Below are 576,716 nucleotides of genomic sequence, written 5' to 3' on the forward strand. Positions count from 1 at the left end.
CATTTGCATTGTGTGTTTGTAGGCCACTTGTAATCTTCAATGGAATCACATGTAATAGCGTGACAACATAGGAACACAATTGAAAGACAGAGTGTTGTAGACCTATGGCAGTCACTGCCTGAGCAAGGACCATCATGGCAGGACCATTAGGTATTATTTTAATAAAAGGTGTAGACTTATGATGACCATAGATGGGTAGAATTTTGAATAAAAATTTATAGGAAAAGTATGCTCTAAGAAAGTTCATTTGTTTTTCTAATCATTAGTGGGTCAAACCAAATTTCTACCAGTGCATGTGGTTTTCATTCAATAAAGTCCATTCTATGTACTATCTTGGAAAAAATTGAAGGAGGTAATTAAAATAGGGTTTGATGAACGCAGATAGGTAAGGGTTGTGTTTTTTTTTTTGCACTGTTATTGGGTGGGGTAATGTGATGGAAGTGTTATAAGTTTTCTTGTTTTTACTGAATAATATGAAAAAAACTAATAAAAATTTGTTGATTGAAAAAAAAGTCCATTCAATCAAATGTTGAATGCTAATGAAATCTTTCAAATGATATTCGAATACTCTAAGAATTTTTTTGTATAAATTTTCCTAAAGCCCGGTACATACTGCAGGTTTTTTTTCCGTTCAACCCCCTAAACTGATTGAAAAAAAAAAAAAAAGATCGCCATACCAACACAAGTATTGTTGGTGCGGCGATTTCTCCTGCTGTGTTATTCTATTTCAACAGGGGGACTCTCCTCCCCCACCAGAATACAATGATCAGCCTTTTCATCCATTGGCTGCAAGCGCTGATTGGATAATGGACTGAAAAATATAAAGCTTCTATGCGATTGGGGATTTAGGAAATCTGTTGGCAACATAAAAGGATACATGTCAAGAAGTTAAAAGAAATCTTAAAATAGGTGTGATAGTAAGATCACAAAGACAGTGGTCATTAGACTTGTATGTAAACCTAAGTTTGATGCCAATCTAATGCTTTGAGTAGGCAGAATATTTGCAAATCTGACAAAGGTGAAGTTTATTCCCTTTTTAGAACTTACACAAAAAGCTGAGGTTTTAGCTGAGGACTTGGAAAGATGGGGACCCATCTAGAAAATACACTTACAGATAAATATGTGCATGACAATTAAATTTGCTTCATATCGAGTTGTTAATCTAGTAATTTTGTTTTGTTACATTTGGTTGATTCGTTCAATTCGTATTCGGGATTCATATTTGGAATTAGTATTCGGACTTCGTATTCAGAATTTTTCAACGTTTTTGGGGAATTTACAGATTTTTTTGGAAACTTGTATTCGGAAATTCGTATTCAGAATTTACAGAATTTACAGATTTTTTTCGAATCTATCATTTTTAAATCGGCCGAATCTAAAACTTTAGATATTTTTTTATTTGAATGTGGCAAACTGAACAAACAAAAGAAAAATCTTCATGAAATGATTACAATGACTCTTTAACCAGTTAAGGACCGCCTAACGCCGATATACGTCGGCAAAATGGCACGGCTGGGCACAATCACGTACCTGTACGTCCTCTTTAAGTGCTCAGCTGTGGGTCGCGCTCGCGGCGCGAGCGCTCGCGTCCCGGTCTGAAGCTCTGTGACCGCGGACCCGATCGCCGCCTGAGTCCTGCGATCGGTTACAGGAGCTGAAGAACGGGGAGAGGTGTGTGTAAACACACCTTTCCCGTTCTTCACAGTGGCAGTGTCACTGATCGTCTGTTCCCTGATATTGGGAAAGATGATCAGTGACGTCACAAGTCCATCCCCACCCCCCTAGAGTTAGAAACACACATGAGGTCACACTTAACCCCTACAGCACCCCCTGGTGGTTAACTCCTAAACTGCAATTGTCATTTTCACAATAATCAATGCATTTTTATAGCACTTTTTGCTGTGAAAATGACAATGGTCCCAAAAATGTGTAAAAATTGTCCGATGTGTCCGCCATAATGTCGCAGTCACATAAAACTATCCCCTATTTTGTAAACGCTATAAATTTTGCGTAAACCAATTGTTAAACGCTTATTGCGATTTTTTTTTACCAAAAATAGGTAGAAGAATACATATCGGCCTAAACTGAGGAATATTTAATATAGCAAAAATTAAAAAATATTGCATTGTTTTTTCCAAAATGTCGCTCTATTTTTGTTTATAGCGCAAAAAATAAAAACCGCAGAGGTGATCAAATACCACCAAAAGAAAGCTCTATTTGTGGGAAAAAAAGGATGCCAATTTTATTTGGGAGTCATGTCACACGACCGCACAATTGTCAGTTAAAATGACACAGTGCCGAATCGCAAAAAGGGGCCTGGTCCTTTACCTGCGAATTGGTCCGGGTCTTAGGTGGTTAAATCACCTTTGGCTTGCTTAACTAAAACAGCATTATTTCGAAATAGTACCCTAATAACACACACAGTCTTTAGCATTCAACTGGAGTTTGATGTAAAATTAGTTTCAAATTTCAGTCCTAATTTCCGAAATTAATGACAAATTTTGTTTTGTTATTCGGAGCACTGGGTACAATATGTTTATATTGTAATTCGGGTATTCGGATATTCGAATCTCCGAATAAAGAAAAATGTGTCTGAATATTAATGAACAAAAACAAACAGCACATGTCTAGCTACACAATGTATAATTAAGTTATTGAGGGAGGATGGTACTGCTGATAACCCTGATCAGCATTTGCATTGGCTCACCAAAGAAAAACTACCTTGGCTATATCGGGCTATAGTGAAACCATGGGGTTGATTTACTTAAGGCAAATAGACGGTTTACTTGGCATTGGAATTTGCCATTTGACTGGGCATTATCTCCAGAGCTTAATAAATGAAGTGAAGTTCTGCTGATATCTATCATCCAATGTAATGCAAGTTAAAATGATGTTCTTTTTTTTTCATTTTCCTTGCATATGATTGGGTATTCTTTGCAAAGTGAAATTTCACAACATTCACTAAGCTTTTATAAGACCCCTTTCACACTGGGGCCGCAGCCACGTTAGCGTTAAAACGTTGTTTAAGAGATGCTTTTCTGCCACTAGCGTCCACTTTTGATCCCAAAGTAGAAGCTAAAAGCGCCCCGTGTTGCAGAGCTTCCAAATCGCTTTTAAGGAGCTTTAGAAGAGCTGCTCATTCAATTCATGGGGCAGGGCGAATTGGGAGCACTAGATACAGCGTTTCTAAACCACCCCAAAGATGCTGCTTGCAGGACTTTTCCTAACGTCCCGCAAGCGCACCGCCCCAGTGTGAAAAGTCACACTGAGATGAATTGGAGTCGGTTTTCGGGCAAGTTACAGGTGCTATTTCCAGAGGCGTCCCTAGGGGGGGCCAGAGGGGGCCCTGACCCCCCCAACTTCATGCTGTGCCCCACCATGTGCCCCCCCCCCAAAAAAATTTTGTATTTTGCTCCCCGAGAGGGAGGGCGTCCCCAGTCAGCTCTGCGGGGGATTCCCCCCCTCCCTGTGCTCACCGACACTGCATAATGCGAGCGCTCACACAACCAGATATTCTAGCCTGGGCCGTGTTTAAGTGTGTGCACTGCAGACTGCAGTACACTGTAATATTTACTTTCACTTTCAGTTAGGCAGATAATATACGGTGCAAATTTCTTTCCTGCATCCACAGATTGCAGGAAAGAAACTTGCATGATTCCCCCATCAACAGACAGTGGTGACAGGGGAATATCCCTCCTGCCCAGCAATTATATTCTCCCGACAAACAGTGATTATCACTAGTGGCTATACAGCAACCACTAGTGATAATCATAAGAGAATCTGCTCATTAATGGTTCAAATCTCAGCCAGTTTCTGCTGAACCAGCTGAGATTTAAACTGTCTATGGCTGGTCTTAGCTCTTAGGCAGCCCATACATTGATTAGCACTGTGGAGTGTCGGCTTCCTGGCGTGATCGGGCATGTGGGATTTCAAACACACCCGAGCCCATCTCTATTGGTTGTAGACAGTTGAGCTCCCTGCAGGTTGCTTAGCAGCAGTGGATCCTTCTCTGACATGCTGATCGGGATGCAATCCAGGTGATGCTCTTAGTCAAATCCTAGTCATAAATATCAGTGATTTTATTGATCAAAGCCCACACTTTACAGGCATAGAGTCCACATGGCTGCTGATCATACGGTTGATTATATTTATGTGGTCGTACTCTTGATGCTAATAAATACTGTGTTTATTAGATCTGACTGGGAGCATCACCTGGATCACATGCCGATCAGCATGTCAACAGAGGAGGTTATACAGCATTACTGCTGCTAGGTGACCAGCTGGGGGCTCGGCTCTCTATAACCAATAGTGCCAGCCTTCCCCTGCATGCACCCATAATGTCACCAGCACTAGGTCCTAATAGACTGCCGCTGCTGCCAAGGAGACAGATGCCAGACCAGAGCTGTAAATAGCAGGGACAGGACAGCTGGGGATCCCCACTGTGGCAGAACACCAGGCCCCGGTGGCAAGACAACCTTTGCAACCCTGATAGTTCTCCCACTGCTTTGGACCCTTATATTTTCTTGGTGTGCTGGTGACATATATCTCTTGTTTTCTGCCACCCTGGGGGGCCCCAGTATAGTAGGAAGGGAGCTCACTGCAGAACATGTGAAAGGGCCCATAGTGGGATCGTAGTAAAGGGCCCCAGGATATACACTATATATAATTGCATTTTATAGTTGGCCCCCCTACTTTTGTCCCTGTCCCCCCATGTGCCCCCCCCTAAATATGAAAGCTGGAGACGCCACTGGCTATTTCCAGTGCTAAAACGCCTAAAAACCAGTGTGAAAGGGGTCTTAAGCCTCGTACACACGACCGAGAAACTCGACGGGCGAAACACATCGTTTTGCTCGTCGAGTTCCTTGTGAAGCCGTCGAGAAACTCGGCAAGCCAAATTTCTCCATTCCCGTCAAGGAAATAGAGAACTAGAAATTGAAAACTCTCTTTTTGGCCAGTTTCCTCGACGAAAATGTACACACGACTGGTTTCCTCGGCAAAAACATATCCCCCAGCAAGTTTCTTGCTGGTTTTTGACGAGAAACTCGGTCGTGTGTACGAGGCCTCAGATGACAAAAATCAGCAGCACTTTGCCACATTCACTAAGCTCTGGGCATAAGTCCCATGCAAAGTGCAACTTCCCTTGAAAAATGAACAGCCTATTAGCCCTTAATTAATCAACCCCCACTCAATCAACAGATAAATAAAATGAAAGCTGTTGAAAGAAAAGTTTGCTGGATCTGCTGCTCAAATAATAGATCAATCACTGAAAAAAATGCACATTGAAGTGCTGGATGGACTTAAATTGCATTCAGGTATTTGCAAACACTCTTGTCATCACTGTTCCTGACTTCCTTGGCGTATGTCAACAAGAGTCCTGCAGCATTTTTGGATGCAGCAAATAAAAAAATAAATAGATGGCTGCCATCTAGTTCCCAGCTAAATATATATATATATATATATATATATATATATATATATATATATATATATATATATATATATATATATATATATATATATATTGATATGTAATACTTTTATTCTGTACTGAGTATCCTACTTCATAGCAGTTTTCCTGCACTGCTGTGCAGTTTATAAAACACAGTATAAATGGTCAGATCCTAATCTACTGCACTGAATTTTCTGAAAGCAAGCAATCTTTGATCTCAGACAGTCATTCATCTCTCCTCACACATCTCTCCTTCAGATCTTTACCTACTGGAGGCATCTCACACTGAAGAGAGATTGTACTATATTTCATAAATATTCTGCGTTAGCGCTGAGGGACAGTCCCATCTGTTATTTGTTTTCAGCTTTGCTTACTGATAAAACAGGAAGGACAGCTTGCTGATGGGCTCTTTGAAGCAAAAGGCTTCTGTCTTTCCTCCAATTAATGTCTATAAATTATTTGTATAGGAGACAATATTGGTCCTTGCTGAGGTCCAGAATTACCTGCGCTAAATTAAATTCATTCATCATGCCTCATTTTCACTCTGAATAATTCTGGCTGAAGAAACCAAACAGGTACGTCTTTATTTTTATGGGAGTATTATGCTGAACACCATGCCTTTCATTGGGTCGCTTTAGGGGTATGGTAAAGTTTTCCAAGAGATTTGCTCCGGCACTATAAACTACTTTACAGTATTGTGTTTTTCCTAAATGTTACGATTTCTTTAGGAAATAGCATTTACATCTTTAGCCTTGTGTGTGTGTGCAGAAGGAAATTATCATTTCTAATCTGCAGGAATTTGGGGGCCACCATCAGGGGGGAACAAGCAATACACCTGTAAGGGGCCCGATGGTCCCCAGGGGCCCGGCTGGCCCCCCTCCCGTCTTTTATTTTTTTTACTTTTTTTTAAATGAATTAATTAATTTTGGGCATTTCACCTGTAAGGGGCCCGATGGTCCACAGGGCCCTTTACAGGCCCGGCTAGCCCCCTCCTATTTTTATTTTATTTTTTATTTTATAAATAATTGCATTACACCTTTAAGGGGCCCAATGGTCCCCAACCCCCCCGCTTATTATCTTGCGCCAGGAGAGAAGAGATTACACTTGTTTTTTTTCATCAGCACCCTCCCCCCTTAAGCTGTGTAAGGGGCCCCACAATTTGTGATGGCTGCCCTGAGCGTATAGTACATCACAGTTCCAAGATCTTCTATCCATGGATAGTGTCATCACACCTTCAATGAAGCAACATTTACGCACTTCGTATCCAGTCATAATTATCATGCTGTATTTATTCTGCCAAGAACTGGGGAGGACAGATATTCTAAAACCAGACAGGACTGTTTCCCTATCATCACGCCTGAATCTGCTATTCTCCATTCTTCTTCAACTTTACTTTCCTCACCACAAGTTTACTGTTTTTACCCGGCTGGGTAATAAAGAGCACAGCAAAGAGCACCTGTCGTTGACATTCCTTTACTTCTACTATATGCAATACGCATCATCCACCCCTAGGAATTCGGAGGAGCCAAGAGGTAATGTGCCGCCCAAAAATCCAGCAGCTCCTCCGGGGGTAGTGCTACATATGCATTACTCGATACATTTTGTTATTAAAAGTATATATGTCAATGACAATAACATGTATTTTGCCTTTTGGGAGATAATTTTTAAAGTGTTCTTGCATTTCTAGGGCCAAGACACAGTGAGGATGATTTATTAAAACTGCAGAGTGCAAAACCTGGTGCAGCTATGGCCAATCAGCTTTTAACGTCAGCTTGACCAATTTCCCTTTGACAAAAAACTGGAAGCTGATTGTTAATTCAGTTGAAAAAAAGGCACAAATCCATCCAGTTCAACCCCCCCCAAAAAAAAAAAAAAAATTATATTATATATATATATATATATATATATATATATATATATATATATATATATATATATATATATATATATATATATATATATATATATAATACACACACAAATCAAAACCTCCATATATACTGTCCTATACCCACAGTTGATCCAGAGGAAGGCAAAAAAAATCCAATAAAGGATGATCCAATTTGCTCAAGCATGGTAAAAATTCCATCCTGATCCCCCAAGATCCAACTGAATATTCCCTGGATCAACTTTACCTATAAATAGTATCCAGTATTTTTTTTTTTTGTCCCTGAGTTACTTACTTACCATTTTGAAAATTAAATAAAAAATATGTTTTTTGCCTTAATTCCTACCCTGAATCACTGCTTATTGCATATTGTACTTATTTGTAGTCTAAATACTGACATTTAAAACTCTAATTTTGTAACTTTTGGAAATGGCATTAAAAACTTGAGAGTGTCAGTAAATTTTGGGTGTTGCGTTAGTAAATTTTAGTCTGGTAGGTTGGCAACTGGAGGGATTCAAACTTTGGTCTGTGTCCTGTGCTGATCCTGGCTTCAGTGCTGTGCACACTGTGCTGATCTCTCTTTTTTTTACATGTAAGTGGATAAATTTTTCCGTGTTTTATTAATGCTTAACCACTTAAGACACGGACCATTATGCAGGTAAAGGAGATGGCCAGTTTTGGCGATTCAGCACTGCGTAGCTTTAACTGACAATTGCGCCGTCGTGCGATGTGGCTCCCAAACAAAACTGACGTCCTTTTTTTCCCACAAATAGAGCTTTCTTTTGGTGGTATTTGATCACCTCTGCGTTTTTTTTTTTGCGCTATAAACAAAAATAGAGTGACAATTTTGAAAAAAATTCAATATTTTTTCAATATTTTTTACTTTTTGTAAAAGAGGAACTCCCGCTCTGTCGGTAAAACTAAGCTAGGGGGCACTGCTGCAGACACCTGGTGATCTGTCCTAGTCAGAAAAAAGTGTCAAATGAAAAAGTGGTGATGTCAGCGCTGTGAGACAAAGGGAAGGGGACAGTGTAACTGATGGGCACACTAAATGTGTAAGACACAATGACTGTGTAAATCACACTGAAAGCAATGAGTAATCCAAATACATCAAAATCTTCAGCAAACATAAAAAAGTGAAATAAATCAAACGTGGGTCAAGTAGGTATATGGATATAAATAAATATATAAGAGCCAAAGGATTGGCATAGAAAACACACGCAGTGGTATTAAATAAGCAGAGAGTCTCTATATGGTGATCCCAAAGCCAGGCACAAGTGTTGAAAGGTAGGAAACTTCACTATAAAACGCCTCTTGTGACTCCTAGCAGCTCACCTCGCAGCTGTTGCAATGACAGCCTAAAAATCCTCAGGTATACACACAGGGGATGATACAAAAAAGCCTATATGCAGCTAGAGGACCCAGTACCAGATGATTACATGTGGAAAGACAACAGAAGGATATATAGCGTAACTTTGTAAACCAATGGTGTAGCACAAACAGATCGCACAAAGATGCACTCACTCAGAAGGATAGAAGAAAGACAACAGAAGGATGTATAGCGTAACTTTGTAAACCAATGGTGTAGCACAAATAGATCGCACAATGATGCACTCACTCAGAGGAACAAAATATTGGGAATATCTCCACGAACGCCGAGCTCGCAAAACCTCCTGCATGTCCCCTCTTATTCCTCCTTCCCTCACAGTTGCATCGAGTGGTTACTCAGAGGATGGCAGTCAAATAAAGAGAAGGGAGACACATCTCATAATTCCGTAAAAAATGAACTTATTTATTGATAAGAACACACTTGAAAACTCACATTTAAAACAAATCTGCGGTGAATGACATCCACGAGCGCCAAGCTCGTCTGCCTGCCATCAGATGGTGCTTAGTCTAGTGCTCCAATCCCGACGCGTATCGTCACATCACGTGACTTCATCAGGGGATGCCCAGCCATGCCATTTTGCTGACGTATATCGGCGTTAGGTGGTCCTTAAGTGGTTAAGGGGTGTCCCGCATACATATACTGAGGCAGAGCAGCCCTTAAGCGCAAAATCAAGTACCCGCAGGTGATTACTCTCTTTGGTTCTGGGGCGATTGACCACAGTGGGAGCCAATCAGCGGGTCCATCACGGCTGCTGGAACCCACCAATCGTTCACAGAAGAGGCAGAATGGCGGTCTGCCCATGTAAATAACAAGGCAGACCGCCATTCTGTGAGGGAGGAAGATGGAGATGATGGGCCGGATTCAGAAAGCCTGGCGTTACTTTGTGCGGGCGTAGCGTATCTCAGATACGCAGATACGCTACGCCGCCGTAACCTAGTGAGGCAGGTTCTGTATTCAGAAAGAACCTGCGCCCTGTGGTCCGGCGTAAGCCCGCGTAATACAAATTATCCAGGCAGTGGGCGTGTTGTATGTTAATCAAGGCTGACCCCACCGTAAATGTCATTTTTGACTTACGGCGCATGCGCCGTCCGTGAACGTATCCCAGTGCGCATGCTCCAAATTATGCTGCAAATAGTCAATGCTTTTGACGTGAACATAACTTACGTACAGCCCTATTCGCAAACAACTTACGTAAATGACGTAAACGATGCAAAATTCGACGCTGGCCCAACGTCCATACTTAACATTGGCTACGCCTCATAGAGCAGGGGTAACTTTACGCCAGAAAAAGCCTTACGTAAACGACGTAAAAAAATGCGCCTGTCGGACGAACGTTTCTGAATCGGCGTATCTACCTAATTTGCATATTCAACGCAGAAGTCTTGGGAAGCGCCCCTAGCGGTCAGCGTAAATATTGCACCCTAAGATACGATGGCGTTTGTATCTAGGCAACATTGAGGCGTATCTGATTCTATGAATCAGGCGCCGAGATGCGACGGCCCGCATTCGGAGTTACGACGGCGTATCTGGAGATACGCCGACGTATCTCCTTTCTGAATCCGGGCCCTTGTGTTTTTGCTAAGCAGAAACATGGATCTCTGTTTTCCTATAGTCACAGCATTCCCCCCACAGTTAGAAAGCACTCCCTAGGAGCAAACTCAATCCTTTGATTGCCCCTGATATTAACCGCTTCCCTGCCAGTGTCATGTATGCAGTGACAGTACATTTTTTTGCACTGATCACTGTATTGGTGTCACTGGCCCCCAAAAAGTGTCACTTAGTGTCAGATTTGTCTGCCGCTAATGTCACAGTCCCGCTAAAAATCGCCACCATTACTAGGAAAAACAATAAAAAAAATTAAAGTCCAAAAATCTATCTCAAAGTTTGTAGATGCAATAACTTTTGCGCAAACCAATTAATATACGCTTATTGGGATTTTTTTTTACCAAAAACATGTAGCAGAATACATATTGGCCTAAATTGATGAAGAATTTTTTTGTTTTAATTGAATGTGTTTTATAGCAGAAAGTAAAAAAGTATTGGGCCAAATCCTCAGCCAGGCGGCGTAACTTAACTTTTTCCATTTAAGTTACACCGCCGCAAATTTCCCAAGTTAGTGCCCGATCCACAAAGCACTTACCTGGGAATTTGCAGCGGTATAACTTAAATTCCGCCGGCGCAAGGCGTTCCTCTTGTCCAGGGGGCGATTACCATTTAAATGAGGCGCGCTCCCGCGCCGGCCGTACTGCGCATGCTCGTGACGTCATTTTCCCGACGTGCATAGCGCAAAATTATGTTACGTCGGGCTTTGTGGATTGCGACGGGACAATAAAGTTGCGTCGGGTAAAAAAAAAGATACGGCGCCAAAAAAAAATTGAAATTTAAAAAAAAATGCGTCGCGAGCAAGAAAGGTCTGTTTTTACAAGGTGTAAACAGTTTACACCTTGTAAAAGCAGCCCTAATTTTGCGTTTGCAAAATATAACTTACGGAGAAAAAACGAAGCTGAAAAGCTTTGTGGATCTCCGTAAGTCCTAATTTGCATACCCGAGGCGGCATTTCGACGCAAAATGCCCCCAGCGGCGGATGCGGTACTGCATTCTAAGATCCGACAGTGTAATTCAATTACACATGTCGGATCTTCGTCCTAACTATGGGAAACTGATTCTGTGGATCAGTTCCATAGTTAGGACCAGGGATACGACGGAGTAACAGCAATTACTCCGTCGTACAGTATCTCTTTTGAGGATTTGGCCCTATTGTTTTTTTTTTTTCAAAATTGTTGGTATTTTTTTTTGTTTAAAGCGCAACAAATAAAAACCACAGAGGTGATCAAATACCACCAAAAGAAAGCTCTATTTGTGGGGAAAAAGGGACATCAATTTTATTTGAGTACAACGTTGCACAAGCGCGCAATTGTCAGTTAAAACAACACAGTGCAGTATCACAAAAAATGGCCTGGTCAGGAAGGAGGTAAAACCTTCCGGAGCTGAATTGGTTGAAGTTACACTTTTACTGATACATTTCAGGTGCCAAGCAGTAAGATCCTCCCTGATCCCTTCAAAGGAGTTGCAGGATGTTTATCCCTTAATGCACTTCACTTTTCTCCTTGGATTACCGCCTTGCTCTTCTTATTTACATGCAATATTTTTTCCCCACATATGGACTTTTTTTGGACTGATTTACTGACCCTTATTTTTAATTTCATATTATGAGCACCATTTGTATGTATTTATTTTCTTGAAAAAATTGGTCTGTCTGTTTACTATTTGCCTTTTTTTATGAATGAGTAAGCGTATCATGTGCTCTCTGCTCATTTACATGGGAGGAGCAATATCTAAAGACCATATTCTTAGTAAATGGGCTACAAGATTCCGATAAGCCCCCTGCCCACAGAATCCCATAACCATCAAGCCAAAGTTTTGGGAAGAGGCCCTTTTCTTCATGGGGACAATGTGCTTTGCCAGAGGGGGTCACCTCTGGCAAGCTATCCCATGTTGAAAACTTGTGGCCAGGAGACCTTTGAGAGGGAGACCACGCACTCTCTACTCTTTCCTGCCCTTCCAGGCTGCATGCTCGCATAAGGGTCCAGTATGGATTTTTGTGGGGAACCTATGCTTTTTGGGGGGACCCTACACATTTTTTTTTATGTTTTTATTACGTGAGATAACTTTTTAAACTCCAAACCAACCCTAAAGGGTCTAGTAGAAATAATAGACGGAATATCATGCCTTTTCTTTATTACACAATTCCCATTCCTTTGTTTAAGTTGCTCTGTTATCCAGGTATCCACAAAATGACTGGTGAATGTGCCAGGTGGGGATGGGTCATAGGTGTTAGGACACTGGCAGCTGTTGGCTTCCTAACAACCAGCCAGAGGGAACCTGTCAGATTTAGCATCTGTAGCAACAGTTACTCAGCCGAGCACCAGTTTAGTTTGGCTGTTTGCTGAACACCCGAATATGCAAAATTCAGTTCAAACCTACGTTAAAGGTCTTATAAAGGTAGATTTTTTTTCCCTAAATAGCTTCCTTTACCTTAGTGCAGTCCTCCTTCACTTACCTCATCCTTCGATTTAGCTTTTAAATGTCCTTATTTCTTCTGAGAAATCCTCACTTCCTGTTCTTCTGTCTGTAACTTTACACAGTAATGCAAGGCTTTCTCCCTGGTGTGGAGTGTCGTGCTCGCCCCCTCCCTTGGACTACAGGAGAGTCAGGACTCCCACTAACACACAGCTCCTTTCTCTATTTGCAATGTAGAGAGCGTCCTGACTCTCAGTAGTCCAAGGGAGGGGACAAGCACGACACTCCACACAGTAATGCAAGGCTCTCTCCCTGGTGTGGAGTTACAGACAGAAGAACAGGAAGTGAGGATTTCTCAGAAGAAATAAGGACATTTAAAAGCAAAATGGAAGGATGATGTAAGTGAAGGAGGACTGCACTAAGGTAAAGGAAGCTATTTAGGGAAATTTTTTTTATCTTTACAACCCCTTTAAGAAAGAATTGGCAGCTCATCCCTACTGTACATTCCAGCATATCAAACACTACCACTACAAATATGAAGAATAACTTCAGTGTATCATTTTATGGACTAATGGCACTCCTAATTCCTTGTAGTCATGGAAATTTTTGTTTCCTTGCATGGTATTGCTTTCCCTTATCGTTATTACTTTGCTACCATTTTTATTTGTATCCCACCTTGCGTTAACATATGCTGTCTCCTTTTGCATTAAACATACTTTGCATGATTCATTATTACCTGTACTTTACTTAAAACATTCTAGAAATGGCCCACAGTCCTTATTAGAAAAACAGCATGCAATACAATAATAAGTTAAAGGTTATTTGCAGACTCAAGTATCCCCTGCCTCCATATAAATATCTCTATATTTAAGCACTTTCTTCTATAGCACCTGGGAGCAAAAACATTTTCTGTAATATATAAGTTAATTGGGTTGCTTTTGCTATCTGCCATCAACAAATGTAGAGGGTTAATTCGAAGTGAGATAATCTAGATGTACCATCTAAATTTTTACCTGTTCAATTGCCTCATAATTCATCTTTACAGCTACTGAGAACCAGAGTAGCCTGGAGATCAAAGGCTACCACGGTACTCATTTTTTAGATGCAGTGTACATTTATCTAGCTGGTGAACATTAAATCACACCTTTTAATGATGTTAGGAAACGCATAGCACTAGATTTATAGAATAAATATAGGTTGAATAAAAAACGGTACACGTTCAGCGATATAATGACTGTGACTGTATAGGCTTACAAACGGCTAAAGCCTCGTACACAGGACCGAGTTTCTCGGCAAAAAACAGCAAGAAACTTGCTGGGAGATATTATTTTGCAGAGGAAACCGGTGGTGTGTACATTTTCGTTGAGTAAACTGTCGAGAAACTCGACGAGCCAAAAAGAGAGCAAGTTCTCTATTTCCTCGACGGCAATGGAGAAACTTGCCTTGTCGAGTTCCTCGACAGCCTAACAAGGAACTTGACGAGGAAAACTATGTGTTTCGCCCGTCGAGTTCCTCGGTCGCGTGTACGAGGCTTGACTTGCATTTATTTGTTGAATATTAACATTAGACAATCTTTCTATTGTTCAGCTCATAACAGGGAGTTAAAGTCAGTTTTGAATTGAAGTGAACCCAGTGCCATATTTATAAGGGGGCAAAAGGAGCAATTTCCCTGGGACCCCTGGCAAAACAAAACGTAATAATTATAAAATGAGTTTTATTATTAAAAATTTAACAAAGTATGTGTGTGGGTATCAGCATACAGATCAGTCAAGCCTGATTTCAGGGGCAAAAAAAAGGGGTGAGGCTTTCAGGCAGATGTTTTCCATTTTAACTTCTCATATTATTCTACTATTTGAGATGCTTGTTTTAACATGACTGGGTTATATGTAATGTATTGCCTTGTTTATAAAAGAAAATTGGATGGGATAAGGGAAAAGTTTGAAAAATTTTGGAAAGTGGCAGGGAACAGCCCCGACTCCATCATGTGTGAGTGAAATTATTGCTCAGCATTGATTTATCGCAGTGAGAAAATGAGAGAGAAGCTCACTACCCAATTGACTCTGATTGGGTCAAGGGGTAAATCCGACAATAAGCGATCTCGAATAGGGTAAAACTTTGTTAGCAAGTTTTACCCAAAATTAAGAGAATGGTCAGATTCGGGGACAGGTGTGAGGCCTCATACACACGACCGTTTTCCGGCAAAATCTATCAAGAAAAATGCCGGCAGAGCATTTTTGCAGAGAAAAACGGTCGTGTGTATGTTTTTCATCCAAAAAAAGTGGATCTCGACGAGAAAAAAAGAAAACATGTTCTTTTATTTCTCGTTGGGAGTCTCAATTTCCTCGTCGTGTTTCTCGTCGGGCTGGTTTACGACGAGAAACACGTTCGTGTGTATGCTTAGAAACCCGTGCATGCTCAGAATAAAGTATGAGACGGGAGCGCACGTTCGGTAAAAGTAGCGTTCGTAATGGATATAGCACATTCGTCACGCTGCAACAGACTGAAAAGCGCACATCGTCTCTCACCAAACTTTTACTTAACACGCAGTAACATGAGATTAGCAAAAGCAGCCCTAAGGGTGGCACCAGTGGAATCAAACTTCCCCTTTATAGTGCCGTCGTACGTGTTGTACGTCACCGCGTTTGAGAACGACGAGATTTTGTCTTGACAGTGTGTATGCAAGGAAAGCTTGACAAGATTCTCGTCAAGCCTGGCAAGAACCTCGTCGAGGAAAACAACGTTTTTTTTTTAGGACAAGATTCTCGGTCGTGTGTACGAGGCCTGGTCCTCAATTGGATTTTTAACCAAAATGACATATCAGAGTGTTGGACGAAATCGGCGTAGAGTAGGGGACCTTCCGTTATCATGTGTCTGGCATTGAGTGTAGTAGTTATGTTGATTCCTAATCAGTGTTTTTTTTTTCCATGTCTTCTTCACAACCTTACTTTTTAGAACAAATGTGGTTTATCATTCATTTTAGTTCATTTTTTAAATTGTCATATAATTTAATCTCTATGTTGAGGGACCCCCGAACTTAAGGTTTGGGCCCCTCAAGATCTAAATCTGGCACTGAATGAACCATTCTGTCAGGTGAATTCTATGCTTTCCATCACCCGGGGCCGAAACAAAGCTGGTACTGTCAGACAAAAGTGTTCTTCAGCCAACACTAAAGTTATAATCTGAGCCACATTGGGGGAGAGAGAGAGTAGCACAGGAGCATGTAATCAGGAAATAACCACTGATCCCCAATGTTGGGGGATTAGATTATACAGCCACTGACCGTTAATGCAAGGTGGTAGGGGGTTGTTAAAGCAGTATTAAATCCAAAAGAAAATATTTTTTAATATATTGCAGCTTATCCATTCTTAGATGTGATGGCTGGATTTGTTTATGCTTTTAAGCTTTCTTTCTTCTTTTTTCATCTGGTGATCCAGCCAGCAAGTCTTATGTTTTTCAAAAGCACACGCTTTCCAGCAGAATGTATCAGTTTACATGGGAGAGACAAGTGGAGTCTCACCCATTTCTGTTTTTATTAAAAGTCAGCAGCTACAAAACTCTGTAGCCGCTGTCTTTTATAAACAGACACTCACCTGTCCCAGGATCCAGCTGCCCAAAGTCTAGCTTCTCTCCTTCTCCTCTCCGCGGAGAGGTCATCTTTTATTTATTCATGCAAAACTATTATCCCAAAAGGAAAAAATGTTTGTTGTAACTGCTTATAATGTGTGAGTTGAAGTTTGGCTTCAATTTGTTAGTGAATCTAAATCTGCTATACATTTAACACTCCCCTCCCCCCAAACCGACAAAGCTGTGCTGTGAGGTATATTACTGACCAGATCACTGGGTGAAAAAAGAGCGAAAAGAAAACTAGTGATTTACAAACATTTGCACTTTACACTAATAGGGCAAGTAACATAATACTGATATTGACCACCAATGGGGGAGGATAAATAATACTTCCGCTGGTCACCAATGTAGGGGGCGGGGGTTAAATAACACTGGCCCTGACTACAATGCAGTAGTCAGGTTTAGTAGTACTACCAATTACATCAATGCTGGGGTTTATTATTACAGTCGCTAACACCAATGCAGGGGATAATTATAACTGACCCTTAAGCCCTGTACACACGATCGGATATCTGATGGAATCTAATCTGATGGATTTTTTCGTCAGATAGCCGATGAAGCTGACTTTCATCAGTCTTGCCTACACACCATCAGTCAAAAATCCAATCGTGCCAAAATGCGGTGACATAAAACACTACAACAAGCCGAAAAAAATGAAGTTCAATGCTTCTGAGCATGCGTCGACTTGATTCTGAGCATGCATGGATTTTTGACCGATGGACTTCCACACAGACAATCTGATTTTTCTATCGTTTTTTTATCCATAGGAAAAATTTTAAATGTTCTAGTTTTTTTCACCGATGGAAAAAAAAACAATGGGGCCCACACACGATCGGTTTGTCCAATGAAAACAATCCATCTGTTTTCATCGGACAAACCGATCGTGTGTACACGGCTTTACACAAATGCTGAGGGTTATCATTGGTAGGGTGGAGGCCGTTGGACTGACCTGCCCTGCTGTGCGGAGCTCGCCATCCGGATCCTGGTCAGTACACTTGTGAAAGAACGTGTCTGCTGAGGAGTACGATACCTCTGATCTTGACTCTTCATCTGATGTATGGGATGATCAGTGGATCAGCTGCCTGAGTTACAGTGGGGCAGAAATGTTTCAGGAACACCACGCCACGGGTGGATGTTCCGCAATTGACTTGGGGAGTTACGGTGCCAAGCGCCGGTGCTGCCAAAGAGACTGTTTCCTTACTAGACACATTGCCTGTAGTGCGAAGTGCACCCAACGTCATTGTTATCACGGGACTTGGACATCCCGTACCCTGCCGAAACTGGCTCGCCTTCAGCGTATCGTTATGAAGAGGGTGGCCCAGGACTACGAGTGGGAATTCCCCTACGTGCCTTAAGCTCTCATGGCACTAATTAAGGAAATGAGAGAGGTATGGTGCAAGGATGCAATCTGGGAATATCTGGAAGTACCGAAGGCTGATCGTGGCACTGAGTATGCTTTCATCTGTACGGGCCACCGGTTTGAAGGCTGCTTAAAGGACTGGAGCCCCGGCCGGTACATTTACAACGATCGAGTGGTTCTCAAGAGTCCTGGAAAAGTGGAACCAGTTCATTCGATCACCACAAGGAATGACCAAGGTGATGTGATTGCTTTACCGGATCCTAGGTTCTACAAGTAGGACCAATGCCTACAGTGTCATTTTGTTTGCTGCTTTTGAAGAAGTCATGGATGGGAATGATCGCTCCTTTTCAGTTTTTTGTTTTCACTTTTTTTTCCCCGGATCCACATTTTGGGCTGTAATGTGAAGAACTTCGGGGGTAGTGCTACATAAAAATCACACAAAAAAATAAAAAAAACCTTCTTCCACCAATAAAAAAGACAACATTATAGAAGAACAGTATTTATATAGGTATGTGATTTGTTGATATCATTTGATAAAATATTTTACATTTATAAGGATATTGTGTATTTACTCGAGTATAAGACGACCCGAGTATAAGCCGAGGCACCTAATTTTACCACAAAAAATGGGAAAACGTATTGACTTGAGTATAAGCCTAGGGTGGGAAATGCAGCAGCTACTGGTATGGTAAATTTCAAAAATAAAAAATAGTTACCAATAAGATTACATTAATTGAGGCATCAGTAGATTAAATGACTGTTAAAACACTGACAGGGACGCTGATAAAACATTGACGGGGACACTGATAAAACACTGACGGGGACACACTGATAAAACACTGATGGGGACACTGTTAAAACACTGATTGGGACACTGTTAAAACACTGATGTGGATACTCTGATTGGACATTGATGGGGATACACTAATAAAACAATTACGGGACACTCTGAGAAAAGACTGATGGGGACACTCTGAAAAATGTCCCCATCAGTCTTTTATCAGTGTGTCCCCATCAGTGTACAATCAAAGTGTCCCCAATGTCCAATCAGCGTGTCCCATCAGTGTCCACATTACTGTACTGTACTTTGTTTCTTGCCTCACTTCCACTCTGTTTTATGACCCGACTCCCACCCGCTGCAGAAGTATCTGAGAAACATGCGGGCGGGTAGCCAGGAGGAGCCACAATGATCACTGGCTGCTGGGACATGACAGTCCCAGCAGCCAATCCTAGTGCACAGTAACGTCACGTCATGGGCCGGAGTTACGGAGGAGATGGCTTTCTCCCGTCCCCCGTCTCCCATCAGCGGGGGAAAAACACGGCGAGCGGGAGATATTCACACTCACAACGGGACACAGTGGGACACAGCAGGGAATGTGCGCCGCGATACGGAGACACACTGGAGACAAGTAAGAACATGACATTAAACATGACTCGAGTATAAGCCAAGTGGGTCATTTTCACCCCAAAAAAAGGGGCAGAAAAATTTGGCTTATACTCGAGTATATACAGTACTTAATTTAACTTAGTTGTTTTTGATACACCACGTGCGTCCTGTGAAAGCAGCTTTACTTTGAATGGTATTTTAGTCACCTTTATTCTTTTGTATTAATACATATGCTGCAGGGACTGCACTGGCCTAAATCATTTTATTTATTTATTAGCAATAAAAACTGACAGGGATTCTAATTCTTCCACTGGATATCACATGAGATAAATACTGCATATTTCGGAAAACACGCACAGGCTTATAACACGCACCCTAACTTTAAGAGTTTCAGGAAAAAAGCTTTCCACAGCCCCCTGCATATAACACGCAGGCACAGTTTACCCTCTATTTTCAGGGTAAAAATTTGAGTGTTATACGCCAATAAATACAGTAATTTCTGCGTCCCTGTTTCTTTGCTCCTTCACATGCTCTGAATGGATCAATCCAAAGATTTTTCATTGAGGAATTGCAGAAATATACCAATATTTTGCATTTGAATCAGAGACATATCTATGGATTCTTACTGTGTGTATATAAAATCAATTTTTTTTAGCATGGATGTTAAACATGAGTGCTGAATGACTATGTGTGCATATCTCTGTACATGTACATGTCTGGTAGCATCAAAGAAAAACTTTTTGTGAGCAAATTGTGTCTAGCAGTGCAAAAAGACAAGAGAGACATTTTCATAACATTTAAAAAAAATATATAATTTTGCCCAGGAGAAGAAGGTAGACATTCTACATTGAAGATTTGAAGCTCATAGATGCAATGGAGTTTTAGAGCTGATTTACTAAAACTGGTGGTGAGTGCAAATCTGCAGTGCATTTCAGTTTTTTTTTGTCAAACCTCAATTGAACAAACTGAAGTTAAAAGTTGTTTGGCTACCATGCAGAACTGCACCAGATTTTGCACCCTCCGGTTTTAGTAAATCAAAAGTTCTTAAACATCCATCACTGATTTTTAATAAACCATAATACACATTGAAGAATAATAACTCAAGTGAATAATAGCTTGCAAGATAAATCACCACGGCCGCCATCAGGGGGGTACAGGCATTACACCTGTAAGAGAGATCCGGCTGGAGGAGGGAGAGGTGAGATTCACTTGCATTTTCGACAGCATACCCCCCCCCCCCCCGCTTCTCAACCCATGGCTGGCCCATGCATGAAGTGAGTGAAGCTGTTGTAAGGGGCCCCCAAAATTCCTGATGGTGGGCCTGTTTATCACAATTGTCATTTTAAAATATTAACTTTGTTTATACTGTTGAAATTTGTGGTACGGTAAAGAAGAATTTTCCTATGTGAAAAAATAAAGGTTTTATTTTTGCACAAAATGTGTATATAACAATAACATAGTGAATACATAGTAGCATTAGTAGCATAGGCTAAGGGAAAAGTCCATTAAGACATTAAGATGCAACATTCCTTACCTACCTTGTTCCACTACATGGCTCTAAAAGAAAAACAAATTCCTGAAGGTCAAAAGACAGAACCATAGTTGAACTAGAAGTAAACCATCTTGTATATTTCAAGTGCTTATTTTTATCGCCTTTGTCACAGTTTAGCTACTTCTAAAACTTTGAGCTCTATTCCAAGGAGAAAAAGCCACCGCATTCATTCAATGTAGGTCCTCTGAATAAACAAATTGCTTGTCAATCTTGCATTCAATCTTAGTCTAAAAGAAAATTAGTTTGAATGACAGCCCCAATCAATTTCTTTAATATAGTATTGCAGATTAGCATCCATGACGAGGAGCTCTACTCTCAATTCTCAGAAGAAATAAAAGTCTGTATGTCTATGCGCTCTGAATCTACAAATAAAATGAACCAAACTACATTATTGATTTTGTAGTTCATGGAAAGTCTAAAATAAAAGCCATTCAAGGTTGGGTTCCAGAGTATATTATGTTTGCTTGTTCAGTTCTTTCTTTAGATTACCCATTGAAATTATCCTATGCATTATCGAACACATTATTAAATGGTTCTCAGAAAATGGAGAAACATTATGTGGAATAAAATTAGACCATTTAATATTTTTAAACTGTCCTAGTTATTTAAATTGTTTTCTTTCTGTCTTTCTTTATATTTGATTTATAGATACTTTATTTTTCATTGCAGAATATTTTAAAGTTTGAATCATTGTCATTTCTTGTTCAAAAATATTTATTGAGCATAAGTAAGGAAAGAAAAACAAGGTTAAAACCATTACAGCCTCCACGCAGGAAAGGCTTGTAGGGAGTACATTAGCAGAATAAAGTGCAAACAATACAACAAACATTACCTGTGTTATAAAGCAAAAAAAAGTAGAAACATTGGCCCAGATTCTCAAAAGAGATACGACGGCGCATCTCCAGATACGCCGTCGTATCTCTGTCTAGCGCCGTCGTATCTATGCGACTGATTCTTAGAATCAGCTACGCATAGATATTCATTAGATCCGACAGGCGTAAGTCTCTTACGCCGTCGGATCTTAATTGCAATTTTTTTTTGCCCGCTAGGTGGCGCTTCCGTCGATTTCCCCGTCGAGTATGCAAATTAGCTAGATACGCAAATTCCCGAACGTACGCGCGGCCGACGCAGTAAAGTTACGACGTTTACGTTAGGCTTTTCCCGGCGTAAAGTTGCCCCTGGGTCTATGAGGCGCAACCAATGTTAATTATGGCCGTCGTTCCCGCTTCGAAAATTAAAAAATTTACGTTGTTTGCGTAAGTCATCCGTGAATGGGGCTGGACGTCATTTACGTTCACGTCGAAACCAATGACGTCCTTGCGACGTCATTTGGAGCAATGCACACTGGGATATTTGACAGACGGCACATGCGCAGTTCGTTCGGCACGGGGACGCGCTTCAGTTAAATGAAACACGCCCCCTACCCGCCGAATTTGAATTCCGCTGGGTGATTACCGCTACGCCGCCGCAACTTTACAGGCAAGTGCTTTGTGAATAAAGCACTTGCCTGAAAAACTTGCAGCGGCGTAACGTAAATGAGATACATTACGCCCTCACATTTTTGAGCCCATCTGCGTGAATCTGGCCCATTGTGCTCAAATAACTGTACAAGAACTTGGAGAAAAGGTGAACAGAGTAAAACAATACCCCATCCAGGGGCTCAGAATGGAGGTAGAGAGCATGAGAACATAAGATGGAAAAAGAAAAGAGGGGTGCGAGAGTGGGAGAAATCACAGGGGCCAACAGAGCTTTAGTTCCTTTCTCATAAGATGCTACATTATATGCCACCAAGACGTCAAGGCTCCAAAAAAGGTACGTCAAAATTAGGAGGGAGAAAGTGATCCACCCAGGGTCACCAGATTTTCGTGTATATATGGATCCCATCTTCAAGGGTTGCCTCAACCTTTTTCTTAGTTTGGGCCGATATGTATTCTTCTACATATTTTTGGTAATAAAAATTGCAATAAGCGTATATTGATTGGCTTGCGCAAAAGTTATAGTGCTTACAAAACAAAGGATTGATTTGTGGCATTTTTTAAATTATTTTTTGTTTTTATTAGTAATGGCAGCAATCTGTGATTTTTTTCGTGACTGCGAAATTTTGGCAGACACATCAGACACTTTTCACACTATTTGGGATCATTGTCATTTATACAGCGATCAGTGCTATAAAAATGCACTGATTACTGTGTAAATGACACTGGCAGGGAAGGGGTTAAACTCTAGGGGGCAATGAAGGGGTTAAGTGTGTCCTATGGAGTGATTCTAACTGTGGGGGGGTGGGCTACAAGTGACATGACAGTGATCTCCTTGTTTTGCCTCTCAGTGACACGATCGGTCACGTAGAGCGTCGTGGGTGCACGGCTTCTTAAAGGGGACATACAGGTACGTCCATTTGCCCACTGCTGCCATTCTGACAACGTATATTGGCATGCAGCGGTCGGCAAGTGGTTAATAACGTGGCCTGAGAGTCAGATTGTATAGTAACACCAAACAGCTTAGAGAGGGTTTAAAAGATTTTAGTCCAGCAGGACATCCCAAAGTGAAAGTCCACCAAGTATGGAGATGAGTTCCAGGACCTTCACAACCACAAAAGCAGGTTGAGGGGTACACCAGGACATATTTAGCCATCAAGACATCATCTGCAAACATACAGAGCTTACAGTGAATGCCTGCAACCACAAACCTCCCGTCCCCAACACTTGGGTTATTGTGAATAAGGTGCGTCAAGGGTTGAATCATCAGCCTGAAAAGCAAAGAGGAGAGAGTACATCCCTATATAGTCTCACAAGCTATGAAAGAGTCTGACTTGTAGCCCACCTACCATACATGCAGTATGTTCTTGGTTCTGACACATGGAACAAATCCACAGCAGAAAATGTGCTCCAAAGCCCCAGCAACCCAGGATGTACTGCAGAGACAATCAAAGGCTTTGTGGATAGGAGATATGCAGGGACACTGTATGAATGTAGAGCATGCAATTGCAATATAGCTATATGAATATTGTCTTGAGCCTGTCATCAGGAGATAAAATCAAGCTGATCATCATGTACTAAAGACCTTATAGCACATATATCTTTGTAATTAGCTTGACAATATGGTTGAGTAATAAAATGGGACAATAGTTGGACCACAAGGAGTCATCGGTATCATGTTTTGGGATCATGGATTTGATGGCTTTTATGGTCTCTGTCAAAAAAAGTGTCCCATAAGCAAGAATTAAAGGCGTTAACAAGAAGGGGTGCCAGGAACTTTGCAAATTGTTTTGCAGTATGTAGCTGGCAGGCCAGCAGAACTGGGATGCTTGTTGGGATTCATTGGCTTGATTGCCTGAAGGACATCATTAACCATTATAAGGCACTCTAGGAGTACTTTTCTGAGGCGGTAGAGTCACATCAACACATTATCGGCTTGTGTTGAAGAGAAGACACCCTCAGACAGGTAAAGAGAAGACAAACGTTGTTTCATCCCATGTAACACTTCAAGTGGGTTACTAGAGTAAACATCCTTCATTACCATAAAGTGGTTCTAAAGGTACAAGGTTTTTTAGCTTAATGCATTCTGTGTATTAAGGTAAAAAAAACCTTCTCCATGCAGCCTTTCCCCCTGAATACTTACCTGAGCTTAATCTCGATCCAGCAATGTGCACAAGAACAGCAGCTCTCTCCCCCCCTCGTTGGACAGAGAGACAGCAGCAGGAGCACAATGATCATACTAGTGATCAGACCACAGAAGCGGTTGAATAGCTAAGTAGCATAAGAGAGGGGAGGGCATTATTAGCATAAAAATATTGGTCTGACGCAGAAAATAGTAAAATGCATATTTAAACAGTTCAGGGTACTTTTGCCAGATATCCATAAGCAAATAACGCTGCACAAAAAAACAAAGCATCCTTCATTGTGGACACAGCAAGAGCTGGCTTCAGCCAAGGAAGGTCAAAGATAAGGTAATCCAGGAGAGAATGCTAAAGTAGGGTGCAGGGACTGCTACATGGGAGCAAACCACGTCAATTAGCAATAAAGAGATGTAGTCACCCGTAGCTACTAGAGGAGAATTCGGCCATACTATATATACCGTATTTATTGGCGTATAACATGCACAGGCATATAACACGCACCCTAACTTTAAGAGGGACGTTTCAGGAAAAAAAACGTTCCACAGCCCCCTGCGTATAACACGCAGGCACAGGTTACCCTCTATTTTCAGGGTAAAAAAGTGAGTGTTAGACGCCAATAAATACAGTATTTGTTTGTTGATTGATTGTAGAATGTGTTTTTATTAATTTCACATATGGTTCTCTGTGCCCTATATCACTTCACATTTATCTATTAGTATCCACAAATCTAGTGGCTGCATTGACCATTCATCTATTAATTGGTGGCGCCATACCCCCTATATATTTTTCTTAGAATGTACATTGCTGTGGCTAAGCCACTTTACCCCTTCAGTTAGGACGGGCGGATCACAGAGATACGACGGCGTATCTACGCCGTCGTATCTCTGTGATGCGCCCGTCCTAACTATGCGGCTGATTAATAGAATCAGTTACACATAGATAGCCCTAAGATCCGACAGGTGTAATTGACTTACACCGTCGGATCTTAGGATGCAATTCTAGGCCGGCCACTAGGTGGCGATTCCATTGTGGTCGGCGTAGAATATGCAAATGACTAATTACGGCGATCCACGAAGATCTGCGCGTTCGTCGCAATCTCGTACGTCGTCACTAGTCGGTTTTTCCCGTTGCAAAGTTACACCTGCTTTAACATGGCTTATCTTTAGATCAGCCATGTTAAAGTATGGCCGTCGTTCCCGCGTTGAATTTCGATTTTTTTTTTTGCGTAAGACGTCCGGGAATACGAAACGCCGTAACGCATGTCGCCGTTCAAAAAAACATCGGGGCGGGGGCGTGGCTTGCGCGCGCACGGCTATGGACGCTTGAATTGAGAGCTCCGCAATCCGGACCGGACAGACAGCGACTACCGGGCACCTCCGCAGCTGTACCGTGCATCACAGACCTCCACCTAGCCCTCCCGAGTCCCGTAGTAGCGATGACTCGCAAACGATCGCAGGATCGCGGCCCTAGGAAGCTGGAGACGTTCTCCTTCCAGCCCCGCCGTAAAACCCAAGATGGCGCCGCCGGAGGAACGGCGAGGCAGCTGTTGGACTTCACGGGCCTCCCTGGCAATCATCCACTTACCTCCGGAGCCACATCGCAGCACTCCCTTCTGCCTGATCCCTCTCCTGCTACCCCGGGAACGCAAAGCCCAGCTAAATCCAGGATGAGGATGGACGTCCAGGACCAGGCCCAAACCGCAGTGAGTACAGGCCTACATAATGGCGCTGCTGTATGCTCTCTGCAGTCGTCCATAGCACAGTTTCCCACAACAGGGCAACCAGTACTGGACACGACCATGAAGGACATGCTGGTGACTCTGCAGTCCTCTCTCATGTCAAACCTGTCATCACTGATGAATACGTTCTCACTAGAAATGAAGCACATGGACAATAGGATGCAATACATAGAACACAAAATGGAGGAATGCACTGAGACGGTCAATGAGTTAGTAGATGCTTACACTGAACAGAAAGATGACACCCTTTGGATCAAAGCAAAGCTCGCGGACCTTGAGGACCGCTCCAGACGCAATAACATTAAAATCCGTGGAGTCCCTGAGTCCGTCCAACCCAAAGAACTGCTTAACTTTGCTAGCACAATGTTTTCCAGCATGCTCCCTGAGCTTTCTCCAATCGAACTGACAATTGACCGTATCCACAGGCTTCCTAAACCCCGCCATCTTGATACAGATATTCCCCGAGATGTTCTTCTGAGAGTTCATTTCTATCAGGCTAAAGAGCAGATCCTTATGAAGGCGAGGGAAATCTCTCCACTCCCAGCACCTTACGCAGATATCCAGCTTTACGCTGACCTGTCCCGCTACACGCTGGAATTGAGGAGGCAGTTAAAGTCCGTCACGAAAGCTCTCACCAACCACAAAATCACGTATAAGTGGCGACATCCAGCGACCATCCTGGTCACCTATAATGGCGTTCCTCACTCGGTCTCCACCATGGAAGGGGGCCTGAAGCTTCTGCACTCCTGGGGTATTCTCCCGGATCCCCACCACAACCGACCTGATTCCGCGGAAGTACCCATCATGTTTACCTTTGGTCTCGGTGGAGACAAAGGGAAGAAACAACGCCCGGCTCCACGGCACTGAGCGACTATACCTGTCCGGTCTGGTCCTGCGCTCTTGCATTTGCTTGCTGGACTATCCCCCATTCTTGGTCAGCTGCTCTATCGAGCTACAAGTTGCTGACATACCTGTTCTGTGACTGTTCCACTGTTTTACATTTTTATTTCTCTATTTTTGTTTTGCTGTTTTGTTTTCTCTTTTGGTTATCATCACCCCACTTGCCTTGGGCACACGCAGTCTGACTGTACCATTACTAACAATCTTTATTCTTGTTTTGCTATATGCTTCTCTAGCGGCCGGATACTACTTCGATACTGGTACTGCCAAAAGCCCAACTCCACCCACTGAACCCGCAATACTCAACTTCCTCGGGTCGGGTACGTCTACACCTGCTACTGTGAGTACCTCCCAATCTCATTTTCACTGTTTTTTCTCTTCCGCCTGTTGTACCATCTCTCCACGGACTATGGGGATCAACATTTTGTCCCTCAATGCCAAGGGGTTGAACCATCCAGTAAAGCGTACTTCGCTGTGGAAAACAGCACTTGCACTTAACTGTGACGTGCTATGCGTCCAAGAGACACACTTTGCCCTCGATGCTTCCCCCAAATGCCAGCATAGACAATTTCCACATGTATTCCAAGCCTCCTACTCCAAGAAACAACGAGGAGTAATGATCGCCATTAGAGACTCTGTTCTGTTTCAACTGCAGCACTGCGTCTTGGATCCGGAAGGGCGGTACATTCTCTTGAACTGTACAATTAACAATGTACCATATACTCTGGTGTCCCTATATGCACCGAATTATGGACAACTATCCTTTCTTAGGAAAACTTTGAAAGCGGCCAGGAAGACCCTAACGGGTCATTTCCTAATGTGCGGAGACTTCAATATGGTCCCGAGTAATTCGATGGACTCCACAGCGGGTCCCAGGAAACGTACTCCCACCTTAGATGCTTTCATATCTGCCAATGATTTGTTTGATGTTTGGAGGTGTTGTCACGCGAGCGAGCGGGACTATACGTTCCTCTCGCCGCGTCACAACACCTACTCGAGAATAGATTTGTTTCTAGCTGACAGGGGATTGCTGCGGAAGATTTCCCACTCTACGATTCACACCACCACCTGGTCAGACCATGCCCCTGTGAGTATCACTGTATCGGACGACTCGTCTCACCCCTCCTCTTACATATGGAGAGCTAATAATTACCTCCTCAACACTCCTTGCTACTCCACGCCCATACGGCAGCACCTAGAAGAATACTTCTTACTCAACCAGTCCTCAGTGTCTGACCCGCTGGTGGTGTGGAACGCTCACAAGGCAGTTATTAGAGGGGTATTCCTCCAAATGGGAGCCAGAGCTAAGAGACAGAGAACTCGAAGACTTGACGAACTCACGACCGACATAGCCTCTGCGGAGGCTCGCAATAAGACTAGTCCCTCACCACATTTACAAGCCAAAATATTTTCCTTGAGACACGAACTGCGATCCCTCATTCTTGAAAAACATGAAAAACTATTCAGAATACTCAAAGCAACCTCTTATACAACAGGGAACAAAGCAAGCAAAGCAATGTCCCTACGAATTAAAGGCCACAGAAACAAAACAAAGATCCCATTTCTGTACCACCCGCGCACTAATGAGAAACTTCTTAAACCTCAAACAATAGCGGACGCCTTTAGTACATATTATGAGGATTTGTACAACCTCAAAGATGACCCCTCCACCACCCAACCTCTCCCTGATACAATTAAAACATTCCTAGATAGTGTAAATCTCCCGTCAGTCACTCCCCCACAACTCTCTAGACTGAATGACCCTTTCACAATTAATGAAGTGTTAGCGGCTATTGACAAACTTCCCTCCTCCAAATCCCCTGGCCCTGATGGCTTCACAGGGGAATACTTTAAACAATTTAAACAGATCCTAGCCCCCTCTTTGTGCCAAACATTCAATTTAGCGGCTGGGTCTGCTTCTTTCCCTGCTGAAATGCTCGCTGCTATGGTGGTAACTCTGCCTAAACCGGGCAAAGAACCCGTGTCCCCGAAAAATTTCCGGCCTATATCATTGCTTAACACTGACTTAAAAATTTATGCCAAGCTCATAGCCAACAGACTTGAAGGACTTCTCCCATTCCTTATCTCTCCAGACCAATCGGGGTTTACCAAGGGACGCCAAGCCTCGGACGCAACTAGGCGACTTATCAACGTTGTTCACCACGCTGAGGTTTCCGGAGTGCCTTCTCTGCTTCTGTCTCTAGATGCAGAGAAGGCATTCGACAGGGTCCATTGGGGATACGTCTCGGCGGTACTGACCAAATTTGGCCTCACAGGCAATATACATAATGCGATCATGGCTTTATACTCGACACCATCGGCTCGGGTATTCTCGGCGGATACCCTATCACAACCCTTTCGAATATCCAACGGCACGAGACAAGGGTGCCCGTTGTCGCCCTTAATATTCAACATGGTTATGGAACCCCTCGCGGAAAGTATGCGATCCAACAACAAAATCTCAGGCGTACCGATAGCAGGCGTAGAACATAAAATTAACTTATTCGCGGACGACGTGATTCTAATGGTCACCGACCCTGAGCGTTCCCTACCTGAAATACAGAGGACACTGACCTGGTTTAGTGATGTGTCTTTTTACAAGGCAAATGAGTCAAAATCATACATACTGAATCTGGGGATAGACGAACCCACTAAAGAACGGCTTAAGGCTCGTTATCCATACGTCTGGGCGGAAAATAGCATACCATATCTGGGGATCCAATTACCTTCTTCCACGAAACGCGCTGTTCTCCTCTAACTATCTGCCGGCTCGCACCAAGCTTCAGGCAGATCTCACCAGGCTGGCGTCCTTTGAGTTCTCCTGGCTGGGCCGCTTAGCGGCATTTAAAATGTGCCATCTCCCCCAAATGCTATATTTATTTCGGACCATCCCTATCCCTATACCCACAAACTACTTTAACTCGCTACAGTCCATTCTATCAAAATTTATTTGGCAGGGAAAGAAGGCCAGATGTGGTCACAACCAACTAGTCAAACACCGTACCGCAGGTGGCATGGGGTATGTTAATTTTCATGACTACTACCTAGCGTCCATTCTCACACAAACACGGGAATGGTTTCTACCCTCCCCCCCTTCCACACTTTGGGGAAAAATAGAAGAATCCTTAGTCCCGCACAACAACCTTGCTTCCTGGCTACTCGCTACTACCCTAGGAGCTAAACTACCTCCCCGATTATCTCCGACCATTCTAGCGACTAGTAGGGCATGGACCCGCTTCCTTCGGCTGTCCGCAGACCACCCCATACAAGCACTAGTTCCCATCCCTATAGAAGTCCTACGTCATTTAATGATCTCATCATCCCACGCCACGTGGACAGACAAGGGAATAACTCACCTGTCTAATCTGTTTACCGCCGACAAAATCAAGTCATTCTCTGAATTGCAAACCGAGTTTCATATACCAAAATCTGACTCTTTCCTCTACCTACGCACTAAACACTGCCTTACCTCTCTGACACCACAGACTTGCACGATACCCCAACAAGCCTGGATCTACTTTAGATCTCCCAAGGTACATCAAAAGGGTATAACTTCGCTCTAAAAAGGCGTTCACTAGCTCTACTGCATTGACCAGATGGGAAAAAGATCTGGGACAACAGTTCACTCTAGATCAATGGGCAAAGGCCTGCAACTCCACCTATAAGGCCACGAGCTGCTCCACGCTCTGGGAGCTAGCATTTAAATACACCTATCGCTGGTATTTGACTCCTGACAGGTTAGCTAAATTTGACTCTTCACTTGAGAATACTTGCTGGAGGGAATGTGGGAAAAAGGGCGACCTGCTACACACTCTATGGGACTGCCCCAAACTTACCTCTTTCTGGCAACTAGTATTCCACCTGATCTCTGCTGTTACAAAACTGATAGTAGACAAACAACCGTCTTTGGCGTTGCTCTCCTTAACTATAGAACGCTTCCCTAACCCATCGAGACATATCATACTACACATACTCCTAGCCGCACGCCTGAGTATCACTAGGAAATGGAAAGACCCGGATCCTCCCACTCTTCAAGACGTGATCCATACTACCCACACGCATTTCACACACGAAACAATACTTACACTCCGTCATCATGACAGACAACAGACCCTCCGAAACTGGCAGCAATGGACTGAATGGATTAACTCCCCCGGTCTTGCTGAATCCCTGGATTCTCATCTTTGATTATTCCTATGCCCCCTGGTGCGGAATTGCGGTATAACGCCTATGTAGCACTTTGGGACAGGTCCTGCGGGGGGGGGAGAGCGCCAACTCGCAAGCGCAGTTTAGCGCCCTTTTGGGGTGCTTGGGGGGGGGCACTCTCCTCTACTCTCCTGTCATAAAAATAGACGTATCCACCCGCCCTGGCTCACTGCGATGGTTTATGTTATCTGCGTGGTTCCCAGTTTTGTTTATCTATCGCTGTTTCTTGTTTAATGCGTGACTTGCTCAGCTGGATGAGCCGTGTCTCACCCGTCGCGCCCATTGATGGGTTGATGTAATATCCCATATTAATATCTTATTTGTTGTTATGCTTGATGTTTCATACAAAAAGTCGAATGTTATCCATGTATACTTCTGAATATGTACCATGCAAAACATTCAATAAAAATCTATTGAGATAAAAAAAAAAAAACATCGGGGCGCCATAATTTCGCGCAAACCACGTCGGGAAATTTTAACACGGAGCATGCACAGAACGTTCGGCGCGGGAACGCGCCTAATTTAAATGGTGCCCGCCCCATTTGAATTAGGCGGGCTTGCGCCGAGCGGATTTACGTTACACCGCCGCAAGTTTACAGGTAAGAGGTTTGTGAATCAGGCACTTATGCTGTAAACCTGCGGCGGTGTAATGTAAATGGGATACGTTACGCCGCCGCGGAGTAACGTAAATGTCTCTGAATCTGGCCCAAAGTAATTAGCCGCCATGGCATAACATAAGGACCGACTATTCAAAGTCCGGTGGAAAGTGGCGGGTATCTGTTTTTTTCTCAATAGAAAATTAGACATAAAGACCGGGGCGCCGTCGTATCTCTGAGTTCCGCCGGTTGCATCTATGTGACTGATTCAGAGAATCAGTTACGCATAGATATCCCTAAGATCCAACAGGTGTAAGTGTCTTACACCGTCGGATCTTAGGCTGCAATTCCAGGCTGGCTGCTAGGTGGTGCTTCCGTATTTTTACGCCGATTCAGAAACGAACGACCGCCCGTCGCTTTTTTTTTACGTCGTTTGCGTTCGGCTTTTTTCCGCGTATAGTTACCCCTGCTATATGAGGGGTAGCTAATGTTAAGTATGGTCGTCGTTCCCGCGCCAAGTTTTGAAATTTTACGTTGTTTGCGTAAGTCGTTTGCGAAAGCAATGATGTCCTTGCGACATCATTTAGAGCAATGCACACTGGGATATTTTACGGACGGCGCATGCGCCGTTCAAATAATACGTCAAAAACGCTGGGTCAAGTTAGATTTAAATAATACACGCCCCCAACATCCCCATTTGAATTACGCAGCCTTACACTGCAACACATAAGTTACGCGGCTGTAACTAAGGGCGCAAGTTCTTTCTGAATAAAGAACTTGCGCCCAAAGTTAGAGCGGCGTAACGTATCGGAGATACGTTACGCGGGCCGGACAGATTCGCTCAGGCATCTGAATCCAGCCCCGGAACTTTACATGAGGCATGTCAATGTGAGTGATGGAAATATGCATGAATCTATAAATAAATTTGATTTAAATTAATATAATGTCACAATCTCCTAAGGGTAGTCCATGATTTTGGAAAGCATGATAAATACATAAATATATAATAATAAATATAAGATATAATCATAAAAGATTACCATAATAATTATAATAATAATATCATATTTAATTCAAATAATCAAAGGACATAATTGATACAATTAATACAAATAAATGAAGAAAAGTACAGATCATAATTACATAATTTACATAATAAACATACAGACAGTGGATGATAATGTTTATGGAATTCATGATTTGAGTATATAAGTCTAATGCCCTGTACACACAATTGGTTCATCTGATGAAAACAGTCTGATGGATTTTTTCACACAATCAGTTAAAAAAACGATCGTGTCAGAACGCGGTGACGTAAAACACAACGACATTCTGAGAATAATTAAGTTCAATGCTTCCAAGCATGCGTCGACTTGATTCTAAGCATGCGTGGATTTTTAACCGATGGACGTGCCCACAGACGATCGTTTTTTTCTATCGTTTTTTTAACCATCAGATAATTTTAAAACAAGTTCCTAATTTTTTCACCGATGGATAAAAAACCGATGGGGCCCACACACGATCGTTTCGTCTGATGAAACCGGTCCATCAGACCGTTTTCATCAGACAAACCGATCGTGTGTATGCGGCATAAGCACTCTTAGTTGGGGACTTAACGCATTTCATAGCTTACAGCCAATCATCAGGAGTATGATGCACACTTATACTGAAAAAAAAAAGAATAAAGTATCTATTAACCACTTCCATACAGGGCATTTTCATCCCCTTCCTTTCCAGACCAATTTTTAGTTTTCAATGCTGTTGCACTTTGAATGACATTTGTGTGGTCATGCAACACTGTACCCAAATTAAATCTTTGTTTTTTTCCCCCATAAATAGAGCTTTCGTTTGGTGGTATTTGATCATCTCTGCGGTTTTTATTTCTTGCGCTATAAACAAAAGAAGAGCTAAAATTCTGGAAAAAAAAACACAATATTTTTTACTTTTTGATTTAATAAATATCACAATTGTTTTAAAAAAAAAATCCTCAGTTTAGATTGATACGTATTCTTCTACATATTTTTGGTAAAAAAAATTGCAATAAGCGTATATTGATTGGTTTGCGCAAAAGTTATAGCGTCTACAAAATAGGAGATAGATTTATGGCATTTTAATTTGTTATTGTTTTTTACTAGTAATGACGGTGATCTGCGACACCTTTGACACATTTTTGGGTCCATTCACATTTATACAGCGATTAGTGCTATAAAAACTGCACTGATTACTGTGTAAGGCCGAGTACTCACGGCAGGATATGTCCGATGAAAACGGTCTGCAGACCGTTTCCATCGGACATGTCTGGCCGGGGACTGCCCGGGGACTTCTGTTCGATGGCTATACACACCATCGAACAGAAGCCCGCGCGTAAACATTACGCGGGGCGTGTCCGCGGTGTCGCCGCGTCGATGACGCGGTGTCGCCGCGACAATGACGCGGCGACGTGGGCGGGCCGCCTTAAAAATGCTTCCACGCATGCGTCAAAGTCATTCGACGCATGCGAGGGATGCGGGCGGCAGGACATGTACGGTAGGTCTGTACAGACGACCGTACATGTCCGGGCGGACAGGTTTCCAGCGGACTGTTTTAAAACAAGTCCGGGAAACAGTTGTCCGCTGGAAACCTGTCTGATCCGTCCCAAAATGGTCCGCTCGGGCCAACACACGGCCAAACATGTCTGCTGAAACTGGTCTGCGGACCAGTTTCAGCAGACATGTTTGGTCGTGAGTACGGGGCCTAAATGTGACTGGCAGGGAAGTGGTTAACACTGAAGGGGTTAATATGTTCCCTATTGAGTGATTCTAACTGTAGGGGGAGGGGACTCACATGGGGAGGAGACCAATGTGAGTTCCTCTGTACTGGGAACACACATAGGTCTCCTCACCTCTGACAGGAGGTGTATCTGTGTGTTTACACACACACACACAGATCCACACTCCTACCATGATCACAGGCAATCACGGGTGCCCAGCAAACATTGCGGCCACCGGGCACGCGCATCGGGTCAAGAGCAGTGCCCCGGGCGCACGCGCCCCTTAGATGGCCAGGAGGAAAGGACGTCTATTGACGTCCACCCAGAGGGAGGGTTCCTGCCGGCATCATATTACTATGGCCCGGTAAGGAAGGGGTTAATATATATAAAACCCTCTAACAAAAAGGAGGAAACAAAAACATCCAGTTTCTAAGATACTTACAAAGCAGCCCAAAGGCTGTAACCAGCTTCTGTAATGGGATTAGGAAAATGAAAAATGATGGGAATAAGGACCAGGGGAAATAGCAGCCATTAAGATCCACCCAGCATTTGGGGGTTTTCAAAGAACCTGATCTTCAACTTACCTTCCTCAGCTGCTCAGAGTTGTCACAGCTGATGAGAGGTAGCTGTGTGAGTGATCTGCAGCTAGGTGAACAACTCCCCACTCCTAAAACCATGCTGTGGACAGCGCATTACAAGCCTTATATCAAGTAGGTTCTCCATAAAGTCTAGCTACTTTGTCACACCCTCCCAAATTGCTGGTCGGGTATTGAAGGTTCAGTGAGGTGGCCTTTTGTTCTTGAGCCCTGAATCCCTCCTGTTGTTCACCTGTGTTACAATAGATACCCTGGACTTCATGAAGAGGGATACTGTTTATATACAGTAGATAATGAGATGTAGCTGCATGTGTTCTGAAATGTTTTACAGAAGCAGTGTTTCTCAACTAGACACTTTTTTGTTATAGATCAATGGATGGCAATCGGGTTATATGTTTTCCCAGGGATCCAGGCAAAGAATATTTAGGGATATGTAAAAACATGGACATTGAGAAGCTTTCCATGACTTATTTTCTAATCTTTGCAATTCTCCCATTCAAATTGATAAGGAATCAATTTCTAGGTTTCTAGATGATCTTCCCATCCCGACACTTCACACCTCACATCTAGATCTACTAGAAACAGCTTTCACCGTGGAGGAGGTCACGGAAGTCATAAAGAATCCCAAATCAGGTTCAGCTCAGAGTCCTGATGGATTGTCTGTCTTATTACAAGGCCTTTGCTGATATTTTGGCTCCACATCCAAAAAAACAACAACACTAAAACATCGGGAGAACCAATACAGTGTATATAACAATTATTCCTAAACCTGATGAAAATCCTAAAGAAATTCCCAATTATCGTCCAATCTCTTTAATAAATATTGATATCACATAGGGACCAAGTGGGCTTTATCCCAGGTAGGCAAGGACCTGATCAAATAAGAAGAGCCATAGATGTAATCTCTATAATCCAGTCTAACTGGGAGGGGGCGCGAGACAAAAGGGGTTTCTTTTGGCCTTGGATCTCCAGAAGGCTTTCGACTCGGTTTCCTGACCTTATTTATTCACCCTTATGAAATTATGGGGCTTTGGGGATCGTTTCTTGGGTCTTTTACGCTCCCTTTACTCTTATCCTTAAGCGCAAATTCGCCTACAGGGGCATTATTCCAAACCATTCAACATAGCTAGAGGAACTAGACAAGGGTGCCCCCTTTCCCCTATAATCTTTGCGATAGCCATTGAAACTTTAGCTATTGCTATACGCCAAAAACCCAAACATTTAAGGGGTCTCCTGCGGAGATGCCCTTATTTGTCACGTCCCCTTTGATTTCATTACCAAACATTTGCAAGGTCTTGAACAAATTCTCCAAGATATCTGATTTGAAAGTAAACTATTCTAAATCGCAGGCCCTGTACGTCTCGCTCCCCCTCTAGTGTCTCTTCTCTAAAACAAGCATTTAAATTTGAATTACAAGACTCCTCTATCAGTTATTTAGGCATCACACTGACAGCCCGTATAGAAACTATTTACGATCACAACTACCCATCACTATATAAGAGATTGGAAGATGATCTTAAAAACTGGTCTAAGCATTAATTATCCTGGTTAAGAAGAATAAACTCAATAAAAATGACCTTACTCCCAAGAATTCTCTACTATTTCAGATCACTCCCCATTCCAATAAAAAAATGTCACTTAAAATCTCTTCAGAGCAAAATCCTCAAATATATCTGGGGTACCTCAGGGTTTCGTATATCACAGAACACACTTCATCGTCATAGATGTAATGGAGGTCTGAGTCTTCCAGACTTACACAAATATTTTATAGCAGCAAGACTAGCACAACTCTCCTCGATATACTCAAGGTCTGAGAAACCGGATTGGATCAAGATGGAGAATCAAGCAGTACCCTGCTACTCCCTTGATTATCTTCTATGGAGGTCACCCAAGAAACGACCACCCATAATGTCTCCTATCCTGTCTCAATCCTTTGCTCTATGGGACCGATTTAGGTGTCATCAGGCTCTTATTTCCACAGGCCATCCTCTAATTTCGTTATTTAATAATCCTGATTTTCCTCCATGATTAAATGTGGAAGAAATCAAATGGTGGACAGACAGAGGTTTATACCGCATTGGAAACTTCGCTGTTTCTGGGAGTCCTAAAACTTTTGATTACTGCACCAAAAAATGTAAACTCCCAGACTCCGAAAGAATACACTTTTGTTAAATCCCACAATTCCTAAACTCTCTATGGAAGGACAAATCTCTACCTCTCCAATTTACTAAATATGAACTGTGGTGTGGTCAAAATATGGAGCCAAGGGGAGGCATTTCTATAATTTATTCGTCCCTTACTCACTCTATGACGAAATCCTCCTTTATGACAGCTTGGGAAACAGATTTTCAGTTCAGCTGGGGTCTGGAAGCCTGGCAAAGAGCATGCTCTAAATCCTTCAAAGGTATTATAAACATATATTTATCAGATGCTAATATCAAGGTATTAACTAGATGGTATCTTACTCCCACTAAACTGGCCACCATATATCCTTCCTCGGATCCTTCTTGCTTTAGAGGGTGCCATCTTTCTGGTTCGATGGCCCTGGTGGGAATGCTCGAGGATCCGTTCCTTTTGGAAAAAAGTCTTTAGCTTGTTCTTCAGGGTAACTGGGTGCCAGGCTCCCAGGTCCCCGTGTGTTGCTCTCCTAAATGCCCATATAACCCATATACCTAAGTTTACCCAAATCCTTATTCATTTATCCTTACAGGGGCCAAAAGAACTGTTACCATGGCATGGAAAAAAACAAAACCCTTTCTTTCTGATGTCATTCGAAAAGTCTCGTGGATAATGACTCAAGAGAAACTGGCCAGTATTCTAAATAACATCACCGCGAAATTTGGAAAAATATGTGAACCATGGGATAATTATATTGGAATATTACTTAGTTGAGACATATCTACATTCTCTCTAGACTCATCTTTATGGAGCTAGGCATGTACTCTCTGCTCTTCCTATTTCTCTCTTTCCTTTCTTGCTTTTCTTTACCTTTTCTCACCCCCCCTTCAGTTAGAACACACACAGGGAACATAATTAACCCCTTCATCGCCCCCTAGTGTTAACCCCTTCCCTGCCAGTGGCATTTTTATAGTAATCAATGCAATTTTATAGCACTAATTGCTATAAAAATGCCAATGGTCCCAAAAATGTGTCAAAAGTGTCCGAAGTGTCCGTCATAAGGTCGCAGTACTGATAAAAACCGATGATCGCAGCCATTACTAGTAAAAAAAAATATTAATAAAAATACCATAAAACTATGTCCTATTTTGTAGACGTTATAACTAGGGTTGTCCCGATACCACTTTTTTAGGACCGAGTACAAGTACCGATACTTTTTTTCATGTAGTCGCCGATACCGAATACCGATACTTTTTTTAAATGTCATGTGACAGTTTTCAAACCACAATACAGACTAAGGATATTTTCTTTAGAATTATGAAGAACTCTAACTCAAGACATTATAAAAGAATAAAAATGAGTAAAAATGAATAAAAATGTTTTATTTGCTTGTCACGCAGTAGTAAAAAACTCAAAGAATTTTCATAGAACATGTTGATAAATACAAAAAAAGTATTCTATTTAGGTATCGGGAGCATTTGCGCGAGTACGAGTACTCCCGCAAATACTCGGTATCGGTCCCGATACCGATACTAGTATCGGTATCTGGACAACCCTAGTTATAACTTTTGCGCAAACCAATCAATAAACGCTTATTGAGATTTGTTTTTAAAAAATATGTAGAAGAATACGTATCGGTCTAAACTGAGGAAAAAAAATGTTTTTTTTTAATATATTTTTGGGGATATTTATTACAGCAAAAAGTAAAAAATATAAATGTTTTCAAAATTGTTGCTCTATTTTTGTTTATAGCGCAAAAAATAAAAACCGCAGAGGTGATCAAATACCACCAAAAGAAAGCTCTATTTGTGGGAAAAAAAGGACGCCAATTTTGTTTGGGAGCCATGTCGCTGGACCGCGCAATTGTCAGTTGAAGCGATGCAGTGTCGAATCGTAAAAAGTGGCCCGGTCATTGACCAGCAATATGGTCCGGGGCTGAAGTGGTTAAGGATCCTATTTACAGGTTCATCCTTTAGTTTTATATATTTATAAGCAATATTTTTGGAGAATTACAGATGAGTTATATTGGATATTTGTCTGTTACTTAATAGAGTCTAGAAAGACTATAATTTAAGTTCATGTGGGGGATTGGAGGTTCTCTTTTCGGGCACAGCTTGATCCCTATAGGGGTGCCGCGGAGAGATAGGGATATCCGTTCCTCATATGGCTAGCATTTCAGGGGCCTCTTAGGCATAGTCTAGGCTCTTATTTAATGCTTAAGCTACCCTAACCAATATTCTTGTATCTCCGATGTTATTTTTTCCCTTTTTTTTCCATCCTTTTTATTTTTTACCTGTTCTTCCGTTTATATTCGCTTATTGGTTGTTGATTATCCTTTCTTTTTTGTTATATCTCTCCGGGAGGTATCTTGATTACATTAAGATGTATTGTGAGTTATTGTCTTTATATTATTTCTTATTTCTTGAAAATAAAATACTTTAAAAGTAAAAATAAATAAAAACATAGACATTGAAGTGAATGGCACTGATCCTGGAGAAGGGAGATGGGAAGCTGCATCCAGACGAGAGACTGTTAAGCTCCCGGCAAGATACAATGATCCTGTCTCATTCTGGGCTATCTTATAACACTCAGTCACATCACCACCGCCTCTGACAACCTGCATGGCCATACTAGGGGTGAATGGGGAAGCAAGACCTCTCAGGAGTGCACAAGCCTGTTGTGCACAGTCAACAGACTACAAAGCAAGATGGCTGTGGCAGATCTATTGACCACTCTCTCTAATAAGGGGATGGTGCTGCTCAGTGACAGCTCGCTGTCCGAGGGCGCCACACCATAAATGGTTACTGAGTAGCTGGTTCCTGATTTCCAGCCACAACACAGTCAACCTGAAATGCTGTAGGATAGCCATCACAACTGCATTCCAGGGATTCCAAGCCTCTTCACTCTATTGAGAGGTTCCGCTCCACAGGTGTTACATAACTGTTCCTCAGAAAGGATCACCCCCTCCCTCTCCTCGGCTGGAGTTTTATCCTCACTTGATACCTCCACAGATTTATACTCTTCAGAAGAATCTTGACAATACTACCCCCCTCATATCACCTCTATCCTTCCCTTCCAACAGCATCTCCATCCTTCCCTTTACCTCTCACTCTGCACCCCCATGAGATCACCCCACTATGTTTTTACCCTCCACCCCAACTGCCACCCTCCCCATCTCTCTGACACCTGTTCTCTCTTCTCAATCTTTTTTCCCCCTTATTATTGGGATTGATGCCTTTTTTATCTTGCTTTTCCAAATTAAAAATGATTTACCACTAATAGCCCTGCCTCCTACTCCACACTCTGTAAAGGGGGGGGGGGTACAATTTATGGACATGGGCTATCAAGAGGTACCCAAGTGATTGGGAAACACTGTTATAGAGTCTTACAGAGACATGTTGAACAACCGCATTTTACCCTAATTGAGCCATAGAAACGGTATGAGTTAATGCTTCTGCAGGATCTGCTTTGTATTATTCTTATATGTGATGTGTGTGTATGCTTTTTTCTATCTTGAAACTGTTTTGCATCCTATATCTTTGCATTCGTTTAGTAAACTGCAAATTATATTTACTTGTTGTTTGATTGTGGCCAATTATCAATTCTGCAAAAACTTATGTATTACGTGGTAAGAATTATTTTTGATGTAAACAAGACATGTAGATATGTATCTTAGCAACTTAGGTCCTGATAGTGTCACCCAAATTTATACAATTTTTATCCCAGAATTATGCTGCAAGCCCATTTCAATTTAGCCTAAATGTATTAATTAGATTGCGATCTGGGAAATATGGAAGCCAATTAAGTGCACATATATCCCTGTCCTGTACTGTACATTAAAGCCAATGGGCTATGATGCATGCTTTGTGGCATGGGACATTACCTTTCTTGAAGTAGCTACTGAACAACTGTTAAACTGTGCCTAGGAACAATGCTCATCTATACTGTACCATCTAAATGAAGCTTCAGGCACCGCTTACACTGCCACTACACTTCAAAGTTGCATGACCTTTGCTTGACTTTAAAGCTGACATCTCACCATGACTTTGGCACGACTTGCATATGACTTCTTTAACAGAAGTCAATGCAAGTTGTGCCAAATTCACACCAATAGCCAGATTCAGAGAGAGTTACGCCGGCGTATCAGTAGATACGGCGACGTAACTCTGAATCTGCGCTGTCATAAGTTTAAGTGTATTCTCAAACTGAGATACACTTAAACCTAGCTAAGATACGACAGCCTGCGCCGTCGTATCTTAGGGTGTAATATTTAGGCTGGCCGCTAGGTGGCGCTTCCGTTGAGTTTGGCGTAGAATATGTAAATGCCTAGATTCACGAACGTACGTGCGCCCGTCGCAGTAAAGATACGCCGTTTACGTAAGGCGTTTTCCGGCGTAAAGTTATTCCATCAAATAGCTGGCCTAGTCAATGTTAAGTATGGCCGTCGTTCCCGCGTCGAAATTTGAAAATGTTATGTCGTTTGCGTAAGTCGTCTTTGAATAGGGCTGGACGTAATTTACGTTCCTGCTTAGAAATTTGAAAATTTTACGTCATTTGCATAAGTCGTCCGTGAATAGGGCTGGACGTAATTGACGTTCACGTCGAAACCAATACGTCCTTGCGGCGTACTTTGGAGCAATGCACACTGGGATATGTACACGGACGGCGAATGCGCCGTTCGTAAAAAACGTCAATCACGTCGGGTCACCAAACATTAACATAAAACATGCCGCCCCCCATCCTCATTTGAATTAGGTGCTATGCCGCCGTAAGTTAGGAGGCAAGTGCTTTGTGAATACAGTACTTGCCTCTCTGACTTAAGGCGGCGTAGCGTAAATACAATAGGCTACGCCGCCTTAAAGATGCGGCGACCTACTTGAATCTGGCTACAAAAGTACACTCAGACTCAAGTCGCTCCTATTAGAACGTTTCCATTGCACTTAATGTAGTATGACTTGTCATACAACATGTGCTATCAAAGTCGGAGCGCATGTCGCACCAGTGTGAACGGGCCTCAAAGGAATTTACAGTCTTCTGTTTTTTTATATACAGTATCTATGTATGTGATGGAGATCAATTTCATTTAGATATTGAGATATTGTTTAAATATGTGTTCTTAGACACAGTGACATCTATATTTGCTAATTGTCACCACAGACCCTGTTACCTGCTTTGCATTGCTACACAACAGTTTTATATTCACTACTTCACACAATGAAAGTCTATTGCCGCGTACACACGGTCGTTTTTCGGCATGAAAAAAATGAAATTTTTCAGCTTCATCATTAAAAACGATGTTGCCCACACACCATCGTTTTAAAAAAATGATGAACAAAGCGCGGTGACGTACAACACGTACGACGGCACTCTAAAGGGGAAGTTCTATTTGCCTTTGGGCTGCTTTTAGCTGATTCCTTGTTAGTAAAAGACGATTTGTGCTTTTTTGTCAGTTACAGCGTGATGAATGTGCTTACTCCATTATGAATGGTAGTTTTACCTGAACGAGCGCCCCCGTCTCATAACTCACTTCTGGGCATGCGCGGGTTTAAAACGTTGTTTTAGCCCACGCACGATCATTTTTTACAACCCGAAAAACAACATTTTTTCAGAAGCCGATGTGAAGCCCACACACGATGATTTTAAATGACGTTTTTAAAAATGTAATTTTTTTTAATGCCGAAAAAACAACCGTGTGTACGCGGCATATGAGTTGGATAACTTGATGAAAACAATGCACTCCCTGTGTGGCTGATATCTAATCTCATCAACTGTTAAACATGCATGAAGAGTAGTTTCATAGCCAACCACAAGTGACTAATCCACTAATACTAAATAAGATAAATGTGGAAGTGCTTACATAAAAATGTAATTTCCTTAAGATGTACACTGTAATAAACCCTGAGGCCTCATACACACGGGCAAGAATCTTGTCAGGAAAAAAACGTTTTTCCCAACGAGATTCTTGGCAAGAATCTCTTGCCGCCCGAGTGTACACAGCCCTTTCAAAATAACCGCGGTTCTCTTGAAAGGCAAGAACGAGGTGACGTCATCTCGGGTTTCTCGTCGGTAAACAGGCCGACAAGAATCTCAACGAGAAAATAGAGAGCAGGATCTATATTTTTCTCGTTGAGATTCTGGCCAGATTTCCAGACGAGAAACCTGAAAGCCTCGTACACATGCTCGGTTTACTCGGCAAGAAAGCTCTGTCAGCACTTTTCCTGCTGGTTCTTGCCAAGAAAACTGAGCGTGTGTACGAGGCTTAACTCCTGAATCTGCATTAGCATTGGTTATAAATCCTAAACTTTCTTTACCTTAACCATTTCCATACCAGGCACTTACGCACCTTCCTGCTCAAGTCAATTTTCAACTTTCAGCGCTGTCGCACTTTGAATGACAATTGCGCAGGCATGCTACACTGTACCCAAACAATTTTTTTATTATTTTGTTCCCACAAATAGAGATTTATTTTGGTGGTATTTGATCACCTATGCGATTTTTATTTTTTGCGCAACAACTAAAAAAAGACTGAAAATTTTGAAAAAAATAAAGTTTTTATTGTTTTCTGTTAATTTTTTTTGTAAATAAATGTTTTCTTCTTCGATTATGGGCACTGATATGGCGGCACTGATGGGCATCGATGAGGTGGCACTGATGGGCACCGATGGGGTGGCACTGATGGGCACCGATGAGCCGGCACTGATGGGCACTGATAGGCGGCACTGGTTTGCGGGCACTGATGGGCACTCATAGGTGGCACTGGACACTCATAGGTGGCACTGATGGGCACTCATAGGCGGCACTGATGGGCACTCATGGGCAGCACTTATGGGTGGCACTGATGGGTAATGATAGGTGGGCACTGGGCATGGATGGGCACTGAGGGGTGGCACTGATGGACACTGAAGGGTGGCACTGATGGACACTGAAGGGTGGCACTGATGGACACTGAGGTGTGGAACTGATTGCATTGCTGGGCATCACTTGTTGATCCCATATTGTGCCAGTCAGTGCCCATGTTGCCAGTCAGTGCCCATTTGTGGGCACTGATTGGCATCTATTCTCATTTTTATTATTATTATTTTTTATTATTGCCCCCTTCCCTGGTGGTCCAGTGTGGGCTTCCCTGGTGGTCCAGTGTGGGCATCCGAGGGGGGGCTGCGCTGATAAACAATAAAAAAAACCCCACCGAACGACTCTCCTCTACTCAATGGCTCTTCCTGTTTACATTGTGATCAGCCGTGATTGGATCACATGATAAAGAGCCTCTGCTGTAGGCTCCTTCCTGAGATTGGAGATGCAGGGTGTCAGACTGACACCCCGCATCACCGATCGCCGCGCTGCACACCCCCACGGACGCGCACCGGCATGTTATCCTGCTGGACGTCAATAGATGTCCAGTCAGGATTTCAGAACCATTTCCCAGACGTCAATTGACTATTGACCGGGCGGGAAGTGTTTAATGCATTTCTTGCACTTTTTCTATCAATCAAAGCCAATGACAAGGGAGCCGAGTCCCACTTTCTGTGTCAATAGATGCAGACAGCCAGGCTCAGAAGTGAGCCCCCACAAGTGCCCTCATATAAAGCAGCTGAAATTGCAGCCAGAAGCATCAGCATGGGACATGAAAAGAACAGGTACCTATCAAACTGTTTATTTTATTTTTATTTTTTTATTAAATGCATTTACAATCACTTTAAGACATCTTAAATTGCAATTTTGTTAGGCTGGCATTGCAGTCAATATAATATATGTAATTTTAGCATGAACTGACTTACAATATGTGCTCACTGAAAATAAACGATGTTTTCGCTTCAAGGATCCTAATATATGCAGACAATATTTCCCAAACCATTACAACACCATGATTTGCTTGAACTATTAACATAACACTAGATGGATCCAAAAGATATGGCTATGTATGCACAAATCTGTCTCTATAGTTGCAGTTTTCAAGCTAAAGTAAAGGATCTGAACATACAAAAAGTTATTCATTATTTATTTATCTAGTTTTGTTGACATTTATTGATTTTCCATTTTCTTATTTTTAGGAATAACTTCCATGACTTCCATGTGATCTTCTATCGTTGTATGCCATTTGGAAGGTTTGATATGGTCCATTTAGAGATACCCTTCTGCCCTCTGCAGAAATAATGAGTGTTTATTTTAACAGAATTGAAATTCAAGTCATCCTGAACAAGGCTGACCATTGTCATTTCACCATTTTTATTAAAAATATATTCGTAAACAGAACTCCAGCTCATTGGCTGTTTTTCTGGAAGTTATGTAGAGTGTTTGTGCCACGAAAGCAAACAATATGGCACAGAGAGGGCACAAAGTAAATGTAACAATAAGTAACAAAAAAAGTAGCAGCAATCAAAGCAAATAGGTAATACACATGTCTGAATACAGCATTCTCTAGTGCAATATACACTGCTCAACAAAAATTAAAGGAACACTTTGAAAACATATCAGATCTCAACGGGCAAAAATCTCATGCTGGATATCTATACTGATATGGACTGGGTAATGTGTTAGGAATGAAAGGATGGCACATCATTTGATGGAAATGAAAATTATCCACCTACAGAGGGCTGAATTCAAAGGCACCCCGAAAATCAAAGTGAAAAAATGGTATCAATTTCTTCATCCTCCAGGAACTGGCTGCATGGTCTCGCCACATGAGGCCGGGCATTGTTGTGCACCAGGAGGAACCCAGGACCCACTGCACCAGCGTAGGGTCTAACAATGGGTCCAAGGATTTCCTCCCAATACCTAATGGCAGTCAGGGTGCTATTGTGTAGCCTGTAGAGGTCTGTGCGTCCCTCCATGGATATGCCTCACTAGACCCACCACCAAACCGGTTATGCTGAACGATGTTACAGGCAGTATAAAGTTTTCTGCGGCTTCTCCAGACCCTTTCATGTCTGTCACATATGCTCAGGGTAAACCTGCTCTCATCTGTGAAAAGCATGGGGCACCAGTGGCAGACCTGCCAATTCTGGTGTTCAATGGAAAATGCCAATCACCACAGTGTCCAGCAGTGAGCACAGAGCACACTAGAGGACGTCAGGCCCTCAGGCCATCCACATGAAATCTGTTTCTAATTGTTTGGTCAGAGACATTCACACCAGTGACCTGCTTAAGGTCATTTTGTAGGGCTCTGGAAGTGCTCATCCTGTTCCTCCTTGCACAAAGGAGCAGATACCAGTCCTGCTGATAGGTTAAGGACCTTCTACGGCTATGTCCAGCTCTCCTAGAGTAGCTGCCTGTCTCCTGGAATCTCCTCCATGCTCTTGAGACTGTTCTGGGAGATACGGCAAACCTTCTGGGTAGGACACGTATTGATGTGCCATCCAGGAGGAGTTGGACTGCCTGTGCAACATTTAAAGGGTCCAAGTTATGCCTTGTGCTACCAGTAGTGACACTGACCCTAGCCAAATGCAAAACTAGTGAAAAACAGTCAGAAAAGATGAGTAGGGCAAAAGAATGTCAGATACCTCAACCTGAAAAAACTTTCCTGTTTTGGAGGTCGTCTCATTGTTGCCCATCTAGTGCACCTGTTGTTAATTTCAATTAACAGCAAAGCAGCTGAAACTGATTAACAACCCCCTCTGTATACACCCCTCCCCCTCTGCTACTTAACTGACCAGATCAATATCCCAGGAGTTCTGATTCAAAAGTGTTCCTTAAATTTTTTTGAGCAGTGTATTATTCCTGATCAGTGTGTTAACTAAAAGAACTAAACTTAACTAAACTCTTGAGATAATAGCATGTAAAATTTCAGGAGGTCAGCAGTTTCTGATAGTCAATTATTCACAAACGTTTATTCTCACCAAGGCTGTACAATGTACAAAACATGTAGGTTTTGGCCATGAAAATCCATTGTTGAAGCCATTAATATAAATCTTAAGTGAAAATGCCCCTCGTTAAATTTATGGGAGAAAGAAAATATGTAAAGTGTCATGGTCACACAAGTAAACAATATAGAAAGAAAGTGTGCAAGCACACTGTATAAGCACAGAAAGTGTACAAAACTCAGATTAAACTATATATATATATATATATATATATATATAAACATGGCACTTAACACAAATTGGTAAAACACATATCTGAATACTGCAGTCTATATTGTAATATACACTTGCTGTTCAATCTTAAATAAAATAACCAAACATTAAATGAATGAACAAAATAAACAAGCAAATAATGACAACCTCATAAAAATAAACCTAGGTTAAAGTTCACATTAGGACACCCAGGTTTCAAAGTATCTATAAACCACAAGACCAAATTTCTTTAGCAACCTATTTTCCTCATCTTGTCTGCTCAACTCGATAGTCAAAAACAATATAATGTAATTGTGAGACTGAAAACTATTTGGTAAGGTGCTAAGGCACAGGCAGATCATACTGTAACTGTATCCATATTATTTTGCATAGGCTTATCATTATAGAAAATGATACATGAACATTTAAAAAAATAGATAAAATTAACTCTAGCACATGAAATGTCTGTTTTTTTATTAATAGATAAAATTAACTCTAGCACATGAAATGTCTGTTTTTTTATTACTTTTAGTACAGTTATTCAATAATTGACACCTGAAGGAACCATTTAATGGAACTTTTTAGGTACATAAATAATTATAGCTATTTGAAATTAGAATTGTATTCAGTACAAGAATTGTTGTTTATTTATAAAAGGTTTGAATACTTTTTTTATAAATCAAAACAATCCTTCTATTGAATACAAATCTTGAATTGTAATATTTTAAATAGCTGTTACTATTTATATATGGTAACTAAAAAGTAATTTTTTTTTCTATTGAGAATATATATAAGGGATATGGTACATTTTATTGGAGTATTTATGGAGCTGTCAATTAAAAAATAGGAACTCCCAGGACATCTTTCTAGTTCATCCGTTAATTGACAGTCTAACCCATCTGCACTACTCTGAGATCTTCACTGTGTGGCTCACTGGGTGCCACAATCCACCTCTGCATAAGTGTGAGTAGAACCCCAATGGTAATGTTTTCATCAGACAAAGTGATCGTGTGTGGGCCTCATCGGTCTTTTTTCCATCGGTGTAAAAAAATAGAACATGTTTTACATTTTTCCTATAGATAAAAAAACGATAGTAAATTCCGATCGTCTGTGTGGAACTCCATCGGAGAAAAATCCATGCATGCTCAGAATCAAGTCGACGCATGCTCGGAAGCATTGAACTTCATTTTTTTCGGCTCCTCGTAGTGTTTTACATCACCCTGTTTTGGCACTGTCGGAATTTTGTCTGATAGTGTATATGCAAGACTGATGAAAGTCAGCTTCATCGGATATCCGACGAAAAAATCCATCAAATTTTATTCCATCAGAAATCCGATCGCATGTACGAGGCTTTACAGTGCATACTACAGTATACACAATGAGAATGTCAAACTATGTGCAAGAAATGTTTATATTGTGTGAAAATACTTCTTGGGTGAATGATGATTAATCTTTGTATTAGCATTTTACCTTCCTTGTGCAATCATTAAATGCTAGTAGCACTTGTCCCCTACGGTACAGTTGTTCTTTTATTTCTTTTTCTTGTTTAACTTTTCCTTTTTTTTTTCAGTTTTGTTATTATTTGGCTGTTTTTCTCTTTGATATTGAATTGAGGATCATCCTTTTTCTTTTAGGCAAAAACAAATCGTTTTACAGCATAATTTCTGTAATGTTAGTTGCTTACCTACCTAGAACTGAAATGGTGCATGTTCTATTTTCTACTGTATTATACTAAATAAGTCTAGGATATACACCAGTGCTTTACCTATGAAGGGTGCCATAGCTCCACATTGTGTAGTAGGATGCACGGTGCCCGATAGTTTGTAGAATGGGTTTAGGCCATTATCACATATTTTATTTTTACTCTGAACATTGGGCCAGATCCACAGCCAGCCGGTGTAACTTAAATATTCTGATTTAAGTTACACTGCCGGAAAATTTCTACCTAAGTGCCCGATCCACAAAGCACTTACCTAGAAATTTTCGGCTATGTAACTTAAATCCGGCCGGCGCAAGGCGTTCCTAATTTAATGGGGCGAGTCCCATTTAAATTAGGCGCGCTCCCGCACCGGCCGTACTGCGCATGCTCACGACGTCATTTTCCCGACGTGCTTTGCGCGGTTTTACGTTGCGCCGGGTTTTGAGAATCGCGACAGGCGTAAAAAAAAAATACGAGTTGCGGCGGGAAAAAATTTTTTTTTCAAAAAAAAAGACGGCGACGCGGGATAGAAGGGTCTACTTTTACAAGGCCTAAACAGTTTAGGCCTTGTAAAAGCAGCCCTAATATTGCGACGGCAAACTAATACTTACGGAGAAAAAACAAAGCTTAAAAGCTTTGTGGATCTTCGTAAGTGCTAATTTGCATACCCGAAGCGGCATTTCGACGAGAAATGCCCCCAGCGGCGGCTACGGTACTGCATCCTAAGATCCGACAGTGTAAGTCCCTTACACATGTCGGATCTTCTCCCTATCTATGTGAAACTGATTCTGTGGATCAGTTCCATAGATAGAAACAGGGGTACGACGGCGTATCAGTAGATACGCCGGCGTATCCCTTTTGAGGATCTGGCCCATTGTTCTTTGTATTACAATGTACTGTTCTTTGATTTCTTGTTCTTTTTTGAAAATCTTAATAAAAAACGAATTGAAAAGAAAATACTTATTGGGTATGACCAGCATCAAATATTTTTAACGTAAGTACAAAACCTAATCAGGGCTGTTTTTACTATAATGACACTTCTGGGCCAGTGCCAAGGTAAGGGGGCAGCATCAAACTTCAAAATGTACAACCCTTGATAATTCTCACCTTGTTTTCTTCTTCTTCTTCTTCACGCCTTTGGGCAATTCTGGAAGAGAATTACAGAGGGAAGGGGATGCAGGGGATTTGAGAGAATTCAGATGTCTCACTGTTCTGGAAACATGGATTGTAAACATCTCTCTTTTATCTTGTTTGTTGGGATGTACAGTTTAAACGTTTTTTAAAAAAAAAGCAGACAACACCTTTCCTCTGTACTCGTATTCGTTTTTGATTAAATAATTGCATGATAAAAAGTCCGGAGCTTTTGCAAAAGGGCATTATCATTCACATGTGCCTGGGGCAGCAGGATTTGTAAATTTTAACCTCCAAAGCCCTACAGTATGTCAAAAAGCAAGATCTCCATGGACTTTTCTGACACATACAGTAGGTGTCTATTAAAAGTGAATGGTGATGAATGGCAAAATAATGCTCAATGAAAATGAAACTTAATTTTTCTGTGCTTTGCTTGAATGAACACACTGTAGATAATAGAGATTACTTAGATCAGAGAAAAGTATATGCTGGAGTCACTGTACAAGGCCTAAAATAAACTCATTCAGTGGACTTATATAAACAGTAATATGACTTTCATTCAATACTGTTCCACAGAATGTACACTAGATACTGTAGGTTACACAATAGATGCCTTTAATCCACATATCAAAACGTAAGATTCAAAAATGCATCGGTGGTTGTAATACTGCTTCTACAAATAACTATACTTTACACAACATGGTAATATACTGATACCAAACTGTGTTATACAGTTTGGTTTGTTAAGTTTAGTAAAAATAAAAGAAAATACATTCAACGTAACTTTTTTGTAATTTGAATTAATGAGGTGTGCTGGACTATGATTCCCTTATTTTGGAAATGTTTTAATAAATCATTTAAGTTTATTGAATTCATTTACCATTACTGTACTGCTTTTGGAATAGAACATTTGGTGTTGGTAAAGTGAAAACATGAATTTAATGTAACTGCAAAACCTTTATGCCTACTAGGAGGAAGATGTGATGTGAGCAACCCATATGGACACTAGCACAATCTCTTTGGATTAGGTAGCTAAAATATAATCTACATTACAGGTTTTAACTCTGAAAGCCTTTTTTTTTTTTTTTGCAAATATTAACTGTTACCTAATGCACCACATGATTGGCAACAGCCTCATACACAAGAGGGAAAGGAATCTTAATAAGCCATAATGGAGGATAATGCAGATGGTACTTCATGATCAGAAGTCTGAATCTAGCAGTAATTTTTAAAGCAGAAACAATAGTACACACCAACTTGCTCATAAATGAATTTTCTGTGGTGGCTAAGAGCATGCTTTGGTAAGTCAAACACACACCCATAGGCACACAATACTGCCAGGGGGATAGCACCACTTTCTCTGTTGCACTTTTAAACACATCTGGTCGGCTTCCTGTCTTGCCCTCTCCCAAAATGCGTGCTGCTGTACAGGAAATTGCAAGAGGCTGATATCAAGTCAAATTCAGGTACATATACTGTACTAGTTGAATTACAAATAAATATATGCATTACTTTATTATACATAGCTCCATTAATGCTTTTATATCGGACTGGATTTCAGTTAAAATATTTCAGGGAACTCCTGAGTTGCACTCCTGAGTGGCCTTGCCTCCTCACTCATCCCTTCTATGGCCATGCATGTTTTGTTTTTATCAGAAAAAAGATGTTATTGTGTCACAAGGTCAGTTGTACAAAAAGAATAGCCTGTCCATATACCACCCTAGCCTGTCCATAAACCATCCAAGCTTCTCTGTATAATACCCTAGCGTGTCCGTATACTACCCTAGCTTGTCCATATACCACCCTAGCTTGTCCTTTTACTACCCTAGCCTGTCCATATAACACCCTAGCCTGTCCATATACCACCCTAGCCTGTCCGTATACTACCCTAGCCTGTTTGTATACCACCATAGCCTGTCCCTATACCACCATAGCCTGTCCATAAACCACCCTAGTCTATCCATTTACCACCACAGCCTGTGCATATACTACCCTAGCCTGTCCATATACAACCCTAGCCTGTCCATATACGTGCTGACCACGGCTGGCATGAGGAAGTGAGCCAGTGCCCCCACTATTTGTCTTCAGGCTGGGTTCAGAGGAGTAGATGTGGGCCCTTAACCACAGCTTAAGAAATAGTGGAGATACGCCATAAAAATTTCCACCACCGCTACCTCCACCATATACATGTGCGAGGAAAGGGGGTGGAGTCAGGAGTGGAGCCAATAGGGGCCCTGGATTAGAGGAACATAATTTATTCTCTCTTGAGAAAAGGAGATTAAGGGCGATAAGATCAATATGTACAGATACGTAAGGAATCCATATAGTGAACTTAAGCTCATCACATGGACAAAGGGGCACTCTTTACGCCTAGAGGAAAAAAGATTTAGGGGTAGATTCAGGTAGATTGTTGTAAATTTCTGCTGGCGTAGCGTATCTCAGATACGCTACGCCACCGTAACTTAGTGGGGCAGGTTCTGTATTCACCAAGAACCTGCGCCCTAAGTTACGGCGGCGTATCGTAAATCTGCCGGCGTAAGTGTGCCTAATTCAAATTGTGAAGAGGTGGGCGTGTTTTATGCAAATAAAACATGACCCCACGTAAATGACGTTTTTGACTAACGGTATATGCGACGTCCGTGAACGTAACCCAGTGCGCATGCTCCAAATTAACCCACAAAAAGCCAATGCTTTCGACGTGAACGTAATTTACGCTAAGCCCTATTCGCAAAAGACTTACGCAAACAACGTAATCAACGGAAAATTAGACGCTGGCCCGACATCCATACTTAACATAGGATACGCCTCATATAGCAGGGGTAACTTTACGCCGAAAAAAGCCGAACGTAAACAACGTAAAAAAATGCGCCCGGCGGACGGTTTCTGAATCTGCGTATCTACCTATTTTGCATATTCCTCACGTAAATCGACGGAAGCGCCACCTAGCGGCCAGCGTAAATATGCAACTAAGATACGACAGCGTAAGAGACTTACGCCAGTCGGATCTTAGCCAAATTCCGGCGTATCTTGTTTTCTGAATACAGAAAAAAGATACGCCGGAGCATCTTAGAAGTTACGCGGCGTATCAATAGATACGCCAGCGTAACTTCTTTATGAATCTACCCCTTAATCTCCAAATATGTAAAGGCTTCTTCACAGTAAGAGCTGTAAAGATGTGAAATTTACTCCCTCCAGAGGTGGTTCAGTCCAGTTCAGTAGATTGCTTTAAGAAAGGTCTGTATTCTTTAAATAGCTATAACTTAATACTAACATTTATAGGTAATGTTGATCCAGGGAATATCTGATTGCCTCTCGGGGGATCAGAAAATAATTTTCTTTCCCCTGCTGTAGAAAATTGGATTATGCTTTGCTAGGGTTTTTCACCTTCCTCTGGATCAAATCAAGATCCCCTGGGTCTACTCAAAAAAAATTGAGGTAACTATTTGCATCAGCTTTTTAAGTACTGTCAACTAAACTTATTTTTGTCTGACTCATTAGACTTTTCATGTTTTCAACTTTGTTGTTTTAAATAAAGCCAACTAATTTTTTTTTTCAGTTTATAGACCATAGTGTTTTAAGTTAGGAATACATACCTTAACCTGTCTGGAACTATAGTTTTAATAAAGCCAACTCAATGTTTCCAGTTGATAGAACATAGGTTTATGTAAAGCCAACTATTTTTCTTTCCAGTTTATAGACCATAGGTTCAAGTAAAGCCAACTACATTTTTACATATACATTGTACATTCACATCAGTCCCTGCCCTCAAGGAGCATTCAATCTAAGATCCCTAACTCACATTCATACATACACATATTAGGACCAATTTACCCTACCAGCATGTCTTTGGAATGTGGAATGACCCTTTAGGGGATATTTTTTAGAGCAAAAAGTAAAAAATATATATATATTTTTTTTTTTAAATTGTCAGTTACAAACAGTTAAAACGATGCAGTGCCAAATCGTAAAAAGTGTTTTGGTCAGGAAGGGGGTAAAATCTTTTAGCGGTTAACCACTTCAGCCCCGGAAGGATTGTTTTTCCTTAATGGCTATACGGCACTGCATCGCTTTAACTGACAAATGCGCGGTCATGCGACATTGTATTCAAACAAAATTTAAGTCTTTTTTTCCCCACAAATAGAGCTTTCTTTTAGTTGTATTTTATCACCTCTGCAGTTTTTATTTTTTGCACTAAAAACAAAAAAATTAAAATTAAAAAAATATATATATTTTTTACTTTCTGTTATAGTTACATAGTTAGTCAGGTTGAAAAAAGACACACGTCCATCCAGTCCAACCACATAAAAAAAATAAAATAAACAAACAAAATAAAAAACACAGTACAATCCCATACACCCAACTCCATACCCATAGTTGATCCAGAGGAAGGCAAAAAATATAATACATATCCCCCAAAAAATCGAAAAAAACAAATGTATTCATCCGTTTAGGCCAATATAAATTCTTCTACATATTTTTGGTAAAAAAAATTGCAATAGGCGTATACTAGGGATGAGCTTCGAGTTTGAGTCGAACTCATGTTCGAGTTGAACATTGCCTGTTCGCCTGTTCGGCGAACAACGAACAATTTGGGGTGTTCGCGGCAAACTCGAAAAGCCGCAGAACAGGGTACCCCCAGACTTATCCAGGCATCGGAAATGGGACTTCAGGAGGCCAAAGGTGCGTTCCACCACTCCACGTGTACGTGCGTGTGCATCATTGTATCTTTGCTCTCCTGGGGTTTGGGGATTCCAGAATGGAGTCGTGAGATGGGGTCCAAGTGCATATGCAGAGTCACCTGTAAGGGAAAAGACATGAGGATGTTAGTCGTGCATGTGCCCCTCGTGATGTCTGCATCATGGGGGGGGACAGACATGCCTGACACCCATGTCACTCACCAACCAGCCAGCTGTCCCCATACATATTCTGTTTGAATTCCATTGGGATGGGGCTTTGACTGTATATGTAGCTGTCATGGCTGGACCCTGGGTGTTTGGCATGGACGTGCCATATGAGGCATTGGGCATCGGCTATCACCTGTACGTTGATGGAATTCCAGTGCTTACGATTGCGGTATAGGTGCTCTGTCTCACGGGGGGGGCGTAGTGCCACATGTGTGCAATCAATGGCCCCCACAGTGCGTGGGAATCTGGCAATTCTGTAGAAATCACGCATTGCCTTCACCCACAGGTCCTCCTGGGTGGGTCTGATGATTTGGTTGGCCATGCGTCTGAGGATTGTGGGGATAACCTGGTGCACACATCTGCTAATGGAGGATTGTGCCATCCCAGCCACCACTCCACTTGTACGCTGAAAAGAGCCACTGGCAAGGAAATGGAGTGTTGCCAGTACCTTGACCAGTGGCTCCACTGCATGTGAGCGGTGTGTCTGGCTGGTGATGTCATCTTTCAGGGTTGTGGTTAATTCCATGATGGCAGTAGGGCTGAATCTGAAGATGCGATACACCTCAGAATCACACATGCCAAAGACGTTTATGCGCAGTCGGTATATCCTCTCCCGTGCCCTCCTCCTCCGTTCCCTCCTCCTTCTGCGCGCATCTAAAGCCAGTAGTATAGCTATGACCATGGATGCCCCTGGCATGTTGGCATACAGATTGTTGTCCTGCAAGTGTGGGTGCTCAGCTCGTCCCTAACGGTGTTGCTTTAGTTGCACCCGTCTGGTGCAAAGTTAAAGCTGCTTTTATGAGGGGTAACTTTAGACCGGACGTACAGCTGATGCGCACAGCGCGTAGCCTGCGCCGGACAAACATACTTTTGTGGATCGCCGTATCTCCATCATTTGCATATTTGCATAGCAAAACAATGGTGCATCTAGCGTATTTTTGCGCCCACGATGCGCCGGTGTAGAAAGATTACGTCGGTCGGAAAAATCTGGTTTTCAGGCGTATCTAGTTTTGGGGATACGGCGCATAGATAGGCCGGCGCATATTTACACTTACGCCGGCGTAAGTGCTTTGTGGATCTGGCCCTCAGTTCTTTCCAACTTCTACTGTGAGGTCCAAAAATGTGCAGTTTCCCACAACTTACTTGTAAATTTCACATTTAAAGAATTGTTCTTAAGTGCCTCCATGAAGAATGACTAATGGTCCTTATTCAATTTCCATAGGAGGAGGACATTTTCAATATACCTGTACCTGGCTAGAACCCTGGACAGGCGCACCAACAAGGCCTCCCCTCCAACCACTTGGCATTTCTATTTCCCTAAATAAAGATTTGCATATGAAGGGGCACATTTTATGCTCATAAATGTACCTTGAGCTTGGCAATACTGTACCTACAGTATGTTACACATAATTGTATTATTTATGGTGTGATTGATTCTTTAGTCTAATACTTAATACTTTTTCACTAACTAAATACCCAAAATGTGGGGAATGGAGAAATATAATGCTTTAATCTCCAGTGTCACTTATAGCATGCCATTTAGCATGCCTTATAGCAGGCACCATGACAGCATCCTATAGTGTCATGAGATATTCAGTAGCCCTTACATATGAGGGTAACGTCACTGCAAATGATTGAAAAGGCTTATTAATGCATTCACCGACCTTCTCGATCAGGGAACCCCTCCTTGATATAACTAAATATACTAATATACACATTTTGTAGTTTGGGTTAAGTACCACTTTAAATAATATGACCTATCTAGGATCATGATATGCCCCCTTGCTTTATTGTGATATCCTGATTCTGTCTGAATTCCTCCAGAAACATTGATTCCCCAAGTTTTAACCTGTCTCTATGAGTGATTTGGAAATTACATTTTTTTAAATTCCCTATAACAGCTCCAAGAAAACTTTGTATACTTGCCACTGTTGACATGGAAGGGAAAATCCTCGACTTCGTTCTCAAATTATATTCCTCCAAGCTTGTAATAGACCTACACACTTCACCTTCCTCCCCCAATTACTCATTCTCCCTTACCAAACTAATGCTGGCCATACACTCCACGAAAAATCGTCCAAAAGAACTTTCGAAAAACGTGAGTGCAAACGATAGTGCCATCATGTAATGGGCGATACATCGTTCAGTGGACATAAAAAAAAAAAAATGGTTCTTTTTTTTACATATACCTAGTGCAGAAAGTTCGGACGGGAAACACATTAACCTTCCGATTTATCGTTCGTTCGGCAGAAAATTTCCAAACTTGTCCTTCGTTTTTTCGGCTCAAAAACGTCCAAACGATTTTAGATTTTGTGCCCATTAACTGGCCGAAAAACGAAGGATCTTTCTTTACGACCGATTTTCGGCCGAATTTTCGTATAGTGTATGGCCAGCATAAGGACTATGGCCCAGATCCACGTAGCCCGGCGCATTTGTAAGTCGTAACTTACAGCGTATTTTCCGTATCCACATAGAATTTGCGCCGTAAGTTACGACGGCGTAGTGTAACTGTGTCGGCGTAAGGGCGCGCAATTCAAATGGATAAGATGTGGGTGTGTTTTATGGTAATTCCTATTGACCCCACGTAAATGAGGTTTTTTTTTAACGGCGCATGCGCCGTCCGTGGGGGTATCCCAGTGCGCATGCTCCAAATTAACCCGCAAGAAGCCAATGCTTTCAACGTGAAAGTAATTCTACGCAAAGCCCTATTCGCGAACGTTTTACGCAAACAACGTAAACGACGGAAAATTCAACGCTGGCCCGACGTCCATACTTAACATTGGCTACGCCTCATATAGCAGGGGTAACTTTGTGCCGGAAAAAGCCTTACGGAAACAACGTAAAAAAAATGCGCCGGCCGGACGTACGTTTGTGGATTGGCGTATCTAGCTAATTTGCATACTCAAAGCGGAAATCGACGGAAGCGCAACCTAGCGGCCAGCGTAAATATGCACCTTAGATCCGACGGCGTACTAAGACGTACGCCAGTCGGATCTAGCCCAGCTTCAGGCGTATCTTGTTTTGTGGATACAAAACAAAGATACGCCGGAGCAAATTAGAAGTTACGCGGCGTATCAATAGATACACCAGCGTAACTGCTTCATGGATCTGGCCCTATGTCTATTAGTTAATCCTTCATTGCATCCCCATGCCTTTCATCCCACAAATGAACTAGATATCTTGGGGATCTATATTGGGGATCTATATTCCTGTCTCATTATCTGTGACCAATCACCCATTAATTTGACTTTCCAAGTGCTGGAGTTTCTGGAGTGCTCAATTATTAATAGCAATGGAAGACATTGATCTGTCAAAGCAATTACATTTCATTATGAGACACAAATTCAGTCCCCAAATAGCCTCATGAATGGCCAAGAGCTAATAAGAAAGACTGACTATTTTAATTTCTGTCTCTCCATTTTGTGTGACAGGTATTTTTCCATCCCATACCTTTTGAAAATCTAACCCACCTGTGGTCCCCCCGCAAGTGTCACTTCTACATTTCAACGCTGCCAAAAAATAAAACAAATACGGAACTGTAAATTGCAAATATTATCAAAAAAAAAAATATTAAAAACTTCTTAAGATGGTGTCCTATAGTCTACTTACATGTCACTTGGATATATGAAAGTGTCTCTAAGGCCCCGTACACACGACCGAACATGTCTGCTGAAACTGGTCCGCGGACCAGTTTCAGCAGACATGTTCGGTCGTGTGTAGACCCGAGCGGACAGGATTCCAGCGTACATTTGCCCGCCGGGCAGCAGAGACTAATTCACTTATTTTTAGAGCTATATATGGGCTGGTGTGTGATTGGGCCATTGGAAGGTTACTTCAATCAGCACTGGCATGCGTGCGTATCCACATACATAGAAATGAGCAGGATACATAATCAGCCACATCAAATTGCTAACACATTTTAAAAAATTCTGCCGCCACCCTCAGAACTTCACATGAATGGATTGCCAATGGCCAACCATGTCACTCCGAGGACCTCTTAGACCGTCCAAGAGCTGCCAAAGAGATCATCTGCCAAATTGTAAATTTTAAACTTTTATTTTTTTATATGTTGTTTCCATAAAGTTTTTTATTTTCCATAAAGTTTTATACTTTTCACTGACCTTGCCATAGAATACTGCCACATAATAGAGGGTAAAATCTAGCGGTTATATTATTTAATTTACTATTCTAGGTCTGCAGAAGTCCATAAGTCAATGATTCTTTTAATGTTTAATAGTTCAGCTTGCACGAGGATTCAAAATTGAAGGTGGTTGAGTTGCTTTTTAGCAGAATGTGTCCTTAAAGGAGACATCTATTTTCAAAAACACAATCAATAAATCATTGTTATATTAATATAAATCATAATTAATCATATTAATATAAAATTGTTGTAAAAACATGTTTGCCTAAAAGGTACCTTTTTATTCCAGTCTACTGCTAACTGGTAATTTTATATATTTTTTTTCTGCAGAAAGGTTTAACTGTATTATCCTGGCAAATATGGAAGCATAGCTCCATTGGTACAAAGCATCATTACCTGATATTCTTTAGGTAATTTTGTACAAAAGAGGAAAATATGTGGAATGTTTCAAAAATGTAATTGCAAAAGGTAACAAAAAGGAATTTAAATGCTGTCTAAAAAGCAATAGTGTTAAAGTTGCAAACAATTAGGCTACAAAATGTGAGAAAATGCATGTCAAGACTATTGACATTTAGTCTGACATTTTAGGTGTTATCTGAAGTTAAGAGCTTTTAGAGAACCGTGCCTTCAACTGTGGACAAAAATGAAAGCATACAACCTGAAATTAGATTAAAGTGTATGTCTGGGGGAAAAAAAATAAAATGTGCAGTAAATATCTAATACAGTACATGTACATTTCCTTGTGCTTTATATTGGTAAAAATGCTGCAACTTTAGACAATTACCTATTGATACTTTAATATTCAAGGGGCTCCTAACTTTCAATTTTTAGCTAACAACTTATAGCTGGATTCACGTAGGGCGGCGTATTTTTTGAGCCGGCGTAGCGTATCGTATTTACGCTACGCCGCCGTAAGTCAGAGAGGTAAGTGCTGTATTCACAAAGCACTTGCCTCCTAAGTTACGGCGGCGTAGCGTAAATGGGCCGGCGTAAGCGTGCCTAATTCAAATTGTGTTTTATGTAAATAAAGCATGACCCGACGTGATTGATGTTTTTAATGAACGGCGCATGCGCCGTCCGTGGACATATCCCAGTGTGCATTGCTCCAAATTACGCCGCAAGGACTTATTGGTTTCGACGTGAACGTAAATTACGTCCAGCCCCATTCACTGACGACTTACGCAAACAATGTAAAATTTTCAAAATTCGACGCAGGAACGACGTCCATACTTAAAGCGGGGGTTCACCCTGTTAAAAAAAAAAAAAATGTTTTTTTTTATTAGACCATTACATTCGGCATCGTAGCGCGAGCTACGGTATGCCGGTCTTACATTTTTTATCCCCGTACTCACTGTGCTATCGATGATTGAAGAATCCGGGGAATGGGCGTTCCTATGGTGAGAGAAGGTGATTGACGGCCGGCCCTGGCACGTCACGCTTCTCCGGAAATAGCCGAAATAGGCTTGGTTATTCACGGCGCCTGCGCATAGCCTGTGCGCAGGCGCCTTGAATAGCCGAGACCTACTCCGGCTGTCTTCGAGGAGCGTGACGTGCCAGAGCCGGCCGTCAATCATCCTCCCTCTCCATAGGCACGCCCATTCCCCGCGGAAGTCAGAATCTTCAATCATCGATAGCACAGTGAGTACGGGGATTAAAAATTTAAGACCGGCATACCGTAGCTCGCGCTACGATGCCGAAAGTAATGGTCTAATGCTGTGAAGGAGGGTGAACTACCGCTTTAACATTGGCTAGGCCAGCTATTTGTTCGACTAACTTTACGCCTGAAAACGCCTTACGTAAACGGCGTATCTTTACTGCTACGGGCAAGCGTACGTTCGTGAATAGGCGTATCTCGCTGATTTACGCATTCTAGGCGTAAATCAGCGTTCACGCCCATAGCGGCCAGCAGAACTAGACAGCTAAGATACGACGGCGCAGGCAGTCGTATCTTAGCTACATTTAAGTGTATCTCAATTTGAGAATACACTTAAATGTACGACGGCTTAGATTCAGAGTTACGACGGCGTATCTACTCATATGCCAGCTTAACTCTTTGTGAATCTAGCTATTAGTGCTTAGTGCCTTTGCTGCACTAAAATCCCAAGTAGTCTTGTTAGTCCTCTCCAGTTCCCTAATGCTAAATTAGGAAACACCTCTTGTTTAATTAAATGAGGAAAGTGGGAGGTGGTCTAAGAGAAGAACTAGGTAGAGCTGTTAACACTTATGATTTCAGAGCACTGTGCCGTTTGCCCACAAAAGGAAGATAGAAGGCAAAATCAAGGGGTATTTTTCTGCAATTCTGCATTTTTAAAGGGGTAAATTGTGGAAAGCATTGTGGAGAGTTACCTTTTTTACTCAAAAAATAACTTTAACCTTCTACCAAATGTACATATTTCCACATATGTACTGTACATTTAAAGAGAACCTACATTCCGGCTATGCACACTAAAATATTTACAGATTCTGAACAAACAGCAAAACCATTTTAAAACAAGACTTTTTACCACTTCTGTAGCTATGGGCATTGTAGATAACTGCATATCCTAAATTTACAACAGAAGCTCTGAAAACTTTCTTTCCATTATTTTCTATTGCATCAGAATCAGCCTAAAAGCCCTTTAGGGTAAATATGCAGAAGGTGTTTCTAGGCTGTTGGAAATTTTAACTGGACTTTGGATTCCTTGTTGTGATCTTTGAGGATGGATTTGCTCATAATACAAGTAGATAGAGTGGTCAGTAATGGCCTGCTTTAAAGCTTTTTTTCTGATTGTTAAGAATATGTAAATGTTTTAATGTTTATAGTCTGGGCACAAGTGAACATTCAGACACTATATGTGTGTCCTTCTTTGTAATGTGACTACCTTCATTGAACTGCCCCCCTGCATGATTATAGCATAGTATAGAACCAACACCTGTGCATGCCTCTCTGCAGTTTATAATCATCTTAGTGAATAAGCACCTACATTTTAGTATACTGTAATAAAAGTGTTAACAATCTCACTAAGCCCAACACTATTCTGTGATGCAACACATGTTAAATGCTAAGTTAATCTTTTTGAAGAAAATTTGCATTTAAATTATTTTTTTAAGGAGCCTTTAAAGCATTGCACCAGCGATCAGCAGATCACGGGTGCAATCTCAGGCTCCTGTAGACTCTCAGGATAGCTGTCTGCTCATGCCTTGTATGGGCAGGCAGGAGGAAGATCAATAGACTATGGGAGTGCTCACAAGTAGGCATGTGCATTTTGTTTCGTTCCGAATCGAAATTCGGACGAATTTTTAATTATTCGGACATTCGGATGCATATGAATTCCCGAATTGCAATATTAATGAATTTACCGAATCCGAACGAACGTTTTCGATTCCGAATCGAAAACCCGCGGACGAAATTTGATCGGAATTCGAAAAAAAAAAAAAAAAAATCTTATCGAATTCGAAAACAAATTATATTCGAAAAGAGACTATTTGTTTTCTAATCCGGTCGAAATATTTTCGAATTCGACCGGATTTTTCGAAATTCGGTCGAAAGCGAACGAATTCCGAAAACGGTCGAAATATTTTCGAATTCGACCGGATTTTTCGAAATTGGGTCGAAAACGAACGAATTCCGAAAACGAATTTAACACATGTAACGAATCTAACCTAAGAAAATTAATTAAATAACAAATTAAAACGAAACAAAACAAAAAATTTTCTTTTGCACATGCCTACTCACCAGCCCCCTCATAGTTCATGGAGAGCTGCAATGCCTGATGGCATTTGTAGGCATTTATTAAAGGGAACGGTGGTCTTGTACGACCGTGTTATTTTCAAATGGTGACAGCAGGTGTGGGAGAAGGTCCCCTGCCCACTGTCACATGAAGGAGGGAGAGGTTGCAGATACTGGAACATGTTACATGTTCCACCCTAAAAACAATTGGAACATGTACCATAACGTATCCTTCAAACATACTGTTATTAATGATCAGGATACAAACACCAGTAAACAAATATGAGTACCTCAAATAGTAGTTGATAGAAAAGATGATTGTTTACACCAGTGGATCTCAACCCTGTCCTCAAGTACCCCCAACAGCCAATGTTTGCAGATTTCCCTCTATCTTGCACAAGTGCCTTAAATCAGACTCAATGCCTTGTTTTTTGGACAGCTATTTTATCTAAGAGAAATTCCCAAAACATTGCCTGTTGGGGGTAATGCAGCTGTTGATATGTCAAAATGATATATTCAACATGCAACAAATCTAAGACAGTCCAGCCAAACTCTAGCCAAAGATAACAACATAACATCATTCATGATGATACCTAGGTACACCTAGTATTCACCATGTTAAGTAGGACCTCATTGCTTTTAAAATAATAATTCAGTAACAAGTGCATGCAATACAGGGAAAATTTTAAAGGGCATCTAGTTTGAGTTGGCTTAATTTTTTGGCAACATTTTTTAATTGACGTGTGGCTTTTCTCTGGTGGTATTACATTGGTGCTTGGAGAATATTTTTTTGTTTTTGCTGCCTGAATGACTATGTGTGTATCTTTTGTCTCTACCACATTTTGCTGTAGCCCTCATCTACTCGATTTGAAAGCAGTAATGTATTTTCTAACCTCTGCTGAACATTATTTATTTATTTATTAAAATGCTTATAAAACAACAGCGCAGTCTTACACACGTGCCTCGATGCGCTGGCGCGATAAAAACAGAACAGAAAAGGGGCAAAAACTAAATCGACCAAACAAGCAACAATAAAACAATAAACTATAAAACATACAAAGTTAAAAATATAAAATTTAGAGCGATTAGAATGTTTAATATTTAAGTCCCACCGACAGCCTGGATATATTGCCATGTTTTTAACAATTTCCTAAACTTTAGGAGATCATTCTCAAGTCTTATGTGAAAGGGCAAGGAGTTCCAGAACTGAGCTCCTTGAACTTCCAGGGTCCCCCCACCGCATTTGTTTTTGGCAAATGTGGGGATGTTCAACAAAGCCAAATTCTCAGACCGCAGTGATCTGGTAGGCACATGTCTGATGAATTTTTCTCTGAGATAGGCCGGTCCAAAACCATGGATGGCCTTATGCCCAAGACACCCCATCTTGAACTGAGCCCCTTGTGCCACGGGCAGCCAGTGCAAGGCCTGTAGGGATGGAGTGATGTGATCGTACCGGCCCACACCCGTGAGTAGCCTGGCAGCGGCATTCTGCACAAGCTGAAGCTTGTGCAAGATGTTCTTAGACACACCCATATACAGGGCATTGCAGTAATCAAGTCGACTACCAACCATTACATTGACCATAGAGATTTTGTCAGAGTCCTCGATAAAGCAAACGTAGATCTCAGGAGTCTCAGGTGGAAGTGGCATACACTTACCACTTCATTCACCTGGCTACACAATGCCAACTTAGAATCAAGGATAACCCCCAGGTCCCTGACCTTAGAGACTGGTGCCGGACTCGTTTTAAAGTAGTCAGGCCAGTCGGGCATCTTACTAGGGCAATCATGGTTACTGAAGATCATAGTTTCAGTTTTGGAGCTATTAAGCTTGAGGTAATTGGCTCCCATCCAGGTTCCAATCTCCTCCAAACAAGAGGCAAGATCCACTTGCCTCTTGTTGGTCCTGGGGAGGCAAAAGTATATCTGGGTATCGTCTGCGTAGACGTGGAAGAGAAGGTTATGGCGACGTATGATGTACAACAATGGTCTCATGTAGATATTAAACAGGATGGGCGATAATGCCAAACCCTGAGGGACCCCACAGGAGAGAGAACTATCAGCAGAGTAATACGGTCCCAATCTTACCCGCTGAACTCTCTCCTGCAGAAAAGAGGCCATCCATGCCAAAGCAGTACCATCAGTGCCAGCCACAGTCCCTAGTCTTTCCAACAGTCTGGTATTATCGATGGTGTCGAAAGCTGCAGACAGATCCAGAAGTACTAAGGCCGAGGTGTCATTCCTATCCAAAGACCAGAGGAGATCATCCTGGACTTTACCAAGGCCGTTTCAGGGCCTCTGCCAGGTCGGAATCCTGACTGGAGGTCATCGAAGATGTTGTTAGATTCCAGGTGAGGCTGATACTGCCATACCGCTGCTCTTTTCATGATCTTAGCAAGGAACGGTAAGGTGGAAATAGGTTGATTGTTACTGAGCATGGAGCGCGGCAAGTTAGATTTCTTCAGCAGTGGCATAACCACCGCCTGCTTCAGAATACTTGGCACCATTCCAGATGAAAAAGATGTGCTTACAATATCCACTATAAAAGGGGCCATGGTCTCACAAGCATCCTTCATCAGCTGTGCAATGCAGGGATCGAGCGCAGAGGACGATGCCCTAAGAGACTTGAGAATGATTTTTATCTCCAGGGGGGTGACAGGAGAAAAACTGTCAAAACGATTGCCCCTATACACAGGTATAGACTCAGAGTAATTAATGTTTTCAATATTATCTCTAATACTCTGAATCTTATCCATGAAATAGTCAGCAAGCACCTGACAGAAGTCACCCGACACTTCTTCGGGAGCTTGGGTACATGACGGATTAGCAAGAGCTCTTGCGATCCGAAAAAGCTCTGCTGCTGAGTTATTCGCCTTTTTAATTTTTCCGGTAAAAAATATTTTTTTTAGCTTTGACGATTCCTAATTTATAGATTTTTAAATTAGTTTTATAGGCCACCTTGGAATCTGGGGTAGGGTTCTTCCTCCATTTTCTTTCGCTAACCCTGCAAGCCCACTTCAGTTCCCTCGTTTGTTGGGTGAACCAAAGTGGGTTAAATTTCTCAGCACTAAATATTTGAGATTTTCTTAAAGGCAACACAATATCAAGAGCATTGGTAATCGCACAATTAAAAATCTCTACCCTAATGGAAACATCATAAGTCTCATAGAAAACAGTGCTATTTATAGCAATTAAAAACTGAGTCTGAAAGTCTTTAATAGATAGTCTAGAGTAATTACGCGTAGGCTTGTTGGTATTTACTCTTAAAGGAATATGCGGCTCCTTCTTAGTAGGGAGACCTGAATTGCTGAATTTGCCGGCAATAGAACTTTTTATTTAAAAAAATACATAGGTCCCCCCCAAAATCCATACCAGAAACCTTATCCGAGCATGCAGCCTGGCAGGCCAGGAAAGTGTGGGTGGAGGGAGCGAGTGCCCCCCCTACTGAACCATACCAGGCCACATGCTCTCAAAATGGGGGGTGCTTTGGTTCCAGATGCTGATAAGCCCCCTGCCCACAGACCCCCACAACCACTGCGCAGGGGTTCCCCTAAAAAACCTAAGGGCCTGGTATGGACCCCAACACTGTTTCTTTTTTCTTACATTTTTCTATTGCCGACAATGTTTTTTTTTTGATAAAATAGTGTCCTTCGTGCTACTAAACAGTGAAAAAGTAAATATTCTTCCAAAATATACAGTAATGAAAATGCAGCAAAAACTGGCAGCGCTTTACAATACACAGCAATAAGTAAATGAATTAAAGTGAATTCTTGCGCATAATCTTTAAAACACACTGATAATGTGACCAAAGGTGCATAAATGGTGGAAAAGTAATCAAAAGTGCAATAAAGTAAAATAAAACAAAGTCCATATGTGATATAGCAGTAAATACTGCCTATAGAGGAGAAGAGCTAAATGTCCACAAATCCCAGAGAGGGATAAACAACTGAACAAGATGTATGTCTGGTCTCACAGAACTCTCACCTCACTAATGAATAAAGACAGCCAAAAGGATAATCCTAGATGCCTTCACCTTCACCGAATAGATCATTCCACACTATACATACTTCCACTGGTGCCTCTCCGTCAAGATTACCACAGCCTTATCCAGTCTCCTTGATCGATACCTATAAAAGCTCCATCCAGGGGAACAAGAGGAAGAAAGAGGGCCTCCAATGGTGTAGTATTTAAGGGGACGTTTATTACGGTGTATATGCTGTTACATAAGAAAAATAAAACAAGTGCAATGTAAAATGAACAGCGGCATCCTCTGCGCCTTTTCACATCACTCAAGGTGTACGTCTGCCCACGGCCAATCCCTACGCATTACGACATGGTCACATGTCTTCATCTGGGGAACCTGATTGGTCGTGCTGCCTGTATTTTTATATGTGTACAAACCGGAAGTCTGCTCACCACCATTTTGTTGAAGTCCGTCGCTTACACAGTAGCGCGGCTCCTGTCTTGGTTGTCTAACATATCTCTTACACCCAATACTGGGTGGGAGTACAGCATACTGGCATTCACCGCTCTTTTGGTTAAGTAACTATTATTAGCTGAAGCCAATACAATAATCTTTGATGAGACCGACTGTTTCACAAGACTAATGAAACGATCTTGTATGAAAAAAGTTATATAAATCCCTCCTCCCAGAGCAGCCTCACAACAGAATTTTAATTAGAAGGTGATTGGGTACAATCCAGTGGGAAATGGACCATGTATACCAATTAAAACAAATAAAATAAGTTCTATATTCTGTGCACTTCTATTTAAAATTGAAGAGCGCAATATAAGGAACAAAATCTATATAAAATGTATTAGAATACATACAAATGGTGAAACATATATGAAAATAAAATCTTAAATATAAAAAATATATATATAAAATATATATATTAAAATATATATATATAAAAATTTAGAAAAACAGTGTGGTGATCGCACACCTAGACTGACGTGTAAACATACCACAACATGAACATGGAAATCACATTGAAACCTCCCAAGAGTAGGAGTGAAACAATAACAGTCCGTATGGCCCTCAATGTATAGGGGTATTATCCGAAGTACTGGAAAATAATAATAATATATATGTCCACAGGTCTATATAGTATCAAACAAATATTATATATTAAAAGTTACTCAGAAAACAATTTAAGTCAAATTCGACATTCATACCCCCTGGTATAAGTGTCCTCATGGTATGTATCCATTTAAACTCCTTTTGACTAATAGTTCTAACCTTGTGGCTACCTCAGTTTAAAATTAGACAGGGTACTTCTTGTTGATGCATGATTTTTCTTTCTTCCTTATTCTGTAGCATCTTAGTCCTGTCCATTGTACCTACATGTTCGATTTGGTTATTAATCCATGATTCCTCATACCCTTTAGCCCTAAATTTTGATCCAATTATTTTGGCTTGAGATCTAAAGTCCTTTTCCTTTGTGCAGCTACGTTTCATTCTTAACAATTGTCCTGTCGGGATATTAAATAACCAAGGTCTAAAATGACAACTGTCCATAGACAGATAACTATTTGTGTCTACATTTTAAAAAAAATGTCTTAGTTACAACCCTACTTCCTTCCAAACTGATATTTAGATCAAGGGAGTCCACAGCCTTTTCGTCTATTTTCTAAACCAGATGTATGTTTTTATCGTTCTTATTCAATGTTTGTAGGACATTTTCCAGAGTTTCTCTACTCCCGTTCCATATGATGATCAAGTCATCAATATACCTCTTGTATAGGGAGAGCTCTGCAGTATTCTCATATACAGATGACTCCTCCCATTGTGCCATAAAAGCGTTCGCCACGCTTGGGGCAAATTTGGCTCCCATGGCTATTCCGATGGCCTGTTTGAAATGGGATTGGTCGTACCAAAAATAATTATACTTCAAACAAAAATCCAAACATTTGATTAGATACTTCCTCTGCTTGCATATTAAGCAACTGTGATTCCTTAGTAGCCATTTGGTTGCAAAGCAGGCATCATGGTGTTTCACAATCGTATATAGTGATGTGACATCTGCTGTTGCGAGTAATATTCTTCCTTCAAGTACCAGTATTGTGTCTAGAAGCTGTAGAATATGCTTCGTATCTTTTAAGTAGGCTTGCGTTTTTTGGACAGCTGGTTGTATAAAATGATCAATATACTGTCCCAGCTTGGAGGTCAATTTGCCTCCCATGGCACAATGGGAGGATTCATTGCAGCCACACTGTGCACCCACCATTGCAGCCACACTGTGCACCCACCATTGCAGCCACACTGTGCACCCACCATTGCAGCCACACTGTGCCCACTATTGCTGCCACACTGTTCCCACTATAGCCCCACTGTTCCCATTACATCCCCACTGTGCCCTTTACAGCCCCAACAGTGCCCGTTGCAGCCCCACGGTGCCCATTACAGCCTTATGGTGCCCATTACAGCCTTACGGCGCCTATTGCAGCCATACTGTGCCCGTTGCAGCCCCACTGTGCCCATTGCAGCCCCACTGTGCCCATTGCAGCCCCACTGCACCCATTACAGCCTTACGGTGCCCATTACAGCCTTGTGGTGCACATTATAGCCCATCTGTGCCCGATGTAGCCATACTGTGCCTGTTGTAGCCATACTGTGCCCGTTGCAGCCGCAAATTGCAGCCATACTGTGCCCATTGCAGCCATACTGTGCCCATTGCAGCTGTACTGTGCCCATTGCAGCCATACTGTGCCCATTGCAACCTCGCCTGGGCCGAGGAATGCATTGCTGGAGGAAGAGGAGAGCCGTGGGATAGCATGCTGTTACCGGCACTTACATTATGATTGTCTTTGCTCTGCTGGAAAATTAGTTCTTGCGAGCTGGGATGCCTGCCTGGGAGAGCACCTCCGGCAGGGTTGATTGTGAGCATGGAGGAAGAGGAGAGCCGTGGGATAGCATGCTGTTACACCGCTTACATGATGTCTCCGCTCTGCTTGACACAGCCCCGCCTCCTCCTGACCTGCGGCTGTGATAGATAGAACGCATCGCAGCAGTGGACCGGCTTTCTATCTATCACAGGCGCAGGTCAGGAGGAGGCGGGGCTGTGTTGAGCAGAGCAGAGACATCATGTAAACGCTGTAACAGTTGATCCGTGATCCGAACGGGTCACCCCATTCGGATCGGCACACACTGTGACCCGCGAATTGCCGTGGCTCCGGAGCTAGGCCGAAGCCGCAGCCTTTCCCAATGTTATGGTCGCCATGTCCATAACATTAGGAAAGGCTGCGGCTTTGGCCTAGCTCCGGAGCCACGGCCATAACATTAGGAAGGGCCGCGGCTTCGGCCTAGCTCCGGAGCCGCAGCCATCTTGGTACACCCGGCGGCGGCCCTCCTCTCTGTTTACACCCACAGAGGAGGAGGAGCCAGCACTTGTGGGATACACCGCTGAGAGTACTACCTGGGGGGGTCTGTCTGCACTACCTGGGGGGGCTTGTCTGCCTGTTACTACCTGGGGGGTGTCTGCCTGTTACTACCTGGGGAGGGGGGTGTCTGCCTGTTACTACCTGGGGGGTGTCTGTACTACCTGGGGGGGTGTCTGCATCGAGGGGGTTCTTTACTGAGGGGGGACTATAGTTGGTGGGAGGGGGGGTGACACCATTTTTTTCTGCACCGGGTGACACCAACCCTAGTGACGCCACTGCAGTGGGGGAGATGTGGATATTACAGTGGGGGGGAGATGTGGATATTACAGTGGGGGGGGGGAGATGTGGATATTACAGTGGGGGGGAAGATGTGGATATTAAAGTGGGGGGGAGTTGTGGATATTACAGTGAGGGAGATTTTTTTTTTTTTTGCCGATCCGAAAAATTATCCGATCCGTGACTCCTGATCCGAGGAACGATCCGAACCGTGAGTTTTTTGATCCGTTGCACCCCTAGCTGTATATATATATATATATATATATAAACACACACACACACACACACACGTGTGTTTGGGCTTTGGGGTGCACACGCTAATGCAATAGAATGCACACACCTCTGGAAATATTCCTACTTTCCATGCAGAATTCCTAGGAGCGCAGAAGAGTGGGTTGAATTCTGGAGCGTGGAGCGAGGAACCAGTCACGCTTCACACTGTGCACACTTCTATCAGATTTTGCAAAGTAGTCTCAATAAGTTTCTCTGATCTCTGTTTAAGATTGGGTCCTCTGTGATCCACCAGGTCCATGGCATACATCTAGGTTACCTTGTGGGTGATCCGGTTCACATTCAGTTTTCCACATCAAAGAAAATAAGAAGATACAAAATGAAGGAAGGATTTCTGGACAGCCGCACTCGAAAACTTGTTGCTTTTTTTGTAAAACAAAAAACACAGGATACATGCCACAGCAAACGGGGTACCAGCTGACGCGTTTCACACCAAAACTTAGTGCTTAATCATAGCTTACAACATAGAGATGGATGTCAGGTATATATATATATATAAATATATATATATATATATTTACAGGTCACATAGCCAAAAGGGCGGTGATTGGAAATCCAATTTGCAAATTGCTAATTGGTATCATATGTGAACCTAGACAAATCCAAGTCATATGGTTAAGAGAACAAGCACACCTATGCAGAATTGTGCTTTATTGGGAAAGAAAATAAGAAGGTTTTGGGTTGAAGTCCATTTATTAAAACTCCTAGAAATCAATCAACAAATACAGAAATAGCTATTGTATATTTGCTAAATGAACATGTCTGAACAATTCAATATTCTAGGCAGATAAACTGCTTATAATATATTGCATGATGGTTCATATGTGAAAACATTCATACATATACATGAATAACTGTTTCGATTTGCAATCCTTTGAGACATAACTGTATTTCTAATACACAGCTGACTTCTTATTCACATTTAAGATTTAGGAATTCAACAAAAAGCCTTTCCTCAGTTTAAAATGGACAATAACATTGAGCAGCATATTGCCGTCAGCTGTGAAATGAATTAAAATACAGTGGCAGTTTTGTAAAGGTATAGAACATGCATGAATCTAAAGATCAGCTCATGTTTAAAGTATGTTACTGGCACTTGAAAAAAAAAAAAAAAAAAAAACTGAGATGCCATGCTATGTAGGATATCCATTTAATCCAGTTAAAATGCCCCATTGTTATACCCATGTTTTTAGATTACCAAAAGTTAAGGTCAGTCATGATTATACAAGTAATTGTAAAGTAAAAAGAAAATGCCCAGGTGTACGGTGTATTAGCCAGGACGTATTGTAAAGTTGTTGTCAAGGAAATTGACTAATCTGTAATGAATGCTATGGTGAATTCTTTATTCTCAGGTCTAAGGCAATAGTGCATTTAGCACTGTGTGATGCATATAATTCCTCTAGTGTCACCATTTAGCTGGATAAATTGAAAACTAGATCGCTTGGCAGTATTAACAGTTGGATGTCCGGCCTTGTTGCCTGGATACAAGCCCTGTCCATTATTTGGCCTCTATACAACCGATAATCATAAACAGATTGGAGAGGGATATACGTATCTCTTCTTCCACTTCAGCATGACAAATAACAAATTCACCATATCATAGCTGTCAGCATAGAAAATGAAAATATCAATATCTTAGAAAGTATGCTTCCATCTGTTATGCTGTGTTTGCCAAATACTTTTTCCTAGTAAAATGATATGCTGTGTTAGCTGAAGTGGGTTTCTTTTGGTCGAGGTCAAATTTCTCTCTTAAAAGAAGAAGTTTTTGTTTTGCCCCTTGGAAGTTTACCAATTCTGTGTGCACTAAGCAATATCAAAAGGTAACAAAAAAAAAAAAGAGTACAGAACATATCTCAGTTGTCCTTAGCAAGCAATAACTAAAATGATGATTTCTTTCTCTAGGGTAAATTGAGCTGTGTTGAAACATAGCCATTGCAAAAGAATGCTCATATCGACAACTGGAATTTGATCTGGAATATTTTTTATCATGGGATAAATTGCTTGCCAAAGGAAGTTTTTGTGCTTTTTTTTTTCTTGGTATACTAAAGAACATCTGATGTTACCAAACAAAAAAAGATATAAATAAATATAGATAATTCTTAAGAGCAGTAATTTACAGCAGCCCACAATTCACTCTGTTGAATTTAGATTAGTACAAAAAGTTTTGACCGCTTGATATGATTACTAAACTTAAAGCAAAACTTCACCCAAAAGGCCAATGCCGCTTACACACGATCATTTTTCAGCATGAAAAAAAAACTTTGTTTTTCAGCATGTCGAAAAAACGTTTTCCCAACTTCATCATTAAAACGTTAAAAAAAAACGTTTTTAAATAATGATCTAGCAAAGCGCGGTGACGTACAACACGTACGACGGCACTATAAAGGGGAAGTTCCATTCGCCTTTGGGCTGCTTTAGCTGATTTCGTGTTAGTAAAAGACGATTTGCGCTTTTTTGTCTGTTACAGCGTGATGAATGTGCGTACTCCATTATGAACGGTAGTTTTACCAGAACGAGTGCTCCCATCTCATAACTTGCTTCTGAGCATGCGCTGTTTTTTTACGTTGTTTTAGCCCACACACGATCATTTTTTTCAACCGTAAAACAACATAGTTTAAAACGGCGTTAAAAAATGCAGCATGTTCGAATTTTTTTTTTTGCCGTTTTTTCAGAACCCGAAAAATGATGTGAAGCCCACACACGATCATTTTAAATTACGTTTTTTTCATGCCGAAAAATGATCGTGTGTATGCGCCATGAGTCCCGCTCTAAAAACCCCCCCCTTCTCTATCACTTTTGGTTAATTAATTTTTTTGGGGGGAGCGGGTACCTGTCAAAACCACGTCCGCTTAGTTTGCCTGTCTTATAGGAGGTGAGGGACATGTGATAGGTCCAAAACTGGATATTTTCTATGCTTTACAAAAATAAATCACTTTAACCACTTCCACTCTGGAAGATTTTACTCCCTTCATGACCAGGCCATTTTTTGCTATTGACACTGCGCTACTTTAACTGACAATTGCGGTCATGCAATGCTGTACGCAAACAAAATGTATACGCGGACCAGTTTCAGCAGACATGTTCGGTCATCTGTACGAGGCCTTACACAATTAAAACAAGAAGTGGATTATAGTAATGTTTTAGCCCCATTACAGCTGTACCATCACTGAAGTTATTCTACAGGGAAAAAAATTATATAATGGTGTCAAAAATTATTAACAGCCAAAACCTAGAGGAAATCCCATAATGCATAATATATCTAAATTTAGGCTTGTTAAAAGGCAAACAAGTCTTTTGGAGAAATGTTTATACCTCAAGTTATGCCTCTGGCTTAACACAAGCAGCTTTAAAAAGCAGAAATCTTTTCTTGGGTTTTGCACAGACTGTACTATTCAGGAACGCTGACAACAGAACCGATACAACAGCAGTTCATTCTTTTCTACTCAGTGGGAGCATTTCCTAAATCTCTTTGACATTTATCATTTTCTAAGCCCTGGTCAGAGTGCACAGGGAAAAAAGATCGAGGTACTATGCTTGAAGTCAGGAAAACATAGTCTTGTTCAGCAAAGGGTGAAAGACCTCTGAACCCAATTTTTAAAGGTTTCAGCTACTACAACAGAAGGGAGGAAATTCCAAAGATTTATATTTTCAAGGAGTTAACAAGAAGGTTTGGAAAAATAGAACTTTTTTTTTCCAGTACAGCAACAGATACTGACCTGATACAATTTATACAATTGAAGACTATAGAAATCAAAGAGCAATTCAGAAACAGGGCCGATATTCTATATTATATGTCAAGGTTAATAACTAACATGGACTTATAGATATTAAAGGGTTTTGTAAAGGATTTTTTTTTAACCTAATAGCTTCCTTTACCTTAATGCAGTGCTGTTTTCATGTCCTCATTGTTCGTTTTTGCTCTCAAGTTGCTGTAATTCTTCTCTGATCTCCACACTTCCTGGTTGTCTGTTTCCTGATAACCACAGTATTGGGAGCTTTCTCTGTGGTCACTAATCAAGGAGGTGTGATTACTGTGTGTCTTATGCTGCATTCACACCTGAGCGTTTTGTCGCCTGAAGCACGACGCCCCAAAACGCTAGAGGGAAAAAATACATTATTCTCTATGGAGATGGTTCACATCTCCACTACAAAACTCCTGACGCTGAACGCCTGAACCCCAAACAAGTTCTGGACCCTTTTTTGTCGCTCGAATTTGGGTGTTTGGGCGTTTTACATTGGTGACCCTAGACCTGTAAAAAATCACGGTAAAAAATGCCACGTTTTGTCGCAGTAAATCGCGGTAAAAAAACGCCTCATTTTGTCGTGGCAAAAAAACACTGCAAAACGCTACGCTCAGGTGTGAATGCAGCCTAAAACCCCACAGCACCAATCAGTTTCGTTTTCCAAACCATCACTGCCCTGTATTGGCTCTGTGTACATCACAGAACCAGGAAACAACATGCAAAAAATGAAACTAGGTACATTATATGATTGATTTTTATCTATTTTTAATGATTTTTAAAAGGAATCCGTTAACTTTTATGTCTCTATACCCTGTAAACAGTCATTTCAGCAAAAAAAAAAAAATTCCTTTACAACTCCTTTAATTTGCAAATATTAGGCAGTCTTAAAGGAAAACTGTCAGCATATAAATATGTGAGTTTCCTTTAATTTGTAAGTTGTTTGCACTGTCATCCTTAACTGTTATGTTGGTGAATAATTATCTAGAATAAATTATTATGTTTATTAAAGAACGCAGATCCAATATTTATATTCTGAAAAGTCCCTTTAACTGCTTTGGCCCCGGACCATTTTGCTGACCAAAGACCAGGCCACTTTTTGCGATTCGGCACTGCGTTGCTTTAAATGACGTGGCTCCCAAACAATATTGAGCTTTCTTTTGGTGGTATTTGATCACCTCTGTGGTTTTTATTTTTTGCGCTATAAACAAAAATACAGCGTAAATTTTGAAAAAAATGCAATATTTTTTACTTTCTGCTAAAATAAATATCCCCCAAAAAATATATATAAAAACATATTTTTTTATCCGTTTAGGCCGATACGTATTCTTCTACATATTATTGCTAAAAAAAGATCGCAATACGCATTTATTGATTGGTTTGCGCAAAAGTTATAGGCCCGGATTCAGATAGATTTGTCTATCTATCTGCGGGCATAATGTATCTCAGATACGTTATGCCGCCGTAACTTTGGGCGCAAGTTCTGTATGCAGAAAGAACTTGCGCCCTTAGTTACGGCGGCATAACGTATGTGTGGCGGTGTAAGCCCGTCTAATTCAAATGGGGATGTTGTGGGCGTGTTTTATTTAAATTTAAGATGACCCCGCGTATTTTACGTTTTTTTGTGAAAGAATCCCAGTGCACATGCTCGAAATTACGCTGCAAAGCCTCATTGGTTTCGACGTGAATGTAACTTCCGCAAAGCCCTATTCGCGAACGACTTACGCAAACGACGTAAAATTTTCGGCACAGGAACGACGTCCATACTTAACATTAGCTACGCCTCATATAGCAGGGGTAACTTTACGCCGGAAAAAGCCTAACATAAACGACGTAAAAAAATGCGCCGGCCGGATGTACATTTCTGAATCGGCGTAAATACCTAATTAGATACGCCGTCGTATCTCGTATCTGAATCCGGCCCACAGAATCTACAAAATAGTCGGTAGTTTTATGGCATTTTTATTAATATATTTTTTTTAATAGCAGCTTTTTTTTTGTGACTGCGACTTTATGGCGGACACATCAGACACTTTTGACACATTTTTGGGACCATTGTCATTTTTACAACGATCAGTGCTATAAAAATGCACTGATTACTGTAAAAATGACACTGGCGGTGAAGGGGTTAACACTAGGTGGCGCTGAAGGGGTTAAGTCAGTACTAGGGAGTAATTCTTACTGTTAAGGGGTGTGGCTACACGTGACATGTCACTGATGACCATTCCCGATCATAAGGAAACAGCCATCAGTGACATGTCACTAGGCAGAATAGGGGAATGCATTTGCCGACCGCAATCGCGGGCCACCGGGGAACATCGCGTTCCCGGGACCTGCGAACACGCTCACGAGGCACGCGTACAGGTACGTCTATTTGCCTCCCCGTGTGCATGTGTGTCGACGTACATCTGCGTGTGGCAGTCAGCAAGTGGTAAAAAAAGTGATAATAATGATAGGACATTCACCTCTAGCTTGAGGTGGATTTGTAACTTTTTTCCAAGCAGACATTAGATTTACACAGCCCTGCCAGACAGCACAACCTACCTGACAGCCCAACTTTTTCTGTTGCAGTAAGCTGTACAGCCTGATTACCTCCCTGCCCTTAGATTGTGAGAGGACTAGGAGTGAGCAGCATTGTACTGATGATGGTATATCTCTCTGTCAGTAAATTCCTTGTCAGGACATATACAGATATTACTATCAGTACTGATTCTCTCTCTCCCAGTCTAAAGCCCCGCACACACGTGTCGAATGTCGGGAGAAATCGGCTGGTTAAAAAATAAAAAATAAATGAAACCCATTAGCCTATGCCTCTACGGGACAGTCCCATGTGATTTGGACAGTTTTTTTGGACCCATGTGGAGGAATTTTAAGATATCTCGGGTATGGATCTCCATACCCGACGCTGAGGAAGTCCTGCCTATGGGACGTAACGTACGGGGGGGAGGAGTTATGTGCTGACATCACCCGTGATCACCGCTCCATCTCTATGTTGTATACGCTGGTTAGCGTTACCTGCCTGTGAACCTGCACTCGGTTCTGAGTGCCTTACCATGTGAGTGTTTTTTATTGTTTTAATAAACACCCCCGTTTTTGCTACTGAGAGCATTAGATCTCTCCCTTTTTTCATTTATATGTCCAAACTGCTGATATCCCTCTGAGCCTACCATTGTCATCTGGAGATGTTTATTGACCTGTTGATTGGAATCAGAATCAGGATCCGTGATTATATACCATGCTTTGTGACTCCTCGAGGGTCGAATGATTGAGGTGAGAGGCCATCTGTTACTCTTGGTGGAGGATCTTTCTTTGGTCACTTGATTTGAATCCGCACCGTTTTAATGAAATTCATCTGGATTTCCGTTCCACGCAATCACTTATGGACTTTTTGATTCTATTCTTTTCCATACGATCGCTTATGGACTTTTGGTGTTAATTTACATTGTATATGTTATTTCACATTGTATTTGTTTGCGCTGCACTGTTTCACTACATAAGCAATTTTGGGAATTTTTATTTGCATTTATCCTTAGTGCTGGCTAGCATTCTTTAATTCAATTTTATTTATAGTATTATTTTTTCCAGCACTGAATAATTTCTTTTATCATGGTGAGTGGATTGGCAGGAAAAGATCATTGTGGGACATTTCCTTTGTGAGGAATTGTAGGACAGTAACCAGGGGTACTATTTACCCTTTTTTCACACATAAAGAGGGGAGATGTCTGGGGGCCCTCTAGTTTTAAAGGGGACTTCCAAATTTTGATATGTTTCCCCACAGACTCCCACATCCACAAGGCCAGGGATGTGGGGATCAGGTCCTGGTCCTCACCAACATGAGGACAAGGTGTTTTACTACATGTACATCAGTGGTCAAGTCCTGGGGGGAAAAGTGTGAAAAGATCCACTCCCCCACCGAAACAAAAAAAATGATACGCTCATATACATAATTACTAAACCGCTTGTTTTTTTTTTTTTTCGATCCACTGTACCTTAGTAATCCTTTATGTTACTGGCCGCTTCCTGTATATGGATTCATCGGGTAGTGTGCGGGTATTCCGTCACTTCCTCGATGCCGCAATGTCTCCTGGGAGCTTTTGTCAATGTTCTCAGGAGACACTTTGCGGAGGTCTGCTGCGAGTTATCGCGGGATTTAGAAAGAAGCAAGTTGACTCGAGCTGGGCATCGCCGCTTAGTGAAGGATTGGCTCGGCTGCTCTTGGCTGCTCTAGTCCTGCAAAGGGAACGGAGTTCCTGCTGTGAAAAAAGTGCAGGAACTCCTTTCCCACGCGTTCCCGCAGGACTTGAGCCCTGATGTACATGCTCTCTGTCTCCCCTTTCCTAGTCAAACAGACTGCAATTATGGATAAGGGCATACCTCCCAACTGTCCCTGATTTCGAGGGACTGTCCCTGATTTGGAGCAATGTCCCTCTGTCCCTCATTCTCCTCATTTGTCCCTCATTTTGGTCTGATCTATATAGATGTATATAAAATGCACTTTTTAGCTATCAAAAAGTGTTTCCCAGCACTAAACTTTCATCTGATTTCTAAATGTCTGCATTTGTAAATTCCAAAAGCCAATATAAAGAAATAGTAGTGGTAAAAAAAAAGCACTTGTGGGTTTAACCAATCTTATTTTTTTTGTACAATTCTCCTTTAAGGGGGCGTGGCAAGGGGTGTGTCCTATGCCTGCATACTTTTGCTGATAGGTGTCCCTCATTCCCATCTCAGAAAGTTGGGAGGTATGGATAAGGGTATGGTTTGCATTTTTTTGTTTTTATTCATTTTTTTGCATGGGACACACTCCTTAGATCCATATTGCACCCTCTTTTTTGATAAGGATCTGGCATAGATGTTGGAGGGTATCCCCAGCCATTTGTTGACAAACAAAAATGGAATTGTCATTTATTTTTTACATTGTAAATGTCACTTTTTATTTAGTATACTGTACAGATATGCCACTTTAAAGGTAGGTTTGCAATAGGTTCACATTATCACATGCTTTTCTACAACAGTCAGGCACCCACAGCCAAAATGATCTGCCCTTTAGCAGATGCACAGGGTGCCATTAATTCTTCATAACAGCTCACACATCAGAAAACATGGCACATGTTTGGGTGTGTGAAACTGCATGGTACCAAAGCAGTGCACCATGGGGCCCATTTAAAATGAAGGGGTCAGGGACTTTCGACATCCGATGAAAACGGACCAATGGATTTTTTCATCAGATATCCGATGAAGCTGACTTTCATCATTCTTGCCTACACAGCATCAGTTAAAAATCTGATCGTGTCCAACGCGGTGACGTAAAACACTACGACGTGCACAAAAAAATGAAGATCAATGCTTCCGAGCATGCGTCGACTTGATTCTGAGCATGCATGGATTTTTGACCGATGGATTTCCCCACAGACGATCAATTTTTTCTATCGGTTTTTTAACCATCAGAAAATTTTAAAACAGGTTCTATTTTTTTTTCACTGATGGGGAAAAAAAAACGATGGGGCCCACACACGATCGGTTCGTCCGATGAAAACGGTCCATCGGTCCGTTTTCATCAGACGAACAGATCGTGTGTACAGGGCATAATAGTTTTTTTGTTCAACCCAGCAGGGCTGAATAGAAAAAAAACTGACAGCTTGGGAGGAGCCACTGTACTAACTATCCAATGTTAGTACAGCAATTTCCCATGCTGTGTTATTGTTTTCTAACAGGGGGGCGCTGATTAGGAGCCCATCGGCAGACTTTTTTCAACATGCCCCTTCGACAGAACCTGGTCAAACTTTCAGACCAACTGAGGTACACACTGGCCGTATGTTGGACGGTTTATATTAAACTGGCCAATGTCGCCAGTCATTCGGCCTGTGTGTACTAGGCTTTAAGACAGGGGTCTCCAAACTATGGCTCTGCAATTGTACAGGAACTACAATTCCGATACAATTCCCATCATGCCCATCATGCCTAGTCATATCTGTGAATGTCAGAGTTTTACAATGCCTCATGGGACGTGTAGTTCCGCAACAGCTGGAGGGCCAGTTTAGAGATCCCTGTTTTACGGCATCTCTCAAGCATATTAAGTGAAGGAGTTTTTAATGTTGCCTTTAACCACTTAGTAACCGCCCTATAGCCAAAATACGGCTATAAGGCGGTTCCCTTACTCTGGGAGGGCGTCAATATACGTCCTCCCAGAGAATCAGACCCGCGCGCCCGAGCGGGCACGCACATGCGATCACCGTCGCTCGCCGGGTCCACGGGACCCGCAGCAACAAGGATCGCGGTAAGAAGCCAATGGAAGCAGCTCCTTAACACGTGATCGCGCCGATCACTTGTAAACAAACCGGCGTCATGTAATGACGGTTCCTCCCTCTCCTCTCTGTACCGTTCGGTACAGTGTGAGAGGAGGGGGGGCGGGTGGCAGCAGCAGCACTGTGGCTGGATCTGTGACAATTGCAGTCACAGATCCAGCCATCCATCCCTGCGCAATACTCTGCAATACCCCCCATACTGTGCAATACCCCCCATACTGCTGCAATACCCCCCATACTCTGCTATACCCCCCCATACTCTGCTATACCCCCCATACTCTGCAATCCCCCCCCCCCCCATACTCTGCAATACCCCCCCCCATACTCTGCAATACCCCCCCATACTCTGCAATACCCCCCCCATACTCTGCAATACCCTCAATACTCTGCAATACCCTCAATACTCCACAATACCCTCAATACTCCACAATACCCTCAATACTCCAATACCTTGCAATACATCGCCTATGGGGATTTTTAAGTAGCGAAGTTTGGCGCAATTCCACGAGCGTGTGCAATTTTGAAGGGTGACATGTTAGGTATCTATTTACTCAGCGTAACTTCATCTTTCATAGTATGCAAAAACATTGGGCTAACTTTACTGTTTTGTTTTTTTTTAAGCACAAAACAGTTTTTTTTTTTAAAACACGCGTTCAAAAAAATTGCTGCGAAAATACCGTGCAAGATAAAAAGTTGCAACAACCGCCATTGTATTCTCTAAGGTCTTTGAAAAAAAAGCATCATTTTTTAGCAAATAAATGATGATTTTTCCATGTAGGAGAGAAATGTCAGAATTGGCCTGCGTGCTCCAGAACGCCTGATGGTGTTACCTGCATGTTGGGCCTCTGTATGTGGCCACGCTGTGTAAAAGTCTCACACATGTGGTATCGCCATACTCAGGAGGAATAGCAGAATGTGTTTTGGGGTGTATATTCTCAGTTTTTTTTTTGTGTAGCCTAATTGAACAAACTGAAGTTAGAAGCATAGCTGCAAAAGATTTTGCACTCTCCAGCTTTAGTAAATGAACCCCATTGGCCCATTCCACTACTGGAAAGCACTACAGCAGAAAATATATTATGTGTGTTTAAAGGGGTTGTAAAGGTAAAAATGTATTTTCCTAAATAGCTTCCTTTACCTTAGTGCAGTCCTCCTTACCTCATCCTTCGATTTTGCTTTTAAATGTCCTTATTTCTTCTGATAAATCCTCACTTCATGTTCTTCTGTCTGTAACTCCACACAGGAATGCAAGGCTTTTGCCCTGGTGTGGAGAGTCGTGCTCTCCCCCTCCCTTGAGGGGGCGAGCAGGAGAGTCAGGACGCTCTCTGCTTTGCAGCTAGAGAAAGGAGCTGTCTGTTAGTTGGTGCCCTGACTCCTCCCGTGGAAGGATGAGGTAAGTGAAGGAGGACTGCACTAAGGTAAAGGAAGCTATTTAGGGGAATTTTGTTTTACCTTTACAACCCCTTATTTATTTTTTATTTGGCCCCCTGTATCACCTGAAATACCTGGCTGATCCTGCCAGTTTCTGACCTCCCCCCTGCAAACTGACTACGGCTCATCATGACACGTGGCTTCATCATCCTCAGCTCTAAGCTGTCCTCTTTCCCCCTCCCTCCCTCCCTCCCTGCCTGTCAGCTGTGTCAGTCAGTGCCGATGTGCTCCCCTTCTGCTGCCAACATAACTTAATGGCATTCCTACAATCCCTTCTAGATTAAATAATATCCCCAGTGTATGTTTTTTTTTAAATGCCACTGTTTACCTCATTTCATAGCACCGTACGCCGCTCACGTGACTGCTCCCTGGTCTCCTCCTCTTCTCTCCTACTTCTGGCTGATGTCTGCAGAGGATTCTTAGCCCCTCATGCTGTAGCTGTCAAGCTCAGGAGAGGGAGCAGCGGGTGGTCACGTGAGCGCTGAGCACACAGTTGACTTCATGTTCAGTCATCTTATGAAAATAAAATTCCTGGACACCGCTGTTTGTGATAAACTGGATTGCAAATAGCTGTAATGCACTCGCAGGGTCTTTTAAACTGTAAGCTGTTCCAATTGTATTGCTCCTCATTTTAGTCAGGAGAATGACAACACCAAAGTAGGCCCTACTGAAGTGTTTGCTTGATACTAGCAGAAAATGCACTTCGGCATACCTCCCAACTGTCCCGGATTCCATGGGACCGTCCTGCAATTTCATGTAAGTCCCAGGGTCCTGCGGATCTGGGCTAGAGTCTCGGGGGCTCCACTCAGTGTATCATCAGTGTGTGCAATGTGCACACTCATTTTGGTCAGCAGGGCATTCTATCAGCAGGGCATCCCTGCGTGCTGCATTTCTGCCCCTCCCCACCTCAATCTTCTGTGCAGTCATTGCTTGCTAGGACAGATGACCACTATGCAGGTGCACACAGCAGGAGGAAACAACCTCAGTTCAGAGCAGCTAGTCCTCCCAGGTCCCTCCCCCCGACTCTGTCTCCTGCTTCCTGTCTCCAAGTGGCTTCTACACTCCAAGGTAAGGTGTATCTGTCGTTTTACTACAAGTCCCAGCAGTTTGTGTATCTGTCTTTTTATACAGGAACTACAAGTCCCAGCAGTCTATGCATCTGTCTTTTTATACAGGAACTACAAGTTCCAGCAGTCTGTGTATCTGTCTTGTTATCAAGGAGTATGGGGGGTTGGTCTGGTGTTATCTAGGAGTATAGGGGGGTGGTCTGGTGTTATCTAGGAGTATAGAGGGGGTGGTCTGGTGTTATCTAGGAATATAGAGGGGGTTGGTCTGGTGTTATCTAGGAGTATGGGGGGTTGGTATGGTGTTATCTAGGAGTATGGGGGGTTGGTATGGTGTTATCTGGGGTTATAGGGGGGTTGGTCTGGTGTTATCTAGGAGTATAGAAGGGGTTGGTCTGGCGTTATATAGGAGTATAGGAGGGGGTGGTCTAGTGCTATCTAGGAGTATAGAGGGGGTTGGTCTGGTGTTATCTAGGAGTATGGGGGGTTGGTATGGTGTTATCTAGGAGTATGGGGGGTTGGTATGGTGTTATCTGGGGTTATAGGGGGGTTGGTCTGGTGTTATCTAGGAGTATAGAGGGGGTTGGTCTGGTGTTATATAGGAGTATAGGAGGGGGTGGTCTGGTGTTATCTAGGAGTATAGAGGGGGTTGGTCTGGTGTTATATAGGAGTATAGGAGGGGGTGGTCTGGTGTTATTTAGGAGAATAAGGGGGTTGGTCTGGTGTTATCTAGGAGTATGGGGGGGGTGGATGGTCTGGTGTTATCTAGGAGTATAGAGGGGGTTGGTCTGGTGTTATCTAGGAGTTTAGGGGGGTGGTCTGGTGTTATCTAGAAGTATGGGGGGTTGGTATGGTGTTATCTGGGGTTATAGGGGGGTTGGTCTGGTGTTATCTAGGAGTATAGAGGGGGAGTCTGGTGTTATCTAGGAGTATAGGGGGGAGTCTGGTGTTATCTAGGAGTATAGGGGGGAGGTGTCTGGTGTTATCTAGGAGTATAGGGGGGAGTCTGGTGTTATCTAGGAGTATAGGGGGGAGTCTGGTGTTATCTAGGAGTATAGGGGGGGAGTCTGGTGTTATCTAGGAGTATATGGGAGGGGTTGGTCTGGTGTTATCTAGGAGTATAGGGGGGGGGGGGTTAGTCTGGTGTTACCTAGGAGTATGAGGGGGGGTTGGTCTGGTGTTATCTAGGAGTATAGGGGGGGGGTGCTGTTATCTCGGAGTATGTTTCAGTTCAATGATAAACACATTTCATATATAACATTAACATTTTATTTAGACATATTTAAACAGCCAAATGTACACTTACTTAAAAAAGAGTCAAATAACAAAACAAAAAGCAGTCAATAAATATATGTTTAAACTGTGCTACATATGATTTTCTTTAGCCCTCCTTTTTATTATACCCTTCACATCTGAAATTTCAGTTAAGGTGATTCTAAAGCTTATTATATATATATATATATATATATATATATATATATATATATATATATGCAACCATTTTTATTGAATGAAGCTGGTTCATTCAGTGTATTTTGTTGTAATTAGCTGCGATTGGCTAAAGCTATTCACATGGTACAGAAGGGCTGTGATTGGTCCTGTGTATACCATGTGATCACTGTGACCAACCACAGCTAGCATCACAATAGTATACAATGGATGGCATAAAAGGAAGCCATCCATTGTTTACAATTGTCAAGTGATCGGCTGTGATTAGCCACGGTGATCACATGGTACTGGGCGGTACAGTGACACACAGCCTGTGACAGATCGCGCCACTGAGAGGCCCTATGAGTGGCATGTTCTGGGAGGAGGTCATATGAACAGTATTCCCTCCCAGTCATAATAGTACTATAGACCAGGTGGGAAGGTGTTAATGCAGAGAATACATTAGGTAAAAAACACAAATCTTAAGAACCACTTTAAAGTGATTACAAACTCCATTTAAAAAAAGAAAAAATAACAAACAGGTTTATTCTTAATATTATAATTATTATTATTATACAGGATTTATATAGCGCCAACAGTTTGCACAGCGGTTAACAAAATGAGGGCAGACATTACAGTGAGGCCACGTACACACGACCGAACATGTCTGCTGAAACTGGTCCGCGGACCAGTTTCCGCGGACATGTTCGGTCGTGTGTAGGGCCAACCGGACAATTTTCCGGCCTAGCGGACAGGTTTCCAGCGGACAAAAGTTTCTTAGCATGCTAAGAAACTTGTCCGCTGGAAGCCTGTCCGTCGGACATGTCCGATGGTCAGTACGACTCATCGGACATGTCCGCTGGCGACACATGCGTGGAAGCATTGAACTTCCGGGTTTGCGGACGTGGCGGCGTCAACGTCACCGCCACGTCACCGCGCTGTCTGTCCGCTGGGATTTTGGTTTGATGGTGTGTACAACCATCAGACCAAAATCTCCGAGCGGACTTGTCCGATGAAAACGGTCCGCGGACCGTTTTCATCGGACACGTTCGCTCGTCTGTACAAGGCCTTACAGTACAATTTGGTACAAGAGGAATCATAGGGCCCTGCCCTGCCCATTAGAGCTGCTCTGTGTGGTTTTTCACAAAACAACCCAAACCTCCTGTTCTCGGGTCCCCTATCGGCACTGCTGGCTTCAACTATTCTTGGTGTGCCACCATAGGAAGCCACTTCCTATTGTGGCTCACCTGTTGGCTCAATTTCAACCTGTCAGTATGGGTGGTGGGGTGGGGGTGAAGGGTGGTACTTTTACCTAAACATTTTCACATTTTTAACTAACATAAAACATTTTTAATGAAGGAATTAAGGATTTAGAAGCACTTTAAGGCACACAGTGATGTAAATTCAATTGGTGCTGAAATATGACAGAGGTCACAGAGCAAGAGCGATTGGCAGCACCAATTTTTTTTATGATTTTCGGACACTAGGAAAAGATGGTACTCTTTAGTTGGATAGTATTATGACATGTTTTAGTGAGCATAGCTGATACTCTAAAGATAATGGCTGAGAGCATTGACCGATGTGTCATGTTGGGGGGTGGGGGGTTGGGGGCAGTCCCCCTGTCAGAACACAATAGCTCAGCGGGGGAGATCAATGTACTAACATTGGATTGTTAGTATATAGGCTACTGCTGAGCTCTTCCTTTTTTTTTTATTCACCCTGCTGGGTTGACCAGAAAAAATAAATAAAATGTTAGTGTGTGCTAGGCTTAACTGTAGGCATTTTTGGTCTGTTTTCAATAATGTAACAGAAAATGATGTAAAATAAATAAAAAATCAAATCTACTGTACATAACAATAAACTAATGTATGCAGCATGTATAAACTACAGCAATGTACTGTGTGTGTTATGTGTCAAGTCAAAGGCAATTGGCATGTTCCAACGCAAATTTGTGTCTTTTCAGGAAACGTTCTCTTCTGTTGGCACAACTTCCAGAAGAATCTGCAGCAGCATAATGACTCGGCCTATAAAAAATAAAAATAATAATAGTAAGTGGAGGATATTGAAGGGAGGAGCTTCTCTGAGGATTTATTACATCAGTATTCATCATCTGCTAAAGCTTTTACCTGTCATAACACAATATACATAATGCATTTTTATTTTACATGGCATCTCTCTGTGACATTCCCCATCCCCAGCACGCTTTATCCCAATAACAAGGAAGGTCAAATCAATGGTCTCACTGCAAATGACTACAAACGAAATAGAAAAATCAAAGATTGATGCTAAGAGAAGGTTTCGGAAATTTATTAGGCTTAAAGCCCTAGACATTAGATTACAACATTAGCATAATGATAAATGCTTTTCCACAAGGAAAAAAAAAAGGCATATATTGTACTAAAAGCTACAAAAACTGGAGTAATAATTACAGTTAGGCATAAGTAAAAAAAATATGGTGAAGACAGAAAAGGAACATTTTATAAATTAAAAATGTTGCATTATGTTACATTTTATATAAAAATGCATTTTCATTTTGTATAGAAAATAATTTCAATGTACAAAGTCCTGCAAACCAAAGCAGCAAACCATCTGCTATGTGTTAACCCAATTTATCATATTAACATTGCTATTTGTACTGCATTATCCAAAGACCTTAGGATTTTTTTTTTTTAATTTTGCCTTTCTTTCTTTATTTTTTTCTTAACCACAAGATCATTAATTTTAAAAAGGGCAGCATTTTTCATCACACAGTTTGGATGATGGTCTGTCAGCTTGTCTAACTTTGAGTCAAAACATTGGTGTTTTGATTGAAAATTTGATACAGCTGATGAAACACTTATCTACAGCTAGTATTCTAAAGATGGCTTTTGTCTGGCAAAAAGTGTCAAGCAACTGGTACTGGAAGCATCTCATAGGTGTGCGCAGTCTATTGCATTAGGGTGTGCACTCTAAAGCTCAAAAACACATGCGTGTGTGTGTGTCTACATATATATGACCCCGGCACATTGATATCCCTGCCGGAACAGTGAAAGAGAAGAGTATAAACACTTCTCTTATGGCAGAGACGGTAAGAGGGAGAGCTTTCATGTTCCTGCTGCTACACAGAGTGATAATACCAATGCGCATGGGGTGATTAGGGTGTGCCTGGACACACCCGGCACACTCTGTGCGCACGTCTATGAAGCATCTACATGTTCAAGTTCTGCAATTAAGCCGGAAATACATGGATTGAAATTCATTCAGTTCTATCAATCAACATGTGTACAACCAGCCTGTTGGAAAATGTTCTCTTGATCAGTGTTGCTGAATAGGAATGAGCTTTGTGTTCGACTCGAACATCGTCTGTTCGTACGTTCGACGAATTTCGAACAAAACGGGCGTTGGCCCATAATTCACTGCGGCGTTGCGCGCTGATGATTGGCCAAGAATGCACCATGACCCTGCATGCTTGGCCAATCACAAGGCGCAAAAAACGAAGAACCACAATTGGCCAAAGCCAGGGTGGCTTTGGCCAATTATGGCTCAGGGGGTTTAGTACACGCCCCACACTATATAAGGCCGCCTGTAAGGCGGCCACGTGTAGTGTGTTCCAGCTTTGTTAAAGAAAAGAACAGTCAGACACAGAGAGACACAGTGTCTTTTCTACTAGATAGATAGATAGATAGATAGATAGATAGATAGATAGATAGATAGATAGATAGATAGATAGATAGATAGATAGATAGATAGATAGATAGGAGCAGGAAGGCTAGTCAGTTTAGTTAAATTTACAGTGTGTAGGGAATATATATACATCCTAGCGTTGTACATATAATTATACACTGTATAGCTTAGCTAGATCAGCTATTCCTATTGTTAGGCAGTAGATTGTGCTAGATGCAGTTTTCTAACGTGTTGTATTGCCTGCATAGTGTTTAGTTTACACCTAAACATAGTACTCAGTGTTAGTGGACGTGTGCTATTTTATTGCCCATAAACGCATTAGCTGTTACTGCACGTGGGCTATTTAATAGTGTAAAAGGGGATATTGCGTGAGTGAGAACGTTGTTCGCAGTCGGTAGAAAACGTTGTGAAAACGATCATGCAGTACGACGATACGAAACTTGATTTTTGGACTTTATGATCAGTGGATGAGTTTGTGGGTTTGATATGGGGAGAAAGCTAAGGCTTGACTGACATTAGTTTTTTTTTTATACATTTTGACTTGCAGAAATAATGAAAGCCTTCAGAGAACAGGAGTTCTTCACAGAATTTTTTCAAAGGGGGCCCCAGATGGCAACCCCCCTTTTTTCTAGAAATTTTCTTTCCCCAAAAAATTATTTATTGAGCCAAGATCTGGCATTGTAATGGCCCCCCCCACCCCTAAAATAATCGACATATTGTTGCCACACAGCACGTGCACTTTGGGGGGCCAAGCCTGTATGGACAGTCTCACGGGCCACCACCACTGGAACATCAGTGGCCTCATCAGGCACAAGTGTCATGTAGTTTGTTGAGGGTCTCTTTAGGAAATTGTGCAATATGCAGGAGCAAAGTATGACATGGTTCTGATTCTACTTAAGAAACCTACAGTCCTTATCTTGTTTGCACCGCCTGTATACTGCTGTTCAAAGTATATAGGGCCAAACGGTCTTGTCAGGGCCGATCCTCGCTATAGGCTCACTATGCAAGCCGCTTAGGGCCCTACAAAGCTGCAAAGGGCCCCCCAAATTGCTAGAGGCCCCGCCTGGTGAGAAGAGTTATTTTTGCCCCCTCACCCCGCTTCTAAACTCGCTGGCTGAGTAATTTCCGACAGCAGAACACCCCCTCACCCCGCTTCTCAACTTTATTTAATGTGTCTGGTGTTATCTAGGAGTATATGGGAGGGGTTGGTCTGGTGTTATCTAGGAGTATAGGGGGGGGGGGTTAGTCTGGTGTTACCTAGGAGTATGAGGGGGGGTTGGTCTGGTGTTATCTAGGAGTATAGGGGGGGGGGGGTGCTGTTATCTCGGAGTATGTTTCAGTTCAATGATAAACACATTTCATATATAACATTAACATTTTATTTAGACATATTTAAACAGCCAAATGTACACTTACTTAAAAAAGAGTCAAATAACAAAACAAAAAGCAGTCAATAAATATATGTTTAAACTGTGCTACATATGATTTTCTTTAGCCCTTCTTTTTATTATACCCTTCACATCTGAAATTTCAGTTAAGGTGATTCTAAAGCTTATTATATATATATATATATATATATATATATATATATATATATATATATATATATATATATATATATATATATATATATATATATATATAAGCAACCATTTTTATTGAATGAAGCTGGTTCATTCAGTGTATTTTGTTGTAATTATCTGCGATTGGCTAAAGCTATTCACATGGTACAGAAGGGCTGTGATTGGTCCTGTGTATACCATGTGATCACTGTGACCAACCACAGCTAGCATCACAATAGTATACAATGGATGGCATAAAAGGAAGCCATCCATTGTTTACAATTGTCAAGTGATCTGCTGTGATTAGCAACGGTGATCACATGGTACTGGGCGGTACAGTGACACACAGCCTGTGACAGATCGCGCCACTGAGAGGCCCTATGAGTGGCATGTTCTGGGAGGAGGTCATATGAACAGTATTCCCTCCCAGTCATAATAGTACTATAGGCCAGGTGGGAAGGTGTTAATGCAGAGAATACATTAGGTAAAAAACACAAATCTTAAGAACCACTTTAAAGTGATTACAAACTCCATTTAAAAAAAGAAAAAATAACAAACAGGTTTATTCTTAATATTATAATTATTATTATATAGGATTTATATAGCGCCAACAGTTTGCACAGCGGTTAACAAAATGAGGGCAGACATTACAGTGAGGCCTCGTACACACGACCGAACATGTCTGCTGAAACTGGTCCGTGGACCAGTTTCCGCGGACATGTTCGGTCGTGTGTAGGGCCAACCGGACAATTTTCCGGCCTAGCGGACAGGTTTCCAGTGGACAAAAGTTTCTTAGCATGCTAAGAAACTTGTCCGCTGGAAGCCTGTCCGTCGGACATGTCCGATGGTCAGTACGACTCATCGGACATGTCCGCTGGCGACGCATGCATGGAAGCATTGAACTTCCGGGTTTGCGGACGTGGCGGCGTCAACGTCACCGCGCTGTCTGTCCGCGGGGATTTTGGTTTGATGGTGTGTACAACCATCAGACCAAAATCTCCGAGCGGACTTGTCCGATGAAAACGGTCCACGGACCGTTTTCATCGGACAGGTTCGCTCGTCTGTACAAGGCCTTACAGTACAATTTGGTACAAGAGGAATCATAGGGCCCTGCCCTGCCCATTAGAGCTGCTCTGTGTGGTTTTTCACAAAGCAACCCAAACCTCCTGTTCTCGGGTCCCCTATCGGCACTGCTGGCTTCAACTATTCTTGGTGTGCCACCATAGGAAGCCACTTCCTATTGTGGCTCACCTGTTGGCTCAATTTCAACCTGTCAGTATGGGTGGTGGGGTGGGGGTGAAGGGTGGTACTTTTACCTAAACATTTTTACATTTTTAACTAACATAAAACATTTTTAATGAAGGAATTAAGGATTAAGTTGTAAACTCTCTCAGTGGGCTAAATGTGGCCCCTGCCTTAGACGATGAATAAATCAATATATGAACAGAGATGAAAGAATAAAAATGCAGTGAGTGCTGTTAATTAAGATTAAAATGTAATGATATACACAAGCATAAAGGTTCAAAAAGCCATACAAAAATACTCATCAAGTGTAAGTGAGTGTCCACCACAACAGGAAGCATAAAGACCAACAGCTACTACATGAATGACTGATGTGTTTTTGGGGCCCCACCTCCTGTCATCAGAGCATTGGGCTCCTGTCATCAGAGCATTAGGCTTGGTGAGAGCCCCACCTCCTGTCATCAGAGCATTATGGTTGGTAAGAGCCCCACCTCCTGTCATCAGAGCATTTGGTTTGGTGAGAGCCCCACCTCCTGTCATCAGAGCATTGGGCTTGGTGAGAGCCACACCTCCTGTCATCAGAGCATTATGGTTGGTAAGAGCCCCACCTCCTGTCATCAGAGCATTTGGTTTGGTAAGGGCCCCACCTCCTGTCATCAGAGCATTTGGTTTGGTGAGAGCCACACCTCCTGTCATCAGAGCATTTGGTTTGGTGAGAGCCCCACCTCCTGTCATCAGTGCATTGGGCTTGGTGAGAGCCACACCTCCTGTCATCAGAGCATTTGATTTGGTAAGGGCCCCACCTCTTGTCATCAGAACATTTGGTGAGGTGAACACTCTCCACCCCATCAGTGTTGCTGATTATTTTTGCATGATGTTTGATTGTTTATGCTTGCGAGAATCAGTAAATTGTATTCTTAATAAATATTACTTTATACTTCTCAAGGTCAGTGTGCTGTGTGTTTTTCTTCTGCTTATGCATTACACCAGAGAACCCCATCTGTTACAAGAGCTGTGGGATGGTCCAGCGGGACTCTTCTGATTGTACCTGAAGCTCCCTGGGATTATTATGACAGGGATAAAAGAACATAATGGAAATAGTTGATTATATCATGCAAATGTGTGCATGGAAATAAGATAAAGATTAAAACTTTCAGCTAAAAAATTAATAAGGATGACTGGTGCAATAAATATACATGCTTGTGGTAAACAAGCATTCAGGTTTATAAATGTATGTACAATTATATGTACAATTATTAATGATGCTGATCTCATCTCTAGAGAATAATAGCAATCTTGTTTAAAAATCCAGATGTCCAATTATTTTCCAAGATTGGGTGGTCTGGAAGTGTGTGTACAGGTTACAGAATGCCCATACACATGTCCACGGGATAGGCAACAATCATCTCATGTCTACTGACACAAGAGCAGGCTGAATATTTAGATTTCCACTTGCAATAATTCATAACTATAATGGTAAGATATCAATAACCTATAGCTTGTATAATTCTCAAGCTGGTGACAATTCTTATGTATTTCTTTATTTCTGTATTTATTAGAAGCATTTGTAAAGGGCCATTGGTTTGCATACTATAAATTCACTTGTAGCACTAGCCCTACAGGAGCCCTCTGGTTTGTTGGGTCCTCTGTTCTCTGCCACAACTCTGTAAACCTGTGTGGTCCCCAGTCTCCACTGACACACCTAGTTATAGGTTACTCACACCTCTCTAGTTTAAGCATTAATATTCTACCACTCTATGAAAGTACACAGAAGAAAGACCACAAGCAACACGCTTATTTATTTACAAGATAAATGTGTTATTGAAGAGTGAGGCCTCATACACACGACCGAGAATCTCGTCGTAAAAGACACATCGTTTTCCTCGAAAAAGGTTCTTGTCAGGCTTGTCGAGAATCTTGTCAAGCTTTCCTTGCATACACACTGTCAAGACAAAATCTCGTTGTTCTCAAACGCGGTGACATACAACACGTACAGCGGCACTATAAAGGTGAAGTTCGATTCCACTGGCACAACCCTTGGGGCTGCTTTTACTAATCTCATGTTACTGCGTGTTAGTAAAAGTTTGGTAAGAGACATTTCGCGCTTTTTAGTCTGTGCTATCTCCATTAAGAACGCTACTTTTACCGAAGGTGCGGTCCCGTCTCATACTTTATTCTGAGCATGCGCAGGTTTTTAAAGCATACACACGAACGTGTTTCTCGTCGTAAACCAGCCCGACAAGAAACATGACAAGGAAATTGAGACTCCCGACAAGAAAAAAGAGAACACGTTCTCTTTTTTTCTCATCGAGATCCATGACAGTTTTCTCGACGAAAAACATACACACGGCAAAAATGCTCTGCCAGCATTTTTATTGATGGATTTTGCCGAGGAAAACGGTCGTGTGTACGAGGCCTAAGCAAATACAATGCATACAAGTGAACAGAACAGCAGATAACCTGAGATTAACTGATGGGCACATTAGCCTCATGTATGTTGCAATGAGCCTAAGTCCCATTACACTCGTCCATAAAGTATTAGAAAAAAAAAGCATCAACCATGAAAGCATAAATTACATAAAGAAACCTCACTGTAATACTCAAAAGATGTCCATGGGTGCACTCTATGCATACAGCTCCTTAGTGGATAGGTGTTCGTGTCCCTAAAAAAAGGGTACCCCTGGTGGTGTCTAAAGTACCTGGCGCCTAGTTGTCAAAGTTATCTGGCTGTTGTTGGGGCCCTTCTGTAAGGCAGTGCACATGAAGCTGTCTCTTTAGATCTATCCACAGGTTAATGAGCTATTGGGTAGGGATCAGTTTCTATAGCATGAAGTAGAGACAGAAAGGGGTTAAGCACAGTAGTTCCCCTTTCCACTCCCAGTATGCAACAGATTAGGTCCCATACACTTGACAATCAGGTATACTAGAAGTCTCAGTCCTCAAATTCAGGTCCTCAAAAGTACCAGTCTCTCACTATCTCTCCAGCTCTGGTCCCAGTTCAGTGAAAGACTTCTCTGCAGCTCAGTCCTCAAGCTCCCATAAACACAGTAAAGGCACCCAATCTCTGCACAGGCCCTGTCTTGTCTCATGCCGTGCACAGTCCCAGCCACAGGTCTACATTGTTCTGTTTTCCCCACCCCCCTACCCCCGTGTCTGCCTTGAGCTATGATAATTTGCCTTGGAAAACTTTGTATCTCTCCTCCCCTTGACACTGGAAATTGTGGACCTGTAGTTCAGCAGACATTAGCCTTCATTCAACTGTATTGTAAAGTCCCCTTTAAGGATAACATACCCCATGATCCTTAGAGGTTATTGTAAGATACAATCTCCTCCTCTCAGATTTTCCACTACTGTGGATTTGTCCACCACAGCTGCAAAGAGGGAGGGGGGAGAAAACAGGGGATTGACATAGAACCTGCTTCATTCACACTGTGTAATGGCAGCAGGGAAGCTCTGGGGAAGAGGCGCCTGCTGCAGCTCACACAGCCACTCTGTAAACATGGTGGTGCTAAAGAGTGAAGTGGGAGCGAGTGCAGACACACACACACTGCCCACACCTCTGTCTGGCCTACAGTGGCAGGGGAGGGGAGGGAAAGGAAAAGCACATGCAGCTGGCAGCACACATGAGTGTCTGCCCTCAAGGATCTTACAATCAAAAGTTCCTATCCCCCATGCATACACACTAGGATCAATTTAGACAGGAGCCAGTTAGCCTTTGGAGTGTACCAAGAAGCCAGAGGGCTTGGAGGAGGCCACACACGCACATAGAGAACATGCAAACTCCATATAATTATTGTCCTAGCAATGATCCAAAGTGAGGTCCCCAGTGTTACAAAGCAGAAGTGCTAACCATTAAATTACTGTGCTATATCTTCAGTCACACTGTTGCTTTTTAAATAATTGAACTGGTAATTTTGAGTTACGCCCCAATGTTGGACAGGGTTAAGGCAGACAGTGGAGCAAGAGCCAGGGGTGGGGATGAAATGCAACTATATGTAGAGAACCTGCAATCAGGCAAAGTACTCATTTTCTGACATAAAAAATAATAAAACAGCAGCCACAGCAGTTTTAAGTACTTATGCAAATAAACTGTAAATATATATATATATATATATATATATATATATATATATATCTATAGCGTCCCCTTCCACAGGTAGGTGTTAGAGATGAGGCTTTTTTGTGATAGCTGCCAGGAAGGTAAATTTAGGCAGGCCTATGCTGCATGCTAGGCCTGCTTGTTTTGATCTGGGGGGCAGGGAGTGGTTAGTGTAGCAGTGGGTGTGACCACCTTTCTTTCAGTTCTTGGGCACCTCCCCTGCCCCAGGGAGAATGTTCTGGAAAAGGGGCAGCGCTGGGAATTGGAGTGACAGGGAGCTCATATGAGGAGCCCTGACCAATCCCCAATTGGAATTGACAGGGGGCAGGCCTCTCTCTTATAAGCTCAGGTCCAACCCACTGGAGGGGAGTTGTCGGCTGGGTGAAGTGAAGAATAGAGTGTTAGACTGCAGCAGGAGGCCCATCTCAGGAGAAGAGTCCTGGGAGTAACAGTCTGCAGGAGTTGGTGCAGAGGAGGAATAACAGTCTGCAGGAGTTGGTACAGAGGAGAGACTGTAAATGTTAGAGTCCATCATTTGCTCATAGTGCTAATGATTCAACAATTCCTTTATTCCTTTACCTCAGTGCAATCCTCCTTCACTTACCTCATCCTTTGATTTTGCTTTTAAATGTCATTATTTCTTCTGAGAAATCCTCACTTCCTGTTCTTCTGTCTGTAACTCCAAGCAGTAATGCAAGGCTTTCTCCCTGGTGTGGAGTGTCATGCTCGCCCCCTTCCTTGAGGGGGCGAGCAGGAGAGTCAAGACATCCACTAACACACAGCTCCTTTCTCTATCTGCAACGTAGAGAGCGTCCTGACTCTCCTGCTCTTGAGGGGCGAGGGGGCGAGCATGACACTCCACACCAGGGAGAAAGCCTTGCATTACTGTGTGGAGCTACAGACAGAAGAACAGGAAGTAAGGATTTCTCAGAAGAAATAAGGACATTTAAAAGCAAAATGGAAGGATGAGGTAAGTGAAGGAGGACTGCACTAAGGTAAAGGAAGCTATTTAGGGAAAAAAATTGACATGCTAAAAAGGAAGGAAGCTCGGCTCGGCTCGGCTCTATTCGGCGCCGGTGCGCAGGCGCCGAATAGAGCCGAGCCGACCCGAGCTTCTTTCGGGAAGTCGTGACGCTCTGTGTGCGCCGTCGTTTAGCATATCAATCAATTGGCATGTCAATAGGAACGCCCACTCCCGCGGGATTCCCTACCCGGAAGCCGCGGTGAATTCCACGGCTAAACGCTATCTACAGGAAAAAAAAAAAAAGGTCAGTGTCATTTTATATGCAGAACTGGGCTGGATGTAGTGTTAGAATTTTTTTATAGGGTGAACCTCCACTTTAAGTGGTTAGGACCTCATGGCTGTCATCCTTATCATTTTTCCACTAACTGATGGACCCATGATTTGGAACAAGCATTTGTATATTACTCAGAGCACTAAAAATTAAAATGCTTGTTCCAGGGCAGTGCCCATGCTTGTTCCAGGGCAGTGCCATACCAAGATACAGATGACAGCCCCAGAACAGTCATCTTCAAAAATAAATCAGCGATGTCACATTTTTATTTATCTCCTGACAGATTCCTTTAAACACATTTTTATTGCGCATAACCTTCTGGTATATAAATGTTCACCTTATATCTTTGGTACTCCAATATATTGATATGATGTTTTGAAAATGTCAAGCAACATAAGGGTTCTAGGTGTCACAATATATGTTATTCAGAGACAATGTCGCTTTTTACAAACATTGCAAAGTAATAAAGCTGTTTTTATTTACACAGAAGTATATGCATGTATTATCACTTGCAAATTGTAAACAACGCATATATTAAACAATGCATAATAAAAGTAAGTGCAACCATAACATCATTAAAGGACATTAACTAATGTGTTATGCATAGTACTAATTGTCTTAGCTTTAACCATGGAAAAATAAAGCAGGATAGTGCCATTGTGTCTTTTGTTTGGCACATAGCATGTAATCTTCATCATTTGTTTGTGTGCGTGAAGTACATTTACATGGAGCATCCTGTGATTATTTCACTGTTTCTTGGTCTAAAGGCTCCAATTGATGAAAGTAAATTGAGTCATCAAGAGAACTGTATGCAATACAGTAGACTGTGCTTTAATGACTTTGGGCCACACTTTTATTTCTATGGAAAGACAGTACACTGAATCAATTAGAGCTGCACATTTATCACAGGTTCAATTAGTTTGTAAAGGACAGCGGGAATGCTAGAACACTGCAATACGGTGAATGTATTGTCCTCTAGACCTTTAAGTATCAACTTAAGTGAACTCGACACTGCAGCAAAGCACATTTTTCATTCATTTCTTTAAAAGAAAACCGTAATGCGTTCTAGACGTTGTTTTCCTAAGAATACACTTTATTACTCTGAAGGGGAACGAATACTGTACTTAAGCACTTGGAATTTATTGAAAGATAAACCCTCGACAACAACTGAAAAGCAAAAGAGTTCCAGACGATAATAACATTTTTCAGGAATGGTAGTGTCATAAAATGCGGTAATTTAATATGATATTGATCAGAATATGTTCTTGTATTGTTGCAAAATGGAGCCACTGATGCACTAAAAAATACATTAGATATGTATTAAAAAAATTAACCAAACAAAGAAAAGCGGGTGGTAAGCAGCGAGGAGAGAACATATTAAAATGTTCTATGTGAATGATTTGCCTAGTTGGCTTCTTTGGTTCTCTAAAGACTTAAATCTGATGTTCCACTAATATTTTTTTCACCAGGATTTAAAAAAAAAATGTAAGATGATAAACACAACAATTAGCAAATCCTCTCCACATAGCAGCAACTCCATATACCGTATTTATCGGGGTATTGCGCGCTCCGGCGTATAGCGCACACCCCTAAAGTGGACCCGCATTCCTGTGGAAAAAAGATTTTTGTACTTACAGTTTTGGTGTCTTGCGCGGCGTCCATCGGCGGCCTCGTCGGGTCCGGCATCCGTCTGCGGCTTCGGGTGTCCTCTTCGTCGGGTGGGAGAATGTTATGGAAAAGGGGCAGCGCTGGGAATTGGAGTGACAGGGAGCTCATATGAGGAGCCCTGACCAATCCCCAATTGGAATTGACAGGGGGCAGGCCTCCTTCATAAGCTCAGGGAAAAAGCCTTGCATTACTTTGGTGAGTTACAGACAGAAGAACAGGAAGTGAAGATTTCTCAGAAGAAATAAGGACATTTAAAAACAAAATCGAAGGATGAGGTAAGTAAAGGAGGACTGCACTAAGGTAAAGGAAGCTATTTAGGGAAAAAAAATTGTACTTTTACAACTGCTTTAATAATGATGGCAAAATTAATCTGTTCTTTGAGCATCCCATACCCCCTTCCCCAACCAAGTTATATCCCCCAAATAAACAAAAACATAACAAAAGCAAATGACTATTCATTGTCTACTGAAGAGTGATGTATGGACATGGTGGATGTTAGTAACTAGTAGCAACCACCCACTACATATACATATATATATATACACACACACACACATTTTTTTTTTCAATACTGCAATTGTATCTGATACACTGCCATGAAGGCTTATTACTCAATTTGGATTCTTAATCATTAGTGAGGCAGATTTGCGACAGCCCAGTCTGACAACTAGCGGCCTTGTACAGGGTCCACTGTTAGCTGTCAAAGGTGGTGGCATAGATTAATGTTTCCTCAGTATGGGGTCCAAGCAAGGTAACTTAAATATACAAATAATTTACCCTTTGGCAATGGCATCCTCAACTTTTAACCACTTCAGCCCCGGAAGAATTGACCTCCTTCCTGACCAGGCCATTTTTTTGCGATACGACACTGTGTCACTTTAACTGACAATTGCGCGGTCGTGCAACGCTGTACCCAAACAAAATGTACGTCCTTTTTTTCCCACAAATAGAGCTTTCTTTTAGTGGTATTTGATTACCTCTACGTTTTTCATCTGTTGTGCTATAAACAAAAGAAGAGCAACAATTTGGAAAAAAAAAACACAATATCTTTTACTTTTTGCTATAATAAATATCCCAATTGAAAAAAAAAAAAAAAACCAGTTGAGGCTGATATGTATTCTTCTACATATTTTTGGTAAAAAAAAAACACTAAGCGGATATTGATTGGTTTGCGCAAAAGTTATAGGGTCTACAAAATAGGGGATAGATTTATGGCATTTTTATTATTATTATTATTATTTACTAGTAATGGTGCTGATCAGCGATTTTTATAGATACTGCGATATTGCAGCGGTCAAATCAGACACTTTTGACACATTTTTGTGACGATTGACATTTATACAGTGATCAGTACTATAAAAATACACTGATTACTGTATAAATGTCACTGGCAGGGAAGGAGTTAACACTAGGGGGTCATCAAGGGGTTTACTGTGTTCTAACTGTGGGGGGATGGGACTGACTAGGGGAGGAGACAGATTGGTGTTCATACTTAGTATGAACACACGATCTGTCTCCTCTCCTCTCCCCTGAGAGAACCAGGATTTGTGTGTTTACATACACAGATCCCGGTTCTCACTCTGTCAAAAGCGATCGCGGGTCTCCGACGGTCTTCACGCCTGCTGGGCATTCACATTGGCTATGGGACATGCTGCGGGTATGTGCGAGCGGTGTCTTGCGCGGCGTCCATCGGCGGCCTCGTCGGGTCCGGCGTTCGTCTGCAGCTTCGGGTGTCCTCTTCGTCGGGTCCGGCGTACTTCTGCGGCATCCTCCCCGCTCGATCCCCGCTTTCCCGCACCGAGTTTGAATACTGCGCCGGCATATACCGAGCGCAGTACACTCGTGTATAGTCGGGCAGGCTCGGCTACTCTCGCGCTCACGTCCTGTATGTCCAGGACGTGAGCGCGAGAGGAGCCGAGCCTGCCCGACTATACACGAGTGTACTGCGCTCGGTATATGCCGGCGCAGTATTTAAACTCGGCGCGGGAAAGTGGGTATCGGCGTATATCGCGCACCCACGATTTTGCCCTGATTTTCAGGGCAAAAAAGTGCGCGGTATACGCCGATAAATACGGGGTATTAAACAATGTAAGACGTGAAATAAAATAAAAATAATTAAAAAAAATATAATAAAATAATAATACTTAAACATTAATGACATATTACCCCAGCAATAAAACAAAAGAGTAGGGGTACAACAGCTTGTCCACTGGAGAAAAAAGTTCTGCAGCATATTAGTTCCAAGCCTACCCAAAGGGAGAGTAGGAAGTTTAAAATTAGAAACGTGTTTATTGAAAATGACTCAAGTAAATATCTTTCAAATTAGGAAGTCGAAAACTGTCCATCCTCTGAGCTGTTCCACTGAAAATCTTTTCTATCTGCCATCTGCCTAGTGCAACTAGAATACCACGCTGGGCAACCATATGTGAAAATACTCCCTATTGTACTATAAACTAAAACTAGATAAAAGTGTACTATAATCTGTAACTAAAAATGTAACAATAGTTTTTGGGGGCGTCTGTTGTTTCTTTAAATTATTAAGAGAAACAAGAACCTTTGATTCTTCTTAAAGTGGAAGTAAACCCTCCAATCATTTTCAGCCAAGGAAGCTGCCATTTTGGCCTCTATTTAATCTACAAATTCCATGATGCTGCACATGTGATCAGTTATGACACCAGCCATTGGGAGGTTTGACAGTTTGGTTGAGAGCACAACCAATGGGAGTGTTACATTTCCGGCACTTGCCGGAAAGGTAACTGTTCATGGATGGGTTTACTTCCGCATTAATCAAATATGAGGTTTTCAAGCTCCAGATTAGATCCTCAAACACATGAGCTCTCAGGAACTTAAAACTGTCAACCTCCTCTCTATTTATACACAATGCATTATAAGGTAGTTTTAATTGTTTCTGAACTCACAAATATATATCTTTTATATATATATTTTGATGATTAAGAAAAAAATGCATGTATTTCTTGCCAAAACAGTATTGGGATGGTGCTTAACCACTTGCCGCCCGCCATATAGCAAAATTACTTCGGCAAAGTTGTTCTGTTATCCTGACCGGACATCATATGATATCGGCAGGATAAGAAAGCCGATGCGCGCCCCCGGGGGCCTGCATTACAGCGATCAGTGGTGCGGTGTGTCAGTCTGACACACCGCAACTCCGATCTAGGTAAAGAGTCTCCAACGAAGATTCTTTACCACGGCTGATCACAATGTAACCAGGAAGAGCCATTGATCGGCTTTCCCTGACTCGCATCTGACCGACGCGAGTAGAGGAGAGTCGATAGGCTGCTCTCCTGACAGGGGGGGTCTGTGCTGATAGTTTACCAGGGCTGGTCACCGAGGACCACCAGGATGCCGTCCAGGACCACCAGAATGCCCCCTTAGACCACCAGGGAATGCCAATTTGTGCCCAGGCAGCTGACAATCAATGCCCAAGAATCTTCTAATCAGTCCCCACCCACAATGCCTACCACTGCCAGTGCCACCAGGGATGCCTATCAGTGCCATCTACCAGTGCCGCCTATCAGTGCCACCCATAAGTACCCATCAGTGCAGCCTTTCAATGCCCATCAGTGTCGTCTATCAGTGCCCACAAGTGCCCACCAGTACCACCCATGAGTGCCCATCAGTGCTGCCTATCAATGCCCATCAGTGCTGCATATCAGTGCCCGTCAGTGCCCCCTAAGTGTTGCCACCTCATCGCTGTCGCCCTATCAGTGCCCGTCAGTGCCACCTTATCAGTGCCCATCAGTTAAGGAGAAAACGTACTTATTTACAACATTTTATAAAAGAAACAAACACAAAACTTGATTTTTTTTTCTAAATTTCCGGTATTTTTTTATTTGTTTAGCAAAAAATAAAAACCGCACAGGTGATCAAATACCACCAAAAGAAAGCTCTATTTGTGGGAACAAAATGATAAATGTTTTGTTTGGGTACAGTGTAGCATGACCGCACAATTGTCATTTAAACAGCGACAGCGCTGAAATCTGAAAATTGGCTTGGGCAGGAAGGGGGGTAAGTGCCTGGTATTGAAGTGGTTAAGCACATGAGCTCTAACCTTTGTAAGCAAAGTGAGTGTCTCGGTGGTAAGGTGAGGGTCCTACTCCTGACATCTTTATTTGACACAGAAGAGACTCATTACAGTTCCTAAAGCACACAGTTCTGGGAAAGTCCACAATCACTGACATATTTAATTACTCTAATGCCCCATACACACCACATTTTCTGTGAAGTAAAAAATGACATTTTTGAAACTTCAATTTTCAAAGACGAAGTTGCCTACACACCATCGTTTTTCTCACAATGTTCTAGCAAAGCGAGGTTACGTTCACCACGTTTTTCCATTGAAGCTTGCTTCATAAGTAGCTTCTGGGCATGCGCGGGTGAAAAAACGTCGTTTTAAACAACGTTTTTTGCTACACACGGTCAATTTCTGTGAAGTAAAAAGTGACGTTTTGAAAAACGACACATAAAATTGAAGCATGCTTCAATTTTTTTTGGTCGTTTTTTACAAGACATAAAAAAACGTTTTCCCCCACACACGGTCATTTAAAGTGACGTTTTTAAAAACGTCACTTTTTTTCATCACATAAAGTGATGGTGTGTAGGGGGCATAACAATCTAGGGAAATCACTGCCTCCAGGATCCACCGTTCCATTTACTATAATTCATTTTTGTGAGAGTCATTTATTCTGAAGCTGAAAGCCCCAACATGCAGACATGGGTGTGCGCAACAACCTTCATTTTAACAACGTTTTTCAATAAAAAGGAAGGGCTGGCATGAGATTTAAGAATGGAAAAGATATGATTCTTTTACATTTTTAAAGCGCTTTAATAATTTAATGGGAGTTATTTTTTTCTTGTCTTTTAAGAAGTTTAAAAAGAGATCTATTTTTTAACCAATCCTTTAAAAAATTGTGAATAGTCAAGCGTAGTGTTGAGCAGAATATGCCATATTCGATTTCGCGATATATCTCGAATATATATTCGAATATTCGAGATATATTCGCTAAATTCGAATATTCGTGATATTTTATCGAAATTAAATGATTGCGATTTTTCGCTATTGCGAATGCGAAAATAATTGCGATTTTTTGATAACTGCGGTAGGAGCACTCTGATTGGCTCAGAATATTCGTGATATTTTATCGAAATATCGCAACATGCGAATGCGATATTTATTGCGCAATTTCGAGAAATGCTGTAGGAGCACTCTGATTGGCTCAGAATATTCGTGATATTTTACAATACAAAATAATTGCGAATATTCGGCAAATGCGGAAGGAGCACTCTGATTGGCTCAGAATATTCTTGATATTTTACAATACAAAATAATTGCGAATATTCGGCAAATGCAGAAGGAGCACTCTGATTGGCTCAGAATATTCTTGATATTTTACAATAGAAAATAAAAAGTGTTTTGCATTGGTGGTGATTCTTTACTCTATCCATCTGTCACAGCCGTTTGTCAATCAAACACCTTGAAGATTGAACACGTTCATGCTGCATGCTTTGGACTTTTTTTCACTTCACATATCAAAGACATTTTTATGAAAGATTATTTTTCTATTATTGGGACTATATTTCTTTATATATTTGTTTCACTGTGTATTTCACAAGTTATTTGCGCTTGCTTATTTTATAATTTGCCCACATGTCTTGTCACTAGACATATTTTTTATTCTTGTAGAGCGACTCCATTTTCTATCTTGTATTAATTTATGTTGTATAACATTTTTGAGTTGCTGCTGTATTCTCCCCTTTTTTTAAGGTATGCGCAATTTTTTCCTTCTTACAAAAAATAATAATATCAAACATACAAATATTCATAACAGAAACATACACAAAGCCCCCCCCTTTTGCATCAGAGACAATCAGAGTTCTCCTACCACAGTTATCGAAAATTCGCAATAATTTTCGCATTCGCAATAGCGAAAAATCGCAATGTTTTTTTTTTCAATTTGGCAACATAAAAGGATCGCCTCAGCTTAGCTACTCGGCCCAGGGTCTCTAATCATACCAGCAATGCTTTTAGACGTCGATAGGATGTGATCTGTTTTAAAAATCAAATTGAAAAAATGCGAATATTCGGAATTGCGAATATTCACCGCGAAATTCGAAATATAGCGCGATTTCTCGAATATGCTATATTCGAGTCGAATATTCGCAATGCGAATATTCGTGAGCAACACTAGTCAAGCGTCCCGAATAGCTATTTTATCCAGTTCAACTGGGCTATGACTGTAAATCACTTTCTTACATAATCCCCCAAATCCTGCATCACCCTTTTGGCATACCTTTTGGTGTTTTTTTACCTTGCTGAAAGGCACGTGATCCAGGTTGGAGCAGCTCTAGTCATTTGTTACCACAATAAGTATATGTGTATATATATATATATATATATATATATATATATATATATATATATATATATATATATATATATATATTGTGGCCTGCCAGTTGGCTTCAAATGGTGAAGCTATCAGCCATAACTCCGGTATTTTTTTACATTAGTCGCTCTCGCATAAGTAAACCGTGTTTGCACCACACACGTTAGGTATTGCTGCAAACGTTAGAGCAACAGCAATAATTCTAGTGCTAAACCTCCTGTGTAACTCTAAACAGGTAACCTGTAAAAAATGTTAAAGCGTCACCTATGGAGATTTTGAAGTAACGTAGTTTGTTTGATTCCACAGGTGTGCAAAATTTTAAAGTGTGACATTTTAGCTATTTATTTACTCTGGATAACATCATCTTTTATAATTTATATATCTTTTTTTTATATTAAAATTCATTAAAGTATTTTTTTCCCCAAAAATGTTGTTTGAAAAATGGCTGCGTAAATACCGTGCAACATAAAAAATTGCAATGATCACTATTTTATTCTCTATGGTCACTGCAAAAAAAAAAAAAAATCTAGCAAACTTTTCTAGCAAAAAATACTGATACTAAAAGTGCCAGAAAAGGCTTGGTCGGCAAGTGGCCAGAGTGGCACCCCCACATGTTGCACTATACCATGTTACTGTGCTTCTGTCAGACCTCAGCACAATGTCAGACTTCAATACAATGGAAAACCAGGAAAGCTCTTTTAAGCTCCTCCTCTGACTCATATGATACAGCTGGGGGGAATCTTGGAAAAACATCCCTTTCTCTGCCGGGTGCCACTGCATGTGTGGTCTGGTGAGTATTTCAGTGGAGGGAGGGGGTAACATTTACCGGAGAAGGCTATCTAGGGGAAAAGGATCTTTGCTGGTGGAGAATTTTTGCTGGGGGAGGAGGGATCTTGCTGAAGAAATTTTTTCATAGTGGGAGATGTTAAAATTACAGGATGGTCAGCAATGCCCATTTTTTTTTTTTGTCAGGTAAAACAGCTCCTTAATTGGCGTGGAAAAAAACAGGAGGACATGTCCCCTTTCCCAGAGCATATACAGTTATAACATATTCATTGTGATTGGTTTCTGGTTGGGTTTTTGGTTGGGTTTGTTTTGATATGCTTGTACCTTCTCATGCTTGTGAGAATGTTTTGGCTTTTATATTTAATATAATTTGGTGAAAGTAATGCACTAGGCATTTTCTTCCCTCCTGTGTTTTTTTTTTGCAATCATTTCTGGAGTTTCTCTGATTGAGGAGGGCAGCATCACTTTAGATAATATATGTTTACACCATTGGATGTAGAACGGAGTGAGTGCTGCAGTGGTATTACATTATTGTGGATAAAACAGCTCCTTGATAAGTATCTCAATTGTGTATTCAGCTGTTTGCTTGGATTTCAGCTTTAGCAAAATTATGGTTATGTTTTACGGACCTTTTCAATTTTATGAAAATTTGCAATCATTTAAAAGATATTTGCCGAGTACAAATAAGCTCTCTGCAGCCATGGATCTCAGTCCTGGTAAATCAATGAATTGATCACTAGTGGTGAGGGAGATGTGTCTGTCTCTCAAGTAAACTTCTAGATATTGTTTTAATTGCATAGATACATTGGTCCAGCTTGGACCAATGTAAGTATGCATATTCCATACCTGTGGGATCATTGTGGAAGCTACAAATCAATGTAGTATTCTCTCTTCCAGGTCCCATGATTAGGCCTCGTACACACGATAGGTTAACCAGAGGACAACGATCTGATGAACCGTTTTCATCGGTCAAAACCGATTGTGTGTGGGCCCCATAGGTTATTTAACCATAGGTTAAAAAAAAGCCAACTTGCTTTAAATTTAACCTATGGATTCCTAACCGATGGGTCAAAACTGATCATTAGTAGGCACTACCATCGGTTAAAAATCCACGCATGCTCAGAATCAAGTCGACGCATGCTTGGAAGCATTGAACTTCGTTTTTTTCAACACGTCGTTGTGTTTTACGTCACCACGTTCTGACACGATCGGTTATTTAACCTATGGTGTGTAGGCGTGACGGACCATCAGTCAGCTTCATGGGTTAACCTATGACAACGGTCCTTCAGACCGTTCTCATCAGATGGACTGATCATGTGTACGAGGCTTTAGTGGTTGCCCTGCTGCATAGTAACCACAGAATGTTGTGCACCATTCACATAATGCCTATAAAGTGTCTTAATGAATGGAAGGCATTCTCTGATCGGAAGATTTGGAAAGGTGGTGTGTTGATATTACAATCTCCAACTAGTCCAATCAAAAAATGCCTTACATATACATGTTAGTACATCAAGACCTAATGTTTTGAAAAGATTGGTCCTCTGGCTACTGCAAAATGAAGGTGAATGGAACATATTTTCTAATTAATGTTTTCTAATTAAAGTCATTCATATTGTCACGTGTATCTGCAGTAATGTGGCCAGAGTGTTACCTATGGTAAGGGAGAGGGAAAGCACTCCACATAGAAACGACTATCAATGACAGCACAGCCAACAACAGAGCATAGGAATGAGATTAGGGAGCACCTGCTGCATGTCCAGCTACCATCTGTGGTCCATGAACCATGGATTGAAAAATACTGCTCTACGATAACTAATGCTTTTTGGATATGTTCAAGTAATGTTTTACATGTGTTTGATTGCTTTAGTTTTATACATATTCACAAACTGTATCATGCAGGTATATTCATACAGGAATGTGCTGTGTTTCTTTCATCTAAATTTGAGCCTGAGCCTGAGCATACATTAATAAATATAACAGTGGCTGAGGTCAATTACACTGGGAATAGCTGTAGTTTGGTAAATGGCTAGCCAGTTCGAAAAAGTCTGAATTCATTCTTGTGTTTCAATATTGTCAAGTGTTAATCAAGTACAGTCCTGTTTTGCATTCATTTTAGACTTTTGCCAGAAGGGGAAAATGTATATTAAAAAACAGACCATTATCAATGAATACATAGGAAAGAGTAATATCGGATAAATGTCTAACTGACATAGATATTGAGTCAGTGAGTGTTTTCAAACAATAACCATCATCGACCTGGATAGTCCTCATCCTAATTTAAAATGTAATGGTTAAATAAGCAAATCAGATAATCTGCTGAACTGTAGAGCAACTCATATTCTAAAGAAAAGTGACAAAAATAATTATACTTTAAAAAAAAAGTGAAATCTGATTCTACCACACTTTGAACAGCATCACGTTTCTCTGCATTGTCTTACTAATGCTGGCCACGTACTAGTAGATTATTGGCAAGAATATTCGTACGAGCATTCGTACCAAAATTCTTTGTGCATTTAATAAATAGACGAATGTCATTCGAAAATGTCACTTGTTTTTAACATTCAATTTTAAAATGAATGTAATTTATTAACAAAAACCACATACACTGTCCAAAAATTTGTTCAATTGGGAAAAGATTTCCATTCGGCTCCTTCAATTTTTTTTTCGTCACTACAGTTGAACGTCAATTTGACCCCACTAACGTTCGAAAATCGGACAAACGGACACATTTTCCTTCTCATAGGCTTAGCTGTCAATCACAGTCAGTGAGGAGTGAGGAGGAAGTGTGGGGAGGGGGAACAGCCACACTCTGTGCATCAATGGACACACTGGGGCAGATTCATCAATAGATACGCCGGCGGATCTCCTGATCCGCCGTCGTATCTGTGAGACCCGACGGTCGGATCTGTGAGATCCGACGGTCGGATCTGTGAGATCCGACGGTCGGAGCTATGCGACTGATTCATAAGAATCAGTTCCGCATAGATCTCCCTTAGATCCGACTGGTGTAAGTGACTTACACCAGTCGAATCTTAGGCTGTAATCTCCCGCCGGCCGCTAGGTGTCGTCGCTATTTTTTACACGTCGCATATGCAAATGAGGAAAACCGCCGATTCACATCCGTACGCCCGCCCGTCGCTCTTTTTCTACGTCGTTTGCGTTTGGCTTTTTCCGGCGGATAGCTACCCCTGCTAATATGAGGGGTAGCTAATGTTAAGTATGGCCGCCGTTCCCACGCCGAGATTCAAAATTTTTACGTCGTTTGCGTAAGTCCGTCGGGAATCCCGATGGCTGCAATTGACGTACCCGCCGCTAACAATGACGTCCTAGCGACGTCATTTGGAGCATGCGCACTGGGCTTTTTCGCGGCGGCGCATGCGCAGTTAAATCGGCGCGGGAACGTGCCTGATTTAAATTGTACACTCCCCCTAGCCGCGGAATTTGCATTCCGCCGGGGGGAGTTAGGATCCGACGGTGGAGTTTGCGAGGTAAGTGCTTGGTGAATCATGCACTAGCCTCGCTAAATTGCACCGGCGGATCGTAAACCAGGTAGATCTAGCGGATCTAAAGATCCGCAGATCTACATGAATCCGGCCCACTGAGTGCGGCTCCGGAGCAAGCCTCCACGAGTGTCTTCATAGCAAGCAGATTGCTATGGTGGGCACTCAGCAGGGGGTGGGGGACATAAGAAGAAGAGGATTGATGTTGCTCTGTGCTAAACTATTGCCGAGAATAGGTAAGTATAAAGTGTTTGTTATTTAAAAAGAAAAAAAGTTTTACAATTGCTTTAAACAGTTTATTGTAATGATTTACAGTTGCAGAAAACAGACATAAATGTGATGAAATAAAACCATTTTTACTATAATGATTTAGTCATATGGCCAAAGTTCTGGGAGGCAGAATTTGATTGGTACACTTATTTTATTATCTAAACACAATTCTTTCATATGTAACCTTGTTAAATAATAAGAAACCAATATTCTTCACATTGCAAAATCCAATTTTCAACTTGTCAACATTACGATCGTTCAACTTTTTATTTAAGGAGGGAAACTGCCAAAATAGTATTGTTTTACACACAAACCAAGGGGGGGATTTCACTGATATAACTAGTACTAGTAAAACTCCACTGTAGAATAACACAGTGGAATAGCATATCATATGGTGTGAGAATTCCCTTTTGGCACTTGTACCAGTTTTTTGGTGTTTGTTTTTTTATATGTAAAGCTGAATTTTACCTTAAAAACATTTTTTTTTTCTCTACAGCTTTAGTTACAGTACTTACCTGTAATGAAGTGTGTCCCATGATGTGCACACTGTTCTATCAATATCTTCACCGCAGGGCTGCCCTGTCCTTTTTCTATTGCTGAACTTCTGCCACTGTGGGGGTTAACAGCTTCAGGTCTCTGGACTCGGCTGCACTAAAGGTGATCTGATGGGGACTTTACCCTCTTCTCCATTGAGTAAACATATTTTGTTGATTACATTGCCGGAATCTTGTGAGTGCTCAACCTCTACCCCATTCACAGAATGTGTTACAGGTAGTATAGCATAATACATATATGGATAGATAGATAGATAGATAGATAGATAGATAGATAGATAGATAGATAGATAGATAGATAGATAGATAGATAGATAGACAGATAGACAGATAGACAGATAGACAGATAGACAGACAGACAGATAGACAGATAGATAGACAGACAGACAGACAGACAGATAGATAGATAGATAGATAGATAGATAGATAGATAGATAGATAGATAGATAGATAGATAGATAGGACAAATAGGTTGATTTAATAAAACTGGGTAGAGCAAAATCTGGTGCAGCTCTGCATAGAAACCAATCAGCTTCCAGGTTTAATATCAAAGCTAAAGTTAGAAGCTGATTGGCTACCATGCACAGCTGCACCAGATTTTGCACACTCCAGTTTTAGTAAATCTACCCCAAAGTTTTACACCCAAAATGGTCCAAAAAGCAAGACAAAAGTAAGAGTGAAAGATGGGACCACCTACAAAACAACAGTCCCAACTCAAACCACCATAAAACCTTACTGACCAACAAGGAACAGTCTAAACCATGTGACGTTTTTCAGCTTTGTGCTTATCAGTTCGTTACAGTGTGACAAATGTGCTATCTCCATTACGAATGCTAGTTTTACCAGACCAAGCGCTTCCGTCTCGTACTTGATTTAGAGCATGCATGGAATTTTGTGCATCAGAATTGTCTACACACGCTCGGAATTTACGAGAACGAATTTTGTTGTCGGAAAATTCCAACAGAAAATGTCAGATGGAGCCTACACACGGTCGAAATTTACAACCAAAAGCTTGCATCGAAAATTTGTTGTCGGAAATTCAGAGCGTGTATACGGGCCATTAGTGTCCACAGCCTCCAAATCAAATCAGATAGGCACAGACAGACCTACAAGCCCAAGGTAAGTAGACTGTGCAAGCAATGTGACCAGGGGGACAAAGAGTATAAGGCCCCGTACACACGACCAGTTTCCTCGGCAGAATTCAGCTTCCGACCGAGTTTCTGGCTGAATTCTGCCGAGGAAACTGGTCGTGTGTACAGTTTCGGCCGAGGAAGCCGACGAGGAGCTCGGCGAGGAAATAGAGAACATGTTCTCTATTTCCTCGTTGTTCTATGGGAGCTCTCGTCCCGCCGAGCTCCTCGGCGGCTTCAGTGCTGAACTGGCCGAGGAACTCGATGTGTTTGGCACGTCGAGTTCCTCGGCCGTGTGTACGAGGCTTAAGAATCACCTCCTGCTATGTTGCCCCAAGAACTCAACAGTGAAAGACACTCACTTCCAGAGGTTCTCTGCTCTTATCCCGATATTAATTTCTTTATAGCAGAAGAAGAAACTGCATATTCTACTGGGGAAATAGGAGCCAACCCTGAAACTAGCTGCACAATATGTCACAGCAGACTGAGAGGGACATGAAAAATAATGGAATTACAAATCCTCTTCATTTTTTATTATCCTTTACTCCCCAAAACTGTCCTAGATGCTATTCATACCCCCACTCTCCATTTCTATTCGACCCATACAAGCTCAAGGGGTTCCGCAATGTTAAAATGCCAATAAATCTTGATTGGGAAAGAAAGAAAGAAAGAAAGAAAGAAAGAAAGAAAGAAAGAAAGAAAGGAAGGAAGGAAGGAAGGAAGGAAGGAAGGAAGGAAGGAAGGAAGGAAGGAAAGAAAGAAAGAAAGAAAGAAAGAAAGAAAGAAAGAAAGAAAGAAAAAGGAAGGAAGGAAGGAAGAAAGGAAGGAAGGAAGGAAGAAAGGAAGAAAGGAAGGAAGGAAGAAAGGAAGAAAGGAAGAAAGGAAGGAAGGAAGGAAGGAGGAAAGGAAGGAAGGAACGAAGGATGGAATAAAGGAAGAAAGGAAAGAATAAAGGAATAAAGGAAGAAAGAAATGAAGAAAGGAAGAAAGGAAGGAAGAAAGGAAGGAAGGAAGAAAGGAAGGAAGAAAGAAAGAAAGGAAGAACGGAAGAAAGAAAGGAAGAAAGGAAGGAAGAAAGAAAGGAAGGAAGGAAGAAAGGAAGGAAGGAAGGAAGGAATAAAGGAAGAAAGGAAGGAAGGAAGAAAGGAAGAAAGGAAGAAAGGAAGGAAGAAAGAAAGAAAGGAAGAAAGGAAGGAAGAAAGGAAGAAAGGAAGAAAGAAAGGAAGGAAGGACGGAAGAAAGGAAGAAATGAAGGAAGGAAGAAAGGAATGAAGGAAGAAAGAAAGACAAATAAATTAACGGGGGAGAGAAAGAGAGAGAGAGAGTGCAAGAAAGGAAGAGAGAGAAAAGGAAAGAAAACAAAAGAAAGGGGGAAAAAAGAAAGTAAAAAGAAAAGAAAAAGATATAAAAAAAAAAGAAGAAGGAAGAAAGGAAATATCCAGGTACATAAAGTTCTCAACTAAAAATGGTCTGAAAGGGTTGATAAAGAATATATATTGTTGATAAAGGATAGATAGATAGATAGATAGATAGATAGATAGATAGATAGATAGATAGATAGATAGATAGATAGATAGATAGATAGATAGATAGATAGATAGCTCTTTCAGACATCATTCAGTGTATGATTTTGTTTCATACCTCTCAAACAATGAAAGAGTAACATACACTTGTTTTTTTTTTTTGTAGCTCTGCGGGTATCTGATAAATAAATAAAGCAGCTGTCTTTTGTCTGAAATGTGCACGTATATGTAGCTGCTGAAATGCTTTAAGCTCCTTTAAAAATAGCAGTACTTTTTAGAGAAATCAGTAAGAAATAAAGCTGATTTAACACTGCCATCTAGTGGTGCAACGCACAAGCATGCTATCGTACTTTAGCTTGGATCTGAGGATTTTTGCAGCACAAAGTTGTCAGCCTACCAAGTGCAGCATTCAGATATGTGAACTACAATGAATCAACACAGAGATCAGCACATCAACTATTGATTATAGTTGAAAGTGGAGAATGGAGTATCATTATAATTTTTGAAGAATAGTGCAAAAAAAGTAAATTGAGATATCGGAAAATGTATCTATGAAAATATATCTGTGCAGTTACAGTACCTGTGAGAATTGATTCAACCTTCCAGCATATGGTAAGAAAAGCATGGGTTTCATAGCTAGTTTATAAGCTTCCTTCAATAGAAGGTGTGACATTTTACAAAGATTTCGAAAATACAAAAACCTACTGTGTTTAAATGTAAGTGATGCGGTTATGAAAAATGCAAATGTTGCCATCATATGAAATCACATGTGAAGTCTCAGATGCTATATACTGCTGTATTATCCTGCTAAGCAGTTTTCAGTTTTGCCATCTGATGGAAATCACAGGTAGGAAAGATATAATGTCAAATGTGGTAGCAAATGACATCTAACCTAAGATCTGGTTTACATGGATAGACTATGGAAACTATGGGCCAAATTCTCAAAAACTGTGCGTAACTTAAATTTCAGCAGTTAAGTTACACTGACTTAAAATTTCTACCTAAGTACCTGATCGTCAAAGCACTTAGGTAGAAATTACACGCAGTGTAACTTAAGTGCCGCCGTCGTAAGGCGGTCCTCCTCTCCTGGGGGCGTTTAAAATTTAAATGAGGCGCGCTCCCGCGCCGGCCGTACTGCGCATGCGTGTGACGTCATTTTCCCGACGTGCAGCGCGCGAACGTAATTAACGCCGGGCGGCTTTGAGAATTTCGACGGGACACTAAAGTTGCGACGGGTGAAATAAAAAGACGCGCCGGGAAAACAAATAATTTTAAAAAAAAATGACAGCGTCGCTCAGCATGCATTCCTGAGGGTGAACTCCATGCCAATTTTCTAAGAAAAAAACGGCATGGGTTCACCCCCCAGGAGCATACCAGGCCCTTAGGTCTGGTATGGGTTGTAAGGAGACCCCCCCACGCCGAAAAATTGACGTAGGGGGTCCCCCTACAATCCATACCAGACCCGTATCCAAAGCACGCTACCCGGCCGGCCAGGAATGGGAGTGGGGACGAGCGAGCGTCCCCCCCCCTCCTGAGCCGTGCCAGGCCGCATGCCCTCAACATGGGGGGGTTGGGTGCTCTGGGGCAGGGGGGCGCACTGCGGGCCCCCCCACCCCAGAGCACCCTGTCCCCATGTTGATGAGGACAGGACCTCTTCCCGACAACCCTTGCCATTGGTTGTCGGGGTCTGCGGGCGGAGGCTTATCGGAATCTGGGAGTCCCCTCAAATAAGGGGGCCCCCAGATACCGGCCCCCCACCCTAAGTGAATGGATATGGGGTACATCGTACCCCTATCCATTCACCTGGAGGCAAAAAGTAAAATGTAGTAAACACACAACACAAGGCTTTTTAAAATATTTTATTATTCTGCTCCGGAGGCCCCCCCTGTCTTCGTTATTAGCTCTATTTCCAGGGGGGGCTTCTTCTTCCGCTCTCCGGGGGTCTTCTCCGCTCTCCGGGGGTCTTCTCCGCTCTCCGGGGGGGCTTCTCCGGACTCCGGGGGGCTTCTTCCATCTTCTCCCCTCTTCCGCTCTTGACTCGGCGAACCCCGGTTCTTCTGCAGCTCTCCGGTGCCTTCTTCTTCAGCGCTGGCTGCCTGCTATGTTTGTGTGTTAGCTCGATTTCAAACAGGCAGCCGGCGCGGTCTTCTGTGGCGTCAGGGTCTTCTGGTCTTCTGTTCTTCCGATGTTGCCTCGTCGCCGGTTGTCGCTGTAATGATGGAAGCGCGCCTTGCATCCCATTTATATAGGCATCACCGTCCCATCATGCTCCGGTAGGTACCCACGTGGTGGGTGCACGTGGGTAGGCACCCACCACGTGGGTACCTACCGGAGCATGATGGGACGGCGATGCCTATATAAATGGGATGCAAGGCGCGCTTCCATCATTACAGCGACAACCGGCGACGAGACAACATCGGAAGAACAGAAGACCAGAAGACCCTGACGCCACAGAAGACCGCGCCGGCTGCCTGTTTGAAATCGAGCTAACACACAAACATAGCAGGCAGCCAGCGCTGAAGAAGAAGGCACCGGAGAGCTGCAGAAGAACCGGGGTTCGCCGAGTCAAGAGCGGAAGAGGGGAGAAGATGGAAGAAGCCCCCCGGAGTCCGGAGAAGCCCCCCCGGAGAGCGGAGAAGACCCCCGGAGAGCGGAGAAGACCCCCGGAGAGCGGAAGAAGAAGCCCCCCCTGGAAATAGAGCTAATAACGAAGACAGGGGGGGCATCCGGAGCAGAATAATAAAATATTTTAAAAAGCCTTGTGTTGTGTGTTTACTACATTTTACTTTTTGCCTCCAGGTGAATGGATAGGGGTACGATGTACCCCATATCCATTCACTTAGGGTGGGGGCCGGTATCTGGGGGCCCCCTTATTTGAGGGGACTCCCAGATTCCGATAAGCCTCCGCCCGCAGACCCCGACAACCAATGGCAAGGGTTGTCGGGAAGAGGTCCTGTCCTCATCAACATGGGGACAGGGTGCTCTGGGGTGGGGGGGCCCGCAGTGCGCCCCCCTGCCCCAGAGCACCCAACCCCCCCATGTTGAGGGCATGCGGCCTGGCACGGCTCAGGAGGGGGGGGGACGCTCGCTCGTCCCCACTCCCATTCCTGGCCGGCCGGGTAGCGTGCTTTGGATACGGGTCTGGTATGGATTGTAGGGGGACCCCCTACGTCAATTTTTCGGCGTGGGGGGGTCTCCTTACAACCCATACCAGACCTAAGGGCCTGGTATGCTCCTGGGGGGGAACCCATGCCGGTTTTGAATTTAAAAATTGCCGTGGAGTTCTCCCTCAGGAATGCATACCAAATGCCGTCGCTGAAATGGGCCTTTACAAGGTTTGGCTAACTTTACACATTATAAATCCAGCCCTAATTTTGCGCCGGCAAATTCGGAACTTAGGCAGAAATCAAAGTGCTGAAATGCTTTGAAAATCTACTTAAGTCCTCATTTGCATACGCAAAGCTGGATTTCAATGAGAAATGCCCCCAGTGGCGGATGCGGTACTGCATCCTAAAATCTGACCGTGTAAGTGTCTTACACATGCCGGATTTTCTGCCTAACTTTGGAAAAAGCCTTTTGAGAATCGTTTCCAAAGTTAGGCACAGAGATACGCAGGCTGAACAGCAGTTAAGTCTGCGTATCTCTTTTGAGAATTTGGCCCTTGATTATTATTGTTATTATTACAAGGATTTTGTATAGCACCAACAGTTTACAGCGCTTTACAACATCAAGAAAGACAGTACAGTTACAATACAATTCAATACAGAAGAGATCAGAGATCGTTAGAGCTTACAATCTAGTGTGTGTGTGTATATATATATATATATATATATATATATATATATATACATATACACACACACAATTGCATATGTGGTCTTATTTAATGAAGCAAGATAAAGAGCAATCATGATGTGCAAATCACATTAACACATAGCAATCATTTTAAAGTACTGTAGTCAAAACAGTTAAAAAGCGAGTTCTGATTTAGGTTACTATGTTGTACTTGACTCTTAAAAAAAAAAAAAAAAAAAAGCCTATTTACATCTGAGCAATTTTTATTTTGTGAAAAATGTCCGCTGAATCATTTTGAGGCGACTTATATAGTAAAGCTATCATAAAAGAAATATGCGAGATGCCACCTGGTGATTGGCTTCTGAACATGGCAGGTGCCTGGAGGTTTATGCTGACCCAATGAACAATGCTTTGAAACACTGACCTGGAAGAAGTATGCAGATCATGAAGGCCAAGGTAGAGATAGAAGGTACTATCTACATATTTATTCTGTTTTAGTAGCTCAAAGCAACAGGGTCAAAATAAGAGTCATGCTCCAAAAATGTCAGAGATCGTTTATCAATAGCAGTCTTAATGTTTCTTTTATCACAAGTTTTCTCTAAGCAATTTCTGTTTCAATAGTTTTTATTAGATGTTTTAGTAAAACAAAGAAAGAGCGTTTGATAGAGCAGCGAACAATCCTCACTCGCTCTAAGCATGTAACATAGAAGACATAGAAATGTGGGGCTTAATAAAGATTAATGAAGACCATAACACACAGGTTAGGTCTGCTGTGAGGCCCCCCCCAACACTTTTTAACTAGAATATAAGCAGGGCTCAAGTCCTGCGGGAACGCGTAGGAACGGAGTTCCTGCACTTTTTCCACAGCAGGATCGCAGTTCCCTTTGCAGGACTAGAGCAGCCCAGCTGCCCGAGCCAATCCTTCACTAAGCGGCGATACCCAGCTCGAGTCACTGTCAGGGGCAGGCAAACCTTAGTAATCCTTTGTTACTGGCCGCTTCCTGTATATGGATTCATCGGGTAGTGTGCAGGTATTCCGTCACTTCCTCAATGCCGCAATGTCTCATGGGAGCTTTTGTCATTGATCCCAGGAGACTTTGCGGAGGTCTGCCGCCAGTTATCGCGGGATTTAGAAAGAACTTGGTTAAAAAAAAACATGCGGTTTAGGAATTATGCATATGAGGGTATCATTTTTTTTTGGTGGGGAAGTGGATCTTGGGTAGGAGTTCCCACACTTTTTTCCCCAGGACTTGACCCCTGAATATAAGGCAGGACAGTAACTGGTTATAAAATACTAATAGAATGTTTGAACTTCACAAACTCTACGAAGCAACCATCTAACTAGCCACCTCGTATATTATGTGTATGCAAAACAGTATGATCACAGATACACAACATTGCTAAGGTGAAACCACAATAAGTTGGTCCAGCCCAGGTGGCTATGGAGCCTCTCTTTCTGACATTTTGGGTTATTTACGAAAGTCAAATCCACTTTGCACTACAAGTGCAAAGTGCACTTAAAACTACACTGGAAGTGCAGTCGCTGAAAATCTGAGGGGTAGATCTGAAATGAGGGGAAGCTCTGCTGATTTTATCATCCAATCATGTGCAAGCTAAAATGCTGTTTTTTTTTAATTTTCCTTGCATGGATCTACAGCGACTGCAGTTACAAGTGCGCTTTCAGTGCAATTTCAAATGTGGTTTGCACTTGTAGTGCAAAGTGGATTTGCCTTTCGTAAATAACCCCTATTGTATAATAAGTAAAGCTCTGTCAGCAATCATATATTACAACTGTCCCCTATAGGGGACCCTGCTCCCAACAATATACCCTGGAGTGTCTGGGTTAACAGAGTAGAGGAGAAGTGAGATAGCTCTCTAAGCAATTTTAATTAGGAATGCAGTATGTTAACAACATATCAAAAATGTGAATGCCTGCTCTACCTATAGAACTGTATCATCAGGAAACAAAGCCTTATGCCGCGTACACACCATCACTTTATGTGATGAAAAAAAATGACGTTTTTAAAAACGTCACTTTAATTGACTGTGTGTGGGGGAAAATGTCGTTTTATGTCTTGTAAAAAACGACCAAAAAAAATTGAAGCATGCTTCAATTTTATGTGTCGTTTTTCAAAAGTGCACTTTTTACTTCACAGAAATTGACCGTGTGTAGCAAAAAATGTCGTTTTCTAAGACGTTTTTTCATCCACGCATGCCCAGAAGCTACTTATGAAGCAAGCTTCAATGGTAAAACGTGGTGGAACGTAACCTCACTTTGCAAGAACATTGTGAGAAAAACGATGGTGTGTAGGCAACTTCGTCTTTGAAAATTGAAGTTTCAAAAACGTCATTTTTTACTTCACAGAAAATGTCGTTTTTTTTCATCACATAAAGTGATGGTGTGTATGCGGCATAAGAGTCCTTTCAGACATGCGGATCCCGTAGGGATCTGTTCCTTTCATATCCGCTTGCTCAGTGGGGATCGCTCCGTTGATCCCTGCTGAGCCGGCAGATAACAGGGCGGGCCCTGCACACTGTCCAGGGACCGCCCTGTCAGATCGCCGCTCTCCCCTATGGGGGATCGGATGAACACGGACCGTCTGTCTGTGTTCACCTGATCCGCTCTGCAGAAGGATGGAAAAAAAGGATTTTCCTCCGTCTGCAGAATGGGACCATAGCGGGGACAGATGATATCAGGATGCTAGCGGATGTTCATCCGCTGACACCCGCTATCCCATAGGGATTTATGTATGTCCCTATGTCACTATGAATAAGCACTGAGTTATAGTGCGAAACGTCAGCTTTTTCTGTTTTTTGGCCGTGGCATGTTGTTTTGTGATCAACTTTTAATAAACCAGGATTTTTTTGGAGTGCGGCTGTCCTAGCCTTCTTTCCTCAAGCCTGCATCATTATTGCATTGCCTGCACCCATGGTTCGGATCCAAGGATAGTGGCTCTCCGGTCTCCCTGAGCGGTTATCTTCTTCTTAGGACCGTCTGTCTGTGTTCACCCGATCGCTCTGCAGACGGATGGAAAAAAAGGATTTTCCTCCGTCTGCAGAATGGGACCATAGCGGGGAGAGATGATATAGGGTGTCAGCGGATGTTCATCTGCTGACACCCGCTATCCCATAGGGATTCATGTATGTCCCTTTTTTATCCGTAAACGGATGGGTGAAAAAGCGGACATACGGTCCGCATGTCTGAAAGGGGCCTAAAACAAAATCATATGTAAATTGAAGTGAAGTTTGTACTTATAATTGCAGCTTCATAAAAAATAAAGTAAAATAATACCTATTGCATAAAGTTATTATTATTAGCATTATGGTGCATACATGTGTGAATAATGTGCTCTCTGGTCCACTATAATATGGCACTTAATACATCATAGCCAGTAAATAGTGGACATTTTTTTTCTTTTTACAAATGAAAAAGAAGACATTTGCTTTGTATTCTCCTGTGTAGCAATAAAGGATGGTTACCCCTTCTTCTGACCCCTTGCCGCTGCCTTCCACCAGAGGAGGAGGAGGTGGAGTTCCTGATCAGGTGATAGTGTGAACCCAGCCTAAAACCCAGCCTAAAATAACACATTTTCACTGTCCTTTAATAGTCTTGGTGGGTCCAAGATGACAATGGCTCAAAGAAAGTGAGTTCAATTATATTGACCACCAGACTAAAGACATCTAGTGGTAGAAAAAAAGTACTGCATGGGGAAAGTTGAGTAGAAGTTGAATATTGCAGCAAAAGCTTTTACTGAGCTATTTAATTTCACCTTTTGGCTAGATTTCTGCTTTATGGCAAATATATACAACGAGGCATGATGCCAAACATACTAAAAAATAGATTATGAAAAAATAGATACTCTTTAACAGAACATGATAACCTATACATTTTAGTACTTAAAATCAAACCTAAGAATTAACTTACCTTCTCTATCTAAACATTTGGCAATTATTAAACCCAAATGCTGTAAACAGCATACAGCATTGTTGAGAACATTGAAAACGACTTAATGCATTAGTAAGTGACTAGAGAAAAAAAATGAAAGTACAAGTATGGCACAGTTTCTTTGATCCCCCAGAGATGTCAGTGATACAATTATTTTAATATTCTGATGCAAGTGGATAAAAGAGTCAGCGCATTAGGCATAGAAGTGACAGAGTGATAGAGCATGTTATTATTTTTAAACTCTGGTAGTGCTGATCAGGGCAATCGTGCAGGAAATTACATTTTAAGTCAGATAGCGCCACGATTTGCATCGTTAGAGGGTTAGGATTAACCACAGACAATGTAAAATAAAATCAATGAGAGAAATATATGGGCAGTGACTAGAGGGAGCCTGGAACTAATGAAAAAGACACTATAGACTAGGAAGGTTTGCAGCAATTTCTTATACAGAAAGACAACATTCCATTATGTAGGGATTTCTATGGTATAAGTCATTGATCAGAGTGAACATCGAAAGCCGGAGAGCTGCTAAAAGTAAGAAGTGACTTTTCATATTAGTCAAGATGCCTATGAAGATATCTGTACCACCATAAAATATCCTACTATCACTTGTATATTAATATTTACATCATCCTTGCATTTAAAGTGTTTGTTACCCCAACAGTTCATATTCCTGATATGTGCCCACTGTACCATGTACTTGTATGAAAAAGCATCCTGTTCTCTTTGTATTGCTTCCTTTGTGTGAAATCTCTGGTGTTCCTGCCAGTCCCTCTGCTTTCTTATTAAAAACTGACCACTGACCTTTGATGACGGCGGTTTTGCAAGCAGACGCTCGGAGAGGACTCATAACAAAAATATACGAGAAACTGTTAGCAACAATTCAGAATCATGATTCCCTAGGAAGCCGTGGGAGGTGGGTGGAAGATATTGGGGAGATAGACGGAGGCCAGTGGGAGAAGGCGCTTGAGTCTGTCCCGGTGGTGTCCGTTTCTGCGTCACATAAACTGTCGCAACTCTTTATCCTACACAGGGCTTACAGAACTGCGCCTCAACTATATAGATGGGATACTCCTATGTGCCCAAAGTGCAGGGTCCAACAAGGGGACTTTATACATTTGATTTGGAGATGCCCAAAGCTCCATAGGTACTGGGAGGAAGTATCCCAGTGTATTACTAGAGTAGCACAGGTTCCAGTCCCATTGGATCCACATATATACTTGTTAGGGGCCATTGACCCTGGAGAATATACAACAGGAAAGTATTATATGGTAACTAGACTGTTGTATTTGGCAAGGAAACTTATTGCTCGCTATTGGATGGCCTCGGGCGTCCCCCCAGGGAAGCAATGGATTGCGTATGTCAACTCCCTTTTGGGCAGAGAACATCTGGCATATAAAAGAAGGAAAAAAGAGGGTAAATTTGAGGAAATTTGGCAGGCCTGGTTGAGAGATACGAGTGTCGCACCACCAAAACTGTTGTTGGATAGATTTTCTATGTAGAATGTAGAGGGCGGGGGATATAAGAAATAAAGAGATGTATATTGGAATATTATAGGAAAGTAAAAATGTTGTATAAATAATACATGTTAAATGAATTGCAATGGATGTCGAATAGACATATCTATGTATGAAATAAGAAAATAAAAATAAAGTGGATTAAAAAAAAAAACTGACCACACCAAGCAGGAGAACACATTGTGGTCAGCTATCTTCCTATGCTGGGAGCTCAATGTGCTCTCATCCAATGATTAGACTTGTCCTGATAAACCCCCCCCCCTCCTCGCACAGCCTTCCACTGGGAAGTTTAGTGTGCTGTTGCTTCTCCTTCCCCAGCTCTAATGCAGCTGAGAACAGAGAGAATATGATCACTTATAAGAAGGGAGGGAAAGGGAATTTATAATGTTATTTTATAGCTATACACAAATGTTTTGCATTTCAGTTCTATTTTGGTGAGGTGAGGGTGAGGGTTTACAATCACTTTAAGTTATTTGGGTGGTTTAGTAAATGCTTTTTAAATTGCCACACTGTAGTCCTGGGTCAAATTCACATTTATTGGCACTGTTTTATTATAAATAGGGGAATAAATGAGGACAAAGCTGAAGTTGCTAAAAGTTTTTCCATTAAATTAAAATGGCTTCTTGATTCTCCTATATCTGCATTTAGCGTGTGTGTTTTAATTGGCTTTCCCTGATGCTCTGGTGTCTTTTAGACATGTAAATTTGTTTTCGCCCGAATGCATTTTCGTCCGAATATTCGGATATTTCCGTTAAGGTTTTTTTTTTTTTTTTTTTTTTAGATTATAATTTTTTTTTTATTTTAAAACAAATCAGTACAACACATATATATATATATATATATATATATATATATATATATATATATATATATAAAAAATAAATACATAACAGAACATTATACCAAAAAACAGTCACAGTCCATCTTATTATTATACATCCCCTTTAACCTTGTTGTCAAAATCAAACATATATCTCCTTCTTACGTATCTCTTCCCTTCCCAAACATCCCTGAGAGAGAAAGAAGAAGAAAGGGAGAAAAAAAAAAAACAACAACCCACCCTACTTCCCTCTCCTCCGACCCTTCTCCATATTCCTGTGGTTTCTCATTAAATCCCACATATACCCAATCCAAGTTCCCGGGCTCCTTCTATACCATTCAGCCTTATCCCCTTAACCTTCCCCCCTGTGGTCCATATAGGACTTCCAGGGAGTCCAAGTTCTTAAATATTTTTCCCTTTTATATTGTGTTGTCAGGACTAACTCTTCTAATTTGCTTATTTCCCTAACTTTACATATCCACATCTCCGCTGTTGGTGGAACTGGTGACTTCCACCTCTTTGTTATACAGGCCTTAGCGGCATCTAATAGATGGCATATAATCATTTCCCTATAGGCTTTTTCTGGTATTTGGTTTAAATGCAGAAGATAGAATTCCGGATCTTCCGGAATCTCATAATCTGAGCAAAACTGTAAAGCACTTTTAATCTCTGCCCAAAAACTCCTTAGCATTGGGCACTCCCAGAATATATGTAGCATCGTTCCTTTGCTTCCCTGGCACCTCCAGCATTTATCTGATACCTCTGCAAACATTTTGCTTAACTTTTCTGGTGTCCTATACCATCTTGTGAAGATCTTATAGTTTGTTTAAGGTTTTAACAAATGAAAACAAATGTGCAGAATCCGAAACATTTGACATAAAAAATGCTTTATTTTCGTTTTTGTTGCTACAACAGTTCTATATAGATAGGAGATTCGACATGACGCTGACAATAGCAATCTGTGTCTATCAAACCTGTGGTCGAATGTGCCTAACCTTAACTCTATTAGTCCAAGATTATTCTACATAGAGAGGAAATATTTGACATTATAGAGACAGTGTTGGGTAGACAATTCGACATGAATGACGAAGATTCGACGAAGCAGAGAAAAACATACAAACGTTGAATCTGTCATTGAAGGCTTATGGTGTCTGTCGAAAGTTCTAAGAAGATTTGACAAGCAGCTAAACGGTACAACGCCGCAATCATACATTTCCGGTCAAATGCTCGGCCCATAGGCTATAGAAGAATTTGAATGTTGGTTGACTAGTAATAATAATTTATAAATATAATTATTACTAGTGTCATACAACATTAGAATTCTTCTATAGCTTGTAGGCGGAACATTCGACCGGAAATGTGCGATTGTGGCATTGTACAGTTTAGCTGCTCCGTCAAATTTTCTTAGAACATTCGACAGACACCATAAGCCTTTAATGACAGATTCGACCTTAATTAATTTGGATTTTCCAATGAATGCATTTTTTAACTAAACAAAATAAATAAAAACTAATTTCGAGAGTAACTAAATAAATGTATTTTTCGGACGAAAACAAAATTCCGAAACAAAATATTTCAGTGTGCACATGTCTAGTGTCCTCCCCATTACAAAAACAGACATTCTGATTAATCAACTGCTATTAACTCTGGAGGTAGACAATAGTCAATAAACGACAAAATGTCCCATAGGCAATATAGAGTGCAGAAGGTACCGTAGGACAAAATGAGGAATGGACCTGGGCGTCATTCTTAGGTGATGCTTATTTTTGAAAATCAGTATGTGAAGAATGGAAACAAGAAAGATGGTTGAAAAGACCTGGTTTTATCAAACTAAAAACAATATTTTGACAAGAAAAAATCCTACAGACCTAGATGTGTCTGCACACACCTGCAGCAGCCTCTCAAACCCTTCGGAATCCTGTCCAGTTCTGAAAGGCAATGCTTTGACATCTCCATGTAGCGTTGGAGCTTGCAGCTAAGCCCCGGTCCACACTATCCTCTTATTCCATCTCTTTGATGGCTGGCCTCACTAGCCAATATGAAGGTACAGCAGATAGAAAGGGTTCAGCAAACATTCAAACTATCAGAAAGTGCCAAATAATTGCCATTCAGAATGGCACAGCATTCAGTCATGACAGTAGGGTTTAGGGAGCCACTGTAGGTATGTGCAAAAACCTCTAGATTATTGCAGACATTTTTGGAGGATGCATTTTTTTAAGGAGACTAGCATAAAAAAATAGCGTCAGGTATAAAAAGAAGGTACTTATGGGTAGTGTTGGAACTTACTGCTCTACCCACCACACCCACATATTCTTGTTGGCACAATACTGTTAGGCATTGCCAAAACGTTGCCTGCCAGAATGGTTGAGGATTTACTTGTTATGCCTTGTACCCACGATCGGAATTTCCGTTCGGATAAACTCCAACGGATTTTTCCGACGGGATTCTGTTCAAGCGGTCTTGCATGCACACTGTCACAACAAATTTTGACCGTCAAGAACGCGGTGACGTACAACACTACAATGAGCCGAGAAAATGAATTTCAATGCTTCCGAGCATTCTGAGCATGCATGTTTTTTCTCCGTCGGAGTTCCATACAGACGAATGCAATTTCCGATATCATTTTTTTGTTCTCTTTCTTATGCCTTGTACACACAATCGGAATTTCTGATGAAAAAAGTCAGATGGAATTTTTCAATCAGATATTCCGACCGTATGTGTGTCCTATCAGGCCTCGTACACACGACCGAGTTTCTCGGCAAAAACCAGCAAGAAACTTGCTGGGATTTTTTTTTTGCCGAGGAAACCGGTCGTGTGTACATTTTTCGACGAGGAAACTGTCGAGGAGCCCATGCGAGCCAAAAAGAGAGCAAGTCTGCTTTTTCCTCGACGGGAATGGAGAAACTTGCCTTGTCAAGTTCCTCGCCAGCCTAACAAGGAACTCGACGAGGAAAATGATGTGTTTCGCCCATCGAGTTCCTCGGTCGTGTGTACGAGGCTTCAGAGTTTTTCCTTAGGAAATTCTGATGACTTAGAAAGAGAACATTCTGTTCGTCTGTATGGAACTCCGACGGAGAAAAAACACGCATGCTCAGAATCAAGTCGACGCATGCTCGGAAGCATTGAACTTAATTTTTCTCGGCTCGCCGTAGTGTTGTACGTCACCGCGTTCTTGACGGTCTGAATTTGGTGTGACCGTGTGTATGCAAGACAGCTTGAACGGAATTCCGTCGGAAAAATCCATCGAAATTTATACCAATGAAAATTCTGATCGTGTGTACAAGGCATAAGTCCGTCAGAAGAAAAAACTCTGATGGGGCACACACACGGTCAAAATATCCGCTGAAAAAATTCTATCAGACTTTTTTCATCGGAAATTACGATCGTGTGTACGCGGCATAAGAGTAGAGCTTTGGAAGTTGCTTTAGATATTTAAAGTTATTTCTAAAGCCACGACCGAGGAACTCGACAGGCGACACACATCGTTTTGCTCGTCGAGTTCCTAGTTAGGCTGTGGAGGAACTCGACAAGCCAATTTTCTCCATTCCCGTCAAGGAAATAGAGAACATGCTCTCTTTTTGGCTCGTCGAGTTTCTCGACAGTTTCCTCGACGAAAATGTACACACGACCGGTTTCCTCGGCAAAAAAATATCTCCCAGCAAGTTTCTTGCTGGTTTTTGCTGAGAAACTCAGGCCCCGTACACACGACCGATTTTCTCGGCAGAATTCAGCCAGAAACTCGATCGGAGCTGGATTCTACCGAGAAGCTCGGTCGTGTGTACACTTTTCAGCGAGGAAGCCGACGAGGAACTCGTCGGGCCAAATAGAGAACATGTTCTCTATTTCCTCGTTGTTCAATGAGGAAAGTCGGCCCGCCGACATCCTCGGCGGCTTCAACACTGAACTAGACGAGGAACTCGATGTGTTTGGCACGTCGAGTTCCTCGGACGTGTGTACGGGGCCTTAGTCGTGTGTATGAGGCCTCAGAGCCTGTTGTTTATATGTTCATATATTATTTTTTTAAACATCAGAGACATATGGGGTGTACAAGGTTGTGGTGTGCTGTAAAACAAAATATGAGTTTTTTTTTTACAAAGATTGCAGTCATACTTTATAGCAATAGTCAATCATACAGCAGGTATGATTATCTTTTTGCATGTGCACTATTTCATTAAACTGATTAAAGCAAACTTTAAATCCAATCATCCTCATTATAGTCAATAAGGTCTTTTACATGGTCAGATGGGACCATGAAGATGGATGAGTTGACTGAACTGTATAATTAGTGGCTCATATGATAAGATACATTTCGGCTGTACACTTTTTGCTGTCATCTACTGAGTATAAAATGCCACAAAAAGACATTACACTAAACTAGTTGTTGACACTATTTTGGCAGGTCAACAGGTCAATTAGATTATGAACCTGCAGTGCATGCTTGGAAAATGTATGCAGAATATTAGAAGTACAAGGAGCTTCGCGATACAAATGTATGTCATGTAGATTTGAAGAATATAGGTGTTGTGCAATACCTAGCTAAAATATTATGCATTGGCATATAATTTGAAGTGCTCCATTTAAAATAAAAAAAAATAAAAAATTTGCAGTTAAACAACTCGAGGGCCCGGATTCACAAAGCACTTACGCCGACGTATCTCGAGATACGCCGCGTAAGTCTAACTATGCGCCGTCGTATTTGTGCGCCGTGCCCACAAGATACGCCTAAAAATAGGATTCTTATGACCGACGTAACTTGCCTACGCCGTCGTATCGTGGGTGCATATTTACGCTGGGCGCATTTGCTGCTCCCATTGATTTTCTATGCACATATGCAAATGAGGGAGATACGCCGATTCACGAACATAGTTGCGCCCGGCGCATAATATACGCGGTTTGCGCAAGTCGTACATCCGGCGTAAAGTTATTCCTCATATATGAGGCGCAACTCATGCAAAGGTATGAACCAGGGAACACAGCCTTCGTATTTTAAGTCGTTTACGTAGTACGTGAATAGGGCTGGGTGTAGGTTACGTTCACGTCGTAGGCAGTGATCCGTCGTATCTTAGGGAGTAGTTCTGACGTGATTCTGAACATGTGCACTGGGATGCGTCCACGGGATGGCGCATGCGCCGTTCGTTTTAAGTACTTCTATGGCGCTTGGCCCATCATTTGCATGGGGTCACACCTCATTAGCATGGCTCACGCCCACTTCCACCTACGCTGGCTTATGCTGGGGAAACCCAGCGTAAATTTGAGAGCGAGTGGGAGCACTGGCTTCCTGAATACTGTGCTTGCCTCTGTGCGTTGCATCGGCGTAGCGTATAGCTGGGCAGCTGGGCAGCTTAACCACTTAAGGACCCCTTCACGCCGATTTACGTCGGCAGAATGGGGTCACGCGGGCGCGTGCACGCGACCCGGTCTGAAGCTCCATGACCACGGCCGCGGTATTCGCGGACCCGATCGCCGCTGGAGTCCCGCGAACGGTCTCCGGAGCTGAAGAACGGGGAGAGCTGTGTGTAAACACAGCTTCCCCGTTCTTCACTGTGGCGCCGTGATCGATCGTGTGTTCCCTTAGATAGGGAATCACAATCGATGGCGTCACACCTACAGCCACACCCCCCTACAGTTAGAAACAGACATGAGGTCACACATAACCCCATCAGCGCCCCCTTGTGGTTAACTCCCAAACTGCAATTGTCATTTTCACAGTAAACAATGCATTTTAAATGCATTTTTTGCTGTGAAAATGACAATGGTCCCAAAAATGTGTCAAAATTGTCCGAAGTGTCCGCCATAATGTCGCAGTCACGAAAAAAATCACTGATTGCCGCCATTAGTAGTAAAAAAACTAAAAAAAATAATAAAAATGCAATAAAACTATCCCCTATTTTGTAAACGCTATAAGTTTTGCGCAAACCAACCGATAAATGCTTATTGCGATTTTTTTTACCAAAAATAGGTAGAAGAATACGTATCGGCCTAAACTGAGGAAACTTTTTTTTTTAGATATTTTTGGGGGATATTTATTTTAGCAAAAAGTAAAAAATATTGCATTTTTTTCAAAATTGTCGCTCTATTTTTGTTTATAGCGCAGAAAAAAAATGCAGAGGTGATCAAATCCCACCAAAATAAATCTCTATTTGTGAGAAAAAAAGAACGCCAATTTTGTTTGGGAGTCAAGTCGCACGACCGCGCAATTGTCAATTACAGCGATGCAGTGCCGAATTGCAAAAACTGGCCGGGTCCTTTAGCTGCCTAAAGGTCCCGGTCTTAAGTGGTTAACAGTAATTATTGTCAATATCAGACCAATGCCTAGGGAAACAAGCTTAGATGGATGGGTAGAATAAAAAAAATTAAGTTTATGCTTTTTTTTTGTACTAATTTCTGGCCACAATTGCACACTTTTGGGGGTTTTGCCCCAGACATTATTAATTGATGGCCTTCCTAAAAGTCTTAAAACATATTTGCATTTAAGATATGCAGCATGCTACTAATGGCAGCATATTTTATTTGAAGTTTTCTTTGTATTAACCACTTAAGCCCTGGGCCATTTGGTTTGTTTTAACTGACAATTGCGCAATCGTGCAACGTGGCTCCCAAACAAATTTGATGTCCTGTTTTTCCACACAAATAGAGCTTTCTTTTGGTGGTATTTGATCACCTTTGCGGTTTTTATTTTTTTGCGCTATAAACAATAATAGAGCGACAATTTTGAAAAAAAATCAATATTTTTTACCTTTTGCTATAATAAATATCCCCCAAAAATATATAAAAAAAACAACAGGTTTTCTCGGTTTAGGCCAATGCGCATTCTTCTACATATTTTTGGTAAAAAAAAAAAAATCGCAATAAGCATTTATTGATTGGTTTGCGCAAAAGTTATAGCGTCTACGAAATAGGGGATAGTTTTATGGCATTTATATTAATAATTTGTTTTTTGCTAGAAATAGCAGTGATCAGTGATTTTTATCATGACTGCGACATTATGGCGGACACATCGGACACTTTTAACACATTTTTGGGACCATTGTCATTTTTACAGCGATCAGGGCTTTAAAAATGCACTGATTACTGTAAAAATGGCACTGGCAGTGAAGGAGTTAACCTGTAGGAGGGCGCTGAAGGGGTTAAGTGTGTCCTAGGTAGTGATTCTAACTGTTAGGGGGCGTGGCTACGAGTGACACATCACTGATCGCTGCTCCTGAGAGCATTCGATCAGTGACATGTTACTAGGAAGAATGGAGAGATGTTGTGTTTACACATACATCTCCCCGTTCTTCAGCGTGCGCGACCACAAGCCAACGTATATATTCGCTCATTTGCCCAGCCATGCCATTCTGTTGATGTATAAGTTTGTGCAGCGGTCAGGAAGCGGTTAATTATGCAGTATGAGTGTAGATAAAATAGTTGCTATCACTATGAAAGGGCAATGTCCTTCACATGTGCCATGTTATATCTGATAATCCAATATGCCCTAGCTAGCTAAGTCGTATGGACCTGATGGTGGGAGGTTTTACACACACACACACACACACACACACACAATCTGGTGGTTGCAGCCACTGGGATTGTGTGTAAAACTGAGAGGCAGACTGCCTGTCAGGTGGATACATTTGGGCTGCAGCGCTGCTGCCCGATTTCCTCCCCAAACCCCTGATACTGGCGACCCCCTGCACATGCGCCCCTGCCATGTATTTTGGGCTCCGCTTGCCTATCTGCGGGCCTGTATTGTCCTCCTGCTTAACCTCCCGGCCAATAAGGAAGTGGATCTTAAAGTGGGGGTTCACCCCAAAAAATTTTAACATTAGATTCAGGCGAGTTGTTAGAAGCACAATCGGGTGTTTTTTTTTTAAATCGTCGCCGTACATACTGTTTTATAGATATATGTTCTCCGCGGCTTCTGGGTATAATCTGCGGGACTGGGCGTTCCTAATTGATTGACATGCTTCCGACCGTCGCATACAGCGCGTCACGAGTTGCCGAAAGAAGCCGAACGTCAGTGCGCAGGCGCCTATAGAGCCGACTCGCAGTCCGGATTCTTTTGGCAACTCGTGACATGCTGTATGCGACGGTCGGAAGCCTGTTAATCAATTAGGAACGCCCAGTCCCGCAGATTATACCCGGAATTCGCGGAGAACATATATCTATAAAACGGTATGTACGGCAACGATTTAAAAAAAAACACCCGATTGTGCTTCTAACAACTCACCTGAATCTAATGTTAAACTTTTTTTTTTTGGGTGAACCCCCGCTTTAAGACCCAGTTGCACAAGATGAGAAGCTACCGTATCGGCTAGGACAATGCTGTATCCTGGCCTAGGCCAACAAGGCCCAGGCCTAAGGCAGCACTTTGCAGGGGGGCAGCACGGAAAGAGTCCCCACCAGCTTTATGCTATACTGTTAGTGTAACACAAGCTGCTTTTATATTTGACTGTTCTATCATCCTGGACCACAAACCTTCCTCGCTGTGCTATATGTTTTCTGCTGCACCGTCGGCATGGTTATATCTTCTTAGTCCTCTCCATAAAATTATTCAAAATTTGTGCTTAAAGTAGAACTAAAGGCAACACTTTTTATTTTGGATAAGTAAGTAAGGGAGGTTCTTAAACAGAAAGGGGTGTGGCCTTGACAGGAAGGAGTGTGTCATATTTAAATTAGAAGGTGCACAAGTTTAGTCAGGCCTAGGGCAGCACACAACCTAAATACACTACTGGCCATCAAAGCCACCCTGGATGTGGTAAGTGTCGGGCTGATGGGCGGGGCTGATGGGCGAGTGACGGGAAGGGTTTGTTTGGCGATCTATCGAGCGACGGGGGGGGGTTATTGGCGGATTTCACTGAGGGACCGGGGGGGGAATCAGGTGGTTTGTTTACAAAAAAAATGGAGCACCAGTGGTGATTCTGCCCAGTCTGGACAATTCTCATAGTATACATTCATGCAAATCAACTGAAGCCTCGTACACACACCCGAGGAACTCGACGGGCGAAACACAATGTTTTCCTCGTCGAGTTCCTTGTTAGGCTGTCGAGAAACTCGACAAGCCAATTTTCTCCATTCCCCTCAAGGAAATAGAGAACTTGCTCTCTTTTTAGCTCGTCGAGTTTCTCGACAGTTTCCTCAACGAAAATGTACACACGACCGGTTTCCTCGGCAAAAAAATATCTCCCAGCAAGTTTCTTGCTGGTTTTTGCCGAGAAACTCGGTCGTGTGTACGAGGCCTGAGATTTAAATCAATTTGCTTACCACTATCAGCAATTCATCTTCCTTTAACTGTAGAAAAACTACAAGTTACATCATTCTATAAACATTTGGATGGCAGCATTCAATACTTCATCTCAGATCAGATCAATGGTGTTCTATCTATTTTTTTAGTATTTACCTCTAAAGACCTTAGGCCCCGTACACACGGCCGAGGAACTCGACGTGCTTGGCACGTTGAGTTCCTCGTCGAGTTCTGGGATGAAGCCGCCGAGGAGCTCGGCGGGACGCCTTCTCCCATAGAACAACGAGAAAATAGAGAACATGTTCTCTATTTTCTCGTCGAGCTCCTCGGCGGCTCCATCGAGCCAAAACTGTACAGACGACAGAGTTTCTCGGCAGAATCTGGGTTTTGACCGAGTTTCTCGGTGAATTCTGCCGAGAAACTCTGTCGTGTGTACGGGGCCTCAGTGTTTTAAGCCTGTGTGAACATGTACTTCAAAGAATCAAAGAATGAAAGGCACTTATAAACCACACACATATAAAAGTATATAACAAACACGCCAAGAACTACATGCTTCCTTTGCACATATTTAGTTCTTATTCATATAAGGAGTGTTTGCTAGAGATTATTTTTGAGTCATAAGAAAGAACATAATGTTATGTACTAGATGATGGCGGAACACTGTAGGTTTTGGCTGTGGCTTTATAAGTAATAAATAGCTAATAAATAAATAAAAATAATATATCCAATAAGTGTGTTTAAAGATGCAAGCTGTTCTTTTAAGGTGCCCCATCCTCTCTTGCTGAGAGGGTTCAGTAGCATTCTGACCTGTATGACATGAACAGCTTGCTAGAAAAACATATTTTAATTAGATGAGTTTTAATTATAGCTAATAGCTGCTGCCAAGTGTTGCTGTGGACTGCAGCGGTTGTTAAAATCATATCTAATGATACTTTGTGATGATGTTTACAGCGATAAAATTACAGTAGATAAAGGTGCTAAGCAAAACTTTTCACTAAATGTGACACTCCAAGACAAGCTCACTTAAATATTATTACTTTTTGAAACTAAATAACAGTAGTTTAACAAGCTGGAGTTTGTATTTGACAATACTTTTTATTTTTATTAAAACAAAAAAATGCAACTTATTACTAAATTTATTTTGAATACTGTTGTGCAGAACAGCTTAATTTGCTTGACTACACAGTGTGTGGTTCTACAAGATCAACCATTTTATACTATTATTGTTGTATAACACAGCTGCATATGGATTTCATTAGGAGATAAAGGAGCCACGGTGGTCAAACTACACTTTGCCCATTCAATTATTAAATTCCTTGTCAACAAATATAAATTTGAAAAAATGTAGAATCCACTAATAAAATCATTGTAAAGGCAGAAGGTTTTGTTTTATCTTAATGCATTCTATGCATTAAGATAAAAAAAACCTTCTGTGTGCAGCGTGCCCCCTTAATACTTAAAGCCGGGTTCCCATTACATTTTTTCAATTTTTAAAAATATCTCCTTTCATCTCTCGTTTTATATGTTTATACAGTATAGTCTCACTTACTATTTTAAAAAGTTCCGCCGAGTTGTTCAAAACGAGCACATTATATTCTTGTCTCCAGATCGTTCTCATTTTGCTTGTGGGCATTGTGAAGCCCACAAGCAATTACTTCCGGGAATACTGTGGATGACGGTGCCCATCCCGCTCCATTCTCATGCGTCCGCAATAGCACTGCAGCGCCGGGCCGTCAAATACTTGGGTTGCCATCACAACGTGCGGCGGCGGCGAAAGTGCACGCCGTTGTGATGGCAACCCATAAACATCAACAAGCCCGGAGACACAGGGGAAGCCAATGGCATCCTGGGAGCCGAGGGAGATGACGTCAGGATCCTCTGTGAATAGGAAGGCAGATTTCGTGGGACCGCATAGCAGCAGGCATTTCAAGGTGAGGAAAACATTTTTTTTTCTTTTTTAGGTCTTATCTACACTTTAAAGCAAAATTGTATTTTTGATGGAACCTCCACTTAACTGAGCCTCATTTAGATCCAGTGATATTGTAGGAGTGTCTCGGCTGCACAGGACACCCCTCCTCATTGACTGAGATGACTTTGATTTTCTCCCGCTGCTGTCAATCAAAGTCAGTCAGCCAATGAGGAGGGAAATAGGTTGGGACCAGGCAGCAGCTCTGTGTCTGAATTGACACAAGGAGCAGTGGCTACGCTTGGGTGCCCCCATAGCAAGCTGCTTGCTGTGGGGGCACTTAACAGGAGGGAGGGGCCAGGAGAGCTGACGAGGGACCTGAGAAGAGGAAGATCCGGGCTGCTCTGTGCAAATCCACTACACATGGCAGGTAAGTATAATGCGTTTGTTATTTTTAAAAACATTTTTTTAACTCAATGCAGATATGCTGTTTACTTTGCAAGGGGATTTTGTATTGGCTTAAGCCGTGTACACACGATCGTTTTGTCCGATGAAAACAGACTCAGTCTTTTTTCCATTGGTGTTAAAAAATAGAACATGTTTTCAATTTTTCCTATGGATAAAAAAACAATAGAAAAATACGATCCTCTGTGTGGAACTCCATCGGAGAAAAATTCACGCATGCTCAGAATCAAGTCGACGCATGCTCTGAAGCATTGAACTTCATTTTTTTTCGGCTCATCGTTGTGTTTTACATCCCCGCGTTTTGGCACGGTCGGAATTTAGTCTGATAGTGTGTATGCAAGACTGATGAAAGTCAGCTTCATCGGATATCTGACGAAAAAATCCATCGGATTAGATTCCATCAGATATCCGATCGTGTGTACAGGACTTTAGTGTATTTGGTGAAAATTCATTTCACAAAGACTACCTGATCACATGCAAGGAAAATGTAAAAAAAAAATATATTTGCTTTCACATGATTGGATGATGGAAATCAGCAGAGCCTCACCTCATTCACTAAGCTAAGTTAAAATTCCCCTACAAAGGGAATAGCATATTTTTTTTAGGTCGGCCTCATTGACAAGACTGAGTTAACAAAATTGTGAATCAATTAGAAGGTAAAACAGTTTATCAGTATTAGCAAAATGTATAACTATAAACTGAGTATAGAAAAGTGCAGTAGAATGCAATGTATTATTAAAGGAGTAGCTTTATGGGGAAAAACCTTCTGTGGTGCAGCTGGCCTCCAGAACCCCCCTATTACTAACATGAACTGGATAGTTCCAGTGACAGGGACAAGCACAGCAGCTCCAGCTGCCGCTGGTCTTATTCAAGGTGGCCGGACATTGAGAGCCGACCACCTGAATAACGGCAGCTTGTTGGCTGTGCGGAAGTGCCGCTGGCTCTGATAGGCTTTCTGTGAACAGCCCTCGTCCTCCTGGATGTCTTATCCAGGGAACGTACGGGGTGCGTTCCTTGGATAAGACTGACGGCCATCTCAGCCAATCAGGTTCGCCTATTCTGGTTATCGGTAACCTGATTGGCTGAAGCGTCACCAAGGCGGGAGAAGAAGATATCGAGTGACATCGAAGGATTAAAGTAAGTGCATTTTACAGGGCACAGCGGCGACAATGGGAACAGAGGCGACAAAAGGGCACAGTGGCATCAATGGGCACAGTAGTGAAAATGGGCACAGTGGCAACAATTAAAGGGCACAGTGACATGCACAGTGGCAACAACGGGCACAGTAGTGACAATGGGCACAGTGGCATCAATGGGCACAGTGGCATCAATGGGCACAGTGGCATCAATGGTCACAGTAGTGACAATGGGCACAGTGGCGACAATTAAAGGGCACAGTGGTGACAATTGTCACAGTGGCGACAATTGAGGGGCATAGTGGTGACAATTCTCACAGTGGCGACAATTGAGGGACACAGTGGCTGCGTTTGATGGCATGGAACAGTGGTGACAATTGATGGCACAGTGGCTGGGTTTGATGACATGGCACAATGACTGCGTTTGATGGCATGGCCCAGTGACTGCGTTTGATGGCATGGCACAGTGACTGCGTTTGATGGCATGGCACAGCGGCTGCGTTTGATGGCATGGCACAGTGACTGCGTTTGATGGCATGGCACAGTGGTGCGAATCGTTTGCGCCCCCCCAAAAAATTGGAGCACCAGCCGCCACTGTATATATATATATATATATAGATATATATGTGTGTGTGTGTGTATCATAATGTGCATTGCCTCTTTTAATGATAAAGGCCAAGTTCACTTGGTAAAAAAACAATAATAAATGAACATAGTTTTTGAGATCACACTTATTCTCTTTTTCATATCAGGGAAGGTTTCTGTGGAGTTGATTTAATAAAATCGAAAAATGCAAAATCTGGTGCAGCTGTGCATGGTAGCCAATCCCCTTCTAACTTCAGCTTTTTCAATCAAGATTTGACAAAATACCTTCAAGCTGATGGTTTCTATGCAGAGCTGCACTAGATGTTGCACTCTCCAGTTTTAGTAGATCAACCCCACTGTGCTTTCTGGGCTCTTCTCTCCTCTCTCCTTTTACCCCCTATGCATCTGTTTAGAAAAAATAAGTGCAATTGTAATAAAGGCACATTGAACTACCCTTAGGGAAAGGGAGCCTTGACTGCTGAAAGCTTAGCATCTATGTGGGCGTCAACCTCAAACAGGGAGGGTATGCGGCTCCATTGGGAATGGCCACCAAGGTACAAGGTGAGTAGCAATAGGAGGAAGGAGATGGACAGCCACACTCCGAAATAACTTTTCAAAAAAGTTGTCTTTTATTTTTCAAGCAGGAACATGCATAATCACCACAACCATAAACCAGGACAGCCAAGGTGACTAGGTAGAGCCTGAACTCCAGAAAAGGCTATGCAGGGGCACGTCTCACTATTCTGATGAGATTAAGACATCACAAGAGTCGCCCACCTATCTGCCTGTTGTGAGTTTCATCACAGCTTTATTGGCGGTTTTGACCTTCCCAGCGATTGATATTACTTTATGGGCTATTATGAGCAAGTTTAATTCTGGGGTCAGTATAATGTCTGTCTGGTACTGATGGTGGAGAGTGAGACAGGTCTCTTAGACCAGTGGTTCTCAACCTCAGTCCTCAAGTACCCCCAACAGGCCATGTTTGCAGGTTTTTCTTTATCTTTCACAGGTGCTTTAAATCAGAGTCAATGGCTTGGTATTTTGGATAGCTTTTTTATCTAATGCCGCGTACACACGACCATTTTTCCTGTCATGCAAAAAACAACGTTTTTCTCAACGTGATTCATCACGATCCCTCTCAAGCCTGCCTTGCATACACACGTTCATAAAAAGAAAAAAAAAAAAACGCTTAAGCAAAGCATGGTGGCGTACAACATGTACAACAAGTACAACGGCACTGTAAAGGGGACGTTCCATTCGAATGGTGCCACCCTTTGGGACACTTTTACTAATTTTTGCGCGTTTTATTTCCCTTCAGAAAATCATACACACAATCGGTTTTCGCAATTTATTGCAGGCAGTTTTCTCATCGAGAAAACTGCTATGGAGCATACACACGACCGGTTTTCACGACCTAAAAAAATTCCAGTTTTCTCTTCATGAAAAACGGTTGTGTGTACGCGGCATAAGAGAAATTCCCAAAACATGGCCTGTTGGGGGGTACTTGAGGACTGCAGTTGAGAAACACAGTCTTAGACAATGGGCCAGATTTATAAAGACTTACGACTGGCGTATCAGTTGATATGTCGTCGTTAGTCCGAATCCACGCCGTCGCAACTTTAAGCGTATGCTCAAACTGAGATACGCTTAAATGTTGCTAAGATACGACCGGCGTAAGTCTCCTATGCCGTCGTATCTTAACTGCATATTTACGCTGGCCGCTAGGGGTGTGTACGCTGATTTACTCCTAGAATATGTAAATCAGCTAGATACGCCTATTCACGAACGTACGCCTGGCCGTCGCAGTAAAGATACGCTGTTTACGTAAGGAGTTTCCAGGTGTAAAGATAAACCACCAAAAAGATGGCGCAGCCAATGTTAAGTATGGACGTCGGAACCGCGTAAAATTTTTCACATTTTACATCGTTTGCGTAACTGGTCCATGAATGGGGCTGGCCGTAATTTACGCTCACATGCTTTCGACGATTTGCCGATGTCATTTGGAGCATGCGCACTGGGATACGTCCACGGACGGCGCATGCACGGTTCGTTATAAATGTCAAATACGTGGGGTCACTAGTATTTTACATAGAACACGCCCCCAACCAGCCTATTTTGAATTAGGTGGGCTTACGCCGGCCCAGTTACACTGCGCCGCCGTAAGTTACAGCGCAAGTTCTTTGTGAATACAGGACCTGCTGCTCTAACTTACGGCGGCGTAGTGTATCTGAGATACGCTACGCCGGCTGAAATCTACCTGAATCTGTGTTTTGTTATGGATGCTCATGGTATAACTGTAAGGCCCCATACACACAACTTAAGCCACAAACTCGATCGGAGCTGTATTCTGTCGAGAAACCCGGGCGGGTGTACACTTTTGGCCGAGGAAGCCGACGAGGATCTCGGCGAGGAAATAGAGAACATGTTCTCTATTTCCTCGTTGTTCAATGGGAAATTTCGGCTCGCAGAGATCCTCGGCGGCTTCACAAGGAACTCGACGAGCAAAACGATGTGTTTTGCCCGTCGAGTTCCTCGGACGTGTGTACGAGGTCTGACTTGCATTGTTATGTAGTACCTTGAATAGTTACATTTGGTAAATTCAATAAAGCTGTGGCCTTGCATTATTCCCAAATTAAATCAGCCTCTGTGTCTTTTTAGGGGGGGGGGGGGGCAAGATTTCGGTACAATAGTTGGTCAAAACACGCTTATGCTTCTCAGCAGTCATGTAAGCAAAGCACACTATTTGCTGTGGTACCACATGATTCAATTTACATGCATTCACATATCTTTTAGGTACTGTGGGCCAAATCCTCAGCCAGGCGGCGTAACTTAACTTTCAGCAGTTAAGTTACACTGACTTAAAGTTTCTACCTAAGTGCCTGATCCACAAAGCACTTACCTAGAAATTTCAGGCCGTGTAACTTAAGTGCCGCCGTCGCAAGGCGGTCCTCCTCTCCGGGGGGCGTTTAAAATTTAAATGAGGCGCGCTCCCGCGCCGGCCGTACTGCGCATGCGTGTGACGTAATTTTCCCGACGTGCAGCGCGCGAACGTAATTGACGCCGGGCGGCTTTGTGGATTGCGACGGGACACTAAAGTTGCGACGGGTGAAAAAAATATACGCGCCGGGAAAACAAATAATTATAAAAAAAAATGACAGCGTCGCTCGGCATGCATTCCTGAGAGGGAGAACTTCATGCCAATTTTCAAAGAAAAAACCGGCATGGGTCCCCCCCCCCAGGAGCATACCAGGCCCTTAGGTCTGGTATGGGTTGTAAGGAGACCCCCCCACGCCGAAAATTCGACGTAGGGGGTCCCCCTACAATCCATACCAGACCCGTATCCAAAGCACGCTACCCGGCCGGTCAGGAAGGGAGTGGGGACGAGCGGGCCCCCCCACCCCAGAGCACCCTGTCCCCATGTTGATGAGGACAGGACCTCTTCCCGACAACCCTTGCCGTTGGTTGTCGGGGTCTGCGGGCGGGGGCTTATCGGAATCTGGGAGTCCCCTCAAATAAGGGGGCCCCCAGATACCGGCCCCCCACCCTAAGTGAATGGATATGGGGTACATCGTACCCCTACCCATTCACCTGTAGGCAAAAAGTAAAAGTTAGTAAACACACAACACAAGGGTTTTTAAAATAATTTATTATTCTGCTCCGGAGCCCCCCCCTGTCTTCTTTATTAGCTCTATTACCAGGGGGGGCTTCTTCTTCCACTCTCCGGGGGTCTTCTTCCACTCTCCGGGGGTCTTCTTCCACTCTCTGGGGGGGGGTTTCTTCTTCCGCTCTCCGGGGGGAGCTTCTCCGCTCTCCGGGGGTCTTCTTCTCTCTTCGCCGCTCTCCGCTGTTGACCCGGCGAACCCCGGTTCTTCTCCAGCTGTCCGGTGCCTTCTTCTTCAGCGCTGGCTGCCTGCTATCTTTGTGTGTTAGCTCAATTACTAACAGGCAGCCGGCGCGGTCTTCTGTGACGTCAGGTTCTTCTTCTCCCCTCTTCCGATGTTGCCTCGTCGCCTCTTGTCACTGTAATGATGGAAGCGCGCCTTGCATCCCATTTATATAGGCATCACCATCCCATCATGCTCCGGTAGGTACCCACGTGGTGGGTGCACGTGGGTAGGCACCCACCACGTGGGTACCTGCCGGAGCATGATGGGACGTGATGCCTATATAAATGGGATGCAAGGCGCGCTTCCATCATTACAGTGACAAGAGGCAACGAGGCAACATCGGAAGAGGGGAGAAGAAGAACCTGACGTCACAGAAGACCGCGCCGGCTGCCTGTTAGTAATTGAGCTAACACACAAAGATAGCAGGCAGCCAGCGCTGAAGAAGAAGGCACCGGACAGCTGGAGAAGAACCGGGGTTCGCCAAGTCAACAGCGGAGAGCGGCGAAGAGAGAAGAAGACCCCCGGAGAGCGGAGAAGCTCCCCCCGGAGAGCGGAAGAAGAAACCCCCCCCGGAGAGTGGAAGAAGACCCCCGGAGAGTGGAAGAAGACCCCCGGAGAGTGGAAGAAGAAACCCCCCCCGGAGAGTGGAAGAAGACCCCCGGAGAGTGGAAGAAGACCCCCGGAGAGTGGAAGAAGAAGCCCCCCCTGGTAATAGAGCTAATAAAGAAGACAGGGGGGGCCTCCGGAGCAGAATAATAAATTATTTTAAAAACCCTTGTGTTGTGTGTTTACTAACTTTTACTTTTTGCCTACAGGTGAATGGGTAGGGGTACGATGTACCCCATATCCATTCACTTAGGGTGGGGGGCCGGTATCTGGGGGCCCCCTTATTTGAGGGGACTCCCAGATTCCGATAAGCCCCCGCCCGCAGACCCCGACAACCAACGGCAAGGGTTGTCGGGAAGAGGTCCTGTCCTCATCAACATGGGGACAGGGTGCTCTGAGGTGGGGGGGGCCGCAGTGCGCCCCCCTGCCCCAGAGCACCCAACCCCCCCATGTTGAGGGCATGCGGCCTGGCACGGCTCAGGAGGGGGGGGGCGCTCGCTTGTCCCCACTCCCATTCCTGACCGGCCGGGTAGCGTGCTTTGGATACGGGTCTGGTATGGATTGTAGGGGGACCCCCTACGTCGATTTTTCGGCAGAGGGGGGTCTCCTTACAACCCATAACAGACCTAAGGGCCTGGTATGCTCCTGGGGGGGAACCCATGCCGGTTTTGATTTTACAAATTGCCGTGGAGTTCTCCCTCGGGAATGCATACCAAATGCCGTCGCTTGAATGTGCTTTTACATGGTGTTACTAACTTTACACTTTGTAAAAGCAGCCCTAGTTTTACACTTGGCAAACTAAAACTTACGGCGAAAAAACGAAGCACAAAAGCTTTGTGGATCGCCCTAAGTGCTAATTTGCATACCAGAAGAGGCATTTCGACTCGAAATGCCCCCAGTGGCGGATGCGGTACTGCATCTTAAGATCCGGCCGTGTAAGTCCCTTACAGATGTCGGATCTTCTGCCTAACTTTGGAAAACTGCTTCTGAGGATCAGTTCCAAAGTTAGAACCAGAGATACGACGGCTTACGCCGGAGTATCTCTTTTGTGGATTTGGCCCTGTATTTCTTACAGTTTCATTCAACAAAAATATATGATGTTTTATTAATAACTGCATTTATCTGCCTGGGAGTTTAGCTCCTTTGGGGTCTATAGGTTCATATCCTATATTTCACTGCTCATTGCACTTAGTAAAAAAGGCCCTGTTGTTGTTGCTGCATTAATAAGATAATTCCCTTTATGGAAAATGTGTTAGCCTTTAACAGACATGTATATGTGAATTCAGGATCGATAGGATCAATGCACTATTTTATGGCACAATTATTGTCATTGCAAGGCATCACCATATATAAATAGCAACTAAGACACGTTCACACACTCAATAAATCACATTAATACGTTTTACTGACCACCGGCCAAACTCATGGCTGCTAAGACTTTTGTCCATAATCTCTAAAGAAAATAAAAAAGAATGTTGATGTGCAGGCACATGTTGTGTGTAACATTTCCTTTATGTCAATCAAGTACGGAAGCTCCTGTTGTAGAAAACGAGTTAAAATACATTGGGGGGGGGGGGGGGGGGGGACATATTTTAAGTGGTAGCACTTAGCGAAATGTAAAACTTATTAGTTTGCATGTCTTCGCCATCTGGTCAACTCATTTAAGGATTACCACATGTATCAGATAGCATGCTTTGCATTGCAAATTTAGCCACTTTCCCTGTTACCCTGTAATTATGCTGCTGATAACAAAATGAGACCTCTTTGGTCATACGTTCAGCTTCATGTATTGATTTTGAAGATTCATGCGTATTTGTAAATGAACCTAATATCTATGTCTGCACAACCATTTAAATATTACCTTATTAAGCCTTAGATAAGGATTTACACTGGATTTTACTTTATAATCCAGTTACTAAGATAGACTTGATGCAGGATTATAGCTCTAACCTTTAAAGCGGTATTAAACCCAAAACCAAAAATGTCATATATTGTAGCTTACCAATCTTTAGATGTGCTGGCTGCTATCGTTTTTAATTTTAGGCTTTTTTCCTTGTGTTTTCACCTGCTGATCTGGCCAGTAACACCTCCATTATTAGCGTGCCCCCATTCTGTATGAAGGAGCACGGGAGGGCAGCAGCATTGTCAGTCTTGGGGAGCTTTACTAGCAGATTTACATAGATTAACAATTTAAAGCCAAACTCCAGAAAATACTTTATAAGCAGTTACAGCAAACAGTTTTTTTTTTACCATTTGGGATACATTTACATAAATTGATCATTGTAAGCACCCCTGAAAATAGAAGAAAGAAAGCCTAAAGAAGAAAACAAATGCAGCCATCATATCTAAGACAATATAAGCTGCAATTAACTAAATGTTTACTTTTAGGTACTGTATAGTAGCACTTTAACTTTTAGGAATGTGTTGCTAGCTGAGAATATTAATTAATAATTAATATACAGTACCTGCCCCCGAGAATGTGTTTCCAGTGCAATATGGTTACATTTAATGAAGGTACAACATTTACGAACTCACATGTTCGATGATTAACCTCTTGCCGACCAGCCACTGTCATAATGCTGCGGCAGGTTGGCATGGCTGCGCAAACTGCCATAGATGTATGTTGGCTGCTTTAAAAGCTATAGGGAGTGCCGGTGGCCGCGATGTCTCAGAGAGCCAGAATGGGGATTTGTCAATGTAAACAGACAGATCCTGGTTCTGTCAGGGAAGTAGAGAGAGATCTACTGTTCCTAGTGATCAAGAACAGCAATCTCTCTCTACTCCCAGTCAATCCACTCCCCCCACAATTAGAAACAACTCCCTAGGGAACACTTAACCCCTTGATCGCCCCAAAGTTCGCCCCTTCCCTGCCAGCAACATTTATACAGTAATTAGTGACTATTTTTTAGCTCTGGTCGCTGTATTAATGTCAATAGCCTCAAAAAGGTTTCAAAAGTGTCCGAACTGTCTGCTGCAATGTTGCAGTCCCGCTAAAAATTGCTGATCACCACCATTACTATTAAGAAAATAAAAAATGCCATTAATATATCCCCTATTTTGTAGACACTATAAATTTTGCACAAATCAATCAATATACGCTTGTTGCGATTTTTTTTACCAAAAATAAATAGAAGAATACATATTGGCCTAAACTGATGAAAAAAAAATATATTTTTTGGGGGGATATTTATTATAGCAAAAAGTAAAAAACATTGTTTTTTTTTTCAAACTTGTCGCTCTTTTTTTGTTTATAGTGCAAAAGATAAAAACTGCAGAGGTGATCAAATACCACCAAAAAAAAGCTTTATTTTTAAGGGAAAAAAATGACATCATTGGGTACAACGTTGCACAATTGTCAGTTAAAGCGACGCAGTGCCGTATCGAAAAAAAATGGCTTGGTCAGGAATAGGGATGAGCCGAACACCCCCCTGTTCTGTTCACACCAGAACTTGCGAACACACCAAATGTTCATGTGAACTTTAGAACCCTGTTAAAGTCTATGGGACTCGAACATTTGAAATCTAAAGTGCTAATTTTAAAAGCTAATATGCAAGCTACAGTATTGTCCTAAAAAGTGTTTGGGGACCTGGGTCCTGCCCCAGGGGACATGTATCAATGCAAAAAAACGTTTTAAAAACTGATGTTTTTTCGGGAGCAGTGAATTTAACAATGCTAAAACTGAAACAATAAAAGTGAAATAGTCCCCCCAAATTCAATTACCAGGCCCTTCAGGTCTGGTATAGATATTAAGGGCAACCCCGCCGTCAATTTAAAAAAAAATGACGTGGGGTTCCCCCCAAATATCCATTCCAGACCCTTCAGGTCTGGTGTGGATTTTAAGGGGAACTCCACCCCAAATTTTTTTTAAAAATGGCCGCAGAAAAGAGGGGGGGACAGAGTGCCGTACCAGAGAACCGTACCAGGCCACTTGCCCTCAACATGGGGAGGATGTCCCCATGTTGATGGGGACAAGGGCCTCATCCCCACAACCCTTGCACAGTTGTTGTTGTTGGGGTCTTCGGGTGGGGGGCTTATTAAAATCTGGAAGACCCCTTTAACAAAGGGGACCCCCAGATCCAGATCCTGGCTGCCCCTATGTGAATTGGTAATGGGGTACATTGTACCCCTACCATTTCACAAAGGAAGTGTAAATAGTTGTAAAAAACACACACACACCGTAGAAAAAAAGTCCTTTATTAATAAAAAAATAAAAAATAAATCCAGCGGTGGTAATCCACTCGGTCTGGCTCCCCGCTCCAACGTTGTCTGTATCCAGCGACGGGTGATCTCCTCTCCTGTCCAGCGATGAGAAGATATTCGCCGGCGAACAGGCAATGTTCGAGTCGAACATGAGTTCGACTCAAACTCGAAGCTCATCCCTAGTCAGGAAGTGGGTAAATTCTTCTGTGGCTGAAGTGGTTAAAAGAGACACATCTAAGTATGCAGGCATCCGGGGGAAAAGCTGTCCACATAAACCATCCTCCTCAGTCTGCAATCGTGACCGGGAAGACTACCCTGCAATACAGCATTCTGAAAGCGAGGCTTGAAGCACTCGTGGAGCGCTGCGTGAAAGGGATGACGTTAATGGCGGTGGGGAGGACAGTCTGCATGAACATATTTACCCCAGATGCCTGCGTACTTAGATGTGCCTGTTTTAATCATCACCCATGTGAGTTGCTAAATGTTGTACCTTCATTAAATGTAGCCATATTGCTACACTTAGAGGCACCTCTCTTCTCTTTTTTTATTCATTTGTGACATGGCGATATTTGTATATCAAGCCATCGCTCAGTTATCAAGTCAAAAATTATAAAATAAATTGCTTGTCTTGCAGAACACTCTCAGACCAAGTTACTCTCAATCCAAGGTTTTACTGTATAAATAAAAAGTCATGTCCTTACACGTTTATAATCTCCACCAAAAAGGAGAAGAGAAAAAGTGGTATGGAGACAATTTGTATATGATATGTCATTTTACGGCAAAACTCTCACCGGATACTACAGAAGCCAGGAATGAGATGGATCTGAAGAGAATATTTCAGATCATGTTATTTAATTGTCGGAAGCATGAAGCACAAAGACATTTAAAGGTTTTTGGAATGCTGAGTGGTAAGGGTTGGGAGTTCCGATTAGGGGAAGAGACACAGAAGGACCACATTTAAATTTACCTCTCTTTGGGACTTTGAAGGCAACCATTAAAGCATTTCTATTATTAAAAATATATAATTCTTTAGCAGCAGATAGAGCAGATAGAAAGGTAATGTTATCAAAGTGGTTGTAAACCCTGTACAGCCACTTTTACCAACAGATAAGCCTATATTAAGGCTTACCTGCGCCAACGTCACTGACGCATCAGCAGTAATGAAATTGCACAATCGTGGCATTTTTAAAGGGCTTGTGCCGTAAATGGTGGCTCCCATGTGCATAAGTGACGTCAAGTGACTCTGGCCAGTCAGAGAGCCAGAGTCCGTGGCCCCGGAAGGAAGAGGAGTGAAGATAGTTTTCAGCGCTGTTGCACTTTGAATGACAATTGCGTGGTCATGCAACACAGTACCCAAATGAAATCTTTTTTTATTTTTTTTCCTCACAACTAGAGCTTTCGTTTTGTGGTATTTCATCATCTCTGCGGTTTTTATTTTTTTTCGCTATAAACAAAAGAAGAGCGACAATTACAAAAAAAATACAATGGGCTAGATTTAGATACCTTTATGCGGGCGTAGCGTATCTCCCATACGCTACGCCGCCCAGTGGCGGCCCATCCATAGGGACGCACGGGCGCCGCCCCCCCCTCCCACAGTCACAAAAAAAAAAAAAACGGGCCCTTTAAGAACTTTTATTCGGCTAAAATGTCATTTTGACATTTTAGCCGCAGTTCTGGCGGCCGTCTATAGAGGGCGCTGCAGCGCCACCCCCTCTCGCAAATAACACACATTCGTGCATAAATGCACAAATGTATGTTATTGTTGGTTGCCAGCGCTGCCTGGTCTATTCAGATAACCGGATGCGGGACGCCGGTTACCCGAATAGCGGCAGCTGGTTGGCTGAGGGGAACTGCCTATCAAAGCCAGCGGCTCTGATAGGCTTTTCTCCGGCTCTCAGCTGTCTATACTCTGAGCGCAGGCAATCTGCGCTCATTGTATAAGACAAACGGCCGTTTCAGCCAATCAGGTTCCCGGATTCTGGTTATCAGGAACCTGATTGGCTGAAGCTTCACCACAGCGGCAGAAGACATCGAGGGAGCACATGGGATCCTCAGGTAAGTGCTTTTTACAGGGAAAGGGGCACAGTGACATCATGAGGCACAGTGGTGACAAAGGGCACAGAGGTGACAATTGGCACAGTGGCATCATGGGGCACAGTGGTGACAAAGGGCACAGAGGTGACAATGGGCACAGTGGCATCATGGGGCACAGTGGTGAGTGACAATGGGCACAGTGGCATCATGGGGCACAGTGGTGACAATGGGCACAGTGGCATCATGGGGCACAGTGGTGACAATGGGCACAGTGGCATCATGGGGCACAGTGGTGACAATGGGCACAGTGGCATCATGGGGCACAGTGGTGACAATTAAAGGGCACAGTGGTGACAATTGGCACAGTGGCAACAGTTGAGGGGCACAGTGGCTGCGTTTGATGGCATGGCACAGTGGTGACAATTGATGGCACAGTGACTGCGTTTGATGGTATGGCACAGTGGTGACAATTGATGGCACAGTGGCTGCGTTTGATGGCATTGCACAGTGGTGACAATTGATGGCACAGTTGCTGTGTTGCATGGCACAGTGGTGACAATTGATGGCACAGTGGCTGCGTTTGATGGCATGGCACAGTGGTGACAATTGATGGCACAGTGGTTGCGTTTGATGGCATGGCACAGTGGTGACAATTGATGGCACAGTGGCTGCGTTTGATGGCATGGCACAGTGGTGACAATTGATGGCACAGTTGCTGTTTGATGGCATGGCACAGTGGTGACAATTGATGGCACAGTGGCTGCGTTTGATGGCACAGTGGCTGCATGTGATGGGCACAGTGAGGCTGCAATTCTTTTTTTTTTCGTTTGCGCCCCCCAAAAATTTTGAGCACCAGCCGCCACTGACGCCGCCATAACTTTGAGAGGCGAGTATGGTATTCAGAAAGATTTTGCGGCCGAAGTTACGACGGCGTAGCGTATTAGGGCCGGCGTAAGCCCGCCTAATTCAAATGTTGAAGCTGTGGGCGTGTTTTATGTAAATTAAGTGTGACCCCACGTAAATGACGTTTCTAACGAACGGCGCATGCGCCGTCCGTGAACGTATCCCAGTGCGCATGCTCCAAATCACGTTGCAAATAGTCAATGCTTTTGACGTGAACGTAACCTACGCCCAGCCCCATTCACGGATGACTTACGCAAACGATGTAAAACATGAAAAATTTGACGCGGTTCCGACGTCCATACTTAACATTGGCTGTGCCATGTTTTTGGTGGTTTATCTTTACGCCTGAAAACGCCTTACATAATAGGCGTATCTTTACTGCGACGGGCAAGTGTACGTTCGTGAATAGGCGTATCTTGCTGATTTACATATTCTAGGCGTAAATCATGCCCCTAGCGGCCAGTGTAAATAGGCAGTTAAGATACGACGGCGTAGGAGACTTACGCCGGCCGTATCTTAGCAACATTTAAGTGTATCTCAATTTGAGCATACGCTTAAAGTTGCAACGGCGCGGATTCGGACTTACGACGGCATATCTACTGATACGCCCGTCGTAAGTCTATATGAATCTGGCCCATTGTATTTTATTTTTTGATTTAATAAATATCACAATTTTTAAAAGAAAAAAAAAATAGTTTTCCTCAGTTTAGACCGATAAGCGCATATTGCGCAAAAGTTATAGCGTCTACAAAATAGGGAATAGATTTATGTCATTCTTATTTTTGTATTAATAATGGCGGCGATCTGTGATTTTTATTGTGACCGTGACATTGCGACGGACATATCGGACACTTTTGACAGGTTTTTGGGACCATTCACATTTATACAGCGATTAGTTCTATAAAACTGCAAACTGATTACTGTGTAAATGTGACTGGTAGGGAATGGGTTAACACTAGGGGGCGCTGAAGGGGTTAATATGTTTCCTGGGAGTGATTCTAACTGTAGGGGGAGGGGACTCACAAGGGGAGGAGACCGATGTGTGTTCCTCTGTACTGGGAACTCACATCGGTCTCCTCACCTCTGACAGGAGGTGGATCTGTGTGTTTACACACACAGATCCACACTCCTGCCGTGATCGCCGGAAATCGCGGGTGCCCAGCGGACATTGCGGTCGCCGGGCACGTGCACCGGGTCACGAGTCCTAGATTGCCGGGAAGAAAGGACATCATATGACGTCCACCTGAAGGGAGGGAGGGTTCCTGCCGGCGTCATTTTATAATGGCCCGGTAGGGAAGGGGTTAACATACAATTAAAAGCTGACTTGTGTAGCAATTATATACATAATATAAATATTATTTTATTAGTGTTTTCTTGGCCACTCTATGCCACTCCAAGTCAATAAAACACAATAGTAAATGATTAAAGCGGAGTTCCACACAATTTTTCAACTTTACATTAACAGCATTTTAGCAATCCAATAATTGTTCAATGGAAAACATTTTTTTTTTCATAACGGTTACCTGTGTAGGAGAGTTTTCAGTGGCGTTTCCGGTCTCTGCCACCCGTGGATATGGCTGTCATATCCAGTAACGTGTCCTAATTTCCAGGAGTCAGTGTGGATGGCCGCCACTCGTTCTCGCGATATTGCGAAACTGGAAGTGAGGCGATGACGCCATTTTATCTTCGGTTCCATCACAACGGGGTGGGCACTTCCGACGACGTCACCCGTTCTGATGGCAATGTCGGAAGTTTACGGCGCTATGCGCTGTACATACTGCGCATGTGAACGGGCGGTGCATGCTGTTAGCTCAGCAGCACTGTATCCCGGAACTGTATGCTTGTGGGCTTCATATGCCCACAAGCAAGATGAAAACGACAAGAAACAAATTTTATAACTTCAATTTTTATATGAAACCAGACATCGGGGGATCAATTTAACAAAAGGAGTGAGTGTTTCATTGAAATGTTATAAACGTATGAATTGTTTAAAAAAATTATTCATTGTCGTTGTAACTCTGCTTTAACATAATTATGCGGTCTGGAAATCTCCAAATCTCTGTGTTGTTGAAGCTAAACATAAGATCACACAGGCTACGATTCGTGTGAAGATAGAGGCAGTTCTGCTGGACAGAGTGAGTAAATATCAAAAACTCCGGAGTCATTGAATGTCACCTTATCTACAACCCACCTTTGATTAGTCAGTGCTACTCCCTTTACTGCTATATACTTTGTAGTGATCTGTACCTGTTCTTTTTTCCTCGCTAATTGCAAATAAAACGTTTGAACAAGTAAATAAAAAAACATGCAGTAACACTTTAGGAAGTATTTTTGGTTAATTGCGGAAATAACGTATACAGTTGTTACCAACCATATTATGCAACAAAAAGTGGGGATGGGGATGGGAGTGACTAGAGGAGATGACAGATCATTGTTCCTAGCTAGTAGGAACACACAATCTGTCTCTCTTCAGCTCCCAGAACAGAACAGGGATGTGTATGTTTAGACACACACACACACGTCCCTGTTCTGCCTCTCGTGCCCGCGATCGCACATGGCCGGCGGTCATTGCGACTGCCTGCCACACGCATCGGCTACACCGCAGTACAGCGCGTGCCTGTTATCCCTGCTTAAAGAGCCGACCTACAGCTACGACAGCTTGTGGGAATGTGCCGACCTTCCGCAGTATAATGATGGCGGCTGGTCGGCAAGCGGTTAAACCAAGCCATCTCAATATGTAATATATAAGTAATTCGGTTATACAATATAACCTCTAAAGTTTGGTTTCAGTTAATTTCTAGAAGCTTCTAGCAGCTATTTGTTTACATTAGAGGGCTTGCATCCATCCAAAATTCTGATGCCATAGAAAGTAAGAGTAAAAGAAGTTGTAATTTCAATGCCCCTGTTGTGAATTTTGAAGATTACTGTATTTATCGGGGTATTGCGCGCTCCGGCGTATAGCGCGCACCCCTAATGTTGACCCTAAAATCCTGTAAAAAAAACATTTTATTACATTTTACTACTTACAGTTTTGGTGTCTTGCCCGGCGTCCATCGGCGGCCTCGTCCAGGCCGGCGTCCGTCTGCAGCCTCGGTGGTGTCCTCCCGGCTTTTCCCGCACTGTCTCCGTGTCGAATCCCCGCTTCCCGCGCTTAGTTTGAAGCCTTCGCCGACATATACCGAGCACGGTACACTCGGGTATATTCGGCCACGCTCTGCTTCTCACGCATAAACGTCACAGAGCGTGACTACGAGCGAAGCCAAGCCTGGCCGAATGTACCCGAGTGTACTGCGCTCGGTATATGCCGGCGCAGGCATTCAAACTAAGCGCGGGAAGCGGGTATCGGCGTATATCGCGCACCCACAATTTTGCCCTGATTTTTAGGGCAAGAAAGTGTGCGGCATATGCCGATAAATACGGTAATTATCTATAGCTACAGGGTTAAATGAGGGCTTGCTTAAAATGCTTTGAATTCTTACTAAGAACATATAAATGTTTTAATATCAACAGTCTAGTCACATGATTTCTTTAATCCTACTGATATTTCTTTATAGTGCTAAATGTTATTATACCATACCTGAAAATCTTCGGAACCATTTTGGCTTGTTATCCCAGACGACAAAGAGGTAGTAAGCTGGCACTCCTGTCAGAGTAATTGCAAATCCAATCCCAGTGTTTATAGGGTCTGAATATAATGACATAGCAACCATTAACATGGAGGTGAAGGAAAACATTGCCGGAATAAAAATGGGAACCTGAAATAAAGTAAATAAAAATGTAATTTTGCCAAAAGGTATTGTAGTCAATAGGAAAGGCAAGATTACAGTAGCTATTGTTATTTTTTAAGGGTGCAATAGTCTTTAAATGGCCATTATCATTTTTTCTTAGGCCGGATTTACATGTGCAGCCGTGGTTTGGTTCAGGTGTGATTCAGATGCAGATTTTTGCCTGAATTTTCACCTGAACCGGACCAAAAAATGCACAGGGCCCTTTTGGAAACTGCCCCATACATGTGTGAAGCGGGCCACATTCACATGTCTGGTGGATTGGATGCGGCTAAAACTGCATCCAATTTGCACAAATGTGAACTTGGCCTTATGGATAGTGATTCCTTGTGGATGTGTGTACATATACTGACCCCTGGTGGAAGTAGAGGAGATTGGTTTGATCAGACCACCTAAGGAGAGATAGAGACCTGGATGGATATTATGTAACATGCGTTTATTGCTGTTCTATATCTAGACAGCAAATCCTTGTGGTGAGTGTATATTTTTACTGTACGGTGAAGGATTATCAGGGTAGGTGTTTGTTTTTATGGTGAAGTTGCAAGCAGAACAATTGTATTATATATTGCGTCACTGGAAACTGAGGAGATATGTTCACATATTACATTATGACACTTTAGTAGAAAGAGTGACTTTATACATATGGACATTATTTACATTTCATTTTGTACATATTGTGCGCTGTAATCACTTTTTTATTTTTTAAACATTTTAATGCAGCAGGGTTTTGTAGAACCTTCCTGCACAAAGACAAACACCCTATCTGCTCATCTGAGCCATTTAGGTATAACTGATTTATTTTTTACATTTTGGACAGAGTGGAGAGGGGTTAGAACACCTGTCAGTTTTTATTTCTGTCCGTGCCCCATTAGGGAGATTTGCCCTCTTGATTTATCCTGATTATCATTATCAATAAAAGTGAAGGTAAAAGAAAATCCCAAATTCTGGGTTGTCCCTAGAGTAATAGAGGGGGGATGGATCACTGAGAATCAGTCAGCTGAGATATTAAAGGCCTGTGGACAATTGAGACTATTTAGTGAAGTAAAATGTAGAGGTCTACATTTTACTTCACTAAATAGTCTCAATTGTCCACAGGCCTTTTATATCTCAGCTGACTGATTCTCAGTAGTCCATTCCCCCTCTATTACTCTGGGGATAGAGGTTTTATCCCACCTAAAGCTCTACAAAGCCTCCAGGCTCCAGGGCCTACACCAGAGCCTATTATTATTATTTGAGAAAGCATGTTTCCTCCATAACTATCACAAATCTTGGAGCCCCTTACCATGTGTTGGTAAGAAACCTAGATAACACATACTGTATACACTGTCCCCAACACTGCCAGCCATTATCTTGTAAATTGTATATATATATATATATATATACACACACACACACATACACATACACACACACAGGAAGTCTTGGCTTCAACCCGGAAACACAGTGCGGTATGCTGTATGTTTCCTTAGCTACATACAGTTTATATCACACATCCAGTGGCCTCATGTGTTAGGGAGGGACTGGTCAAAATTAACTATGTCAAGTATTTCAAAAGCTGGAGTTCAGCTTTAAAAAGACTTTGAAATAACAATGTTGTCACACAACATTGCATGTGATGTTAGGATAATAGATACAGTAGATAGATATCTACATAGATAGATAGATAATCTGAGACTTACAGTATATACTTATATAAGAACACAACACAGGTTCTTAAGAAGCAAAACAGTATAGTTAATAAGCATGGATATCCCGTAAAATAATGTACAGCAAAAAACGGGGTTTGAAGGTAAAACTCTATAATATAATTCAAAATATTTCTAGCATAAATAATCATGGTTTCTAGTAAACCAACTTGCCATGCTTTGAAATATTAGCTTAGGGTATCATCATTCAAACACAGGTTTTGAACCACTGACGTCCTGTGACTAAAGCTTGGATGAGAATATGCTAATACAGAAGTTTCAACCATCTTGTGCTAGAACATTTATGGCCCGCAAAGGCTGTAAATCATTAAAAAAATAAAATATTCATAAATGTGAGCCATTTCTTTCTACTTACAAAGAGCAGATACATAAAGTTTCTCTGTCTAAATCAGAGTTGTGTAAGAAACAAAATAAAATGCATGCCAAAACTCAAGCCAAAACATTTCAAGCCATTTCATAGAAGTTGTTGTCCACTACAGTTGCGTACACATATAATTTGGTGATACACAATCTCCTTCAATCTCCTGTGACACTGAGAGGTTCAGCATAGCGTATAAAGATTAATGTCAGACAGAGACAGAGGTGAGTCTACCTTGAAAGGGCGATGCATCTCAGGTCGTTTGTATCGCAGATAAATGAGCCCAACAACAGCCAGGCCAAGAAAAAAGCTTCGAGCAAAGCTCAGGAAATTCAAAAGACTGTAGATATCCCCAGTGAAAAGCAATACCATTGTTAAAGGATGCTGCAAAATAGAAGTTTTTTTTATATTATGGAATCAGTCTTTAAATGCATCGAATACAACAGTTACAGGAACATCTATTAAAAAGTGTGTTAGGTGAAAATACTGTACACACAATATATATATATATATATATATATATATATATATATATATATATATATATATATATATATATATAATGTGTGTACAGTATTTTTATATATATAGAGATATATAGATATATATATCGATATAGATATCGGTATCTATCTATAGATAATATATATATATATATATATATATATATATATATATATATATATATATATATATATATATATATATATATATATACATAGATAGATAGATAGATAGATAGATAGATAGATAGATAAGTATTATAGTATAGTAATATAATATATATATATATATATATATATATATATATATATATATATATATATATACACAGTAGATATAGATATATACCTATATATATATATCTATATATATATATATATATATATATATATATATATATATATATAGATAATAAGTATTATTATTATTGTTATTATACAGGATTTATATAGCACCAACAATTTACACAACGCTTTACAATATAAAAGGGTGACAATGCAGTTATAATACAATACAAGAGGATTAAGAGGGCCATGCTTAGAAGACCTTACAATCTAATAGGGTGGGGCAGGTGGTACAAAAGATTGTAACTGTGGGGAATGAGCTGATGGAAGTGGTAAAAGATTAGTTGGAGACGTGATAGGCTTCCCTGAAGAGATTAGTTTTTAGGGATCGCCTGAAGGTAGCAAGAGTAGGGGAGAGTTGGACAGGTTGAGGTAGCGAGTTCCAGAGGATGGGAGAGGCTCTGGAGAAATCATGGAGACGAGCATGGGAGGAGGAGACGAGAGAGCTTGAGAGTAGGAGGTCTTGGGAAGAGCGGAGAGGACGGCTTGGGTGATGTTTGGAGACAAGATTGCTGATTTAGCTTGGGGCAGAGTTGTGGATAGATAGATAGATAGATAGATAGATAGATAGATAGATAGATAGATAGATAGATAGATAGATAGATAGATAGATAGATAGATAGATAGATAGATAGATATTTTTGTTTTCTTCATAAAAGTTTGTTAAAGCTGAACTCCATACAGAATAAAATTACCATTAAGTAGTGCACCTCATAAAAAAATATTCTTAATTGCATCTATATTTATTCCTCAACAGCAAAAAAGTAAAATTTCTGACAGGCGCTCGCGCCATTTCTAGTTGTATGAATCAGTTTTCGCTTCCTGTTTTTTTTCCAGCATGGTAACCAGCTTCTTCACCTCCCTCTTTGCAGTTCTATGGAGCAGTAATGTTTTCAGGTAGAGACAATGAGCAGAATCTCATCAGCACCTGTTCTTCAAATATATGCCCCATCTATTGCAAATTTTCTCACCCACTTTAGTGTCAGTGTACCCCTCCTTCTAACTTCTGCAGCTGAAAAGTCATCATTGGGGCTAAGAGGAAATCAAACAACCCTGGGACAAAGTAATGAAAAAAGTGAAAAAAAGAGACCTTTATCAGAAGGAGAAAAATATATGGCATTTTTATCTGTTGTCCAGAGAACAGTTTTACAGGTATATCCTTTATTTCTTTTTATACACACACTTTGTTTTACAAATAAAATGTATGAAAATTATTTTCTAATGAGTTTTCTAAGCATATCAGAAGTTTTTTTGCCTTCGGACATCTAACTGAAACTTTTTATGGAGCAATTTGAACACAGTAAGAGAGAACAAGGTTGCAGGAATTTTTTTTGTCACTACGAATCATTTTCTTGAGTAAATATTCGCTTTTTTCAGTAATGATTGCCAACGAAAATTAAAAATAAGATGTGTTTTTAAAGCAGCTATTCTTTACATTATGTTGTAAATCAACTGATTGTAAAATCGAACTGTAGTCTTCCTCTCAAAGCAAATTCATATTGTGTCACGTGTATGCTGTTCAAAATGCAAAATGCACATGGCACATGGCTTCATAAGAGAGGTTCATTTCAAAGTCCTATATTTATACTGAAAATGCTTAAATAACATTGCACAGCTTATAAAGTGTCTTAATTTATGTAACAAAATACAAACAAAATACATAAGCGAAGAATGGATTTCAATATTGATTTGAGAGAATTCATGTGTGTCTGCTCTATATTATGTTTGCTGACTTACAATGACTAAGGAAGGACCTCCCCTTCTTGAGATTGAGGTCCTTCCAAAGTATGACAGCTTCAGATTGAGCTCATAATCTCTTCCCTAGATGGGTGGCTCTGATCTTTGGTGCTTGTTCTGTCTCAAGGACATTCAGCTAAACCTCCTTATCCCATAAACTTCAGATACCACATTTCTTTGATCTCAGTTTATTAGAACAAGCTAGGTGAAACTACAAAAATAACAGAAATAGACCTCAAAAAGTACATTATTGCATACAATACAGCATACATAGCAGAACACGATATACAGTACAAGATGATATAGTAAAAACGTACATTTTAAGTTCTCTAAGGGGTGATGGCGATAGATTGAGCAAGACATGTCCTGCTCCCTGCAGTGTCTTCTCAAAGCATGGTGGCTGTTTTTCACTTCCTGTGAAGATTCTACCCATAATTCCCTGCTTACTAACAACTTCCTAACTAAACACAGTGAATTAAATAACAGAACTGAAGCAGTACCAAAAAATGGAGCCTGCACTCCACATATGATTGTCTTATGTAAATTACAAACTTTACATTTATTATTTTCACAAGACAGATACAGATAATCAGAATATAAGTCTGATCGACAGAACAGTGCTTCTCTCACTTCTAAAAGCCGAGGAACACTGAGGATTGGACTTTCCCTATGCTGGGTATGTGCTGCCTCTTGACATTCCTGCTTGTGAGTGCAATACCTTGAGTTCTGTTTTTCTTAATAAATTGTATTTTAGGTACTACACCATCAGGACCTTGTGTGCTGCTTTCTGTGTGTTTTCTTGATTGATTGATTACATAAAGTACATAAATGCATTTCTTGCTCTTCATAGCTACCTAGTTCAACTTTAAAAAAAAACATATATTTCTTAGAGAACCGACCCTAAGGACTTTGATCTAGTTACTCAATGAGGACTCCCAGATGTAATGCCGCATACACACGACCGTTATTCATGTCATGGAAAAAAAATAAGTTTTTCTCAACGTGATTCCTCTCAAGCCTGCCTTGCATCCACACGATCGTGAAAAAAAATGCTTGAGCAAAGCGCGGTGACGTACAACATGTACGACAACACGTATGACGGCACTATAAAGGGGAAGTTCCATTCGAATGGTGCCACCCTTTGGGCTGCTTTTGCTGATTTTGTGTTACCGCGTGTTAGTAAAAGTTTGGTGAGAGAAGATTTGCGCGTTTCAGTCTTCGTGTTTTTCAGTCTGTTACAGCGTGACGAATGTGCTATCTTCATTATGAATGCTATTTTTACCAGAACAAACGCTCCCGTCTAGGGTTGTCCCGATACCACTTTTTTGAGACCGAGTACAAGTACCGATACTTTTTTTCAAATACTCGCCGATACCGAATACCGATACTTTTTTTTAATGTCATGTGACAGTGGCGGTATTTTTTTTTCTTTTTACACAATTTTTATATTTTACTATTTTTTTTTACAGTGATTTTTTTTTTAGAGGAGGGGGGGGGGGGGGTAGTGGATTGTCAGTGTGTTTTTTTTTATTATTATTATTATTATTTACATTTTATTTTTTTAATTATTTATTGCAATTTTTTTTCTTTTTATCAGCCCTGTTGGGGGGGCTTTGGTGAGATATCAGGGGTCTTAACAGACCTCTGACATCTCCCCTTTAAGACAGAGAAAGGGACTAAGGACACAGATTCCCCAGTCCATTTCTCTGCAGCCTCAGCTAAAATAAATGGAGAGAAGCTCCTCTCCATTCAAAAACTGAAGCATCGTAAACACAGGTTACGATGCTCAGTTATGTGAATGGACAGTCAGTGAACACTGACTCTGTCCAATCGGAAAAGGTAGGAGCCGGGTTTAGCAGCTCCTACCTCCGCTCTCCATCCTGACAAATTGAGGGGGGAGAGCGGCACGAAGGGGGGAGAAGACGACACGGGGGGAGAGCGGCACGGAGGGGGAGAAGACATCACAGGGGGACAAGACATCACGGGGGGACAAGACATCACGGGGGGACAAGACATCACGGGGGGACAAGACATCACAGGGGGACAAGACATCACGGGGGGACAAGACGGCATGGGGGGAGAGTGGCACGGAGGGGGACAAGACAGCACGGGGGACAAGACAGCACGGGGAGAGCGGCACGGATGGGGAGAAGACAGCACGGGGGGAGAAGACAGCACGGAGAAGACTTGTAACTCCCCCCACCACCCGATACCTGACTGCCCAGGTATCGGGTGAACCATCGGAGCATTTCCCCCGAGTACAAGTACTCAGAAAATGCTCGGTATCAGTACCAATACCGATACTAGTATCGGTATTGGGACATCCCTACTCCCGTCTTATAACTTGCTTCTGAGCATACAAATTTTTTCCCCCTTGTTAAAGTGTAGATACAACCTTTTTCACGACGTGAAATAGAACTACGTGAAAAATGACCAGAAAAAATAGAGCATGTTCTAAATTTTCAATGGTCATTTTTCTCGTCAAGAAAAATGCTTTGGAGCCTACACACAGCCGTTTTTCATGACCAATTAAAAAAATAGAATTTTTCTCGTCATGAAAAACGGTTGTGTGTACGCGGCATGAGACTGGCCTATGTGTGGCCAATTTACATTTCTTAGTTTTTTTCCAATACTGGCACTTAACTCAAAGTGTGTGTGTGTGTGTTTTTTTCAATGATCATCATTATATGATCTGTAACCATTAAAAACACCATAACACTCAAAGGGAAGTTGATAATGCTGTAATAAAATAAGTCACTGATGAAGCAGCCAGTGTGTAACATATGAAAGCTTAGGACAATTTAAAAATATTGTTGTGAAATGTTGATCGACACATTGCTGTTTTTAGATATACATTACATTTCATTTAGCTGAAAGATTGATGTGCATTCACATCAATTTGTTGTAACTAGCAGCTAGCAACAGGATATGGTTAACGCTCCAGCTGGTGTAGCTTTCATTAGCTATGCCTCATGCTCTGATGGATCTGGGGAGGGGTAATAGTATTATTTTGCACTCTGTGATGCTTCAGTGGGCTCCAAAAACTGCTGTACCTGTTTTTTAATTAAGAGTAAAATCTTTGAATTCAAATGCTACTGTAAAAAATATTAATATCTCATGCTGTAAAACAAAATAAGGATAACATATTTTTTCTACTTGGCTGAATAACATTTTTTATAGAGGATATAGAATTACACTGAGGTGAGCATCACTTCCAACTAATCTTTAATCACTTCAGCCCCAGAAAAATGTACCCCCTTCCTGACCAGAGTATTTTTTGCGATTTGGCATTGCATCGCTTTAGCTGATAATTGCGCAGTCGTGCGACATTTTGCCCAAACAAAATTGACGGCCTTTTGTTTCTATTTTGTATACTTGGTGCTTTCTTTTGGGGTGACAAATCTGGTTATGTACATATGTAGAGCCCTGCTCCCATTGAGTGGGCGCTATGTGTTAAATTATAGTTGTCTGAGCAGTAGTTTGGCTCAGAATAATTACTCTAAATTGTTGGCTCTGTTCAGTTCAGCTGGGTTGCGCAGGTTTCCCCCTGATGGTGGGTGTCGCTGTCACCGCAGGTCACGGTTGGAAAGGCAACAGGCTGGACGTATTGGGTATCTCTCTCTCAGAAGAGGCTCAGGGGAGTGGTCAACCCGCTGTGCATTCTGGGGAGGGGTACTTAAAGGGACAGACGCCGTTTAGCGGGGTTTGTCTTACGATCCCAACCTGAGGGCCTAGCAACTAAGAGTAGGACCAGGAGTTTCTGGGGCCTGCTGATCTAGGAATGGTCGTTTGCTACCTTGTCTGTGGAAGAAAGCTGAACAAGTGGGATTTAATTGATGGACGTACCCTGGCGAATTTACCTCACTGTGCTGCCGATCCGGCTGAAAGATTCTTGGCACCGTGAGTCGTGTAACTTTTGTTGGAACTATATCGAGTGTGCAGACGGTTGCATGATCTTGTGGCAGAAGATCGTGGCACGGCCTGATGACACTCATCAAGTCTGTGGCAGAGACTTTGTCAAGCTACGCATCAGCTGCTAGGCCAGTGAGAGTAGGCCTATCTGGTGGTTGCTACAATCCAGTATGGAGCCGAGTTAATCCTCTGGATCTAAGTGATACCCGTGATCCGCAAAGTGAAAGTGCCTGAGTCTTTCCCTGTCCCTCTACCCCTCTGTTGGAGATCTTTGTTAATAAAACAACAATTTAAAAGAACAATTTAACTTGACAGATAGTAACTGTTTAAAACACTTGTTTTGTCAAATTTACATGCTGTGTTTAGGAGCGTTTTGCTATGTTTGCATTTAAAAAGCATTAAAAAAATAGCCAAATAGGCAAAATTGAAAAACGCCTGTAAATGAAACGTGGCTAAATGCGAGTTGCCACATTTAGTTACGTTGAGCCGCATTTGGCACTTGAAATGCAGGTAAACTTAACTTCTGAACTTATTTTTGGTGTTCCAAAAATTCCTCTAAACTCAACTGCCTAGAAACTAACAGATAGGAGAGACTGCCGCTCCAGGTGAGCACACCTACGGCAATCAATGTCCACTCAAGAACCAACGGGTGCTGGCAATGCACGGAGCATGCAAGGAGAGAGAACGTATATGGACAGCCGCACTCCAATAAGTCTAAAAAAGACCTAAATACTTTTATTAGTTATGTCACTCACATGTGTTTCTTTCACTTCATAATGCACTGATGTTTGTTTTGTCATATGCTCTGTCCACCAACATGTGTTTGTGATTCCCGCAATTTTTCGGGAACCAATCACATGTTGGGTGGGACCAAAAAGGACCTTAGAGCACCGTATATATATATTTGAATTGTTTTCCTTTCCGTTTATAGCTATGACTAAGCATTGAAGTTCAATGTGAAACGCGTCAGCTGTTTATTTCCCACTGTATGCTGTTTTTTTGTAGTGCATTTCTTTTTACCCAATAAAGGGCACGTCTTTTTTAGACTTATTGGAGTGCGGCTGTCCATATACGTTCTCTCTCCTTGCATGCCTAGAAACTAAGGTGACCAGATTTTTAAAATGAAATCCGGGGACATATATATATTTTTTTACTAGTAATGGCAGCAATCAGCAACTCTCTGCCAGTCGCCGCTGCCCACTTTACAGCTTCTCAAGTCTTATGCCGCGTACACACGTTCATTTTTCGGCTTGTAAAAAAACAAAGTTTTTCAGCCTCTAGAAAAAACAATGTTTTTTCCAACTTCATCGACGTTGCCCACACACGATCGTTAAAAAAAAAATGCTCTAGCAAAGCGCAGTGACGTACAACGGCACTATAAAGGGGAAGTTCCATTCGGATGACGCCACCCTTTGGGCTGCTTTAGCTGATTTTGTGTTAGTAAAAGACGATTCCTCGCTCTTCTGTCTGTTACAGCGTGATGAATGTGCTTACTCCATTACGAACGGTAGTTTTACCAGAAGGAGTGCTCCCGTCTCATAACTTGCTTTTGAGCATGCGCGGGTTTTTAACGTAGTTTTAGCCCACACACAATCATTTTTTACAACCCGAAAAATGCAGCATATTTGAATTTTACATACACGATCGTTTTAAATGAAATTTTTTAAAAACATTGTTTTTTTTCATGCCGAAAAATTATCGTGTGTACGCGGCATGACTCTCCGGGCCTCGGCTACTACTGGGTGGGGAGCAACGGAAGATCACTCTGCCAGGAAAGGCAAGAAGATAAGCAGGCAGGTGGCTGAGCCAAGGAAGAAGAATATGCGATTGGAGCTGAATGGGAATGCATCCGAAACTGAAGAAATATTGCCTCTGCTCCAACCAGCACATGATCATCAGAAAGGGGCAAAGATAATGTAAAAAATACACCCCCTAAGCTGGTAGGAGCAGGGGTGTGTAATTCAGAATTGTTTTTTTTTAATTCTTCACTCACTTTCTTTGAAATTGTCCCAGCCCCTGTTCAAATCCAATCCGGGGGCAAAACCGGGGACAGACTTTGTCCGGTCTGGTCACCCTAGTTTTAGATGTTCAGCGACTTAGCGGGACTGCGATATTGCGGTGGACAAATCGGACACTAATGACACTTTGTGGGAACCAGTGACACTGAGGCCTGGTACACACGATAGGATTGATCCGCGGATACATCCTCTGAGGATTTTGATCCGATGGAGTGTACACACCATCGGATCAAAATCCGCGCCAAATTCCCATCGCGGTGACGTGTCGCGCTGTCGCCGCGATGATGACGCGGCGACGTGCGCGACGCTGTCATATATGGATATCCACGCATGCGTCTAATCATTACGACGCATGCGAGGGATGGGTTCGGACGGATCGATCCGGTGAGTCTGTACAGACCACTGGATCGGTCCGCTGGAGCCGATTCCAGCAGATAGATTTGTTAGCATGTCTACAAATTTTTATCTGCTGGAAATCGGAAATATCCGCGGATAAATATCCGCTGGAACGTACACACCAGGGGATCTATCTGCTGAAACCGATCCGCTGAGATTTTTCAGCGGATGGATCCTCTCGTGTGTATGGGGCCTAATACAGTGATCAGTGCTAAAAATATGCACTGTCACTGTACTAATGACACTGGCTTGGAAGGGGATAACATCTAGGGCAATCAAAGGGTTAAAGGTGTGCCTAACAAGTGTTTTTTCACTGTGGGGAGGTGCTTTTACTAAGGGAAGGCATAGATTCCTGTACCTGCTTTGCAGGAACACAAGATCAATGTCTTCCATTTTGACAGAATGGCAATCTGCCTTGTTTACATAGGCAGTTCTGTCTTTGAACATAACGATCAGCGGGTACCGGTGGACATCGAGTGCGTCTGAGCCGCTGATTGGCTCCCATACCCAGAAATGCAGGATTACGTATATACTGTACGTGATCCTGCGCAGTGCGGCTGTCCTGTAGTAGTAAATCTGCTATCAGGCAATCAGCAACTGGTTAACATCATCAGCATTATGATAACTCACAGGCAGCAGGCACTCTATCACGGCTCTGTCACAGTGTGTCACCAAAGTTACCAAAATCAGCACCCAGCAGACATGTTATGTGACACACTGTAACAGAACCAGCCAGAGCCATGATAGAGAGCCTGCTGCCTGTGAGTGGTGATACCATCTATGATGCCAGAGAGACAGACACAGTGCATTGTAGTCTATTCACAGACACCTCAAAAGCACTCCTGTGTTGAAGCCTTCAAGGTGCTGGCAGCCCCACAATCGGATCCGCTTCCCCTCTGTTCCTGCTGCTGGCCACCGTCAGCTGAGCCCAGCTGCCGCTCTCTGCCCGTCACTGCCGCCGCCCAATGCCCGTCTCACAGCCTCTCAAGTTTCACTCTCCGGGCCCCGGCTACTACTGGGTGGGGAGCAGAGAAAGGCAAGGAGATAAAACAGGCAGGCGACTGGCCGGGACTTGAGCCAAGGCAGAAGAACATGCGAGCGGAGCTGAATGGGAATGCGCCTGAAACTGAAGAAATGGTCCCTCCGCTCCAACCAGCACATGATCATCAGAAAGGGGCACAGATAATGGAAAAAATACACCCCCCTAAGCTAGTAGGTGCGGTGGAGCAGGGGGGTGTAATTCTGAATATTTATTTTTTATTCTGCCCTGACTGGGCCAGATTCAGATAGGAGATACGACGGCGTATCTCCTGATACACCGTTGTATCTCTAAGGCCAGCCGGTCGTATCTATTCGACTGATTCATAGAATCAGTTACGCATTGATATGCCTAAGATCCGACAGGACTAAGTGACTTACACCATCGGATCTTAGGCTGCAATTCCAGGCCGGCCGCTAGATGTCGCTTCCATATCTTTTACGCGTCGAATATGCAAATGAGCATTTACGCCGATTCAGAAACGAACGACCGCCCGGCGCTTTTTTTTTACGTCGTTTGCGTTCGGCTTTTTCCGGTGGAAAGTTACCCCTGCTATAGCTTCTATTCAGGCAGATGTAACCCTAAAACCTAACCTTTCTTGGTTCTAAAGTAGTAGAGATGAGAAGCTCTGAACTGTAGATATAAAATCTTTCAAGACACTACCATAACAGTGAATAATGGTGAAAAATGTATGTCTTTACTTAAGGTTAACAAAGGGATGTAACTGTTTTCTCAATACAATGCTTAAACTGTATTTATGCTAGACAAACCATGTTCATTTTCTAAACCAGACTCTTGTTTATAGATTCGCAATCCATACTCTTGACCTTATTTTCTGCTTCACAGTTGTTGGATCAAGGCAGTGAGTTTTCTTTTATATATATATATGTCTATAGTGACAGCAGGCAGGTAAAATCGCCTGATTGCGTCCAGGATGGAAAATATATACAGTATGTCCCAAATTCAGGCTTTATGCCAATTTATACCACTAGGGGAAGTGCTGAGAGTCCTGCAGGGAACAGTTAAAGGGGTTGTAAAGGAAAAAAATGTTTTTCATAATAAGCATCCTTTACCTGCAGACATTCCTCTTTTCACATCCGCATTGTTCGTTTTTGCTCAGAAGTTGCTCTATTTCTTCTCTGTTCTGTTCACTTCCTGCTTGTCTGATTGTTACTCACCACCGTGAAGGGAGGCTTTACTGCGGTGGTCAGTATTGTGCTCACCCCCTCCTGGGAACTACATCTGTGCGGTAGGATGCTCTCTACATGTTAGAGACCTCAAGGAGGTGTGAATTACTGGGCGTGCCGCAATTCATACTGGGAAATGTAGTTCTTACATGAAAGAGAGACGCAAACCAGGAAGTGAATGAGATAACAGAAACTAGAACGCCAGAGGTGATATAGATGAAGGAATTTAATAGGTATTTACTTGTTTTTTTAACAGAATCATTACACTATATTGTCTTTCTACCTTGCAGACATTAATTTTAGGCAAAAAAATGTTTTCCATTACAACTCCTTTAATGAGCCCAGCTGAAATAAGTGGGCTCTCATTAAGACCTCTACAAAAACTCCCAGTATGCTTAGGAAGATGCTCCATCCTGGAACCAGTTCCGTGTAGACTGGGGAGTGTGGCATCTGTCCTGTGCGGTGAGACAACGCCTGTGTGGCAAACTTCTAAAACAGGGAGATAATGTAGGGGCTGCATCTAGTTAAATTAAATAGTTAAGTTAAATAGGGAAACTACGTGTGTAGTAAGCGGTCAAGCTGACCAGGATTTCTTTTCATGTTTCTTTTTGTTTTGCGGTTATATTTTTCACTGTATATATATTTTTTTTTCACCTACAAATCTGTCTGCTGTGCCTGATTTTGTGCGGTGAACCCATCCAGGGGATCACACACACCCACTGCCGAGCTAACGAGAGAGAGGAGATATTACCAAAAGTATTGGGACACTTGCCTTTACACGGACATTAACTTTAATGGCACCCTAGTCTTAGTCCATAGGTTTCAATATTGAGTTGGCCCACCCTTTGCAGCTATAACAGCTTCAACTCTTCTGGGAAGGCTGTCCACAAGGTTTAGGAGTGTGTCTATGGGAATGTTTGACCATTCTTCCAGAAGCGCATTTGTGAGGTCAGGCACTGATGTGGACGAGAAGGCCTGTCTCTGCTCTAATTCATCTCAAATGTGTTCTATTGGGTTGGGGTCAGGACTCTGTGCAGGCCAGTCAAGTTTCTCCACCCCAAACTTGTCTCTATGAACCTAGCTTTAGTAAATAAAATAAAATAATATGGGGGTATTGGCGCTGCCTCTATCGTTGGTGATGACGCCTCTATATGTAAGAGGTTTTCGGTGAGCGTTGGTTATTGGAAAGATCCCTACATCCAGTATTTCATCAGGCAGACCAAAGAGCGCAAGGTGCCCGAGATCAACAGAGCTGACCGGTGAGTGGTGGAATAGGATGTTGGACACCTATGAGATCTGACCTTATACGCTGAATACCCCTGTAGGGGTGACAGGAGTTGGTGAGTGGAGACCCTTGTGGGGGAGCACCTGTAGTCACTTTAGGACCTTTTGCCATGTTAGAGCACTCCTCACTGCGGGATCACCCACAGGTTTGTTTTTTACACCTTTGGAGGTTCAATACTGGACTATTGCTAACATTGGTCTAAAGATGATGTTTGGCCCCGATCGAATGACCGTGTGGTTTTGGCTCTGTGAGTTCGATCGTAAGCCTCTTGTTATAGCCCATTGATGGGATTTATAGGGCTAAATTGACTAGGAATGCTAGCATGGGTCTAAAGATGGGGTTAACATCTTTCCCTAATACAGAGAATATTAATGAATAAGTAATGTTAATACATTTTATTTATTTTATTTATATGAATGGATTCATATCCATTTTAAATAATAACTTTTAAGATAGGGAGTACTATTCATTTTATAAAGTATATATATTTATTTTATAATGTATATTTTATATATTTTACATTTATATTTGTATCTATGCATATGTATATGGAGACTGTCCCCTTGACGGGATTTCGTTCCATTATATGCACAAGATTTAAATGTTTATATATATTGTTTTATATTTTTGTTGCTTTGTCTTTTTCTTAATGAATTAATAGTATGCTGCATTTCGGTACCAATACACTGCTAGATATGTACACTTTGTTTCTATTTGAATGTTTCTATCTTAATGTATAGTCATGATTAGGGCTGAGCCGAACACCTTCCCGTTCGGTTCGCACCAGAACCTTTCGAACAGGCCGAACGTTCGGGCAAACATTTAGAACCCCATTAACGTCTATGGGACTCGAACGTTCGAATTCAAAAGTGCTAATTTTAAAGCCTAATATGCAAGTTATTGTCGGAAAACGAGTTTGAGAACCCGGGTCTTGCCCCAGGGAACATGTATCAATGAAAAAAAAACGTTTTAAAAACGGTTGTTTTTTCTGGAGCAGTGATTTTAATGATGCTTAAAGTAAAAAAAAAAAAGGAAAAATTCCTTTAAATATCGTACCTGCTGGATGCCTATAGTATGCCTGTGAAGTGGCACGTGTTTAGAACTGTCTCTGCACAAAATGAGATTATTATAAGAAAAAGGTAATTTAAAACTGCTTGCGGCTTAAATGTAATGTCTGGTCCCTGCAATATGGATGAAAATCATTGAGAAAAATAGCATGGGTTTCCCCCAACTCCCCCCAGGTCGATACAAGCCCCTTTGGCCCTATATACTTTGAACAGCAGTATATAGGTGGTTCAAACAAGACAGGGACTGTAGGTTTGTTGTGAAGTAGAATCTGTTTGTAATTGTGAACTGGTACTTTTTTAAAGTGTAGCTCCAGCCAAAAAATCTATTTTTAAGATTTTTGGAAAACATAGAGAAAGGTTATCACCCCTGTAACATTTGTTTTGCTGTCTGTGCGCATCTGTTCAGAAGATTGCAGCTCACTTTCTGTCCCAATGACAAATGATTTTTTGATTTTTTAGTGAAATAAAGCATCAGTGGACAGGAGACACCTCTTACAGAAGAGAATTTCCCTTCCTAGGGGTAAATTTCCTCTCACTTCCTGTTGTCTCCTTCCGTTTGCAAGTAGGAGTCATTTGTAAGTTGGATGTTTGAAAGTAGGGGCCTGCCGTATATACTCTGCATAAATTTGGGCCCTAGGTGTTGGTGTTGCCACAACACTTTAAGCCCTCACAGTTAGTCTGGAACGCCCTGCTGTGTGAACTATTATATCAAGAACTGTAATTACATGCCATTGTTGAACAGTGGTAGAAAAATTGGGCCTTTGGTGCTGGCGCCACAACACTGTAAGTCTCACAGTTACTCTTGGTGGGCGCAGGAATGGGCCCTGCTGTGAAATATTAGATCAAGAATTGTAACTACATGCCCCTGTTGAACAGGGGCAAAAAAATTGGGCCTTTGTTGGTGGTGGTGCTGGTGTCACAACACTGCAACCCCTCACAGATACTCTAGTTGGAGCGCAGGAATGAGCCGGCTGCAAAGTATTGCATCAAAAAGGTACTGGTACTGGTGCCCAGAACCAAAAATGTTCTTACAAGCTATCAGCATGATCATTGAGGAGGAAAAGGATAGTCACTCAGCATAACAGGATAGTTACTCAGCATCAGCATAGGCATTCTTGAAGGGATCTGACATTTCAAAAAAAATTATTCAGTTACATCAGCATCAGGTGCTTGGTAGCTGGTGGTGATCCAAGCCTGATTCATTTTTATGAAGGTCAGTCGATCGACCGAGTCGGTGGAGTGGCGCACCCTGTGATCGGTTACAAAGCCTCTGGCAGCACTGAATGTGCGTTCTGAAAGAACGCTGGATGCAGGACAAGCCAGTAGCTCAATTGCGTACTGTGCAAGCTCTGGCCAGTGATCCATCCTCAAGACCCAGTAAGCCAGAGGATTTTCAGTGGGAAAGGTGTCCAAGTCTGATCTTGCCTCTAGGTATTCCCGCACCATGTAAAACAGACGCTGGCGATAGTTGCTGGAAGCGATCATACATTGGGGCTGCGGACTAAAAAATTGTCTGAACGCATCGCTCAGATGACCACCTTCTCCACTGCTCCTTCTGTGACTGACCGAAGCCTCAGCAACACGTTGTCCAGGACCAGGATTTTGTAACCTCCCAGTATCTGGGAACGCGTTGCACAGACCTTTCTGCAAGGCCTCCCGAAGATGTTTCATCTTCTGCTCCCTCTGTGCTGGCAAGATAAGGTCTGCAACCTTACTCTTGTAACGTGGATCAAGGAAGGTTGCCAACCAGTAATGATCCATCCAGGGCCGGATTTGCTCTCCCTGCCGCCCCAAGGCAAGGTTCCACAATGCACCCCCTCCTTGCCAACCGAACCCCCCCCCCCCCCAAAATTAACGGAGAATGTGCGGCACGGTTAGTTCAAATATGTTTTGTTTGTTTTTTTACTTTTTTATCACTTGTCACCTCCAAAACAGGAGTCCTAGCACTGTGCTAGAACTCCTGTCACAGCTGAGATGGGAAGAGCACAGCTCTCCCCTCTCACTGTGTACATCGGCAGCAGGGACAGGTAACAGACTCGGTGGCCGGGGGGAGGACAGAGTCCCAAAGACAGAGCCAGCAGAGAGAGGTATGTGGGGTGGGGGGAGAGGGGAGGACGGACGGGAGCACATATTTTACAAGTGATTTTGGCGACATCGCCGCAATCACTTGTTAACGAGCGAGCAGATTCCCCCATAACTTACCACCCTTGACTGTATGTTCCGGGCGTCGGGGGACTCCATGCCACTGCCGCCCCTTGGAGCCCTGCTGCCCCAAGGCCTGGCCTCAGTGGCCTTGTGGGAAATCCGGGCCTGGATCCATCTCCTTGATAGCACAAATATGAGGATCCTTCCGCAGGCTTTGCAGGATCAGGGAGGCCATACAACGTAGGTTTGCTGAGGCATTCGGTGCGGAGTCCTCTGGGTCACTGAGGACGACATGATCCGCAGCCACCTTGTCCCAGCCACGTACAAGTCCAATGGGGTTCCTTGGGACTGTAATTGATCCCTTGAAGACTGCTGCTGATGCTGAGTGCTAGGCTCCACCTCCATGCTGACACAATCCTCCTCCTCGTCCTCGTCCTCTTTCTGTGTGATAGGCGGGCAAGCAGGAACACTGTCTGGATAAATGGGGTCTTGAGAGGTAAGGAAGTCCTCCTCTTATTCCCTCTGTTCTGCCTCAAGGGCCCTGTCCATTATTCCATGCAGCGTGTGCTCCAACATGTGAATAAGAGGGACAGTCTCACTGGTGCATGCACTGTCACTGCTCACCATCCTCGTGGCCTCCTCAAATGGTGACAGGACAGTGCATGCATCCCTGATCATGGCCCACTGGCGTGGGGAAAAAGCCAAGCTCCCCTGACCCTGTCCTGCTGCCATATTGGCACAGATACTCATTGATGGCCTTCTGCTGCATTTGCAGCCACTGCAGCATGGCCAACGTAGAGTTCCACCTGGTGGGCATGTCACAGATTAGGCGGTTCTTGGGCAGGTTGTATTCCTTTTGGAGGTCTGCCAGCTGAGAACTGGCATTGTATGACCGTCGGAAATGCACACAGACTTTCCTGGCCTGCTTCAGGACATCCTGTAAGCCCGGGTACCTGCCCAAGAACCGCTGCACCACCAAGTTAAGGACATGAGCAAAATAGGGCACATTGGTCAGTTGTCCCTGTCGCAGGGCGGAGAGGAGGTTGGTGCCATTGTCACAAACCACCATTCCTGGCCTAAGCTGGCGTGGCGTCAACCACCTCTGAGCCTGCCCCTGCAGAGCTGACAGAACCTCTGGCCCAGTGTGGCTCCTGTCCCCCAAGCACACCAGCTCAAGAACCACATGGCATCTCTTTGCCTGCATTCCTGCGTAGCCCCTTAAATGCCTACGGAGCACCGCTGGTTCCGAGGACACATCAGCACAGGAAGAGGCCACAGAGGAAGAAGAGGAGGGGATGGAGGAGAGAGGTGTGTCACAACCAGTAGTAGCATTTTGGAAGCGTGGTGGCGAAACAACCTCCAACACTACTGTACCTTGTCCTGCGTCCTTCCCAGCTGCCAGCAGAGTCACCCAATGCGCCGTGAAAGATAGGTAACATCCCTGTCCATGCCTGCTAGAACATGAGACAGCGGTAATATGCACCTTACCACTGACCACCCTGTCAAGCGAGGCATGGACATTGCCTTTCACATGCCAGTAGAGAGCCGGAATCGCCTTCCGTGAGAAAAAGCATTTGGGAACTTGCCACTGAGGTACCGCACATTCCACAAACTCACGGAAGGGTGCAGAATCTACCAACTGAAAAGGCAGCAGTTGAAGTGTTAGCAATTTAGCTAAGCTAGCATTCAACCGCTGGGTATGTGGATGGCTGGGAGAGAACTTCTTTTGGTGCTGCAGCAGCTGGGGCAGGGAAATTTGCCTGGTACAATCTGCCATTGGTGTACCGATAGTAGATTGCCCGCAAGTACTTGGCTGTGACACACCTAATTCTACACCTTCAGTCCTATCAGTGCAAGCTTCAGAGAGGACTGAGGGTATAGTGGGGTTGTAGATCCCAGCTGATGAGGAGCAAGGGGAGGTCGGCTTTGTTCTTTGGTGTGGGTCTTTGAGGTACGCTTGCCAACGAACTGCATGGCAGGTCGACATATGTCTGGTCAAGCATGTGGTGCCCAAGCAGGTGATGTTTTGGCCATGCGAGTTATGCTTGAAACATATGTTGCAAATAGCAGCGGTGCGATCTGATGCACTTGTCTCAAAAAAGGCCCACACCAAAGAACTTTTGGAATAACGCTGAGAGACAGCAGCGCCCTGCACATGCGTAGCTCTGCATTGTGATGCAGTCGGTGTGCTGCCCTTAAGCTGGCCCCTGGAGGGCATCCTGCCTCGTTGGAGATGTGCCTGTGCCTCCTCCTCCTCCTCCTCCTCTTCTCTCTTATCAGGCACCCACGTAGAGTCAGTGACCTCATCATCCCCTCGCTCCTCATCACTGTAGAAAACCTGGCAGTATGCTGCAGCTGGGGGAACAAGACTGCCAGATTGCTGTCCTTCTTGGGCACCCCCTCTCTCTGGGCTCACGTTACTGCCTTCCTCTAGCTGTGTACCATCATCGGAGCCTTCAAAACGCTGCGCATCCTCATACAGCATGTACCCAACACTGTGGTCAAACAGTTCGGGGGACTCCTCAGGAGGATATGGTGGGGCTAGGGAAGGAGTGACTGATGCCATTGAGCAGAGGGAAGAGGTCGCCTTGGCAGCTGCTTTGCCAGACAAAGTAGCCTGAGCCTGGGTGAGAGAGGATGAGGAGGATGAGGACGGCTACCAAGTCTTCGGCATATTGCGGCTCAACACGGCCAGCTGCCAAAAAAAGGACGAGCGTGTCCCACGGCCACGTGCTGATGAGGATGCACCGTGTCCATGACCAGCACTGTTGCCTCTAGATGCAGAGCCTGCTTGCCCTCTTTTATCATCTCGTGACTCTCTGCCTCTCCTTGTTGTCCTTCCAGACATACTAATGCCTGCACACTGCAGAGGGCCACGTAGCTTTAGGTGCACACTGCAGAGGACACAGGCAGTACACACCACGTAGCTTTAGGTGCAAACTGCAGAGGACACGGGCAGTACACACCACGTAGCTTTAGGTGCAAACTGCATAGGACACAGGCAGTACACACCACGTAGCTTTAGGTGCAAACTGCAGAGGACACGGGCAGTACACACCACGTAGCTTTAGGTGCAAACTGCAAAGGACACAGGCAGTACATACCACGTAACTTTAGGTCCACACTGCAGAGGACACAGGCAGTACACACACCACGTAGCTTTAGGTGCAAACTGCAGAGGACACAGGCAGTACACACCACGTAACTTTAGGTGCACACTGCAGTGGACATGGGCAGTACACACCACGTAACTTTAGGTGCACACTGCAGTGGACATGGGCAGTACACACCACGTAGCTTTAGGTGCACACTGCAGCGGAAACAGGCAGTACACACCACGTAGCTTTAGGTGCACACTGCAGAGGACATGGGCAGTACACACCACGTAGCTTTAGGTGCACACTGCAGAGGACACATGCAGTACACACACCACATAGCTTTAGGTGCAAGCTGCAGAGGACATGGGCAGTACACACCACATAGATTTAAGTGCACACTGCAGAGGACACAGGCAGTACACACCACATAGCTTTAGGTGCAAACTGCAGAGGACACAGGCAGTACACACCACGTAGCTTTAGGCTTAAACTGCAGAGGACACAGTGTTTGTACAACTGTGATTCACAACATGGACATTTATTTATCAGAGTGATAGTATATGTGTATATATATATATATATACACACACATAAGCGCTGCCTGGGTTATATATGTATATTTATGTTTATTTAAATTTATTTATTCAACTTTTTTTGCAATACTGGAATATTATTGGACAATTTATTCATTGGACCTTCCTTTCCTTGTGGACACACTTATGTGGTGTGGTTTATCACTTTATATTGGACTGTCAGTCTATGGAATATTGCTAGACAGTATTCATTATTTTCTAGCACACAGCACTGTATATGATTTATTTTAGCACCTAGCACTTTAAATGGTTATGCATTTGTGTCATCCCAGATATATGTAGATATTTATGATTTGGCACACTGTCATTATTTAGAGTCACCTGACATGCACAGCATACATTCATGATCACTTATTGCATTATTCACACTGTCACAGGTTGAATTATTTGGCATGCATAGCCAATGTACATGATTGTTTCATTCACATATATATTTAGGGATTAGAGTCTCACCACTCATATCCCGCTAGTGCCTTGGAGGTCACTCTTTAGGGTTAGGCAGCGTCAACACTCCCATATTATTTGATTTTATTTACTTTAGCACCTTCGTTTGGGGATTTCTAGGGGAGCTGCAGCCTTTTTTCATACTTCCTAAGCGCGGGTTTACTTACTTTTTTCATGAACCTAGCTTTGTTCACTAGTCCAAATAATTTGGTGGAGGAGGGATTATGGTGTGTGATTGTTTTTTCAGTGGTTGGGCTTGGCCCTTTAGTTCCAGTTAAGGGATCTCTTAAGGCATCAGCATCCGAAGACATTTTGGACAATTTTATTTTCCCAACTTTGTGGGAACAGTTTGGAGATGGCCCTTTCTTGTTTTAACATGACTGTGCACCAGTGCACAAACAAGGTCCATAAAGACATGGATGAGCAAGTTTGGGGATAAGGAACTTGACTGGCCTGTACCAACCCGAAAGAACACCTTTGGGATGAATTAGAGTGGAGCCTGAGAGCCAGGCCTTCTCATCCACATGCCTGACCTCACAAATGCACTTCTGGAAGAATGGACAAACATTCCCATAGATACACTCCTAAACATTGTGGACAGCCTTCCAAGAAGAGTTGAAGCTGTTATAGCTACAAAGGGTTGGCCAACTCAATATTGAACCCTCCGGACTAAGACTGAGATGCCATTAAAGTTCATGTGCCTGTAAAGTTGCAATCAGCTCTCATCACCTAGATTTGTATTCAGTTAGTTATCCAAAACCTCCCAATCCCCATCAGAGATGTCAGCTGAAAGGTTACAAGCTAATTTATACTTACCTTTCTGGTGTCCTGTGTTTTTTAACACCACTACATTACTGCTCCATGTGTGTGTGTGTGTGTATACCTGCTCCACTCACCATGTGCTGCCTTTCCTTTCTTATTATTATAGGAGGTTCAAGTCAGAAGGAGGAACTGCTGGCAGGGGAATTAGGTTCTCAACCCGCCTGGAAAGGTTGCATATCTGAAATCACCAGGGAAAAGGCTGCCTGAAAAGTAGTTATACTTGTCCTTCTGTGGTGATCACTTTAACCAGTTTCCAACCGCGTACATATACGGGGCAGAATGTCTCCCCTGCGCGAAACCCCATGCAGTGACAGGGTTTCTTTAACAGCTGTCAGAGGGTGCGCGCCACCGGAAGCACTCGCAAACAGTGGGGGACCCGATGCGTGTGGCCGAAGTTACGCCGGCGTATCTGGAGATGCTCGGCGTAAGTGTACAGATGCACCGTCGTATCTATGCGCCATACCCACATAACCAGATACGCCTGAAAAATGGCCTTCTTCCGATCGGCGTCACTTTTGTACGTCGGCGTAGCGTAGGCGCATATTTACGCGAGAGCACCCAGCGCTCCCATTGATTTCCTAATCAAATATTCAAATGAGGGAGATGCGCCGATTCCCGAACAACGACCGCCCGACGCAGGCTACGCACGGTGCGCGTAAGATGTTACGTCCAGTCTAAACTTGCCCCTATAAACGCAGGGCCAACTTTGCACCAGACGTGTGCAGGTCAGCTGGAGAGCAGCTTTAGCAGCACCGTTGCGGACGAGCTGAGCAACCACACTTTCAGCACAAGACTTCTGTATGCCAACATGCCAGGGGCAGGCATGGTCATAGCACAACTAGTGTGCGCCCCGGCACTTAGAAGGAGAAGGAGGAGGGCACGGGAGCGGATTTACCAAACGCACATAAACGTCTTTGGCATCGGGGCATTGGAGGTGTATCGCATCTTCAGATTCAACACTGAAGCCATCCAGGAAATAGCCACAATCCTGCATGATGACATCACCAGCCCAACACACCGCTCACATGCAGTGCAGCCACTGATCAAGGTCCTGGCAACACTCCATTTCCTCTCCAGTGGATCTTTTCAGCGGACAAGTGGAGTTGTGGCTGGGATGTCACAAACCAGCATGAGCAGATGTGTGCACCAGGTTGTCCCCGCAATCCTCAGACGCATGTCCAACCAAATCATCAGACCCACCCAGGAGCATCAGCGGAATAAGGCAAGGGCAGATTTTGTCAGAATTGCAGGATTCCCACACACCGTGGGAAGCACTGGCATTCCATCAACGTACAGGTGATAGTCGATGCCCAAGGCCTCATATGGCACATCCGTGCCAAACACCCCGGGTCCAGCCACGACAGCTACATATACCGTCGGAGCATCATCCCAACAGAATTCGAACAGAACGTGTATGGGGACAGCTGGCTGGTTGGTGAGTGACATGGGTGTCAGGCATGACTGCCCCCCCCCCATGATGCAGACATCACAAGGGGCACATGCATGACGAACATTCTCCTGTCTTTTCCCTTCCAGGTGACTCTGCATATGCACTTGGACCCCATCTCATGACTCCATTCCGGAATCCCCAAACCCCAGGAGAGGAAATATACAATGCTGCAAACATAAGTACCCGCGGAGTGGTGGAACGCACCTTTGGCCTCCTGAAGTCCCGTTTCCGATGCCTGGATAAGTCTGGGGGTACCCTGTTGTATTCCCCAAACTTTGTGTGCCAGATCATCGGTGCATGTTGCATTCTGCACAACTTCGCCGAGAGAATGGGCCTGGAGATAGAGGTATTGTTTACAAAAATATGTAGAAAAATATATATTGGCTTAAACTGATGAAGAAATGTGTTTTTTAGCAAAAAGTGAAAAAATATAGTTATTTTTTTTTCAAAATGTTCACTCTTTTTTTTGTGTATAGCGCAAAAAATAAAAACCGCAGATGTGATCAATTAACACCAAAAGAAAGCTCTATTTGTAGGGAAAAAAGGACACTAATTTCATTTCGGTATAGCATTGCATGACCACACAATTACCAGTTAAAGCGACGCAGTGCCAAATTGTAAAAAGTGCTCTGGTCAGGAAGGGGGTAAAACCTTCCAGGGCTGAAGTGGGTAACCTTTATCCTAAGGCTGGCCATACATTGTACGATTTTCTTGTTCAATTTTCTTTAGAGTCATCTTCAAACTATGAAATGCAAGGGCCTATCTGATTTCATAACATTGAAAGTGTTTAGGTTTGACCTCATATTTTATAGTTTTGGTAAATCTAAAGAAAAGTTGTACAAGAAAATTGTAATAACCCTTTAAAATGAGAACCTTTAACTTTGATCATAACACTTTACTCAACCCCTAAAATTTGGTGCAAAGGAAAGTGATAGCCAGAGCAATGCGGCAGATTCCAAAGGCTGAATATAGTTTAATTAAAGGGGTTGTAAAGGTAAAAATGTTTTCCCCTAAATAGCTTCCTTTACCTTAGTGCAGTCCACCTTCAATTACCTCATCCTTCCATTTTGCTTTTAAATGTCCTTATTCTTCTGAGAAATCCTCACTTCCTGTCCTTCTGTCTGTAACTTCACACAGTAATGCAAGGCTTTCTCCCTGGTGTGAGTGTCGTGATTGCCCCCTCCCTTGAGGGGGAGGGGGCGAGCAGGAGAGTCAGGACACCCACTAACACACAGCTCCTTTCTCTCTTGCTCGCCCCCTCCCCCCTCAAGGGAGGGGGGCGAGCACGACAACTCCACACCAGGGAGAAAGCCTTGCATTACTGTGTGGAGTTACAGACAGAAGAACAGGAAGTAAGGATTTCTCAGAAGAAATAAGGACATTTAAAAGCAAACTGGAAGGATGAGGTAAGTGAAGGAGGACTGCACTAGGGTAAAGGAAGCTATTTAGGGGGATAAAAAACTACCTTTACAACCCCCTTAACAAATGAATCGAGACTTGGTTGCTATTCATTAGTGTGTTTCATTGTTTCTTGATTCTTTTAGGTAAGAAATGCCTGCTTGTTGGTGCTTTTTTTACATTGTTACATCATTATAATATAAAAATGTTATGACAATGTTAGCAATGGTGGTGAGTATTATTATTGTATCATTGTTAATTTTAAAATAAAAATCATAATTTTTGTTATTGCTTGTTCTTTTTTCTCCTGTTGTTGTTTTTTTCTTCTCTTTGTAGCTCTTATATTAATATTAGAGATTTTAAAAATGTTTTTTGACACTCTAAGTTTCTATTTTTGAACCTATTACTACAAGAATTCAAGGTCAAAACAATAAGTATTTGGTCTACGAAGACTGTCACTATTCTGACTGCCCTAAATCACAGAAAGTACTTAATCCACAGACTTTCTAATTTCAAGGTAGACTTATGGGTACATCTGCGTATGCTCCACACTCAATAGGCCTTAGCCTTGTCTCCTGATAGCATGTCTTCAGATGCTTCTTAAATCCATCCCGAAGCAATGCCTGAATTATTTTTATATGTGAAATGGGCTAATAAATGGTTTACTTGATTGTTATTCTGACTTTTCTCTAACACCTTTATTACAAATGACACTTTATTTTTAATCACTATGGAGACACCATAAATAGAAATTCAGATATGGTATATTTAAATGCTTAGAATATAATGCAATATACTGTATTTTTGTTCTAACAAGATATTCATGAAAAAAAAATGAGAATCAGTTTTTACGCAAATTAACTTCACTAAACTCAATATCAGGTATTTGAAGCTAGTATAAAACAAGTTATTCATGAATTGTAATATTAATTCATTACCATTGGGGAATATATTTAAGAGTACAGTATGTAAAATATTCATTGACATCCTAAATATTTTTAAGCATACTGTTCACACAGAATCTGGAGCATCCTGTGCATAGTAACAAATCAGCTACTAGGTTTTATTGTCAAAGCTTAATTGAAAAAAGCTGAAGTTAGAAGCTGATTGGTTTACTATGCACAGCTGCCATCAGATTGTGTGTGCACCAGTTTTAGCAAATCTCCCCCATTGTGTCCATAGTATGTAACAGTTACTGTATTGAATTCTATAAAAACTAAATGAAGATCTCTAAGCAACCAAAATGTCTGCCTAAGCCTTGAGCTCTACTGTCCAGAGAAACATTTCCAGCGACAACCAGCCTCGTCTGCATCTCCTCAGATCCACACACCTGCCACTGTGATCTTCAGACAGAGCCATGAAGAAATGTTGAGGAAGAGAAAAGGAGGGCCGCCACCCTCAGAAGCTCATGGCGTTCCTCCTTCAGCCAACAGCTAGGAGAGAACCGAGCCAAGGTTGCAGTGCCGCCTCATCCTCCAGTGCCTCGGCTTTCTACACAGATCTTTCTAATGCCTATCAAGTCTCCACAGAAGTAACAGTCACACAGCTTTCTTCTAGCTGTTCACCAGCATGCAGCCCAGCAAAGGCCCGCATGAGGCTAGAACCACCTCCATCGACTCCCACAGAAGTGTGCAGTCTCCCATAGCATTTTTCCCTACCTCAGGCCAACCAGTACTCAACTCCATCATGAAAGAGATGCTCCTATCTCTGCAATCTTCCCTAATTACAGAAATCTCCCCACTCATTTCAGCAAGTTTTCATCTGATTTAAACAATATGGGAGAGAGAGTACAATATGTAAGGATTGGGCGAACACCCCCCAGTTCGGTTCGCATCAGAACTTGCCAAACAGGCAAAAAATTTGTTCGAACAGGCGAACACCGTTAAAGTCTATGGGACACAAACATGAAAAATCAAAAGTGCTAATTTTAAAGGCTTGTATGCATGATAATGTCATTGAAAAGTGTTTGGGCACCTGGGTCCTGCCTCAGGGGACATGTACCAATGCAAAAAAAGTTTTAAAAAACGTCCATTTTTTCAGGAGCAGTGATTTTAATAATGCTTCAAGTGAAACAATAAAAGTAAAATATTCCTTTAAATTTCGTACCTGGGGGGTGTGTATAGTATGCCTGTAAAGTGGCACATTTTTCCCATGTTTAGAACAGTCTCTGCAGCAAAATGACATTTCTAAAGGAATGCAATGAATTGTCGGTCCCTTGCCATAACTTTTATTCCAGGAGCAATCTTTTTCTTCGTGACAAATGGCTACTGCAAAAATGTCAAAAGTCAGAGATCCATACCATAACGTTGTCAGACCATGTACCAATTACATTTACAATTTAAGACACCCCCTCGCAACTGAACAACCTCTTACTACTACATCCTAAACCCACAGCAATGCTCTCAAAATGTGAACTTGGTCTCTGACCCCTTTTTGGTATCAAACATATGCCCCGTACACACGATCAGAAATTCCGACAAGAAAACCATGGATTTTTTTCCGACTGAATTTTGGCTCAAACTTGTGTTGCATACACTCAGTCACACAAAATTCCGAACATCAAGAACGTTAAGTTCACTTATTACTAAAATTGTCACTTTTGTAGGAATGTTTCAAAACACTTCTGTAAAATGCAATATGAAGAAAGAACATCCCAGGTGCAGGACACCAGCAAAGTCCAACAGTCTCCATAGTAAAAGCAGCCTCATCCCAGGATGTAGGGATGTGACCTGGATGGAGGCTTGCCTGAGGCTGATTTTACTACAGCGACTCTTGGACGCTGCTAGTGTGCAGCACCTACAGTTTTCTTTCTTCATATTGCAATTATTGAGCCAAGACAGACTCTCCTCTAACCTGTACCCTCTGTGAGAGTCACTGGACTTGGACAGGGCTGTCTTTAGTATTGATTGGACCCAGGCAAATATTTTCCTGGGCCCTCTTGAATCCACTTGTCAACTATTTTCAGGCAGTGCAGGCTCAAGGGGCAGCTGCTTTGAGCCCCACAACAATGTCTGGGCCCGGGGCAGCTGTCCCTTTTGCCCTGCCTTAAAGATGGCCCTGATCATTTGGTGTGTGTGTGTGTGTGTGTGTGTGTGTGTTTGCACCTCTGCAACATATTATACATGGCATATAATATTTTAAAACATGCAATACCAAATATAATAAATGCCCACTAGGCCAACTACAGAATATTCTGAATAAACTGAATATTCAGGCCAGTCTGTCCTACCCACACCTTTTCTGTGCTTACTTCTACCTAGTCAGCTGAGAGAATGTCTTGGCAGCAACTACACCCAAACACCTACAAGCTGAAAACTTATAATAATGTGTGCACAATACAGCACAAAAGGCGTTCACCAGTGACAGTTCACCTATCCCCAAAGAGATGGTGGAGCATCACACAGATTTACACTTCAAGCACTGCAAGCACATGACCGCTATTTCTTAAGTGTCTTTCTCAACAGTCTTATGAGTTAATCGGTAGATGCACCAACAAGAGATATACTGTACATTGCTAGACCTAATAATTGCAAATAATAGACCTGATCACAGATGTGGAAATATGGGACAACTTAAGAAACCGCGAACATAAGGTAATTTCTGTACCTTAGTAAAAATCACAGGAAAAGGAAGCAAGAGGCTTTAAGAACATATTTGATAACGGTATTGGCTAGTGCATTCCAGTAGGCAACACATATAAAAAAGCCAAGGTTAAACCTGGGTCGCTAAACTATAACATAAAAATACATATAAAAGAGAAAAAATTCCTTCAAAAACTAAAAGGCTAAGGGGTAATTGTTAGCAATCCAACACTTCCAACAAGGGTTGCAACAAGTGTGATGCATGTACACATGACCGGTTTTCTTGTCGGAAAAACTTCAATGAGAGCTTTTCGTCGGGAATCCTGACCATGTGTATGCTCCATTGGAATTTTTCGCACAGAAAAACTGCTGGGGAAAAAAAGAGAACAGGATCTCTTTTTTCCTGCCAGGAAAAAATCCTAGCAGAAAAAAACGTTTATTTGTATGCTTTTCCGACAGGAAAATACCCATGCATGCTCAGAAACAATTTGACGCATGCTCGGAAGCATAGAACTTAATTTTGTCAGCTCGTCATAGTCTTTTACGTCACTGCATTTATGGCAGTCAAAAGTTCACCAAACTTTTGTGTGACTGTGTGTATGCAAGGCAGGCTTGAGAGGAATTCCGTCGGGAAAACGCGATAAGGGTATCATATTACTTATTTGCATACATTATCGCATGTGGTAAAAGTCCAATTCACAAAAAAATAACGATTATGCGGTATTTACCGGAATTTTTTTTTTCCAGTAAATACTGCATTTAAAGTTCAATTCACAAACGGACCAGAGTGTTAAAAGCATGCAATAATTACCATCGGGTTGAACTGGCGGTATCACAGGCAGTATTTGTCAAAAAAACTGCTTGGGGGTCGAGGGACCCCCAGGTTGTTTTTTGACAAATATCTGGTTTCTGGCCAGAGCATCCTTAACAACAGCTGCCAGCTGCATGCTCGAATAAGAGTCTGGTATGGATTTTGGGGGGCACCCCCACCCTTTTTTAATACTTTTTCATTGTCTGCTTTATTTTTACAAATGCGGACAGCTGATGAGTCATCGGTTGTTAAGGACACAGTGGCTGGGTTCCCTGCCTGCTGCTTGGCAACCAGCTCAATGTGGTAAATTACTGCATTAACTAATGTGGTAATTACCGCTAAATCAAACAAATGCCGCATGTGGTATGTAACTACACATTCTTAGTGAACTGAAGCGACCCCGATATTCTTGTGACTAAGAGAAGACAGTGTCAGAAACAGACTCAAAAAACTTAACACAAATAAATCACCAGGACCAGATGGCTTACACCTGAGAGTCCTGAAAGAACTTAGTCAGGTTATAGCCAGACCACTGTTCTTAATTTTTATGGACAGTTTACTGACTGGAATAGTACCAGCTGATTGGAGAAAAGCCAACGTGGTAACATTATTACAGGCCAATCAGTTTTATATCAATAGTTTGTAAATGATTGGACGTTAAGGGATTATATCCAAGAATTTGCTATCATAAATAGTAATCAGTGTGGATTTATGAAATATCATCCTTGCCAGACCAATCTGTTAACATTCTACGGGGAAGTGAGCTGCCACCTAGATAAGACAGTGGATGTGGTGTATCTGGATTTTTGCAAAAGCAATCTATACTGTTCCCCAAAAATTTACTTTATGAATTGAGGTCTGTTGGCATGGACCATAGGGTATGTACCTGGATAGAAAACTGGTTACAAAGAGCATTCAAAGGGTGGGGATAAATAGTGAGTACTCAGAATGGTCAGAAGTGGTAAGTGGGGTTCCCCTAGGATCTGTCCTGGGAACAATTCTGTTAATTTTTTTTATAAATGATGTAGAGGTTGGCATAAATAGTTCAATCTCAGTGTTTGCTGATGATACAAAGCCAAGTAGGGGAATAACCTTACAGCAAGGAGACCCCAATAAAATAATGGGGTGGGCAACTACATGACAAATGAGTTTAATGTTGAAAAAATGTATGGTAATGCACTTGGCGGCTAAAAATAGGAACACAATTTGCTCCCTAGGGATTAACCATTGGGGGAATCCAGGATGGAAAATTATCTGGGGGTACTAGTAGATCCCAGGCTCAGCAATGGCATGCAAAGCTAAGGTGCTTCAAGCAAAGGATGCCAAATATTAGCATGCATAAAAAAGGAATACAACAATAATTCTACCACTTTACAAGACTCTGGTCTGGCTGCATCTGGAGTATGTTGTCCAATTCCTGCTGACTTTGAGCAGTACTGGTAATGGAGAGAGTCTGGCACTCTAACACTGAGAATCGAGTGATCAAACACCACCGATCGATCGGTTCTTACAGGTCCCTGAGCAGAAAACTGGTGACTGTCAGTCACCTTACTCTGCTCTTCCCCCTCCTCGCTTACTGGAGCGCTGGGCTGTGGAGGGGGTTGGAGCAGCTATCGCAAGCTCTCAACAGCTCAGTGAGAGGCTGAGCCAGGTGCTGGTCCAGGCAAGTGGGCAGATCACAACTTCATTGTTGTGATCTTGTCTGAACCTGGACTGACTCAGTGATGTCAGCTGACAGTGGGAATCAATATGCTGTCTGCTGAAAACAGGTCACAGGAGTGGAGAACGAATTGCACACCTGTGATCCACAGGAGAAGTACAGCCAAATAAGCTTTGACTGTACTTCTCCTTTAAGGTTTTGAACCACATCCGATTCGCATTACATGCGACCCGGCAGGCCTTCTCAATGCAGCCAGTTCACACATGTGCGGGGCAGCCGCGGTGCAGTTTTAAAAATAATCCTGTGCGTTTTTCACTCTGGTTCAGGTGTGATTTCAGTGTCAAATTTGCACCTGAATCGCACCCAAACTGGCAAAATGAAACCGCACCGGACTCTGCAGAGAAACCAGTGCTGCATATATGTGAATGGAGCCTACATGTAATAAGGTTTTAAGGGATAAGTGATAGTTGGAGCACATGGGTGATTACAGTGCAAATCACAATCCTTAGCTGGGAGATGAAGCTGGCTTCCATAATCCAATTATGTAGCATAAATAACGTTTTGTTTTTTTATTATTTACTTGCACATGATTAGGTGTTTTTTTTTGCAAAGTGAATTTTAACCACATTTACTAAGCGAAGAGAAAATGTCCTTGCAAAGTGAAAATCCCCATGCAAAATAAGCAGCCTGTTTTTCTTTGGACAGAGTCCAGAGAAGGGCGACAAAGCTAATAAAGAGACTGAAGGACTTTGGTTATGAGGAACGACTACAACCATTATACTTTTTCTACCTGGAGAGCCGCTTAAGGGAAATATGATAGCAATATACAAACACCTCGATAGTGATCCTTGTATATGAAAAAAAACCTATTTCAGATGCAGGGAGTTTAAAAAGACATGTAGCCATTTATTGAAAGTAGAGGAGAAGAAGTTTAACCTTTAACTGCATAGAGCAGTGTTTCTCAACTCCAGTCCTCAAAGTGCCCCAACAGGTCATGTTTCAGGCTTTCCATTATTTTGCACAGGTGATTAGATTCGTTTTACTGCGTTAGTAATTACCACAGCTGTTTCATATGAGGGAATCCTAAAAACATTACCAGTTAGGGAGCCCTTGAGGAATGGAGTTGAGAAACACTGGCATAGAAAGTTCCTTTACTGTCAAATGCGTAAGGATGTGGAACTCCCTTTCACAAACAGTGGTGTTAGCGGGGACCATTGCTAGTTTCAAAAAACTATAGTTTGGCATCTTAACCACTTAAGGACCGCCTAACGCTGATTCTACGTCGGCAGAAATAGCATGGCTGGGGCACAATCACGTACTGTACGTGATTGTATAATGCGCACCAGCGACCCCGGTCTGAAGCTCCGTGGCCGTGGGACTCGCGGACACCGATCGCCGATGGAGTCCCCGCGTTTCGGTCCCCGGAGCTGAAGAACAGGGAGAGCTGTGTGTAACCACAGCTTCCCTGTTCTTCACTGTGGCGCTGTCATCAATCGTGTGTTCCCTTATATAGGGAATCACAATCAATGACGTCACACCTACAAGCCACACCCCCTACAGTTGTAAACACACATGAGGTCACAACATAACCCCATCAGCGCCCCCTAGTGGTTAACTCCCAAACATGCAATTGTCATTTTCACAGTAAACAATGCATTGTAAATGACATTTTTTGCTGTGAAAATGACAATGGTCCCAAAAATGTGTCAAAATTGTTCAAAGTGTCCGCCATAATGTCGCATTCATGAAAAAAAATCGTTGATTGCCGCCATTAGTAGTAAAAAAAAAAATTAATAAAAATGCAATAAAACTATCCCATATTTTGTAAATGCACTACATTTTGCGCAAACCAATCGATAAACGCTTATTGCGATTTTTTTACCAAAAATAGGTAGAAGAATACGTATTGGCCTAAACTGAGGAAAAAAATTTAATATATTTTTGGGGGATATTTATTATAGCAACAAGTAAAAATATTGCATTTTTTTCAAAATTGTCACTCTATTTTGTTTATAGCGCAAAAATAAAAACCGCAGAGGTGATCAAATACCACCAAAAAGAAAGCTCTATTTGTGGGAAAAAAAGGACGCCCAATTTTGTTGGGAGCCCACGTCGCATGATCGCGCAATTGTCAGTTAAAGCGACGCAGTGCCGAATCGCAAAAAAGGGGCCTGGTCCTTTAGCTGCATTTTGGTCCAGGTCTTAAGTGGCTAACAAGTGCAATATACAGGGATATGGGAAGTAATATTGACATAAACTCACACGCATGCCCACGCCACACAGGTTGAACCGGATGGACAAGTATCTTTATTCATCATTACCAAGTATGTAACTATGTACAGTAGGTGTTTGTGATATTGTGCTTTTAGCACGACAGCGTCGCGCTGATACTCGGCGACAGGGTGCCGAGATCTCGCCGACATCTCACACTCACTGGAATAGTGTACAGCACATCCCAGCAAGCGTGTCATAGAAGCGACGGGAGATCCGACTTGGATTCCCGCCAATTCTACACGTGTGCGGCGTTTGTTATGAATCCTGAGGGGGAAGTCCCCGCCGGATTTTAAATAAAAATCCGGCATGGGTCCCCCCCTCAGGAGCATACCGGGCCCTTAGGTCTGTTATGGGTTGTAAGGAGAGCCCCCCTACGCCGAAAAAAACGGCGTAGGGGGTCCCCCTACAATCCATACCAGACCCGTATCCAAAGCACGCTACCCGGCCAGCCAGGAAGGGAGTGGGGACGAGCGAGCGCCCCCCCCCCCTCCTGAGCCGTACCAGGCTGCATGCCCTCAACATGGGGGGGTTGGGTGCTCTGGGGCAGGGGGGCGCACTGCGGCCCCCCCACCTCAGAGCACCCTGTCCCCATGTTGATGAGGACAGGGCCCCTTCCCGACAACCCTGGCCGTTGGTTGTCGGGGTATGCGGGCGGGAGGCTTATCGGAATCTGGGAGCCCCCTTTAATAAGGGGGCCCCCAGATACCGGCCCCCCCCACCCTAAGTGAATGAGTATGGGGTACATCGTACCCCTACCCATTCACCTGCAAGAAAAGTGGTAAAAACACAAATAAACCACACAGTGTATTAAAATATTTTATTTTTCTGCTCCGGAGGCCGCCCCCTGTCTTCTTTATTAGCTCTTTTACCAGGGGGGGCTTCTTCTTTGACGTCTTCGGGTGGTGGGGGCCGCCGTCTGGTCTCTTCCACCGCCGGCGGGTTTCCTCCGGCGTCTTCGGCGGGGCTCATCTTCTTCCGCTATCCCGACGGGTCTTCTCAACTCTCCGGGGTTCTCCTTCTGTCTTCGCCGCTCTCCGTTGTTGACTCGGCGCACCCCCCGGTTCTTCGTCTCGCTGTCCGGTTCTTCTTCCGTGCTGTACGTCTTCTCCTTCCGTGCTGTGATGAGTTCTTCTTCCGTGCTGTGACGTCATGTTCTTCACTTCTCTCCTTCTCCCGATGTTGACACGCCGGTCCTCCTCGCTGAAATGACGGATGCGCGCCTTGCATCGGACCTATATAGGCCTCACAGTCCCATCATGCTCTGTACCTACCCATGTGATTACCTACCACCTAGCACCCAACCTACACGTGGGTAGGTATCACATGGGTAGGTAAAGAGCATGATGGGACTGTGAGGCCTATATACGGTCCGATGCAAGGCGCGCATCCGTCATTTCAGCGAGGAGGACCGGCGTGTCAACTCGGGAGAAGGAGAGAAGTGAAGAACATGACGTCACAGCACGGAAGAAGAACTCATCACAGCACGGAAGGAGAAGACGTACAGCACGGAAGAAGACAGCGAGACAAAGAACCGGGGTGCGCCGAGTCAACAACGGAGAGCGGCGAAGACAGAAGGAGAACCCCGGAGAGTTGAGAAGACCCGTCGGATAGCGGAAGAAGAAGAGGCCCCGCCGAAGACGCCGGAGGAAACCCGCCGGGGGGGTGGGGGCTTTTTTAAAAGCACCCCCCCCCGGCGGTGGAAGAGAACCAGACGGCGGCCCCCACCCACCCGAAGACGTCAAAGAAGAAGCCCCCCCTGGTAAAAGAGCTAATAAAGAAGACAGGGGGCGCCTCCGGAGCAGAAAAATAAAATATTTTTAATACACTGTGTGTTTTATTTGTGTTTTTACCACTTTTCTTGCAGGTGAATGGGTAGGGGTACGATGTACCCCATACTCATTCACTTAGGGTTGGGGGGCCGGTATCTGGGGGCCCCCTTATTAAAGGGGGCTCCCAGATTCCGATAAGCCTCCCGCCCGCATACCCCCGACAACCAACGGCCAGGGTTGTCGGGAAGGGGCACTGTCCTCATCAACATGGGGACAGGGTGCTCTGAGGTGGGGGGGCCGCAAGTGCGCCCCCCTGCCCCAGAGCACCCAACCCCCCCATGTTGAGGGGCATGCAGCCTGGTACGGCTCAGGAGGGGGGGGGGGGGCGCTCGCTCGTCCACTCCCTTCCTGGCTGGCCGGGTAGCGTGCTTTGGATACGGGTCTGGTATGGATTGAGGGGGGACCCCCTACGCCGTTTTTTTCGGCGTAGGGGGGCTCTCCTTACAACCCATAACAGACCTAAGGGCACCAGTATGCTCCTGAGGGGGGGGACCCATGCCGGATTTTTATTTAAAATCCGGCGGGGACTTCCCCCTCAGGATTCTATAACAAACGCCGCACACGTGTAGAATTGGCGGGAATCCAAGTCGGATCTCCCGTCGCTTCTATGACGGCTCTGTCTCCATCGCGGCAAGCCAGCTCGGCGCTGGCTCCCGCGATGGGGCTCGTAGGTGCTCAATCTCGCGAGAAAGAGAGCGAGATTGACAAAAAATCGGCTTCACCTACTGTATGTATTAAATAAGATCAAAATAATTAAAGCTTATGTCTGTAATATATAATACTGTATACATTATGAAAATATAAGTCAGGTAGAAATAAGTATGCATTAAAAAAGAAGGAATGGACTAAAAAAGTCCAAATCCCCCCCTCCAAAAAAAAAAGACATTGTAGACAAGAGAACATCCTACACAGTAGTAGTTTAAGAACAGTGATTCATTATACATCCACAATGATTAAATTCATGAACCCATTGCTAGTAAATTAAATAATAGAGGATAATGAGTGCTTAAAAATAAATACATTATTAAAAATTAAGATATAGACATAACGTTAGGTTAAAGTATGTGTTTCAATTTCCTCATTTAAACCCATATGGGGATAAAAGTATCAAGTGTAAAGATTCAGAAGGTTTCCCTCTCACATAGCCTTCTGATGCTCTTCCCTACAAGAAAGTCCAGGGGAATTGCTTCAATACCAAAACTGGTGAATTTCTAGAAGTTATATTTACTTTGTAGAACGGTGCAGCCACACAGACCTCTGATTAACCAAATATGTGCCCTAGGGGAAATGTCTATTAAGTTTGTCAAGAATGGCCAATGTGAAAATTGCTCAGCTGTATGCAGAAGAATAAATAGCAGTAATGAAAACGCAACATATTGCTCATACTGCTGTACTTTTTCTGTCTTGTATCATTGTTTGTAAATAAGGAATACTAATGTTAAACACGTTGTGTTTAGGAAAAAATTTAAAATCATGGCCATTGTTTTTAGACACCGTTTCATATCACAAGAACACTTTTTCTTCTGCTACAATTATTAACTGGCATATAGTGGTCTTTCTATATAAATTCTTACTGCAGTGCCTTATTTTTCAAGCTATTTCTCAATGCCATATATTTTTATGCCTCATCTTTTTGCCTATAAAACATGCTTTTTAACCACAGAATCAATTTACTGACTAGTCTTTTTCCATTATAAATGTGTACACTTGTTTGTGTCCTTCATTACGGTGTGCCTCAGATGAGCCCATTGCGAATTCTCAGACGAAGAGTTTTTACTTCACTTCCAATAAGCAAATTTAGGTTTTATAAGTCATACCTCTGTTTCAAAAGACTTCATGTCTGAGAAAGAGCCTGAAAATAATCAGTCCCATTCCATCCATACAATCCCAGGGAAGAAGCACTAATAAGAACTGATTTACTTTTCTGCCTCTGAGACTTAATACCAGGAGCAGATGCACAAATCTTCCCAGTGAAACTGATAACAGCGTGAGGCTGCATGGCCTTCAAATGCAATAAAATAATGAAAGAAGCCAAGTAATACCACACTAATGATTTATCAGTTTCTTTCTAACCAATATGGACACGTTTATGTCTCTTAAGAAGCAGGGCACAGAGTTTAATGGGACAGTCAATAACTATTAATAGCTTGTTGTAACATGCTTAAAATAAGGGATGTTTTTAAGTAAAACGGCATCAAATGTATTTTATTAGCAAACAAATGCAAATGCAAAATGGAACTTTTACACTATTAACTCTGTTTTAATACAACACTTTGCCTATGTGCATTGGTTTAAAAAGCTTCTTTTACTGATTTTCAATGTTAACCTTTCACATTGCTATTGCTTTAGGTTTTCAGACGTGAAGGGCATAAAGGGGAACGCAGTGTTCTTTATACAACTGCTATCTGTCTGCTAGTGCCAGATCACTTGCTTTGGTATCTCAGTGTAATTGTGCTTGTATCTCACCATAGCATATAGAGAGTCCCATATTCTATCACAAGAGAATTTTTAAACAATGCTCTTAAAGTAGCTACAATTCTCAGTGTGAGACAGATATCTTTAATAACTAGAAAAAATAAATATATACGGTATATATGCTTCAAAATTGTGCTCCATGCATAGCTCTGGCCCAAGAGGCAGAGATCCACAAACCCCATAAAAGTCTACGATGGCAGTACAGTGCAATCCCAGCTAGAAGAGGGAGTCTATCTTCTCTGGAGGACAATATGTGAACATGGACATCAGATCACCGTGAGGCAGCTCATACATAAGTCAGTTCTTTTCATTCAACCAGCAGGTTGAATGAAAAAAAATAAAAACTGACCCAATTTCCCTCATCCACAAATTTGAGGTGGATGGGAGAAACAACCCCACTGTGTGATTGTATTATGGCATTGGGGGGATTTCCCTACTGTACAAAGGAGACATTTTCCAACAGTGTGGTTAAACATGTACACTGGCTTTTGCACAACCACAATGCCCACACATGGATCAAAATGCAGTCGGCCCTTGCTGAACAAGCTGAATTTCACCCCATGCATGTGGCAGCTTTAGTGTACACCTGAAGGGGAAGGGTGGGATTGTTTAGGTCAGAGCAAAGGGGCAAAAAGAATATGTGCAATTTGTATGAAAATGTTAAAGATTGGTTACAGGAGGTAAGTAAGGATCTAGGGTTTGGGAGATTAAAAGGTTAAGGTTAAAAGAGATTTTCTTTTGCATATTCATACATACCTAGGTGGACGCAGCATCCAGTCTGATGCTGCATCTGTCCCCTGCTGGTTCTAACACTAAGAAACTGAGTGATCAAAGACCGTCGTTCACACACTCCACTGGAGCGATGGGCTGTGGAGGGGGTGGGAGCAGTTGGTTCAGGCTCTCAGCAGTTCGCTGAGAGACTCAGCCAGGTGGCGGTCCAGGCATGTGGGCATATCCCAACTTCATTGTAGTGATCTTGCCCGAGCTGGAACGACTCGGTAAAGTCAGCTGACAGCAGGCCGCTGTCTGCTGAAAACAGGTCACAGAAGTGAAGAATGAATTGCAACTCCTGTGATCCACAGGAGAAGTACAGCCAAACAAGCTTTTTCTCCTTTAAGGCTATGAAACACAAAAGATTTGCATAACATGTGAACTTGCAGCCTTTTCAAAGCAGCAAGTTCACACTGATGCGGGGCAGTCACAGTGCAGTTTTAAAAAGTATTCTTTGCATTTTCAGTTTGGTCAGGCTGTGATTTCAAAGTCAAATTCACACCTGATCGCACTTAAATCGGTAAATGCAAAGCACACTGGACTATGTAGAGAAACCAGTGCTGCATATATGTGAACAGAGCATACATGTAATAAGTGATTTTAAGGCTTAAGTCATAGTTGGAGCACATGGGTTTAATACAGTGCAAATCACAATCCTAGCTGGGTGGTGGAGCTGGCTTCCTTATCCAATCATGTAGTATAAATACAGTTTTTTTCTTATTTTCTTGCAAAGCAAATTCTAGCCACATTTACTAAGCTAAGAGAAAATTTCCTTGCAAAGTGAAAATTCCCATGCTAACTTAGCAGCCTGTTTTACTTTAGTAAATTAAATCAGCTCTAGAGTATCACTTGAACAGGGTATGCTGATAAGGGACACAGAAAAAGTAAAAAAAAATATATAAAAAATGTCAAACAGCTAAATACACAGTTGAAATACATATAAATGGTATGGTAATCGTTGTATTTATTCATGCGGATACATTTTTGTGATTGCCAAGTTTAATTCAACAACTGCTAGACAATGATAAATATTTTCTACATTTGGTCACTGAAAAAATCTGACCCAAGGATGTTTTCATGTTGTAATGCTTGAATTCCACTTGAATTATGTTCACCATCCAGTGAACACACACTAAACGAATATGCCACTCATGGAAGAAAAGGCAAAGGTATAATCTATAGTCTATTGAGATACTTTTATCTGTGTCATATTATACATTTATACTTTTTTTTTGTAATTGTCCATTAAACAATCTGCTCTGCAATTTGAGCATCTGGAGAAACATTTTGATAGTGGGAGTATAAGTGAATTGTACAACACAATGCAAGATATAAAAACAAATTCCAATAGTCCACATTTCAAAGGCCTTTCAAAGTGACTGATATTAAATAAATATAGATAAATATGCATAGTGATGTAGCTTACCAAAACAATGATAGCTGGCAATGGAGTATGCTTGTGTACGTGAATCATGGAAAAGATCTCAGGAAGGTGACCTTCTCGAGATGCCACATAGAAACATCCTGATGGTACAAACATGAATCATGAATTTAACACTTCACACAGTTATGAGAATTAATATTATGTGCTGTATTGTTAAACCATGCAACATAAAATAATCAGATATATAGCTGTACTGAATAAAAAGGTGTGAATATAACCTGGCTGGCAAACACTGCATACATATTGGTCCACCTTGAAAAATTACAATGTAGGAAAACTAAAAGAAAACAAATGTGTGTAGATTATTGTAATCCAACAATTACATTTAATCTTTTTTGTAACTTGCCCTATTATAACTGAATGCAAAAATACATTTGCTTTGGGCAGCACAGATTGTTCTTCTTTCACCAGCTTTAATCATTTCTTTCCCATCGAATGTTGATTAACTAAGATGGCGATTAACTATTTAATGTGAATAACTTTGTAATCAAAGAGATATTTTAATTAAAATATTAATTTGGAGGGCAGAATATCTGCCAACACTGAAAGGAATAGAGAATGTTCCACTTAGCAATGTAAATATTCACTGAGTAAAAATGTGATGCTGGGTTCACTTCAGTCATCCAATGCTGAATAGTCTCTATTCCTTTGGTAAATTGCACTATGAGCATACAATAAAAAGGGACCTGTCTACTGACACACTCTTTAGGAATTTCATTTAAAAAAAATAGCATACACAAGCCAGAACCTTTGCTAATGCATTGCCATTACAAAGACTTATTTATTGATTAAGAATGGTTGGAGAGCTTTCTTAGATGAGACTAAGCCAACATCACAGTGTCATGGAGCAAATTCAGGACAATTCAGGAATCTTTTCATCTGCTGCCAAGTAATTATTGGTGGGATTAAGATGATTTCCTGCAATTTTATTTATAACTTTGACACTAAGGCCCCGTACACACGACCGAGTTTCTCGGCAGAATTCAGCCAGAAACTCGATCGGGGCCGTATCGGTTATGTGTACACTTTTGGCCGAGGGAAACCGACGAGGATCTCGTCGGGCCAAATAGAGAACATGTTCTCTATTTCCTCGTTAGTCAATGAGGAAACTTGGCTCGCAGAGATCCTCAGCGGCTTCACAAGAAACTCGACGAGCCAAAACGATGTGTTTTGCCCGTCGAGTTTCTCGGAGTGTGTACGGGGTCTAAGTCCGGGTACTCACGACCAAACATGTTCGCTGGAAAATGTCCGACGGGCTGTTTCCGGCGTACAAGGCTGTTTTGTCCATTTGGCCCGCTGGCTTGTACACACCAGCGGACCATATTTCCCTGCGGACCATAACGTGTGCACGTAATCCACGTTTGACGTCACTATAAGGGAAAGGCCAAAGTCAATGGCGATGCCCTCTGTTCCGCTTTTGGCTAGTTACGGCTTTTGCTCGTGTTAGTGAAGGTTTGGTTAGAGCTGATTCGCGCTTCTCGGTCTCCAGGCTTTAGCGGTAGTATTTTCTGGTTCAGTGCGTGTGCTTGTGGTACGTAGTTGGCATTCGGGTACAGGCGTGCAGTTCGTTCTGCTTTGCAGTTTCGTACTGTGCGATCGTATCTGTGTGTCGTGCGTTCTTTGCAGGTACCGCTGGATTTGATTGTGCTTTCTGTTGGAGTGTGTTCTTGACTGACCAGCCGGCCGGTTTGAAGCCATGATGGAGCAGCAGCGTAAATTTTCGCGAGTTGGTGCTGTTTATGGGATGGCTGCTGGATATGTTCATTATTCCAGTACTTTGGCCAGAAACAGGGGGCGGAGGCGTTTCTGGACCAAGAATTGGTTGCGCCAGCGTGACCAGTTCTCACATATGCCTCTGCTTAGGGAAATCCAGGAGAATAATCCTAATGACTATAGGAATTTTCTCCGCATGACGGACCCCGTATTCAACAGTCTGCTGGAACTTCTGTCCCCCTATATCACGAGGCAGGACACTGTGATGCGCCAAGCCATCACGGCCGAGCAGAGGCTTATTGCCACGTTGCGGTACCTGGCGACGGGGAGGAGCCTGCAGGACCTCAAGTTCTCGACAGGCATCTCTCCGCAGGCGCTTGGGGTCATCATACCGGACACGTGTGCTGCCATCATCAAAGTTCTGCACGAGGAGTATATTAAGGTAAGTTTCCTCATTTTAACCTCACAATGTGTCTTTAATAATGTTGGCAACTAACATTTTTTTTAAGTTCCCAGATATGCTGTGTGCTTAACTTACGTTCCCTTTTTGTCACTATGCATGTTGATATCAGCTTTTACATGTTCTTTTTATTTTGGCCTACCTGCATATTTGGATCTTACCCAATATTAACCTGTCCAGCATGCTATCTTCGGGCCAACCCCCACCTTGCCACATTTTTTTTTTAGTTTTATTTTTTGTTAAAACAGTTTAAATACCCCCCACCCCCCTTCAAAGTGTTTTTGTCCCCATCAGAGGGCTGTGGAGTCTCTTATTAATTAAGTGGGCCTATCTATTTGTGCCCCGAAATTCTCCCTTCATAATTTTAAAATGTTATTTTAAAAATGTAAAGTTGCACAAGGATGCTTGTAGGATTATGTTTGCAATGTTTATGTGCCAAAGTACTAAATCTCTTTTTTTGTTTGTCCCCACAGCTACCCTCCACACCACAGGAATGGCAGTCTGTGGCTTCCCAATTTGCCGAGCGGTGGGATTTTCCTAACTGCGGTGGAGCAATAGATGGGAAACACGTCCACATTGTGCCCCCACCCCACTCGGGGTCCTTCTATTATAACTACAAGGGTTATCATAGTATCGTGTTGATGGCGGTGGTGTCGGCACAGTATGAGTTTCTATATGTGGACGTGGGGAAGAACGGCCGGATGTCAGATGGGGGAGTGTTCTCACGGACTGATTTCTATGATCGTCTCCAAACTGGTGGTCTGGCATTGCCACCAGATGAAGATAATGTGGAAGGACTTCCGTTTGTGTTCCTAGCGGACGAGGCTTTCGGGCTTGGACCTCACCTAATGCGGCCTTTTCCCCAGAGGACCCTCACCTTAGAGAGGAAGGTGTTCAATTTTCGGTTGTCCAGGGCTCGGAGAGTAGTCGAGAATGCCTTTGGGATCCTCACCAACCGGTTCCGCCTGTTCCTGACATCGATACATTTGGCGGAATATAAATTGAACACCATTATATTTGCCTGCTGCATTTTGCACAATTTTCTACGCAGGCACTCCCAGACGTACCTAGCCCCCATGGGCTCTGAGGCAGGACTACCCTCAGAGAACATTCCTGGCCTGGACACTGGTCGCGCTGGCTTGGCCCCCCAATCTGCTCGTGAGGTACGCGACAAATATGTTGAGTACTTCATGGGTCGGGGGGCCATTGCTATGCCAGATCATATTTCTTTCTAATTCGGCCCCCAAAAGAAAGGAATATTCTCAGAACTAATAAATAATTAGACCATTGGACTTTATACAGTTGTTTGTCATTACTGCTTTTTCTCTATTTTTCTGTCTTCCAGGTTCTCTCCAAAAATAGTGCACTTCTAGTGCCAAATTTACTTACTCAGATGTATTAACTAACCACATTTGCACATTATTCACTCATCTACAAACTGGGTATTCAGTCTAGAAATAAGAAGCCACTAATTTTTCAGCTTTTGATGTCACAACTATATTTTTTTATTTTAGTCCTTTTTCCCCAAAAAATGCTTCTTTTTTGGTTTCAAACATTTTTTAAAAATTTTGTGGTGTAAATATTTGCTTTAAATTCTTTCATTTTTTTTCTTTATTGACAGTGATTATCAAGAATAATGATCAAAACACAATGTAATAATTATTTAAGTGAAAATATACCCAAGATTTTTCTGGCTTGTCTCCTATATATCTATCTATATATATATATATATATATATATAAATAGATATATATATATATATATACACACTTGTAAACATATATTTTTAATACTTTTGAACAAAATTAAAGTTTTATTTAGTTTGGTTTCAGTAACCCAGAATAATTTATATGTTTTCTATTTTTTGGGGTGTTTTTTTAAATATTTTTTACATTTATTTTTTCTTAATTTGCTTGTTTTTTCTAATAAATATATTTACATTTAAACAGTTTTGGGTAGTGTTTTTCTACAAAACATTTTTGTGCTTTAATTTTTTGGTGTATATATTTTTTTTCTAAATTTTAACACAACCAAAAAGTTTTGTCTTTTTTTAAGCTAATTATTTAACTTATTTCTTAGGTGATATTAATTGTTCGTTTTGTGATCTGAAACTGTAAACATTTACAACCAAAACAAGATCAACACCAAAAAAAAATTAAAAAAAACAACAGCAGTCAGTCATGGATGGTTGTGCTTTCACACTGGAACACGCCCAAATTTCTAAATGCACTCATTCAGTGAAAAAATCGCAAATGTCATTGGTTACACAGACAAATGGCCACATGTGCTATCTGACATCATGGGTGATCAATGTCTGTGTTTTGTGGGAGCAAACCCTTCTTCCTCTCAACTACTTGAGGATCGAGGAGGGGTTTGTACCCACAAAGCACAGACAATAGATAGTCTGTGATGGCAGATAGCACATATTGGCACACTGTGTGTGCATTTAGAAATTTTGGCGTATTATAAAGTACAAAAATTAAAATAGTTTTGTGGGTGGGGGATGGGCGGGGGATGGGCTTTTGTGTTTCAGTCTTTGACACGGCCCATCATGTCAATGATATTTTTGAAATTCTGTTCGATGACTAGCATCCATTGGCGCATATTGTCCATTTCCGTGCTGCACTCCATTACTTGCTGTACTATTATTGAAGCACTTGCACGTGAAAAATGTGCTACACCATCTTCATCCCCTAAAAACAAACAAAATGGCATCAAAATATGTAAAGAGTTTCGCCTATCTGCATATCTTGGCCCTATTAATGTGTGGGGTGACACTGACCTGATGGCCTGATAATTTCCACATCCACAATTTCACAATCTTCTATGACTCCTCCTTCTTCCACCACCTCAGCCTCATCCTCACGACTCCTCCTTCTTCCACCACCTCCCCCTCATCATCCACGACTCCTCCATCTTCTTCCAGAACTTCTTCTTTATCCATCAATACCCCTTCAAAATCACGCAATTCTGCTTCGTCCAGTTCCGCCTCATCTTCACCGAATTCTAAATCCAGAGTTAAGTCTTCCTCCTCTCTTCCTTCCACATCCTCCTCTCTTCCTTCCACATCCTCCTCTCTTCCTTCCACAGCCTCCTCTCTTCCTTCCACAGCCTCCTCCTCCTCACATGTGGAGGTGTTTGATTTTGTGGGTGTCTGGCCCTCTCTGCCTCCTCCAATTGCTGGCGTCTTCTTTCCCCTATAAGAAATACGAAACAAAAAAAGGTATACTCATCAGCACACAGATATTGTATATCATAAATCGCACACATTGCATAGACGATACATTATGATGATTTTTGTTTGTTTATTCTTTCAGCAATCCTCCATTTTTGGCGTAGTTCTAGGCCAAGCTCTGATCCTGCCCCTTTTTTGCAAAGAAGTGACACACATGGATGTCCCCCCAAAACATTAATTCTCGTCGACCCTCCAAATAAATATCCTTTGATTGTTGAGACACAGTGCTTTGCATTTCCAGATGTTAAAACATCAGCTTTATTTCCATTTTGGAGAATGAATCTTGTTTGCATGTCACATTCACTCAAGTTAATTTCTGTGATTTTGCTATTCAAAAATTTTTTAAAACAAAGTTTGTGGCCAGTCAGCCATGTCCAGGTGTGTTGTTCTGGACTAACCTCGCATTTCTGCGAAACAATGTCATATTACGCGTGTTAACTATTTTCAAAATATTTGGTAAAGGTTGTTATTTGACATAAACACAATACAGTATCTACACGTGTTCAAAAGTACAAGCAGGCCAAGGAGGCAGATGTCAAAAACTACATATCAAAACTTATTGCAGACATTCCCCCCCCCCTTAAATAATATGGACTTACTTTTACGCAGAATTTTGAGGATCTTCTTCATGTGATGTGGCTCCCTCAATTTTAAATCGGACCAACGCTTCCGGAGTTGCTCCTTGGACCTGGTGACACCAAACATTCTCCTCATTCTCCTTGCCACCTTGTCCATTATGTGTGACTTTCTACGGTTCGGTGTTTTGTAGGGCCCACATTCACCATCATAATCCTTCCTCCTCATGATGTAACCAACTCCACCATTTCTTCAAACGCCATATTAGTGGCTTTATATCTTTTAGGCCTGGATCGGGACGGTCCTGCCTCTGTCCCTTCACTTGCGCCATGAGAGCTCCGTGCCCGCTCGTGTGACATCGCCATCTTTCCTTCCCACAGAGATTAGGGGCGTGGAAATGAGGAAATGTCCCGTCATGGGCGGAGATGAGGGCGGGATTCTTGCATATGCGAGTGTCGCGAATGCCAACAACGTATTGACGTAGGTTACGCGGAAAATATTCGCGCGATTCCAGAACCTACACAGTTAACGCCATATTTACATTTTCAATTGATTAGGGGCTTGGCAAAGGTGACGAGGGCGGCGTTTCATACATACGCGGAGTGGATAAAAGGCGCATGAACGTGATTACGTAGGTTACGTGTTAATTCATCGAGCGTAACAAACGAGGATTTGGAGAGAGGCAGGTAAGAAATTTAAACATGGGATCAGCAGCGGGCTATAAAATGGAGAGCCATGGGATGGGGGTTTTGTCTGTTGGTTGTACAGTCTTATTAAGCTATTATGTCTCTTGGATACCAGAATGTGATTTTAGTACCCAAATGCTTTTGTAGACATCACAAAATATAGATGTCAAAAATGAGGTAACTCATTACCATTATGTAGGGTGTATTCAGATCAGGCCAAGTATGTTCTGTGTTGGTTGGACAGAGGTCATTAGGAAGTGTCTTCATGTAATCAATGCGAGGGGCAGGATATCTACACATGCAATAGTGCCTTGAGGAATGCTGTCATTTGTAATAATTGTATATGGTTGTAGATTTCTATTATTTCCTACAATGGATCCAAAGGGGCGGCATTTATTAAAAAAATGTTAGCTACAACCAACCAATGGGGCAGAGCTGGTCAGCATTTTGTAAACAAGAGACACTGTGTTTGTATTTCTATATAGGTCCTACTTTTTTAACAACATATTCTATCAATGTAAATGCTGAGCATTTTTTAAATCGTGTTTTTGGTTTCTTTTTCTTTTTGTAATCTAGACTAAAATTACAACTTTAAAAATTTAATATGGATCTACTGCAGACCCAGACATTATCCAGCATTTGCTGGATAAATTTCGAGAAATGCCCATCCTGTGGGATTCAAAGCAGGACCATTATCATAACAAGGACATACGAGCGGCAGCACTTGAACAGCTAGCAGCATACATGAGGACATGGGTGCCAGAATGCAGTGCCAACATGGTGAAGGATAAACTTGCCAACCTCAGGGGCACATATAGGAGAGCATACAAAGCTCACCAAAAGCAGCTAAGATCTGGAGCAGCAGCAAGACCACCAAAGGAACCCAAGCTGTGGTATTACAACCAGATGTCTTTTTTGCGGGATCAACTGGAAGGCAGGCCATCTATGTCAAGTCTGAATCCCAACCTTCCCTCCACGCTACCTTCCAGCGGGACTTCCCCAGATCACCACAGCCCTGCAGAGTCGGATGAAGAGGGCCTGGCTGACAGAGAGGCAGATCTGTGCCTCTACGATGATGAGGTATAGTAGTTTCATAACTATTTATGGAATAATATTAATTATTGTTGATTCTTGACTTGATATTGGTTAATAAAATACAAGCTGGGAAGCAAAAATCTAAAGTGGTGGGCAAACAAATAGGTGTCAGGGATGACAACTGCAGGGGTCAGAGGGTGAGTCTGTTTTCAAGTTTAAATTAGCGGCAAAAAAGAAGATTCAAGCATGAAAATGTGAGTGATTATATTTATAAATATATTACAACATGTCCCTTTTTTTAACACAGGAAGAAGAGACCAGCCAGGAGGTGGCAGATCCTCTCCTCACTGACAGCCAGGCCGAAGGGGTCAGTGGCAGCCAGGAGGAGGCCGGGCCCAGTGGCGTTTAGCAGCTCCCCAGGACAACCACCACCAGCCAGGCTCCTCCCCTCCATATTAGGCCACCAGGCCGAAAGAAGAAATTGGGGGCAGTGGAGGAAGCCAGCCTCCAAATGATTAGGGAGGCGAGTGCCATCATGAGGGCCCCCCTCAACCCCACTGAGGCCTACAGTGCCTCCCTGGCACACGATCTAAATAAAGGCACGGAGGAGCAGAGGCAACTGGCAAAGGGCGTGATCAACCAGGCCCTTTGGTGGATGGAGAGGGAGCTGCTGACCAAAGACACTGGGCTATGTGACCCGGCCCGGCTTGCTGAACACCATACTCCTGCTGCCACATCATCCCCACCTGCAAGGGCCCAGGAAGACCCGCTGTAAGGCAGCCTGGAAGGAAGGTTGCAAGGAAGAGGAGACGTTGATTCCCTGCCTTCCATTTGATCCCCCACAAATGGCATCTTGTTTGGACTACCACAGCTTGGGTTCCTTTGGTGTTATGTGCTGCTGCTTCAGATTTTAGTTTGTGTGCCTCCTGAGGTTGGCTAGTTTAGCCTTCACCATGTTTGACAATGCAAGTTTGCATGTATTTTGCTAGCTGTTCAAGTGCTGCCATTCTGTTTTTGTTCCTTTTTATCATTTGCTAAAATAAAAGCGTTTTTGTTGAATTTAAAAACGTGCCTATTGTTTGTAATACTGTGGGGATTATTTTAGGCATCAAACATTACAAACAAATAAAATGTTTCATCTAAAAAATTCACTAACTCATGTGGGGGGGGGGGGGGCATTTGGTGTGCCAACATGGTAGACAATTTAAACAACCTTCAAAATAATCCAGTTAAAATATGCAAACAAAAGCCAAATTCTAAGAATTGCTATTAAAAAATTCTAAATGGTGACATAACTATAAACACATAAAAAAAGTGGCAAAGATAAACATTAAACCTTAAAAAAAAAAAAATATACATGTGGAGGACCACTAAAAATATGATACGTCGGGCCAAAAAAAGATTGCTAAAATCTTACTACATCCCAGCTAACAAATGTCACTTTTCATTAGTAACAACTCAGTTGAAATAACATGAGCTAAATAACTGATTATTTCTAGCAAGAGAAGAATGAATAAAACGACGGCATCAAGTGTTGTTTATTGTGTGGTTTGCTTCAGTGTTCTATTGCTAGAATTAATCTTTCTATTGACGAATGTGCCATATCCCAAACAAACGTGAGTTTTACCTGAACGAGCGCTCCCGTGGCCTCATTTAGTCTGAGCATGCGCGGGGTTTTTGTACGTTGGTTTTGTGTACTCACCACCAAACATGTCCGTTCGGACAGGATTTCAGCGGACGGTTTTAAACAAGTTTGGAAATAAATGTCTGCTGAAAAACGGCCCGGCGGGCAAATGTACGGTGAAATTCTGTACGCTCGTAACTACACACGACCAAACATGTCTGCTGAAACTGGCCCGCGGACCAGTTTCAGCAGACATGTTTGTCGTGTGTACGGGGCCTTAGAGTTGAACATTGCCCAATGCCTAGAAACTGTAGATGTTTGTACATAGTGAATGTATCACACTTCACCATCAACCCAGACACTGAAAATGTGTTGCTTTACCTAACTAGTGAACTATTGTATATGTCTGTTATGGCCCTGTACACAAGATCGGTTCGTCTGATGAAAATGGTCCGATAGGAGAAAGGGGGTGGCTAACAATAGGTGAATTAACACAAAGTGGGGGGCGATTTGAAATACTGGTATGGCAAGCGCGGCAGGTCCGAAATGTTTTGGAAACTCTGGGTAACACAGAAAAATCGGGTATTAACAAAGTTTGAGGAATATTGTGGGGGGGGAGGGGGGTGAGCCAATCACCCACGTGGTTTCCAAAATGTATACATTGTTGACTGCACCCCCAGAAGACTTTAAAATGTCATGCCTGGCTAAATGAGAGAGAGATCTAGGCCAAACTTTTTCCCCAGTACAGTGCCAAAATATTATAGACCTGTAGTTAAAATCTTCAAGGTGTACGAAAATACAAGAGTTAAACTATAAAATACTAACATGTTGGTTTTACATGCCAGCGCTTCTAAACACATTTTTTCAGAAGTCTCAGATAGATGTTGGAGAGGTTGTGGGGAGAAAGGGACAACAATACACATATTTTGGGGCTGTCCAATAATAAGACAATTCTGGCAAACAGTTCGGAGAATTACCCAATTACTTACCGAATATAAGACTCCAGATGATCCTGCTTTTTTTCTATTACATCATATACAAATTACACAGAAAAGATATACTGTATGAGGTCAGTGATGTGTGATTTGATAAATGTGGCAAAAAGCTGCATTGCAATAAACTGGAAAGATCCTAAGGCACCTTCAATTTCAATGTGGCTTAACCTCCCTGGTGGTATGATTCTTTCAGAAAAAACATGCTGAAAGCGGGTACCATTATTTGCAAGGAAATTTGGCGTTTTATATTGTAGGTCTGTCATTTTTAGAAATAACTTACTTAAATCTGACCAAACAAGCTTCTAATAGGCATCCCGGGTATGACATTTTTTAAAAAACAAAATTATAAATTATAATATAATATATAATTATAAATAATTATAACAAATAATAATATAATTATAATAAAAATTATTCAATAATGTAATCAAATCAAAATCACTGAAATTTGCTCAGTTGCAGAATTGTTGCTGTCATTATTTTTTTTTTTATGACGAATTTCCCCACAAATCGCTATCGCACAATTCTGCAAGTGATTATAATTTATTATCGCTGTTTTTTAGCTGATCTAAAACTATTTTTGACATAAAGGGACACTTTGGTTGCTATGGACAATCTACAGTTTGCAGGGAGAAAGAAACATTTTTATTATATAAAATGACATGCATGACACAGGACAGACCACTAGGGACAAGGGGGGTGTGTTTTTTTTACATACAGTACTGTAATCTATAAGATTACAGTATACTGTATGTAATGTGCTTGTTTACTTTTTTGAATTTGGCGCCGTTCTCCGTCCCCGTGCGTCGTAACGTCGCAGGGAACGGAGATCGGCGTCACACGGAGGCACTGTGTGAATCGAGCGAGGTCCCGCTCGCTCACACAGCGCGGTGGCATCGCTGGATCCAGGGACAAGGTAAGTAACTTTGCCTGTGGATCTAGCGAGGCAAGCCCGAGTCTGACTCGGGGTTACCGCTCGCAGCAGGAAAATCTAACCCCGAGTCAGACTCGGGAACACCGCCAGGCAGGTTAAAAAAGTCAGGAAAATAGGAATAATGGAGTAATTATTGCCAAGGACGATAGACAAGAAAGAACAAATTAAAATAATACGGGCACCCTGGGAATCATTTGTACAATCAGAGGAAGGTAAAAAGTTATTTGGGGTGCAAGAATAAGAACTAGTCTGATAGTGAGAGAAAGAAAAAAAGAAAATAAAAATGGGAAGGGTGTCTGAATAGCGTGCACCGGTGAAGACATTGGAGGGGGTGGGGGTTCCGCACGGAGCGGAGAGGGGAAGTAGAGGAGATGGGGGTCTTGAGGAGGGGATAAGGGGAGAGGGAATGAGGGAAAAGAAATGGGGAAGGAAGGGAGATGCATTAAGGAGGGAATCAGTTTAAAAAGTATGAAATATATGGAACTAGGGTGGGCGATGAAATAACTGGGGAAGAATGGATTTAAGTTAAAGAAGGAATAATACTTAGTTTTTTTGTAATTTTTCCCAGTTATATGGTCGCCAGGGATATATTATTATTTTCCTTTGATGTAATATATGAAATGTGAATATAGGTAAAGAGGAAGATGTATTATGATATCCACATATGATGTTTTATTGGATTGTGTCTGTTCCTTTTTTTTGTTCTGTATTTCTTTCTTTCTTAAAATAAAATAAAAAAACAGAGAATTAAAAACAAAAAACAAAAAAAAAAACGGTCCGATGGACCGTTTTCATCGGACGAACTGATCGTGTGTGGACCCCCATAGTTTTTTTTTTCCCCATTGGTGAAAAAAAATAGAACCTGTTTTAAAATTTTCTGATGGTTAAAAAAACGTCTGTGGGGAAATCCATTGGTCAAAAATCCATGCATGCTCAGAATCAAGTCGACGCATGCTCAAAAGCATTGAACTTAATTTTTCTCTGCACGTTGTTGTGTTTTACGCCACCGCGTTCGACACGATCGGATTATTAACTGATGCTGTGTAGGCAAGACTGATGAAAGTCAGCTTCATCGGATATCTGATGAAAAAATCCATCGGTCCGTTTTCATCGGATGAACCGATCGTGTGTACGTGGCATTAGAAAATCACTTAGATTATTATGGTTACATTGCAGTCTTACTGCTATGTACAGTATGAACCTTATGGTAACATTACTATAACTAAATAAAGTGCATGTGTTAGATCTGTAAAGTATTGCTACTTTCCAATAAAATTAATTTTACATTTAGTTCTAGCATTATGTATCTGTACCTATCATTACCAGATGGTCTGTGGTTTTTCTGCTGCATTTATATAAACACTAATAACAACTGTAATTAGCAGTTGTTGTATTACCAGTTATAGTTGTTTTAGTATCTCACCTTGATACAGCAAAAACCCCACCATTCATGGAACCAAAACATGATAAAGCAACAAAGATGGGAACTGCCAATGAGAAACTTCCCAGGAGACGCTCTGCATATGTCTGAAAAGAAAATACATGATTGTTAGAAAAATGTATACGTGTCTAATTTCTGTTTAATAACTATGTTGTCCATGAAACACATAAATAATGATGCTCTTTTTTTGAGGTCTCCAGTTTTTACTAAGAAATCATACTGTGTGATTATCATTGACAAGATTAAACCAGAAGATTTTAAGAGTGTAACATCTAGTTCAATGCTTCCAAGCATGCGTCGACATTATTCTGAGCATGCATGGGTTTTGAACCGATGCTTTTGCGTACTAACCATCGGTTTTGACCGATCGGTCATCAGTCCATCAGTCCGTTTTTTAAAGCAAGTTTTAAAACTTTGGTCTGAAGGACAAAAGTCTGATGGGCCATACACACGGTAGGTTTGGACTGATGAAACTGAACTTCACTCCGTTTTCATCAGTTTGGACTGACCGTGTGTACAGGACCTAAGGTGCCAATCCATCAAAGATCCAGAGATACAAACTAATAGATTGTTTTATTAGAAAGAATATAATGCACCCAGGGTTGCCAACTTTCAGTAAATTTATGAACAGTTTGCAAAATCTGTAATTTTTGTATCTGTCCATGAATTCCTTATTTTTGAACATGCATGTCCGTAACAGACATTCATGGATGGATACAAAAATTAGGGATTTTACAAACTGTTTATAAATCTACTGAAAGTTGGAAACCCTGAATTTACCATTGGAAGGCATGAATTATTGCAAAACTCTTCCAAATAACATCAGTGTCCACACCAAGTTCACACCCATGTACTGCAAAGAGACCCCTTCGACATCTGTATGCATTGCTAAGGAAGTGACCATAAACTCCAAAAACAATCAACACCTTTAAGGAAAAGATTTGCACACACATCAAAAAGCGCCTTCTTATCAGTGCATACAGATATGGAAGGGCCTCTTCAAAGGATTTTGTGTGTACTTTGTTGTTACAAGAAAAAAAGCAGATCTTGCACCAACACAGGTACTATATACTGCTGCAATCCAAATGTTGGAATACTGGACTAATAAAAATTCGGGCAAAAAAAAAAAAAGAAAAAGGATACACTGTTCCTTTGAATAACTAATTCATCAATATACGTGATCACAAAATGAGAAAAAATTATCTAAATGCCAACATAATAGATGGTATGCATGTAAATCTGTTAACTCTTTTAGTAAAATGTATCTATTTATTCGGGGTAACATAATCTTTTATATTTTACAAAAAAATTGATTATGTATTTACTTACATTAAAATTCAAGAAATGTATTTTTTTTCGAAAAATATTGTATTTGAAAAAATGCTGTGCAATAACGTGTGACATAAAAAATTGCAAAACCCACCAATGTATTTTCTAGGGCCTTTGCTTTAAAAAAATATATATAATGTTTGGGGTTTAAAAAAATACTCACTTTTGGAATTTGGAATTTCGTTTTCGTCCGAAAAATACATTTATTTAGCTACTCCAGAAATGTGTTTTTATTTATTTTGTTTTGTTAAAAAATGCATTTGTCTGAAAATCCCAATTAATTAAGATCAAATCTGTCATTGAAGGCTTATTGTGTCTGTCGAATGTTCTAAGAAGATTTGACAGAGAAGCTAAACTGTACGATGCCGCAATCATACATTTCCAGTCGAATGTTCCGCCTACAAGCTATAGAAAAATTCTAATGTTGTATGACACTAGTAATAATTATATTTATACATTATTATTACTTGTCAACCAACATTCAAATTCTTCTGTAGCTTATGGGCCGAGCATTTGACTGGAAATGTATGATTGCGGCTTAGCTGCTTGTCGAATCTTCTTAGAACTTTTGACAGACACCATAAGCCTTCAATGACAGATTTGACGTTTGTATGTTTTTCGCTGCTTCGTCGAATCTTCGTCGTTCATGTTGAATGGAGCTTGGAGTTGCTGTGTGCCTAGCCTGGGCGTTGCTGTGTGCCATATCCACTATTACCCTCTATGGCTCAGAGATAGTGAGCTGCTCCACAACAGGGGCATAGGTAGTTTGGTACACCACACTTTTAATCATGGTAAGCTTCATTAACACATTTTCACATCTTCCATCACTCTTGCCCACTTGTGCAGCACCAACGTTTTCAGAGACTCCAGGCCTCTCTGTCTTTGTTTCACCTGACATTGTTGCTAGGAGTAACTTCACAAGCACCATATAATTTTCAGATTCATGTATAACATTTTATTTCCCACTGTACAGGGCACTAAGCAGAGAGAAGTCTTTCTACAAACACATAGAGGGTACTGTTACTGGAGTCACTCACACTTATTGGCAAACAAATTCACTGCCAGACTCACCAAGGACTGACTTCTCTGCACTGACTTCCACTGAGTTCCCAGCACTCTTCTCATTCAATAAGGTCCTATCACATGACTAAAATTTCACATTTCAGTTGCAATAAAACAAAAAACAATTCATCCTGTAGACCTGCTATTCCACTCATATAGCCAAGGTATGAAGCAGCAGCAGACACACTATGGGGGTTATTTACGAAAGACAAATCTACTTTGCACTACAAGTGCAAACTACAAGTGCAAAGTGCACTTGAAATTCCACTGAAAGTGCACTTGGAAGTGCAGTTGCTGTAAATCTGAGGGGGACATGCAAGGAAAATAAAAAACAGCATTTTAGCTTCCACATGATTGGATAATAAAATCAGTAGAGCTTCCCCTCATTTCAGATCTACCCCTCAGTTTTACTGCGACTGCACTTCCAAGTGCACTTTCAGTGCAATTTCAAGTGCGTTTTGCACTTGTGGTTTGCACTTGTAGTGCAAAGTGAATTTTCCTTTCGTAAATAGCACCCTATGGGCCTAATCCAAAAAAGGGATACGCCGGCGTATCTACTGATACGCCGTCGTATCCCTGTTTCTATCTATGGAACTGATCCACAGAATCAGTTTCACATAGATAGGCAGAAGATCCGACATGTCTAAGGGACTTACACTGTCGGATCTTAGGATGCAGTACCGCAGCCGCCGCTGGGGGCATTTCTCATCGAAATGCCGCTTCGGTTTGCCGTCGCAATAGTTTGCCGTCGCAATATTAGGGCTGCTTTTACAAGGCCTAAACTGTTTACACCTTGTAAAAGTAGACCCTTCTATCCCGCGTCGCTGTCTTTTTTTTTTCTTTAATTTTTTTTTCCCGCCGCAACTCGTTTTTTTTTTTTACGCCCGTCGCGATTCTCAAAACCCGGCGCAACCTAAAACCGCGCAAAGCACGCCGGGAAATGACGTCGGGAGCATGCGCAGTACGTCCGGTGCGGGAGCGCGCCTAATTTAAATGGGACTCGCCCCATTAAATTAGGAACGCCTTGCGCCGGACGGATTTAAGTTACACCGCTCAAAATTTCTAGGTAAGTGCTTTGTAGATCGGGCACTTAGGTAGAGATTTTGCGGCGGTGTAACTTAAACGGGAAAAAATATGTTGCGCCGGGTTTTTGTGGATTAGGCCCTATGTGCCTTGGCAATCCCTGCAGACTTGACTTGGACTTTTCCATGGCTGCTTGGTTTGACTGCAGACACTTTATCAACACAAATCTGGTGGTCAAAAACAGGCCATAGGCTAAGTTACCTTGCCCAGTATCCACTAACAGGTGACATTTGGCAACTGCATATCCCCATTAACTACACCTCAGACAACAAATGTGCTTCCATGTTTTGTTAGGGCTTCCCATGCAGAATTTTCCTGGATGCTACGCAGAGCTTTTTTTTCAGAAAATAGGTGCAGGAACTCAACCACGACCCCGTTCATATTTCACAAACAGTAGAAGGGTCTTAAAGGGGCATTAAATACCAGGATTGCTTTACATACAGAGTGCAGAGTTCAGGGGGGGGTTACACACAGAGTGCAGGGCTGTCAATTGTAAACACAGAAACCAGACTTCTGTGTTTACAAGTGATTGTGGTGAGCAGGCACCGAAGGGTCTGAGCCAAAGGTGGTGGAACTGAGTTCCCCCAAGTTCCCCCTGAAAAAAAGCCCTGATGCTACGGAACACTCACATCCCTGTAAGATTTCAGCTGCTCTGTTTGCACCAATGTTGCACTAGCATGCATCTCCTAGTTCCCTACAGCTATCTGTTAAAATCACTTGAATTCCCAGAGCTTGCACTCCTCTTTCTGTAATCTGCTGTATCCAGCAGAGTTATATAATTATTCAAGAATCGTTTTGCATTTTCAGCAACCTTATTTGTGTTAACTGATGCCACGTACACACGATCATTTTTCGGCATAAGAAGAAAACGTTGTTTTTTTAGCATGTTCAAAAAACAACGTTTTTCCAACTTCATCATTAAAAACGACGTTGCCCACACACCATCGTTTTAAAAAAATGATGAACAAAGCGCGGTGACGTACAACACATACAATGGCACTCTAAAGGGGAAGTTCCATTTGCCTTTGGGCTGCTTTAGCTGATTCCTTGTTAGTAAAAGACGATTCGCGTTTTTTTGTCTGTTACAGCGTGATGAATGTGCTTACTCCATTATGAACGGTAGTTTTACCTGAACGAGCGCTCCCATCTCAAAACTTGCTTCTGAGCATGCGCGGGTTTAAAAACGTCGTTTTAGCCCACACACGATCATTTTTTACAACCCGAAAAACGTTTTTTTTTAAAACAACGTTAAAAAATGCAGCATGTTGGAACTTTTTTTTTTGTCGTTTTTCAGAAACTGAAAAACGATGTGCAGCTCACACATGATCATTTTAAATGACGTTTTTAAAAACAACGTTTTTTTTTCATGCCGAAAAATACGCGGCATTAGGCATTGACAGACTTTCATTGTGCTTGTTCTAGGTACCTCATACTGCAGACCCACTGCAGATCTTATACTGTAGAGTTCACCACAATTTTTACAATTCCAGCAAATAATGCATTGGTACTTTAATAGCGGCTGGGATATTTCCACAATTCCAAAGCTAATGGTACTGTTCCTTTGAACTTCACAGACCTGTCAAACATGATGTGCTGTGTCTTTCAATGGAACATGTAACAACATGCATACCCAGTTTAATATAAGAGAACTTACATTTAAGTTGGGTTAAGCAGGCACTAAGCAGAAGGAACTCTACTTGTGCTGTTCACATCCTCTACCAATTGGAAATTTAGCTTAAAATGCATTTGTACTTGTATTCATCCAAATGTCAAAGTACTAAAGATGTTCTGCCGAAGCAGGAGTTATTTAGCATAATAACAAAAACAAATGTATTACAGATTTATCTTTTGAACATACAGTAGCTATGCCAGTCTCATCCTCTCTGTCTAACTAGACTCTTCTGCTAATGTACTACAGTACTTACTTGCTTAATTCAAGCACACCGGTCTGTTTGGATGTGGACTACCTTTGTTCCTTCACAATCTCCAACTCTCAGGCCTCGTACACACGACCGAGAAACTCGATGGGCGAAACACATCGTTTTGCTCGTCGAGTTCCTTGTGAAGCCGTCGAGAAACTTGACAAGCCAATTTTCTCCATTCCCATCAAGGAAATAGAGAACACTGGGCCAGATTCACAGCTGAAATACGCTGGAGTATCTACTGATACGCCGGCGTATTTTCAAATTTGCCGCGTTGTATCTTTAGTTTGAATTCTCAAACCAAGATACGACGGCTTCTGGCTTCAAACCGACAGGCGTACGGCTTCGTACGCCTTCGGATCGTAGGTGTAATACTTCGGCGCCCGCTGGGTGGAGTTTGCGTCGTTTTCCGCGTCGGGTATGCTAATTAGCTGTTTACGGCGATCCACAAAGTTACGCGCGGTCGTCGCATTCTCTTACGTCGTCGCTAGTCGGCTTTTCCCGGCGTAAAGTTACAGCTGCTATTTCTTGGCTTAAATTTAGACTTGCCATGTTAAAGCATGGCCGTCGTTCCCGCGTCAAATTTTACATTTTTTTTGCGTAAGTCGTCCGTGAATAGGAAAGGACGTAATGCACGTCGCCGTTCAAAAAATTACGTCGGTGCGACGTCATTTCGCGCAAAGCACGGCGGGAAATTTCAAAACGGAGCATGCGCAGTACGATCGGCGTGGGAACGCGCCTAATTTAAATGATACACACCCCATTTGAATTAGGCGGGCTTGCGCCGGACGGATTTATGCTACGCCGCCGCAAGTTTACAGGCAAGTGCTTTGTGAATCAAGCACTTGCCCGTAAAACTTGCGGCGGTGTAACGTAAATGCGATACGTTACGCCGCCGCAATTCTATGTGAATCTGGCCCATGCTCTCTTTTTGGCTCATCGAGTTTCTCGACAGTTTCCTTGACGAAAATGTACACACGACCGGTTTCCTCGGCAAAAAAATATCTCCCAGCAAGTTTCTTGCTGGTTTTTGCCGAGAAACTCGGTCGTGTGTACGAGGCCTTAGACATAATTCTAGCTGCATCTTTACACAATGACACAGTGACACACCGTCCATCTGTGACTATAGTGTGTGCCTCCCCACAGATGGTTATTTTATTGTGACTATTAGTAAAAGAGAAAAAAAGCAGTTAATAATTAAGAGTCTTCGGCAGCTTTCATTAAGTTTATCAATGCAATACCAGAAATACGTTTATAGAGATTTGTGAGCAGAAAATATCTATTTATCTAAATAACTTAAATGACATAAATAAAAACATTTTCTTCCATTTCACCCAATTACCAGGAACAGATGTACACAGCGTGACGAATATTATTATCAGAAACATTAACAATCTACACAAAAAAAAGTAAAAACTAGCTTGTTAGCACTTTAAATGAAGAATGGATATTTCATTAATTTATATACTTGTGTTAATATCTGAAAGCGTGACAGTTTGACCCTCTTATTACTTATAAAGCTGAAAAAGAGCATGTACCAGCCTTCTTTATGTCTAACTGTAAACAATTAGTTAACTAGTTTTTCACTACGCAGATAATATTTTTCTGCATTTTGCTACAAAATTATTATACAGACCCAGCTGTGCTTATCTGCATACAAGCTAATTATTTTTGAAGTTTTCATAGTTCATGTCCAAATACAAGAGATAATACACGAGAGAAACACAAAATCAACATGCTAGAATAGTAAATTTTTTAAGCTGCGCAAGATAATGGATCATTATATTCTGTGCAAGGATATCTTAATGGTTTGCCAGTAATAATTTTTATTTAACAGTTTTTTCTTTATTACGTTTTTAAAAAGTTTTATAGAGAGACAGAGTGGCATACACGGTTGTGAAAAATGATTCCAAATTAATTGGCTATGATTTTGGAGACATCCTGGATCAGACAAATAAATGCACGGGCTGTAAAAATATAAACCGTATATACTCGAGTATAAGCCAAGATTTTCAGCACTTTTTTTGGGCTGGAAATGCCCCCCCCCCCGGCTTATTCTCGAGTCAGTGTACCTAAAATGATTGAGAGGCTGTGGGCGTCCATTGTTTTAAACTTGCGGTCTCCTTCTGGTCCCTTCCGTGATAGGCAGAACTCTGCTGAGAAACGCCTATCACGAACGTTCTCTCATCCTCACCCATTCCAGCAGACACTGTGTTCAGTGTTCCGCCAATCATAGACGCCTTTTCATCCTCGGACAAGAGGACGTCCGTGATTGGCAGAACAGTGAACACAGTGTCTGCTGGGAAACTGAGTCCAAGGATGAGAGAGCATCCGTGATAGGCGGAACTGTGTCAGCTGAGAAACGCCCATCACGGGAGGGACCAGGAGGAGACCGCAAGTTTTAAATAATGAATGGCAGCCTCTCAATTTCAGGTACCCCAATAATGGGCACAGTGACGACGGGCACAGTGACGATGGGCACAGTGAGGATGCACTAGGTGACGATGGGCACAGTGACGATGGGCACAGTGACGATGGGCACAGTGAGGATGGGCACAGTGAGGTTGGCACTGTGAGGTTGCAATGGGCACAGTGAGGTTTCAATTGGCACAGTGAGGCGTGAGACATTGTTAACCCTCTTATTTGCTTACAGTAGCTGCTGCATTCTCACCCTCGGCTTATACTCGAGTCAATACGTTTTCCCATTTTTTGTGGTAAAATTAGGTACCTCGGCTTATACTCGGATCGGCTTATACTCGAGTATATACAGTAAATATATTTTTTACACATGAATAAACATGTATGTAGTTTTATTGCATGTTTAGATATATGCTTTGTGAGCGCACTGAAGTTTTTTTGGTGTAGACATCCACCTGACTGCAGGTCACTCTACAAGTTGAACAAGCAAAAACCCTGCCTGATTGTTATTATCAATTTTTGTTATAAATGGATGTCTATGAAGATAAACCCCCCTTCAAATGTTTGCTGACCATTAAAGTGAGCGTAAAGCAATTTTTTTTAAATAACAAACATGTTATATTTACCTCCTCTGTGCAAGGGTTTTGCGCAGAGTGGCCCGATCCTCCTTTTCTGGGGTCCCCTCGCAAACGCTCATGGCTCCTTCTCTTCTAGAATGCCCCCATGGAGAGCTGCTTTCCATTAGAGCACTCCTGCATCTACTGACACAGACAAGAGGACTTGGCCCCGCCCCTCGTGTCACTGTATTCAAAATGAGAGCAGCAGGAGCCAAAGGCTACTGCTGCTATTAATCTATTCATTGAGGACCAGAGACTGTGGCTGGAGCTGATGTGCTCATCCCCCTCACTGGTAGGGATGAGTTGAACACCCCCCCTTCCCCGGCTCGGTTTGCACCAGAGCATGCGAACAGACAAAAAATTTGTGTGAACATTCGAACACCGGTAAAGTCTATGGGATGCGAATGTGAAAAATCAAAAGTGTTCATTTTAAATGCTTGTATGCAAGTTATTACCATAAAAAGTTTTTTTTTGGGACCTAGGTACTGCCCCAGAGGACATGTATCAATGCAATTTTTTTTTTAAAACAGACGTTTTTCAGGAGCAGTGATTTTAATAATGCTTAAAGTGAAACAATAAAAATGAAATATTCCTTTAAAAATCGTGCCCCGGGGGTCCCCTTAGTCTGCCTGTAAAGTAGCACATCGTTCCCATTTTTATAACAGTACCGCAGCAAAATAACATTTATAAAGGAAAAATGTCATTTAAATTGCTTGCTTTTAAAAAAATGGGGGGGGGGGGGGGTCCCCCCAAGATCCATACCAGGCTAAATGTAGAAGTTCCCCTTTTTTCTCTCACCACCTATTTCTAGGTACTGGTTAAATTATTGGTCATTGATACGTATCACCTCTGTTTAAATGAATGTGCCAATATTCTTCTCAAAGAAATTATAAAAGCACACAGAAAAGACATAAAACTATAAAGCTTACATGAATCTGCCCATACAGTTATGACATAGTGCTTACATATTACTTTAGTGCCCTTATCCAATATGTAAAAGGTGGCTGCCCATCCATGGCAAACAAGTGTTATAATAAAAAATGAAAAGAATATTATATGAAAAAGATAATGAAAAAACATATATGTGACAATTAGGTAGAGGAATGCAAAACGCGTAGAGGCTGCTGATACCCACGGAATTGCACGCTAATCGTGAGGTAGGCGCTGGGGGAACACGAAAGGAACGCCTTTTACCTTCCATCTTGGCTTCACTTTGCATACATGGTTGGAGAAGCTTGGTGCCGGCATACGGGCACATTTAAATGTGAGTGCAATACCTGTTTGTTTTTAAATAGCCAATACATTTTTTACATACTACACCATGAGGGGCACTCCTCTTTTTTATGAGCCATTGTAGGAGAGATAGAGACCCCATTGGCACATTCAAGGCATCTGGCAATTGGTGAACAGACGTGTAAGAGGAGTGGTTATCCTGGGAATGAACCAAAGGCATTTGATTGATTGAGATCTGGTGAGTGGCCATTTCTAGCAGTGACGGGAATATCACAGAAGTGGTGTCATTATCGCTGTGTTATAAAGTCACGGGAGAAGCACTTGTATGAATATTTGACCAGCACACTGGGACTAATGAATAGAGGACCTATTTTGCAATCCTCTACCCAATTGTCACATATATATGTTTTTTCATTATCTTTTTCATATTATATTCTTTTCATTTTTTATTATAACACTTGTTTGCCGTGGATGGGCAGCCACCTTTTACATATTGGATAAGGGCACTAAAATAATATGTAAGCACTATGTCATAACTGTATGGGCAGATTCATGTAAGCTTTATAGTTTTATGTCTTTTCTGTGTGCTTTTATAATTTCTTTGAGAAGAATATTGGCACATTCATTTAAACAGAGGTGATACGTATCAATGACCAATAATTTAACCAGTACCTAGAAATAGGTGGTGAGAGAAAAAAGGGGAGCACAATCCACTTATCACACATATTTCTTAAAGGACCAGGCACCATTCAGGTGTCTTGAGCCCTCTTTCTTGATTGCAGCACACCCACTATTATAATTTAATATATTTTCATTTGCGCCAGCAATATCTCTACTGTTTTTAAATGCAGAAGTTGGAAGGATGGACAGCCGCACCTCCAAAAAAAACCTTAGGTTGTCTTTATTTAAAAAATAGGTGGAAAATGCACTACAAATAACAGCAAAGGGTGGAATACAGCCTACAAGTTTTCACACTGCGATCAGTGCTTAGTCATGGCTATCCATACCAGGCTCTTTAGGTCTGGTATGGATTTTAAAGGGGAACACTGCACCAAAAAAAATGGCGTGGGGGTCCCTCCCAAAATCCATACCAGACCTTATCCATGCATGCAACCTGGCAACCTGAATATGTAGTCTATGCTAAATGCAGAGTATATATATATATATATATATATATATATATATATATATATATACAGTACAGACCAAAAGTTTGGACACACCTTCTCATTCAAAGAGTTTTCTTTATTTTCATGACTATGAAAATTGTAGATTCACACTGAAGGCATCAAAACTATGAATTAACACATGTGGAATTATACATAACAAAAAAGTGTGAAACAACTGAAAATATATTTCATATTCTAGGTTCTTCAAAGTAGCCACCTTTTGCTTTGATTACTGCTTTGCACACTCTTGGCATTCTCTTGATGAGCTTCAAGAGGTAGTCACCTGGCACAGCACCCCATCACTCTCCTTCTTGGTCAAATAGCCCTTACACAGCCTGGAGGTGTGTTTGGAGTCATTGTCCTGTTGAAAAATAAATGATGGTCCAACTAAACGCAAACCGGATGGAATAGCATGCCGCTGCAAGATGCTGTGGTAGCCATGCTGGTTCACTATGCCTTCAATTTTGATTAAATCCCCAACAGTGTCACCAGCAAAGCACCCCCACACCATCACACCTCCTCCTCCATGCTTCACGGTGGGAACCAGGCATGTAGAGTCCACCCCTTCACCTTTTCTGCGTCGCACAAAGACACGGGGGTTGGAACCAAAGATCTCAAGTTTGGACTCATCGGACCAAAGCACAGATTTCCACTGGTCTAATGTCTATTCCTTGTGTTCTTTAGCCCAAACAAGTCTCCTCTGCTTGTTGCCTTTCTTTAGCAGTGGTTTCCTAGCAGATATTCTACCATGAAGGCCTGATTCACACAGTCTCCTCTTACCAGTTCTAGAGATGTGTCTGCTGCAAAAGGTGGCTACTTTGAAGAACCTAGAATATGAAATATATTTTCAGTTGTTTCACACTTTTTTGTAATGTATAATTCCACATGTGTTAATTCATAGTCATAGTTTTGATGCCTTCAGTGTGAATCTACAATTTTCCTAGCCATGAAAATAAAGAAAACTTTGAATGAGACGATGTGTCCAAACATTTGGTCTGTACTATATATATGCATGGGAAAGTGTGCTGAAGACTGTGGTAAGGAAAAAGGCTAAAGAGTATCAGGATATGTCTGAACAGTGTATTCTCCACTGTTGCCAATAGCCAGCTAAATTTGATGAAATACTGTACATACATTCTAAAATTTGTATAAATGCCAAACACATTGTGCTGCTTACATCCTGTGAATGGCAAGTTTTTCCACCACAAATCTATGCATGGTTATTAGTTTACATGAAGATCTCACTTATTCTTAGGTTTGAGACAAACAGATTACAACTCAATAAATATCATCATAGCAATTCAAATATCTGCATAAAAAGTATCTGTAGATTACCAATTACATAGGTTTTATGTTTTCTTACCACAGCAACTGCACTGGAAGCTAATAGTTCTTCTGCTGTAATGGTTGTATAGTAGGCCACATTGGTTAAGACATACCCAACTGTTACAGTTCCCATTGATATACATATTGCAAGTGGGATGTTTCTACAAAAGAAAAAAAAGATGTGAGAGGGTGAAAATAAAAACAAATATATGTTTATGTTACTATTGGACAATGCGGTCATAGGTTAAATGCATTCTGCATATGTAATATTTGTTCAGTAAGGCACACTGAGAGCACACTGAGAGCCTGCTAAGAAAGGAAACAACTTTTCTGTGTGAAGGGCTGTAGTAAAAGAGAGAATAAGACAGAAGAGGCTGCATCTACTCAAACATCAGAGTAAAGCCCTGTACACACGATCATTTTGTGTCCGATGAAAACAGACCATTGGACTGTTTTCAACGGTCAAACCGATCGTATGTGCAGGGCCCCATCGGTTTGTTTTCCATCGGTGAAAAAAAATAGAACATGTTTTAAATTTTTCCTATGGATAAAAAACCAATAGAAAAAAACGATCGTCTGTGTGGAAGTCCATCGGTCAAAAATCCATGCATGCTCAGAATCAAGTCGATGCATGCTCGGAAGCATTGAACTTTATTTTTCTCAGCACGTCGTAGTGTTTTACGTCACCGTGTTTAGACACGGTCGGATTTTTGACCGATGATGTGTAGGCAAGACTGATGGAAGTCAGCTTCATCGGATATCTAACGAAAAAATTCATCGGATTAGATTCCTTCAGATATCTGATCGTGTGTACAGGGCATAAGGGAACTGAGAAAGCCCAGCTTGGTGCATGAAAAATAAGGACTCGATCTGGGAACCTTAGGCCAGATATATAGGTATTTCTCTTAGGCCCCGTACACACGTCCGAGGAACTCGACGGGCAAAACACATCGTTTTGCTCGTCGAGTTCCTTGTGAAGCCGCCGAGGATCTCGGCGAGCCGAAATTTCCCATTGAACAACAAGGAAATAGAGAACATGTTCTCTATTTCCTCGCCGAGATCCTCGTCGGCTTCCTCGGCCAAAAGTGTACACACGGCCGGGTTTCTCGGCAGAATTCAGCTCCGATCGAGTTTCTGGCTGAATTCTGCCGAGAAACGCGGTCGTGTGTACGGGGCCTTACTCTGGATGCCTCTTCGATTCCCGCAAACACTGTAAATTAGGTATATAGCTTGTCTTATCCCCTTTCCTCCCTCTTCTTTGTCCTTTTTATTTTTTTTTCTCTGACTTTTTCCCCCTTTCTTTTTATTTTTCTCCCCTTCTTTAGGGGAGCCTAGTGATGTTTTGTAGGGGATTTATCTAGCAACATAGGATTTGGTTCAGAGTGTAATTCAGTATGTCAAAAGGATTCCGCTCCTGGTGCAGTTTGCACCAGGCACCAGGAGATTATAAGTATCCTTATTTCTTTTGAGTTAGCTTATATAAGGAGTCCTTTCTCTCTCTTACATCAATATATATATATATATATATATATATATATATATATATATATATATATATATATATATATATAGTTTAACTTTTAATACTCACATATTTTATTACAATGTATGATCTTTTTTAATTTTTAATTTTATTTATTTTCTCTCCTTCTCAAATCTGAAGGGGGGAGATTTTCTATCCCCCTCTCTCTGAAAGTCTTTTTTAGTTCCTGCTAGAGAAAATTGAGTACTGTCCGTGATACTTTTTTTATTTGCACTAACATACAATTTTTCAGGACAAGCTTTCGGGGTGTTACCCCTTCTTCAAGGTCCAAGCAGTTAGTTCCTGCTGACATTTACTAGGTTATGTCCATATTGATATGTATTGTGATTTATTGTATTTTTTTTTTTATTTCTAAAAAATAAGGACTGCCCCGAAACTACATTTTTATTGGCTAGTTGATTTTGTTTACACAATTGGGTAATTTCTGTCCTCCTAAGAGACAATTGTGAGTATATTTGTTACATAGTTAGCCAGATTGAAAAAAAAAAAAAGTCCATCCAGTTCAACCAAAAAATAAATAAAAACTACAATTCCTTATAAACAATTCTTCACCCACAGTTGATCCAGAGGAATGCAAACAACCCCAGCAAAGCATGCTCCAATTTGCTACAGCAGGGGGAAAAAATCCTTTCTGATCCCCCGAGAGGCAATCAGATTTTCCCTGGATCAACTTTACCTGTAAAGGTGAGTACCTAGTTACAGGGATTTTTTTTAGCTGGAACTTGGTGGAATTTAGTTCCACCACCTCTGGCTCAGACACTCACTCTGCTCTCTGCTCACCACTATCACTTGTAAACACAGAAGTACGGCTTCTGTGTTTACAAATGACAGCTTGTCTCCCAACAACTCCCACAGATCTGATCTCCTGAACATCTCTCACTGAATGCAGAATTGGGACAAGGGAGATGCAAGTGTCCCGGGGTGCAGTGCGGATGCTGACACCGCCACTGGATGATCTCCCTGTGAGTAAGAGAGGCAGAGCCACCTACAGTGCTTTGGGGGGTACTAGAGAAGAAGAGGGGTGAAAGTGAGATGTGCATGGGCAGCTGTAGAAGAAGGCTGAACTCTGCACTCTGTGTATAGCCCACCCCTGAATGCTGCATTCTGTATGCAGTGGCCCCCTGAACTCTGCACTCTGTACTTGCTGTGTACTGTACTATGCATTCCTGGTATGTAATGCCCCTTTAAGACCCTCCCACTGTTAGTGAAATTTGATGTGGTCTGGAGGGTGTGTGCGTAGGTGAGGGAAGGGAGGCTTTGGGAGGTCGTGAGTTCCTGCACCTATTTTATGAGGGAAAAAAAGCCCTGCCTAGTTAAATTATGTACATTTAAGAAAGAATTCAGACCTTTTTTAAAGCAATCTACTGAGCTGGCCAGAACCACCTCCGGAGGGAGTCTATTCCACATTTTTATAGCTCTTACTGTGAAGAAACCTTTCCGTATTTGGAGATGAAATCTTTTTTCCTCTAGATGTAAAGACTGCCCCCTTGTCCTCTGTGATGACCTTAACCACTTCAGCCCAGGAATATTTGGCTGCTCAATGACCAGGCCATTTTTTGCGATACGGCACTGTGTTGCTTTAACTGACAATTGCGTGGTCGTGTGACGCTGGACCCAAAACAAATGTACGTTCTTTTTTTTCACACGAATAGAGCTTTAGTTTGGTGGTATTTGATCACCTCTGTGGTTTTTATTTTTTGCGCTTTAAACAAAAGAGCAACAATTTTGAAAAAAACACAATTTCTTTTACTTTTTGCTATAATAAATATCCCACTTTTAAATACCCCTGAAAGAACCGGCATCTGTCTGATTACACACACAGATCCTTGTTCTTGGCACTTGCATAGACTCCAGCGGCGAGCCATGGGTGCGAGCCATGGGTGCCATGGGTGCGTGCGTGCGTGCCCCTAGTAGCCAAGAGGCAAAGAGACATAAGTCAACATCGCTTTTCCCAGCCGTGCCATTCTGCCGCAGTAAAACTGCGGCGGCTGGTCGGCAACCAGTTAAACTGAGTAACTCAACACCAAGTTCACTTTATGGACCACTTATGTATTTGTACATGTTGCTCATATCCCTCCCTTAATTTCCTCTTCTCAAAAGGGAATAAATTCAGTTCCTCTAATCTTTCCTCATAGCTGAGCTCCTCCATGCCTTGTATCAGTTTGGTTGCCCTTCTGTGCACTTTCTCCAGTTCCTTGATATCCTTTTTGAGAACTGGTACCCTAAACTGAACTGCATATTCCAGATGCGGTCTTACTAATGATTTGTACAGGGGCAAAATTATATCTGTCTCTCTCTCTCTGGAGTCCATACCTGTCTTAATACAAGAAATAACTGCATATTCTTAGCCCCAAAGTGCATAACTTTACATTTATCAACATTAAACCTCATTTGTTCTTGGACCCCTTCTCTTCATCTACACCTCGTCCCTTGGTCACTTGATAACCACCCACGGCTTCCAATGCCACTTATACGCCGATGAATCTATCTGTCTACTCCTCACCTCACTCACTTACTAACTGACATATTAGCATGGATTTCGCACCACTAATAACCCCCCCCCCCCGCCCGTGACCCCCTCCATGACTTTTCCATCAAAATCAACAATGCAACCATTAGTCCCTCCCTTCACGCCAGGGTACTAGGTGTAATCCTAGACTCTGACTGGTCATTTCAGCCTCAAACCCAATCGTTGTCAAACGTTTGTAGAATTCACATCTGTAACATCTCTAAAATTCACCCCTTTTTAACAATTATAAGCCACCAAGCTCCTCATTCACTCCCTTGTTATCTCTTGCCTTGACTATTGCAACTCCCTTCTCATTTGCCTGCCTCTCCATAGGCTATCCTCTCTTGAGTCTATCATGAATGCTGCTGCCAGACTTATCCACCTTACCAACCGCTCAGTGTCTGCCAACCCTCTCCTCAAATATCTACACTGGCTCCCAATTACCCAGTGAATTAAATTCAAAATACTAACCACAACATACAAAGCCATTCACAACTCTGTCCCCAGCTACATCACCAATCTTGTCTCCAAATATCACCCAAACCGTCCTCTCCGCTCTTCTCAAGACCTCCTACTCTCAAGCTCTCTCGTCTCCTCCTCCCATGCTCGTCTCCAGAGCCTCTCCCATCCTCTGGAACTCGCTACCTCAATCTGTCCGGCTATCCCCTACTCTTCAGGTGATCCTTGAAAACTCGTCACTTCATGGAAGCCTATCATGTCTCTAACTAATCTTTTACCACTTCCATCAGCTCATTCCCCACAGTTACAACATTTTGTACCACCTGCCCCACCCTATTAGATGTAAAGCTCTTCTGAGCAGGGCCCTCTTAACCCTCTTGTATTTTATTGTATTGTAACTATATAGAATAATACATATTGGCCTAAATTGATGAAGAAATGTGTTTTTTTACATTTTTTTTATTGAATGTATTTTATAGCAGAAAGTAAAAAATATATATATATTTTTTTTTTTTTTCAAAATTGTCAGTCTTTTTTTGTTGATAGCGCAAAACATAAAAACTGCAGAGGTGATCAAATACCACCAAAAGAAAGCTCTATTTGTGGAAAAAAAGGACATACATTTTGCTTGAGTACAGCGTTGCATGACTGCGCAATTATCAGTTAAAGCAATGCAGTGCCATATTGCAAAAAAAATGGCCTGTTCATTAGGGGGGTAAAACCTTCCGGGGGTGAAGTGGTTAAAGAGTTTTTCCAGGACAGAGTTAATTATTTCCACTAACCAAGGAAGGCTTTTCAGTGATTTGTAGGCCTCAGCTCATTAACTTACAATGGAATGCAAAGATCAGCTGAGCTGCAGCAGACTTGCTAAGGGTAGCAGTGCCATAGATGCCCATTTTCTTTTATAAGTATCTCTGGCAGCAAATCCCCAAACAAGCAGTCTATTCAAATAAAAATAAATTCAGATAATGCCTTAAATTTCAAACAGCCCTTGGCTATCCAGTGGAAGTTAATGAGCTGAGGGATGTAAATCGCTGAAAACCTTCCTATTTAAGTGAAAAGTGTAAGTTTTTTTCCGGGAGAACCTTTAATAGTCTGTGTATATTAAATGTGTCAGGAATTTTATTACATTGTATATAGCGCACATGATACAAGCTACCAGTGTAAATACAAGTCTTAAAAATGAAATTGCAGTGCACCTCTGAGCATTACATTAACCTTGATATTTTTACACTTATGAAAGGGGAATATGAGGGAACATAACCTTTAAAAATGAGCCCCATCGAAAATAACTCACAGAGAGGAACTTTTTCTAGACTGTTATATGACATTTAAAATGCTGATGCTGTGCTCTTACCCTTTTTCAAGTCTATTCTGAATGCACTTGGTGGATGAAAGGAATTTAATAATGCTTTTGTGTTAAATAACACTTTTGTTTTTTAGTAATAATGTCTTATTTTAAACAGAAGAACAAAATATAGGAAGTATAAAACTGGAAACGCTAAAACCATTAAAGTAAGATATGGTGAAGAAAGCAACTGACCTTTTTTTATTACATGAAATTGTGGGCTACCCACTTTTACTGCATACTACAAGTTTTTAAAGAAAGAACAACATTTTTTCAGAACAATTACTTTCTGTAAAAAAAGGAACAAAATAATGAAATGCTATTTTTCCCAAGTACAAAGTATTAGGCTAACTGTGCCCCTGTTCAGTGCGTTGGAAGGCAGGGCTAACTCTCACTATTAAAGAAATAATAAGCCAGAAAAATATAATAGTGCTGTGAGTATTTACAAGGCATCTGAGCATACATGGCACCAGATATATAATTTATCCAGACAACAATCGGAAAACATAAAGCAAGTGATTAAAATGATCAACATTTAAAAAAAAAAAAAAGCATAGATTTTATTTTTTTGTCCTGGTATAACCTAACCCAATGTCTGTGCCAGAAAATATACTGTACATATTTTGAGTATTTTCAAGATTTTTTTTTAAAGTAGATCTAAGCTAAATGACATTTAGTATGCTAAAACACATTGGGCCAGATCCACATAGATCGGCACCGGCGCAGCGTATCTAAGATACGCTACGCCCCCGTAACTTACTTGGCTTTGTTTCAAATCCACAACGAATTTGCGCCGTAAGTTACGGCGGCGTAGTGTATCTCTGGCGCGGAATTCAAATCGGCGATTAGGGGGCGTGATTCATTTAAATGAAGCGCGTCCCCACGCCGAATGAACTGCGCATGCTCCGTTTCTAAATTCCCCGCCGTGCATTGCGCAAAATGATGTCGCAAGGACGTAATTTTTTAAACTTAGACGTGACTTACGTCCATCCCGATTCACGGACGACTTACGCAAAAAAAAGAAAAAATTCAAATTTCGACACGGGAACGTCGGCCATACTTAAAATGGCAAATCTAACTATACGCCGCCAAAAAGCAGCTTTAACTATACGCCGAAAAAAGCCGACTAGAGACAACGTAAGAGAATGCAACGGCTGCGCGTACGTTCGTGGATCGTCGGAAATATCTAATTTGCATACCCGACGCGGAAAACGACGCAAACTCCACCCAGCGGACGCCAAAGTATTGCATCTATGATCCGAAGGCGTACGAAGCCGTACGCCTGTCGAATCAAATCCAGATGCCGTTGTATCTTGGTTTGAGGATTCAAACTAAAGATACGACGTGGGAAATTTGAAAGTATGCCGGCGTATTAGTAGATACGCCGGCGTACTCTCACTGTGGATCTGGCCCATTGTTTTCTAAGCAACTTCCATGATTTTTTTTTTTATATATATAAAATGCCATTTTTTTTTTTTTTGCATCTGAGGCCCCGTACACACGACCAGTTTCCTCGGCAGAATTCAGCTTCCGACCGAGTTTCTGGCTGAATTCTGCCGAGGAAACTGGTCGTGTGTACACTTTCGGCCGAGGAAGCCGACGAGGAGCTCGACGAGGAAATAGAGAACATGTTCTCTATTTCCTCGTTGTTCTATGGGAGCTCTCGTCCCGCCGAGCTCCTCGGCGGCTTCAGGGCTGAACTGGCCGAGGAACTCGATGTGTTTGGCACGTCGAGTTCCTCGGCCGTGTGTACGAGGCCTCAGTGTCACTAATTACCTCCAGCTACTTCCTGGCTACAAGCACTTACGCAAGCATCTGCTGTAATCATTTTTGTTGTTGTTTTTAAAGGCGTATCCCTTGATAATGGGCTACACAAAGTGTGTCATGGGGGGCCAACGCGTTATTGCCGCCATGCCCTCGTGTATGGAGTGGCAGCCATTGCTGCAAGTCTGACCAGTTTGTTTTTGTTTTTATTTGCTACGCTACAGCTATGTACTTGTTTTTATTCAAATTTTAAATAAAATACTGCATAATATAAGAACTCTCATCATGGACCTCTCAGTGGTGAACCTTTTTAATGCAGCTTAAATGTTTCCATGGTTGATCCCCTAACTTAACGGACAAAAGGAACTGGGAAGGATTCCACTCTAAAGGAGTTTACTAAGGCTTACATTGATTTAACTTCTGATGAGTGTATATGTTGGTAGATGCTCGCGGACCATGACATTGTTTTACTACACCTGATGGAGTGTACTGGTTGTCTCATGCCTCGTACACACGACCAGTTTTCCAGTCGGGAAAACTGCCATCACAGCTTGTGGCCAGGAAAACTGGCCGTGTGTATGCTCCATGGCAGTTTTCCGTCAGGAAAATCGCCGGGAATCCCAGTGGAAAAAATGAAAACGTGTTCTCTTTTTTCCGGCCGCAATTCCCGGCGGTCTTTTTCCCAGCAGTTTTCCTATGGGAAACACTGCTGTGGAGAATACACATGGCCGGGTTTCCCGGCCAAAGCTCTCATGGCAGTTTTCCTGTTAGGCCCCATACACACGGGAGGATTTATCCGCAGATACGGTCCAGCGGACCGTTTCCGCGGATAAATCCTCTCGAGGATTTCAGCAGATTTTAATGCGATGGAGTGTACTCACCATCGCATTGAAATCCACGCCGAAATCCTTTCCCAGCAGTTTTCCTATGGGAAACACTGCTGTGGAGAATACACATGGCCGGGTTTCCCGGCCAAAGCTCTCATGGCAGTTTTCCTGTTAGGCCCCATACACACGGGAGGATTTATCCGCAGATACGGTCCAGCGGACCGTTTCCGCGGATAAATCCTCTCGAGGATTTCAGCAGATTTTAATGCGATGGAGTGTACTCACCATCGCATTGAAATCCGCGCCGAAATCCTCTGGCGATGATGTGTCGGGCCGTCGCCGCGATTATGACGCGGCGACGGGCGCGACGCTGTCATATAAGGAATTCCACGCATGCGTTGAATCATTGCGACGCATGCGGGGGATCCCTTCGGACGGATGGATTCGGTGAGTCTGTACAGACCAGCGGATCCATCCGTTGGGATGGACTTCAGCAGATGGATTTGTTGAGCATGTCAGCAAATATTCATCTGCTGGAAATCCATCCCAGGGGAGATATATCCGCGGATAAAGATCTGCTGGCGTGTACACACCATAGGATCTATCCGCTGAAACCCATTTGCTGGGATTTATCTGCGGATGGATTCTATGGTGTGTATGGGGCCTTAGGAAAACCGTCTTGTGTGTTGGGGGAAAAAGCTGCGGAGCCATTTCTTGGCATTCCCCTCGGGTTTCCCGGTGGTTAAAAGTCCGCCGGTAAACCGGTACGTGTGTACGAGGCATAAGGCTGTTTATATGCATACCTTTGGCAAGTGCATAATTGAGCAGAATTTAATCACTGGATGGTAACTTGTGCACATGGTAGATATCTATCCCTTACCAAGGACTGTTTTTATTCCCAAATATTGGGACTCACATCATACTATTTTGTAATTATATACTTATGTTGTTTTTTTGTAACATTTTTAACCATATCACAGAGCGCTGCACCTATTTATTTTAATTTTTGTTATTTAAGAGTTGTCTTGCTAGCAGCTTTATTCACTTTTGTATAGCACTCACTTTATATTACTGTTATTGTACAACATGGAGACAGTTGTCACTCTGTAACAGGGGGTGACTGAGCAAAGACCTCCATGAAAGAAAAAGTTTTTATTTTAATGAAATCTGCAGATTTAAAGTGAAAATGTTGGTATAAGAAATTAAATTGGAAGCTTCCTTCAAGGAATACAACGAATACTATTTCTACTGCTGCCCATACCGAAGGTCCATTTCTTCGAAGACCCAAGCTTTGCTGAAGAATGTTTAGAATCTAACACTTTTGGACTGGATTTAGATTCTAGCATCCACTGCTGCACTGTGTGGTTTCTTCTGCTGCCCGGTTTTCTGGTAGGAAACAGGGGCCAGAGAAAGATAGATTGGAACAAGGGGCCAGGCATCTGACATACCCACTCTTTCAGAAACTTGCTACAAAGCAGAGTTCAATGGAATTTGGTTGAGTTTGGTGGCACCAGCAGCAGTACAGATACCGTAAGTATTCATTGAGGTTGATTTATTAAAATCTGGTGCAGCTATGCATAGAAACCAACCAGCTCCTTTTTTTTTTTGTCAAAGCTTAATTGAATAAATTAGCTGATTGGCTACCATGCATAATTGAATCAGATATTGCCCTCTCCAGTTTTAGTAAATCACCCCCAATTGCTTTCTTTGAAGGAAATTGTTAATTTATTTATTTTTGTTTTATAATGTCTCACAGGCAGTAGCAAACTCACACATAAGTTGCACCCGCATATGTAAACGGTGTTCAAACCACACATGTGAGGTCTTACCACAATCGGTAGGGTAAGAGCAATAATTATATTACAGGACCTCCTCTGTAACTCTAAACAGGTAACCTGTAAAACATTTTAAAGCATCACCTATGGAGATTTTTAAGTACCGTAGTTTGTCGCCATTCCGCGAGCGTGTGCAATTTTAAAGCATGACATATTAGGTATCTATTTACTCTGCATAATATCATATTTCACACCAAAAAAAATTGGGCTAACTTTAATTTTTTTTTCTTTTTATTCATTAACCACTTAAGGACCCCATCACGCCGATATACGGCAGAATGGCACGTCTGGGCACAAGCACGTACCTGTTCGTCCTCTTTAAGTGCCCAGCCATGGGGTCGCGAGCGCGCTGTCGGCGGCGCGCTCACAACCCGTTCCGAAGCTCCGTGAGCGCACCCGCGGGACCCGCAAACCCGATCGCCGTCGGTGTCCCGCGATCGGTCACCGGAGCTGAAGAATGGGCAGAGGTGTGAGTAAACACACCTTCCCCGTTCTTCATTGTGGCAATGTCAGCGATCGTCTGTTCCCTGATAAAGACGATCACTGACGTCACACGTCCAGCCCCGCCCCCTACAGTTAGAAACACATATGAGGTCACACTTAACCCCTACAGTGCCCCCTAGTGGTTAACTCCTAAACTGCAATTGTCATTTTCACAGTAATCAGTGCATTTTTATAGCACTTTTCGCTGTGAAAATGACATTGGTCCCAAAAATGTGTCAAAATTGTCCGATGTATCCGCCATGATGTCGCAGTCATGAAAAAAAATCGCTGTTTGCCGCCATTAGAAGTAAAACAAAAAAATATTAATAAAAATGCAATAAAACCATCCCCTATTTTGTAAACGCTATAAATTTTGCGCAAACCAATCGATAAACGCTTATTGCGATTTTTTTACCAAAAATAGGTAGAAGAATACGTATCGGCCTAAACTGAGAAAAAAACGTTTTTTATATATTTTTGGGGGATATTTATTATAGCAAACGGTAAAAAAATATTGAATTTTTTTCAAAATTGTCGCTCTATTTTTGTTTATAGTGCAAAAAATAAAAACCGCAGAGGTGATCAAATACCATCAAAAGAAAGCTCTATTTGTGGGGAAAAAAAGGACGCCAATTTTGTTTGGGAGCCATGTCAGTTGCACGACCGCGCAATTGTCAGTTAAAGCGACGCAGTGCCGAATTGCAAAATGGGGCAAAGTCCTTAACCTGCATAATGGTCCGAGTCTTAAGTGGTTAAAGTGTATTTAAAAAAAAAATTGTGTTGGAAAGACTGCTGCGTAAATACAGCGTATTATATAAAATGTTTGGGGGTTCTAGGTGATTTTTTAGCAGAAAATACAGATTTTTACAAATGTCAGAAAAAGCCATGGTCAGCAAGTGGTTAAAAGACTGAACACATTTGTTGAGATTATATTAACAAAATAAAACGTATATGAAATTTAAGTATTTAGTTGTTTCTTAGGATAGCAAAGGTCAGATTGTGCACAGCCAGGAACTTTCTTGTACATTTTTTAACAATAAGCATTTAGGGACATAATAGTACAATTACAAGTATAGCTACATTCACATACCAGCATGCAGCAGTTTAACGTATGTGAACATAGCTATTGAGAGTAATAGGAAATACTTTAACTGCAGTGTGTACGTGTTAAAAATGCATACAGACTGCAGACAAAGAGCACTGATGTGAATGGAGCCTCAACGGTACTCAGCAGAACTATGATTACAATGTACAAGAATGTTGTTCTTTTTAAATTACAGGGTACGTTTTTATAAATGGCCTGTCAAGTAAGAGAAATGTTTCATTCATCCTTTCTGTGATACGCATGATGATATTACAAAGGTCAGTCTGTAACCTAATTACAAATATTATCTATCAAAGCATATATTTATGATAAATGACAAGATCACATCATGTGAAAATGTCACTATAAAATGGTTATTGTTTTTCTTTGCCTCTGATTTCTTTTCCCTTTCCCTATGGTAGAATTGTATATGAGAATCCTACAACATTCATATTGGAGCTTTTTCAAGTATTGTATCTTCTCATGACCTCAGAAAGTATTACACAAGAGTAAAAGTCATTTGAAGAGCAGTATGCATCCTAGCAGTTCTCTAGATATTTGCAGGGAAGATAAAGATGCTTCCATGTCCACGTTAAATCAGTGGCGGCTGGTGCTCCAAATTTTTGGGGGGCGCAAACAAACTGAAAAATAAAGAAGAAAAAACCCCCATCAATTTCAGCCTCACTGTGCCCATCAAATGCAGCCACTGTGCCATCAATTGCAGCCATTGTGCCCATCAATTGCAGCCATTGTGCTCATGAAATGCAGCCACTGTGCCATCAATTGCAACCATTGTGCCCATGAAATGCAGCCACTGTGCCATCAATTGCAGCCATTGTGCCAATACAATTCTGCCACTGTGCCATCAAATACAGCCACTGTGTCATCAATTGCAGCCATTGTGCCAAAAAATTCTGCCACTGTGCCATCAAATACAGCCTCTGTGCCATCAATTACAGCCATTGTGCCCATCAAATGCAGCCAAAGTGCCATCAAATGCAGGCAATGTTCCATCAATTGCAGCCATTGTGCCCATCAAATGCAGCCACTTGTGCCATCAAATGCAGCCACTGTGCCATAAATTGCAGCCACTGTGCCCATCAAATGCAACCACTTGTTCTCCATCAAATGCAGCTACTTGTACCCATAATATGCAGCCACTTGTGCCCATAAAATGCAGCCACTTGTGCCCATAAAATGCAGCCACTTGTGCCCATCATATGCAGCCACTTGTGCCCATCAAATGCATCCACGTGTGCACCATCAAATGCCGCCACTTGTGCCCATCATATGCAGCCACTCGTGCCCAACTAATGCTGCGAGTCAGGCAGCGGGTGATAGCTAGGCATCCAATAGTGGCCCTTGTGTCTTCAGCCAATCAGGTGACAGGTATCAGACCCATACTACTTGATTGGCAGAGAGGCAGTTAAGTATTAGAAAGGCAAATATTAATTTGCTTTTCTAACACATCTGGGCAGACTGCGAGCATAATGCTCTGTGCTCCGAGTCCACCTTTTTTGAAGCCTGTGCCATTAATCAGGTGCGTCAAAAAAACACCCCTGTTGCTGGAATTAAGGCACCCATCGTCCGGAAAGCGGCCGGACACCTGAATAGGGGTAGGCAGCGACAGCCATGGATAGATTCATGCAATGGATGAATCTATCCATTGGTCATAGAGTGGGTGGAGAGGAGAGAGGGGGCCCTTAATAGATGCACCGCCACTGCATTAAATACATTTTATAAAACATTTGTAATAAGAATACCCCAGACAAAATTTTTAGCACTGCATACAGCGGGGAATAATTAGACCCCCCTGTTGAGTTTTTAATGCTATGTGGGACTATGTGGATACAAAAGCGATCGCTTTTGTATGAACTAACCTTGAGAGCTGACCACAGACAGTACATTTTTCTAAAAGAACTGTGCAGCCCATTTTTCTTTTTAGTTTTTTTTTTCAATATAGTATGGAAGGATTAGATTAGGATAATTTGCTTAGTAAAGTATGAAAGGATTAGCCCTTCTTGGACTTGTACAGCTTGACATACATTTTCAATATTTTTTTTTTTTTTTTTGATTTTAATTAACTGCTCAATAAATTGAACACTTCTATGGTTTGAGGGCCTACTTATACAATCTATCATAATTATATCTATCAAAGACCATGAGGCCTCAGCAAAATCCATCAAGAAACTTGGTGGGAGAGCTTTTTTGCAGAGGAAACCGGTCGTGTGTACGTTTTTCATCAAGGAAACTGTCGAGGAACTTGACGAGCAAAAATGAGAGCAAGTTCTCTTCTTCCTCGACAGGAGTCTGAATTTGCTCGTTGTGTTCCTCATCGGGCTGGTTTTCGACGAGAAACTTGAGCGTGTGTATGCTAAGAAACCCTCGCTTGCTCAGAATAAAGTATGAGACGGGAGTAAAAGTAGCATTTGTAATGGAGATAACACATTTTTCAAGCTGTAACAGACTGAAAAGTGCAAATCGTCTCTTAACAAACTTTTACTTAACACGCAAACACATGAGATTAGCAAAACCAGCCCCCAGGGTTGTGCCAGTGGAATCGAACTTCCCCTGCCGTTGTATGTGTTGTATGTGTTGTATGTTTGAGAACGAGGAGATTTTGTCTTGACAGTGAGTTCCTTGGTCGTGTGTACGAGGCCTCAGACGACAGATTTGTTGGTACATTTTTTTGTGATCTGACATATAAAATCTGAAACTAAATAAGTTTGAGGTCAGTCAACACAAAAGTGATATTTTATCCATATATGAAGCCTCTTGCACAATAAAATATTTACATATTTGAGCCTTGGACAGTTGCTGGTGTTGTCACAGTGCACGGGGAACATATTTGCATGTCTGGTGGGAGTGTGATTTGATTTTGCCAATCTGGAATGCGATTTTAGGGATTCGTAATGAGATCTACAATGAGGCCCTCACCCCGTCACCCACTATTGCCCTGATAGCTATGCTTTGTTAAGTCTCAGAAAGAAAGTGGAATTCTACCTCTACGTGCCTCCCTTGTCCCTTTGGGTGGACATAGTTAATGACACCCTGCTGTTGGAGGAAAGTAAGCATGAGAAACGGACACTTGGGACAAATTTACCACTTTGTGGTATATCTGGATGCATTATTTCACCTCCGATAAATTAAAAAACGTGCTTCCTCGGTTAACTCCTAGGCCTTCCTGGGCTGCCCCTCCACACACCGCTCCTTGGACACTATTTTTACTGGCCTTAGCATGCTACGTTATTTAGCCTGCTTTTTTTGACAGGCCAGATTATTGTTTGGTGATGTTCGCACGTCACTATATATTGTAGCTCATTGTTTGATGGTCCTTGTAATGAAATGTCCCACACTCCACTTGAGTGCTTTCGTCATATACCACTTCCTTCCAGTCTGGATATAGATATCAGATATTCCAACTGCTCACAAGTACACAACGAGACTATACTTGTTTGTCTGCTGAACATGGAATTTTTATTAGAAAAAAATATATATACAGTATAAGAGGAGGGAGTTCATCCCTCCTACTCATGTAACTCTAGCAATACCAGAAACATAAATTAACATGAGCTAATTAACTAATCCTTTACAGCAGCCGTTGTGACTCCGTAACTGCAATACACATTATCATACATATCAACACAGAACTCCTCCATACAATTACAGAGTCAATTAGCAAAAGCAACAATGGGTGAGAGATCCTTAGACGTTATCCTAGACTCATTTACATTATAGCAGACAGACAGGTGGTTGGAGTTGATGACATTAGCATCTAACAGTATGTGTCCCAACAGTATGAATCAGCCACTCTTTCTAATATGACATATACAGGGTTACCAGAGTCTGTGTGTCTTGGGGAGACATGAACCTGAATCCAAAGTAACACCACCTCAAGGGTCCCAGGCTTACAGCTCACAAAGAACACCATTCCCCCAAATGCCAGGGCCCATGATCACAAGGCAGGAGGCTAGCATTCAGTCTCCTCCAAAAGCCTCTGTCCCGGGTGAGTCTGTCACAGTCCTGTTCTGTTTCCCTTACTTTTTCTTGTTCCCCTCTTTCTTTTCTCTTTTTCTTCCCCTCCTTTTTCTTGTTTAGCTCCGATTCACCTCTACTCTTTGCTTGGTTCCCTGGTAGGCCGATAGCCTATTATTAGTTATTGTATCTGCCTATCATGATGTTCTATTGAGGTCCCTGGAAACATTTTGAGATGACTCCACCCATTATCACTTTTGTATGCCTACATGTATATTGTGGTACACTTCTTTATTGTGGAGTTGCTGTTCACTACCGATGTTTTCCTTTTTCTCTGTACTGTTCAGAAATTCTAAGAAACATATATTCAGTCTAAAGTTTTTAGTAAGTAAAAGCATTTTAAAATACGCTCCAATTATTTCTGCATCTATAAGCATTGTGAAAAATCGTGCAAACATTTTCAATGTTTACAACACAGTACCTCATGAACTTTGTTTGAGAATTCCTTGCTTATTAGCTTTGAAAATGGAGAGAATAGATTTGTAAGATTCACCCCCCAAATTACTTGATTAATGGGGTTCACATTACTGTATTTGTAAAGCTTATTTATTTTTATTTAAAATAATAAACATGTTCTACTTGCCTGCTCTTTACAATGTTATTGCAAATGTTACTGCCGGAACTCTTGGCTACTCCATTTCTTTGAGTGCCTCCTCAGCAAGCTGGATGCTGAAGGGGGATCTTGTATATAGACACACACATCATGGCTTAGCCACATCCACTGCTCCCTTTTCATAGGATTTAGATTACAGCAGCAGGAGCCTATGGCTCCTGTGAATGCAGGCACAGGAAGGGAATGCAGGAAGAAAAGGAGCAGTGGTGCTGCACATAGGACAGTACTGGATCTAATGAGGACTCGGGTAAGTGTTTAGTGATGGCTGAGGGGGGAGGAATCACAAGCATTGAAAGTTTTTTTTACCTTAATGAAGATAATGCATTAAGGTAATAAAACATTTTGCCTTTTGAACTACTTTAATTTTTACAATTTGTGAACAGATTGTCCTGCATCGATATGTTTCAGATAGTGTTCGGAGCACTGGATGCCCGGGGAGCAAGAAATAAGGTAAGTATTTGCCCTTATTCCTCACACCCCTACCTAATAAACAGTATATCTATCTATCTATCTATCTATCTATCTATCTATCTATCTATCTATCTATCTATCTATCTATCTATCTATCTATCTATCTATCTATCTATCTATTATACTGCAGGGCAGTTGCCTGTTGCAGCACTGTTAATGAGCACAAGTAAGTTTCTCATAGCAAGGTTTTTTAAAGAGTAGGATGTTGGGAAAAGACAAGAAAAACAGTACTTAATATGGTTAAAGTCTTGTAAAAGATATCATAACTATATCATATTACAATCAGAATCTCTGACCTTTCATTCACTCTTAAATGTCATCTTAATCGTATTTACAGCCTAAATATTTGTGAACCTATGTTCACATCACAGAGCTGAACATTGAGATAAAAAAAAAGAAAAAAAAAAAGAAAACATTCCTTAAAGGAAAACTCCAGTTGTGTTTTTAATTATTTTTCCCTTTTGCTCTATGGTCAGCCATTATTTTCTTTAAATTAATAAAAGGCAATATATATACAGTATATATATATATATTATATATATACATATTTATATTTAAATAACAAACAGATCATCCTTATCTGCTCTGTGCAGCGGTTTTGTACAGAGCAGCCCTGATCCTCCTTTTCTCAGGTCCCCCCCGGCACCCATGGCCCCTCTCTTCTGCCGAGTGTTCCCAGAGCAAGAAGCTTGCCAATGGTAGCACCAAAGCTGGTGCACTTCCAAGCCGCTGGCTCGGCCCTCTCTCTCTTCTCATTGGCTTACTAGCTGTGATTGACAGCAGCAGAGGGAGAGACCCAACAGAGCCGAGGCTCAGCGATGGAGAAACATCAGGCTCAGGTAAGTATTATGGGGGGGCTGGGGGGCTGCTGCACAGAAAAAAAAACCTTGAGCCTTTACAGCCACTTTACCTGCTGGCGGTTATTGGATAAGATCATTTTATTTGCAATAAAGTTTTTAATGGATGTTTGGTAAAGGACCACACTTTCACTGACCATCTGGCTACAGAGTTAACAGCCTATGTGCAAAAGGTGCTGTGATGCTATCTATCATGGCAAAATAGTATGTAAAAAAAGTTTGGCTGATACTAGCAGATGTCCACTGCTAATCACAATGAGTGGAATGTCTCTAAACACACATCACACAAGAATTGAATGCAAAGCATTAGACTGCATTGCAAATCTTACAGAAAATGATACAATATAACCGTATAATATGCAGTTCACAAATACAGCATTTTTTTTCAGAAAATAAATCTAAACATCTAAACAAATAGCATTTGATTTATGGCACAATAACTACTGTATAATTAAACAGCAGCAAAGCAGACATTATTATTATACAGGATTTATATAGAGCCAACAGTTTACGCAGCACTTAACAATATAAAAGGGAGACAATACAGTTATAATACAATAAAATACAAGAGGATTAAGAGGGCCTTGCTCAGAAGAGCTTAAAATCTAATAGGGAGGGGCAGGTGGTACAAATGGTTGTAACTGTGTGGAATAAAATGATGGAAGTGGTAAAAGATTAGTTGGAGATGTGATAGGCTTCCCTGAAGAGATGAGTTTTCAGGGTTCGCCTGAAGGTAGCAAGAGTATGGGATAGCTGGACAGGTTGAGGTAGCAAGTTCCAGAAGATGGGAGAGGCTCTGGAGAAATCGTGGAGATAAGCATGGGAGGAGGAGATGAGTGAGCTTGAGACTTCTTGGAGAGGACGGTTTGAGTGATGTTTGGAGACAAGATTGGTGATGTAGCTCGGGGCAGAGTTGTGAATGGCTTTGTATGTTGTGGCTAGTATTTTGAATTTATTTTGCTGGGATATTGGGAGCCAGTGTAGGGACTGGAGGAGAGGGTTGGCAGACACTGAATGGTGGGTAAAGTGGATAAGCCTGGCAGCAGCATTCATGATAGACTGAAGAGGGGATAGCCTATGGAGAGGCAGGCCAATTAGAAGGGATTTGCAATAGTCAAGGCGAGAGATAACAAGGGAGTGAATGAGGAGCCGTGTGGTTTCATTTGTTAAAAAGGGGCAAATTTTAGAGATGTTACAGAGATGAATTCTACAAACTTTTGACAATGATTGGGTTTGAGGCTGAAAAGACAAGTCAGAGTCTAGGATGACACCTACTACCCCGATGTGAGGGGAGGGACTAATGGTTGCATTGTTGATTTTGATGGAAAAAGCATGGAGGGGGCACAGGTGGGGGGGGGGGATATTAATAGCTTGGTTTTAGAGAGATTTCATTTAAGGAAGTGGTGCGACATCCATGCTGACATATTATAGTAAGGTACCTGGCCAATCCCTGTGAAAGCAGAGAATATCTGTAGTAGCCATCCATACTACAGTGATCCTTTCTGCCTTCGAGTTCTTGTGTCTAGTGGCTACCTTGCTGCATTCTGAATACAGGGGGTCACTTGCTCAGCACATACAACATTTGCAGAACACTTTGCATTTTTCCCAATTGAAGCATTCTCTGACTGGATGAAGTGAATAAGCAGGGAGGTGATGTCACAATGTTATATATTCTGTGTTCTCTTCACTTTAAAGGGGTTGCAAAGGCAGCAAGCCGTAAGTAACAGATCATTTAACTGTCCTGTAACTCCCGGTCTTGTTTTTCCGGCACACCCTACAGATGCTTGATGGATTGAGATCTGGAGAATTTTGAGGCCAAGTCAACACCCCAAACACATTGTTGCGTTCCTCAAACAGTTCTTGAATGAATGAATGAATGAATGAAAACTTATATAGCGCGGCACATGCGAACTGAATCGCCTCTGGGCGCTAGTTGTTGCTGTCTTTCCAGAGCATCAGAAAAGCAGAGTTTTGACCTGTCTTCTGAAGGTCAGGTGGTTTTCCTCCAACCGAATGCTGGTTGGTAAAGCGTTCCATAGTCTAGGACAGTGATGGCGAACCTTGGCACCCCAGATGTTTTGGAACTACATTTCCCATGATGCTCAACTACACTGCAGAGTGCATGAGCATCATGGGAAATGTAGTTACAAAACATCTGGAGTGCCAAGGTTCACCATCACTGGTCTAGGACCTTGTACCGCAAACCTTCTTTCTCCCTTGGATTTGTATCTGGCTTTGGGTATCTGGACCAAATTTTGGTCGGTGGATCGCAATACGCGATTGGCGTTGTGGCCTTTTATCTTTTCGCATAGATATTGCGGAGCCTTCCCATGGATGCACTTATGTGTCAGACAGAGTGCTTTAAAAGCAATCCTGTCCTTTACTGGCAACCAGTGAAGGGTTCTCAGCGAAGGTGAGATTGATTCCCATGGTTTTTTCCCAGTCACAAGTCTGGCGGCCGTATTCTGAACGACTTGCAGACGAGTGATTTGGTATTTTGGCAGCCCGAGATAGAGGGCATTTGCATAGTCCAGTCTGGAGTTCACAATTGTTCCCACCACGACTGCTACGTCTTCTTTAGGAATAAATGGGATGAGTCTGCGTAGTAGGCGCAGCAGATGGTGAGATCCGCTGACTACTGACCCTATTTGTGCGTCCATTGTCATGTAGGTGTCGAAGATGACACCGAGACTTTTGACTTTGGAGCTAGGGGTGATGGATTTGCCCAGAATGGGCGGCGGTATCCAGGTTGTTGCTAGTTGATTCTTCCGACTGGCGTGAAACAGAAGAAGTTCTGTTTTAGAACTATTGAGTTTGAGGTAACTCTTTGTCATCCAGTTTTCTATTGAAGAGAGACAGTTCTTGAACCCTTTTGCTGTGTGGCAGGGTGCATTATTCTGCTGAACGAGGATCTCTGCCATCAGGGTATACCATTTCTATAAAGGAGTGCACTTAGTCAACAACAATGTCTAGGCAGGCAGTATGTGTCATTTAACATCCGCACGAATGGCAGGGCCCAAGGTTTCCAAGAAAATTGCCTAAAGCAGCACCCTGCCCCCATCGGCTTGCTTTCTTTCCATACTGCAGCCTGGTGTCATCTCTTTCCCAGGTAAGTGATGCACATGCACCCGGCCATCCACATGATGCAAAAGAAAATGTGATTCATCAGACCAGGCCACTTTCTTCCATTGCTACATGATCCAATTCTGATGCTCACATGTCCATTGTAGGTGCTTTTGGCTGGTCAGCATGGGCACCTTGACCGCTTTGCAGCTATGCAGCCCTATACACAACAAATATTTTTTTTTCTGCTTTTAACACACCCACTTCAGAGACAACATATTTATTTGTTGTTTAATATATCCCCTCACTTTCAAATATCATTGTGATATACTGCACTGTACATGGTATACTGCTGAATGCTGCCCTGCAGTGCTGGGACAAGGCCATTTGGTGCCCAGGGCGAAGATGGCAAACTGCGCCCCCCCCCTGTTTTGGGGGAATTCGCTCTAATTTGATGTTGCTTTCCCATGGCCAGAAGTGGAGAGAGAATTCTGCAGCAAGACACCAACTGCAAAAAAAATAACCTGACAGGGGTTTTAATTCCTCCCTATGTAAAATCTAAAAAAAAAATTGTCATTATATACTGTACATTTTAATTGAAGTATATTGTATATATGTGAGAGCTGGCTGCTTCTTACCTTTGATTGGCTTTCCTTTGATAGTTTAGGGCAAGTGTCTGCAACCTGCGGCTCCGGGGCACCTTTTGAGGGTAACGAGTAATCTACCTGATTACCCTTACCCTCGCGGTAACGCCGTTCCCATTACTTGGGCGGCCTTACCGCAATTACATCTACCGCGCGGCGTGCGGGGGGGGTCATGTGGCCACAGGCCTGAGCTGGCCTGTGATTCAGTCACGGCGCGTCATGTGACTGGCCTGTTTGTGCTCGCGGCCCGGGTGGCGCTGGCGCATGCACGCGCCTGGAGTCTCCCGTCCGCCTGTCACGACGAGAGCTCTCAGCTCAGCTCAGCCGCCGACATCTCCCCCGTGAAGGCTCCGCTCCGGATCAAAAGACTCAGCTGAGCTCATCAACACCGACCGTGGCCCCAGTGCGAAGAGAGAGACGAGACGACACAGACAGCAGTAAGAGCAGCGCAGGTGAGGACCGGCTTTTTTTTTTTTAAGTGTCTGGGACTGGGGGGGGGGGGGGTGGCCTAGTCTAGGGCTGGGGACGGGCTGGGCATGTGGAGGTGGAGTCTTATTTTCTGATATTGTACAGACAGTATTGCATTTGCAGGGCATGTGTAGGTGGAATCTAATCTGATATTGTACAGACAGTATTGCATTTGCTGGGCATGTGGAGGTGGAATTTTATCTGATATTGTACAGTATGGCATGTGGAGGTGGAATCTTGACTGATATTGTACAGTATTGCATTTGCTGGGCATGTGGAGGTGGAATCTTATCTGATATTGACAATATCAGATAAGATTCCACCTCCACATGCCCAGCAAATGCAATACTGTACAATATCGGATAAGATTCCACCTCCACATGCCCAGCAAATGCAATACTGTACAATATCAATTATATCAGATAAGATTCCACCTCCACATGCCCAGCAAGTTATTTTTATAATGACGAGGATGACATTGGGCCCTCATTATTAATTATTATTTACATCAGGCACTGATTATGATTTATGGTACACTGGGGCCCTGATTAATTTTCTATGGCATTTTGGGGCATTGGTCATTTGGGGGCATTGGTCATTTTCTCTGGCACTTTGGGGCAGTAATTAGTTTTTTTTATGGCACATTGGGGGCATTGTTATTGGCTGTGTAATGTGCTGTTCAATTGCATATTTTTTTTTTTGGTTGGAGTGCACGATCCTGTATATAGCATTAAGGTAAGAAACAATATATGCAGTGTTATATTTGTTTTAAATGTCGCAATGGTTTTGCGGCTCCCAGGTTTTTTTTTTTTCTTCGGAAGTGACTCTTTATGTCTTAAAGGTTGCAGACCCCTGGTTTAGGGGTTTTATTTCAAATTTGGCTGAAATAAAATCTTTTTAAAAACTGTGAGGTCACATTGTTGGATCATATCCAACATCCTGTTAATTTGTCAGTAACGCAATTTTTTCCTGCCATTTTTTCTCAATACAGTGGTCATTAACCTCGCCTCAGCAGCCTCCTCCCCTCCCCCAATCCAGCCATTTATTAATCTGCTCTAAATTTTGCTTACTTTACACAAGTTCAGTGACTTCAGTCCGTACTCAGCACACTGTCTGCTAGCTTCCAGCTAGAGCCAGGCTCCTCCAGTCCTCGGCTCCTCTAGCTCACAGCGCCTACACAGCTCCCTGCACCCCTCTGAGTCCCCCCACCTCGCCTCCAGCTGTGAGTGACGTCACGCCGCCTGCAGGAACTATGAGACTCCTCCGTAGGGGGATTGGGAGTAAAAAGTGAAGCTGGTAGGGCAGGGAGGGAGGTGACGGATGCAGAGCGCACTCGTGACTCGGCACACACAATTTGTAGAGTGCCACTGCCTGCTGGCTATGACACACTGGTGTACACACTGGCGGCCGTGGCAGAACTTTACCTGCGCCCCACTTCTATAGCAAATGGTACCGCCCAGGGCACTCTTCCCTCCCGCCCACCCCTTGTAGCGGCCCTGCTGCCCTGTATATGCTACACTGTACATGACATGCTCTTGTCTGTTGTCTTTTATACACTGCACTGTACATACCATACTCCTTACTGCTTCCTCTATATGCTACACTGTACATGCCATACTGCTTCCTCTATATGTTACCCTGTACATGACATACTCCTTACTGCTTCCTCTATATGCTACCCTGTACATGACATACTCCTTACTGCTTCCTCTATATGCTACCCTGTACATGACATACTCCTTACTGCTTCCTCTATATGCTACCCTGTACATGACATACTCCTTACAGTTGCCTCTATATGCTACACCGTACATAACATACTCCTTACTGCTGCCTCTATATGCTACACTGTGCATGGCATTCTTCTCGCTGCCTCTATATGCTACACTGTACATGCCATACTCCTTACTGCTGCATCTACCATATTTATCGGTGTATAACACGCACAGGCATATAACACGCACCCCAACTTTAAGAGGGAAGTTTAAGGAAAAAAAACATTCCACAGCCCCCTGCGTATAACACGCAGGCACAGTTTACCCTCTATTTTCAGGGTAAAAAAGTGAGTGTTATATGCCAATAAATATAGTATATGCTACACAGTACATGTCATACTCCTTACTGCTGCCTCTATATGCTACATTGTACATGACATACTCCTCACTGCTTCCTCTATATGCTACATTGTACATGCCATACTCCTTACTGCTTGCTTTATATGCTACCCTGTACATGCCATACTCATTGCTGCTTGCTTTATATGCTACACTGTACATGACATACTCATTACTGCTTCCTCTATATGCTGAACTGTACATGACATACTCCTGACTTCTGCCCTTCATATGTTTCACTTTACACACCATATACTGTACTCTTGCCGGTTTCCTTCTATACACTATAATGTACATGACATAGCATATGACAAGAAATAATATGGAAATGCCTCTGATTTTTTTTTTCTTTTTAAATGTGCTGCATTTTTCTTATGTGTTCTACATTTTATGATAATTAGTTTTAATATTAAAAAAAAAAAAAACATAATTACCTATGTGTCACTACAAAATGATATGTGGTTCCACAATGTTTAAAGGAAGTGGGGCAGTGCTGGGAGATGAGGAAGGAATAGATAGATAGATAGATAGATAGATAGATAGATAGATAGATAGATAGATAGATAGATAGATAGATAGATAGATAGATAGATAGATAGATAGATAGATAAATAGATAGATAGATAGAGAGATATAATAGATAGATAGATAGATAGATAGATAGATAGATAGATAGATAGATAGATAGATACTGTAGAGATATATAGATAGATAGATAGATAGATAGATAGATAGATAGATAGATAGATAGATCACATTATGCCAGATGTCTTTGTTACAAGTACGTATATTGTCCTTAGTGAGATGAAAAAAAACGTAATAGTTAATCGCATTAAATTTATTATTCGACAATACAATAAAGACTTGGATTTCCCTTGGGTTTGTGAGGCAGATCAGTAATCATTTTAACATGATGAAAAGCAGCATTAATTTATGTCTAAATTGATGTGCCTTAGGGATTGATATCAAAGGGTCATTGTAGAAAATGTTTTCTGATTGCTTTTTCTCACACTTTCCAACTTTAAGTAAGAGTGTATTGTTTGTATAAACATGCTATTCATGCCTTAAGTTTTTCTTCTGTGATTATGCATCAACTGTATCTAATTGCTAGCAGACAAGAAGAAGCCATCAAGGTTATTTATGCAGTATGATACACAGAATCACTTTGTATTCCATTTACTCTGTTTATCTTGCCTATATGTGTCCTTGGTGTGGATTCCGCTGAGACAAAGCAGGATTTTCACAAAAAACGGATTTAAGAAGCTATGCATTTTAATATGATTTTCCAATTTATTACTTAAAGTATAACACAGTTAACCAGTACCATCTCATTTTAATTACCAGATGAAACAATGCAAAGGCGGTATTTATTAAAAGGAAGACTGGCAATGTTTTAACCTGTTAAATCCCTTTCCCGGAAACAACAGGGACATGCAGGCAGTATCTGATCACACTGATCACTGTAAGCTTTTCTGCAAAGAATACACACGTTGTTTTTAAAGGATACTTGATTATTTTGACACAAGCATCTTCGAAACGTAACAAGTTTTATATAGTATGTCTACATGACTGGTGGGATTTGGGCAGCTTCCTTTATAGGCATAAATCCAAACCAAAAAGGAACCTTGCTTGCGGAAACGTGCGGGCGTTGGATTTGCATACCCATTCATATCAGGGAATGAAGTCTGAGCATGAACACTGCTCACCCCAACAAAGTCTTGGGTTCCCAAGCAGTTGTGTTCCTCTTTCTGGTTACCTGGCTAGCAAAAGTGGAGTGGGTTGAGCCTGGAATCTGTGCTTAAGACAAAGGTATACTGATAGATGCTGATAGGAAATCTCAGCGAGTTTGATTGGAAAACGATTGAATTTAGTCATAGAATTGTGCTCCAACCCCAAGCGATATTAATTCTGCCAAATAAGCACAAGTACTATCCAGTTGGAATTAACCCCCAAAGGCACTTTTGTAAAATACAGCAGAAGTCACCTTGTTAAAGCAGAGTTCCACCCAAAAATGGAACTTGCGCTTATCCGATCCCCCCCCCCCTCTGGTGTCACATTTGGCACCTTTCAGGGGGGGAGGGGGAGAAGATGCCTGTCTAATACTGGCATTTGATCCCACTTCTGGTGATATATCACTGCAATGTCTTCTGGAAGACACACAGGTTTCAAAAGACAGCAGGGACCAGTCAGGATGCTCAGCGTGACTCGCGCATGCACAGTAGGGAACCAGGCTGTGAAGCCACAGGACCTCACGTCCTGATTCCCTTACCGAAGATGGTGGCACCTCCACCTGGGAGCCAAGAGACAGGACAGCTTCGGGTGAGGACATTGAAGGCGCCCTGGACAGGTAAGTGTCCATATTTTAAAAGTCAGCAGCTGCAGTATTTGTAGCTGCTGACTAACTTTTTTTTTTTTTTTTGGCGGAACTTCGCTTTAAAGTGTATCAATGGTCAAAATGTTTAATCACATATTTATTTCCACATTTTGTTTCAATTATTTCTAGCCTACTCCTATTAAAGTAATAGTAAACCACATTACAAAAAATAAATAGAAATTGTGCCCCGGGCAGTTTAAGTCATCATTTTCTAGTATACATTGCATACTTATGTAATTGAAACAGTGTTGCTTTGTCCCTCAAGTGCATAGGGCCAACCATAACTTTTTTTCTGTGTTCTTTTAAAGTTTAGGAGATATCCCCTGTCCCCTGAATTTGCCAATGTCATCGGCACATGCGCACTAAAGCAAACTGAAGCAAGGGCACGTATGTGCCCTTGCGTCAGTCTGTGTGCCGTTACCGGCAGCTCCCGCATGCATTTACGGGGGGTACGTAAGTAACCCGTGGGAGAGATGTCGCAGGCCGAAGGGGGGTACGAGTATGCATAGTAGTTCTTTATGCTTTTGTCTTGCAGGTTTTTTTTTTTTTTTTACAAGGGTTAACAACCACTTTAAGGTGAGTGTGGTCATATTAATGCACCCAAAAAAATACGTATGTGTAGCGCTAAAATTAATAAATGAATATCAAAATACCAAAAAATGTGTATAGTAAAAAATAAAACACATATAACATTAATAAATGTTAGACACAAATTGTGAAACATGTGAGATTCCTCTGTAGCGAGGGGTGACAACAGTGCCAACTGGCACGTGAACTGATGCACCTAAGGTGGTATCAAACATAAAAACAAAGTCCAACAAAAACTCCTAAGTGTGATGATCTGAGGTATGTAGCAAAGTTCATCAACATCCACAAGTCATTCAAGTGAAAAGGTGAATAAATAGAAAAAGCGTGACTCCTTTAACGTGACAATCCCATCACCGGAAAAAGTGCAGGCTTACCGGAACTTGTTGACCACTGGTGGCATATGCCAAAAGAGGTCAGTCAAGGCTTTATATGACGATTGTCAAACAGCAATCCTTGGCAGGAAGCGTAGGTCCAACTGGTGGGTAGGTCCTTATATGGAATAGGTCCCCAGGAGTAAACCGGAAGCTATACTGATGTTGGTATCCCAAAACCAATTGGCTCAGTGTGTTAGTGGTGCATAGAGAAAAATAAAGAGAAGTGGCCACATAGCGTAACTCCGTATAAAAGAAAAAATACGTGTTTATTCACAGCTAACAAACTTACATTTGGCTGGAAGTAAAAGAGCTCTTGCATGTAAATGGGGCGACAGTGGAGTCCTCCGGACGCGTTTCGTGGTCAAAAGCACATCGTCTGGGGACGATGTGCACCCCAGACGATGTGCTTTTGACCACGAAACGCGTCGGGAGGACTCCACTGTCGCCCCATTTACATGCAAGAGCTCTTTTACTTCCAGCCAAATGTAAGTTTGTTAGCTGTGAATAAACACGTATTTTTTCTTTTATACGGAGTTACGCTATGTGGCCACTTCTCTTTATTTTTCTCTATGCACCACTAACACACTGAGCCAATTGGTTTTGGGATACCAACATCAGTATAGCTTCCGGCTTACTCCTGGGGACCTATTCCATATAAGGACCTACCCACCAGTTGGACCTACGCTTCCTGCCAAGGATTGCTGTTTGACAATCGTCATATAAAGCCTTGACTGACCTCTTTTGGCATATGCCACCAGTGGTCAACAAGTTCCGGTAAGCCTGCACTTTTTCCGGTGATGGGATTGTCACGTTAAAGGAGTCACGCTTTTTCTATTTATTCACCTTTTCACTTGAATGACTTGTGGATGTTGATGAACTTTGCTACATACCTCGGATCATCACACTTAGGAGTTTTTGTTGGACTTTGTTTTTATGTTTGATACCACCTTAGGTGCATCAGTTCATGTGCCAGTTGGCACTGTTGTCACCCCTCGCTACAGAGGAATCTCACATGTTTCACAATTTGTGTCTAACATTTATTAATGTTATATGTGTTTTATTTTTTACTATACACATTTTTTGGTATTTTGATATTCATTTATTAATTTTAGCGCTACACATACGTATTTTTTTGGTTGTTTTGCTTTTTTGAATAAGCCGTGTCAGAAGCTACCATTTACGCACACCTGGCAGCGCAGGGTATCCACTCTCTTTATATTAATGCACCCAGTTGAGTACTGTTTGTGATACTTTTGTTATTCGTACTAACATTTCCAGGACATGCTTTCTAGGGTAAACCCTATTCTTGTAAGGTCCGGGTAGTATGATCAGTACTGCTTGGACCTTAGATGAAGAGAGAGTTGACCCCCAAAGGCTTTCTCTAAAAATGTAACAAAAGTATCACTGATAGTATTGAACTGTGTTGTACAGAACGCACAAATCTTTCCAACTATTGCTATATATATCATCTCGCATGGAAACCACCTTGGTATAGATTGCAGCAATGCCTGTGTATAATTTTAGTGCCACTCTCAGCAATGCTACCCTATGCTTCACTAGTCCATAAATAACTCAGGCAGTAAAGGAAGTACTTTGTGGACAGGCAGTACATGGAGAAAATGTACTTTATTTACTAACATGTTATAGCGCTTACAAAATAGGGGATAGTTTTATGGCATTTTTATTAATAATTTTTTTTTAACTAATCGCGGCGGTCAGCGTTTTTTTTTCCATGACTGCGACATTATGGCGGACACATCAGACACTTTTGACAAATTTTGGGACCATTGTCATTTTCACAGCGAAAAGTGCTATAAAAATGCACTGATAACTGTGAAAATGACAATTGCAGTGAAGGGGTTAACCACTAGGGGGCGCTGTAGGGGTTAATTGTGTGCTCATGTGTGCTTCTAACTGTAGGGGGTTGAGGCTGGACGCGTGACGTCAGTGATCGTTGTTTCCTATATCAGGGAACAGATGATCACTGACATTGCCACAGAGAACGGAGAAAGTATGTTTACACTCACCTCTCCCCGTTCTTCAGCTCCTGTGACCCGATCGCGGGACACCCGCGGCGATCGGGTCCACGGGTCCCGTGGGCGTGGTCACGAAGCTTCGGACCGGGTCGTGAGCGTGCTGCCGCGGGCGCGTTCTCGACCCACGGCTGGGCTCATAAAGGGGACGTATATATACGTCCATGTGCCCAGCCGTGCCATTCTGCTGACGTATATCGTCGTGTGTTGGTCCTTAAGTGGTTATGGTAAAAACCGTTTTACCATATCTATTAAGCTCAGTAAACATTCAATTTGCCAAGTGAACAGCCTTTATTGCTTTATTGAATCAATATAAACACTACTTGCATTGTGAAGTAGCAGTAAAGGGCTACAACTGTGTAGCACTACAAAGCATTAAACAGTAACTAGGCAATTGATTTACAAAAGGAGTGAAGAGCATTCAATTAGAACAGTGTACATTTACTGAGATTAGTAAATAAGGTGACACAAAACTATGTTCATGTCAATCAACCTATCATGTTCTAGCAAAAATCCTCTTGTTTTAAATTTCCCTTGCATGTAACTGGGCATTTAGAATTAGTGAAGGTTCACCTTATTTACCAACATTCACATTGCAAATGTGGATGACCTCCCTTTCATTAGAATGTATGGCATTATTTGTTTCAGTTCTGTGTAGTTCCCTTTTTTTTATTATACGAGAAAATTCAGTTTTATAAATACTCTATATACAGTGGTATGTTGGAATATGTAATATGTAATTCAAAAGTCTAAATTAAACTATATAAAATTACCTAGCACATTTCCTGCACAATGGGGCTTTCTTTTTAATTGGAAATAAACCTATATGAGTTTTGTACATAAATGTTAATAACTAAATAAAACATGTAAGGTATTTTTACACATATAAGAAATGTGTATTTTATCCCAACAGATTCTCAAATGAATGAATTATTGAATTTTCGGAATACCTGATTTATGAGCTGGATAACACTGCCTTAAGCCTAAATCATTTCTAATAAAACAAGGCAAACTTCCTTAAGTTCATTTTTAGCATAATATTACATTGGAAAATGCCTGTACCCAGTGCAGACATAGCTGATTGCTTCTGCCATCTGTGTTACTGTAAAGAAATCTCTAGCACGGTATGCATACTTCAGGTGATCTACATATAAAACACTAGCCTGAAGTTAAATCTGTTTGAATGATGAATATACAAGACTGTTTAAAAGAAAAATACATACTTTAAAGCATAGGCGTGCGCAGCCTATTGCATTAGGGTGTGCACCCCAAAGCTCAAACACATATGAATGCCACCGGCTGTCACAGGGAGAAGGCTCTGGTGGTGGGAGACAGTTGATTGGGAGAATATTACGCTACACCCTAAATACGAGTGTAATGTGTTTCTAAACTTGAACCTAGCCTTTAATATAATGGTACCATTTACACTGGCCCCTGGCACCCCCCAACCACCCATCTGGTGCCCACCTGGATAATGCTAATTCACATGGGGTGATTAGGGTGTGCCCAGGCACACCCGGCACACCCTGTGCACACACCTATGCTTTAAAGGCTAAATCTACTCATTGACGATAGATGGTTTTCGGTCAGATAGGGAGGTGATCATTATTGGTGCCCATACACATCTCAAACTGGATGTATCTCTTGATGAGACTGGACACTATTGAGCTGCTTCTATACAAAAGTACTGCAAGCAGTTCTAACAAAGCAAAAACAGAGGGCTATTAATGTCTATAGTAGGAGAAAAAAAAAAAAAAAAACAATATCTGCCAATAGTTATCAGATTTCTGTTCCAGTGTTCAGAAGCCCAAAACAGCTGGAAACTTTCACATGATTTGAGGCCACTGAGCTAATCAGTGACGACCAATGACTCCCCACGTTTCAGCCATACGTAACAAAGAAACAGTGATGCTGGTGACATCATATACCTAATATGGTCACATTGCTATATTTGGCAAAGGTCTTTGACTTGTGGCTATATTAGGTAAATAATGTTATCAGCATCTGCAACCCTTTGTTATGTGCAGGTATAGGATGAGAAATATCCTGGCGGCAGCTGATTGGCCCAGCAGCCATGGGATCTTTTACAAGAAACCTCCTAAGTCGTTCACTTGGCTACACTTTAATGTGAACTATAGGTGTGGGGCGAAGGAGTGCTCATTTTGTATCCACATTCATGGAGGGAACAAGTTTTGTTCTACCATAAACCAGAAGGAATTTGAAATCTATTATTTTTTTAATTGTAACACAAGGTACATAATATAGCCAATCACTTGTACTATATGTCAAGTCCAATATGTTGGTAGGACAACGAGGCATCTCAGTGACCACTTTCAGGAACACCTATACAGCGTGGAAAATAATTAATCCACAAATGTGGCAAAATACTTGAACACATGTCATGATGGGGAGGCAACCTTACAAGTTTAGGCTATCAATAAGAGTAGGGTCCCCAAGAGAAGGGGGTGCCTTCCGGTTGCTGTGTCAGAGGGAAGTGTTTTTGATTTGTCATCTTCAGACTCGTATTTTGCAGGTACTCAATTTTGAGAGGGATGTGAGCCATTTCTATGAAAGAGTCTGGACAACACTTCCCTCCGTCACCTGAAGAACTTCGATTGGCTGCCTAATTCTGCCCTTTTCTCCCGCTTTTGTCCCCATATCTGTTGCTGGTTCCTTGTCTTTTGGATTAGTATTTGTTTTCATATTCACCTCTTTGATGTTGGCCCTATGTCCTTTATCTGTACGTAACAGGTGGATACAGGTAATCAGTATTTTCCCACTTTACAGGGCTTGTGGGATATAAGTGTATTGTCCCTAATTTTTACCGTCCGCCTGCGTAAGTGGTATCCATGGGCTTGTGTGTATCCATATGTGTCCAGGGATGCCACATGTTGCAGTATGTTCCCACATGTGACATTTAGTGTGTATTCATGGCCACACTTCATGAATTTTAACTCTGATAATGTCAAGGTTTATTTGATGTTTTTTTTTTTTTTCTTACTCATTCGTTTTTTTGCACTTTCTCTCTATTGATTTGTATTATTCTCATTGAATGTTTTACTTGGGGCATATTTGTTTTTATGTGTTTGTATTTGTATATTTCGATCCAATCATTGATTAAAGTTGTCATCTGCCTCTGGTTAACGTTCCCCCAGCACCTAGATGTGTGGGGGATGGACCTATATAATACGTATCAGTTGGGTATGTCTTTGTAAAGATTAAGCACATCTCTGTTGTATGAAACATGTCTACTTTGACCACTGCTGGTGACTCTGGGTGTTACTTTGGATATTTTGACGTTCCAATAAACTTAATTTGGAACCCAAATGAGGGTCAGCCATTTCTTACTTAGCCATGGGATCAGGCCAAACCCATTTCAGCCTGAACCCTAGCTCATCACTAATGCTAGGCATCATTCAACCCAGAAAAGAAACAGTGCTACTTGTCTTTATCATTAAGTTTTTAAAATACAGCACAGGTTAGGAACTTATTTTTATTTTATTTTTTTAATATCCAATCTTATTTATTATTATTTATTATAAGAGGGAATCACATTTTTTTTCTCCCCAAACTAGATAAGAATACTGCTCACTAGAGGATAAACATGTGTCTGCAATAAATGGGGGGGGGGGGGATAAAAGCATATGAACTATTTCCACAGGGTTCATAGAAATACAAACGGTAAACCATAAGGCCCTAAATAACACTGATGATCCACCATGCAGGTTCCTAATAGTTATTAGACCAAGAGAGAAGAGCCTACCAGACAGAATTGTCCATTGTAAGAACAAAACACACTTGAAAAATGGTTTAAAAAACAAAAGAGAAAGAACAAACAGAAAAGAATACAAAAAGAAAAGAAAGAAGCTGAATTTGGGTCCAATTGGATGTCCACCCATACGGCAGTCCTCCACAGAAAATGTATCAATAGGTTAGGGCGTCCATACAGTCATCAGAGGACCCTTAAGTAGTTAGCAATCCATGGGTCCCACATCTGTTTGAATTTACTGACTGTAATATAGAGGTCAATTTCTCATTGAAAAAGTACCAGGACAGGAGGTTTAACCTAGACAATTGAGGGAGCACCAGATTTCCACGCTCTGGCCAAAGTTTGCTTGGCCGCAGTAAAAATAAAGGTCACTAATTTAAATTGTTTATGAGTGCAGGCAGAACGCTTTAGATTAAATAAGTCTTCATACATATTTTTAGCCAAGCTGTTATCTAAGACTGTATAAATCAATTGATAAACAATTGTCCAAAACTGTTTTAATTCTTGAGAATTCCCACCAAACATGCTAAGCCACAACCTTTAAAACAATGTGGCTATCCTGGAAAGTACCATATACCAACATAAAATACGTTTATAATTAGCTTCTAAAAAAAAAGGTGCGTGACAGTATCCCAAATCTGAAAACCATTGGTACAGTTTCAAGTTAGGAAGTCTGTGAGAATTATAGGGGACACTATTACAGACCTTCCTCTTATGATACAACTGTCTGGCTGTCTTTTGCATCAAAAAGCCAACATACAGTACAGACCAAAAGTTTGGACACACCTTCTCATTCAAAGAGTTTTCTTTATTTTCATGACAATGAAAATTGTAGATTCACACTGAAGGCATCAAAACTATGAATTAACACATGTGGAATTATACATAACAAAAAAGTGTGAAACAACTGAAAATATATTTCATATTCTAAGTTCTAAGAACAAAGTCTTTACCAAGTAACTATAGACCTGTTAGTTTAACTTCTATAGTTGGGAAGATACTGGAACGTTTAATAAAAGACCACATGGATGAGTTCTTGCTGGAAAAAAACTATTTAAGCAGCAGACAACATGGATTCATGAAAGACAGAAGTTGTCAGACAAACCTGATTTCCTTTTATGAAGAGGTAAGTAAAACCCTGGACAGAGGCTTGGCTGTGGACGTGATATATTTAGATTTTGCAAAAGCGTTCGATACAGTTCCGCACACACGGCTCATGTGTAAGGATTGGATATATCAGTTTGTAAATGGATAGAAAGAAAACTGGCTGAAAGACAGAATTCAGAGAGTCGTGGTTAATGATTCTTACTCTGAATGGTCCAAGGTTATCAGTGGTGTACCCCAAGGTTCAGTGCTGGGACCCTTACTTTTCAATATATTTATAAATGATATTGGGTCTGAGATCAAAAGTAACATTTCTGTCTTTGCAGATGACACCAAGCTATGCAGTGGAATAACGTCCTTGCAGGATGTCTCCAATTTACAAGCCGACCTCAATGCTCTGTCTAATTGGGCGACTAAGTGGCAGATGAGGTTTAATGTAGATAAATGTAAAGTTGTGCACTTGGGGGCTAAGAATATGCATGCATCATACATACTAGGGGGAGTACAACTGGGGGGATCTGTAGTGGAGAAGGATCTGTGGGTTTTAGTTGATCATAAGCTCAATAATGGCATGCAATGCCAAGCTGCGGTTTTCAAAGCGAGCAAAGTCCTTTCTTGTATTAAGAGAGGTATGGACTCCAGAGACAGAGATATAATTTTGCCCCTGTACAAATCATTAGTAAGACCTCATCTGGAATATGCAGTTCAGTTTTGGGCACCAGTTCTCAAAAAGGACATCGGAGAACTGGAGAAAGTGCAGAGAAGGGCAACCAAACTGATAAGAGGCATGGAGGATCTCAGCTATGAGGAAAGATTAGAAGAACTAAATTTATTCACTCTTGAGAATAGGAGAATAAGGGGGGATATGATCAACATGTACAAATATATAAGAGGTCCATACAGTGAACTTGGTGTTGAGTTATTCACTTTAAGGTCAACACTGAGGACAAGGGGGCACTCTTTACGTCTAGAGGAAAAGAGATTTCACCTCCAAATACGGAAAGGTTTTTTCACAGTAAGAGCTGTGAAAATGTGGAACAGACTCCCTCCAGAGGTGGTTCTGGCCAGCTCAGTAGATTGCTTTAAGAAAGGCCTGGATTCGTTCCTAAATGTACAGAATATAACTGAGTACTAAGATTTGTAGGTAAAGTTGATCCAGGGTAAATCCGATTGCCTCTCGGGGGATCAGGAAGGAATTTTTTCCCCTGCTGTAGCAAATTGGATCATGCTCTGCTGGGGTTTTTTGCCTTCCTCTGGATCAACTGTGGGTATGGAGTTGGGTGTATATGATTTTACTGTGTTTTTTATTTTGTTTTTTTAATTTGTTGTGGTTGAACTGGATGGACTTGTGTCTTTTTTCAACCTGACTAACTATGTAACTATGTAAGTAGCCACCTTTTGCTTTGATTACTGCTTGGCACACTCTTGGCATTCTCTTGATGAGCTTCAAGAGGTAGTCACCTGGCGCAGCACCCCATCACTCTCCTTCTTGGTCAAAAAGCCCTTACACAGCCTGGAGGTGTGTTTGGGGTCATTGTCCTGTTGAAAAATAAATGATGGTCCAACTAAACGCAAACCGGATGGAATAGCATGCCGCTGCAAGATGCTGTGGTAGCCATGCTGGTTCAGTATGCCTTAAATTTTGATTAAATCCCCAACAGTGTCACCAGCAAAGCACCCCCACACCGTCACACCTACTCCTCCATGCTTCACGGTGGGAACCAGGCATGTAGAGTCTATCGGTTCACCTTTTCTGCGTCGCACAAAGACACGGGGGGTTGGAACCAAAGATCTCAAGTTTAGACTCATCAGACCAAAGAACAGATTTCCACTGGTCTAATGTCCATTCCTTGTGTTCTTTAGCCCAAAGAAGTCTCTTCTGCTTGTTGCCTTTCTTTAGCAGTGGTTTCCTAGCAGATATTCTACCATGAAGGCCTGATTCACACAGTCTCCTCTTATCAGTTCTAGAGATGTGTCTGCTGCAAAAGGTGGCTACTTTGAAGAACCTAGAATATGAAATACATTTTCAGTTGTTTCACACTTTTTTGTTAAGTATAATTCCACATGTGTTAATTCATAGTTTTAATGCCTTCAGTGTGAATCTACAATTTTCATAGTCATGAAAATAAAGAAAACTCTTTCAATGAGAAGGTGTGTCCAAATTTTTGGTCTGTACTGTATAACAAGCATGCAGATTAAGAAAGTCAGATGTTCGAGTCTGAAAACTTGTTCTAGGTCAGTGACTTAAAGGGGTTGTAAAAGTACAATTTTTTTTCCTAAATAGCTTCCTTTACCCTAGTGCAGTCCTCCTTCACTTACCTCATCCTTCAATTTTGCATTTAAATGTCCTTACGTCTTCTGAGAAATCCTCACTTCCTGTTCTTCTGTCTGTAACTCCACACAGTAATGCAAGGCTTTCTCCCTGGTGTGGAGTGTTGTGCTCGCCCCCTCCCTTGGACTACAGGAGAGTCAGGACGCCAACTAACACACAGCTAATTTCTCTATCTGCAACGTAGAGAGCATCCTGACTCTCCTGTAGTCCAAGGAAGGGGGCGAGCATGGCACTCCACACTAGAGAGAAAGCTTTGCATTACTGTGTGGAGTTACAGACAGAAGAACAGGAAGTGAGGATTTCTCAGAAGAAATAAGGACATTTAAAAGCAAAATCGAAGGATGAGGTAAGCGAAGGAGGACTGCACTAAGGTAAAGGAAGCTATTTAGGAACAATTTTTTTTTTACCTTTACAACCCCTTTAATCCACTGGATCAGCATGACAGCCAAGTTTCAAGTATTTTTAGAATTTGATGACAGCAATGGTTTAAGTAAAGGTATATAAAAGCATATGTTATTATGTTGGAATACCATAAAAGAAGTCTTGGTTTTTTTTTTTTTTTGCAAGGTACCATGTAACACTGTGGTAAGAAAAACATATTTATGAAGGTTCATATAGGTAAAGACAAACTCTGCCTAAGGTTTAATAATATTACAATTCTTCAAAATTAAATTTCTAAAGAGAGAATTTTAACAATGTCAAGGATCATAAAGGAACAATTTGCTGATGTATGCTATCAATGATATAACTGTAATAATAGAAATTGCACCATTCACTTATGAATCAAGCTACTTCTATCTACAGCAGCACCATGGAAACCAGAATGTCATCAAGCAACAAAAGCAATAGTAACAGAAAGTCATACGTGAGCAGAGAGTTTTTGTGCAATTACATATTTCAGCGCATATGGAAATATCTCAGATTGATTAAAGCATTATATACATTTGTTGCTCTGGATAACATTCACGATGGATATAGCTACGGAAGCTGTGTGCGGGTATCTGTTTCCCAGGTTTTTATTTTATAGTACTCCATATTAAGCCTTGAGAATGATGAAGTAGTTTTTCAATGCTAGAACCCATAATAATGCTGGAAGCATATATGTAATTAACAGTTTAGACATATTTAGGGTTAAGCAAACAAATCCACCAAGTTCCAATCTGACCTGGAATCAGCCACTCTGCAACAGGTAAAGGATTATTACAATTTTGTGAAAAAATAATGTTTCTCACTTTCCTTTCCAAGATACCAATCCAGCACAGCAAGCATATGGGCTGGTAATGTATACTTCCATGTATACTACCACAAACAAGTGCAACTGACCCTGCTTATACTGTCCCTATCTCAGTCAGCTCAGGAACAGCAGCACAGTACCAACCATTACCACACATGATGATTCTTCCAAAAACAGATTCAAACATTTTTTAATTCTGCCAGATTGAACTTGGCATATCTTTATTTCCCACCTTTTAATCTTGGAGTTTTTCTTTTTTTTTTTAAGAAAAAAAACATTTTGAGAGAGGGCATGTAAAGACAGAAGACCATATTCCCTAATTCTTGATTTATGTCAATCTTGTGCTTGTGTTTTTGGGAAGGAGGGAGGGGGGCTGCATTTCTTTGCATGTCCATCTTTAGGAATCCATATGGTGCCAAAAGACAAGAATGATAGTGTCAGAATTGCTAAAGACTCACATGCTTCTTATCCTCAATACATGGGTATCCTAAACTATTTATTTATATTTAATAAAACTATTTAACAAAAAAATGTGGAGCAAACCCTCTGAAATGTATTGATTTATTTATTGCAGGTACTTGTATAGCGCAAACAATATTGTACATTCACATTTACACCTGCCCTCACAGAGCCTAATTATTTCATTGGCAAGCCTGTGAATACAAACCCATTTTAATAAATGGTCACTTACCTTTCCTGGAGTCCAGCGACGTCGGCAGCAGAAGACGAGCAATCGTTCGTCTCTCTGCTGCCCCCAAAGCCATCCTCGGTGAGGGAATCAGGAAGTGAAGCGTTGCGGCTTCACTGCCTGATTCCCTACTGCGCATGCGCGAGACGCGCTGCGCCGTCCTTACTGGTCCCCTGCGAGGGGAGGGGGGAGTGACGCACTACCCACAGGTCCCTGCAGAGTGTTCCTGGAAGTGGGTGCAAATACCTGTCTTAGACAGGTATCTGCCCCCATCTAACCACTGAAAGGTGCCAAATATGACACCGGAGGGGGGAGGGTTTCCGATGAGCGGAAGTTCCACTTTAGGGTGGAGCTCTGCCTTAAAGTCTATTACTAAAGCCCTGTACAGACGACTGGGATTCCCGGCGGTATAAAGTCCGACAGGAAAACGAGAACCTGCTCGGTAACTTTTCCCATGTACACATAAGGCCTCGTACACACGACCGAGGAACTCGAAAGGCGAAACACATTGTTTTGTTCATCGAGTTCCTTGTTAGGCTGTCGAGGATCTCGGCGAGCCAAATTTCTCCATTGCCGTTGAGGAAAAAGAAGCTCTCTTTTTGGCTCTATGAGATCCTCGACAGTTTCCTCGTCGAAATGTGTACACACGACCGGTTTCCTCTGCGAGAAACTCGGTCGTGTGTACGAGGCTTAAGAGGTTTTCCCATCGGGAAAACTGCGGGGAGAGCTTTGGCAGGGAATCCCGGCCATGTGTATGCTCCCTCGCAGTGTTTCTTCATAGAAATACTGCTGGGTTTAAAACCGCCGGTAATCCCGCCGGGATTCACGGCAGTTTTCCTGACGGGAAAACTGCGAGGAAGCATACACACAGCCGGTTTTACTGGCCAAAAGCTCTCCCCGCAGTTTTCGTGGCAGGAAAACTGGTCGTGTGTACGAGGCTTAAGGCTTTAATTTTTGGTAGAATGAGGAAGTATTTGACACTCTGTCCTTTCTATTTGTACTAGTGACCATTGCTTTAATGAAAGAAAGTAAGAAGAAATCCAAAAAGTTTGATTTATTTAAGAGGAAAGGGGATTTTTAGAAAGATATCTGTTTCCTGGACAACTAGAAGATAAGTTCTCTCTTATTTGGGAGATTTCTTCTGACTTCCTGTTGCATCTCCTGGACAAAAAGTAATTGAAATATATCTCAATTGTATACAGAAAAAAAATGGTTAAGGTTTTAATCCTCACCTATAGGTAGATTCACAAAGAGTTAGGCCGGCTTATCAGTAGATAAGCCGACCTAACTCAGAATCTACGCCGACTCATGTTTAAGTGTATTCTCAAACAGAGATACGCTTAAACATATCTAAGATAGGACGGCTTGCGCCGTCCTATCTTAGGTTGCAATATTGAGGCTGGCCGCTAGGTGGCGCTTCCATTGAGGTCGGCGTAGAATATGTAAATTAGTAGATACGCCGATTCACGAACGTACGCCCGGCCGCCGCAGTACATTTATGCAGTTTCTGTAAGGTAATATCAGGCCTAAAGTTATTCCATCTTGTAGATGGAATAGTAATGTTAAAGTATGGCCGCCGTTCCCGCTTCAAAATTCGTAATTTTTACGTCGTTTGCGTAAGTCGTCCGTGAATAGGGATTTACGTAGTTTACGTCCACGTCGAAATAAATAGGCCCGTGCGGCATACTTAGCCGCAATGCACACTGGGAAATGTAGGCGCCCAGCGCATGCGCAGTTTAAATAAAACGTCAATAACGTAAGGTCAAGCCCCATTAACATAAAACACGCCCCCTTAGACACATTTGAATTAGGCGCCCGCCCGCTTTAGGCTACGCCGCCGTAACTTAGCAGGCAAGTACTTTGAGAATCAAGTACTTGCCTAGCTAACTTACGGCGGCGTAGCCTAAACTCGCTAAGCTACGCTGCCGCAAGTATACACCAATGTACCTGAATCTACCTACTACTCTGTAAAAAAGCATAAAATCCATTTCAGCCCACTTTTGTATGTTACATTTCTTTTTGGTGAACCGGACCTCCTTCCATCCTCACCTGGGACAAGCACAGGCCCCCCTCTCAATAAATGAGTCAGTGCTTATTACACCGAAGACATGAGGCTTGGACATATGTGAGCATTTAATTATTAAAGCATACCCTTGCTTAGACCTTTTCAAGTCCTTTTGAAAGTTCAGTTGATCAGATCAGTTATACATAAAAAAATATTTTTAGTCATCTTCTTTTCTGTACTCTTAACACAAGATGTCATATTTTGTGTGCTATATCTTTTTTTGTGCATTTAATTCTAAATATACTTTTTATACAGCATCAATTAAAAAAATACCCTCTTGCTAAATGTGGCATTTGTTTTGTATGTAAGGCTTTTCACTGTTGTGTTTCACAAAAAAATCTTCATTAAACCAGCACACAATAAGGTTAGTGAAATTGTTTCATACTTTGACCCTTAACTTGCTGTACAGTCTGCTGTGACCATTAATGTTGCTACTGATCATGCTGTCCTTATTGTTAGAACGTCAAATATGAATAATCAAATAAATACAACTTTAAATAACTATTTTGGTCGTCTTCATGTTACCATTGCAGATGGCCTTTAACATCTGCAGGAATCATAGAGGACAGTGCAATCACTGTCCCCAGATTACTGGAACCATCTTGATAAGGTCACCTTGTTCCTTCTGTAATTGAATAAACATGTGGCCTTGCTCCTACTAAAAGCAGGCGTGTGATTATCTCATGACTGAGGAGGAAAAGGTGTTCCAGTGACCGCACAGGTCAGGATTCTCTCAGCAGAACTCTCTGTGAATTTTGAGTGTGGCGTTTTGTGTTGGCATTGAAAGTGGCTTACGCTGCCAAACAATGGCTATAAGAAATAAAGCACCCTTGTTCAGATTCAGAGTGCATTTGCAGTAAACCAATCAACTTCCATTTCAAATGTTCCATAGCATATTCTGGAATGTAACAGCTGAAAAAGCAATAAACATTAATCTTTTTTTCTGGTAGAATTACATGCTGCACTGCAGTATTGACTATTGTTACCTTCATCGAGCCCACATGCTGAATTATAATGTGTTGTCCATGCATGCAGCTAAGTTTATTGTTGCACATCAGCAGAGCAGTCACTATGTATGTTTATTATGCAGTGACTGCCATCTAAATAGAAATTAGTTAAAGTATTTGAGCGCTTGAACTACATGACATTATATGTTTCTGATACATTTAACTTCCACTACAACATTAATCATTACATATCCTTGTGGTCCCTAGTACCAACAACTAAATACCTGGCAGATTAAACTTATCACAAGCCATTACTATTTAATCATTGTACAGTAGACATGTGCACAACAAAAAAAAATCGCTTTGTTTCGTCTCGTTCCGTAGATTTCTAAAGATTCGTAATTTTCGTAAGTTTTCCTATTCAGACCCGTTCGTATTTCGTAAGACGCAAGTTTTCCTATTCGGACCCGTTCGTATTTTCGTAACAGTTTCATTTTCGTTTATACCGAATGATTCGTAATTCTGTCTAATTTATTTTTGTTGATTCGAAATTCGTAATTTTGTTAGATAATAATTTTCTTTTGACCACTTAAGGACCCCTTCACGCCGATTTACGTTGGCAGAATGGCACGGCTGGGTACATCAACGTATAGGTACGTTGCCCTTTAAGCCCAGCCTTGGGGTCACGGGCGCGTGCACGCGACTCGGTTCGAAGCTCCGTGACCACGGCCGCGGGACTCGCGGACCCGATCGCCGCTGGAGTCCCGCGACAGCTTCCCCGTTCTTCACTGTGGCACCGTGATCGATCTTGGGAATCATATATAGGGAATCACAATCGATGACGTCACACCTACAGCCACACCCCCCTACAGTTAGAAACAGACATGAGGTCACACATAACCCCATCAGTGCCCCCTTGTGGTTAACTCCCAAACTGCAATTGTCATTTTCACAGTAAAAATCGCTGATCGCCACCATTAGTAGTAAAAAAATAATAATTAATTAACATAAATTGTGCGCAAACCAACCGATAAACGCTGATTGCGATTTTTTTTACCAAAAATAGGTAGAAGAATACGAATCGGCCTAAACTGAGGAAAAAAATGTTTTATATATATTTGGGGGGTAATTAATTATAGCAAAAAGCAAAAAATATTGAATTGTTTTCAAAATTGTCGCTCTATTTTTGTTTATAGGGCAAAAAAAAAAAAAACGCAGAGGTGATCAAATGCCACCAAAAGAAAGCTCTATTTGTGGGAAAAAAAGGACGCCAATTTTGTTTGGAAACCACGTCGCACGACCGCGCAATTGTCAGTTAAAGCGACGCAGTGCCGAATCGCAAAAACTGTCCGGGTCCTTTAGATGCCTAAAGGTCCGGGTCTTAAGTGGTTAATGGATTTGTAATTTTGTACTTTTGTAAATACATTGCGGCGCGGTCATTCCCAATCTCGTATTTTAGTTTAGTTTTCAACACACGGCTAATCCATATTAAAGCCTCATACACACGGTCTGACTTTTTGTCAACAAACTTCAAAATGAGCAAGTTTTCAAAAAAATCCAAGCGTGTGTACGCTCCATCGGACAAAAGTTCGCTCTGCAAACAGACAAACTTTTCGGCAACAAAAGTCCAGCCAACTCCCTTCGGACAAAAATCCACTGAAAAGTTTGTTTGAAGTCCGATCGTGTGCACAAGGCTTTACATTGTTCAATGTGATTCAGCACAAAAGAGATAAGCTGATTGGCTAAGGTATTAAGTAAGATACATCACTCACTAACTACACTGCCAGTGCCCATTCGAAAGAACGATTCGAGTACACACATTTACAAACAGCCAAAGAAACGGATTTACAAAACACACAGATGAAAATACGTACATACGAATGAAAATACGAATATACAAAATTACGAACAGACAAAGGATTTAAAATACGGAATGCAAATCGTTCGTTATAGATGTCATTTTCGTTCTTTTGCTGTTTCGGTGTTTCGTATTTTAGTAAGTTTGTCCAATCGTACGTTTGTATTTTTGCTTGTTCGTTATTTTGCTTATTTGTAATTCCGTAATTTTCGTATTTTAGTACTTTCAGCTATTCGGATGTTCGAATTGATCCGAATGTACGAATACTAACAAATTTGTACGAAAATCCATTTGTTACAAACGAAAAAACACATGTCTATTGCACAGTGTGGTGAAGACCCCAACATGTACAGCATGCTATTTCTTCTGTTAGCCAGAATACATTTTTTTGTGTGCCTGGTTTATTTTCACATTAGTGGGACCTTCCTTTCCATAACAATATAACTCCTTCAAGGCTCAGGAAAATTAGGAGTAGACTCACTATACATATCTTAAGTAGAGATTTACTTAGCAGTTGTTATCTGCAGAGAAGAGATGCAATTTCTTCCTCATTGATCGAACAAGAAAGAAGATGGGTACAGTAAAAAATCCACTATGAGACTATGAAATTGGAAGGTGCTCCTTAGCCACTCACCAGTAAGGTGTTGTCACCATAAGCTTAAAGGGGTTGTAAAGGTAAAAAAAAATCCCTAAATAGCTTCCTTTACCTTAGTGCAGACCTCCTTCACTTACCTCATCCTTCCATTTTGCTTTTAAATGTCCTTATTTCTTCTGAGAAATCCTCACTTCCTGTTCTTCTGTCTGTAACTACACACAGTATTGCAAGGCTTTCTCTCTGGTGTGGAGAAAGCCTCTTGAGGGGGCGAGCAGGAGTGTCAGGACGCCCACTAACACACAGCTCCTTTCTCTATCTGCAAAGTAGAGACTGACTTGCCTGCTCGCCCCCTCCCCCCTCAAGAGGCTTTCTCCACACCAGGGAGAAAGCCTTGCATTACTGTGTGTAGTTACAGACAGAAGAACAGGAAGTGAGGATTTCTCAGAAGAAATAAAAACATTTAAAAGCAAAATGGAAGGATGAGGTAAGTGAAGGGGGACTGCACTAAGGTAAAGGAAGCTATTTAGGGATTTTTTTTTACCTTTACAACCCCTTTAACAACAGCATACAAATTAACCTAGTGAGAGTCACTGGGTCAACAAAGAAGTTACATTGGTAACAAAGGGCAATATCGGAGGAGTATATATTAAAAAAATATATTTTATTGATATCAAGCAATAAAATCAATGGAGTGCAGTACTCCTACTCAAGTGTTCAGTTTTGCATGGTCATAGTTTACACCAACAACAACACCTTTGTGTAGTGCTTATCTTGTTAACGTGAAGTGAAAATCTTGTAAACATCAGACAAGGACATATATGCAACATAACACATAATCTATAAAAACTGTAGTGCCTCCGAGTGGTGGCATGTAGTGGGGAAGATGTGCATTGCACAGTCCCTCAGTCCATACGGGCAGCAAACTGCTCCTCAATCCGGCTCATCATAACTTTGCAGCGGGGCCCTTCTCATTCGGCATCACTCGACAGCCGTGACATGATCAACATGTTTCACTATGGAAGTAGAGTAGCTTTGTCTGGACGGTGAAAGGCTAGTAACCTCTTTTTCTGGTGGTACAGCCTGTCCTAGACAATTGAAAGGGACACTCATCATTCTAGAGAATGTCCAATGCAGATGACCTCCCTAGTCCTATAAGGGAATCTATTACATTTTACTTCTCCAGGAATACCTGGAGGTTTAATTCTGTATTAAGTCCTGTGGGCGGGGGTCTTTAACCTAAATATCCACCATTTGTCTTTCTTGAGTAGTATAGCCAATACTATTTAATCATTGTACAGTGTGGTGAAGATTCTGCTGCACACCCCAACATGTACAGCATGCTATTCTTTTAGATTATAATCTCTATTGAGCAGGGCCCGCTGATTCCTCTTGTCCCAAATTGTAATGTAACTGTAATGTCTGACTTAATTTTGTTAAGCGCTGGACAAACTGTTGGCGCTATATAACTCCTGTATAATAATAATATTAATATTACTTCTGTGAATAGATTATTTTGTGTGCCTCTCTGGTTTATTTTCGTATTATTAGTGGGACCTTAGTTTCCATAACAATATGACTCCTTCAAGCAGGCCCGGACTGGCCATAGGGCATACCGGGCATATGCCTGGTGGGCCGCGGCGGCCCGCGGGCCGGTAGTGGCCCGCGAATGGCCCTTGGCGGCCCGCGGGCCGATTGCGGCCCGCGAACGGCCCTCGGTGGCCCACGAACGGCCCTAGGCGGCCCGCATGTCACTTCTACCCAGAGGTGTACCAAGGCCCTTGGGGCGGACTGGGCTGGGTTGCAAGAATGCATTTGCCCCCTGGGCTGCTCTAATGTCCTGCAAAAAGGCCACTGAGCTGGCCGAGTGCGCCACCTGCCACAAGTTGTGGATTGTCCACTGGCCACGTCACCTGCCATGTCACCTGGCCACGTCACCTGCCACAAGTTGTGGATTGTCCACTTGCCATGTCACCTGGCCACCTCACCTGCCACGTCACCTGGCCACATCACCTGGCCACATCACCTGCCACAACTTGTGGATTGTCCACTGGCCACGTCACCTGCCACGTCAACTGGCCACGTCAACTGCCACAAGTTGTGGATTGTCCACTTGCCACGTCACCTGACCACGACACCTGCCACAAGTTGTGGATTGTCCACTTGCCACGTCACCTGCCACAAGTGGATTATGCACTTGCCAAATCACCTGGCCATGTCACCTGCCACAAGTTGTGGATTGTCCACTGGCCACGTCACCTGGCCACGTCACCTGCCATGTCACCTGGCCACGTTACCTGCCACAAGTTGTGGATTGTCCACTTGCCATGTCACCTGCCACGTCAACTGGCCACGTCAATTGCCACAAGTTGTGGATTGTCCACTGGCCACGTGACCTGGCCACGTCACCTGCCACATCACCTGGCCACGTCACCTACCACAAGTTGTGGATTGTCCACTTGCCACGTCACCTGCTTCAAGTTGTGTATTGTCCACTTGCCATGTCATCTGCCATGTCACCTGGCCACGTCACCTGCCACAAGTTGTGGAATGTCCACTGGCCACGTCACCTGCCACGTCAACTGGCCACGTCACCTGCCACAAGTTGTGGATTGTCCACTTGCCACGTCACCTGACCACGACACCTGCCACAAGTTGTGGATTGTCCACTTGCCACATCACCTGCCACAAGTGGATTATGCACTTGCCAAATCACCTGGCCACGTCACCTGCCACAAATTGTGGATTGTCCACTGGCCATGTCACCTGGCCACGTCACCTGCCATGTCACCTGGCCACGTTACCTGCCACAAGTTGTGGATTGTCCACTTGCCATGTCACCTGGCCACGTCACCTGGCCACATCACCTGCCACGTCACCTGGCCACGTCACCTGCCACAAGTTGTGGATTGTCCACTGGCCACGTCACCTGGCACGTCAACTGGCCATGTCAATTGCCACAAGTTGTGGATTGTCCACTGGCCACGTGACCTGGCCACGTCACCTGCCACATCACCTGGCCACGTCACTTACCACAAGTTGTGGATTGTCCACTTGCCACGTCACCTGCTTCAAGTTGTGTATTGTCCACTTGCCATGTCATCTGCCATGTCACCTGGCCATGCCACCTGCCACAAGTTGTGGATTGTCCACTGGCCACGTCACCTGGCCACGTCACCTGCCACAAGTTGTGGATTGTCCACTGGCCACGTCACCTGGCCACGTCACCTGCCACATCACCTGGCCACGTCACCTGCCACAAGTTGTGGAATGTCCACTGGCCACGTCACCTGCCACGTCAACTGGCCACGTCACCTGCCACAAGTTGTGGATTGTCCACTTGCCACGTCACCTGCCTCAAGTTGTGTATTGTCCACTTGCCACGTCATCTGCCATGTCACCTGGCCACGCCACCTGCCACAAGTTGTGGATAGTCCACTGGCCACGTCACCTGGCCACGTCACCTGCCACAAGTTGTGGATTGTCCACTTGCCATGTCACCTGGCCACGTCACCTGCCACATCACCTGGCCACGTCACCTGCCACAAGTTGTGGAATGTCCACTGGCCACGTCACCTGCCACGTCAACTGGCCACGTCACCTGCCACAAGTTGTGGATTGTCCACTTGCCACGTCACCTGCCTCAAGTTGTGTATTGTCCACTTGCCACGTCATCTGCCATGTCACCTGGCCACGCCACCTGCCACAAGTTGTGGATAGTCCACTGGCCACGTCACCTGGCCACGTCACCTGCCACAAGTTGTGGATTGTCCACTTGCCATGTCACCTGGCCACGTCACCTGCCACATCACCTGGCCACGTCACCTGCCACAAGTTGTGGAATGTCCACTGGCCACGTCACCTGCCACGTCAACTGGCCATGTCACCTGCCACAAGTTGTGGATTGTCCACTTGCCACGTCACCTGCCTCAAGTTGTGTATTGTCCACTTGCCACGTCATCTGCCATGTCACTTGGCCACGCCACCTGCCACAAGTTGTGGATTTTCCACTGGCCACGTCACCTGGCCACGCCACCTGCCACAAGTTGTGGATTGTCCACTTGCCATGTCACCTGGCCACGTCACCTTCCACGTCACCTGCCACATCACCTGGCCACGTCACCTGCCACGTCAACTGGCCATGTCACCTGCCACAAGTTGTGGATTGTCCACTTGCCACGTCATCTGACCACGACACCTGCCACAAGTTGTGGATTGTCCACTTGTCACGTCACCTGCCACAAGTGGATTATCCACTTGCCAAATCACCTGGCCACGTCACCTGCCACAAGTTGTGGATTGTCCACTGGCCACGTCACCTGGCCACATCACCTGCCACAAGTTGTGGATTGTCCACTTGCAATGTCACCTGCCACGTCACCTGCCACATCACCTGGCCACGTCACCTGCCACATCACCTGGCCACGTCACCTGCCACGTCAACTGGCCATGTCACCTGCCACAAGTTGTGGATTGTCCACTTGCCACGTCACCTGACCACGACACCTGCCACAAGTTGTGGATTGTCCACTTGTCATGTCACCTGCCACAAGTGGATTATCCACTTGCCAAATCACCTGGCCACGTCACCTGCCACGTCACCTGGCCACGTCACCTGCCACATCACCTGGCCACGTCACCTGCCACAAGTTGTGGAATGTCCACTGGCCACGTTACCTGCCACGTCAACTGGCCACGTCACCTGCCACAAGTTGTGGATTGTCCACTTGCCACGTCACCTGCCTCAAGTTGTGTATTGTCCACTTGCCACGTCATCTGCCATGTCACCTGGCCACGCCACCTGCCACAAGTTGTGGATTGTCCACTGGCCACGTCACCTGGCCACGTCACCTGCCACAAGTTGTGGATTGTCCACAATGCAATGCAAACAATTACATTTTTAATGTTTTTTTATGGTTTTTCATAATTTGCCATATTTTTTGAGATTTCTAATGTAAAAAAATAGGTCACCTTTAAAAACGCCTATAAACGAAATCGCGGCAAAATGCCGGTACCACGTTTTGCCGCGTTTAGCAGCGATTTGCCGCGATTTGCGTCTGAAACGCGAAAACTTTTGCGTCTGAACCCAAAATTTTGCTTCTGAAAAAAACGAGCCTAAACCCAACTGCTTTAAAACGCAAAAAAAAAAAACGAATGTGTGCATGGACACATAGGATAACATTAAATGTGTTCAGGGGCAGTTGAAAAAAATGCCCAAATGGCCTGCTGGCCTGCATTTGATGGGACAAAGTGGCTGCATTTGATGGGACAAAGTGGCTGCATTTGATGGGGCACAGTGGCTGCATTTGATGGGACACAGTGGCTGCATTTGATGGGGCACAGTGGCTGCATTTGATGTAGCACAGTGGCTGCATTTGATGGGGCACAGTGGCTGCATTTGATGGGGCACAACGGCTGCATTTGATGGGACAAAGTGGCTGCATTTGATTAGCACAGTGCCTGCATTTAATGGGGCACAGTGGCTGCATATAATGGGGCACAGTGGCTGCATTTGATGGGGCACAGTGGCTGCATTTGATGGGGCACAGTGGCTGCATATAATGGGGCACAGTGGCTGCATTTGATGTTTTTGTTCAGTTCGATTGCTTCCCCCCAAAAAAATGTTGAGCAACAGTGTGAGCCAAAAGGCTTGCACTCACAGATACTCCACTGAAAAGTTATCAATTCTCATTTTACTTTTCAGAGGCATTTGACAGACAGTAAGGAGGTGATGCCTAATTTCCTCCCTGCCTGTTTTAACCTCAGCCAGTCCCTCCAGATATTTCACTTTGTACTCCACCTTATTTTCATTACTCTTTATAGGTATTAGATGTTCTCTCACCTTATTCTTTGCACATCTAATACATAATGAGAGTTCTGGAAATAAGGTGGAGTTCAAAGTGAATTTCTAAGCCTAAGTTGAGAACCCCTTTCTGAAGATTTGAGGATATTATTAAACTCAGAGACTGGTGGACTTAGGCCATCATAAATAGATTGAAAATCTGCCAGTTCAGCAGAAATTTCAATCTATCAATGTGCAGACTGGTTATACAGACTCCGATCTATCAACTGACTTCAGTACAACAATGGGAAATGTCCAACGATTTCTCTCTGTTCCAGCAATGTGGAGTGATTTCTCTCTGTGCCACAAATGTGGAGCAGTCTCTCTCTCTGTGCGGGCATTCCATCATTAACCCCCGCCGCGTGCCCCCCCCCCCCCCCCGGGCTGCTCAGTCTAAAATGCCCGGGCCTATTTTTTGTCCCAGTCCGGGCCTGCCTTCAAGGCTCAGGAAAATTAGGAGTAGACACATATCTCAGGTAGAGATTGACTTAGCATTTGTTATCTGCAGAGAAGAGATGCAATTTCATCTTCATGCCTAAGAATAACATATATGTTCTGGTAAAGGAGGGTCTTAGTCCTGCAAATGTCAGTACCAGACCAGACTATATCACATTACGATTCCTTTTATGTTTATTGTCACTATTATGCTTATCATCTACCCTTGATATTAGTATTATATGTATGTCTACATCATAATATCAATACATTTCCCTCAATGTATACCTATTTACTCTCTCGCTACCATTTGCTTCACATAAAGTCCCACCTTCCTCGCTCTCCTCCTCTTGACTCAATAGGGATGGGAATACATGACCTTACAGGGCCATGATTTTACTCAAAGTCCCCAGCGATGGAAATACATGACCTTATCAGGTCATGGCTTCCTTAAAGTCTCTAAAAATTCTCTCCTTTTTATTAAACATAATTAGGGATGGAAGCACATGGCAATGCCCTACTGGTTTAGTTTATTTAGATCCCCTGCATCTTATCACCTAATATTTAGCCTCCCCTGATCTACCTCCTTATTAATAGTATCTTATTAATTATTTATTAATACGTATACAACAGTCCAATCTGGACATACAATTTTGGATTGTTGGTGCTCAAGTGGTGTGTGTGGTCCGGCTGCCATGACGTCTGGCTGTTTTGTCTCCTTACCCGGGAGCTGTGATGCACGTTGCAGGCCTCCTCCCATCCCCTGCCTCTTCTGACGCCTGCATCCCATGCTGACGTGCGGTGTCCTTCTGGTGCAATCACGTCCATGTAGTGGGTTCCACGCTCGTAAGAAACAGGGGGAGATCAAGGTGCCGACTGGCCGAAGATGGCTTTCCAACTGACGGTGCCCATCCCCCCCACTTTTTCTACATGGCGTTACGTTGGTGGGCTGTCTCGTAGTAACGCATATATGGACGTCTCCCCAGGCGGGCTTGGCACTCGAGGCTCTCTGCACACTGGACTACACGCAACTTGGGATTTTCGCCTTTTCCCTCTTCTTGGTTTCCTCATTCACATGAGGGACCTTGCATTCCTGATCACTGTTATATTGGCTTTCCACCTTCACTTCCCAGTTGTCACTGCTGGGCCACCACTCGCCCTACCTACACATCCTTGTCACACTTTATTGGCAGCCATAGGGTCATCAGCCTTCACTCTTGCACTATCCTCTGCTCAATATCACAGACCGCTGTCCCTTACCCTCAATTTCTTGCTACTCCCTGTGACCCTCAGGCCTATTTTTATTATTTTTCAACCCCCACAGAGATGCCTTGTGGTTTCGTGCCCGCCCACATTGTTGCCTGTGTGGGTCTTCTCCGCCGAGCTGTCCGCCACGGTCTTCCAGTTGGAGGTACCCCCGGATGGCTTTTGGCACCTCACCACCATACCATTAACATATGAACCTCAGTAAGTAAGTACGAACTTTCATGTTAGGGGTTCTTACCCTACCCCTGTCCATGTGTTTACACATACTTGATCATTTATATATAACATTTTCATTTTAGACACACCACATGTATGCTACTGATGAGTGGCGCAGAAGCCACGAAACACGTAGAGCTACCAGATGCCGTGTTTCTATTAATACATAGACAGACTTTCAAGTTATTATGCAATTTCAACCTCGACAGGTCCAGTGAGGCCATAGGTCCTGCAGGCTTTACCTCACATTTATGATTTTATACATTCTTGCTTTTGGTGAACTATGGAATTTATTGTGGTCATTCCATGAGATGTTATTGCTATTATTATGTTCATTGTTTACCATTGATATCAGTGGTTACATCATGAGATATTATTGTTACTATCATGTTTATTGTCACTATTATTCTTAGCATCTACCCTTGTTATTAGCATTATATGTATGTTTACATCATAATATGAATACATTTCCCTCATGTTCACCTATTTACTCTCTCGCTACCATGTGCTTCACATAAAGTCCCACCTTTCTCACTCTTCTCCTCTTGACTAAACAGGGATGTAAATATATGACCTTATTAGGACATGGCTTCCTTAAAGTCCCTAAACATTCTCTCCTTTTCATTAAATATCTCAGGTAGAGATTGACTTAGCATTTGTTATCTTCAGAGAAGAGATGCAATTTCATCTTCATGGCTAAGAATAACATATATGTTCTGGTAAAGGAGGGTCTTAGTCCTGCAAATGGCAGTACCAGACTATATCATATATACAATTTCTTTCTCTTGTTTAGTTTTCTTTTACAATTTGGCAATTTTTGTGTCATTTTCAGTTTTTAAAATCCCTTTCTTATTAATTTAATGTACTAGAGAATAATCATGTTCATAAGCCCAATGTAAGGTAAAAAGTAGAATAAAAAATAAATATACATATATTTTTAGGGCCAAAGGACTCTTTAAAGTTTCTCCATGAGCACTTCACCCACTTCACCCAATCCATTACTGTGTTGTATTCTAGCATTTTTCCTTTTTATTTTGTGTGTTTTTTTTATGCATAATCAATTTCCCACTGTCCCCTTAAAAAATAGTCTAGCGTACCATGTATATTAGGCAGTTGTTTCTATAGAAAGACAGTTGTCAGCATTCAGCTACTCAATAATTCTAATACAAGCCTCGATCATCAGTGTCACCATGGGAGACCTTCCAGAAGTGCTTAAAATTATGGAGCCCCTCTTAAACCTAGGTTCTGATGGGTAAAAGCCTCTTAGAGCTACTGATAGAGACAGATAGTTGTTACAATTTCCGGGTTAAATATGGTCAATTCCCTAACCTTTTCTTCTTCCAAATATGTCATATAAAATTGTTTATTTCTCATTACTCCCTCACAAGATACTATTTCCCTACTCTATATGAAACTATCTGCCACAACAACCCAAGATGAAAAATCATTATCTCTGGCTAATGATGATCCCACCCATAAATTAGGTCGTATGCTAAAATGGGAAAGCAAAGAAAATTTGACCCTTACTGCTGCTGAATGGTATATTCCTATGGATAAACTTTGTAAGTGTAGCAAATCCCTTAATATAAGAAAAACTGCATTAAAATGGTTTAGTAGTTAACTCCTACAAAACTCCAAGTTATTTACCCCACAGTAGCTCCAAATTTTTTCAAGCTTGCCCCCTTCCTGATAACTTTGGACATACATTTGGGTCCTGTGCTAAAATTACTCCAGTGTGGCACAAAATTAATGAGTTGGCGTCTAAGATAGTGGGTAACCCTCTTACACAATCTTTTGCTAACTGCCTGCTGTTTGCTACAATATGTGAAGCCTCTCGCTCCTCTGAAAGGTTGATACATACTGCTTGTGTTGCCACCCATTGGGCTACCCCCTTTCACTGGAAACTGTCAGACGTTCAAGTTGTGTTTATTAGAAGCAGATATGATTCTATAATGCTTATGGAGAGCATTTATGATACATTGCAACATACTATGCCTCTTTTGCTTACTTACTTTGTCCCACTTTTCTTTTCGTTTTTATCCTTAGCAAAAGCTCGCATATTTACTTTATTCTTACTTTAAATGCTACTTATATGCTAACTTATAATTCTTCTGTTAATTATTTTTCTCCCTTACCATTTTGCATGTCTAATTACTGGTATTTGTGTTCTTTACTATTTAGCTAATAATAATTATTCCACTTTTATCTATGCATAGCCTCTGTTTTTGACTTAAAGGAGAAGTATAGCCAAAGCTATTTTGGCTGTACTTCTCCAATGGATCACAGGAGTGAAGTTAGTTATACATTCCTGTGACCTGTTTCCAGCCTGAAACACGCTGTCAGTTGATGTCACAGAGCTGGTGCAAGCTCTGGAAAGATCCCAACTATATGTTTGGGATCCACCCAGAAGCCTAGAGGGGCACCTGTGCCAGCTTCTTCCACTTCCTCCACAGTCCAGTGCTTCAGTGAGCGCTGGAGGGGCAGAGCAGAGAGCTGGAGACTGACAGCCACAGATTTCTGCTCAGAGCAGAGGGGAGAACTGAGGTATCAGCTTTGTTTGATCACCCAGTTCTCATTGCAGAGCCAGCGGGGGACAAATGCAGCATTGGATCAATGCCGCATCCTCCTAGGTGAGTGTAAATGTTTATTTATTTTTAATTCCAGACTCATTTTTTTATGTATATCTGCAATTTATCATCACATGATCTATATGTGCACCAAAATTGCTACTGTGTAGTGAACAAGTCTCTTGCATAAAGCTATGATTAGAGAATAGGATACAATGGGGGGGGGGGAAGAGAATCGTAATTGCTGTTGGTGGCTTTGATTATGATAGTGATGGTGTTTGAGGCACCCGTTGCAAATCAAGGGTTAGGAAAGGTGGGGAACTGGGGATGGATAGAACACATTACCCTCCACTTCAATAATATTAGTAGTACTGCTAAATTACTGTTATGACACATTTTACACTGTCATTTAAGTGTCACTGAAATGACAATATAACCAGGAGGTAGGGCTGCTTCTAAAGTTTGTGAACTAAGACAGGTTTCATCTGCAGGTATTTAGGGGTCATCTTTAAATGGGTTTTAAAGGTTTGTTTTTTATTTTCTAAATAGGTTACTTTAAGCTAGTGCATCGTTTGTTCACTTACCTTTTCCTTTGATTTCCCTTCTTTGGTGTCCTTTTATGAAAGTGCGGTAAAATACTGCTATTCAGTTCTCAGTCATTCTCAGGGGAGATCGCTCTCTTCTGAGTGCCTGTTTATGAAGCTTTGTAGATCGGTTCTCATGTTGAGATGAGAAGCGATCTACAAATGCCTGGAAACTCCTGAGAACGGCTTCTCTCACTATAATCTCGCGTGGTGTAGCGGGATTACAGTATGAGGAAGTGAAAAATACAAAGGTTGAACACGAATCAGCACACATTATACACCAGATATTAATAAAATAATAACGTTACATTCCCACCAAACAATATACATTAACCTAATTATTAAAAAACATTGTTTTAATCAATATTTAAAGCTCATACATGTGCCTATTTAAATGTGAATGGTGTATAGTAAATGAATAGAATCCCACATTTGTAATGCAGCTATACACCATTCATATAAATGAAAAATACATTTATAATCATTAAATTATTTTTTTAATAAAGTATACAAATATAAACCCGTATAACATTAATAGAACAGTACATGTGTAAAACATATTTTAGGGTTTACAATTTTTTTTACTAATAAATTCAAAATGATATAAAAATGACTATAATAATAGCATTTTAATGCAGGTAGAATAATTTATATATATATATATATATATATATATATATATATATATATATATAGATATAGATATAGATATAGATATAGATATAGATATAGATAGAGAGAGAGAGATATCTATAGATATATATATATACATAGAAATAAACACACACACACACATATATCTGCTATATGATGATATATATATATATATATATATTACACACACACACACACACATTATAAATTCCTAACCTGCTAATTTTGGGGTGTGTAATAAGTGGGGAAGATGCGTTCTGACTGTAGGGGCTCGTGTGAGAAGGATGGAAGTCAAAAGACTTCCTTCTTCCTCCACAATACTCAGCCAGCTTCGGCTTCTCTCTATGATTCTCCACCTCTGAGATGGTGAATCAGAAAGTGAGAATTCTGTCACAGATCGCCAGTGAGGTGCTGAGATCGCACCTTCATAAACTGTCTGTTTCTGTGACAGTCAGTAAGGCCCCGTACACACGACCGAGTTTCTCGGCAGAATTCAGCCAGAAACTTGATCGGAGCTGAATTCTGCCGAGAAACCCGGCCGTGTGTACACTTTCGGCCGAGGAAGCCGACGAGTTCCTCGTCAAGCCAAATAGAGAACATGGGCCAGATCCACAAAAGGGATATGCAGGCGTATCTACTGAAACACCCTCGTATCCCTGTTTCTATCTATGCGGCTGATTCATAGATATTCCTAAGATCCGGCAGGTGTAATAGTTTTACACTGTCGGATCTTAGGATGCAGTACCGCGGCCGCCGCTGGGGGCATTTCTCATCGAAATTCCGCGTCGGGTATGCAAATTAGCACTTACGGAGATCCACGAAGCTTTTTCCCTTCGTTTTTTTTCCGTAAGTGTTAGTTTGCCGTCGCAAAATTAGGGCTGCTTTTACAAAGTGTAAAATTAGTACACCATGTAAAAGTAGACCCTTTTTTCCCGCGTCGCTGTCAAATTAAAAAAAAAAAAAAAAAAATTTCCCCCTGCAACTCTTTTTTTTTCTTTTACACCCATCGCGATTCTCAAAACTCGGCGCAATGTAATTTTGCGCAAAGCACGTCGGGAAAATAGCGTCGGGAGCATGCGCAGTACGTCCGGCGCGGGAGCGCGCCTAATTTAAATGGAACTCGCCCCATTTGAATAGGCCCGCCTTGCGCCGGCCCGATTTAAGTTACACCGCTGCAAATTTCCAGGTAAGTGCTTTGTGGATCGGGCACTAACTTGGACAATTTGCGGCAGTGTAACTTAAATGGGAAAAGTTAAGTTACGCCCACTATTTGTGGATCTGGCCCCATGTTCTCTATTTCCTCCTTGTTAAATGAGGAAAGTTGGCTCGCCGAGATCCTCGGCGGCTTCACACAGAACTCGACGAGCAAAACTATGAGTTTTGCCCGTCGAGTTCCTCGGACGTGTGTACGGGGGTCCTTATAGATTATCACTGTGCTGAGGTAATCAGTGGAGAACACGTTCTCTGCCGATTACCTCAGCTTCATAAACCATTTATGACATGAGATCAGCGGTGAGACTCAGGATCGCCGCTGATCTCACCTTCATAAAAAGGACACCTAAATGTTTTTTTTTTCTTTGTCTGAATTTCTCACTTCCTGTTTCTGCTCAGTAAGCTTGCCCCTGTCATCCGAGCCGTTCTGGCTGGGGGTTAGTCAGCCAGAACAGCTTACTGAGGAGGAACAGGAAGTAAGAAATTCAAACAAAGAAAACAAACATTTAGAAGGGAAATGGAAGGAAAAGGTTAGTGAACCAACAATGCACTAGCTTAACCTCCCTGGTGGTATGATTATTTCATAAAAAAGGTGCTGAAAGCGGTACCATTATTTGCAAGGAAATTTGGTGTTTTATATTGTAGGCCTGTAATTCTTAGCAATAACTTAAATCTGACCAAACAAGAGTCTAGTAGGCATCCCGGGTATGAATTTTTAAAAAAAACAAAATTATAAATTATAATATAATGAATAATTATAAATAATTATAACAAATAATATAATTATAATAAAAATTATTCAATAATGTAATCAACTCAAAATCACTGAAATTTGCTCAGTTGCAGAATTGTCGCTGTCATTATTTATTTATTTTTATGACGAATTTCCCCACAAATCGCTATCGCACAATTCTGCAAGTGATTATAATTTATTATCGCTGTTTTCTAGCTGCTTCTAAAACCATTTTTGACATAAAGGGACACTTTTGGTTGCTATGGACAATCTACAGTTTGCAGGCAGAAAGAACCGTTTTTATTATATAAAAGTACATGTAGGACACTGGGTAGACCACTAGGGACAAGGGGGGTGTGTATTTTTTACATACAGTACTGTAATCTATAAGTTACAGTATACTGTATGTATTGTGTTTGTTTACCTTTTTGAATTTGGCGCCGTTTTCCGCTCCCGTGCGTCCTAATGTCACAGGGAACGGAGATCAGCGGCACACAGAGGCACTGTGTGAATCGAGCGAGGTCCCGCTCGCTCACACAGCGCGGTGGCATCGCTGGATCCAGGGACAAGGTAAGTAAACCAAGCCTGTGGATTCAGCGAGGCGAGCCCGAGTCTGACTCTTGGTTACCGATCGTAGCCAAAAAATCTCACCCCGAGTCAGACTCGGGAATACCGCCAGGGGGGTTAAAGGAACCTATTTAGAAACAAAAAAAACAAACCTTTACAACCCCTTTAAAGGCTGCCCCTTTTAGCTTAATCTTAACGCATTTCACTCTTAGGTAAGCATTCGTTAAGTAATACTTTTTTTTTTATTATATAAGTTACACGTACTACACACATACAGCAAAAAAGCTTGTGACCAAAAAAAATGTATAGCCATAGGAAAAACACAATGCAAGCTTGCCAGTAATAGTGCCTTTACTGCTCTATGAATGCATGTTAAGCCATACGTAACAATGTGCAAATATTCATAAGATTAGGAGTGTAACCACATTGTATTTTTTTTTTTTTTTTTTTTTAGAACAGAAGTCATTCCGTTCTTATGAATTTGTACACTTTAGGTGGTTTAGGACCTCTGTGGTCACACATCAAAATGCACTATGCAGTAGTTGTGCAAACATATTTATGTGCATCCCTCTTAAGATAAATATAACCCAGAGGTAATCATTTCTTTAATGATAGTTTGGGCATTCAGAACTGGGTAGGCAAATAGTTATGTTTAGGAGGTTTAATCTCAATCCTATATTAATGTTAATATACCGTTTTATTGCAAACTTTCTACCTTGAAGCAGTAATGTTTTCGAGCTGAAAATGTCATGGCCACATTAAAATATGAGATTTATCTTGTGTGTATATATGTACTGTAAGTAAAAACAAATGTGCTGCTTTCTGAAGAAGACATTAAAAGTATTCAGTATAGGGCAACGCTAAATAGCTTATTCATAGCAGCAAATTTAATTTATCCTGTCCTAGTACATTGTTTATCATAATCATTAGCTACGTGCTTAGTGGAATAAACTTGTTTTTGTGATAATTTGTAGCATTACATCCCTAACTGTTTACTATCATGGAATTCTACTCGAACACAATTCTCCAATATGTAGGAGTGAATTAGCCTCATTGCAGTAATTTATGAAGCCATCCAGTAATCCAGCATAATTCACCTTTCATGATGACAGCTTAGAGTTAGAAATTAACTCTTTCAAGGTTAGAAGAAGCATTTTTATTATGTGAAAAATTTACATTTATATGGGTATATCCACGTACAACAGCGCATTATTGCGCCGGGCGTAGCGTATCTAAGATACACTACGCCGCTGTAACTTACTTTTTTTGTTTCGAATCCTCAATGAATTTGCGCCATAAGTTACGGCGGCATAGTGTATCTCTTGCGGCGTAAGGGCACGGAATTCAAATAGATGTAATGGGGGCGTGTTTTATGTTAATACGTTGTGACCCGACGTAAACAATGTTTTTTTTTAACTGCATGCGCCGTCCCTGGGGGTATCCCAGTGCGCATGCTTGAAATTTGACCGGAAGAAGCCAATGCTTACGATGGTGACGTCATTCTACGCAAATTCCTATTTGCGAACGACTTACACAAACGACGTAAAAAAATTAAAATTGTACGCGGGAACGACGGCCATACTTAACATTGAGTACGCCACCATATAGCACCTTTAACTATACGCCGGAAAAAGCCGAACGAAAACGTCGTAAAAAAATGCGCCGGGCCGACGTACGTTCGTGGATCGCCGTAACTAGCTAATTTGCATACTCGACGCGGATTTCGACGGGAACGCCACCTAGCGGCGGCCGAAAAATTGCAGCTTAGATCCGACGGCGTACTAAGACGTACGCCTGCCGGTTCGATCCCAGATGCCGTTGTATCTTGTTTTGTGGATACAAAACAAAGATACGATGCAGGAAATTTTAAATTACGCCGGCGTATCAGTAGATACGCTGGCGTAATCCTTTTGTGGATCTGCCCCATAATGTTTATAAGCTTGCATATCTAGATGTTTGCGCACAGGATCCAGTTTACCATTTCTGTTAAGTGAATTGAGCAATGCTTTTGAAGTATAAAGGCTGTGTAATTGCACCTATCAGTTGAAAAAAAAAAAACATATTTGAAGTTTTAGGAATATTGGGCCAGATGTAGAAAGCCGGCTGCGTAACGTATCCCATTTATGTTACACCGCCGCAAGTTTTCAGCGTAAGTGCTTGATTCACAAAGCACTTGCCTGTAAACTTGCGGCGGCGTAGCGTAAAGCCATCCGGCGCAAGCACGCCTAATTCAAATGGGGCGTGTATCCTTTAAATTTGGCGCGCTCCCGCGCCGAACGTACTGCGCACGCTCCATTTTGAAATTTCCCGCCGTGCTTTGCCTGAAATGACGTCACCCCGACGTAATGTTTTGAACGGCGACGTGCGTTATGTACTTTTGAATTCCCGGACGACTTACGCAAAAAAATAAAAATTTGAAATTCGACGTGGGAACGACGGCCATACTTTAACATGGGCTGTCTAATTTTACACCACCTAAATAGCAATCGCAACTTTACGACGGGAAAAGCCGACGTAAGAGAATGCGACGAATGCGCGTACCTTTGTGGATCGTCGTAAACAGCTAATTAGCATACCCGACGCGGAAAACGACGCAAACTCCACCCAGCGGGCGCCGAAGTATTGCATCCTAAGATCCGAAGGCGTACGAAGCCGTACGCCTGTCGGATCTTAGCCAAATGCCATTGTATCTTTGTTTGTGAATTCAAAATAAAGATATGACGCGGCAAATTTGAAAGTACGCCGGAGTATCAGCAGATACTCCGGCGCACTTTTTCTGTGAATCTGGCCCTCTGTCCTTTGGGACTAATATTAAATTATGTATTTATTGTGTATCTATCTATCCATTCTACTTTGTTACATTGTCATTTTCTTTGAGCATACTTTAAAGATGGACATCAAAGTTAGACTAAATATACTAAGGGCCTGATCCACAGCCGCCGAGCGCAACTTAACTTTTCAGAGTTAAGTTACACTGCCGCAAATCTCCCAAGTTAGGTGCCAATCCACAAAGCACTTACCTGGAAATTCGCGGAGGTGTAACTTAACTCCGTCCGGCACAAGGCGTTCCTAATACAAATGGGCGATTCCCATTTAAATTAGGCGCGCTCCCGCGCCGGACGTACTGCGCATGCTCCGTCGGGTAACTTACCCGACGTGCATTGCGCTAACTGACGTCGCTCCGACGTCATTTGCTTAGACGTTAACGTAAATGGCGTCCAGCGCCATTCATGAACGTCTTACGCAAACGACGTAGAATTTCAATTTCGACGCGGGAATGACGGCCATACTTAACATGGCTTAAGAGAGCTAGGGCTGAGCCCTAGTTTTACGCTGCGTAACTCGACGTAAACGACGTAGAATTAGCGCGACGGGCCCGTCGGAACGTTCGTGGATCGCCGTAAGTGTTCATTTGCATATTCTAGGCCGGCTGCAATGGCCTCGCCACCTAGCGGCCGGCCTAGAATTGCATCCTTAAGATCCGACAGTGTAATTCAATTACACATGCCGGATCTTCTCCCTAACTATTGAAAACTGATTCTGTGGATCAGTTCCATAGTTAGGACCAGGGATACGACGGAGTAACAGCAGTTACTCCGTCGTATCTCTTTTGAGGATTTGGCCCTAAGTATATATCCTGACAAAGTTGATGAATGAAATGCATTGGGGGGGGGGGTCATGTGATATCATCAGCCAGACACCACTGATACTAGTGGTGTATTTTGATTTTGTGCTGCTCTAGGCAAGACTAAAAATGGGCAACCCCCCCTATCTAAATTTGTCCCACCCCAGCCGAGATCCCCCGCTAACATCCAAGAGAAAAGGAGATCAGTTGAGCCCTGTTTGGCACTTCCATGGCGCACTCTGAGCTTTCTTCCCTGCTCTGAAGAATGCACAGAACTAGGGCTTATTTTCAGGGTAGGGCTTATTTAGCAGCCCTCCTGGAAAATAGCGTTAGGTCTTATTATGGGGTAGGTCTTATTTTCAGGGTAACACGGTAGCTGGTTCAAATAACTGCTGCCAGGTGCTGGTCTAATGATAGAGCACGTCTAAGGCCTCGTACACACACGATAGGTTAAACAGAGGACAATGGTCTGATGGACCGTTTTCATCGGTCAAAACCGATCATGTATGGGCCCCATGGGTTATTTAACCATCGGTTAAAAAAAAGCAAACTTGCTTTAAATTTAACCGATGGATTCCTAACCGATAGGTTAAAACCGATCGTTAGTAGGCACAACCATTGGTTAAAAATCCACGCATGCTCAGAATCAAGTCGACGCATGCTTGGAAGCATTGAACTTTGTTTTTTTCAGCACGTCGTTGTGTTTTACGTCACCGCGTTCTGACACGATCGGTCCGTTCTCATCGGATGGACTGATCGTATGTACGCGGCATAACACAATAGTAGGGCTTAATCATACAGGACATACAAAGTGCATCCAGCAGTGATCACGGCAGGTAATTGCTGGTTTAGCAGACTTGAACGGATCGTTGCGACTGCAGATAGTTACACCCAGGTGTCAGAAACAGCTGCCACCTGCATCAGTCCAAGCCACCCATACAAATGTAGCCTCATAGAGATCGCTAGTATTATGACACCCTTTACAAACTGATGCTTCCACATTTGAACTTTTTGTAGTCCTTTATTATTTATACCACATTTGACATTTCTCTCAACAATATCTATTATAAAAACATAATAACAGAAAAGGGATGAGCAGCACAGACAAAATAAGATAGTATGAAGGAAATAAACAACATTATTTAGATACTTGGATCCAGTAAAAATAATGGGCCAGATTCATGTAGCTCTGCGGATCTATAGATCCGCTCGATCTACGTGAATTAAGATCCGCTCCCGCAAGTTTAGGAGGCAAGTGGCTAATTCACAAACCACTTACCTCCAAACTTGCGACGGCGGATCCTAAATCCCCCGGCGGAATTCAAATACCGCGGCTAGGGGAGTGTACTATTTAAATCAGGCGTGTTCCCGCGCCGATTTAAATGCGCAGGCGCCGTCCGTGAAATTTCCCGGCGTGCATTTCTCCCACTGACGTCGCTAGGACGTCAGTGGTTTCGACGCTTCCTTAAAAGACGTCCGTCCGTATTCGAGAACAACTTACGCAAACGACGTTAAAAAATTCAAATTTGACGCGGGAACGCCGGTTCTACTTAACATTGGCTGCGCCTGATAAAAGAAGGGGTAAGTATATGACGGGTACGCCGCTACGAAAAACGTCGTAAGAAGACTGCGTCGGGTCCGCGTACGTTCGTGAATTTGCGTATCTCGCTGATTTACATATTATTTATCGTAAATCAGCGGGAACGCCCCCGGCGCCATTTTTAAATTGAAAAAAAGATCCGACAGTGTAACACAATGTAACACTGTCGGATCTAGCCCTATCTATGCGTAACTGATTCTATGAATCAGGCGCATAGATAGGACCAGTGTAAGTCAGAGATACGATGGTGTATCTGTAGATACACCGTCGTATCTCTTTGTGAATCTGGCCCAATATTTTTTTTTTATCACTGGCTTGAGTAAGCACTTATTTTTTTGCAGTTACTGTACTGGATGTTTGTTATATACATTTGTCACTTTTAAGTGGAGAGGAAAACCACATTAGACCTCTCTGCTGTGAAGATGGGTAGAATTATCAGAGCTATAATTGGGAGAATTGTATAATTGTATAATTGTATTACCTTTTAATAAAACCTGAAAAGTAATGTCCTTCATGGTAATAAATCTCTCAGAACATTTGCTGTCCTGTGTGATTGGAACCACTAAAAGTGGCTATTTTGAACAGGTCAATATGTTAATTTTGTTGTATTTTTTTCTGTTTCTAAAAAATATCTAATGAGTTTTGATTCTTCTGGCATTATGTGTAATTATACATGCCAGACCTTCCTACTGTGATGATTTAATTTACCATGAAAGAAGAACTGTTGCTTTCCCTATTGCCTTTCTCAGTTACTGTTGCATTCTATTATTCCCTCCCAACAGGTCTGTAAAATTACAAAGTAACTTTCAGAGCCTAAACTAGCCTGTTAATAAAATAACTTGCCTCATGGTATCCAATTTGCCCAAAACAACCGCCGAGCCTAACATTGCTGTCATTTTAACATTAAAATAGAGACAATGCTTTAGAGACTTCCACCAGTGTGATAGGAAAGTCATACACTTCTAAAGAACAGGCAGCTGGCACTTCTGAGGAAGAAATATAATTCTAGGTCATATAGACTGTCAGAAAGAAGCCTCCAGCAGCAGAAATTACTAAGGCCTAAACTGCATGTAATTTTTTTTCCCTTTTCTGTAGTATGACAGTAAATGAACCTCTAGTAAGACTTGAGCTGCCAATGTGACACAAAGCAAATCTGGATCACAATGGCTCACCCATGTCTTGTATATTCGAAGATTCCAATGTATGTTACAGGTAACTGTGGAAGCTGATTTTGTTTTTTTATTTCAGTTTTTGTATGGTAGAAAGCAAAAAGTCAGTTAAAGAGGTAATCTTAAAGTGATACTAAAGGGTCAGGTATTTATTTTTTTAAATGACAAACATGTCATACTTACCTCCACTGTGCAGTTTGTTTTGCACAGAGTGGCCCCGAACATCCTCTTCTGGGGTCCCTCGGAGGCTCTCGTGGCTCCTCCCCGCAATAGCTAAACCCCTCTGGGAAGCTCTCTCCCGAGGGGGGATACTTTGCGGGCACTCTCCCATGTTATACACTTGGCGTACATAGTCGCCGAGTGTATGACTCGGTCCCGCCCCCGACACCCGCGTCATTGGATTTGATTGACAGCAGCGCAAGCCAATGGCTGCAGAGCGAGCTTTATGCTGTCTAATGGGCAGATGGAGAGGGGGAGGGTCGTGGTTACTTGTGCCCGTGTGCTGACATGGCGCACCTGTGTGCAGGCCCCAAGAGGCTGATTTAAAGCCCAGAATGCCAGAAGCCTTCTGTAAGCGGCATGGACACAGAGCTGTGGGCTGTAAGCATCCCTGTGGATTGAACTAGGCAAACCTAAGACTCCTACTCAGCATCAGGTTGTGCAGTGAGCTAATATATGTGTATTGTAAGACAATAACACAACAGTGATTGCATTTTTTTTGTGGATAGTACCTTTGCGTTACAGTAAGAACTATGTCCCTGAGAAGAGGTACAAGGGCTGGTAAAGAGGCATCAGAAGATCCCACCACTTATGGCTAAGGAATCTGAGCTTGCCTGCAGTTTACCATCCCCCTCTGTCAGTCTGATAGCAGCCTCACAGGATGAACCCCTGTCTGGTTCTGCAGCTTCTCCTGTGGCAGCTCCTGTATACGTCACTGGACGCTTAGGCTTAAAATGAAGGATTTCTACTATAATCCCAACCTCCTTGAAAGATAGCAGAAAACAGGATAAATCCCCTTCATCTGCTCTGGCTCTCTCATTAGATGAGCATTTTGAGGGTGAAAAATCCCTCTCTGGAGATGAGGATCAGTTGCAGTCTGAGGACTTAGAGGATGAGAGGATTCCTGCTACCTCTCAGTCGCTAAAGATGCAGGTGCAATATTAGGCAGAGTTTGTGCATGCCACTTACAAATTGCCTCCTGTTGAAGCTTATATGTCATCTGTGTTCTCTTTGGGATCTCGGAAATCCCCACAAGCTGCATGCTCCTTTCCAGTTCATCCCTTGCTGGATAAACTGGTGTATGATGACTGGGTTCACCCAGATAAACTGTTTCTTCTTCTAAGTAGTTTTTCCCTCCTTTATCCTATGGAGGAAGGTTTCACTAAGAAATTAAGGGGACCTGCTATAATGCAGCTATTTCTTGTGCAAATAAAAGCCTGACCTGTCCTATAGACAATGCTCAGGGCTTTAAGGATCTAACTGATAAAAAGCTGGAATCCCTATTGAAAGCCTCCTCCTCTATGCCTGGTGCTGTAGTGCAACCTACAGTTGCAGCATATGGTATGTCAGTTCCTCAAGGAACAAATGAAGCAGATGATTAAACGTCTCCCTACAGAGGAGATTGAGGTTTATGAAGACCTTTCTAAGGCCTTGTGTTTTGCGATTGATGCGATTATGAACTCTGTTCAGCAAGCATCCCGCATGAATCTCTTGCAGGTACACATGCACAGGTCCCCTTTAACATTGGGAGGCCGAGGTTTCTTGCAAAATATACTTGGCAGCGTTCCTCTTTGAGGGAGGACGCCTGTTTGAGGATTACTTGGATAAATACATCCAAAAGATTACCGGAGACAAGTCTACTCTGTTGCCGGTAAAAAAGAAGAGTAAACGTCCTTCATTTAAGCATTCTCTTTCCCCAGCCCCTGGAACCTCAGTTTTCAGGCAGTGGCAATGGCCTCCCCAGTCTAACACTAGGGGAAAGGCCCAGCCCAAGGGCAGAAAAGAACTTGGGTTCAAAATCTAAGCAGAACCCCAAGACTTCCCTATGAAGGGACGCCCCCGCTTGGCCGAGTATGGTAAACGCTGCTGCAATTTGCAAATGCTTGGCGGGATGAAGTTCGGGACAAGTGGGTCATCTCCACAGTGTCCTCAGGCTACAAGCTGGAATTCAGAGAGCTTCCGCCACCCCGTTTTCTGAGATCAAGAATTGCAAAGATCCAGAAAAAATAAGGACTTTTTTGTTGGCCTTGGAACACCTGTTTTTCCAAGGGGTAATCATGGAGTTAGCCCCAGAGGATCAGGGATCAGGGGTCTACTCAAACCTTTTCACGGTTCCAAAACCAAACGGGGATGTCAGACCTATTCTAGATCTGAAAAACCTGAATCAGTTTCTGAACATTGGCTCCTTTCGCATGGAGTCTGTCCGTTCAGTTGTTTCCACCCTTCAGGGAGGAGAAATTCCTGGCATCAATAGACATCAGAGATGCATATCTACATATTCCCCGCACACCAAAGATTTCTAAGGTTTACGGTGGATCAGCGCCAATTTCAGTTTGTGGCCCTTCCTTTCGGGCTGGCTACAGCACCTCGAGTGTTCACAAAAATACTGGCCCCGGCCCTAGCGAGGCTTAGGGGACGGGTCATAGCAGTAACAGCCTATCTGGACGATCTATTGATCATAGATCAGTCCTCTGCACGGTTGGGCCACAATGTGCATAGCACAGTGGAATATTTAGAGTTACTAGGCTGGGTCCTCAATCTGGAGAGATCCTCCTTGCAGCCTCAAAGAAGGCTGGAGTATTTGGGCATGATTATAGACACATCCCAAAGCAAGGTGTTACTTCCCAAGCCAAAGGCAAAAAGCCATAGGAGACTTGGTCTGAGTGATAAAGGCAAAGAAAAGGCCTTCCATCCTTGGCTGTCCCATACGCCCAGTTTCACTCAAGGCCGTTACAGGGCAGAATAATGTCCGCTTGGAACAAAGATGTTCAGGCCCTGGACCTTCCTATGATCTTATCTCCAAAGGTTCGCCAGAAACTCAATTGGTGGTTGCTCCCCCAAAATCTGTCAAAAGGTAATTCCTTCACTCCAGTTACCTGGAAATTGGTAACCACAGACACCAGCCTTCTTGGCTGAGGGGGGGGGGGCAGTTCTGGAAGAGGCATCTGCCCAGGGGTAGTGATCCGGAGCCAACATTCTGGAGATGCGGGCAATTCATCTGGCCCTCAAAGTCTGGTCTTACAGACTGCAGGGTTGGCTGGATTCTCAAAAAAAGGTGAATTACATCCTGGCTTAGGCAGAAAGCATATTCCTCAACTATCTGCGGTCTTCATTCCAGGGGTAGGAAATTGTCAGGCAGATTTTTTAAGCCGTCAGCGGCTAAGTCCAGGAAAATGGTCTCTTCTCCCCGACATATTTCAGATCATATGTCAGAAATGGGGTACCCTGGATGTGAACCTGTTGGCTTCCAGGTTCAATGCAAGCTGGACAACTTTCTGAGTTATCACAAGTCTGTTGATCCTGTCAGCCAGACACCAGCGATGTGATTGCTGGTGCTGACAGGAAGTTTAAAAAGCCTTTGTGGCTAATTAGAGCAGGTGAGAAGGAGCTTGAAAGCAACCTTGCTCAGCTGTGGTAGATGAGGCAGAGCATTGCGCTACGTGCGCGCTGATGGCGGGGGGTGGCACGCAGCCTGCACCTTTTGTGGGCGGCACTGGCGCCGCGAGCCATCCCATCAGGGAACTTTGAGACAGATGGTTGCAGCCAGCAAGGTTGCTTTCAAGCTCCTTCTCAGCTGCTCTAATTAGCCACACAGGCTATTTAAACTTCCTGTCAGCACCAGCAATTACATCGCTGGTGCCTGGCTGACAGGATCAACAGACCTGTGATTACTCCCTTACATGGTAGGTTGATTTGATCCCTTAATTGTAGCACTCGACTTTTTTGAACTTTACTACTACATATTTACTATCACCACTCTATCTTTTTTGTCTTCCACAGACAGGAAGCCATTAGTTTAAGGTATCTTGTGCTCCTTGGCCGACCCTATACTGATAGGAGTGGTTACTACTAGGGTTGTCCCGATACCACTTTTTTAGGACCGAGTACAAGTACCGATACTTTTTTTCATGTACTCGCCGATACCGAATACCGATACTTTTTTTTTAAATGTGTCCCCAAATGCAGCCATGTCCCCCCACATATTGCAGCCATGTCCCCCCACATATATCCAGCCGTGTCCCCCCACATAAATCCAGCCATGTCCCCCCATATATTGCAGCCATGTCCCCCCATATATTGCAGCCATGTGCCCCCACATATTGCAGCCATGTCCCCCCACATATTGCAGCCATGTCCTCCCACATATATCCAGCCATGTCCCCCCACATATATCCAGCCATGTCCCCCCACATATATGCAGCCATTTCCCCCCACATATATCCAGCCATGTCCCCCCACATATATCCAGCCATGTCCCCCCACATATATCCAGCCATGTCCCCCCATATATTGCAGCCATGTCCCCCCACATATATCCAGCCATGTCCCCCCATATATTGCAGCCATGTCCCCCCACATATATCCAGCCATGTCCCCCCACATATGCAGCCATGTCCCCCCACATATGCAGCCATGTCCCCCCACATATGCAGCCATGTCCCCCCACATATATCCAGCCATGTCCCCCCATATATTGCAGCCATGCCCCCCCACATTTATCCAGGCATGTCCCCCCATATATTGCTGCCATATCCCCCATACCTAGTAGATGATGATGCCGCCGCCACTGCCGCATTAATCAGCGTGCGGGGAACATTACAGGCAACTTTCGTTTGAATAGCTGTCCATTCCTTGCCGCGCCGTGTATAGACACTCCCCCTTGCTCGGGATTGGACGGATCTGTCTCGCTTATAAGAATGATCAAGTGGCGGAACTGCCGCTATGATCATTCTTATGGTGCACAGAATCGCCGGCTGAACAGATGGATATCTGAATGATGCCTGTAGCTGCAGGCATCATTCAGCTATCCCCACTGAAAATTAATCACGTCATATGACGTCCTTGGGCTGGAAGTGGTTAAATATGTTCATTTTATAGACATATTTATGCTTTAGATGACATTCAGCCTATGAAGAAGGACCTAGGTGTCTGAAACATGTCAGGTGTCATCTCCTACAGCTACGTGCAATGGCCCTCCATACCAGAGGGCATTTACATTCATGCCTGTATTTTTGTACTGCAATTGATCTTACTTTTTCTACTGTATAGATTATCAAATGTTTCTAATAAATAATACTTTTTAAATACTCACCTGGTTTATCCTAAATCCTGAGGGGTTATGCTGTGCCTATGAGCACTAGGTTTGTTTTTTCATTCATTGGATTGGCCAGACCAGGCCATACACACACTGTCAACCTTCTATCTTTTAGTACATGCGTTACTTTAATTAACAATAGCGTGGATGTGCGACACTGTACTTTATGCTATAAAACATATCAAATAAAAAAAATTACAAAATCAAATTTTTTAATACGTTTAGGCCAATATGTATTTTGCTACATGTTTTTGGTGGCGATCAGTGACCTAAATTAGGACTTTGGTATTGCGGTAGACTATTAGATAGTAACTGACACTTTGCAGGAACTTGTGACACTAATACAGTGATCAGTGCTAATAATATACGCCGTCACTGTACTAATGACACTGGCTTGGAAAGGGCAATCAAAGGGTTAACTGGATGCCTAACCAGTGTTTTTGTGTACACAGTGTGCTGCTTTCACTAAGGGAAGAGATACATTCTAGTCCCTGCTTTGTAGAGACACAGGATCATCCGTTCTCCCCTGTCAGCCCTGTTTGCATAGGCATATCTCAGTTCTCTTGTGTTTTACTAACGATCAACGGTTGCCGGAGGACATCGAGTCCCTGAGACCTGCACATAAGCTTCTGCTGTGAGCGCCCCCACAGGCGGAAGTGCAGAATCACATATATATATAGTGATCCTGCACACAGCTGCCACCCTGTAGCAGTAAAAGTGCTATAGAGCGGTAAAGTTAGGGAAGTGCACAAATATTAGCATTTTTATTACATTGTAGTACTACACATTATGTTTAATTAAATTGTTTGAACATTTTCCTCATTTCTAAAATAAAATAAATGCAAAAAATGCAGTTTCAGCTCTATAGAGAGCTATTTAAGAGGACTGAAGGAGGAAATGCCTTGCCTTCATGGTGTTTTTGTGAGTGCATTTATTTTTATAAATATTTTAATTTTAGTAAATATAGTAAAAATTTAAGCATACTACACTATGGGCAAGATTCACAAAAGGGATACAACGGCGTTTCTCCTGATACGCCGTCGTATCCCTGTTTCTATCTATGCGACTGATTCATAGAATCAGTTACGCATAGATATCCCTAAGATCCGACAGGTGTAATCGTTTTACACTGTCGGATCTTAGGATACAGTACCGCGGCCGCCGCTGGGGGGAGTTCGCGTCGTAAACCAGCGTCGGGTATGCAAATTAGGAGTTACGGCGATCCACAAAGCTTTTTCCCGTCGTTACGTCGTCGCGAGTGTTAGTTTTCCGTCGCAAAGATAGGGCACCTTTAAGATTGTGTAAAAGTACTCCACCATGTTAAAGTATGCCTTTCTTTCCCGCGTTGCTTTTGAATTTTTTTCAAATCTTTTATTTTTCCCGGCGTAAATCTTTTTTGAGGTCGAGATTCACAAAACGTTGGTGTGTCGTAATTTCACGCAAAGCACGTCGTAAAATTTGCGACGGGAGCATGCGCAGTACGTCTGGCGCGGGAGCGCGCCTAATTTAAATGGTACTCGCCCCATTCTATTTGGCCCGCCTTGCGCCGGACGCATTTACGATACACCGCCGCAAGTTTCCAGGTAAGTGCTTTGTGGATCGAGCCCTAAACCTGAAAAATTACGGCGGTGTAACTTAAATGGCTTACGTGTCCCCGGCGCAATTGTACGTGAATCTGGCCCTATATTCTTTGTGCAGGTTCTATTCTCTGTTTAGCTCTTTTAAATTTGCGAGATTGAAAATTACCAGCTGTAATATTTGCATTTTTCATAAATGGTGAACAGAGAATATTTAATTTGAAAATGTGCAAAAAATAATTAGGCAAGTTTCATAAATATAAAAAAATTGAATTTCCTTACACAAGCATTTACTGTTTATATTATACTTTACATAACCTATTTAGGTACTGGGGGCCAGATTCAGGTAACATATCCCATTTACGTTACACCGCCGTAGGTTTACAGCGTAAGTGCCTGATTCACAAAGCTCTTACCTGTAAACTTGCGGCGGTGTAACGTAAATCCGCTCGGCGCAAAAGGCGGGCACCATTTAAATTAGGCGCGTTCCCGCGCCGAACGTTCTGCACATGATCCGTTAGGAAATTTCCCGACGTGCTTTGCGTGAAATTACGGCGCCCCGACGTTTTTCTTAAACGGCGACGTGCGTTGCGTCATTTCGTATTCCCGGAGGTCTTACGCAAAAAAAAAAAATTGAAATTCGACGCAGGAACGACGACCATACTTTAACATGGCTGTTCTAAAGATAAGCCATGATAAAGCAGGCCTAAGTTTGCAACGGGAAAAAACTACTAGCGACGACGTAAGAGATTGCGACGAACGCGCGTATCTTCGTGGATCGCCGTAAGTAGTCATTTGCATATTCTACGCCGACCGTAAAGGAATTGCCACCTAGCGGCCGGCCTAGAATTGCATCCTAAGATCCGACTTACACCTGTCGGATCTTACGGCTATCTATGCGTAACTGATTCTATGAATCAGCCGCATAGTTACGATGGGCGGATCACAGAGATACGACGGCGTTTCAGGAGATACGCCGTTGTATCTCTTTTGTGAATCTGGCCATGGGTACTTAAAGCAGAACTCCGGGAAAAAACTTTGTTCCATGTCCTTGTTGCTGATCTCTTCACCAACTATGCCATCCATGTTCAAGCCCTATAGTTCCACTGCAATAGCCTGCTGATCTTACTGAAAAACTGTTATTGCCCTATGATATCCTGTTTGTAAGACCAGTGGCTGCTATTCCTCCTGTATCCTCAGCCAGCAGTTTTGTCACTGCCCACCAGTAGTTATGTAAAGTAGACATGTGCATTCCTTTTCGTCAGAATGTATTTTCGTCCGAATTTCAGGTATTTTCGTTATCGTTTTAACAAACGATAACGAAAAGCACAGGCGAAAACCGAAAGATCCGACATAAACAAATGCTTTATTTTCGTTTTCGTTGCGGTCGAATATGCCCAACATTAACTCTATTATATATTATTCTACATAGAGAGAAAACATTTGACATATAGAGATATGAAGATTCGACATAGAGAGACATAAAGTGTCAAGTTTTTTCTTTTTTTTAAAAAAAAATTCTGTAGAATCTTCTTTTTTTTTTTTCTTAGAACATTCGACAGACACCATAAGCCTTCAATGACAGATTCGACCTTAATTTGGATTTTCGGACGAATGCATTTTTTTTACGAAAAACAAAATAAATAAAAACAAATTTCGGGAGTAACTAAATAAATTTATTTTTCGGACGAAAACGAAATTACGAAACAAAATATTTCAGTGTGATCGCTTTAACTTCCCGCCTCCCATACCGGCATTGGAACAATGCGCTCTGCGCTGTCTATCACAATGCAGGTACGGGAGGCGGGAAGTTACAGGGATCAGTTTTTATACATACAACACCTGTCACAGCCCGAGATCTCCACTCTGTCATGCGGTTGATTTCTGTCATTTGTCCCGACTCTGCACTGATAGGCACTAATAAGCTGCAATAGTGGGCACTGGTGAGACCGCACCGATAAGCTGCACTGGTGGGCACTTGTGAGACCACACCGATGAGCACTGATAAGCTGCACTGATGAGACCGCACTAATAAGCTGCACTGTTAAGACCACACTGATAAGCTGCACTGGTGAGACCGCACTGATAAGCTGCAATGATGGGCACTGATAAGCTGCACTGGTGGGCCTTGGTGAGACCGCACTGATGGGCACTGATACACTGCAATGGTGGGCACTGGTAAGATGCACTGGTGATCACCTATGAGCTGCACTGGTGGGCACTGGTGAGACCGCGCTCATGGGCACTGCTAAGCTGCACTGATGGGTATTGATAAGCTGGAATGGCAGGCACTGATAAGCTGCACTGATATGTTGCACTGATGGGCACCGATAAGCTGCACCGGTGGCCACTGGTAAAACTGCACTGGCACAGATGAGACCGCACTTATGGGCACTGATAAACTGCACTGAGGTGGCACTGATGAGGGTGCACTGATAAACTGCACTAATGGGCACTGAAATACTGCACTGATAAGGCAGCACTGATAAGGTTGCACTGATGGGCACTGATAACCATTGGACACCATTCACTGCCAAATGACTGTAGTAGGGGTTTCCACCATCCCTGCAAAGTCTGCAGTGATTGTTTATGTCTTATTTCAGTGTGATGTGTATTGCATGTGACGTTACAAATCACTGAGACCAGTATTGTGGTAATATTGAAGTCTATTGAGATTTCCATAGATTAGAGGGTTCCCCCATTATTGTGTTATTGATAAGTAAATTAGCGCTGCACTTTTTTGTTTTTTTCTCATGCTGACATTTACTTCTCTCACATGCTGTTATAAAACATCATGGCCTGACTCTTTCTGTGGTGTGGCTAGGAATGTTCTCACATACACTATACAAGCACTAACTGCTGTTAACAAATCTCAAAGCTGCATGAGGAGGAATATTTCAAATACTGAATTACAACAGAGTACAGTGAATATAATTATAATTAGGGATGAGCCGAACACCCCCTGGTTCGGTTCGCAGCAGAACATGTGGACCAGTTTCAGCAGACATGTTCGGTCGTGTGTACGAGGCCTAACAATGAATTGTAATATACAGGGTAAAAACAACTTTGAACTTGAAAATTTAAAATTTCCTCAGTAATAAAAAAAAAACGTATCTTGAAGCAAAGTGGTCAAAAATGTAATAAATATGCACACTGCAACTCAAAAGGCCCTCTAATTTACCTGTTCTAGGAGGTGCTGAATTCTCTCCCTCCGTTTGAAGTAGGATTTTTTTTTAATATCTAGTACAATCTATATTATGCACATTAGAGTAACATAATTAATGAAACAATGACTTCTGTTGCACCTATTGCTATTTTTCTTTGCCCGAGATTTCTAAAAATAGATACAATTATAGATTACAGGGTAGAGTTTCCTTCTTCATGCTTCATGGGAAATTAAAATGAAGTAGCGTGGGTGGGCACAGCATAATCTACTTTTCAAGAGTCATGACAGAGTGGAAATTAGAGTCACTTTAGAATCTATTTCCAATAAAGTGGTACGTTTTACAAGGTAGGAACAAGGCACATACATCACATTTACACATCACATTTACACCTTAAATACAGAGGATAAAAAAAACACACACTTATAACTGTACACATTTAAAGATGTAAGGTTATAAATATGTGAAGTATTATAGCAAAAAATAGGAAGTCAATATTAATGCTTAAAATGCAGGCAGTCATTGGTACGGTACAGTGTAATCCTGTTACGTAGCACCTGAGAAAACTATGACACAAATATTGAGGTCCTGCAATTACAGCAGTAATACTGCATATTCCCATCACACACGTTCCTAGATAAGCTCTTACAATATGGGTGCTGCAGCAACAACCAGTTCAAGTCACAAAGTAGATATTTGCCAGCACACCATGGATGGACATAAAGTAGCGTCCAAACGGATAGTTTATTGCATGATCACAACACAAGAAGAGTGCAACATTTCAGAGTCACGCAGCACCCCTTCGTGAGGCATGTGACCCCCTTCGCAATCACATGCCTGACGAAGGGGTCCTGCGTGACTCCGAAACGTTGCACTCTTCTTGTGTTGTGATCATGCAATAAACTATCCGTTTGGTCGCTACTTTATGTCGATCTATGATGTGCTGGCAAATATCTACTTTGCAATTACAGCAGTGCACATCTTTGTCTAAACTCTGTGGACCTGCTTACATATTTACCCTAGCTATGAAGATCTAGCCAGATCTAAAAAGACTACACGCCTGTGTTCTTCTCAACAGCCATTGTAGACAATGGTCCTGATTTGAAATTGCAGCCGATGTGCACAGAATAATTTGAACATACCAGTTAAGGGGGAAAAGTTTACTGTCTTACTAAGCTCACAGGCTCAAGGTCAGAGAAGTAGTTCTTTTCACAGCAGCATCCCACCTGATTTATCAATCCTGAATCTTGAAACACTGTGCAGCTCTGTAATATATTCCATACACTATGTACCTTTTGAGCAATGACATACTGTTCTTCTTATTCAGGAGGAAATCTAACTAGGGATACTGCTTCCTAATAAAATACTCAGCTTGAAGTCATAATTCACTACACAAGAACTCCTTGTTGATATATTTGTCAGTAAATTCAGTAAACTTATCATATTTTATTGGTGAGGAGTCTATGCATAATTATAAAATTTGTCTTGATTAATGTGCTATTTCCTCAAATAAAATTATATGTGTTATGACTGTAGAGTTACCTTAAATAATACAGTATATAGTTAATTGTTATATTTATGTAACGGGGTCATTCTGTCAGAGACTAATGACATGCCTGAATCCCCGCTGGAACTTTATCCACGCTCGTAAATATGTAAGATACCTTTAAGCAGTTATGCATTGTGGGACTAGAAGTAGCGGGAGATATGGACTCCATTGACTCTTCAGAGAAACAGACTACGCTTCCCACAATGCCCTGCATTATTGGAACATGTGACACCTCCGCACAGACTTATGGGGAAGGTTACTTAAGGAAAGGGAGGGGCTGATCTCACTCTCTCGGGACCTGCATCTTCTCCTCTGCGGAGCTGTGGAGAACAGCACAGCCGTGTTGCTAGGCCTGAGGCCTGGGCCTGGATCCACCGGGAGACCAATCATCCGGAAGAAAGCAAGACTATAGTACCCAGCTCGTGTTTTAGGAGACCGGAGAAGCCGTCCAGCTGACAACTGAAACAGTGGAGAGCCTGATACCGGGAACTCCTGTGCTGTGGAGCAGTGATCTACCAACGCGCCTTTGAGAAGAATTCAGGCGGGCCGGGCCTGTCCGGGTGAGAGAGCACCTGCTCAACTTCCAACTCTCCCTTTAGACAGACAACTTTGGGCCACCCTACGAGCCGGAGACACGTGTCTGGCCTCTAGCTAAACTTAGAGGCCCACTAGTTTGCTAGTTGTTACGCAGAAGTGACTGACGCCGACAAGCGATTAGTTCACCAACGCGATTATTCAGAAGTACTTTGTTTGACTAACTTTATTCTATCGCCTACCACTTGTGGATTACAAATCTAAAGTGCACCAACGGCCGCAACATGGTTTTGTTCTCGAGAGGTTCTTTCAGTAGCTGTTCCGCAGGACTGCCCGCTAGGGGGAGCTCGCGAACATAGACTGCCTATATTAGTTTAACTGAATGGTACCATTCCTTAGCCTAGATCTTCTCCTTATCATTATTTGCTGACCCCTTGCAGAGTCATTGTATGTCATTGCATAACAGTTGTTGACTTGTAATTCAAACCCATGTTTGCTTTCTCTAGTCTACATAAAGTAAACTCATTCTCTTTGGTTTAAATAAATTACCTGTGTGAAGTGTATTTTCTCATCTGGAGGCACCACCCATCAAAGCAGGTAATACTGTTGTCATATTATCAATTATATACTATATGCCTGCTATTGTGACCCCGGCCAAGCAGAGGTCACAATACACTCACTAGACATCCGATGTGTCAAGGGAGGGTTCGAGCCAGTTAAATAGGGGTGAGACAAGAAAAGAGAGTAGATCCCAAATCTATTCAGCAACTCTTCCGTGGGTAGCGCTACATTTATAAGAATATAAATATGTTTATTATTCTGTATATTATGCTTGTATCAAATATTGAACTCATATATCTCAAATGGAGGTGTCCGATAAGAATAGCTATAGCAAACATCTAATAGGAGAGGTAACTGTCAGCGCAGATACAAAGTACATGTATGGGTAGGGGTATGGTGATTAGTCCATTGGAAATAATAGTAACAGGCAGTTCAATGGTTAAAAATGCAGGTGATTTGGATGTTCAATAGCGGCTGCTGTCCTCAGAGAGCTGACTCTGTGGTAAACAAAAGAGGGGTAGAGAAAGGAAGCGCCACCTGATTTGCCCAATCAGCCTTTGTTCTCCCTGTCTGACCCTCCTCCCGGAAGTGTTCCTCGGAAGTAATCACGTGACCTGTCACGTGACCTGTGAGGCTGGAACAGGCTTCATCCTGATGGCCACAGGACAGGCCTGAAGACTCCACACATTCTCCACACATTGCTTTCTTCACTTCTAAGCAGCCCATGGATCCGGGACGAGGACTACAGGATGTTACAGATGAGCATCACGGATCACGGTAAATCGCCGTTGATAGCGGCGGTTTACCACGTGATCGCTCCGTCCAATGACGGAGCGATCACTTGTAAACAAACCGGCGTCATGTGATGACGCCAGTTCCTCCCTCCCCTCTCTGTACCGAACAGTACAGTGTGAGAGGAGAGGGGGGGGAGAGAGCGGATGCAGCAGCAGCTGCTGTGGGCTGGATCTGTGACACATGCAGTCACAGATCCAGCAAGCCATCCATCCTTGCTCAGCCATCCCATACCCATACTGTGCAATACTCTGCAATACCCCACAATACTCTGCAATACCCCACACTACTCTGCAATACCCCAAACTACTCTGCAATACCCCACAATACTCTGCAATACCCCACAATACTCTGCAATACCCCACAATACTCTGCAATACCCCATAATACCCTGCAACGTTGCCTATGGGGACTTTTAAGTAGCAAAGTTTGGCGCCATTCCACGAGCGTGTGCAATTTTGAAGGGTGACAAGTTGGGTATCTATTTACTCGGTGTAACTTCATCTTTCACATTTATGCAAAAGAATGAAGAAAAAATACAAAATTTGCTAAATTTTATAACAGAAACAAAGAAAAATTCATATTTTTTACAGAATTTTCAGTCTTTTTTCTCTTATAGCGCAAAAAATAAAAAAAACAACGGTGATTAAATACCACCAAAAGAAAGCTCTATTTGCGTGAAAAAAAGGACGAAAATGTCATTTGGGTACAGTGTTGTATGACTGAGTAATTGTCATTTAAATTGTGAGAGCACCGAAAGCTGAAAATTGGTCTGGTTATTAAGGGGGTTTACGTGCCCAGTGATCAAGTGGTTAAAGTAAAACCTGTAACCCATTCTGAAGAAAAAAAAAGCTACCTAATAGCAGGACTGTCAATATGGGGTACAGTCAGCCCTCCCATAATGGGCCTGGGCTCGATGGGATCCACAGGGTCGGCAAGGAAGCCAGCAGTGGCAATGCTAGCCACACAATATGCATTTGCAGTGTCAAAGTGGCAGCAGGCTGTGCTCTGGTTCTAGGCAAGGGAAGTCCATCTCTACAGACATCCACCAAGCTGCAGGAAACATCATCAGTATAATGGGGCCCTGTCTCTGTAGCAATGAACCCCAGTAATGCTTTTAATGGATTGCCCTCTGAACAGTATAAGTAGAGGATTGGTGCAAGTGTAAGAGATCTGGGCATTCTGGGGAAGCATCGGGAAAACTGCAGAGCTGGGTAACCACAGGCCATATAATATAAGAAGATAGATTAGCTCTCAAAATGCACTGCATCCAGCATTGCTGATAAATGTATATGGAATACGTTAGTGTATCACACTGATCTGTGATTACAGTGCAACTGAACTGGAATCAGGCTGTGGATTTGGTGACAATGTAATTTCTATTGAGAAGCTACAGAGATCATTTAATAGACCCTATTCATACTTTCCTCTTTTATGCTCACATGCAGCTCCCAGTGTCTGCATCTGCACTTTACTATTATCATGACTGTGGAGAAGCATAGGCTCATTTATGACCAACTAATAAAACCAAAACCTTGCCCCCCAAAAAGATACAGAAGCTGATTTTGTTGGAAATAGGCCGAGGCTTTATTGAACTTTGCAAAAGTAACAACTTTCCAAATGTACCAAACAACAAAGCCAGTCACAGTTATACTGTGAGCACCCATAAAACATAAACTTGCATAGTCTAAGGCCCCGTACACACGATCAGTCTAAACCGATGAGAACGGACTGAAGTTCAGTTTCATCGGTCCAAACCGACCGTGTGTGGGCCCCATCAGTCAGTTATCCTTCGGTCCAGAAATTTAGAACTTGCTTTAAAATTGAACTGATGGACTGGTAACCAATAGGTCAAAACCGACGGTTAGTATGCAAAAGCATCGGTTCAAAACCCGCTCATGCTCAGAATCAGAAGCATTGAACTTTGTTTTTTTCAGCACATCGTTGTGTTTTACGTCACCGTGTTGGACTCGATCGGATTTTTAACTGATGGTATGTAGGCACATCAGACCATCAGTCAGCTTCATGAGTTAACTTCAGTCCGTTCTCATCGGTTTAGACTGATCGTGTGTACAGGGCCTAAGAGGCCTGTCCTTACCATCAGTGCCTGACAGGCATTAGCATTAGCCTGACCTTAGAATTTACCAAACAATAATGCCAGTCACAGTTATACTGTGAGAACCCATAAAACAAACTCACATAGTCTAAGAGGCCTGTCCTTACCATCAGTGCCAGACAGGCATAAGACTGATCCCAGAATTTAACTTGAGGGCATAACCCATAAAGCAACATCAATTGCTGACAAGGTCAAAACGGGCAATAAAGCTGGGACAAAACATTACAACGAGCGGGAGGGTGGGCAACTCTTGTTATAGCTGAATCTCCTCAGAGCAGGCGGACATGCCCCAGTGGAGCCTTTTCTGGGAGCTCAGGCTCCAACCAGTTCATGTCTTTGTAGCCAATCCTAAGGTATCTAATTAACTTCCATTTTAGGCTCACACCCACAGTGATGCCATGCTTCCAGCACTCAAGGCTTCCTTTCCTTAAAGAAGGTTCAAGGGGCCATCATTATAAAAACTTTAGATTCAGGTCCTGTTTATACTGCACTGCGTTCTCAACCTCAGTGGGCATTCTCTAAATAAATTGTACCTGTTGCGCTGAACAAACAGTCAGGTTCCATCCATTCTGAAGTTTGGGTCAGAAATACAAAATAAAACTGGCGGGTGCCAGGGAAATCTTTCAAGCAGGCTGTACAGGGCTGCATGATTTCTAATGGTGGTCCTGCCTAAGAGTGGGCACTATAAGGTAGCTGTTATTGACTCCCTTGTCCAGAAAAGATTCTTAAGTGCTACTCCTTCTCTCAGAATGCTTTCATTTTGTAAATGTGTATGTAATCTATCAATAATTTGGTCCCTCTTAGTCTAATAAATATACAATTGAAAGTGTTTTATTATATATATTTAATAGGCTAAAGTTGGGGTTTATGTATGGGTTTTATTGTAGTTGTATGTGATAGTGGCTACTACTACAGTGATAGCAGCAGTCTTTCAGGTGCAATGCCAAGCAGCTGCCCTTCTATATAGCAACTACAGGGAACACTGGGCATTGCCACAATTCAAGGAATGCCTTGTTTTTTTCCCCAGTTAGGTGAGACATAGGATGGTGACCTCTACCTTGTCCAATCAGAGAACATCTTGTATTCACAAAAAAAACAAAAAAACAACATGCGGCAAATTGTGAATGGTGGCAATGCAAAGCGAATGACTCCCTGTGGTTACTATGCAGAAGGGAAGCCAGTCAGTACTGTTCCCCGAAGACTTCTGCTTCCACTGTAGTTGCAGTGACTACCACAATAATTTGTGCAGATTGCAGCTTTTTCAAGGATTAGTCAGGTATGACATATGCATATGTAGCGCCTGGTTACTTCAAAGTACCGGTGCTATTTAAATTTAGAGGGGGATCAGAGTGTTAATTGAACTCTTATCCAGTTAATGTGTTAAAAATTGGGTCTCTGTCTCAGCTTGGCTGTGCTGTGGGCTTATTCTGTTGTTTCTGGGGTGCTCTTCCCACCCCAGGACGGTAGGTGGCAGCTGTGGAGTTGAGGTGTGGGTGCTTTTCCCCAGCAGCCAATCAGGAGGGTTGAGCCTTGCTGTGCATGCTGGGGGAGGGTATTTATGGGGCAGACGCCATTGTTTTCGGGGTCTTCTTCTTGGAGTGCGGCACCCACCTTTAGGGTGAATGCACCACGTCGACCCGGCGTTATGGCCTACCGGGCCGGGGCATGCGTGCCATGCAGTGTTCCTGGTTCCAGGACCATGTTGGTCCGGAGCAATTGAGCTGTGGCAGGGAGCCCAGTGGTCGACTGGGTTCCCAATCCTGAAGATCATAAGCCATATAGCTGTTCGGTGGGGAGTCCATCTGAGGAGAGCCAATGAGAGGCTGGCGATCCAATAGGTTCTCGACAAACCACCGGGGATCGAGGTATACAGACACTGAGAGGTTGGTCTCCTGCCAGTCGGTACCAGAAAGCAACTTGAAGGAAACCCAGGCGTAATTCCATCGAGGAGGTTCATCTCCGTATCCACAATCAGGAGGGCCTGTGGCAGAGACTGTTCCTAAAGGTTTGAGCGATACCCTGGCTGCCAGGCCAGTAAGAGAGGCCTGACCAGGTACGCTATTCCCACTCAAGCAGGAGTGGCGCAAGAAGTGTTACACATGGGAGCAGGATTGTTTTCCTATTGTTACACCTGAATCTGCTACTCTTCTTCTCCTTTCAACTCTACCTTCTTCACCACAAGTTTTACTGTTTTTACCCGGCTGGGTAATAAAGAGCACAACAAAAGACACCTGTCGTGGACATTCCGTTACTACTGCTATATGCACTATACACCCCTAAGATGGCGGAGGAGCCATGAGGTAACATGCCACCCAAAACAAACCAGCAGCTCCTCCGGGGGTAGTGCTACACATACATACAATGGTCCAGGCTTGACCAATGTAACCATGCTATAAAAATTAGAGTAGTAAACCCTCCTCTCATTTTCAGCCAAGGAAGCTGCCATGTTGGCCTCTGTTTATTCTTCAACTGCCATTATGCTGCACATGTGATCAGTTAAGATACCATCCATTGGATGTTTTGACAATTTTGGTGAAAAGCACAACCAATGTGAAAGTTAGCTTCCTGGCACATGTTGGAAATGTACCAGTTTTTTTTTAAAAAAAAAACTGTTAATTCGGTTACTTACATTAAATTCCAGCTTTAAAAAAAAGCTGTTGATCTTGCCAGAAACCTTGTGAGCTCATATTTTCCTGTGTGTTCTGCCTATACTGACTTGTTATCAGTTACAATGATCTCAACTCTATCTCTAAGGACTATAAAACCACACCCCTCTATGTTATGAATAACATGAAAGGGAGGAGTTGTATAGTCCTGTCTTGTTTATGTTGTCCTGATACAGAAGGGGGAGTGAGCATTGTTATCCTAGTACTGGATGTCCTTGGCAGAATCATAAGGTTAAAATAAAGAAACAAAGCCTGGAAAGGCCTGAAAAATATACCAAATGCTTCTGGGAGGCACATGGGCGGAACCTGACTGAGCAGACATGCCAGCTTAGAGCTCTGCTCCTGAAGGGATGTTTCTGCCGTATTATACTATGCCCTGACTCAGCTTCACCTGGTAAATATTGTTACTCAGTCTGCTAATAACTCCTGCCACTTAATGTAATGGTTCTTAGGAGTTCCCGCCTGAAAATTATCCCAAAAAAAACAACAAAGCAGCACTGCCTTACGCTTCAGTCAGAATGGCAGTAGCTTCACCCCTCCCCCTGTTACCTCACACTCAGTGAAATCCTCCCAGAGCTCTAAGGTGTCTGTGGCAACACAGGGGGGAATATGAATCAGATTCAGATATACAAACTTCACAAACATATTTTACAGACCCTGCTCTCTCTCCTGTTCTGAGGCAATTTGAAAAAATGCTCCACAAAACCCTTAAAAATACCTCAGATTACAATACAGACTGGTTTTCTGGAAGAGATATATAGATAACATCTTCCTCCTATGGGATGGTGATTTTGAATCCCTTAATAATTGTATGGCCGAGTTGAATGTTAGTGATAGGGGTATTTGCCTTATACATGAAGCCAGTAAGTCTGATATACATTTCCCCGATTTTCGGATTAGGGTTGTAGATGGTGCAGTGACTACATCAACCTATTTCATGGAAACAGACAGGAATGGCTATATTGATTCCAGGAGTTGCCATCATAAATCCTGGTTAAAATCAATTCCTAGGAGTCAATTTTTGAGGTTGAGGAGGAATTGCACAAACCAGGATTAATATGTGCAGGAGGCCTCCATACTCATAGAAATATTTTTTGAAAAAGGCTATGATGCCAATGAGCTGGAAGGAGCCTTTAGATCAGCATTGAATATAAATAAGGATGATTTATTAATCCCCAAACCTAGGAGTCAGGATGATAGTTTTAAATTTTCTTTTGTCACTACCTACTCAAATCAGCACTATGAAATGAAGAAAATCATGCAGAGGCATTGGAAGGTTCTACAAGGTGATATAGTTTTGGAATCAAACCTACCTGACATACCTTGAGTGGTTTACAGACCCTTGAGTGGACCCTCTGAAACAACTTTCTTTTGTTCAGAACATGAGAGGTTTCTTACCTTGTAGGAAAATGTCCAAATTTGTAAATTAGATGCTAAGTAGGAGTAGGAGAACTGAGTCGTTTCAGTCCACCTTCGACTCAGGAAACATTTCCTATTAAACCCTTCATTATGTGCTCTACCAAGAATGTTGTATACCCCGTTCTGTGCCCCTGTGGGCTTCAGTACATAGGGCACACTGTAAGTATGTTGCAGACTAGACTGGGTGAGCATGTTGCCAATATAAAGAGGCGCTTTCCTAAGCATAGTCTTTCCAAACACTATTCCTTGAAGCATGATTGTAATCCTTAAGGTACCACCTTCGTGGGAATCGTTTTCCGGTCATTGGAGGGGAAGTAATATGGTCGGGGAGGTCTCCAGATTGGAAATGAGGTGGATTTATGAAGCCCAAACATTTACTCCCTTGGGAATGACTATTGAATGGGATATTAATTCCTTTATCAATACTGGTTGAACTGTATTAATGTACTTCAATTAATTCTGTTGTTATTTAGCATTGTAAGCTTTCAGAGTAGGTTTATATTTGTGCCTTTTTGGTGTGCAGATATATGTGTTTATTTTTCTATTTTTTTTCTATTATTTTTGGATTGATATGTATTCATTTTCTTTGTATGCTTTGTTGGCGAAAAACTGTTTTTTAGCCACAAGATGTCGCCGCTTCCCAAGTTCGTCTGTCTACATCTAACATTTTTGGTTTGAAATCGACAGTGATTTTTATATTACTGTTTTGTTTTTTTTGTGTATATACACAATCAGTAGGTGTTCTAAATTTTGACCGTTTTTTTGGCTGGAATTTCTGGCTTTCGGAGCGCAAGTAATTTCCGGTCCGTGGAATGCATTTAACTTCCAGTGTTTAAGCTAGCCTGTCCCCTATAAATAGAAGTATCGCACGCCTTAACCGTGCCCCTGATGACGAATTTTCATGACGAAACGTTGGGTGGAGCAAAGACATGTGACGTAGGATGTGTAGACCAGGATGCAGTGGCCATCTTGTCAGTTGGAAACGCTGTTTGTTTCCATATGCCCGCCAGTAACTTTTACCATGAGTGGATGGTGCCTGCACAATGAGTGTACCTTTCTTTTACATCAATGTGGATGCTGGAGTTTATCTGTTGAAACCCTATTTGAAGAAAAGTGATCTCTGAGCTCTGTTGTCTAATCCTGGGAAGAGGATCAGTATAATCTCAGTGGAGTTTATCGATCTGTGCAGGAGGTATGTTGGTGTCATCACCCAACACATTTATTGCGTGTACCCGTTACACTGATGTAAGAGTGAGTATTATTGGGTGCTGGTGGTGGCTATTCTATCTGTTTTTTATCTGGATATATCTTGTGGTGGACTTTGTTTGCATCCCCCTGTTCAGGGTTGTGGGGATTTGCGGACGGGGGATTATCGGAATCTGGAAGACCCCTTTAACAAAGGGGACCCCCAGATCCTGTGTGAATTGGTAATGGGAGACACCCCGGGAATGATGCGTCAGGAGCGCAGTGGCAGCTCTTATGTAGGTGAGGTTGGGGCCACCCGTCACGTGACCCCATCCCCCTCTGACACAAGGGAAACCCAGGCTTTCCCAGTGACGTGCGGGTGACCACGCCCCTCTCTGATGTAACGCAGGTTTACCTACATAAGAGCTGTCACTGCTCTCCCGTCGCATCATTTCCGGGGTGTCTCCGATGGAGACAGGTGATGCGCTGCGCTGCAGACATCTCATCGCTGCATCCTGGACCTGGATGAAGAGGAGATCTTCTCATTGCTGGACCCCGGAGAGGAGATCACCCATCGCAGGATACCGACAGCGTTGGAGCGGAGACCGAGAGTGGATTACCACCGCTGGAATCTTTTTTTTTTTTAATAAAGGACTTTCTCAACGGTGTCTGTTTTTTTTTTACAATTTGTCACACATTCTTTGTGAAATGGTACCCCATTACCAATTCACATAGGGGGGGCGGGATTTGGGGGTCTCCTTTGTTAAAGGGGTCTTCCAGATTCCAATAAGCCCCCTGCCTGCAGACCCCCACAACCACCAGACACGGGTTGTGGGGATGAGGACCTTGTTCGCATCAACATTGAGACATGGTGCTTTGAGGGGTCACAGACCCCCAAAGCATCCTCCCAATGTTGAGGGCATGTGGCCTGGTACGGTTCAGGAGGGGGGTGCTCTCGTCCCCCTCTCTTTTCCTGCGGCCTGCCAGGTTGCGTGCTTGGATAAAGGGTCTGGTATGGATTTTTGGGGGGGAACTCCACGCCATTTTTTTTATTTGGGGTGGAGTTCCCCTTAAAATCTATACCAGACCTGGAGGGTCTGGTATGGATATTTGGGGGGAACCCTACATCTTTTTTTTATTTGACACAGGGTTCCCCTTAATATCCATACCAGACCTGAAGGGCCTGGTAATTGAATTTGGGGGGACCCCCACGCATTTTTTTTTATTTCATTATAGCTGCAAGTGGACTTTTTTTCCTTCAGAAATGACACTTTGTGCAGGGACTTTTCTAAGCAAGGGAAACAAGCGCTACTTCACAGGCACACTATACACTCCCCTAGGTATGAAATTTAAAGGAATATTTCACTTTTATTGTTTCACTTTAAGCATTATTAAAATCACTGCTGCTGAAAAAACTTCAGTTTTAAAACTTTTTTTTACATTGATACATGTCCCCTGGGGCAGGACCCGGGTCCCCAAACACTTTTTAGGACAATAATTTGCATATTAGCCTTTAAAATTAGCACTTTAGATTTCAAATGTTCAAGTCCCATAGACTTTAACAGGGTTCTAAAGTTCACATGAACTTTTGATCTGTTCGCAGGTTCTGGTGCGAACCGAACAGGGGGGTGTTCGGCTCATCCCTCATGAGGAGTGCAAATACAAGGGGGGAGAGAGGACATCCTTGACGGGTGCCTTTTCCAATAGGGAAAGGGTCTGATTTAAAACTAGCATATTTGATAAATGCATTTGGCTGAAATCCACTTAAAAAAATGTGGTCCAAACCCCATTTTGAAGAATATATTGTAAGTATGGCCATGAGACAGTGTCAAATGCTTTTCTTATATCGAGCGATAAACACACAGGTAGACGTTTGGATTTAGAGACATGGGCGAATAAAGAAGCTCTACGAATATTATCACTTGCTTGGTGTGGGGGGATAAACCCAACTTAATCTCAATGAACAAGTTTGCCTATATCTTGATTCAAGTGGGTTGCAAGTATTTTAGTTAAAAGTTTAATGTCAATATTAAGAACCAAAATAGGACAGTAATTTGTCCAAGAGGTTGTATCAGATTTAGATTTGGGAAGCACGGACATTATGGCCATTAAGGACAACGTATTGAAGGCCTCAGTTAGGATAGGAGATAATATATCAGAAAATTTCTTGTAGTAGAAAGTAGAAAATCAATTTGGACGTTTTACGTATTATGTTTTAAAGCCTTAATAGCCGTGATGACATATTTTGCAGAGATTAGACACTCAAGACGATCACAGTGGGTTTGTGAGGTGTTGGAAGGGTAATTTGTGAAAAAATTTAGCAAGATTTGAGCAGAATGTGTGTAAAATTTTGACAGGGCTACTTGTGTATGAATCTCGGTTTAGTTTGAGTCACACAGATGTCTTAGATTTTTGCAGTGAGCGTAAGGTTCAAGCCTAATGGGGTACAGTGCCTTGCAAAAGTATTCACCCCCCTTGGCTTTTTATCCAATTTTTTAAAATTACAGCCTTTAGTGCTCTCTTGTCACCCCCTCCCACCTCTTTTCCTGTGGCCTGCCAGGTTCCATGCTCGAGTAAAGGGTCTGGTAGGGTTTTTTGGGGGGAACTCCATGCCATTTTTTAAAAAAATGTGGGTGGAGTTCCCCTTAATATCCATACCAGACCTGAAGGGCCTGGTAATTGAATTTTCAATGCCTTTTCTCTGTATTGCCGGGAGCTGACAATTCATTATAGCCGCGAGTGGTTTTATATGAATTTTTTTTCCTTCGGAAATTACACTTTGTGCAGGGACAGTTCTAAGCATGGGAAACAAACGTTGCTTTACAGGCATACTATAGACACCCCCCTAGGTACGAAATTTAAAGGAATATTTCACTTTTATTGTTTCACTTTAAGCATTATTAAAATCACTGCTCCCGGGAAAAACATCAGTTTTTAAAACTTTTTTGTTTGGGGAAACGGGCGAACAGGCAATGTTCGAGACGAACATGAGTTTGACTCGAACTCGAAGCCCATCCCTGCTCCTCATTGATTCAAACATAAAAGGCATTGAATTATCTGGACGTCATCATAGAGTGTGTCTTTTTGCAGATGACATCTTCATGTCATCTCCCCATATCACAGCACCTAATCTCCTCTCTGTCCTAAACCATTTTGCACATATTTCAGGCATAACAGTTAACTATCAAAAATCAACTGCACTCAAAATTTCCTTGCCTCCTTCAGACCTTCAGCTTGCTAAAGATTCACTTCCCTTCTCTTGGAAACCTCATAGAATTCCATACTTAAGAAAACAGGGTGCATATATTATGTGCTGGTGATGAGGGAGTAGGTGAATATACTGTGCTTGTGGGTGGGGTGTAAATAGTGTGCTGATGGTAGGATTGGGGATCTCTATACTCTTCAAGTCATGGAAGTTGGTGTATATGCTATGCTGGTGGCAAATGCATATACTGTGCTGGCGGTGGCAGCAGGGTGTATATAGTGCTAATGGTTAGGAAGTATAGGATATCAACAGTGATGGGGAGGGGGCCCACCAGTGGATGATATTCCCTGGGCTCACCAATGCCTTAAAATGGCCCTGCTTTAATGCCAAACTTAACAGCAGCTTACACCTTGCCAGTGTGCTTTTGCTGCTCTGATAAGCTGGGAAAAAAAGTGGTATTTCAAGGTATGAGGAAGAATGTCAATCAATCCCCCTTCCTCCTATGTGACAGCTAGTGCTTGAAAAAAGTCTGTTCAGGCACCCAGTGATGTCACCGAAGTAGAGCATATTCAACACCATGGAGAGTACAAAATCTGGTGAAGCTCTGCATAGAAACCAATCACCTTCCATTTTTTTTTGCCAGAGCTCAACCACTTTAAGACCAGGCTTTTTCAGGAACTTTTTGTTTACAAGTTTAAATTGGTATTTTTTGCTCGAAAAATTACTTAGAACCTCCATACAGTGTGTGTATGTATATATATATATATATATATATATATATATATATATATATATATATATATATATATATATATATATATATTTAGCAGATACCATGGAAAATAAAATCTGTGGTTTAAACACTGTTTACACATACGGGTGCTTCTGCGCATTAGCACGGAGGGACAGGGCGCTTTAAAACTTTTTTTCTGCAGCACTGAGCCTTGAACCGCATTCTTCCGAGTTGCAAGCAGAGTTCCCGAGTGTGCTGTAAATGAAATATAAAAATAAAAAAAAATACATTTTATTTTTACACTGCCATTTTAATTTTGTTTATCACTTTTATTCCTATTACAAGCAATGTAAACATTGCTTGTAATGGAAATACTCATGACAGATCCTCTTTATTGAAAGATCTGGGGTCAAAAAGACTTCAGACTTCAGAAGTCTAATTTACCTTTAAAAGCAAAAAAAAAAAAAAAAAGCAAAAAAAAATGTTGCTTTTGGGGGGGAAAAAATCATTCCTTTAGAGGCGAGAGGCAGAAGTGACGTCAGATGTCACACTGGTCCTCCAAGGGTATAGAACCGAGTGGGGGCTATCTTGCCCTCACTCTGCTTCCTGCCCTGGCATCCAATGGATCAGATTGGCTCAAGGCTTACCGACAGGTCTGGTAATCTTGGAGAAAAACAGGAAGCGGTGGGAGGGGGGACCAAGTGACCTTGTTGCGAAACTGCCGCTGAGACCACTTTTATTTGAAAACTTTCAGCAGCTGGGGAGCATCAAAGTGTCAGAGTTTACAAACATAGCCCTCTAATACTGTAACCACATATGCTCTTTTTTACAGTGTGGGCTACAGTGACCCTGTGGTGATTTGGCATGGTCAAATTAAAGAGTGCTTGTTCTCATCCTCATATGTAAAGTGGCAAGGGACCTAAGACAAAGTAAGTATGAGCACCTGTAGGAGCTGAAATTAAAATATCTTCCCCTGTAAAGTCTCTGTTATAAGACTTAAGATTAATTTCCTTACTATGTTTGCAGCTGCTGTTTTTCAATAGTTTAGCATTTCTTATGCAAGTTTTCGGTTCTGCGACGTGGCTCCCAAACAAAATTGGTGTCCTTTTTTTTCCCCACAAATAGAGCTTTCTTTTGGTGGTATTTGATCACCTCTGCGGTTTTTATTTTTTGCGCTATAAACAAAAATAGAGCGACAATTTTGAAAATGACAATTGCAGTTTGGCAGTTAACCACTAGGGGACGCTGAAGGGGTTAAGTGTGACCTCATATGTGTTTCTAACTGTAGGGGGCGGGGCTGGACGTGTGATGTCATTGATCGCCTTTCCCTATATCAGGGAACAGACGATCAATGACAGCACCACAGTGAAGAACGGGGAAGCTGTGTTTACACACAGCTCTCCCCATTCTTCAGCTCCAGGGACCGATCGCAGAGCTTCGGGCCAGGTCGCGGGCGTGTGCAAAACGACTCTTTGGAGGCGACCTGGAAGCGACCTGAGCCCGCACCACAGAGCGACATGGTGCAACTTACAAGGCGACTTCAAGTCGCCTCCCACACAATGGATACAAGTCGCCTATAAGTCGGATTTGAAGTAGTACAGGAACCTTTTCTGAAGTTGGAACGACTTCAGTAGTGCACATTAAGACGGCTCAATTCACTTCAATAGCTTTTCTCAACAGCGCGACTTGGGGCAACTTCAAGTCGGATCCCAAGCTGCCCCTGTGTGAATGGGCTCTTATAAGGGAATGTTTACAGGTGCAGGATCAAAAGGTTACAATTACATTCTCAGTATAAATGCACTTTGCGCACAGCTAGTATTACTACCTGCTGATTTTGTCCACAGAGACCCTTTCCTCCTTAATCTTTTACTCCAAATCTGGATAAGTAGCATACTGAATAACAATGAACAACATTTTTTTTTCATTTAAAATACTAAAATAATTTACAGTGAGTAGTTTAATGGCTAGTATCTATCTCAGATGATTTTTTTTCTGATCTATATTCATTTATTCAGGTAGCTTGTAAATCCATATAAGCCACAGAGATGGGCTAAAGGACAACTTTAATGGTGAGTGTGGGCAGAAACTGTCAAAGCATTATACATAGTTATTTTCTATTATCCCTCATGTAATGGTATTTCAGAATATCTAAAAGATTTATGTTTTCATTGTATCTTTTGTATTGCATTTTATGCTACAGTGTTTGCTGTGCATACACATGAGAAAAAAGTAATTTATAATGCACTTGAAAATGTACAAGTATATTCTTGAACGTCTCCATCATATTCTCGTGAAAGTTGTTTCAGGTTGTTGTTTCAGTTGTTTCAGGTGATATGTCCTAGTCCTAAATATATACTATAATTATATATATAATTATTCTAATAAAAAATGATTGATTTAATTTTTTTTATGGTGCATCTTCTTGACAGCACCCTATAGTCTCAGTTAATGATTTATCTTTTAACCCAATAGGACAAGAAATTATAAATTTGCTTCAATCCGTCCACAGCTCATTCATGTTTCTCTTCTCACCTTGGACAGGGTATTTATCATCTTTATTTTTCTCCCTTATCTACCCTCTTCCTGAGACTAGCCAGCCAGGTCCAGGTGCCCAGGTCTTATTTCCCTGCCCCTGCCTTATTGACCTTTGTAACTATAAAAGGGGGCATCTGTCTCGGGACATTAATATAATGCATTTGCCTATGGCCAACTGTCCATCATCTTCTTTGCTTCTCTCTTTTTTTTCCACATTCCATTATGCCTTTGTGCATTTTAATGGTGGTCCTACTCTCCTGGTAGCTACTTACCCAGCATTGAGACTATTGCCTTTCTCTAAGATGGTGTCTAAATCTTTAGAAGCCAATGCACATGATTGGGCAGATACTGTATTTATGGTGACAACTTCCTCTTCACTGGTGGCTGAACTCTTTTGATACTACTGCATACGTGTGAGTCTGAGAATCAATATAACTTCAGATGCACATATCGTTTTCCTAGATGTCATAATTTGAACAGACGTAGTAAATTGCGCTCCCACAACCACAGTTATCACTCTGATTAAGGTAAAAAATCTGTCTTCTCTGATTAAGGTCCAAAACACTGTTTTCAAACAAAAGTACTCCGTAAAAAAATCTGCTGAGTCTGTGGTAGTCAAGCTCTGCCAGAAAAACTGGTCTATCAATTTTGCCTAATTTAAGCTAGCCAAGAACAGCTGACGACAACTCAAAACAGTTGGTCAGGGACTATATCTGAGAAATAAGAGAGCCAACTTTGCAGACTGTGCCAATTACCTCTCATTAGATCATTGAGGAGGAATCAGAAGAAGAGCATAGTGACAACTCAAAACAACCAGTAGAGCTGCATCCTACAAGATTCAACATTCTAGTATAACCATTTACAGAGGATGTAAAAAAAGCCACTAAATGAGAGAATGCCATTGAAGAATGCACCAAATCAAGGAAGTTTTTTCCCAACTTAAAAAAGTCCAGTGATGCCTTCCTTACATGAAGAAATAAAGGAATAATTGAAAATAGTTGGAAATGCGCTTTCTATTATTTTCGTTGAGGGGATTAAAACTTTATCCCTTCAACAAAAGTAAGACTGCAAACCTGAGAACATCCCCACTTAGCTCATCATGTTACCTTCAGTATGGAGGATGTGGTTTCTTTTAAAGCCCTGCTTGATAGAATATTGGACCTTGACCTGAAAAGGGTATATCTGGAATCAGGCAGTACATATCATTCTTCAGTAACTTAAACCTGTGGGTGAGAGCTATCACAGCAAGAAAAAGATAACATTTTTGAAAATGTGGACAGGTAACATATCACCTCCCGTCAAAAGCTAACTGGTGAGTGATATTGTAAGTGAGGCAACAATCAATGTTATCAGATGGTACTACAGTGACATTGTCATAACAGTCATTGTGAAATGGCCAAAACCATGGCTGGCTGATTCCTTCTTAAAAACCAATTGGTGTAGAATATGATGGTTTTATTCTCTTCTGAGATATATTTAGCCATCTCAGGGTAATAGGGGTTCTACAGACTTGCTACCCCAAGATAGAAAACCTTGCTGCCAAAGACAACTAACAGAGGGGGGACATTTGGATGATTGATGAAAAGATTCTCATTCGTACAAACCAAGAAGGGAGTTCTATAGTGTATGGAGAGACACCCAACCTTCCTTCCTGTAGATGCCAAAACAGAGTTCCACCTCTGTGTCCCAGGAAACCAAGAAAACCAATACATTTTGTCAATGGTGCACTCATCCACCCATGTCTGCTAGGTTATTGTCTTCAAGAGTTTTCAGACAGGGACCCATAGGTGATTTCACCATTTCAATCCGCCATCACAAGGCTTTCAAATCAAATTCTCCTCAAAATCATTTTGTTCAACTGATTCTACAATCCTCACAGCAACAATCTCTGATCTTCATCCTTTACATTATATGTCAGCCCTACTGCAAAAGACAACTATTTGTTCAGTCCCATAAAAAGAAATATGTCCCTTCTTCTGATATAGTAAGCCCCTTGCGCCTTGGTGTGTGTGGAAATAATATGGGGCCGTTGCTGTCCAGTATTGTCCCCACTATAGGGCAAGATGATATTAAAATAGGGTGTGGACAGCGCCTGCTCCTCCTAATTGTGACAATAGTTTAAAGTGCATATAGTGATAAAGTGCTGTAGTGCTCCATGTCCCCTCGTTGTGAATGCATCCACCTCCCTTGTCACTTAAAGACAGGACTTCTCTCCTGTTGTTCTCTGAGGTTGGATCAATGTTGAGTATTTAAAACATTTACAGCATTCAGAACATGAATGTGGTTTGTGTTCTGTGTAAATGCTTTAGTGATCTGCAGTAAAGCCTTTCAGTCTCTCAGAACACCCATATATTTGACTTTTCTCCAATGTGACTCAGTTGTGCTTAAGAAGACCAACAATCATGTGTCAATCCAATCCATCTGTGTGGTCGGACATGGAGAAAATCCCATGCTGGTGGCCCTGTGTTCAGGATGGAGCCTGTAAAGCTGGTACCAACTGTTACATCCTGTCTTTTTTCTTGTTTTTGGCCATTTTAGAGCTGGTTCCAGAAGGTTGAACAGCTTCTCAGTCATCACTCCTGAACACACAGCCACTAGCATGGGATGTTCTCCATGTCTGACCACACAGGTGGATTGACACACAATTGTTGGTCTTCTTAAGCACAACTAAGTCACATTGGAGACAAGTCATATATATGGATGTTCTGAGAGACTGAAAGGCTTTACTACAGATCACTGAAGCATTTACACAGGACACAAACCATATTCATGTTCTGAATGTCGTTAATGTTTTGAATACTCAACATAGATCTAGCCTCAGAGGACAACAGGAGAGAAGTCCTTTCTGGAAGTGACAAGGGAGGTGGATGCATTGACACCTAGGGGACACTGAGCACTACAGCACTTTTTGTGCTAAGAAAATACTGTTTTGCATGAATTATCACTATATGTACTTCAAACTAGTATCACTTTATTATATTGATGAATCATTAATTGTATTCACATTTGTATTTGGTTCACTTAGCATATGCATGTTATGTACTATTTATTGATATTGTCATATAGTCACATGTCACATCAGTCATCCAAGGTTATCGATATTAACAGGATTTTGTACGAGTATAGCCATATAAAATATCAGAATTTAGGAGGAACAGGCGCTGTCCACATCCTATTTCAATTTTCCTTCTTCTACTTGCCTATTTTTCTTAGCAAAGAAGAAGACAGGTGAGCTAAGACAAATTCGGGACCTAAAGTCGTTGGAAGTTTTGGGTAATTTTTACTTTGCAAAGGAATTTTCCCTTAGCTTATACATTTGGTAAAACAAATACCTCTTTACCTGCATGGAATATTAAAAAAATGGTGATGATGGAATCTGCAGAGCTTCACCTCATTCACCAAGCCAAGGGACAATACCCTTACAAAGTGAACAGTATATTTTCCTTTAGTAAATTAACCCCAAAGTCTCCTATCATGCACATTTGAATTACATCCTTTAAAATGGAGTCTCTGCAGTTCACCATTCCAGTTGTGGAGGACTGGATGCTATCAGGTGATCTTTTTGATGCATACAGTGCCTCCACATCTTAATACATCCACAGTTCCAATTTGAGCACCTTCCGTTTGGAATTTTCACAACCCCTTTTCTAAAGGTGTAACTTTGACATCTTACTCTTAACCTATGACCAACACTCCAGTTCAACATCAGAGAAACTTTTGTTGACAGGTAAATCATTTGGTTAACTGATTAACAAGGACAACTTCAATCTTATTCCAACCCAATGTCTGGCCCTTCTAGGCACATTCAACAACTCTGTAAAGTTCCGGAAAAGAAAATCATACATATCAAAAACAGGGTACAAGAAGTGAAGTCTTCCCAGTGGATGTGTTCTTCCAGGTGTCTGAGTCTCCTTGGCACCCTCTATCTTAAAATTCCCATTGTCAGATGGATCCATTGGAGAATAAGGGGATTCAAGATCAGGTTAGTTATTTGCTGAAACAAAAGGGATATGCAACAAGGAATTTTGCACATCATGAGAAATTCCCTGTGGTGGTGTATATACAGATCAAATTTACCTACATACCACTTTATTATGCCAGACCAAATATTTCACCTTAGATGCCAGTCATCGAAGGCTTGGGTGCCCACTACCAGCATCTAGCAGTTATAAGGACTGCTATTTACAATTGTGTAAATTGGCCACAGATGAGCTCAAGTTTAGTGCAGTCTTCATGGTCCTACAGTCATTTGCTTTCCTGTTCTGTGGGACAACAGTCCAACTGAGAATGGAAAGTAAAAAGAACAGTAGATTACATCCCCAATCAGGAAGGAATATGCATCAGGTCCATGTTGAAAGAACTAGAACCCTTCATAGTTTGGGCCCAATTAAGACTACGTAACTTGTTGGTAAATTATTTCCTAGGTGAACAGAACAATTCAGCTGATCATGTCAGTCACACCCAAGTGGAAAACCTTGAATTGGCCTTGAGGTATGTGGAGGTATAAAATCAAATCATGGCATTCTGGAGATAGACCTCCAAGCCATCCCCAATAACATGAATGGCAAAAACTTCCTAGCCTTAGGGAGTGGACATCCTTACATACCCATGGACACTCTTCGTAGGCTATGCCTTTCCTTCACATCTACTGATCTCCAAGTACCTTCAAAGGGTGACTCAATTTCCAGGGGTTGTGATTGTGTCAATTCTGTATTGGCCATGTATATTGTGGTTTTCCAAACTGTTCACCCAGCCACTGAACACCCTATTCCCCCTTCCCCCAAGACAGGTCTGCAGAGCCAGGGAGCCCTCCTCTACCCATCAACAGAAAAGATCAATCAGATATGATGGAGATTAAGCATCAGAAGCTTTTGAGACTGGGATGCTCCCAAGCAGTAATCGCTACCCAGATGAAAACATTCTATCAATACGATCTATTAAAGGGTATTGAAGAAATTCCTAGAATCTGCCTCTGCAAAATCTTTTGATCCTTTATCTCCAGAAGTTAACACTTGCCCAGGCTTCCTTCTGGAAGGCCCAAAGGGTGTAAGCTGGAATTTTAATATGTTCCACTCAATTGCTTGTCACTTGCCAAATGGAAAACCTAGTGGATGACAGCTGGTATATACAAGGGGGCAGGGGTCTCCTGGTGACATTATTGACCATATATAGACATGACCTGGTCAATGCCTTCACTGGGATCCCACACCTTTTGCTTACATGGCCAGGTATTCTGCTGCAGACATATAATATAGGTCTGTGACATCAATAACGTTAAACCTCTAAGTATGTGTTTTTTTATGTTAATAGAGAATACCCACATTCATTTTTCTTCAGCGTATGTTTTATAATAAAAATGCTTGTAAATATTTTGTTTTTTATTTATGTATTTTTTATTTTTTAGAGAAAATGATTAAAGTGGTTGTAAAGGCTAATTCATGCATGAAGGTAAAAACACTTTTGTGTGTAGCAGTGCCCCAACCCCCATAACATTTACCCAAGCCCCTTCTAGATCCAACAATGTGCCTTGGCTCTCCCAGGTTTCTCCTTCTTCATTGGCTGAGACAGCACCAGTAGACATTGGCTCCCGCTACTTGTCAATCACAGCCAGTGAGCCAATGAGGAGATAGTGGGGGCCTGGTCCAAGCCACACTCCATGTGTAAATTGACAGGCAGGAGGGAGGAGCCTGTAGTACCAGCAGGGAACCCAAGAAGAGGAGGAACAGGACTGCTCTGTGCAAAGCCATTGCACAGAACAGGTAAGTATAACAGTTTCCTCATACCAAGAATACGTGTTTCCACTCTTGTCTAACAGCTGTGGGTTCTGGGTTCCTATATGCAATGAGCCTGTATTGTACCCATATTCTAAAGACATACTGTTATGCCCCGTACACACGACCGGATATTCCGTCAGAAAAAGTCTGATGTGAGCTTTTGAATGGAAATTCTGACTGTGTGTGTATGCTCTATCGGACTTTTGCTGTCGGAATTTCCGCCAACAAAAGATTGAGAGCTGGTTCTCAAATTTTCAGACTGTCTGTAGCTATTCCGAGCGCAAAATTCCAATGCATGCTTGGAAGCATTTAACTTTGTTTTCTCGGCTTGTCGTAGTGTTGTACGTCACCGCGTTCTTGATGGTCAAAAGTTCAGAGAACTTTTGTGTGACCGTGTGTATGCAAGCCAAGCTTGAGCAGAAATTCCGTCGGAAAAAACATCCAAGGTTTTTCCAATGGAAAATCCGATCGTGTGTACGCGGCATTAGGTTAATCATCTTATTTCCAAATGATCTCTAATGTTTGTATGAGTATGATTAAGAAATGTGGCCGTGGGTTCCTTTGGGAGCATCAGCCTAATGTGAAATACATAAAGGAGACAAAAAAGTGTAGGTTATCTTAAAGCGGGGGTTTCGCGGTCCTGAAGTTTTTTTTTTTCTTTTTGGTTCCTTAAACTCTTGTAATGTTAAAAAAATAGTACTCACATCTTTAATGTTGCTACTGCCCCACAATCTCCGTCGGCATAAAATGTGACTTTATAAAATGTTCTTCAGGTCGTTTCCATTTTGCTTGTGGGCAGCGTGAAGCCCACAAGCAAATGCTTCTGGGAAGCGGTGAATGCAGATGTCACGTGATTAGTGAAATCCCGCAATATTCACTGAATCTGCCTTATGACTCGTCTCCTGGGAAGCATGAGGCTGTGCTCCCAGGAGACATGAGGATCGAGTCCCAGAAAACACTGGGGCGCTTGCGAAATTAATGACACGCCCACTCCCGCGGGAGGGATACCCGGAAGTGCCTGGTATTCTCAGCTGAATAAAGGTACTGGAATCATTTCATTTTTTTTTGATAGCAGACTTAACATGTAGTTATTGTGGCAGTCTTAATAAGATGCATTTTCTATTGAGGGTGAACCTCCGCTTTAAATAATACAGGTTGAAATACATATTGCAAAAAATACCTTGAACTAACAGCTTTCTTTCTATACTCATACCCATATGTCCAAGAATAGGACAGAGATGCATAATGTAAACATAAGAAACTTGATCAATCAGGTCCAGTTATTTGGCCAACAGACCATCTGGTAATCACTGCTAGGCTGTATCTCAACCTGATCTGGACTGGATCTTGAAACCAGAATGTCAGTTTTCTAATCTCTTTGCTTGTATGTGCACTATATGACGTCATAGTCCTTAAACATAAAATGGGAGGATTGGGCTCAGCTGAGTTGCAAACACAGCTTTTTGACCTCTCTGTTCTGCATGCTATATCACTGTGGTCTTAACCTTAACTTATCCCTCTCTATCCTGGTTTTCTCAGGTTAACTAACACCAACACCAATAGTAATGCCGTGTACACACGATCTGTTCGTCTGATGAAAACGGTCCGATGGACCGTTTTCATCAGACGAACCGATCGTGTGTGGGCCCCATCGTTTTTTTTCCCATCGGTGAAAAAACGTAGAACCTGTTTTAATATTATCTGATGGTAAAAAAGAACAATAGAAACAACCGATCGTCTGTGGGCAAGTCCATCGGTTAAAAATCCATGCATGCACCAGAATCAAGTCGACGCATGCTCGGAAGCATTGAACTTCATTTTTCTCAGCACGTCATAGTGTTTTACGTCACTGCGTTCTGACACAAACGGATTTTTAACTGATGGTGTGTAGGCAAGACTGATAAAAGTCAGCTTCATCAGATATCTGATAAAAAAATCCATCGGCCCGTTTTCATCGGATGAACCGATCGTGTGTATGTGGCATTACAGTATAACAGCCTTGGAACCTGGATTTAGTCTCAGCACCTACATTCAGGTCCAATAATAAAATAGCGCCAATAAACAAAGTTTTATTGGTTGTGCCTACAAATGGATCCTCAAATTAAAACACCCTGGAACAAGGGTTTAGTGGCCACATGTACAGTAGGTCCTTAAATGAAACAGCCCTGCATCAAGGTTTTAGTGGCTGCATTTATCAATTTTCCAGGAATGGGTGTCCCTACGGCCTAATTTTTTTTTTTACTTTACAGTTAATAACAATTCTTGCAAACTTGTGGTACTCTTTGCACCAATGACTACCAGCTGTTAGCCTTCTTGCTACAATTTATAATAATAAAAAACAAACAACCAGTCTTCGGATATTATGCTATATCCATCTTAACACTTACAGGTCCAATTATTAGTAAATACAAACTGATTACATTAGTAGCTTTACGGATCTGCCTTCTACAAAATCAATCACGTGATCTGGATTGAACATCTGGTTCATAAGTATTTAGTCATTTGACTATAATACACAATAATCACACTTCTCTAGTTGTACAGTATACCATAATACATTTTAATAGTTCATACTGTAGGAGTTAAACAGTTTGAATGTGTTAGTACATGAGCTATGTAGTTTAATGACAGTGTCCTTAGGAGGTGACTGTGCATGTTGTGAGCAGATGTTTCCTATTAGATATTGCATCTCAGGTCCCTGCACTGCCAGGTCCCTTACTGTGCACATGTGCTTCCTATGAAGTGTTCTTCTATTTCAGATAAAAATCAATTGTCGTGCTGGGTTTTTATACATTATGGGCATAAAAGGCTCAGAGATCAAACTTTTGTGCATAATACACTTACGCTAGCTTATTATAGAGAAAAGAAACCGCCATCTGTTCTACTAATTCATAAGGGGGTCACAAATAAACATTTTTTTTATATTTTTTAGACAATATCGTTTTTTATAGTTTCATACGTTTTTCATATTCTGTTAAAATACATTTATATGCTACAAATTTCCTAGAATTATGTATTTTGTCTGTCCAAATAGGGAACCTGGAGGAAACCTCCAAAAAAAACTTCATGCCCACATGCTACTATTACATTTGAATAACCGCACTATTAATGTATTTTAAACAATTTGGGGTAGATCCACAAAGAAAGTACGCCGGCGTATCTATTGATACGCTGGCATAATTTAAAAATTCCCACGTCGTATCTTTCTTTTGAATCCTCAAACAAGATACGACAGCATCTGGGTTAGATCCGACGTCTTCGTACGCCTTTGGATCTTAGATGCAATTTTTCGACGTCGGCTAGGTGGCGCTCCCATCGTAATCCGCGTTGAGTATGCAAATTAGCTATTTCCGACGATCCACGAACGTATGAGCATCCATCGCATTTTTTTACGTCGTTTCCGTTCGGCTTTTTCCGGCATATAGTTAAAGCTGCTATCTGGTGGCGTACTCAATGTTAAGTATGGCTGTCGTTCCCACGTATAATTTTGAAAATTTTATGTTGTTTGCGTAAGTCGTCCGTGAATGGGGCTGGACGCCATTTACGTTCACGTCGAAAACAATGACGTCCTTGCGACGTCATTTGGAGCAATGCACCCTGGGAGTTTTGACGGATGGGGCATGCGCAGTTCGTTCGGCGCGGGGACGCGCTTCATTTAAATGAAACACGCCCCCTACCCGCCCAATTTGAATTCCGCGCCCTTATGCCGCGAGAGATACACTACGCTGCCGTAACTTATGGCGCAAATTATTTTAGGATTCAAAGAAAAGTAAAGCAAGTTACAGCGGCGTAGCGTATCTCACATACACTGCGCCCACGCAGATGTATGTGGATCTGCCCCTTTGTTTGTTTATATCAATTTTATCCTATGTGGATTTTTTGGGATAATAATAATTCATTACTATTTTGATGAGATCCTGATGAAGCCTGTAATTGGAATGTGAAAAAAAAGGCATTCATAGAAGCCATACTATATGTTTTTTTAATAGCGGTCTTTTATTAAATAAAAAATTGGTTAAAAAATATAGTTAAAGACACTACATGAAAAAAAAAAGTGTGACCAATTACAGAATATGAAATATAAAACAGAAAAACATGTTAATAATATTGAAAAATGGAAAGAAAACAGAAGAAAGAGCATTTAAGAAAAGAAAAGGCACAGGGCACATGTAACATTTATCTTTCATTTAAGCTGCAAGAATACCAGTATTTGTACGGTAGGTATAATTCCTATACTTTGATATATACTTTCATATTTTGATCACAAGACTATGTAACTTATGCTCTCAGAATAATTTTATTTCAGTTAAATGTTTTATATGTTTGTTTTTTGTTTTTTTAACCATAGCATAGATAATTTTCTTTCAAACTGGATAGTCTGTTTTCTTTTAGTAAATTAAACTTTATGTTTCTGTTGTTGAGATTTCTCCTCTATGGTGACCATTGGCAATTGAATAAAAGTAGATGGGAGTAGAGATTTCCACTCACTGTGGAAAGATATATTCTTATGTGTTTCTGGATCATTAAATACAAGGGAAAAACTAAGGTTATTCCATTATGTATCATTTCTAAAACAAAACAAAATAAAAAAAATATATACTGTAGGTTGGATATACACTATATTAACGAAAGTATTAGGACACCTGCCCCGTTACATGCACATGAACCTTATTGGCATCCCAGTCTTAGTCCATAAGGTTTAATATTGAGTTGGCCCACGCTTTGCAGCCATAACAGCTTTAACTCTATTGGGAAGGCTGTGCACAAGGTGTAGGAGTGTGTCTATGGGAATGTTTGACCATTCTTCCAGAAGCGCATTTGTGAGGTCAGGCACTGATGTAGATGAGAAGGCCTGGCTCGCAGTCTCCGCTCTAATTCATTTCAAAGGGGTTGTGTTGGGTTGATGTCAGGACTCTGTGCAGGCCAGTCAAGTTCCTCCACCCCAAACTCGCTCATCCATGTCTTTATGGATCTTGCTTTGTGCACTGGTCCAAATCATTTGGTGGAGGGGGATTATGGTGTGGGGTTATTTTTCAGGGGTTGAGCTAGGCCCCTTAGTTCCAGTGAAGGGACCTCTTAATGCGTCACCATACCAAGACACTTTGAACAATGTCATGCACCCAACTTTGTGGGAAAAGCTTGCGTGCCAGGCCTTCTTGCCAAACGTCAGTGCCTGACCTCACAAATTGCACTTCTGAAAGAATGGTCAAACATTCCCATAGACACTCTCCTAAACCTTGTTCCCAGAAGAGTTGAAGCTGTTAGAGCTGCAAAGGGTGGGCCAACTCAATATTGAACCCTACGGACTAAGACTGGGATGCCATTAAAGTTCATGTGTGTGTAAAGGCAGGCATCCCAATACTTTTGTCAATATAGCATATATATTACCTGTCCGTTTTACTTGTTTATAAGAGACCTAACCCTGCCTGACATTATTTTAATTTTAAAGATCAGTTTAGTAGCTATAAGTAGTTATTAAGCATGTTATTTGCATTCCCTGTTTATTCCTTTGTACCTAGAACATTATTGCTATGACAATCCATTTTTAAAACTAGCTCTAGGATTCCTACAAAGTCAGCTACAGGCAAAAATTATATGCGCCACTATTTATTACTTTATTTTCAAGGTCATTTAAATGAAAAATTAAATAAGTAATTCAATACAGATATTTCTTTGTATTAAACAACACCAAGCTTGCCTCTCTTTTTTTCTTCAATAAATACATGTCATGTGTTCTTTAAAGCTTCATTTACCACAATCCATTTTGCTGCAGTATTCCTATGGTTCAATTTTAATTAAAAAGCCTGTTATTCTTGGATATATTATTTCTCTGTGCTTATTTTCTGCTTTGTTTGTAACCTGTAATGTAGTCTACGCTATTTTCTTCCACAGTGCATTTATTTTCTGCTGCTGCCTTTGTGAGGGAACCTCACAGTATGCAACTCAATAGAAAAATTGATTTGGGACTGCTATCTTCTGTTTTATGATAGTGGCTGTTAATAATGTGTATTGGAGTTCATACCTCTTGGCGATGTCTGCATTTCATAATTTATACATGCTATAGCATTGTTATTTTTATTAATGAACATATAAACCCTGCCGAAGGGGACCTGAGAGCAATATATTTCAATAGATGATTGTGTATGAGTTACATATTAGGCGCATCCTCGTTCTTCTCTCTGCAACTGTATTTCTTAATACTAGTATGTCATTTAAATGGACAGTGTCATATCATTACGTAGTCTATGGTTGCTATTGTGGGAATGAAAGCAAATGGGAAATGTAGGCTTAGCAGAAGAGCAGAGAAGCAATTTAAAGTAATGCTGCAGCCTATTCCAGAGCACAGATAGCTGCATTTCCCAACATATGACTTTATTCTTAAAAAAAAAAATCATGAATGTCTGGTAGTTATTGATAATTCTACCTTTGATGTGAATGATTTATATAAATTGCAGCCCATATTCGCATACGGTATCTTGCTTGCAAGTGCCCACCACACATATTTTAAGCGTAGAGGACACTAGATTGATATGAAAACAAAATCTGCAAAGGAGAGCAAAAAACAGCTTCCTCTGATGATCTGAAATAAATCTGTTTGGAGACTCAATGCTGCGTCTAAGATATAGTCCATGCTCTGCATGAAAATTTTTGATCAATGTGTTGCAGGTCAGTGACACAAGGCAGAACATAGGGGGCTGAGTCCAGGTTTTAAAGGGAGCTGTTATCTCATTACTCACAAGCAGTATTATGGCTATTTATATTGAATGTTGAAAAGCATACTGTTTGTGCGTCATGTCATGTAGTCAACTATTAAAAAATTTCCATTTCTGATTTGCAAAAAAGCAATTATTGTCACGGTGATTACTCCACAAAACTGAAGTATACAAATTAGCCTGAGCTATTCTCCTGTTCTGACTTTAAAATGATACATAATTATTTTCTGCATTATCAAATAAATGCAAGTGTAGATAGTATGCTGCTCTAACTAGTAAGGTTCAAGAATGGATAAATATGTTTTCAGATTATTTGCTTACTTGTTGTACAAAGTTTCCTATTATTATTATTTATTTGTTTATGCATTTTTTTTTTATTGTGTGCAGCCTGCATCCAAACAAAATAAAAAATGAATGTGCTACTAAGTCTTAAATCCTACATTTAGTCAAAACAATGCTTTAGAAAAATCAGCACAGGGGGCAGTACATACAATCAATTGGATGTGTCCCTTCTGCTGCAGATATAGTTGATCCCTTCTACCAATGCGGTTGTAATTTTCTGGCACCACAGGGGTTAATAGAGCCAAGGGACTTGTCACAAACTGCTGACTATTCTGTGCCCAGCTCTTCCATTAACACAGCTTAAGTTTAATCAAAAAAATGATTTACAAAATCAGCCCAAGGGACATTACTTACAATCATTGGGATGTGTCCCTTGTGCTGCTGTCATATACAGTACATTCATCAAGAGTGTCAGTTGTGCCCAAACTTTTAGCCTACCTTCTTGTCCATTCAATGAAGCTGTACTTTTATGGATACAAAAATAAATAAAAAATCTGGGAATGGAGGACCTTTGAATGAAAGACCTCTCATTTATCCACTTATCCTCCATTCATAGATAGTTTTTCATTTATTGAAACTATAATACATAATTTATGAATGGAGAAGGAGTTGGGCACCCATCACACGACAGCAAACTACAGTACTTAGAATTATTAATTAACAATTCTTTGCAAGCATTTACAGGTTACCAGTTTAGAATTAAATATGAGCTTTAGTGCTAGAATTACTGCTCTCGTTATTGTGTTTGCAGCGATCACAATTACATATGCTTGCTGGATATAAGTGCATATTTTCATTTGCACATTAGCATAAGTAGACAGGAGTGCTTTAATTTTTAAAGTTTATTTTATTTTAATTGTTTTTTTACACTTTTTTTTTTATTATTCAACTTTATTGCTATCACAAGGCATGAACAACATCCCTTGTGTTAGCTTGGGCAGTGACAGGTATTCTTTATAGAGAGATTAGGGGTCTATTACCCTTATCCCTCTTCTGCCCTCTTTGGTAGCCAATCAAATATAAATTGGTATTATCAGCTGCTTTCATGGCTGGCACTGGCCAGGAAAACACAGAACCGAAACCTTAAGTGATGAAATCCTTGTTACTTCCAGCTTTATTGATAATAACAAAGGTTCTCTGTTCTGTGGCCAGCCAGTCTGACCTCTTGTAGTGGTAACAAGAAGCCCCCTTTCTGAGCCATTTAAAGTGATCAGGTGGCTGTAAAGTTTCTCAGATCACTTTTTGCAGAAAACCCATTGCCTGTCCTAAAAAATGATGCAAAGATCATGGATGCAGCTCCAGTCATGATCCCGGTAACCAGCTGTTCCTGAGGGAATATATATACAGCTTAAAGATGGCAAATGTTTAAGTCTTAATAATTAAAAGAACTACAAGAATAGATTACAGAGTTGTCACTTCTGGACACAGTAAACTGCAACTACAGTACTGTAATACATAACAGTAATATAAAATAAATATAAAATAAACCATGTATAGTATTTTTTTATTGAAAATCTCAAGGTGTACAGTTGATCAAAGAAGATACTTAGCTGACACTTATATGTGGGTCATAAAACCCAACATATACAGCAATGTTTTGCAGTATTCTCAAGGTAAAACCTTGTTTGTTCTAGGTTGGTCTAGGTGGGTTGTCTAAAGCCTCGTACACATGATAGGTTAACCAGAGGACAACGGTAACCGATGAAGCTGACTGATGGTCCGTCACGCCTACACACCATAAGTTAAATAACCGGTCGTGTCAGAACACGGTGACGTAAAACACAACGACGTGCTGAAAAAAACGAAGTTCAATGCTTCCAAGCATGTGTCGACTTGATTCTGAGCATGCGTGGATTTTTAACCGATGGTTCGTGCCTACTAACAATCGGTTTTGACCTATCAGTTAGGAATCCATAGGTTAATTTTAAAGCAAGTTGTCTTTTTTTTAACCTATGGTTAAATAACCTATGGGGCCCACACATGATCGGTTTTGACCGATGAAAACGGTCCTTCAGACCGTTGTCCTCTGGTTAACCTATCGTGTGTACGAGGCCTAAATATCCACATCTTGGGGGTATGTGGTTTCACAGGATGATGGATCCCAGTTTTAGAACTTGAAAATGTTGGAAAGTACAACTTTTTTAAGCAATCTAGCAGAGTAAAAACTCATATCTATATGCCATTACAAAAAAGAGACATAGTTCTCCCTATATAGGACCCATGTTAGAACTTTCCATGGGTCTTGCAAAATAACTGATTGTAAGAATAAATTGCCTGCCATTGGCTAGGGTGCAATTAGTAAGTTTTCATTAAATCTGCAGTTCACAGAAATATAATTGTTTTAGAAAACAGAATGGAAAGATACAAGGCCATCACTTTAAAATCCACAATGATAATACAATTGATATTGCAGTATTCTTTAAAAAATGCTGAATATTCAAATTGAATAAAAATAAAATAAAAAAAATCACCAGCTACATTGGTAAATGCAGTTGGGACCTGAAACTATCAAGAACTCAAACAATACATACAATGATATATCAAATGTAACAATATGTGTGTGCCCTTTATTCTATTTACTGTGTAATTATTAATCAAGCCACAGGTCGAATGGTTAAGTCAATCACCTTGTCTAATGAAACCATGTCAATTTATCATGCCTCAGGCAAGGGATGTCATTGCCATGCTTCAAATGAAAATGGAATGGCATACATTTTAGGGACTCAAAGTTAAGTTTCTGATCTTGCCTTTTTCAGTGTAAAGGGAGGCTAGAATGCTGCAATGAAGGCTAATGGGAGAAAAACACATGGGTTGAGAGGGCAAATAAGAGCTTACAATGGCCACAGCTGTATTAAACTGCCCTTAGTGTATTTTAATTAAAAATTATTTCATCTTTGAAATGAACTAGCATCTATGTCATCATGCTCTCAACTTCCTGAACAGGGACGCATTTCAAAAGAAGAATTTGTAGTCATAAGACTTCTTGGAACATCTATTTCTAGCTCCCATTTATGGTAGAAAATGTAAAACTGGTCCATGCTTGATACTTCTAGGACGCAATGTTCTCACATTTTACAAATACCAGCATGCACTGTGTTCTTTCAGATAAATATCATTATCAAGAGCAACCCAAAGAGCATACCACGAAAACCTATGACTAAATAGTGTTCTGGTGTTTTAAAATGTTGCACACGGTAACAAAAATATTTATTTTCTTATTTTCTAGAAAAAGAAATACACATCTGAATGGGATCTAATGAAAACATTGATTCTTTTTATTTTGTTTTCTAAAATCATTTATAAAATAAATTGCAGCTAAATGAAAATAGTTGATATGGCTCTCCTTACAACCCATACCAGACCTAAGGGCCCGGCATGCTCCTGAGGGGGGAACCCATGCCGGATTTTTATTTACAATCCGGCGGGGAGTTCCCCCTCAGTATTCATACCAAACGCCGCACACGTGTGGCTTCTATGACGGCTTTGTCTCCATCGCAGCAAGCCAGCCCGGCGCTGGATCCCGCGATGGGGCTCGTAGGTGGTCAATCTCGCCGAGAAAGGGAGCGAGATTGACACAATATCACAGGCACCCACTGTACGCCCAGCCACACACACGTCCAACGTAAACTCTGTAAAATACGTTGGCTTGTCTTCCCTGGTGCAGACCTTTGCATGTCTGCTGCTGGGTTACACCTCCTTTATGGGGCTTAACTTTACGCCAGACGTACAACTTACGCACACATTGCTTAGCCTGCGTCTGGTGCACGTACGTTCATGAATCGCCGTATTTCCCCAATTTGCATTTTGAATACAAAATCAATGGGAGCGCCACATGCGTCCAGCCTAAATATGCGCCCACGCTACGCCGGCGTAGGCAAGTTACTTTGGCGGGATGAAGCCTGTTTTTAGGCGTATCTTAGTTTGTGGGTCCGGCGCACAGATACGACGGCGCACATTTGCACTTATGCGTATGTTGAGATACGTCGGCGCAAGTGCTTTGTGAATCCGGGCATCTGTTTCTAACTTTTGCTAACTAACCCTCCTTTATTTGTAATATATACTCCATTGGGTTGTTCTATTTATAAAGAATATACTTTTTGCTCTACATTAGTACATTTTTGTAGATCTAAATGTCAACATTGCCAGAGGTATAATTCTTGCAGAAAGACAAGCAAAGAGATATGTGTCTGAAATGGGGACATCTGGAAGGCTTGGTTTATGAATAAAAAATAACCGCCTTCTCAAGTTTTTGCAAACTCCCTCAATTTCCCTTGTTAATACTTTGCTGTTCACTTGTATAGTATGTGTTTGTGTTTTGTTTTTGTTTTTTTTGTTTTTTTTTTTCAAATAGGAAATGCGCTTTCTGCTTTCATATTTAACAATGATAGTATCTAAAACACAACTGCATTGTACAATTCCTAAGCAATAATGATATGTCTGCTTAAAAAACTGAACAGTTCTTTACAATAATGCAGATTGTTCAGTGTCAGCAGCTGGGAAAACACAGTAAAAGCATCTGCCTGTTTTAACAATTAATTTAAAACATACAATAGCAACAGAGTCAAACTCTTGCAAATGATCTGATCATCAGCCATGCATCACCATCTTAGAGAGACATTAAGTAAACACATTTTACATATGTTAGTAAGCAAAGAAGAGGCTTCAACCCTCATCTGCATGTACCAAAATTATACGCACGAGCAAGATATTTATTAAGGCTCGTTATGACTATTTGTTCACATTTCCAGCATTCTGTGCAGGTGCAAGCAATGACATTGTTACAAAACTTTTGGAAGAATCATTTTGGAAACAGCTAAGCAGTTTTGCTTACTATTCAAAGCCTTATCATTGGTTGTCTGATTCTCTTAAAACATCCCCAATGACATGTATAGAATACCATTTACAGAATGCAGTAAAACAAATAGTCAAATTTTTCCAAATAAATTGCATACATAGTTGTGGAAAAACTAAAGGGTTAACTCCTGCCAAATTATTTTTCTGCTGTCTGTGTACCATTGGGGAAATTGACCTTCACTTCCTGTCCCAGAAATTCAACAGGAAGTTAGAAATCTCCAAAAGTGAGGGGACATTCCCTCTTGGACAGTTATACCAGGAACGGGTGCACCATTGGAAGATTTCCCTAAGCATTTTGTTCTTGGACCAGCTATAACATTTTGGACCTCCCAGTGGGCATGGAGCCTTAAAAACCTATATGTGCCGGTTATCAATTCAACAGCCTTTTGTTAACTCTGGTATTTTTATGTAACTATAAATTCAATTTTATCTGCTCAGTTTCTAACTTACAAGATACAGAGCTGGAAGGCTGTTGAAGCCTTTACGTGACAGGGTTAATTTAGTGTCAGACTGTCTGACGCTTATTACATACACTACTTACATACAAGGAGAAAGAGATGAATGAAGACCAAGCTAGCAGTCAGCACAGTAGTTCAGCACAGCAGTTCAGTGAATGCTGATTGAAGACATACTGTTTGACACTGCAGAACTATGACTGGCTATCTGACTGGAAACTCCTAGTTCTCCTCTATTGTCATGCCAGTCTCAAGCAATGTCCCTAGGATAGAGACATCTGCCTGTGCTTAATGGCAATTACCATGCTGCCAAAAGCTGCCACAAAGAAAAGGAACGCAAGATCTAGCAGACATTTCTCAAGCAGCTAGAAGCATGATTGTGAAGTGGAAAAGGACACAATTGTGGGACTTTAAAACAATCTTTCATGTATGAAGGAAATTCAAAAATGTGTGACAAACTGCAGAGACCCCATACATATATGAAATCAATGAAGTGATATGTCACGTAGAGTGGTCTGTACAGACACAGCCATTGCTGTTGGTAAACGGATAAAGAAAATGTTGCTAGAAAAAAAAATACAAAGAAGAGTAGAGCAATGTGAAAAAACCTTAACGCTGATGGGGCCCCAGTTATAAAGCAGTGGTGTGGTCCTAAGGTAGCCATACTGCTACTTTTAAAAAAATCTAATAAGGAAAAACTGTGCCGTGCTTTAAACATGCATACTTGGGACTCAAAAGGAAGCAGAACACAGATAAAATGAAAAGGCAAAAAAACTGAGGCGGTGACCTGTCAAAGCCATGTGACTGACCTCCCCTCTAATCATGAGGCTCTCTCTGCGGTGTTAAGTAGGCTCCCTCCACATTTAGGACTGAATTTAAAAATAATTATTTCAGTACACAACTAGTGCAAAACAGAAATTATAACATCAGAGACAAGACACTTTTAAAGAATTGGTGTGGGACCTAACCCACCCTACACCATCTACAATGCAAAACACACATTTTAGAAGGTTTCCAATTAACTAATTTAAAATAAAAATACATATTATTCTACTTACTTCTCTGGGTTTTCAACTTCTTCAGTAACAAAATTGAGGTAGAACCTAAAAAAATAAAGAATACAATAAGAATCCCCTTAGGTTGTATCTTTTAGACCTATAATAGTCATTATTAAAACAGATCATTCATTTATTTGTAAGATATATTACATTTAATAGTGGTTTAATTATAAGCTGACATTTTAATTGGTTATTATAGTCAATTTGAGCCAAATTAGGTAGATGTGGAAACATATTGGGCTCATCATAACATAATACAGTTCATGGACGCTTCAATTTACTGCAAGTGAGTATAATTTCTGCCCATATACTTCTTTCATCTATATTGGGCGTGGCAATTTGTAAGTTGTAGACCTGTAAAAAAAAAGGTTATTGCAGACTCTGTTTTTATAGACAATGGGGTTTACTTACTAAAGGAGTGAAGCAAGTTGAATGTCCACTTAACTTACCCAATTATGTGAAAAGGAGATAAAAATCAAGATCTTTGTTCTCATGATTGAATGATTGAAAGTCAGAAAACTTTATGTCATTTACTAAGCTACGTGAATTCTCTTTTTTGAAAAGTTTCAATTCATTTTGCAATGTGAACATGCACTGCTCATTTAATAACCTAGCTCTATAGTCCCTATACAATTTCTTAAACCCCAAAATAGATTGACCATCATATTTTTTTTTTTTAATAATCGATGTTTAAAAAACTATATAATTAAAGCAAATCTTGCACTAAGAAATTAATGTCTGCTTATTTACAGATGTGTCTACAGTAGCTGATGGTGACATCACCCTCCTTTAGAGAAACTCCTGGGGGTGGCTGGGTAGCAAGATGCTCTAGCATTGCATAGGCCTGTCTTCTTGCAAGATTTGGACTATTCAGCATTTCTGGGGATCTCAAAAAAGGATGGTGATAAACCATGTGATTTCATACTACCATTTAGACCTAGTGAAATTGAGTCCATCCATCAATAATTCAACTGGATATAAGGGTAGTTTTAGTGATTTCAAAATACTCCTAGGCAATACATTAATTTTAGTTTTGTGCGATTGCTGAGAAGCAAAATTTGATGCTGGCATCATATATATAAAGGTCTTTGGTGGTAAGCTATCCTATTACAGTTACAGTTACAGTCATTGAAAAGCAAAGGTACTTCGGTAACATGTACTTTTAATGTAGTCTTAATAATAATGCTGAGAACACAACATTTTTCCCCACCAGTGCTCACTGACAAATAAAAAATCCTCTTAGGTGGGAGGTGGCCTTTGAAAGCTTCAGACTGAAAACAACAAATGTGAAAAAACCTTCCGCCCTTACATCCCTTGTGCTTACATTTAAAGTTCACTAAAGCCTCGTACACACGATCAGTCCATCCGACAAGAACGGTCTGATGGACCGTTGTCGTCAGTTAGCCGATTAAGCTTACTGAATGTCCGTCGTGCCTACACACCATCTGTTAAAAAAACGATCCTGTCAGAACACGGTGACGTAAAACCCAACGACGTGCTGAAAAAAACGAAGTTCAATGCTTCCAAGCATGCGTCGACTTGATTATGAGCATGCGTGGATTTTTGGTTATGCCTACTAACGATCGTTTTTTTCCCATCGGTTAGGAATCCATCGGTTAAATTTAAAGCAAGTTGGCTTTTTTTTAACCGATGGTTAAATAACCTATGGGGCCCACACACGATCGGTTTTGACCGATGAAAATGGTCCATCAGGCCGTTGTCCTCTGGTTAACCTATCGTGTGTACAAGGCCTTACTGTCACATAGAAAACACAAGTACAAGAGCCATAATTTGAATAATGGGCCTAAGGATCAAATAGTGTTATTGTAGATTTGATTCAAATATAATCTTATGTAATCGTAATAAAGTGGCCTAAAATCATAACAAAAAGCCACGTACAATTGTTGTTTTTTATGTTTTATTTTTTAGGAAAACTAATATTTAATAGACAAAAACTGGTCAGATGCTTTTTTAATATGGTATTTATTATTTTTACTCAATGCATTATGTTCAAGTTTTTACTTTTGCATTAATTCATTTTCTGCCCTTTACGATAGTTAGTTTCTTTCTTTCCATTAACTTTTTTTCCTCTATTTGGCTTGTTCTCATTTCATTTTACTCTTGGTCTCTGCGATATCATATCAGTGTGCAAGATGGTTCTGCATTACATTTTCAGCTAAAGCTACTGTTCTTTACTTTTCTCAAGACCCATATTAATTTCAAATCATTGATGACTAAGTATAAAACAAATAGCAGCATTATCTAATTTAAGAAATGCCTGCAGAAATTAGAAGGTCAGGAGATTTTATAAATTGTTACCCATTTTCAGAATACTTCTGAAAATGGGTAATGGCATATTCTACATTGTTATATAATTCACGTTTTTCATGGTTCTCCCTTATAGCTAGTGGAAGTGGGATCTCGTTTTTTTATTCTCTGCATTCAGTTTGGAAATTATCTCAGAAAATGTAGTAGGTTGTGTAAGCTTTGAAGGAAATTAATTTTATGCAAATTAGCATTATAATAGAAGTCAGTTTAAATTTCCGTCCACTTTATCCAGTACTACTTTGCTCTCTGAAAAGCCGCTATAATATATTCTCACTAGTAGTCTGTGTATTGTTTCAGCTTTAGCAGCACATGACTACGAGGTAGCCTTTGCATTTAATAAAATTTACATATTAGAAAATAGAGAATATATGAAAAAAGCATTAAACTAATGCCGCATACACACGATCGGTTTGTCTGATGAAAACGGTCTGATGGACCGTTTTCATGAGACTAACCGATTGTGTGTGGGCCCAATCAGTTATTTATCCATTGGTTAAAAAACTAGGAACTTGTTTTAAAATTATCTGATGGTTAAGTAACCGATAGAAAAAAAACGATCGTCTGTGGGTACGTCCATCGGTTAAAAATCCACGCATGCTCAGAATCAAGTCGACGCATGTTTGGAAGCATTGAACTTCATTTTTCTTAGCACGTTTTAACCGATGGTGTGAAGGCATGACTGATAAAAGTCAGCTTCATCGGATATCTGATGAAATAATCCATCAGACCGTTTTCATCGGATGAACCGATTGTGTGTACAGGGCATTAGTGTATGCAGTGTTCTTTTTTCTACAGTAGGTTTAGTGCTAGGGTTAAGGCAATTGGTCCATTGCCCCCATTGTAGTCCCTACTCCTAATGGTCCTGGTAGCCAAGAGGATGTCCATTTTCACAAAACGCAAATAGAAAGCAAATAGTTGATTCCTTAGTTTACTAGGGGGATTATATAACTCTGTTTTATACATTACTTAGACATCTGCAGATTCTCCTTATAATTAAGTTGTGACTAGACAGGTAACAATATAGGTTGAAAAGGTATCAAGTTCTAAGGCATTCATAATGGACATTACATAATTCATTTGATTTTACAAATATCAGCAACCTTATCATTCCATCTTCAACATATACAGAAAGTGGTAAGCTGAGACAAGCAGTAAAATAATGAATTTGCCTCTTGCTTAGAGCACATGTGATACATTTTGAGGGAAGTGAAGGGTGTTCTGTCAACCCCCTCAGCCTGCCTCCTGAGATGTATTTCCTACATCCTTGTAGATGACACAAAAGGCCTACATTTATTATATTAACCTGGGAAGCAAAGAACAGAAGCTTGGGCACCCTCAGTTTGACAACCATTTCTCTTAGCTATCCCCTTTCAAAACACTATTGTTTTATGAGGCTTTTTCATTGTGAACTTCTTTGAGAGTTTTTTAACTTGATGTCATGAAGTCATAACTGTACTGTTTTTTTTTTGGTTGTTTTTCAGATGCCGAAAAACGATGTGAAGCCCACACACGGTCATTTTAAATGACGTTTTTAAAAACGTTGTTTTTTTTCATGCCGAAAAATCATTGTGTGTACGCACCATTAGACTTTAAAATTAAACCCCTTTATATATTGTTTTAATATATCCTCTTTTTCAAACTGAAATAGGAAGTCCTGGATATTCCAAAAAATATGTGTGTATACTCCTACTAAATGCTAGGTGGACTTTGAGCACCTATTTTATTTAGAGTTTTTTTTTTTTTTTTATATGCTGTCCGTGTATGGATGGTGTCTTCAGGCGGGTTGCCTTCCCCCATTGGCTCACCCATTTCAATTTGGACATTTTGCTCTCACTATTTGGTTTAGCGCCTTTGTCCCCGGTCTTTTTCCATGACCGGGGTCCGGCGCTAGGCGATGCACAGGGCAATTTCCGGCCCTGTGAACTTCACCCTTGCTGCCGTCACATTGGCCGATGTATGCCACGTCAGCGTCATCGCTGGCGCGGTAGATTCTGACCTCTCGGAATGACGTCACATCCGGCGGGATTGACATTCTTCCTATGGGGGCGTTTAAAGTCGGCACACACTGCTCCTTCTTGGCAGCACACAGGAAAGTCTCTCCACAGGACCCCCCTTTTCTCACCCACATGACAGATGTTAAGGTAATATTCAGCCTATGCCACGCTGTGACTATGCTCTAGCTGTGTCACTGGATTTGTCTCTAAAAGGGCTTTTGTTATGTTTGTCTTTTTAGAACTTGGCCTTACCTACTACTTTCTGGGCTAATTTCTGGGCAGATACTTTTTCCTGCCTGGTCTATGAACCAGATCTGTACCAATTTCTCTACCTGTGGCAAAAAAGGTTAACTACACCTGGAGGAAATCCTCTCTCTCTGCTTACCAGCAGACTGTGTTTGGCTTAATATTCTGCTGTCGTATGATGGTGAGCTTTATTTGTTTTTTCTAGAGGGGAGGGAATGATTTTGATACCAATACAAAAGTTTGATGGTGACCCAAAACATTAAATACTATATATATTTTTTTCCTAGAATACTTAAAATCCAGCTGGCTGGCTGGGTTAGATATACACACACAGACAGAATGTTGGTATCCAGGTTCGTGTTCATTACTTATTATGACCTGTCTGTAAGTAAAACATACAATATACCTTTATCATATATTTGAACTTCCTTTCAGTATTGATGTTTATTTTAGTATGGCTGACCTTTATATATATGTTTTTGTTTCCCTCCCCCCTTTTAGTTCCTTCTATGGTGGGTGGGGGGATTGAGGTTACCTATGCCCCATCTATTGGAGACTCCTTATGTGTCTAGTTACTGTATTCTATAGACTAGAGCCGGTTTTTAGTTGCCCCAGTAGTGGGGGTGCAGTTCACTTGTTCTTGGTGATGCTAGATGGGGGAATGTGGACGCCCACTACACATACAGACAACAATGTTGATGCTTTTAACATAGTTTTGATGTTTTATGTATAAAATTGTGTGATTAATTAACATCCCTGATGTTGTTTTTGTTTATGTCTATGTATGTCTTCCATTAGACCATCATGCTCCTGAAGAAGCGTTTCCCCGCAAAACATGTAGAGCAGAGCAAGAATTAATATCCTGCATATTGGACCCATTTTCAAGGCTTTACACTCTATAGGGCAGATCCACAAAGGTATTATGCCGGCGTATCTCTTGATACGCCGCGTAATTTCAAATTTTGCGCGTCGTATCTTTGTTTTGTATCCTCAAAACAAGATACGACGGCATCTCGGCTAGATCCGACAGGCGTACGTCTTAGTCTCGGATCCAAGCTGCAATTTTTCGGCGGCCGCTAGGTGGTGTTTACGTCGAATTCCGCATAGAGTATGCAAATTAGCTAGTTACGGCGATCCACGAACGTACGACCGGCCGGCACATTTTTTTACGTCGTTTGCGTTCGCCTTTTTCCAGTGTATAGTTAAAGCTGCTGTTATGAGGCGTACGCAATGTTAAGTATGGCCGTCCTTCCCGCGTAAAAATTTGAAATTTTTACGTCGTTTGCGTAAGTCGTTTGCGAATAGGGATTTGCGTAGAATGACGTCACCGTCGGAAGCATTGGCTTGTTCTGGGTTAATTTCAAGCATGCGCACTGGGATACCCCCACGGACGGCGCAATGGCAGTTAAAAAAAAACGCTGTTTACGTCGGGTCATGACGTATTTACATAAAACACGCCCCCATTACATCCATTTGAATCCCGCGCCCTTACGCCGCCAAAGATACACTACGCCGCCGTAACTTACGGCGCAAATTCTTTGAGGATTCGGAAAAAAAAAGTTACGGCGGCATAGTGTATCTTAGATACGCTGCGCCCGGCGGAAGATTAGGCGCAGGTACGTGGATCTGCCCCTCTATATACTTCTATTGCTTGTTGGTTATGTATTTCTCATAATTTGAGTGTACCTGTGTGTTATTGTAGTACTTGTTCGGCCCATATGCTGATGAATACTGTATTATGATTTATGAATTTTTTATATAGATTTCTATAAAAAATATCTATAGATTTTTATATTTATTACCCGTGTGCCGCCTAAAGTCCATTTTTCTAGTCTAAATTAGTATCCATTTCCAATATATGCCAGTAAATTTTTTTTCCAAGTTTCAGATTACCACATACTGTATACATTGGAACCTTGGATTATGAGCATAATCCGTTCCAGGAGAATGCTCGTAATCCAAAGTACTTGCATATCAAAGCGAGTTTCCCCATTGAAGTCAATGGAAATTAAAATAATTAGTTCCACATTGACTTCAATGGCATGCAATACCGCATGCAGCCAGAGGTGGGGGCTCCGGAGAGCCTCGGGAACACACGGAAAGGCCCGAGGACAGTTTGGCTGACCTCTGTAAACCTCGGAAAGGCTCAGAAACAGCATATTTCTGAGTCTTTCCGAGCATTTCCGAACGGCACTGGTCGACGCCGTTCAGCTCCGCTCAGCTCCCGCCCCCCCCCCCCCCCACCTCAGGCCAAATGTGGTACTGCACACAGCTTTGGCTTGAATCCTGCTCGTATTGTGAGACAACACTCGCAAACTGAGTTAAGATTTAAAAAAATACAGTGCTCGTATTCCGAAACGCTCGTTAACCGCGTTACTCGCAATCCGAGGTTCCACTGTGTACTTCTGACTATTTATTTACCATCTCAATCTACTGACCCCAAATTAGTCAAATTAGTCTTTGTCATGTATTGACATACTATCAAGTTCTTTCTCTGCTCCCAAGTTGGTAAAGAAAAAAAACATACTGTAGTTTAGCATAACAGTTTAGCACTAAGTTTAGAGACAGGTTTTTATTCGATTTTATAGTTTTACCTCTCCTTGTTATTTTTCTAACAAGTGTTAACCTTGTGTTGTCTGTGGATATGGCATCAAATCCATCACATTTGAAAACAAATTTGTTACATTTTGCTATGTTATTAAGAAACGGTGCATTAAGCAGCTGACAGATTACATTATACGACTGCAGACAGTTTGATAGCTGGTTTCAACCATCAGTTCACTTGATTTAAAGAGTATGCAGCCAGCATAAAGAAAAGAATCTGAGAAGATTTGCATCCGAAATAGTTTAAAAAAAATCTCAACAAAATCTCAACAATTGTGTCCATTTAATTGTGAGCCATTTAGAGATGTACTGTATCTATTACAATGATCCCAAAAATGTGTCAAAATTGTCTGAAGTGTTCGCCATAATGTCGCAGTCACGAAAAAAATCGCTGATCGCCGCCATTAGTAGTAAAAAAAAAAAAAACGCTATAAATTTTGCGCAAGCCAATTGATAAGCGCTTATTGTGATTTTTTTTTACCAAAAATAGGTAGAAGAATACGTATCGGCCTAAACTGAGGAAAAAAAATGTATATATGTTTTTGGGGGATATTTATTATAGCAAAAAGTAAAAAATATTGCATTTTTTTTCAAAATTGTCGCTCTATTTTTGTTTATAGCGCAAAAAATAAAAACCCCAGAGGTGATCAAATACCACCAAAAGAAAGCTCTATTTGTGGGAAAAAAAGGATGTCAATTTTGTTTGGGAGCCACGTCGCACGACCGCGCAATTGTCTGTTAAAGCGACGCAGTGCCGAATCGCAAAACCTGGCCTGGGCATTTAGCTGCCTAAAGGTCCGGGGCTTAAGTGGTTAAGAAGTAAAAAAAAATCTATAAAAAAACTCTAAAAACAAACGATATCTATATATCTATATCTTACAGCCTGTAATGAATAGGGGAAAAGATGATTTTACAGAACTTCTGGCAGCAATATGTTTCTAGGAATGCTGGAGATTCCAAATCTTGTGCAAAGATACCCCAGCGCTGAACAGTGAGAGACAATTTAAGGTCATAATAATTATTCAAAATATTAGTTTGTGTTGAGGGTGAATGACAAACACAAAATAATCAATATATATGCTGAAATTACTGAAAACCTATTGATATGTTTACATTTGGAAATTTTATGGCAACTAAAATTGTTTAGATAAGGGTAAACAAACTCTATACTCCTCTTGTACAGGCATTTTAGTGGAGGATTTTTTCATCTGAAATTTGTATTTGTAATTCTGAAACAAAAATTATTTGAATAAGCAGATATTTTTCATCTTTTTATGAATTTTGCTAATTGCTTAAAATGCAACACATATTGGAGCTTTAATCAAATGACAAATAAAAAGCTTCATAAAGTGGCAAGTATATAGAACATACCTTTGCATTTCCTAAATACTCACAGGTTTCAACTTGACTACAGGTCTGTTTCAACTATATATACAATGCATACCAGTTTCATGGTTTGCCTTTAGTGATAATCTCACACAATACCCTCCATGCAGTTTTGAAGGCTAAGTGAGACAAATGGCAGCTGTACAGTTCATCTATACAAGCTTAGTGCCCCACTGTGAACCACGTCTGCTTCAATAGCAAATCAAATTAATGTTAGGCGAAGAACACATAGGATCATAGATAATGGATAACCTACAGGATGCAGTTTCAAATAAGTCAGGACAAATAGATACATCATGATCTCTTATGAGCGCAATGAAGTGCTGCTGAGCAGTTTTGAATGTACTCATTATGGATGAATAAGGTAGACTAAAGCGTTATTTGATAATAGCACTTGAAATCTTACATATTATTTAGTCTCATAGTGAAAGTATAGGCCTGGGTAGAAGGCGGTGTACTAATGAAACGTGTTCTAAATTTAAGACCATGGGGAACCTCTGCATGCTATACCGTCCTACATTGACTGCTGCTGTTATAAGAAGTAGATCCTGATTTTAACACAGCCTCTATCTGATCATCACTTTCCAAGGTAGAACTGTTACAAACAGTTGTGAAAATGTAAAAGAACCGGTTTTTATAGCTGACCACCAGATGAGCTTGTTTTTTTTTTTTTATCTGTCCACCAGACGAGTGAAAATATTACTGTAAATTGTTGTAGTATAAGTGAAGGCTTCCGAGGACCTCCACTACATTGGTAAGAATATTGGTCTCTTAGGCCCCGTACACACCATAGAATCTATCCGCAGATAAATCCCATCGAATGGGTTTCAGCGGATAGATTCTATGGTGTGTACACTCCGGCGGATATTTATCCGTGGATAAATCTCCCCTGGGATGGATTTTCAGCAGATGAATATTTGCTGACATGCTCAACAAATCCATCTGCTGAAGTCCATCCCAAAGGATGGATCCGCTCGTCTGTACAGACTCACCGGATCCATCCGTCCAAAGGGATTCCCCGCACGCGTCGTAATGATTTGACGCATGCGTGGAATTCCTTATATGACAGCGTCGCGCCCGTCGCCGCGTCATAATCGCGGCGACGGCGCGACACGTCATCGCCAGAGGATTTCGGCGCGGATTTCAATGCGATGGTGTGTACACGCCATCGCATAGAAATCTTCTGAAATCCTCGACCGTATCCGCGGATAAATCCTCTCGTGTGTATGGGGCCTCAAAATTGTCTTTTTTTCTTATTTCAAAATAATAAACATGGTGTCTACTTACCAACCAGAATATGCATACATTCCAGAATAAAAAGCCAAGGGTAGTCCCATAACACTGACATCCTTCCCAACAAAGGCGTCTTTGAAATTCTGAGTCTCACCTGGAAAAGACAGGCTTTTATTGACATGCAATAATCTAGTTTGTCATTCATTACAGTTTACATGGAAGTGTTTGATGTAAAAAATATGGCACAGGTCAATTTTAGAGATGTACCTGTCAAATACTATACTGGAAAATGCTCATCTACTGTTACACATTCCAGACATCATTGTATAAATTGTATATATCTGAATACAGATAAATGCACCTCAAGGAATATAAAGGAAATGTGCCAAACAGAGGTGTAATGATAAGTAATATCTAATCAATCTGTCAAATACATATTTTTTTTGCAAAGAAAACAGTCCTGACATATTATTCACCATTTACTGATCCCCAAACAGGTAATGTTAAGAGGTTATGTCTGTAATTTAAGAATATCTAAACCCAATAGATTTTTTTCAGCCTAAGTACATTTTCAGTAAGCACTGAAAATATATGTCGATCCTGCCTGAAATACAGTTTCCTTATCACTTCCTCTGAGCTAAACTAGAAGCACAAACAATTTTCGTTTAAAGCTATATTCTGAAAACTACAAACTACCCCTCCCACCATTTAATATAGATAGAGGATGAGCTATTTGTAGTCTAGATCAGGAGGGCAGTCTAAATGACAACCGTAACTCCCTCCTAAGACACAGTGGAAGGGTAAGTGTTGTCACCATAGGACATGATGTGTATTACTGGCAGGATCTCCTGGCAAAAAAAAAAGGACAAAAAAGCCTAAAAAAATAAAACTAGTGTAATTCAATGCCATCAAATCTAATGATGAGTAGTGAGCTGCAATATATTACAATTTTGTTTTTGGGTTTAGATAAATTTATTGTTATAGAGAGGTGAATGACTTGTGAAAAAATAAAAATGTATTATACTGAACATATTTGTAGATTGTTTTGCAATGCTTAAATTAAAACTTTCTATAACTATATATGGTAATTTATAGAGCTTAAAGCTGATCTATGAGCTGGACCAGTCGCTCACAGTACCTCTTCATAACAAGTTGTCCTCTGTCTTCTCGGTTGAAAGATACCCCCCGTCGCTTAACCCAGAATATTGAGGCCATGGTGTAAGTGCAGAGTGTTATTGCCTTGTCCTTTAAGGAAACAAAAGTACCCTTTATTCACAGCGTACTGGTGCAGAGACCATGCTGATGTTATGATTGCCAGCCCTGCTCTCTGCTTTATTGAGAATCATGCAGCCAAGAAAAACATGGAAGAGGACCTGAGGCATCATGTGACTTGTCTAAAGACTTTGGAAGAGGTGATTGTTAAAACACAAAAAGCAGAACATATTCCCAGTCTGGGCCACAAGAGGGGACAAATCCGGGGGATGGAACACAAAGCTAGAAGTTGGATATTAAAGCCCCATTCTGGGCTAAAACAAATTTTCCCACCCCCCTCTAACCCATCCTACTAGGCATTTTCACCAGAAGACATTACCTTCTGACACCAGATATACACACCTAAGCCCCCTTCCAGGTTATTTTCCACCACCAGTTCCAGTGCTGGGTGGTTCAGGGACCACAAATTCAGTAGTGTGAATAGAATCCAAGGCGACTGGTCTTTTATTTTCCCCCTATGGTAACATTGCCTCATCGGGATCCTGAGAAGACCCTGTCACTGGTATCTAATAGGAATTGCCCATGTGATACAGACACCAATGAGAAATTCTGGATAACCCTCTGCACATCGATGGGTTATGCAGAATTTCTAGTGTTACCATGTGGTCACACCCCTTTAGCACCTGATAGATTATATGCATGTACAAGCTATTGGGATTTAAGCACAAGTATATCTTGAAGAGAAGAATGCTCAGTGGTGCATCCCCGCATGACCGTGGGATAAAGTAAATAAATATGAGCTTTTTTTCCACCTTTTTGTTACCCTTTTTTTTCTAAATTCCAGCTCCACTACGCAACAATATAACATTAATGTACTTATTTTGCAAAAATAAAACAGCTTTCCATGAAATTCTACACAGGCTTACCTAACTCTCTTCATAACTGTTTAAACACACTGCTAGATTAGTTCTGCCTTACTTCCTGGTCAGACTTTAGGTCATGACAAAGGAATAAGTTGACCAGCTGATGTCATTAGCGCACACCCTGCATCATCTACCCTCTGGTCAGCTGGTCAACTCCTTCCTGTGTCATGACCTAAATCTGACCAGGAAGTAAGGCATCAATAATCAAGCAGTGTGTTTAAACAGACATGAAGAATGTTAGGTAGGACGGTGTAGAATTAATGGTAAGCTGTTTTATTTCTGCAAAAAAGGTACATTAATGCTATATTGGTACATAGGGGAGCAGGAATTTAGAAAAAAAAGTGAACAAAGTTGAACTTAGCCTTTAAGATAGAAGCCTATGTTTTTGCAATTATATAGAGGGGGATGAGAATGAAGGGCAGACGGGATCTGACATTGATTCTGGAGTGGGACTTTAATGTAAACGATCTCATGAATGAGTTTTAATATTTAAAACTTTCTATGCAAAGTTTATAATTTACCGTAGTTTATATACTGGATCATGTAAATGTGCTTATTACCTATGCGGTCTGGTTAGTATCTTTGCTTCATTACACCAGTATCTAAGGCTATAGGATTGATTTACTAAAAATTTAAGTTAGGTGAATTAATGTGAAAGTTTAGTAAAGCCATATAAAACATATCTGATTTACTAAAGAATGAAGTGATCTAAACTAAAAAGGAAACCTACATTAAACACTTCAAACACCCAATCTTATGCAGGACAATTTAAAAAGAATAGATTATCTCCCTCACTGATATGAACATAAAGGTCACTTCACTTAACATATTAGTAAATTATGCCAGGCACACATGTTGTATTTCACATTTTAGCCAATCTGAATCTATGGGTCAGGGCTGACCTAAGGGAAAACGACTTTTATATCTCAATACGCTTATTTTAAATGACTAAATCGATGGAGACAACGGAGGAGAGGAGGTGAGTACTTCAGGCCTCATTCATACTATTGATATAAATACAAAAAAAAAAAAAATAGGGGGTGCTATTTATAGTGTTTAGAACATACAAAATGACATACAAACTAACACTAAAAAGATTCCTTGTGCTTAAAAAACTTCAAATTGGTGTGGATAAGCATATGATTGCTATTACACCTGTGCAGTGCTGTGAAACAAAAAATTATATAACTAAAGTCCCAAATGTAATATCACAAATATGATAATCAAAGTCCATAGAGAGTCCAACACCGAAATTCGTGTTACTGCGATATTCTCTTCAAATGGCTGATACATGATCCTTCACCAAACTGTGATAAAACACCCAAAGTGAATGGATATGTGGTCTGCTTACCAGAACAAATTGACTTCTTTAAGTCAATCAGCGCTTATGCAGGATTGTGCCTGCTCACATTGGATTAGCTAGAAATATATATGTAAACCTTCCTCCTTATAAGTGTCGTCCGAATATACGATAAGAATGGAGGACATCCATAGCGTAATATAGTTTATTAAAAAAGAGCAGTTTAAAACAATATAGCCAAATGGCTACTTACATTTAAAAGTGCCTACCCGGCACTGGGGCTGCTGGCTTGTCTAGCAAGATCAGGGGTCAAGTCCTGGGGAAAAAAGTGTGGGAACTCCCACCCAAGATCCACTCCTCCACCAAAAAAAAAAAAAAATGATACGCTGATATGCATAATTACTAAACCGCATGTTTTTCTTTAAGCAAGATCTTTCTAAATCCCGCGATAACTCGTGGCAGACCTCCGCAATGTCTCTGGAAACAATGACAAAAGCTCCCAGGAGACATTGCGGCATCGAGGAAGTGACGGATACCCGATGAATCCATATACAGGAAGCGGCCAGTAACATAAAGGATTACTAAGGTTCGCCTGTCCCTGACAGTGACTCGAGCTGGGCATTGCCGCTTAGTGAAGGATTGGCTTGGGTGGCTTGGATGCTCTCGGCTGCTCTAATCCTGCAAAGGGAACTGCGTTCCTGCTGAGAAAAAAGTGCAGGAACTACATTCCTACATGTTCCCGCAGGACTTGAGCCCTGAGCAAGATGTGTGGGGACTGCCGAGATCGCGTCCACCTCCGTGGATGGCGTGCGTTCCACCTGCTCCACAACAGCAACCAACAGGGCCGGAGGCCTACCTGGTCACTAAAGGTCACGGTTTTTATACTTACTAACTCTGGTTAGTTCCGGGGAAGAAAATTTGTATGCGCAGCCGCTGTGCCGGTTTTTGACAACCTCAAGAACCCTTAATAGGTATTGTTCTCATAGGACCAGCAAAATACATACAAGGCAGTTTACACATTTAAAAGTTTGAAACAAAATATTGACTAGGACATGTAATATTTATGAGGTACTCATCCAACATGCGGACAAATGCTTATATCCCTATAATGGATGTGACACCTCTTGGGTACACCCAGATGACCGTACCACCAACTTAATTACCACATGAATTGAAAATTCCTCCCAGTTTCACCAAAATGTAATATTAACCATAAATTCATACTATGTGCGGTAACCTAAAACTTTCTGCACAAGCACACCTCAGATCACTTCTAGGGCACTTATTTTTCAACGTGTCCGATTCACACCACAGTGCAGAAATGATATGCGGTGTGATAAATGCTGCATTTTTTTTGCTGCACAACTCACTGCATGTCATTGGTTGTACCATAACTTAAAAATGTTAACAGAAACAGCATATCACCCCCTCACCCCTGGTACACACGGGACACTAGTGCACACAGTAAAACACACCAACAAAGGCTGCATTTTTTATTTTAATTTGCATACTAATATTATTACTCTGAATTTTAATCTGATAGCATTTTCTGATATATAAATGGCCACTAGAGGGTGCATTTACATACCTGTTTGTGTAATAAAATAAATCTATGGAACAATAAAAATAGTAAACAGTAAAAATGTTAAATATCAGGAAATTATTTTGAGCTAATAGTTATAGCTATATAGCTATAGTAATAATAATTGAAACTGAAATTGATTGAAAATACAGAAGTAATACTAGTGTACCAAACACGGTTAAAGTGATTGTAAATGCTCAATCTTTTTTTCTCTTAAGATTAGGGATGAGCCCGATGTTCAAGTCGAATGTAAGTTAGACTCGAACATCGGGTGTTTGCCTGTTCGCCGAATAGCGAACAATTTGGGGTGTTTGCGGCAAATTCGAAAGCACCCTAAAGTGCTAATTTTAAAGGTTAATATGCAAGTTATTGTCATAAAAAGTGTTGGGGACCTGGCTCCTGCCCCAGGGGACATGTATCAATGCAAAAGTCATTTATAACTGCTCACGTCTGTTCATGAATTGACAGATCTTCGCAATACAGATCAAAGTCATTGAAAAAAAACGACAGGGGTTCCCCCCCAGTACATTACCAGGCCTTTCAGGTCTGGAATGAATATTAAGGGGAACCCAGAACCAAAATAAAAAGTGTGGGGGTCCCCCCCAAAATCCATATCAGGCCCTTCAGGTCTGGTATGGATATTAAGGGGAACCCTGCACCATTTTTTTTTTAAAGCGGTGGTTCACCCTAATTTTACACTTTCTGTCAATGCAACTGCTAGGCATTGACAGTAAACAAACCATTTTTTTTTTAATCGCTCCTTACCCCCTCTTCAGCAGCCGTTCCTGGGCTGTCAATCAGAATCCCCCGTGGGGAATGGGCATGTAAGTCCATTCTCCGCCATCCTGTTAATCCATCTCCTGACACTCCCAAGGAGACGCGCTCTGCTCTAATCGCGCGACAACGGGGCGTGAGCTTGTTACGCCGGCCGTTGTTATGACAACCGTGTAGTGTTGACGGCGACGCTCGCCGTCAACACTGCACATGCGTGGGATCGAGCGGTGAATGTTGGGAGGCCAGCATTCACTGTATCCCGGAAGAAGACCCTGTCGGCTTCAAAGTGCCCACAGGTAAGATGGAAACGTCCATCGTCTGAAAATATAAAATATCCTTTCCACGATTACACCGATTGCGCGGGCTAAAGGAGTGGGACACCCGGGCAGTGCATTAGTACAGGTAAGCCCTGACGATTGATGCAAAAAAAAAAAAGGATATCCCGCGGAACCCCCGCTTTAAATGGTGTGGGGTTCCCCCCAAGAATCCATACCAGACCCTTAAGGTCTGGTATGAACTTAAGGGAAACCCTGCACCAAAAAAAAAAAACAATGGTGTGGGGTTCCCCCCAAAAATCCATAACAGACCCTTATCCGAGCATGCAACCTAGCAGGCCGCAGGAAAAGAGGGGGGAACCAGAGAATGCCCCCCCTTCCTGAACCGTACCAGGCCACATGCCCTCAACATGGAAAGGATGTTCCCATGTTGATGGGGACAAGGGCCTCATCCCCACAACCCTTGCCCAGTGGTTGTGGGGGTCTGCGGGTGGGGGGCTTATCGGAATCTGGAAGCCCCCTTTAATAAAGGGGACCCCCAGATGCCGGCCCCCCCCTATGTGAATTGGTAACGGCGTACATTGTACCCCTACCATTTCAACCAAAAAAGTGTCAAAAAAGGTAAAAACACACACACACACAGCTTGGGATAAGTCCCTTAATAAACAAAAAAAATACAGTGCTGTAAATCCTTCTACGACCCGGACCCGCCACTACGAATGATACAGCCTCCCCTGAGGCTCCCGGACGAATGACACGCTACACGTCTGACATTTATTATATAACCGAGGGCGGGGCCATCCTGTGACGCAATGGGGGTTTCCAGCAGTTTCCCGTGGTGTCACGGGTAATCCCACTCCCTTTAACTCGTCACGGGGGATTCCTTTTTTCACTCCTTTGTCAGAAATCTTGCAAGGAGCACCTAGTTGGGGTCAGTTTATGGTGAAATTATGTTCTTTCCACTTCCGGATTTTGACCCCAACAGTGCTCACTGGAACATTCAGAAGTTTAGAAATATTTCTATAACTAAAGCCGTCAGTATGTTTTGCAACAATAAGGTTGCAAAGGTCTTGAGAGAGGTCTTTGCTTTTACCAATCATGAGTTGTTTCTTGTGTGGCACCTTGGTATTTGGAAACATTTTTTTATAGGCCATCAGTTGAGACTGAACTAGCTTATATAAAATGTCACTGACAAGGGACACACTTGCTTTCTAATTACTGAAAGATTGCAGCTGGTGTCTTGGCTTTCCATGCCTTTTTGTATCTCCCTTTCTTCATACGTTCAATAATTTTTCCCTGTGTTATTCTATTTTAATACACATAACATAATTTTAGAATTTATTTGTTTTGGTTTCTTTGTATGTATGGATTGCATGGGTTGTTAACAACATGTGGTGAACATTTAATGTCAATAGCACCTTTAGAAATATGTTTACCTAGGAAAATGGTAATGTGTTCAATACCTATGTATCCCAATATATATATACACAGTGGGCCAGATTCTTGTAGTTCCTGCAGCGGCGTCGCGTAAGCCATTTACACTACGCCGCCCCAACTTACAGGAGCAAGTGCTGTATTCCCCAAACACTTGCTCCGTAGTTTGCGGCGGCGTAGTGTAATTGGCCCGGCATATCCTCGTGTAATTCCAAGGGGGCGGCTTGTATTTAAATTAAGCGTGCCCCGTGCCGTTCGAACTGCGCATGCGCCGGGCTTAAAATAGCCCAGTGCGCATGCTCCAGTTCTCAACAGAAAACGTCAATGACGCCGACGTGTGCGTCATTGACCTAAAGTCGTATTCAAGAACGACTTACGAAAACGACGTACCCGACGGGAAAAGACCAACGCGGACCCGACGCCATACTTAACATGGCATACGTGGGACTGGCGTAAGGTTACGCCTCATATAGCAGGGGTAACCTTACGCTTACGCAAACGACGTAAGCGACGGTTACGCGACGCGATTCCGTTCAGGAATCGGCGTATCAGGCTCATTTGCATAAACAAATGAGACCTGAACGTAAACGCCACCTAGCGGCCGGCGGTGAATTACATTTAACATCCGACAGTGTAAGTGACTTACACCTGTCGGATCTACAGCGTATCTATGCGAAAATGATTCTAGGAATCACTCGCATAGATACGCGGGTCAAAAAACAGAGATACGACGGAGTTTCCTGAGATACTCCGTCGTAACTCTTCAGAGAATATGGCCCAGAATATATATATATATATATATATATATATATATATATATATATATATATATATATATATATATATATATATATATATATATATATTATAGTTTTTTGTATTGCTTTGAAGCTCTATCCACTATTTTCACTTGCTAATGCAACTGCTATTCTCTACTGAGAAAAGTTCAATCACATATATTACCTTTTTTCATCATCTACCCCAGAAAAACCCTTAAAAGTTCAACAACCTATTTAGCAGATTGTGTGATTTGCAAGTTAAGAAACAGATTTGTATTTATTAGCTGATCTCTATTCAGTATTAAGAAATTCTCCAAGCCACCAAATCTGATTCAAATCTACCATAGAAGGTTGAATGTGATTGGTGGTGCAGAAAACAGAGAGATGTCAGAAAAGTCAGCTAAGCGCTGAGACCATATATGGGCCATTTTTCTTCTGTAGTCCCGAACTCCAGGTGCTGCATGCAGGCAGCCTATTCAAGTCTACTAGGATGCAGCGGCAGGACAGACACAGCCACTTGTCCTAATGAGACAGGCAGGTGACCGGTACAATGGCAATATTCTTTGGGGGGTGGCGATCAGTGGATATGGACAGCGGCGATCAGTGGCCCCTTACCTTAGGAGGCTGATGCTGCCCCACGCTCCAGGGAAGAGCCGATGCCATTGCTTCTCCTCCTGGCCGAACAGGAAGTGGGTCCTGAGACTCCCTAGCTAATAGGGTCACAGGACCCACTTCCCAATTGGCAGGGAGGAGAATCAGGAAGACAATAGTGAATATTAATTTGCTATTGTAGAAAATGATATATAAATTATATATATATATATAAATATATATAGAGCGGCGATGCAATAAATAATTTAAACTCTGACGTGACAAATCGTGAATCAGAACTCAATTAATCAAACATGAATGAAATATAAACATCAGAATTAAGTGCTGAACACAATTCTCTGCATATAAAACAAACTCTTCAGTTGTGGTTCACATTGAAGCAAACCATGAAAGAAAAAGAATAAAGGGTGAAACTGTTCATATAATCGAATTGGGTAAAAAAGTCCTCCAGTGAATAAAAGAAGGTGACCGAAAAATGTAAAAAACACCCAGGGAAAGTGCCGTGATCTTATAGAAAAGGTTCCTCCAGCTCTGATATAATGTTTCCTTACCGACTTCACTGATCTCCTGTATGAGATTGTGACAGCCTGTGGCTAGTTATCCCCGCCTCAATCTGGGTTTCAGACACCTATCTCTTCCGCCTCTCAGGAGTCCTCAATGTTTCTCCTATAACAGAAGTCCCCATGTAAATATATAAAATACTACCATAGTGAAGTACTGTATTATGTGTATTTTATTGAATAAAAAAAATTGCACTTACAAGAGTAGATAGTATAAGCGTGTATGTAAATCTCAAGCCGGCCGGCTTAGAAACTATTCCGCCCGTCCTTCCGCACTTTTTTCCCCTGAAAATAGGGGGAAAATCATGGGTGTGCGCTATACGCCGATAGCATACCTCGGAGGGGAAGGAGAGGGACGAGCGCCTGCCGGAAATCACCGAGCCGTCATCTCCTCTCGGCTCTCACTCGGCTGTCACGTCACACACGCACAGTCCCACCTCCGCCACGAGCTTTGGTCCAGTGTTCTGTCTATCACAGGAGATGGTCCAATGCCGATGGCGGAGGCGGGACTGTGCATGTGTGACGTGAAAGCCGAGTGAGAGCCGAGTGGACATGACGGCTCGGTGATTTCCGACGGTGATTTCTGGCGGGCGCTCGTCCCCCTCCTTCCCTTCCGAGGTATGCCATAGGTACGTGCTACCGCTACCAAGTAGTTACAAAGTCCCTTTGCAGTCCCTTTTGGTCCACACCTTATGTGTGGGAGGTAATTGGTGTACAGGTACAATTTGCTGTTGATCTTTGTACTTTACAACTAGCAACTGAAGATCAGTCCAAAAATACTACCAAGGTTGACTTTGCACTTGAAAAGCCGGGCTCTGGTCTATTTCAGTTTATTATTGCATATGTCATACGTGATTTCTTATTGTGCAAAGCACGCACTTCTTAGGCTGGTTTCCTCACCCTCCCCTTCACCAGAGACTGCTGAACATTTGGGTATAGAAGCCCCAAGCCGCGCTACAGTCCCGGTCAGTGCTGCCTGCGTCTGAGAGTTCCAGCTCCCTCCTTTCCACCATCGAGTGCTGACAGCTAAAAGCCCTAAGGTACTGTGTATCTCCTTGAACATAGGAGCTGCTCTCTGAGTTGCTTGCTGTACATTGCTGCTTATCTATTTTTAATTTTAACTGCATTTACTATTTGGACAAAAAAAATTGTTTTTCCAGAAAATTCCCTCTTAAAATTGGGGTGCGCATTATACGCTGATAAATACGGTAATTTGCTATTGTCAAACAACTGGGTGGGCTCAGGGCGCAGTGCTCCCCAAGCCCACCCTTTTTTTAAGCCAATTCGAGCCTCAGGCTCTAATATCGTACTTAAAAAAAAAATTGGAAATCCATGCCTTCAGTGCCCTGCATGTAGATTAGGTGCAAGGCTTAGGACAGGCAGCCACTGGAGTAGTCCCAGACTCAGTGTGTGTTTAGTGCCTCCCAACCACACACCTGTCACATTAGGATGAGTGACTGTGTCTGTGCAACCCCTTAGACTGCTTGCAAATAGCACCTGTAGCCTAGAGACATGGAAAAAAATAAATAAACCAAGTACATTTTCTGAATGCAGTACACCTGTAGTATGTTCTATGTAACATCACTAGCTTAGTAAACTATTTCACTAGCATTGATTTTGTTATAATTTTATTTAGAAATGATTTGACCTACTTAAAATCTAAGCAATGCATTACTTATGCAGAACTTATGCAGCACTACACAAATATAATATATTGTTCTTGTTATTTGCTGTTTCTAGGTAGGGTGCCTAGTGTATTTGTTCTTTTAACCAAGCCTCACATGGGCAAACAGCAGGTGGTGAGTCAGTTTATAGCTAATAGAAAGTCCACTTGTTTAAAAAAAAAAAAAATATGATCCTTCATAGACCATGGATTGTTTGTGATCCTTACAATCAATTTCCTTCAAAGAGAAATTATTGGCAAAATCGAAAATCCCAAATATAATTCAGTCTGTCAATAGCATTAACACATCTATTTTTATTTTTATGAGTTCCCCAGTAAGACGGTTTTATTACCATGACTATTCGATTTCCCCCCCCACTTTTATTAATCTCTTTCCACTGCTATCCCCAACCATTTAAGAGCTTATGAATACCAGGAGACGGTAGTGGGCTTCCTAATCATGTGACCACTGTTATTCACTGACAGTGGAAGCTGTTTATGACCGCTTAACAGCTTGCCGACCGCCCTCTGCAGTTTTACTGCGGCAGGTTGGCTCGGCTGTGCAAAATTACATAATATAACGTGATGTAAAGCATGCACGCCGCCGGAGGAGCGTTCGCCCCCTGCTTGCCCCTGGTGCTGATGCGAGTGCCCGGCAGGCGCGATCACCGCCGGGCAACCGCGATCGCTCGTCACAGAGCGAGAACCGGGAGCTGTGTGTGTAAACACACGGCTCCCGTTTTTTTCAGGGGGAGAAATAACTGATCGTATGTTCATACAATGTATGAACAGCGATCTGTCATTTCCCCTAGTCAGTCCTACGCCCCCTTCAGTTAGAACACACTTTAGGGAACACAATTAACCCCTTGATCGCCCCCTAGTGTTAACCCCTTCCCTGCCAGTGACATTTTTACAGGAATCAATGAGGTTGGCTCGGCTGCGCAAAATTACATAATATAACGTGATGTTGCTCTGCGGCCACTAGAGGCGCGTGCACGCCGCCGGAGGAGCGTGCAACCCCTGCTCGCCCCTGGTGCTGATGCGAGTGCCCGGCAGGCGTGATCACTGCCGGGCACCTGCGATCGCTCGTCACAGAGCAAGAACTGGGAGCTGTGTGTGTAAACACACAGCTCCCGGTTCTTTCAGGGGGAGAAATAACTGATCGTATGTTCATACAATGTATGAACAGCGATCTGTCATTTCCCCTAGTCAGTCCTACCCCCCTTCAGTTAGAACACACTTTAGGGAACATAATTAACCCCTTGATCGCCCCCTAGTGTTAACCCCTTCCCTGCCAGTGACATTTTGACAGTAATCAATGCATTTTTATAGCACTGATCGCTATAAAAATGCCAATGGTCCCAAAAATGTGTCAAAATTGTCCGATGTGTCCGCCATAATGTCGCAGTCACTAAAAAAATCGCTGATCGCCGCCATTAGTAGTAAAAAATAAATAATTTTTATATATTTTTGGGGGATATTTATTATAGCAAAAAGTTAACAATGTTGCATTTTTTTTCAAAATTGTCGCTCTATTTTTGTTTATAGCGCAAAAAATTAAAACCGCAGAGGTGATCAAATACCACTAAAAGAAAGCTCTATTTGTGGGAAAAAAAGGACGCTAATTTTGTTTGGGAGTCACGTCGCACGACCACGCAATTGTCAGTTAAATCGATGCAGTGCCGAATCACAAAAAGGGGCAAGGTCCTTAACCTGCATAATGGTCCGGGTCTTAAGTGAATGAACAGCATTGCCAATCCATTACAATTTTTTTTTAACTATTTGATTCATTGGCAGAATTAACAGATAAAATAATGTTAGAGGGGACTAATTATGACTGCATTATATCCTGCATGTTAATGTGTTTTTTCTTTTGCCCATAATTACAAAAAACATTTTGGATAAATAATATTGTGTATCGCCTTGCTCCCAATGAGGGGGCGCTACATGTTAAATTATAGTTGTCTGAGCGGTAGTTTGGCTCAGAACTGTTTCAGTTCAGCTGGGTTGCATGATTTTCCCCTTGACGGTGGGTGTCACTGTAACCGCAGGTCAAGGTTGGAAAGGCAACATGCTGGATGCATCAGGTGCCTCCTACCAGAAGTGGCTCAGGGGGCATGGTCAACCTGCTGTGCATTCTGGGAGAGGGTACTTAAAGCGGTTGTAAACCGCATAAACTTTTTTTTTTTTCCCCCAAACCTGCAATGCAAAAGGCATAATAGGCTAGTATGCACCGCATACTAGCCTATTATGAAATACTTACCTCGGAACGAGGTGTGTACCACTTACCTGGTCCACGCCGAGCAGGATGTCATCTTGCTCCGGCGTGTCTTCCGGGTATCGCCGCTCCAGCGCTGTGATTGGCTGGAGCGGCGATGACGTCACTCCCGCGCGTGCGCGCGGGAGATTTAAAATCGGCAGGGTCCGGCGATGCCGGTCCTTCAGCCGTGGAGTCCCCCCTGCGCATGCGCCGCCCGCATTGCGGGGGTAATATCTCCTAAACCGTGCAGGTTTAGGAGATATTCTCCTTACCTACAGGTAAGCCTTGTTGTAGGCTTACCTGTAGGTAAAAGTCCAAATAGTGGGTTTACAACCACTTTAAGGAACAGGCACCGGTTTGGCGGGGTCCTCGGATCCTGACCCGATGGCCCTCCTAGCCTCAGGTATGTGTGAGCTGTTTATGGTCTCGGGGCCGGCTGGCCCGAGGCTTCATAACTGAGAGTAGGCCCAGAGGCTGCCTGGGCCTACTAGTCCAGGGATGGTCCTTCACTGTCTTGCCTAGGTCAAGGGAGCTGAACCACTGGGATTCAATTGAAGGACTTATGTTGTCAGTTTTGCCTCACTGTGCTGCTGGGTTGGCTGAAAGATTCTTGGCACCATGAGTCATGTATTGAAATTTCTACAAAGTGCGTGAGTAGTTGCACGATCTTGTGGCAGAAGATCGCAGGATGGCCCAACAAACTTATCGAGTCTGTGGCAGAGACTTTAGCAAGCTTCACACCAGCTGCTAGTCCAGTGAGAGTGGGCCTATCTGGTGGTTGCTGAAATCCAGGGTGGAACCAAGTTAATCCTCTGGATTTAAGTTTATACTCGTGATCCGCAAAGCAAAAGGTACCTGAGTCTGCCCATCCCTCTACCCCTCTGTTTGAGAACTTTGTTCAATAAAAACCTTGAAAGAGACTTTGTGTTGGTTCAGACATTCTTAATGACGGCTCTTCAAGGAGAACCCCTGAGCTGAACGTGTGAAACAGTAAGGTAACAGCAGGCCCAAATCAAAACAAACAGCTCCTTCGGGGGTAGCGCTACAATTATTTTTGCTTTTGTTTGTATTTATATAAATTTTCCTATTTTTATCAATGTTTTTTCTTCTACTTCTTTATTTAAAAGAGAAGTATGGGTTTAATTTCTAGTTGCGATTCATACTTACCTCGTGGATGCAGCATCAGACCGATGCTCCATCTGTCCCCCGCTGTCTCTGCACTGAGAACAGAGCCCCGAACATCGCCGATGGCTCGGTTCTCACTCCTCCCCGAGAGGAAAGCTACTGACTGTCAAGTTTAGAGTTTAGAACAAGGAAGAAAAGTGATTGTCAGGATCAACCATATACCTCTGATGGAAGAAGAACATGAAAATAATAGAGACTATGATTTAAAAAATACACATATGTCTTCTCCTAAGGGTCACAGGAGTGCAAAATGAATTGCACTCCTGTGTCTTATCTGTCTGCCGCAATGTCGCAGTCCCGCTAAAAATCACTGATCGCCGCAATTACTAGTAAAGAAAAATTCCAATAAATCTATTCCCTATTTTGTAGGCCCGACAACTTTTGCGCAAACCAATCAATGTACACTTTTTGGGATTTTTTTTTACCAAAAATATATAGCAGAATACATATTGGCCTAAACTTATGAAGATGTTCTTTTATATATCCTTATTTTGGAAATGTTTTATATCAGAAAGTTATAAAAAAAAATTTTTTTTTCAAAATTGTGTCTCTTTTTTTGTTTATAATGCAAGAAATGTAAAACACAGTAGTGATCAAATACCACCAAAAAGACGTCAATGTGTGCTCACATATGTGTATTTTATAAATCATAGGGGCAAATCCACAAAGTGAGTACGCCGGCGTATCTACTGATACGCCGGCGTACTTTCAAATTTCCCGCGTTGTATCTTTGTTTTGAATCCTCAAAACGAGATACAACGGCATCTGGGTTAGATCCGACAGGCGTACGTCTTTGTACGCCTTCGGATCTAAGATGCAATTCTTCGGCGTCCGCTGGGTGGCGTTCCCCTCGTTTTCCGTGTCGAGTATGCAAATTAGCTATTTCCGACGATCCACGAACGTACGAGCGGCCATCGCATTCTTTTACGTCGTCTCTAGTCGGCTTTTTTCGGCGTATAGTTAAAACTGCTGTTTGGTGGCGTACTCAATGTTAAGTATGGCCGTCGTTCCCGCGTATCATTTAAAAAAAAAATTTTGTTTGCGCAAGTTGTCCGTGAATCAGGCTGGACGTAATTTACGTCCACGTCTAAACAATGATGTCCTTGCGACGTCATTTAGCGCAATGCACGGCGGGAAATTTAGGGATGGCGCATGTGCAGTTCGTTCGGCGCGGGGACGCGCTTCATTTAAATGAAACACGCCCCCCTACTCGCCAAATTGAATTAGGCGCCGTTACGCCGCGAGAGATACACTACGCCGCCGTAACTTACGGCGCAAAGTCTTCCAGGATTCAAACCAAAAAAAGTAAGTTATGGCGGCGTAGCGTATCTCAGATACACTGCCCCATAGTCTTTTATTTTCATGTTCACGACGCAAAAAATGGCCTAGTCATTAAGGAGGTAAATCCTTCTGGGGCTGAAGTGGTTAATAGACTATGGAATAGAGGCACACTGTGAATCTGCACAGTGTCCTGTAACCCCAAGAACAAATGCATGGTCAAATTCCAGAGCTTTTTAACCTTGTAGAAAATGGTAAGAAAGAATATTTCTGAAACTGAGGAAAAACAGTCATGCATTACCTGTATTAGAAATAGTCTATAACATAGTATGTTCACGATGACAAGCTATGTTGGAATAGAGGTGCGATGAAAAATGTTAACGGTAAGGCACACAGCTTACTGCCATGTTTTGTTAGTGTTCGTACCATAAAAAAGTAAGTATTACTGTGGTTTTATGCGCAAAATATGGACAGTTTCCATTTCTTTTTAAATGTCTTTGAATCTTGGTTTCCAGTTAAACAAAATTTAATCAGAGAGTGTATTATAGTGACAGGGGATACATCTGTAGGCTCCCAAGCATGTCACTAACCTTGCCAAGGCTGGGCTATTTTTCATTGTAATGTATCACACTCATATATTATCAAATAGCAAAATACTGCCAAGAATTTCTAACACTCATTAACACAGTGTTGTACGTGTTTTCCTTTGACATTTGCACATGTTACTCAGGCACACAGATGTCTACAGTAATAACATCTGTTAGAAACTTTTTTTTAACACATTTTGTATTCATGAGTTTTATGTTTATCATTCTAAATCTGCTTAATGCTGTCCTTGGTCATTTCTTGCTGGCTTATATTGGTTTCAGCTTACTTGGCACCTATTATGTTAGTGGTAGCCAGTGCAGTCCTCTGGGTCTTGTTCAGCACTGAAGTTTTACTGTGCAGATGAATTTACATTTGAACTAGCTAACAACTTTCCACAAATTTGTGAAAAAGACAAATTGCCACAAACACACACTTAAAGTAAATACTAATTTCAAAATTCAGTGTTATTTATGGAGAATGGTACAGTTAAATTAAGAGTAATATAAATATTCATGTACACTTGTGTTTCCTTGTGAGTCTGTATTCTTTGGACTTCATAATTTACCTGCAATCACAGGCAATGTTTATTGAGCTTTAAGGCCTCATGAACACAAGCATGCGTCTGGCATTTTCTTTACGCCTCTGAATTTAGCTGCATGTTAGCAGGCATCTAACTTTGTGCTTGTGCGCTTCGTTCAGGGTAGTAAAAAAAAAAAAAAAAACAATCCCCAAACTCATGTTCTTGGAGAAATGCATGTAGCAGTACACCCAAAAGGGCCGCTGGCAGATGATGGTCAAAGGTACAGTCATTGTATAGTACACTGTAGTACATTGTAGAGTTCTCTCTCACTAATGCAGAGGCCACCAGCACACAAAGAGTCTAGGGGATGTATTTTTGTGATTTCATTCTTAAATAACTTGGATGGGGCGTAGGGTGGTATGGGATCCTCCAGGACCAATAACAGGAACAAGAGGGCACACTTCTCTAAGTTGTAAACTTAGAAACTTAGAAATGTTTCTTCTGCTCAACTCAGAAGACCATCTTCCTGTGAAAGGCTAGTAGAGGTCCAAGGTACGTACCCTTCAAGAGGGAAACTATTTCACCCAGCTTTCAGGGACAGTCCTCCTACAAGATATCAGAGGGGACTAATGTATGAACCTTGCAGTAGAGGAACTACATAACTCCAAGTCTTTCCACAAAACTAGAGGGGACTGCTCAGTATGTACCTCTGAGAAGAGGATCTACGAGGCCCAGCAATCCTAATAGTACACAGTCACTAGGACCTTGCCCCAAAGCTGTACTCAAGAGGCCAGGGGAGCACATAGCTGTGCCCATTCAGCTTTCTCCAGGTGCCTTCCAGTGAAGTTATGTGGACTGGATCCTTATGTGAAGTTTCAGGGTGTCCAATACCCGCTCAGATGTAGGCCTTTCAGCTATGTCACAGCCAGGACCTCAACGAACAGCAACTGGAAACAGCAGAATGGAAGAATTGAACCCCCCCCACACACACACACAAACACACACTCTAAACAAGTGGAATCCCTTGAAAAAGGAGTCACTACTGTTCTACAGCTCTTTATTTGTGTGCTTTTCAGACACCTTCTGGGCAAACCTCTCCAGGGATTGGCTGCAGCACCATAAATAGTCATGCTGTCTCCATGTTTCAAAACTTTCTTTAAGGCAGGTGAGAGCAAACCAGCAGCCTGTGAGATTCCAAAATAAGTCAATCACTGTTCCACAGATTACAGAGGAATCAAAATAATAAAATTTGCCCAACAACCTAGCAACCTAACTAGGATAGTGCTAAATGCATTTTCATGTATTGAACATACATGCATGTAAATGCATTCTAGTGGCTAGAATAAATGAATATTCTAGCCAATAGAATACCTTTATGCCCATGCACTTCCAAACACCAAATTGCTATAAACGCTCATAAATGAGTGTACTTACTTGCTAAAACAAGCATTGTTTAAGTTGGATTTTGTATTTTGCTTTTGTTGATCACAGATGTAGTCTTCTACACTATGGGTTAGAAGCCTGAGAAACTGTGCTTTTAGACTTCAAACACTGTCACTGATATCATTTACCTATTTATATTACAATACTGTAAGGCATATCAGTAGTGCTACACCAGTTATGCTAACAATGCAGCGTTTGGACATGACTAAAGACTAAAATGGTTGTGCTTAAATGCCCAAATCCACACAAAAATTTAAATCCAATTTTGTATATTTTGAATAGAGTGGGGGAGGGTTAGTAACTGTCATTTTGTTCTCTTTTTTTTGTCATCAAAAAAGCTCAAATCTATTTTTTATATTTTGAATAGAGTGGAGAAGGGTGAGCAACTGCCATTTTTTTTCTAGGGGAAGGAAGTAGTGGAAACTCTCCCATTAAGGGCACAGGCAGAATTAAAAACTTGATAGATTTTAATCCTTCTCCACTCCACTTCTCCAAGTGTGTGTCAAACAAAATCTTTTTTTAGATGTGACTGTATTACAAACAATAAAAAATGTATTTTGGCTCCTTCATTTTGCGTTTTGGTGACCACTTGTATGTCAATAGAGAGAATAAAATGGCAGTAGTTTTAGCCTTCTACTACACTGCTAAACAAAAGCATTTTTATTTCTGTGTTGCTGTTGAAGAGTTCCCCCCCCACTTCCTGTCTAGTGAAATTGTTTCAGCAGGAGAGGAAGTGAGAGTATATCTCCCTTACTGACTGAAAAGCAGTAAAAAACTGACAGACGTTCTAACCTTTCTCTTAATGAGAGGGTACACCTGGGCACTGCCCAGGAGCCCCAGCTGCATAGGGGGGCCCCTGTACTTTCCCCAAAGCAGCTTGTCCTTGAGCCCACGCTGCCCCGAAATTTGGGACACCATGACGACACTGAGAGTGATAGATGCACAGGGGAGGCAGTCTGCCTCCTACCTACCAGATGTCTGTTTACCTTTACTGTCATCATTGTAGGGGCCCCAGAGCATTACTTTGCCCAGGGGCCCATGATGCTAGTAAGACTGCCCTGGTCACACACTAAAACATATATGCGTCAGCAAGAAAGGTGGACTTTAATGTCCAACCACTGCACATGCTGTATGCTTCCACAGCAGGATAAGGTTGTGTGCTTGGAGGTCACACATTTCACACTCCCAGAACAGTGATCTCACTGTCCCTGAAAGCTATCAGTCAAAGCGTTTGACTGGGAGTAAGTAGGATGGGCTCTCTGTCATGTAACCACTGTGAGAGTCAATCACAGTGGCTGCATGATACAGAAGCCTCAAAAAAGTGTACTTATTGCTATGTCTCCTGTAACTAGGACAAGGAGTGAGGTGAAATATCCACAACAGAGAGAGCCAGAGGTAAAATCTTACATTTTGACTCTCCTGCATCCTGAAAAATACATGTAAAAATAAAGAAAAAAGTTTGGGCTGCAGTTGGCCTTTAGTTGACTGATGCACAGAGATGAAATTTCATGTAACGGAAAGGAATCTTGTAGTATCATGCAACAACCATGTGTGATTTAGGGACCGTTACAACCAATGTCTCCAGAATATAGGAATACTCTCAAAATAGGAAGCCAAATTCAGTAGCAGTATATCCAATGAGGTGTAACCGGCATGCCTATACTAGTAATTCACTGTACCTACAAGTAGAGACTTATAGAAATCATTCTTTCTATTTTACTAAAGCATAACATTAAGTGAAATGCAGTGAGCCTGTGGCAACAAATCATTGGCAAGAAGACTATAGAGTATACAATTCTAAATCCTCCTGCACTTGATTGGCTGGCCTCACTTCTCTTATCTACAGCCCATTCGTTGAATTAGCCCTACTAAGCTTTGTGTTGTTTGCTCCAAATACAAAAAATCTGCAAGTAAGGCAAAAAATGTATTCTAATTGGCATGATAATGGTGAATGGACCTGTTTAGCCCAATGCTAAAGCAAAATATCTAGCAATATTTTAAAACAAAATGTGCCCCCTTTATTTTGTGGACTTTTATTGGCCCACAGAACAATCACACATAAGTATTATTATATCAATCCAAAAAGACTGCCTGTACCACAATCCCCTCACTTTTCCACCATATCAGAAGACCAGCAAGGTTGAAAACATTTCCATAAAAATCCCCATTAAGTTACAAATAAAACGTACAGTATATCCGGTTTTATCACAAGATAACACATGCAATAATTGATACAAAAATATTAGCCCTTACCTTTAATTAACTGCATAATACCAGGGACTATAATTATCAGAATTGCTGCAAGCTTGCAAAAGGTCAAGAAAATCTGAATTCGAGCGCTCCAGCTAACGCTCATACTGTTCAGGACCATCACAACAGCTGTATAGCAGAGAAAAGGGAGAGTCAGAGATTAAAGGTGGAAAAACAATTTTAGCATTTTATATTAAAGTAAGTGTAATCTATTTACAGGGGTACAATTTTATTATTCTACCATATTAGTCAACTGACTAATTAATGACACTTTCAGAAAGAAAGAAAAACACATTAAAAAAATAGATAAATAAAATATGTGTAAAATATGTTAAATTAACATTGACATACTGTATACACATGCTGTTCCATATGTGTCCATGTTCCTAATTATTTCATGTATTTAACACTGTTATTAATTAGCTTATGTTGTCATACCTTTCCTGTGAATTTATCTAATGTAAGTATATGTGTAGGCTGGGAAGTATGTGTCATTATAACATTTCTAATCATAACATTGCTTTTAGTCTAACAAGCACAAGAACTTTACATTTAAAGCGCTAAAGGTGAGATAATTACACGCTAGTTACTCAGACACACAAACAGATTATTAAAATTCTGCATGCACTGAATAAATTCTGTAGTAGAAAGTTTGACATTTTAAAAAGTAAAACAGTTGGCAATGTATGTGATTGTAAAAACATTGTTTGTGACATGTGAGAATGTCATGAAAAGTTCTTACTTAAAAAATGTTTGTTGCAGGGCAAACATCTCCAAAGGGACCAGATCCCAATTAAGATCTGAGTGAATGTATGGTACCGTATGGAAATATAGTAAAATCATGATTTTTCTAGAAATGCAGTAAGCTGCTAATAGGCTGTATGTAGTGAGCTGTAGTGCTGCCTCTGCTGCAAATCCCAAGGTTGTCAGCTTCCCAGAGTTCTCCTCTGTCAGTGCCCGTTTACACTACTGCGACTTGGGATCCAACTTGTGTTGGACATGAGAAATTACATTAAAGTGAATGAGAGCCGTCTTAATATACACTACTGAAGTCGCTCGGACTTCAGAAAAGGTTCCTGTACTACTTCAGGGCGACGTCTAGGCGACTTGTACCCATCGATTTCAATGGAAGTTGCCTCCAAAGTCGGATTAGTGTCTTAAGTGAAGCAACTTTACCGGAAGAGAAATAGTTTCTCCCTCCCACAGAGCTGATTATTGTTTGATTGGCCACTGGCAAAGTTGCCTGTCCTGGATGCGACTTGAAGTTGCCTCGAAGTTGCCTCGAAGTTGCCTCGAAGCTCCCTTGAAGTTGCCTTGAAGTTGCCTCGCAAAGTCGTGCCACTTTTCATGTCGCTGTAGTGTGAACCGACACTTAAACTACTGAACACCCCTCCCTCTCCTAATCTCCATAAAATAACCAGGTGATGCCCTGTAGTCCATCCATTGTAGGTTACCTAGAAAGAGCTGACAACACTGTAAGGGCTATGTTTTTATCACTTTATGTAAACTAGGATCTCATTAGATTTTTGACACAATCAGTAGATTATTTTCTGTACTGATGGTGATCATAAAGAGGAAACACATTGGGAAACGTATGTTTGTGCACATGTATTATAAGTGTGTACTGATTTATGTTTTTATTTTCTTATTAATCCATGCATTTATCTACTATTACTTTCCAGATACACCTTTTTATCTTGGTCTACATGTAATAAAAGTGACATGAGTCAAAAAATCTGTCTGTGAGTACATGGTGTTCTTTGTTAGCCTTATGCCCCGTACACACGCTCGGGATTTCCGACGGGAAAAGGGAGAGCTGGTTCTCTTTTTTTTGCCAGCGGGTTTGGCAGTTTTCCAGTCGGAAAAAACTGTGAAGGAGCATACACACGGTTGGGATTCCCAGCCAAAAGCCCTCCTCGCAGTTTTCCCGTCGGAAAACCTGGTGGTGTATACGGGGCAAAACTCACAATTACATACACTATATTACCAAGAGTATTGGGACGCCTGCCTTTACACGCACATGAATCTTTTGGCGTCTTAGTCCGTAGGGTTCAATATTGAGTTGGCTCACCCTTTGCAGCTATAACAGCTTTAACTCTACTGGCAAGGCTGTCCACAAGGTTTAGGAGAGTGTCTATGGGAATGTTTGACCATTCTTCCAGAAGCGCATTTGTGAGGTTAGGCACTGTTGAGGACAAGAAGAGCTGGTTCGCAGTCTCTGTTTTTTTTTCATCCCAAAAGTGTTCTATCGGGTTGAGGTCAGGACTCGGTGCAGGCCAGTTTAGTTCCTCCACCCCAAACTCGCTCATCTAAGTCTTTATGGAACTTGCTTTGTGCACTGGTGCGCAGTCATGTGGAAACAGGAAGGGATCATCCCCAAACTGTTCCCACAAAGTTGGGAGCATAAAATTGACCAAAATGTCTTGGTACTCTGACGCCTTAAGAGTTCCCTTCACTAGAACTAAGGGGCCAAGCCCAACCTCTGAAAAACAACCTCACACCATAATCCCCCCTCCGCCAAATGATTTGGATCAGTGCACGGTTATAATTATGATGACGAAAAAAATACATTTCATATTCTTCTGGTGGGGATGTTAAATTCAGTTAGGCCTCAAGACAGGTGTATACACAACTCCCACACTGCCCCTGCCCATTGGAATAAATGGACACCGCTTCTGAAGTGCCTGAAAAGCGATTCGGAAGCGCTGCATCACGGGCGCTTTTAACCCCTGTTTAACCTTTTTTTGAGGGTTAAAAGCGTCCCGCTACCTCCCAAAAAGCAGAGCCAAATCACTGCTATAAAAGCAATTAAGCACAGCTAAAACGAGCTACGCTTTACCGCTAACGCCGACACTGCCCCAGTGTGAAAGTAGCCTAAGGCTGCATTCACACCTTGGTGTACCTAATCGCTGCGTTTTTTCCCACAAATTGCGGCGACAAATTGCGGCATTTTGTACCGCGATTTGCGGCGACATAACGCAGCGATTGTGAATGCAGCTTACCCCCAGGTCCACATCTCCTATGCCGAACGGCGAAAGCCGCCTGAAAAAAAGGTCCGGGACTTGTTTTCAGGCGGCAGGCGTACGGCGTTCGGCGTGGAGATGTGAACCATCTCCATAGAGGGCAATGTAAAATCATCCCTCCAGCGTCTTATATACGCCTAGGTGTGAACAGAGCCTAAATGTCTCATTAGCTGCCAGACACAAAATCCTTTTCCTTTCAGTGCAGCAGACTGGGCTACACAAGTAATAATTGATGTTAATTGCTTTTGATATTGGTCTGCAATAATGAAGTTCGATCATTTTAACTGCATCATATCCAGTCTTGACAACACATTTTATTATAATTGTTCACATATAGCAGCATTTTACATATTGTGCAGAAACCCAACGACATTCCATTGCCTCTTGTGACGGCTATGCTGTGGAAAAGCTTCTGAAAATATCTGACTATGGAATAATGTTTGCTTTATGTGCTTTTTCCATAGCTGATTAGTTACTATAGGCAACAAAGAAGCTGTTCCAACATTTTCAGTCTTAATCATCTGGTAAAACTCTGTAGATAGCTTTAAAATAAATGTTTGCCACTCTTGTTTGTAACTTATGACCATTTCGGCTTTGTAAACGACTCACTAATTAAATCCCATGCTTGTCTGTATATAATTACTGTACATGATTTCTTCAAACCAAGAGTTATATAATTACAACTTATTGTAATAAGAGTTTGAAAATGATTATGCATGCCATAAATGACTCATTTTAATTACACAGCTCTCTTTCCGGCTTATTTCATTCCACATATTAGAAACACTATATAGAAAACCCTGCACTTACATGTTTTGGATCTTCACTTTATCATTCTTAATGCTGTATGGGTAAAAGCTGCATAATTGATATCATTTTTATTTTTTCGTTAAACAATAGAATTTATATTGGATTTTTAATGTTGAACAAGTGACAGAAATCACAGTATTTATAAACAAATGTAGTTAGAAGTAGGGGTGGAGAAGATCATCCGGGGATCAAATCAACTGAATCCTTTAGTTTCTAAAGTATTAGTATTTTAGACTCTAAGGCCCCTTTCACACTGGGGCGGGAGGTGCGGTGGCGGTATAGCGCTGCTATTTATAGCGGCACTATACCGTCGGAATTGCGGCAGTATTCGGCCACTAGCGGTGCGGTTTTAAAAGGGGTTAATACCGCCCGGCGCATTGCCAGCGGTATAGCTGCACTGTCCCATTGTTTTCAATGGGAAGGAGTGGTGGAGGAGCGGTAAACACACCGCTCCTCTCACCGCTCCAAAAGATGCTGCTGGCAGGACTTTTGGAGCGGTCCCGCCAGCGCACCGCCTCAGTATGAAAGCACCCGGGCTTTCACACTGAGACTGCAGGGCAGGAGTTTTTCAGGCTGTATTTAGGCGCTATTTTTTAGCACTAAGACGCCTGACAAACTCCTCAGTGTGAAAGGGGTCTAAAGCTCACTGGTCTTTCAGCTTCAAAAACTAAAACACATCTCTACATACTGTATCTACCAGCACCCACCAACTTGTCTGAGCTATGTTTACTGAATACTAGCCCATACATTATCCAAAAATAAAGAAAGTTAATTGGCTTTAGATAAAGTTAAAGTTAGTTAAATATGGACCTGCCACTTATCTCCAACTAGCAAGATTAGATAAAGTGGTTTTAAAGTAAAAAAGGTATTTACTGTGGCAGGGAGGCCACTCTGCGCCAGATCACGTACCTAGTACATTATCTGACACTTTTGGGTCTGGGGTGATGCACAATAGCACTTTAATTTGCACAGCACTGTGATATATATTTTATGTAATTTTTTTATTTATTTTCATAGCTTCATTTATGATATACACTGTGGGATCATTCTAGTAGTTTACATAGGCACTTGGCACTTTGGATCGTTTAGCACTTTGTGTATATTTTGCACACTGCACCTTACACTAGGAGCCTTTTTTATGGAGCATTTGTCCCTGTAGGACCAGCGCCAACTCTACTTTCTTTTTCTTCTCAACACTGTGCAGAGGACAAAGACAGTACACCAAGTAAAAATACTAGCACAATCACCTGCCTGCCTGTCAGTATTTTAGGAAGAGCTGATCTAGCTAAACTCAATACAGTGCATATATATATATACAACACCTTGGATGCATATATATCCTCTACACGCTGTAACTCTAACTGACTAGCCTGCCTGCCTGCTCTATCTAACTCCAAAAAAATTACACTCTCTCTCTCTGTCTCTCTCTGTAACACCGCAACACACTACACAAGGTCGACTTCCAGGCGGCCTTATATAGTGTGGAGCGTGTACTAAACCCCCTGAGCCATAATTGGCCAAAGCCACCCTGGCTTTGGACAATTATGGCTCTCCGTTTTTTGCAAGCTGTGATTGGCTAAGCATGCGGGTCATAGTGCATGCTTGGCCAATCATCATGCCAGCAATGCACTGCAATGCCGCAGTGAATTATGGGCCATGACACGCAACTCGAATTTGGTGCAAACGGCCCGTAACGTTCGTTATTCGATGAACGGCCAAACATACGATGTTCGAGTCGAACATGAGTTTGACTCGAACATGAAGCTCATCCCTAATGAGCACTGATGAAAGACGGGTGAAAAACTGATGAGAACTGATGAAAACCTGATGAGTACTTTATCCATTTTGACGTGACTGAACTGATGAAATGAGTGTGTGAAAATGGCCTTTCTGCTGAGCAGGAACACGGATCTTCGCCTTGCCCTATTCCCCCACTGTGAGTAAGCACAACCTAGGCATACATTTAACCCTTTGATTGCCCTTGATGTTCACCCCTTCCCTGCCGGTGTCATTAGTACAGTGATAGTGCATATTTTTTTAGCACTGATCACTGTATTAGTGTCACTGGTACCCACAAAGTGTCAGTTAGGTGTCTGATTTGTCCGGCGCAATATCGCAGTCACGGTATAAATCGCTGATCGCCAGCATTACTAGTGAAACGATAAAACTAAAAATATCCCATAGTTTGTAGACGCTATAACTTTTGTACAAACCAATCAATACATGCTTATTGGGATTTTTTTTTAAACCAAAACCATGTAGCAGAATACATTTTGGCCTAAATTGATGAAGACATTTTTTATTGGATATGTTTTATAGCAGAAAGTAAAAAATACATATATATATATATTTTTTCAAAATCGTTGGTCTTTTTTGTTTATAGCACAAAAAAAACAAAAAAACGCAGAGGTAATCAAATACCACCAAAAGAAAGCTCATTTTGTGGGAAAAAGGACAACATTTTTATTTGGGTATAGCATCTCACAACCATGCAATTGTCAGTTAAAGTAATATAAGAAAACAACCCACCGGGGAGAACAAAGAGATAAGCCCCCCCCCCCCCGGATAAAGAAGTAATGTCCTCTACGGTGACTGCCTTCCCGCCAATTACAACACTTCAAGTGAATATATCAGCATGATATGTTTGTTTGAAGTGTTGTAATTGGCGGGAAGACAGTCACCGTAGCGGACATTACTTTTAAGCATTACTAGACAGGAAGTCTATTTCAGGACTTTAAGCTCCTCGGAGCCAACGATACAGCAGGATACTTTATCCCCAGGATATCCCCAGGATGGGGGCCACTACACCCTGCCAACTCCTGCAGCCGCTTTGAACATATAACGGTCTGCTGCAATTATCCCCTTACCATGGGAGTGGAGGAACTTTGGGAAAAAGCTTAACCCTTTCATGTCCAGATCTGGTGAGCGGATCGCTGGAGTTATCATCAATCATGCTGATGTCTCATGTTCTGCTGCTATAGCATTCTGAACTTGCTGCATTCACAGCTGCTTGCCAATGAGGCTTCCTTGTTTATGCTTTGCTGCTACTGATGCTATTTTTGCTCTTCTGCCTTTTTGCCCTTTTGCCTTTCACCATTGGCTTAAGTGTGACTGAATCATTGTAATTTATACCTGTATTCACAGCATTTATTACAGGATACACATAATCCAACTGTGATATTTTAGTGTGTTTGATGCCTACATGCTTGAAATATAGATGAGCCCCTGTGCACAGCATTTTCTACACTGCTCAATATTTCCCTTTAGGGGACTTGGTCAACCTACTTGGCTGGTCCAATCATATTTCAGTCTAACCAACTGGGACCATTTTTCCAGCTGGCCATTCTGCTTGAGTACTGCATGCATGCACCTTGTGACTTATGCCGCGTACACACGGGCAAACATGTCCGATGAAAACGGTCTGCCGGACCGTTTTCAGCGGACATGCCCGCCCGGAGATTTCTGTATGATGGCTGTACACACCATCATACATAAATCCGCGCGTACACGATACGCGGTGACGAGGCCGCGCCGTCGCCACGACGATGATGCGGCGACGTGCGCGGCCCTGGAAGTTCAATGCTTCCACGCATGCGTCGAAGTGATTTGACGCATGTGAGGGATGGCGGCCGCTCGGACATGTACGGTAAGTCTGTACAGACGACCGAACATGTCCGACGGACAGGATTCCAGCGGGCATGTTTCTAAACATGTTTAGAAACATTTGTCCGCTCGAAAACGGTCTGGCGGACAAATGTACGCTGGAAACCTGTCCGCTCGGCCGTACACACGACCGAGCATGTCTGCTGAAACTGGTCCGCGGACCAGTTTCAGCAGACATGTTCGGTTGTGTGTACGGGGCCTTAGTTGTGTTTTTACTATAGACAACGTTGTCTTATTAATTTACTGTTATGGGGGTGGTGTAGGGTTTTTAAGGTGCCTTTATTATGAATATGTTTTTGTAATTTTTCACCAATAAATCAATTTTTCTACACGGCGTGGTCCGCCCGTGTCTTCTTTATCCGGGGGGGGGGGGCTTCTCTCTTTGTTTTCCCCGGTGGCTTGTATTCTTTTATTTATTATAGGCCCACGAAGACCGCACCCTAGTGGTGAGTCCATAATTTATGGGACACTGTAAAAGGTTCACTTAACCTGCCCAGTAGTTTGTTATTTAGTGTATTTTGCTACCCCCTTTTGCAGCTGCTCTGTGCAGGGGTGGACTGACAACTCATGGTGACCTCGGGCAATAGGAGATTATGGGGCCCCCGGGCAATAGGAGATTATGGGGCCCCCAGGCAATAGGAGATTATGGGGCCCCCAGGTAATAGATTATGGGGCCACATAGTACTCTATACACACACATACAGTATACACACACACAGACACACAATATACACACACAGTATACACACACACATACTACACATACAGACACACACACAGTACACACACACACACAGTATACATACACACACTGAGAAGGTACTGGAGAGGCAGGACAGCTATAATCTTGGGATTTTTAGACCAAAAGGATGTTGGTAAGGGACATTTCAGGGACAGATGTAAAAAAAAAAAAACACAGATTTTTACATACTGTCTTTGGTTTTATTGAGGCTGGCAACCCTGGTGAGGCCCCCTAGTGGCATACAACCTCTTTAACGTCACTGTAGTCTCGTGAAATCATCATGGACTTTCCAGACAAGCACTGGGGGCAGTCCACTCCCACAACAAGACATTTCACTCATCCATCCTTCATCCCATGTCCTCTAAAAAAAATTCCCATTCCCAATAATTCTATATATATAATTGCTTTACATTATCTACCTTCTTCTAACGATCATCATCTAATGTTATAAGACCATACTATCCAAAGAGCTAATAAAACTAAACATACTTTACCTGAATAAATAAATTATTTGAGATCCCGCTGTATAAAAAAATATATATATATATATTTAATAATTTGCTCATGCTTTATTTTGTAAGAAGTATTTCTGCAGCCTTAAAAAATAATTATAAATTGCTTGCCTAGAGAATAAGGCGGAAGCTGCTAAATAGCCAAGCTAGCAAAATACAGTTAGTATTTCATTTGCACAGGTCGTCCTCACTCCTTAGAGAAACATGTTATGAAGGCTGGGTGCTCTGTTCCTTGTTCTGTTAGACTGTACCTATGACCTTTTAAATATGGATTACCAATATCTTGCTTAAGCTGCATTATAAGACCAATGCTCTAATATAAAACTTTGTGTTTCTTTTCTCTTTACTTCCGTTTTGCCATCAGCTCAGCAAGATTAGATCAAATTGTGACTTGCTCCTGCGTAAAGGATACTGGAGATATTAGAAGGTCAAGGACCGCTAGTTATGTTGTGCTGTGGTCATTTTGATCCTAGATGTCATATCTTGCCTATAGCAAAGCTATTTTGTAATAAAAAGAGGAATGTAATTGTGAAACATTGCATCTCTTTGAGCAAAGTTGTAAGTCAATAGTTATTTGCTGTTTTTCACCAAGCGCTATATAATACAAAGAGATAGCTTTTAATAAAAATGTGCCTACACTCCTTTTGCTGGATGTATACTGATTCATTGGTTTGGCTAAACAGAAACCGTTTTTTTTTTTTCTCTCTCTACAGATATATTATGAATGTTGTAAAATGTAATTACTGTAGCATTTCTTTGTGACCTTGTTTACCTTTAGTTCAGTACGGAATACACAATTAAGAACCAGTATGAGGGCACTAAACTGAAAAATGTTTTGTACAGCTCAAAACAACTAATCATAGTTTTATTCATTTATGTACCGTATTTATCGGCATATAACACGCACCTTAATTTTAAGGGGGACGTTTATGGAAAAAAAAAACATTTTAAATAAAGAACTTTGAAGCAAAACAAGGGTCAGTGCCCATCAATGCAGCCTGATCAATGCCCATCTGCAGCCTCAAAATTGCCCATCAATACAGTTTTATCAAATCACATCTGCAGCTTCACAATTGCCCATCAATGCAGCTTGATCAATGACCATCTGCAGCCTCAAAATTGCCCATCAATACAGTTTTATCAAATCACATCTGCAGCTTCACAATTGCCCATCAATGCAGCTTGATCAATGCCCATCTGCAGCCTCACCATAGCCCATCAATGCAGCTTGATTAATGCCCATCTGCAGCCTCCCCATTGCCATGAATGCAGCCTGATCAATGCCCATCTCAGGGAGGGGGGCGGGATGATAGACAGAACTTCTGGTGATAGACAGAACACTGGTCCAATGCCGGCCCAGGAGATGGGACTTTCTATTACAGAGGCCGCAGAGTAAACAGGAGATTCTCGCTGTATGTAATCTAATGGCGCTCGTCCCCCCCCCCATTCACTCCGAGGCAGCCTAAATTGCAGTATCAGCATATAACACGCACACACTATTTGCAACCGATTTGCAGGGTGAAAAAGTGAGTGCTATACGCCGATAAATACAGTATTTATTTTTTGTTTGTAGCCATACAGAAATGAAATAAAACTGGAATGGTGGACAACCCAGACATCTTTTTTCCATCAGTAACTTCATAACAGTATTAAAGGTAATCCTTAGCTTTTCTGAGGGGTCATATAAGGCAATAAAGGTTTTCCATATTAAAGAGAAACTTATCTCTGGAAGCAGGCAGAGGGCACGGAACTAGTCACCAGTATTTCCTGTGATTTCCCTAGAGCTCATATTATCCCCGTTACAGACTTACCATGCCTTGTGCTGCACTTTGTCTCTATGTGAAGACAGCCATCTTGGTAGAGGCAGGGTTTTGCTTCTACCATCAAGGAAAACACTGAGCAGCACAGTAGTGACATCACCAAAGAGAGACTAGAGATCAGAAACAGCAGTGCCTTAGATCAATGTTTTTCAACTCCAGTCTTCAAGTACCCCCAACAGGTCATGTATTCAGGATTTCCCTCAGATGAAATGGCTGTGGTATATATTAAGGCAGTGAAACCGATCAAATCACCTGTGCAACATAATAGAAAGCCTGAAAATATGACATGTTGGGGGTACTTGAGGACTGGAGTTGAGAAACATTGACTTAGATCTCACTCTGCACATATACATTGTTTAAGTTCAGTAAAAAAGAAAATCAGCACTAGGAACATTACCTACTATTAATGCAATGTGTCCCTTGTGCTGTTGGGTCCTGCTTTCCTTAAAATCTTCATCCTCTGACCCCACCCCTGCAGCAGGAATATTCCAATGTGGCAGGGGTTGATAGAACTGACAATGCTGCCTATTCCACCCAGCTCCTAAGGGTACTATGGCTTTTATAAATTAAACAGAATCTATGAATGGAAGAGGGGTGGAAGAAGGAAAAGTCAACACCTTCCATTCTAAGATCTTGTTTCAATTAGATGTCTATGGGAAATGTTTGTTACCAAACATGCAATGCATGAATCTATCTATGGTTATAGAGAAGTGGCAGGAGAGAAGGGGGCAGCGCCCATACGCTCCTTATGGACAAACCAAACTGTATTATATGTGTTCCACCACCCAAGTTGACTTGGCATTGCAGGGAGATATAACACATGTCTTTAGTCTCCCTGAATAATTTAGAGAGCAACCTTGTATGGTCAACCACTAAAATTGAGTTGTGCTTGCTTAATCCCTCCATCACTGTTGAAAAAGAGCACTATAATACATGAACTTGATGTGAGGTGAGATGAGTGGTGTTTTCACTTAACAGTCAGTACATTATTTTTTCAATTGTAGCTCCATACCCGGCCTGTAGAGCACCAGTCCCTTTTACAGAGCTAGCACAACATAGCCTTCAACCCTTTTAAACCAGCCTTAAACTTTAGTGCTTCTCCTTCAACCGCTTGCCGACCGCCCACCGTAGTTTTACGGTGGCAGGTCGGCTCGGCTGCGCAAAATCACATAATATTATGTGATTTTGCATTGCGGCCACTAGGGGCGCGCGTGCCCCCTGCTCACCCCTGGTGTTGATGCGAGTGCCCGGCAGGTGCGATCACTGCCGGGCACCCGCGATCGCTCGTTACAGAGCGAGAATCGGGAGCTGTGTGTGTAAACACACAGCTTCCGGTTCTTTCAGGAGGAGAAATGACTGATCGTATGTTCATACAATGTATGAACAGCGATCGGTCATTTCCCCTAGTCAGTCCCACCCCCCTTCAGTTAGAACACAATGAGGGAACATAATTAACCCCTTCATCGCCCCTAGTGTTAACCCCTTCCCTGCCAGTGACATTTTTACAGTAATCAATGCATTTTTATAGCACTGATCGCTATAAAAATGCCAATGGTCCCAAAAATGTGTCAAAAGTGTCCGAAGTGTCCACCATAAGGTCGCAGTACCAATAAAAATCACAGATCGCCGCCTTTACTAGTAAAAAAAAAATATTAATAAAAATGCCATAAAACTATCCCCTATTTTGTAGACGCTATAACTTTTGCGCAAACCAATAAATAAGCGCTTCTTGCGATTTTCTTTTAAGAAAAATATGTAGAAGAATATGTATTGGCCTAAACTGAGGAAAACTATTTTTATATATATATTTTTGGGGGATATTTATTATAGCAAAAAGTAAAAAATATTATTTTTTTTCAAAATTTTCTATTTTGATTTATAGCGCAAAACATAAAAAACGCAGAGGTGATCAAATACCACCAAAAGAAAGCTCTATTAGTGGGAAAAAAAGAACTCCAATTTTGTTTGGGAGCCACATCGCACGACCGCGCAATTGTCAGTTAAAGCGACACAGTGTTGAATCGCAAAAAGTGGCCGGGTCATTGACCAGCAAAATGGTCTGGGGCTGAAGTGGTTAATGCAGATGCCCCGTATGGGTACCACTTGTGTCCTATTCCAAGCCCAGGAGCAATACCAAATAAACTGGTCATATAGGCCTGTAAAGAGGACCCGTACCATTTTACAGCTTTTGTATACAAATAGTTTAAACTAAAATACTGCAATACTACCTCTTTGGATCATAGTGTACTAATAATGACTGTGATATACTTTTACATGTTGCAAATTCTTTCTTGTTATCTATGGTTGATATCAAAAACAGAATGCAACATTAAAAATAAGTGATTTTACTGTAATTGTTTTGATGTTCATGGGATTTCCAAGTTTTCCACATTTTGCATACAGGAAAAGGGATAGTTCAGTAAAAGCATGTAATAGCTTATTCATATGAATGCTGCAATAAGGTAATTAATACAGAGAAAACAATCTTTGTCACACCTGTATTAATTACGCACAGGCTGATGCAATATTGCAGTAAAATATTTTTTTCTAGCCAGCAGTTAGCTTCCTCAATTGCCCACAAAGAGACTTGTATTTCCTGAAATTTCCATCCCTGGCAATTAGTTAGTGCATAATTATGATCACCAAGCCTGGATTGTTACACAAGATCTGTGGTCTTGCTTCGTCATAAATGTACAAGCAATACACCATGCCTGCGGGGCTTTTTTCTCACGCTCCTGTGATCTCAGTGACCTTGATGTTTTTCAGCATCTGCTGTGTTCCAGTCTTCTCATTTTTTAAGAACAAGTATGAATAAATTAATTAACCTCAAAAACCCAATCTGGCATTTTAGCCACCATTTAATTATTAATGCCCAAGTGTCCACAAAAGGTTTCTCATGCAACAGGTGGTCAGCCTGTTAATTTCAATTCTTACTTTTCTACATCCGCTTTTTTTTGGTTTTTTTTTCATGTCGTTTTGGCTAGATTTGACATTCTGAAAGCATTTTGGCTTAGCATGTAATTAATTGTGATTCCCTACCAAAGACAAAATATCTAGTTCCTTTACTAATGCTATTTTGCACCTAATTATGTATTTGTGTGTGGCAAACTATGACCTATTAGGGTTGCTTTACTAAAGGCAAAAAAAACAAAACATTTTTATGTTTGCAAGGGAACTTCTCCCGGGGCTTAGAGAATGAGGTGAAGCTCGGTTGACTCATATCATCCAATCATATGCAAGAAAAAACAGTTTTTTTTAAAAAAAAATCCTTGCACATGGGTATTCTTTGCAAAGTGACAATTCAACACAAGCACTAAGGGCCAGATTCACAGCGGAGATACGACGGAGTATCTCAGATACTTAGTCAAGTTGAAAAGACACAAGTCCATCCAGTTCAGCCACAAAAAATAAACAAACAAAATAAAAACACAGTACAATCCCATACACCCAACTCCATATCCACAGTTGATCCAGAGGAAGGCAAAAAACCCCAGCAGAGCATGATCCAATTTGCTACAACAGGGGAAAAAATTCCTTCCTAATTCCCCGAGAGGCAATCGGATTTACCATGGAACAACTTTACCTACAAATCTTAGTACTCAGTTATTTTATGTACATTTAGGAAAGTATCCAGGCCTTTCTTAAAGCAATCTACTGAGCTGTCCAGAACCACCTCTGGAGGGAGTCTGTTCCACATTTTCACAGCTCTTACTGTGAAAAAACACCAAGTCCACTGTATGGACCGCTTATATATTTGTACATGTTGATCATATCCCCCCTAATTCTCCTCTTCTCAAGAGTGAATAAATTCAGTTCCTCTAATCTTTCCTCATAGCTGAGCTCCTCCATGCCTCTTATCAGTTTGGTTGCCCTTCTCTGCACTGGGGTAGATCCACGTACAGCGGCGCATTATTGCGCCGGGCGTAGCGTATCTAAGATACACTATGCCGCCGTAACTTACCTTTTTTTTTCGAATCCTCAAAGAATTTGTGCCGTAAGTTACGGCGGCGTAGTGTATCTTTGGCGGCGTAACGGCGCGGCATTCAAATCTCTGTGATGGGGCGTGTTTTATGTAAATACGTCGTGACCCGATGTAAACAATGTTTTTTTTTAACTGCACATGCACCGTCCGTGGGGGTATCCCAGTGCGCATGCTCAAAATTAACCTGGGAAAAAGCCAATGCTTCCGACGGTGACGCCATTGTACGCAAATCCCTATTTGCGAACGACTTACGCAAACAACGTAAAAATTTTAAATTTCTACGCGGGAACGACGGCCATAATTAACATTGAGTACGCCTCATAACAGTAGCTTTAACTATACGCCGGAAAAAGCAAACTAAGGGCGCAAGTTCTTTCTGAATACAGAACTTGCGCCCAAAGTTACAGCTCCGTAACTTATGGGAGATACGTTACTCCAGCAGAAAGATCCGCTGATCTTTCTGAATGTGGCCCACAGAGTGTAACTGTTCTTACAATGTTGGGCTAACATACATGAATCAAATGCGTTTTATATCCAAGGCACTAAAGTTGTATATAAAACCCTGTACTTTATACTACAAAGGGTATACAAATAACCTTAGGGATCTGGAGTAAAAACTGGACATACACTGACCTAGCTGATCCCTACACTGACCATTACACTGACCTACCTGATCACTACACTGACCACTATACTAACCTACCTGATCCCTACACTGACCTACCCTGACCACTACACTGACCACTATACTAACTTACCTGATCCCTACACTGACCACTATACTAACCTACCTGATCACTTCACTGACCATTACACTGACCTACCTGATTCCTACACTGACCTACTGGATCCCTACACTGACCATCAAACGCAGCCTCATTGTGCCCATCAATCGCAGACTCACTGTGCCCATCAAACTCAGCCTCACTGTGCCCATCAAACGCAGCCGCTGTGCCCAAACACAGTTGCTGTGCCCATCAAACGTTGCCAGTGTTCCATCAAATGCTCCCACTGTGCCCCCCCCCGCCTGCTGTCTGATAGAGGGGGTGGCTGGAAAGAGGGGGCTGCTTATGCCACTGCCTCTACTTAAACAAGGCCCCCAGCTAGGAGAACAGTATGTGGAGGGGGGGGGGGGTGATAAGAAGGGACCCCAATAGAGGAATCCCCCTCCAGTTATGAGGATTGCAGGGGGTGATATTGGGGGACCCCTATCCAGGAAATTAGGAACTCCCCTTCCTCCCCCACCAGTAACAAAAAGACCCCCAGCTGGGAGGACTGCATAGGGTGAATAGTGTGTGGTTACTAGAGACTGTGAAGTGTGAACAGATGCAGACAGTCATATACACACAGCAGCACAAGAGGGGGAGGAGGGGGGTGACACAGTATGATAAGGAGGTAAATTCCTGCACAGCACGATGTCTGCAGCTCTGGGCTGTCACTGCTGCTCTTGTGTTCTCCATGCTGTGTGATGAAACTTCGTCTCTCCCTTCACTGTAATGGCACAGACGATCCCGGTCTCTGCACAAGGGAGAGGGTGGAGGCTGGGGGAAATATGTGCAGGGAGTTGAAGTGCCCCCTTCCCTTATTGGCCAAATCTGTGAAAGCCATAGTAAGGGAGAGGGGGATTGGTGCTGCAGGGCTGATTCAGGTATCAGGCAAACAGAAAGCCGTGCATAGGATTCAAACCCTAAGCACTAGCGCGGAGGAGGAAATGAAATCCTTTTAACGCTGGGCAGTGACGTCACTGGTTGCCAGACGCCAGGCGGCTATAGCAACCAGTGATTTGGTGTATAGTCAGGTAGAGGTGGAGGCGGAGCCAGAGCCAGAGCTATGGTGGCTCAGTCCGACTCTGTCATATGAATTAACGCTGGTAAACAAAGCTAATTAACGCCTCCTAGTTACTTTCTAAACCACCACTGCGCACAGGATAAACTTGATTACCTACAGCTGCTACTTAAATAGAAATGTATATAGTGAATCTTTAGTGAAAAAAGTAGTAGCGCTCTGTTTCATAAAAACAGTACTAGTAAAGTGATTGTATTAAAATAACATAAATAAACACATAAAAATTAGCACATAAAAATTAAGTGAAAGTGAATTAATAGTGCATGTGAATGAAACCATAAGCATATAAAGAAAGTTGAAAAGAAAATAAATTCATATTAAAGTGTCCATAAATCACACCAATCTTCAAGTCATTAAGCAGTGATTGATCAATAAATGGTATCTTTCTTGAAGAAATCTTGATACAAACTTTCCACCACACTCATGTGCTTGTGAATCTGCTCCCAAAGGAAAAAAACTCACCAAAACAATCTGCCTCACAATCACATGTTCGGCACAATAGCTTGATAACCCACCCAGGTTGATAGACAATTCCAACCGTGATCACAAATCAATCAAATCCACATGAAAAAATAAATAAAATGCTTCCAATGGTGAAGTATGTAAAACCAATTTATTAAAAGCTTGATTTGCCCCTGTCTGCTGCCCAGCTTGATTTGCCCCTGTCTGCTGCCCAACTTGATGTGCCCATACCTGCTGCCCAGCTTGATGTGCCTGCTACTCAGCTTGAGGTTCCTGTGCCTGCTACCCAGCTTGATGTACTTTTTGCCCAGCCTGAGGTGTCTGTACCCGCTGCCCAGCTGGAGCTGCACTTTGCCCGGTTTAAAGTCATGGACCTTCCTCCTGCCCAACCTAAAGTGACTTTGTCCGCTGCCCGGCTTGACGCCATGGACTTTTCCCAGCAAAGGCTAGTTGGAGCATCCAGAGGTCGCTCCTTCGAGGGGGGGTACTGTCAGGAAAGGTTCCATCCGCTGGTAATATCTATCATTTGACATGCAGTACTGAGGTCCACCAGCAGGTGTCTCCTGGCAGTTTTAAACTGTCAGGGGAACTTCTCCCTGCTGGTGGTATGTCATCCTTGGGCCGCAGTACTGGCGTCCACCAGCGGATGGATCCTGGCAGTGTGGAGTAGACAGCACCTTTTGCGCCCAGGTGTGACTTGAGGCTAATTACAGGCATTGCTATAAATACCCGGCACTGCAAACATACCTTGCCCTGGTAATGTCCTCGTGCCCTGATCTGTACCTGCTGCCTGATTATCTGAACCTGTTCCTGAAATCTGCTACCTTAGTTCCTGATCCTGTCTCCCTGTCCTGACCATCCATCCTCTCCCTGTCCTGTGTTTCTTACCCAATCTGCTGATCTCCCTGTGTATGACCTTGGCCTGGCTAACGTTTATATTTCTGGAATATCCTTTTGTCCATCTGCCGATCTGCTGTGTATGACCCTGGCCTGGCTATTGTTTATAATTCTGGCATTTCCCATTTATTGTGCATATCTGTCTGTTGTTATTTGTGAGTCTCTGTCTGTTGGTTGGTTTGTTGCACTGTGTCATATTGGAGGTGGTTGTATTTATATTATTCACTTGCCTAAATAAATCATTATATTTTCACTTATATGTGTTTGGTGTTCCCCTGTTGCTAGCCACACAGTTCTGGTCACACCTAGTACATGACAGAAGCGATTTAACTTTAAACTGCACAAAGGGTTTTTCACTGTCAGGGCAATAAGGCTGTGGAATTCTCTTCCACAATTCGTGGTGGCAGCGGGGAATATGGATATTTTTAAAAGACTTTTGGACGTGGAGAAGTAATTTTACTTTAAACTGTGCCAAGGGTTTTTTAATGTCAGGGCAGGGCTCAAGTCCTGCGGGAACGCGTGGGAACGGACGTGGCCAGTAACATAAAGGATTACGAAGGTACAGTGGATCGGAAAAAAAAACCATGCGGTTTAGTAATTATGCATATGAGCGTATACTTTTTTTTTTGGTTTGTGGATCTTGGGTGGGAGTTCCCACACTTTTTTCCCCAGGACTTGACCCCCGTGTCAGGGTAATACGGATTGGGAACTCTCTTCCACAATTGATGGTGGCAGCATTTTACATTTTTAAATGTTGTGTTCATTTTAATGAACACAACATACAGGAATATGTGAAATTATAGACACGGCAAAAGTACACATGCACGGGTTGAATTGGATGGACTATTGTCTTAATTCAACCTTACCAACTAGGGGCCATATTCATGTAGATTTGCGGCGGCGTATCATATCCCGTTTACGTCACAACGCCGCAAGTTTCCAGCGTAAGTGCTTGATTCACAAAGCACTTGCGTGTAAACTTTCGGCGGCGTAGCGTAAAGCTGTCCGGCGCAAGCCCGCCTAATTCAAATGGGGCGTGTACCATTTAAATTAGGCGCGTTCCCACGCCGAACGTTCTGCGAATGCTCCGTTTGGAAATTTCCCACCGTGCTTTGCGTGAAATTACGCCGCCCGACGTGTTTTTGAACGGCGACGTGCGTAACGTACTTTCTTATTCCCGGACGTCTTACGCAAAAAGAAAAAAAAAATTGAAATTTGACGAGGGAACGACGGCCATACTTTAACATGGCTGGTCTAAATCTAAGAAATGAAATAGCAGGCTTAAGTTTGCGTCTGGAAAAACCGACTAGCGATGACGTAAGAGAATGCGACGAACACGCGTACCTTCGTGGATCGCTGTAAACAGCTAATTTGCATACCCGACGCTGGAAAACGACGCAAACTCCACCCAGCGGCCGCCGGAGAATTACACCTATGATCCGAAGGCGTACGAAGCCGTACGCCTGTCGGATCTATGCCAAAAGCCGTCGTATCTTGGTTTGAGGATTCCAAATCAAGATACGGCGCGGCAAATTTGAAAATACCCCGGCGTATCAGTAGATACGCCGGCGTATTTCTGCTGTGAATCTGGCCCTATGTAACTATAATAAAAAAAAATACTATTTACTATTACTCCTCTGGGGCATATAGAACTAGGTTCTTCCCTGACAGCATTAAAGTGTCTTGTGTCCAGTGAAGAAAGTTAAAGGGGTCGATTTATCAAAGGCAAATAGGCTGTTCACTTTTTTTTTTTACTTGTACGTGATTGGGTATGAATTTTCACCGTAATATATATATATATATATATATATATATATATATATATATATATAAATGAATAAAAAATAAACAAAACAACATTTACCCACCCCCTGCTATTTTGCTGTGCTGTAACACAATGGCTACTCTCAATGACATTGGTTGTTTGCTGCTTTATGATTGGAGACGTACAAAAATGGTGGTGCTAGTCTATTCCCATCAGCACAAGTTTTCCCTGATCTTATCTTAATGATGCTTTATTAATATACATGATCTTTTCACCAAAATGTGTACCAATATACCATCAACTTTTATCCCAATTATTTTTCAGGTTTTTCTACCTTTATCACTTCTCTGTTACAAAAAAATTTTTTGCCATCCATTATTTCAGAAGAATACAATAACAGTATGGGGTAAACATATAAGATTTAGCTAATTAAATAATAACAACACCTATTCAGGTTGAAAATAACTCTGAGGCCCCGTACACACGACAGAGGAACTCGACGTGCTTGGCACGTCGAGTTCCTCGTCGAGTTTTGGGATGAAGCCGCCGAGGAGCTCGGCGGGCCGGCTTCTCCCATAGAAGAACGAGGACAACGAGAAAATAGAGAACATGTTCTCTATTTTCTCGTCGAGTTCCTCGGCGGCTCCATCGAGCCAAAACTGTACAGACGACAGAGTTTCTCGGCAGAATCCGGGTTTTGACCGAGTTTCTCGGTGAATTTTGCCGAGAAACTCTGTCGTGTGTACGAGGCCTGATATTTGCTCTGGACATAAAGAGGTTGAAAGGCTGCGATTATGAAGTAGCTGTGTATACTTTAAAGTATTCCCTTGCTGACCGGCTTTACAACCGTTTCCAGGCACTTGTCCAGCAAGGAGCCAATTCTGAAATGCAGCCAGGGAAAGTAACATTGAAACTGATATATATATATATATATATATATATATATATATATATATATATATATACACACACAATAACAACATCTTAACTCATAGGACTTTTTGTGGTCATATATTGGAAGACCGAGTGCCATCACAACAATTTGTTTAAATTCCATTTAATATATATATATAGAAACATATTAAAAATACTCAATAAGTGTATATTAATTGGTTTGTGCAAAATGAATAGTGTCTACAAACTATATTTACTGGAATTTACGCAGCTATACAAGCTGTACTGTAATGGTGATGATGACTGGCGACGTACAGTGGGACTGTGTTAGAATGGCAGGCAATATGGTACTAGTAAACACTATCTGGGAGGGTCGCTAACTGACACCACTAGTGACACTAATACAGTGATCAGTGATAATACTATAGCGCCCTCTAGTGTGCTGTGAATCAGGGCTGGATGACTCATCGTGACAGCTCCTCTGGTGCCTTACCCTGGTCTAGAAACTTCTAGAGCTAGTGGGTGGGGGTTACGAGAGGGCTGTTTGGAATATTTATGAGGGCCACAGCCAATCCCCATTAAAGGGCTAGGAGGTGGGTAGCTTCACCTCATAAAGAGGCATGAGCCATACCAGCAGGTGCAGTCAGGTGGAAGATGGAAATATAGTGCTGCGAAGACTGTCGTGACCCTCTGGGGTACCCCCTAGTCTGGGGGGTGACCATGGGTCGGGGCTCGGGGCTGGAAGGATCCTGCCACAAAACACGTAGGAAGCCCTTCCTGGAGCATTGTGAGTCTTCATCCCTTCCCTGCAGAGTCAGCTGATGAAGAGGAGGATCCTGGAGTGCTGAAACCCCAGAAGAAGAGAATCGGAGCTGCTCTGTACAAAACAATTGCACAGAGCAGGTCGGTCATGCGATCTCGTGTCAGCCATCATACGTGGTCATGTTGCAACCTGTCATGCGTTTGTCAGTGTAGTCTGTCTTGCGGTTTGTGTCATGTCAAATCTGTCAATTGTTTTGTTTCAAAGTCTGTCATACGTTTGTCATGATAAGTCTGTCATACGTTCATTGTGGTAGGTCGGTCATGCGTTGGGTAAACCGTCAGGCGTTTTTGTCATGATAGATCCGTCATGCGATTTGTCACGATTAATCCGTCAGGTGGTTGTCACTATTCAGTAGGCTGTCACGCAAGCCGGTCATTGTTGGTTAGGCATGCAATTCGTCATGGCTTGCTTTCATGCGTTCAGTCATGGAAATCTGTCATGCATTTGTCGGTCAAGCTTTGACAGGACAAGCGGTCATGCGTTCGCATGGCTGTCAGTCACGGTGATCTGCCATAAGTCTGGCTTGCAAAGCAGTTAGGTATGTCGTTTCTATCCATCTGCCTTTATGTCATGGTCTTTGGGATTGTCATATGTCATTTCTCGCCAATGGCTGCGGGGGTACGGGCCTTCGTGGTCACAGTTTCTGTTCGGGGTGTCAGTTCCACCCACGTTTCATTCCTGTTCGCGACCGTCGTACAGTTGCCTCACTGCTTGTTCTTGTAAATGTTTCAGGTGGAGTTCAGCTGTAAACGCTATTAAAGCAAGGTTCGTATATGTGCCGTTTTTCTTCCACGGGGGCTCGGTTTAGTACATTACAGGGTCTGTCACGTCTTCAGACCCGTACAGGCTGAGGTTTGCGTTTGTTAAGTGATTGGTAGACCACAATCTTCTCGCCTGTACACCATACGTTATACTGCACGATCATTCAGTTCTTACACGCTTACCCACCACGGTCTGTGGGTATTGTAGCCCTGAGTGTTCGTTTTTAATTGCCTGTCTTGGCGCGACAGGTTTCTCGGGCTCACTCATTTCTTACATTAAGGCATTTGGTCACTAATCTTAAATTCACGCGCTATTTGGTCTGTCACACACGGTTGTATTGGCACGTAGGGCGGTACGGTTGCGTGTTATTGTCTATCTTTTTCTATTTCCATAGATATCGCCATGTCTCACGTCTCGGAGAGCGACGAGTTTTCTCTCATCCCAGCTACCTCTCGTAGGGGGTCAGAGCATGGCAGCACACCATCATTAAGGAGTTGGACTATCCCGAGGCTTGTGGCAGAGCTTCGGCGCAAGGGCATTCCTTTCGCAGCTTCGGCTAGGAAAGCTGAGCTGTTCAGGTTATTGTTTCCATCTCCGTCCCTGTCACTGCCATCCAACAGCGCAGAACACGCCTCTGTTCATAACTCTTTGATCCAGATAAATGCAGTGTTGAATGAACTTTCCACATCCATGGTGCAGTTACAGGGCAGGATGGAGGTGATGGAAGCTCGCGCAGTAGGTGCGGTAGTACCAGCCCCTGCTCCGCCAGCCCCTGCTCCGCCAGCCCCTGCTCCGCCAGTACTTGCTCCACCAACCACCGCTCCGCCAGGTAATGTCTCATTTTTGCCTTCCGCGGCTCCATCACCTATGGCAGCATTGCCTTCGGTGTCCCCGGCCCATTTCATCCCGGCAAGTATCAAGAAGGATATTTTGGAAGGGAAGGACGTAAATCTGGCCTCCCTACTTATAGCCACCCAGGATGTCACCGAGAACAAATCGTTTGCTTGTGGGGAAGTATCGGTGGTGCTCAAAACCAAGGACCCCAGGCTTAACCGCAAGCTCAGTGTGCCGGAGTTTGTCTTGGCTTTTGGCATCTTTAGAGACATTATCTGCTCAGTCAGCCCGGGTAGGAGGGAGGAGTTTGACCTGTACCTACACAAAGTGGTGGATTTGGCACACAAGTATGGGGGTTTTACTTTTTACGATTATCATCGTTCCTTCTCTGCTAAAGTGGAGGCTACATGGGCCCAGTTCCAGGCTGTCATATGTTGGGCCAACGTTGACATGGAGCTCTTTTGCAGGCATTTTGCCAACCAAAAGTCACCCGTGTGTGCCAGCTGCCAATCATCTGCGCATACCACAGCGTGGTGTCCAAATCCTGAACCTAGTCATGTGGGAACCTCCAAGCAGGCAGCCGGTGGTTTTCCTGGTAGTACAGGTCAGGTAGATAAACTGGGCAGGCCTGTCCGGTATCTTGGTAAGGCACAATTATAACTACACTAGTTGCAATTATAATCAGTGCAGACTGTTGCATGTGTGTGCCAATTGCTTCAGGGCCCATCCTAAAACCGCTTGTCTGGGCAAGCCGCTCAATGCATCATGACTATGCCAAGTTAATTTTTCTTTGTTGGGAGAGTATCTGAAGAGTCACCCATCCCCGGCGGTCAGGCAGTTTCTGCTTGACAGGTTTTCTGAAGGTTTTCACACTGGCCTCATAGCTCTTCCCACCGAGACCTTCGAATGCAAGAATTTGAGGTCAGCAGAGAGTCACCCTGCAATTGTGGACGAATTGTTGCAAACCGAAGTGACCAAAGGGTTCCTAATTGGGCCTTTTTCTGCATCACCATTCTGTATGTGGAGGGTCAGCCCCATTGGGGTGGTCTGTGGAAAATTTTCCAATAAATATCGATTAATTTATGATTTGTCCGCGCCTCATTCTTCTCATATCCCCAGTCTCAATGCAATCATACCCTCTGAGGAGTTTTCTCTGAAGTACTCTTCAGTAGATTTGGCTATCCAGCAGATTATTCAGTTTGGCCGGGGCACTTGGCTGTCCAAAGCTGACATCACGGATGCGTTCAAGCTGCTTCCGATCCGTCCTGCTCTCTGGCAATGGCACGGCATCAAATGGCGCGGTCAATACTATTTTTCCACCAGGTTGACGTTTGGGTCAAAGAGCAGTCCTTACCTGTTTGACATCTTTGCCCAGGCTCTTCACTGGATCTTGGGTAATTGCAGAGGGTGTCAGAAGGTAATTCATTATCTGGACGATTTCTTACTATTGGAATGCCCTGAGGTCCCGCCCAGGGATTTGCAGGTACTGTCTGAACTTTTTTCAGAATTAAATGTCCCCTTAGCCGCCCATAAGGTGGAAGGGCCGACTAAAGTCATCACTTTTCTGGGAATCACGCTTGATTCCCATCTTATGGTGGCTAGTCTGCCCCTGGAGAAGCTGGATAGGATACGCCAGACAGTTCGGATGTTTGTCCGATCCCCTGTCTGTTCAAAGAAAGAGCTGCAGTCGCTACTAGGGATGCTGAACCATGCTATGAGGATTATTCCTCAGGGTAGGGCTTTTGTGTCCAGGTTGCTGGCCCTTTTCCCGCAATATCAGGATCCTGACTCAGCTGTCAGGCTTCTAGCTGATGCCCAAGCTGATCTCATCATGTGGGATCGGTTTCTGAGCGACTGGAATGGCATCTCCATGTTCATTCCGCAGCCATCTGATTGTTCGCCCAGGGTGTTCTCTGACGCTACTGCGTCAGTCGGCTTTGGGGCGATCTGTGGTCAGGAGTGGCTGGCCAGCCGCTGGCCCCCAGAGGTTTTCCATCTGCCAAAGTTCTCTCTAACGTCAGCCTTGTTCGAGATCTATCCAATTCTGGCAGCGGCAGTCACTTGGGGTCCGGGGTGGTCAGGCAACACTGTCATTTTCGTTACTGACAATTTGGCTATGGCTAATATTGTCAATAAGGGAAGGTCAGGGTCTCTGCTGATCATGTCGTTCATGCGTAGATTGACGTGGCTGGGCCTGACGTATAAATTCCATTTTCGTGGGGAGTTTATTAGTGGGGAGCTCAACGGTGCAGCTGATGCCTTATCCCGGCTAAACATGCCTCACTTTTTCTTGCAGCATCCGGGGGCAGAACGGACGGGGCAGCCAGTTCCCCCTTACTCGCTGCTGGTCATGGATTGAATGCTTTCTGGACGCAGGCTATTGATCTGGCCAACAGGTCCTTGTCCAGGAATACCATGAAAGCATATTCAACGGGCTGGAAGGCGTTTCTCAGGTTCATGGCGTCATATCCGTGTAGTTGCCCCAGGGACATTAAGTACATTATGTCTTTTGTGGCTTATTGCCACAGTCAGTTGGGTTTGTCTGCCAGTACCATTAAGACTTATTTGGCAGGCATTCAGCATTTTAGGTCCTTGCATTTTCCTGACAGTCCGTCTATTTTTGCTGCTCACCCGCTGAAAGTCATGCTGAAGGGGATCCAAAGGTCCCAGGGAAGGTCTCAGTTGTCTCGGCAACCGGTTACGGGTCAGATTTTCCGTGACATGTCGGACATACTGTCTCTTTCCCCTTTTGGCGCAGGTCCTAGCCTGGTTCTCAAAGCAGCTATCTTTCTTAGCTTCTTCGGGTTTCTCCGCCCCGGAGAAGTATCCCAGGCCAGCGGTCAGGCGCCTGTTCTGCTCAGAGGGAGTCTCACCAGATTTCCGGAACATTTTGAATTACAGCTACCCAACAATAAGACTAGGCAAACGGGACAGGGGTTTGTCGTCAAGTACTACCGAACCAATAGTACATGGTGTCCGGTGGAAGTGCTTGACTCCCTTTGCAGTTTGTTCACAGGCGCTCCTCCAAGTAGCCCGCTGCTCCCCTTTCCTACACGTCCTATTACTTCAAACCAATTCATTTCGCATGTTAGGATTTTACTCACCAGGTTGGGGTTAGATCCAAAGCGCTTTTCTGGACATTCATTTAGGATTGGGGCAGCATCTGCAGCCTCCAAGCAGGGGGTCCCGTCTTATATCATTAAGCACATGGGGCGCTGGAGGTCCTCCTGCTATAGTAGATACATTCCTGAACCCTGTACGGAGGTTAGCAGGGCGTTTGTCTCATTGTTAGATTAAGTGGTATCCATTCAATAAAGTTCTTTACTTACCTACATTTGTGTCTTTTTGCCCTCTTTTAGGCGTACCGACCAGCTAGGCCAAGGCACACCGCAGGTCTTGGTCATTAGGGTTGTCTCACATCACGAGGGAAGACGCTGACTACAAGTCAGAAGGCTGGCCGCAGGCTAGCCTGGATTTGTAGGAGGAGTCTGGGAGGTATAAATCTCTCCTCCTCCTGCAGGTCCCTCGTCGGCTTGGCTTCTGGTACCCACCCTCCCGTCCCCCTTTTTTCATTTCATATTTTTATTTCATATTTTCATTTCATTTCAGACATCAGTCATTATCATTCTCTTATCTAAGGGTATGCCCTCTTTTAGGCGTACCGACCAGCTAGGCCAAGGCACACCGCAGGTCTTGGTCATTAGGGTTGTCTCACATCACGAGGGAAGACGCTGACTACAAGTGTATTTGTCTGAGAATCTGGCCCTATAGCTCTAATCAGGTGCTTAAAAAAAAAAAAACACCCACCGCTGTAATTCAGGCGCCCGGCATCCTTAAAGGGTCCGGACGCATGAATAGGGGGTGGCCGCGGCGGCTGTGGATAGATTCATGCCATGAATTATTCTATTTATCCTTTAGGGGGTAACATGGATAGAGTGGGCATCGCCCGTGCACCCTTAATAGACGGGCCACCCCTGGTACATATAATACTTTTAAAGTCATGGACAATTAAACGTTTTTGGGGTTTAATGACTATTTCTAATAATCATCAACAGTTTCATGGAAAACACATTACACGCTGGTAATTTTACATCCTATTGTTTTGTTTTTGCATGCATACAAGTCTCTTCATTAATGTTAATGCTTACTTATTCCAAGAGCTGTGACTAATTTGATAGGGAGGTCTGGTATTTCACATGGCATAAAGAAGGGCTCGAGGATATAACGTCCAAATGCTAGTGATATCACGGCAGTAGCAGCTGGGCTGAAAGAAAGAGAGAAAAGTGAGAGAAAGAAAGAGAATCATTGTAATGTAAAGTGTATAAAATTCAAGGCATGGATTATAAATGCATTACATTCTCCACAGCAAAAAAAAAAAGCTTCTTCTGCCTGTTTTGTTCTCTAGCACATCTTTCTCATTATGCAGAAGCTGAAGTAAAATACATTTATTTTATTGTAGTTTTACAAGCAGATGCACACAGATATAATTATAATAACTGTTAGTTCCTGTGGAAATGTAGCACTGACCGTGAAGGTAAAGATTATAGGACTACTCATTAAGTCTGTTTTTTTTTTTTTGTGTCAATGCGAAATCAGCCGCGTACGACGCGCCATTTCATACGATTTATGCTTGGTGTTTTTACCATATTGAACAGGAAGCGTTACTGAAATAAATTGCATGGTAGAAAAATTTGCCTTTTGGCTTCAGAAACAGGAGAAAACTGACAGAAATCTTGTTTCTCTCCAGGGAATGAGGGAGAAAAGAGACCGTATGAATTACTGATGTGTATTAGGGCAATTAGGAAGGACAGGATCAACCATGCAGTGAGCGCTGCAGACAGTCGGAATCCATCCAGTAACCTGGCTCAGTCTACTGAAACATGTCTAATACCATCACATGAGTAGATAAATTGTAGGTTTAAGCCTCACCAAAAGTTTACTGCTGAGGCACATAAATCGTCTTGGCATTGCTAATTCCGCATAGAAATTTTCTGACCCCTTTGAACTGTGTATATAAATTGATGTGAAATATTGGAGCACTTTTGGAGACAGGCATAACGTTATTTTATTTTATTTTATAAAAAAAAAAAAAGGAGAAACAATTGTACAAGGCAAGATATTCATTTTGTGCTGTCAGAGATCATTCAACTCCTAGTTAAAAGAATTTAACTTTTTTTTTTTTTATGAACTGCAAACTGTCATGTCAATAAAAAGCTGCAATACTATTCACCAACTAACAAAGGACTGATAAAATGTTCCTCATTGCAAACTATTGTAGCAGCCTGCTCTTTTCGAGCCAGCGCTGTTGTAAATTTAGAGGGAAGTCTGATGCCGCGTACACACGATCATTTTTCGGCATGAAAAAAACGACGTTTTTCGGCATGTAGAAAAAACAAAGTTTTTCCAACTTCATCATTAAAACGACGTTGCCCACACACCACTGTTTTTAAAAAATGCTCTAGCAAAGCGCAGTGACGTACAACACGTACAACGGCACTATAAAGGGGAAGTTCCATGCGGATGACGCCACCCTTGGGGCTGCTTTAGCTGATTCCGTGTTAGTAAAAGACGATTCGCGCTTTTCTGTCTGTTACAGCGTGATGAATGTGCTTACTACATTATGAACGGTAGTTTTACCAGAACAAACGCTCCCGTCTCATAACTTGCTTCTGAGCATGCACGGGTTTTTAACGTCGTTTTAGCCCACACACGATCATTTTTTACAACCCGAAAAACGACATTGTTTAAAACGTCGTTAAAAAATGCAGCATGTTCGGAAAAATAAATTGTCGTTTTTCAGAACCCGAAAAATGATGTGAAGCCCACACACGATCATTTTAAATGACATTTTTTAAAAACAACGTTTTTTTTCCTGCTGAAAAATGATCGTGTGTACGCGACATGAGAGTTTATTCAGACATGTGTGATTTGTGCAAATTTGGCTTCTGTTCCAGTACTGTGAGTGACCACTATTGTTCGCCTGGGGTGTAGTTGTTACTCCAGGCCAAGGGTGGCAGCAGCTAGGTTAGGGTGATTTGAGTATTCTCCCTTGGCAACCAATCAGTGGGGTTGATCGTCCCATTGTGCATGCTGGGGAGGGGTACTTAAGGGAGAGGCGTCACTGGACGGGGGTCGTCGATCCTGAGTCTGACGTCCCACCACCCCCCCCCCCCGTGTGTGGCCCTCCTGGCTGGGGGTGCATGTTCCTGCAATCCTGGATCCGGGACTACTTTGGTGTGGGGTTTTGATCTTATGAGTAGGCCCAGTAGGTAGATTGGGTCCAGGGCTGTCTTAATAGCATCATGGGCCCCTGGGCAAAGTAATGCTCTGGGGCCCCTACAATGATGACAGTGCAGGTAAACAGACAGTAAGTAGGCAGGAGGCAGACTGCTTTCCCTGTGTATCCATCACTCTCAGTGCCATCATGAGGCCCCCAAATTTCAGGGCAGCATGGGCTAAAGGACCAGCTGCTTTGGGGAAAGTGCAGGGGGCCCCCCATGCAGCTGGGGCCCCTGGACAGTGCCCAGGTATGTCCTCTCATTAAGACAGCCCTGATTGGGTCTACGCATTGCAAGGTGATCCTGTGCTGTCCGTCCTGAGGGAGGAAGCCGCTTGATGAGGGACCTATCTTGGAGAGGACCGAGCACAAGGCTGGTGTCTCAAGAGAGGCCTTGAATCTCATTGAAGGATGCACCGTTTACTGAAAGGCTGGATGGTGATTGCCTGTCAGTTTCAAGTTCTACAAGAAGTTACTCTGGAGAGATCTGGGTGCTGAATCTTGTACTGTGAGGATTCCGGACCGAAAAGTGTCTCCATCTGTGAGAAGGTCTGTGGCAGAGACTGAACCATTTTGTTTTTCCGTGTGTCACCCTGTCTGCTAGGCTAGTGAGAGAGGCCTATCCGGGTGAGCAAAACCTACTCTGGCTAGAGTGGCGACGAAAGCTGTGTCACTGGAAGCAGGAGTGTTTCCGGATTGAAACTACGCACCTGAACCTATTTACCTGTTACCCTTCCACCTCTTCATTCACTTATTTTATCTTACTATCAGTGGCGGCCCGCCCATAGGGGGCGCTCGGGCGCCGCCCCCCCCCAAGCTGTGGAAGGAAATTTTTTTTTTTTTTTTTAAATGTCACTTTAAGAGTGACCAGGCGCCGGACATGCGGCGGTCTATGGGAAGCTTCCCAGCCTGCAATCAGCTGATCGCAGGCTGGGAAGCTGATTTGCCCGTGTTTAGGGCGTGTGCAGGGCGCAAGCTGTGCGCCCGCACACACTCCCACTTCATTTGATTTGCTAGCATGTCCGCTAGCTATCATGGGATTGGCAGGACCGGAGCAGAGGTCAGTGGGCGGATCGGCATCTCTCTGTAGCGTGTGGGGGCATTATTGAGGAGCGGCGCCAAGAAGGTAAGTGTTACTTCCCGGCTCCATCCCCCGCATCAGCACTCCCGAGTCCCGCCGCCGCTAGTACTGCCAGCCAGCTCCGCCACCACCAGCATAGCTGTGTTTGTGGCCAACCGTGAGCTCTCTTCCAGCAGCGGCACATTGAGATGGAGGGGGGAATTTCAAGCACGCACTGTGCTCCGGACTGGTGAGTGCTGTGGCGGCAGGACTCTGAGTGAACTGCGGGGGGGGAGGGGGCCGCTGCTGGATTGTAGCTGAGAGCCCACGGCCAACACAAACACAGGTATGCGGCGCTGCGGGGGGAGAGGAAGGGGGGGGGGATTCCAGCAGCATACCTGTGTTTGTGTTGGCCGTGGGCTCTCAGCTACAATCCAGCAGCGGCCCCCTCCCCCCCCCGCAGTTCACTCAGAGTCCTGCCGCCACAGCACTGATATTCACTCAGCTAATGGGATCTCTAAAGGGGGGGGGGCTGCTAATGTTAAGGGACTCACCCCCCAGCCCCCAGGCACTCATCCCACCACCCCCCCCCCCCAGGCACTCATCCCACCATCCCTCCCCCCAGGCACTCATCCCACCATCCCTCCCGGGCACTCATCCCACCATCCCCCCCGGGCACTCATCCCACCATCCCTCCCCCCGGGCACTCATCCCACCATCCCTCCCCCCGGGCACTCATCCCACCATCCCCCCCCCCGGGCACTCATCCCACCATCCCTCCCCCCGGGCACTCATCCCACCATCCCTCCCCCCGGGCACTCATCCCACCATCCCTCCCCCCGGGCACTCATCCCACCATCCCTCCCCCCTGGGCACTCATCCCACCATCCCTCCCCCCAGGCACTCATCCCACCACCCCCCCCCCCCCGGGCACTCATCCCACCATCCCTCCCCCCCGGCACTCATCCCACCATCCCCCCCCCCCCCGGCACTCATTCCTCCCCCCCGGGCACTCATCCCACCATCCCTCCCCCCAGGCACTCATCCCACCATCCCCCCCGGGCACTCATCCCACCATGCCTCCCCCCAGGCACTCATCCCACCATCCCCCCCCGGGCACTCATCCCACCACCCCCCCCCCCCAGGCACTCATCCCACCATCCCCCCCGGGCACTCATCCCACCATCCCTCCCCCCAGGCACTCATCCCACCATCCCCCCCCCCCCGGGCACTCATCCCACCATCCCTCCCCCCGGGCACTCATCCCACCATCCCCCCCCGGGCACTCATCCCACCATCCCTCCCCCAGGCACTCATCCCACCATCCCCCCCGGGCACTCATCCCACCATCCCTCCCCCCAGGCACTCATCCCACCATCCCTCCCCCCAGGCACTCATCCCACCATCCCCCCCGGGCACTCATCCCACCATGCCTCCCCCCAGGCACTCATCCCACCATCCCCCCCCGGGCACTCATCCCACCACCCCCCCCGGGCACTCATCCCACCATCCCCCACCCCGGGCACTCATCCCACCATCCCTCCCCCGGGCACTCATCTCACCACCCCCCCCGGGCACTCATCCCACCATCCCCCCCCCGGGCACTCATCCCACCATCCCTCCCCCCAGGCACTCATCCCACCACCCCCCCGGGCACTCATCCCACCATCCCTCCCCCCCAGTGGCGGTTCGTCCATAGAGGGCGCTGGAGCGCCGCCCCCTCTGGCTCTCACCGCCACTGAGTGAAATAACATAGATTCATGCATTGCACGAATCTATGTTATTTTCGCCGCTGCCGCTTTTATTCAGATGGTCGGCGCTCAATGTCCGGCCATCTGAATAACGCCAGCTGGTTGGCTGTAAGGAAATGTCTATCAAAGCCAACAGCTCTGATAGGCTTTCCCAATACAGCCCTCGGGTCCCGGAAGCTTATTCTCGGAGCGCACAGACTGTACGCCCCTTGAATAAGATGACAGGCGCCTCAGCCAATCAGGTTGGCCGGTTCTGGCTACCAGTAACCTGATTGACTTAGACGCCTGTCAGTCATCGAGGGCGGGAGAAGACATCGTGGGACGTGGATGCCTGACTCCAGTAAAGGTAAGTGCCGGGCGGGGGGGGAAGAAAGCAATTTAGAGGGCACAGTGGGGACAATTGGCACAGCGGCGACCATTAAAGGGCACAGTGGTGACAATGTATGGCACAGTGGTGACAATGTATGGCACAGTGGCTGCGTTTAATGGCATGGCACAGTGGTGACAATGGATGGCACAGTGGCTGCGTTTAATGGCATGGCACAGTGGTGACAATGTATGGCACAGTGGTGATAATGTATGGCACAGTGGTGACAAAGGATGGCACAGTGGCTGCGTTTAATGGCATGGCACAGTGGTGACAATGGATGGCACAGTGACTGCGTTTAATGGCATGGCACAGTGGTGCAAATTGATGGCACAGTGACTGCATTTGATGGCATGGCACAGTGACTGCGTTTAATGGCATGGCACAGTGGTGCAAATTGATGGCACAGTGACTGCATTTGATGGCATGGCACAGTGACTGCGTTTAATGGCATGGCACAGTGACTGCGTTTAATGGCATGGCACAGTGGTGCGAATTGATGGCACAGTGGCTGCATTTGATGGCATGGCACAGTGGTGCAAACTGATGGCACAGTGGCTGCATTTGATGGCATGGCACAGTGGTGCAAATTGATGGCACAGTGGCTGCGTTTGATGGCATGTAACAGTGGTGCAAATTGATGGCACAGTGACTGCGTTTAATGGCATGGCACAGTGACTGCGTTTAATGGCATGGCACAGTGGTGCAAATTGATGGCACAGTGACTGCGTTTAATGGCATGGCACAGTGGTGCAAATTGATGGCACAGTGACTGCGTTTAATGGCATGGCACAGTGACTGCGTTTAATGGCATGGCACAGTGGTGCGAATTGATGGCACAGTGGCTGCATTTGATGGCATGGCACAGTGGTGCAAATTGATGGCACAGTGGCTGCATTTGATGGCATGGCACAGTGGTGCAAATTGATGGCACAGTGGCTGCGTTTGATGGCATGTAACAGTGGCTGCGTTTGATGGCATGTAACAGTGGCTGCGTTTGGGCACAGTGAGACTGCAATTTTTTTTTTCCTTTGCGCCCCCCCAAATATTTTGAGCACCAGCCGCCACTGCTTACTATCAAGTTCAGCAAATAAATCTTAGAAAAAGAAGTGCAAGGTGTGGACATTAAACTTTTTCAGCTCTCATCTAATACCCTGGATGGTGAGGAAATAAAGGTAACATGCCACCCGAAAAAATCCAGCAGCTCCTTCGGGGGTAGTGCTACACTAGCAAAAAGTCAACCTGCACGTCTCAGTGAGAAGCAGGGTAAAATAAAGCATTTATAAGGAGAGATAAAGCCAAACCGAAAAAGGGCACATTTGAGGGTGCGGAAGAAATATGCTTAAAGTGGAACTAAACTCTCTTAGACCCCTTTCACATGCCCATGCGTTAGCGGTAGAGCGCCACTTGTTTTAGCCGTCCTTTACAGATGCCGGACACTTTTAACCCCCGCTAGCGGCCGAAGAAGGGGTTAAAAGCACCCGTGTTTTGGCGCTTCCGAAGCACTTTTCAGGGGCTTTGGAAGCGCTTGCCATTCATTTAAATGGGTAGGGCGTTTTGGGAGCGCTGTATTATACAGCACTCCCAAACCGCCCCAAAGATGCTGCTTGCAGGAGATCCCCTTCAGTCTGGATTTACTCCACAGAAACACTCCACTCCACTAAAACTAACAAGCTGCTTTGCAGGACTTTTCCTAACATCTCCCAGTGTGAAAAGTCACACTGAAATTAATGGGAGGCGGTTTTCAGACGCTTTACAGACACTATTTCTAGCGCTAAAACGACTGAAAACCACCTTAGTGTGAAAGGGGTATTAGGCTTGGCTCACACATATATTTTTTAGTGCGTGTTTACGGTTTGCAGAAACCCACTACAGTCCATTTAACATGGTTTCTTATGAGTGACGTTCACATCTATGCATTTTTCAGCTGTTTTTGGAAATGCTTAGGGACTTTTTTCATGTGGGATTTGCATGTAATAGACTTCAATGGACCCACATCAAGTGTTGCAAATCCTGATGCGTCTTTATTTGCGTTTTGCAAAGTTTTTCTTTTTTATTCATAACAAACTATAAATAGGTTGTTCTTAAAGTGGAGGTTCACCCTCAAAAAAAATTCTGACATCACACGGAGTCGAGCCATCCTACCGAGAGAATGCCGGTGTTTTTTTTTTTTTTCTAAGCACATACCTCGTTATCCTGATTTTCACCTCACGGAAATCCCACGGGAGTGGGCGTTCCCAAGCACTGCCTGTGATTGACAGGCTTCCGAACGACGCATACTGCGCGTCACAGGTTGCCGAAAAAACCCGAACGTCGGTGCGGCTCTATACGGCGCCTGCGCACCGACGTTCGGGTTCTGTCGGCAACCTGTGACGTGCATTATGCGCCATTCGGAAGCCTGTCAATCACAGGCAGTGCTTGGGAACGCCCACTCCCGCGGGATTGCCGTGAGGTGAAAATCAGGATAACAAGGTATGTGCTGAGAAAAAAAAAAAACACCGGCATTTTTGTCGGTAGGATGGCTCGACTCTGTGTGATGTCAGACATTTTTTTAAAGGGTGAACCTCCACTTTAAGGAGCGCAAGGTCTTCTAACATCCACCAGCTCTCTCTGTGATGTCATCACGGAGGAGTATAAGATGACTCCAGTGGCAACCTGTGAAGCTCTGGTAAACTCCATGGCCAAGAGGGTTAAGGCAGTGCTGGAAAATAATGGTGGCCACACAAAAATATTGTCACTTTGGGCCAAGTATGTCACTTGGGGGTGTACTCACTTTTGTTGCCAGTGGTTTAGACATTAATCTCTGTGTGTTGAGTTATTTTAAGGGGACAGAAAAATTACACTGTTATACAAGCTGTACATTCACTCATTTACATTGTAGAAAAAAAAAAATCAGTGTTATCACATGAAAAGATATAATAAAATATTTACAAAAATGTGAGGGGTGTACTTGCATTTGTGAGATATTGTTGTTTCTTTGTCTGGCCTAAATTTGAATAATATGCCATTTACTTGCCAGAATCAAAGTTATTTCTTATTTATGAATTGAGTTGCCCTTTAAAGTTCAACTCCAGGAAATTGGCTAAGCACAAAGCAGCAATGCAAATATGGGAGCTGTTTTACCAGAGGATGTGTATTTTATGCACACATTACTGAAGTTTACACAGCTAAGCCAAGCGTCACAGTCAGGTTGGTGACATTCCTACTCTCTACTACAGCGAAGAAAAACAACATAGTTACCCCCGCCCTGCGAATAGGCAATTAAGGGGCAGCAGCAGACTAGTCAGGTCATCCTTCTTCTCTCTCTTTATATCAGATTATTCATTGTCAGTTAGTTATGCCTTCCTGTGCCATACCATACCATATGCTTTCAACATTGGGGAGGGACCATGCAATGTAGGGGAGCGGCAAAACCACCCACCCTGCGAAGCACTGTGTCCCTATGTTGAGGGACAAGGGCCTCTTGCCCAAATGCTACACTCCTGCCTCCAAATGACAGATTTCCAGCCTCAGTAAATCAAATGTGCTGCTGGGAATGTCATTGAACAAATTTGATTGATGATGTCACCTGGGATTCCTGGCAGTATTTTGTCATTTAGAAGCAGGAATCTGGCATGTACAATTGAATTCTATCACAATTGACCGCGAGATCAGGGTTGTTGCCAATTTTAGGCCTGTTCAGCTGAAATGCAGTTTGTAATGCAATATACACTCACAGATTATTAGGTACACCTGTTCAATTCAAAAAGCGAAAGGTGCAATCAGCGCACAAAAATGTGTTAAATAAATGAATAAATAGACCCCCTCCCCAAATAAATGCAAGCTGAACACTTAAGGAAAATCACAAGATTCAGAAAAATGCAAAGTAAACAGGTTAGTGCAGCGCATAAAATTCAAATGATGCAATAAAAGTGAAAAAAAAAAAAAACAGAAAATAATCTGGGCCAAAAAGTCAATAAAGAACAAAATGAGTGAAAGTCCAAGAAAATGTGTGACGAACAAATTCCAGAGTCCGTTGAGAATTCACCAGTGACGTAGATTCAAAAAACAATAAGTGATCCCTCCAACACTATAGGATCGCCCACTCTCACCTTAAGGCATGGACTCCTGTGTTACCAGGTAGTCATGCAAGCAGAAAAGCAGATACACCCGATGGCAAGTTGTCTAATCAGGTCCCTCAGTAATCCGCAACAGGATAATATACCATGTATGGAAGAAAGACAGATCTAAGTGCTCTCCGTTTCAAAATTTATAACATATTGGATAAGCATAAAACTACTCACAAAGATCCAAACAATCAGTAGCATAACACAAACAATAGGTTTGTTTCACGAATGGACGGCAGCGGGCGACGTCTGTGTGCTCCTCCCCCGTACGCGTTACGTTTCCACAAACTTCCTCAGCGGGGAAACGTAACGCGTAATGCTACTGATCGTTTGGATCTTTGTGAGTAGTTTTATGCTTATCCAATAAATTTTTGCAATTTTGAAACGGAGAGCACTTAGATTTGTCTTTCTTCCATACATGGTATATTATCCTGCTGCGGATTACTGAGGGACCTGATTAGACAACTTACCATCGGGTGTATCTGCTTTTCTGCTTGCATGAATACCTGGTAACACAGAAGTCCATGCCTTAAGGTGAGAGTGGCCAATCCTATAGTGATGGAGGGATCACTTATTGTTTTTTGAATCTACGTCACTGGTGAATTCTCAACGGACTCTGGAATTTGTTGACTTGCTGAAGTTCAAACCAAGCATCAGAATGGAGAAGAAAGGGTATTTAATGCCTAGTTTCCACTGTGAAGATCGGTTTGGGTTGGTTCGGTATGGTACGCTATTTTGAGTGTTTCCATTATGAAAGCAGCCCATACAACCGAACCATACCACACCATCCTGGGTCCTGTTTCAGATGTGGGGCAATAGAAAATGGTACGATTTGGTTAGGGCGGAGCTACAATACATTCCACAGATTGGTGGAAATGCTAGGCATTTTTTTCTAAACCCTGCATGGCCCCTGATGATCCGACTTGCAGTGGAAAAGTTCAGCTGAATAGGCCGGACCATTCTAATGCTTCCAAACTGTACCGACCCAAAGTGTTCCACTCAGTGGAAACAAGACATAAGTGACTTTGAATGTGTCATGGTTGTTGGTGCCAGACAGGCGGGTCTGAGTATTAAAAAAAACTGCTGATCTGTTGGGATTTCCACACACAACATTCTCTAGGGTTTACAGAGAATGGTCCGAAAAAGATAAAATATCCAGTGAGCGGCAGTTGTGTGGACAAAAAGGCCATGTTGATGTCAGCAGTCAGAGGAGAATGGGCAGACTGGTTTGAGATGATAGAAAGGCAACACTAACTCAAATAACCATTCATTTGCAGAATACCATTTCTGAACGCAAAAAACATATAGAACCTTGAAGCAGATGGGCTACAGCGGCAGAAGACCGCACCAGGTGCCACTTCTGACAGCTAAGAGCAGGAAACTACTGTAATGCTGCGTACACACGGTCAGATTTTCCGATGAAAAAAGTCAGATGGACTTGTTTCATTGGAAATTCTGATCGTGTGTGGGCCCCATCTGACTTTTTTCCATCGGAGTAAAAAAATAGAACGATGGAAAAAAATCCGATGGAAAACTCAGATCGTCTGTGTGGAATTCCGTCGGAGAAAAATCCACACATGCTCAGAATCAAGTCGACGCATGCTCGGAAGCATTGGATTTAATTTTTCTCGGCTCGTCGTAGTGTTTTATGTCACCGCGTTTTGGACGGTCGAAATTTAGTCTGACAGTGTGTATGCAAGACAGCTTGAACGGAATTCTTATGAAAAAATCCATCGGATTTTAGACCATTGGATACTCCGATCGTGTGTACGTAGCATGAGGCTACAATTCGCATAGGCTCACCATAATTGGACAATAGAAGATTGGAAACATCTCGCCTGTTCTGATAAGTCTCGATTTTGGGTCCAAAGTTCGGATGGTAGGGTCAGAATTTGGCTTAAACAACATGAAAGCATAGATCCATCCTGCATTGTATCAACGGTTCAGGCTGGTGGTGGTGTAATGGTGTGGGGGATATTTTCTTGGCACACTTTGGGCCCCTTAGTACCAACTGAGCATCGTTTAAATGGCATGGCCTACCTGAGTATTGTTGGTGACCATGTCCATCCGTTTATGACTACAGTGTACCCATCTTCTGATGGCTATATGTATAATTAGCGCCATATTCAATATATGTGTGAAATCAATATATAAATGAAATAATCAATGTAATTAGCCTACTAATAAGCTTAACATGATTGCTGCCAACACCACTTAGAAAAGTGTTTCTCAATTCAAGTCCCCAGAGCACACCAACAGGTCATGTTTTCAGGATTTACCCCAGATGAAATGGCTGTGGTAATTACTAAGGCAGTGAAACTGATCAAATCACCTGTGCAAAATAATGGAAAGCCTGAAAATTTGACCTGTTGGTGCACCATAAGGACTGGAATTGAGAAACATGTGACTCTCAATAAATAACAAAACAAAATACAGGCGGTTCCCGAGTTACGAACAAGACAGGGACTGTAGGCTTGTTCTTAAATTGAATCTGTGTGTACAGAACAGGAACATTTTTTAAGTGTAGCATCAGCCAAAAAATCTATTTTTAAGCTTTTTGGAAAACATAGGGAAGGGTTATCACCCCTGTAACATTTGTTTTTTCACCTCACTTTCTGTTCCAGTGACAATTGGATTTTGACAATTTGGGGTTATTAGCGAAACAAGGATTGGTAATAAAGCATCAGTGGAGAGGAGACACCTTTTTCCCATACTAACTCTTAGGCCCCGTACACACGTCCGAGAAACTAGACGGGCAAAACACATAGTTTTGCTCGTTGAGTTCCTTGTGAAGCCGCCGAGGATCTCGGCGAGCCAAGTTTCCTCATTGACTAACGAGGAAATAGAGAACGCGTTCTCTATTTGGCTCGACGAGTTCCTCGTCGGTTTCCTCGGCCAGAAGTGTACACACGACCGGGTTTCTCAGCAGAATACGGCTCCGATTGAGTTTCTGGCTGAATTCTGCCGAGAAACTCGGTCGTGTGTATGGGGCCTTACAGGAGAGAATTTCCCTTCCTAGGGGTAAATTTCCTCTCACTTCTTGTTGTCTCCCTCCATTTGTAAGTAGGAGTAGTTTTTAAGTCAGATGTTTGTACAGTAAATAGGGGACCGCCTTTATAGTGTAGCACAACCAAAAACAATGAAATAATGTCCAAATAACAAAATTCCACCGTTGTACAGCTTTCAGTGACAGTTCATAAATTTCCAGGGACTTTAGTGACCACCATTTCTAGGTGAAATGCCTGCTCATCTCCAAAAATGTACCCCACTACAGAGTCACACGCCCTGTGATTGTATCTCTCAGGATGCCTCAGGAAAACAACTCCTGTTGTTGTTCCTGGACAAGATAGACCTCCTCCCAGGTTGTCACTATGTAGACCCCACTGTAGAGTCGCACACGCTTGGTGTAATATCACTCAGGATTTGTCAGAAACATGAATCCTCATATCAGTCTATCTAGACGGCTCGGCGTTCCTCCCAGGATCTCATTCAGTCATGTGTGGCCATATAAAACAAAGGCAAACCATAGTGCTCTATGCTAATAACATTTATTACAACTATAACTCAGGGATAAAATACTCACATACAAATGTGAAAAACATGTGTGTCATCACAAATGATGTGAATGGAGAAAATAAGTCCTGAGTGGCGACACCTCACACCTGTACGCGTTACGCTCTCTGATGAGCTTCTTCAGCAGGTCATTTGAGTATTTTATCCCTGAGTTATAGTTGTAATAAATGTTATTAACAGAGAGCACTATGGTTTGTGTTTGTTTTATATGGCCATACATGACTGAATGAGAGGTCCGAGCTGTCTAGGTGCACTGTGATGAGAATTTGTGTTCCCAATAATTCCTGAATGATATTACACCAAGCGTATGTGACTCCATTGGGGTCTACATGGTGAGAACCTAGGAGGAGGTCTATCTTGTCCAGGAACACACAGAAGGAGGAGATATTTTCCCGAAGCATCCTGAGAGTCACAATCACAGGCGTGTGTGACTCTGTAGTGGGGTACATTTTTGGAGGTGAGCAGGCATTCCAGCTAGAGGTGGTGGTCACTAAAGTCACTGTAAATTTATGAACTATCACTGAAAGTTGCACAATGGTGGAATTTTGTTATTTGGACAGGATAATGCACCATATCACAAAACTTAAAGCGAAGGTTCAGCCGATTTTTTTGCCCGGTTCCCTACTGCACATGCGCGAGTATCACGGCGCGGCGTCACTGGTCCCCGCTCTCTGCTGGGAACAGTGTTTCCCAGAAGACAGTGGGGGGGGGGTGACGTAAAGGGGCCGGACTCCCGCGGGAGTCAGAACCAGGAAGTGGTGAAGATACCTGTCTTAGGCAGGTATCTGCACCCCCCCTCCCCCTGAAAGGGGCCAAATGTGACAACAGAGGGGGGGAGGGTTCCAAAAAGCGCAGGTTCACTTTTTGTGTGAACCACTGCTTTAAATCGTCTCACGATGGTTTCCTGAACATGACAATAAGTTCTCTGTACTGCAATGACCTCCACAGTCACCGATGCTGTGTCCCTATGTACAAGAGACACAGATCAGTCTTCTCTCTCCCTGACAGCATGTGGAGCTCTGTGTTTACACACAGAGCTCCAGGTCCCTGCTGTCACCGCCAATCGCGTGTACCCGGCGGACATCGCGGCCGCCAGGTACACGCATCGGCTTCCCAGCGATGCGCCGGCACAGTGTTTACCCACTGCGCGCCCCCCAGTGGCGCGCCCGGGTAATGCACAGAAAAAGACGTCCAAAGACGTCCACTCGGCACTTGAGAGCCGCGCTGTAGACGTCTTTTGTCTATAGCGCGGATCTCAAGTGGTTAAAGGAACCTATTTAGAAAATAAAAAACTAACCTTTACAACCCCTTTAAAGGCAGTCCTGAAGACAAAAGGGGTCCAACCCAGTACTAGCAAGGTGTACCTAATAAAGGGGCTAGTGAGTGAATATTTTCTGCATAAAGTTTGGATGATGGTTGTGGTGCTGAGGCACTTCAGAGATTAGCCGGAGAGTACATGAGTTACAGCTCAGCTTCACATGCATTTCTGTACTTCAGTGAATGAATTTGTACTACCAGGTCTTTTATTGGCAATTTGTTTATTAATGTTGCGTCTAGTGGTAACCCTTTTTATCTCTGCCTCTTGATTGAGCAAGCAAGTCTTTTTTGTCAGGATTATACAAGCTAAATATATTTATTTAGTCTAAGGCACATGAGAAATAACCTTCATACAGCTTCTCATGCAATTATTTTTAACATTTTGAAGTCTTTGAAACTCATTCAGCACTGTGGTGCATTTGGATAATTGGGTTTCATATGATTCATCTGAAAATCCATTTGAACAGAGTGGTTTCTATAGGCATATTTTAGGTTCTGTGCACATGGATGCTGGATGCTAACAAAGTGATATTAATTAAAAAAAATAAAATAAAATCAAGCAACTCAAAGAGGTGGGGGGGTGGGGCTGTTTCCCGGAAGACATATTGTAGTGAAAAAGATCTGTTGTGGTAATAAACATGTGGAAAGAAGGAGGTGTCTTGTAGTCATAACAAACTTCTGAGGACAGAAAGTGTGTTACTGGCAGGCTCATCAAGTGAACATTTAAAAAAAAAAAAGCTACCTGTAATTCAAATTCCCCAATGGGGTGTGATGGCGCTAAGGATTGTTCTTGCATTTAGATGCATTTTACTATATTACTATGTACAGGGCTTTTTTTCTCAATCAATAGGTGCTGGAACTTAACCACGACCTCACAAAACCCCTCCCCATCACATCAAATAGTGGGTGTGGTCAGTTAAATTTCACGAACAGTAGGAGGGTCTTAAAAGGGGCATGCCAGGATTGCATTACATACAGAGTACAGAGCTGTCATTTGTAAACACAGAAATCAGACATGGATAGGGGAGGTGGCGCCCGTGCCCGTCTATGGATGGGCCCCCACAGCTCTATAACCAATCACAGTGTTCCCATAGCACAGAGCCACTTGAAAAGATTCCGTACACAGTGTCTGTGAATCGTGCTGTCAGAGAACAATTCAGTTCACAGGCATTAATGGGTGCCTTGGCTCCTTGAAAGTTATTTTTGTAGTGGCGTTTATAAATGGCAATGCAGAGATTAACGTCCATCATATCAGCTTTTTTTGAACAATGGTGCTAGGCAAGTGGTTAAGGAGGAACAAATGAAATATAGGAGCAAATTTGTAAGAGGGTATGCTTTCAAAGAAACTGAATTTGGTTCAGCTTGCTGTTATCTGTTTACAACTGAAAAATCTGTTTTGGGTGGACTAATCCTTTAAACACTTTGCGCCCGCGCTATAGACAAATGACGTCTACAGCTCAATTGCCGGGAGGGTGTCCCTGGATGTCCTCCGTTTCCTAGTTCCCTGCGAAGCGCGGTGAGCAAGCATCGCAGAAAAGCTGTGCCCGCCGCATCATGTTGGTGCCAATGAGCATGCCTGGCGGCCGCGATGTCCGCCAGGTACCCGTGATCGCCATTTACAGAGCCAGGGACGTGGATTTCCACGTCCTGTCAGGGAGAGGAGACCGATGGTGTGTCCATTGTACATAGGGACACCGTTCGGTCACCTCCCCCAGTCAGTCCCCTCCACCCACAGTAAGGCCCCATACACACGATAGAATCCATCCGCAGATAAATCCCAGCAAATGGGTTTCTGCGGATAGATCCTATGGTGTGTACACGCCAGCGGATCTGTTTCCGCGGAGAAATCTCCTCTGGGATGGATTCCAGCAGATCGGATATTTGCTGACATGCACAACAAATCCATCTGCTGGAATCCATTCCAACGGATGGATCCGTTCGTCTGTACAGACTCACCGGATCCATCCGTCCAAAGGGATTCCCCGCACGCGTCGTAATGATTTGACGCATGCGTGGAATTCCTTATATGACAGCGTCGCGCCGGTCGCCGCGTCATAATCGCGGCGACGGCGCGACACGTCATCGCCAGAGGATTTCCGCGCGGATTTCAATGCGATGGTGTGTACACTCCATCGCATAGAAATCTGCGGAAATCTTTGAGAGGATTTATCCGTGGAAACGGTCCGCTGGACCGTATCCGCGGATAAATTCTCTTGTGTGTATGGGGCCTAAGAATCACTCCCAGGGAACACATATAACCTCTTGATCGCCCTCTGTTAAACCCTTCCCTGCCAGTCACATTTATACAGTAATCAGTGCATATTTATAGCACTGTTCGCTTTATAAATGTGAATGGTCCCAAAAAAGTGTAAAAGTGTCCGATCTGTCTGCCGCAATATCGCAGTCCTGACAAAAACGCAGATAACCGCCATTACTAGTAAAAAAAAATAAAAAAAATAATCATAAATATATACCCTATTTTGTAGGCGCTATAACTTTTGCACAAACCAATCACTATACACTTATTGCGATTTTTTTTTACCAAAAATATGTAAAAAAAACATATATATCGGCCTAAATTGAGAAAACCTTTTTTTTTTTTATTATTATTGGGATATTTATTATAGCAAAAAGTAAAAAATATAGTTTTTTTCTAAATAGTCATCTTTTTTTGTTTATAGCGCAAAAAAATAAAAACCGCAGGGGTGATCAAATACCACCAAAAGCTCTATTTGTGGTGAAAAAGGATGTCAATTTTGTTTGGGAGCCACGTCGCACGACCGTGCAATTGTCATTCAAAGCGTGACAGTGCTGAAAGCTGAAAGTTGGCCTGGACAGAAAGGGGGTGAAAATGCCCGGTATTGAAGTGGTTAATGTGTTTTACTGTCTTTTTTTTGAAAACCCATTTTAGAACTGCCAAAGGATACAGCTTTAATCTCTGGGCCTGTACAGAACAGCAAGCCTCTGTTTGCTAAGGACATGTGAAAAGACTGTGGTCAGTGACACTTTACAAAGCTTTACAAACGACTCTGAGGGGAAGCAAATGTTTCACTCTAATTTTTTCCTTTGGTCAGAACTGTCGCCTGAGGTAACAAGACTGTAGCAGATTTTGGCAAGTTTTGCTTTTGATAGAGCGCCTTTCTAGATATGAAAGGAAGTAGCTGTGATGTCTTTTTTAATAACTTTTATTTTCCTCTTCTTCTGTGAACTATGCAGGCAGAGGAAATTGTTACAAGTACCTTAGTGGATTTTAGACTTGGGGACTACTTTGAGGCTAAACTTGTTGTGGAAATAGCTTCCACTATAAAACTAAGAAAATAGAAGAAAATACTTTTTTTTCCGGATTATAGTTAAGAAAATGCAACAATTATGGGACCCTTGAAAGTATTTGTAAAATGGAAGATAATAGAGGAAGAACACAGTGCATGCTTAAAAGCTTTTTACTTTATAATCTTTTTTTCCTCAAAGGAAGATGCTGTAATTCAGTAGATAGATCCGAATCTAAATTCTGCAATATCAATGTAAAAAGTTTTATATTTATGAGATTTTTGCTCCTAGACAATTCTTGCGAATGTCCTACCTCCATATCTACATTTTGGATTCAACTGAGCACCCAGGGCTTCATCTTGTATGAGTATGAGGGTCACCCCCCCTTTTTTTTGCAATATGTGTATGTATACTGCCTGCTATTCCACACAAGTTGTCTTATGACCAACACGGTTCAAGGTCTGATTAGAGCCTTATTCTATCCAGGTTGTAGATATCCACAATTTCTACAGAGTAAGTAAACATAACAATTACATATTTTTCTTCCTGCCTAATCCCAAAGAATATTTTACCTTCCACTACTCTGCCTTTTCTCTCTCAAGACTTTGTATAGTATATAAACCTTTTAGGGCTGGTACTGATTAAAATTTTCGTGTTCGATTAATCGTTTCTGTTTTTTAAATTAGTGCTTGCTTAGTCTTACCAGAGAAGCTGAACATGAGCAGTTAAGGCCGGGTGATGACGTTGGCGCGCCGCTCCAGGCTCACGTAGGCCGCCGCCGGGTGGACCAAGATGGCCGCTGCTCCGGGAGCTAGGCCGAAGCCGCGGCCTTTCCTATAGCCGAGGCAGCAGTGGAGCTCCTGTGGATCATGTGGTGTGCCGATCCACATATGGTGACCCGTTCGGATCACGGATCATTTATGATCCATTACACCACTAGTACAGATCAAAAGAATTTTGATCGATCAAAAAATGTTACGATTAATCGAGGAATTAATCTTTAATTTCCACAGCCCTAAAAAGTTTGCCATAATAGAATCTAGGATTTGTTTAAAAAAAATGATAAGAAGAAAAGAGGAAAGTGCCACCTAAGTGCAGTATTAGAATAAACACTTTATTCTCAAGGATTAAGAACACTCACAGAATATGGAGTAAAGGCTCGCTTATCATGTTTAACAGCAGCATCGGCCTCTCATCACCGTTCCGTGGGAACCGTCAGGGATCCTGTCAGCTGTAGATGGTGTGGAGACAGCATAGACGCCTTGTGGAAACCATGAAGTCCAAACATGCTGTCTCCACACCATCTACAGCTGACAGGATCCCTGGCAGTTCCCACAGGATGGTGATGAGAGGCCGATGCTGCTGTTAAACATGATAAGCGAGCCTTTACTCCATATTCTGTGAGTGTTCTTAATCCTTGAGAATAAAGTGTTTATTCTAATACTGCACTTAGGTGGCACTTTCCTCTTTTCTTATATAGGGCCAGATTCAGGTACATTGGGCGTATCTCTGCGGCGGCGTAACGTATCCGATTTACGCCTGTCGGATCTAATGGATATCTATGCGTAACTGATTCTAAGAATCAGTCGCATAGATACGACGGGCCAGATTAGGACTTACGACGCCGTACATGGCGCTGCGCCGTCGTAAGTCCTTTAAGAATCTGGGCCTAAGTGTTTATTTTAATACTGCACTTAGGTGGCACTTCCCCGTTCTCTTCTTAGATTTTGCTACAGAGGTGGCCTATAAGGGTGGCAGCCACTGGTACACAATATAATGCTTTCTATTAGCTATGGACTATTGTATTTATGGACTTTGTAGACTGTTTTTTTTTTTTTTCATCCCCTGTCTTTACCAGTGCGTTATGTACTTAAGCTAGTTACTCACTCTCCATGCGCCAGAAGATTTCCATTAATACACTAATTTTTATTTTATTTTTTATATAGCGCCATCAATTTACACAGCGTTTTGCAAATACAGTAAATTGTCCCTGCCCTCAAAGAGCTTACAATCTAAGGCTCTTAACTTACATTCATATGTAAACATACTAGGGCCAATTTATCTACCAGCATGTCTTTGGAGTGTAGGAAGAAATCCACACACTCACAAGGAGAACATGCAAGCTCCAGTCAGGTAGTGCCATGGTTGGAATTTGAACTGATGACCCTAGTGCAGCGAGGCAGAAGTGATAGTCACTAAGCCATGGTGATATATATATTTAAATACTGTATTATTGTTTAAAATACACCGGAGGCTTTACTGTATACACCAGAGGCTGGATGAGCACCAGACTCCTTAACACGGGATATTATTTTTAACATTTTGAGTGTAATTCTACTTTTTTTTTTACATGAAAACTGTTATCATTTTACTGCTCCCATTGCCCCCGGACCTCTGGCCATGTCCTGTATACACCATACACTTTATACTATACTGTATTGTGTATTACCAAGATTATTTTTATATGAATGTAGCACTACCCCCGAAGGAGCTGCTGGTTTAGATTTGGGCCTGCCGTTACCTTACTGTTCACCATGCATGTCCTAGGGGTCCTTCTTGAAGAGTCACAAATGTCCACACCAACACTTGGTTTCTTTTTCTTCAAGGGTTTTATTAAACAAGTTCCATTAGAGGGATGGAGGGTTAGGGAAGATTCAGGTACCTTGCTTTGCGGATCACGGGTATGATCTTGGATCCAGAGGACAAACGGTTTCCACACTGGATTCAGCGACCACCGGATAGGCCTCTCTCACTGACCTAACAGCCGGTGCGAAGCTCGTTCTAAAGTCTCTGCCAAAGACTTGATGAATGCCGTTGAGACGTTACATGGTCCTCTGCCACAGGATCATGTAACCACACACACACTTTGCAAAGTTCCAAAGAAATTACATAGCTCACGGTGCCAGGATCTTTCAGTCAAACCAGCCGCACTGTGAGGTAGATTAGCCAGGATGTGTCCTCTAATTGAATCCTTAATTGTTCAGCTTCTTCCTGCAGGGAAGACAGCACAGGACCACCCCTGTACCAGTAGACCCCAGAAACTTCTGGGGTTACCCTCAGCAGCGGAGTGTCGGGCCAGCAGGCCCCGAGACCAAAAGTCTGCCAACACATCCCTGAGGCCAGGAGGACCATCGGGTCAGGATCGGAAGACCCGCCAGAACGATGTCTGCCCCTTAAGTATGCCTCCCCAGAATTCACAGTGGCGGGGACCACGCCACTGGGCTGCTTCTGGGCAAGAGGCACCCAATACACCCAGCCCATTGCATTTCCAATCCTGACTCCTGGTGACAGCAACACCCACAGTCAGGTGGAAGATGTGCAACGCAGCTGAGCTGGAAAAGAAACCCATAATTTGTCATAAAATTCTGAGCTAAACTACAGCTCAGATAACTAAATTTACAAATAGCGCCTACTCAACAGGAGCAGGGCGCTACATGAATAAATGGTTGTGAACAAATCATATGAGTTTGAAGATAACTGAAGTAAAGCTGGCACTCTGGATATATCATCTGTGGTCTTTATTGTATCATGACAAGTATAAAAACTATGCGTTTCGGCACAAGCCTTGTTCACAGCTCTAATCATCTGAGTTTCCATTATTTCTTATGGGGAAATTTGCTTTGCTATATGAGTGCTTTGGATTAAAAGAATGTTTCTGGAACGAATTATGCTTGCAATCCAAGGTATTACTGTATATGATGTACAGTATAACTTTTTCTCTTCGAAGAAATAATAAAAACATATTCATCAGTAAAAACAGCCAACACATTTGGGGGTTGGAAAAAACTGTCCCTTCGTCTGGGCTTTAATTAAAACAGGAACCATGTATAGACTGAAAATAGAGCTTTCCTGTGTGAATCTGTGTAGGAAAGCTAATTGCTGGATCAAGAAAGTTACTGGCAAGCAGGATTAGCGTGAGCAAGCAAGATTGTCATATATTGATGACAGCACATTAGAGAGTTGACCACTGTTGTCACAGGTGACACTACTCTATTTTAGTTAGGAGTAGAGTTGAGCTGACACCTGGATGTTCGGGTTCGGCGGGTTCGGCGGAACTTTGGAAAAAAGTCTGGGTTCGGGACCCGAACCCGAACCACATAAAAATAAACTTAGAACTGTCCCTGCGCAAAGTGTCATTTCTGAAAGGAAAAAAAGTCATTTAAAACCGGCTTTGCTGCTATAATGAATTGTCGGCTTCGGCAATTCAGAGAGGATTCATTTATAAAAAATAAAAAAAATAGCGTGGGGGTTCCCCCAAATTCAATTACCAGGCCCTTCAGGTCTGGAATGGATATTAAGGGGAACCCCGCCGTCAATTTAAAAACAAAATGATGCTGGGTTCCCCCCAAATATCCATTCCAGACCCTTCAGGTCTGGTGTGGATTTTAAGGGGAACTCCACCCCAAAATCCACACCAGACCCTTATCCGAGCACGTTAACCTGGCCGGCCGCAGAAAAGAGGGGGGACAGAGTGCGCCCCCCCTCTCCTGAACCGTACCAGGCCACATGCCCTCAACATGGGGAGGATGTCCCCATGTTGATGGGGACAAGGGCCTCATCCCCACAACCCTTGCCCGGTGGTTGTGGGGGTCTGCGGGCGGGGGACTTATCAGAATCTGGAAGACCCCTAACAAAGGGGACCCCCAGATCCGGCCCCCCCCTATGTGAATTGGTAATGGGGTACACTGTACCCCTACCATTTCACAAAGGAAGTGTAAATTCTTGTAAAAAAAACACACAGACACCGTAGAAAAAAGTCCTTTATTAATAAAAAAAATAAAAAAACTCCTGTGGTGATAATCCACTCGTTCCCGGCTTCCTGCTCCAACGCTGTCCTGATCCAGCGACGGGTGCGGGTGATCTCCAGCGATGAGAAGATCCATCCATCCAGAGCACAGCATTGCCGACCTCCTCTCACCGCTGGACACAGCCCAGCGAATGACGCGCTGAAGCTGTGTGACATTTCTTATACAGGGGAAGCAGGGCCACCCGTCATGTGACCCCGCACCCTCTGACGCACCCTCTGCTACGTCACTGGGTAAGCCCAGTCTTCCCCCTTCCCCAGGGGTCACGTGACAGGTGGCCCTGCCTCCCCTATATAAGAAATGTCACAGCTTTAGCCGCTCATTCGCTGGGCTGTGTCCAGCGGTGAGAGGAGGTCGGCGATGCTGCGCTCTGGATGGATGGATCTTCTCATCGCTGGTGATCACCCGCACCTTTCGCTGGATCAGGACAACGTTGGAGCAGGAAGCTGGGAACGAGTGGATTATCACCGCTGGAGTTTTTTTCTTTTATTAATAAATGACTTTTTTCGACGGTGTCTGTGTGTGTTTTTTTTTTACAAGAATTTACACATCCTTTGTGAAATGGTAGGGGTACAGTGTACCCCATTACCAATTCACATAGGGGGGGCAGGATCTGTGGGTCCCCTTTGTTAAAGGGGTCTTCCAGATTCTGATAAGCCCCCCGCCCGCAGACCCCCACAACCACCAGGCAAGGGTTGTGGGGATGAGGCCCTTGTCCCCATCAACATGGGGACATCCTCCCCATGTTGAGGGCATGTGGCCTGGTACGGTTCAGGAGAGGGGAGGACCGCACTCTGCCCCCCCCTCTTTTCTGCGGCCGGCCAGGTTAACGTGCTCGGATAAGGGTCTGGTGTGGATTTCGGGGGGAACTCCACGCCATTTTTTTTTATTTGGGGTGGAGTTCCCCTTAAAATCCACACCAGACCTGAAGGGTCTGGAATGGATATTTGGGGGGAACCCTGCATCATTTTTTTTTAAATTGACGGCGGGGTTCCCCTTAATATCCATTCCAGACCTGAAGGGCCTGGTAATTGGATTTGGGGGAAACCCCACGCTATTTTTTTTATTTTTTATGAATGAATCCTCTCTGAATTGCCGAAGCCGACAATTCATTATAGCCGCAAAGCCGGTTTTAAATTACTTTTTTTTCCTTTCAGAAATGACACTTTGTGCAGTGCCATTACATAGCCGAACCCCCGAACCCGAACCCAAACTTTCAGCAAATTATTCGGGTTCGGGTCCAAAAGAAAACAAAATTTGGTACGAACCCGAACTTTACAGTTCGGGTTCGCTCAACCCTAGTTAGGAGAGGAGATCAGAGAGAAACAATGTTCGAGAGAAGTAGAGAGTTGGGAGGAAATGAAGTCTGTACTCTCTCTTCCTCCAGTTAAGATAGTTAACCTGCCTGGCGGTATTCCCGAGTCTGACTCGGGGTTAGATTTTCCTGCTGCGAGCGGTAACCCCGAGTCAGACTCGGGCTTGCCTCGCTAGATTCACAGGCTTGGTTTACTTACCTTGTCCCTGGATCCAGCGATGCCACCGCGCTGTGTGAGCGAGCGGGACCTCGCTCGATTCACACAGCGTCCTCCTGTGCCGCGGATCTCCGTTCCCTGCGACGTTACGACGCACGGGGACGGAGAACGGCGCCAAATTCAAAAAAGTAAACAAACACTTTACATACAGTATACTGTAATCTTATAGATTACAGTACTGTATGTAAAAAAAACACACACCCCTTGTCCCTAGTGGTCTGTCCTGTGTCATGCATGTCATTTTATATAATAAAAACGTTTCTTTCTCCCTGCAAACTGTAGATTGTCCATAGCAACCAAAAGTGTCCCTTTATGTCAAAAATAGTTTTAGATCAGCTAAAAAACAGCGATAATAAATTACAATCACTTGCAGAATTGTGCGATAGCGATTTGTGGGGAAATTCGTCATAAAAAAAAAAAAATAATGACAGCAACAATTCTGCAACTGAGCAAATTTCAGTGATTTTGATTTGATTACATTATTGAATAATTTTTATTATAATTATATTATTATTTGTTATAATTATTTATTATATTATAATTTATAATTTTGTTTTTAAAAAAATGTCATACCCGGGATGCCTATTAGAATCTTGTTTGGTCAGATTAAAGTGAGTTATTTCTAAAAATTACAGACCTACAATATAAAACGCCAAATTTCCTTGCAAATAATGGTACCGCTTTCAGCATGTTTTTTCTGAAAGAATCATACTGCCAGGGAGGTTAAAGGGTCACTAAAGGAAAAAAATTTTTTTGCTGAAATGACTGTTTATTGGGTATAGAGACATAAAAGTTAACTGATTGCTTTTAAAAATGATTAAAAACTGAATTTAATCTATCATATAATGTGCCTCTAGATTCACTTTCGGTTTTAAAGGACATACATGAAGTTCCGGGTGAGAGGTGAGTCGGGAAGACTCACAGAACAAAAACAAACAAATCCAGGGCAGTGTTTTGTTTTTATAATGAATCTGATTGGTTCTGAGGAGTTTTAGACACACAGTAATGACAGCTTAGACCACCGTGAAAATCTCCCAGTATGATGGTTATAAGGAAACAGGCAACCAGGAAGTGTGGAGATCACAGCAGAATTACAGCTACTTCAAAGCAAAAACGAACAATGAGGACATGAAACCAGGACTGCAGTAAGGTAAAGGAAGCTATTTAGCTAAAAAAAAAAAATATCCTTTAGTGACCCTTTAATGTCAGTTTTGCATTATGCTCAGGCTGAATTCAGCTTCCATAAGATTAGATGAGTGACATTTTAAAACTCTTTACAGATGTTGCCTTTTGGACTGTGATCAAAATATAACAGTTGTTTAGTGATGGGTTGGGATTTTGCATTAATTACGCTAACTACACAATCTGTATGCTGTTGATGGGAGAAGGGACATTTCATGAATTTTGCCCACAGCAGGAGTATCCAGGATGAGAAGATTATTTTGAGATTTGCAATGAATATTTAAGAACTGTCACTGACCCCCCAGTTTATTGCTGTGTTAATTGTCAGGAAACTGACTTGATGTATGCATGATTTGGGCATATATAAATGTTCTCTAAATGCACATTTGTTAGGGAATCATCCTAATTAGGAAGAATAAGATAAACATATGGTGCATGTTGTTTTCCTCTGATAGAACCATGGGCTTCAGCCATGCCAGCCTTGGGGTTTGATTAACACACAATTAAATATTCATGATATGTCACATAGATGTATGAAATACATTTACCATCATATGTTCTGTATATCCAGTGATGTGGACAAGGACATGGCTTATAGAATGAGCTAGAGGTAATATTATTCTTATTGTCACTATTATTATTATACTATTATATATATCACCAGAGCTTTTTTTCTCAGAAAATAGGTGCAGGAACTCAACCATGACCCCGTTCAGATTTCACGAACAGTAGAAGGGTCTTAAAGGGGCATTAAATACCGGGATTGCATTACATACAGAATGCAGAGTTCAGGGGGTTACACACAGAGTGCAGATCTGTCACTTGTAAACACAGAAACCAGAATTCGGTGTTTACAAGTGATTTTGGTGAACAGGCACCAAAGGGTCTGAGCCAGAGGTGGTGGAACCGAGTTCCCCCAAGTTCCTCCTGAAAAAAAAGCCCTGATTGTCACTATTGTCTTTTAAATTTTTACTACTGCGAAAGTTGTTATTGCCATTGCTGAGCATGGCCACAACTGCGCATTTGCTGTCCACATGTCATGATTGCTCATTTGTTGCACACATTTTCCAACAATTGCTTCATTGTATCCTAGGTATTGACATGAACAACATTTGTTTTCCTCTGTATTGTCAATGTATCAGTATATGTATTGTTACTGTAATGTCATTGTATAAGTCATTGCTATTTTTCAGAAGACCACATTATTGATCAATGTAATCTCTTGCAGGCCTGTCATTATCTGACCACAACACTGTTAATAGCATATTTGTAAATAACATGCTCCTACAAATTAAATTAAATCCCCTCTTTAATTTTGTTACCCCCTCCTCTTGTTCCGGCCCTCACCTCGTCTTTATCTTAGGCTCACCACCTCTGGAAAATTCAAAGGAACGTATAACGTGCTGAAGCCTGTTAGGAAAGCTTCTGAAATGTTGTTTTATTAGTAAACTGCTAATGCTGTATCTAGAATATACAAGACTATAGCCAGTGTAACTGCGAACAGTCTAAATGGAGATGGAGAATTCAGATATTGTATTTCTTCATGGCTTTTGTTGGTCAAAACTAACTCTTATCAATATAAGACATGAAGTGAGAAATGTTTAATAATGCATTACAAAAGACATCGGAGAAATTGCACAATGCATGTAAAAAAAAAAAAAAAAAATTACCAGTTTACTTACCAGCCAGCCTGCAACAAACCAAATTGACCCTAACAGTTCACATTAAAAACACATTTCACACATTTGAAAATACATGCATAAGCTGCATTGAGTGGCCACCACCGTGTACTGCAGTACCAGCTCTATAATGTTATGCCTCGTACACACGACCGAGATTCTCGGCAAAAACCAGCAAGAAACTTGCTGTTTTGTTTTTTTTTTGCAGAGGAAACCGGTCGTGTGTACATTTTTCGATGAGGAAACTGTCGAGGAACTCTTTTTCCTCGACGGGAATGGAGAAAATTGGCTTGTCGAGTTCCTCGACAGCCTAACAAGGAACTCGACGAGCAAAACGATGGGTTTCGCCCGTCAAATTCCTTGGTCGTGTGTACGAGGCCTAAGAGTCGATTTGGTCTGTTTCAGGCTGACTGGTAAGTGAGCTAGGAATTTGTGTTGGTTTTTTGACATGCGTTGCCCTTCTCTGTGCTCCTTGATGTAAAGGCCAGTTATAAGTTGGGGTGGTTACCATTTGCTTGTATGGTGAATTGATGTAAGGGCGCACTGGATACCTTTGCTGCCATTGTGCTATTGCTGGGTGTCCAGTGCATTTCTGTAACTTTAAGGAGGGATGGGCTCCCTCCAGGCATACCTGCCCTTATTCTATTGATTATTATTATATTTCTGCTCCAATTTTGGATGAATGAGCTCTGGAGGCACAGCAGACAGCAGCAACGTCAATCTGGGAGTAGTGTACTGTTAAATTCATTAGCAGATTTAGATAACCAACTGAAGCCAAGCTCCAGCTCACACTTTATAATCAGTTATCTTTTTGGGATAAATAAATACAAGCTGATCATTTTAACCACCCCTGTCAGTGTTAAGTGGTTTGTCTCAGCCATGTAAATTGATACATTCTGCTGGAGAGCTTAGGCTTTTGAAAAACAGACTTGCTGGCTCTAAGAATTGGTAAGCTGCAATACAAAAAATGTTTTCTTTTGGGCTAGTTCTGTGCAGCGATGTGTATAATTACGTACTGAATAAAAGGTGTAGAAACCTTTATTTTTGGTAATACCTAGACTACAGAGGAGCAGTTTACTGTACTGTATCTGTTGAAGAACAGTGTTATCAGCTTGGGGCAATTGTTTTAGGACTACAGAACACCTCTCATCATCTTAACAAAATGCAAACTGATAAGAGCCAGCAGAGACAAAAAGAACAGGATTTTATAAGATCACAAGATTTCTGACATGATCAATTGATATTTTTAGCCCCTATTAAACAGAAAAAAAAACGTCCAATAGTATAATTACTAGACAAAAAGAAAACTTCCTCGTTAGGGTTTACATACACTTTAATTAGTGTTTTGGACAATAAAACCATGTTTGATGTTTTTCCAAATGATTAAATTTATTAAGACTCCAAAAAAAATTGTTGTTCACATTTTATTTGTTGGAAAAAAGATTTGGTAGCATTCTTTCAGAAAAGCAGTAGTGTTTTTTAATGATTAGGTAGATGGATACAAGTTTTTAAAGTAGTTGTAAACCTCAGACATGAAATATGAACAAAGCACATTATTCTATACTTTGTACTTGCCTCTATCCAAAGCACAGAGTGCAATTTCTCTCTGCAGCCTTGTTCCTCTGTTATAAATATCAGGTTCCTCTGACACCAAGAGATAAAAAGGTGACAGGGAGAAGAGCTTCTGCACACAGCCTGTGATTCATATCCTTAGCTCTGCGTGTTTTCCATGCACTGTGTGAATGGAGTATGTCCTTTCACTCCAATCAGGGCTCAGAGCTTTGCTCACCGTGATCTGCATTATGAGACTTCAGATCCCCCGCCCCCTGCTACCAGAGCTGAGAAAAAGAAAATCCTTTGATCTGTGTGTTTTTAGATGGGTCTACAGTAGAGAATGCTGCAGATAAACAGGTCCAACTTATGGAGAAGGATTTGTTTAATCTCTGTGTGTCATCTAAATCCTCGTACACACGACCGAGAAACTCGACGGGCGAAACACATCGTTTTGCTCGTCGAGTTCCTTGTTAGGCTGTCGAGGATCTCGGCGAGCCAAATTTCTCCATTTCCTTCGAGGAAAAAGAAGACATGCTCTCTTTTTGGCTCGACGGGATCATCGACAGTTTCCTCGTCGAAAAGTGCACACACGACCGGTTTCCTCGGCAAAAAAAACAAAACAGCAATTTTCTGTTTTTTGCCGAGAAACTCGGTCGTGTGTACAAGGCCTGAGACTGGTCACTTCACTGGGAATATGTAAGCGTTTACAAGCAGGTAGACTTGGTTATTTGCACTGTATTGACAGATGTCCATATCACATTATGGGATTAAAAAAATAACTCATACATTACTTACCGAATGACTAGTAATTCCACCCAGACCCTGACAAATGCAGGTAAGGGACCAAAGGCCTCCAGTATATATGTATAATGACCACCCGATTTTTTTATGCATGTTCCAAGTTCAGCATAACTAAGAGCACCTGTTATGCAAGAAAAAATAAAAGCACATCAGTTTGTTTCTATGGTAAACAGCTTCCAAAAATAAAGTTCTCAGTTACTAAAAAAAGTGACTAATATAGAGATAATGCACAACAACAGCATTATGTATTTAGAAGGAAAATGATTCAGTACAATTTTATTCTACTTGTTTCCTTGATGAAACCTCCTATTTCACAAGAACCGCAGTATGAACATGTTGTTTATTATACGTGGTCAACTAAGTGACCACAAATTAAAGCGGGGGTTCACCCTATCAACGCAAAAAAAAAAAAAATTTTTTTTTCTTTTACCATAAAATCAGGCATTGTAGCGCGAGCTACAGTATGCCTGTCCCGATTTTTTTACCCCCGTACTCACCTTGTACTCGTACATCGAAGATACCGGGGAATGGGTGTGCCTATGGAGACGGAGGATGATTGACGGCCGGCTCTGGCGCGTCACGCTTCTCCGGAAATAGCCGAAATAGGCTTGGCTCTTCACGGCGCCTGCGCATAGCCTGTGCGCAGGCGCCGTGAAGAGCCGAGACCTACTCCGGCTGTCTTCGGGGAGAGTGACGTGCCAGGGCCGGCCGTCAATCATCCTCCCTCTCCATAGGCACGCCCATTCCCCGCGGGAGCCGAAATCTACAATCTATGATTACAAGGTGAGTCCGGGGTTAAAAAAATCGGGACAGGCATACTGTAGCTCGCGCTACAATGCCTGTCTTGATGGTAAAATCAAGTCAGAGAGGGTGAACTACCGCTTTAAGGAAATGTTGGAATTTTGTTTACTAATCACTTCTTTTACAATGTCTATAACAAATAGACCGTGCTACTAAAAACAAAACTAACGTCCTTTCATTATTTGTATGTAGGGGACGTATTTACTCATTACATATCCATCCTTATGCCGCGTACAGACGGTCGTTTTTTGTGATGAAAAAAAACAACGTTTTTGAAAACGTCATTTAAAATGACCGTGTGTGGGGAAAACATTGTTTTATGTCTTCTGAAAAACGACAAAAAAAAAATTCGAACATGCTCGAATTGTTTGTGTCGTTTTTCAAAACTTCGTTTTTTGTGTCAATGAAAATGATAGTGTGTGGGCAAAACAACGTTTCAAAACGACGTTTTTAAACCCGCACATGCTAGGAAGCAAGTTATGAAGCGAGCTTCAATGGAAAAGAGTGCTGAACGTAACCGCGCTTTGCTAGAGCATTTTGAAAAAACGATGGTGTGTAGGCAACGTCGTTTTTAAAAATGAAGTTTCAAAAACGTCGTTTTATTTCATGATTCAAAACGTCGTTTTTTTTTTCATCACAAAAAACGACCGTCTGTACGCGGCATAAGTGTTCTGTTTGTGCCTTGTTGTTTCTTTTATGTCACTGCCAGACTAACAGACATTGAGGTTGATTTACTAAAGGCAAAAACAATGTGTACTTTGCAAGAGCAGTTACTCCAGAGCTTAGTAAATGAGCAGAAGCTCTTCTGACTTTAATCATCCAATCATTTGGAAGCAAAAATGCTTTTATTTTCCTTGCACGCAATTGGATATTCTTTGCAAAGTGAAGCTTTACCTTATTTACTAAGCTCTGGAGCAATTGCAGATTTTTTTTTTTTTTTACTTTATGGCAAGAAATAGTTTCTCTGTTACAAAATCGAATAATTTCATTTTTTATAAGACTCAATAAAGTGCAGCACAACCACAACACATCTATAACAACTAAAGTATGTGAAACTGAAAATCAAAATGCTCTAATAAATGATTAAAGTAATGTAGAACATACATATGAGGCTTAAACAAGCTATAAAGCACAAATAGTCTATATGCATATATATTAGGGCTGTGCAAATTAACTTTTAATTAATCGATTAATCTTTAATTTTTTTGATCGATCAAAATCTTTTGATCGATTAAAATTCTTTTGATTGGTACTCACCTCTCCGCCGGCTTCTGGGCCTTCAGGGAGTTCCGTCGGACATCCAGTAACGTCACGGACACCGGCGGGGCTTGCCGTGTCCATCTGAAGGGCTCCTTTGCTGTGCCTTCATATCTGCATGCCGGCGGGACCTTACTATCTGCCACACGCAAGGGCTGTTACACTTCCCTCTATCAACCTGGGATTCTACAGCCATCCACTGGGAGTTGTGATAGTTCCCTTCATGGGACATCTACATGCCGACGGACTGATGTCAACCCCTCCTCATCTGGATTCAGCAGTGGTATCGTTGTACACATTTTTATACCAGTATCATACTTGTTTTTATGACTGCTTTTGGTACCATTTGGTATTACACGCACCATTTTTACAGTTTATGTAGCTACATCGATTTTATCTCCAGTGCAATATTTATTTGGTTACCTACTTGAAGATCATAAAAGTTTTAATGCTATTCCCATCGAGCGCTGCCTTTGTTTGTTTTTTGTATCCTGCTATCCATTTTTCCAGTTGTTGGTAGCTGCACTGGGAATCAGCCTGCAAGGAGATCAGCTAAAACTAGTTGGATCTGTATGTGCTTTATAATTAATCGAAATTAGTCGATTAATCGATTTAAAAAAAAAACGATTAATCGGACAGAAAAATTTTGATCAGTAACAGCCCTAATATATATATATTACAAATATTTATAGATACAAAAAAAGTGTGTAAAAATCTCTCAATAAATGTTCCTTATGCTTGTGTTCTCAAAAAAACGGTCTTTCATGAAGAAAGTGTTTCGAACTATGTCTTAAACCCCAGTGTACCAGTAACTCAAACTATGACCCCTTACCCTCACACTTAGGCGCTTGTTCCAGTAGTTGGGTATTACAGCTATTAACTGCATAAAAAAAAAAAAAAAAAAAGTGAGCGGGCAGTTAAGTCATAATGTGCTAGTATGCATCGCATACTAGCACATTATGACAGACTTACCTAAAAATTAAGCCCTCCCCACTTAATGCCTCGTACACACAATCGGAATTTCAGACAAGAAAAGTTTGATGTGAGCTTTTGTTTGGAAATTCCGACCGTGTGTAGGCTCCATCTGACTTTTTCTGTCGTAATTTCTGAGAGCAAAAATTTGAGAGCTGGTTCTCTATTTTTCCCGACAAGAAAAGTTCTTGTCGGAAATTCCGTTTACTGCACGGCTCTGAAGGAGCTTCAGAGCGCATGCGCCGGTGATGTCATCCGCTGCATCTAAAGTAAATATCTCCTAAACAGTGCACATTTAGGAGATATTTACTGTACCTTTACTGTACCTTTAAATAAGCCTTATTATAGGTTTACTATAGGTGAAACTCATACAAGGGCATTTACTCCCACTTTAGTTCACAGGTATCTTCCGACCCACTGGCATAATGTGTAGTATTGCTTATGGCTATCACCATAAATACATGAAACAGATGGGGAGACTATCATGGTGCAGGTAACACAGTTTATTAAAAAGGATAAAATATAGTACACATCTAACATCCAGTGCACCAGATAGTTCACATGCAGCAACATTAGTGGTGATCATGGTCCCCTTAACCACTTAAGGACCAAGCTTCTTTCTGACACTTGTTGTTTACAAGTTAAAAACATTTATTTTTTTTACTAGAATATTACATAGAACCCCCAAACATTATACATTTATTTTTCTAACACCCTAGAGAATAAAATGGCAGTTGTTGCAATACTTTATGTCACACCGTATTTGCGCAGCGGTCTTACAAACACACTTTTTTGGGAAAAAATACACTTTTTTTAATAACAAATAAGACAACAGTAAAGTTAGCCCAATTTTTTTATATTGTGAAAGATAATGTTACACTGAGTAAATTAATACCCAACGCTTCAAAATTGCACCCGCTTGTTAAATGGCGACAAACTTTTAACCTAAAAAATCTCCATAGGCAATGTTTAATTTTTTTTACAGGTTGCATGTTTTGAATTACAGAGGAGGTCTAGGGCTAGAATTATTGTTCTCGCTCTACTGATCGTGGCGATACCTCACATGTGTGGTTTTAACATGTGGGCGCTGCTCACGTATGTGTTCGGTTCTGCACACGAGCTCGACGGGATGGGGCGCGTTTAAAAATTTGTTTTATTTTGACTTCTATTTTACCTTTTATTTAAATTTTTTACACTGTTCTTTTAAAAATAAAATGGTGTCACTTGTATTCCTATTACAAGGAATGTAAACATCCCTTGAAAAAATAATAATAAAAAAAAAAAAAAACAACATGACAGGACCTTCTAAATATGAGTTATGGGGTCAAAAAGACCTCAGATGTCATATTTACACTAAAATGCAATAAAAAAAGTCCCTTTAGTAGCTATGGGCGGAAGTGACGTTTTGACGCCGCGTCCGCCCTGCTACATTATAGAGACAGGTGGGGGCCATCTTCCCCTCACTCATCTACATACCCAGCCACCAGAAGCACCCGATCGCCTCTGCCGACCGCTCCTGTAAGTGCCAGAGGGCACAGGAGAGCGGCGGGAGTGATCTTGCGGAAAAGCCGCTGCAGAGACCACTTTTATCGGAAGCTGGACCGCCCGCTGAAGAAGAGGGTACCTGGGTTATGTGTAAGGGGGGGAACTAATGCGCAAAACCACTCTAGGACACTAAAACCTAATATTAATATATGAATAGGAAACAATAAAATAAATAAAATATGAAGGCAGCAGCCACTACTAAAAGATGCTCACGCACCAGCAACAATGTAAAGTATGGGGGGGTGTAATGGCGCTTGCCACTATTAACTTAATAATGGATAAAAATAATTAATAAAAATGTGTTTCACTCCTTATTCCTTAAAGAAACCTCCAAACATCAATTACAAATGATGAGAAGGATGAATACCGTGAAAAATAATGAATATCCAAAATAAGATTGACTAAAAACCATTAAGGTCATCAGACACTTTTCAAATAAATATCTCAAAATGATAATAAATAAAAGTGCGAAAATAAATCCTTCAGTGAATAAATAGTGACATCAAACATCCAGTGTGAAATATAATAAACAAAAAATGTTGCAAGAAAAAAATTGCAATAAAAAGAATATATCAAAAAAAGGGGGGGTCCATGTGCACAATCCCTGTGCTAAAAAAATTCAAACAAATAAATCAGTGCTTCAATAATGTTCAATAATGTTCAATAATGTTTTCAAACAGTGCGTAGTGTTTCAAAGAATAATAATCCTTTGGAAATACTTTATTTGGATTATTATTCTTTGAAACACTACGCACTGTTTGAAAACATTATTGAAGCACTGATTTATTTGTTTGAATTTTTTTAGCACAGGGATTGTGCACATGGACCCCCCCTTTTTTTGATATATTCTTTTTATTGCAATTTTTTTCTTGCAACATTTTTTGTTTATTATATTTCACACTGGATGTTTGATGTCACTATTTATTCACTGAAGGATTTATTTTCGCACTTTTATTTATTATCATTTTGAGATATTTATTTGAAAAGTGTCTGATGACCTTAATGGTTTTTAGTCAATCTTATTTTGGATATTCATTATTTTTCACGGTATTCATCCTTCTCATCATTTGTAATTGATGTTTGGAGGTTTCTTTAAGGAATAAGGAGTGAAACACATTTTTATTAATTATTTTTATCCATTATTAAGTTAATAGTGGCAAGCGCCATTACACCCCCCCATACTTTACCTGGGTTATGGCAGTTAACTGCTGCCATAACAAAAATATCCCTCTTCAAACAGCCGACGTATATGGTCGTTCGGCGGTCCAGAAGTGTTTAAGAATGAGCATCCTTGGATGAATTCTATAGCTGGCCAAAAGACACACAGATGGGCGCAATGATGTCACATGGCCCCTCCCTTTGATGCGTTTTGTCACGTGACAGTGACTTAATCATAGGAAAAACATTATTGTTCTATTGACGCACTGGAGTATAAACTGTATTGGTAGATCCATTTTAAGCAGCTTCTAACTTCAGCTTATTCAATTGAGCTTTGACAAAATAAAACCTGGAAGCTGATTGGTTTCTATACAGTACAGAACTGCACCAGATTGTGCACTCTCCAGTTTTAGTAAATCAACCCCGCAATCTTAGGACTAAAGTTACCTAATGACAATAGAGCAGGGGTCCTCAAACTACGGCGCACAGGCCGGATCCGGCCCGCCAGTGTGATTTACACGGACCGCAGACTGCCCCTTTAATATCGCAGCAATCCCCCTCCCCTCTACTACCTTTTTATCACACAAGATGAGAAACATGACAGGTCTGGACCTGTCATTCTTCGTGTCTTGTGTGATTGAGGTAGCAGAGAGGCGGAGTTCTGGGATGTTATAAAAGGGGCGGTAGTGTAATATCTATAGGGGATCTGTTATAGGGGGAGATCTGTGATGGGAGAGTCTGTGATGGGGGGGTCTGTTATGGGGGGCTATGTGAGGAGTGGAGTTTGTGTTGGGTGGGCATTGTGATGGGGGGAGTCTGTGATGGGGGGATCTGATATGGGAGCTTTTTGATGGCGGGAATCTGTGATGGAGAGGATTCTGTCATGGGGGATCTGTTATGGGGGTCTGTGATTGGGGGTCTGTTATTCTGGGCTTTTTGATGGAGAGGAGTTTGTGATGGGGGGTCTGTTATTGGGGGCTTTGTGATATTATTTGTGTTGGGGGGCTTATACTAGCCACAAAGGACTAGCTATGGCCTCGATTGCTACATAGGGTATGGTCAGAGTTAGTTTTAACGATCTACATTTTTTTTTCTTGCTAGTCTTCACACCCTCTTTACTTAAACGTTACTATGATTTAAAAAAAATTATAACATTGGATTGAAAAAAAAATGGGTTTGTAGAAGAATTATAAATTCATAAATAGTAACTGATTGTTGAATCATGCAGAGCCAAGAAAACTTATCAAGTTAACACCTTTAAAAACATTTCAGCTCTTTTAATTATACAACAAGGCTTTTATTTAGTTTCAGGATGTTCCCACAAGAATCACTGTAAGTATTTTATACCATACAATATTCATACTGGATAGGAAGATTTATTTTCCCTGGAAATCACATACAGTAGGTGAATAAATCATGTAATAACCAAAGCATGCCCTACAGTCCTGACTGTATTGGTGTTTCAATAGTCTGCTATACATATGTTTGAAGGTGTGATAAAGTAATAATGAGCTATGAATATTAGAGGTATGCTGAACTCTGATTTATAGCTATGACAGTGTGCCGTGGCATTAAAAAATTACCATAAGAGCTGCTAAATATAGAGTTTTCTGAGTTTCAGTACAATATAATGGAACATGTGACGACAGGCATGCAGGAACTGCATCTCTGCAAGTCTTTAGCCTCGTACACACGACCGAGGAACTCGACAAGGCAAGTTTCTCCATTCCCGTCGAGGTAAAAGAAGACATGCTCTCTTTTTGCCTCGACGGGATCCTCGACAGTTTCCTCGTCGAAAAATGTACACACGACCGGTTTCCTCGGCAAAAAAAAAAATCCCAGCAAGTTTCTTGCTGTTTTTTGCCGAGAAACTCGGTCGTGTGTACGAGGCCTGAGGCAGTGAAATTGTCGAAGCTTACAGGCTCATGTTAAACCTGAAATTTCATGCTAAACCTTGAGTTTTAAACTACAGTCAAACATCTAAATACACAGTTAAAATACATATGTATTAAACAGTTTGACCTGCCAATGGACTGGCCTCTGCCAGACAACACAGCCAGGAAGGTGATACTGCGTCCTTTGCCAGAGCTCAGAAATCTAGTGCTGTCACAACCCCATCTGCAGAATACTGACAAGCCATTGAATGAGTAGCAGCACCACAATCAGTTCTGCTCACTCTGCCATCTCCTCCTGCCAGAATGTTCCTTGTCAACACATGTGCATGCAGCAATGTCTGATTGTCTTTTTTGTTGCTTTTCCCCTTCTCCATCTGGGCAAGGAATGACAGAGGTTGACATCAAGAAAGATTCAGTTACTTAAGCTTTTTTGATCTTTCTTTTTTTTTTTTTTTCATTCAAATTTAAGTTTATTTTCAATAAAATAAATACATACATTTGTATTAAAATAGCAGGATATAAGTCAATAGCTTACAGAAATATAATAATTTAAATACATTTCAATTCATATCAATCATTTCTGTCTTACAAACTGCCATTTATATCTAACTATCCCATATGCTCATCACCATATGGTGAAAGTAAGGCAGTTCACATAAGCAAAAAGGATATAGTATTTCAAAGTAATAATTTATATTTGAAAGAGAAAAAGAATAGTTCTATATATCAAGGAATTCCTAGGTCCATTGTTACCACACAATTAGTTATATAAAGGATACAACTAAATGAGTGTACCAGACCAAATTACATAGAACAATTAAAGGATAAGATTACCGGAGTACATCAACCTCTCCGACACCCCTAACGGGAACTTTCTGTGTCCTAGAGGCTGAGCAAAACCTCCAATCCACCCTCCCTCCCTCCAATAACTAATACTGGAACCCACCGGTATCCGAAAATATATTTTCAGAATCCCCATCAAACCTAATTCTTTCTTTTTTTTAAAACATACAACAGTTATCTTTGTTATATATTTCTTGAGCTCAGCTTAAAACAACTCTGTTACATACAGTTTATTTTTGTGCTTGCTTGAAACGGACATTGCAAGCAAAAAAAAAAGAATTAAATGATGATAAAGGCATTCAAATAAAACTAATATTTTTGGTTCAACTATTTAAGCCAGGAAACTCTGGTAGCTTCTTTCCTCTGCAATAGTTGGCTGTCCTAGTTATACAGCATGGGTGCTCAACCTGTGGCCCTCCAGCTGTTGCGGAACTACAAGTCCCACAAGGCATTGCAAGCCACAGACAGTTACACGCATGACTCTCAAAGGCAGTGGCACGATGGGACTTGTAGTTCTGCAACAGCTGGAGAGCCACAGGTTGAGCACCCATGTTTTACAGTATGCTGGTTATGTAAACTCACTGGGAAATCATCTAGCATCGAAACAGCCTGAAATAGCGTGAACAAGTAAAAAATAAAAGAAGTTACAAATTGATTTCCTTTCACAGCAAAATACATTGTCAATATGGCTATTGGGAACCTGGTGGTTCATTACTATGGTGGTGAAAGGCCACATTATTTTGCAATGTCTTTGAAACTAATAGGTTGTGTTCATTGTGAACCAAACCTCCAACTGAACCTGAAGCTCTTTACTATTCTATTTATTTGTATATAAAATGCACTTTTTATCTATCAAAAAGTGTTTTCCAGCACTAAACCTTTCATCTGATTTATAAATGGCTGCATTTGTAAATTCTAAAAGCCAATATAAAGGTTAAGTAGTGGCTAAAAAAAACACTTGTTTTTTGTACGATTCTCTTTTAAGGGGTGTGTCCTATGTCTGCATACTTTTGCTGATAGGTGTCCCTCATTCTCATCTCAAAAAGTTGGGAGGTATGGTAAATACAGTAGGGTTTATTTGGAACAGAGAGCAGCCACGGTCCTATTCTATTAATTCTGTTTGAAAGTGATATTACTGAAAGTTTGATGGGCAAAGTATGTCTTTTTGCTGATGGCTTAAAGTTTTACAACAGGGCTAATGTTCCTGGAGGTTTTTGGAACATAGAATATGATTTGGCATTGCTGAAATATAGGTTAAAGCAGTGGAAACTGCAGTTAAATCTTTCTAAATGCAAAATGATGCACTTACAAAAGAATACAATATGTGAGGTATAGTATTGGGCAGAACTAGAGAGAAAAATGATTTAGACCCCTTTCACACTGAGGGGTAAAACGCCACTATTTTTACCCCCGACGCTATGGTTGGTGGGCGGAAGCAGCGCATTGCGGGCGGTATAGCCGCGCTGTCCCATTGATTTCAATGGGCAGCAGCGGTAGAGGAGCGGTATACACACCGCTCCTTCAACGCTTCAAAGATGCGGCTATCAGGACTTTTTTTACCGTCCTGCTAGCGCACCACTCCAGTGTGAAAGCCCTCAGGCTTTCACACTGGAGACAATGGAGCAGCTTTTTAAGGGCAGATTGCAGGCGCCATCTTTAACGCTATAGCGCCTGCCATACACCCTCAGTGTGAAAAAGGAATAGGGGGCTATTTTCAGATGATTTTTTACATTTAGGATGTCACTATTTAGACCAGCAGGGCGAAGGAGGGCGTGGTACCTTTTTATAGATCTTTAATTGAACCTCATTTAAAATACTGTGTCTAGTTCTGGAGACACTCCATGATTACGCCCCATGACCATGGTAAAATGCATCAGGGGCATGGCCAGGGTGGAGTAAGGCTGAAGCCATCTTGTTGATTCACTTTTCAGGCCAGGTTGTTGTGGGGCGGTGTTTCTTCCTTTCCAGTGCATCCTTCAGAGCTGATGGAGTCACGATTGGATAATAAACTTGGAAGGCTACAGTGTGTTAAGAAACAAAAGAAATAAACAAAAAAAAAAGAAAAGGATATATAAGCATATAAGCTGATAGAGAATATCTATCGTTGTGTACCTAATGGGGTCTAAAAGGTGGCCTCTTTTTCTTCTCCAGCTAAAATGCCCTTAGTAAGGTAACATATATCATGGGAAAAGTAAGTGGTACATGGTCCTAAAGTTTCCATGAATCTGCAAGATCTGCAGTGCTGGTGGCAACATAGTCAGCATTGGAGGAGGTCAGGCAACAGATTGAGACCAGATTGAGCTGACAGTTGATAACCAGTGAAGGTTTATATCAGTGGAACAGACATAGTTACAGAATCCAAAGTAGGTTTTGTACAACAAGTGGGGTCAGTAACAAGAAGGGCACAGGTCATGCCAAAATAATACAGCTGAGGACAACTAAGTACTAATTATTGGCAATACTTAAATAGCCTATTTGGTGCCACAGGCATGATGACATGTGAACACAATCTCCCGTGCACAGAGACATACGCACATATCAATCTAGGCACTCATGCCAGCTGAATGTGTGTACTGCATCGAAATTGTAATAATCATCTATACGATGATTATTGCCATTTGTTGTAAGCTACCCAACATATTTGATACAGCTTTTGGAACACACTTGGCCTTAAATTGAAACAGGGGACTTATTATTAGTGATTTTATCTACTTAGACATCAAGCAGAACTCCATACCCAGTGGTTCTAGTAAAAAAAAAAAAAAAAATATATATATATATATATATATATATATATATATAGTTAAACGTATGGTTTTCAATGTGTTACGTGCCTATCACCTAAAAAAAACTGTAGCATTTTTATTCAGACTAAGTATGCAAAACCTGTAGAGATATTTTCTTCTCTTTCCTCAAAGAATGCTGTTTATCATTCCAATGAAATACAGAAAGTATATACAGTGAAAGTTGTACAGAAAGGTATTGATTGTTGGAAAATTTGACAGTTACAGCAATGGTAAGAATTCTAGACAAGGAAATAGTTCAACAAAGGGCAAAAGAAAAGAAAATATAAATGGACAATTTTATTGGGTGCCTAGCGAGCAGCTGTTCAATAAGTCAGAGGAGAAAACTGTAGCAGAGGGAGCACAGAATGTACATGGATTAGTTTAGTTTGCAATGTGAATAGGCCACAAACAATAACAATGAGTCAAACAAGAAAAGTAAGGTATTGAAAGTTACCACCTAAAGAGAAAGGGGGAAAGATAAGACAAAACACACTTCAACCTCATGCCGACCGCCGCATACCGATTTACGGCAGCAGAATTGCAAGGGCAGGCAAAAAAGCGTACCCATACGTACCTTTGAAATTCCCACATAGCGGGCACGTGTGCGCCCACGCGCAGCATGGGAGCGTGCCTGCGGGTCCCACAAACTCTGTGTTTGTGGGACCGGTGGCAGCCCACGATTGCGGTGAGGAGAGGCACAATGGGGAGATGCCTAGGTAAACAAGGCATTTCCCAGTTCTGCCTAGCAACATGACAGGGATATACTGCTCCCTGTCATCGGGAGCAGTGTCATGTTGTAGTGATCCCATCCCCCCTACAGTTTTACTGTATACATCATTAAAATCACTGCATAAAAACAATTAGTTAAAAGTTTTTTCTACATTGGTACATTCCCCAGGGCAGTAGCCAGAACCTAGTACCCTTTTTATGGCCAATAACTTGCATATGAGCCTTCAAAATGGGAACTTTTGATTTTTCAAATTCGAGTCCCTTAGACTTCAATGGGGTTCGCAGTTCAGGTCTGAACTTGTTCGATGTTCAAGAGTTCCGGCACGAAACTAACCTGGGAGTCTATGGCCCATCTCTATCCACTTTATGCCAGTTTAGTGGACCTCCTACTTGTGTTATAAATCTTTGGCAGTTTAGTTTTAGCTGCACATTTTGATATTGAACTAGAGTTATCCTCTTGTCCCTGCAATTATTTATGTTAAGGGTCGATTCTGCCAGGTGCCAATATCAAGACATTATACAGACAGACAGCAGCGAGGGTTGACACATTTCACTAAAATCTTCGCTCAGTTATTACCAAATGCGTGCAGACTAACCCCCTGTTTTTAACGCATACTGTCAACAGGTCAATTTGGTTGTCTGTGGGCTGGAATGTAAGCAGGGGCGGACTGACCATTGAGGCACTCGAGCACTGCCTGAGGGCCCCATGCCACTAGGGGGCCCCATCAGGGTTGCCAGGCTCAGTAAAACCAGGGACAGTATGTAAAAATCTGTGTTTTTTTTTACATCTGTCCCTGATATGTTCGAAACCGACATGCTTTTGATGTGAAAATCTCGAGATTTGAGCTGCCCCGCCTCTGCACTGCCTCCTGGCATGGTGGCCATCTGTAAGCCCCGGGGGCCCATAACCTTCTATTGCTCAGGGGCCCCATGAGTTGTCAGTCCACCCCTGACTGTAAGTGAGCTTGGAGTTTTCCTTGGATTTATCCTTGGCTTTTTTTCTAACATATGTTGCTTTCCAATGGTCAGTTATAGGTGGGGGCTGTGGCTTCCTTTTTTGTATGACTAAGCAAAGTTTTCATGACCATAACCATCCTTTTGAGAAAGTGATGTAGTCTGTCACGATACACGTGAAGGACTTGGAAGCCATGGTGACGCACTCCCGGTCGCGGGCGATACTGGAAGTTCATATATGTTTACAATTCTGACGATTCTCTGCTTTATTGTAAGTGTGATTTTTATGTTTAATAAATCCCCCCTTTTTAACCTACTGCACTATGGAGTGCTCCTTTCTCTCCTCTATGTTATTGTGAGCTGCTGTGAGGAGGCTGGCTGTGTTTGGAGCTGTGGATTAATTGTTGTCAGTTGCACGTATATACAGTATATATATTCATATTTATTTATTTACTGAATTTTTATCCACCTGTCTTATATGGGTTACTGATTGCCTATTTCACCTCTTTTTTTCACTTGTCCACTTGGTTTACTTTTGCACTGGATTTGCATGTTTTGGATTTGTTTGGACATTTTATTAATTGATCAGTTTTTATTTTATCAATTATCCTACTGTTCACCCATTTAGTTACAGAGTTATTCAGTCGGTGAGCGCCCCCTACCTTCTTCTTTTTAAAGTTTTCATGAAACTCATCAACCCTTGCTGCTGTCTGTCTGTATCATGATATCTTAATATTGGATTTTATGAAATAACGTTTTTAATCTGCTACAATCTGGAGTGCGGTCATCATCTCTTTCACATTGGATACTATGCTCAGACTGCGGACTGGACTAGCACCCAGTCATTCGAGGGAGGATTCTTTCACCTGGAGAATAAACTTTCCCCAGTAAGCATTTGGTAAAAATTTTACCCCAGCTCTTGCAGTTTACTACTTTCATTAATGCTGACTCTGGCTCTCATGGCTGCTTCTCTGAACTTCCAGTCTTCATAGGAAAGAGTAAGCAGTGGATAGTGCAGCCTAAAGCCAATCTGTTAGCTTAGAGAAGGGAAGGGGGAGGAGGAAGGAGGAGCAGGGCAGTGCTTTGCTATCCTAGGCTACAGTGTTGTACATTATTATTGATGCACACAGCGTAGAGGGGCACAGCCTAGTCCCTACATACAAGGCAGATCCCATGGGACCCATAGGAACACACTCGGGGATTAATTGATAAAGTTGCATGCGCAGTAAGTGAATAAATCAACTGCTGAAAATGCTTACAAAAATAAGGGTTTAGTATCAATAAAATCACTGTTAACTGGGTTACTGAAAATATCCTTGTTGACTTTTAGATGTTAAACATAAAGGTAAGAAAAGTGAGTTCTAACAGTTAGTAATAAACTGCTGCACAATGGACTTCCTAAAAAAGGTTAAAGGCTAATGTCCTTGTTTTGCTAGGGAATGGATTTCTGCAGAACAGAGGGCAACTAATAAAATGCTCACTACTGAGTCTCTAAAAACAAATTTCTAGTTCAATGACTAAACAAAATACTGATTTAGTGACTAAGGCAGTGGAACAGTGAACACATGTGGCATTTAAATCAGAAAAAACAAGAACAATTTAGTAAAAAGCAGTGCTTTATCTACAACTGAACAACCACCCACACTAAGCTATATTCATAATAATAAAACAAAAAAACATGGAAAGTAGCAACTTCTCTATAAAAACGTAATTTATTAACACAATATACTGAATCAGAAAAAGATCTGAGCAATATAGGACAAGATGTTTAGCAGAAAATGTATTTGGAGTTCTTAAAGTAGATGTAAACCTCAGACATGAAATATGAACACAGAATATCACTCTAAAGTGTATACTTGTCTCAATTCTGAGCAATGAGTGTGATTTCTCTCTGCTATCAGCATGGGTCACTTCTGACAAGATTTCCAGACACCAAGAAAAAAAGGTGACAGGGGAGGTGTGACGGATCTTGGATACCCCAGGTTTGCACATCAGCCAGACCTGTGTCTCCTGTCCTCCAAACGCATCCACAGCCTGCAGATTCGCCATAATAGCCCTCAATCACGAGATAAGCCACACAGGTGTTGAGGGTTAATCATGCAGAGCATCAACTCTTTATTAAGTACCAAACATACACTTTTAACACAGTTAGGGACACTCCCCTTAGCCTTGTCATAGAGGGGGTAGGGGACAAGGAAGAACCAATGGGAACTCAACACTTGTACATTGAAACAGAAACTACAGTTGAAACGTAAAGGGAATATGATGAGCAGGCAGCCCCTCCTTACACATTTCCTGCTGAGAGATGTCTCCAGTCCAGACCATTGTATACATGCCATGACCCAACACAGTTAAACACAGCAACAAGAGGGGGGGGAGAAGGGATGAAGCATTACATTACATTACATGATCCCAATGCCATTCCAAGTCTCTCAGTCTCTGCTGGACCATAGTCTGTGGGCAGGAGGCCAGCCCATAGTCCCTTCCAAAACACACAGTGATAGGGTGTTCTGTCACAGGAGGGATTTCCAATCATAGCTGATCCCATGTGAACAAATGCCATTTATCGGCATTTCCTTTCCTCAGCGTTGTCACTGTGTGAGCAAAGGAAAGCTGATAACCAGCTATCTTGTGAAAGCAAACATTGACACTGATAAGCAGGACACTGCTTATCAGTGCCCTGATTATCGGTGCAGCCCCATCAGTGTCAATTAGTGTCCATCAGTGCAGCATATGAGTGCCGCCTTATCAGTGTAGCCTCAACAGTGCCCTCTCATCAGTACCCATCTGTGTCCATCAGTGCCATCAGTGATGCCTCTCCAGTGCCCATCAGGGCAGCCTCATCAGTGACCATTAGTGCATCATCATTAGCTGTGCATGGTAGGCAATCAGCTTGTAACTGCAGCTCGTTGAATTAAGCTTTGAAAAAAAAAAACTGGAAGGTGATTGGTTCCTATGCAGAGCTGCACCACATTTTACACACTTTTAGTAAAGCAACTCCTGTCTGTTCTCTATAAATCAATGGATATCATAGTGCACTCAATACTTGCATTCTGAACTGTTAGGCCCCTTTTACACTGAGGCGTATTTTAGGCGTTTTAGCGCTAAAAATAGCGCATTATTTAACGTCTGAAATAATCCTGCCCCAGCATTCTCAATGTGAAAGCCCAAGGGCTTTTACACTGAGGCGATGCACTGGCAGGAGGAAAAAAAATGTCCTGCAAGCAGCATCTTTGGAGCAGTATAGGAGCGGGTGTTTACCACTCCTTCCTATTGAAATCAATGGGAAACCGCGGTAATACCGCCGGCAATGCGCCTCTGCAGAGGCGCATTGCTGGCAGTATTAACCCTTTTTTGGCTGCTAGCGGGGGTTAAAACCGCACCGCTGGCGGGCGAATATCGGGGTAAATACGACGGTATATCGGCGCTACAACACAGATCTTGAAAAGCTGTTTGTAAAGTACTGCAGGATCTGTAGATATCTCTGTTAAAGAGATTGTGGTGAACCAATACTAGGGATGATCAACAGAAACCTAAACAGTTCTCAATTGTTCCCCTGCTTTGTCTGCTGTATAAATCCTTATCCTGTGCAGCCTTTTCAAGATCTCTATCTACAATAAAAGAAAAGTTTTATCAAAATCACTTGACTCATCGATGGTGACTTTCAAATGCAGTATCTGAATTGATTACAATGCTTGCAAATGTCACATCAAGTGTGGTCAGGCTTCTACTCAATATATAACTAGTCTACACTTATTATTTTACAAAGAGAAGAGACAAACATCTTTGAAGCATAAATCATAGAAATTCAGATTAAAAAAATGATGCTTCTTTGATAAAAAAAAAAACTGCAATTATCTCCAGATCCAAAGATGCAGACCTTAATATTGACTCTCTTGTATCTCACATTGTTATCTCCTGTAAAGTAGACAACAGCTAAATGTTTCTGTCACGTAATTCTTTAAAATTTGTTCATGGATTCACTTGAGAGCATTTCATTAGGGATAACATAGTAGATATAACATTTAGGTACAAACAAGAAGCAATTATTTAGTAGTAAGGAGCAATAAAAGGAAAATAGAGGATAACTGTGGATTATTTTCTACGTTAAAACATTCCCAGAGAGATTACTAATGAGGCTTCAATAATTAAAGTCTTCTTTTTCTGAAAAAAAATCCTGATTGTTTCCTAGGAAACGCTTAGGTAAATGTAAAAAATAAATAAATATATAAGTAAAGTACAACAGCAATATAATAAATGTTGATAGCAGAAGTAAAAACTGTCATAATACAAAAAAGTTAAATAACATTATTCTTACGGTGGACATTAAACTACCTATTCACTGGCCTATATATATCTTTTATACATTCACAATTCATTGAGTAGTATGGAACTATTAATGTGTATGTGTATCTATCTTATAGCAGCTCTTTTGCATATGGTGTACCAGTGCCAATCCTGACCTCCCTTTCCCTTGGGCAAAATGACATGTCACATGTCACGTTAAATCAACGTTAAGAAGTGTGGGGGGGAGGGGTTGGCAAAAATAAAAGCCGGTGGATGGGGGGGTCAGCAATGCCGACACTAAAGATTAAAGTTGAGAAGCAGGGGGGAGGGGGTGTTCTGCTGTCGGAAATTACATCTTACATTAAAGTGAGAAGCAGGGGGGGATGACTTCTTACCTCTTCTCCCATGCAGCCAGCGAGTTGAGAAGTGGGGCGAGGGGCCGAAAATTACTTCTCACCAGGGCCTCTAGTAATTCGGGGGGCCCTCCGCAGCTTTGGGGGACCCTAAGCGGCTTGCATAGTGAGCCTATAGGGTGAGTCGGCCTTGGGTGTACCAATGCCTGCTAATAGGAAATACCTTGTATTACAGTTTATCAATATTCACTATCTCTTATGTGCGGCCAATCTGACATATATAGGCTCGGACACACGATAGGTTAAACTGATGAAAACGGTCTGATGGACCGTTTTCATCGGTCCAAACCGTTTGTGTGTGGGCGCCATAGGTTAGTTAACCTTCGGTTAAAAAAAAGCAAACTTGCTTTAAAATTTTTAACCGATGGATTACTAACCGATAGGTCAAAACTGATCTTTAGTATGCAAAACCATCGGAGCGCATGCTCAGAATCAAGTCGACGCATACTTGGAAGCATTGAACTTTGTTTTTTTCAGCACGTCGTTGTGTTTTACGTTACCGCGTTCTGACACAATAGATTATTTAACCTATGGTGTGTAGGCGTGACGAACCATCAGTCAGCTTCATCGGTTAACCTAAGACACCTGTCCTTCAGACCGTTTTCATCGGATGGACTGATCATGTGTACAAAGGCTTATATGTCCATTATGTTTATTCCATGTGTGCATGTGTATGCATATATATGAAAATACTTTTTTACCTGTTTTATACTATTGTTACAAATAATGTTTGCAAACCACTCTTCCTCCACAAGTCAATTGCCTCATTTAAAGTCCCACATTCCATTCTTAAGTATTTGAACCCGGGATGGAGGTACATTTATTGTGCCTCCTTTCCCAAACTCCCCCCTCTCGATTACATGAAAAGCAATTGACCTAATCCTCCTTCACCCACACTCCCTCTCCTGAAAACAGCACTCCCCTGTGTTCCAGCAATAGACAGTTCCTTGATGTCGTGTCAAGTGTAGGGTTACGATCGCTGCATGAGTCCTAATGATGTTAGAGGACCTTAGACTACTGAAGTGCAGGAGAGAAGAGACGGCAAGGACCAGTCTAGTAGTATAGGGGAGTCTGCAGGAACTAAAGATCAAGTAAAACTGCCTTAAGAAATGAGCAGATGACTTTACCAGTGCGAACGCAGCCATAGTTTACTAATAAATACATTGGCAAACAAGCAAACAATAAAAATAAATAAATAAATAATATGTTTAAACTTTTGAGACTTTTCTTTGCATATTTTCTTTTTTATTGACTTTTCATTTATAAGATAATAGGATCAGTGACATTACACATACCGATTAAGTCAGGATGTCCTACCCAATCATGCACAAGCACATCTAAATCTGACAGTTATAAATGATGTGCAAGGACAGAATGCAAATTCTTATGCAGTGTCTTCACTGATTACCCCTGCTGTTGGATATTGGAATGTAAGTATATGCAACTGAAATGTCAGAGGCTCACTATATGCATACAGTTATAACCTAAAATAGTCTAATGTGCCAACATTTCAAAATCTGTGTTGGCACTAAAGAGAAAACCATAGGCAGTTGGATGGAAGAGCATTTAGTGGCCTATTAGTGTATGTTACATAGAAGTATATATTTTCAAAATTGCTTCAGGTAACAGAAAGTAACCTTGCTCTGTTACAGTACTCCCAAAATGCAAAAATACATTTTGGGTCAAGTTACTTTTTGAAATATCAATTCACAAGTCAATATTGGGCCAGTTAAGCAGTTTTAAACACGTGCATCAAAATTGCAGAGAAAATTTCACCTAATTGTTAACTGCTCTGTTATTGTCAGCACTAGAGTTGAGCGGACACCTGGATGTTCGGGTTCGGGTCCGAACCCGAACTTTAAAAAAAAAGTTCGGGTTCGGGTTCGGGAACCCGAACCCGAACTCCGAACCCCATTGTAGTCAATGGGACACGGACTTTCAGAAAAAAAAAATGTGCGGAGGTCCCCGCAAAATTCAATAACCAGACCCTTTAGGTCTGGTATGGATATTATGGGGAACCCCGCCGTCAATTAAAAAAAAAAATGACGTGCGGTTCCCGGTAAATATCCATAACCAGACCCTTCAGGTCTAGTATGGATATTAAGGGGAACCCCGCCGTCAATTTAAAACAAAAATGACGTGCGGTTCCCCCTAAATATCCATAACCAGACCCATTATCCGAGCACGTTGACCTGGCCGGCCGCAGAAAAGAGGGGGGGACAGAGTGCGCCCCCCCCTCTCCTGAACCGCACCAGGCCACATGCCCTCAACATGGGGAGGATGTCCCCATGTTGATGGGGACAAGGGTCTCATCCCCACAACCCTTGCCCGGTGGTTGTGGGGGTCTGCGGGCGGGAGGTTTATCAGAATCTGGAAGACCCCTTTAACAAAGGGGACCCCCAGATCCTGACCCCCCCCCCTGTGTGAAATGGTAATGGGGTACACTGTACCTCTACCATTTCACGAAGGAAGTGAAAAGTATTGTAAAAAAAACACACTGACACCGTAGAATAAAGTCCTTTATTAAAAAAAAAAAAAAAAAAACTCCAGCACTGAAAAATCCACTCGTTCCCGGGTTCCAGCGTTGTCCTTATCCTGCGACGGTGATCTCCCACGATGAGAAGATCCTGCGGCGTCCATGTCATCTTCGATCCATCGCTGAGAAGATCCATCCGGAGCGCAGCATCCCCGACCTCCTCATCGCCGGATGACGCGCTGGGGCTGTGTGACATTACTTATATAGAGGAGGCAGGGGCACCCGTCACGTGACCACACCCCCTCTGACGTACCCTCTGCTACGTCACTGGGGAAGCCCAAAAAGAGGGAAGCCGGGCTTCGCCAGTGACGTAGCAGAGGGTACGTCAGAGGGGGCGGGGTCACGTGACGGGTGCCCCTGCCTCCTCTATATAAGTAATGTCACACAGCCCCAGCGCGTCATTCCGCTGGGCTGTGTCCGGCGATGAGGAGGTCGGGGATGCTGCGCTCCGGATGGATCTTCTCAGCGCTGGATCGGAGAACACCCGGCCGTCGCAGGATCTTCTCATCGCGGGAGATCAGCCCTCGCAGGATCAGGACAACGCTGGAAGCCGGGAACGAGTGGATTTTTTTTTTATTAATAAAGGACTTTATTCTACGGTGTCAGTGTGTTTTTTTTACAATACTTTTCACTTCCTTCGTGAAATGGTAGAGGTACAGTGTACCCCATTACCATTTCACACAGGGGGGGGGGGTCAGGATCTGGGGGTCCCCTTTGTTAAAGGGGTCTTCCAGATTCTGATAAACCTCCCGCCCGCAGACCCCCACAACCACCGGGCAAGGGTTGTGGGGATGAGACCCTTGTCCCCATCAACATGGGGACATCCTCCCCATGTTGAGGGCATGTGGCCTGGTGCGGTTCAGGAGAGGGGGGGGCCGCACTCTGTCCCCCCCTCTTTTCTGCAGCCGGCCAGGTCAACGTGCTCGGATAATGGGTCTGGTTATGGATATTTAGGGGGAACCGCACGTCATTTTTTTTTAATTGACGGCGGGGTTCCCCATAATATCCATACCAGACCTAAAGGGTCTGGTTATTGAATTTGCGGGGACCTCCGCACATTTTTTTTTTCCCGAACTCCGATCCCGGACCCAAACTTTTTTCAATTATTCGGGTTCGGGTCCGGGTTCGGGTCCGGGTCCAAAGTCCGTACCGAACCCGAACTTTACAGTTCGGGTTCGCTCAACCCTAGTCAGCACACATTGTCAGTTACGAAGTAGAAAGGACTGATTGCCTGATGACCATATCAGTCTGTTTCGAAAGTTATCAGATTAAAAGAAAACTGTGGAGGAACAATAGATTAGTGTTTAGTATTTCTACTGCAGAGTTTTCATATTCTCCCTGTGTTTGCATGGGTTTACTCTGGTTGCCTCCCATACTCCAAAGACACGCTGGTAGCTTAACTGACTCTTGTCCAAATGTTCTCTAGTATGTGTATGTATGCATGTTAGATAGTGGGGACAGAATTCCCTATGCTATAAATGCCTGTAATAGGGACCTCTGAGATAATCCTTAACTTTCCTGTCTAAAATGTTCTTTCTCAACATGGCTGGGGTCCGAGATGAGGTTTTTTTTTTTTGGGGGGGGGGGGGGGGTAGTAACAGGTACTAATGTACCTTGTACTCATTCACCTTGGTGGGAGGCGGGTATCTAGGGACCCCTTAATCTAACGGCAGCTTCCAGATTCCCTCTTGAAGACTCCAACATTCAAAGTGATTTTTGTGGTAGGAAAGTTTGGCAGCCAAGCCCCTCCCTCTTGCAAGGTACCCTTCCAATGTTGAAAGACATGGGACCTAGTATGGTTGGACTACAGTCTACTGTTCCACCACAACCTTACATACTGTTGGAAGCTGAGCCTGACAGGTCTTGAACTCTGGTCTCCCACAGACTGAAGCATGACTTATATGCTCTACCACTTCAGTCTTTGCTTTTCCCTTTGGATATGTCATAGATCTGCATAACTGCATTGTGGAATCAAGTGGACCTCTTACTGGGTCAGTGCCCACAACTGATGCTACTGTGTCTTAGCCAAATTTGGATCTCCTCTGAATAGGTTCAAACCCAATAATATGCTAACATTTTGGCAGGATGACCTATAGAAATATTATGTTTTCTTGGATGACACTTTGGAAGATGCACTCCTTCTAGCTTCTAAGGTATCTGGTACCCATGTTTGTGATGGGTATTGCCCCTTCATGGGCTCCTTGCTGCAAAGTCTAGTTATAGGTTGGGGAAGGGTTGCCATTTGATTTTAAATATGGTACCCATCCCTTTAGAAGACCATACACTGAAGGTAGTAGAGGCTCAGCACATAATTCAACCTTTCTTAACCAAACTGCTTAAGAAAAAAAAAACTGCTGTATCAATCAATAAAATCCCATGAATATAGTGGTAAAAACATAAACCTTTAGCCTTGGTTCACACTGGTACAATTTGACATGCAATTTGACATGTCAAATCAGCGGCGTTTGCCGGAAATGACACCATCCTAATCGGTGTTGCACCACATCTGCGGTGCTGCATGGATTTCAAAAAGTAGTTTCTGTACTACTTTTTGTGATTTCGGCCCACGATTTACATTAACAACTGTGCAGATCAGCTGAACTCGCATGATTTCACTCCTGCCTGTCAGTCTCGATCTCGGCCACAATTTCAGAGACATCTGTGCAGGTTTCTGTTAATGTAAATCGTGGGCCGAAATGACAAAAAGTAGTACAGAAACGTCTTTTTGAAATACATGCAGTGCCGCAGATGTGGCGCAACACTGATTAGGACGGTGTCACTTCCGGCAAATGCCGCCGATTTGACATGTCAACTCGCATGTCATTCTGTATGCTCACGAAACGCATTGCCTGCCAGTGACATCATCACTCCTTGCCTGCCTACACCAACATCGCTCCAAGCCTTGCTCTGAAGCTCCTCCACAGCGGCCAGCCTTTCTCCATCCATCAGCGGTGTATATCAACTTCTAGCAGCAGAGCGACCCAGCAGGACCAGGAATGGACTGACGAACTGATGATCTACCCCATGTTTGGGACCCACTTAATGCCTTCTTTTTACCTCGCAAATGTGAGTTGCCTGTGTTAATTACTGTGCCATTAAATTTTTTTAAAACATCTACACCCAGAAGCGCCTATTCCCTTGTCTTTTTCTACAGAATTGGAACACAGTTTCTGTTCCCCCCCGATGGCAGCCCTGAGAATGTATCTGTAAACCCCTGGACTTATCATTATTATCACTATTGTCTTATCCCTTGTACCTGGACTTTCTTCCTTACCTTTTGTACATACACTTATGTACATTTGAAACACTTTTTATACTGATTAGATATCTGTTGTTCTGTTTTTTTAAGCATTTTACTTGTATATAATATAAATTCTTCCGGGGCTGAAGTGGTTAATATTGCACTTTAATATTATGGCGCTATATTGATATTTTATTTTTTTGATATCTGTGTGATGGTTAAGTAATGACACCTAGCACTCCATCCATTTTGTTTATTTGACAAATTGAGGTCTGTTGGCATTGACAAACGTTTATGTACCTGGATAGAAAACTGATTACAGGAATGCGTCCAAAGTTTGGTGATAAATGGACCTCTGAATGGCCTAGAGTTGTAATTGGGGTACCCCAAGCTCTGTCCTGGGAGCTATTCTGTTTAACTTGTTCATAAACAACATTGAGTTTGGTATAAATAGATCAATCTCATTTTATGGTGATGATATAAAGCTAAGCGGAGTAATAACCTCACAACAGGATATACAGTAGCAACTTTACAAGAAGACCTTAAATGAATAGAGAGATGGGCAACTGAATGCCAAATGAGGCTTAATGTGGGAAAGTATAAACATATGAATGCAAGATACAGTACATGCTAGGGGAGAACCCCTGGGTGAATCAAGGATGGAAAAGGATTTGGGGGTCCTAGTAGATGACAGACTAAGCAATAGCATGCAATGACAAGATGCAGAAAACAAGGCTAGCAGAATATTAACATGCATTAAAAAAGGCACAGTATTTACTCATGCCATCCAGTTCTGTTCACCAGTCCTCAGGAAGGATATGCTGCAACTGCAAAGGGTCCAGAGAAGGGCAAAAAAGCTAACAAGGGGGCTGGAGGATCTCAACTATGAGGCACAGATACAGAGATTAAACATATTTTCCTTGAAGACATTTGAACGGAGACATGATGACAATGTATAAATATATATCCAAATGGTGATTCTAGCATAGGGAGAAAACTATTCAGTCTCAGGTCGCTTAGGAAGACATGTGGCCACTCATTGGAGAGTGACAATAAGTGGCTTAACTGTAGACTGCATAGGGGGTTCTTTAAAGTTAGAGCAGTAAGAATTTGGGACTCCCTTCCACAATCAGATGAGAATCTTATGCCGCGTACACACGATCAGTCCATCCGATGAGAACGGACCGATAGACCGTTTTCATCGGTTAACCGATGAAGCTGACTGATGGTCCGTCGCGCCTACACACCATCGGTTAATAAAAACGATCAAGTCAGAACGCAGTGATGTAAAACACAACGACGTGCTGAAAAAAACAAAGTTCAATGCTTCCAAGCATGCGTCGACTTGATTCTGAGCATGCGTGAATTTTTAACCGATGATTGTTCCTACTAACGAATGTTTTTTTCCCATCGGTTAGGAATCCATCGGTTAAGTTTAAAGCAAGTTGGCTTTTTTTTAAGCGATGGTTAAATAACCTATGGGGCCCACACACGATCGGTTCTGACCAATGAAAACAATCCATTAGACCGTTGTCCTCTGTTTAACCTATCGTGTGTACGAGGCCTTAGAGAACACAATATGCAGGAATATGGGAAGTGGTAGAGACATAATACACACACAGGTGACTTTATTCAACCTTACCTAACTATGTAACTATCAGTTAGTTTATCTTGGTCAATAACATTTCTAAAATGCCTACCTAGCCAAACTGTCCATGTGGTGGGCTTTTTGGGTGTGATGACAAGTTAGAGGTCTTGGGTGATGAACCTAAAATACATTTATTATACATTCACAATAAATCAGGCACATGCCAAAACAAAAATACCTCTTTCTTGAAGAAAATACAAAACTCATGATTAAAAAAAAAAGAGCTGTTCCCATTTCCTACCCTAGGGAGCCTAGGTCAAATGGTATGCAGCTATCAATCATTCCAGTAGAGACTGCGTTGCGTTTAGCAGTTAGATAAAAAGATCAAAAAGACTGCCCCCACAAACACAGATCATTATACATACAAACAAAGGTTTTAGTACATTTACACAGATTGATAGGGCTGATCTCTTTCACATATATATCTGAAACATTAAAAAGACTGTAGCTCCTATTTAATTGCACAGATGGTGGCATTGTTTTGTTGTTACACCTAGGGGTTCAAAGCATGAATCCAAGTGTATATTAAAGTGTAAAATCCTTTACAGAGTCATGTAAAATCAATGTTCTTTGTGAAATTCTGGCAGGTGGTAGTCTTAATATAACACCTCAGACAGAACATTTTGAGTGTAATTGTTAATAAGCAGTTCTGCCTTTTTGCATTACTGATTATGAAAATATGATATTGAACTTCTAAGGGCAGAATTGGAATGTGCAAACTGCTAAAGAATGGACCACGGGCATGGATTATTGGCAACGTAACATCCCATGGTCTGCATTGAATGGTGTGAGTTTTGCACTTTGTTACAGTCTTCAGATCTGGAGAATTTGCTTATTCCAGGCTGTTTATTATTCTTAATTTATTATTGTTATTATACATGATTTATAGAGCGCCAACAGTTTACACAACACTTTACAATGTAGAGGATGGGACAGCACAATTACAGTACAGTTTAATACAGAAGGTACAGGAGGGCCCTGCGTGTAGAGCTTACTTTCTAAAGGGAGGGGGTGGTGGTACAAAAGGTAATAGCTGCAGAGAATGATTTGATTGGGGGTGGCTCAGAGACAGTTGTTTATGTGGGTGTGGGATAGGCTTTTCAGGGATCTCCTAAAGGTGGAGAGGTTAGGGGCTGATCGGACATACCGGGGGAAGGGAGTTCCAGAGAATGGGAGAGGCTCTGGAGAAGTCCTGAAGGCGAGCATGAGAGGAGGTAACAAGGGAGCTAGAGAGCAGGAGGTCCTAGGAGGAGCGGAGGGGATGATTTGGGTGGTATCTGCAGATGAGGTTGGTGATGTAGATGGGGAAATGTTGTGAATGGCCTTGTATGTTGTGGTTAGAATTTAGAATTTTATACGGTGGAGTAGGGGAAGCCAGTGAAGGGATTGGCAGAGAGGAGCAGCAGTCACAGATCGGTTAGTGAGGTGTATTAGTCTAGCAGTAGAATTCATAATAGACTGAAGGGGGGATAGCCTGCGTAAGGGCAGGCCATTAAGGAGAGAGTTGCAGTAGTCAAGGCGGGAAATAATCAAGGAGGGAATAAGTTGCTTTGTGGTGTCATTAGTCAGGAAGGGTCGAATTCTGGAGATGTTGCGGAGGTTAAGATGGCAGGATTTAGCCAGTGATTGGATGTGGGGGCTGAGGGAGAGGTCAGAGTCAAGGATTACACCCAGCACCCTGGCATGTGTGGAGGGACCAATGGTTGTGTTCTTGATCTTAATGGTAAAGTCATGGGGGGGGAATTTAGCAAGCTTAGTTTTAGAAAGATTGAATTTGAGGAAGTGGTGTGACTTCCATACCGATATGTCATTCAGTAAGTTTGAGATCTGTGAGGGGATCGAGGGGCTAAGTTGTGAGCATAAGTTAAGGCTTTAAATTGAAAATCAAGCTCCATTCAGCCCCTTTTGATCGTATAGTAATACACATTTAAAGTGCACTTGTGTTTAGCAATATCTAGTGAAGCTAACCATTTAAAGTATAATGCCGCGTACACACGAACTAACTTGTCTTGCATACACACAGTCACACAAATGTTGTCGGAAATTCCGAACATCAAGAACGCAATCACGTACAACACTACGATGAGCCGAAAAAAATGAAGTTCAATGATTCCGAGCATGCGTCAAATTGATTCCGAACATGCGTAGGATTTTTGTGCGTCAAAATTGGCTACAGACGATCAGAATTTCCGACAAGAACTTTTGTTGTCGTAAAAATGGAGAACCAGCTCTCAAACATTTGTTGTCGGAAATTCCAACAGAAAATGTCTGATGGAGCCTATACACGGTCAGCTTTTCCGACAACAAGCTCACATCGAACATTTGTTGTTGGAAATTACGACCGTGTATACGCGGCATTAGAAGGCACCAACGATTGCTTGCAAGCCATATTTGAGTGACTTTACTGCCCCCCTGGAATCCCTGAGTAGTCCAATTTAGGATATGTTTATAACAGAAAGTCAAGTAAGGGCGCATACATATTACGAGACATATTTCATTGCAACATCTAAAAAAATAAAAATAAACTACCGTATTTATCGGCGTATAACACGCACAGGCATATAACACGCACCCTAATTTTAAGAGGGAAGTTTCAGGTAAAAAAACTTTCCAGGCCCCCTGCACAGCACACTTACCCCATGCACAAAACACGGACCCCTGCACAGCACACGGACCCCTGCACAGCACACGGACCCCTGCACAGCACATGGACCCCTGCACAGCACATGGACCCCTGCACAGCACATGGACCCCTGCACAACACATTGACCCCTGCACAGCACACGGACCCCCTGCACAGCACACGGACCCCCTGCACAGCACACGGACCCCTTTCCCTGCACAGTACACAGCCCCCTTTAATTATAAAGTCTACCCCTGCACTCCCAGGAGACCCCCAGTCTCCTGGGACAGCATTGTCAGCATACTCTAAAGTATGGTTTGAAATGTACAGAAACTTGCACAGATGTCTCTGTAATCGCAGCCGAAATCGGGACTGACAAGCAGGAGTGAAATTGTGCGAGTTCAGCTGAACTTGCACGGCTTCATTCCCGCAGCCCAGTGTGAACCTGGGCTTAGATAAACTTTGGAAGTAAACATATGATGCCCATATAGTCAAATCAGCCAATAGATTGCAGGTTTGACCATTTTATCAAAGAGGTGAAAAATCATTAATTTTAACAACCAAGATTGACAAAAATTGATTGACTATATTGCTATTTTACCAGAATGCAATTGAACCACTGTGGCAGTAAATATCAATAATCTTTTTTTTTTTATGTATTTTGGAAGTTAGTTTCTATAAATGATAAATCCATTTTAATAACCAAGAATGCACTTTTGATCTCACAAAGGTTTATTCTAGCATTGTTGGCCACATTTTTTTTTATTTTGATAGATATCTAAGAGAAATCTGTTGAAAATATTTGACATACTGTATGAATGCTGACTAACAAACTTGGTACACAAGATCTAAGTCTGTTCAAATGGGATGGCTATTCAAACTAGGATCGATCCGTTAAGAAATTGTTGCATATATGGACTGCATTACATTTCAGTCTACCCCCCCCCCCCCCCCCCCCACGACATCTTTCATCTTACTTTAGTGCTTACAGAGACATCACATAGCCATTTATAGAATTTAGATTTTTAATGTGATAATTGGTACATATATTTTAGGATGTGTTAAATGTTAACACATTAGATCATCTATAGTACCGTAAAATGTAAAATGTGCATGTTAGCTTTATTACTTGTTGGAAAAGATACTAAAAGGAATTTCTTAGTAGAGTGTCTCTTCTATTGATATATTCAGCTAAAATGTATTAATATAGGTTTCATCCTGACCCTTCTAATTTTTGCATGGGTTTCCCCCTTAAAACCATACCTTACTCAAACATCCTTTGTTGTGGGGTCCCCCCTAAAATTCATACCAGAAGAGCCATACAGTTTTTTTCCTCCCTGGCATATTTCTGTACATAGCTGGGGATTCCTGGTCAGTAGATGAATGGGTCAGTGATGTTGCTGGTTTATAAGAACAGAATATCCCAGAAGCCGCATATCAGAACACGACCTGCCGTGCGTAGAACAGTGGCAGTCTCAGCCTGGACCCCCGCCAGGACATGCCCCCAACACGTTTCACTCCATCCACTGGAGCTTACTCATGGGGAATACCATATACCATTGGTTCACAGTGATGTTACTGGTTGTTGACACTGACCACTTTCTTAACAACCTTGACAGTGGGAGAATGAAGTTGTTATACATAGTAGAGGGAGAAAAACATGTCTACTATATATAACCTTTATTCATTCCTGGACTGAAACGTTGGCGCTCGGAAGAATGCCAGAAAATGCAACATTTGGTCTGAACCTGTGTTCAGACTGAAAAAATACCTCATCCCTCCTCATTTCAGAAAGCCCAGATGTAAGCTGTTAATCTATTGTTTGACCACATACAAATTACAGGATAGTGAAACAACATTTATCCAGCTTCATACAAAAAAAAAAAAAACACCAGTGCCTGAAGCCCATGAATTGGAGGATTGACATTTTTATTTGAAGCTTTTCAATTGGTTGTTTTGTGTCATATTCCCTTCAATCTTCATTGAAACAAACACATCTATAATATGTAAAACAAGATCATAGAGCACATTGAAACACTGCAGAGATCAATTTTGAATTTCCTCTTGCTATCGCCAAGTAATGAACAGTGGTAAATGTATTGGTTTTGGCATCTTTGTTTTAAAGTCTCAGACTTTTGCCAAGATCAGACTATTAGTTTTATATGATTTGTGTGCAGTCTGACTTGATCTGTGCAAGAACACTTGTAACATTAGTTCATACACTGACAGCAAAGAGATATAATATGTTATATGTCCAATCAGTAAATTGCAGCATTCTTTTGATTTTTAAAGAATTTCTTTAAAGGACAACCACAGTGTATTTTTATGAAAATTATATTATACATTATATACATGTATCTCTGCAATGATTTGTATGTAGCTTTTACATTTACATTTCAATTATATTGTCTATTCCATTACATCTAAACAGACACCTGACATCTCCCTTTTGAGACAGGGAAAGGGACTGAGGACACAGATGCCCCAGTCCCTTTCTATGCAGCCTCAGCTGCAATGAAGATGAATGCACAAGAGACAGAGGTTCATGTTCATTCATAAACTGAAGCATTGTAAACAGTTTACGATGCTCAATTATGAATGGACGGGCTCAATGATCTCTGGCTCTGTGCATTCAGTATAGGAAGGAGCTGGTAAATTGCATATATACCGTCTCCTTCCTCCACTCTCCATCCTGACAGATCTGGGATAAGGGGGGGCCAAAGGAGGACCAGGAGAGCCAGAGGAGCACATGGAAGACTCAGGGAGCCGGAGGACACCGGAAGCCCAAGGAGGACCCAAGGAGCTGAAGGAGGACCCAAACGAGGACACCAGGAGCCGGAGGAGGACACAGTGGACAGTCGGGTGACTGGTGCAGCGGTGGCGACAGTTACAGGCACCATGTAGATATATTCGCCAGCACACCGAGGATCGTTTAAAAAAACGTCCAAACATTTTTTATTGCAGAGGAACGATCACAAAAAAAGTTACAAGCATCAATCTCCCTATATAGCTTTCATAAAAGCAGCTGACAGCCGTGGGAGGGAGAGTAGCAGAAGCTGCTGTCAGCTGCTTTATTGAAAGCTATACAGAGAAATTGGTGCCTGTCGCTGCCCTCACCACACTGATCATCTGTGAGGCTGCCCGGCCCCCCCTGCTATGGTGAGGTCGCCAGACCCGGTACAACAGGTATGGGATTAAGCATCGGAGCATTTGCAGGAGTACAAGTAATCATGCAAATGCTCGTTATCAGCACCAATACCGATACTAATACTAAGTGCAACCCTAATTGCCACAATGCACACATGTGAATGGGCTATAGTATAACATACATTGACAAAAAGGTTTTAAAGTGTGACTTTGGGCATGACTTTAACTACTAATACTTAGCTATTTTCAGCTTGCTCTGGTCCGGTCACGTGATCCCACTCCCCTGTGTCAGCCAGTGTGGCTGCAGGGGAGAAGATGAAGCATTGACAATAGATGGGCCATTTACTAGCCATTGTTGAAACTCTCTCTTTCTTCTCCCCTGCAGCACCACTGGCAGACACAAGGGAGATCACATGATCAGAATGGAATGAGCTTAAAATTGATAAGTATGCAGATCTTTCTAATACAGATTAGCAAGCATAAGTATTAAGAAGTTGTAAGGGGTAGTTTTAGGAGTAGTTATGGTTAATTCTGGAATTCCACTTTAAATAATTAACAAGCATTGTTTACCATTTTGGTCGCTGACATAGGAACTGATTTATTAAAGGAGTAGAGGATGCACCCTTTGTGAAATGATTGGCAATATATAAGGCCAAATTACCACTATCTATCACGGAGATATTCAATACATTATTAAGTGACACAGACCCAGAGTTCATAGGTGGGACCCTGAAGTTCATTAATAGGATCACCTACTGAGATTACTCCAGGGGCCCCTTTCATATGAGCCCACCGAACAGAGGTGTCCGACAAATTCTTCTATACACATTCACCTTATACGGAATTTAGGGTTTAACACATTGACGATTGGATTTTCAGTGACCACCCTTAGGCAGCGCCACTACCCCTTTATCACACCATTTTAATATATAAGGCCAACCTATTTTCACTTTGAATACCCAATTATGTATAAGAGAAAAAAATGAACATTTGCTAGCACATAAATGGTTAAAGTGAGCACAGCGTCTTCTTATTGACTAAGCTCAATGAACATTTATTTTGCACAGTGAACTATTGGGGGGTGAGAGGGATTAACTAAAACTGGAGCAGACATTCTCTGAAGCAGCTGTACATAGTATCCAATCAGCTTCTAGCTTTGGCTTGTCCAGTTAGGCTTTGAAATAAAAAAAAAGCTAGAAGATGATTGGTTGCCATGCACATGTGTTACAGACTATCAGCTGCTCCAGATTCTGCTGCTCCACAGTTCCAGTCTTAGTAAAATTCCCTTTTCTTTTATTTCTAACTGCTTGGTGATATATATATCTTTATATCTATCTATATATATATATATATCTATAGATAGATATATTTATATATATTATTCTATAGATATCTATATAATTCTATAGATATCTATCTATATGATTTTTTTTTCACGCTAAGAGAAGTTGGCAAAGAACAAGTTAAAGCAGTAAAAGTTAAACTCAACGGTGACAAACACACCCCCTATACTCATGCCAAGAACAGCTGAATCTATAAGGAAAAGATAAAAAAAAAAAAAAATCATTGTTTGCTGTATTGACTAAAATGCATAAGCAACTGCACATGAGTTGTTGAATATTGAAACACAATAATAATAATAATGTAAAGTAAACTAATAATATAAATAACACTTAAAAGCAAACAGGTTAATATATTTGTTTCAAGTCACAAAGAAATTGTCACTGCACATCCTGGACGTTTTATGTGTCGAAAAGCATCCTACAGCTATAAAACCAGTTAAGATTAGTGTTCAGATGGCATCTGTGAAATTGCACATGTGCAGTATAAATATTCCTGGCTGATACTCACCAAAGAGCGACAAGATACCACACGCTGCCCATACAATTAAAGACATTCCTATGCTGCCGGTATTTTGTAGTATTCCTTTGGGAGATATAAAAATCCCTGCTCCAATTATAGTTCCAATTATGAGTGAGATCCCTCTTAACAAAGTTACTTTCTTTTTAAGCACCACTTTCTCCTGTTTGTTGTTAATTGAGGATAACATGCCTTCTGATTCCTTGGTGGGATAGCTGCCTTTGGAAGTTATCATAGGGACATCAGCAGAAGCAGATCTCTTATACATGATGAATAAAAAAAGAACAATGGAATCTCAATGTAAAAACTCAAAGTGCGATGCAGGTAGTACCCAGTGCTGGATGCTTCTGGTGGCAAACTTTTTCACAACTAATTCTACAAGCTGTTGCTCCTTTTTTTTTTTGGTAACACCTGTTTATTCACCTGCCTTAGCTGTCCTATCACTGGAGACCAAGTCAACTTCCGCATGAGACTGATGCCTTAGATTGCTGCACACTAGTTTACTAGTGCTGAATGATGATGTAAATTCTTCAGGTTTGCATCAGCCACAGAGATCCCTTTGCTTTACTCAGCACTAATTCCTGTGAAGCAGGGTGTTGCACGAGCAAAACTTGATCTTCTAACACAAAATCTGGAGGAGTAACAGGAACTCTCGTCTTTTAAGCCGATCATTGTGACTTGCAGAAATGCCTTGTTAAAGAACACAGACTATTCATGCAAGCGACAGGAATATGAAATGTGTTTTTGCTTTCTTTTACCTACAGTCTGTCTAGTGAACGATATCTGTGTTCACTGTGACTGTGCAAACACACAGACGTAGACGTAAGGAAAAAAAAAAAAAACGCTTATGGCTTTTCCATACGCGAAGAAGTTGGCAGAAACAGCTGACTGTATATCCCGTCAGAAATTTGACATTATTTCAGTTGTGGTATTTCTTTTTCTTTTTAGGGTGTACGTTTATCAAACCTTGAGGCCGGATTCATACTAGTGCGGTGCAAATTTCAGCTCTCTTATCTCTGTAGAGAGATAAGAGAACTGTTCAGCAGATCAGCTCCGTTTTAGATGCGAATTTGGAGACCTGGGAGAGGGGAGGGGGAGGGGGGAAGTGTATTGAGCTGAATGAGAGAAATCCTGAAGAGAAATGAACACATGTGCGAATCAGCTGCGTATAGGGTTGCCACCTCATCACTTTAAGGCTGGGTTCACACTACTACACTACTTTCATCCTACTTTGCTCTGTGTTCAATGTTTCCCTATGAGAGCGTCTTGTAGCGTCCTACACAAGTCGGTCCGACTTTGAAAATGCTCCCTGTACTACTTTTGGTCCTACATTGATCCTACTTCAGGCCCATTGAATATCATTGAAGTCGGACCAAAGTAGTATCCTGTTCATGAAAGTAGGATGGATGTAGGACCAATGTAGGATAAATGTAGGACCAATGTAGCAGAGCAAAGTAGGATGAAAGTAGTGTAGTAGTGTGAACCCAGCCTAAAACAGAACACATATGAATTACACAGGTTCTGTGGCTGATTAAGGTGGTAATTGAACTCAAGTGGAGCCTTATCTAAATTAAATTAGCCTCAGAACCTGTGTAATTCATATGTGTTCTGTTTTAAAGGGATGAGGTGGCAACCCTAGTGCGTACCCATTGAAGATAATGGGCCTGAATTCGCACCTGAGCCGCACCGCAATGCCTAGAAAAAGCACACATTTTTTCGGCAATGCGTAGTGCGAATGCATTGCACATATGTGAACCAGCCTCATTGAAAACAATGTATTTTATAATGTTATGCGAATTGGATGCTGTTTAAGCCGCAACCAATTCGCATAGGTGTGAACCCGGCCTGATAATTTATCTCATTTCAGTTCTGAGAGAAAAATCTCCTCTGACACGCCGTTTATGAAGCGGAGAACATTTGTTCTCAGAGAGCCAGTTCACACCAGAGGCAGTTCCGTACAGTTTTGTGTGCATTTTTTCTGCACTAAAAATGCATGCACAGTGTTTTCCATGTATTCCGTTGGCTCTAGTTCACACAATGCAGTCAATTTCCGGTCAGTTTCCAGTGCAGAGACTGACTGCATGGTGTGAACTAGAGCCATTGAAATACATGGAAAACACTGTGTATGCATTTTGTGCAGAAAAAAAGCACACGGAACTGCATCTGGTGTGAACTGGCCCAGAAGGAGATGAGAGGAGAACACCTGAGATCTGAGTAGAAGAGGAAGGGCTGCCTGTCATCTCCTGAGAAACGTGTGTGATTACAGAGCAGCTGAGTTTTAAAAGTGAAACCAAAGTTAAAGAGACTGTGTCATTACAAGAAAATAATAAGCACTGACCACTGGAGCTTTTTTTTAACTCAGATTTTTTACACACTTTCTGGCACATTTTTTTTTTTATGTGTGTTTTGGCTCTATTTTATTACAAATGTTAGCATTATTTACGTGCATTTTGCCATTTTAATTACATGCCATATTTTTGTAACGTGCATCTGGCTGTTTTTTTTTTATTTTTATTGTGCATTTTGGCACTTTTTAAAACACACATTTTGGCCTTTTAGCGTACATTTTGGCACAGGTTATTTTAAGACGCATTTTGGTGTGGTTTGTAATGCACACTTTGGTGCTTCTTTTAGCATGTAGTTTGACACTTTTTTAACATGCATTTTGATTGGCTTTTTATTAGGGTTGTCCCGATACCACTTTTTTTAAGACCGAGTACAAGTACCGATATTTTTTTTCAAGTACTTGCCGATACCGATACTTTTTTTTAATGTCATTTGATAGTGGCACATGTATCAGTTTTGTATTACTATCTTTTGTTATTTATTTTTTTACAATGCTTTCTTTTTTTTGTTGGGGGGGAGGGGGTGGATTGTGTCAGTGTGTTTTTTATTTACATTTTTATTATCTTTTACAATTTACAAAGTGATCACTGACTCACTGATTCATTCGGAAATGGAAGGAGCCAGGTTTAGCGGCTATTACCTCTGCTCTCCATCCTGACAGATTGAGGACAGAGGGAGAGGAGGAGGACATGGAGGGGACACGGAGCGTGGAAGAGCAGCACAGAGGGGGAGAGCAGCAGGAGGGGGACACGGAGCGCGGAAGAGCAGCACGGAGGGGAAGAGCAGCAGGAGGGGGACACGGAGCACGGACAGCAGCAGCACCGAGGGAGACACGCAGTGTGGAGGGGGACATGGAGGGGTAGAGCAGCATCACGGAGGAGGACATGGGACACAGAGCGTGGAGGAGGACAGCACGAGCACGGAGGGGGGACTAGAGGAGGATACAGGGACAGTCAGCGGTGATCGTGGGGAGTTACAAGCACCAATCACTGCTGTATAAATTTCACTAAAGCAGATGAAAAGGGAGGGAGGAGGTCTGGGGAGAAGCTGTCAGGCTTTATTAAAATGTATAAAGGGAGATCGGTGCTCGGAACTTCCCCCCACCGCACCGATCATCCCTGACTGCCCAGGTTTCGGGTGAAGCATTTCCCAAAGTACAAGTACTGTGGGAAATGCTCGATATCGGGACAACCCTACTTTTTATGCATATTTTGGAAAACCGCACATTTGCTAGCCACTTTTGGGATGCCATTAACAATTAATGGTACTTCAAGCATATCATGCATTTTGTGTGTGTTTGCGGAATGCACACCAAAACGCAGGCAACAAAATTAGCCAAAATACATGTTAAAAAGCACCAAATGCACATAAAAATGTGCTAAAATGCGTTTTAAAAAACAAGTCAAAATGTTTGTTGAAAAAAAGCATAAAAAATGCATCAAAAACTCAAAATGCGCCCACAAAAGGCCCAAAAAACACATTTTTTATTTTTTGGCCATGGAGCATTGTGCATTTTTTCAATGTGCATTTTGTCAAGTTGGTAGTGTATTCGTCAAATGACAAAATGTGTGGCAAAATGCATGTCTGCTAACTGCATTTGGGGTGTCATTAACAATGAATGGCACCCAATAGCACATTACGTATTTTGACAGAATTTTACAGCAATTTGAATTGTGGCAAGAATTTCAAAATTCTGCCAACAATTCTGCATTGCTCAGATGCGAATGGGTCCTAAAATAAGATACATTATAATTACACTGTGTGTGTGTGTGTGTTTGTACTGTGTGTGTGTGTGTATGTATATATATATATATATATATATATATATATATATATATATATATATACAGTATAGTTATTATCTATATCAATCTTTAAGCTTGCTATTGCTGATATTAGGAAGGAAGAAGCCTCCTTCCTCACATCACAGCAGCTTCTCACCCATATTCTCTACCTCTAAGATGGAGAATCTGGGAGGAGATATTTTACAGAGATGGCCAGTGAGATCTTCAGATCTCACCTTCATAAACTGGTGATCTGTGTAAAAGTGAATGACAGAAGGGTGTGTCCTGTGATGAGAAGTGAAGAACATGTTCTCGACTCCTCATCTCAACTTCATAAACTGGTACAGTTAAGAGACCATCAGGGATCATCAGGATCTTGGCTCTCTGTTTGATAAATGTACACCAGAGTGATTGTAAAGGCTTGTTTTTAAAAATAAGGCTTGTTCTTAAAAATAACAAACATGTTATACTTACCTCCTCTGTGCAGTTGTTTTTGCACAGAGCAGCCCAGATCCTCCTCTTCTCTGGTCCCTCTTTGCTGCTCCTAGCCCCTTTTTCCTTTGAGTGCCCCTCAGCCAGCAGTTTGCTACAGGGGTCACTAAAGCCGAGACAGAGCTCCGTGTATCCATTCAGACACACAGCCCTGACCTTGCCCCCTCTCTCCCCTGATTGGCTGACTGACTTTGATTGACAGCCCTGGGAGCCAATGGCGCCACTGCTCTGTCTCAGCCATTCAGGGTGAGGCTGTTGGCTGAAGGGATCATGGACATTGGTGGAGAGAGATAGGGCTCAGATAAGTAATTAGGAGGGTGCTGGGGGGCTGCTACAGTTTTTTGTTATCTTAATGCATAGAATGCATTAAGATAAAAAACTTTCTGCCTTTACAACTCCTTTTTAAACACTTTTAATTAACCAAAACGTTGTTTGCTCTGGATTGCTGCAGTTTGTACGTTTGTGCATTGTACATTGGATAAGTTCATTTGTCTAAGGCTAGTCTAAAAGTAGAAAAAATTATGATATATAGTCAATTACTGTATGTACAGTATGGTACTTATATATATATCACGTTTCAGATTGGAAATTCATACGTAAAAATAAAATAAGAAAAACAGAGTAGATCAATCTACATATGCACTACAGGAAAAGTACAAAAGTCAGGATGCTTTTTACAATCAAATTCTACAATCTTGAATTTTTAGGTTGAGTGGTTAAAAAAAATGCAGAAATCTTCTATTTAAAATGTAAGAAAAACAGCCAGTTCACACTCTGCTTAGATCTAAAATACAGACATAGAAACAAAAAGAATTTAATAGCTATTCCATACACAAAGAGGTTGGCAGATACAGTTGACCAAAATAAAAGTTTATAGGATTTTGACTGTATATTGCATCAGAAATTATACATTTATAAGTTTTGATTTTTACAGTAACTTTCTTTTACTTAATTTTTTACACCTTTTTTTACTTAAATAAAACTGTTTGATATGCATTTCTGTGCTTTATGGATTGCACTTTGCCACATTCATAGTTTGCTTGGTTTCACTAGTGTGAAAACTATAAAACATTATAAGAAACTGGCAGACAATTACAGTATTTATCGTGTCTGTACAAAAAGGCAGGCCATGGGTTACTCTACAATCCAGAAAATATAGGTAGTTTGGTAAAAAATATGAAATATATTCTATCTGTGTAGCTGTATTTTCTAAGCCCTTCTTTATTTTAGGTGTTATATTTTGTGTGATATTTTTCAAAATCTCTTTCTGCAAGCTTTGCTCAGGGGTTACATTCAGTAGTGTCACATTTAGATCTTCCAGATTTTGTTGAGTTGGCTCCAGGCTTCTCTGACAAGAATGTGATGAAGGGGGTTCTTCCTGTTTTGTTAGCTGGTCAGCCCCTGGTGGTTGGACCAATATCTGATAAATCAAAGTTTTGACCTTAGAGTCCTTACTTGAGGTTTTTTTTCCTTTGGTGTGCATGCTACATTCCATTGTAAGACCTCAGGGCTGCAGTCCCGTCCTAATGGACTCAACTCTTTTATAGAATATGTGCCTAAAGGGTTTGTTCCCAAAGTAATTGTCTGATGCTGCAATCAGCTGGATCAGAGTAATAAGAGTTACAGTATGTGCTCCTAGATGTTGAACTCCACCCAACAACTGTCAGTCAGGGACGCTATAGGAGTCTGACACAGATTTGGGTATTCTATCTTCTCATGTGCTCTTCTTCATTGAAGTTCTACATTAAGCATTTTAAAACATTGATGGACTGGACCTGCATTTTTGTTAGCTTCAAGTAAATGTAAGTGCACGTGTAAGTTAATGTTACAAGGTGATGTAGCTTATTATCACCTATGTTGCTAAGCATGGGACCACCTTAATGCTACTGGTAGAGGATGTCACAAAATAACATGCTTAACATTTTCTAATCTGTTCTCATCTTCTCATCTAAAAAGTATTGGAAAACCCTCAGCCAGGGGAAAACCTCCAGATTGTCCAGACATAAGGAACAAATGAATAAGGACGTCCCAGAATTGACAAAATAAGACAGAACAGCATTATTTAATTCTTACTTTCACACTGTAATATTTGGGATAGACTATTTCAGTTGAGCTACTTCCATTCAGTTCATGCCTATCCTTCTATGTCATGAACGTGTGTGAGTAGCCTGAAATGACAAGGGTGGCCTGTTGCACAATTTCTATCTGAGCACCCCTGAAAGTTGAGATTGTGTCTGCAAGGGCAGTGGAAGCACACAAGTGCCAGGGTGTTGAAACTGAAGAATGGAACCCGGGAGCGCTGGTATCAGACGAGCAATAGTACAGTTTGTAGTACACTAGGGAAGGACATAAATGATGCACTTTTTTTCATTCAATCAGCGGGATGACCAAAGAAGAATAAATCATTTTATCCCCCCATCAGCACACTCAGGCCTCGTACACACGACAGAGTTTCTCGGCAGAATTCGTCGAGAAACTCGGTCAGAGCCGGATTCTGCCGAGAAACTCTGTCGTGTGTACACTTTCGGCCCGATGGAGCCGCCGAGGAATCGTCGAGCAAATAGAGAGCAGGTTTTCTATTTTCTCGACGGGAGTGGATTTTGGATCGACGAGTTCTTCGTCGGGCTGTTTTATCAACGAGAAACTCGGTCGTGTGTATGCTAAGAAACCTGTGAAAAACTTAGACACTGGAGAACACCCTCGGTAAAAGTAGCGTTTGGAATGGAGATAGCACATTCGTCCCGCTTCCAACATTATTGCATCGTTTATTTGCAGCGCTTTACCCAATTTTTTGTAAGGGCACAAAACAGCAATATTCTTTTTTGCTTTTGTTATGATATTCACACAGAGTTCTGTTAAATTTTGTGGAACCTTTTTCTTACTGATCTCAATTATATTTTCTTAAAAAATTGTCACCTTATTTTGGTCCTGTGTTTTAAATCCTGCTCTTAATATTCCCCTTAATTTATAATTTAGCAAAAATGCAAATCCTCTTTTTTTTTGGAATGTCAAGTTCCCCCCATTGAAACCTTATTGCTTTGTCTTATCCCATCTGTCCCTTTCAAATTACACCTTATATCCCATTTTATTTTAAACATAACCTGCCTTCTCACAAGCTAAATTTTTTTGCAAAAAAAAACAAGGACAAGTATGAACTGTAAAATCAAAATTTAACATTTATTTTGGTTAGAAAACTAAAGTAACTAAGCAAAAGTCAGCACTGGAGAGCTTGCTGCCATTTGTGCACAGCCAGGTGTGGCCTGATGTGACTGGTGAGCAGTTGGAGGCCAAAATGGGGACTTGAGAGGTTCATTCAGGAAGGAACGCATCAAGGTCTTGGACTCCCCGAGGTCACAAACTGGAGCAGGGCAGGCATATGTCACCAGGTTGTGGTACTGTAACGTACCTGGTGTGTAGAGTCTGATGCAGGGTAGCCTCTCTTACGACTCTGGTTCACGAGCCACTGAATGTGGGAACAGCGGACTCGGAGCACAGAGGGGTAGGAGTGCCGAGGTGATGATGGGTAGTTGCAGAAGGACGAATACCTCTGGTGAGTAGATGCTGAACACAGAAGCGGAGGATGGGTCAGCGACCCGCACGGGATCTGCGACTACAGCGGCACAAGCAGGAAACAGTTCAGATATAGCAGAGTCAGACAAGCCGGGTCATAACAGGTGAGCGTGCAGGAAGATGGCTGAAGAATAGTCGGTAAAACAAGCAGGTGGATCTGGCAACAGTGAAGTCAAGCAAGCGGATGGTCAAACGGAGCCGGGTCTGGATTGGAGAGGTTCGGGTAGTCAGGCAAGCCAGGTTCAGGTTTCAAACAGGTATTCAAGCAGGATAAACAGGTAACAGGTCTCAGGTATGATCTGGTCAATACTGCAGATCAGGCAGCAAAGACACTGTGCTGCTGAGCTGTTTAAATAGGGCAGCCTGCTGTTAATTACTGAAATCAGTCTGCACCATTAACCCTTAAGTGGCAGATCCATGACATTGCCCCCCCCCCCAAGGGGCAGCCTCCGGATGCCCAGTCGGGCTTCTTTGTCAGGATGAGCAAGGAAAAAAGCACGTAACAACCTCTTGGCATGTATATTACCTTCTGGCTCCCAAGAATTATCCTCTGGGCCGTACCCCTTCCATTTGACTAGGAACTGATTCTGGCCCTGTCGCTTCCGACAGTCCAATATGGCTTCTACCATGTATTCTTCCCATCCGTCCACATGAATGGGTTCTGGAGGTTTAGACCCTCTGTTGGGAAAAGGATCGGCAACTGCAGGCTTGAGCAAAGAGACGTGAAACACAGGATGTATCTTTAGGGTGTCAGGCAAAAACAGTTCGTAAGAGGCTACATTAATTATTCTTTTGACTGGAAAAGGACCCAAAAACTTAGGTGCTAGCTTTTTAGACGGACAAGGTAATCTGAGGTTATTTGAAGATAGCCATACCTGATCGTCCGGTTTTAGATCCAAGTCACCCCTTCTCTTCTTATCGAAAAAAAATTTGCTGTCCGCCTGAGCCTTGGTAATTGCGTCGTGCAAAAGTTGATTGTTGCGTCTGAGAAAGTCCATAGTACTTTGTACGGCTGGAACTGGTGACTCTGTAAAGAAATCTGGCAAAAATGTTAAATTGAACCCATAATTAGCAAAGAAAGGAGATTGCCCAGTAGCTGAATGATTGGCATTGTTGTATGCAAATTCTGCCAAAGGTAGCAGGGAGACCCAATCGTCTTGGGAGAAGGTTGTGAAACATCTAATATATTGCTCTAATGTTTGATTCGTCCTTTCCGTTTGTCCATTGGACTGAGGATGATAGGCAGAGGACAAGGACAGTTGAATTTGTAGTGTTTCGCAGAGAGCTCTCCAGAATCGGGAAGTAAACTGAACCCCTCTGTCAGAGACGATATTAGAAGGTACTCCATGCAATCTGATAATCTCCTTGATAAACACGCGGGCCGTCTCCGCTGCAGAAGGCGTGTTTTTCAGGGGCAAGAAATGGGCCATTTTGGTGAAACGATCCACAACAACAAAGATCGCCGTACATCCCTCGGAACGAGGAAGTTCAACAATGAAATCCATTGCGATCATTTCCCATGGACGGTTGGGTACTGGTAACGGTTTTAGTAAACCCCAAGCTTGTTTTCGGGGTGTTTTATTTCGGTTGCATATAGGACAAGAATTGATGTATGACCTACAGAAGTCCTCCAGATTGGGCCACCAGAATGTGCGTCGTATTAATTCGAGAGTTTTATTAACTCCAAAGTGGCCTGCTAATGGATGATCATGACAAAGTTTCAAGACCTCGACTCTGATATCTTCTGGTACAAAAACCTGACTTCCTCTCCAAAATAGTCCGTCTCTAGAGGTTAGTGAGATATTAGAGGGTTTAGAGGAATCGGAAGAGGCCCTTCTGATCATAGAGAGTAGGTCGGTATGTAACAGTAGGAAGTTGTTGTCCGGTAAAATGGTATCAGGAGTGGATGCATCCTTCGGATTGTCGTGCATTCGGGATAATGCATCCGGTTTCACGTTTTTAGATCCTGGCCGGTAAGTAATGTGAAAACAAAAACGAGAAAAGAAAAGAGCCCAACGAGCTTGTCGAGGTTTAAGGCGTCTGGCAGTTTTTAAGTATTCCAAATTTTTGTGATCCGTATAGATCAGAACAGGGTGAGCGGCGCCTTCTAGCAAATATCTCCATTCCTCTAAGGCGGTCTTAATGGCTAGTAATTCCCGATCTCCCACGTCGTAGTTCTTTTCTGTGGGGGAAAGCTTTCGAGAAAAGAATCCTATTGGATGTATTAGATCTTTATCTCCTAAACGTTGGGAGAGGACGGCCCCAACGGCAACTTCAGAGGCGTCTACTTCGAGGAGGAAGGGTAACGCTGGATTGGGGTGTCTGAGAATTGGAGCTGAAGTAAAAAGTCTTTTTAGAGTGTCGAAGGCCTTCTGGGCTTCAGGGTTCCAACGGAAGCGAAGGTTCTGTTTTGTGAGTTGTGTGATGGGGGCGACAATAGCAGAAAAACCTTTAATAAATTTTCTATAAAAATTCGCGAATCCTATGAAGCGTTGTACCCCTTTCTTATCTAAAGGTGTTGGCCAGTCTAAGATTGCAGATACCTTCTTTTGATCCATCTCAATTCCTGTTGGAGAAATTACCAAGCCTAAAAATTGAATGGTTTGCTGCTCGAACTCGCATTTTTCTGCTTTCGCATACAAACTGTGCTGGCGAAGACGATCCAAAACTTTACAGACATGTCCTCGGTGTTCTTCTAAGGAACGAGAGAAAATTAATATGTCATCTAAATAAACAATAACGAAAATGTCCAAAAAATCTCTGAACACGTCATTAACAAAATGTTGGAACGTAGCAGGCGCATTGCATAACCCGAAGGGCATGACCAAGTACTCGTAGTGGCCATAACGGGTACGAAATGCTGTCTTCCACTCATGTCCGTCTTTGATACGTATTAGGTTATACGCTCCCCTCAGGTCTAATTTCGTGAAAATGACGGCAAACCTTAGCTTTTGGAAGAGTTCCGGTATTAGGGGTAAGGGGTAACGGTTTTTCACTGTAACATTGTTGAGTTCCCGGTAGTCAATGCAGGGACGGAGAGATTGATCTTTCTTTGTAACAAAAAATATTCCGGCACCTGCTGGTGAAGTGGACGGGCGGATAAATCCCTTTTCCAGATTTTCATCCAGGTAGATCTTTAATGCGTCCTGTTCTTTTTCGGAGAGTGGAAAAATTCGTCCGAAGGGAATCTCAGCCCCGGGAAGGAGGTCGATCGGACAATCATATGGCCGATGAGGTGGAAGGGAGTCAGCTCCCTTCTTGCTGAAGACATCCAGGAATTGGTGGTAGGGTTTAGGGACGGATTGTAGCAGACTTGGATCGGTATTCAAACAAAGTAGGGCAGAAGATGGATCAGGGCGTCCAGGTAGACAGTGTACTTGACAGTAGGGGGATGAAAACAAGATTTCTTTGGATATCCAATCGATCTGAGGATTATGTGCTTTAAGCCAAGGTATTCCCAGGATCACCGGGAACAAAGGAGACGAGATAACGTCCAAAATCAAAAGTTCCTTATGATTGGAGGCAGTGATGGCAGGTAAAGGAAAGGTTTCCTGGGTGACTTGCCCGGATTTGATATGTGAGCCATCAGCCAAAAAAACTGAAAGTGTAAAGTTCTTTAAGCGGACAGGGATGTTGTGCATATCGGCAAATGAGGAATCAATAAAGCAGCTGCACGCACCTGAATCAACGATGGCTTTGACCGACACCGTCTTTCCTGGAAGCTGTAACAAAAGGGAGATATCGAGAAGGTTGGTATTGGTAGAGATAGCAGAAATGTTACCAGGAACTGATGATCGGGACTTACGTAGTTTAACAGGGCAATTGTGAACGTAGTGGCCGGCCTCACCGCAATACAGGCATAAGTTCAGCTGGCGGCGGCGAATGCGTTCTTCTGGCGGTAAGGTAGGTCGCATCACGCCTAACTGCATGGGTTCAGGAGTGTCCAAGGAAGAGCCAGTAGAGTTAGAAGAAGTTGGTGGCTGATAACGAGAAGGAGGCAAAGGAGCTCGGGTAGTGACCCAGACTGGGCGACTTGGCTGAGAAGATCGTTCTGCTCGGCGCTCCCTTAATCGTCGGTCGATCTGCACAGCTTTATTGATCAGGTCATCCAGGGTGTCAGGTACCCCAATATGGGCCAATTCGTCCTTTAAAGCTTCGGACAAACCTAAACGAAATTGATGGCGCAAGGCTGCGCTATTCCACTGAGTGTCCACACTCCAGCGGCGGAAATCTGTAACATAGTCCTCTACGGCCCTTCGCCCCTGTTGGAGAGCGAGTAGAGCCGCTTCAGCTGTGGCAGTTCTCTGAGGGTCGTCATAAAGTTGCGCCATGGCCTGGAAAAAGAACGGCAAAGTCTCGGTTTGGACACTGTTCTCCTCCAGTAATCGATGTGCCCAATTCAAAGGTTCCCCTTGAAGCAAAGAAACAACAAATCCTACTTTGGTAGCTTCCAAAGAAAATGTGCGAGGTTGCAAGGCGAAATACAACTGACAGGAGTTGCGAAAGTCCCGGAATTTGGTTCGATCTCCAGAAAATCGTTCGGGCATGGGAACCCTGGGTTCGGGCGGTAACATCACTACTGACGGACCAGAAGCGGATGAAGATGCAGATGGTCTAGCAGCAGATGCTGAAGTTGCGTCCCCAGATGCTGTTAAGTTCTGAACTTGTCCCTCCAACCTTATATAGCCATCTTGCAGATTTTTCACGGCTTGGGTAAGGGAAGCTAGATGTTTACACACCTCTTCCATGGCCGGAACTACACCTGCAGACTCTGTCATGGCTGCCTGATACTGTAACGTACCTGGTGTGTAGAGTCTGATGCAGGGTAGCCTCTCTTACGACTCTGGTTCACGAGCCACTGAATGTGGGAACAGCGGACTCGGAGCACAGAGGGGTAGGAGTGCCGAGGTGATGATGGGTAGTTGCAGAAGGACGAATACCTCTGGTGAGTAGATGCTGAACACAGAAGCGGAGGATGGGTCAGTGACCCGCACAGGATCTGCGACTACAGCGGCACAAGCAGGAAACAGTTCAGATATAGCAGAGTCAGACAAGCCGGGTCATAACAGGTGAGCGTGCAGGAAGATGGCTGAAGAATAGTCGGTAAAACAAGCAGGTGGATCTGGCAACAGTGAAGTCAAGCAAGCGGATGGTCAAACGGAGCCGGGTCTGGATTGGAGAGGTTCGGGTAGTCAGGCAAGCCAGGTTCAGGTTTCAAACAGGTATTCAAGCAGGATAAACAGGTAACAGGTCTCAGGTATGATCTGGTCAATACTGCAGATCAGGCAGCGAAGACACTGTGCTGCTGAGGTGTTTAAATAGGGCAGCCTGCTGTTAATTACTGAAATCAGTCTGCACCATTAACCCTTAAGTGGCAGATCCATGACAGGTACTATAGCAGCCTGAACTCTGATACACCACATGGAAGTAAGGGAGTCACTTTCTTGTTTTCTTCAAGGCCTTCCTTGGTGGCTTCCCTGCAGCCTGCTCTTAGACCTTCTCTGCAGCCTTCTCAGCAGCCTTCCTCTTCTGCCTGGCTGGAGGTGGTGCCACAGGGGTAGTACTCATGCCAGGAGGAGGAGTAGACGAAGGTGGTGGAGGAGGAGTAGACGAAGGTGGTGGAGGAGGAGGTGGAGGAGGAGGAGGAGGTGGAGCAGTAGAAGGAGGTGGAGCAGTAGAAGGAGGTGGAGCAGTAGAAGGATCAGTAGAAGGAGGTGGAGCAGTAGAAGGAAGAGGAGCAGTAGAAGGAGCAGTAGAAGGAGGTGGAGCAGTAGAAGGAGGAGGAGCAGTAGAAGGAGCAGTAGAAGGAGCAGTAGAAGGAGGAGGAGCAGTAGAAGAAGGTGGAGTAGGAGTAGTAGAAGAAGAAGAAGAGGAAGAAGAATGTTGAGAATGAGCAGGAGAAGAAGAGGAAGAAGAAAGTTGAGAATGAGCAGGAGAAGAAGAGGAAGAAGAATGTTGAGAATGAGCAGGAGAAGAAGAGGAAGAAGAATGTTGAGAATGAGCAGGAGAAGAAGAGGAAGAAGAATGTTGAGAATGAGCAGGAGAAGAAGAGGAAGAAGAATGTTGAGAAGTAGCATGAGAAGAAGAAGGTGGGGGAGGTTGAGAAGTAGCATGAGAAGAAGAAGGTGGGGGAGGTTGAGAAGTAGCATGAGAAGAAGAAGGTGGGGGAGGTTGTGAGTTAGCTGGTGTCTGAGGATGGGCATGTCTGCAAATGACAGTGTCCTCCGTGAGAAGACCCCTCACCCCCTGATTTGCTAGGGTGATGAGGAGTCCCTCAAAGAGTAAGCGCTGGTCCACTGTCATTTCTGCCATTTTTGCCAAAACAACAGTAACAAATCCCTCCTGAGCAGTGGGAGGCTGCTGAAGGGTTGCATGGGCGTCCCGAATGAGGGCCAGTGAGGCGTCACGCACCCTCGTATCCCTCACCTGCCTTCTCGGACGCAGGCGAAGAGGAGGCACCTGACACCTGGTACTTCGCCCAGCCACCTCGTCCAAGCCACTTGGGCCTGCCACCTCGTTCAAGCCACTTGGGCCTGCCACCTCGTCCAAGTTACTTGGGCCTGCAGCCTCCTCCAAGCCACTCACCCTGCCCTCCTCCTGCCTGGCATTTTCCCGATCCTCCTGCTGTCTGGTCTCGTCCTGTGTATGTAAAAAAAGTACAGTTTTACTTTGGTTTTTAAAAATAAGACTCAATTTTCAGCTCCTGACTGTTGCATTCTTTTTTTCACGACTTAGCTAAGCCAATCATTGTGACCCATGTTTTTTTGGGAATCACACAAAAATCATTCCTGGCCAATACTGACAAATGATCTGTATAACACTTTTATCTCTACCTTTTTTTGACCTTTAAAATCTTAATTTACATCTCTTTAACAACATTTAAACACCACACATTTGCACATTGAAAGTACTATACCTGGCTCCAGCTGGGCAAATCCGGATCTTCATCCAGGATGGAAGGCTGCTGAGAGGGCTCATCTGCAGAGGGAGCAGCAGGTTGGCTGGAGGGAAGGCTGGAGGGAAGGCTGGAGGGAAGGCTGGAGGGAAGGCTGGACCTTCTGTTACTTCTGGGGGGAAGGCTAGAAAGTGACTCCCTTACCTCCAGGTGTTCATCCAGGAAGCTCAGTTTACTATAGTACCACAACTTTGGTACATATACCTGCCCTGCTCCAGCTCCAGACCTCATCGCCAAGACCCTGTTGCGTGCCTTCCTGTAGGTGCCTCTCAAGGTCCCAATTTTGACCTCCAACTGGTCAGTCGTCACATCAAACCCCACCTGTCTCCGCACAAGTGGGAGCAGGCTCTCCAGTGCTGTTTTACGCAAGTCTTTGTTGCGGGATATGGGGTCTTTGGTGGCCCACAGAACTGAAAGTTCTCTCCACCGGTCAATAAAGATCTCCAAAAACTCAGGTTTGTTGAACTGGTTCATCTTTTCCTGTCCAAAACCAAGGAGAAATAAATATTGTCAATCCACAGTCTATAAAGTCAAGTACTCTTTATCACCAGCTAGCCCTTAAATGTCTGTCTTTCCTGAATAGGCCACTGCTGTCCCAAGTTCTAAGCATACCTACACGTTTGTCGTTCAAACGTCTTTCTTCCGCACCCCGGTCGGACGGACGCCACGTGTGTTGGAGCGTTATATACACTCCGCACACGTCGTCCGCCCATGCTTAAATAATTCGATGTTTCCCCCCGCCCCTTATCTTTCGTCGCGCAATCGACAAGAAGGAATTATCTGAGCAGGAGTTTGATACTCGGTCACGTTAGAAAAGCATTACGCTCAAGTTTACTCATGAATTCAAACGACAAGATTTTTCATGCAAAACATTACCCCTTTGATGGTCAAAGAACGACATTGCCCACACAACATAGTTTTGGCAAAATGTTCGAGGAAACCGCGGTTACGTACAGCACGGCACTAGAAAGGGCCATTTGCATGTCAGATCTTGGCTGACTTAAATCTAAAGTTATGTTTATTGCTTCTTTCTGCTAGGTTAACACCATATCTAGGTGACAAACTCAAACGTTCAAAAACAAGTTACGTACCGTCGTATGACACGATCTTCTAAAGATTGGGAACGCCGCCTTCACTCACGTGGTTTCCCTTTATACACGCGCATGCGTGACGCTCCGCCCGTATCCACACCCCTGACGTTCTTTCTCGTGATTTCACCGCCCCTTCTCTATCGTCACACCCACATGAACAAGATGGCAGCAGCAGCACCCCAGCCCTCCAACATGCCTGCCCCACAACACGAGAGAGCCCAGAGATCCACTGGCCCATCCAGGAGAAGGACCTTTAAAGCCACCAACATGAGCTTTATGGAGATGGTGGAGATGGCTCAGATCCTCCGAGAAGAGGATTATGATTGCAAACACGGCCATATGAACATCCCAACAAATTAAAGGCCCTGATTATGGACAAGGTTGAAAGGCGACTGTTCCGAAAGTTTGGGGTCACAAGGTCACGCGAGCAACTCCGTAAGCGATGGTCGGACCTGAAGCTGCGGGAGCCAGAGACCATGAAACTAATCAGAAAAGAAATTAGAAGAAGTAAGTAATTTTGATGTGTAATCCTGTCTTGTGTTTGCTATTTGCGCCATGTGCTTTTTCTTTAAGGTTGTACTGTATGTATTTCATGTTTGTGGGCCCAAATATTTGTCGGAAAAGTCGACGTTCATTTAGAACGACGACTCGTACGACCAAAGATTGTGCCCACAAACATGAAATGTTTGCATTTTTTATGGGGGTGGGGGGGTGAGATCCATTGTGGAATTAATGTCAATGTGTTTTTAATACTCAAAATTAAGACAATATACAGGAAAAGGATAGTCTGCTCAGCAGTTGGTGACACATATGGACTCAGTAGCACAATTGTTGGCCACAAAAACGTCATTATTTAGGGGTTAACACAGAAGTGAGGTCATCCAGTGGATACTTGGTTTGCTTCCATGTTGAAAAATAAACCAAAGGTACGAGTTTATTCTTTTTTGGCAATGCCTACAATCCTGCGTCCTGCTTAGAGTGGATTTAAAAACCAACAATAGTCCCCGAAATTAGTTGAAGAATGATTCATATTCCTCTTTCAGGCCTACAATCTTTTGAAATAATGTTTAAAACACCTTTTCTTCATTCTTGTAGGGCGACATGAAGCAGAGAACCAGGAAGCACAGATCCAAGGCCCACCCCCGCGGGATGAGTCTGCCACCACATCCGGTAAGAAAGTATCATCTAACCCAGCTTCAGGTAATCTAGATGTAAGTCTGCCTAATTGTAATAAATGCTTTTGTCCCACATTTCAGGAGCTGGTGGTGGCTTGGACACTCATACTGCCCAGATGATAATTTCAGAAATCTTGGCGTGCAGGGAAGAAGTGGAAGAAATAAATCAGGCCAGCCGAGAAATTGTACAAAGGACAAGGAGGGTGGAAAATAAATTACGCAATCTAATAGATGTTTTGGGTAGAGTTTAAAACTACAAAAAAAAATAAAAAATAATAAAAAAACAAGATTGGTGCTTTATTGGGGAATCAAAAAAAAAATAAAAAAAAAAAAACAAGATTGCTGCTTTATTGTGGAATAAATAATGATTTTTGGATGTTTATAATAAAAAAGAAAAAAAAAAAATAAGGAAAATTAGATTTTTGGATGTTTATACTAAAAAAAAAATACAAAAACATAACAAAATGTGATTTTTGGATGTTTATAATAAAAAAAAATACAAAAAAATAACAAAAATTAGATTTTTGGATGTTTATAATAAAAAAAAAAAATATATATATATTTTTTTTTTTTGGAAACAAAAAGAACCCCAAAAATATACATCTGTCATATTTTGTGTCTAAAAAAGATGATTATGTTAAAAAATAAAGAGATTTGGAAATTGCAAAAAGTGTGTGGGGTTTTGCTTAAAATGCGTCTAAGTTTATGTGTGTTTTGTTTTGGGGTCACCTGGGAAATGTTTGCTAGTTGATAAGGAAAATACACTTGACACTACATGTAGAACAATAGTTACAATTAGTAAACAACTACAAGCAACACAAGCAAGACATAACAAGTTTTTTAAAAAGATTTGTATTTATTTTTTCTAAAGTAGAAATTACGGCAAATTGCCTTGAGATGGTATTGCCCCCCTACCCAAGAAATAGTCCATGTATTTGTCCCGCACTTCACGGGCACTCTGGGGGGGCAGTCTGTCAGGGCTCCATTCCCGGCTCCATTGAGCTCCCGCGCATGCGCGGTACGGCAGCGCGCCGTGTGCGTGGAAGCGCGCACGTGCAGGTATGCGGCAACCCTGGGGCCAATCAGAGGCCGGACACTCATATTTAAACCAGCAGCCTTCCCTGAACAGGTTGCTGGTTTGTCTTCAGCTCCTATGTGTTTACCTGTTGCCGTACCTGCCTGTTTTGACCCGGAATTCCTGACGACTCTCCTCTCACCTGGAACCTCTGACCCTTTGGCTAATGTTACCTGGATTGCTGTTGTCTCCTGCCCCTTGACCTTGGCTTGCTCTCATGGACTCCCTCTGAACTCTCCTGCCCTTGACCCTCGGCCTGTGACTCGGATTTGCCTTCATCTCCTGTGGACCCTACCAGACTTACCTACCAGTTCTTGCCTGACCAACGCTTGTCTCCAGTCTTCTGCACCTGCCCTGCTTCTGTCAGCTGCACCAAGTCTGCCTGCCAGCTCCCGGCACCGGTGCCTCCTTGTGCCGTCCCTCCTCTGTCCCAACTCCAGGGAGTGGTCTGCACAGGGTCGCAAAGGTGAGCCGCCCTCAGCATCTCGGTCTCGGTGAGTACAGGCTGTGACAGTACAAACCAGCCAGATGTCTGAGACCGACAGGGCACGCTCACCCTTTGAGACGCTGTGCCAACAGGTCTCCGCCTTAACAGAGGCAGTCCAGAAGCTTCAGGAAGGCTACCTCCAGATTGATGGCCGCCTCCAACAACTGGCCGGTTCCCCAGGTCCATCCGCTGCAGCCCTAGCCTCTTCACCCGGACCTTCTGCTGCCCAAGCTCCTGCAAGCCCTGCCATGATGGGGAGTAATCCCGAACCCCGGGTCTCCATGCCCGAGCGATTCTCAGGCGACCGCCGGAAATACCGGGCTTTCAAGAATGCCTGTTCCCTTTACCTGGCCTTGCAACCTAGAACTTTTGCGACCGAAGCTGTTAAGGTTGGATTCGTAATCTCTCTCCTTTCTGAGGAGCCTCAAGCATGGGCACACTCCTTAATGGAACAACGCAGTCCAATACTTGACTCTATGGACACCTTCTTCACCCACATGGGGAAATTATACGACGATCCTCTACGTGCAGCCACAGCGGAGGGTACTCTGCACAGCTTAAATCAAGGGAGACGGCCGGTGGAAGACTACACCGCCGAATTTAGAAAGTGGTCTGCTGACACAGGCTGGAATGAGCTGGCCCTCAGGTACCAATACCGCCAGGGCCTCTCTGAGAACCTAAAGGATGAGCTTGCAAGGTCGGCACCCCCTGCCTCTCTGGAGGATTTAATCCAAACCGCCACTCAGCTGGATAGGCGCCTTCGAGAACGTCGTTCGGAGAGGTTCCAGTCCAACCGGCCTAACTGGGTTCCACCAAGATATGCTCCAGTACCTCCGCCTCACCCAGCTCCACCAAACACCTCATTACCCGACCCAGAGCCGATGCAGCTTGGTATAGTACGGGCCCCTCTGACTCCAGAAGAGAGACTCCGGAGGCGTCAATCTAACCTCTGTCTGTACTGCGGAGCCGCCGGACACTTTTTGCACACTTGCCCAGTAAGGCCTTGTAAGTCGAAACCTCCATCTGCTATCAATTTCCCTGTTACCAGTTTGCCTCAGACTTATGTTATCCTCTTTCTTTCCCTACAGCTCCCGGAAGGGGCAACACGTCTGCCGGCGATAATTGATTCCGGGGCCTGCAGCTGCTTCTTGGACTCATCCTTGGCCCAAAAGCTGCGTATCCCCTGCCGTACCAAGGATTTTCAGCTGCAAGTTCATCTGGCTGACGGCTCTCTTCCCCGTTCCGGATTGATTACCCAGGAAACCCTTCCTCTTTGTGCCATCTCAGATTCTGGGCACCGGGAGTTCCTCTGTTTGGACTTGATCCCGTCCCCCATGTTCCCTATCATTCTGGGTCTCCCTTGGCTACAAGTTCATCTGCCCTGCATTGATTGGCTCAAGAAAGAAGTCAGCTTCCCTTCCACCTACTGTTCCCAGCACTGTCTCGCACCCGTTCCAGTCTCCTGCTCCACGTTAGCTACTCCACCTGAAGACCTACAGCATGTTCCTCCAGCCTACCTAGACTTCAAGGATGTCTTTGACAAAAAATAAGCCGATTGTCTCCCACCACATCGGTCATATGACTGCCCCATTGACCTCTTGCCCGGATCTGAAATTCCCTTTGGGCGCATATTCCCCTTGTCAGAGACTGAGTTGAAGACCCTCAAGGCCTATATTGAAGAAAATTTAAGTAAGAAGTTCATCCGTCCCTCCTCCTCGCCAGCGGGGGCGGGGATCTTCTTTGTCGAGAAAAAAGATGGATCGCTTAGACCCTGCATTGATTATAGGGAGTTAAACAAAATTACCATCAAGAATCGGTACCCGCTGCCTCTAATCCCCGAGCTCTTTCAAAGGTTCCGATCAGCTCAGGTTTTTTCTAAATTGGACCTCCGGGGCGCCTACAATTTGGTCCGAATAAGGGCAGGAGATGAGTGGAAGACTGCGTTCAGGTCCAGATTCGGGCACTTCGAGTATCTGGTCATGCCCTTTGGGCTTTGTAATGCGCCCGCCACTTTCCAGCATCTAGTCAATGACATTTTTCGACAATTTTTAGATGACTTCCTCGTAGTCTACTTGGACGATATTCTCATCTTTTCAGCCACAAAAGAATTACATCGGCAACATGTCAGGCAGGTTCTCACCATCTTGAGACAACACCGGCTTTATCTCAAATCAGAAAAATGCGAGTTCGAAAAGACATCAGTGCAATTTTTAGGATTCATCATTTCTGTGAATGGGGTAGCCATGGATCCCCAGAAAATCAGTGCTATCCAGGAGTGGGCACCTCCAACAGACAAGAAGGGCGTTCAGCGCTTCATTGGCTTCGCCAATTTTTATAGACGATTCATCATCGGTTTTTCATCAATTGTTTCTCCCATCACCAAGTTGACCCGCCAGGGGCACCGCTTCCAGTGGCCACAAGAGGCTCAGGAGGCCTTTATCAAACTCAAAGCGGCCTTTACCTCGGCACCTGTACTTTGTCATCCGGATTCTACGTTACCTTTTGTTCTAGAAGTGGACGCCTCGGAATCTGCTACAGGCGCTATTCTTTCCCAGAGACAGGGACCGAAGTCGCTTCTTCACCCAGTAGCCTACGCCTCTCGGAAACTAAGTCCTCCTGAGCGCAATTACGACGTAGGCGATAGAGAACTACTGGCCATAAAATTTGCACTGGAGGAGTGGAGGTACCTGCTGGAGGGGGCAGCGCATCCCATTATCATTTTCACTGACCACAGGAACCTGGAATACTTACGGTCTGCAAAACGCCTTAGGCCCAGACAAGCCCGTTGGGCTCTTTTTTTTGCTCGCTTCAATTTCCATATTACCTATCGTCCTGGCGCAAAAAATGGAAAAGCTGATGCCCTCTCCAGGATGTTTCCAGAGACGCCCGATACTTCCGAGCCCAGCACGATCCTGTCACCTCAAAATTTTTTGCTTCTCCCTCAAACAGATTTGTTGACTGCTCTGAAGACCGCATGCCAACGGTGCCCTGATCATGAGGTTTCCTCCTTGGAGAAAAAGGACGACCTGCTGTGGTCTCGTGGGAAGATTTTTGTTCCAACAGAGGCAAGACAGTTAATCCTCAGCACCTTCCATGATCGTAAATTGGCTGGCCATTTTGGTACCCGTAAAACTTCCGAACTGGTCTCTCGCTCCTTCTGGTGGCCTAAATGGAGGTCCGACTGCAAGGATTATGTCTCTTCCTGCATTCGCTGCCAGCGGAGTAAGGGGCCAAACACGAAGACCTGGGGGCTGCTGAAACCCCTTCCTATCCCAGAACGGCCCTGGATTGACATCTCCATGGACTTTATTGTCGATTTGCCTCCTTCAGCCGGGTTTACCACGATCCTAGTCGTGGTGGACCGTCTGTCCAAGATGGCGCATTTCTTGCCCATGGTGGGTACGCCCTCCGCGGCAGACACAGCCAAAATCTTTTTTAAAGAGATTATCAAGCTCCATGGAGTGCCCAAAAGCATAGTATCTGACAGAGGTACTCAATTCACATCCAAATTTTGGAAGGAACTTTGCAGAGCTTTGGAAGTGAAGATCTGTCTGTCCTCGGCCTATCACCCTCAAAGTAATGGCCAGACAGAGCGCACTAATCAAACGCTAGAACAGTATCTACGATGCTTTTGCTCAGTCTCCCAAGACGATTGGTCCTCCTTGTTATCTACAGCCGAGTTCGCTTACAATAATTCCATACATTCTTCCACAAACCAAACCCCGTTCTGGGCTAACTTCGGTTTCCACCTTTCCTTTTTGCCGGACTCCATCCCGGAAACATCTGTGCCAGCGGTCCAGGAACGTGTGACCTGCATCCAGCAAAACTTTCAGAAGTTACAGGAAAGCATGCAGCAAGCTCAGCAGGACTATAAGAGGTTCCATGACAAGGGGAGGAAGGATTGCCCTGTCTTCAAAGTGGGTGAGAAGGTCTGGCTATCCGCCACCAACCTCAAGTTACCTATTCCCTCTCGGAAGCTGGGTCCAAGGTTCATCGGGCCATTTGAGATCAGGCGAGAAATCAACCCAGTAGCTTTTGAGTTGGCTTTACCCAGGTCCTACAAGATCCACCCTGTGTTTCACGCCTCCCTGCTTAAGCCCGTTGTGTCTGACCCCTTCAACGGTAGAGAAGAACTGCCGCCACCACCAGTGGAGATTGAGGGGAAAAGGAATTTGAGGTGGAGGCCATCTTGAATTGTAGGAAGAGAGGAAGACAATTACAATACCTCATCAAATGGAAGGGGTATCCCCCTGAAGACAACTCCTGGGAGCCTTCCCGAAATCTCCATGCCCCTCGTCTGATTCGGGCCTTTCATGCGGAGCACCCTGAGGTGATGGACAGTTTGGGCGTCCGGAGTCCGCCCCTTGGGAGGGGGCACTGTCAGGGCTCCATTCCCGGCTCCATTGAGCTCCCGCGCATGCGCGGTACGGCAGCGCGCCGTGTGCGTGGAAGCGCGCACGTGCAGGTATGCGGCAACCCTGGGGCCAATCAGAGGCCGGACACTCCTATTTAAACCAGCAGCCTTCCCTGAACAGGTTGCTGGTTTGTCTTCAGCTCCTATGTGTTTACCTGTTGCCGTACCTGCCTGTTTTGACCCGGAATTCCTGACGACTCTCCTCTCACCTGGAACCTCTGACCCTTTGGCTAATGTTACCTGGATTGCTGTTGTCTCCTGCCCCTTGACCTTGGCTTGCGCTCATGGACTCCCTCTGAACTCTCCTGCCCTTGACCCTCGGACTGTGACTCGGATTTGCCTTCATCTCCTGTGGACCCTACCAGACTTACCTACCAGTTCCTGCCTGACCAACGCTTGTCTCCAGTCTTCTGCACCTGCCCTGCTTCTGTCAGCTGCACCAAGTCTGCCTGCCAGCTCCCGGCACCGGTGCCTCCTTGTGCCGTCCCTCCTCTGTCCCAACTCCAGGGAGTGGTCTGCACAGGGTCGCAAAGGTGAGCCGCCCTCAGCATCTCGGTCTCGGTGAGTACAGGCTCTGACACAGTCCTGTGTGGCCAGCTTCAAGGCCCGGCAAAGTTTCTGCTGGAGACAAAAGTTGTGCCTCGGGCCCAACCAGGGCCAGATAAGTAGGAGATTGTCTCCGCAAATAATTGTGTAGGATGCAGCATGCAAAAATTATTGTATTCCACTTATATTCCGCCATGTGGAGAGAGGTGAGGAAAAGGCGGAACCGGCTGGCCATGATGCCGAAGGCGTTCTCAACCACTCTGCGGGCTCGGCCCAGCCTGAAATTAAAGACACTCCTCTCTGGGGTGAGGGTGCGCTGAGGGTATGGCCTCATAAGATGGGGTCCCAGGGCAAACGCTTCATCAGCCAGGAAAACAAATGGCAGGCCTTCTACATTCTGGTCATCCGGTGGCAATGACAGATCCTCATCCTGAAGGCGAAGCGCAAACTCCGTCTGCCTGAAGGCTCCCCCATCCGATATCCGTCCGTTCATCCCGACATCCACAAAAAGGAATTCATACTGTGCTGACACCACCGCCATCAGCACAATACTGTTGAACCCCTTATAATTAAAGAACTGGGATCCCGAACGGGGTGGAGGCACGATGCGGACGTGCTTCCCGTCGATGGCTCCCCCGCAGTTGGGGAAGTTCCAACGGGTCTGGAAGTCCAAAGCCACAGACTGCCACTCCTGTGGTGTGGACGGAAGCTGGGGAAGAAAAAAAAAATTAATTAGCCACATAACCTTGCAAGCAGATTAGACAAAGACATTATAAGCATTATAACATTTCTGGGAACTAGCATATTATATCTAAATATATTTAGACAATTAGCACATTAAACACCCCCTCTGATGGGCCAGTGCCCAAGTTTGGGGGAGGGCTAGATGAGTTTGGGAGTCAAAAAAAATATATAATTAGGATTATTGGTGAACATAGACTTTACAACACATTTTGGAGGGGAGGGCTAGATGAGTTTGGGAGTCCAAAACTCAAAAAAAAACAAATATTTAATATTGGTGAACATAGACTTTACCACACATTTGGGAGGGGAGGGCTAGATGAGTTTGGGAGTCCAAAACTCAAAAAACAAATATATTTAATATTGGTGAACATAGACTTTACAACACATTTTGGAGGTGAGGCGGGGAGCATTACAATATATATACCACAATACATTGGGAAGTGACTAGGCTAGGTAGGTTGGGGCCCAGGATAGCACGCTGGGGAGGTAAGTGATGGGAAATATGCATGTAGGCCAAAAAAAGTGCATCAATAAAGTTTACAGCATGCATGGGGGCAAAGGGGACATTCACAGCATATTCCAGACATGGTAATTAGGGAAGGAGGAGATAACTACAAGACATTAGCATACATTATAGACATAAAATGGGATATTAAAGGAGAAAACTTACCCTCATATATTCCTCCTGCAGAACCTGGATGATGGCAGAGCAGGTGTCAGGAATGATGAGGCCCAGAGCCTGGGGGGAGATGCCCGTCGAGAACTTTAAGTCCTGAAGGCTTCTCCCAGTTGCCAGATAACGGAGGGTGGCAACTAGCCTCTGCTCAGCACTGATGGCTTCCCGCATAACAGTGTCCTGCCTGGTAATATAGGGGGACACCAAAGCCAACAGGTGCTGAAAGACGGGATCAGACATCCTCAGGAAATTCCTGTAATCAACAGGATTATTTTCCTGAAGCTCCCGCAGCAAAGGCATGTGAGAGAATTGGTTCCTACGGAGCAACCAATTCTTGGTCCATGAACGCGTCCTCCTCCTGTTCATGAACTCCTCATCGTCTAGGTCATAAACAAACAGACCTACACACATAAGATGCTGAGCACGAAGTCGGCGACGACGAGGTGCCTGCAAGATGGCTACAAGGCTAGGAACGAACGACAAATCAGAATTGCACTAAACAGACCGCAGTGAAGAACAGCAAGACCTATGAAGAACGACCTGACAATCAAAAACGCGGGGACAGGACCGCAATGTAAAACAATACGACCTGACCACACGTCCCGATTGCCTAGATACGACCCCCACAAGTACAAACTGAACGGCAGAGATCAATCTGAAAGCACAAAGACTGAAAAGCATGAATCGTCACTCACCAAACTTTTACTAACACGCGTAAACACGGAATCAGCAAAAGGAGCCCCAAGGGTGGCGCCAACAAAATCAAACCTCCCCTTTATAGTCGCGTCATACGTGGTGAGCGTCACCGTGCTGGAGAACGACCAAATTGTTGTCTGTTACGTGTGTACGCAAAGCAAGCCTGTCGAGCTTCTCGACAAGTCCAACAAGGAACTCGACGAGGAACTCGATGTGTTTGGCACGTCGAGTTCCTCTGTCGTGTGTACGAGGCCTCAGTGTTGATGGGGAATCCCTCTAGCAGAGCTATTGTATTATGACAGTGGGGAGAGTTCCTGGAGTCAGAATGCACTCATCAGTAATGCTGACTTTAGCCGGCAGCACTGATAGAGTGAAAAAAAAATCAGGCTAGTTGTACAGATGTCAATAGAGAGATTGACTTCTGTACAACCAGCCTGCCCATAGATGGATCAAAATGCAGCAAGTTCCCACTAACCAGACCTAAGTTTGATCCTTCTATGGCCGGCTTAAGGATAATTACAGCCTGTTTAAAGTGGTAGTAAAGTCAGTTAATATAAAAACCCTGCCTGTCAGCGAGTTTTGTAACAAAAGAGACCCTAGAGGTCTCAGATTTAATACTCTGTTCATTACAGTTATGTTGGGGTGGTGCTTCTCAAAAAAATCATTGCACTCATTCCATTTTTACCATAATGGATTTATGGCATCACTGCTAACCTAGTCCCTGTCTTCCTCTTCCTCAGTGGAATGCTCCTCAAAAAGCACCTGCTGCTGCAAACTGTGGAGTTAAAAAAGTTCAGCTCCTCATGTTCCTTAACAATCTCTTCCACTACCTCTACATCAGACTCTTCAAAGTCACATTCAGTGACACATTCTGGCCACAGTTTCCTTCAGGAGTTGAAGGTTTGGCGAGTGACCTCTTCCCAGGCTTTGTCAATGAGGTTAATGCAATAGAGAATATTGAAATGTTTCTTCCAGAATTCCTTCAGAGTCAAGGACATCTCTTCAGTGAAATTAAAACACCTAGTAAAGAGCACCTTTGAGAACAGTTTCTTGAAGTTGCAGATCACTTGCTTGTTCATAGGCTGCAGAAGAGGTGTCATGTTTGGGGGGGGAGGGACTTGACCTTTATGAAGTCATACAGAGCATCCATATCATCCACCAAGGCTGGAGTGTGTGTTGGGGCATTGTCCATCAGAAGAAGGCATTTTTCAGGCAGGTGGTTGTCAGAAAGATATTTTTCACGGTGGGTGCAAACACCTTGTGCATCCATTCCATCAACAATTTTCTTGTGACCCAAGCTTTCGCGTTGGCTCTCCACATGACAGTCTGGCCTTGTTCACATTCTGTTCCCTGAATGCACGAGGCATCTGGGAATGGTACACCAGTAGTGGCTTAATCTTCAGATCGGCACTTCTGTTCGCACACAGCAAAAGGGTCTGTCCTTCAGACCAGTCTGTGCCCCTGGCAGTGCCTTTTCCTCCTACATGATATAGGTTTTGTTCGGCATCTTTTTCCATAAGAGCCCTGTTTTATCACAATTGAACACTTGTTGAGCGATGTATCCTTACAGCAGTAAGGTAAGGGGACATCCTCACTCATTTTGAAGAGAACACCTGGAAACCTACCCTTTCTTCACGTTATTTTGGCATCTACACCAGCACTTTTATTTTTGGATTTTTCCTTCGTTATGCTTATAGGCCGTAGGCAGTGATCTGGCGTAGTTTAAGCAGTTGTTCCGACGTGGTTTTGAGCATGCGCAGAGGGATGCGTCCACGTCCCGGCGCATGCGCAGTTGGTGATACGTATCTGTCTTGCGCTTGGCCCATCATTTGCATGGGGTCACGCCTAATTTGCATGGCTCACGCCCACTTCCACCTACGCCAACTTACGCCTTCGAAACCCATCGCAGTTTTGGGAGCAGTGGCTTTGTGAATTCCATGCTTGCCTCTCTGCACTGCGTCGGCGTAGCGTATTTTATTTGCGCTACCGCGGCGTAGTGTGCGCCCGCTCTCTGTGAATCTTGGACATTGTGTTTATGTATATGCTTGTTTGAGCATTGAGCATTGTAGTTTGCACGATTAGTTCATGCTGTTCTGTCAGTATATTTGTTTACTACGCACTCTACCATATAGGAGATATTGCCCCTAGCTGTCCATCCACTCACTCAGTGAGTCTTGTACCACCTTTCTGTTTGTTTAGTTCACACAGCGCAGACACCATCACCTTATTCTTTAAACTGATAGAAGTCACAAGACTGTTCTAACCATTGAAAAGGTATTTAGCAGTTTCAATTTACTAAAATAATTGCATTTCCATGTTCTGTGTACTGTGGGAGACCAGATATAGTGAATGCAGGGTCCTGGGCTTAGTAAAACTTTAAGCAGTTACAGTAACAGTTTTGTTTTTCCTTTTGGGATATATGTTTTACATAAATGAATAAAAGATTACCATTGTAAGTACCCCTGAAAGTGTTAATTGGTTTGTCTTGACCTTATGACTTCTACTTTGTCTAGACAGCTTTGTCTTTTAAAGGAAGGTAAAGAAAAAGAAAAAAAAGACCTACTCAGCAGATCAACCACAACACAGTGCCAAATCGCAAAAAATGGCCCGGTAATTGAGCAGCCAATTCTTCCGGGGCTGAAGTGGTTAAGGATACCCAGAAAAGACAGGAGGTAAGTGTTAAGGGACAGGGGGTGATTGTACTGGGGCATTTTTTTTTAACTTAATGCTATTAATTCATTACAGTAAAAAATACTTTGCCTTTAGTAGTACTTTCATTTATCGAGTCATCAGGGTGGGGTAGTCCAATGACTAAGCTGTATTGCACAAATACCTGAAAAACAAAGACCTAACTTCCCCGGAAATGATATTTGGCAAAGCTGCCTGAATAATATATTGATTTAAAGGTATTACATTTCATGTATTTAAATGTATTTTGACTGTTAATGCAGCTGTATTATTGGGGTACAGCTTTAAATGTGCTGGCTCTGATTAATTATGACTTTGCAAATTATTGATACATAGCCATTTATTTATAAAGCAGTACATTTCCCACTAAGCTTAGTCAAGCTATAGTCATTTTAGTGATTCAATCATGTACAAAGAAATGTCCTAATTTTATCTATGTGAATAACTGGAGTGTTTAAAGTGAACACATGTACATGACTAGCTATATAAAGATAAAAATGACCCCATACAATTACAGTTTATCTTTAAGTAAGCTAAAAGGTATAAAACAGCAAATGCAATTGGGTTGTTGTGAAGGTGTAGATAATCATGTAGGTTTATAGAGAACAACTTTAGATAGAAGCGCTTGTGTTGGGATGCTTCTACATACAAAATGGAGCTACTGAAGTGTTTGTTTTAATATTTTTTTTTTTCTGTTATTGGGGGATGGAGTAATCACCTAACTTAAAGTTTGGTTCTTGTTAGAATCCATCCCCTAACGATTACGATCGGTTTGATCATTATAGGCCACCATATGTGGATACTCAGAGGTCTCGACTCAGATCGAGGCTTGGTCTCTAAGAGATTGTATATTACGCGATGCGTCACTACGTCGCCTGTGCCCCAGACGACGTCATTTGTGTGACGAAACGCGCATCTGGAGAGGAGACGTGCTGACGTGTGGCGTGGCGGTCCGAGTGGACGGGCGTTCGAGTAAGCCGGCCGGCTTTACACTTTTTACCCAATGCTTCTGTGAGAAAATCCTCCTGTAAGTGTTTTTAATCTATTAAATTTTACTTCTGATCTTACGGTACTTCACTATTGTGAGCCTATTGTTTTTCCGGGTTCTAAACTATTGATGACGTTGTGCCTGGAGGATCCATAGTGAATCGGTGTATGCTGCAGTTCCCTTACAAAGACATGGGCTGGGGTTTACAGCCGCAAGCTGGTTATGCTTGCCATCTGGTAAGCCTGCATCCCTTTTGGTGATCTCTGTCGGTGGTGGTTTCTCTACATCAGCGTACGATTTAAATTCCAGAACTATTGCATTTCTCGTTTGAACTTCACTGATCAACAGGATTTATATCAGCCTATGTGATTTATGTTTGAATTTTATTCATACGGGATCCACACATTGGACACTGCCATTTATATATATTTTTATATTTTTTTCCACTTGTTTTAGTTAATCACTCAGCGCAACTACATTTCTTTCTTGTCTAATTGGTGTGTATATCACTTTTTAGTTGCAGCTTATCTTTTAGGGTTATTTAGCGCGGTAACTTCTTTTTTGTATAGGGGGAGCTGTGACATGATAATAATCTGCAATGTACCGTATGTGTGTTCCTACTGCTAGTATAATATATGACATGTATATTTTAAAAATGACCAGGATAGCTAGAGCACATATTGTCAGTTAAAGCAAAGTCTCTGCAGAGACAACAGCAGATTCCTATCCATAGTTTATATAGAAATATTTTGTGGATTATCTTCAAAGATTCGCTGAGCAGTGTTATTAGATACAACCCAGTGAACATGAACAACAAGAGATTAAAAAAGAAAATGGCACTTTTATGTACCATCCTTCCTTGCTGCAACTACACATCTGAATGTGAGCACATCTCTATATGCCTGAATGAAGAAGTCTAGTTAGCTCTTCGATTTGACCAAATATTTATAGAATGTGTTCACTCCTAAAGTCTAGTACATCCAGTATACTAAATGCTAAAAGGCAAGGGGGCAGATCCTCAAAGAAATTACACCGGTGTATCTGTTGATACGCCGCGTAATTTCAAATTTTGCGCATTGTGTCTTTGTTTTGGTATCCACCAAACAAGATACGACGGCATCTGTGTTAGATCCGACAGGCGTACGCCTTAGTACGCCATCGGATCTAAGATGCAATTTTCCGGCGGCTGCTGGGTGGCGTTCACGTCATAATCCGCGTCGAGTATGCAAATTAGCTATTTCCGACGATCCACGAACGTACGAGCGGCCATCCAATTCTTTTACGTCATTTCCGTTCGGCTTTTTCCAGGGTATAGTTAAAGCTGCTATCTGGTGGCGTACTCAATGTTAAGTATGGCCGTTGTTCCCGCGTATAATTTTGAAAATTTTACGTCGCTTGCGTAAGTCGTCCATGAATGGGGCTGGACGCCATTTACGTTCACGTCGAAAACAATGACGTCCTTGCGACGTCATTTGGAGCAATGCACCCTGGGAGTTTTGACGGACGGGGCATGCACAGTTCGTTCAGCACGGGGACACGCTTCATTTAAATGAAACACACCCCCTACTCGCCGCATTTTAATTCCGCGCCCTTACGCCGTGAGAGATACACTAGGCCGCCGTAACTTACGGCGCAAATTCTTTCAAGATTCAAAGATTTGCAAAGTAAGTTACAGCGGCGTAGCGTATCTCACATACGCTGCGCCCCACGCAATTGTATGTGGATCTGCCCCAAGGTCTGCTTTTCACATATTTCCCATTCTCCTATACAAAATTGCTGCACCCTGGGATATTGACAGTTCACAAAAAAGTTTTATCTTGTAAATTTGCATAGTCTGGTTGAAAAAAGACACGTCCATTTAGTTTAAACAATAAAAGGGGGGGAAACAAATCATACAATCTTATATACGCAATCTTATACCCACAGTTGATCCAGAGGAAGACAGAAAAACACAGCAAAGCATGATCCAATTTGTTCCAGCAGGGGGAAAAAAATCCTTCCTAATCCCCCGAGAAGCAATCGGATATTCCATAGATCAACTTTAAATTTCAATACAAATTTGAATTCTGCAATGTTTATCCTGTAATTCACTGTACCACTTGGAAATGCGTACATTAACGCAATGCAATAGTATGAATGGGCCCTGAGAGTAAAGTCAATGGCATTACTGACCACCTTTCTGAAAGAAAAAAAAAAAAAAAAGCATTCCAGTGTACACACGGTCGGAATTTCCGATGGAAAAAGTATGCCCCATCGGACTTTTTCTGTTGGAATTTCCGACAGACTTATATAGAGAGCAGGTTCTCAATTTTTCCGTTAGAAAAAAAATCCCTTTGGAAAATCTGTTCGTCTATATGGAATTCCGATGGGAAAAAAACACACATGCTCGGAAATAATTTGACGCATGCTCGGAAGCATTGAACTTTATTTTTCTCAGCTCGTCGTAGTGTTGTACGTCACCGCGTTCTTGCGGTCGGAATTTGGTGTGACCGTGTGTACGCAAGACAAGCTTGAGCGGAATTCCCTTTGGAAAAAACATCCGATTTTTTATATTTGTTACAAATAGACCCCTTTGTGTCAACTTACAATGTTCATGAGAGGCTGGGACTGTGCTGCAGCCAACCGAGAAGAGTCATTTTTTTGTAAACATCTTACTTAAAAATTCCCTCAATTTAATTAGGCCTACATAATATAAATATAGAGAATATATCAACTTTATTCTATCACTGTGCAAACAGGAATCGTAATAACATTGACCTTGTTTACAAGAATAGGTAGTCCATTTTAGCTTGTCTTATTCACACCACCATGCCTTTTCCTCATTGTTAGCATACTGTATATGATAAATATAATTTCATGCTGCCATTAATTTGCTAAGGTACAATACAGCCAGGGCAGATTGATATACAGTATCTCACAAAAGTGAGCACACCCCTCACATTTTTGTAAATATTTTATAATGACTTTTCAAGTGACAACACTAAAGAAATAACACTTTGCTACAATGTTAAGTGGTGAGTGTACAACTTTAATAACAGTGTAAATTTGCTGTCCCCCTTCTGGCAACAAAAATGAGTACACCCCTAAGTGAAAATATGCAAATGCAACGAATGAAACATTCCTTCGTTGACAAATACAAGCTCGTTGGATTACAGAACTCTTTATCATCACCAAATTTCACAATCTGCATCTGGTATTAACTTGTGCAAACATGGATGTTGCACCAGTTGCTCCATTAACTCTGATTTCACAGGTTAATCAAACCCATTAACAGCTAAGAATTAGTCAACTATCAACCAGGAAAAGAGTTTGGCCAAAATCTTCCAAGCAAAACTATAGTTTTTGTGCCATAGCTGTTATTTCTTTTGTCTAAATGACGAATGCTTTATGCCGCGTGCATACGATCAATTTTCAGCATAAAAAAACGATGTTTTTCGGCATGTAGAAAAAACAAAGTTTTTCCAACTTCATCATTAAAACGACATTGCCCACACACCATCGTTTTAAAAAAAAAATACTTTAGCAAAGCGCTGTGACATACAACACGTACGACGGCACTCTAAAGGGCAAGTTCAATGCGGAGGGAATTATTGTACATCCATACTGCCAGGGGCTTCGGGAGGCCCGGGTTTGGGCTTGGGTGGCTGGAGCTCCGAATGGGTCCAAGAAAAGCTCAGAGTCTCAGGCATGCAGGCTCTCCATTGTTAGCCCGAGCCGATCGGCGAGCGCCGGGAACTATCTGCTCCCGAGCGCCGCCGAGCCGAGTCCTGCCGAGTGCCATAGCAGCAGGTCCTGCCTTCTGGAGCCTGTGATGGATGTCCCACTGGTCCAATACCGCGGGATGGGAGACATCCATCATAGGCGCCGTAGGCTCCAGAAGGCGGGAATTATAAATACACATCGCTCTGTGCTTTGGCGGGCCGCTCGCCTCTCCTCAGGCTCCTCAGCTCTCCTACCCTCCAGGCTCCAGACTCCAGTCCTCGGCTCTTCTACCTCCTCGGCTCTTCTACCTCCTCGGCTCTACTACCCTCCTCGGCTCCTCCTCTGACACCGGAATGACTCACTGCAATGCCTGCTGTGACACACGCTGAGGTAGGTTAGAGACAATGTAATGTGTATGTATATAGGTCAGTGTAGGTAGGTCAGGTCACTACCGTCAGTGTAGGTAGGTCAGTGTAGGTCAGGTAGGTCAGTGTAGGTAGGTTAGTGTATATATGTCAGGTCACTATCATCAGTGTAGGTAGGTCAGTGTATGTCAGGTAGGTCAGTGTATATAGGACAGTGTATATAGGTCAGGTCACTACCGCCAGTGTATAGGTCAGTGTATATAGGTCAATACCATCAGTGTAGGTAGGTCAGTGTATATAGGTCACTACCATCAGTGTAGGTAGGTCAGTGTATATAGGTCACTACCATCAGTGTAGGTAGGTCAGTGTATATAGGTCACTAACTTTAGTGTAGGTAGGTCAGTGTATATAGGTCACTACTACCGTCAGTGTAGGTAGGTCAGTGTATATAGGTCACTACTATCCCCAGTGTTGGTAAGTCATTGTATGTAGGTCACTACCGTCAATGTAAGTAGGTCAGTGTAGGTAGGTCAGTGTATGTAGGTCACGGGCCAGCCCAAAAAAGCCTCTGCGCGTCACATACACACCCCATGCTTTCTGGCCTTGGACTTCGGGCTAAAGCCCCTGGCCTTTTTGACACCTAGCAACACCCCTGCATACTGCTATGGTAAACTACAAAAAATATATAACTGTAAATCATTTTTCTAGATATAAACCATTTAGTGAAGGGAACAAGGTCCTTGATCCAGTTATTATTCGCTGTAGGTGTGAGTCCTTGACATCTAGTGACATGAGTTGTGTTATATTTGTTACCCATGTCTAGATTTGTCAACTTTTGGTTCCCATGACAATATGCTACAGTAGCTTGCTTGCCAATTTCTGGAAATGCGTGATGGATCGTTGTAGGCAGATTGAACTGTGTTTGGTTATAGCGTCTGGCCCAGGCTAGAGGAAAGGGTTGATTATTGCCATAAAAAGTGGGAAGGCTAAGGTCCAGGGTTCCATCAGGACCAGCAAGTCAAATCTTTTGGTGCTGTTTGGGAGATCAGGACTGCAGCGTCCTGCAGTCTGCTGAAGGCATCAGGATTTTTGGAGACATCCAAGCCATGAACAATGCCATAATGGACTCTCAAAGAGGTATTTCTGGGCAGCCACACTACAATAGTTAAGGTAAGAATGTTGTTCATACTGAACTGTATGCTGCAACCTGTTCAGAAAAAGTTACATTAACCATTATAAGACCGGTCTGAAGTTACTGAAAAGGGGTGCATGTTGGTTCTGGCGTATACAAAGAACCAGGGTCTGTAAAGCACATAGGGGTGTGAAGCTGAGCAAAAGAGTTAACTTGGCAAGACAAGGAATGTTGTTGCTAAGGGTAACCAAGCACAAGTTCAAGACAAAAACAACCAGTCATTAGGCGTGGTACTTGGTAAGGTGTCAGGTCTTTTTTGTAGCGAGGGGGTCATTGTCTGGCTCCCACCCTGGCACTCAGTTTCCAGTAGCAACTGAATCCGAACCCACGCTATAGAGATCTTTGGTCTGGTCACAATGTGCGGGAAGGAATGTGTTAATATTGAGCACACAGGAGGTCCGTACTAGTGCTAAGCGACTCCCCAGTCGCCAGTCAGGGGAGTTCTTTAATGTTAGATTCTTCACATGACCACAGTCTTTGCCTGCTTCTGGGCATTGATGGGCGTCATTTCCCGTACCCTCTGTATTTCAGTGCATGATAAATATGTTCCTGGCTCTCTTTACAATTGAGAGTTTCATGTATAAGTGTTAAAATATCCTTAACATTACAGAACAAAATACAGTTGAATGGGACGTACTACTAATATCAAATACATTAATTTTCTGACAAATGAGCATTAGGTGTTTCAAAAATGTTGAGTATGGCCTCATATAAACAGAATAGCTAATCTTAAGAACGTACCATCATCTTGGTTGATATACAGACAAAAAGGGTGGGGACAAGGGACAAGGGACAGTGGCTAATGCTGATCCTCTAACATTCCCTCCCCCCAAGATCGATGGACTATCTCGGTACTTGGTAAGGAGTGACATTCATATAGAAGTAAAAAAATAAAATTGTATTGCATAAAATTGTTGGACAAAGAATACATGATTAAAATTGAAAAAACAGAACCTCAGGTATACCCCCGAGCAATATCTGTTATTACAAACATATAGACTGGTCTATGCCTCGACTAGTTTTGCGGTAGAACCGCTTTCTCAAGAGGACCAATCTATAAAGCAAACCATATAATTAATATTAAACAAACATAATAGTTCAATAATAGCCATAATAACACAATAGAAAGGGATAATACAGAAAGAAATAGCTTACCCACTATTTGGGTGGTCATGTGCGGCGTCATGTGCGGGGTTTCGAAGGCATACGCCGGCGTAGGTGGAAGTGGGAGTGAGCCATGCAAATGAGGCGTGACCCCATGCAAATGATGGGCCGAGCGCCAGACAGATACGTATCACGAACTGCGCATGCGCCGAGACGTGGACACATCCCCATGCGCATGCTCACAACCACATCGGAAAAAACTGCCTAAACTATGCCGGATCACTGCGTACGGCGTGAGCGTAACCTAAGCCCAGCCAGACACAACGTAAAATATGCCAGTTTGTGTTCCCTGGTGCAGACCGTTGCATATCTGCTGCTGGGTTACACCTCCTTTATGGGGAGTAACTTTACGCCAGACGTACAACTTACGCGCACTGCATCGGGCGCACGTATGTTTGTGAATCGCCGTATTTCCCTCATTTGCATATTTGAATGTCTAATCAATAGAAGCGCCACCATGCGTCCAGCCTAAATGTGCGCCCACCCTTTGCCGGCGTAGGCAAGTTACGTCGGCGGGATGAAGCCTGTTTTTAGGCGCATCTTAGTTTGTGGGTCCGGCGCACAGATACGACGGCGCACATTTGCACTTACGTCGGCGTATCTTGTTATACATCGGCGTAAGTGCTTTGTGAATCTGGGCATATATTGGTAATTATAGTCAATATTGTCCGAGCTCTCTGATAAAATTAAATGAAAGAATAATACTAGCTGAATAGTGTGGTAATCATGATAAAACCTGTATACTAGGTGCCAAAGGTTATGGGTATCCATTCTGCCTTTCCTTTTCTCCTTGGCCCTCCCCATCTATTCCTTCTCCCCTTTCCGATCTATCTTTCCCTCCCCTTCCCCTCTTCCCTTCCCCTTTTCCCCTCCCCCACCATCACTTTTCCCTACATTGTCCCCTACCCCCTTTTCCCCCTCCTTCCCTTTCCCAGCCCTCCCCTCCCCCCCTTTCCCTCCCTTTCCTTCCTGTCTCCCTCTTCCTTTTCCTGGGTTCCCCCTCTTTCCTCCACCTTTCCCCACCTCCCTCCCTTTCCTTCCTCCACGGGTGTCCCACTCCTCTTTTATGCTGCGCCTGACTTTTTACCTATTTTATGCCTCCATTTAAAGATTTCCGCATTATCCCCCTTGTCCGCTGCAGGGGGGCTATTTTACCTGGGCGGCCTGATGCCGTACATGACCACCCAAATAGTGGGTAAGCTATTTATTTCTGTATTATCCCTTTCTATTGTGTTATTAGGGCTATTATTGAACTATTATGTTTGTTTAATTTTAATTACCGTATTTTCCGGCGTATAAGACGACTTTCTGAATGCAAAAACATGCATCCAAAGTCAGGGGTCATCTTATACGCCGGGTACGGTCTCCGTGCTCACTTTTTTTGCCGGCGGTGACAGTCTCCGTGCTGCGAGCGCGAGCGTCAATGATTTAAAAGACGCTCCTTCTCCTCAGAGTGTTCTGTGATAGAAGGAACACAAATCTTCCCAGCAGCGCCTCTGTTCTGTGTTCCTCTTATCACAGATGCCTTCTCATCCTCAGACGAGATGAGAAGACATCCGTGATAGGCGGAACACAGAACAGAGGCGCTGCTGGGAAAATTTGTGTTCCGCCTATCACAGAACACTCTGAAGAGAAGGCGCGGCTTTCAAATCATTGACGCTCACGTTCGCAGTACGGAGACTGTCACTGCCGGCAAAAAAAGTGAGTGTTTGCGGTGATTGCACTGGGGGGCAACAAGTTCAGGCACAGTGGGGGTAACAAGTTCAGGCACAGTGGAGGCAACAAGTTCAGGCACAGTGGGGGCAAGTTATGGCACAGAGAGGGGCAAGTGATGGCACAGTGAGGGGCAAGTGATGGCACAGTGAGGGGCAAGTGATGGCACAGTGAGGGGCAAGTGATGGTACAGTGAGGGGCAAGTGATGGCACAGTGGGGGCATGCAATGTAATGGCACAGAGAGGAATGTAATGTAATGGCACAGTGCAGTGAGATTTGAAAAAGCCTGTTTCTGTCAGTGGTTCTGGCTACCCCTCAGCTTCCAGAAAGACTAGTAAGAAGGGGGTAGTATTATACAGTCAGTATATCCCAAAACCAAAATTTTTCCTGGAAAATTAGGGGGTCGTCTTATACGCCCAGTCGTCTTATACGCCGGAAAATACGGAATATTGTTTGCTTTATAGATTGGTCCTCTTGAGGAAGCCGTTCTACCGCAAAACTAGTCGAGGCATAGACCAGTCTATATGTTTGTAATAAGATATTGCTCGGGGGTATACCTGAGGTTCTGTTTTTTTCAATTTTAATCATGTATTCTTTGTCCAAAAATGTTATGCAATAAAATCATTTTTTTACTTCTATATGTATCTCACTCCTTACCAAGTACCGACATAGTCCATCAATCTTGGAATGGAGGGAATGTTAGAGGATAAGCATTAGCCACTGTCCCTTGTCCCCACCCTTTTCGTCTGAGCATTAGGTGTTATTAAAAAAACAAATTACACCAAAAACACCAAGTGTTATTAGAACACCAGGGTAGCCTGATGCAACAATGCTCTGCTTGAACAAAATGCATATAAATGGGTTTGGTGGGTTGTGATCCCTGTATGCATGCATTTGAATGGTTAATTTTCAGTTTTGACTGAAATGTATTAAGTGTGCCTATTACCCCCCAGCTTTGCAGCCTATTTTTTTAATGTGTGAAGTTAAAGAAGTAAATTTAGTGTAAATGTGCTGCACCTTAAAGTCGTTCACAGAGGGAAACAAGTTTGTATCTCCTCTGGCTAAACATCTGTTCATGTGACAGGAGCAGAACTTGCTGTATATTTCGGCAACATTAATATAGCAAAAGAACACAATAAGTCTTTTCTCCTTTTTTTGAAATATATTTTTCCACTCAGTTCAAATAACGCAAAAATGAAAATATGTTACATTTTACTGTAATATCTAGAAAAAACATTTTGCAAGACTTTCTCTGCAATTTCTGTTACCTAGTGTAGCTCCTAGGCTTGTGCTGATATAGTGTAGACATTATCTTGTAAAGGAGAGGTACAGTATAATATTAGAGTAGTATTCTAGTGTTTGCTTTATTATGGCCACTCCGGCAGCATAGCGCTGCCATACAGGGATGAGATGAGAGTCCTTAGCCTTGGGTAACATTAAAGTCACGACTTTGAGCTTACACAAGACTTCATCTTTTCATGCCTACAGCCAAAGCAAGTGGTGGGGGAGTACGGTATAAGTAAGGTGAATATGTAATCATTTGTGTTTATCGGTTTTTGTTTGCGAAAGTACTATTATTCTCTCATATACAGCAACAGAATTGTAAAAGCAGCTTTAAAAAAATTGTTGCAGCTTAGAAGGACTGAAGGAGGTCAAAGGTGTTCAGATGAAGGCCAAAAGCACCCAATAAAGGAACTCCGAAGCATTTTCAACTGATTTCAAATGCCAGCTGAAAGCACACTGCATTTTCTCATAAACACAATTACGTAAAATGATTGTAAATGATGACTTTGTAAAGAAATACAAAGAGAACAGGATACTTTCTCATGCAAGTACATGGTACAGCAGGCACATCGGGAATATGAAGTGTTGGGGTAACAAACGCTTTAAGCTTTGGAGGACAGGTTCACATTAGGCCAGTAGTAAAGAAGATTTTTATATTTAGCAGCCTGAAGCCCCATACACACTGTCAGTTTCCCTGAAGGTTTTCTCTTCAGGTTTACCAAAACCATGTAGTGCAAGGGCCTGCCTGATTGCATATGAATTTAAACTCTTAAGGTTTGACCTCATATTAGATGGTTTTGGTAAACCTGAAGAGAAAACCTGCAGGAAAACTAAGGCCCCGTACACACGACCGAGTTTCTCAGCAGAATTCAGCCAGAAACTCGATCGGAGCCGTATTCTGCCGAGAAACCCGGTCGTGTGTACACTTTTGGCCGAGGAAACCGACGAGGATCTCGTCGGGCCAAATAGAGAACATGTTCTCTATTTCCTCGTTAGTCAATGAGGAAACTTGGCTCGCCGAGATCCTCGGCGGCTTCACAAGGAACTCGATGAGCAAAACGATGTGTTTTGCCCGTCGAGTTTCTTGGTCGTGTGTACGGGGCCTCATAGTGTGTATGGGGCTTGATGGCTCAGGCTCAGCACTCTTGCACTGTACTGCTGCTGTGTTCTTGGAATCTATTCCACAAAGGGTGTGTGTTGATCTTTGTGATATTTGTCTATTACCCCCTTTAAAACACCCAACCCCAAAAACATGTTAGCACAAAACTTAGCTTTTTCAGCTTTCAGGTAAAAAAACAAGGATCATACAAGCCACAACCACAACAACAAGGCCTATATTCTTTGGGTCTTAAAGGGGTTGTAAAGGTTTGTTTTTATTTTCTAAATAGGTTCATTTAAGCTAGTGCATTGTTGGTTCACTTACTTTTTCCTTCGATTTCCCTTCTAAATGTTTTTTTTCTTTGTCTGAATTTCTCACTTCCTGTTTCTCCTCAGTAAGCTTGCCACCATCATCCGAGCCGTTCTGGCTGGGGGTTAGACAGCCAGAACAGCTTACTGAGGAGGAACAAGAAGTGAGAAGTTCAGACAAAGAAAAAAAACATTTAGAAGGAAAATCGAAGGAAAAGGTAAGTGAACCAACAACGCACTAGCTTAAAGGAACCTATTTAGAAAATAAAATAAACTTTACAACCCCTTTAACTACTTGCCGACCTGCCGCCGACGTTTTATGGTGGCAGGTTGGCTCCCCTGCGCAAAAGCCCGTAGCTCTACGTCGGCTCTCTCGCAGGATACTAGGGACGCGCGCGTGCCCGGCGGGCGCGATCGCCGCCGGGCACCGGCGATTGCTCGTTACAGAGCGGGGACCGGGAGCTGAGTGTGTAAACACACAGCTCCCGGTCCTGTCAGGCGGGGAAATGCTGATCCTCTGCTCATACAACGTATGAATAGAAGATCAGTGATTTCCCCTAGTGAGGCCACCCCCCCACAGTAAGAACACACCCAGGGAATATACTTAACCCCTTCCCTGCCCCCTAGTGTTAACCCCTTCACTGCCGGTGGCATTTTTATAGTAATCCAATACATTTTTATAGCACTGCTCGCTATAAAAAATGGTCCCAAAAATTTGTCCGAAGTGTCCGTTATAATGTCGAAGTACCGAAAAAAAATCGCTGATCGCCGCCATTACTAATAAAAAAAAATATTTTTTTTAATGAAAAATATGTAGAAGAATACTTATGGGCCTAAACTGAGGAAAAAAAAACGTTTTTTGATATATTTTTGGGGGATATTTATTCTAGCAAAAAGTAAAAAATATTATTTTTTTTCAAAATGTTCGCTCTATTTTTGTTTATAGCGCAAAAAATAAAAACCACAGAGGTGATCAAATACCATCAAAAGAAAGCTCTATTTATGGGAAAAAAAGGACGCCAATTTTGTTTGGGAGCCACGTCGCACGACCGCACAATTGTCAGTTAAAGCGACGCAGTCCCGAATCGCAAAAAGTGCTCTGGTCTTTGGGCAGCAATATGGTCCGGGGGTTAAGTGGTTAAAAAACACAAAACTGCTAAATTGAAATTGAAAGGAGACTAAATGCTGCCTCCTGCATGCAGCAGATTGATGATATTGCGTTTGCCAAGGCAGAGTATGCACACAGCATTAAAGGGCAAAAAAGGCTTTAAGGGCCTTATTCACATGTTGCCTTTTTTTAGTTACCTGAACTAAATGATTCACGTACTTTGAGCTTAATTTCATCAGATACCATTGTGAATAAAGGCAGTTTTTTTTTATTCCAATATTTTTATTGAATTTCAAAATAAAAGATACAATAGAAAGACAGGTATGATCTGTCCATGCAATAAAATTCAAGTTACAGGTGCAAGTCAATAAGGACAAAACAACATAACTCTCACATGACATTTTCCCGGATTTATACCTCAAACTGTCAACGGACATAGAGAAAAGGGGCTAAATCGGGACCACTACGGGGCCTCTCGACGGAGAGCCCAACCAACCTCAAGGACCCGTCACTCAGCAGAATAATGTATATTAGCAACAAAATAATAATAAGAAATAAGGAAGAACACAAAAGGAGAAAAAGAAAGGGAAAAGACTAGAAGAGAAAAGGAAAGGAAGGAAAGAAGGAAAGAAGGGGAGAGCACTCCCATCTGAAGGGGCCACCCTCCAATAGCAGTCTACCTCTCACGTAGTCGTGAGATAGTCAATCCAAGGGTCCCAAACACTGTGGAACACATCAACCCTGTCCGCCAGAATAGCAGATAGTCTCTCATTCACCATTATCCAAGACAATTTAGTTTTCAGCAAATAAAAAGGAACAGTAGGGGACCTCCAGGACTTTGCTATAGAGATCCTGGCTGCTGTAAATATGTAGGCTATCAGCTTTTTCGTGCATTTCGGTGCTCCATCGACCGGATGTCCCAGCAGTGCACTCAGAGGCGACTTACGGAGATTGACATGGGTTAGTGAGTATATAAAGTTGTACGTACGAATCCAAAACCGTCTCACCTTCGGACACTGCCACCAAACGTGGTACATAGTACCATCCGCAGTACAACCTCTGAAGCACCGCGGGGACGCCCCAGGAACAAAGGTTGCCACTCGCACAGGGACCATGTACCACCTCAGCAGTACTTTATAGTTTGCCTCTATCAAAGAGGTATTAATATAAGTCTTAGAGGCACTTTGTGACAATGCACCCCACTCAGCAAGGTCCAGTGACACACCAGTATCCTGTTCCCATTTCAACATATAATCTAACTTTTGAGAGCTGGAGGATAGGATACCGTAGATCAGGGATATATGGCCTGCATGTTTGTCAAGGGTCGTACAAAGGTGCTCCATAGGGGTACTAGTAGTAATATCAGAAGCACGACTCAGTGATGCCAATAAATGGGCAATTTGAGTATAGCGGAAAAACTCGGTATTTGGGAGTTTATACTTCTCCTGCAGGACCGATCTTGAGAGAGCTCCTCTATGGTCACAGTAGTCCGCTATCCTTAACAGACCCTTATTGGTCCACCAGGAAAAGTCCTGGGGACGGAGACCCGGGGTAAACAGAGGATTATGAAACAGTGGCGCCAAAGGCGTATGCGGAGACCTAAATTTATGTTTGGCCGCTAGGCGGTCCCACAAGCTGAGAGAGAACGATAGAGACGGACACAGTATGGCCGGTCTATTCTTCCCCTTAAGCCACATTAAGTGGGAGATCTCTCTATCCGGGCATATGGAGGATTCCAATTCCATCCAGAGCGGCTTAGGTCGAGCTGTATGGAAGCGGATCAGATGAGCCAAATGAGCTGCATGATAGTACCGAAGAAGATCAGGCACACCCAAACCCCCTCCCAATTTAGGAGTGTACAATGTCCGTCTGTTCACCCTGGGTCTCCTGTGTTCCCACATAAAATCCAGCAATTTAGCTTGAAATCTTTTTAGATCCGCACCCACTATTGCAATCGGAAGAGTCCTAAATAAATACAACACCTTGGGAAGAATTGTCATTTTAATAGAATACAGCCTACCGAACCATGACGGAGGATTCCTTGACCATCTTTGGAGATCGTTCAATAATTTTCGGAACAGGGGGGGGTAATTCCTCTTATAAAGCGTGGAGAGGGTCGGAGTCAGGAAGATGCCCAGGTAAGGCAGGGCATCCTCTTGCCAGCTAAAGGAAAATGACTGCTGAAGGGCTCGAACTATGTGAGGTGGTAGGGAAACATTGAGGGCCTGAGATTTAGAATGATTCACAGACAGTCCCGTAAATGCCGCGAATTTTCCTAAGACGAGATTCAAATGAGGCAAGGAGGTAACTGGGGAAGAGAGGAGCAGTAAAATGTCATCCGCAAACATCGCGCATTTATGCTCTCGGCCCCCACAGCTGACCCCCAGGATGTCCGGGTGAGTTCTAATCTTAATAGCAAGAGGTTCTAAGGCCATAATGAATAACAGGGGGGATAGAGGGCAACCCTGCCGGGTACCTCTACCTATGTGTATATCCGGGGATCGGTAGCCCTTAACCGAAAGATTTGCAGTAGGGGCCGTGTAAACCGAGCGAAGCGTCGTCAAAAAATTTGACCCAAACCCATAACGTCCAAGTATGAAAAAAAGGTAGTCCCAAGACAGGGAATCGAAGGCCTTACACAAGTCCAATGACAATAGCAAGGCTCCCCGCTTCCCTCCTCCATCCCAACCAGAGTTTAGGGCCGATATTATATCTATAACGCGTCTGGTCTGATCTGAGGCTTGCCTATTAGGCACGAAGCCCACCTGATCTGGATGGATGTATTTAGACAAAAACAAATTCATACGTGTAGCTAATACCTTCGTCAGCAATTTAAGGTCGACGTTTATTAGCGATATAGGGCGGTAGTTCGCACAATCGCCGAGATCCTTATTGGGTTTGGGAATGACATGTATAAAGGCCCTATTTTCGTGTGGCGGAAGGGAAGAACCACTCCTCAGTTCATTAAAAAAGGCACAAATATGCGGGATCAGTATCTCGGCATACTTGCGGTAGTAATGACCTGTGAAGCCATCAGGGCCCGGCGATTTCGATGGATTCAGGGATTTGATAGCAGCTGCAATTTCACCCGTCGTAAACTCCGCCTCCATTATTTCGACATGGTCTGTAGACAACATGGGGAGGGGTAAGTCTCGCAGAAAGTCTTCCGCCTCAGCCACATCGAAGGCCCTCGGGGGTGTATATAATTTTGAATAGAACGCAGAAAATTCTCGGAGTATGGACTGGGGATTTTGGGTGGTCAGTCCAGACCTCAACCTCAGTTTAGGCAGAGCAGGACTAAACGGCCGAGGAGTTAGCTTTCTCGCTAATAGTGTGTTCGGTTTATCGCCTAAGGTGTAATACCGGTGGCGGGCCCATCGGACGGATTTTTCCGCCTTCGTGGTCAGACTCAAGTTCAGGGCTGTCCGGGCCTCATCGATCCGATTTCTAAAATCAATATGTGGATTAGCTGTTTGGTCGTGCATAAGCCGATTCAGCTCCTCCTCCTGACGCCGGATAGTTTGCTCCCGTTCACGTTTCGCCCTGGAGGCCAATTGCAGTAATGTACCCCGAATGGTGACCTTATGCACAGCCCAAATTGTTCCCGGAGAAACCCCCGGGGAAGAATTTTCCTGAAAATAAAGTTGAATAGCCCTCTCTACCTCCTTTTCGAGGACAGGGTCATTCAACAGCGACTCATTTAATCGCCACGGCGACGGGCCTGACTTAGACCAAAGGTCCGTCAGCACTATTTGAACCGACGAGTGATCTGACCACGCCACAGGGGATATTTTAGCCGACGAGACATACGGAAGCAGAGGAGAGAGCGTGAACATGTGGTCTATACGCGAGTATGTTTTGTGGACATGGGAATAATACGTGAAGTCCCTAGCAGTAGGGTGGAAGTCCCTCCAAACGTCTATCAGATCATAGCTATGAAGGAGACGTGCCATAGCGCTACTCCGTCTAGGGACATGTTTTAATACTGCTCTCCCAGGGTTAGTTTTGTCAAGAATCCGGTCTAATGAGGTATTACTATCCCCCCCAAACACTACGTGACCCGCCACATGAGGCATTATTACTTCCAACATGGAGCGAAAGAAGGGCAGTTGGCCTACATTAGGGGCGTAGTAGGAAAGGAAGGTCACCTCCCTATCATTAACTTTTCCCACCACCATGACATAGCGGCCTTCCTTGTCTCTGATCACAGTCGAAGGTGTGAAAGGAACCTTCTTAGCGAAGCAGATCGCGACACCTCGTTTTTTGTCGGGGCCGTTAGACAGGAAAAACGTTGTGTATCTCGGGTTTAAGTATCATGGGGCCGAGGTCTTAGAAAAGTGCGTCTCCTGTAAAAGTAGGACGTCCGCCCCCATTTTGTAATATTGCTGGAATGCTTTAGATCGTTTGGTGGGGGAATTAAGACCCTGGACATTGTGGGTCAAAATAGTGTAATTTACCAGATGTCTAGGAGCCATAATGGTTCGGTCTGCTGTACTCACGGTTTAGAAGCCCCAGAGAGCGAACTTCAGAAGTCCCCCGAAGCCCCCACCATATCTTGTTTCGATGTAGGAGTGCACCCCAGAAGAGAGAAGCTCGGAGGAAGGAAAAAGAGGTCAGGTTAGAAAAAAAAGGGTACAAATAAGACAAAATCACAATCAACATTGTGTTCTCTTCTCTCTTTCCTCCCCTCTCAAGAGGAAAAAAGAAGAAAAAAGAAAAGAGAAGAAAAAAAACACTAGAGCATAAACAATAACTGAAGCAAAAAAAAATGTTTTTCTCCATCTTCTCCTCTTTTTTTTTTTTTGTAGTTTTTTGTAACACACTGTGGACCCAGTGTGTCCTTAGGAGCAAACTACTCCCAGCACTCAACGCAAAGTTGCCTCCACCAACTAGAGGGAGGCAAGTTCACCCCGAGTGGCACGCGTTTCCACCTCAGCCCAATTTAGACACTGAATGGAAAGAGCGGGCTGAATCGGCCAATAGAACTCCGTAGGGAGAGCAAGGGGGGGACCCAGGCCCAAAGGCCGTATCCAGATCTACCACCTAAGCGAGAAGCTAAAAAATTGCTATAAACTGAGAACCAAAAACATAAAGTATAAAAATTAAAGGTTTAGGCACAAAATGCAATCCTGAAATGGTCGCCACCCCTGTCCAACCGAACCACAGCCGCAGTTCAAAGAGGGCCAAACCCCCACAGCCTGTAAAAGAAAACAAATTAAATCACAGGCAATCAAGTGTTCAAGGTGGGCTTCTTGCTCTTTTTAGAATGGCCTTGCTGGGACCAGAGGGGGGACACCGGCCTGTCTCTCATCTCAGAGGCGCCGGAGGGGGCCCTCGGATCCGTCGAGAGCAGCCCCAATTCCCGAAGCAGCTCCTCACCGGACTGGAAGGTAGAAAAGGAAAGGGATTTCCCCTTGTACGAGAATGAGAGTCTGAACGGAAACGACCAGCGGTATTTAATACGATGATTGATTAGATGACCCAAAAGAGGCTTTAGCGCCCTCCTCTTCTGAATCGTCGATTGGGAGATGTCAGCAAATATCTGAACTGAATGTTCCAGGACAGGCACGTTTCCCTGCGACCTAGCCGCCATCATCACCTTCTCCTTAATTCTATAGTAATGTGGCTTGACAATAACATCGCGTGGCAAGCCGTCAGGTCTGGGAGCCGTCAAGGCACAATGGACCCTATCTAACTCCAACTGATGGGGGGAAATGTCCGGTATCAGCTGTGTCATCAAGGCATGGACAGCCTCCTCCAGATCAAGGACCGTCTCCGGAAGACCCCGCACACGGAAATTGTACCGCCTGGACCTGTTTTCTAAGTCTTCGATCTTCGCATTGGCCTGGTCCAGTTGATCCTGTAGGGAGGCGATCATCCTGGAATTTTGATTCACACGCTTAACAGTGCCATCCACTTTGGTCTCAATACTGTCCAAACGCACTCCAATATTCTGAAAATCAGCCTTCATTCCGGAAGTGATCATTGTGCATGCTTTTGTCAATTCTTGTTGTAAAAGGGCAGAGAACCTAGCCAGCAGTACCGTATCTCCTGAGTAATGGGCTGCAGCAGTCACTGGGGCTTGTGAAGGCACAGAGCTAGCCTGGCTATAGGTCAGTTCGACAAGTTCCGCCATTTGCCTATCAGTGGAGGAGGCAGGGGAAGCAGAGAACAGCAGTGTTCTGTCAGGGGAGCTAGAGGATAGAGAATGCTGTGAGCAGCCATTTTGTGGGGAGGGGATCGGGTCCTGAGACTGTGAGGAGAAGGGATCCCTGTGGATCTCAGCCTGGACAGAGACCACAGGGCCAGGGCCCCACGCTGTGGCTGCGGCTGCAGAATGCATGATGCCCCCTCTCCCAGTACCTGAGTCCTTCGGCGCCATCTGAGCCATGGGGGGCTGCAGGTGTGGGAAGTCCTCCACCATCTCCGTCGGCTGCTGTATCATCCACTGGGTGTCTGAAGGCAGATGAGAGCCCTCCTGCTCCCCGTCCCCTCTGTTCTGCATCCCAGCGGTCCGAGGAGATGAAGGCTGGACCTGAGAGCCGCCGCGCGCTGTATCTCCCTTCCCCAGCGCCATCTTGCCTGGCGGGGACGGCTTCTGGGCCTGTGAAGATCGGGTCTGCCGGGCGCACTGTGAGGACCTACGCTGGTGATGTTTGTTCCCAGCTGTCCTCCGCTGCATTGTCCGTAGGGGGAAGCCGTGGACAAATCGATCCGCTCGCTCTATATGCGAATTATAAGCTTATTAGGGCCGGAGGTGTGCGGAGCTCCTCAGAACATGTCCGATGTCGGCGCCGCGCGCATGCGCACTTGAATAAAGGCAGATTTAATATGAAAAAAATCATTAATACAATTAATTTTTTACAAAAGAAGGTGACAAAACTACAAAATAAACTATTCTACACAATGCTGTCAAACACAAAGTACTTCCTAAGAGGAAAAGAAAAGGATGAACTCATCAGTGTGCTGCTGCTCCTTTTATTATCCAATCAGATGCTGGGACGAGTCCTAGATGCATTGCATCTGTAGTGTTCTCCAGAAATTTAGAAAATGGGGCAGTTCCACAAAGAGTACGCCGGCTTATCTACTGATACGCCGGCGTACTTTCAAATTTCCTGCGTCGTATCTTTGGTTTGAATCCTCAAACCAAGATACAACGGCATCTGGGTTAGATTCGACAGGCGTATGGCTTTGTACGCCTTCGGATCTTAGATGCAATACTTTGGCGTCCGCTGGGTGGAGTTCTTGTAGTTTTCCGCGGCCATCGCATTCTCTTACGTCGTCTCTAGTCGGCTTTTTCCGGCGTATAGTTAAAGCTGCTGTTTTGCGGCGTATAGTTAGTCTTGCCATGTTAAGTATGGCCGTCGTTCCCGCATTTAATTTGAATTTTTTTGTTTTTGTTTGCGTAAGTCGTCCGTGAATCGCGGGATGGATGTAATTTACGTCCAAGTCTAAACAATGACGCCCTTGCGACGTCATTTCGCACAATGCACGGCGGGAAATTTAGGGACGGCGCATGTGCAGTTCGTTTGGCGCGGGGACGCGCTTCATTTAAATGAAACACGCCCCCTACCCGCCGCTTGAGATACACTACGCCGCCGTAACTTACGGCGCAAAATCTTTATGGATTCGAACCAAAGCCAGGTAAGGTACGGCGGCGTAGCGCATCTCAGATACGATGCGACGGGGCAGATCTTTGTGGATCTGCCCAATTGACTTTACTGTCTTATGAAGATGCCTGTAAAACAAGACCAGACAACATTTTTAAATCTTTCGACAGATAAAAAAAATTCACATGTATGTATTCCAACGATATATTTGTCTGTTTAGCAAAAGTTCAGTTTTAAGCAGTTTTCAACTTTTTTTTTTTCACAATTAAAGTTTTTTGGAGTGTTGAAAAATTAACAAGTTTACAAAGTAATAAGCTTTAAATGCAGATTACATTCTTATGTTAGTTAACAGCTTCTATATATTCAAATGTAATACAATAATAGTTAGCGAAGGAGTGGATAAAGTTTTAGCTTTACACATTTCTATTTTTTATGCAGCAATAATCATGCGTTTTTCTGCATGAAAATGCATTTGTAAAAAGTAAAAATCCCATTATTTCCTGTTTGGCTGGTTCACACCTCCTGTATTTGCCGCAGTTAAGTGTGAAAGAAAAAAAGGGAAATGATATGAGCCCATTCACACCCATGCCTGTGTATTACTAAGTACACTGTAATGTACTTGACAGTGTAAAATTCAGCCTAATAGAGTGACATGTCAAGAATGTTGCTAAATATTAATGTTTTATACTTTTTAAATTGACACATGTGCAAAATAATATATAGAAAACATGCGAATTACACTACAGCGTGCCATTGGTGCAATTCACACAACAGATACCTGACCTTTTTCTAAAAACAAAAACAGATTCTATACAATAGTAGATAAATTATTAATTAAGTAATTAATTAATTAACTGTGTTTTGTAAATGTTTATAAAGTAAAAAAAAAATCCATATTGATAACAGCATATCAAATCTAGTTTACTGTGTTGTATAGTATATCACACAATAGTAAAGCATTTAGTGGTTCTGAGCCAAATATTGTCCGTCAGTGTGGTTATGACAATGTTTGCAAACACTTCCATGGTTCTGAACTCTGTAGTAACTAAGGCTTTATGTTACATCATTGGTAAATACAAGATTAATCTTAGTAGAACAGAAAGTACTGTTCAAATACAGTAAACAGGTTAAGCCAGTCCCATGCAATAGCATATATTTTTAGATCAAGGTTTCAATAAACTACCTGCTTAGTGAGTCTGTAACCAAGTGCCGATATGTCAGGTATACATTAAGGACGGTCTTATAAATCACCCAATGCCTTCTCCATTTTTTTGTGGACTAGGAGTAAGATCCATACACTGGATAGATTAACCCTGTTTCCCTCTATAAAACACAGTATTCCTGCTGCAGTCTTTATATTGTTACATTATTGGAAATCAAATTCAGTAATTGCCATGTTTACCCTCTTTGTACACATAGGTGAGGTCAGCTGTATTAACTACTTGCCACCCATAGGATGTCCATGGATGTCCTTGGGTTTCAGTGGTTATACCGGAATGATGCCTGCACATACAGGCATTATCCCAGTATGGATCTTTTTATTTTAGTTGACGATTCCCAGTATGGCAGAAGTGATCTGGATGGTTAATTAGCCACTCGATCACATCTTTGGGTGGGGCGAAGGAGTCCCACCCCCTCCCATGACCACGGCCACCTTTACTGGGTTCTACCTTCCCATCACGGAGCTCAGGAGTGGCAGTGTTTGCTGCACTGAACAGAAAGAGGAATGATTGTCCTTTCTCACTCTCTATAACCCCAGAAACCCAGAGTGACAAGTAGTTTGTCACTTTTGGTTCCTCGTTTACCTTGAGAGGCAGCCGATCAGACCGATCTGTGTCTGATCGGCTGCATGGGAGGCTAGAGGAGAGATTTTGGGTCTAGCAAACTCCAGATATCTCAATAAAGAGGACCTGTTACGGCCCATGCTGTCAAAAGGGATGAGTGAAAAATTTATAAAAATAAAAAAAAATTTTAAGCGCCCCCCCCTCCCCGCCGTACTTATGTGCAAATGCGAACACATATGTTACTCCTGTACGCATATGTAAATGGTGATCGCACCACACATGTAAGGTATTGTCGCCAACCTCAGAGCAAGAGAAAGAGAAAGAGGAGAATAAAACAATAAAACATAGAAGATTTTGGAAAAGGAAACATAGGAGTACTAGAGTTTTTTTTTTCGATTTCATGCAGAGATGCTGCCTTTTTGTCCAAAAAATACATTATTTTAATTCAAAACATTTAGAGAGGGATCCCCTTTTCTATAACTTTCATTAGTTAACCCTGTAGATGCTGGTGGATTCCGGACTTTAGCACAATGTACTCTATTAAGACAGTGTGGTGTGTATTCAGTGGGAATGCCCACTAGATGTTTATACAATGGGCTTTCTATTTTACTGTTATCTCCTGCTATGTCTATGCCCATGAACCTGGGCTCCTTTCCTTCAGCAGTGACCCATATATCACACTACACATGCACTTTTGCATATCCAACTTAAGTTGTGGCCTAGGGAGCTCTTTGAGCATAGCCAACATCTTCAAAGAACAAATAGAAATTCCCAGCACTGCCCTAGCCTGTCTAGTGAAAGGTCTAAATATGTACAAATGTTCAAACTGATATAAATGAAAAATAAAAATAACAATCAAATTGAAATTATGCACATGTGTGCACCTATACATGAATAGGCAACTGGCAACAACCTGGACACCGCCGCCCATTCTGGGCCAAATCATCACCCCTAGCTCCAAAGTCAAAAGTCTCGGGGTCATCTTCGACACCTTCATGACAATGGACGCACAAATAGGGTCAGTAGTCAGCGGAGCGCACCATCTGTTGCGCCTACTACGCAGACTTATTCCATTTATCCCCAAAGAAGACGTAGCAGTCGTGGTGGGAACAATCGTGAATTCCAGACTGGACTATGCTAACGCCCTGTACCTCGGACTCCCAAAGTACCAAATCTCCCGTCTGCAAGTCGTTCAGAATACGGCCGCCAGACTGGTGACTGGGAAAAAAAAATGGGAATCAATCTCACCTTCGTTGAGAACCCTTCACTGGCTGCCAGTAAAAGACAGAATTGCATTTAAAGCACTCTGCCTGACACATAAGTGCATCCATGGGAAGGCTCCGCAATATCTTTGCGACAAGATAGAACCTCACAATTCGAATCGCGTTCTGCGATCCACCGACCAAAATCTGGTCAGGGTACCAAAAACCAAATACAAGTCCAAAGGAGAAAGAAGGTTTGCTTTTCAGGGTCCTAGACTATGGAACGCTTTACCAACCAGCATTCGCTTGGAGGAAAACCACCTGACTTTCAGAAAACAGATCAAAACTCTGCTCTTTTGATGTCATGAGACACGAACAACTAGCGCCCAGAAGCGATTCAGTTCGCATGCGCCGCGCTTTATAAGTTTTTCATTCATTCATTCATTCATTCATTCATTCAATACAAGACAAAAAGTCAGTGTGAAATGTCTGTGGTGTCCGTTGAAAACAGACAGCCTTCTCAGGGGTCAGGGAACCCACAATGATGTATGCAGGGAGATTCTGTGCCTGGATGGCCTGTGTGGAGTAAGGATGAGCTTTGAGTGGAACAGCGAACAATTTGGGGTGTTCACAGGCAAATTCGAAAAGCTGTGGAACACCCTGTAAAAGTCTATGAGAGAAATCTAAAGTGCTAATTTTAAAGGCTTATATGCAAGTTATTATCATAAAAAGTGTTTGGGGACCTGGGTCCTGCCCCAGGGGACATGTATCAATGCAAACATTTTTTTTAAAAATTGCATTTTTTTCGGGAGCAGTGATTTTAATAATGCTTAAAGTGAAACAATAAAAGTGAAATATTCCTTTAAATTTCATACCTGGGGGGTGTGTATAGTATGCCTGTAAAGCAGCGCATGTTTCCTGTGTTTAGAATTGTCCCTGCACAAAGTGTAAATTCTGAAGGAAAAAAAGTAATTTAAAACCACTCGCGGCTATAAGGAATACCCGGGTCCCCAGCAATACAGAGAAAAGTAATTGAAAAAAATGGCAGGGGTCCCCCCCAGGACATTACCAGGCCCTTTGGGTCTGGTATGAATATTAAGGGAAACCCCTGCTGATTTTTTAATGACTTTTATCTGTATTGTCGGACCGACAATTAATTAATAGATGCAGTAGTTTTCAATGACTTTTTTTCCTTCAAAAATTACATTTTGCACAGGGAACCAAAAAAAAATAAAAAAATGCATTGGGGTCCCCCCCAAATTCCATATTAGGCTCTTCAGGTGTGGTATGGATATCAAGGGGAACCCTGCATTAAAATAAAAAAAAAATGGCATGGGGTCCCCCCAAAAATCCATACCAGACCTTTATCCGAGCACACAACTTGGCAGGCTGCAGGAAAAGAGGGGGGGGGTGAGAGAGCACCCCCCCTCCTGAACCATACCAGGCCACATGCCTTCAACATGGGGACAAGGGCCTCATCCCCACAACCCTTGCCCAGATTCCAACCCCCCCATGTGAATTGGTAACGGGTACATTGTATACCTACAGTAGGTGACCGCGGGATTGTGCATAAAACCGGATTTGCATCGGTGTATAAAGATTCCAGGCGGACAGTTTGTCACTCTTCCTGCCAGGGCCCTCTGGTTGGGTCATTATTATTGCAATCCCAGAATTCTTGTTGGCCTTATAGTTAGTTTACTGTGCTTCTCTTATCATCACTTCCAGGTGTACTGACACAGACTGGACAATCTGTTGCTTTCAGTCTTTATGCATCAAGCCTCAGGCCCGGATTCTCGTACGAGTTACGCCGGCGTATCTCCAGATACGCCATCGTAACTAAGTCCGAGCCGTCGTATCTTGGCGCCTGATTCAAAGAATCAGATACGCCAAAATTTCACTAAGATACGACTAGCGTAAGTCTCTTACGCCGTCGTATCTTAACTGCATATTTACGCTGGCCGCTAGGGGTGTGTATGCTGATTTACGCCTAGAAATATGTAAATCAGCTAGATATGCCAATTCACGAACGTACGCCCGGCCGACGCAGTACAGATACGCCATTTACGTTAGGATTTTCCCGGCGTAAAGTTACCCCTGCTATATGAGGCGTAGATGAGGCGTACCAATGTTAAGTATGGACGTCGGAACAGCGTCAAATTTTTCACATTTTACGTTGTTTGCGTAAGTCGTTCACGAATAGGGCTGTGCGTCATTTACGTTCACGTCGAAAGCATTGGCTTCTTGCGGGTTAATATGGAGCATGCGCACTGGGATACTTTCACGGACGGCGCATGCACCGTTCGTAAAAAGCGTCATTTACGTGGGGTCACATAAAAATTTACATAACGCATGCCCACATCTTCCACATTTGAATTAGGCTTACGCCGGCCTATTTACGCTACCCCACCACAACTTTGGTTTGAGAATACGGCACTTGCCTGTCAAAGTTGCGGAGGCGTAATGTAAATAGGATACGTTACGCCCACACAAAGATGCACGCTTCTACGTGAATCCGGGCCTCAGTGTTTATTCTGTGGCTATGACTTCTGATCTTACCAGTGTGATAATAAAGTGGAGTTCTGGTTAAAATGAAAATCTGGTCTTGTCTTGTGAGTTTAATAAATCAGACTTTTATATTATGCATAATTATAATTGCTGATTGTCTGATTAGAAACCACAGTCTAATCTAGACAATCAGCAACCCTTCTGAGCTTCACTGACAACAGTGTGTCTGTGCAACCAAATGTGGCTGCTCACAGGCACTTCCTGGCACTATCAGGCAAGAGACATGCCCAACAGCTTCCGAAACTGTATAACATTACAGTCAACAAGATTATTGGACAGGGATGTGTTTTAAAGAAAGAAAGGTAGAAAAAAACTCCAGTTACACTTTTTAAACATATCAATGTTGTAATGTGGTGTAACTTATTCCAGGGAATTAATTTGATTGCAAGCCTTTCCTTCCACTTTAAGGATTACCAGTGGGAGGAGTTTAAAAGTAAACGTGGTGGTAGGTATTAGTGCCCCTTTATTTGTAGCCCCTTCTGCAGTGATGTAGGGGATGGTGTCCATGTCTCTTTATATGTTAGCTATGACTCCCCAGTGTAGTTGGGGTATGAGAGCAGGACACCCCTATAGAAGAATGATGTAACCCTTTGCACTAAAGAGAGAGAGCCTTCTGCAGGACTGAACTAGTGGGGTATTCAGAGAAGGACACATTGGGGAAAGAAAGAAAAACCTTGCAACCCCTGACATTAGTCTAGCAGGTCCTGTGGCTTGGTCTGAGAGGAGCAACCTTTGTGTGAGGGAAGTATAGCCTGTGGGTGAAACATCTGAGATAAGAGTCTGATAACATCTGGGAAGATGGCTGTGATGGTTCTGTGGCTTAGGCAGTGTTCTGCACTTAAGGTACTGCTGATCAGGAAGTCATGTAATGGAAGAATAGTGCTCTCTACTTCAGACTTCTGCTCAGTGAGTCATAATAATGGATGCTAGACTGTAGCATGACTGTGTTTACAAACGGTGTACTAAACTGGAGATTGATTTGTGCAGTAAAGCAAAATGCAACTGGACTGGACATTTGTTTATTCTGGGTAACAGGCCTGTGGCCAGGAGTATTAGGAGGTGGGCCTCGGGCCAGAAAGAGAGAGTGACATAATATTGCAGAGAATCTCCTAAACAATAGGTAGGTGACCACTGCTACCAGAGTCAACAGCTGTCCAACCAGGGATTCTTATACACTGGTGATTTTGTGCGTGTATGTGGGGGTCAGAAAGTATAAATCCAGCTTCAGGTCTCCGCATTGACTAGTCCACGTCCTCACCTTAGAAAGACATTCAGGAGCAGCTGAATCTGAAAGGAAGGCATTTCTTCTTTCTTTGCTAGGCTATCCATATATGATAATATTTTGTTATGTTTGTAGACAAAAGTCATAACAAAACTGCCAACTTATTTAATATTCTGAATGATGATAAACAGTATTTTGGCCCATGCTGAGAAAAAGTATGAGAGTTGTCAAATTGTGACCAATTGTAGTGTTGTCCAAAAATACAAATCACCCATATTCAATGTGAACAATTTTCCTAAATAAACACATTGGGCCAGATTCACATAGAATTTCGGCCGTGTAACGTAACCCGTTTACGTTACACCGCCGCAAGTTTTCAGTGTTAGTGCCCGATCCACAAAGCACTTACCTGTAAACTTGCGGCGGTGTATCGTAAACACGTCAGGCGCAAGCCTGTCCAATTCAAATGGGGCGGGTACCATTTAAATTAGGCGCGCTCCCGCGCTGGACATACTGCGCATGCTCCGTTCGCAATTTTCCCGACGTGCTTTGCGCGAAATTACGGCGGCGCAACGTGTTTGTGAATTGGGACGTGCGTAACGTACTTACGCTGGGAAAAACAAAAAATTCAAAAGCGACGCGGGAACGACAGGCATACTTTAACATGGTGGAGTAATTTTACACCATGTTAAAGTACCCCTAATTTTGCGACGGGAAACTAAGACTTGCGCCGACGTAACGACGGGAAAAACCTTTGTGGATCGCCGTAACTGCTAATTTGCATACCCGACGCTGGAATACGACGCAAACTCCACCCAGCGGCGGCCGAGGTACTGCATCCTAAGATCCGATGGTGTAAGTCAATTACACCTGTCGGATCTAAGGGCTATCTATGCGTAACTGATTCTATGAATCAGTCGCATAGATACTCTGAGAGATACGACGGCGTTTCAGAGAAACGCCGTCGTATCTCTTCTGTGAATCTGGCCCATTCTTCTTATTCTTTTTGGCCAATATTGTAGAAATGACAAGGCAATTGTAATGTTCTATGATTAATCACATTGGCCCAGATTCAAGTAGAATTGCGCGATATTTGCGGGGGAGCAGGGCAACGATTTTGCCCTGCGCCCCCGCAAATATTTTGCGCTGCCCTCGATTCACGGAGCACATAAGCCTTTAAAATGGGGACTTTTGATTTTTCAAGTTTAGGCCCTATAGACCTTATTAGAGTTCGCAGTTCGGGGTCAGAACTTTTTCTCTTTTCGGGTGTTCAGCTCATCTCTATTCACGCATGATTCGGATCGGAATTCTCAATTCAATTCCATTTGAAAACAAATAAACAAGACAAAATTAGACTAAACAAAACTAAACAAATTCCAAAAATTCAGCTCTTTAACAACCAGCTATTATTGAATGAATTTGAATTCTTCCTTTCATTTGGATATTTCAAACATCCAAATTAAACAACTTAATTTAATTTATTTAGTTACTGTTTATTTTAAATTAGTTGAAATTTGTTGCTGTCGTACAAAAATGTCATCCAGATTTCAATTCAGAATGAAATGTGCTACACATGTCTAATTCTAAGAAGTGTACACAGATGTGATGTAGGACCAGGAGAACCCTGCACTCCCTGGGCCAGTGCTAGACTATTTTGTGCCCTAGGCAAGACCAACTACTTGCACACCCCCCATTCAGAAATGTTATACAGGTGATACTTGAAAAATTTAAGTATTGTGCAAAAGTTCATTTATTTCACTAATGTAACTAAAAAGGTGAAACTAATATATGAGATAGACTCATTACATGCAAATCAAGATAATTCCAGCCCTGATTTGTCATAATGGTGATGATTATGGCTTACAGCTCATGAAAACCCCAAATCCACAATCTCAGAAAATTGGAATATTTTGAAAAGGTGCAATATTCTAGGCTCAAAGTGTCCCACGCTAATCAGCTAATTAAGCCATAACACCTGCAAAGCGTTCCTGAGCCTTTAAATGGTCTCTCAGTCTGGTTCAGTAGGAATCACAATCATGGGAAACCTGACCTGACAGTTGTGCACAAAACCATCATTGACACCCTCCATAAGGAGGGAAAGCCTCAAAAGGTATTTGCAAATGAAGTTGGATGTTCCCAAAGTGCTTGTCAGGGTCCCAGCTCTGTGGACCCCCGTACAGCACGCCTGCGCGGCAGATTGACCTCCCAGCGCTTCCCTGGACACTTCAGGTGTGTGCGCATGCGCGCATGGCGCGGCGACCAGGCACGAGCACGAGCGCGTGCACGGGCGTGGACCCGCTCGGGACCAATCACAGGCTTGACTGCCCTATTTAAACCAGCCCCTGTCTGAAGACAGGTTGCTGGTTTATCGTCAGCTTGTGACCTGTATCCTGTTTCCTGGAAACCTTACCTTTGGGAATTCCACCCGACTCAGCTCTCTCCTGGAACTTTGAACTCGGCTTGTCTCACCATTCTGCCTGAACTCTTCTGACCTGACCTTTTGGCTTGTGACCCGGACTTGTGTTTTCTCCTGCCCTTGGACTTTGGCTTGTGACTTGGATCCGCTGCTGTCTCTGTCCCTTGAATCTTGGCTTGTGTCTTGGACTTACCTTTCCCTGCCTTCTGAACCAGATCCGTACCTGCATCTCTGACTTGTCTCCGGTTGTTTCCTGTTTCCGGCTGCAGCCCCACTGAAGCTACTGTCATCTGCTGCTACTACCTGCAAGCAGCGCTTCTCCGCTGGCACCGGTACCGCCTCGTGCTTCTGCCTCCTGTTTCAACCTCAGGGGGCGGGCGCGCCTGGTCGTAAAGGTGAGCCACCCTCTTCATATCGGTCTCGGTAAGTACTTGGTTTTGACAGTATAAACCAGCCTTAAAAATGTCAGAGACCGACAGGGTGCGTTCACCTTTCGAGACACTCTGCCAGCAGGTGTCCCCGCTTACCGAGGCGGTATAGAAGCTCCAGGAGGGATACATACAGGTGGACGGCCGCCTTCAGCAAATAACCGGTTCTCCTGGGCCCTCCTCTCCTCCGGCTGCACCTTCTGCTGGGGCCTCTTCACCGCAGGCTGCCACCAATCCGGCTGTCGTAATGACTCACCCGGAGCCCCGGGTCCCCACTCCAGAATGGTTCTCCGGCGACCGCCGAAAATATCGGGCCTTCAAGAACGCTTGCACCCTATACTTGGCTCTCCAGCCCAGGACTTTCTTTACTGATTCCGTAAAGGTTGGGTTCGTGATATCTCTCCTAACCGAAGAACCCCAAGCGTGGGCTCACAGCCTTATGGAAAAACAGAGCCCGATCCTGGACTCTCTGGACTCTTTCTTCGAACATATGGCTAAACTATATGATGATCCTCAGCGCATGGCTTCTGCCGAGACCGTTTTTCATAACTTGGCACAAGGAAAACGACCGGTGGAGGACTACACCGCCAAGTTCCGTAAATGGTCAGCCGACACCGGCTGGAACGATGCGGCATTGAAATATCAATTCCGCCTAGGACTCTCAGAGACTCTTAAGGATGAGTTGGCGAGAACCGAAGCCCCCACTTCTCTAGAAGCCCTGATCCAGTCCGCCACCCAACTGGACCGATGCTTACGGGAACGTCGCTCTGAACGCTTTCAGACTTTGCGTCCCGCCTGGGTTCCTCCTAGGCTCGTTTCAGCTCCGCCTCCTCCTGCGGTCCCTCAACATGTTGGCCTTCCCGATCCAGAACCTATGCAACTCGGGCTGGTCCGCTCACCTCTTACTAGCGAGGAGAGACTCCGCAGACGCCAGAACAACCTATGCCTGTACTGCGGAGCCTCCGGTCACTTCCTACGCACCTGTCCTATAAGGCCGAGTAAGCCCATGATTCAACCTGCTTACAATTTCCATGTTTCAAACATTCCTATGGCTCATCTTGTCCTCTTTCTTTCGTTACAGTTGCCGGAAAAGACTATCCACCTGCCGGCAATCGTTGATTCGGGTGCATGCAGTTGCTTCCTGGACTCCACCTTGGCCCAAGAACTGCACATCCCCCTCCGCAATAAGGACCAACACTTACGTATCCACTTGGCCGATGGCTCTCTTCCCAAATCAGGACTAGTCACGCAGCAAACCGTGCCTCTTCAGGCCACCACTGATTCGGGCCACCGAGAACTTCTACAACTAGACCTCATCCCCTCTCCGCTGTTTCCCATCATCCTGGGACTTCTCTGGTTGCAGACACATCAACCCTGCATAGATTGGTTAAGGAAAGAGGTTAAGTTCTCATCTTCCCATTGTACCCAACATTGCTTCATAACCGCCATTGCGACCTGCTCAACCCTGACATCCTCACCCGAACTTCCGTCTCACGTCCCCTCTGTTTATCAAGACTTTAAAGATGTCTTCGATAAGCAGGCCGACTGTCTTCCTCCCCATCAGCCATATGATTGCCCGATCGATCTCCTGCCTGGCTCTGAGATCCCTTTCGGCCGTATCTTCCCACTGTCCGAAACTGAACTCGTAGCCCTCAAGGCATATATCGACGAAAATCTGCATAAAAACTTCATCCGTCCTTCTTCCTCTCCAGCGGGTGCAGGAATATTTTTTGTTCAGAAGAAGGATGGCTCCCTGAGGCCCTGCATCGACTACAGAGAACTCAACAAGGTCACCATCAAGAACAGGTACCCCTTACCTCTCATACCTGAGCTCTTCCAGAGGTTCCAATCAGCCCAGGTGTTTTCTAAGTTAGACTTAAGGGGCGCCTATAACCTCGTAAGAATCAGGGCCGGGGATGAATGGAAAACTGCCTTCAGGTCACGTTTCGGGCACTTCGAATATCTCGTTATGCCATTCGGACTCTGTAATGCCCCGGCCACTTTCCAACACTTGGTTAACGACATTTTCCGTGAACATTTAGACGATTTTCTGGTCGTATACCTGGACGACATCCTTATTTTTTCAACTTCTTCCGAGCTTCATAGGCACCACGTCAAAAAAGTACTCACCATCCTCAGAGAACATAAATTGTACCTAAAAGCCGAAAATTGCGACTTTGGAAAAACGACGATACCGTTTTTTGGGGTTCATTATTTCCACCGGTGGGGTTGCCATGGATCCTCAAAAGGTCAAGGCCATCCAGGACTGGCCGACTCCAGTGGACAAGAAGGCGGTACAAAGGTTTGTTGGATTCGCCAACTTCTATCGGAGGTTTATTATCGGGTTTTCTGCTATTGTAGCCCCGATCACTCAGCTTACCCGTCAAGGCAGTCACTTTCATTGGTCACAAGAGGCCCAGGAAGCTTTTGAGAAATTAAAAGAGGTCTTTTCTTCCGCACCTGTCCTACGTCATCCAGACCCAAAGTTGCCTTTCACCTTGGAAGTTGACGCCTCTGAAATGGCCCTAGGGGCTATTTTATCACAAAGACAAGGCATGAAGTCTCTGCTACACCACGTGGCTTTCGCCTCTCGGAAGCTGATGATTCCCGAAAAGAACTACGACGTGGGGGACAGGGAACTCCTCGCTATCAAGTTTGCTCTCGAGGAGTGGAGGTATTTACTGGAGGGAGCGATCCACCCTATAATAATCTTTACCGACCACAAAAACCTCGAGTATTTGCGTTCCGCAAAACGTTTAAGACCTAGGCAAGCTCGGTGGGCTCTTTTTTTTTCACGATTAAATTTTCATATTACTTTTAGGCCCGGTTCAAAGAATGGAAAAGCGGACGCGCTTTCCAGGATGTTTCCTGAAACCCCTTGCACAGCTGAACCAAGTACCATCCTGCCTCCCCGGAATTTTCTTTTGATTTCCCAACCTGACCTGTTAGACTCCATCAAAACAGTGTCCAGACAACCTTCCAGCCCAGAGCCATCGTCACTGGAAGAACGTGACGGTTTATTCTGGCTTCAAGATAAAATTTATATTCCAGTCGAGACCAGACAATTGGTCCTGAGCACCTTCCATGACCGAAAGCTAGCAGGCCATTTTGGGGCACGGAAGACTTCTGAATTGATTTCCCGGTACTTTTGGTGGCCAAAATGGAAGCAGGACTGTAAAAGTTACGTTTCATCATGCACCAGATGTCAACGTAATAAGGGCCCTAAGACCAAGACCTGGGGACTACTTAAGCCGCTACCAATCCCAGAACGCCCGTGGGCCGATATCTCGTTGGATTTTATCGTGGAGTTACCCCCATCGGAAGGCTTCACTACAATATTGGTTGTCGTGGATCGCCTATCGAAAATGGCTCATTTTTTACCTATGGTAGGAACCCCATCCGCAGTCGAAACATCCAAAATCTTTTTCAAAGAGATCATTAGACTTCATGGGGTCCCCAAGACCATTGTTTCAGATAGAGGGGTCCAATTCACCTCCAAATTTTGGAGCTCTGCAAGTCCATGGAAGTTAAGACCTGCTTGTCCTCGGCCTACCATCCGCAAAGTAACGGCCAAACGGAAAGGACAAACCAGACACTCGAGCAGTACCTTAGGTGTTTTTGCTCCACCTCGCAGGATGATTGGTCATCCCTTCTGCCTTCCGCTGAGTTTGCATACAATAACTCTGTCCATGCTACCACCAATCAAACGCCTTTCTGGGCCAATTTTGGTTTTCACCCGGCCTTCCTTCCAGATCCCCTCCCGGAAATACCCGTCTCAGCTGCTCAGGAACACATAACGGCCATCCAGTCCAACTTTATGAAACTTCAAAGAATGATACAACAGGCCCAGGAGGACTATAAGAGGTTCTATGACAAGGGGAGACAAGATTGTCCCTCTTTTGAAATTGGGGAGGAGGTTTGGCTCTCTGCTACTAACCTAAAACTGCCAGTCCCTTCTCGGAAGTTGGGTCTGAGATTCATTGGGCCCTTTAGGGTCAAACGAAGGATCAATGCAGTGACCTTTGAACTTGCACTACCCAATTCCTATAGGATCCACCCGGTCTTCCATGCCTCTCTTCTAAAACCCATCATCCCCGATCCTTTCCAAGGAAGGGCGGACCTTCCAACAACACCAGTGGAGGTGGAGGGAGAAGAAGAATTTGAGGTCGAGTCCATCCTGAGCTGTAGAAAAAGGGGGAGACAGCTCCAATATTTGATAAAATGGAGGGGTTACCCTCCGGAAGATAATTCCTGGGAGCCTTCAAGAAATCTACATGCCCCTCGGCTGATTCGTGCCTTCTACCAAGAGCATCCGGAGTTGATGACCAGTTTAGGCATCCGGAGTCCGCCCCTCGGGGGGGGGCACTGTCAGGGTCCCAGCTCTGTGGACCCCCGTACAGCGCGCCTGCGCGGCAGATTGACCTCCCAGCGCTTCCCTGGACACTTCAGGCGTGTGCGCATGCGCGCGCACGGCGACCAGGCGCGTGCACGAGCGCGTGGACCCACTCGGGACCAATCACAGACTTGACTGCCCTATTTAAACCAGCCCCTGTCTGAAGACAGGTTGCTGGTTTATCGTCAGCTTGTGACCTGTATCCTGTTTCCTGGAAACCTTACCTTTGGGAATTCCAACCGACTCAGCTCTCTCCTGGAACTTTGAACTTGGCTTGTCTCACCATTCTGCCTGAACTCTCCTGACCTGACCTTTTGGCTTGTGACCCGGACTTGTGTTTTCTCCTGCCCTTGGACTTTGGCTTGTGACTCGGATCCGCTGCTGTCTCCGTCCCTTGAATCTTGGCTTGTGTCTTGGACTTACCTTTGCCTGCCTTCTGAACCAGATCTGTACCTGCATCTCTGACTTGTCTCCGGTTGTTTCCTGTTTCCGGCTGCAGCCCCACTGAAGCTACTGTCATCTGCTGCTACTACCTGCAAGCACCGCTTCTCCGCTGGCACCGGTACCGCCTCGTGCTTCTGCCTCCTGTTTCAGAATCCCCACAGTAGAGAACGCACTGCCCACACTGGTCCCCCATCCGATGGATGGCGATTGTCCGGTCCAAGACCCACAGCTCAATCGCAATGTGCAAGATGGCTGATCGTGCATGTGCAGCAAAACTGATGACCACTGCTGCCATCTTGAAAGAGGGCAGGGTGGCAGTACAGGGAGTGCAGAATTATTAGGCAAATGAGTATTTTGACCACATCATCCTCTTTATGCATGTTGTCTTACTCCAAGCTGTATAGGCTCGAAAGCCTACTACCAATTAAGCATATTAGGTGATGTGCATCTCTGTAATGAGAAGGTGTGTGGTCTAATGACATCAACACCCTATATCGGGTGTGCAGAATTATTAGTCAACTTCCTTTCCTTTGGCAAAATGGGTCAAAAGAAGGACTTGACAGGCTCAGAAAAGTCATAAATAGTGAGATATCTTGCAGAGGGATGCAGCACTCTTAAAATTGCAAAGCTTCTGAAGCGTGATCATCGAACAATCAAGCGTTTCATTCAAAATAGTCAACAGGGTCGCAAGAAGCGTGTGGAAAAACCAAGGCGCAAAATAACTGCCCATGAACTGAGAAAAGTCAAGCGTGCAGCTGCCAAGATGCCACTTGCCACCAGTTTGGCCATATTTCAGAGCTGCAACATCACTGGAGTGCCCAAAAGCACAAGGTGTGCAATACTCAGAGACATGGCCAAGGTAAGAAAGGCTGAAAGACGACCAGCACTGAACAAGACACACAAGCTGAAACGTCAAGACTGGGCCAAGAAATATCTCAAGAATGATTTTTCTAAGGTTTTATGGACTGATGAAATGAGAGTGAGTCTTGATGGGCCAGATGGATGGGCCCGTGGCTGGATTGGTAAAGGGCAGAGAGCTCCAGTCCGACTCAGACGCCAGCAAGGTGGAGGTGGAGTACTGGTTTGGGCTGGTATCATCAAAGATGAGCTTGTGGGGCCTTTTCGGGTTGAGGATGGAGTCAAGCTCAACTCCCAGTCCTACTGCCAGTTTCTGGAAGACACCTTCTTCAAGCAGTGGTACAGGAAGAAGTCTGCATCCTTCAAGAAAAACATGATTTTCATGCAGGACAATGCTCCATCACACGCGTCCAAGTACTCCACAACGTGGCTGGCAAGAAAGGGTATAAAAGAAGAAAAACTAATGACATGGCCTCCTTGTTCACCTGATCTGAACCCCATTGAGAACCTGGGGTCCATCATCAAATGTGAGATTTACAAGGAGGGAAAACAGTACACCTCTCTGAACAGTGTCTGGGAGGCTGTGGTTGCTGCTGCACGCAATGTTGATGGTGAACAGATCAAAACACTGACAGAATCCATGGATGGCAGGCTTTTGAGTGTCCTTGCAAAGAAAGGTGGCTATATTGGTCACTGATTTGTTTTTGTTTTGTTTTTGAATGTCAGAAATGTATATTTGTGAATGTTGAGATGTTATATTGGTTTTACTGGTAAAAATAAATAATTGAAATGGGTATATATTTTTTTTGTTAAGTTGCCTAATAATTATGCACAGTAATAGTCACCTGCACACACAGATATCCCCCTAAAATAGCTAAAACTAAAAACAAACTAAAAACTACTTCCAAAAATATTCAGCTTTGATATTAATGAGTTTTTTGGGTTCATTGAGAACATGGTTGTTGTTCAATAATAAAATTAATCCTCAAAAATACAACTTGCCTAATAATTCTGCACTCCCTGTATACTGAGCTCCAGGCACTGGAGCCAACACAACAAAAAAAGCAGGATAACATGTCAGCAGGAGCACAAAGACCCAGAAAGCTTGAGGGGTCATAGGAACACCTGCCAAAGGAAGAATCTGGGGAGTGAAACCAATACCAGACCACACCAAGCTCCCCCTTGTGGTGGAGGACTAACGGTAAATAATAACTAAAAATACAAAACCAAAAAGCAAAGAAAAAAAAAGGTATATTTTTTTATAAAAACATACAACAATAGGAATTACTGTAGGTCAAGGTCAAACAGTATGTACCAGCGGTCCAGGCAGTGTGTGCCTAGTTCATCTAGCGGTAGCGCTGGCCCTGTGCCCTCCCTATCCCTTCCCCCCCCCCCAACACTCCTCCTTTCTCTTTTTCTACTCTCTTATAGATTTCTTTTTTTTCTCTATTTTTTATACCTTACATGTACAGCTTGCCTTAAAATTATCTACAACTCACCTCTCAGGCAAATTTTCTACTCCCATTAATACATAATAGACATGTGCACACTGAAATTTTTTGTTTCAGAATTTTGTCACCGTCATGTCAAATCTTCTATCTACATCAAACTATTGTCGCAACGAAAGGAAAATAAAGAATTTTTTTTTTGGATCTTTCGGATTTCGGATCCTGTGCGTTTGTTATCGCTTGATAAAACAAACACGAAAACACCCAAAATTCAGACGAAAATGCATACGGACGAAAACGAATGCACATGTCTAATCCATAACAATGAACATCACTACCCCTTCATTCTTATTATATTAGTTATGTTATATTGATACATTAGATCAGTACCTTTTCCCGTTGATACACCTCAGTATTTATACAAAGTACAGCCAACATAGGAATTTTCTTTACAACTACCACTTAAACATATTTGTTATATAATTTATTAAACAGCTTTGTGCAACCCTTTGTACTATAAAAAAAAAAAAAGAAAAAGTTGCGCTAGTCCTGTGAAAAAATAAATAATAGATATAGCAGCCAGCACCAACAATGGAACAATGTTGTATACAAAAATAAAAAATAAAAAAAAGTACAGCGCTAAAGTTGCATAAGGTATGAATCCTATATACAAAATATTCTTTGCAAAAATGCAAATATAGTGCCCACAACTAAGTGAGAATAAATAGAACCTGAAAATGAAAAATATATATTAATACCTAGGAGTTATATAAAATAAATATACAGTACATGTGACTACCAATATATACCACAAGGGTGATGAGGAGGAAGTCCAATGTTAGAACTGTTCTACATATAAAACGTTCTAATAAAAGGAAATGAATAAAAAATGTCTTTGAGGTAGACTAAGTAAGGAAACTTGTGAGGTGAGTCATCCCAAAGCAGAAATCAGATGCATATTCTGTAATACGATACAATGGTGGTTTACACAGGTGAGAGGAATCACATCAAGGTGTCACCCATACAGGATCAGCCAAGGCATCCAAATGGTAAATGGAAAATGTAAAAGATGGGTACTCTTACCAGATAAGGTGGACACACTCGTCAGCGACGGTGTGTCAATCAAGCCTGCAAGAGCTCCTCTAAACGATGGTAACAATGGAACAGCTGATGGAATTGTTGATAATCACCATCCGAAGTTGAGTACATCCAAATTGAGATAAATCACTGAAGAAATCCTTGCAAAGGGCAGCAGGTATGCATGTTCAATTATTGGAACATGGAAGGAAGAGGAAAAAAGCTCCACATAGTGTAGTTATTTCCAATAAAAAAGGCCTTTATTAGGCATAGATAATAAAAGCAACAACTACATTATGTGGAGCTTTTTTCCTCTTCCTTCCATGTTCCAATAATTGAACATGCATACCTGCTGCCCTAAACATCGTCTTTTTTTTCAAATTGACAGCGGGTTTCCCCTTAATATCCATACCAGACCTGAAGGGTCTGGTTATGGATATTTAGGGGGAACCGCACGTCATTTTTTTTTTAAATTGACGGCGGGGTTCCCCTTAATATCCATACCAGAACCCGAACATCCAGGTGTCCGCTCAACTCTAATCTTTATACTTCAAACTGGATCTGGTATTTCTTCATCTAAAACATGAGTCTCCTTGATCTCTGTTAAAAGATAATTGATGATTGATGTCCCATATTTGCCAGGAAGAAAGGGGGAGCCCTTTATAGACATTAGCAGTCCAGAACAAATAATTATAACAAACTCCCTCTGTTCTTAAATTTCCAGCAACTTCCTGGAAAGCTCTAAAATCATAATGCAAATGTGGGCAGCCTCTATCACATGTGAGTTGAGACAAATGCTTCCGGTTGTGGTACATATTTTCTCTCTGATAAGGTTGTACAAATGCAACACGAGTGCAGTTCATGGCCCCAATAATATAGTGTCCCCACCAGGTAGGAAAAATTAGCATCATTATTTGCTTCTCATTCTTTGTTAACGGGAATCAATTTTCATCCTAGAAGTGATCATCTCCACCAGAGCTGACGTTTGTGCAGAAAGGGAGCCAACCAAAGTTTTGATTTGTGGATGACCAGCTGAAATATGACTTGTCCTGAATGTGCAAAACAGTTTACACAACTAGGCCATGTTCTGCTTCAGTTTGTTGGCAGTTCACGGTGTTCCTGGACAGACATATAAGAAAGGCAATAGACTCATCATCAGACAGGATAGCCGTGCCTCCTAAACTTTAAGGAATAACATATTCTGACAAGGAAAATCTGATCCTGGGGCATAACCTCAGTATCCACCGAAGGCTTCACAAGGAAGGAAGGCTTACATGGAATACATCAGGAAGGTGAGCTGAGGTACCATAAGGCAGGGGGTTCATTGCCACAAACAAGCTGGCAGCATATAGGAATGATTATGTCCACACTAAAAGGAGGATCAACATGATTAAAGAAATGGTGGCCACTAATTTGATGATTTGTATTTATCATTCTACTAGCTTGCTGTAACACAGGTACAATTATGGCCCTAGATTGGTATCTACTCAGAGTGGGTACTGACCAAGTCTCTGGCTCCAGCCACACCACTGTGCAGCTCACCCCTGCCCCAGTAGATCAACGTAATCTCCAGGGTATGAAGTTGCATAGACCTCAGAAACTTAACTAATAACTAATTTAACTAATACCCACCTGGCATGGGGTTGCTGGGAAGACATTAATTTACAGTGGGGGTTCAGAAAGGCGTTAACAAATGCAAAAATGTGCATATTGAGTGGTATAACATGCTATTGTTACATGATAATGTTGTTTTCATCAAAGGGGGCAGCATTTCAGGTGTCATTATTGTCTTGTCCCTTGTAAATGTACCGCTTGATTCACAAAGCTGTTTCCCTAAATAAAAAATAAATGTAGGTGTTTCAATTCTTTTTTTTTATCACACAATCTAGAAGCATACTTATCATGTGTATTGTTGTGAAAAATAAAACATGCTGGTTATGCTGATATGGGTCACATACTGTTTATAGACTTTCTCTTAAAGCATTGATATCACTATTAATCTTTCTAAAACTGAGCTCATAATTTTTCCCTCCAGCCCATGCCCATCTCCCTGAGTTCTCCATCAAGATCAATAATACAACCATCAGTCCCTCCCCTGATACTACAGTAGGTACTAGGTGTAATCCTAGACTCTGACCTGTCCTTTCAGCCCCAAATCAAATCACTGTCCAAATTGTCCAGACTTCACTTCCCAAACATCTCCAAAATACACCCCTTTCTAACAGTTGAGACCACTAAGCAACTTATTCACTTCCTTGTTATCTCTTGCCTTGACTATTGTAACTCCCTCCTTATTGGCCTACCTCTGTGAAAGCCTATCAGCCTATCATGAATGCCACTGCCAGACTTACCAACCTTACCAACCTTTCAGTGTCCGCCACGCCTCTCTCCCAATCCCTCCACTGGCTTCCCATTGCCCAACAAAAAAAAATCAAAACACTAACAATAACATACACAGCCATTCACAATTCTTCCCGAGCTACATCACCAATCTTATCTCTAAATATCACTCAAACATCCTCTCCGCTCCTCCCAAGGCCTTCTGCTCTCTAGCTCCCTTGTCTCCTCCTCCCATGCTCGTCTCCAGGATTTCTCCTGAGCCTCTGGAACTCACTACCACATTCTGTCCAGTTTTCTCCTACTCTTGATTGTAGATTGTAAGCTCGCAGTAGCTGGGCTCCTCTAACCCTCCTGTATGAATTGTACTGTAGGTGTAGTGTCTTCATACACTGTAAAGCGCTGTGCATACTCTTGGTGCTATATAAATCCTGTATAATAATAATAATAATAACTACTGGCAGGCATTTGGCTCTACAGCAATACCGTGGACCCACAGCGGTCCTTTCCCACTATTAATGACACAGGATCTATAAATTATTATTATTATTGTTATTATTATACAGGATTTATACTTTTGCGCAGCGCTTTACATCAGGGAAGACAGTACAGTCACAATACAAATCAATACAGGAGGGATCAGAGGGCCCTGCTCGTTAGAGCTTACAATCTAGAAGGGAGGGTCAAGTGGAACAAAGGGTAGTTAGCTGTGGGGGATGATCAGATGGACTCAAATGAAAATACAGTTGTTAGGTGTGGGAAGGGTAGGCTTCTCTAAAGAGGAGGGTTTTCATGGATCCTCTAAAAGCTAGTAGAGAAGGAGATAGGCAGATAGATTGGGGTAAGGAGTTCCATAGGCTTGGAGAGGATCTGGAAAAGTCCTGGAGACGAGCATGGGAGCAGATGATGAGAGAGCTAGAGAGTAGGAGGTCTTGAGAAGAACGAAGAGAACGATTAGGTTGGTATTTAGAGACTAGGTCAGTGATGTAGCTGGGGGCAGAGTTGTGGATGGCTTTGTAGGCAATTGTTAGTAATTTGAATTTAATTAGTTGGGTGAGCGGAAGCCAGTGGAGGGATTGACAGAGAGGAGTAGCAGAGAAAGAGCGGTTGGTAAGGTGGATGAGTCTGGCCGCAGCATTCATGATGCACTGAAGGGGGGTTAGAGTATGCAGAGGTAAGCCAATGAGGAGGGAGTTGCAGTAATCAAGGCGAGAGATGACCAGGGAGTGAATTAAGAGCTTTGTGGTGTCATTGGTTAGAAAGGGGCGTATTTTGGAGATGTTGCGAAGGTTGAGGCGGCAAGATTTGGACAGTGATTGAACGTGAGGCTTAAAGGACAGTTCAGAGTCCAGGACTACTCCTAGGACCTTAACATGTGGGGATGCGCTGATAGTTGTGCCATCAATTTTGACAGAGAGATCAGGGGAAGAGGCACGTGGGGAAGGGAAATGAGGGAGAGGGGGCAATTCACAGATTCCCTGCCATTCATAGCACAGCAGGGCAGAATGAACAGGCATAGTCAAGTTCTTTTGATGAAGCCTCCTGACAGCCCCTCAGTTGTAACTCACGCCGCATCAGAAGATTACAGTGGCAGGGGCAGGAGGGGAAAGACAAAAATGTATCCTAAACTAAATAGAATCAGCATAATGGACATATCATACTAAATGCAAGTTGTGTCCCTTGTACTGACTTTTATGGTTGTTATTTAAACTTAGGCTTTAAAATAATTATGTTCTTCTATGCAGCCGCAAGCAGAATGTAAGAAAAGTTTTCTTTTAGATAACCTATAGTAAGTCCCTAAATGCCTGCACTAAGCAAATATAAAAAGGAAAAATAAAGTATGACTGGCTTTACATCAGCTAATTGTTGGACAGTTTTCAGCTAAAATGTGAATATGTTAATGTGAGTGCTCTTTTTTATTATAAGTACTGAAACATTTTCAGTGTAATTATTTGCAGATCAACACACATTTTGTATTCACATTAAAGAAAGAAAAATCAAGCTACTTTTTATCAGGTTTCTTACTGAAAATCTATTCCATAATTGTAACCTTGATGTGTTCATATAGTTTTATTCTTGGCAATAGCCAGAGCAGCCTTTAACAATACGTGAAAAGAAAAATTTGTGCTCAGTGCTAAAACCAATAACCGTAAATATTGTTACAGCTGCACTCAAAAACAACAAAAATACAAGTGTTTGAACCTACTGTATATAATACAATATTGTTGCACTGTATCTTTAAATCCCCAGCAATATGAAAATAATCATAATTCAATAAATAAATCAATGTGAAAGTCCATTAACACCATATGTGAAAATGCAAATTCCCCAAAAATGTATTCGTAAGCATAATCAACTCTAAAGCCCTGTACACAGAATCAGTTTGTCCAATGAAAACAGACCGATGAACTGTTTTCATCGAACAAACCGATCGTGTGTGGGCCCCATTGGTTTGTTTTCCATCGGTGAAAAAAAATAGAACATGTTTTACATTTTTCCTATGGATAAAAAAACGATCGTCTGTGTGAAAGTCCATTGGTCAAAAATCCATGCACGCTCAGAATCAAGTCAACGCATGCTCGGAAGCATTGAACTTCATTTTCCTCAGCATGTCGTAGTGTTTTACGTCACCGCGTTTTGGCACGGCCGGACTTTTGACTGATGGTGTTTAGGCAAGACTGACGCCATACATCAGACGCCATACTATAGGTCAGTGATGGCAAACCTTGGCACCCCAGATGTTTTGGAACTACATTTCCCATGATGCTCATGTACTCTGCAGTATAGGTGAGCATAATGGGAAATGTAGTTCCAAAACATCTTGGGTGCCAAGGTTCGCCATCACTGCTATAGGTGGTCTATAAGCGCTGTGAAGTTCATGGACTTTGCTGCAGCGAATAATCCAGCTATTTCAGAACCACAGGACACACCAACAGGGAGGCTTAATAGCATCACCTCTTTTACTTTGCGAAAGCTAATTTGGCAAAAGAACACAAATAACAGCCTCCAATAGTGTAAAACTTGGTTTATTAAAAAAAAAGTTGTATATCTACTCACAATCTTTCTGAAAGTACATGTGTGTCTTTCCTAAAGTTCTTCGCTAGATCTGAATCTAGTGTATGCAATGAAGACAGCACAGGCTCCGCCTCAACGCGTTTCCTCCGATTTCCTCCAATGGATTGAAAGGTCTGCCACCTGTATTTGATTTAGACAAACTTTTTATATTTTTTTCCTGATTTGAAACAATAATTCTTATATATTTGATAAATAATTATAGCTCATGTATTCATAAATTGTATAGCCAAAAGTATATTATAATGGATCACCTTTATTTTCAGGATTTCAAGTATTTTGGATCAAGATGTCTATACACAGAGATACTATTTGAAAACATCAGATTGTGTTTGAGGCCTCATGCACACTGGATGTTAAAATAACGTTATAAAAAACACCAGTAGCTTTGCAGTGAGTTTTTTTTACCTTTTTTAATAGGGTTTTTAGCGTTTATTATTTTTCCGCGTTAGCGTTTTTTAGCGTTTCTTTTAAGAACAACATTTTTTTTTCTTCTTTTTTTATTCAACGGATCAAAAACGTTAAAAAAAACTGTTGAGTGACATTTTTGAGCGTTGATCGGCGTTTATCAGCGTTAGAGTGTTTTTACAGCTGATAAACATCTCTCTGAACCCACTAGTTTTTTGTTTTTTTTTTACTGCTCAAAAACGCCACTGACCAAAACTGCTGATAACAGCCTATGTGTGCATGGACACATAGGATAAAAGGATGAAGAGTTTATTGACTGAAGAAAAAAAAAAACGTCTACTGCCAAAAACAGCTGCTGTAAAAACATCAAAAAACGTCCAGTGTGCATGAGGCCTCAAGGATAGTTTTTATATATCTGTCCCCAAGCAAGTGTTTGTGTCTATTTCTCTAGCCCCCATGTATGCAATTTAAAATCTGTGTTCCTCAAGTCTTTGGAACAAAATTACTTATACAAGTCAAAATATTTCCTGTGACCAATCAGTATCAAGTAGGAAGGACAACTGCCAGCATGGACATTATGTACCGACAAATCTAACTAACTATGCTTCTTCTTGAATCATTTGTATTATCAATCTTCTGCATATCAATTCAATTTTCATTCTCTCAGTTAATTTTCAGAAATTGTAGAAACAAAACAAAATATAGTTTTCGGTAAGCCTCACTTCCCTGGGTCCCTTTTGCAGAACTCCATGGCATTCACATCTGTTCTCTGAAAATTCTAATCAAGATACTGCTCTCTATAAAATGACCACCTACGCCCTCAGTAATGGACTTTTTTTCATCACATTCCCTCTAGTAGGTGGTAATTATTAATGTAGCGAGTTTTGAATTCAACAAGATCTATCCTAAAAAGTGGTTTTGAAGGCTAACTTTTTTTTTTTTTTACCTCAATGCATTCTCTGCATTTGGTAAAAAAAAAAATTTAGGTGCAAAGTAAAAGTCAAAATTAGCCCCTCCCTACATTCTGGATATCCTAATGGTCACTTTAGGGATAACCAAGCACATTGGTGGTTTAAGGAGCTTGAGAGGTGGGAAGGACAGGCTCAGCTTTTAGCCCTCCTGTATACTGCAGCTGGTTAAATGGACGTTTAGGAGCAGTTGGGCATTTTTTTTTTCAGCAGCCCCTGAAATCTCCTCTATGTTAGTGTTTCTGTTCATGTACCATTTTTATTTAGAAGCATTCTTAACCACCTAAGGGCCGCCTCCTGCACATTTATGTTGGCAGAATGGCACAGCTGGGTACAGGCACGTACCTGTATGTCCCCTTTAAGTGCCCAGCCGTGGGTCGCGTGTGCCGGCGACCCGGTCCGAAGCTCCGTACCCGCAGACCCGATCGCCGCCGGTGTCCCGCGATTGCTCACAGGAGCTGAAGAACGGGGAGAGGTGTGTGTAAACACACCTTCCCCGTTCTTCACAGTGGCAATGTCACTGATCGTCTGTTCCCTGATATAGGGAAAGGCGATCAGTGACATCACACGTCCAGCCCTGCCCCCTACAGTTAGAAACACATATGAGGTCACACATAACCCCTAAAGCGCCCCCTAGTGGTTAAATCCTAAACGGCAATTGTCATTTTTACAGTAAACAATGCATTTTTATAGCACTTTTTGCTGTGAAAATGGCAATGGTCCCAAAAATTTGTCAGATGTGTCCGCCATAATGCAGCAGTCACAGAAAAAAAAAATCACTGATCGCCGCCATTAGTAGTATAAAAATAAAAAAATATTAATAAAAATGCCATAAAACTATCCCCTATTTTGTAAACGCTATAAATTTTGCGCAAACCAATCGTTAAACGCTTATTGCAATGTTTTTTACCAAAAATATGTAAAAAAATGCATATCAGCCTAAACTGAGAAAAAAAAAAAAAGGTTATATATATTTTTGGGGGATATTTATTCTAGCAAAAAGTAAAAAAATATTGTTTTTTTTTCAAAACTGTTGCTCTATTTTTGTTTATAGTGCAAAAAATAAAAACCGCAGAGGTGATTAAATACCACCAAAATAAAGCTACATTTGTGGGGAAAAAACTACGCCAATTCTGTTTGGGAGCCACATCGCACGACCGGGCAATTGTCAGTTAAAGCGACGCAGTGCTGAATCGCAAAAACTGGCCAGGTCCTTTACCTGCATAATGGTCCGGGTCTTAAGTGGTTAAAGAGGAACATGTAAGATATGAGGAAAAAACTATTTTCAGCACATGCTGTTACCTGCAAAGTGGGGGGGGGGAGACAGACAGACAGAGAGAGACAGGCAGACAAAGAGAGATACACAGACAGGCAGAGAGAGAGAGAGAAAGAGAGACAGACAAAGAAGACAGAAAGACAGACAGACAGACAGACAGAGAGAGTGAGAGAGAGAGAGAGACACAGACACACACACACACACAGAGACACAGACAGAAAGAGAGAAAGAGAGAGAGAGAGAGACAGACACACACACACACAGAGAGAGAGAGACAGACAGAAAGAGAGACAATAGTGAATTTTTTTTAAATCTGATTTACGTTACACCGCCGCAGGTTTACAGTGTAAGTGCCTGATTCTCAAAACTTACCTGTAAACTTGCGGCGGTGTAACAAATGTGCTCAGCGCAAGCCCGTCCAATTCAAATGGGGCGACCCCCCATTAAATTAGGCGCGTTCCCGCGCCGAACGTACTGCGCATGCTCCGTCGGGTAAATTACCCGACGTGCATTGCGCTAAATGACGACGCACGGACGTAATTTGTTTAGACGTTAACGTAAATGGCGTTCAGCGCCATTCACGGACGACTTACGCAAACGATGTGGTTTTTTAAATTTTGACGCGGGAACGACGGCCATACTTAACATGGCTTAGAACAACTAGGGCTCAGCCCTAATTTTACGCTGCGTAACTCAACGGAAACGGTGCAAAGTTAGATCGACGGGCAGTGCAGACGTTCGGGGATAGCCGTAACTAGTCATTTGCATATTCTACGCCGACCGCAATGGCCTCGCCACCTAGCGGCCGACCTAGAATTGCATCCTTAAGATCCGACAGTGTAATGCAATTACACCTGTCGGATCTTAGGGCTAGCTATGCGTAACTGATTTTATGAATCAGTCGCATAGTTGGGACGGCCGTAACACAGAGATACAACGGCGTATCAGGAGATACGCCGTCGTATCTCTTCTGTGAATCTGGCCCATAATATCTAAACTACATGTTAGTGTTGTATATTTATTTTATTTCTTTGAGGTTGTGGATAAACATGCTATATACTGTATCATATAAATATAAATGTTTTATGGTAAATCCTTGCACAGTAGAAGCTAGATAATTGACATAAAGTTTTTTTTTTTTTAAGGCCAAGCATATTTTCTATGCTTATGAAAAATGAAATGTTGATATTGCCAGAATTCCAGTGTCCTGTAACTTCCTCCACAGTGAAGTGCAATCTCGAACAATGTTATCGGCTTTCTTTATACTATTTATTTCTGTGTAAGTCCCAAGATGGGTGTTTTCTAGGTCTAGAGCTATACAGAGGGATCTTAATGAGGTAGTGTGGTTTCCACATTTGTAAATACAGCATATGCTTCCAACACCTCGGCTTTTAACCTTTGCAATGTTAGAGAGATGTTCTTGCTTTTTTTGCACACAGGTTCAAATGCACATTTTAGTCTTGAAGTTTGCTTAAAGCCGCCAAATATTATATATTTTCTTAAAGCAGAGTCCCTAGAGTATAAAATCCTGGTAGTTGCAATTTGTTTAGCACAACTGTTTATCATCAGTATATTTTCAGTAAAATATACACTAAAGCAAATTTGTTTTTACATAAACACAATATATTACACAATTACCCAAAAACTCAACATATCTGTGATAAGCTTTTAATGCTTATCCTATTAATGGAGTGTGTTTTGATTCCAAACTGCAAAATAACTTGTAACATACCAACATACTAGAACAATTAAAAAAAGATGACAAAAAGACATATGCAAAATCACCTTTACTAAAGGCTGCATTTAAAAACAAGTAGGAAAGAAAGGGTGTGGTACCATATATGAAAAGCCTCTATCCCAAATATATATATATATCGAAGGGAAAAGCATAGGTTGAGGGGACTTTAGATGAGGCCAATCATAATAAAAAAATACATACATATAAGAGTAATTTTATTGCATGATAACAAAATATAATATAGTAGACAATATACAAACATGATGGAATATGGGTAAAATATTTAATTGAGCTGAGTAATTTGGACTAATTCATCATAGTACCATAGAACTATGTACCATATTTTTTGCTCCATGAGACTCACTTTTTTCCCCAAAAAATATGGAAGAAAATGTCTGTGCGTCTTATGGAGCGAATACTGACTAGGTCCCCCTGCCGCCGCCATGTTACAATACTGGGCGGCCGTTTCCCCTGAGTGCTGGGCGATCTTCTGGCTGAGCCTGTCAGACAGAGCAGCCAGAGTGGCGGAATGGAGTACTGCTGTGGCGGACGCTCGGGCTGCTCTGTCTTCTGAGTGACAGGTGGATGTAATGACGTCCTCACCAACGCCAGGCACACAGGAACACAGGTCAGGCTGCATTTTAGAACACAGGTCAGGCTGCATTTCAGAACACAGGTCAGGCTGCATTTCAGAACACAGGTCAGGCTGCATTTCAGAACACAGGTCAGGCTGCATTTCAGAACACAGGTCAGGCTGCATTTCAGAACACAGGTCAGGCTGCATTTCAGAACACAGGTCAGGCTGCATTTCAAAACACAGGTAAGGCTGCATTTCAAAACACAGGTCAAGCTGCATTTCAAAACACAGGTCAGGCTGCATTTCAAAACACAGGTCAGGCTGCATTTCAAAACACAGGTCAGGCTGCATTTCAAAACACAGGTAAGGCTGCATTTCAAAACACAGGTCAGGCTGCATTTCAGAGCACAGGTAAGGCTGCATTTCAAAACACAGGTCAGGCTGCATTTCAGAACACAGGTAGGTTACATTTAAGAACACAGGTAAGGCTGTATTTCAGTGGCATTGGTAAATATTTTAGTACAGAGTTTTTTTTCCTCCTCTAAAGCCTAGTGTTATGGTCAGGTGCATCTTATGGAGCCAAACATAACATTTCACAGATAAAACCAAACATCAAACTAACAAGGCGATCCAAAAATATTTTTCCAATCATCCTATAACTTTACATGTTTCATGGATTGGTCTCCACTTCAGGAGTAGATGCAGAAAAGGGAGCCTAGAATTAATATATACCGTATATATATAAAAAAAAAAAAAAAAAACATATATGTGGTGGGCATAATCCAGAAAGGGTATTAAAGGGGCAAAACCCTAATGCTTACATACCAGCTCAGAAAAGGGAAGGATATTGTATTTTGTTATCATGCAATAAAATGATTATTATATGCATATATTGATTGTTTTTTTATGATTGGTCTCATCTAAAATCCCCTCAACCTATGCTTTTTCCCTTTGATAAATCCATGGATACAGACAGCTGAATGCATATGCATACAAAATCTTTTGGTAAAATATAAAAGATGAGATTTCGTCAAGTAAATTTAAACTCAACATATCAAGCCAGAAAACGGTGCACTCCTGTGAGACAGCAACAAACGTCAGTATCCAAAATTGTCCTAAGGGGCTTTAAAACCAACTTAAAGCCTCACCTATGTGGTAGCATATTAACGATGACAGGTCCTCTTTACAGAGACATCAGGGGTTTATTAGACTCCTAATGTTGCCTGGGGACCCCAATGAATCTGATAAAGCACAGATCATGTCAGGGTATGACAGCTCTCAGGAATTGACAAAATGCATGTTGCTCCTGAAATTATTTACCAGAGGGAGGATCAGCAAATAGATGTTCACTCTGCTCTACACAGTGGCACCTGCCATGCTGTTCCCAGGGACACAGGTGGGAAAGTGAAGTCCAGCATATATACAGTATAAAAGCAGCTGGGAGTGTAAATATCCTCTCTGCCACAGACACGCGCCTCATGTTGTGTTGGTGGTGGAAAAAGGGTTAACACATTGTACCCAAACAAAATTTATGTGGGTAGGTACCAGAGCATGATGGGACTGTGACATCATAAGAGAGGCCTATATAAACCAGTACGAACCGCGCACCCTGCATTGCAGCGGGAAGAAGCGTTGTGTCAACATCGGAGGAAGAGAAGAAGGCAGAAGGCAGCAAAGGAGAACCGGCAAGCGAGCAGGAGAAGAATCGGGGAGTGCCGACATGACAGCGGAGAGCAGAGAAGATGGAAGAAGACCCCCGGTGAGCGGAGACCCCCGGAGAGCGGAAGAGAACCAGACGGCAGTGAAGAAGAAGGCCCCCCTTGTAAAAGAGCTAAAGAAGAGAGGAGGGGACCCCGGAGCTGACTAATAAATTACTTTAAAAACCCTGTGTCGTGTGTTTATTTACTTTTACACTTTACCTCCAGGTGAATGGGTAGGGGTACGATGTACCCCATATTCATTCACCTAGGGTGGGGAGCCGGTATCTGGGGCCCCCTTATTAAAGGGGGCTCCCACATTCCGATAAGCCCCCCGCCTGCAGACCCCGACAACCAACGGCCAGGGTTGTCGGGAAGAGGCCCTGTCCTTATCAACATGGGGACAGGGTGCTCTGGGGTGGGGGGGCCGCAGTGCGCCCCCCTGCCTCAGAGCACCCAACCCCCCCATGTTGAGGGCATGCGGCCTGGTACGGCTCAGGAGGGGGGGCGCTCGCTCATCCCCACTCCTTTTCTGAAGGGCCGGGCAGCGTGCTTTGGATACGGGTCTGGTATGGATTCTGGGGGACCCCCATGCCGGTTTTTCGGCATAGGGGGGGTCCTCCTTACAACCCATACCAGATCTAAGGGCCTGGTATGCTCCTGGGGGGGAACCCATGCCGTTTTTTTATTTAAAATTTGGCGTGGAGTTTCCTCTCAGGATTCATACCAAACGCTGCAGCTAGAATTGGCGGGAATCCAAGTCGGATCCCCGTTGCTTCTATGACGGCTTTGTCTCCATCGCGGCAAGCCCGCTCGGCGCTGGCTTCCGCGATGGGGCTCGTAGGTGGTCAATCTCCCAGAGAAAGGGAGCAAGATTGACACAATATCGCAGTCACCTTATGTAACCTTCTTTGGTGTTAAGAGTTTTGATCTTGTGCTATATTAAAAGCGCTACAACTTGATCTAACATTACCAAGAAGTTATCAGTACACCGCTCAGGTCCTAGAGTGAGTGAGTGAATGAATAACTTATATAGCGCTACAAATGCGAACGGAGTCACCTCAAGGCGCTTGGTATCCATTTCCTTCCATTTAGCCTTCAGAAAAGATGGGTCTTGAGTTTTTTTCCTAAAGGTTAGGTGATTTGCTTCCGTTCGGATATTAGTTCCACAGTCGAGGTCCTTGGACTGCAAATCTACAATCTCCTTTGGTCTTGTAGCGGGCCTTGGGGATTTGTAGAAGATTTTGGTTAGTGGACCGAAGAACGCAAATGGTGGTGTGGTGTTTTATTTTCTCGCACAGATATTGGGGAGCAGTTCCTTGTACACATTTGTGCGTCAGGCAGAGGGCCTTAAATGTGATTCTGTCCTTTACGGTCAACCAATGGAGGGACCTTCGGGGAGGGAGAAATTGACTCCCAGGGTTTTTTTCCCGTTACCAGTCATGCCGCCATGTTCTGGACGACTTGTAGACGGGCGATCTGGTATTTTGGGAGCCCGGGGTAAAGGGAGTTGGCATAGTCGAGGCTGGAGTTGATTATTGTACCTAACACTACTGCAGTGTCTTTTTCCGGGATGAACGGAACGAGTCTTCGTAGCAGATGGAGAAGATGGTGGGATCCACTGACTACGGTCCCAATTTGTGCATCCATGGTCATGTCGGAGTCAAAAACGACTTAGAGACTTTTGACCTTGGTGCTTGGGGTAATAGTATGTCCCAATATGGGCAAGGGGTGTCCATATTGCCCTAGCAAGTCTATTTTTGCTTGCGTGGAGCAGAAGGAGTTCTGTTTTTGATCCATTACGTTTAAGGTGACTTTCTGTCATCCAATTATCTATCATGAGGCATTTTTCAAGTCCGACGTGTTGGTCCTTTTTTTTGTTTATTTGAAAGTAGAGTTGAGTGTCGTCGGCATAGAAGTGGTAGAGTAGACCCTGGTTACTGATAATTTTGAGGAGTGGGCGAAGATATATAATGAATAGCACGGATGACAGGGGGGACCCTTGGGGGACTCCACATGTCAGAGTTCGTGCTTCCGAGGTGAATGGTCCCAGATTCACTATCTGGGATCGATTTTCCAGGAATGAAGCGAACCATGGTAGATCGGAGTCAGCGACTCTGGCTACTTCTGTGAGCCGAGTCAGCAATATTTTGTGATCTACTGTGTCGAAGGCCGCACTAAGGTCCAGCAGGATCAGAAGACATAATTCTCCTTCGTCTGCTGCTTCAAGAGCATCATCCCATATTTTGAGAAGTGCCGTTTCCGTGCCGTAACCTGGACGAAAACCTGATTGTAGAATGTCCAGTAGTTTGTGGGAGTTTAAATGGTGTTGTAGCTGTTGTACTACAGCTTTCTCCATAATCTTGGAGAAGAGCCTGAGGCCGGTTATAGGTCGACGGTGGTTTGGGTCCTTCGGATCAAGGTTGTTTTTTTTTTTAGAATGGGCTTTAATATGCCTTGTTTTAGGGAGGGCTGTACCGAGCCCTCATTAAAAGATTGGTTTATCAGGTGTGAGATTGAGGATGCCAAGATCTCGGCACATTCTTTCAGCAGTTTTGTGGGGATGATGTAATTCGGTGCTGTACTGTCACGCAGGCTACCGATGATATTTTTGGTGGTGTCGATGGAACTTGGCTTCAGTTTAAATTTTATTGATTGAGGCATATTTGTAATAATATTGCCTTTTTGATTTGTGGGGGCGGGGTTCGTGATTTTATTTTGCTAAATAGTTTCACAGATTTTTTCGATTTTGTTGATGAAAAAATCCGATAATTCATTGCAAAATCTTGTGTTTCATGTTTCCGAGCCTCTAGGCAGGCTGGTTTCATGGTTTGTGAAACTAGGTTGAAGAGCTCATGAGGCCGGTTCCCGGACTTTTTCGATGATTTTTGAGAAATATTCTTTTTTTGCTTTGAAGATTTCCTTGTAATATTTCTTAGTGGCTAATTTATAAATTGTGTGGTATTCCACCGTTGGGTTTCTTCTCTAGGCGCCTTCCACTCGTCTGCGTTCTTGCTTCAAGAATGTGAGAGCGTCATTGAACCAACCCGTGTTTTTCCGGATGAGCATTCTGCGTTTCGGAGCGATTTTATCTGCAGTCTGTAGTAATGCTTTGTTAGTGTTAGTGCTAGTGTTTCAACTGCTGAATGAGTCTATTCTCCATAATGTTAACCTCCATGTCCTGTTTGAAGATGAGATCGAGGGTGTGCCCTGACACATGCGTGGGTGCGGATATTAGTTGCTGCAGACCTAGTCCTTCCAATTGGTCAATCCAGACCTCCTCCTCTTTGCCCACTTCTGTTTTCGGTTATGATACCATATTTCTCTGGCACCAATTCTCCTAGAATGGTGTTACAATCAAATGTCAGCCAGCTTTCAGTGATGAAGAGGCAATCTATGTTGTGTTCGGTGAAGAAGTCGTGGATTTCTTGTCTATGCTTGACTGCGGATCTTGCGTTGATCAGGGCGCACGATAAGTGTTGTACCTGCGATGGTGCCTTACAGTTTTTGATAGTCGATCGTTGATGGGTTCTTAATAATTTTTCTTTCTGTAGTATTATTTGAATGGCGTCTGGTAATATTGCAGTGGTGTTTCTTAGGCTACGAATGTTTTTTGCTGAATATTTGAAGTTGATTATGATCCCAACAAAGGCTGATGATGACGAGAAAGGTTGGCGGACACCAATCTCTGGTAGTTCGCGACGGCGGTGCCAAGCTGATGGGCAATATTGTTGATGATGATGATCGATGGCGGAACGTTGGGACCCCCCAATCTAACCCTCCTTGTTGATCCAGAGGAAGGCAAAAAATAAAACCTTGCCGAGCGAGGCCAATTAGCTGCGGCAGGGGAAAAAAATCCTTCCTGATCCCTCAGGAGGCGATCGGGTGAACCCTGGATCAACAGGCTAATGGTGACGGTGGTAGGGGTTCTTACCTGTTTGTGGATGGTAGTTAAAGCAGTTAGTCCAATTTGATGGTGCAGGTGCGGCGCGGTGAGGGTGGTGGTAGGGGGGAAAAAAGCATAGCACTCTGGTTGGTACTTAACCGGCTGATGTGAGTGACCTGGGAGAGGCCAGACCTGGAATGTGCTACCGCTGGGACAGTGCACATCCTCGCAGCTGCTGCAGAACCTTCCTAAGACTCTGTTTATGTCTTTCCTTATATTAGCTTGCAGGTACAGCCTATGTATGCTGTATATGCTTATGTATGAACCTTTTTAGGTCTTTTATGTGTAAAGGGGGGGGCCCTACTACTCACTGGGTCAGTAAGTTATGACTCCAGTGGTGGTGGCTGAGGGAAGAAGGCTGGGGGTAGTCCCAGTCTTATGGCCGGGTGTACCAAGATTGCCGCCGGAACGATGGTAGGCCCGAGCCGTGGTCTTTCCCACTGGGGGTAGCGGGCCGTCGGCTCATGCAGGCTTTGGATGAGGCCGGAGGTGATCGCCGAGCCTGCTCAGGGCAGAAGGATGCGTGGGGCACCAGATTACGGTGGTTAGGTTCTGGGGTTGACTGGCTAGTTTGCCGCTAGGCCACAGTCGTGGCCTATCCAAACGACAGCCGCGGATTGACGTGGGGGCAGACACCTACCTCTCTGACTGCTCCTTGGCACTCCGGTGGAGAGCGGTGGCTGACCAACCTGCAGGAGGAAACGGGAAGAATAGGTTGGAACGGGACAGTGGTAGACTGGCAACCATAGGCCGCAGCAGCAGTCTGTCCTATCCGGCCCAGGGCTTAAAGATACGCTGCTCGGGTGGTAAAGTAGGATACAGAATGTGGCTGGGGTGGCTGTTGTTTGAGAAGGAGAGGGCTGGGATGGAACACAGAACACAGAAACCACAGACAAGGACAAAGACTGGTAATCTGAAAGGATGAGCTATGGAACTGGATCCCAGATGCTTGAAGCTGGAGAGCTGGGTAAGAGCCTACCTGCCTAGAGCTATAACATGCATGTCCTGCTTCCAGGGCCATGTGCCAAACTGAGCTCCATGTGCCAAACTGTTGCTATCCTTCCTCTGGCAGCAGGTGCAACCACCTCACTGCTGTTATGACCCTGAAATTGAGAAGACTCTACTTAGTGTTTAGACCGCAGCTGTAGAGGCTTATCAGAAATCAACCACCACTTCACTCTCACAGAACAATAAGAGTTTGGGGTTATATCATCATATCCTCTAATGGAGGTAAAACATACAAGTAGCAGCTTAATTCCTCTTAAGCTTGATTAATGGACACAATCCAGATTCTATAAGCATAAATCTAAATTAGGTATTTGCATCACATAGAGGTAGCAGAAATTACTGGAACTGTAGTATCTCACCACACTGGTATAAATAATATGAAGTACTCCTCTGTATCTAGTGCTAGTATATAGTAACAAGTATAGAGTCAAAGATATTGTCCAGACATATACTAGCAATTACTATTAGCAATAAGCTGGTATTACATATACTTGCGGTTTAGGAGGTAGTCTGTACCAAGAAAGTCCGCACAGGTGTTGATGGTACCTTTTACAGCAGTAATGTGGTTTAGATATACTTGCGGTTAGGAGGTGGTCTGTACCAGGAAAGTCCGCACAGGTGGTGGTGGTATCTTGTCTGTAGTGAATAATGGTGGTGAATCTCCAACAGAAAGTAGTGATGTCTTGGGTCTCTGAACAGGCGCGCTGTGAAGAGAGGTGCTACAGGGACTCTGTAGCTTGTTCCGGGTTCCCAGGTGGCGGCAGGGTCCAATAGGAATATCCGAACACCCTGCCGCCATTCCCGGGAGTTTAAATAGCCCGGGCAGTGGCTGAGCTGAGCGCCGCACGCTGGAACGCACTTCCGCGTTCCAACGTGGAGCGCAGACGTCCGCGCACCGGAAGTGACGCGGACGTGTATCTGAATGGAGCGCAGCTGTCATAAGTGACAAGTCTGCGCTCCATGTGGGAGGAGTAACGCTGACGGCGTTACAACTGCACAGTGGGCAATAGCCTTACTTAACTAAATTTACTGTTATAATTGTTTTTACACTACAGCCATATGGATTGGACATTTGGTCACATCTGTGTATGGATAATTCTGTATTGATATACTACTTGTATCCTAACAAAATGTTTCAAATTGTAAAATTTTTGAATACAAATCTATTAAAAACAAAAAAAAATCACAATAAGCGTATATTGATTGGTTTGCGCAAAAGTTATAGCGTCTACAAGATAGGAAATAGATTTATGGCATTTTTTTTTTTTTTTTTTCCAATTAACATTTTTTTTTTATTGATATAAATCGGTTCACAAGATACAGATAAATGCAGGTAATAACAGTAGCCAAAGCATACACTTATCCAAGAGTACAGATATTACCCTTGCCCTTTATGGGTAGAGGGGGAGTTGAGGTTCCGGCCCTAGGGGCCCTATTCCAAAAGCTGGCTCTACCGTCAGTCAGGTCAACAAACTTATGCATTTCAAACCGTTTTCTATACTCTGGTGTCAACGGTGACACCGAAACAGTAGATTGTGTAAGAAGAAAAAGGGAGTCAAGAAAAGAAAGAGGAAAAGAGAGAGAAGTGAGATTTAGGTTACCGCGCCTGCCACCTCGTCCGCCCCCGGCGGGTCCTCCCGCCGGTGCCACTCACTCCAGACCTCGTCGTGGGCATCCATGCGATTACGTATCCTGGCTGTCATCCGCTCCATCAGCTCCACGTCCTTGACCCTAGCGTAAAGGGCCTCCTGGGACGGGGGTGTGGTCTTTTTCCAATTAAGGGCTATCAGGCATCTAGCCGCTGTTTAAATTAGGAAAAAAAGTTGCGCTAACCATAAAACAATAATAACCTGTAGCCGCCAGCACCAACAAAAGACAATGTTGTGTACAAGAAATAAAAAAGAAAAAAAAAAAAAAAAAAAAAAAAAAAAAAATAGAAAAGAAAAAAGAAGAAAAAAGAAAAAGTGCAGCGCTAAATATTCAGTGAAGTGAATCAAAAAATGACATCACGACGCTGACCTGTTTTCACAGTACACTGACCGTTCCCTGTGATTGGCCCACTTGCGTTCCAGCGTGGGACGCACGCGCGCCGCGTACACCACACGTCAGCGTCCCCGCGGTTCCCGTAGGGACTCCTGTGTCTGTCGTGGCTGCACTTGTGCGTGTATCCAGGGCTTGACTGTCTCCCCGCCCCCGGATTTGCTGCGGTTGTGGGTGCCGTAGACCGTTGTACCGGCCGCAGTATTTAGGGCGGAAGTGACGTTTTCCATGCCCCGCCTGGATACGTTTTGGGAACCAATGGACGCTCAGATGGTCCACACAGGTAATAGGGGCTGCTCACTTACTACGTCCTTTGCTGACAGTAGTGGGCGGCACCTGAGGTCGTTGACTGTAATTGGTTATCTCCCCTGGCTTTTCTCAGCTGTTTGCAGGCACGCTGTCATCATTGCTTATCTGTATGTTATAAATAGATGGCGTTGGGCATTTGTATGGGTTATGCCCCAGTTGAAGAGCTCTGCTGCTCGAAACATGTCGGGTACATAGCTCATACGCTACTCGCCCATTATGCCATTTTTTACTTGTGATCACTTGTACTCGTCTTTCACCGGGCTTGTACTTTTTTTATCTATTTTAAGCATTTATTTTTATCCAGTTTTCTGTTCATTTTGGCTACCTTTTTATGCCTAATAAAGGCTTGTTTTGGGATTAACCGCACTATGTGAGTTACGTTTTCCCTTACATGGTTCTACGTTTGGCCTGCATATTATACACCTTCATCTGAGAACCTCACCTGCATGAGTTGTCTCCTTTCATTGGATCGGACCCGCCCTGGTGGATCAAAGGCTGGCACACCAAACGGCTTCCCCACTGACATCACTGCTGCCTAGGAGTTCGTGCATGCTCGTTTGACATACCGTCGCTGACGTGTATGTCCACATATTCTGGTAAGAGTACCCATCTTTATATTTATTTGTTTGGATACCATTATGGATTGCTGATGAGGTCCCTACTATTTACCAAGAATACCTGAATTCCACACCTGAGAAGATCACATCATCTTCCATTCCTCTGCAGTCGGTTTTTCTTTCCACAAAGAACTTCTGACCAACTTCAAAAAAATACTCTTTTTTGGATTGTATATGCCAGTTTGACCTTGGACTATCACACTTATATTTTGGATTTACACATATATTTTATATGGACTCCATTTGAGGTTCACATTATTATTTATTTTTGTGTCACATCACTCATCACGGTGTGTTCCTATTATATAGTTATCCAGAGAGATCCCACCCCTCAGCGGGTCTCCAGGTTACCACATGGTCATCACCCTCTGTGTTTTACTTATCACACCACTTGGGGGTGTGTCCTCCTCCCCCATTTTTTTCTAATTTCATTGATTTTTCACTGAATTTGATTATTTTTTGATTCACTTCACTGAATATCTAGCCGCTGTTAGCACGTGCCTAAGCAGTTTTTTATATGGCTTGGCCAGGCGGGGTTGGGAGATACCAAGTAAAAATAGTTTAGGGGTTAGGGGGATTGGCGCCTCAAAGAGATGGGTAAGCAGCTGGTGCGTGGACTGCCAGAACGGGGTGATAAGGGGGCACGTCCAATAGATGTGGAAGAGAGAGCCTCTGGCCTGATGGCATCGCCAGCATCGGTCAGAGGTGGATGGAAATATTTTGTGGAGTATGTCCGGGGTTTGGTACCAGAAACACAGAATTTTGTATGAGTTTTCCTTATACAGGGTGCATAGGGACGATTTGGCAGCCTGCCTCCAGACGGCCTGCCAGGCCTCCATCGGCAGTGACTCCCCCAGCTCTCTCTCCCACCTCAGCATATATACATGCTTCCCCCGCCCCTGCCAATCATATGCGTTCAGTAGCTGGTAGATATCCGTGATCAACCCCCGTCTATGGCGCCCCTCTAGGACAATACGTTCAAATGGGGACGGTTGCGAAAATTGGAGCTTTGGGGCTATTGTCTGGGCATAATGTCTTATTTGTAAGTAGCTGTAAAACACCTGTCTGGGCAGGTCGTGTTTCACCTGGAGCTCCGAGAATGTCAGCAGCCTACGGGTCCTGGGGTCCACCAAGTGTCCAAAATGGAATAGGTCTCGCGAGGCCCAGGGCCAAGACATCTGGTGGGTCAGGCTGTCCGGTATTTTGGGGTTGCAAACAAAAGAGTTTAGCAAGGAGCATTCGGACTTAAGCCCCACTTCTCGGGATATCTTACGCCAGAGTCCTCTGAGCAAAGACATCGAGCCTAACAAACGGTCAGGCCCCACTCCCACATCAGCATCCCATAAAAGGCTATTTGGGTGGACCGGGGCTAACCATATCTTTTCTATCTCCGTCCACTTATTAAAGGACCTCTGGGGAAACCAGGAGACCACTGCACGCAACTGGGTAGCTTGGTAATATTTAACAAGGTTGGGGAAAGCCAGACCCCCGTCTCCTCGCGAGGCTGTCATGACCGACCCAGGGATCCTATGTTTTTTATAGTTCCAAACAAACTTCAGCATATCACTCTGAAGCTTGCAGAGGTGGGCGTACGGGATCGGGATGGGTAGCGTCTGAAACAGATAAAGGAGTTTGGGGAGGATGACCATTTTTATGGCCGCCACTCGGCCTAGGAGCGAGATATGATGTGCCTTCCACTTTTGAAGAAGGCCTCTGACTGTTCGATATAGGGGAGGGAAGTTGGCCTGGTACAGGGAGCCGAAGGATGGTGTAATATGGATCCCGAGGTATTTAAGGGATGAACTCTCCCAGGTATAGGTTAAATTCGACTGTAGGTGGTGGACCTCAGCCTCCGCAATGTTGATCGGTATGGCCGCTGACTTTGAAGCGTTCGTTTTGTACCCCGACATTGTCCCGTATTTATCTAGTTCAGCATGGAGGTTGGGCAGGGAGATTCTGGGTTGGGTCAAGGTGAGAATAATGTCGTCCGCAAACAAGGATGTCTTAAATTCCTTTCCCTGCACCGAGATGCCCCTAATGTCCGGATTTCCCCGTATGGATGCTGCCAGGGGCTCGACACATAGGGCAAAGAGCAAAGGTGAAAGTGGGCATCCCTGGCGCGTACCGTTGGCTATCTGGAAGGGGGAGGATGTGGCAAAGGGGGTTTTAACTTGGGAGGTGGGGTTTGAGTATAGGTGTTGTACCGCCCGCAAGAAGGGACCTTTAAACCCCATGTGGTGCAGGGTAGCGAACATAAAGGGCCAGCTTAGGCGATCGAAGGCCTTTTCGGCATCTAGGCTCAGTATAAGAGCCTCCGCACCGTCCCTATTGGCTACATCAATCAGGTCGATGACCTTCCTGGTGTTGTCCCCTGCCTGGCGTAGCGGCACAAAACCTACTTGGTCCTTATGGATCAGGGAGGGAAGAATAATATTCAGCCTAATCGATAGAAGTTTAGTGAATATTTTGAGGTCTGAATTTAGTAACGCTATGGGCCTGTAACTAGCGCAAGAGGCTGGGTCTTTATCCGGTTTTGGTATGAGGGTCAAAAAGGATCCTTGCATGTCACTTGGGATTGGGGTCTGGTGGAGGAAGGCGTTAAATAGTGTGGTCATGTGGGGGCTGAGTAACGGGATAAAGGCCTTGTAATACTCGTACGGTAGTCCATCAGGGCCAGGGGATTTATGGGCTGGGAGGCCCTTCACTGTGTCTGCTAACTCTTCCGCCGATATAGGAGCGTTCAGGCCCTGTAAGTCTGCTATCTGAAGTCGGGGTAGACCTGCTTGTTCCAAGTATTGGGTCATACGGGCCTTCAGGTCGGGAGATGGGGGGTCATGTGGTACTTCCGGTTTATTATATAGGTCCGTATAGTAGTCCACAAAGGCTGCCACTATGTCCCTGGGATGTGTTAGAAGATCGCCCCCCCTGTTCTTTATCTGATGTGGGGTAGAGGTAAGGGCTTGGTCTGCCAGTTTCCTGGCCAAGAGATCCTGCGCCTTGTTGCCCTTGTCATAGTAAAGTTGCTTCAGGCGGGTTAGCGCCTTTTCTACTTTGCCTAAAGCGAGGTCCCGCAGTGTCGTGCGCGTTTGGACAATCCGTTTAAGGAGTGCGGTGGATGGGTTTTGCAGGAGCTTAGCCTCCAGGGCCTTCTACTGTCGTTCGGCCAATGCTTTAGCAGCACCGGCGTCTTTCTTCATGGCCGAAGAGAGGGCCATGCACTTTCCCCTCAGGACCGCCTTGTGGGCGGCCCACAGGGTGGAGGTGGAAACGTCCGGTGTGTCATTTTCAGCGAAATAATGCTGAAGGGTCTCTTCTAGCTCCCGTTTCGAGGGGGCATGTTGCAGAAGAAAGTCATTAAGCCTCCAGTTATAGGGCCGGCGGAGGGGCGCGATTAAATTCAGGGATAGTGTGATGGGGGCATGGTCCGACCAGGGGATGGGCAGCACACTAGCCGCTTCTGCAATCCGAAGCGTATTGTTATTCACGAAAAAGTAATCTATCCGCGTGTGTGTGCGATGTGGGGCCGAATAAAATGTGTATTGGCGATCTCCTGGATGGAGGGCTCGCCAGGCATCAAAGAGTGCGTTTTTCCTAGTCAGTTGGCGAAACAACTTTGAATCCCTAAGGGCCCGGGTTTGCGAGGTCTGGGTGTTTGCCACTAGGCGATCCCAGGTAGCAGAGTGTGCCAGGTTAAAGTCTCCTCCGATCACCAGTAAGTCATGGGACTCTCGGAAAAGTCGGGCATGAACCCTGGTTAAGAAATGGTGCTGATGTGTGTTGGGAGCGTAGACTATGCAGAAGGTAATGGCCTGTGACTGCCACAGGCCCCTGAGGATAAGAAAGTGTCCCTGAGGGTCTAAATACGTGGAGGAGCATGTAAAAGGGGACCCCTTTTTAAAGAGGATGGCTACGCCCGCCTTCTTGTTTGGTCCAAAAGCCTGGTATACCTGGGGAAAGTGTCGGGATGCAAATGTGAAGGAGTCAGCCCTATCAAAGTGGGTCTCCTGCACCATGATAATATCTGCCCCTGACTGCCTAAACTCTCGGAGTGCCAGGTGGCGTTTCTTGTTGGAATTTAGCCCATGTACATTTAATGAAAAAATTCTAGCCATAGCCTAGGAGGGGGTGTGCTACTCGTATACTTATCTGGTGGAGCAGGCGACGAGCCCAGGTCAAGGAGCGTGACATCCGCGCGAGGAAGGCCGGGGGCCAGCGGGGACGAGGCACAGGCTGCGGAGAGCAGGAGCAGGGAGCTCTAGAGAGGGGGAAAGAAAAAAGAGTAAGAACACACAGAGTAAACACGATAAACATTCTCGTACATGCCCTGGGTGACCAAGGGGTCACGGGCCATATAAGTTCCGAACGGACTCCCCGGCCGGGAGATTAAAGATGTCCGGGCCGGGGAGACTCGGAGGGACCGAGGTCCAGGGAGGAACTCTCTAGCGGATAGCCACCAGGGGGGATCAGCATCCAGAAATCCGGTCAGTCCAGACAGGGGCACCTCAGGGCAGCCCGATAAATAAAAAACAAAAATGTGGCGAGGGCCTTCGGGGGAGAGGCAGGGATTTGGAGCACCTGAGCTTCCAAAAAAGAGAAGGGGACAATCATGAACTTGCACCGCACGAAACAACAGATAATAAAGAAAAAAAAAAAAAAAAAAAAAAAAGGGGAGTACAGATCAGTGCTTCGTGTTGTCCGGCCGGACAGGTCGGGTTTCGCCAGTTAGTCAGCTGGTCATCAGGGGAAGGGCCTTCCAACACCAGGGCCTCCGGATCTGTGTCTAGGGGATCGGCGGGAGGGCTCCGGGCTCTTGGGGCGTTTATTCGGTGGAACCTTCTGCCAGACCACCGGGGGTGGAGGGGGAGTGGCCACCAGGTCCCAGTCAGGTAGTTGAGGGACAGGAATGTCCAGGGCGTCGCAGAAAGAGTCTAGGTCTTCGGGGTATCGCAGGATCGCCGATCTCCCTTGATGTTTGGCCGTTAAGCTAAAGGGGAAGCCCCATCTATAAAGAATGTCCTGGTCTTGCAGGGAGCGTAGTAGTGGTTGCAGGAGTCTCCGCTTCTGGAGCGTGATCCATGAGAGGTCTGGATAAAGTTGTATCGGGGAGTTGTCGAACACTAGGTTGCGGACAGCGCGGGCTTTGCGCATGATGGTCTCCTTCAGCGGATATGATTGTATGCGGCAAATAACGTCCTGTGGCTTAGAAGCGGGGCCTTTCGGGCGCAAGGCCCTATGAGCTCTGTCCATTTCAATGTGTTTGTCCAGGGGAGCCCCTGTGAGGTCGTTAAACATCGTCTGGAGCGTTTTTTGCAAATCTTCAGCTTCATCCGCCTCAGGGAGGCCTCGCACTCTTTTATAGCATTTTTAATATTTTGTTTTATTAGTAAAAGCTGTGATCAGAGATTTTTAGTGGGATTGGCGACATTGCATCAGACAGATCAGACACTTTTGACACTTTTTGGGACCATTGACAGAAATCAGTGCAATAAACTCCCCTGTCAGAATGGGGATTTGTTTGTTTACATTGACAGATCTCTGTTCTAGCTCTCTGTGGCGTGATCGCAGGTGGTCAGCAGACATTGCGGCCACGTGCGCCCGCTGTAGCTGTTAAAGGGACCGCCGTACAGCTACAATGATTCGACCTGCCATTTTATAATGATGGCGGCTGGTCGGCAAGTGGTTAATACCTATAGGGGTTGATTTACTAAAAGCTGTGCATGATATCCAATCAGCTTCTAACTTCAGCTTGTTTAAATAATCTTTGACAAAAACTGGAAGCTGATTGGTTTCTATGCAGAGCTGCACCAGATTTTGCACTCTCCAATTTTTGGTAAATCAACCCCTTAGGCCCCTTTCACATTGAGGAGTTTTTCAGGCGGTACAGCACTAAAAATAGCGCTGCTATCCCGCCTGAAAAACTCCTGCCCAGCTACCTCAATGTGAAAGCCGAAGGGCTTTCACACTGAGGCGATGCGCTGGCGGGAGACAAAAAAATCTCCTGTCAGCAGCATCTTTGGAGCGGTGAGAGGAGCGGCGTGTATACCGCTCCTTCACCGCTCCTTCCCATTGAAAACAATGGGAAACCGCGGCAATACCGCCCGCAATGCGCCTCTATATAGGCGCATTGCGGGCGGTATTAACCCTTTATCGGCCGCTAGCGGGGGTTAATACCGCACCGCTAGCGGCTGATTTCCACGGCAATCCCGGCAGTATAGCGCCGCTACTTTTAGCGGCGCTATACCGCCACCGCGGCTCCCGCCCCAGTCTGAAAGGGGCCTTAGTCTTTTATGTACTCTTAATTTTTTTACAAAATAAAATGTGGTGATTTTACATTTTGTGTGCTGTCCATTCCCGAATATAAATTTTCCGCCTAAAAAGTCCCATCATTTCATAATGATGTTTTTAATATGTGTGTAATGTCCGTTTCAATTTGTTGCCACTCACCGGGCAAATGTGGCATTCCCTAATATTCAATCATTGGAGAAAATAACCCTTAGAACATTTAATCAGCAGAGTTAAGAACATTTAACCTATTATGTGGTTTACATCCATGTTTTTGGACACAGTGGAACCTGTCAGGGTAACTCTCTATGAAAAAAAAACAAAAAAAAAAAAACAATGTTCTTTTATTTGTAGTGAATGTAATTAGAATATGAAAAGTAAGTAGTAAGCTGGGCTCCAATTTCAATTAATTGATCCGGCATAATCAGTTGCATCTCGGTTTGAACAGAATTATTTTAGGCCTTCACTTAATCAGTCAACAAATCATGAGCAAAGGTAATCACAGCAGCAACCAATGAACAACCATTATTCCATGTTTTAAATTTTCTCTTTTGTAAAGAAATAAATCTTCCTCATAAAAAGCAAGTCTGCTAAAAACGCTTTTTGTCAGCAACTGACCTGGTGACCTGATCCAATGCCTCTTGCGCCGCTACACAGGACTCCCTGTTTACATCACTGGGGTCATCAATAAACCTTGTCTCCAGTTGGCATACCAGTTGCTCCACCTGCTCCTGCTGTGCCCTCATATTAGATTTAACTCTTGATACTGCCTTAATGAGAATACCTCTCAAGGACGCCTTAAAGGCCTCCCAAGCTGCACAGGGGTCCGGGTGGTCTACGTGGTGCTCCCAGAACTCCCCGATTGCCTCTGTCAGGCTCTCATGGGAAGGGATCAGGTTCAACCAAAAGGCATTAAGTTTCCAGGGGGCCCTTGCAAGAGTCGTGTCAGGTTTGGAGATTAGGTGAATCAAGAGTGGGGAGTGCCCCTAACCAGGTATTGGATGTCCTGTAGAAAGCGGGACGTTTGGGCTGTGCACAGGCACAAATCTATCCTGGACTGGGAGAGGCGAGTCTTAAGTCTTCCCAGACCTCTCCCTCGATTGGCACACTTCGTACCAGACAGGGGAAGCTGGTGAACACTCCTACCCTGATAATGCAGGAACTGGTGGAGTACTATGCAGACCTCTACCGGTCCAGAGCGGGCTACACAGAGGCAGAGTTGCAGACTTATTTGCAGACTGTAGAGCTTCTGGGCCTCTCTACATCCCAAAGAGCACTGCTAGATGCCCCCATTATAGTTAAGGAGCTACAGGAGGCGATCGCTCTCTCACCTAACTATAAGGCCCCTGGGGACGACGGCCTCCCATCCGAAATCTACAAACAGTATGGGGACTCTATTCTACCTCATCTCCTTAGAGTGCTTAACCAGGCCAGGACCAATCAGAGCCTACCAGAGTCTATGACTAGAGCAAACATAGTCCTTATATTGAAGCCGGGGAAGGACCCACTGGATTCGGGGTCCTATAGGCCGATATCTCTTCTGCAAAGCAATATAAAAATTCTAGCTAAGGTACTGGCCCTTAGACTTAATAAGGTTATTACTTCCATTATACACCCGGACCAATCGGGATTTATCCCGCAAAAAAGTCTACGGCCATAAATCTCTACATGCTTTCTTAACCTCCAAGCCCAGCCAGATAATGCAGGAGACAGGGCGCTGCTGTCCTTGGACGCCCATAAGGCGTTTGACAGCATAGAATGGCAATACCACTGGGTGGTTATTGGCAAGCTCGGGTTCGGAGATATGTTTCTGTCCTGGGTCAAACTGCTTTATAGCTCCCCACAGGCGCTTATAAGAGAGGCATGTCATGTTTCACTACCCTTTAGGCTCCACAGGGGGACAAGACAGGGCTGCCCGTTGTCATCGCTTCTGTTTGCGGTTGCAATTAAGCCGATGGCCACCCTGATCAGGTCCAGTCCGCAGGTCCAAGGCTTTAGGTACGGGACACTTCATGAAAAAATCATACTTTATGCGGATGACACTATGCTGTTGTTGGGAGACACTTCAGACTCTGTGAGAGCAGTGATGTCGATCATAGTACAATTCGGTACGTTCTCTGGTCTGGTGATGATCGATTGGACAAAATGATCACTTATGGTGCTTGATGCCAATCCGGACGCCCAAAGTTTAGCAGTGCTTCAAATACCGGTAACCTCCAGGTTCAAATATTTAGGAATTCAGGTCACCCTGGAAATACTAGAATATATCCCCCTTAACCCATCACCCCTGCTGGGCCGTATCAGAGCTTGAATAAAAGTGTGGTCAAAACTGAAAATGTCCCTGGTAGGAAGGGCCAACTTAATCAAAATGATCTTCATGCCCCAGCTTCTTTATATACTACATAATGCCCCTGTGGTGATCCCCCTTAAAATATTTCACATTATTAATTCTGTTTTCAAGTCCTTTCTGAGGCAGGATAGGCCCCCCAGGGTTAAGCTAGAACAATTGCAGAAACCCAAGGACGAGGGGGGGTTGGCGTTGCCTAACCTGTGGCTTTATTATATTGAGTCCCAGCTGCAGCATGTGGCCCTCATCCTCGCCCCGCTGGATGGAGCGATGGAGGACCAACCTGCCATAGACCCCGTTAAGACTCTCATGTGCCACGAAATGGGGGTATCCGATGTAGCAGTGGGCTTGGAGGCCTTGGCATACGCAAAGTCTAATAAGAGATTCCCCACGTTTGCCCTACTCCAAAAAATATGGAACAAGGCCAGACAGTTACAGGCAGTAGAAGGTTTCACCAAATACTGTCCAATTTGGAATAATAAATACTACCCGGAACTACAGACTCTGACGTGTGGGGCTCGGTGGAGGAGGTATGGAGTCATGCACCTACGTCACATTTTTGTGGCGGGTCAATTGAGCACCTTTGCTGATCTGAGGGAGCGATTTCGGCTTCCCCGGACGATGCACTTTTATTATATGCAACTGCAACATGCCATCAGGGCTCAGTTTGGTGGGACTCCCTCCCTATGGAGGAGGTGAACAGCTATAAGGGATTTATTTCCAATTGCTACTCAATGCTACTAGGGGTGTTCCTGTCAGGATTTCCTTTGAGGACGGTGACCCAATGGGAGAACAATGTCGGTGCTCTAGAGGGGGAACAGTGGGAGAAGGCGCTTCAGGCGGTACAAATGTCCTCCCTTAACGTGGCGCAGTGTCTGTCACAGTTATACATTGTACTGAGAGTGCATTACATGCCAGCCAAGCTGGCTAGAATAGGGGTGAGACCAAACTCGGACTGCCCAAGGTGTGCAAGAGACCACGGAGACTTAATTCACATGTTATGGCGCTTCCCAAAGCTACATTTGTACTGGACAGGGGTACTGAATACCATAAATAGTGTCTTCTCAGTGACTATCCTGACTGACCCCAAACCGTGCATCCTAGACGATCTCCCCCTGGAGGACAATTTCAAACCGCCCAGTGCAAGAGCCCTTTTTCAGGCACGGGTACTCATCCTTAGGCGATGGAAGGCGGCTGAACCCCCCTTGCTTAGAGAATGGATCAATAAGGTGGGAGACATGTTGAGACTAGAGAAATGTATCTTTCAACACAGGGGGAGCCCTGGTGAGCACCCCAGGATTGTCCCCAGTGGACCTCATACTGGATAGGTTACTGCTTTGAGACTATTGACTCATATAATTCCAGGTATTGCCGTTAGAGGGGATGGGTGAAGCAATTTCTGTGGGTGTATGGACGATCTTTATAAACTTGAGTTGCAATCACCATGCGTGGGGAGGTGGGATGGGGGATGATTGGCTGTGATGTTTGGGCACTATATTTTTGTGGAACTGGAAGTCATGACATGTATGTGAAGCATTTGTTCTTTAATAAACTTGTTTCTGATAAAAAAAGATAAAAAAAAATCGTATGTGTTAACTACAGTACAGTACAGTGACTACAGTAGTCATTTGGTAATTTAATGTTGGTAAAATGTATTTTCAGTTTCAATCTACAGCCCCATAATTTCTGGAGATTATCAAAAACATAAATAATGCTTCTTACTAACAATGTCATTGGCAGGAAATTACACTTGGTGGGGGTCCGTGTGCATTCTGTCCTAGAAATGTAATTGTGTCTTATTACAGCTCTAGTGGTGGTCATGTAATTATAGTAGGCACTTAGTAAAAAAGTAGGCAATAGATGGCATCTATGTAAGTTTTAACAAAATAGCAACAATTATCTGTTGTGACGATCCTGTGATTTTTACCATGTGATTGGTACCTGTGGCTTAGGTGGTGCCTGAAGTGCTAGATGTTCTGTTTGGTACAGTAATCCTCAAAGCACTGAAAGAGGAAATAGCAAAGGATTTGTTTAAATCAAAGAATGTAGATGTGTTGGCACTAACCACCTTTCCAACATTGGCTCTGTTGGAACCCTAATAAAGAGTTTTGACTTTAGATACAATATTTTTAATTGCAATCATCTCCAGACATTAATATTGAAATCGTCATGATCACAGAAAATGTGTATACTCCAAAATTAGTCTAATTTTCCTTTTTTGGTTCTCTCCAGGCAGCTATCACAATGACATAAAGTATATTTTGCTTTATGTTGTACTTTTGATTATGAACTGTTAACTGTAATTATTTTTTACATTTGTGTCAAGTGTACCAAATAAATGCTCTACATTTATTTAAGTAGACAAGTTAGTCATAGATGTAGTGCTAGCCCTGAAGGAACTGCTTAGTAATTTGGGTCCTCTGTTCTGCTCCTTGACTCCAAGAATGACCTCAGTCCCTCTGACATGCCTGGTTGGATGAAAGTAACTGCAAGCACTTATAAAGACAACAGCTTAAATACCTTTAACCTGGTGGTGAGCTATTAGATACAAAACAGTTCAGTGGTAAATTAACTGAATGTATTGGTGCAGTTTATGATAGATGATGGTATGTGTATAAATAAGCACATAGCAGATAGATTCAAACACAGTCTGCTAGATAAAGGTAATCACTATGCCAGGGTAGCTTGAATTGAGTTCTGTACCACCAGACTGGGACCAACTCATAAATCAACAAGCTCAGCAATAAAACAGTGTAAATGGTAATTGTAAAACTAGTCTGGAGTAGCACTCTAGGAGGTGGTTAGATCACAGCCAGGGTTTATTGAAGGACTATTCCTCCTCAGGCAATACTAGGAGTCCTTGTAGGGGTGACTTACCAGGATGAACAGTCCTACACCCTTAACTCCAGCCAGCTAACATTGGGGCCCATATTGCTGTTGGTCCACATAAGCATAATCCCCATGGAAGGCTGCATGAAGTATCATAAGTAACTGGATAAGTGCCCAGTTCTTTTAAGCTCTGTCTCTGATAAAGACAGAAGGCTGTGGCCACTCTGCCCTCTCATCAGTCACTCGTACCCTGTGGTACAGCTCTAGCATTGGTGCAACACAGTAATTAAACAGTCCTGTCCCCACACTCCCCAATCCTTTCTATATCATCGCCCATCTGTAAACCCTAGGCCTCTGCTCCAGCTACCAGCAAGTCCAGCCAGGGGATGTGCATGAGGTGCAATCCTGAGAGGACGTCATATGATGTCCTCCCATAACAACAGTGCTCCCGCCCAGTCACCATTGTACAATAGGCTGGGTGGGAAGTGGTTAAAAAGAGTAACTCCATGTGTGTTGAGAAAAAACTCTCTGGGTGATCAATGTACATTGCAGGGATTAAACAATACAGTTGCAGCAGATTCCTACCTTTTGTTGCTCTGAAGAGATAGTTTCACCATGTCCCTTGTATACTGATTCTGAAGAGGAGAGACTGGGTACTTTTAGAAGTATTTAAAGTGATATTAAAGACTAAGGGCCAGATTCACGTAGTGCAGCGGATCTATAGATCCGCTCGTTCTACGTGAATTAAGATCCGCTCCCGCAAGTTTAGGAGGCAAGTGGCTAATTCACAAACAACTTACCTCCAAACTTGCGACGGCGGATCCTAAATCCCCCGGCGGAATTCAAATTTCCCGGCGTGCATTGCTCCCACTGACGTCGCTAGGACGTCAGTGGTTGCGACGCTTACGTAAACGACGTCCGTCCGTATTCGAGAACGACTTGCGCAAACGACGTTAAAAAATTTAAATTCGACGCAGGAAAGTCGGCTATACTTAACATTGTCTGCGCCTGATGAAAGCAAGGGTAAGTATACGACGGGTACGCCGCTACGGAAACGTCGTAAGAAGACTGCGTTGGGTCCGCGTACGTTCGTGAATTTGCGTATCTCGCTGATTTACATATTATTTATCGTAAATCAGCGGGAACGCCCCCGGCGCCATTTTTAAATTGAAAAAAAGATCCGACAGTGTAACACATTGTAACACTGTCGGATCTAGACCTATCTATGCGTAACTGATTCTATGAATCAGGCGCATAGATAGGACCAGTTTACGTCAGAGATACGATGGTGTATCTGTAGATACACCGTCGTATCTCTTTGTGAATCTGGCCCTAAGTTTTTTTTAAATAATAAGCAAGTCATAGTTACCTGCTCTGTGGTTTTGCACAGAACAGTCCAGAACAGTCCAGATCCTCCTCTTCTACGGTCCCCCCACCAGTGGCTTCCTCCTGCCGAGTGCCCCCTTAGCAAGCAGCTTGCTATGGGGGCACTCCTGTCCATCCAGACACAGAGCATGTCTCGTCCCCGACCCTCTCTCTCCTCATTGGATCACTGGCTGTGATTGGCAGGAGCCATCTGCACCTGCTGCTGTCCCTGCCAATGAGGAGACAGAGACTCCAGGGAGCCGCTTCTCTTGTGTACATCACTAGATCGAGATAGGACTGAGGGAAGTTTTAAGGGGGCTGGGGGATGCTGCAAACCAAAGGTAAAAAAACTTGAGCCTTTACAACCACTTTAATCCTTGGGGAATATCACACCAAAACTGAAATTTCTATTGTGGAGGAAGCCTAAAATTTGATCTGTATCTTAGGGTAGATTTCTGGGAAAATCAGTGAGCTAAAATTACAACTTCTGCAGAATGCAAAGGAAATTACATTGTTTAATAACATTAAATTACAACATTGATTGTGTAGCTATTACATCTAACAAACTTTTTTTTCCCCCACAAATGTGGATTTACCCATTAATGTCAAATTGTCACACCCCTAATAATGGCAGCCAACATCTTGACTTGACATGTGTGTGTTAGCAGGCTGCTATAATTCTCTATCGCAATAGATGAGATTGATGAATATGTACTGTAGTTTGATTATATCACAGTCAATGTTTGGCATTCATATTAAAAGTTAATTCTAAAAGTGTTGAATATAAATGAAAAAGTTAATCATTGCCTTTTGTTTGCTCTTTGATGTTATTGTGGCAGATTGGAATAACTAAAAAAAAAAAAACACTGGTGAGAGTGCCAAGAACGAGCGGTTAAAGAAAGCACTGTGTTAGCTTTTAATTTATAATTTAGCAACTTAGGGCCAGATCCTCAAAAGAGATACTCCGACTTAACTGCTGTTCAGTCTGTGTGTAACTTTGGAAACGATCCTCAAAAGGCTTTTTCCAAAGTTAGACAGAAGATCCGACATGTGTAATTGAATTACACTGCCTAATTTTAGGATGCAGTACCGCATCCGCCGCTGGGGGCATTTCGAGTCGAAATGCCGTTGCTAGTATGCAAATTAGCACTTAAGGCGATCCACAAAGCTTTCTAGCTTCCTTTTTGCGCCGTAAGTGTTATTTTGCAAGTGTAAAATTAGGGCTCGTTTTACAAAGTGTAAAGTTAGTCACACCTTGTAAAGGCCCATTCCAGCGACGGCATTTGGTATGCTTTCCCGAGGGAGAACTCCACGTCAATTTGTAAAAAACAAAACCGGCATGGGTTCCCCCCCAGGAGCATACCAGGCCCTTAGGTCTGGTATGGGTTGTAAGGGGACCCCCCCTACGCCGAAAAATCGACGTAGGGGGTCCCCTACAATCCATACCAGACCCGTATCCAAAGCACGCTACCCGGCCAGCCAGGAAGGGAGTGGGGACGAGCGAGCGCCCCCCCCCTCCTGAGCCGTGCCAGGCCGCATGCCCTCAACATGGGGGGGTTGGGTGCTCTGGGGCAGGGGGGCGCACTGCGGGCCCCCCCACCCCAGAGCACCCTGTCCCCATGTTGATGAGGACAGGACCTCTTCCCGACAACCCTTGCCATTGGTTGTCGGGGTATGCGGGCGGGGGCTTATCGGAATCTGGGAGTCCCCTTTAATAAGGGGGCCCCCAGATACCGGCCCCCCACCCTAAGTGAATGGATATGGGGTACATCGTACCCCTATCCATTCACCTGGAGGCAAAAAGTAAAAGTTAATAAACACACAACACAAGGCTTTTTAAAATATTTTATTATTCTGCTCCGGACGCCCCCCCTGTCTTCATTATTAGCTCTTTTACCAGGGGGGGCTTCTTCTTCCACTCTCCGGGGGTCTTCCGCTCTCCGGGGGTCTTCCGCTCTCCGGGGGGGCTTCTCCGGACTCCGGGGGGGCTTCTCCGGACTCCGGGGGGCTTCTTCCATCTTCTCCCCTCTTCCGCTGTTGACTCGGCGAACCCCGGTTCTTCTGCAGATGTCCGGTGCCTTCTTCTTCAGCGCTGGCTGCCTGCTATGTTTGTGTGTTAGCTCGATTTCAAACAGGCAGCCGGCGCGGTCTTCTGTGACGCCAGGGTCTTCTGGTCTTCCGATGTTGCCTCGTCGCCTGTTGTCGCTGTAATGATGGAAGCGCGCCTTGCATCACATTTATATAGGCATCACCGTCCCATCATGCTCCGGTAGGTACCCACGTGGTGGGTGCCTACCCACGTGCACCCACCACGTGGGTACCTACCGGAGCATGATGGGACGGTGATGCCTATATAAATGTGATGCAAGGCGCGCTTCCATCATTACAGCGACAACAGGCGACGAGTCAACATCGGAAGAGGGGAGAAGAACAGAAGACCCTGACGTCACAGAAGACCGCGCCGGCTGCCTGTTTGAAATCGAGCTAACACACAAACATAGCAGGCAGCCAGCGCTGAAGAAGAAGGCACCGGACAGCTGCACAAGAACCGGGGTTCGCAGAGTCAAGAGCGGAAGAGGGGAGAAGATGGAAGAAGCCCCCCGGAGTCCGGAGAAGCCCCCCCGGAGTCCGGAGAAGCCCCCCCGGAGAGCGGAAGACCCCCGGAGAGCGGAAGACCCCCGGAGAGTGGAAGAAGAAGCCCCCCCCTGGTAATTGAGCTAATAACGAAGACAGGGGGGCGTCCGGAGCAGAATAATAAAATATTTTAAAAAGCCTTGTGTTGTGTGTTTATTAACTTTTACTTTTTGCCTCCAGGTGAATGGATAGGGGTACGATGTACCCCATATCCATTCACTTAGGGTGGGGGGCCGGTATCTGGGGGCCCCCTTATTAAAGGGGACTCTCAGATTCCGATAAGCCTCCGCCCGCAGACCCCGACAACCAATGGCAAGGGTTGTCGGGAAGAGGTCCTGTCCTCATCAACATGGGGACAGGGTGCTCTGGGGTGGGGGGGCCCGCAGTGCGCCCCCTGCCCCAGAGCACCCAACCCCCCCATGTTGAGGGCACGCGGCCTGGCACGGCTCAGGAGGGGGCGCTCGCTCGTCCCCACTCCTTTCCTGGCCGGCCGGGTAGCGTGCTTTGGATACGGGTCTGGTATGGATTGTAGGGGGACCCCCTACGTCAATTTTTCGGCGTGGGGGGGTCTCCTTACAACCCATGCCAGACCTAAGGGCCTGGTATGCTCCTGGGGGGGGAACCCATGCCGTTTTTTTCTTTGAAAATTGGCATGGAGTTCTCCCTCAGGAATGCATGCCGCTGTCATTTTTTTTTCCCCGACGCAACTTTAAGCCGTCGCGATCCTCAAAAACTCGGCGTAACGTAACTTCGCGCATGCGCAGTACGGCCGGCGCGGGAGCGCGCCTCATTTAAATGGGACTCGCCCCATTTGAATAGGAACGCCTTGCGCCGGCGGAATTTTAGTTACACAGCCTGAAATTTCTAGATAAGTGCTTTGTGGATCAGGCACTTAGGTAGAAACTTTAAGGCAGTGTAACTTAAATTGGATTTTTTAAGTTACGTCAGGTTTTTGTGGATCTGGCCCCTACTCTCTAGAAAGTCAAAACACACACTGTACTTTAATATAGATACTCCTCTTTAGACTTTTGAAAGGGCACCAAACACATAGAAAAGTATGGGGGGAATGCTCTGAAGAGATCGACAAATCCGGAATATTGCCAGCCATCATTTAATAAATTCATGTTTAATGCAATATAGACAGGTGTAATTATTTGAAGTCATTGCTATTGTTTAAAGTTAATTGCAACAATGCTCATGGGAAATATGTGTTGATTAGCTGATGCAGTTTGATCTCAGAACTTCATATAGGAAAACAAGGTTTGCTTTTGATCTATAAAATAAGGGAACCCTGCCTAAGGCAGAATGTTTGAAAGAACAAGACCACAAATCTTGGAATGGAACCTTTTGTAAGTGTCGCTATGGATGAAAATGGAGTATGATAGCTTTAGGCTTGTTTCTTAGTACACAATTTTTAATGTGAAAATGAATTATCCAAAACGTGTGGAAACAATGTATTTCCATAATGCATTACCAAATGCAAATATAAAGTCAGATATCTTAAAGAGGCTTACTAAGTTTTTAGCAACTTTGCAAAACAGAACTAAAATGGCAATAGGGCAATCAACAGACAATTATATCCAAATCATAGAAATTTGTTTTCACCAAATATTAGTGAAATACATTTAAAAATAATGAGTGATTCAATCTTCAAATTCCAGCTAAACAGCTAAATGCACAACTTAAATACATACTGTATACATTGAGGATTTGCAATTTCATACAGTCATTGTTGTGATTTACACACATTTTCCACATTTAACAGCCAGGTAGGTGACACATGTAGTGAAACATTTCAGCTTAATGTATCACTCCCCTCCCGCTTCCTCATCCTGCCAATCTGTATCATCCAATATATGGGTCAGTAACCTATAGATTACAATCTACCAGTAGATCGCGGGTAGGTTACCAATAGATCACAGTCTGGGCTTGCTGACCCGCCATCCCAGAGCATCAGAGTGCAATGCAGAGGGACTACTTGTAAAGTTTGAGCTGTCGTAAAGTTTGAGCTGTCGTAAGGAGCAAGAGCCGCACACATTGATGGCTCCTGTCCCATGCAGAGAAATACCAACTCCACCTCTTATGCTTGCTAGCGGTCTCCAGAGTGGTGCCAGCAGCAGGAAAGTCACGATATTCAGGTCAATGTGAAGCAATACACTGGGCATAATAGCAGCATTGTGTTGCTTTCTTACCACCTGCTTTAACCCCTTGGACACTTCAGAAGTATGAAGTTGTGGAGCGCTTGCAGAGTGGCCACCAAAAGCAACAGGGGGCTTAATTCCTGCTGCAGCATGTGTAAATCAAATTGGTATAGGGATCGGTAAAACCGGGACTCAACCACCCTCCAACTTTATGTGTGAATGAGCCCTAAGAGTGCTGATACTAAATGCAACTAAGGGCTCATTTACAAGTGCAGCAGACACTGCTACTCCTCTGAAAAGCGATCAGAGTGTGTTTGACAGGTGGTTAGGTGGCAATATCTTGCCTCCTCACCACCTCATTTAATCCCATGATTGCATTTCCTAGTAGGGGAAAGAGACCGCCGCTCTAAGCATTGTATAACAATGTGAAACGCGTCAGCTATATCATCCCACCGTTTGCTGTTTCTCTGTTTGTGCAGTGTTTTTTTAATGGATTAAAGCTTTTATTGTTTTTTACATTTATCGGTGTGCGGCTGTCCATACCTTATTGCCTTTCCTAGGCTGACAACACTTTGTGGTTGATTTACTAAAGGCAAATAGACTGTGCACTTTGTAAAATGCAGTTGCACTCTGCAAGTGCAGTTGCTTCACAGCTTAGTAAATGAGCAAAAGCTCTGTTGACTTCCATTATCCAATCATGTGTATGCAAAGAATATATTTCCTTTTTTTCCCCTTGCATCTGATTAGGTATTCCTTGCAAATGAAGCTTCACTAAGCTCTGAAGCAATTGCACTTGTAGCATGCAACTGCACTTTGTAAAGTACACCTATTTGCCTACAGTAAATCAACCCCTTAGTCTTGTATCTATAAAGAAGCGGCATTGCACAGGAAGTTAGGAATGTTATGACTACAGAACGTCACCCCATCCTCATCTCCGTAACATAGGGAAGGAGGTTCTACTGTTCTGTTTCGACTGCTGTTGTATTCATTGACATACCTCCTTAGATCCAGTCTGTCTGGACAGTTTGGTGACCTGCTGACTTGGCACCATCCACAGACAGCTTAACTCTTCAATAGGACACAGCAGTTAAATCCAACGCAATTTTACATCACTTAATTGCAGTACAGAGGATGTTTTTTCAGTCCTTTGAAGTATAAAAAGACAAGTCCTGTTTATGCTAACTACTAACACTAAGCATAGAATATATGTGGAGGTTCTAGCTAGGACTGCATTAACTAGCATTAGAGGAAGAAACCAAATTGCATAGTAAATAAATTGGAGTAGCCCAAATCCTCCACTAGAAGTTAGCATACTACTGAGCAATAACCTGATGAAGTTTAATAAAATACAGAAAAAAATACATGTAAGTGGGACAGAACATGTAACCTGGGCAGGGCTGATAAGACTTTCAATGTAGCAAAAGTGCCGCTAAATGTCCGGCCTGCACGTCCGCCAACAGGCCAGAGACCTGAACAAAGCCAGAATCGGCTTTGATCGAGTCTTGGATATAGTAACCTAGAAATAATGTCATGACATCACTTCAGGTTTACAGAAGACTTATAGGTGCCAAAAAAAAAATTACAGTATGGTGTGGGGGGGCTGTGCAATATGCAGGGGGGGTGTAATATACAGGGGGGAGCTGTGTGATGTGCAGGGGGCTCTGTAATATGCAAGAGGGGGCTGTGTAATGTAAAGGGGTCCAGAGGGGTGGGGCTGTTTAATGTAAAGGGGTCAAGAGGTGAGGGGGCTCTGTAATGTAAAGGTAACCAGAGGTGAAGGAAGATGTGTATTGTAAAGGGGCCAGAGGTGCAGGGGCTGTGTAATGTAAAGGGGGCCAGAGGTGCAGGGGCTGTGTAATGTAAAGGGGGCCAGAGGTGTGGGGGCTGTGTAATGTCCCTTAAGTGGAAAAAGGTAGCTGAACCCTGGTTTAGGGTTTACATTCAATTTAAGATAACATCAATTCTTGCTTTGCCTTTTTAATCTTTGTAATACATGTTTTTTTTTTACATTGTTTCTTTGAGCATGCATTTATTTTTGAACAGTATTATTGCCACAAACAACCAGCCTTGTAAAATATCTTGTAAATAATGTTTATCATCAATGTTTTCTGTGGATGACTTTTACTTTCCATTCCGTGTTCTCTAGTAATATGTCTAGACTACCTTCACAGAGGGCCTCTAGTTCAGTGTTTCTCAACAGGTCATGTTTTCAGGCTTTTATTTATTTTTCACAGGTGATTTGATCAGTTTCACTGCCTTAGTAATTACCACGGCTGTTTCATCAGAGGAAAATCCTGAAAACATGACCCGTTGGGGCGCCTTGAGGACTGGAGTTGAGAAACACTGCTCTAGTCTTTTAATGTTTTAATGTAAGTGTGAAAATGGCTTAAAGGTTATTAATCTCATCATGTTGTGTTAATGTTTTACCTTGTGTTTATGTGTAGTATGTATACAGTATGTGCACGGAGGGCAGCTGTATTTGCTTATTACAAAAAAAGTTTGGTTTTCTGCAAAAAATCTTCTATCTGAAAAAAAATTATTAGCTTTTCTGTTTTATCACAAGCTGTTTGATAGTCAATGACCATGTCATCCTTATCTAGGTTGTATGTGACATGAAAGAGGTCAGAGCAACACTCTCTATGTTGTATGCCAAGGAAGAAGTAATTATTTTACTCAAAAAAATATAAAGGCTGACACTTGCCCTACAGTTTGCCATAAAGTGCATTTTTTTTTCCAAAGGTCAAAAATGTATATAAACCCTAAAAATAAGCGTCTTGTTACGTTTCTTTGATAGGTTCAAAAACACCTGTTGTTTCTGCCAAAAATCCAGTAAGCTCCTAATGTCTTGTATATGTGTACAGAAAACTATATATTAGAAAGCCCTGTACACATGACTGGGAATCCCGTCAGGAAAAAAAAGTCAATATTCCCGACAGGATTCCTGGCAGGCTTGACTTGAAAAGCCGTGTATACACGCGGCCACACAAAATCCCGCCATTCTTTTGAATGGCAAGAACGCGGCGACATCATCAAATACGATGAGCCGGTGTCTTGTCACATTCGATCGCCGTCGCCGCCATCTTGCTACACCCCACACTAACCTTGTATACTACCGCGCATGCGTCAAAGTGTTATCGAGAATGCACGTTTTTTCACCCATACAGACGTCCAGTTTTCTCAGCAGGAAACACTCTGCCGGGAGACCCGACGAGAAAATAGAGAGCAGGGTTCTCTATTTTCCCGTCGGGATTCCCGACTGTTTTCCTGATGGGAAAACTGCTAAGGAGCATACACACGGCCGGGATTCCCGGCCAAAAGCTCCTCTGGCAGTTTTCCTGCCGGAAAACTGGTCGTGTGTATGAGGCTTGAGAGTTTAAAGGATAAGTTCAGCTTTGGGAACATATTACATGTTCCACCCATTTTTAGGGTGGAACATGTAGCATGTTCCCCCTCTTGCAGTTGCTCGGCATACCATATCGATACCCATACCAGTTGTTACATTTTGAAAAGGGCACGGCCATGTGGGGCTCCGCTTACAGACCCCCGTCATTCATTCACAGAGTTCTGTGAATAAATGAACTACAAGTACTGACATCTTTTGAGGCTGTCAGCTTGTAGTTCTCAATGAACTACCAGGGTGCTGTTGAGCGCAGTGATAGTTCATTGATTCTTCTTGTCAGTGTTGAAACTGCTTGCCCGTATGATGTACAGGCAGACGGCTTACAATGACAGTTTGCAGGAGACCTGCATGACACCAGCATGCTGAACGCCGATGCAATGCTTTCCATGCTCCTAAAAAAAAAGTTTTTACCTGCAAAAGATTTATTATTTTTTGAAAGGTGAACTTATCCTTTAAAAGTACTAAAATAAAGCTTAACCCATAGGATTGCATTAAACAAAAATGTATTTGTTTTTGTTTTTTTGGGGGGTTTTCTTTTATATTTTATTTATACTAAAGAAATGTTCTACAAGCCCAATTTTGTTTGACCCCCCTATATGTCACATATATTAAAACCAATCACTTCTGAGCTCTGGTCTCTACATCACCATGCACCATATTTCTCAACCTTTAGTTGTCAGATATCTCATTTAATAAGTACATACTGTATGTCTCCAAATCTATTCTGGAATAATACAGAGGTGGTGAGAGATGTGGTTAACAGACTCTACACATTTCATTGTAGAACATTCACCTTGCTCGAAAAATATATTATTAGGGGCTTAAACTAAAGTATAAAAAAGCAGAATGAGTATTTATATATGTAACTTTTATAGATGGTCAAACATGTTCACCAACACTTGCAATAAACTTATGCTTACAAAAACAATATCACAAAACCTGTTTATCATCACTCATGTATAAGTACTGTCAAGTTAAGGGGAACTCGCCATTTTCATTGTTGTACCCAGACTGTTAACATATAATATTATTGGCAGACCAACAAGGACCCAAATGTTAGCAGTAACCTTCCCAACTGATTATTCCAAAACGAAAAGGAGTGAAGGTATGCACATGATATAGAGATTTAAAGTGATATTAAAGTCTTGCTTTTTATTTAAAAAAATAAAATGTCATACTTAATTGCTCTGCACAGTGGTTTTGCACAGAGCAGCCTGGATCCTCCTCTTTTCGTGTCCCACATTGACACTCCTGGTTCCTCCCTCCTGCTGAGTGCCCCCCACAGCAAGCACCCAAGCTGAGCCGCTGCTCTGTGTCCATTCAGACATCGAGCTGTGGCTCGGCCCCACCCCTCTATCTCCTGATTGGCTCACTGGCTGTGATTGGTAGCAGCAGGAGCCAATGATTCCCGCTACTGCCAACAGCCAATCAGGAGTGCGAGTCCCCAGAGAGGCAAGGCTCTCCTGGACATCGCTGGATCAAGAGGGGCTCAGTTAAGTATTGGGGGGGGGGTGCTCAGGTGGCTGCTGCACACAGAAGATTTTTTACCTTTATCCATAGGATGCATGAAGGTAAAACAACCTTGTGCCTTTATAAACACTTTAAAGATTTAGAAAGAAGGACAATGGCACCACCACTATTGATTTCAGCTCATAAATAACCATACTCTTTCAATAGCTCTGTAGTATGATCCTGCATGATAAAGGAGTAGGACATGTTTACTAATTAAGGATTAAAGCACTTCTGTGTCATCTGCTATAATGCTCATAACGTTTAGGATGTTAAACATTTAAATGGCATCTTATATTATTATCCTACCACTCTGGAGCCTATTATGTGAGTAAAACAAAATGATTTACAAGAAGGATTTAAAGTCATACATACAGTATGCCATTATAAATTGAGATCTGTTCTTCCCCATTGGTAGAAATGGGCTTTATATCAAGGCTATGATCCTTCTTTAAAGGAACACTAAAGGTTCGTTTTTTATTAGATCAATTGATTGCTGTAAGCAAGAGCATTTAAATATCACTTACCTCGTTTTTCCTTTTGACCTCCAAAATACAGTAATCCAGGTTTGAAAATGCCATTTCCTGTCTCTCCTCTTCTTGCTTTCCACCAGCATCTGAGCCGTTTTGCATGGTGGAAAGCAGAATGTGCTCACCCCCTCCCTATGACTACAGCCCTGCGTGAAGATGCTCTCTTATCCCTCACAGGCATGGAGGCTAAGCCCAATGGGAACTGTAGTTCCCATTAGGCCGTGATGTAGCAAGAATGAATGCGCACCGCAAACCAGGAAGTCAGTGAGAATAACGATTCAGGAGTGCTGGAAGTGAATAAAACAGCTCGATTTCAACAGGTATCAAACTAGTTATAATGCAAAACATTACTTTTTACTTTATCAGCTCCTATCAGACTTTAATTTAAGAGGAAAATATTTTTGTCTTTACAACCCCTTTAATATCGTTAATAGCTTTAGATCAGATACACAAGGATCTTTGGAACAGGAATATTAATCATAGGTTACTACAATAGCTGATGGGGCATCTATAAACCACAGGCCATGGCCCCTTGGAGATAATCAAAGCAATACGCTTCCAACCTTTTCTTTAGAAAAATTCAATTGCTTCTACTTTTTGGTTGTTTCTTTTCTGTTTGTGGTTACTATGTGGTTACTATGTCTGGCCTGACATTTGGGTTCTTTGCTTGTCTCTTCCCTCCTTCCCTGGTATCCTTTTTAGAAGGAGAGTCTGGGATAAGGATTGACATTGATGGGAGTTGTCCCGAGGAAAGTGACGTGGTCACAGTTGTGGCATAACATCATAGGTGTGCCCACATTCGGCATCACACAGGAGATAAGCAGATGTCCTTATGGTCTCCAACACTTAAAGAGCAGTAACTTTATCCAAATCAGGTAAGTATTAAAGGAATAATTAGTGTGATATTCTTAAACATTTTAAGCTTTATAGAAGATGAACAGGAATGTTTTTCTCACCAATTAGTAAAGAGTGCTACTTTTCACTCTATGCAGGATCACAATACAGGGCTATTGGAAGATACACTCACCGGACATTTTATTAGGTACACCTGTTCAATTGCTTGGTAGCAAAAATTGCTAATCAACCAATCACATGGTAGAAACTCAATGCATTTAGACATCTATACGTGGTAAAGACGACTTGCTGAAGTTCAAACTGAGCTTCATAAGGGGGAAGAAAGGGGATTTAGATTACTTTGAACATGACATGGGGTTGGTGCCAGATGGACTGGTCTGAATATTTCAAAAACTGCTGATCTACTGGGAATTTTATGCATAACTATCTTACAGGTCAGAAAAAGAGAAGATATCCAGTGAGTGGCTATAGTGTGGATGGAAATGCCTTGTTGATGTCAGAGGAGAATGGTCAGACTGGTTTGAGATGACAGAATGGCAACAGTAACCACTCATTACAACCAAGGTATGCAGAATACCATCTTTGAATGCACAACACATTGAAGGAGATGGGCTACAGCAGTCGAATACCACACCGGGTGCCACTCCTGTTAGCTAAGAATAGGAAACCAAGGCTACAATTCACACAGGTTCGCCAAATTTGCACAATAGAAGATTCGAAAAACATTGCCTGGTCTGATGAGTCTCGATTTCAGCTGTGACATTCGGATGGTAGGGTCAGAATTTGGCATAAACAACATTGAGTACTGTCCGTGATACTTTTTTTATTTTCACTAATATACAATTTTTCAGGACAAGCTTTCGGGGTGTTACCCCTTCTTCAAGGTCCAAGCAGTACTGATTCACAATTTTTTGGCAGAATGTTAAAACAAAACACCTTGTTGAATAAATGCCATGAAGAATTAAGGCAGTTCTGAAAGCAAAAGATGGTCCAACCCGGTGCTAGCAAGGTACACCTAATAAAGTGGCAAGTGAGTGTAGCTGCACCTGATTTTAAATACTCCAGTTTTAGTGAATGTGTTTTCTCTAATGGTCCTTGGCACTGCTATACAGTGTCATGAATGAAGTGTACATTTACACATTTTAAATAAAGTTTGTACAAAACAAATTAAAAAAGTGCCACTGAAATGTGCACCACAATGCCCCCTAGTGAAGCGGACAGTTGCCAAACAGGTAAAGCACTCCAGCAATTGTCCATTATAGTATGCACCCAGCCTTAGGGTTTTTAGTTCAGCTAGCAATTAAAACAATTCTACATGCTCTGGATAATGTTAGTAACTTTTAAACAAGAGGTATACAGTACAGCTACATAATGCAACTTAAATGCTTCATAATTAGACTTTGTTTTTCAAAGGATTTGGAAAACAGCTTTTTAATTACAACTTAATTGTTTCATGGGCACCTAGGTTGAAACTGTAGGAGGAACATTCAGGGAACTTGTCATAAAAAAATTCTATATTTGTATTTCTATTTTTATCATTTTCAAGTATAATTTCCTAGAACAACAGACAGAACAAATATATATTTACCTCGTAAGATGATTGTTGCAGAAAAGCCACGTTAAAGTGAAACTTTACCCATAACACCATGATAAAAAATAATATTCTTTAGCAAGAAATATACATTTCACATTAAAAATGATGCTACCCAAACTTGAGCCCTTGAGCAGCAGTAAATCTTTAGGATGTCAGCAGATTGCCCTCTAGTGGCTCTAATTTTCAGGCCACTCACAACCTCCCCCCCCTCCCCCACCGTGCTGCAGGCACACATGCGCCTCCAGCGGCTCTTAAAGGGAACAATGTAACCTTACATTGTTTTGCGCAGCCATGCCATTCTGCAAACGTATATTGGAGTGAGCTGGTCCACAAGTGGTTAAACACTGAAGAAATTATCTTTATTGAAGATAAACCAATCAGGATTAATTCTGATTGGTTGCTATAAGCAGTACAACATGCACTTCACGTTTTGCACCTGACTAAAGAGGTTGTAAACCCTGAGAAAAAAACAAAGCAAAAAAAAACTGTAAAACAAAGGCATAATGAGTTAGTATGCATCGCATACTAGCTCATTATGAAGCGATTACCTTAGAACAAAGCCCACCAGTGGCGCCCGCACACCGCTGAGATGGCTGACATCTTCTCCAGTGTTTCATCATCAGCTGCATGCACTCTGAATATCTCCTTAAATGTGCATGTTTAGGAGATATTCACAGCACCTTATTATCGGCTTACCTGTAGGTACAATTAAAAATACAACTTTACTTCCTCTTTAAGGAACTCCAGTTGCTAGAGTATTACGCATCATAGTAGTTTGACAATGAATATAGAATTGCGAGGATAAGTCGGTTACCCTTATATCAGGATGCAGTGACAGAACTCTAAGGCCCCGTACACACCATAGAATCCATCCGCAGATAAATCCCAGCAAATGGGTTTCAGCGGATAGATCCTATGGTGTGTACACGCCAGCGGATCTGTTTCCGCGGATATATCTCCCCTGGGATGGATTCCAGCAGATCGGATATTCGCTGACATGCAGAACATATCCATCTGCTGGAGTCCATTCCAACGGATGGATCCGCTGGTCTGTATAGACTCACCGGATCCATCCGTCCGAAGGGATCTCCCGCATGCGTCGCAATGATTAGACGCATGCGTGGAATTCCTTATATGACAGCATCGCGCACGTCGCCGCGTCATAATCGCGGCGACGGTGCGACACGTCATCGCCAGAGGATTTCGGCGTGGATTTCAATGCGATGGTGTGTACACTCCATCGCATGAAAATCCGCCAAAATCCTCGAGAGGATTTATCCGCGGAAACGGTCCGCTGGACCGTATTCGCGGATAAATTCTATCGTGTGTATGGGGCCTCAAAGTTCAAGATCATCAAGTGTTTAGCCAACCAGAACAATCAGCACATTTTCTTTATGTGTTAAAACCTTCACATTTATTTCAGTTATTTTAAAAACATCCCAGCAAACCATGAAAAGCAGTTGGTAATGTGTATTGACCCTGAAGAATTTTATTCCACAACTGTTGTTAGTAGTGTAGCAGTGTAGCACTACCCCCGGAGGAGCTGCTGGTTGTTTTGGGTGGCACGATTACCTCTTGGCTCCCCCGAATTCCTATGGGTGAATGATGCGTATTGCATTTGGTAGAAGTAAAGGAATGTCCACAACAGGTGCTCTTTGCTGTGCTCTTTATTACCCAGCCGGGTAAAACAATAAACTTGTGATGAGGAAAGTAAAGTTGAAGAAGACTGGAGAACAGCATATTCAGGCGTGATAATAGGAAAACAGTCCTGCTCCCAAGCGTAACACTTCTCTGTGCCACTCCTGCCTGAGTGGGTTTAGTGTACCCCGGACAGGCCTCTCACTGACCTGGCAGCCGGAGTATCACTCAAACATTTGTAGGATAAAGTCTCTGCCACAGACCCTCCTTGGCGAACTTCAGGGAGATACCTCTGCCACAGGCCCTATCTGACTTGTAGTTACGGAGGCAATCCTCCTTGGTAAAGTACGCCTGGATCTCCTTCAACTTGTCGCTCAGGTACCGACTGACAGGGGATCAATCCTTCAGTGTCCGGCTACCTTGATCCCCGGTGGTTTGTCGAGGCCCTTTTGGATCGCCAGCCTCTCAATGGCGCTCCTCAGATGGACTCCCCACCGAACAGCAATACAGCCTGGGATCCTCAAAGGTGGGAACCCAGTCGCACACTGGGTCCCCGTCGCTGTTCAGATGCTCCGGACCAACATGGTCCCAGAACCAGGAACACCACGTGGCACGCACGCCTCTGCCAGATAGGCCATAACGCCGGGGCGCTGTGATGTGGTCACCCTAAAGGTGGGTGCCACACTCGAAGAAGAAGAACCGGAACAAATGGTGTCTGCCTCATAAATACCCCTCCCCACCATGCACAGCGAGGCCAAACCCTCCTGATTGGCTGCTGGGAAAGAGCACCCAAACCTTGACTCCACTGCTGCCACCTGCAGCAGCGGGGGTGAAAGAACACCCCAATGCAACAGAATAGCCTACATCACAGCCAAGCTGAGACAGAGACCCTGTTTTACACTTAACAATTTGGATCAGAGTTTAACTACACTCTGATCTCCCTCTAACTTTAACTAGCACCGGTACCATAAAGTATGCAGGGGCTGCAGTAGTAATAGCTTCTTTGGAGCACAAAAACTGCAGAAGTGTTCAATGAAAAGCTGCCATGGTGTCATAACAAGGGATAAGGGGGCAAGGTATTTTTGTCACCCAACATGGGGCCTGGCAATATTTGTGCTTTCAAAATTAAAGCGCAGTGCTCCGCCTTACTTAGTCATTACACACACACACACAAATATTTGTGCTTTGGTTACCTATAGCATAGCAACCTGCTTTTTTTTTGCAAAATTGTATTTTTATTGGGTTATAAAAACAAGTAAGACATCACAGTATCATAAAGTACATAGTATTGAAAAGTTCAACACAATGACGACAGAGCGATTGTACAAAGAAAAAAACATGAAAGTAAATGACATTTACATAGTGTCCAAGGATGCAGAACACAGGAGTGATTTGCATGATTCTACAAGATCATGTAAAACAAACAACTCTTAGGTATATATTGGAGGTACAAATAGAAAAAAAAAATGGAAAAAAAAAACAAGGGGAAAACATATACTAAGGTGAGGGCAACGACACAGGGGTCCCGTATCTCGAGAGATCCCAAGGTTCCCAGACTTTATCAAATTGTGGTATGGAATCGTTAACAGAGGCCGTCAAATATTCCATCCTCCGAATTTCAGCAACCAGGTGGAGAGAGCAACCTGCTTTAAATGCAAGAAATTATATCTTGGCAAGGTTTTTGACTAAGTGCTATGAGTAGCAAAGAGGATTGGCACAGTAAAGATTGCTGTACAACATGGGGGAGATTGCATTTTTTTGGAGAGATTTTTTGTTACTTTCACAGACAATCAGAGGGCTGAAACAAGTCTGAAGAAGGCTTGCTGCATGAGCTGGTGGTGGGACAAGTCTGGCACATTCATTACTGAGATATATGTGATCATCAGAGAAGGTAAAATAAGTCATCACTCTGTTGCAGTAGTTGACCCACGTACTACAGTGAAAGTGAGAACTGTGTATAATGGGTAGAGATGGTGAACCCCTTGCCACCACCATTTTCTATCTGACCATTTATGACTGGAAGATACATGCACAAGGTATCCCTGGCAGCCCAGGAGAGACTGCCTTAATTAACATGGGATCAGGGTTGCCAACTGTCAGTAAATGTACTGACAGTTTATAAAAATCTGTCTTTGTTTCTGTTATAAAATTTAGCAAATTGGTAATTTTTCTTCATAAGTTTTGGCCAAAATGTACAGTATACTGCTGCATATCTTTGGTAAAAATTGGTGTATATTTGTTTGTGAAAGTTATAGAATCCACAAGCTATGGTACCAAGCTCTGAAATTTGGTCACACCTGAAGTACTGACTGATCTTAATTCTTGAGACCCTAACATGACAGTAAAATACAAATACCTCCCAAATGACCAATTTTTGGAAAGAAGACATTCCAAGGTATTTAGAAAGAGGCATGGTGAGTTTTTTGAAGTTGTTCTTTATTCCCACAATTCTTTGAAAAATAAAGATTTTTTTTCTTTTTTTTCCCCACAAAATTGTCATATTAGCAGGTTATTTCTCAGGCCCCGTACACACGACCGAGTTTCTCGACAGAATTCAGCCAGAAACTCGATCGGAGCCGTATTCTGCAGAGAAACTCGGTCGTGTGTACACTTTTCGCCGAGGAGGAACTCGTCGGGCCAAATAGAGAACATGTTCTCTATTTCCTCGTTAGTCAATGAGGAAACTTGGCTCGCCGAGACCCTCGGCGGCTTCACAATGAACTTGATGAGCAAAACGATGTGTTTTGCCCGTCGAGTTCCTCGGACGTGTGTACAGGGCCTCACACACAGCATATGCATACCCAAATTACACCCCAAAACACATTCTGCTATTCCTCCCGAGTATGGAAATACCACATGTGTTAGACTTTTACACAGTGTGGCCACATACAGAGGCCCAACATGCAGGGAGCACCTTCAGGTGTTATGGAGCATAAATTACACATCTAATTTCCTGACTACCTCTTATACTTTTAATGACCCTGGAGCACCAGGACAATGGAAACGCCCCAAAAATGACCCAATTTTGGAAAGAATTTTGGAAAGAATTTTGGAAAGAAAACACCACAACGTATACTCTATGAGACATAATGAGTCGTTTGAACACAAAGTTGCCAATTTATACAATATTTCTAACACATAGCATGTACATACCAAAAATAACACCACAAAATAGATTCCCCTACTCTGCTTGAGTATGGTGATACCACATGTGGGAGACTTTTTCACAGCCTGGCCACATACAGAGGCTGAGTATGGCTGGGTATGGCTGAGCATGGCTGCGTACGGCTGGGTATGGCTAAGTATGGCTGGCTATAGCTGGGTATGGCTGAGTATCGCCGAGTATGGCTGAGTATGGCTTGGTATGGCTGAGTATGACTGAGTATGGCTGGGTATGGCTCGGTATGGCTGGGTATGGCTGGGTATGGCTGGGTATGGCTGAGTAAGGCTGGGTAAGGCTGGGTATGGCTGGGGGTGGATGGGATGCCTGAACATGGATGGATGGATGAGTATTGCTGGGCATGGATGATGAGTATGGATGGATGAGCATGAATGTCGGGGTGCCTGAGCGTGGATGCGAGATGGCTGAGCGTGGATCATAGGATGGCTGAGCGTGGATGACTGAGCATGGCTGGTGGGGTGGCTGAGCGTGGCTGGTGGGGTGGCTGAGCGTGGCTGGTGGGGTGGCTGAGCGTGGCTGGTGGGGTGGCTAATGCAGAGGGATGGATGGATGAATGGATGGATGAGTGCTGGATTTGTCACTGAGCAGCGCTGTGGGCACTACACATCCAGCCCACAGTGCTGCTGCATCCAATCTCTCCCCTCTCTGCTCACACTGTACAGAGAGTGGAGAGAGAAACCGGACATGACACCGGTTTGTTTACATGTGATCACTCTGTCATTAGAGGGCACAGGAGCGCCGCCCCCTCTTGCTCCTGCACAGCCACTGAATACAATACATAGATTCATGAATTGCATGAATCCATGTATTGTCGCTGCCGCCCACTATTCAGATGGCCGGCCCCCTGGTGAGAGCTGGCCATCTGAATAACGGCAGCTGGTTGGCTTTGGAAGTGCCTATCAGAGCCAGCGGCGCTGATATGCTTTCCGATTACAGCCTGAGGGCTGTAAATCGTCTTCCAAATAGTTAACCACGGGGGAAGGGGCGGGGGGTGCATTCCTTGGTTAAAACTGACAGGCGTATCAGCCAGTCAGGTTCACTGGTTTACCGGTAACCTGATTGGCTGAAGCGTAATGGAGGGCGGGAGAAGACATCGAGGGACGGTGGAAGGAGGATGGCTGACCCCAGAAAGGTAAGTGCCGGGCGGGGGGGGGGTCAATCTGGCTGCATGTTACAGGGCACAGTGGCGACAATCTGTAATTTTTGTTAGGTTATCAGTAAAAAATGTGCTCCATCAGTAAATTTCCCATATTTTGTCAGTAAAAAATACATTGGGAGGTTGACAACCCTGCATGGAATTGAGATTGTAACCTAGAGCAGGGACGTGCAGTCAGGGGAGGCAGGTGAGACAGGGCCTCACCTGCCATGAGCTCACAGTGCATCTCACCCTTTGTCAGAGGCACAGAGCTCAATGAACAGCTTGGAGTCTTAGACAAACGATAAAGTACCATTGGTCCCAGCTGTCCAATAAAAATGCTGAAGTGGAGGCACGCCTCCGACTGCAGTGTCATAGGAGGGGCATGTGTCTAAAAGGCAAATGCTCCCTTCCAGCCCAGCCCTCCTAACTACATGGAAAAAAACAAATACGTATAATGCCCCGTACACACGATCACTTTTTGTCATGAGAGAAAACAAAGTTTTTCATCATGAAAAAAAAACGACGTTTTTCCAACTTCATCATAAAAAACGACGTTGCCCACACACCATCGTTTTTTTAAAATGCTCTAGCAAAGCGCGGTGACGTACAACACGTACAACGCCACTATAAAGGGGAAGTTCCATTCACCTTGGGGCTGCTTTAGCTGATTCCGTCGTAAAGGACGATTCGCGCTTTACTGTCTGTTACAGTGTGATGAATGTGCTTACTCCATTATGAATGGTAGTTTTACCAGAACAAGCGCTCCCGTCTCATAACTTGCTTCTGAGCATGCGCGGGTTTAAAACGTCGTTTTAGCCCACACACGATCATTTTTTACAACACAAAAAACGACATTTTCAAAATCGACATAAAAAATTGAAGCATGTTCGAATTTTTTTTTTGTTCGTTTTTCAGAAGACGGAAAACGATGTGAAACCCACACACGATCATTTTAAATTACATTTTTAAAAACGTCATTTTATTTCATGCCAAAAAACTACCGTGGCATAAGAGTTACCCACAATCCCATGTTTTTCTCAAACAGATAAGAGGGAGAAACTGATTCTGTTGAAAAGGTTCAAGCTAAATTATATATTTATATGCTATATGTTATAACATAATAATGTATTATTTATCTATTTACTGTGAAATTACAGGTTGGAAGTAATAATTTCAAACTTTAGTAATTTGTCCGTTAAGACACCTGCTTGAGTACAGATTTTGAAAATATAGTAAATGACCTTAAAAACAATATATAATAATTATTTGTTGTAAAGTTTGAGGAACCAGCTAGATCGCAGGACACAGGCTTTTCAATCAAAAAGGAGGTTTATTAAACTTAAATAGCTTCACAGCAGCAAAACAAAAGAAATAACAGTCTCACCGACTTGTAGAGCTCAGAACTGCTATCGCAGTTAAACAGTCCTTACTTTAAATTGCAGGTGAGTTCCCCAGCCAGCAGGCTTCCAGGCAGGACACTGCCAAGTGCTTTCACAGTTTTTTCTTGTCCACCATTCACCATTCACTATCCACAGTCTCCACTATACTCCTCCACACCCACCTACCACTTCCTGTCTTGCTTTAAGCCACTTCCTTGGACAGGTGCATTAGCCCTTTCTGTTCCCTTAAAGGGACCACAGTCCAAACAGAGGGGAAATATAGCGCCCTTCCAGGACCCAGCCACGGTGCCCTGTACAAGAGGTAGTTTGCCATTAAGCACCAGGAGCAGCTATGAATGTATCTGAATTGACCATGGAAGCTGTACAGACTATACCACAATAGGGTCCTGGAGTAAGATCTAGAATAAGGCTTCTGGGAACACAAACAGTAGGTAGTAATTGTAGTTATGACTATAGTTGGACCCAGAGGCCTTGTGGCTCATGTCATAGTTGTATACTCTGCAGTACACAAAATATACTATATCAAAATAATTCAGTATTTTAATCTAAAAGATATATTCAAATACTTATAATTGTCTAACCTCTTCTCTTATCTGTCTAACAGTCAGTCTGTCTATACAAGTATTAGCTGGACAGTCATGTCAGGGCAATCTCCATTACTAATTGATCACAGTTTAGTAGCCTGCCTCACGCTGTGACTTTTTAAGTGAAAAGGAGATGGTATAATAAATAACACAGTGCCAGGCACGATAATTAAAACGTGTATTTATTGCAGTAATTTGCCTTACAGAAAGCACAGGTTGTGATTAAGCTCTGTGATTATCAAGTCCCCGGAAAACCCATTATTTGTGGTGACTGAAGGTGTTCTTTGTTACAAAATTCTTGCTGAGATGACAAAAGTTGAGAATAACTTGGATGGGAAAAAACTTTCATGTGTTAGTTATTACTGTCTGTGAAAAGTTCTGCTGTTTTGTGCAAGTTAGAGCAAGCATATAAGTCACCAACTGTCTTTCCTTATTTTTAACATCAAAGTCTGCAGCCATTCATATTTTACTTGTCTTTACTGTTTCTTATTGTTTCACTTCAAGTGGTTATATAGTATTCAAAGTTGTAAAGACTTTCTGCATCCATTACTTACTGGCTATGAGTTTTAGCAGCCTGCTCTCCACCCTTTTGTACATTTACTGTCTAATAAAAGGTAATAAACGTGACAAGTAATCAAACACTATGATATCTAGTGAATGTTTCACTGCTGCCCAAATTTCTCATTGTTTCCATTTGCACATTTCTGAAATGATTGTCTTAGCCATAGGCTTATGAACACTGCATTTAAAACCCATCAACGTAACATAAAAATTACGGACTGCTTTGAGAAGGAAGGGAATGACAGACAAGCTGCAAAGAAACAATGATTAATGCAAGCTGCTGCCATTAACCTTCGAATATGAAAATACAAGCGAAAGAACCTTCATAAAACATTTTTTGAAACAATGTTACAAACTTGTCAGAGGTGCAATAAAATAATATTAGGGTTATGATACTGTATATTAATCATATATCTGCCACAGAGCACACCGGAGGTAGAGCCTATAAAATACTCTGCTTGAGATCTACCTTAAGGCTAGCTACTGCTGAGAATTAATATTTACTGGTTCAGCTACGTGCATAACACACACATTATTATTTCAAGAGGCTAAAGGTGCCTACACACTGCTTGATATTTGCTAGAGATGTAAGTGGGGGAACCGGTGAGTGTCTGAAACTTATGATAGCATACATAGTTTTTTCAACTTGTCTCCTTTCTGTGAACAAAACAAATTATTGGAGCAACTTAGCGAACACAAATGGGGCTTTGGTTAGCAAAGTCTTTAAAAGAGTTTTTAGATGAGTTAGTCCATGAAATAATAGTCCATAAAAACAACAGCCCACTGTAGTGGCAGCTTTGCATTGAAACAAGAAGTAATGCTAGGTAATGCAGAAAGAGAGAGACACAAGCACATTCTAATGCCCTGTACACACGATCGGTTTGTCTGATGAAAACGAACCAATGGATTTTTTCATCAGATATCCAATGAAGCTGACTTTCATCTGTCTTGCCTACACACCATTGGTTAAAAATCCAATCGTCTTCTCCTCCTCTACAAAGAACGAGCCACCACGGATTTCCAACGGGACACTGCAAAAGCTAATTTTCTTTCCATCTGGCAACCCTTCATGTACTTAAACTTGTCCCAAGAAGACTTATCTACATTTGACCAATACTCCTTCTCGTACTCTAAATCCCCTCCACCCTCATTCTCGGAAGAGGATGCCTCCCCAGATACCATTTTCACCGCCCCTGATTGACTCTCTACTGTTCGCCTGGTTGTCGCCCCCCCCTTGAACAAGGCCCGCTGACTTTCGGTGCTTCCCCCACCCCCCCTCCACTTTTAGTTTTATACTTCTTCCTCTCTTATATTTACCGGTATCTGTATGCTATGGTTAGTTAATCCTTCCTGCGAGCACAGGCCCATTGAATTTTACAGATCCTACCAGTTCTTACCCTTAAAGTGACAATAGCCACTATTTATCTCCTTATGATTCAAGTGTTTGATATGCCGCACTCTGATATGTTTATTGGATGTTTTGATTACTCTGTCTATGGCGTGTGGTTACTTGTGCAACTGCCCTTTGTCCTTTGCCATGCTGGTTTATCTTTTATGTATTTCTTTTGAAAAATTCAATAAACACTTTTTGAAAAAAAATCAGATCGTGTCCAATGTGGTAACGTAAAACACAACGACGTGCAGAGAAAAATGAAGTTCAATGCTTCGGGGGATGTGTCGACTTGATTCTGAGCATGTGTGGATTTTTGACCAATGTATTTCCCCACAGACGATCGTTTTTTTTCTATCATTTTTTTAACCATACGAAAATTTTAAAACGGGTTCTATTTTTTTTCACCGATGGGAAAAAAAACTGATGAGGCCAATACACGATCGGTTCGTCCGATGAAAACGGTCCATCAGTCAGTTTTCATCAGACGAACCGATCGTGTGTACAGGGCATAAGTGTAGCAGTAGAAGTATAACTAAAGACAAAACTTTTTTTTAGTTTTGTATGGAGTGAATAAGGATTGGAACCCATGACCGTTTGTATTGCTGTCTGTGCCCATGTTAAAGAGATTCACCCTTTCTATTTGTCCTGTTTACCAATATCATTGAAAGTTAAATAAAATTCCACATTTTGGGTTGTCCCCAGAAAAGTAATAAAGTGGAAATCTTCCAAATGGGGCACTAGTTTTGGTGACCTAGGGGTCCCCAAGGAATTCTCTTGGTTTGCAGGAATTTTCTCTAACGTCCTGTTTGGCTATGGGACAGGGAAGTAAAGGGAAATCCTGGTAATCAGACATAGATGACGGAAAAACTGTAAACATGTAACATGTAAACTGACAGGAATTATAACCCTCCCTTGCTCTATCCAAAATGAAAAAAAACCTGGAAAATTGTTTCATACTTTCCATAATTTTCCTTTCCTGGTGCATATCCATGGCAGCATACTAGAGATAGGCTTTGCCTTTGGCTCAGCCCTCACGACAGTGAATATCATAAAAGAAAGAGTTAATGGTTCCCCCATCATTCTCCATAATATAAAATACCAAGGCAGGGTGCTGCCATGAATATGCACCAGGAAAGGAAAATTACGGTAAGTATGAAACAATTTTCAGTTTTCCTGGTGCATCCACGGCAGCATACTAGTGATAAAATAACTAGCTAAAATGGGTGAATGATGCTTAGAAAGTTTTTTTTTATTTAGAAACAAAAGCTGACTCAATCATCTTTTTGACAAAATCAACTGATGTCAGAGCTCCTGGGTCCACCCTATAGTGCCTCATGAATGTGTGCTGCAAGGACCATGTCGCGGCTTTGCAGATTGTATCCACCGAGACATTCGCCCTTGCGGCCCATGGGGATGTGACTGCTCTGGTTGAGTGTGCCCTGACCAAGGAAGGGGGCCCCTGTTCCTTGGACCTGTACGCCTTCTGGATTAACTTTACTATCTATTATGCAATTCTTCTGGCTGAGGCTTCCTTGCCCTCATTTTTGCCTCCTGGTAGTACAAATAGGTTTACAGATTTCCTAAAAGGAGATGTGAGGCTCAGATAGCATCTGCGAACAAAGGCAACATCTAACTCATGTAGGGAGCTTGAGGTAGGGTCCAAAAACACTGGTAAAGCCCAAGGTTCAGCCAGAGAAGCAGGGGTAGATACTTTAGGAACAAAACCACGTATTGTGTGTAATTCCACCCTGTCTGGGTAAAACACAATGTTGTCTTCCTCTGCCCCTAGGACTTGTAACTCTGATACTTTTCGGACTGATGTTATTTTATATCAGGAAGGCCAACTTTAGGGTCATATTCCATAACAAAGATGTTTCAGATGGGGCAAAGAGTTGCTCCGACAAGACCTCTAGGGATGAGCCGAACACCCCCCCTCCCGTTCGGTTTGCACCAGAACCTTCGAAACGGACCGAACGTTCGCAAGAACTCGAACGTTCAAATTCAAAAGTGTTAATTTTAAAGCCTAATATGCAAGTTATTGTGCTAAAACTGGTTTGGGGACCCGGGTCTTGCCCCAGGGAATATGTATCAATGCAAAAAAGTTTTAAAAACTGACGTTTTTCCGGGTGCAATGATTTTAATGATGCTTAAAGTGAATTTGTTTTGAAAAATTCCTTTAAATATCGTACCTACTGGGTGTCTAAAGTATGCCTGTGAAGTGGCACGTGTTTAGAACTGTCCCTGCACAAAATAACATTATTATAAGAAAAAAGTCATTTAAAACTGCTTGCGGCTTTAATGTAATGTCTGGTCCCTGCAATATGGATGAAAATCATTGAGAAAAATAGCATGGGTTTCCCCGCCCCCCTCCCCCCAGGTCATTACCAGTAGTGTTGCTCACGAATATTCGCATTGCGAATATTCGACTCGAATATAGCATATTCGAGAAATCGCGCTATATTTCGAAATTCGCGGTGAATATTCGCAATTCCGAATATTCGATTTTTTACAATTTTTTTTTTGAATCAGATCACATCCTAGATATCTCCATCGACGTCTAAAAGCATTGCTGGTATAATTAGAGACCCTGGGCCGAGTAGCTGAAGCGTTCATTGAATTTTCCAGAAAGATCGCAATGCGATTATTCGGCAAACGCAATATCGCGCGATTATTTTCCTCGCCCCGATCTTCCGCATCAGAGCGATTTTTACAGTTTCATTTTTAAAACAGATCACATCCTAGTGATCTCCATAGACGTCTGAAAGCATTGCTGGTATGATTAGAGCCATTGGGCCGAGTAGCTGAAGCGATCATTTTATATTGCCGAATATTCGCAATGCGAATATTCGGCAATAGGAATATTGCGCGATTATTTGCTCCGCCCTTTTGCATCAGAGCCAATCAGAGTTCTCCTTCCACACTCGTCACAGGTTAGCAACCAATAGGAACCTGCCTGCATGGACATTATATAAGCTCACTCCCAGCACCATTTCATTGCAGATTCAGAAGCTTGCTATAGAGTGTGGAGGCTGTTTCTGTGTTCCTGGTTTCCTGGTTTCCTGTGTCTTTGTTCTTGATTGATTTAGATCATCACCAGCATTGCTATTTAGTGATTCCAGTGGATCTTTTCCAGTATATCAACTGCTTTTTTCAAAGCAATAGACCCAAGAGCTTTTTTCAAAGCTACGTTTTGTGCTGTTTTGTGCTGTTTTTTTCATTTGTGTTACTGTTTGATCCTGCAATCCTCCCTGTTCAGTTATATTTGCAAGAGATTTCAGAACACATATTGATCTGAGCTTTATAAAAGAGCTTTTCTAAAAGCTAAGTTTTGTTCATCTTGTGTTACTGTCAGATCTTGCAGGTTCACTGTTCAGTGATATTTGATAGGCATCTCAGTTCAAATTTTGTTTAGTTTTCCCTAAAGAGCTTTTATAAAAGCTAAGTTTTGTGTTCAGTTTAGTTAAATTTTGTGTAGTAAGTGTACACACTGTTAGTGTACATTTATTTCATCTAGCTTAGCTTAGTGTGTGTTTAGTGTCTGTGTTTTGTGTTTAAAAAAAAAAAAAAAAAAAAAGTTAGTGTTTGTTTAGTGCTTTTTTTTTTTTTCTTTAATTTTGTAGTCCTTGTCTGGTGTACTACTTTTCTTATAGTTTAGTAGCTGTCTGTGTACGTCTTTGTCTGCGTGCCTGTCTTGTAAAAAAAACACAAAAACACATTTTGTTCACATTTTCCCCCCCAATAAAGTTTAACCCCACCACACACATATCAGCAATTATGAGCGGCATCCGTGGCCGTGGCAGTAGGGGTAGGGGAGTTACTCCCAGTGCTGGATCGCTGCCAGCACGGGGTACCTCTCGTGCCCCTACTAGTGGTAGAGGATCGGGTGCAAGGGGAGTACGCCTGATCCGGGAGTTCTTCCCATCGGGCAGCCGCCCGATATTGCCATCTCAGGCTCAAGTAGTGGTGGACTACATGGGGCACAGCAGTGCCACTGAGTCGTCGGTCCCGACTCACAGTAGTACCACCATTACACCGTTGCCTGTACTACCCCCCCCCAGCCCCCAAGAGTCCAGCATCTTACTGTTCGACAGCGACAGTGATAGGGATCTCTTGGGGGAGGCCATGCATCAGGCAGACCTCCAGCTCTGTCCTGATGGTCAGGACCTTTTTGAAGGGATGGATGAGGAGGATGGGATACCTGCTGGCAGTATCCCAGAGACATCCCTTCAAACTGGTGCTGCTGTTTTGGTGCAGGAAACAGCAGCACCTAGTCAGACCCAGGCGTGGGTGAGGGGACAGCGGAGCCAGGCTAGAGGCTCCATGTCACGTGGTTCCCTCAGACCAACACATCTCAGCCCTTGGTCTGACATCTCTGGGGGCGAAGAGGGTGACCCATCATGGTTGCCATCTGACGCGTCGGCTCACTACGTCAGTGACGACGGGGAAGGTAGGCACCCTGGTGAAACGGTGCGCCAGGTCACCACCAGGGAGACCATCGTCAGGGTCTCCACTGGTGATGGCAGCAGGAGGTGTCAGGAGGAGGAGCAGCAGCAGCAGCAGCAGCAGCAGGCAGCTCCACCTGTGCGCACCGAATCCCAGCAGGTGCAAGTAAGCGTCACCCCATCTGACAGGAGGGCGGTGCTGAAGTCACCTGTCTGGAATTTCTTTACCCTGGTGGCAGACAACCCTACCGTGGCCATCTGCCGGATTTGTAAAGTGAGGGTGAAGAGAGGGAAGTGTTTGGCTCGGGTGGGTACCACAGCCCTGAACCAGCACCTCAGGATAAACCACTGGGCGTTGTATGAGGAGATGAAGCGTGGTGGTGGTAGCAGCGCCACCACCACAAGTGAGCAGGGTACAGCAGCCCCTGCCACATCTTCATCTGTTTCCAGCAGGTCATGCCCCCCCGCTCCCTCTAGTAGAGGTACTGGTACCGGCAGCCAGACCTCTACTTCCACAGCACCCTCCACGTCTGTGTCCCGCACTGCCGTCCGGCGCCAGGCGTCGATTTCAGACGCCTTTGACCGCACCACTCCCTTCCCCCCTGGAGACCGACGTGTGCGTTCCCTCAATGGGCTCCTGGCAAGGGTTATTGCCCAACATCTGCTGCCCTTCAACATAGTTGACAGCAACCCCTTCAGGCAGATGTTGGAGCAGGCCCAACCCCAATGGCGTGTCCCCAGCCGCCATTTCTTTGCCAGGACTGGTGTCCCTGCCCTACACCAGCACATTGTTCAGAATGTAACCCTGTCGCTGGATCACGCTGTCAGCGACAGGGTTCATCTGACAATGGATGGCTGGACCAGCAGGCATGGGCAGGGACGCTACATCAGCTTCACGGCCCATTGGGTTTCCCTCCGAGGCGTCGGTGAGGGATCGTCGGCAACCGATCTTGTGGTGCCGCCCCGGGGTGTCCAGGGGAGAACTGCTGGTCTCCCTCAAGCCACTGTCTCCGCAGCTGCTGAGCCTCCCAGCAAGCGCCCCCGTAGCTACTCAAGTGTGGGGCACGTGCGCTGTCAGGCCGTGCTCCAGCTTGTTAGTTTAGGGGACCGGAGACACACTGCAGAAGAAGTGCTGAAAGCACTTCAAGCTCAGGTCCAGAAGTGGCTGACACCCCGAAGGCTCCAGCCAGGTATGGTTGTCTGCGATAACGGCAGCAACCTACTCGCCGCCCTCCATGCTGGCAGTCTGACGCACGTGCCCTGTCTGGCACATGTCCTCAACCTGGTGGTGCAGAAGTTCCTGCGCACTTATCCAGGGTTGAGTGACATTGTGGCAAAGGCGCGTAGGATTGCCAGCCACTTCAGGCGCTCCCCAACCGCTACCGCGTCCCTGTCCAAATTGCAGCGGAAGTACAATCTGCCCCTTCACAGGCTGATTGTGGACAGTGTGACGCGGTGGAACTCCACCCTCCACATGCTGAAGAGGTTGTGGGAGCAGCAAAGGGCGGTGAGGGAGTACCTGATGGAACTAGGCACTCAGAGGGCTTCACCACAACTCCCTTTCATCGCCTGTGCGCAGTGGGGGCAGATAAACCAGGTCTGCCAAGTGTTGTCCTCCTTCGAGCAGGCGACCAAGATGGTCAGCAGTGAGCAAATTGGCCTCAATAGCGTGCTGCCAATACTGTTCATGCTGGAGAGGACACTAGATCGCCTGCTCGAGGCTGGGGAGAGTGCCTTGGTGGAGCAGGAGGAGTCAGCAATGCTCCACCGAGACCAGGGCCAGGACCAGGAGGAGGAGGAGGAGGAGGAGGATGATGATGAAGAGGAGGAGGAGGTGGTTGCTGGTGTCGTCCCGGAGTCAGGGCCTGGTCAGGAGGGAGAGCCGGTGTTGGGGGCACCGATAGTCCGGGGGTTGGGCATGTCTGAGTTTGACCAGCAGCGCCTCAGGGAAGAAGAGTCGCACCTCATTAACCTGGCCAGCATTGAGGAGTCACAGCGGGCTGTGCTCTTCCCCATGGCTGCCCACATGCTCAGATGCCTCAGGAGGGACCCCCGGGTTAAGACCATCAAGACGAGGGATGATTTCTGGATGGCCACCCTTTTGGATCCCAGGTGCAAGGGGAAACTGGAGCAGTTCATCCCAGCCAGCCGGAGGCAGCACCGGATGGAGGAACTGCAGGCAGCCATTGTCAGACGGTTGGAGCAGGCAACTCCCCGGCCTCCAGTTGTCCCCCCTCATCTCACCCAGCAGGTGGCTGCACCCAGCTGCAGCCGAGCAGGGGACCTAATGGAAGAGATGAGGATGTTCTTCCAAACCGAGCGACCCAGTACCACCACCAGCAGCAGCAGCAGCAGTCACCACCAGCGGCTGGCCCACATGGTGGCAGACTACATGGCGTCCGTCGGTGCTTCTGACAGTATGAGCACCGACGACCCCATGGAGTACTGGGTTGCCAGATTGGACACCTGCCGCGAGCTCGCTCAGTATGCGCTGGAGTTATTGTCTTGCCCCCCCTCCAGCGTACTATCTGAGCGGACATTCAGCGCGGCAGGTGGGGTGGTCACGGACAAGAGGACCCGTCTGTCCACAGAGTCCGTGGACAGACTCACATTCATAAAGATGAATGAGTCCTGGATCGGCGGTGACTTTCTGGCACCCGTCGTCGGTTCAGGGCGCTGAAGGGTCCCTTGCCATGCATTCCCTGATGAAGCCCCGGACCTGATGTATTTACAGTGCTGAATATAACTATTTCAACATCAGAGAAAATCAATGTTAATATTTGGTACAGTAGGCTTTCTTTGCAATTACAGCGGTCAAAAATTTCTTGTAGTTTTACACCAGCTTTGCACACACTGGAGGAGGGATTTTGGCCCACTCCTCCACACAGATCTTCTCTACATCAGTCATGTTTCTGGGCTATCGCTGAGAAACACGGAGTTTGAGCTCCCTCCAAAGATTCTCTATTGGGTTTAGGTCTGGAGACTGGCTAGGCCACGCCAGAACCTTGATATGCTCCTTACAGA

General features: G+C 42.8%; 1 protein-coding gene across 1 annotated transcript; it reads right to left on the reverse strand.

Annotated features, from left to right (window-relative positions):
• Nucleotides 1-86,411: 86,411 nt before the first annotated feature.
• Nucleotides 86,412-447,511, reverse strand: SLC7A11 (solute carrier family 7 member 11). The gene is given in 12 exon segments (XM_040330993.1): nt 86,412-86,757; nt 151,033-151,210; nt 153,539-153,688; nt 191,571-191,668; nt 204,244-204,373; nt 216,484-216,607; nt 327,538-327,582; nt 337,383-337,482; nt 357,970-358,095; nt 384,949-385,064; nt 414,066-414,192; nt 446,758-447,511. Coding segments are annotated over 12 exon segments (1,536 nt in total). The 5' UTR covers nt 447,035-447,511; the 3' UTR covers nt 86,412-86,692.
• Nucleotides 447,512-576,716: the final 129,205 nt, after the last annotated feature.

Source organism: Rana temporaria, chromosome 1, assembly GCF_905171775.1.
Source record: "Rana temporaria chromosome 1, aRanTem1.1, whole genome shotgun sequence".
In the NCBI taxonomy this organism is placed as follows: Eukaryota; Metazoa; Chordata; class Amphibia; order Anura; family Ranidae; genus Rana; species Rana temporaria.